Source organism: Tachypleus tridentatus, chromosome 6 (assembly GCF_004210375.1).
Source record: "Tachypleus tridentatus isolate NWPU-2018 chromosome 6, ASM421037v1, whole genome shotgun sequence".
Lineage (NCBI taxonomy): Eukaryota > Metazoa > Arthropoda > Merostomata > Xiphosura > Limulidae > Tachypleus > Tachypleus tridentatus.
In genome coordinates this window covers 73,306,970-73,818,319 of record NC_134830.1, presented here as the reverse complement: position 1 = coordinate 73,818,319, position 511,350 = coordinate 73,306,970, and the positions used below count along the sequence as shown (strand labels likewise).

The window sequence follows — 511,350 nt, the reverse complement described above, 5'->3', positions numbered from 1 at the left end:
AATTTCTAATTTGTTATAACAAAGCAAAATAACCTTCACAAAACTTTTATTTGTCATGGTTTATGAGTGGAATTGGTTTCTTTTAGGATTGAAAGGTAGCTTACTGAAACAAAATGTATGGAAGTCTTTAAATCCTATAATACAGTTTTCTAAGCATTACTGAAAATCATCTGTTTTATTAGATAATATCTCAGCTAGATCATATGTCTTAGACCCAATCCTCCAGTGTCCTCTCAGCAATGAGTTTGAGGATTTGTATTATTAAAACAAAATTATGCAAACTGAAAGTTTACACAAGATAAAATCATTTCAAATTATTTAACTTTAAACCTGTGTTTCTTATAGTAATAGTATTTTAATGCTACTGCAGAAACATGCAAGAGTTGCATGAAATCTCATATGGTAATTTTCAATTCAACTAGTATGTATTTTGAATTTTTACTGTTTTAGATTTTCTTAATGGTCTTACTGAAATGTCTACAATGTGCTTATGCAAAACGTACAAGAAACTTCAAGGTTTTGTTGTGAGTGTGCTTCATTTGGTCAGTAATCTAAAATTAGGAATGGTTATTTCTGAACCCTAGAGCTCTGTCCTTGTTGTTGAAACCATATGCACATAAGATGATATTGAAATTGAAAATTCCAATTCATATAATTAACAAAGCTTTTCCAAACTACTTAAAAAACAATTTGTGTAATAGTAATATGACATGTTATTTTACAAAATTATACCATTGAATTATTAAGCCCCTTAACAATTTCCATTGTCGTATTTCACAGTTCTTATAAGTAGTAGTTTAGGGACTAAATGTGCTGGGAGAGAGTGATCTTACTGTATATTGCCCAATGGAAGTGGCAAATTGTAATTTTTGACTTTTGTTTATATATATGTTACCAACCAACTGTGTTGTTGTACCACTGTACTGGTTCATTAGAAAAGGTAAGTAGTTTACTGGCCTGGATGTTTTTTATTTGAACATTTTGTTAAGCTGCTGGTTCAAAATAGTCCTTAAACAATGCAAAGTGCCCTAGGTACATCATATTTTCATACACATTTACTAGTTTTTGGTCTAGTTTTTAGTTTTTTGTTTGGTACAAGATTCACCTCCTGTTGCACTATGTCACATTTTTTATATATATATGTTGCAATCCTTCAACCATGTAGTGTGCAAAGATATCAAAAACAAGTTTTTTTGAGGATGGAGTTTAGGACTATGTTGTAATTGTTAATATTATTTTGTTATGTTACTTTTTGAATTAGAGATCAGCAACTTTCAACATACAAGAATATTTTGAGATGTTTGAAGTTCCCAACACCAAGATATATGGCTGATGGCAGGTTACAAATGTATAATTGTTTTGGTTTAAGGAATCTAGAAACAAAATGAGTCTAAAAGTATGTACCAATTTTGGAAGTAATTAGATAGTAGAAAGAGATTTATTGACATGAAAATAATATAAGCTTGCAAATATTAAAACACGTGTAAGACAAAGAATAATAATCTTTATTACAAGTAATTAAAACATACCAAAGCAATGTCATGCTATTGGCCAGTATTATGAACATAATCATTGGAAGATCCATTTCTATACTGCACATTCAAGTCACACCAAAGTCTAAGTGTGGAATCTACAATTCTAGGTTATGTATATTGGTGATCATTTGTATTTTATATATTCAAGTGGGAGTGTGAACTCTCAGCATATTACTAACTTTTACAAACCTCTGTGCTTCTCATTCAGCTGGAGAAGGATTACACAAAAGTATAGCCAAGCCAGGTCTAAGCTCTAAAATGGCCACTGTGGTATGTGACCTCAGCTGAAGGCAAGAGTTCATCTAAAGATTACAACCCCTTGCATTCTGTTCACAAGGATGTTGACTATATACAGAACAACTGATCATAACATTTAGAAAATTTTATCTGTTTATAATTGTATTATTTTGTAATTACAGAAATATAATACAGAAGTTTGAAATTGTTATATTTCCATTTTCTTCCTCATGGTACATAAGATACCATGTGGAAAATCTACAAATAGTCTTCAACGGTTAATAAACTAAGTAAAAAAATAAAACTAAAATTTATATAGAAGTAAATGAAACTGAAGATATGCCAAGCAAAATATTGAAAGAATAGATGAAATGAGCAGCTTGAATGAATATATATAGTTGAAAAAATGGCATACAGGTTAGACATTCTTAGTATATTGACTAAAAGTTAATAAGCAAAATTTTTGTATTTAGAAATACTTAGCTTTTAGACAAAATTAATATGAACCAAAATTACACAAAATTTAAAATAAAAACGAATTTCTCGATACAAATGAATACAAAAACGTGAACTGGAATAAACGAAGTGGTATGATCAAAAACATAAATTAATGTATTTTATTCAAGAGTTGCTTATAGGTTTAGAGTAATTGAACAAATGCAGGATAAACTGTATTTTATATAGTTATTAGAATAGCATATTATGGGAAATGTCTGACCAATTACTTGTGTAAAAGCTCAATTAATAGCAAGTGGAAGCTGGTAAAGTTCCTATGATTATAGTAAGCTTTTGATAGCTCTTTAATGAGATGCTTTGGTTGGACGACTTTTCGATCTCCGTGCTCAAAATATCCTCCAAAACCTCAGTTTAAGTGGTTCAATACTGGCAACCAAAACGATTTTGAAATAAAATCAACAGCAACTAATTATTGCTGCATAAGATAATATAAAGTAAATTAGACGTAATGTTTCACTCAATTTAAGTCTTGAGATTTAATCACTGTAAAGTTAATAGTAGGTCTAGTGATGCTTTTCTTGATAATTTTATTGTAAATTATTATATTAAAAATAATACATGAAATTGTAACGAAAGTCAACTTCGGAAACATTTTAAAACTTTAATAAATGATGTTTTATACTTAACGACTTTATTTCGTTCATCAAGCAATGTTTTTAATTCTAAAGTTAGTATTTTTTTTAATATTAGTAATAATAATAACTTGTTTTGAGTTTTTTCAATTTAGTAAGCTGACGAGATTTAATAAGTTAAGAGAAATTTTATTTTGTTTTGTAATTAATTATAATTATAATGAAATTACCAGAATTTATATATATACACACACACACACGTATATGATTTTAGTTCTTTATTTGCTGTGCAACTTCGAAATCAAAGCTCATGGTGCGGCATATAAAGATACAAAGAGATTGAATCCAACGTTTAGACTTGGGAGCTTCTAAAGTTGCTCTGGATACTGTGTGAAAGGTAATGATAAATGTGGAAAATAAAGTTAGTTGCTCCAGTTTGTCTCTTCTCTGTGAATATCATTTGATTTAGGTACCAAAAACTCGTTGGTGCTTTCTCTGTTTGTGTGCCGTTTTTACATCCTACTTACGAGAACTTTCATCTGGTTTTAATGCAAATTAAGAAGAATTAGTCTAATGTTTAGGAGTAACCAACTTTTGGACACGCGTGCATAAAAGGACATTCACACATGAATCGAAAACGTGGCACTAGTAAAGTTAAGATAGTGTATTGTATTCACGTAATCACTAAATAACAAGCGAAGAGAAGCACACGTACTCCAGTTATTCTATTTATTTAGTTTATGCTAGACAAATATTGATAAAATATTTTTAAAACAATAAAGAGAATAATTAAAGAATGATTTTGCATGAATAACCTTATACGTATATACCTACCTTTCTAACATACAAAAGTAAACAAAAATAAATACCATTTTGAATGTATATATTAAATTTTTTATTTAGACATTCATTTTTGAACTACGTTTTAAAAGGTTTTATCTTAATCTTCTCTCAAAGAAAACGGAAGCTGTTTTATGTTATATTTTATATAATATTTTATATTATACTTTCCCAAGGATTTCCGTAGCATGAGAGTATTAGGAAATTCTTTATGTGTGGAGTACAAGTTAAAATCCAAACAAAAGTATCGTAAATGTAAGTATAAAGATCACTGATTTACGTTTGAATTGAAAGAAACTGCATGATAAAGTGTACTGAGGCCAGCTTCCAGCGAGAACAGTTTTTTTTTTTTTCAAATTATGACATTGAAAGTTGATGGATAACCACCAGTGATTTTCTATTACAGCACATGTAGTTTTAATGTTCCTGGGGTTTTGGCGCAACTAAGCTACATCAGCCAAAAGGACAATTCCAGTCTTAGTATACAGTATGAAGCAATCTTAGGTAAAATGAGGAAAAAATATATATTTCTTACAGTGAAAGAAAGAAATCATCAAAGTAAAGCAAAACTATTTAATTATGTATTAAATTTTTTTCTCACAAGAAATGAAAGAAAAATAACATAAAGTGCAACTTGTGGTGCGATCTTACTTTTATAGACATAAGCATAACACAAAATCATGTGTCAAATAAAAACAAGAGTATCCAAGTTACAGAAGATATATAAAAAACTGCAAAACATGCAATTCCAAAGATGAATAGCCACAATAATAGCATCCAAAAGGTATTTAAGATATCCTTCATTATCAGTATGTAGTTTTGGTATGGTTTGTTTTGAATTTCGCGCAAAGCAATAGGACTGAAATCCAGTACTTAAGTTCATGCACATATTATAAATTATTATCACATATCTCACGATATTAATGTTATGAAATATCTAAATACAAATCTTATTAATCTCTATTTGTTTTGTTGCTTTAATAAGAAACAGCAACATGTGCTGGACATACAACTTAGGACAGTTGATATTTGTGATATTATAATTACGGTAAAATCAAACCACTTTGTCTTTGATAAAAGCCCAGAACTTACTTACCCAGCAAGTATTTACAGGATGAACTACCGACAGTCTGTAACTAAATTTGCAAGAATAAATTACCTATTATAAACATGATTTTTAAATTATAACAGCATTTATATAACATTAATAATAATGTAACAACTTTTTTTTTACAGGTTGTGGTTGTCTTAGCTCTTTGTACATTTATACACCCACTCAACGTGGATCATCGTTCGAAATGAAGCTTTAAGACTTTTGATGAGTAAAGGACATAAGTTTAGGGAATGTCGGAGAATTAATTGAAGATGTGCTGAAATATTTTCCTGCTATCACTTAATCGTCTCATATGAAATTGGAGTCAAAAATAATATAAAACAAAATCATAATAAGCCATCATAACGGGTAGAATAAATAAAAATATAATTTTTTAAACGTTATTTCTAATACTTTCACTAAAATACTTCATGAAAAAGGTATATAGTTTTTAAAATTGTACATGAAAAACATATCGCGATAGTAATAGATAAAGTAACCAATAACTTTTTATGTGCAATATATTCTAACAGTTTATAAGGGTGTATGTGTGTGTTTCTTATAGAAAAGTCACATCGGGCTATCTGATGAGTCTACCGAGGTTCATAAGGGACTAGGCTGAAGTATTTAAACTTTGCTATTTTATGTAATTCTGTTAAAAGCAGCGCTAACGACATGATCAAACAACATAATAAAATATTAACAGAACTTTCTGTTGATACAAATACTAATAATATTTTGATCAGTTATTAATCCATACATAATTATCAAACATTTCGAGAATGGGAACAAAAGTTAAAATCTTTCTAGTTAAACCTATCTGAATATTTGATTTCAGGAACCTCTATACGAGCCTACTTTTACACGAAATCAATAAAATTGGTAAGTTTGCGATTAAAATACCTTTACACAAGTTGGTAAATTAATAATTTGCGTAGGTGATACACGTAATGTTCAGCATTAACTTTAATTAATTTAACATTTAATTTAGTTTTTTATAGTATTACAGAGATTTAATGTATATAAAATTCAATTCCTGAAATAGTAATAATTACGTTGGTCAAATGTGACAAGCATTGTACATTAGGCCATATTTTCTAAGTGCTGTCAAAAGGCTCCTGGGACAAAATCAACTGACTTTCAGGAAAAAGTAACTCTATAAGCAGGCTCGAACTTGCCAGTTGTTTATGGGTTAAGTATCGAAAACATCGTTAACACTAAGAAAACTCAAATCACGATCTAAGACATGGTGGCCTTACAGGTTGACATGGCATGATTAAAGTGATTAAGGCACTCGACACGTAATCTGAGGGTCGCGGATTCGAATCCCCTTTACACCAAATATGCTCGCCCTTTCGGCCGTGGAGGCGTTATAATGTGACGGTCAATCCCACTTTTCGTTGGTAAAAGAGTAGCCCAAGAGTTGGCGGTGAGTGGTGATGACTAGCTGCCTTCCCTCTAGTCTTACACTGCTAAATTAGGGACGGCTAGCACAGATAGCCCTCGAGTAGCTTTGTGCGAAATTCCAAAACAAAACAATATTTTAAATGAATAAAACAGATATTAACTGTATTGTTTTGTAACAAAAGTTGTAGAAAATAAGCTAATTAGGTAATTAAAGAAAAGATTTGACTGGAAAGTACATTTTAACAGCATGCAATATTTGCTCAGTTTAAAGAAAATTCAACTTTTTACAAAGCCATAATTATGTATTTAAATATATGTGTTCTATTTCTGTGGCAAATATATATTTTTTATAATATGTAAATATATTTATTTGAAATAAATTAAAGTTTATTAAAGCTTTTTAAAGTTTACAAATAATCATTTTTGCTTTGACTTTTTTCCTGAAAGTCAGTTGATTTTGTCCCAGGAGCCTTTTGAGAGCACTTAGAAAATACTTTGGCAAAAATTAACAAATGATATGATATTTTGTAAATATTAAGTTTAACATATATTTATATTGATGTAGTTATAGTAAGAGCAGCGATATAGTTCTTTTCCGTGACTTTTCGAAGCAATATTGTTAGAAGTTTACGACTTACCATAGATTGAAACATGGTGTCGAAGAAAGTGGAATTATTGATAAAACTACGAACACTTTTGCTTTTGTATTCATTTGTTATTCTTTATTTAAAATAAGTCTAAAATAGGAATAATTCAGTCAAGATATAAAAACAGCAAGTTATTAGCAAAATAAAAGGTATAATATAAACGATGAAAACATAATTTTACTAATTATCTTTTGCGTGTTGAATAAAGTGTAAACATGAAAATTTATGAGTAAGATTATTTAAAATAGCACGTAGTAAAAAATATATTGTTTTTACTGATTTTGTGATAATTAACAGCTTAAGCCGGTACAAAGTATTAAAAACACATTAATAAGTTAATATATCATTGAGATAGTTTCATGTATTTAAAATTCATAAAGAAGAGGAAAATGATAGCACTATAAAAAAGTTTTTAAAACTAAATTCTAACCAATTTTTTTTTACTTTATATCGTTTTTATTAACCATCAGAAACCCGAAATCAACATTAAAAGTGGGAAATTAAAGGGAAATTTTAAAATTCCTGAACTGAATGCCATATGCTAGGCATTAAAAGATAATAAAAAAGTTGTGTAGAGTTTGATTAGTTTTGTGTTTAGATTTTCATGAGATTCACGCCTTCATGTAAGAAATGAAAATTTATTAATGCAAACATGTAGATACAAGTAAGAAAAAACCTTTCAAAAAAGGAAATAAATCTAGTATTGGCTATTATCACTTTAAACACAATGCAAACAAGATGGTAGAGATGGAATTTGCACCACCCTACATAATAGCACAGACACACAGTGTAGTAGAATGTTAACAGACAAACATAGGATCGATTAAGCTGAACTGTGATTGTTATGTATATATATTGTTATGCACAAATTCTAAAATTTGGTATTATGTATGGATAATACAAATGTCATTATTACGTTTACGTCCTTGTTCGAAACGGTTCTTCTTTAAATGTTTGCTTGTTTTTTAATATGTCTTTCAACAGACATAGGAAGGTTGTATCTATAATGAAGTTTTAAATACAATTAGGCATCATCTGTAACATTTATTGTGTATCAGCAGAACAAGAAATTCAAACTTCTTGCGTAGACATTTACAGACATTGCCAGAACTTATATAGATATTGTTATAAAAATAAAAATAATTCAATACTGTAAAGATCTGATGACTTATTTAGAAAACATTAAAAATACCATTTCTGTGAACAATCCAATCTGTATTTATGTAGGCAGTATTATCGCCTGCCTCGTTATAATGTCTACAAACGTATGCCACATTATGCTGTATACTATACGTATAATGAAGACTGATTTAATACAGAAAGACTAGAAATGTTAACTTACACATTATTTTAATATTTATAACTGTAACTGTACACACATGTATATGCAATTACGATTTTGAATACCAAAATAATGAAAATACGAGATGCACATTAAGTAAGTGAAATGATATTTCCTAACATGATTGTTGTACTTTTTATTATCTTCCATGCTAAAACAATCTATTAATTATTGATTTACACATAAAGGAACTTAGCTGTTCCCAAAGCATAGGCTATCCGCACTCGAATTGTTCACTCACATTGCAGCACGTTTGACATTGCACATATCAGGTGGTGTCACTCCGTCTCTATTTCCAAATCACTGTCCACAAGAAAGCATCCGGCTGAAATTTTCTTGTATTTTAATTATTATTACTTTTAACACCAGGTACCCAGTGCAAATAAAACTATTTTAATACTATCATTACTACACCTTCTAACATTTTATGTTTGAAGAATCTTTCAATGGCACAAGCTTTTCCATTTCCAATAATTTCCTCAAGCTTGCGCTCTTGCAATAATGCCAAATTGAGTATAATTTAAGAAGTATTTGTCCTCTCCTTATCGTTTGTGCTTGATCCACTTCAGTACTCCCATCCAATTTCTCCTAATCTTCCATCTGAGAATCCCCAGTGACGCAGCGCTCTGTCTGAGGATTTACAGCGTTAGAGACCGGGTTTCGACACCTGTGGTTGGCAGAGCACATATGACCCTATTGTTTAGCTTTTTGCTGAATTGCAAACAGTCCATCTGATAAGTGAGACCTCTTTTAAACATGCATTTTCATTGAAGACATTCGGATATTTTATCAGGTTGCCCATGGGTCTAATGATATGCTGTTTGGACCTAGAATTTAAATTGTTGCCAAATGAGCCTTCAGATTTATCCTATGTTTTATGTATACGTTTGTCTCTAATTTTGTGATGAGGCTTAGGGACTCTGTTAAAGTATAATCCAGTCATAACACAGACTTGGGACAGTTTTATTGTATTGAAATTTGTACATGTTCTATAGTAATTCCTGTAAACTGAATTCGAAAATTATATCCATTTTTCACCGTCGCTTACAAGCGTTTCACAAAACGTCATGACGTATTACATAAAATAAAGTAGTTTTGAGACTAAAAGACAGATTTTACAAAAGAAATAGACCAAGAGGAATGAGGATTGATATTTGTTTGACATAAATTTTTTCCACTTTCCTTCAATTGTTTTGTATTTTTGTTAACAAATATAATACTAAAAGTGTTCATTGTGGTAAACAGAGTAATAATTCGAGCTAAGTATGAATTTTTATTCCCAGTTTGTGAAAAACTCCTCACGCGATAAAAAGTCCCTCGCTGGTACAGCGGTATGTATACGGATTTATAACTTTAAAATCAAGGGTTCGATTCCCCTCGGTGGATTCAGCAGATAAACGAATGTGGCTTTGCTATAAGAAAACACACATGCATACACGCGATAAAAAAAATAAAATAAATATCATTTTTGAAATCTGCGTAGCTGAATTATGGAAAATCCGTTATGTAAATCAAATCAACATTTATGAAGTTTAAACTTACAGGCCTGTGTAATCTTTAGTATTATTGAACCATTATGGAAAACTAAAATAATGCGCTAAGCACTTTGTGGTAGTAGCTGGAGTTCAATATCTACTGTCTCTTTAGTATCGTTTTGAAAGTATGTACGGCTAGCGCAAAAAGCACTCGTGTAACTTTGCATGAACTTCAACAACTAACAAAAACAGTGTCTGTTTTGTTTTTTAATTTTGCGCATAGCTACTCGAGGGCTATCTGCGCTAGCCGTCCCTAATTTAGCAGTGTAAGACTAGAAGGAAGGCAGCCAGTCATCACCACCCACTGCCAACTCTTGGGCTACTCTTTTGCCAACGAATAGTGGGACTTACCGTCACATTATATAACGCCCCCACGGCTGAAAGGGCGAGGATGTTTGGTGCGACCTGGATTCGCACTCGCGAACCTCGGATTATGAATCGAACGCCTTAAAACACTTGGCCATGTTTGGCCAAAAACACTGTTTCTGGTCAACAAAGCATCTTCACATGCTTTCCATTTTTCTTTGATTTAATTGAATCTTCCAGTTGTTTTACCCTGACCTTTCAAACACTAGTTTCCCACTCCAAACACCACACTTGTCACTTCTTTCTAGATATAACATACAGTCATGTAAAAAGTTAGGACACCCTATGAAAGCCTGTGTATTTGTGTAACATATTTGGATATATAGATATTTAATCTCAATTTCAACAATACTGAGAGATTATAGGAATATAACTAAACAATTAAAACTGAAGAAAAGACTTCTCATGATTTTCTGTAAATGTAATTCTTCAAAAATGCATATTCTAACTGACGAAAAAGTTAGGACACCCTACCACCTAATAGCTAGTGTTACCCCCTGTGGCTGAACTAACTGCAGTGAGACGCTTCTTGTAGCCATCTACCAGTCTCTGACATCGGTCTGAAGAAAGTGTGCCTCACTCTTCAATGCAAAATTCTTTCAGCTGTGAGATGTTTGAGAATTTTATTGCATGTACAGCCAGTTTCAAGTCACCCTACAGCATCTCAATGGGATTAAAATCTGGGCTTTGACTCGGCCATTCCAGGACTCTCAATTTCTCAGTTTTTAGCAAGTTCTTGGTAGATTTACTGGTATGTTTTGGGCCATTGTCGTGTTGCAGGGTCCAGTTCCGCTTCAGTTTTAATTTTCCTTCAGATGGTCTCACATGATCCTCAAGCACCCTCTGGTACACAGTAGAATTCATGGTGGATTCTATGATTGTGAGCTGTCCAGGTTCTGCTGCAGCAAAGCAGCCCCAAACCATGACACTTCCACCTCCATGCTTCACAATTGATATGAGGTTCTTTACCTGGAATGTTGTATTTGGTTTACGCCAAACATGTTCTCTGTTCTGGTACCCAAATAATTTAATTTTAGATTCATCTGTCCAAAGAACATTATTCCAGAAGTCCTGATCTTTGTCTACATCCTCCTGGCAAATTCCAGTCTGGCCTTGATGTTTCTTTTAGAGAGCAAAGGTTTCGTCCTTGCACACCTCCCATGCAAGTTAAACTTCTGTAGTTTCTTTCTGATTGTAGAGGCATGCACTTTCACATCAACAGTAGCCAAAGCCTGCTGTAGGTCCTGTGATGACATGTTAAGGTGTTTGGAGACCTTTTTTAACATCTTGCGGTCTGCTCTCGGGATGAACTTGCTTGGACGACCAGACCTGGGCATGTTGACAGTTGTTTTGAAAGCACTCCACTTGTTGACTATTTTCCGGACAGTGGAATGGCTGATTTCAAAATCTTATGGGATCTTTTTAAATCTCTTACCAGACTCATAAGCTGCTACAATTTTCTTTCTGAAGGCCTTAGACAGCTCTTTTGCTCTCATTTTGAATTTATTTGCAACAAAGAAAACAGGACAAAAAGGCAAGACATGAAATATATTCAAACATGAATATTTACAAATAGAAAAAACCCTAAATAGGTACAAACATGAATATTTACAAATGGAAAATACCCTAAATTGATACAAACATGAGTATTTACAAATGGAAAAAAACTAAATTCATTGTTTGTTTGTTTTTGAATTTCGCACAAAGCTACTCGAGGGCTATCTGTGCTAGCCGTCTCTAATATAGCAGTGTAAGACTAGAGGGAAAGCAGCTAGTCATCACCACCCACCGCCAACTCTTGGGCTACTCTTTTACCAACGAATAGTGGGATTGACCGTCACATTATAATGCCCCCACGGCTGAAAGAGCGAGCTTGTTTGGCGCGATGGGGATGCGAACCCGCGACCCTCAGATTACGAATCGCACGCCTAACATGCTTGGCCATGCCGGGCTGTAAAGAGATACAAACATAAATATTTACAAATGGAAAAAAAACCTAAATAGATACAAACATTAATATTTACAAATGGAAAAAAAAACCTAAATAGATACAAACATTAATATTTACAAATGGAAAAAAAAACCTTAAATAGATACAAAAATGAATATTTACAAATGGAAAAAACCTAAATAGATACAAACATGATTATTTACAAATGGAGAAAAACCCTAAATAGATACAAATATGAATATTTACAAATAGAGAAAAAACTAAATAGATACAAATATGAATATTTACAAATAAAGAAAAGAGAAAAAGAAAACAGAAAATATATACGACAGTAAAATACACAAAAACACAAGATGCGAGAGTGGATGCAGGACAGCTCAAAAGCCGATATTCACCCGACCTCCCACCAATGCACAAATGGGCGAGACGTCCGGCCGCTAGAGATGGTAAAACGTACCGGAACCTAGGCGCTGATAGTCCGCCTCTAGGTGGTGTAACAGCTAATATCTGGCCCTACCCAGTATCGAAAAGTACGATACCGAAGCCTGCTTGAAGACCAAGTTGTTCCGAGCAAGCCAGATGACGTACTTGGAGATAGCAATAGTGTACTGAAAGGCGAAGGCCAGGTGGCTGGGAACAGGGACAGCTACATGGTACAGGATGGTCTCCCGCAACCCTTTCCCAGATCTTCGCCTATGTCGGACAGAGAACCAAACTGTGCAAGACAGACTCCACCTGGGTGTGACACACGAGACACAACTCAGTTGTACATGAGTTACACAGGTAGGTACGCTCCCTCACCGGCAGGATGTTGTGCACCACACGCCAGTTGAAAACCTGGAGCTAGCGATCAACATGGTGCAGTGCAACGCGACCCCAAACAACGTCCCACGGCGGAGCAGGATGGTATCGCTCGATCCTGTGGGTACATGCAGGGATCAGCAGTCAGTAGAGAGAACGGGGTCCGTCGGTACATCGGAAGACACGGAACGACACCGCCGTAACGCAGCAGCAGCGTCGACGTACCAGGGAGGAGGTTTAAAACACATAGGTGTCTGCAGGCTCAAAGGAACACCAAAGAGCCTGCGCCCCGTGCCAACCAAGAATCGCATGAGGCGGCAACAGGGGTGACCCTCCAAAGACAGACAACGAAAGGAAACAGACAGAAGAAGGGAAAGACACTGGGTCCCGACACATGGGATGCCCAGACCACCCCTACGAGGCGGCAGCGTCAAGGAGTGCCGAGACACCGCCTCAGGCCTGCCACCCCACAGGAAGGCATGGACATGGCACTCGATGGCTCGAGCAGTGCAGTCATCCAGAGGAAAGACGGCCCCCAGGTGCCAGACCAAGGGGAGGATCCTCCTCCGCACCACCACTGCCCTCTGAAACAGTTTGAGTGGGCAGTAGCGGTAATCGTGCACCGTCGACCCAACACGCTGAACCACCCCTCCCAAGCAGCGCCAGGGCCCGCGAGAAAACAAACCCCGAAGCAGGTGATAGGGGAGGGGGTCCAATCCAGACCAAACGGGGAGTCGGCAGACGGGGCCCATTTTCCGAAGCCCCACGCATGTGAGTTGGGGACATTCAACTAGGCGGCGCTGGCCCGAGAGTAACCATGACGATGGCCAGCGCTGAACCTAAGGATGTGAGGTTCTCGAGGAACAGGTTCACATCGTCTGCATGCACGACATGCGTCACGCACGAATCCCTCCCGGCATCTCGAGGCCACGCACCGAGACCGAGTGGTACAGATGAGAGAGCAGGCACTCGATAACCAACACGTAAAGTGTTGGGGACAATGGACAGCCCTGACAAACCCCTTCAAGATGGGAAAGGAGGACATCAGGTACCCATTAGCCTGCTCGAAGCGGTCGCGTACAAGGCTTGCACGTAGCGTACAAAAACTGGAGGGAGGCCACACCTCTCCAATACGAACCACAGAAATCCATGGTGTACTTGATCGAAAGCTTTGCTCTGATCGAGGGACACAAAGACCGCAGGGATATCCCGATCCGTGATGTAATGGAACAGGTCCCTGAGAAGCACCAGATTTTGTTGGATACTTCTGCCCTGCACGCCACAAGTCTGAGTGCAGCGGACCATTAAGGGCATGACTGTACCCAAACGGGCACACAGGACCTTAGAAATGATCTTTGCATCCACGTTCAGGAGAGAAATGGGGAAAGATCTTCAGACTGGCTGGGATCCTTACAGATAAGTGTAATTAGCCCATCCAGCGTTCCCGGTGGCAGAGACCCCGTAGCCAGACAGTCGTTAAAAAGTCGGACGAAGGAGGGTCCGACGACACGCCACACGTGGCTGTAGAATCCCATAGGCAGCCCATCCGGCCCAGGACACTTACCAAGCGGCATGGACCGAATGGCTAACCAACACTCTTCCAAAGAGACTGGTTTCACTAGCTGGTTGTGAAAGGAAGGGTCGAGGGAGGGCAAAAACCGAGTAATGTCGTCCCACAAACCCTAGCCCACGGGCGAAACCGAAAACAAACGGCTATAGTAGCCGAGGCACGCGTCCAGAATGTCGGAGATGTCAGATGAAGATTGACCATTTTCCAACACCAGACTAGAGATGTGTCGGGTCTTAGCCATCTCCCGTGCCTTACACAGCGGAACCTTGGTGGCAGTTCTGGGATCGAGCGACTCAATCAGACTAGAGACGCTCGCCGCAAGTAACAGCTTGGAATAAATCAAATATATATCCATACGTAGCATCTCAATGTTCGAGAGGACCCAGCGATCCGTCGGTCCGCCACGAAGCAAGGCAGCGAAGATGTCCTGCTTGCCCCGCAAGGCCAGTCGGCGGGCCCGCGAAAGCCGCATGCCTGCTTGCCTCACCAAGGAGGCACAGGCCGCCTTGAGACCTGCTCACCAAGACCTGGTGACAGACTCGACAGAACAAAGCCCCCGAACAAGGGCAAGCAAAACATCTCCAGCCCCATCCTCGGCAAGGAGGGAGACGTTGAGCCTCCACACACCGGGGCTCCGATAAACGGGGACAAAATTCCGATGGTCAGACACTGAAAAAGAGACATCCCCAACCCGATGAAGAACAGCCCCGCCGAGGCTCTGCTCTAAGCCAGGTGTCACATAGAACCGGTCGAGGCGGCAAAAAACACCCCGTCCGGTCCAGGTAGCCATAAAAGCAGATCCATTCAGTGCACGACAGACATCGGAAAAGGCAAAATCCGACAGCACCGCACGCAGAGACCGCGTATACTGATCTATATATTCAAAAATATTACAAAAATACGCAGGCTCTCATAGGGTGTCCTTACTTTTTCACATGACCGTACGTAAGGAAAGAGAGAGAAAGAAATATTTGCTTCAATAATAACAAAATGCATTATTTAACTACTGTAGCGTTTGGCATAATATCTTAGTAAATAATACGATGAACATATGTCGTCAGTAAAGTGAAGACTGTGGTATAATTTTCTGCGAAGTCAGTTTCTAAGGTTTTGTTCGTTTGTTTTATAAAATAAACGTTCATTGTTTTGAACTGCTAGATTAGAGGGATAGTTACAAGTTAAAAGTATCCACATCTAACTCGTGGGCTACTGTAATCGAAAAGTAGGATTTGACCATTATTACTATAGTGCACCCACAGCAACAAATTATGGATCACGATTTTTGTTTTTTTAATTTCGCGCAAAGCCATACGAGCTATACCTGGCCATGTCGAGCCAATAGTTATTTTAAATGTTAAGTATACTTAGCAGATTTTCAATGTATTTTTAATTTTTCTCAAATGGAAATTTAAAGTTTAGGGGAAAGAAGCACTTTTGCACTTCAAACAATATACTATTTTTAGTAGAGTTTTAACTTTACAAACAATTACAATTCGTAACAATTAAGTTTTAAATAAGTTTAGATTTGACTTTAAGTAATAAGCACATCATGAACTACGTAAACATTTTATCTCAGTATCATGAAGAATGTTGATAAAACGTAATGAAAATATATCTGCATTGTAATACGAATGTTATTACTTCTCTGGCTGTTGTGACAAAAGTCTATATTGCTATATGTTTCATTGTATTTTTTCCAAAACTAGATTTCTATACTTTAAAAATAATTACGTTACATTTTCCGTAAAAATACGAGATACCATTTAGAAACTTCACATATTTGTTTGGAATCATTAAGTGTCAATACAAAGTATCTTGTATAAAAACCTTATAACAATATTCCGGATCTTTTTCAACACCTTTTACTTTAAAATATTTTCACGTTACGACATATTACATGTACATGTCTGAATTAATTGTTGTCTCTTTCATTAATGTTGTTCAAGTATGTCTAGCTACGTGTACCTTTATGGCTTTTCGAGTTTTTTGGATTGTAATCTAAAAAAATTTACGTTATCAAGTGACAACAAAATTCGTAACATAAACAGCTAAGTACTATAAACTTCGTCAACCTGGATTCATAATAACAGATACTGCTTGAAGACGTAGTTCTTGGTTGTTCACGATATAAATTATATTAGATTATATTGTATATGCATTGAATATATTTCTCGTCATTTGTAATAAAACATAAAAGTAAGCACTGTATTTTAAATCAAAAGAAAACCGTCGACGACGTTATGACATTAGACAAAAGCATAAAATAGCCTACTCATAAAAATACGATTAAAAGGAACGCAATATTACAATAATTTCAAAATATATGATTTATTGAAAATAGGGACCAGACCTAAAGAAACTCTAAAAGTTTCGATGTTCTCACACCACCCTCTTTAAATTTTATATGTTTATTTGTGATTCATAATGCCAAACGCTGAAAGAAAGATAAAGAGGAAACATACACAGGTCTAGCAAAATATTGCAAAATTGCTTAATTTGTCAAGTTTTTTTGTTGTTTTTTTTTTTTTTTTACCAAACAGTCTTCAATAACTACTTGTATTACAGTTATTATCTATGAAAACAAGTTTAGGATCAAAAGAAAAAGATAATACACTTCAGTCCAAATGAGGAACTCTAGATAAAAACGATAAACAAGAAAATTCCCCCAAAGAATTAGATTTTCAGAGCCACCATAATGATGATAGATGACAAATAGACAAAATGTTAAAAACAGACGCAGCTTTTATCAAGAAATTCAATTTGATGTGAAGTACCCTATTTTATAAAGCTTTCTTGGAATCTTTTTGGGAGAGTACCTGTGTATACATTGTTTTTAAACTGTATCGAGAATATACATAAAAAGTACAGAAGTGCTCAAACACTGAAACTATTACAATTGTAGCTGATATGAAAGCATAGGATGGTCATTTAAAACTATTAGTGGATTGTTTTCGATTTTAACTTTAAAAACCGTAAGGAATGAGTCAGGAATGGGAGAAAAGCAGTAACAAGCATCCATGGATGAGGATACTGAGGGTGCCTAATCCAGAGATCAAAATCGTTCTAACTTTTTTATATGATGTATATAAGATTGCCTATATCAGACTACATCAACATATTCTTGGCCATCAAAAGCCTTGACGACATTCGTTAATAACTCGTGATGACAAGAAACCCACTTGAAGTAAAAATCTAACCAAAGACTGCTAGTATGGGGTTTAAAACTTTTATTAAAATAAAGTAGAGAACAGTTTTTCGACCTTCTTAGGTCATTAACCTGAAGATGACCAAAGAAGATCGAAATGTTGTTCTTTACTTTATTTTAATAAAAGTTTTAATACCTATACCAGCCGTCTTGAGATACATTATTGTTAATAACTGCTTACATTGCCATATGAATGACGTAGAACCCAATGCTGAAATATCAGAGTTTTATAGACCTTGTTTATTACCGAGAAACGTGAAAGTCCACCAATGCCATGAGCTAAAAAGAATTAAGAATGTTTCGTTAATATACTATATTCAATATAAAGTAAATGGAATATAAAAAGCTCATTACCTACAGGACTGCAAGATCAAATGACATCTCCTAAGCCCTGTTCCTACTAGTACATTCACCAGAACAGATTGGAGCTAATGGTTGGAATAAAGCAGTAAATAAAGTTCTGACAACACGTGGTTCAAATGCACGAAAATGGAAAGCGATTACTAAGGATAAAGAATCAGCAAACATTGGAAAAAAAGGAGATCCTTGGAAAATGTTGAAGGACCATTGCGGAGAAATATTTATACAATATTGTGTATAGTACTCCCCAATTAGACCTAATTGTAAAAGGCATCATTACCACAATATTAGAACTGGAATGCTAAATTACCTTTAATCATGTACTTCCTTACATCAATGAATATGAGAAATGTGATGCAGTTTGAGCAGCACCGGATCGAGCTTGTTGATGCAGTGTTCAACAACGTACTATGAAGTATGGAAAAGCAAGAAAAGAACGCAGGCAGAAGTAATAGTTTATGTATTGTATCTTAGATGTCTTCCAGGTACTACAGAAACAACTGAAACACTATGATCTCATCTTCAGTTATAATTATCAGCCAAGATTCAGCAGTTAGAAAGATACAGTTAACGAAGGAAGGAAAAGTGAATCAAAACCTAAGTTTGGCATTGCCAGTCATGTTGAAAGTTAAAAAAGACAACGCAACCAGTGAGTTGGTCACAGCCAACAATCGAAACACACAGACTATTCTTGAGGATGCTGTGCCAACAACTGAATGGTTTTTAGTAGCAGGACATTATGCTCTCTGTCATGTATGTCTGATACGAAAACTTTTGGTAGCAGTTGTAACTTTATCACCATACTTGATACAAACTGAAAGAAAGTCACATTATTATTTAATTGCGGATGACACTCGAACAAACTGGACACCACAAACAGTTAATACACGACTAAACATCACTCTGGATGGATTTGATCACGAATCACTTCTGTTCAGTTAGAAAAGAAACAATGTCAACCGGAAACAGAAGTTCATTCCGAGCGAGAATGTGTGAGAAAATCTTTCGAAAGACTGGACATTTGTTATATATGTTTAACCGATAAACTTATTTAAACCAAGCGCATGCAATATTAGTCAATTGTCTATAATATAATTTTGGGATATTATTTAATAATTAGAGACATTGTATGATTATTACTTATTGCATTCCTACTATCATATCTATATTTTATTTTATAATTCTGAAGTTTAAAATAAATACAATGAATTTCTTCATCTCTAGAAACGTGTTTTAATGATTTTGGATATGGAATATAAGTATCTCTTCCAGTACAGACATAACCAGTGAAAATTTATTGAATAATTCCCTGTAATAAAAACTAACCAAATGTTCTTTCTGTCCATGGTTGAAAACCAATATATACGTAAATCACTATATTAAGTAAAATCCTGAACTTAATTCTCAATTACTTTTATATGCTTCTTCCTATTTCCGCAGCCCCTTGTTACGAAGCGGTATTGTCTGCGCATTTACAACGCAAGAAACTATGTATCGATACCTGCGGTGGGCACAACACGAATAGCTTTTTGCGTAGTTTTATGCTTAAATAGAAACAAACAGATAAATAAAGAAACTTTTCGCAATCTTTCGAGCTTCTTACGTGTACTTGGTGAATTGTACTAAAAACTGAATTGCCATTTGGATATTACATCAATTAGATTATCTAGAAATAATTTACTTTTAAATGTATTAATTATGCGTTTGTTGCAAGATGATGCCAATTTAGAGTTTTATAAATGAACTTTTACTCTATATATATTTCAGATTGTAGTTATATCTTCAGAAGTGTCCCAGCTTTAAAGAGAGTATGTTCTTCACATAGTATGTACATAAAGAAAAGTTGAGGGACATTCAGTGTCTCACCTTTCACTGTACTTTATAACTAAAGTTTTAAGTTAAACTATTACACCCACATGAGTGTCACTTTAACATTCTCCAAACAGAGTGTGTGTGCTTTTATTTATAGCAAAGTCACTTTGGGCTATCTGCTGAGTCCCCAAGGGGAAATCGCCAAACAGAAAAAAAATGTAATAAAACTTAGGTAAAAATCAACATAGTCATAAATAAACATTAGTTCCAATGTAACCAGTAATACCAAGTAACCAGTCAGTGTCAAAATGAGCTTCTCGTGGAATTATAAAATTTTGCAATTTCTATTTATAGATCCCAGGGAAATTCTCTGTTCAGATGTGGTGGAGAATGATCATTTATTCAATCTTGGGAAACATACAGATTAATTTCACAGTCTATACCCAAACTAACCATATGGATAAAAAATATTTTTGAGTAAAGGATACATATTACGTATCTGCAATAACTTGTAATAAGTGCATGTAAAAAAAGAACATCCGAACTAATAAAATACACCTTGAAACATTTCATACTTTCGAACTTTTTTTACTTTATAAAACAAGTTCCAGTTGCTGAATAACTCTTGAAGTAATAGTTATCTTGTTAGACTGTGAATCTGAAGGCACTTGCGACGTGTAATATTGGGGACTGACAAGTGGTTAAGGTACTCGACTCGTAATCCGAGGGTCTCGGGTTCAAATCTCCATCACACCAAACATGCTAGCCCTTTCAGCAGTGGAAACGTTATAATGTGACGGTAAATCCCACTATTCGTTGGTAAAAGAGTATCCCAAGAGTTGGCGGTGGGTGGTGATGACTAGCTAGCTGCCTTCCCTCTAGTCTTACACTGCTAAGTTAGGGACGACTAGAGCAGATATCCTTCGAGTAGCTTTGCGCTAAATTCAAAACAAACAAACAGTAACTATAATCTTGCTTCTGTACTCTTATACCGGCACTAAATATACACATATTCTTATAGAGATTAAAATTATATTTTGTAAACCTAATCAAAGGTGCGTGTAAAGGTTTAGATTCATACTTAAATACCATAATATAACGTTGTTTTAGATATTTCAAAATAATGATGTGAAAGGGCAAGAATTTGCGTTAGAATTAAAATATATTATCTATCTAGTATCAATTATTTTGCACAGAATAGTTAAAAGTGCGCTATTTTTATTTGCAGTACATTTTATTATTTTATGGTTTCTATCACAGAACACCAGCCAGTACGCAAGACAAAGAACTCCACCTTTTTTGACAAGTATTACAGTTGAATTATTGTGTTGTTTTTTTTCAAATCTAAAATTAGATGTATGCTATGAAGTTACCACTAGTTTTTTTTTTATTATAGTACAAAATATTTTAGTTTAAGAACAGATGTAGATGTTCACAGTATAAAATTTATTTTTTTCGCTGATGTGTTATTCAGTGAACATCCAACTTGAAAGTCATATTTTATCCCCTTCGTTTATTTTGTATGCTATTTTCTGTTACAAAGTACAACTTATATTTGAAGAAAATATTAAAGATGAAATAATTTGTTAATTTTACAGAGTCGAAAGTATTTAAGATAAAACAGAACTGTTGGAAAAGAAACAAAAATAAATAAGATAAGCTAAGAGCTAGAATTCGCCCGTATCGCGTGTATATATTGAAAACGTAATTATAGAATTTATAAAGTAAATTCCTCATGCACACAATATTCAGATTCAAGAAAAAGGCCGATCTTCCAATAAACGAAGTTTTAAGAAAGTGAATCCTATAGCTGTGTTTGGAAAAGAAAATATTCCCTTGCTTATTATATTTCGAGTACAGGCTTTTCAAAGGTCTTTTTCAGACAAATGTATACAGCTATAACAACAATAAAAGGAAATAAAACTGAATTCATGGGAATAATTTAAGTTATTTCATGTAATGTCCATGATTCCTTTTATTTATAATGCCTTTTCTTACTTCTTTGAAATTGGTTTTATAATTATGATTAAATTTAAGCCGTTTGTTGTAACACTTAAACAGTTCCATGTTTAAATTTAGTTAAGTCTCTGTGCTGCTAATTTTCTAGGTTTCTGTAAGCGTTATATATATTTGAGTAAAATAAGAGGAAAAGCTGTTCACTTGTACTTTACGTGTAACTGTTTTATAAGTTGCAAAAGCTATAAAATATATTCTGATTTCCAAGATATTATTGGATTTTCTATCTTTTGCATCATCATCATACAATAACGAAACTCTTGCTTGCATGCATGATGATAGAAAAACCTTTTTTATTACGCTATGTGCAACCCCCAACTTCACGAATTTTTTATCCTGTGTACATGTAGATTTGCAATAGGGGTCACGATGTTTTCGTTTTGCCCCCGTCTTCAGTAGCGAAGAACCTTGTTTTTCTCCATTCGAAACAAATTAGGTAGCTGAATTTGCTGCGCGTAGTGAAGCAAAACGAAGCTGGAAAGGTCACACGCAGACAAGACGTTTACAGAGTTATAAAGTAATAAATAGCGTCAGAAACAGTTCTGTATTATCAGTTTTTCAAGTATCTACCGAGCATTCAAGCAAAAAAAAAAATTCATTTGTGGCCATAAATTGAGAAAAACTTAGAATAATGTTTTCGAAATGGTGCTATTTGTTTACAAACACGCAGAGTGCAGATATGACGTTATTCATACGTCACACACGGATCTAATTGTTTTTCACTAACCACAGAGTTACACAGCGATAAGTAGCTTCATTGTCATTAATTAGCACGTTGCTCACCAATAACTAAGTAAATGCTTTTTGTCTTTGGACAAGAAAAAAGAATTTAACAGAGATTACTATTTAAGACTGCAAATCGCTCATAGTCACCATGCACTGTCATCTCTACCAACTGCTGGCACCCCAAGTGATCACTGGGGTCACGTATAATTGGCTAGTAATTATAATATGGTTATGATGTATAGTAATTACTGTGCGTACTTTTTGGATACGAAATTACAGGGAAGGGAATTACAAAATTACTGACCTAATTTAAAGTACAGTCTCACAGGGACTGATTTGTATAGCTTGTTACAGTGCGACTAAGAAAACAATACGTTTCTTTCTATAATGTTTGTTTGTTATTAAATACAAAGCTACACAATGGGGCTATCTTTGTTTTGTTCACCACTGGAACCGAAACTGGATTTTTCACATACAAGTCTCATCTCAATTGCATTTAAACTATAAATTTTACTTCTGTTAACTGCTAAGCTATTTGTTACTAATGCTTCAATATTCGCAAAGATTGCAGTTAAGTTCTAAAAGCAAAAAGCAAAAAAAAAACAAACAAACCAAAAAACAAACAACTTTCAACTTAACGTGTTTTTTTTTTTTCACAAACAGTAAAAACAAGAGTATAGCACCTTTATTCTAATGGATTAAAAAGTGAGTTCTGACTTGCAATATTTCCTTCTTATTTCATTTTATCTTGTATAGTTGGCTAAAGCTTCAGATCTCTACACAGATTTACAAGATAAAGAAGTTAGCATTTTCAGCGCTCTAAACAGTGATTGCAGACAAAAGCATAAAGAAAATCATAAATATATGAACCCACAGATGCAGTATAAAGTATATTTCAATTAAACATAAGGAATCAAGATTATAATTTTACTAGATGCTCAAAATTTAAAGAAAAAAGGCAAAACTTTATAAGGTACTATTTTCTAGATTACCATTTTCTCAATATCTGTCAAATAACATGTTGTTCATATTGCAAATACCAATTGCCAGAAATAACAGATAGCAACAGATATAACATAACTTTTTCAACATTACATTACTTCTAAGACATCTCATGTCCCCAATCTTACGTTTAACAAAAGTTCGTATTAACGTGTTTTGAACACTTAGGTTTTATTCAGTTTTGCAACAGACTGAACTTCATTTTTACTAGTGCTTTAATGTTTAAAAGCTTTAGAGAACAACTCGGTAATTTTGTCGGTAACCAATTTTCTCAATAGCTATTGCAAGTTTTTGACAGTACTATACTAGTATTTGGAATTAGGGATAATCGAAATTGTCTGAGCTGACAGGGAGTGTGACATAATGGTTAATATTTCGAACTGGAACTCGAAAGATCCTAGGTTCGAGACTTATGCTGTTGAACATGATCCACACTTCCAGCGATGGGCATGTTATTGCTTATTGTTTTCTTATCCAGATATTGGTCTTAAACCATAACTTTTAAATATGAGTTTTTTTTAGAAAAATGGGTAATTGGTAAGGAGTTATTATAGTTACATTTTCTTCGAGGATCTGAAGTGACAATTTTCAAAGAACAACTTAATTATATATTTTGCTACTTTCTATAAACCTTATATCCTGTTTTTCATTCTTCTGTGTCGTGTAACGTTTTATTATGTTATGAATCTTATTAGGTTACTGGTCTCTGCAGTCTGAACTTGGTGACCTGATATATACAATAATAAAAGAGCTTTCTGTCTGTGTGTGATCACTATAGCTAGAGAACCTAAAGACCTGAAACTTCGTATACATACTCAAGGGATTCTGAGGGTATGCATCTGAGTATTATATTTTACATTTTCTGCACTATAGATTTTCCATACAGCGCTTAAGCCTTATAATTCTGTTTCATGAAGGTCTATAGACAGGTATCATATATTTCTCAAATTTTTATTTACTTAATGAACAATACGTAAAGGTTTTCTGCCAACTATTGTCGAAATGGTAGAAAGTATCAGTTTGCTAAAATTGGCCAATAATTCGGAAAAATAAACATATTTTACCAAAACCGAAGAAAATTCAATACTATACAAGACCAAACATTTCTTAGCTAATCAGAGGCAGCAAGGAAGGAAATAAATAAATCAGAACCTCCCATGATTCGTGGAACAAACCATTAGAATACCAGAAAAGGTTTAAAGGAATAAAGTTTGGTAAATGCATAAAAAAAGTGAAAGTATCCTGGCGCATGAAAAGACAATAGTGTTCAACATTGAACATAAACATAAGACTGAGTGTTGTGTAATTTTATTTTAGGTATCAAAACCTACCACTGATAAAAATTATAAGATAGACAAACATCAGCTGAGATTGATTTTTTTCTTATTAAATCTACTTTGCTGGTAGATATAATCTGTAACTATAAATATTCAGCTATGTTCTGATTATTTGTAATAATCTGTTGAATTTCCAACTAGCGTCCTTTCTCACATGACCCAATAGGCATCATATTGGTATAGAAATTAAAGTTCAAACACCAACTTCAACGAATTTGATCTGAGAATTATACTAAAATTATAATTGTATGACTGCTTTGAAAATACTTATGAATATTTCACCATCAGGATGCATAAATCTTGTTATTTATTTATGCGCAGGATCAATTTCTGATAAAAAAACAACAACAACAAATGAACGTGATTTTGTAGACGTATTGGAGGAGAGAGACAGTGCTGTGATAAACAATAATTTCTTTACTTAAAGTCTATTAGTTGTTGAAGGTGTCAATCTAAACATTTCACTTTTGTTTCTAATAGCCTAGTGTAATTCACTGAAGAAGAAGTTGAGGATATTTAATATATTGCTCGTTTACAATTCACAAGAAAAATACTGTACGTTTGTTTGTTATAATTGCACAAAAAGCTATATGAGGGCCATATATGCTAGCCACCCCTAATTTAACAGTGAAAGACGAGAGGGAAGGCAGCGAGTTGTCACCACCCACTGCCAACTCGTAAACTATTCTTTCACCAACGAAGAGTGGTATTTACTGTCACATTATAACTGCCCCACGGCCTATCTACTTAACCATGCCTGGCCACACTTAGAATAAGACGGGAGAGATGTAAAAGAATACTACATTTAGTTTTACAAATTAATTTTATTGGGTCAGCATGCTGTTTTTAACAATGTTTAAAATCATTGTTTTTGTGTTTGTTTCAGTAAACTACATATTTTCACAGAAAACGTATGGAATATAATTCACATATCAAAATCATTTTTAGTTGTCTCTGTTTTATGTAGTCACTGCTGATAATGAAAGTCTAATTATATTTCTGGATACTTTTGCACTTTTTAAAAACGTAATTGATAAATATGACAAATGTTGTTTTCATAAAAGTACAAAAGAATATTAAATTATTATAATTTAAGTATGATTTATTTAATACTAAATATTTACATATATAAAAGAAATGTGAAAAGTCTTATTTATATTTTAACCCTCCCTTAAAAACATTGTCATTGTTTTGTTTTACAAAAAATTGTAAATGAAAATCTCAAAGAAAAATTCACTGCATTTCTCTAAAATTCATTCTTCTCTGAATTCATTTCATCTACAATTTGTGCAAGACATTCTTCTCAAAATGAATTCGTTCAAGGTGCATATCACTAGTATACCATACAACAAAACCATAATAAATTATGCTATAATGGAACTGTTGCTAATATGATACACAAGTTGAAACACAAGCAATTAACACAGCATTACATCCACCACTATACTGGTACAGATATGTAGATGACACGGTTGCGGGATTCAAAACTACAGAACACATACTTAATTTTTTCAATCACATTAACTCTATACATCCCAACATTAACTTCACATGTGAACAGGAAGAAAGCAATCAAATATCATTTCTTAACCTCAAAATTACAAGAACTAACAGAAATCCACCGAAAAAATCACCCATACTGGACTATACATTCCTTGGGACTCAGCACATGAAACAAAACAAAACTCAACATACTAAGAAATCAAATAAACACAGCCATAAAACTATGCTCACTAGATAAAATTAACGATGAATTAGACAAAATAAAACAATACTTCATCAACATCAATAAGTTTCCTCCACAAACCGTAGAAAACATTATACGCACACACCTAGACAGAAAGCAAAATCAACCAACTAAAGTAAATACAGCTCACGAATCAAAAAACCACGAAACCATATACTGCTGTATACCATATATTCCTGACATCAGCAAACAAATAACCAACATTTGCAAAATTAGTAACAAAATATGACATTCCAATTAATACCAAATTTATTCAAAAACCCGGCACAAAACTGAGGTCTATACTATGTAAAAACTACACTGACAAACACCACACCAACATTATTTATAAAATACAATGTGATAATTGCCACGACTTCTATATTGAGAAACAAGTAGAAAAATGGAAACCAGATTCAAAGAACATAAAAGTCACCTTCACACGTTTTCGAACACTGCAAGTCAAATAAACACAACATAACCATGGAAAACACTCAAATACTAAATAAAGAAACAAACATAAACAAACGCAAAATTAAAGAAGCCTTACTTATACAACAACTTAAACCCAAAATAAACCAATATAAAGGAACGCCTTTATACCTATATTAATATAATAAAATAAATAAAATTATATATTCAAACATCTAATACCGCCCTCTACATTTCGACACACAGTTACACAACCCCTTTCAAACATGTGGTCAGCTTCCGGTCAGTTACCTCTTTTTTTGTGAACCTGACGATGACCGAAGAAAGTCGAAACGTTGTTCGCTCTTCTATGCAAATATATTTTCTCAACCCAAACGCGTTTTTGCCATAAATTTCTCAACAAGTTCGTCACGGAGAACTTTTATTTTTCTCCATTCTCATAGTTCATATATGACGTCATAAATACATCACACACGGATTTAATGCACTAGCGTTACGGATAAAGGGATAGTCCTAATAATCCAATAAGCTCCATTTGTCCTATGCTTTGATAACAATAAGGGACAATTTTTTCTTTCTAAAAACATAATTCTCATTTTTTACATGCAAAATAAAAATATATTTTGTAGATATAATGACGTTTCCTGAGGATACTATTTGTATGTTCCCAAAGAATGACATTTCACAAAAATCATAAACTATCCTGTTAGTTAAACAGCCAAGGAAAAGTATATCAGGATGTATTACAATACCACATAATATCCCATTAACATTCTTAAGACCTGTATAATCTAATGCTGCATGGGTCTCATGATCTATGTCATAATTCATAGCTGCTCTCTGTATCTTCCGTATTGACATACGTTTATTACACAGTTAATTATAGCCTTTTTTTTGAGACACGCTATATATTTGAACACAAAACTTTCTCGTCTTATACCATTCAGGACATAAGTTATTTTCTATTATGGCTCTGATCTAAGGTAACTTGAAGGACACCCATAAAAATATTGTTGTGACACACTAAGGACAGTATTGTTGTTTTTCTGATTTTTTAATTATCAACTGATAATTTTGGAAATGGAATGATAATTGAAATTGATTGATCAAACTATCTATTCAGGCTATACAGGTAATTGATAGAAAAGAGCATTACCCACTGTAATATGTCTATTTGCTGTTTAAGTGATTTTCTTACTTTCAAAATAACCAAGAAGAACTTTTAATATGTGTACAAGACTGTGTTTTTTAACATAAAACTTTTCATACATCTAGAAACCTAGTATTTACTGGATTATACAATGCGCTGCATATGCATCCGTCCGATTCTCAGACTCTGACTTCACAAACGTTATACTATCGGACATAATTTAGTTTATTTCTTTGAGTACTAAATAAAACATATTATCATTGTGAAGCTGATGTCCTAAAAACTGTGTCTAGCATAGATTTCTGTTCCGTAATTTTGTAGTGAATAATCCGGTACATTAGGGCATGAATAAGACTATATATCCACTTGACAGATATACATTAGCTGTTGGGATTCTCATTGTTTATCATTCAGCAATGTGTTCTGAAAAATAAGTAAAAATATTTATATTGGTGAAAAATCTGCAAGTAATACTTGAATACAACTGAAACACTTTGTGGTTAAGTTAACAAATATCTGACATTAAGCTTGAATTATTTATTGTTTTAATCTCGAGGAACGTAAAAAAAAATAAAGCAATACTTTTCACGAAACCTTCAACGTGATATTTGTAAACTGGCTGACATTGATATATTCAGTCATTGTAGTTTTAAGTCTTTATTTCAGGACAGGTTTACATTATTAAATTAAAATGCTTGAAGAAATATCTAGTTAAATGAAATGCAACTTGTTTAAATTGAGCTATCAGCACATGAAGAAACCATTTAGACTGAAGTACAAACACGTAAAAAAGTACATTCAAAATTACCTTTTCATCTGCTTATACGTTGTAAACATCATTCCATTATTATCAAGAAATTTGTTGTTTATTCCGAATCTATGAAGTTTTCACATAACATATTGTTAAGAAAAGTATTACGTGGACATCTTTCTAGTTAACTTTATTACTTCTTTATTCTATGGAGATAACATCTGTTGTATCCATGGGAGCCATAGCTTTAATGTTGCATGTTGTTGTATGAATATCAAGGGTTAGTGTCCTACGATGGTAAACCAAATTATACTTTGAAGTAAAGTGAGAACGACCAATTACATTTGTTGTTGTGACTAAACCCGACATTAGCATTTTAGTAATAAATATGATTCATGTACATGATGTTCATGTCACTTGATTGGTAGGAAACCATCTTGAGAAAATAAAGCCAGTTAGTCAATAGTCAACTCAGGAATCCATTGTAAGTCACTACTCAGCATTCAGAAAGTACGTACACATATACTGGGCTTTTGTTCGTGGTTTAAATAAAGATTAATGTTACTTTGTATTAAAATCATATTTTATCTGTTAGTTCCTTGCTGGAACGCAAATAGTTTCGTTAAATTTAGTACCATTTTGTAATATGTCTTACAAAATCCTTCCATTATATAGCAGAGCTATTCAATATGTTTCGAAAAAATCAGCTTAAATTGGAAATATCCTAGACTAGGAATTAGGAAGACATCCTGGTACCTAAATCACATAATATTATCACAGGATTTTCAGTTTCTAATCTTTTGTATTGCATTTACTTGCACTATTAAGTTACACGAATGTAAAGGGAAGTGGATACCAACTGCATTCTGGTAAATGAAGATAGAATAAAATTGTTTGAAAATGTATACATCCAATTGGATCAAGGAGATGTCACAAAAAATGAAGGTAGTTATTTCTGAACTAAAATCTGTATCATCCTGAGGATGAATACACTGTGGATCGTATTAGTTAGTTTTATCGTACAACTTACATTCTGTGGGAGAATTAATAAATGACAAGATTGAGTTCAGGATCAGTTGATTACAGCATCGACTTCCATAATTCCCATTGGAACCAAGGTTTTATTCATGTTATAACTTATAGTAAGGATAGGAAAGAAGCCAGGTTGGAGAGTAAGCTATGTTGGCTGGCAGGGACGGCATAGGGCAGCAAGTCTAAAGTATTGGTCAGGTGGAGAACCAACAAAACATGGGGATCAGGAAGTTCAAAGGTACTAGAGATACATATTCTATAAGCGATATACAAAGCCAATAGAAAGTCTATTTATTGAGCTAGAAATTAGCTATGAACTAACATATAAAAGGACAACAATGAGGGACATAAACATCACTAGCAAGATTATCAACCATCCAGATGAGGTGAGAAGCGTCTAGCTTGACAGCCTCCAATGCATCACCAACAAAGTGGTCCTGCGAAAAGGCTCAGAAAGAACCGTGGTTAAAGCTATAATAGAGATCTCTAAAGTATGAGCAGCAAATGCTAGGAATTGCTTGCCACATGGAGCAAATTTGTAGCCATTCATAACTGAGAGAAAAATCACTCCATCGTGTCTCAACGAGTAGAAGGTAAGCTCTTTACAGGGTGGACTGGCAAGATACTAAGAGAACCCTAATTGAATCTTGAGATATAGCTACCATCAAGGATCTACTGAGAGGGTTAAGGTGAGGGGACATGGATTATCATGTTAACTGCGGATAAGTTTTGTAAAATGTTATATTTATTTCCTTAGTTTAGTTACCTATTCCGTATATTTCTGTTTAATTTCATCATTATATTTATATACATTTTATCTTTTTTCTTGTTTTTTTTTGTACAACATTGTTAGAAATTTTGGTATAATTTGTAAGATATCAGATTTTGTCTTAAAAGTGTCAGTTGGAGTGTTTATACGCATTTTTATTTTAACGTGCTGAATAATTTCATTTTTATTTTTGCTTAATGGAAAAAGTTACTAATTATAAATAATTTATTCATGTGTTATTCGTAGCACGTTTGCATTTAAGTTGCACTTACGTATTTTCGTTTATTAGTGTTATGTGTATTTAGAATGCTATATATATATACACACACTCAGTATGTATTACAAAACGTCTAAGAAACTAATGATAAGTCAGAAATGTTAAAAACCATTATTATGTATATTCCAGGGCTACAAGCTAGTATTAAATTATTGCAAGACTTTAACTGCTTTCTGTACATCTTGTTCTAAAAGAAGAGCAGTTTTATAGCTGTGAAAGTGCTACCGCGTTATTGAAACCAAAATTTACATAAAAATACAAAATTCTGAAGCTGGTAGAGTGGTGTAACATTGTATTTGAATTTAATGTAATTTGGTTTATTGCTTTTCAGAAATAAATATATTTGGTATTTTGGCTTAAGATAGAGCTCATTTTTATTTATGGATGGGTGAAAATGATTAAGTTTATGCAATATAGTATTTTTTGCTGTATCTATCTTTTGCTTTGTAGTATGTCTATTGTAATGATATCTCACCTTACTTTTTGTTGTTGCAAACATCAATTTATAGATATTTAAAATCATTGATCTGATTATCATTTCTAGGACTAGTTAATGATCTACATAATGTTGTCCATAAATGTTTATAATAGGCCAACGGTTCCATTCAACATTATGTACGATACATGAAAGAACTTGTAGTCTTTACTGAGGTAGTTATGTAAGGTTTTATATATTTTTTTCAATTATGCAAGTCATATCACGCATAGATAGTTCAGAGAAATTTATCAATGCTTCATTCTTAATGTATTTTTTATGCTTTTATTCGCCACCCTTTAAAACTGACTAAACAAGCAATATGTGTTAACAGCCTTATTCTGAGATTTTCATAAAGGAAACATGAATAGAATGAATCAGCTTTTATATAAAAGAATCATCGGGGAAGAGATATCCTTAAGTTATAATCTGGTCCCTCGGTGAAAAAATATCACTGTCCATCTTTATGTGATAAGTTCTATATAGCAGTCTTTCTTAGGTGAAAGTAAATGTAACAACAAAGGATAATAACTGTGAAGAATAGTAGTTAAAGCGAATGGAATTTAGTGACATCATATGAAAAATTTATCATTATTAAAACGTCATACACGTCCATAAAAGTTTAAATGGGGAAAATTATGAAATTCTTCATGAACATGATACGATCTTCTTAATAAACTAACTCCAGACAACAAGAAACACAAAATATATTTTGACTATACACTTATGAAAGTATCTACCATTGTCAAAAATTACTGTTGTCAATAGTATTTGAAACCTAAATCTAATTAACCTGTCAACGTTAATACGAAAGATTTCAGAATAATTCAAATGTGTTCAATAGGGTGGACTTCACGAGAGAATATACAAATGTTATCGTTGTAAACTGTGAAGTTGAGGGTACATGTAAACAGACAAAATTATATTATTTAAAGCGTACATAAATATGCTATTATATTAATTAACCCTTAAACAGCAGGAATGTTGTAGGTAGCACCATCAATTGATGATGTCGTCGTTTATGGGTTAAATAAAACAGTTATGCTTTCTGGAGTATCAGGTCGTGTTTTATTTACCTTTTTAACTTTACAGTTTGCACTACTGATTTTAAACTCTTATAACACATGGTTTATAAATCAAAACAGAACTCTTTGTGCAATTCTTTATAAACTGTTTAATGCATGACATCATTTAACCTGTTCAGTGCCGAAGACGAGATAACTCGTCCAAGCCGATCGGTAACACAGTGCTACGGACGAGTTAATTTGTTCTCAATAATACCTAACTTCAACGCTAAATGTCAGCACTATACATGCATTTGACCTACTTACAAATTGTTTCACTTTCAATCCAAAATGGCGTCGCAAAAAAAGTTACAAAATGAAGAAGCATTAGACTTGTATTTTGAACTTGGTTCGGAGTTGCCGTAGCAGCTGAAATACTTGGAAATTAACAGGTTAAACATAGTCTAATTTGTTTTATGCCTGAGATGATCCGTTGTTCATGAGATATTTCTTGTTTTGTTCTTTATTGAACTCGCCAACTTGCACAGGTGAATAATGAGTTGGTCTGGTACTTATAACAACTTTCAGCCGTTCAAAATTTAATTTTTAGTTGTTACTACTTGTATAATTTATGAGAAAATAACTAGAAATGGATTGCAAATTTACCAATATGTTTATGCAGTAAAGCCGAATTTAGCATGAGGATTCTATAGTAACTTGGAAATATTGTTACACAATTCTTCATACGTCTCTATAATTGCAATAAACCTTCTTTTCTATATTTGTTTCAAGTTTTCAGCTATCATTTAAGCATCGTATATATTTTATACAAAATTGACTTCATCAACTGATACAATGCTTCTTTCTAGCTTACTTTGGTATTGATCTTTATAGTGATGTTTCTTTTGATCAGAAGTTTTTAATAACTTACAGAACAGACGAAAAATTTCGGAGAACAACCAACTTGTTACGATAGTATTCAACAATGAAGTGTATCCTTGACATATTTATTCAAAATATCAGGTTTTTTTTTCAAAATAACTAAATTCGTGTTAAACATTTTTCATATCCATTAAGTTTAGTGAAAAAGTGTCTTTTGGATATTGATTTAACGGAAAAGTTTCAGAAGCAATAGAATAAATAATTTGTTTTATTTCAATCTAATATCCACACAGTGCAGATAATTTCTAGTTTTCTGTGTATATTTTAAGCATACAATGGTTAAACATATAAAAAGTAGTTAAAAAAATGTTTGAATGACAACACGGCCTAGACAAATGTGTGACAAGATGAACCGTAGGCTGCTCTTATAATTTTGCTTTAGTGAATTACCTACTTTGTATAACAGACAGCTTATTATGGCTGTGTGTTCCTATTATAAAGTATTAAATTATTTAACTGGGAATGAATCTGCAAACGACATAGGGAAAATGGTATAGTATAGTAAAGTTTGCTCTAGAAGAAGGAAGGTCCACCTTTCAAAAGCGCTCGGGTTTTAGGGTTTATGATTTTGTAAAGTTTAAAGTGTTATAACACTGAAAAGAGGGGAAATTTTGATCAGTATACTTGAAATATATTTTTCATCACATGGAAAAGAAATCTATAATAAAACATTTACAAAAAAGCATTTTCTTTTATTATTTAAACAATAATTTATACACAAAGTGTCGGTTGTTTCAGTTGCACAATGCTATCCTGTACATGAGAGCTGTGAGTTCAATGCAAATAGAATAATTTTTTCCGTATTTTGCACACATTTTTTTGTGTTAATTTTCTACGTTTAGAAGATTTTCATATGAAAATCACAGATATTTAAACAACTAATTAAATAAGCATTTATTTCAATCCAATATCCACACAGTGCAGATAATTTATAGTTTTTTGTGTATATTTTAAGCATACAATGATTTAGATGTGAATATAATAGCTTTGACATCAATTTCAACAGTAGTTAAACGCTTTATCTATAATAATACTAGAAATCTGAAGGTTCTAGCTTATTACTATGATATTCCTATAAACGAAACAAGTATATGATTAAACATACAAGAGTTAATATTTCTATCAGATACCTTGAAAGTTTCAATTACTGAATGCTTGGAGTACAAAATAATACGGTCGTGCTGTAGATTTGAGGGTTTAGCATTCGATTTGTATTGACGCAAAAATGCGCTTCATATTTTGAGGTCGGGAGGTGTACTATACTCGTAAGTTCGCAGACGTACTGCTACGCCACTGGGAAGGAAGGGGCTCTAAAGTATGAGAATAAAATTTGTCTCAATACCGCAGCTAAACGTACTCTTTGTATAAAAAGTCTGTAAAACTGGTAATTAATTCCAATGTTAAAAATAAACCAATTTTGATAATGGATTTGCTCGTTATAAACCAAGCCCGAATAAGATGCTTGATATAAGTGTCTCAAAACTATATAACCAAATGTAGTTATAGGTAAAATCAGTAGCGTAAAATCAAAACAACCTATACTGAGGACAGTTTCTACGTATTAGTTGGTGAAATTGATAAAAAAATAATTTATTGTACTTACTAACTAGCTTTCACCTTGCCACAAGAAAAATGAAAACCCATCGTTATTAGCAAACTGTTCACTTTTTGTATTTTTTTTTGACGCTGGAAATTTTACAAACACGCGATGTTTCAGTACTTTCTAAAGACAAACACTAAAATCAACAGACAATATTGTACTCCTAAAGTTAATTTCAAATAATGGTAAGCATTAAATATTTGTGCTAACTCAGTACAGTATTTTCTATTTCATTTAACCGATTTGATATACTAATTTTATTTTTAAATTTATCTCAATTTCTTATTCGATTTTAAAAATACACATTGAAACTCAACATGTACCTATTACATATCCCATGAGGCCAAAGAGCTTGCATTTTACATTCATCGATCCAAGTAGTTGTTGGTTGCGATCAAATACATTTGCTTGTCTTCTAAGTTCTTAACTCTCTAATAGATCATTTACTGTTAGTCCAAATGTTTGGTTTATTATGAAAATATATTGTTTGTGGACATTTAAAGCAGTAATCATAGTTTAATAATATCAACTCTCATACTAAATGAGCTCGAAATTAAAAAGAGTATACATGTATATTTTTTTTTTTTTTTGCGCGAGTAATAACTATCGATTGACTACTGGAAGTTTGAAAGAGAAGGTAGAAACTTACGATTCAGTACTTTTTGTTTAATTGCTATAAAATAATTTTATTATTATAATAATTTTAAATGCTAGAAAAGTAAAAAGTATGATTTCGTGATCTGAGCAAAAAAGCAGTGATAGGACGAATTTCATTGGAGACGTGAAGAACATATCAAGCAGCACATATTTTTTTATTGATGTACTGTTTCACGAATCTACTTGTGTCATATTTAGATCATTCCTTAGTTCAATATTTCGGTAACCATTTGTAGGTAAGGAGAAACTTGTTGGATAAATAAGTTCTACCAAATACGGTATCGTTGTTTTTTTTTATTCATTTTCAGGTAATTTCTTTCATTTTCTTTTTTGCATTAGTGAAAGAAAAAAGTGACAGGTTTCGTCAGTTACAAAATGTCCTATGAATGAGTAGCATTCATTGTATTAATCTACGGCGTCAAATGTGGTTGACACAATTGGATATGCTGCCCACTTCCGTTTCAGGTTTCAAAGGCTAACTAACAATTTACACAGACCCTAATGTACCAATTAGACTTCTCCACTATACCCCAAAAGGAAGTTCGTAGTCAAAAACAAAAGGTGTTACCTGAGCATATGCACCAAGATTGTTCTTACTGGATTGTGAGTGGGGTATGAACACATTTTCAAACATGTTGCTACCGGGATCCCGAGGGGAGACAAGAAGACAAAATATGATACCAGATTCAGGTTTCAGGGGTCCTGGGAACCTACTCTAAGACCCCATCACATGAAGGTGGCCTTCCGGGGGTATTGTAGCACTTTAATTGGAGTATTCTGTTAGCTTTAAAATTTTAGACGGGGATAAGTAAACAAAAATACCAATATACATATAGAGCTAGTCAATGCGCCTCTGAGATTCTGAAATGGAGCCAAGAACATAAAATCAGATCCCATACTTAGGCTTTTGTTTGTAGTAAAACACAAAGTTAAAGAATAGGTCCTCTGTGCTCTGCCAACCACTAGTATCAAAACCTCATTCCTAGCGTTGTAAGTCTGAATTTGATAAAGTAACTGCTAGTAAAAATATATAATAGAGATACATTAATGATTTCTGCTCTAGGGAAAAAATAAATGGCATGCATTTAAAGGACGAAAAAATCCGAGTGAAGCCATAGAGTTGAGGTACTATAAACAATGTGCGAAGAAGGAGATTGTTGAATAAAACAAACGTATGCTGGAGATGATCTGATATCACAGTATAAAATTTGGGAAATCAGGAATGCACATCAAAACATTTAGATTTCTATTATGACAAACTAAATTTCGCTCTTCTAGCTGCCTACATACAGATACTTTGCAGTTACCTTTAGCGTTCATGCAACTTACCGCCTAGCATTGTGGCATGATAACTCAACACCTAAACAGTTATTGTTTACAACATACACTTCATTAGTTAAAGTCATGTAGCCCTTTCTAACACGATTCAACCAAAACATTGAACAGTTAAAAAAAAATTCCTGTTTACCAATTAACTTGCTGTTGACAGCATCTGTCAAATTGTTTCTGAACTGGATAAGACTATTAAAGAGGGCTTATGACATGGTGGCACTCACATACATATTGAAGTTTTCTTTTTGAAAACTTTTCACATGAAAATTTCTCTAATGTGAATCTTAAAAATATCTTTTAACTTATTTTATTCTTAAAACTTATAATAAATTATCTCAATCTGATGGAAGTAGCTTATCTTTCTTCGGATCAAATATTTCATCTTTCGAAGCTCTACTTAAATAAGTGATTGAGTCTAACAACGCAAAATTCTTATTTTTTCTATATGTTTATTGGCCTTAAGATTTTGGTCAGCAGTGTGTATACATATATATATTTCCTTTATAAACACTACAATTGGCTAAGTTTAAATAGCATTATCAAGTAGTTTCAAATAAGGAAATTATAGGTTTTAACATTTTTACTTCTGTAGATGTGACTAAGTATATATCAAGTAAATATACTGTTATATCTTATAAAGGGCCCGGAATGACCAGGTGGTTAAAGCACTCGACTCGTAATCTGATGAGGCGTGAGTTCGAATTCTCATCACAATAAACAAGCTTGCCATTTCAGCCATGGAGGAGTTATAATATAACGGTCAATCCCGCTATTCGTTGGCAAAAGAGTAGCTCAAGAGTTGGTGGTGGGTGGTGATGACTAGCTGCTTTCCCTCTAGTCTTACACTGCTAAATTAGGGACGGCTAGCACAGATAACTCTCGTGTAACTTTGTGCAAAATTCAAAAGAAACAAACAAACAAAAACAATCTTTCTTATTAAGAGTAATGTAGTATGTAAGAATGATACTCGCATCGTTGCAGTAGAAAAATTGCTATAAACAAGTTTTACACGATGCATTTATCCGAATCTACGAATTTTACTGTTATTTAATATATAATTATTATATTTTCAGCTGTTTGACTTGGAATTAAAGGATTTTATATTTCGTTTGTAATTAATGTACTTGAATTTATTACGTTTTGGTTTTGAAATAATGAGCCTTCTTACTCTTAATATATTTTATTACACCAAATGTTCTAATTTCATTTTGGGATTTGCAATTGCATCACTAATAAGATAGTTTCATCTGTACTTGATTGTATTGAAACAAAAAATTTCGGCGTTTTCTTTCCCATTTTGATTTTAGTTTTTATAGTTTTGAGATAAATCTGTTGGAAATAAGTTTCAGTGAAGGAAATAATTTATTTAATATTTGTTGTTCTTTCTGCAAATTGTTTTCCTTAGAAATATTTTGGGTATATATTCCTCTATCTAATATGTGTGTGCTTGTGTTTTTTTTATAACAAAGCCACATAGGGCTATCTACTGAGCCCACCGAAAGGAATGGAACCCCTGATTGTAGGGATGTAAATCCGGAGACTTACCGCTGTACAAGCGAGGAGGCCCTCCGTGTGACTCTGTGAACAATATTCTGATTTTTTTCTCTTGTAACGTTTTCAAGAATACCCTGTAAAGATTGATAAAAAAATGATACAAAACCTCTTTAACCAGAGCATTTTCGAAAGTTGGATCATTCTTTTTCAGGTGAAAACTGTAAAAATTGAAATACGGATCATATATAGATATTTTTGCTTCTTTTTTTTCAGAATCTACCCATTTTTTAGTGTTTAATGTGTTAACATGATATTTAGTCTCTTATTTAATAATGGTATATAAATATATATGTCAGAAACGATGAAATAGGCATTCACCTTTCTTAGCGTACGTGCTTGATTAGTTTCTTTGTGTGCTTAATATTATATATAAGATACGATTTTCTATAAAAGGACATGTCAGAAAAATGAAAGGATGCGTCTTGACATTATCTTTATCTGTTGTTGTCTACTTCCTAATCTTTTTGTGTCACATGTATCAACATTGTTTGCTTTTACTTTGAATCAAATCACCAAAAGTAATCTTTCCATTGTATCAATCAAAACTAAACCTACATTCCTAATGAAATAAACGTTTATTAACAAAATAAATTTCAGTATAGCTGTTTGGTCTTATTACATAAAAAGTATATTAGGTTATTATATTAAAGTTTTGAGTGAGGTTGACTGAGCTAGAGCTATAGAAGAAACCTTACTACAACAAACGTAGCTGTTTTATGTGTGTATTTTTCTATATATGTGAACAAAATTATAAATGCCGTTTAGTGCCATCTACTGAGTAGCACAACAAATAAAAAGCCATAAAAATTCACGCTTTGGATATTCAGGATGCAGACAATTAGAAAAATAAATGTGGCATGTGTAACAACCATTTCTTTATAATAGAACATAATTTTAAATAAAAGTACTCCCTTCACAACAACAACATGGCTTTCACAAGGTATTTACGTGAGGGTTTGATTTTATCTTTACTGAAATAATTTCCAAATGTAGTACAAAAAACAAACTATTGTTTTTTGAAATAAACGGTTTGAACTTTTAATGTATAAAAACAATACAGTTTATATCAGTAAATTTTATGAAATTTTAAGCTCTGTATATTGATTCATTTTGATATAATGAGTTGTGTATGACTAAAATTCACAATCTGAACATTTTCCCAATACGCCACCCTAAAAACAACAACAACAACTTATTTTAAGAAAATGTTCGTTTTTCAATCAAGTATGAATTCCTCATTCATTACTAGCACAAGCAGCCGTCGGCAATGCGGTGTTTCTCCTAAGATAAATGATTTTCAGAATGATACATTTGTAGAATAGTTCACAACCACAGAATATAGTAAGAGAAAGGAAATGAATACGAAATATATATAATTAGGCAGTAAAGAGCAGTTGGTTATGAACAACACGATAAGAAGCTTCAATGATTTTTGTTTTTCTTCTCACCAGTATGTAACATTTGAAAAAACGACAACAAAAACAGAATTACTGTATACGAAAATATATCAATTATTTTAAAATATAATCCAAATCCAAACAAACTAGAAGTTTCACGAGACTTACATTAAACTTCTATTTTTGCTTTTTTTTCTGTAAATGTTATATGATGAACTTTGCGCTCTACGTTTTGAGACTTGGGTTTGTATCTACAATATCTAAATTTGGTTTATACATTACAAGCTGAGGTGACCAACCGTCTATTGTTGGGGTTATGAACTTAAATAAATATGGGTGTGAATGCTGTGATAAATAACAAAATGTTCCTAACTTTTACACAATTTATGTATAACATAACATATTATTTAGTGTTAATCACTATCTACCAAACGTTTTGTATACACATTAAGAACTCACTATGTATTTACTTGGTGTGGTTTGTTTGATTTGAATTTCATGCAAAGCTACACAAGAGCTATCTACGCTAGTCGTCCCTAATTTAGCAGTGTAAGACTAGAGGAAAGGCAGCTAGTCGTCACCATCCACCGACAATCCCTTGAGCTACTCGTTTACTAACGAAAAGTGGGCTTGACCGTTGCATTATAAAGCCCCCATGGCTGAAAGAGCATGTTTGGTGAAACTGGGATTCAAACCTGCGACCCTCAGACTAAGAATCGAGTGCCTTAAGTACCTGGCCGTGCCGGCCCATGTATTTACTTAAAACGTGTGATGATCAGGGTGATTTTGCAGGAAGAGTTAGCAAAAAATGTAGTGCCAGATCTTTTAATGCCCTTCCGTAGTGTTTCATATTATTGATTAATCAACGGTAATTGGCGGCAAAGTATCTTACGGGCCGAAGTTGAAAGGCCACGGGTCAAAGTTGGAAGCTAGTAAAACTCAAAAAACGGCTTTTCATATCACTCTAATGGAGACTGTCGGAGTAGAAACTTCGGATGAATTTATGCATTATTGCAATCGTGGCAGCAGCTTTTATTGCCTTCCTCCACAGAGAGTGCTAGTTCAGTCTCTGAGATATATAACATTTTAATATAATTTTTTGTTTTGTTGTAAGAATATAGTTAATGTTAACTTATGCCAAATATAATAAATAACGCCGTATAGCCATTCGGAATAGCTTAAAATTTAAAAGTGTTTTTAAATGCCATCGTCGATTGGAAAAATATTGAAAAACTTATGTAAGGCTGGTTTCATGTCATTGAAAAATATTTAATATTTAAGAGTTGTTTTTAATTGCTATGTAATAAAATAAGTTGTCTTTAAAACACGTGCACATTAAACATTTAACTCTTTTGAAAAACTAACAAAACTGTGAAATTTTGTTAATTTATTTACATTAGTTATATTTCAATAATTTAAGTTGTTGTTTTGAATTAAGCACAAAGTTACACAATGGGCTCCCTGTGCTCTGCTCACTACGAGTATCGAAACCCAGTTTTTAGCATCACAAGTCCGCAGACATACCGCTGAGCCATCGGGGGTGGGCCAATAATTTAAGTGTCATCGTTAAGTTCTCTATTAAAAACAATAAGATATAGTCTTAAAATAATACTATTATCTGGCAATAAACCAGATTTGACTTATTTGTTTTTGTAACTCGTGTTTTTATTTTCGAAAACAAACTACGGTTTTACGTAAGAAACGTACTTTCAGATATTACATTTAGATAGTTTGTGAACTAGAAAAATAAACCCAGTTGTTGCCATTACAGTCTGTCTAATGACGTAAGACATTCTAGGACGCATATCTGGGGATCCAGATTACTCCTCCTGGCACAGCACACAGAACAGTATGAAGCAAAATAACCAGAACTCTGAAGGCTTCATTGTTCTAATGGGAAAACGTTTTGTTAACATAAACATTTACTTATGTTTGACATGTCACTACAAACTAAATCTTATATTGTCGGTATATAAAAACCCGACTTTGATAAAGTGAAAACACAAATTTATTTTCAATTTTTTTACTTAACTCTTACGATCTGTATAGTAAGGAAGTGCATAAATTCATTAAGTCTCTTCTGTCTAATACAAGTTCGTACTAATATGTTAACGTTTCAACTTTGTTGAGTGTTACACTCGTATGAGAACTAGCAAAGTTTAGTCCAAGTAATTGTTACGTTATTTCGACAAAGATTGCTTTCAGTTTAATTGAAGTCTAGTGCACTCAGATTTGTTTATATACTAAGTTTAATGCTGAATGTGCATTTGAATGGAGAAAATTTCCTTCCTTGTTCAACAAGTGAAGACAGTAAAGGACTTAGTGGGAAAGTCTTTGCTCTTGAGTTTTCACACTTTTACTGTTTAAAATAATTGCATCCTCACGTTTTACATAGACCAATGTTTGTCATTATACAATGTAGAAGTACATATAATTACTACTGATACCCTGCTTGCAAACTTTTACAGATTGCTACGAGTTTTGCGGATCAAAACATCGAGATTTTATTATTTCTAAATTAGTATGACAACCACACAGTTGCTATAGTTTTGTAAATAGTTTTAATATTTATTTCTATCATAATTTAATTCAGCTTACTACTTAAAATCTATAACTGGCAATCAAGAAATACGAAGCAGACTAAAAAATAACACTTTGTTTTGAGAAAGAAGGAGTTTCTTTCTGATTTTTTTTTCCATTACTTGGAGCACAAGCAAAGCAATAAATCCAAATAACAACAAAAGAAATGCTTAATAAGATACCATTTATAAATATTTGAGGAGTTTTCACATTGATCCTTCAATTCTCATGGGTTTTTGACAAAGTATTTTTGTCATATTTTAATGTTTTACTTCTGAATTATTTACGCCTGAAATAGCTTTAAGGAAGCAACTGTAGTGTGAGCAAATAAGAGAATTATTAGTTTTAGAGTAATTATTGAACTGTACAAACTTTGAAATTATAAATAAACCACAGGGAAAGTAGCATCATGGGATTTTACTTTGTTTATGCTATATTTGATTTATTTATCAAGAGTAATTAAACACCTACGATAACCCTGAGGGTCATGATTGCGGAACTATCTTATGATATTCTGTTCTTAAAACTTATAGAGAGTGTGTGTTTTAGCGTAGACTTACCGCTGGACTAGCAGGGGGCGAAAAGGCATGTGTGTTTTTATAGCAAAGCCACATCGGGCTATCTGTTAAGCCCACCGAAGGGAATCGAACCTCTGATTTTAGCGTTGTGAATCCGCAGGCTTACCGCTGTACTAGCGGGGGGCTAAAACTTATAGAAAGGAAAGCTTCAAGAAATACAATAACTGTTGGAATTTACTGAGAATAAGAAAGTTTTGAAACTTTGTCAATAACTTTCAGGAAGTGATGTAAGGCTCACAGTTAATTTTACACACGCAAAATAAGAAAACATTAAATAATTAACCATTACTGAACTTCAGCAGAACGCCAACGATGGCTGCCCGTTCAGTCACATGGTAACAATTATTATTTGTATAAGTTTTTATACTGCAAGGAAGAAAAATCAACATGTAGATCATATAGAAAATAATTGCGAGTACAAACTTTTAGCTCATAGCTTCGTCATCTCTTGACAGATTTGAGACCCAATTACAGTTTTCGACTGAAAAGATCAAACTCTTCCGACTAATATATTTGACTACGTTCAAGGTATCATAAATTACTTTAATGTAATCCTGCCTAAAGGAATATCTAGTGCCGCGACTATTGAGGATTCCCTCTGGTTTTTGACATGGAATGATTTAAACAGATGTGAAAATATTATAAAATATATCGTTATGTATATAATATAACTGAACCTGTTTATGTAAGAAACATTGTACAATAATGTGACTAAAATTAAATTATACAACATGTGATATGTATTCAATGTAGGATTATAATAAATCAATTTCAGTATTTGATTAATTTAAGCTATAATGATTTAAAATAATTTAATTGTGTTTAAACCATGCTGATTTACATTCTTTATTTAAGGGTTTGGTTATTGTTGAGCACAAATTTACACGATAACTATCTGTACACTGCTAACCACGAGTATCAAAACCTGAGTTTCAGATTCCTAAGACGGCAGACTCACAGCCGAGGCATTTGGTGGACTGGTTTACTTTGGGTAGAGTACGAATTTTATGAATCGTTTCAACTCACCCAGTTTAAACTAAATACATAATTATTGAAGATTTCAATAACAAAAACATCATTTTGTCTGTAGAGTAACAAATACAGTTGGAAGATACCTACGTGATTTTATGTAAGATATATATATACACATATTTACTAAATGATACAACACAAACACATACCAATACTTTTATCATACCAATGATATACTGAATCTTTATATGTGCTCTACATACGTTCTTTTATCTTTTATGTTATTCAATGCCGGTGAAGACGCAGACAGCGCGTCTTTGATTTTATTTCAAACATGAACAAACCAGATTTAACAGAGAAACTGTACTATAAAAAACCCAACTGACTAGCGTATAAAGAACAATTACATACTCGCATACTTCTTCAAATCGAGCATCTCTAAAAAGACAGAAACCAAACAGGAAATAGACTGCTACCACTCAATGATCTCGAAGAGAGTAAAGACAGCAGAAAATATACATTCCAAAAATACAAAACTTCAATAATTACACAATATGGAAACTACACAGGTTATTAAGAGACAAAACATAATGTCCAATGTGGCTTTGCTGTTAGAAAAACACACACACATTCAAAATATAATACCCAAAACCTATGACGATAACACATGACAACAAGATATCACCAAACAAAGGCAAAAATACATGATAACAACATATCACAAAAAACTAAGACGAGAATACTTGATAACAAGATATTACGAAACAAAACTAAGACGAGAATACATGATAACAAGAGATCACGAAACAAAAACGAGAATCAATACACTACGAAACCAAATCAGGAATGAAATAAAACAATTAAAATTGTAGCACTGAGGTAACCACTTTTCACAATTAAGGCAAACACTGATCATAAAGACACATTTAAAAAAATCAGATATGGTTCGAGTTTGGCACAAGTTTGAGTTTTACCAACGTACTGTGGCGAAAGAGGGATCAACCTTACATGATATTCGGTTACAAGATATATTGAACGGACACCAAGTGACAGGACGTGTAATGCCGAGCGTAAGGGGACCTTGGCATTGGACGAAGGACTCGTGTGCTTCAACTCAAAGAAGTGGGAAAATGTAGTTCTCGTTTCTCTTGTTAGCATTATTTTAATCGTAGCGTTGTCCGATACTTTTGGTAATGATACATTATTTATACTTTTATACTAAGTATATACAGTAGTGAAAATAATTCGTAATGTCGAGAAACCCACTTCAAGACAGCTGGTATGGGAATTAAAACTTTAATTAAAATAAGGTACAGAACAATGTTTCGATCTTCTTAAGTCATCTTCAGGTTACGTTGAGAATACAGTATTGGAAATAATTATGGAAATACACAAGTGATGCACATAAAAAAGTCACAAACGATAAGTAACTGTAACTAGATCGTCAACTGATCATTAGCACAATACAGTATTAAAGAAAACATAACGAAAGGCAAAGCTAATATGTTGTACAATGCACTTTTCATTTACTTTTGTTGTAAACAAAGAAGTATACCTTATTTTTATGTTATTACACTTGTGTGAACATATGATTGTGAATTATTATTCTATACATTGTGTTACTTTCCGTACTTCAGATAAATAGTATGCTTGCTTTTATTTAATTAAATACTCAATGTTCCGCTTTATATCTTCTTCTGAAGCGTTCACTAAAACACAAAGTTTTGTACTGTCAGTTTCAATTTGCGTTTTAGTGAACGCTCCTGATGAAACAGTAAAGAGAAACGTTTAGTGTTTAACTAAACAAAAATAACATTTTAGTGTTATAATGAGGTCGTTTATTTCTAGTATTAATATGTTTTTATTCGCCATTATGCAATACACAAATTAAACTGACCATCTCAGCTTTCATATTAATCCGCTAAATCTTAATGATATCCAAATTGGGACTTTCTGCATGTCTAGCCACCATTACGAATATTTCATCGACCTGCCGTTCCTCGCGCCTTTCATTTCACCATATTAGTTGCAAGCCTAAGATTGTTGTCTTGCTGTAAGATAACCCTTGTCCAATAGGTTTTCTTTCTGAGACAATGAAAATGTGTATAGAAACTGATAGTATATATTTGTCATCAGTCAAGATGCTATCGGTTTTGGTTGAGAAATATCCAACACTTTTAATGGTCTTTCAGCGTGTTACACTGTAGGCCTTAGACGTTGATGCTAGTGATCTCCATTTTGAAATCGAATAAATTATGATCAGTTGTTGTCAAAGAATTTGAATTTGACTAATTTTAAGGAATAAAGGGATATCTTCCACCAATTTTTTTCGTACCATTATTTGAAATCCAGCTCCTATCTTGGTAGTTTCTCCTTAGCAGTGCACTTTTGAGCAGCTGCACATTTACTGAGGTCATTTCATACTAATATGCATTATGTTTTTTTCTGGAGGTGACATTTCACATCTATGTCTAGCTCACTAGCAAGATCTACATTAGACTATATGTAGTGCATCATGCAAAGAGCATATTATCAGTTATGTAACATAACTTTTGAAAAGTTTGGGATGTCTACTTCTCCTTTTCTGTTATTAAAAGTATAGGACTCATGATTTAAAAAAGAAATTATTATTAAAACATAACATTTTGTCTCAGTTCTCTCATATAGAATAGTCTTTACACGTCAGAAACCTTTGATATTTACATAATTATGTGATATATCTGTTTTAGATCGAAAGTTGTTCCTTACACTACTGGAAATAGTATCATCGCACGTACCTTTACAGACATTATGTTTGTGTGGTGCTAACTGTCTAGTGGATGCTACTCGGTCTAAGCACAAGTTATCGGTCCATGATTCCTCTGGTAGAGTTAATTTTTATACAATAAGTTGAACTAATCGCATAATCTCATTTTATACCACTTTTATTCAATGTTTTAATAATCATTTCAAAACTGTAGCTATGATGCTCATTCTTTTCTCAAACATAAAAGAGCCATCAAACTTAGAGAATTCGATTTTGTATATAGAGTTCAACAAGGAGCTTAACTATATTTTAATTTCCTTTATAGCAGTGACTTATGACACATTCGTTTGAAAGTTAGAGAAATTTTCATTGGTAATGAAAAATATCCATTATATTTAAAACATTCTCATGTTTGTGGAGTTAATAGAAGGAAAACATAATGTTTCAAAGGCATAAAAAGTTTAACTGATTTCGTTGAATCATCGCAAAATCATCGAAATGCCAAAGATACGTATAAAAAGATATTTTACAGATTTTTAAAGCAATTATTTGTTTTTACCCTTTCTCGTGGTAATAAATGCGCTAACAACATATGGCATATCCATTGTAATAGTTAATGATATTCCAGTGAGCTTCTGTTTATAACTCTTTATGTCAGATGCTTCTTAGTTTTTAATATTGACATTTCTTTAATAGTGATAAATAAGGTTTGAATTCGACGATAGCCCGATTACGGGAGATCGTAATGCCCTACATCTTCAAACCATTGTTCTTCAGTTGTTATTGTTATTTTTTTTTATCTGAATGAATCGTAGCCCTCTTTGGCTACCTCAGTTGGGTAGCATTGCAACATAACCGTAAATATTTTACTATACATAATCACTCAGAAGTTTGCTGTTAACAATCAATGTGTTTATAAATATATATTTTAAACACTATTTTAATATGAACTTTTATATACACATACTTAAAATGTATTGTTTTCATTCAGGTAGTTTGCCCATAACCAGAAACTTATTAACTAATGTCAGTAAATAAAAAAACAAAAAACAAAAAACAATCATATATTTTTCTGGACTTGGGAAAACTGTGCCTCAACCTTAAATTTTGAAAATAGCATCAAAGATAAATAAACTACAGTATTTTTAAGATCTTTCTTTAATACTTATGGTGTACTTTATTTCTTTAATTGTATTTTTATAAGGGTAATATTTAATTAAATTTATTTGTAGTATAATACCCAAACAAATTTCTGACATTTTGTTACATGGGCAAACAGAAGCTACTCTTTAAAACTCAATGCCAACCAAAGTGACGCTTGCATGGAAATTAAATTATAAAGACAATTTTTTTTTATTGTACAAGCTCAATATAATGAAACGGTTCATTGAAAATGCGTTATGGACTTTCTAAAACTTTTGTCATAGACAGAACTATGTAAATCAGATGTTATAATGAAAAACTCTAAAACCAAGAATTAATTCTGCACTTGCCCTCTAACAATAAACAATCACAATTTAAATTTGAATTGTACGTCTCTTTAGAGACCTTCAGAACAAATTTATTCAAAGGTCTTATATATTCTACTTTTTAATATTAGACTGTGCGTTTGTTTGGTTTATCGAATAAAAGATTTACAAGTATTGGGTAATTAACAAGTGTTGAGTAGGTGGAAATAAAGATAGTATTTCATGATGACGAAAACACCACTTGAAGTAAAAAATACATTCTAAAGCCGTCTTTAGAAAACAAAGGTAGTTATACTCAGTTTATTAAGAACATAAGTAATAGATTTAAAGATATTCTCCAAACTTTTAAAAAAACGTGAAACAAACAGAGCTGCTGAAAAGCTGTCCGGTTTTGTTGACCAATACATGAAATGAATTTGCTGTACTCTCCTTTCTTACATATGGAATACTACTCACTTTCTTAATTTCACCGAATGGGTACTTCTTCCCTAACAATCTTCTATGCGCAATGAATGTTTCTTTCATTTACACTAACATTCCAATAGGGTTATATTGAAAGCCAGCTTTTATAACTAAACCCTGTAAAACTTCATACATGAAAATTTTGAATAGATGACATATTTTTCATTTGAACAGCCGGTTTTGAATGACTTAAAGAATTTATCTTATAAAAATACTTTCATAAAATAATTAATTTTGCTTTTAATTATTCTTCTAACCAAATTACGTTTCTTGAAATCACTATTCTTTAAGTGAATGAAAGAATTATACATACCATCTCGTAGAAAAATATCTACAAATAGACCACAGTACCTTTACTATAAAAGCTGTCGTCTCTTTCATACTAAAGGGAACATTACCTAAAGTTAAGCTCTTCAAATAAAGAAAACCTTTCAGATAAAACAACGACTTACAGAAAACACACCAGAGAGTGAATATTCATTGTGGTTGTTCACTTTTATTAATTTGTAAGCGTTTTTAATTAGCTTTTCTTCGTAAGAAACGTAAAACGTTTTAATATAATTAATAGGACAGAGCCAAAGCACGTATTGCTACAAGTTAGATAACTAAGCGAATATCAAAATTCTAATTAATATGAAAATTAATTATCACCCGATTATTTGAATGTTAAATGGAAAATGTTGACAAGCCTCTTATCTAAAAGTCAAAGCCTTTAAGGTGTTCACATCAGTATGCGAGCTATATGAATTTCAAACAGATTGAACAGCAACAACAAAATACACGACTGATAAATTCCTGCAGACAGGTTCTCGTAAAGATTTCTTACAATTTCTTTTCAACTACGTAAGCATTTATAAACGAGATATACATAATGGAAAAAAAAAAGACACGAAATGATTGATATGATATGGTGGATTTTTCGGGAAGATATTCGTCATCGGAACCAGCTTTCTTTCATTTACTTTATTGTTTTTTATAAACGTATACACAATAACTAGCGCGAAAGGTTCTTATAAAATACTATTATTTATTTTTTATTTTTAAATAATTCTTGTTATGTGATCTAGTTTAATCTAAAATGACTGAACAAAGTAAAATGTCTAATAGTGATGATGACAATCTTTTTATGACGTAATTTTCTACAGAATTGTCATTTCATTATGGGCAGAGTACTTTTTCTAGTTATATTTTCTGAATAGGTTTGATTTTTATTGAAACATTAATATTTAGGGGCGAACATAAACTTCTGCAGTTTTTTTAAATAACTTGGTAAAGGAATAAAGCCATTAACCTGATACTTGATACTGAGAATTTATATTTATTCTGCAGAAAAAAATTGTATTAATTGTCCAATAATCACAAAAGCACGGAACACAAACTTTGATAATGGAGAAATTAAATTAAGAAAGAGCATGATCTTATCTACGAGAAAAAGGAATCACAAATTAAAATTTGAAAACTATTATGTTTGAAACAAGTTCGTCTTATAACTAACGGGTTTTAATTCTGTGCGTTTAAAACAAAGCATCATATGCTATCTATAAATGATAGTCATGGGGTTATCAGATAGGTTTCAATTAACTTCAATTTTGATAACCTGATAAGTGGCTTAATAGCAAGTCAGAAGACTTATATACCTAAAGACCAGACTTAGGTATCTGTGCTGTGCTCACCACAGATAGTCCATTTTGTGGCATGTTGCTTAATAAGAAATAAACAAATCTTCCTAGCAGATGCAGCAGTCATTGAAGCTGTAACTAGTGCTTATTGGGATATATCAATCAAATAACATTTGTAAATAAAGCTTAGTGTTATAAAAATGTTAAATGTTTCTAGATGAATTGTTAGTAACTTTGAAGTTCAACAGCTAAATCTGTTTCATTAATATCTAGCTTAGTTCTACATGCTCTAGATAGTGCTACAGCTAATCCATGTTATATGTTAATATTTAATTGATTGTCTTGTACATGATGAGTTGCTTTAAAGCTTCACAGGAATTTCAAATGGATATATCATCACAAAACAGTCAAAATATATTTTATAATTTCATAAAAGAACAGCATGTTAACACGTAAAAACGTTTCGTTTTGAACTATTCATGTTCAGCAATGAACAATTCATTTTCATATTCAGTATTAGCAGGGCGCTTCTTTCATCAAAGATAAGTTTCCAGTAATTCTGGCACAATTATTATTCTACCTAATTATTCTACCTTTAACACTTGCTTTGGCATTTTCGAGACCATTATTTTCTGTACACTGAATAAAAAATTACCGTATATCATTTCTTAATTATTAGCATTAGCTGTTATTAAAGTTGAATTTTGTATTTGCTTGTTGATTAAATGTACTGGTATGGTAAGTAAATCTAACGAAACATCAAATAAATCAGAAATGCTCGTGATGCTATCTCATCAGGTAAAGGTCCAGTTTCAAAACAGGATGTAATATGCTTTGAAGATTGCTTCATGGTCGTTAATTCTGCGCATGTATATAAATTTTTTTATCCTAACTCTTCTAAATTTTCAATATTATGCTCTTGTCTAGTGTCAAAAAGAGGCTTGACAGCAACATTTACAAGATATTTAAAATCGTCAAAATGTTAAAATCGTGCGTATTATTTGCAGAAAAGTGTAAAAATGTTTTTGGAAAGTTTTAATAATTTGAAACGTGCCACAGTACAAAGAGTGACAACTAACACTCATGAAGAGTATGTGTGTGTATTGTTATAGCAAAGTCACATCAAGCCATTTGCTGAGCCCACCGAGGGGAACCGAACCTTTGATTTTAGCATTGTAAATCCGTTGATCTACCGCTGTACTAGCGGTGGGCACACTCATAAGAACAAAAAATGTAACTGTTTATCTGCAACAATCTAGATTTTATATTTATTAAACACCAGCCTTAAAGGATCTTCGAATGATAATACTAGTTTGTTAGCTTTTCAAGAAATGTCTCTGATAGTGCAGATAATGATGAATTAAGTAAAGTTTTGCTCAACATTTATCTCAGTTGTTTAAATATTTACAGTTCTTACATTATCCACAGTTGTTGTTGATGAAATGCATTATTTTATAATAAAATACTTTCTACATTAAGTTGCATTAATGGTTTATTCTAAGAGCTTCTATATTCCATAATTATGTGCTTCAGGGCTAAAATAATGACAATTTTTCGGGTTGCTTGTGAACCTCTGGTGCCTTTTCACTAATTACAAGACAAAAAATTCCAGTTTCTAGAGGTGTGAGAGACTTTGTTTGGTTAGTTAGTTTTGAATTTCGCGCAAAGGTACACGAGAGCTATCTGCGTTAGCTGTTCCTAATTTAACAGTGTAAGATTATAGAGAAGGTAGGTAGTCATCACCACCCACTGCAAAAGAATAATGGGATTGACCATCATATTATAACGTCTCCACGGCTGAAAGGGCGAGCATGTTTGGTGCTACAGGGATTTGAGCCCGCGACACTCAGGTTACCAATCGAGCGTCTTAAACACCAGTCTACGGATTTACAACGCTAAAATCAGGGATTCGATTCCTCTTGGTGGACCTAGCAAATAGCTCGATGTGGATTTGCTATAAGAAAACACACACACCTTTGTTTTGCTGTTCTGTCTTAATTAAAGTTTGAATTGTAATACTAACCGTACAATTTGCTTTTAACGGAATTATCAATAACCTTTCATTTTATAAAGATTCCCTTTCGCAAAGTGCTTCCATTTTAAGATTTTTGTTTTTTCTAGTTATGCTTTCAAAAAATAAAATTTTACTTTGTTATCTTCATAAAATTAACAGGAAGAACAAAACACCAGCCTAGCTTTAAAGAATACACTAACCATGGAAATGACATCTTTTCGTATGATTAATTTTCCGAAAATATTTATCCTCTAAAACTTGTCTTCTAGATTGATTGTAGAGTGATAGAAATATAGCATTTAATTTGTACAGATTTATGTACAAATATTTTCGATATTATCTTATGACCACAAAATATAGATGTATTTTTGTTGGTTGTCTATATTTTGTGTCTAAAATCTAAAATGTCGAGTTTCAATATCTTTTCGTTATTTTCTTTAATTGTTACGGTGAGTAAGCCTTTTACAAGCTAGTGAAAAGTGACTACAATTATACTTGTCATGAGACATTATTATTAGTTCTATTACATTTATAGTAACTACAATCTTAATCAAGGTTCTTATGGATTTGCAAAAATTTAAATATAGTATAATAATAGACATCCAATCACAATATATCTCTCGTATCCATTGCCTGAAATTCGTTTCGCTCAGTCTAGAGTTCTTTAGACCTGCTGAGATACAATAAACATAACAGTGATCGGAACATTATTTACGATATTACACGCTCTTCTAATTCTTAAAAATCCCTAAGGGATTATATTAAAAATGTAATGGTTTGAGATGTAACAGGCCTAATACCAATGCCTTATGAGAGGTACAATTTTTATCTTTATTATTTTTTTTCAGAATTATGAAATTTCTCTTCTACTATTTTGATGCATTTTGCTGGGTACGTTTATTATATTGTTAATTTTTACTTTTCTCATTTTACTAAGAATTTACAAATACATCTTTTTTATCCTATTTTTCAGTTTTAGTCTGATTGCCTTTTCTTTTCAGAAGTTTATTTACTTAGCTCGTCACTCGGTTTTTATTAAGAATAGTTAAATATTTAAATAATTATGGATTTAGTTAATATTTATCTCAATCTTCCTCGTCAAGTTTACTGTTCGAGATTTTCATTTGGCTAATTTTCTTTTAGAATTATTTCTCTTTATAACATTCTGAATTATTTATCGGATGTTTCGTGCACGCTTTATTTACAACAATTCTTTATAAAGGAATGACTATATGTAATTCTTCAAAACAGCTTTGGTATGTGCTACCATTTATTTGAAGAGTAATATAATTAAGTGGTTCCTCCAATAACCGTTAGATGAGTATTATTTGAATTGATGAGACTGTCAGGCGCTTATGCAAAACAAGTTAAATTGCTTGTTTGTTTGTAGTTAAGCTCAAAGTTACACAATGGGGTATCTCTGATGTGCTTGTTACAGGTATCGAAACCCGATTCTTAATGTTATAAATCCGCAGAAAATATCGAGCCACTGTGTGTCGTTAAATAAAACAAGACGATTGTCACGCTCTCCATAAACACAATTTTTGACTTTTTAAGCGAACAATTCATTATAAAGTAGATTTGTCAACTGCACTGCACAAAATTGTCTATTTAACTTTTTATACTGAATCAATACAATATTTTGAATAATAATAATGATAAAATTATTTTATACTAAGTATAGTATATATTTTAACTAAGCAAAGAAACTCAAAACCTTTGACATGATCAAAGTGCTCGTTTGGTCCCGAGGTTTGGGGCTCTCTGAGTTTGAAGGCAAGCAGAAACACTGACGACAGTTCTTAAGGACACTCCTGTTGTAAAGCATAAAAACCTAATATTACTGTATTACATGAAAATTAAAGTGAAGTAAGCGTGAACTTAAAAATACTGGTTTAATATACAATAATTCTAATTTTGATCGTATGTGAAGTATGTATAAGATCCGCGATATTGAAAGGTTTAATTCCTGGATATTTCAAAGTGATAGTTTAAAGAGTGATTTAAATGTAATTTTATATAAGTATAGGTCAAGAACAAAATTTATTATGTTCAGTCATACTTTAGTAGACCATCATCTGAGCGCGCTCACTGAACAGAACACACCTTTCTTTTTTATTTACATTAAATGTGGAACGAGTAATCGAGATTTAAACGATACCTATTAAGCCAGACATCAAGTGTGACATTGAATTGATATATTTGACTTTAGGTAGAAAAAAAAAAGGACGGAAAATATAACTAAAATAATCATATTCAAACAAAAATATAATTTTATTCATGAAAATATCAAAATGACTTATGTGTTTTATCATTATCCAACCAGTCTTTTTACTTCATTCAAAGTGTTACGGCTAACAGTTAGTTACAGACATATTATAAATGTATATAGAGAATTTTTACCTCTGTTTTCTTTAATTTAATGTCCATAGCGCGATCGCTCAATTTTATTCCAAATAAAATTAATATATAATTCCTGATCAACTAAAACTTGCTAAAATTCACTATCTCACATTTATTCACTTAATTATTAGAAAAGGATTTTCTAAAAAAACACTTAAAAAGTAATTCCATTGGCTTGTTTTTTAATAGCATTTGAAATACAATATGTATAACAAAAATATCCATGTTTGATTAAGGTTACTTCCAGAAACCGTATACTTTATACATGTGTAATGTATATTTCGCTTCAGCAGGTACTTAAGTATGTTGAAAATACTATTTCATGCACTGTATCTCAGAACGGATGGTATTGGTATTAACACTTTTACTGATAAGCAGAGAACAACTTTTCGACCTTCCAAGGTAATCTTCAGGTTAACATAAAAAACAACAACATTGTATAGATTGTCCCAAAAAGTATATCCGTCCTTTAAGTATGCGACTTCTATATATATAGATTCTAAAAGTTTTATTTTTATAACAGATAATATTGGAGGATGTATGAAAACAAACCAAAAGTCATAAACAAATTATAGTAACAGATCCATAATACTTATCGAATCAGAGTTGTAAATTGTGTAACACCATATCAGGCACTCTGTCGCAAATGTCATGATTGTTTGAATGCTGGTAAAGTCCAATTTCAGATTTCAAATCAAACAGTAGTGTATTTACAGTCAACTTGTTGCCTTGAAATATCAGTAAATATAATTTGGTGGCTTGAAGGCTCATTTACAATAGTTATATGAACATATGAAATGTAGGTATATTTTTTGGGCAACCATGTGCATAATTAAGTGGTGCTAGGGTTTAAATTAAATATAGCTCCTGTTTTGTTTAAAATTTATGAAAGCGTTAGAAAAAATAGAAAGGTAATGCTTTCATTTTTCTTTACGATGGTTTTGTGCGTTTCGTCGTTGGAATGTCGTTAAATTGCGAAACGCAAATATGATAAAAATGAGTCTGGCTCTTCTGTACATAAGTCAGTCATCGAAGTTGAACAAAGTACTTTGATAATTATTCCATCCATTATATACAAGCTCCATTTTTTGAAAGATGTGAAATATTCTATGAAACGTTTTTCTGTAACGATATTTTACAATTTTAGATTTACTGGAACCTAAAATTCGTTTACAAAATCATTGAAACGATCCTTGTCTCTCTGATCATCAGTATATTGGTATACGTATGCAAATATAAAAAATAAAAACTATCACACTTTATATTAGTGACGATAAACAAAACTTTAATCAAATGGCATTTATAACTACATTTGAAGATTAATATTCACTACACCTATTCATTTAGTAAAATTCTATAGAATCGTATGAACACTCTTTTGAATTTAAATATATTCAATTTAACATAAAATTTTGAGTTATACAACTTTTGTTAATGGTTATAGTTTTAAAACTTTTCTGCATTATAATTTATACATCACTTAGTATCAGTCAATTTTCTTCAATTGTTCATATTAGAAGAATAAAAGCCTATTTTGGTAACACACAACACACCGAAATACAGAGTCATAAGCTTTTTTGAAGATCCAACGTCAAACTCTTGCAGGAAAACATTTGTATATTGCAAAACAAGTAAATAGATAACTACATTCAAAATAGTTGCAAGTGTATCTCTTTGCAGAAAAAAAACATCTCCTGGATTAGCTCTTACTTATAGAAGCGTTTGGCTTTGGTTTTATTTGTTGTGAATTTCGCGCAAAAACATTGTTATATTATTAGTTGCATACGAAAATATAAAGAAAAGATCTTCATGATTTTGTTAATAATATTTTTGATGAAAGTAAATAAATGGTTTTAGTTGTAAAATGTAAATTTTAAGATATTCCCTCGTTAAAAATATCACAGATATTAAGTTTTTAAAAAATTGGACTCTGTGTTAATGCTCTAGAATTTAAATAATTTATTTTGTCTTTTTCGTTTGATTAACTAATGTTAATTATTAATACCATAACTAATTAATTTCTGTATAATTTAATAATATGTAAAGCGTGTAATAGTCAGTATGGTATATTCTGTAATTTATTTTAAACAAACTTATAGTTATTTCTTTTAGCTCAAAATCAAATGACGATTTCTGCTATGTCCATCATTGCGAAACGAACCTTAGATTTTTACAATGTGAATTCCTAAACATACTGCTTATTCACCTAGGAACGTAGAATTATAATCCTTTCGGGCTTACGATATTTAATCAATTTATAAAATTTAGCACTATTAAAATACTACTGAAAATGTCATTTAGTAACAAGGCTAACCAGCCACTTATACTGGCGTTATATTCACAAATTCACAGGATATTTAAAGCAAATAATGTAAATACAGACCCAGACAGATGTGTGAAACCTGTTCAGCAGTGTACTTTATCACAGGCGAAATCAAAACAGTGTACAAGAAGATTACACTTTCTTTCAATAGATAATTAAAATTATCTCACATAATTGTACCTATACACTACATTATTCTACATGCTGTTTCTTAAAGATTTATAATCCACGTCAATTTCTAAATTCACCTTACATGACTGTATATATATATATATATATATGTATATACACCACATCAATCAAGATGCTGTTTTTTGAAAGAATTATTACCTATGTCAATTTCTAAAATCACTTTACATGACTATATATACACTGCATTATTAAACATGTTTCTTAAGGAATTATCACGTAAATTTCTAAAATCACGTTACATATATGCTATATAATTCAACATACTGTTTCTTCAAATAATTATTATTCACGTCAATTTCTAAAATCACTAAGAGTGCATGTCTTCAATAAATCTTAATATTTTACAGTTCTGTTTAAAAAAGGTAAAGAAGCCCAGCAAGAAGTCATGAAACCAGATACTGCTAACTAAGATTTGCGTTTTATTCCCATTAATTGTTCAAAGAGTCAGATAACCTTCTGGTGCTTGGGTCTGCTCACTGACTGTCTTTGGTCAATAAATCAAAGTTAGAGATGGTTATACCTGACTCATAGGAGTCTCTGACCTGGCAATTTAGTTTATGTGCATATAAGGTTCCCTTTAAGCTGAAAATTCTACTTTGTTCCTATGTAAACATTAGAGTGAGTGTGACAAAAATGCAGTTGTTTCAATATAATTAACTAAGTACTCTAAACCCATAATTCTTGCATATAATAATGATAAAATTTAAAAACAAAAGAAAACGTTTTACTAAGTGTAAAACTGAAATGCAATTTCAAGATAACATGTTATTGTTCTAAAATACTGAAAAACAAAATAAAGCAAGTAATCCTATGCATAACTGTAGTTTCTGAATTATTATTATTTTTTCTTTTCACGTAAATACAAATTAAATCTTTATATATTACATTTAAAACAATAACCAATTTAAAGAAGACTGAAAACTGGATGTGATTTAAATTACGTCAAGACATTAAGAATTTAAAAAATAAAATAAAGAATTATTTATTCAAAATTGCTTAAGTATGAAAATATATCTAAAAATGAAATTAATATGTGGCTAAATTTACTAAAAAGTCATTGCATAACAAAAGCAAAAAACGAAAACAATCTCTCTCAAAACATACTTGTTCGTAAAGCTCTTCTGATAGCATATTTCCAATAAGAAAAAACATCAACTTCTTCCTCTGCAATCAAACGTTTGATAATAACCATTCCTATTTGAATAGAAACATGAAGTTCTGGTATCTAGGAAAAGACTAAAGAAACATAACTGTAGCACTTGGCTTAAGATCACATAAACAAATGTAGAAGGATTGAAAAACTATTTATCATCCAACAGGTTACTAAATGGTGGCCTAGTATCATGAATCAGCAAAAAAACAATTACAGCATCCACCCCAACCCCCCAAATAAAAAGGAAAAGAACCAAACCGTTCATGAAAACTAGTATTATAAGATGTATTATGATGTGGACGAATATACTACAAGGTTAGTTCAATTAGTTGATAATAAGATGAAAATAAACTTCTCTGACACACCTGAAACTTTGCTCACCTGTTCAGATCAAAGGTTGAGACAAGCTTTCAGATGGATCAATGAAGCAAATTATCAGTTCTTTCTCATTTAACATTCATTTGTTAAAATGATTTGTTTTTAATTATAGTGTCAATGACATTTTTTCTTATCCACAATGAAGTTTGGCTTACACAACTTTTTTCTTATTTTAGTTATTAATAAAATAACACTATTTGTTTTTGTGGATACCAGGTCTTTACAAGTTGTTAACAGTCATCTGGCATCTAATGAAAATGCTATCGATTTGCTACATGCTCTATGCCTCAGTACATGAGACGATATCATACACGACTAGCCCGAATTTATTGTACAGAACATTATCACCATACACAAAGCTTTCTAAAAGATTCCTTTGTAGACATATCTCAAGTACAACACAAAATCTGGATTTGAAGAAGCCTTTTTAACAGAACACAAAAAATCCGTAAGACTTCTCTTGGAAGACAGACAAATGATCGATAATGAATGTTTCTATGTTATTGGACTATTCTCATACTGTTCAAATGAAGCAGATTTATTATACAAGAGCAATCTTATGCGTTTGTATAAAAAATAACACATCTTTTCAATGAATAACACTGAACAACCTTCAAACAAATAAATTGTTTTTAAACGAAGGTTTGTCTAACAATTTGAAAAAAGATACATTTCCACGTATACTCGACAAACGAATCCTGGGAAAAAGGTTCTTTTTACCTGTTTTATTTTGGTGAATGTTTTTAATATCATTCCACTGGCCACTCATACAAAAAGCGACTGTCTTTAATGAGTTTTGAAAACAACCACATCTCGAAATATTCATAAGTTGGACAGATTTTTTTCAGTTTCCTGGTAAACCAGTTTTTTCAGTCAACCCGACACACCTGAAACTTTGCTCACCTTTTCCTAAACTCAGGTTGAGTCAAAGTTTCGGGCACACAAGGCCGACATTCTCTCAAATAGCTGAAATACAAGTCAAATGTAATAATGATAAATTGTTTTGTAGGTATAGTTAAATAAGTATGCTTAAGAATAAACTATGTATGCAAAGCAGTAACTGTAAACAGAAAACATTACGAGAAATATATAACCAAATTTAAATGACTGAAATAGCTTAGTCAACTATTATGTTACGTGTCTCGTATATTTAACAAAACAAAATCCAAATTTGAGGATCTTAATTATGGATTATACAGGATGAGTAAAAAAAAATTGATTTTTCCCTGTTATAATGAAGAAAGTGTGGAATGTAAAAAAAATATGTTGACATAGAGTGTTTAAGCTTATTGGGATCCATTTGCTACCTGACCTGATGTCCTGGTACAAAGATATTTTGACTCACCACTGTATAGAGTGATAAAAATGCAACTGCTCTGTTGGCATAGCATCTAGTCCAGAAGGTCTAAGATCATTTAAAGTTATGTCTAGATATATCGTGAAAATCTTTAATTTACTTCTTGTAGAATTAATCTACTAAAAGGTCTGAGCTAAAGTCGTTCTAGTAACTTACATTCACGCTATCTAATATAGCTTCTAAAGAGACAGAGCATAGGACGGTTATTCTATCAATCTGTTATAAACTTACCTATAACTGTTTAACTGTCTCATTCCTTTAAGCTTGCTTCTCCAATTTCTAATTATTTCTTTGTTATTGACTAGGTAAAAACTAAAGAGTGTCATATTTCTTTTAGACACTTTAGGAGTGAATAGAATAACGAGTTAAATAATTACATTGAGATTACATTCTTAAAATATTTTAGCTAAACGTCGAACAATTAACTCATAAATAATATACCATACTGACATTAATGCTACACAGTTCTCTTATGTAAAATAATGTTTGCTCATTTAGGTAAGCCTAGGAATATAGAATATTCTTTTTTTCTCAGAAATATGGTTTGGTTTGGATTTTGAATTTTGCGATAAGCTACACCAGAAATATGGTATGTCAACCTTTTACCTCCGATTACTATAGTTGAAATCTATTAAACACCAATGTAAGACAAGGGTGTTACTAGGCCCGGCATGGCCAGGTGATTAAGCCACTCGAGTTATAATCCGAGGGTCGTGGGTTCTAATTCCTGTCCCACCAAACTGCTTACCTTTTCAGCCGTGGAGGCGTTATGAGATGACTGGCAACCTCAATATTCGTTGGTAAAAGAGAAGCCCAAGAGTTGGCGATGGATGGTGATGACTAGCTGATTTCCTTCTAGTCTTAAATTACTAAATTAAGGACGGCTAGCGCAGATAGCCCTCGTGTAGCTTTGCGCGAAACCAGTGTTACAATGAGTATAACAAGTACAAATATTAAATATAAATTATTCGTTAGTCATTGTAGGCTATTTTTATATAAAATAAACACAAATTAGTGGTTTTGACTGAAAACAATATGTGATCAACATTATTTATATTATTAGCTTCTCAAAATATAGCATATTAAAAAGACAAATTTTATATTCGGCAAAAATTAATGAATACTTTATGAAATTCAAAGAGACAGGACAGTTATCTTAAAAAAATGATTTTTTTTACTATTGTCTTTAATTCAAAGAAACTTTATTGCTTTATTTTTAATAACTGTAACGGATTTACTAATAAACATACTTATTTTAATATCGATGTTTGTTTTCGTTAAATATATATTTAGAAATGCATGTAACTTATATTGTTAAATGTGTATTGCAAAAGTTCCGTTTATTTTCTAAATTTGCAGAAAATTCTCAAGTGTAAGAATCAACAACATATGTTTTACGAAAGCACTAGTGTATCTTCAAATATTATTGCCAACTGAAGTTCTGAGAACCTCGCCTTAAAGTTTATAAATCGACACGCGAATAGATATTTTTATATTACTGATTTGCAACAGTTAGTACACTATAATCCTCTAAGGCTATAACTGTGATAGATGCTTATTAATAGGAAAACTACAGCTATTTAACCATTCAAACATTACAAACCGTTCAACTTCAGATAATTCACTTCGGACGTTAGTATGTAAACAAACACGTTATATCATATTTCTTAGTGAAAAGCCAGCTTGTAAACCGTGTGAGGCCAGCCAAGAAAAGAGTTAGTTAATTTCCCGTCAAGTGAAGTGTACCTGTGTATTAAGACAGAATTAATGCGCTTATCGTGAATCGTCGATAAAATATTCAGTTTCCAGAAGACTCAGATGGAAGACTCAGTATTGTTTATGAAATTGCAAAACTTTTGTATATAAATTATTTTCTATTGCTTTTATATATAACTATATTTGTGTAAAGAAAGAAAACTGTGCATATCTGTCTATTTTCGCAAAAATCGTAAATTTGATACACATCGACAAGCAATTAATTTATAAATTAAAATTAAAATTTCAGTCTACTTGAAATTCTAATACGTAATATAATAAACTGGAGACTTGTCTGGGATAAGTTATACGTTTATCACGTGTAAACACAAATACATCATTGATTCAGCTGATTTATTACTTGTACTTTTGTTGTTATTGCATCTGTTTTTCACTTGGAGGTTTTCTATACCTACACTTTGCTATAAATAACAGAAAGAACAAAAACTGTTAAAGCACAAAATAAATATTCGCCTTCAAAGAAATAAAATTATATACAGTTGAACTTATTTTGTACTTTGCACTTTGATATAACGTGTGTTATAAGGGTAGATTCAGTTTCAGTATTTGGTCAGTTGTTGTTGTTTTTGAATTAAGCACAAAGCTACACAATGGGCTATCTGTACGCTGTCCGCCACGGAAATGGAAACCCGGATTTTGGCATTGTAAATCCGCAAACATACCTCTGAGCCACTGGGGGGCGTAGTTGGTTAGATAAGATTAGCTAAATACTTGGCTTTAGGTGCTGTTAGGTAGCTGCCTTCTTTGTAGTTTGTTAGTTCACACTTTAAATAGCTAGCATAGATAACTCTTGGGTTGGTTTATGTGAATATCCAAAAGCGAACTTTTGTATAAATGAATATAGAAAAGAATAATTTGAAATTATTTATAAAGAAACGTTTCTCGATCACTAAAATACTTCATTTTCAGCTATAGTAAAATATACTTGAACGTGTATTTTTCCGTTAATCTTGTAAACTACAAACTTCACATGAAATAACTTTTCCAGTAAAAGACCAGTACAATGCTTCTGGTGATCAACTTTAAGTTTTTTTGCATTAGTCAGAGAAAACAATAAAGGTTCTAGCTGGTGAACTTACCAAGTGTAAAATTTTACATTTATCTTGTTTGTTAGATAAAAGGCGTAACTGTTCCCACTTACACTCCTCTTTCTTCTTGAGCGTTCTACGATTTATAACATGCTACACAAACAATAGGTCCTGAAACTCAGTATTTATCACAAGATAGTGAACCAACCTGTATGACAAAAGGGGGCATAGAGAAATAATATTTCAGATGGATTTAAAACGTTCTGTGAACAACGCAATAATAAAATTTGTCGTGAGTTTAAAAGTTGATTATTTTCACACATTTTTTTACAATAAATTCTTAAATTAGTTTAACTGCTCTAAGTCTGGATTTCAAGAAAATAAGTTTGTGAAACTGTTATACGTTACTTGCTGTGTTTTAAAAAGTCAGAGCGAATCAACAAACACAGTTAGAGATTAGAGTCAGAATTACGTACACCAAATTAATAGCATTATAAAGTGTCAAGGTAGGTTGTAATCGTTTAGGATCCACTTGTTAAGCAAGGATTTGACTTTGTTGTATAAACAAACTGTAGAGTCAAGGAAAGTTTTTTTTTTAATTACGTTGAATTATGATAGGATCCGAGAAGACGGGTGTTAATGAGTTAGATTAACTTAAATTGCTAGAAAGCAAGTCAACAACTCAAAGGAAAATTTTGCTCTAGGACAGAAACCTAGAAGATTTGTCTATTCTTTCGTATAATAAGTCAAAAACCTCATTCTTTTTCGTAGAAAGAACTTAGGTGAAGAATGTAGCATATCATGCAATAAATTACAGTAAAATGCTGGTTGTACAAGGGTAAAAATATCTAGAGCAAACGTCACTGCTTTAAAGCCTTTTGGAGAAGGCAATATTAGTTTTAAACAATAATGACGAGAAAAGTCTTAATACGTATATTTGTGAGCAATTTAGTATTATTTTGTAATATATAAGCTGGTTCCAGACAATTATAACATTATTCACATTTCGCGCTACAAAATATTGTTCATAGCCTATGGTAACAATTTGTATATCCAATCATCTTGCCTCTGGCCATATAAAAGGCCTGTGACCGTACAGATTAAAATCTCTGACCTTATTCCAACTGAGTTCAGGCATCGTGACTTGTGAGAGAACATGACACTTACAACTGATGGTGATAAGAAACCCACTGGAAGTAAAAGTGTACTGGTACAGATATGTTGATGATACAGTTACTGAATTCACAACAGAACACGCACATAGTTTTTTTTTTCAGGAACGTTAACTCTATATGTCCAACATTAAGTTCGTTTGTGAACACGAAAGCACAAACCAAATAACATTTCTCAAACTTAAGATCAAAATAACCGATACACAATTCAAAACAGAAATCCACAGAAGAAAATGACCCATACTGGACAGTACCTTCTATGGGACTCAGTATATGAAACAAAATAAAAACTGAACATATTATGAAACCAAATAAATACGCCCCCCCAAGTAGCACAGCGGTATGTCTGCGGACTCATACCACTAAAAATCGGGTTTCAATACCCGTGGTTGGCAGAGCACAGATAGTCAGCCCATCGTGTAGCTTTGTGCTTAATTCTAAACAAACAAACAAACCAAATAAAAACAGCCAAACTTTGCTTACACGATAAAATTAATGATGAAATTAACGAAATATAAAATAACACTTCATCAACATAAATTTATTTCAAAACGTGTTGAAAAATATATATACACACACACACCTAGACCAACAACACAGTCAACAGCAAACAAAAAGTAATAAATTTAATGAAACAACTAACTAAACTTTACACTGTTGTATACCATGTATTCTCGGTATTAGCATTAAAATAGCCAACATTTGTAAAAAAATAAAACATTCCAGCAAACATTAAATTTATTCAAAAACCAGGTACAAATTTAAAATCCATACTATGTAAAAAATTACACAGACAAACGTAGAACCAACATTATTTATAAAATACAATGTAACAACTACCACGACTTCTCTATCGGAGAAACAAACAGGAAAATGGAAACCAGATTCAAGTAACACACATACACACAAAAACATCATCGCACATTTGTTAACACTGCAGATCAAATAAACACAACATAACCATATAAAACACCAATACTAAGTAGGGAAACGAATACAAACAAACGCAAAATTAAAGAAGCCATATTTATACAAGAACTCAAACCAAAATTGAACCAATAAAACACCTTTATACCTATATTAATCAATAACCAAACATCTACCTGTATCATCACCTACAGTCTCTTACCCGTTCACACACTCGTGCCCAAGACATGTGCAGAGTAGTGGTCAGTTTCAAACTGTCTTTTTCAACCTGAAGATGGCCTAAGAAGGACGAAATATTGTTCTGAATTTTACTTTAATTAAATTATTTGATACCCATACCAGTCGTCTTTAGAACGCGACATTCTTGTATTCCGCAAAGCTCACGATGTTAGAAGTTTGAAAAGAAAAGAAATATTTATAGTAGCAAACCACAATTATTATAAAAACTTGTGTAAAAAACAACAACAACCAAAACCTATCCCACGATCAGCAATTACTTGCACAACAGATATAGTGAATTAAATTTAAACAGCGTGTCACTGCAATAATCACAGCATAAAGTAAAATACCATCACTGGTAAAATAGGGTTACTCTTGGAACCATAAACAAGATAATTTGCATGTATTTAGTTACATAAAAGCGACAGAAGAGCCGTACTCATAAGCACAAGAGAAACAGAATACCAACTGTCTAAAGCTATACGAGAAGTAGGTGTAATGTGACAAATGGTAACATGTTTTGATGGATTTAATCGTCTACCCTGTTCCTGGTAATGTATTAGCTTTCTGCCAGCGCTGTAACATTTGAAATATATATATATATATATATAAAGCATAGATCTTGTGGAGAAGGTTTTCCAAAATTTTGCTCTTGATTTCGACTACAATCACATGTTAAACGTTCAGAGTGTCTTTGGGCTGCTCAAGTGAGCTTCCCAGAAACTGTGGTTTGCACTCAGTTGGTAAATTTGGAAAGCATACAAAAGAGAGAAGAACAACATTGACTTCACTATGTCGTAAAAGAAAAATAAAAAACTTTCTACCAAGCCTACAACTAGAGCAATTAACATAAGTGTTGAAAGAGATGGTAAACCTATGCGTCATCTCTGTCTCTCTCTCTTTTTATATATATATATTTCAATGTTCCATGACGAAGTCAACTTATGGTCAAAGAAAAATGTTCTTTACCCATTTTCTTTAAGAATATTAGCTTTAAGTTTAAATGCTTATATATATATCACAATAGCCCTTAATAAAATCATACACATAAAAGAGAGAGCACTGTACCGCATATCCTAAACACTTAAGGCTAAAAAATGTTTCGTAATATAATTATAAGTAAAATATATTTACTAACAGAACTAAATAAATGGAAAAATCTTACCTTTCGAATAGCAACATAAAGCAATTTGGATACAACAAACCTAATGAAACTGCAACATTGTTATGTGTATTTATTAAACTGGACAATGTACAGTACAGTGTATTGCACATATGCATATTTAATTAATTTACTACTAATGGTAACTGTCACATTATCTTAACATCTCAAAAAATATACATTTATATATATGTATATATTCCCTATACCTTTTTGAATACTCTATATGGGCAAGTCATGCCGGCACCGTAATAATTTTGGGTAACGTGATAATAGTTGAATTTTCGTGTTTTTTTTTTAAATATATAAAACACATGTAATGCTTAGAAATGTTTTTGAAATATTACTTTAATTAATACATTAGTATTTTAATGTTGTATGGATAATTATTTGCTCCGTTCAACTGTACTGTCTCATATTTTTAATGCTATACACATAAAATTTAGGTCATTTCGTTTACTAAGGTAATACTGTTAAGATAACTCTTAAAGATACAATATCGTCTTTTTCTCATTATTATAAGTAAAAAGAACAGTTAGTTTATTTGATCGTTATTTGATAGATTTTTATTAAATAGAATATACAAAACAAACTACCTTATATGATTAATAAACAATATTCTTACAGATACCTTCATATGTTGTAGCAAAACTATATAAAATCTCCAATATCAACCCTCACTCGATATACAGAACAATCAGAAAAATCCTTCGTTTGAAACAGATAGTGTTAAAATGTTAAGGGCAATTTATAGCATAAAAAACGCAGACACATTCCTACACTTGGAATTGTTAAAAATTTAATTTGCGACTTTTTAAGTCTGTGATACTCTTTTATTGTCTATTACCGGTTGCGATTTCAAAATTACAAGACAGTCAACAAAACAAACAAATTTTTTTCTTGGGTAAAAATGCTAATACTCCAACCCCTAAAATAATTGCCTGAATAGAGCTTTTATTAACATATAGCAGGTTACTCCCTATACGCTCGTAATTACCATTTGTACTGCCGCAACTAACTAAACTGTTTATGTTAAAGATCTTTATAATTTATATTACAAGATTTACATTCTGTTAGATTACTTCAAAATTTCATTTTATTAGTTTAAGTATTCAAAAAGACTAATACCAATTGTTTTCAACTAAACATCATGAGCAGCTATCGAGCAAAATACTTATATCATAAACAAAATAGCCAAACTTTGTCTACAGTCTACAATTTACCATCATTCACTCACGTAATTTATTTATATTTAATATTCCTTCGGTTGTAGACCTGAGGATTTGTAACGTTAGAATCTGGGATTCCATTTTACACACTAGACACAGAGATGATAGCAAATTGTGTACTTTTGCTATAAAAAAAAACACAACAACAACAAAAACGTTACACTTAGTAAATTAATATTTTTCAAAAAAGTACAAATTACCAGAATCCTGTCAGGTTCAATCTTATTACACTTTATAATGAGCATGTTTATTATCTATATAATTACTTCGCAGTGTATTCACAGTCATTATACAGTGCAGTGCCGTTAAGTAGTAATCTACGCCTAGAATATTAAAAACATATAAAACTTTTCAAAACGAGAAAATTCATAAAACGGATTTGTTAAGCAATGTTTGTTTTGTTTTTAGAATAAAGCACAAAGCTATATAATGGGCCATTTGAGCTCTGCCCACCAGGGGTATCGAAACCCGGTACTAGTGGTGTGAGTCCGCAGATATACCGCTTTGCCAATGGAGGATCTTAAGCTATGTAGGGCATAAAACACAGCGTGTCCAAGAAAGGAGTTTTTAATGTTCCTCTTAAAAACCGAGAATTTACTCATGTGAATTTTTTTCTATAGTAATGAGCTTCAAAACTACTCATAACTAAAACTATTTCGAATATTATGAACTAATGAACTAACATTTTTGAGATATGGACGCTCAAGATGAAATTTAAAGAAATTCGAAACGTCGGTATTAAAGATTTTTCTTTTGTTATTACCGTATTTCAAATATTTGTTATGAAACTTTGTTTTCCATCTTATGAATCAATAACAGAAAAAAAACTGGTTTGAACGAAAACACGCAATTCAAATATATATATCTTATGTATGTTTAATATTATACTGTTCATCAATTTTTGATTATCACACAAAGAACATATCAATACACGTACCACTACCTTCCAAAACATACTTGAAGTAACAATAATTCTAACGTTTATTGTGCTAACTATCAAATAGTAAAATTAATATAATTTTAAAATAACTGTTTATTTACCAAACATTATTACTTCTGGTTCAGATGTGAGAAAATGGACGCAAAGTTGATTAAAATTGTCAGTATTATTGAGGGAATATTATATGTGGCAAACACAATAGTACTTCATTGTAACTATTTGGTTACAAATAACTGTGACACAAACGGAGAATGGATTTAGGTACCAGTTCTAAAACTAGCAATTTTGATCTGTAAGAAACGATTGTTTTACTATTTTTTGTGCTTCGTTAAGACAACGAGTATGCTCACAATGACTTGTTCTTTTCCATAATTGATACCATTTGTTTTGCTTGATATTTTAGAAACAACAAAACACCAAATATATGTTTATAGATTAAAAGCGTAAAAGTTATTAATTAGGTTTTAGAGAATAAAGAAATATGTTGACTTAACTATCTCTGCCTATCTAAACCGTTTAGGAGGTGTTGCATAATTAAATTACTGATATGATTAGGTTAGGATTAGTAGATGAGTAAAACTTTATGAAGTAACACTATGAACTGGAATTAGTATAAATGATTTTCATACTATTTCCCAGTAGCATAGCAGTATATCTGCAGACTTACAACGCTAGAAACTCGGTTTCGATATGTGCAGTGGGTAGAGCACAAATAGCTTACTGAGTAGCTCTTCGCTTACCTACAAATAATTGAACAGATTTTTTCCAAGTTCGAAATTGTTATATATTATTTTTATAAATAAAGTTCTGGCACCCATTGTTGATGAAACTCATGACAAAGGGCCTGTTTTGTATAAAGTATTCCTGTGAAAATACTGTTTAGCAGAATGAAGTTCATATTTTGTGAATAACATTTTCGATGATAATTGTCTCCGAGGTTACCGATCATTTACAGAATGAAAAATAAATATTTTATTTAATTACAATAAGACAGTTTGAAAACGTCGAAGGTTAAAACACTTTAATAATGAAATTACTTTAGTTTAAGTAATAAACTAATAATAAACGGAAGAAAACTGTAAAATTCAACAGATAAATTTGTACATGTTCCTTTGAATTATAAATCTAGTTCCGTACAATTATTGCTATGTATTAGTGTAGCAGTTTAATAGCTGTATTTCGACTTTTTTTTAGAACTTTACATAAGACAGTATTTATATGCAAACCTCCATATAATGATTCGTACTCATAGTAGACCGTAAGTCGAATTCCTGGTACTTCGGAATTGATATTGTTCTGGTATTATATCGCCAAACGTTAACTTTGGAAATAATTGAGTCCATGTTACAAGATGGAATCAATTGGTCGCGGGTTCGAATCCCGGTCGCACTAAATATACTTGTCCTTTCACCCGTGGAGGTGTTCTAATGTGACGGCCAATCCCACTATTTGTTGGTAAAAGAGTAGCCCAAAAGTTGGTGGTGATGACTAGCTACCTTCCCTCTAGTCTTACACTGCAAAATTAAGGACGGTTAGCGTAGATAGCCCTCGAGTAACTGTGCGCGAAATTTAAAACAAACAACCAATACAAAACTATTCAAAAGGGAAACTAACGCCATCCTAATTTTCTTCTTTGCTGTACGGATGACATTTCAAAACTTGGTTTAACTTTTATTTTCATTAAAATCATTTCCTTGAAATAAAATTTTAATTTTTTATATGTATTGAACATAGATTAACCAAGATTATGGTTATATTTAATTACTTGAGCAAATGTGATTATAAATACTATAAAACTAAATTATTATTATTACTCACATATTATTTCTATTTTCATCTTTCAGCAAAAACCTACTTTTGAATAATCAGATATTTCAACTGATTTTTCACCTAGTGTCCGATGAATGTACGCTTTCTTCAGAACTGAATTAATCTAAAAGAAAATAAATGAATCAATTTTAAATAGAAGAAAATAAAATAGTTATATAAATAACTTCACTGGATATTACATTTCCGATGAAAACGCTGGTCCTACATTTATTATTCCCAAAACTACTCACTCATAATCAAGTTATGATACAGGATTTGATAATATGTGTACCATAAACCAAAAAGAAGTACTTAAGCCATATAAAAGTTTTTATTTGTAAGCCTGGTTCCAGTACAAGGTTTGTTCCAGGTCGAAAACACAGTGCTTGGCACAAAAATTACATAATTTTTAGATTATTTATTTTTTAATTTCGCGCAAAGCTACACAAGGGTCATCTGTGCTACCCGTCCCTAATTTAGCAATGTAAGACTAGAGGGAAGGCAACTAGTCATCACCACCCACCGCCAACTCTTGGGCTATTCTTTTACCAACGAATAGTAGGATTGACCGTCACATTACAACGTCCCCACGGCTGAACGAGCGAGCATGTTTGGTGTGATGGGGATTCAAACCCGCGACTCTCAGATTACGAGTAAAGTGTCTTAACTACTTGGCCATGCCGGGCTAGAATTTGTAGAACCATGGTAAACATTACAAACACAAGTCATCTGAACCCTCTGGCAATCAATAACACAAAGATAGCACTGTCAACACAGAGATATTTATATAAATAAGCCCTACAAAGCATGTATATCAGTATAAGAAACATGGTTATTAATCAATGGGCTTACATAATAAAACATAGTTTTTTTTAAATTAAATACACCATAAACATACAGGAACGGAGATTTATAGATGCTATTGTAACGATATACTTGTTGTAGATTAAAAGCACGTTGAACAGTTTATATTTTGATATGGTGTGTGTTTAAACTATTTTATTATGGATAAATAAGTATTTGTACGTTGATTAACATAATTTCATTAAAGAAAATAAAAAAAATTCCGATAGAAATATTTATGTTATTTTGTATTATATAATAAAATGTTTTTGATCCACATTATTTTTCTCACATTTATTCTTTGACTTTGGCGAAATAAAATATAATAATTTTTCTAAAAGTTAAAGGTTTCGATTTTTACTTATTATTAAATATTTGTTTTTCTGATAACACTTGATTTTTCAGTAAAGAATATTAAAGAACAGTTCAAAAGTTATTAGAAATAATTAACATACTTTATTTATCTTCTTTATTGTTTGATAGACCGAAACAGTATTACTTAAGTGGAACACCAAGATTGTGGATAACAACAGTAACTGGTTATTTAACGTTTACTATAATACGACACTAGGTTTCTCAAGACAAACACGAGCCACTAAGCAATTCATAACCAGAAAGTTAAGGTCCTTAGTTAATATTAGACTCATGAATGCTCATTATATACAACCGAACACATTTATTTCTATGCATAAGTGTGAACATTGAACATTGACTGAGATATTAGACCTTTGTGCACGACTTTTAAAGGAAAGTTTTCAATAATCACGATTTATTGTGAGATAGATTCGTTAACGGAGAGATATCTAAGCTTACTTCCTGATTAAATTAACTTAACCACCAAGTATCCATCAAGCAATTGATTAGAGCTAGTAAGCGAGGTAGGCTCACATTTCCGTATTCAATGAGCTGGCAGCTTCAAATAATTATGCCAGATCATCTTACATATACATGCCAAATTACTGTTATAACACAACAGTGAATTTTAGAGACAAATAGAAAAGGAATGCATTCATCCAAACTCCTCACGATTAAAAGTTATCATGGTTTTATACAGACTAGGCAGTTGCTATTGTATTCCCAACAATTACCTGTTAGTGCAAACGAAGGCTAACGATGTTACTTGCATGGTTCGAAGATATCTCTTTGGCATACACGTAGGTCGACAGTATGAGAGCAATTTGTGTGATATGCTTTATTTGGCAGGGAACGCGTACACGTAGATGGGTGGGTTGTGAACCCATGCTTAGAGCTTCCATTGCAGTCAGTCACATTTCAGCACATAGCGTTAGAAGCATCTGTTCAGGCGACATTTCCATTTCTCAGCAACTCTTCAGATGAAAAACTGGAAGGTTTGCAAAAACAAGTAGTAATGCTAACATTTATTTGTTAATATTAACCTGGTCTGAATCATTTCTGTTGTAATAGGAATGAAAAGTACATGACAAGTTTGTTAAAGTTATAAGAACTCTGTTATAGAATCTGTCAATTTGAACAACTTGTTATATTTCTTAGATTGAGAGCTTATAACGCTAAAAAGTAAGTTTCGAAAAATGCGGCGAGAACAACACAAATTACAAAATCATAACTGTCATAATAACATTTCATTAGTAACAGTATGCAAGTTAAATTATGTACGTTAATGAGAAAAGTGATTTAGCATGAACACACAAACAAGCTTATTTAAATCAACTTGTCTAGTTGATATAATATTTATGAAAATATTAATTGATACTTTTATCAAAGTTTGTTCAGTGAAGTTCTTGAAACAAACCAAAATTAAAACAAAAATAATTAAATTTAATTTTACCTTAAGCAACTACACTTGAGTTATTTGAATCATCCATTTCACTAGCTGTTATAACGCTTACGCCTAACACGATCCATTAGAAACGAACTAGATGTACACTTCTCATATACAAAGAGAGATTATGTTTTCGCGTGCAACTGATATTTCTCTGACGGTTCAGCAGACATACATTATCACATCTGACAAGTGCACAGACAAAAATATTATCCATTTTGTATGAAAACATAAGTGCTTCGTGGCTTGAAGGCTTGGAGAATCAGTAGGAAGCTAGGACAATAGAAAATAGGAATGTTAGATAGGCAAGCGTGCTTACCATATTATACGGATACTCAGTTTTATTTCACCTTTCCTTTCCCTTCATTCAAGCATAACCAACAAAATTTGCCGACAAAATAGTCACGCTCCCTAACACGAGAGTGACGAATTATAAGGTCACTCCCATGCCCTGACTGGACTTTAAGTACAATATGACACGACCTCAACATTACACAGTACTATAAATCTTTTACAAAGCTGCAACACTTGACAAGTCTTTCTGGATGGTGTTAATAATTTGTTTGCATACTCAAATCATTATCAACAGATCATTATGTTTATTTTCAGTTGTCCACAACTTTTTCGTGTTAGAAAGTGCATGCTGTGACCCAAGAAAAGAAACTTTATAAAATTTGAAATAGAACTTTTCATAGATTCCTCTTACCCATACATTATTCTCGTTACAATAAACAATGAATGTATATATGTCGATATATGTACTTATGTAAACCTTACAAAACATTAATAAGTATTACTTTGGTAAAAAGAATCATCTCATCTTCTAAATGAATTCGATGTATTAAAAACAACGATTCATAAAAAAATATTTGAACATAATTTGGTTTGTATCATTAGAAATTTTTAAATTAGTTTATTCAGTACCAACGAACTTCGTGTATTTTAGTAGTTTAAGGTTTTGTATGCGTTTTAAACAAATGGTTCAGAATGAAAAACCAAAAAAACTCGATATTCTGAGGGGATCCGAGTTTGTGTTCCGTCTTAATTGGTTATATTGACATAAATTTGTGATCTAAACTCAGACTGTTTTATTTTCAAAATGGAAGGAACATAACTCTGAATTTTCTAATTTCTAAAGTTTAATTCGTGTTATAAACTCTTCAGTAATTTAGCCTTAGGGGCTGTCATCCATCTGATATTAGAGTGACGTTTTAATAGCTTTAGCAGACGTTTACGTCGTCGCAGATTTTGCATGTATGGCATTCCAACAGCTCAACAAAAATTTGGTATAAAGGTAACTTGTTTGTGAAGTAGAATGACGGATTGTCAACTCTTAGGATATTTTGAGGCAAAACTATTAGCAACAAATAACATTGTAGACTCATGTTTTCTTGTCATCAAAGGTTTGATTGTATCTTATCTTATTGGATTGATCTCATTCAGTAAAAAGAAGCAGTCTTCAACTTCTTCACGAATGTTTTAAGTTAAATGTGCCCTCTGTTAGGCATAACTTTGAGACTGAAAAGGTACTCGCTGAAGAAGTACAATGTCTACATTTAAAGGATATAGGTTATGAATAATTAAAGGAACTAGTGTTGAAATATGCCGATATTTTGAACAATAAACCTAAATATAACATTATAACAACTACATAAAAATCAGTATTTAATAAACCTTATCGTTATCCTCATACTAAATTACAACTGCTACATGACCATGTGGATAAAATACTTCGTGATAATTTAATTGCATTCTTTTTTTTTTTCTCGAACTTCCCCAGCAGTTATTGTCAAGACGAAGACTAATGATTTTAGGTGTTGGCTATAGGAGGTTAAATCAACTCTCAGAATCTGACTGTTATCCTTTGCCTCATATAAGTGACATTTTCAAATGCTTTGCCAGAAGCAACCTGTATCAGTACATTACACTTATTCTGTTAAGATGGAGGATCGATATAAAATTGCTTTAATAACAGATAACAACTTTATTAAAGTAGAATGATGCATTTGGTCTTAAGAATGCACATTTTTCTTTTAAAAGACTTATAAATAAGACAAGAACAACGAAATGGTTTGTAAAAGCTATGTATAGCTAATCTTACTGGAAACGTATCTAAAAGCACATTATTTTCCATTAAGAAGTATCATACTTCGGATTTAAACACTTTCTTCTGAGGGAATGATGACGAAGTGAAACTGATTACAGACTCCCCAATTTCAAGTAAATACAAATTTTTAAACACATTTTTGGTTATGTGTGTCTGGTACAATCAATTCATTCCAAACTCTGCTACAATTGCTGAACCTTTATATTAGTTATGAAGATGATGTATCAGGTGGAAATAGACACCCTAGAGCGAAGATGCATTCCAGAAATTAAAGCAGGCTTTATGTGAATCTTCCGTCTTTTAACTTTTAAGAAAATATGAACACTATTTTTGTACACTGATGCTTCAAATGTTGGATTTTGTGTCAAACGAGTGTCTTAGCTATGCAAGTAAACACTGAGCTCTGCAGAAAGAAACTGCTTTACTACAGAGTTAGAATGCTCAGCTATAGTCTGGGCTGTGGAACCTTTTAAGATATACTTAGATGGGAAAGAATTTACAGATATAACTGACCACGCTGAAGTTAACTGGTAGACTAATGCTTTGGTAAATAAAATTACAAGATCTGACTTTTGAACTGCACAGAAAAGAAAGTAAAATGAGTTCCGTGATGCTCTATCTATACATCCTATTGACCCCCCAGAAGAAACTGCAGATTTGGACATCATTAAGCTATCACTCAAACTTTTGTCCATTGTCAATGCTAACCATCGACAACATTGGCTACTGAAAAAGCTCATATTCATCATTTTCAGTTTATTTAACAATTGTTATCACACGATTCTACTATAATTGCAAATACTGTAAGTAAATCCAAACACTATAACTTGAGTAATAATGCTCTTCATTATTTGAAGAGAGTTGCTAGCAATAGTGAATTCAAATCAGCTATTCCCAACACATTGAGACTGGTAAGCTGAACTGAATCTAAAGTCATCCTACAGCTACTCCTCTAGGTGTCTGAAAGACAGTACCCAGATATGGTATTGGACTGGTAGGAGAAATGATATCAAAAATTATATGTTTATCAAATCTCTAAGAGAGGACGCCTTGAACCAATTATTGTTGTTTGTGACTCAATGATATTAGTAATATCAAAAGCTATTGCTTGAATATTGTATTTGCTGTATTTTGTTTTGTATTTTAATTAGGTTTTTCTATCGTTTTTATCTGATTTCATTATTATTGATTTATTAATATTTATGATAAATTGTTTACTAATATTGGTTTGAACTCTTGGCCACGCATTTGTTTATGTACTGTGTTAAATGCAGTTATAAGTGTTGTTATTGCGAATAAATTGTTTATATTGTTGAGCCCCGATTGTAGTAGCGTGCTTATTTTGGACTGTTACAATACGATTATGCTTATATTTGTGTTAATCAACTATTGGAGGTATAGCTGTTTAAATATCAAATAGCCATAATCTGAAATATGGTGAACAATATTTTTCTTCGTAGCTTAGACCAGTGGTGCATAAACCTTTTCTTAGCGACCCTTTCTAACCAAGTGTTTTGATACGCCCTAACTCCCATATCACAAATAACCTATGTGATTATATGCTGTACATGTTGTTTTCTCCCATGTTTATTGTTGTCACTATATTATATAATAGTCTTAGTATTTATATAATAGTTTTGAATTTTTTTATTTTTTTCCACTTTTACTTGATGCGACACACAAAACATCAGAGTTAGTTTTCATGCCCTTCACTTGCATTTTTCTTATTCTATTGCTTACGGCATTTAAGCTATACTTTCTTGCAGGTATTATGTATTATTTCGATAAAACCTGGTCCATTTGAAAACCAAAGTTACACGGTCAAAGTAACAAATTCACATAGAAGTAACTGTGTTTAATAAAACTACACGTAAAGTAAAGTAATAACATTTATAATAATGTACAGAGTATGAAACAGTTGTGAGAGTACAGTGTATTCTCACTGAAATTGAAAAGAAAAAACGAAAAATAAAACCTAAGTAGTTGAAAGGTATTATACCAGGCTATGAAACGAACTGAAGCAAAATTATTATAAAATAAAGTAAATGCAAAGTTGTAATGAAGAAAAACACAGCTGTATATGCAGAAATATATGAGATCGGTATAATACACTGCTGGCCAAAATGTTGAGGCCAATGAATATGAAAAAAAAATATGCATTTTGCGTTGTTAGACTCAACCACTTATTTGAGTAGAGCTTTGAAAGATGAAAATAAGAAAAGGGAAAATAAAAATAAAAAACTCTTTAGCATTTGATAGGGAAAATGTGAACACTATGAAATTAGCCTAAATACCAGCTGGTCAAAAGTTTAAGACAAGACTAAAACGAAGCGTTAATCGGTAAACACGTAACAAAATTTAGTCATTGTGTTTAAGCATTAGCGTTGTCAACATCTCCCACTGATATCTTCTGTGTTACGTTGGATAAAAACATAGCAAAGGCTAAGAAGTTGACAGAACTTGAACGTGGAAGAATTGTCGAGCTGCAAAAGCAAGGTCTCTCTCAACGTGCCATCGCTAGGGAGATTGGGCGAAGTAAAACCGCTGTTGCAAATTTCTTAAAAGACCCTGAAGAATACGGAACAAGAATTTCAAGTGGTCAGTCCAAGAAAATTTTGCCGGCGTTGAGCAGGAGGATTCGACGGGTTGTCCGGCAAGACACTAGCCGATCGTCGAACCAGATTAAGGTACTTACGGACGCATAATGCAGCTCAAGAATAATAAGACGGCATCTACGAGAGAAAGGCTTAAAAAACCGTAAACGTCTTCAAAGGCCACGTCTACTTCCACACCATAAAACAACTCGGTTAAACTTTGATGAGAAGCACCAAACGTCGAAAAGAGGAAGAAAGTTTTGTTCTCTGATGAGAAAAAATTTAACTGGAGGGTCCAGATGACTTCCAACGTTACTGGCACGATACGAATATCCGACCGGAGACATTTTCTGCACGACACAGTTAAGGAGGTTCCATCATGATCTGGGGTGCTTTCTCCTTCCATGGAACAATGAAGCTTCAGATTATACAAGGGCGTCAAACAGCAGCTGGCTACATTGGCATGTTAAAGAGAGCATTTTTATTGACTGAAGACCCTCGCTTGTGTGGAAATGACTGGATCTTTCAGCAGGACAACCCTGCAATCCACAATGCCCGCAGGACAAAGGACTTTTTCACAACGCAAAATGCATATTTTTTATTTATGTTCATTGGCCTTAAGATTTTGGCCAGCAATGTATATTTCGAAAATTATAAACATTTTAACTTCACATAATTAACTTCTGACGTTCGTATTTCTACGAGGACATTAAATATTTTAGTCATTGAAAATCTTATGTGTATTCAGCGAAGCAGCTAGATAGCCTTCACTCAAACAGTACCGATATCAACTCGAAATTCATTCGCTCATTCTAAACTGTTTTTGAATTACTTAGTTCCCGATAAGATAGAATATTCGATATTACTTGTAAGTTTATAAAACATATATTTATATAAGTCATTATTTGTAATAACCGTTATTATAAGATGTATTATTATTTGTATATTAAAATATATTTGTGTAAAGAAAGAAACCTATGTGTATTAATCTTGTTGGAAAATACCATAAATTTAATACATATGAACATTTAATTAACTTCTGAATTCAAATTCCAATTTAACTCAGTTTTAAGTTGTTTCTGATTGTAGTACATAACAAGGCAAACTTAGGGGTAAATGCAGAAACATCTGAATGCGTGTTTACAAAGTGATAAGCATATGTTTTTGAAAGAAATGCATATGCGTTTTAAACTTAAATAATTCGAGAAAATCCACATCACTTACGTGAAATACTTTTTAAATAAAAAAACAACAACAACTAAAGTTGAAATCGAAGCCAGTCGTTCGTTATGACAACGAGATTGTGCCACTGTGTGGCATACTCGTTGCATTAAAAATTTTAACTAAGCAGGAAACAAGTAAAGTTATTCTGAATGGAAAAGCTAATATTTTGTAGCGTGTGATCGAGAAATTTGCGAAAAAATAACTAAACAGATAAACGCAAGTCCATTGTTTATACAGATTTTTATACAGTTTACTTTCTCCTATAGTAATGGTTTCGCGCTTCCTTGAAGCTTGCGTACCAGTATGTTTATCAAACGCAATTTGTACATATATAAGTGAAAAAAAAACACGTTGTCATAAGGAATTTTTTGTAACTAAGTATAAAGCTATACGACACGCTATCTGTGCTCTGCCTGCCACGGGTATCAGAACCCGATTTCTAGCGTTGTAAGTCTACAGATGTACCGCCGTGCCCCTAGAGGCGTCATAAGGAAGACCAATTCAGTTTCGGGAGGCGAGTTTAAACAAATTCATACTGGTGTAAAATATTTTTAACAATAGAAAGTTATTTAGCTTTTTCAATCGTCCAAGTCAATAAAAACTTTACAAAAATGTAGAACTAAAGCATATTTTAAAATATATCACATTTATAAAGGTATCACAAGCTTAATTAAAACTTTTTTATTTTCTATCTTCCAATGCTTTTAAAATACTTATATATTTTGTTTAATTTTTTGAATGTTAGGAAAATAATAATAATTTTTCATATTTTTAAAAAATTACACAACAGAAAAATAGCTCGTCTGATGATATTATTATGCAGTTGCTATTGTTAAATGCCAATGTTGAATCCATATAACAGATGAAAAATAAAGGCCGATTTTAATCGATAATTTGTTTGGGTATAGAATTATAGTGGCCAAGCGTGTTAAGGCGTTCGACACGTAATCCTAGGGTCGCGGGTTCGAATCCCGTTTGTACCAAACATGCTCACCCTTTCAGCCGTGGGGGCATTATAATGTGACGGTCAATCCCACTATTCGTTGGTAAAAGAGTAGCCGAAGAGTTGGCGGTGGGTAATGATGACTAGCTGCCTTTCCTCTAATCTTACACTGCTAAATTAGGGACGGCTAGCGCAGATAGCCCTCGAGTAGCTTTGCGCGAAATTCAAAAAACAAACAAACAGTAGGATTATAGAGATATCTCTGTTTAGTTCTTCCAAAATTCTAGAAAAATATTATATTTAAACTTTCTGCTTAAACTAACTTTGATATAGAATAACAAATGCGATACCAAATTCAGCTGAGAGCTGTAATTTCGCACTATATCAACTTACATTTGTCGATCTGGTTTGATGACAGAGGTTTTTATGCCAAGAAACTTCACTAGATTTTCTGCTGGCCATGGTATGGGATTTGCTCATGATACAATGATGTGTATTTTTAAGGGAAATATGATTTATACCATTGCAGAGCAAAGAGATTTATGTGTTAAATTAAATCTGACCTGAAAGAGAGATAGCGTGTGAGAATAATCAAAATATATAATATGTAAGTTGTGTCATGCATTTAAGACACATCTACGTTTTTGAATAAAATCTTACATTACTAAAGGACTATCTGTGCTGATTATAACATAAGTAGGCTGAAACTGTATTAGTCAACTAACTGTGATACGAATATTGTATTGCAGTTTGGGAAATATGTGTCACATTTCACTTTACATAGTTGAACAAAACCTGCATTGGAAAATTAGCGTAAAACATTCCGTGGCTTCCAAAAATTGGAATAAAATATATCTAAAATTTACTTACTAGCATTATTTTAAACTCTTTCGTTTAGAACTTATGAACATGTCTTGTTATCATTTGAAACTACTATAGAAACTACCAATTTTTTAAGTAAGTGAAAAATATTCGATTTGCTTTGAAAATCAGAAAGTTTTACTTATCAACAGCTTTGGGAGTCATCTGACTAAAGTCTGATAGAAATATCGTTGTAATATCAAAAGTGAGGTTTGCTTTCACCGAGGAAAGTCCACAATGCGTTGAAGCAAAAAGAGAAAAATAAAACCAGTAAATAAATAGTTTTTGAGTCATGCGCTTACTGTACACCATTACATTCGAAAATTATCGCTCGAGATGCCATCTGATATAATACTACACGTGAAAAATAGTTATTCTTTCTCTGCACATGACATTCGAACTAGTTTTTTTATTTTAAAAATAAATCAAGTTTCAACGTGGAAATTCCATTAGAGTTCAAAAACGGAAATAAAAGCAGCTTCATTCAACTTAAAGTTCGTAGAAAAATTCAAATTATCTTGTGCGATTGTGAACATTCAAAGCTTAAGGACTAAGAAGAGATAATGTTTCGGATGAAGAGTGGATGCAAGTCGAACATGATTGATCAATTACCAAGCAACATAAAACTCAGAGCTAAAGATTACAGATACCTGAAGAGAACTAAGTTATAATACTTTTACCGGAATGATGAATCTGCAGAAAACATATGTTCTCATAGATCTAACATTTCCTTAAAAAATGTTTCTTCCAGAACTATATGCCAATTACAGAATAATATTTAATTTCATAGCTATTGAATTACCTAAATTATGATTCGTAAACAGTTACGTAAACAAAGTTACAATGAACTATCCCTGCTATAAATGACTAAATGTAGCACTCGCGTTATATAAACTGTCTACATCATAACGCATTAAACTTAAACACTCGTGTATATCTAATATTTTTTAAAAATATGAACTAAACATTTTTTCACAGTATACTGAATACATCTTACAATGAAAAGAAACCTGTCAACTAATGATTACGGTTAAATACTTTAATTCTAATTTATTTAGTTTTGATTTATGCGGTAGGAAGAATCATTTTGAGGTTCTATTATCTAATGCTGTATCCTACATCTGATTATGAACTGCCTTTCTTGGTGCATAAATACTGTTATAAAGTAGCGGCTTTTTTTTATTCGAACATTCAGCGCTAAATAAGGAATCTGATCATGAAAACTGCGTTAAATTATACTAATGTCTTACAATTAATTTTTATTTTTATTTTCAGTCTGATCTTTAAAGGTTTTTCCAGTTTCTTTTTTCTTTTTAACAGGGTGGTATGTACATTGCAACAGGCACTTTCAGGAAAGTAATTTATAAATCTGAGCTCGTGTTGATCAGGTTTCTATCTATAAATACCTGACAATAAGAAACTTTCAAGGTGCAAACTTCTGTAATGTGAATCAAGGAGCCATTTTGTAAGTGAATTTTAATATTTTACACAATGTGTATGATACAACACTGGAGCAATATTTAATTGATGTAAAAGGAGACGACTTTATAATTAATCGATCTTCTTAGTAGTAACATATCTTCCCAAATCATGGTGATGCACACATCACATGACATAAAGAGCGGGGGAAGATGTAAGGAAGAGTAGAATGATGCACTAGGGATAAATATTGTTCGAACAAGTAGCTGAGAAAGCTCTGTGGAAAGCACAGTATGCTGTTCAATATCATGTTGCTATTGTAGTTGTCGCTCAGTAAAACCAAAGCAAGGTTCCCCTTGGGTACAATTTCCACAACAATCCATCACTGTCTCTACAAAGTAAGCACGCCTCTGCAGAATCTACAGATAGATATATGGACAAAAACTGAGTGGTTTCTTCCAGGTATTAGGGTTACAACAAGGGAGGAATTAAAGAACACTGCTCGGTTGAGTGGTTCGATGTTTGGTTCGTCCACAGAAATAAAAAAGGAGCTAGTATATACGCCACAGTAAGGAACCTAGAAAGGTATTCTAAACATATACGAGCGATTGTATGTTTGCTTGCTGGTTGTTAGACAAGTGTAGAGGAACGTGTTTCCATTTCGTCAATACTCAACAACTGAAAAAGTTTACCAAAAAAAAACATGTTGGGAAATGCTGTCATCTAGTATCTAGTGATGAGGTTATTGTTAACAACACGGTTTTTGTGCTCTTACTACATCTTTTTTATTTTAAAAAACACCTTTTCAAATGTACTTTACTATCGTTTTCTTCAAATACTCTTCAACATTTCACATTTAACACAGGTGCAGTTCGTATCATTTTACTTATACATCACTCTTTTTCTACTGATAATAATTTTTCATTCTAAATTGCTTCTTAATTCAAAAATATCTGAGTATTAGTGCCAAATTTTACATAGTATTTTGTTTTGTTGAACCTGAATGTTTTAATGTTCCAAAGAGGTTATTTTCAGTATACTTAATACTTTAATACATTTTTGTTGATTTCAAACCATCTATTTTCCTATTGTTCCTGTATCAAATTTTTTTTGCATCCTTAAAGTTTGATGTTTCTATGTTATCGAATAATTTGGACTATAACCTAATATAATTAAGAAGTATAGTTATACACAGCAAGCTTTGGTTAGGTGTTAATCGTTAAGAAGCAAAACATATTTTTGTGGAAGCATGCTTAATAATCATTAGTATTAAAACAAAATATTGGGAAATATCAAACTAAAAAAACAGAATATGAAGTATTTAGTTGTCACAGAATGTATTTTTTATTGTTTCTCTCTAAAACTTTAACTGAAGGTTAATAGTTTTCGTCACAGTTCGTAGAAACTATCTTCATTATTTCAAATCTGACTCATTATTTTTACTTCTATTGTTTTAGATTTTTTTTTTTGAACTAACAAACCAGTATTTTTGCTTCTATTGGACGCTTTTTGAACAGTAATAGTATTCATGATTGTTGTTTGCAAAATCTTTCTTATGCTTGATGAGATACACATTTAAGATAATGGAATGGTGGCGCAAAGCGACGGGTTTTATGCTAAACATGAAAAAAAAGCCAATTCAGATTAATGTTCAAGTTTCATTCTGCTGGAAGAGATTAAATGTGTTTTAGTCCAAGACTAATGAAACTTTTAATTCAGAAAACGATTTGCTAGTAGACTTTCAACTTTTAATGCTACCAAAAGTAATGATATAATGACTGTGAAAAGATATTGTCGAATAGATAATCAAATATGTAAACGATGTCGTACCTTTGTTTTCAATTATGCAAAAAAATGCAGCGATTGTGTTAATTCATTCTTATAGTTCTTGTCTTATAATTTAATAGGTCGATGTGTAAAAACACCAGTAATATATGCATACAAATCTAATGATTTTCTTGTACGTGTGTTGGCTTTACCCTAAATAGAAATCCAATAGTTTCGTATCAGTAACTCTAATAAATAAAAGTAATTTATTAGAGATGCTTACAATTTGGTGCAACGAAAACAACAGAGATTCAATGATAAAATAATATAAAGCTGGCAGCCCAAATAAACGAGAGGAAAGGCTAATTTAACTTATTTTCAAATGTCTGTTACTATTCTCATTTGCAAGCATGCATCCTAATATACATCAAATATTGTAGTTTTGGTGATTTATTATTACTATTCCAATCCTCTTTTACATTATCTTAAAAATTAGTTGATGAATCTGAATTGACCAACAATTTAGTTGATGTTGTTCATCTGCTGTTGGCGTCAAGATGTTTATAGTTTTTCTCCAACTTGTTTTCTATTCTCCTTTTTTGATTACACTTATTATAAAATGCGTTCCCTACTCATAAGCAAATTGAAAGATGTGATGTCACAGCTGTAAAATAATGAAGTTTTTAGATTACATTAAACAAAATGGGAAACTGCAAAAGGAATAGCCAAGAATATAAGCTCATTGTTTATAGGACTCATACCTAAAATAAGCCACATTAAAAATAAACTTTAGAAATTTAACTTAATAAACAGCTTTTGATATCTCTCTACCGTAAAAATGCACTTAGGAATTTTTGAAACATTTAGCATAAAGCTTATAATATTAGTGACGTTAAAATTGCTTAAATATTGTGATTAAGCATTAAACAAATATAAAACACTCAAATTCATTAATTGTGTGCCCTAATATAAGAATAAGAAAGGAAATGCTTAGTAGAAACAGAGAGATGACACTACTTCTTTTCCTCTTATTTTTATATATTGCTAAGCACAAAACTAAACAATGAGTCATCTGTGATTTGCCCACACAGTACATAAACGCTTTCAACTAGGAAAAGAAACAACAAAATTGCATACATAATCACTCCTTGTAAGTGTGGTTTATCTCTTAAAAGTAATTATAGTTACAAGTAAACTAAATAATGCAAAGAACATTAGTATGGGAAATATGAATAATTCTGTCATATATATATATATATTTTTTTTTAAGTGGGGGGCTCAAAGAAGGTAAGAGTATTTTGAAATATTGGAAATACTTGGAGTTAACATAAAATATTCATCTTTGTTGAGCAAAATTATGATTACCTTTTAAGAATAATAAAAAATAATATGCTGTAGCAATGGCTACTTTTAGGCCAGTGCTTATTTCCGATAATCCAACACAGGGAAGCTTTAATACAAATGCCAATATCCGAATGTTATACAAAATCGTTCAACTAACATTATCTACAGAATAAAAGTAAGTGTCTCTAGATTCAATTAGTATCTGAACTTTGTTTTTAACACTTCCAATGTTTATCCGGCCTTTAGCTTGTTTCTTTCATTATAGTTTTATCTAGGTAGAACGCACAATGAGTATGTTTTCACAAATTCCAAACATATGTATTTTAAGAAGAAATGTTGGTTAATAATTGAAAAATATGTATATAGAATGTATATTAACAATGTTGTACATCCGAGTCAAGTCTGACGTTCCTAAATGTACTAGATTTACAGGTATTTGTCAAACTCAGAATTGTTCATTTAATTGTCTAAATGTTCTTAATCAAACGTTTGGAGTCTTGAAAATGTAATATATATATAATATTTAAAACTATACCAACCCTTGCAGAACTGGAAATATTGTATAATATATAAAGTAAGGGTTGAGTCTGTTAAATGATTGTCAAGCAATGTGTGGTCTCTGGTTTTTATTGCCATTTTTGTATCTTAAGTGATGGTAAATTTTACTTAAATTTTGTTTGTAATTTGAAGTTTTTCGAACGGGGATTTTTTTTAAATTTAAATTTACAATTATTTTGGGATACAACCGATAACTTCAGAATACCTATTTAATATTTTGTCATATTCATTACTTTAAATTCAATTTGTATGTCTGATAATAGTCAGAGGGGCGAATATTTTTTAAATTATGAAATATTATCATACAACAAACATTTTACGTTATTTATATATTTTTATAAAATGTAATAACGTTGTAGGTTTTCATCTGTGTTACTATCTGTCTGATTAGTGTTTAGAGTTGGTGTGTAAACAGTATTCATAAAAAGTTGGGGTGATATGTTACATGACATTGACTCTCATTCGTGCTAATAGATAAATACACAAAAAGGGAATTTAATGTGTGTATTTTGCACACCAACACAGTATTAGGTTTAGGCTGGTGGTAAACATCAGATAAAGCAATTCTCTTTCTTTTTCTGTTTTTACATCATTAGTTTGTTAGAAGCTTTCCTCAAATCTAAACAATATATATCCACGCACATCCATTATTACATTTGCATTAAATTATAGAGAAAAGGTGGATGTTCTGGTCTGACTGAATAATGGAATTTGATCATTACTTTCTAGCATACTCATGCCCCCAAAACGTGGAGTTTTATTTTTTCGTAAACCATGAACCCACGCATTTACAGTCAGACTACACTAAACCATTAGCCCACGACTGGTCTTTTCTTACGTAAAATAAATATCTAAATAATTATGTTCCATACATGTGAAAGTAAGGGGTAACGAGAATAAAATCATATATTTTTTTTTAAATATAATTTTCAATCACTCATGTTATTTGTTATAATTTGTGTGTTGTTTTTCAATTAGTGCATTTAATTTTCAGACATAATGTTGTGACTTTGAAACGTAAATTTTATTAGCTCTAAGCTCTATGTGCAGCCTGAGACGCGTTTTGTCAGTTAGTATATGACCAAGTATATATTTTTGTGTTTTGATGCAACCATGATCTATGTTACTCGATATTTCTCTCAAAAACATGAAACCACTATTCATGATATTGAGTTTTGTATCTCAGAAAGCCTGTAAGACCTTCCAGGTTTAAAAGATTCTATATTTCTTAATCTAATAAAAATCTACATATGACGATTGTTGCCTGTAGACACAACAATATGGTGTTTCTAACAATGTGAAATTTAACATATGTGAGAAGTATAAAGTGTTTGTTGTTTCTTTTAACATTACCTATACTAAAGCATTATTTGGAATACATTCACATTTGGCTTCATTAAAGTATTATTAGACATTCACACAAGTTATATTTTCAACTACTTGCTAAGATTTTGGAAGATGCAGGCCAACAACAGAAAATTTACTGAAAGAAAAACCTTTTATTTTGATATCCATCATTGTGATTATTCTATTATTTCATTTCACACTAGAGGTTTATAACTGATATCCAAAATGTAATTATTATAGCTATACTATTAATTTCAATGTAAAATAACACACACTGAGAACTATGTATATATATTAACGACGATAACAAAAAAAAGTAAGACTTAAACCATTATCAGTTCCATCAAAAAACATTACTCGACCGCACTTTTAGCTCATTCAAATAAACGTCAAATGATATCTTATTTTTATTCAATCCTATAATTTTTCAGTACCAAAAATTCGCTAACTTCACTATTTTATATTCAGTGATGTCGAGAAAACCCACTTGTAGAGAAATATATATGCAAAAACGGCTCGTTTGGGTTGAGAAAATGTAAAATATTTTCTCAACCCAAACGAGCCGTTTTTGCATATACTATTTTATATTAATAAAACTTTATAAACGTTTTCAACGCACCGTCACGTACCACAAGTTTGTAAAACTTTAATCTATTTCTTAAGCCAATGGAGAAGTTTACTTTACTTTCAACATTCGTGATTTAATGTCAAAGATCTAATACATGTTTTTTGTCTTACATTGTTCAAAATGCCATGTAAGCATCACTCAAACTCTGGGCAAAGCCTGGCTGTCACCACCGCAATTCGGTAATATAAATCATAAATGCTGGTGCTTTTCTCAAACATTACCATTTGCGTCAGATTGTTTAGTTACCAGTCTCAATATCATTTCATAGCTAACAATAATATTTCAGCTAATATCTTTTCTCTTCCTTCATGAATCTTCTTTTGTATACACAAGGCCAATCAATGACTCCGAGCCGCTAGTTATTGACCTCGTCATATTATTCTGTTTAAAAACTGTGGACGAATCTTAAACTATATATTGTAATGGATCGTCTTATAATATTTCCTGTTTTTTTGTTTTTGTTTTTGAATATCGAGCAAAGCTGCACGAGGGCTATCTGCTCTAGTCGTCCCTAATTTAGCGGTGTAAGACTAGAGAGAAGGCAGCTAGTTATTACCACCCACCGCCGACTCTTGGGCTAGTCTTTTACCAACGAATAGTGGGATTGACCATCACATTATAACGTCCTCACGACTGAAAGGGCGAGTATGTTTGGTTGATGGGGGATTCGAATCCTTGACTCTCAGATTATGAGTCGAGTGCCCTAACCGTTTTGGCCGTGCCGAGCTGTATTCCTTCAGTTATAAGTGATGTGACATGTTTTAAGTACAGAATAATTTTTAAAACTAAATTAATTAAAGGAATGTTAACATCTGTGAAGAAGTTATGAAAATAACAGAATTAATTAGATAATATATTTTTCCCTGTCTAAAATTATCTGGGTCTTATAGAGTAAAGCACTTAGCGATGTTCTCCACATAAGTAGACTTCAATATAACACAACGGACAAAATAAACGCCAGATTGCTTCGATTTAAAAGTATATTAATACCTTATTAATTCCGCGCTTGTAGCTCTGAACGACGTTCTCGATCGTAAAAGTTATCATTAAGAAGTTTATTCAAGTGATGTAGAAATAACTTTTGGCAACTAATCTCTTCACAAGCAATTAAAAATTCGTTTAGCCAGAGAAGAGTTTCGTATTCTTTGTTTACTTAGCTCAGATGTCTGAATGTAAACGTGAGTGTTTAGTATAGATTGAAGTACTAATATTAATCAAAGGTGTTTTTTTTTAGTACATAAATGCTTTCTACCAGGAAATTAAACGAGAAGATTTTGCATACATAATTACTTCTTGTAAGTGTGACTCATATCTTAAGGGTTATTATAGCTACGAGTAAAGTGAATAATACAAAGAAGAATCCTAGTGCGAAAATAATTATAATTTTGTGAAATTATTGGATTTAGTTCTCTTTACTTTAACAGTATTCTCCAAATTTTGCATACAGATGCAAAAAATGATGTGCATATTTTCTTCATAGTTATATTTTATAGAGAGAACGTTAAAGCATAATATTGTGCTAAGCCTTTCGTAGTAATGTTCTTTAGAATTTTTAACATTAGACTTTTTAGTCAAAATATTTTATTTTTGAATAATGGTAAATAATTTTTTCTTGATCTTATGACACATCACCTATCAGTTTATGCAAGTGATTCAAGGAGAACAATCTGATATCCTCTTTTTCCAACCTCATACATTTATTTTATGGATTCCACAATATATTTCTCTCACTGTTTAATTTAATAATATCTGGAAAGTTTTTATCGTTTGCCTGCACATCTCTTCATATAGACCCTACAGCGACACAGTGGTATGTCTGCGAACTTACAAAGCTAGAATTCTGGTTTCGATACCAGTGGTGAACAGAGCACATATAACCCATTGTGTTGCTTTCTGCTTAACTTCAAACAAACAAGTAAACAAAACAAACTCTACACATAGAAGTTAAACATAGACATTTTGTTAAGCTTAACTTAGGGAATTTCGTTTAGACCAAAAAGAAGCAGTAACCGTGAAAACGTGGGAGCGTGTAGGTTTAGATGGAAGCCTGATTTGATGTAGAGATCATATGTTAAAAGTTTTAAAATGGCAATGCGTTTTTTAACTATGGATTTACTCCATTTCTGGCATATAATCCACGTGTTCAACGGTAATTTATCTAATGATCAGGCCATTTATACTTTAGAAGTGTACAGTAGTGGATCTATGATTTTGCAATACACGATCGCAAACGAAAAAAAATTACATGTACAACAAGAGTATTTGAAATTTTAAACTATAAATTGCTGGTTACACGAAAAAAAGGTCTTAGAATATACACTACTAGAGGTATGATAATAGCAATCAGAAATTGAAAAACTTAAGAACCAACAACAATTTAAAATATGTAATACTCGATATATGATCAAAACAATCAGGATTTAATGTTTCGGTTGAATTTATTTTCGAACCAATTAATATGTTAATTTGCTCAGTATTGAATGTTTAAACTCTGATGCTTTAAGGCGAAAAAGATCCACAAATCTGAACCATAATTGTGTCTTTTAATAACTGCCTAAAATCAGAATAGTTGGATTATGTCACAAGACATTAACAAAAGTTTCTGAATTTATAATAGATGAAGTCTGGCTAACAAATTCTTACAGTTACAAAATAAGTTCTGTCATTTCGAGTGATGTTACACAAAAACTATGAAGAATAAACACATTGTATTTTAATATGGTTATGAAAAATATCGAAAAGATCTAAACAGTGCATGAGTGTGAATAAATATAATATTCAGGCATAATTAATCAACAAAGCGTTTCTTGAATACATTGAACTTTAGAAAAATTCGTTTTGTGAATTTTTTTGTGATTTTCACATGTGTTTTTATGTTTGATAGTAATAATTTGACGATAAAGGTTTAGAAGCACTCTATTTAAGTAGTAATGTAACACAATTGATTATCAGGTGATTCAATAATAAAAGTTATTGTGTACTTGTTGCATAACTTTCATGAAACCTACCCTGACTAGCTGATCAACGCCATGTTCTATTAGAATCAGTATAGATGTTGTATGAGAAATAAGTAGGAAACCCCTTTTATTTTTAAATGCACTGCATACATCCTTATTAGACTTAAGAACAAGTAAAATTATTCACAGATTCTGTGTGTAAATGAGGGGTTTCAGATGTTTAGAACACAAACTTGTATAGTTATTTATGATATTGAGTTATTTGAATCTTAATGAAAAACTTTTCTAGCTTTCACAGAAACAACTTTTGCACATTGACTTGTTGTTTGGCCGAACATTCAGTTCACTTTTTTATTTTTGAAAATACGCCCTACTTTAACGTTTCTAATGTCGACTTAATTGATTTGATATAACTTAATCTGCGGATAGTTTTCAACTGCAATAAAATTGATGTCTTTTTTGCACCTAATAAGATATCTTAAGTAAAGGTTCGTTAAGGTTATTTTATGGTTTATCTCTTGTTTTTTCTAATAACACAGAAACTGTTGTGATAAACGATTGTGATCAGATTTATTAAAAAAACTGATGATGTAATATGAAGAGGAACTCAAAACTGTTTTAACCGAAAAATTATATTGTTTCTAGCTTACATAAAAAATATAGTTTGAACATTTCGAAAAATTAACATAGTTTAATTCTGCAAATAGGTTCATTCTATCAGTTGTTTTTTCTTGCACTATTTCTATTGAGAAACGTTATTCTTTATTTTAGAAATACCAAACCGTCTAGTATAGCATTATTTCAAGCTGTAACTTCTGAAAATATAGACATTTTGTATTTTTTAAGGAAAGCAGTAGTTTTAAAGGATTTAGAAAGCTAACCCATCTCTGACGTGAACTTTAATCTAATTTTGTTAGTACGATAGTTAATCTGCAGTTCTGCAGATGAAAACAAAGACAAAATGTTCAGTGGTTTTGGAAGCAAGATGCAGGTGATCAATAGAATCTGCCACTAGCAGGCACAAATCAAGAGTGGCTTCACCATCTCAAGGAACTGATGCGTCAAAAGCAGGCGGTCAGAATCTACGGAAAACCATATTCGGGGTAATTAAGTAGCCAAAGCTGTGACAAATTATCTATATTAAAAGGAAGAATATGGAGTGACTTATCGCCTTACTTGATATAGATGAAAGTGTCTTTTCGTTCTTTAAAGGCTGTCACTACTGCGCCTTTCGTCTCCTGCTTAAGTATCGTCAGCAATATTGTGTTGCAGACAGGGTAAAAATAGTACATTCGACATGCGCTTAGAAACACTGAATGGTTCTCATGGTAGACAGAATACGCTTTGAAAAGTGATGAAAAAGCAAGTCTCAGGATTAAATTTTTGAGACTTAAAATCTGAGTTAAGCTAGTTTAGCTCGTTCATAATGTCATATATATTCCATCATTTTTTAAGTCACCTGTCACTGTTTCGCTGATCTTTTTCAAATTGTTTAGTGTACATTGAACGTAAACAGCTTTTGTCCATCACATTGAACAAATTAAATAGTTTTACATGTAAACATTTTGTTTCAGAATACTAATATGACGAAATGCGTTTTAATCAATAGAGAGGCATAAAATGTAATTTTTGGGAAAGAATGATTACAGATTACCTCTAAAATTTTCAGGACATAAAGAAATTATTTTTAGGATTAATACTTCAGGTGCAGCAAAGAAAATGTCAGTTATTCATCATAAAGTAAAACAACTGATAACAATACCTTAATAAATAATTTCTGAGTTTAAATTATGGCTGAAAAAAACAACACATCTAGATCTTCTGCCAGTCGTTAATTTTCACTTACTGAATACATTCGTCAGCTGTCTGAAACCAAAGAGTACTATATTGGTCAGCTCATCTCAGTTTAGTATTATTTTGATCATTAACGACAGATGATGTTTATTTCTTACTGGTAGAAGCACAGTTCACATTAACGAAAGTCCAAGAAAACAAGCTATGATTTAAGAGACTGTAGGTGCTTGATATTGCAGCGGGTTTAATCAGTCACGCAAGTCCCTACTAGTCTCAGAGTTAGTGGAGAGATCATTCGACGGAAATTAAAAAAAAAAGGCCGGCAGCAATACCAAGTGTGTTGTAAAACTAACGGTGCAATTAGACGCGGTTTGATAAAAATACAAGAAAGCTGGTTTCGGTAATTTAGATTAATTTGTCCAGTGAAGTTTAATTAGAATGGTGTAATGAAACAGTTTAATGTACACAGAGAGTAAGTCCCCGAACACATTTCTATTATCCCATAATTGAAAAAAACTTTAAAAAATATATGTTCTGTTTTAATCTTTCATTCTGGTCTAATTAATTTCAATGTGAAATAAGACATACTTAGAACTATATATATATATATATATATTAATAACGATTAAAACAAAACAAATAAGACATAAACCATTATCAATTCCATTTTGAAAAAATGACTTAAATTACATATAAAACATTAGTAGACCACCCTTTTAACTCATTCAAATAAACGTCAAATGATGTCCTATTTTTATTTAATCCTATAATTTTATAGTACGTTAAATATAACTCATATTTATTTTATATTTTAGCTATCTTGACAGTACAAAGAATGAAATTTATTTACTTCCAAAACACTAAAAAATATATTTTATATTAAACAAACAGTTGGAGTTTGTAGCATTTTTCATGCAGTTGTTATCTTTGTAACTCTTGATTATATAATGATGTTTATAACACATGAAAAAAGTTAACTGTTATTCACACAAGTGTAAAATGACTATACACCAGAACAATATTTCAACTCTATGTTTAAGAGAATAATCAAAGTTCCAATTCTTTAGTTTTTTGAAAAAAAGCTTTGTACTGGTTTATGAAACCAAAATAATTACGTATATTGAGATTGCAGTTCAAAGCAAAACGTCGAACTGTGTCGTACCACAAACACTGTTTATATAGAGTATTTATTAGAATATAACTGAGGAAGCATCCCTTCCTGAAAGGTTTATTTCGAAAATGTTAACAAAGCTACACAAGTCCTATTGTGCGCTAGTTTTCTCTAAAATTGAATTTACGGAAGAAGAGAGAAAGTAGAGAAACCTCATACTAAACTATTTGAGTAGTGGGACATGACCGTCATTTCTAAAATGTATCTATAGTTCCAAAATGTTATGTTTTTGTAGCAATAGTGCATGAACCATGGATCCACAGACTGTTATTTCAGCAACATAACCAACAGATCACGCCTTGCATAGGTGAATAGAAATTTGTTTGTTTTGAATTTTCGCACAAAGCTACTCGAGGGCTATCTGTGCTAGCCGTCCCTAATTTTGCAGTGTAAGACTAGAGGGAAGGCAGCTAGTCATCATCACCCACCACCAACTCTTGGGCTACTCTTTTACCAACGAAAAGTGGGATTGATCGTCACATTATAACGCCCCCACGGCTGGGAGGGTGAGCATGTTTAGCGCGACTCGGATGCGAACCCGCGACCCTCAGATTACGACCGCATGCCTTAACGCGCTCGGCCATGCCGGGCCCAGGTGAATAGAAATAATGTGATAAGTGAATATGTATGACCCACAAATAAGACAGATCTTTCGAAGCAAAGTTTTGGTAACATTATTATTTGTACAAGAAATCTTGTTATATTTAGCCAAACTAGATATTTATATAGTTGTAATAAATATTTGAAACCGAAAAGACAAATTCGTGTCAAAACTTGGCATTAAAAAATAAATCCAAATCTGACTTAGCGGGAAGTCTGAGGACTAAAAAAGCTGAAAATTATATTTCGATACCTTCGATGGGTAGAACACAAATAACTCATTGTGTAGCTTTATGTTTAATAACAAACAATAAAAATTGTTTGATATCATTCAAAACGGTCAGTATACTATGCCACAATTTGCTTTTGTAAGGTTGTATTTTTACTGTTTTAGTGGTTATAATATTTTGCAGAAAAGACATTCCTTAATGAACGGTTCCAAAATTACAATATGTATATTACACACCTGCCGTTTCAACCACTAGGCTAGATACACTTAATTCGCCTAATTATGACTGGGAGTCTGTTGACGAGAGTGCAATGATGGACGTAACTGAATGAAAATACTGGCGACTTACTAAAATTCCTGAAAGTTTGTCATATGGTACCTTAGAAATATTTCGTCTTCATATCAGCTGATGCATATCATTTAAGTATATCAATAAATATCTAAAATCTTTGTAACTATTCAGAAGTGATTAACATAGCAAATGTACTCTGATTTACACATAAGTTTCGATATATTTATGGGCGTCATCACAGGAACTATGACAGGTTAAAGACATAACATATCATAAGCGATCTGTTATATTCATCACTGTATATGTGCAATGTTTCAACGAAGCCTTTTATTACTTATTTAGCTCTTTACTGATTATTAACCTTGTCGACAGGCGATACGTAGTATCAAAATGCTGTTTTTACGCTGTTGCTGTGTTTGTTATTTACTAATATAAAAAATAGATATAGGTTGTGAATCAAAATATATTACGTTTTAATGAAAAATAAAAGTTATACGAACAATTTATAGCTCTCTTATAATAATAATAATATAAGGAAGTATAAATATTATTTTATGGTTTCTAGTGACACAGCGGTGTATTTGCGAACATACAATGCTAGAATTCGGGTTTAGATATCTGTGGAAGGTAAAACACACATACCTCATTGTGTAGTTTGCGCTTCATTCCGAACACATGAAAAACAAAATCGTGTCAAGATGTACCAAACTTAATAGGTACGCAATGACCTGCTACACATCTTAACGAAAAGAAGTACAAATTTTCCATTTATATAACAGATATAACTTGCATGAGGTACTTATGGTCAAATCAATAATTATTTGAGATGATAAATTTTCCCCGATCATCAGAAATGTTTTTTTTAATTAATAATAACGTAACGTTTTGAACAAGTGTAAAGTTTACCAGACATTGTCACACAATGCACAAAATGAAGTCTAAAAACTGTTATGAAGAATGTAAAATATTGCAACAAAGTAATTAAAGTTTTCTTACATTAATATAAGTGTTCATTATAAGACTATTTTATATTTAAAGGTCACAAACTAAAAGCAGTTAAGCTTTACATGCCAAATCAACTGCTTCGCTTTTGATTGCTAACTGGTTGGGGGCATTCAAGAAAGTACATTTTAATTTAGAATATCCTAATGTTTCTATCGTTTTATTGTGCTATAAATGGAAATCGATACGCAAAGAAAGAGAACGCCAAGAGAACATCTGGTGATAACATGGAGACGGTATGGCCTGTAATTTCATTAGAGGAAAATTTTGGACCAAATTATGCATTAAGGTAGATGTACTTTTCTGCAGATAATACAAAACATTAGCTCACTCATTCTCTTGAACTCCAACTGGCACTCTCATTTAAGAAATTTATGGCCGAGATATAACGTTGTTAAAAGCTCCAAGAAGGTGTATTCTCGCCTTTCCACTCAGTTGCGCATTCTACAAAGAACAGCGTATTACTGGATATTTGGGCGTTCCATTCCTTCGACTCCCTTCTGCAACTCTCTATTCATCACTAAACGGTCACTGGGTAATGATGATACGTTTCCGACCAGCTTGCTAAGAAAAGAAGACAAAGCAATTAAAACGCCAATTCCGTGGCAAACTTGATATTTATGAATGTCAATTATCGGCAGCGAGGTCCCCCGCGGCTTGTTAGTGATGAATTAGTACTTGTATAAAGACGAGGCATGTTTTCCAAATCGCATGCATTGGCTATTATTTTCTTACAATTCAGCAGATTTTATGACAAGGAGCGGAGGCTGAGTCACCAGAACAATGAACGCGAGTATCAATGCGTTGAAGTTTTTGGACGCCCTAACGTTATTAGAAAAGTTCAAAATTACATTTCGGTTGGTTCATTAAAATCGAAATGTTTTAAAATATTGTAATAAAATACATAGTAGAAAAATAATTTTACGCTAAGTGCCTCGTTGCATAAATAACTGAAAACTGCTTTTATTATCAATACGAAATTTCCATAATTCCACTGCACCATTATATTTGGAATTCCCTATTGATTCAATCTTAGTGTTAGGCTATTATTATTTTTAATAGACGTGAATTTACTCAAAACTTAATATATATAATAGCATAGTGAGATAAAGAGATACAGAAAACTTATAGAATATTCACAATTAAACTACAAGTCCTGCTAAACTTCTCATCAACCTCTTGTAGTGTAACTTTCACCGTTACACAATGAGGGCTCATTCACAAAATAAGCTACTTATTATCTAACTTGAGCACGTTAGATCTGGAGACTTAAGTATCGACAATAGAGATTATTGCTTTAGTAAAGTAGTTCTTCGTACGTCAGCATTATTCATTTTTGTATTACAAGAATGCAACATCAGAAGTAATAAAAACATCATAGGACAAAAGAGTTAGAAATATCTGAATGGAACCATGATTATGGAAGATATTCTTCTGTTATGAAATCAAGAGAAAGTAAATAGTTGAACAATCTTGTGGTAATAAAGAAAAATACGGGATTTTAGACTCGTATTTACGTAATATTGGGAAATATTTTTTGTCATACATGTCGTCTCGCAAAACATTCCAAAAAATAACAAGCATCTTATCCTTCAAAAGCTTATTGTGTATTGTTTAAAAGTGATAAAATAAATTAATAATGAATATGTACTTGAATTTATTGATATTGCTTCCCTTAGTTATTGGTAATCTTAAGAGCTTATGACGCTAAAATTCTGGAATTTGACCACTATTTGGGCATAACACAGATAACCAAATGAACAGTTTTAGGCTTAATATTCATCAAATACTTAAACACAAATTGCTGATGCTACATTATAGTATTACTAAAACCCGCGCGCCTTATACTGAAACTTGGTATGTCAGTACGTCATCCATTTATGCAAATTTAAAGGCTTATAACGCTAATAATCTAGTTTCGATACCCAGATTGGGTAGAGCCTAGACAGCCCATTGTTTAGCTTTGAGCTTAATAACAACTAACTACCTATTTGACAGTTTCAAAGTGGAAACTATGTGAAGCAATATTGCATAGAAAATAAGAGTGTTAGTGTCTAATTAGAGCAAACAATGCTGATTATTTTTAAAATAAAGGTGATCAAATAACTATTTGATATAATATAGAGGTAAAGATAACCAACAGCTCTATTTATTGAAAATACTTTTTTCTTTATGAGAAGTAAACTGTTTAAGAGAAAATCCAAATGTAATAAATACTGTTCGAAATAAAGGTAAATTTTATACAAAGTTTGTGATGATTAAAGGTGTATAGTTTATAATAAAACAAACAAAAACGAAGTAAAAATCACTTTACATTTAAGAAGAGAAGAAGGAAAGCCACAAATAGGAAGTATAAGGTTGTATTTCTAATTGTTATAAGTATACAAACTAATTGTGGAAAAATATCCGCTTGGAGTTCAAGCGCAATAAACCGAATGTGAGGGTTATTCCACATAAAAAAAAATATGGGCGATAATATTCCTTGTGTTGTATTTTTGCTAGTTAAAAATGCGAATATCACCGAGAAATGAAGACTTATCAGGACGAAAATAACTCACTACAATCATTGGTGCTGTTTGAGAATCTAGAAAAACGACCGTAAAGAACATTAAATTTTACGGCTTCCTGTGCATGTAAATTAGGGATCTGGAGAACAGAGTACTGTGCACACTTCGAGAGTACAAACGAGAAACGCTTTGAATAAACGTACTGATTGAAAATGCTTTCCTCTATGTTTCATCACATAATTGAAAGCCATTGGTGAGAGGCAGATGAGCTAACAAATATATATTTCAGAATTCATGGAAATGGAATTTGATTGGTCGAGATTTACATACCGAAATCTCCACCTCCAAAACCAAAGATATACTTGACAAGATGAATGATGTGATGAAGGAGCAGGTGCCGTAACCATTCGAAGCGACAGTCTGAAAAATATGGAAAACCATTTAAAGGAGAGACGTTTACAGTCTGACGTAGTCAAACTACATTACATCACCAGCTTTCAAAACAAAATGAATATTTTTTGTGAAAAATAAAAATTGATGTGGTATGTGAAGTTCATATGCAGTTTAATATTAATTGCTTGCGAATTTACTCATTTGAAAGTGAATGAAAATAAGGTTTAACTGAAAGTGGGAGAAAATATACTTCTGAGGCAAAAAAAACAAACACTGTTTTCATACATTCTGCAGTAAAAATGTTTCACACAACACAATAAAAATTTCCGAACACTTAATCAGAAACTAATAACAGATAATAAAAAGAGAAGCAACAGTTGAATTGCATAAATAACATACATAAACATGATGTAAAATATTTTCGTAAAGTAACAACATGGTTTGAATCAGTTATAGGATGTTTATTTGTACAATATTGTTACTACCAAGTTATGCAAAATGTTTAACGGTTAATCATAAATTCAAAAAACAAACATCTGAAAGCAACATAGATATAGTTGAGATTTAACCAGAGTTGTAAGTTATCTGCTCTGTGTTTTAGCGAGTAACCTGACAATAGCATACATCTATGACATAATGCAACTCTCATCAGTAAAAGAAAATAAAGATTACAGTTAATCCGTATGCGATGTTTCGTGGTTAATCATTTGCTAACAAAATCGTAATATAGGACTAGATTTAGCGCAAATATTTATAGAAATTAGAACGAATTTCCGTCGAAAGTGACGACGATGATGGTATATTCGTAATGAATTATGCACCTCTGTGTGACTTTAATGTTATTGTTATTCAGAATATCTCTTGAAATGAAATTTAAAAAATGAAAATACGTAAGTTTTTTTTTTTGTTTTTGAATTTTCGCACAAAGCTACTCGAGGGCTATCTGTGCTAGCCGTCCCTAATCTAGTGTAAGACTAGAGGGAAGGCAGCTAGTCATCACCACCCACCGCCAACTCTTGGGCTACTCTTTTACCAACGAATAGTGGGATTGACCGTCACATTATAACGCCCCCACGGCTGAAAGGGCGAGCATGTTTGGCGCGACCGGGATGCGAACCCGTGACCCTCAGATTACGAGACGCAAGCTTGGCCATGCCGGGCCATAAATACGCAAGAATAAATGTATTTGATACATATACGTATGTATATATTTGCTGTTTCACTTCTGTTGACTTAAATGTATTGGTAAAAGCAATGTCGTTATTAAAAAAAATACTACTCCATGGACAAAGTACGTTGTGATTATAGTAATTTAGGAAAACGAATAAGATAAGTGAAGTAATTAAGGTGGCAAAGGAAAGTTGAATTCGAAGCCCATTGTTTGCGTTGAAAGAATTTCCTCGTTGAGTTTCTAGATCTGAAAAATGTATAACGTTTTAAAAATTAAAGAAACAACATTCCTTTGTTGGTGTTATATTTTAATAGAAGGTATTATTTCTATTTAAATAAATCCAAAATTTATTTTGGAGAAGGAAACAGAAGTTGTTGTCTTTATGTAAGTATTTTGTTCGAAATGTTAATATCAAAGTCACGTTAAACGATATGAATACAATAAAAAAGTGACGATTCTCTTTTTAAACTATTGACAATATTTTCAGAAATCAGTGTAGTAATATATATATGTATTATTAAAAGACTACCCAGTCACTGTGATACAAAATTTAGCGTTATATTTGTTATTATAGAGTGATATATTGTTTGTTTTGAATTTCGCGCAAAGCTACTCAAGGGCTGTCTACGCTAGCTCTCCCTAATTTAGCAGTGAAAGACTAGAGGGAAGGTAGCTAGTCATCACCACCCACCGCCATCTCTTGGGCTACTCTTTTATCATAAAATAGTGGGATTGACCTTCACATTATAACGCCTCCACGGCTGAAAGGTCGAGAATGTTTGATGCGACATGGATTCGAACCCGCGACCCTCAGATTATGAGTCGAACGCTTTAAACCACCTGGCCATTCCGGGCTAGAGTGATGTGATCTTTGTTTCTTATTCAAGTACGAAAAAGCATTTATAAGATACTAGCGTACATCCCTTTAAAAAATAACGGGGCAAGTACTACCACCCTCATCACTACCCACAGTATATTATAGCCTCAAATTTCAGAGTTAATTGAAATGAAAAGAAATGCACAATCAAGCTCGACCAACAAACAGATAGAAAATGAAGTCGAGGTAGTTAAACGTCGATAAATTCCGAATATTGTTGTTAGGTTATGTAGTGAAAGTATAATATGAAATGTATAAACAACAAAACAGGAAAAATCTTTGTCGATTACTTAATTTAGAGTCTCTGTTGATTAAAGAGGTTTAGTTTTTTATTAAACACGTTAGTAATATAACAAAAATAGCTTAATTCAGACACGATTTAAATGTAAAATTGAATCCATATTTTCATTTTCACATTTTATTTTCTGCGCATGCCTATAGACTACGTATTTACTTTAATCTTATTATACCAACACTTACTACACTTATAAGGTTTCAGGGCCCCCTTGCACTATGTCACTAAAATCGTAATGGGCATACGGTAATTGAACTATTCTATCTGGATAATTGCATTCTGTCTTTTATGACTTCATTCTATTTCGAGAAATCAAGCGTGGCGTGACACATACACTAGCTGTTATTATATGTTAGATAAAACAAATATACTCGTAACAACTGTTTTCATTCTGTTGCTTTATTCTTTGTTCCAAAATATTTTGTTGTCTTTCAAAATTTGTAGTGCACACTGGAAGAATTTTATAAATTTTGATAAAAAAGTTTAAATTACTCCAGATGATTATAAATTTTTATTTTAACTAACGTATAACAGTTGTATATACTAATGTTAATGAATTCACCAACGCAAAACGTTGATTTAAGTTAAAAAGTTGTCTGGGCTATAAAGGTCGTTTATTTAAATATTTTAATGAGATATGCCGTACTTGATTAGAATTTTTCAAAGATAATCGTTTAGATGGCTTGATATCTGTATAAAGCATTATACGTGATTCTGAGCAATAAAGAAACTTTCCATTTGAAAAAGACAGATTTAACACAAACTTCAACTGCACAGATATCCTAATCTAATTCGATTAATTATTTTTGCTTTGACAGTAATAACTTAAAGTAAATAGAATATGAAAAAGTAGTTTGCAAAATAGGATAATTTGTTTATGTATTCATTAAAGTATATTTTATGCACCAGTGAATGTCACGCATGCATAAAATACTGAATCTAAGATGTAAGATGTGGTAATTGTTTTGTCAGAATGCTTTAATCAAATAACGGTATTATTATTTATATCGGTTTTTCATAATAATTTTCCTGTCGTAAGTAACATAGCTTAGACTATAATACGAATTTTTAAGAGGAATAGTCATACATAGTATAAGTGACCCATTCCAATAAACACACATCATAGATTTACTGTTTCGAAACAAACATCACATTTAAAAGCAATTTATTCTCGAGGCTCTTTCTCTCCGAGGCCTGGGAATACATCAATACGTGTCATTTGTAGGAATATATGGAAGATTTATTTTCTTCTGAAACCGGTAGAATTAATCTAAACTAGTCATTCTCAGATGTAATTAATATTATTTTTAACCTATATAATTCGTATCGCACACATAAGTGGAATATCATGGATTATATGCTAAACATTTGTTTACCAGTATTCATTTCCAAACGCTTTTCCAGCAGGATTGATGGCTAGTTTGGTTAGATTAATTATAATTTTAATATTCCACATGGACGAGAATTTTTTAAAACTTTGTGTGATTTTCACATCAACTGGTTTTTAGAATACGAAAATATCAGTTTTAACAAAACCTTTCTTTGATACCGCTCTCCTAACATCATCATTTTAAAAAGGATAAAAAGCAATCTATTCCTTTGTGTATCCAATAATATTCAGTGAAAATTGTTAGGAATTCAGTTTATCTCCAACATCTTCTATGGAGTTTTATTGGTTCTCTCTGCAACATCCAACGTTTTTTTTTTCTTTCAATCCATGTTACAACATGTTATTTAACCTGCTGTGTTGTAATGATGTCACAAACTTACTTTACTGGCACATGATATGATATTTTCTTATGAAATAGACTCAACACTCACAGCTAATTATTGAACTTACTTCCTATTGTGACTAAAAAAAAAGACATTAATACTGTCCTAAGTCTAAAAAATGTAGTTTTCAATGCCAAAATGAAGTCATTATTTCGCCACGTTAAAAATATATAATTTTTTCATATAATGTAAGTTGTTAAATTTTTGTATAATGTTGTTCATGAAAAAATTCAAATATAATAAAAGGTTAGAGGTAATAACATTTTAGTTACATACACTATTACAATTGATTATTTCCCTTACAAATAATAAAATACAAACACTTAACATTTCTTGAAGGCGACGAACCAACTACTAACAATTCTATAGGCTTAAACACTTATTCAGGACAGTATATATTCTTTAGTCACCTCAACGCACCCAGTAGTTTAAATTGGACATGCTATATTCAATTTAAAATTTTTAAGCCTACTTAGAATGTCACAGTGTAATTCACGAAGTTATAATTTTTATTTAAAAGCTCCCCCAAGTGGCTCAGCGATATGAATGCGAACTTACAACGCTAAAAACCGAGTTTCGATACCCGTGGTGGGCAGAGCACAAATAGCCTATTGTGTAGTTTTGTGCTTAATTCGAAACAACAAAAACAACAATTATTTAAAAGCAAAATTCAATATTTGATTTAGTTTCCAATATTTAAAGAATATCCAGTTGTAAATAAACGTAAGATTTTTTCAATGTTTATGATATTTAAGCACTTCGCGTCTATTTATTAATTTAGGTTAACGACACCCAGGAATGCATCATTTTCTACGGTGTTTTGTTTATTATTGTACACAACTTTATATGTCTCAGATCCTGAAAATTTTTAAGAACGTGAGCAGGCGATGATGTTTTCAAGATTAAAAAAAATACCATTAAAAGCTATGTTTTTATTTTCTTCTCTCCTTATCGAGCCAAAACACAAATAATTGATTTACTATTGAAAGCTGATTGAAAAACTTTTACAAATATACTCTATAATATCACTTTAAAATGCATAATCAAACTGTAAAGCCATGATAAGTATTGAAAGTAAAATACACATAGCACGAGAAATTTAAAGCTTATGTCAACACAATATACACCTCGTATTCTTTGTTAGATTGTTTAAGCAGAGTATTCATGATGAAACTTTGTAGAATGAACGGCAATGCATGTTGTGGAGACATAAGTGTAGAGGACGACGTTTCGAAAGTATTCCGCCTTTCATCTTCAAGTCAATGTTTGTGTAGGTATTGTCGGTCTTTTATAGTTTCCTGGTGGATTGTGGAGAGCATGTTATGATTGGTTGGATTATTACTATTTCTGATTGGAAAAGAGGTTTCCTGTAGAGTCAACCATTGGCAGCCACAGGTTATTCACCTTTAATCCGGAATATCTGTTTAGTGAAGGTTTAATAGTATTAATATAAAATAATTCTTTGATTTTTCTTGTCCTCCAGAATTTGTATGTGTCGATGATTCTACTTCTCTCCCAGTTTATTCTGTGTCCAGTTGACGTGAAATGCTCTGCAATGGCTGAATTTTGTGTTTTCATGAGTTTTGTACTATCTTAATGTTCTTTTATTCTTGTCACGAGTTTTCTTCCCGTTTCTCCAATGTATGTATCGTTGCAGGAACACGGAGTTTCATAGATGACGTTTTTGACATTCTCTTTGGTAGGTCCATGTTTGTTTTTACCAGAATGAACCTTCAGGTACTGTAAGACTTCCTCCGGACTTCTATGTTGAATTTTTTGGTTAAGAATTTGAGTTTTTCACTGAAATGTTGTAGGTATGGTAGGTAAATGGTGGTAGTGGTGGTAACTTTCTGATCTTTCCTTTCTGTCGTGGTCTTCTTCATGGAGTTTGTGATGAAGAAGTAGGTCTAATCATTCTGCTCAAAACTCTCTATGATCATTTAGCGTTTTGATTCGATGGATGTCTAATCGCAAATGTTTTCTGCTCTCTTGTTTAAGCATTAGATTATACAACTTTTATCGAGGTTGCATGATCGGAGTGGAAGTGTAGGTATCTGTCCTAGTACCTATCATATCTCTACTACAAGGAAACACTGAACATCACATTCAAAACTCGACAGATTTCATAGGACAACTAAAAAAGATACACATAAAAAACGAGGATATTACGGTCAGTTTTTGCGTCACAGATCTATTTACCAATGCTACATCTTTACAAACCCTTCACATCACTAGACAACGGCAGCTGAATGACAACTGACTATCACACAGAACAGATATGAAAATAGACGCCATAATGGAACTAACAATAATTTGCCTACAATGAACCTATTTCCAATACAACGAGGAATTCTACAAAGAAACAGCTACACGACTAAAGAACAGTACACTCCTTGATAAGTTGGTTACACTATGTAACACAAATTTTATTCCTGGATAGTATGTATTATTTCTTAATTGCATATGCTGTAAAAGTACAGAAAATGGCCATTATTCCCTTCAAACTTTGCTTTTGTGACCTGGATAACGAAATTTAGAAATTAACCTATTTTCTATGTAAAAACGGGCAAATTTGAACATTTTCATTTATATGAGATTTGAATAAAACAACATATGAATCAAGATTTACATGTAGTTATACCAAAGTTATACAAAAATGTTTAGAAATGAGTAGTTTTCGAGATTTGAGACTGTAATGTAAATCACTTTCGCACAGAAGCAGAGCCCATCTTTACGAGTAAAGAAGCTTGAAAATGTCAGTAACGCTTCCTCTGACTTGCGACTTGCACACTTTCATCTAACAAATCCCATTCCTTGAGCCTTGATGTTAAAAGCTCGGCATTCGACTTTGTAAGACCAAGATCTCTGATCAAGTCATTGAGGTCTCTTTGATTGAAGTAGTATGGGTTTCTTTCACCAGCTGCACTTCTAAAATTGTAATCTGGATCTTGAACGCCACCTCTTCTTCTTATTTGCTGCTCTCTTCTGAGGATGGTTGCTTTCTATCTAGCAGAGTGGGTACATGGAGCTAATGGTAGTGTGGCACTGGGGTAATGGATGATGGAAGGTCCAGATACATGATAGCAGATGCATTCTTGCCAGCTCCACGTTTGAAAGGGTCCACCATGCAGAAAAAGCAATTGCTTGAGTGCTCAGTGAGCTCACGCCAAATTCTTAGAATAGCGGACTTCATGGCTCTCTTTTCCCTTCTGTACCATCCTGCAAAAAAGCAAAATAAAATTGTTATTATGAAAAATAAATTTATTTCACTCACAACTAATGTGTAAGAGATTCGTGCAAAATATTTTATATGTGATATTTTTTATACTATTGGAAATTAAAAAATAAATAAATTAGAATTAAATTAGTGTAACATAAAATCTTACTATTCAAGCAAGCGAAAATTGTCCGTCTTACCTTCTGGAGTTTTTTTTATTTTGCAGTGCTCGGACGTAAAATGAGGTGCGCAGGGTTTGTCTTGATCCCCAACAGGCATGCCGAAATATGCCTTGCAGGCTTCACACATTTTTCGCTTTTGTCTTGCTAAATTGGCCACATACTTAGCAGAATGCGCCTGGAAAATGCTAGCAACTTCTTTATGCCATCACTGATAAAATCAGATAGGTATATGTGTTCACTTAGGCAGCTAAAACTAAACTGGAGTGGTGAGCCCCTGTATATATATATATTACTATGGAAAATTCCAGAAAATGTTAAAAGTTTCTTGAAAATTCTCGTAAGTTCTACAATATTCTAGAAAGTTCTTGAAAATTATTGTTAGTTCGAGAAAGCTCTCTATTAGCTACTCAGTACTGAATCTACCTGGAATGTTCTGGAAAATGGGTAAATTTGAAAATTTCATTACTCAGGTCACAAAAACAAAGTTCGAAGAGAAAAACAGGTCTTTTCCATTTACTTTAGGCATAAGAAATTGGGAAATAACACTTTCTGCCCAGAAACAAGAAAAAGTAAAAATTTTGTTGCATAGTGTTATAAGAAAATAGCGTAGAAAAAAACATTTTAAATCAGCATGAATGTAGCAATCAAACATTTAATTCAACGTATACGAAAAGTAATAACTACATTTATACAACCAACCCATCCAGTAACAATAGTGTCTAATAAAAATTTAATAAAATAATACTAAAATAACTTGCATGAATAATAAGTATTGGAGACGTGGCATAGAACAAACAATTATTTTGAAAATGTCTAAGTCTTTGTAAACATTATGAATTTATGCCATAGAAAACATGATTTTTGAATAATGCCTACATCACAGTTAGTAAAAGCCTATATTAACATATGTTTAACAGTTAATTACTAATAACGCTCAAAATGAACACCTGTAATAAGTCTATTTAAAATTAATCGCAAATAGCATGCAACTATATAAGGAACAGCTAATAGCGTAATGAAACAACAATACTAGAGAAATCTATATCAGTGTAGTACTGTTATGGCGGATGATAATTTTTTTTTTTGTTATCAATCAACCAAACCTTTAGTTTTGCTAAAATTTTTATTTCGTATGGAATTCATTATCATGTGATTGAGGAAAAACACTGGTCAGTATGTGGTATAAGTCTTTTGCGTTGGTTAAATTACACAGTGAATTTTAATTAGTTGCTATCTCTCTCTCGGATTTAATATTTTCAATAAACCAGTATAACAAGGTAGCTTAAATCACAAAATCATGAAAACTAAAATATTTTAATGTTCAGTACATAACTATAATGATTATCGTAAAAATAGGAAATTACTTTTCTTGAAAATGTAAGAATAAAACTAAAACTTTCACGATGATATCCTGACAGTATAAATTCCAATACATATTACGGTATATATATATAAAGAAACAGTTTACCGGCAAAAATATGCATAACTTTTATACCTTAATATAATATATACTACAAAGGACGAAATGAAATCTCACTACTGTTATAAAGTACAAATTGTGGTATTTTCAGTAAATTTATAAATTCGAAAGTAGAAAAAGTACTTGCAATTATGAATAAATTAACAGATGAATCTGTAATATATATTGGGAAATATACTCATAACATAATGTTAAGTCTTACGAGGTCCTCTCTTGAAGCTGATTTTGTGTATAACGTTGAAGAATACATAACAAAATCAATACAATTTTTAGCTAGGATGAATATCTTAAGAACAATATAAATGCAGCATAATGTATTATTTTCAGCAAAATAGTAATCATGTAGGCATCAGCAGTACACCTCAGGATTTAAACGTGTTTATAGTTTATAAGAAAACACAATGCTGTAATATATTTACATCTCTTTAGCACATATTAGTACATATCAAAGACTCGCCTCACTGTTGGCTCGAAGGTGAGCTTTATGACATATAGAGCTAGAATACCCGACAGAAACGCAATGCAGAGAGCTCATTGCTTCGCTCTGAATCAAGAGGAAACAAGCAATGCAGTAATATTTTTCAAGATAGAAGTTTTATATATGTCATAGTATGTTTAGAAACATTTGCTCTTTCATGAAAGTGCTTTAGATGGAGATTTTGATAATAATTTTAAAAATTAGTGACAAGTTTCAAAAATGTCGAAATTGACTACATTTAAGAACTTTTGTTTACAAGACTACTTAATAAAAATGAATATTTAAAAAATATATACTTCGATCAAACTACCTACTTGAAACAGTACAATGTAACCATTCACTACACGTGGAATCCATAAATCATATCTTATTGATAAACTTTATGTTTTGATCTGATACAAGCAGTTGAAACTTAACAAACAAACTGTGACGAATCGCTATTTTTTATATGGAATAGTAAGTTATATCAGCAGTAATTAGTGCAGTTGATTGTAATATTTTTTGAGTAATTCTTTCATATATTACTATAAATTCTGTAACTAATAAAGATAACAATCCTCAAGTGACTTAGTGTATACATTTTTAAAATATTGTTGGAATCTTATTCTAGGTTAAATTATAATAGAAGCAACTTTATAATGTACTGCTAGAGATGACCAGCACCTCTAGAGCAAGAAAGAAAAACAATAATTTATTTACCTTTGGCGCTTGTACGTTTGCCAAGTTTCAGAAAAACTATTGAATATTTCAACAATATAACAAATTAGGCTGTCAAACATTACAGAGTCATCTTTTCTTAACATACGATCTTTCTCTCCTTCCTCCCTTTTGTTTCTGAAATGAACACGTGTTTATATAGTGCTTTATGTACAGTATTCAAAAGAATATAAGAACGTAACTATAGAAGAATCTTGATCTATAAAAACATGTTAAACTTAACAATGATATACTGTAAGAATACTGAAACAAAGGGTATTAACTTTTGTGCTCTAGTATATTATATCCTTGTATTTTATCATATAAAGCTCATTATAAACTACTTGCTATTCCAATAATATCAGTATTAGTGGACACTGCATAGATCAAGTACATTATACCAGGAAATAGTATAAATACATACATTTTGAAAAAAAGACAATATATAATTTCAAACTACTCAGCATTAGGGACAACGAATTAAACCAGGAGAAATATCAAAACGCAGATTTAAAGGAAATATTAACCTTATTATCTCTTCCATTTCGCATAACGGGAAGGCAAATTTAATTGTCCATGGTTATTGATGAACGTTCTAGAAACCGTAAAACTCAATTTAAAGTGATAAATGGAATGACACATTTATTTATTTTTACCTTAAACGGCTTATCAACTAAATAATCACCCCAATGAATTAGTAGCTTCAAAGCTGCATATACTTGAAATTCTTATGTTGTGCGAGTAAAAGAGATTTCAAAATACCACATATAATATTATTTCCATTTGGCAAAATTCAGGGTTAATGTTGGAAGGTGGATATCCAAGAAACTGATATAACTTAATAACACAAAATATTTAATATTCTACGATTTTGTTTATATCACTAATTTTAAAGACTAAAGACTCAGACTTAGAATTTATTCATAGTACATATTTCTTCGCCTTCCTTACTCTTATGTTAAGTTCTTGTAAACTGTAAATTTAATATTTATATGGACAAGTTAAAAAATGCACTTATGGGAAATGTATCTTAATACGTTTACTGTAACATACTACGTTCAATCTCGTAGGAGGTTAATTTTCATTTTTTATTCAGACATTTAGAATTAATGTTGCAGATAATGAAATAACAAAATTCTATATAGCAGTTAAAAATAAGCAAATGGAAACGTCTGTCAAAAAACTTGGAAAAAATTAGTTACACTTTAGCGTCTATTATTTCGTCTCATGCTGTCTTTAACAGAAATACTGCTCTGCAGCGGCATTTCTACGAAATTACAACACCAGAAACGTGGTTTTGATACTTGTGGTGAGTAGAGCACAAATAACCCATTGTGTTTTTGTGTTTTCTTATAGCAAATCCAAATCAAGCTATCTGCTGAGTTCACCAAAGGGAATCGAATCCCCGATTTTAGCGTTGTAAATCCGTAGAGCTACCGCTATGCTAGCGGGGAACAGCCTATCGTGGCAGGAAGACTGACCAACAACGCCAACGCTGAAATATTTCGACGGTATCTTCCCCTACAAAGCCGCCAATAATTTTGAATGGTAAGACTAGATAGAAAGCAACTAGTCAACAGTTTCTGAATACTCCGACTTCACCGTCACTTGTAAAGCACACTCTCGATATCGTGCCACGGAGAGAAACGTGTGGCAACGGCTCGCGAACTTTGAATCCCTGGATTTACTGTTCCATTCTATCCTACCAATCTCAACCAATGTTTAAATAGCGTTACAAAATTAGTTGCATAAATACTATATTTTAGAACTGTTAGTTTCCAATTTGATATGCTGGTGATTATAGATCCGTTAAGCATTTTGTAAATTATAAAAAATATATATATAATAATCATCTTTGTAAATATGTAAATATTCATTTTCTAGTATTTTACAAAAGTTTCTAAAAGGCATGGTTTGTCAAACAAGTTATATCTTGGATGGTTTGGTTTTTACCTTGTGTGTGCGTTCTTGCAGTTTTTAACTTTTGCCATCATAAAACTTCTCTGTGTAAAGCAAATATGATAAGAATAAGTTACAAGTCAAGACGACTTGACTAAAAGTTACTAATTGATAGGGGGTAGATGCTATATGGGATGTTAAAATTATAAGAAATTACAACAATTTGTTAATTTGTTAACAACAAACAAACAATAAATAAAAGCGTGAAATTGCAATTATAATTGAGCGGGTGTGTCATTACGATGGCGCACTTGTTTTGGGAGTCAGGAAGCCGGGTTCAAATCGGTGAGGAACCACAAAGTATAGGTCTTCAGTGCATTATAAGAGTAAGAGTCAAATACTTAGCATGGATGGTTGGTTGTAAAATGCTGCTGATTTGGTTGTTGTTATTTTGAATTAAGCACAAAGCTACACAAGAGATTATCTGTGCTTTTCCCACAACGGGTAATATTAAGGCTTTGTGTTTGGCTATATAAAACTGATACGAATAGTTTTATATTATCGTATTTTTGGTTTACAGAAAAATATATGAATGAAATGTTTACTCAGCACTTCAGTGTATGGTGTATTTTGGTATAACACTGAAGAACCTTAAAACTTAAAATATTTTAGCAGTGTTACAGGTGATGGCTAAAATTGAAAATAAACTGAGGGGAGGGAATAAGAACGTTTTAAACTAATTAACACGTTTCAAACACTTTTAGCTACGTATATAACTATAAGGCACACAGTTTTGATACATTATAATTTGTTGGGTAAAAACAAAAAAGCGCAAATTCTATAACTAAATCATCTACCCTTACATGTATTGTTTGTTTCTACTACTACCAATACTAATGTTTATTACTAAGATCAAGAGAGAAGGTGAAGATAAAATATTAATATTGTTGCTTTAATGTTTCTTCCGTCAAAATTACATGTAATCTTCAAATTGAGGTGTTTATGGAATAAATTGCAAATACATATCTATACAGCAATGTACTGCTGTAATTGTATATAATACAATTTCAAAATATTGAGTAATATAGAATGGAAACGTTTTCGTTAATACACCTTACAAGAATTAACCAAATCATTTCATCAATCTTCTACTATTGTATGTATACATGCACACTTGTAAATTACAAGTAGAAATTTATTAAGAGTGCAATAATATTTTCTCATGATATATTGTGATTAAAGTTCTTTATCTTATAAGAATTTTGAATACTATTAAAATATGTAAAATTTGTTATTGGCTTTGAGGTATCAACATAAAAATCGATAAATTTCACGCGCTCTCTTTACTACCAAACATTACTTGACCTGAGTGTTTGGATGATACGTTAACTAAAGACTACCGCCAACTCAGTTATGCTGGAAGCGATTATGAGCCTTACGCTTGGGTTTCATATCAAGGATGGGAATAATAAAACGTATTTTATGAATAAACTGTTAAGATGTAAATGCAGACATGAAAAGTAAAAAAAAATCATACTTTGCAAATAGAAAAAAATTATGTAACATATCTAACTATTAACATGTTTGTGTATTTCTCCCCTTCTTTCATACGTTTTGAAGTGTGTATAAAGAATAAAAAAACGTTCTCTCTAGGTACATTACTGTGTTGTTTGCTCTACTCATTAAAAGCTGTAGATCTGAGAGTCTGATTCTCTGTAATTAAATACTGTGTTTTTGCTCTAACGTTAACCATTTTCTGTCACCAACAGTTAAAACATACTTACAGTTCTTTATATTTACGTAGCAATAACTTAATGCTAATGTATTTATATGTTCATAGACAATTGGGTAAGAACATTTGAATGATCATTTTTCGTATTTTAATCTCATAAGAATCGATTGATAGATACCTCACTGCATTATTAACTGATTTCCTGATTAACTGATAAACATGCATATCTTTGTAAGAATAGTCATTCAAATTTATACTTTCAGAAAACATTTACATTCTAATAAAAATCATAAAAGTATGCATATTTCGTGATGACGATAAAACCCACTTGTATATAATATTATATATGTAAAAATGACTGGAATGGATAGAGAAAGCGCTAGCTAGAAGAGCGAACAACGTTTCGACCTTCTTCGATCTTCGTCAGGTCTTTGTTATGAGCCGAGCTCTCAGACTGTAATGACTAAACAGAGTTAATAGCACTTTTTACGAACGATATACGTAGGTTAATACGAGATGTGGTGCCACAGGTGTCATGCATAACATACATATGATTTATGATTATTCGTCAAACATTCAACAACGTAATACTTTTAAAGTGAACTTATGATTGGAATAACACTTCAAAACATTTTGTGATGGACATATCATTTTGAAGAATAGAAATTACCATCGTTTTTACCAAGCAGTAATTCTGAAGTTCACATTTCAAGACTTTCTGTAAATACATTTATTCAAAATATCAGGCGATATTAATTACAAATATCAAAATATTGTGTTGATACTGAATAGCATCACATACTTAATAAAATTATTGGTTGTGTCCGGAATTCTGTGAATAAACATTGCAATTTAATTGTAGATGCAAGGAATAAAATAATATAGTTATATTATTGAATATTTCGTGTTTCATTATTTTACTTCTCCAAACTAAAAACTACTGGTAAAATAAACTGTCGAGTGACACAGAAGTGATGTCAAAAATATAAATATTGAGGAATAACAAAAGTAAATGATACACATTTCAAGCTTATGGTGTCCACACATAAACATATGTTTGGCTCATGTGTTATCTCAATTTTATATTTTAGGTCCTGCAGGGATAAGGTTAAACTAATAATATGACAAGCTCAACAGAAAAGCTCCTATACCAAATCTGGTACAAATCAATTAGTTGAATACCTACGTTCTCTGCACTAGTAAGGTGAAAGCAGCTATCATTGACAGTTTTTATTAACATAAAGATGGAACGAGACTGTTATAAATCAAAATACATTATGGTGTAGATAGAAAAAGCAATAAGCCAGAAATCAATAGGATAGTATATACCCATAAGGTCACTAGTTATAGTACGAGAGTAACTCTTTCCTATCTCTTGGTAGCTGGCCTCCACATGAGGAGTCAGTGTCTGTTAGCATACCCCCGGGAATGTCATCTAGTATATAAATAAGTATTACTACTCCACCAGTATGGGGTATGATTTTTAGAGAAGTTGTTGAGTTTATTGTGTTCATGTTAGAGAGGTGTTTGTGGGTACTAGAGCTGCCAGGAAACTTGATATATTTTTATAAATTTCCAAAATTCCTTTACCACTATGTCTTCCATATTGCCTGCACTTATTCACACCTGAGATGATAATTGCTGACATTATGTATCTTATATTACGTACAGATAATATACAGGAGTCGCTTTCATCTCGGTGTTCAGTGGATGTTACTGGTTCACCCAAGTTTAGCAGTATAAAGTTGGTGGCTATACGGTGAACAGCAGTGTGTAAACTTTTACTATTAATATTTCCACACCCATTAAAGACTACAAACACAAGCATGTCGTTAAACAGGTCAGACAGGAACTACCAATTTTAACACGATGTGTTTTATCTTTTAATAATACATTGGCGATGTGGATGTGAATAGACAACTTTGTATTGAGCTGTTTGGATGCTTTGTTGCCTGAAATAGTGATCATTCCATTGAGAGCTATCGTAATATCCATAATTCAAGGGTTATATGATAGACACAATGATTTTGTTTTCAAAGAATTTTACAAAGAATTAAAATAAACCAATTCAGATCCACGTCAATCGAAAAAATTAATTAATGACAATTCTTTTATTTCAATGAGCTAATATCTCTGTATAATATGTTAACGTCAACTAAATAGCAATTATACTATTTTAATTAACTGTTTTCAAAAGTCTTTACGAAAAACAAAGCCAGCATTTAAGAATATTAATAAAATGTGTTAAGGTAAAACAATTTTAAGTGTACAAAATTAAATGTTATGAATATAATATAGACAATACTGTTGAAGACTGATATATAATTGTAGTATTTTAGAATAGAAAAGAATACTTTTTCTCTCGGAAATTTAAAGTTTTCCTTGCTAAAACTTTTTTTTCAATTTCTTGTTCAAATGTCAGCTTCTATACAAACGCATTAACATGTTAGAATTTCAATTTTTAACACATCTAATTTTATTCTCCACTATTATGCTAGTTTTTCTAGTCAGAAAACGTTAAAACTCGCACACAAAACATCAACAGAGAATAGGTGTAGAGAGAATAAATTGACTTAAAACAAATTTTAAGACATAAGCTTAAAAATATTCTAAAGTTAGAAAAATACAGCTCTCAGCGCTCAATTATAAAAAGAACCAATCTATGCGACTTCATGACGGATATAATTTATAATTTTAAAAAAGTCCATTCCAGTTTATTTTTGGAAAACAATATACTGAAAAATAACATAAAAGGAAGGACAGATAGAATAATACAATTTCATATAATGGGTATTTAATAAAGGAATAAAATTACGTCTATTGGTTAATATATCGAGTAATTAAAATGTTGAAAACAATCATAATTTTTATGGAGCTTTATATGCGCATATAAATATATATATATGTCATTAATAAGGGATCAGAAAGTGTATTGTAATGTGGTGACCCACGTATTTTTTTAATTAATGTGTACATACTAATACTGAAGCTATTATAAAAAAGTCAGTATAACAGAACTATTATTTTAAAACAATGAAACATATATATCTAAAATTGGTAACTTCTTAACTTAGTCCAAGGTCTAAATCTTTAGCTTCGAAAAGGTAAAGTACACTTAGAGGTGTTCGGTGTTATACTTTATTTCAGACGAGGCTCCACTTTATTATGTTACATACGTTACGTTATGTATTGCTATCTCATATAACTGGAAAATTGAATTTAGAAGTTAATTAAATATTAATATGTACCAAATATATGAAACTTGCCAACAAGATTGATGCATACAATTTTCTTTTTTATCACAAATATACTTTAATATACAAACAAACATAATACAATTTATAATAACGGTTATGACTACCAGCTACTACAAATAATTATTTGTATACAATAGTTTTACAAACTTACAGACAATACTGGGTCTTATATTCGGTGGAGAACTGAATATTTTATTGATGGTCTAGGCCCACAATGAGCATATTAATTTTCAGTTGATATTGTTACGCCTCGCCTAAGAAAACAATGCCTTTTTCTTAGCTGGTCTCACACAGGGTATAAGCTGGCTCCTTCCAACAAAGAAATTTAATGTCCTCGTACAAAAAATAATATCCAAAGTAATTCACTGAAGTTGAACGATTTGTAACGTTCAAAATTAAAACGTTACTAGTCAAAGTCTGTAGTTTTCCGATTAACAAATGCTAATCTCAATTATAGACATCTAGGCCTATAACACACTGACTGTAGATGCCCAGTAATAATATTCTGTCTTCCAGCGTGTTGGTTTTTATATATCAACCTTTCGTAACTCTAGAACCTTCACCAAAGTTCGCTTGCAACAATACTGTCAATCACTAGTATTACATATAAACCTAACACATTGTTTATTATTTCGTACAAGGAAGTTCTACAAATTTCGAGAACAGGCAGAACTTGCGCAATGCAAAGTCAAAACATACGTCACATGGCAAAAATGAAAAACTATATACAGGTACCCCAATCTACGACGTTTTACGTAACAACAACAAAAGAGAAGAAAAACAGAAAACAGCTATCATGAGCATATTCACAAAAACAATTAATATGATACGCAGTTTAGGCTAACATGATCTGTTGTGAAATCAGTTTTAATAACTTATTTTTTCAATACTTTTCTCTTATAAACTAAACTGTTTTGACGGAGTTTATTATAAAAACTTTGCAAGGAAAAAATATATTTGCTAACATTTTATTTCTATCAGTACTGCATATTTTCACTTTCCGAAGACCGTTAATGTATACGTTATTTTTTGGTAAATATTTTATTACATACTTTAAAAATATACCGATAGAGGTATATTTAGCCCAACTTATTTATTTATATTTTTCAGGGATAACTTAAAACACAAGTCCAAATTATCAACTTATTCTATTATACACTAAGTTGAGATACCCGAATAACACAAAATGTCATGATCATAATAGAGAGCTGTGCAAAGATCAAGATTCATTCTTTGTTTAGCAGTCAGTACCACATCTCTCACTAAAAAGAAAAATAATGTAAAGGATAACTATTGAAAGGTTTCTGGTTTTGATAACTCTAATCATTCATTTAAGTGTGAAGAAATTGTATATTTATTTTAGTTTATTCACAGTTGGAAGAAACATGTGTTTCAATAATTAGATACAGAAAATAACAACTATATATACACATTAAACACCCTCTTAAACTAAAATTATTATTTACTTTGTGTTTGAAAGCTACAATAAATATATTTGAGGTGGGGAAAGAGTTAAATAGGTAAAGCTGTCGTTTTGCGAGAATATAATACATGATTGTCAGTTTTTTTTTTGTTTTTTTGAATAAACTTCGTTTTTGGAATCAATCTTACTTTGTTTCTGCAGGTAAATAGTCAAAATTAATGATTTCGTGTTGTACAAATTACGTTTAATCGTAACGTTTTGCCCGGCATGGCCAAGCGTGTTAAGGCGTGCGACTCGTAATCCGAGGGTCGCGGGTTCGCATCCCCGTCGCGCCAAACATGCTCGACCTTTCAGCCGCGTAGGCGTTATAACGTGACGGTCAATCCCACTATTCGTTGGTAAAAGAATAGCCCAAGAGTTGGCGGTGGGTGGTGATGACTAGCTGCCTTCCCTCTAGTTTTTCACTGCTAAATTAGGGAGAGCTAGCGTAGACATCCCTTGAGTAGCTTTGTGCGAAATTCTAAAACAAACAAACAAAATCGTAACATATTATTATACTTAGCTTCGATATGGACTAGAATTTTCTCCACAGGATAGAACAATCCTAGTAGTCATATTGATTATCCAGTCACTCATTTAATATGGTGCGTGTGACTTTACATTGTAGTTCTAGAACACACAGTTTTAAATGTTGCGATAAAATGTGTATGTATGTGTGTGTGTGTGTATATATATATATATATATAGTTATTATTTTTCATAAACTTCTTGGAGCGATTGATAGAAATTTTCTCTAGTAACAAGCGTTGATTGTCACTTTTTATTAGAAGTATAATTTATTAAAATTCGACAAAATAATTATATTTGTGGTATCTAACTCAATTCATATTGCTATTTATTTACATAAAGTCGAATATTTAGCTACTTTTCTAAAAATTATCTTCTAACTAAAACCATCACTGTCAGTGTTAATGTTATGAGTATTACCCTCATTGTCAAAGTTTTTACTAATAATTCGGATGTATTTCCTTGTTATCAGCGAAACTCTACCTTACAACACCTCTCCTTCTCAAATTTGAATTAATCGTTCATGTTTATGCTCTTGTTAATAGAACTATCAAAATTCCACAAAATATTTAATTTGTAAAAGAAAAAGAGAAAATAACAGAAAAACCTATTCGATGAAAGCGAAGTGTGTTCAAATATCTAATATGCATTGTTTTAAAGCATAAAAATGTAATATATCTTAAATTTAACATTTTATGAATTGATTTTTAAACATGATTTTCAAGTTACAGCATTACACGAAAGTGTCAAAATTCAACAATATGCATTTGTGGCATTTTAAGCTATAGTATGAAACTAATAACTGTAAAATTCATATTGGAAACAGTTTTTACAATACTTCTTTGTAAACAATATTTTCAACAATAGCACCTTCAGAGACATAAATTTTTAATTGGTCGAACGATCGCATCCTGGACAAAGTTACAAAGAACTGACCGTGAAAAAGAAATGGTTCAGCTACGTGCAACCCCCACGGACACACATCTGTTTTCCCAAAATATACTATTGTACTATTAAATATAAGTATAATATTAAGTATAAACAAAATACATTTGTTTGTTTATAATAAAACGGTTAAACTCTCTGCCTTAAACTTGGTAACTAGCCAGCAGCAATCATCACCACCAGCGTTGGGATTGTTCGTTACATTATGACACTCCGATGGTTGAAACGACGAGAATGTATGGCGCTAAGTTTCGATCACGCTAACAGCAGATTGTGAGTCGAGCGCACTAACCACCAGACCATGTTTATTTGAATCCATAAAACCAACAATGTGTTAGTGGCATAACACATTAAGTTATCTTATTACGACTGTCAATTTTTGTTTTTACGAAAAAAAAACAAACGGTTTGTTAATTGTTTTTCTCATTAAATTTACTTGTTTGTGGTATCTGTATGCAATATGATACCTGTATGGTTGATTTGACAAATCAACTAGAGTTAATCTGAAAGACATTTCCTACAAGGTAAGTGCATAAAATAATAGAAGGAAGAGTATATAGAAACAAGTAATATAAGCCTGGTATAAACATGTAGTTTATAGGTTCTGCTTTAAGCAACAGTTGAATAAATTAAGAATATGTATTTATCCGGCATAGTATGTTAATGAACAGTATTAGGTAATGTTTGCATTTCGACTTCAAGACGCAATAAGTCAAAACAATGTTGTTGTTTTTTAATTTCGTGCAAAGTTACTCGAGGGCTATTTACGCTAGCCGTCTCTAATTTCGCAGTGTAAGACTGTAGGGAAGGTAGCTAGTCATCACCACCCACCGCCAACTCTTGGGCTACTATTTTACATTATAACGCCCGACGGCTGGGAGGGCTAGCATGTTTAGTGCGATCTGATTCGAACCCGCAACCCTCGGATTAGGAGTCGAACGCCTTAACACGCTTGGCCATGCCGGGCCCAAGTCAAAATAATGAATATACAGAAAGAAGGTGAATTATTTTATAGTTCTTCATTGGTTTAAATATAATAATAAATTTGTGAATGAAATCTTTTGAAGTATAAAAATGTAACACTTTTGTGACTTATCTTGAGTAACAATTTGTAACATTACAAGACTAATTTCAGAGAATACAAACTGCATTATACTCAAACAAGACATCCATGAAAATGCTATAAGTTAACCAGATGCCATAAGGTTGGGCATCTAGATAGTTTTAGTTAAATCTACATGTATACTTATAGCATTTAAAGTATATTAATTTTCGAGGTATCATAATTACAAAACCTTTATTTAGTCCGTATTTTATGCTTTTATAGTTTATTTCTAAAAAAAAACAGCTAAAATTAATAATGTTGACTACACACTCAATACATATATTTAATTAGAAGGCTATAGTATATTTACTCATATTTGACGTAATTATTATATTTCGTTTATTCAAGTCTTTGAACAAATGAATAACATATACAAAACTATGTAATATAACACTGAAATATAACATATATATATGTTAGCATAGCTGACAAAGTTGAAAATGTCTAAATGAGTTTCCAATCCTTTAACACATCTCAAGTAAAAGCTTGTGCTGGAATTGATGCATAAAAATTCTATAATACGTTGTAGAAAATGTTAGTGATTGGGCCCTTGATGAAATTTAACCAAACGTGTTTTTTCATGGAGCAAAAGCTGTAGTACTTGTAAGTTAGTTACTATTGAATCGATTTCTTGAGGAACAAATTTTCTCGTTCTATGTTAAAAACAAAAGCGTGTTTTATAGCTAAAGTACGTAAGATTATACCAAAATAAAAAAAAAAGTAAGATGTAAAGCGAGTTAACTCTGCTATATATTTCCCTTTTTTGCTTCACCTGATTCTAAGAACAGATAATTGAAAAAAGAATTAGTGTTTACCAGTTTTTCTGAGAGTAACAAGTATTAATATGTTATACATATACCGTTCACGATAAAAGATAAATAGTATATAGTAAATCACCATCAAACGAAATCAAACGTAGTATATCTTAATCTAACTATTAAATTTATCTCAAACTGAATATGATTTAACGACAGGTGTTGGTTGACAGTTGTTGGATAAATATCATTACTTGTCTCTGAAGAGTTGAATACAATCTCAATAATGATCACAAAACGTTAATTATACAGATATCACTATCCTTTTGTTATGCGAAAGGGTTTCAAGGACTTATTTGCATAGTTGACTCTAAAGAATAAAGCAAAAAGTTTTGTCATATTGATGCTTCACTTTTATTTGAAAAATATACTTATTCAAGCAGCATCTATCGATATTTGCACACTTCGACTACCTAAATACTTCAAGTTGGTCATAGTGATATATCATTTTTATATTTTCATACGTTGAGATACCCTTCCTTTGCCTGATTATGAACTTAAAATATGTGTGGCTGTATGCTATGATAAACAACACAAAATTTTACCTTTCACATAATGTATTTATAATATAACACATTATTACTGTATTCATTATTACCTCACCAAACGTTTTGAATAAGCTTGAAAAACTCACTATGTATATACTTAAACGTGTTATACTCTGAGATGGTCAGGGTAACTTTGTAGGAAGAGGTAGCTGATAAATAGTGGAGGTAGGGGTGCTTTCTTTTGCCCACTTTCAACAGCTCTTAATTTCCATCAAAGTGTTTCACACTATTAATTATTATACGGTCATTAGCCGTATGAGAGTTTTACAAGCTGAAGGCCGAAGCTGAGAAATCGTGGTTAAAGTACTGTGACAGGAATACTATCGTATATTTATTTTAATATCGAAATTTGTTTAAGATAAATTTATATTTAGAAATGTAGTTGTACTGTTAACTCTGTATTGCGAAAGTTGTAGCTGATTCTCGAGAGTAAGAATCAACAATATACGTGTACGTAAACACTAGTGTATCGTAAGTATTGTTGTGCAGACTGAAATTTCTAGAGAGTCCAATATCGTATAACTGCAAGAGCCAAAACGTTAAACAACAACAACAAAAATAATCACGAATTTGTTGAATTATTTAATGTAACAAGACTTTTTTATGGCACTAGTTTTCTTCAAGCGAATCAGAAAATTTAAGTTTCTCTGATTAATTCTAGTGCTTCAGATTTTAACTTATTAATTTCGATAATTTTAAAAATAGACACAAAATAGCGGTTGACACAAATCAGAAGACTGTAAAACTGCAGAGCAAAAAACATTATCTCATAAATACTAAAACTGGCAGTGATTATACATTTTTACAAACTGAGATATAAATATGTAGATAAATTGCCTTCTTTTACGTCCGACTTTTAAGCGTTAGGAAGCTAGACGTTAGAAACATCGGTTGGACTTAAGAGGTGAGAAAGCGACCGTTTTTTGACTAGTCTTTAAGGAATTGAGAAGTAATAGTATTACTATATTTTATAATTACACATTGCATATCCATCTTAAACGTGATTGTTAAGAACAAAATGTTACTGAGTACTGCAAGACAGCTACAAAAATATTTTATCTATTTGAGATAAGAATCATTATAACTTAAACTGCTTGCATTTGATTCTTAATAATTATTATTTATCTTTTTCAAATAGCATCTATCATCAAGTATCTACTTTTATTACTATTGGCTATTCACGATGTTAATTTAACTAAAATAATTGCAAGATAGCAGTCCTTTGATTACTATTTTATATTTAAAACTATCAGTACGACTTATATTTCTACGAATTTTTAATAGTATCAGTGATATCTTAATATTTTTTGAATTTAACAAATTATTTTATCATTCATACATGGCTTGGTTGAAGGCCCCCCGCTAGTACAGCGGTATGTCTCCGGATTTACAACGCTAAAATCAGGGGTTTGATTCCTCTCGGTGGGCTGAGCAGATAGCCCGATGTGGCTTTGCTATAAGAAAAACAAACAAACTTGGTTGAAGTTGCATAGAAATTACAATATATTTTCTAAGCTACCGACTGTTTTGGCTATTTGAAATTTTAAAGTAATTATTTCAGAAATGTAAAACTATAAATCCACACTAATGTGGCTACGTTTCTTTTGTAGAAAGGGAATTCCAAGTTGGTCAAGAAATATATTATAGATCTTACTTCTAGTTACGGGAACAGAGAAATCATTTTTTAGCTGTAAATCACTACTCTTAGCTTGTGCTGATCTCAATCTTATTCAAAAGTTGTTTGAAGGTTTTAAAGACAGTAATTTAAAAAAAATGTTTTATTATTAACTGGTGGAACCATACTTACAAATATATCTTATCTACATTTATTAGGAAAAGCAAAAATTGAGTTTAATTATGGTTTTCCTTATGAACATAAATTGTCATTTTGTTGTTGCCAGAAAGCAGATAAAATACTTTTGAACATTACCTGAAATGTTGTCTTTTATTCTAATCCGAAAAACTGTGTTTGATCTTGCTTTAAATATGAAAGATTTATTTTATTGGAGAACCAAATAATTTGAGATAACGGAAGAAGTCGTACAACTAGTTTAATTTTTGTTGGGAAACCTTTTATAATAGTTATTTAAAATATTCTTGTGAATGATTAATAACAAATGGTCCCTGATTAATTTTTTTTTGGTCTAGTCAAGAGACAGGACAAAACTTTTTTATAGCAATTTTATGGAATATCACAGCTCTTGTTTAAGTGTCCTTTGTTTTATGTAAATGGCGCTTATTTATCTTAGATGACTTTCAAATACTTTTTTTTTTAGAAACTAGGCAAGATGCAAATACCTTTTAAGTGCTAATCGTACAACAGCTCCATAGGTTTTTTCTTCTATTTGCAAGTTTAAACTTTCTATTACTTTGTTCAATATACGTTTCTTGATATATTTTCTTCGGATAAAAAGAAATTAGATAAACTTTCGGATTTCTTTTCGATTTTGTTTAATAAGTGATTTTAAAGGTTCATATTATTCTTGTTATGGAATTTTCTCGTCTAATTTTATTGATAATGATTGTATAGATTAACACGTAAATGTATTTGTATCATTTTTAGTTCAAAATAGTCTATATACTGAAAAGAAATGACTTGTATGGTTCGAATTCTGTTTATATTTTCCTGTTTTCCCGTTTTTCGTAGCATATATATAGTAATTATAAATTCATAATCAACTGAACGAGCAGTGTAAGAAGAAGGCAAAATATTTTTCGTAGAAGTGCAGAAAATTTCTGAAAATGATAAAAACAGGTGCTTACATAAATTGTTCAATCTTCCAACCACATGTTCGGTCACAGAACCTATCCTTACAACGATACCGAAAAGTATAGAACGTAATATATCTTCAGAAACTACCAAGATATTTATGTACAGCATCATTTTACTAATAAATTGTTTCAGAAAGCTCCATAACCTATAGTCAGTAGGGAGTTAGTTCAGGAGATACAGTGGCCAGGTACAATGGAAGCGATGGCTAAAAATACGGTTTTCAGTACATCACTCACGATCTTAGTAACCTCTATTGACTATTGGTTGTGAAGCTGTCTGAAGATGTAGGACTATCTCCATAACCCATAAGCTATTCATCAACTAAATGATGCTGTTGCGACTGAGGTTCACGCAATTCCCAGAAAAATGTTATGTTTTGCATTATTCAATACAATTGTAAGGATTTCAGCAGCAATCATGAATGATGATGACAATATCAGACAGTTACTAGAATAACACCCATATTGCCATTTCAAGAAACCGTTAAAATCTGCTCTTGTGATAACTCATGAAACACTGTAAGCCGTACGGTTTTCCCACAGCCTATATATTTATATCTTTTTCTAATATTTTTTGTTATGGTTCTGTAATTATTATTTTTCATCAAAATAGATATACATCTTGTCAGTTTGAGGTTAAAACTTGTCATTATGAAAGCAAAAACAGCTATAAACAATATACATTTACTTGTCGTCTTTCCTCAATTACTTACTTCAAAAATATATAATTAAAAATATTTTTTGTACTTAAGCGAATCGTTACCTAACGGGTTATTTATACTTTGTCGAGTGCGAATAACGTAACACCTCGACGGTTAGCACTATAAGTCCTTAAACATACCGCTGTCCAACAGGGATGCATTAAAGAAATTGTATCCTTATGTTGACATTGATTGTATGGAGCTTTTACGAATAAGAATATTCCATACATCATTGTGTTGATTGTTTCATGTAAGGATTTACAATTTGACGGTCTTAGTCAGTTTCAAGTTTTGCAACATACCTTTTTAGAAATTGTTTCGAACATTAACACAACGAATAGAAATAAATAGCATACAAAGTGATTTATCGTGTTTCATTTCATAGATTAATGTTATTTAACTTTTAAATGAAAATACAGGAAAGAAGATCTAAAGAGTGAAGCACTAGACTGATAAAATGGGGCTTTAAAGCAAGTATTGTAACTGAGTCAGAAGAATTCATTTTGCAACACATAAGAAAAATTACATTTTTCAATGTTAGGTAATAAATTGGCAAAAATTCAGCTATTATTTAGGTCTTTTGCTTCTGGAGTTTAGAAAGACAGTGAAGTCTAAATGTGACATCTGTTTTACCTCCATAGTTTAAGCAAAATCTCTAAGTTGCCGATCTTAAGCGTTCTTGGTACTATTAGTTGAATCCACAAATGAACATTAATAAAAACGTATTTAACACTCTATATCAAGTTTTGTTGTTATGCCACGGCTCAAAATGCATAGATAATTGTTGATACAACAGAGAACTCACAAAAAAGTTATATGTGATGCTGGTTGGACTCCGATAAATTGCTACAAACTTGAAATACTTTCCATACACTGTGAAATACACCCTAGATCGTGAGACTGAGACAGGTAAATTTGAAAATAGGAAGGAAAAGGTAAAACACCTAAACTGAATAATACTGATGTTAAGTATCTTCGTTTATATAGCCTTAAGGACAGAAGGAAGACTGCCACTAACCTTAAGCATTAGATAAACAAATATTTTTCAAATGGCAGGAAAGTGTCCAAGAAGACTTAACGAGAGTGAAATATTTGGTTGTGTATCAGTTAGAATACCTTTAATTTGATCTCAAAATATTGTCAACAGACTGAAATTTCTAAAAAAAGTATCCTTATGATGATTGGAAAATGATGTTATGGAGCCCAAGCTTGAAATATTTGGTTCAAAGCCTAAGTTGTACGTATAGAGGGAAAACGCATAGCACCTTCCGTGAAGTATGGAGGAGGCAGTTTGATGGTTTGGGAGCGTTTTTCTGCTGATACGACAAGAAATGTTTATGAAATAGATGGAATAACGGACCAGCTCAAGAACAATCAGACACTGATCTACCAAAGTATACCCCGTGGTTTGCGTAATATTGGTAAAGGATTCTCTGACGACGAAGATAATGACACCAAATATTCATCCAACGTATACAAACATTACTTAGTTAAGAAAGAAACTGCTGGAGTATTTTAAATGATCCATGTCCCTTGCATCGCTCCGATCTCAATCCAATTAAGCAGATTTGGCATTTGACAGATCAAACACTTGAAAATCAAAAGCTACTTTCAAAGAAACTTTATGAAAAAGTATTCGAAACATTTAGAATAAAAATCTGAAAATACATTTTGATTAAATATTATCCAACAATGTATGAAAAACTATCTGCAGTTATTAAAGTAAAAGTGGAACACGCAAAATATTATCTGTTTAGTGAACTCAAGCACTTCCACTGAGTTTCTGTTGTACTAAATACGAAGATCAATAAAATTTTGATATTTCACTTGTGAATGGCCTTCCACTTTTCTTTAAAAGTAGCCTGAACTCTAATTTTGAGTTTGTTCTAATATTTTTACACAATACTGCATATTTTTCCTCAAAAAAAGAAAGAAAGAAAACATTTACAAATGTTTGTTAGAAATACGAAAACTGTTGTGAAATATAATTAAAGAAAAAATAACGTTTAAAACCTTTAGGGGCTAGTATTACACAACACTTATGCCTTCTTGTGATTGATATTTGTGTGTTTTAACTGTTAACTTGTTGATGAAACATTTGTAAGGAGCAGATACTTATCCGGTGTAATATGTTTAAATTCACAATAATATAGTTTATGTTTTAAGAACTAAACGTTTTATAGAAACCATAAATAAACAGTTGGATTAAAAACGTTTTACCTTGGTTACCGATATAGAACTTGATGTTTATTTTACTTGGAGTAACAGTTAAGTGTCACTTATTCCAATATCACGTGCCTGTTGCAGAAGTTACAGATAAAAGTCAAAAGAAAAAAAAACAAGTTCACCTGCTCTTCAACACTTTGTATTGTATACATTTGTTATCATTTACGCAGACAATTCCCTGTATGCTTGATGCTCTATTTTGCGAGTTGACAGCTGTTTTTTTTCTTAATCAACGTCAGGTGCAGGTGGTTTACTAATGTTTGTTGTACATTGGTGGAGCCACGTGGCGAATAAGTGCGGGTTTGTCACAGTTAAATACAAGTTCTGCAAAAGAAGCGTAACCCGAAGTTTCCAGGTTTGTAAGAGCAACAATATAAAAAAGAATAGGTGAATCGATCTTCCAACATCTAAAATGCACCGTAATTAATTAAGTGAACGAGCAAGTATAATGGCAAATGAAAAAACAAAATTATTTTCATACGGTGTCAATTAGTCTGCCTGTTCATTCGTCGACCATAGCTCCTAGGCAAACTTAATAAAAGTAAAAGAATTATGCAGCAATCTTACCCGCATCACCAAGTCTCATCAGCTACAGACAGCTAGCTGCCCTGGGCTGTAAAACCACATGTAACAGGGAAAAAATACAAGCGTACACCGCCATGCAGTAAAATATATCTTGCTTAGAATTATCGCTCAGATTCTTAACTCACATTTTGACTTGATTAACTTGTTTAATTTTGTCGTCTAGCATAACATAGATCTCTTGAAACAAAACAGCAAGCTCTCATAATCAGATTAGATAAGTAATTATGTTACAAGAAATTTACGAATTACATTTTTAAGTGATTCAAGTGATTTTTCCGTATAATTACAACAGAAATTTTAGGGGAAAAAAAAGGAATGTTAGCCTAGATGGTAAGCACTAAAAATGCATAATTTATAAAACAATATTACGTGTCACAACTTTGAAACAACCTTCCTGTAATTTAATAGAAGTAATTAAGTATTAATTTGTCGATCTAAGAGTAGTGAATTACGAGAGACTAGAAAATGATAAAATTTATTTACATCTAGTGAGGTTATTCTAAGTCCGATACAATATAGAATATCTTCTGGTGTTTCAAACCAAAGTTTCTCTCTATTACACCGTATAAATAGGGTTTAGTAACGTTGCTTAGGTACATACACACATCTACATAAAGTGGTTACCTATACTGAATTTCAAAGAGACGTAAGAGATTCGCCGAAAATTGAGAATAGTACGTCTTACCCTTTACCGCTTGTCTATGTTTTTCTTGAATCGACTATTTATTAACATAGTAAACGTAAATAAGATTGGTCCTCTTATGACGTAAATCTGACTATTCAAAGAAAAGATAAGATGTAACTCCTTAAATGTAATCTTCCAACATAATGAAAGTCCCAGAAATCCTTCCTTAAATATGTTCTATAAAGGTTTGACCTGCTAACATATTATTTATATTACATCAGATCTCCATTTATGATGAAAACAGTGTACAATCATGACGTTTCATCTTGTCAAAATATAAAAGATACCATTAATTCTTGCAGTATTACATACAGAAGATATTGCGCTAGAAATATATTACAAACATGATAGCCTCTTATAAGCATTAGTTAAAGCAAATCATTGTAGTTCTCCCTTCACTTCATCCAAACACAGAAGTGGGCTTGTGAAAATGGAGCCCAGTTCAAACAAAACAATATACAAAGAGGGACTGCTTGCATCAAAGCGATTAGTTGTACGATCATACTTGATCGTAGCAAATAGCTTCAGAAAAATGCTTTAGTTACGCATAAAAAAATAACTTAAAAATCAAACACTGATAATTGTTTTTTTATCAGCATTATTTGAAGCAATAAGATTTTGGTTGATTTTATGCCTTAAATTAACATTAATTTAAATCCTCTGCAATATGTTTTGTTTTTTGTCACATATATACAAACAGATTTCAGTGAGAGCGTAAATTTTTTTCTCCAGAGGAACTGTGGTTAGTTAACATGTTATTTCATAATAATTGTAAGATCATAATGTAATATAAAAAATATGCATACTTTCTCTAAAATGTTGCAAAACACGAAACTTTAGGCGTAATACAAAGCTGTCAATCTTCATGTTGATCATTCAGCGCTTACATTTGTAGATCTGAGCAACCTTCTAGAAATTAAATATAAACAAACCGAGATTTAAAAGTCTCTTTTGTAGTTCAAGTAATTCATTGTTCTTCAGAAGGAGTCAGCAAAGAAGTTAAAAACAACTGACAGAGAAATGACGTATTTTCTTGCTGTCTCATAATTTCCTTATAATTTATGAATAATAAAAAGTAATACTGGTCTAATATTAACGATGTGCATAAATATCTAGTTATATTTAATTACTTCTTCTGGTGTGTAATAAGCATAAACATTGATAAACAAAATTCAGTTACGACTATTAATTCGTAAATAATCCCATGTGAAAGTTCTTATGAAAAAAGTTGAAAATGGTCTGGAGTAGAGGACGCCAATGAACTTTTTGTAATAAAACTGTTCTCGTGTGGTTCAATAATGCTTTGAGTACAATAATATAATCATAATGTTGATATAGTTATATGATTAATAACGTGAGAATCAATGCTCTTGAGAAGTTTAGCCCACATTCTCATATCAAGCTTTGTGATGCCTATTACATTTAAACAAGCGTGAGCGAATGACATATGATCATTTTCGTAACGTTTTGACAATTATTACTAATGTGAGCATTTCAATACACAATCTGTATCAATATATTAAGACCGGTAAACCGGTAAGAATGCACATAAAATAGAAAATATATAATCTAATTGTATAAAACCTAACTAACAGACAGAATGTAATAATTTTATTGAAAAATAGCTAATCAATTCAATATAAATGATGTTTTAGATACCTTCACCAGTACATTTAGAATGCCCACTATAATTCTAGAAGGGCATTGTGATACATTTATTAAACTATATTTGAAACAAAACACTGCAATCTAAAGTGCAATAAATGAACATTATTCTCTAAAATAATCATAAAAATTCATAGAACTGTTGGGTGCCTTTTTCATAGGTAATAAAATTACATCAGTACTTTGCAAGAGATTCGTGTAACCGAGAACGATGTTTTTAGCGGAATATTTATAAAATGATAAAAAGTCTCCTTCAAGTTATATTCCCGTCTTACATGTCTACAGTGACTCTTGTAATATTTTCATTAAAATTACATTTCAATTTATGAAAGTTTTAATAGTTTAGATCTTCAGATGACCATTTGAAATCTGCAAACAATACTGGTATAAACAACAAAGATTTCTGGTTTTATACAACAAGTAGTTAACAAAATATCTTGAAAATGTTTAAAAACATCTCTAACTTATACGTGCTTTTTTATTGAATGTAATTTCCGTTTATTATTCATACTCTCAGAGTGTATTGATTAATAACGTTATTGCAACACCTGCCGAAGTCATGCTGTTTAACATGACGGATGAGGCATAATAATAGATTGTGACAAAAATATATATATAATATTGTACAGTTTCCTTGTAAGTCGAATATATTTAATATAATAATTTTCTAAGCAAATTAAATGTGTATTAAAGGGCCAAATCAATGCTTTTTGTACATTACGTAGCATGAAAACGTTTTAACAAATATGAGACACATCTTAAAGAGAATCAAACGTCTAATATCTAAAAATAAACTCGAATGCAAATTTTCAAAGAATTGTGATTTTTAAAGGAATTTTAAAAGGATACATTAAATTAACTTCAATTATGATTTTTAGTTTTAACACAAACGGCATTTAAAAAACATTAGCTTTATTGAGACGTAAGCAAATTACGAATCAGCTGGTCTTACCGAGATATTTAAAGGATACTGGTAGTTATTTTCTTTACTTGTATAACAGCGAGACAGAAACATTACAGGTCTGCGCCATCTCGTTCCCACGACAAGAATACTGCTGTTGAATACATCTGCGGTGCTTCTTTTTCTGAGTAGATAGCACTCTCGTCACTAGGCGTCGTGGTACGCGTCTTTCTGGCTAAAGCCTACTCGGTTGAAAACACTAGCCTTAGAGACAAAAGGAAGGACTACCAGATTATAGTCTAGCAAGGGCACCTAATGCTTTATTAGTAGAATCAAACATAAATATATTAACAGTATCAGAAAATGAGCACGATTTGTAGCCGATAAACGATGTGCTTGTTAAATATTTTCTAAGCAATAAGTTAAAGGTGCCTGTATTGGTATTTCAATAGGTTGTATGAAAAGAAAAATGTAAGAAGAATTGAGAGAACTTTAAATGTTTAACTAAAGTTGTGGACCAGTTTTTAAAATGTATATATATATATATAAACATTACAGGTTAGATATAAGCCTTTGTATTAAATACGTTTCTATATTTATGTTTTACCAGTTTTTTTTGTTTCATTAATGCAAATAGAATACATTACGAAATAAGAAGGTGTATCATTATAATCTAGTTTTACACTTAAGTGCATGTGTGCATATATATTTCTACAGTACAAACTAAAAGGGCCAAACAGCTTATATTAAAACTATTTTGGATATTCAAATTAGTAAGTCACGTGACAATAAAAACAATGCAAAGTTATAGTTGAACGTAAAATATCAGAATTTTGACGTTCTTGTATATAGGTATTGTTATGTCACCGAAAACTAATTGCTTTTAGGAATGGCATTAAACAGCTGTTTACAACATTTATACGTTCAGACACTGAATATTTGTTCAGAATGAGAAAAAAAAATAAATAGAACGGTATCTCTTGCATCTATTACATTGGAAAACAAAGTAACATAGATCAACTTGGTGAGCCAGGATCGTATAGAAAATGACTCGCAACAAGTCGTACCTCATCCATTTTTACTAGATGAGAAGCCACGAATAAAAAAGATTAGTTGCAAAAGTTATTAACATAACTTAAGTAACAATAAGGAGCATAAACAAGAAGGATTTCCATCTAAAAAAAACGACGCCAGTCACATGTTTACAAGTTGCCTCCATTACGTTCAACGGTTGTATACCTCAAGCAGTTAGATAATGAAACAGGCATTTATGCTTTTCCATACAAAGACATATCTTTTAAATCATTTGACGCAGTGTGTATCGAATTTTATGTTATCTAATTGTTGAAGTGGGGATAAAAAAACCATCGTCCTCTAACGTGTGTGTGTTTTTCTTATTGCAAAGCCACATTGGGCTATCTGCTCAACCCACCGAGGGGAATCGAACCGCTGATTTTAGCGTTGTAAATCCGGAAACATACCGCTGTACTAGCGGGGGGAATGTCATCTAATACTAAATGATTTATAAAAACAATCAGATGGCTAGGTGTGCTAAGAAAAGACATTTCTTAGGATAGAATGATCTACTATAAAAACGACGTTGAGCATGACGAAGTTGTTCATTGATGATTTGATGTGACTCCAAAATCATTCTACAAGAGCGTACTCAATCTCTGTACAATGAATACAACTTTAATCCAATGTAAAAAAAAGTAGGTCTTATTTTTATATGCGGTTGGAGACAAAAGATAAGTTTCACTGCGGCACATGCAATTAAAGATTTGTTAATTTTTATGTAGAAAAGTGATTAGAAAAAGAACAAATCGTTTTTAACCTGTCCAAATTGAAAGTGAAAAACGAAATAAAACTTTGTGGAAAATAAGAAGATAGGCATATCAAAGTTTATGGAGAATGAAGTTTGACCCTTCCGTAAACCCTGTAGTGACTCAATGGTACGTTTGAGGATTAATGACGCTAAGAATTAGGTTCCGATACTCAAGATGTACAAAACAAAGCTAGCTTATTGTGTGGCTTAAAACAAACAAAGAAAATCTTTGATGTGAAAGTATTAAGAATGTAAGAATTGATAGGTTAAAGAATGAGAAAAAGAAGTTTTAAGTAAGTGTACTTACAAAGACTTATAATACTAAAACCTGGTGTTCATATCTTCACGGTAGACTAAATGCAGGTAACATGTTGCGTGGCTTTGAACAAAAGCAAACAAACTTACCTTTATGATTTTTTTATCGTAACTTTAATTCTAATTGTTTCTCCATAAATATAATAGTAATCTATTACTGTAACATTATCAACAACTGGCTTACAAAACAATTGAAAATCAAGCAAAATGACCTTTTTTATAATGATTTATCGAATGACGCCTTTTTAGTTCTATACTGTTCAAATCAGAATAAAATGTCATTTACAAATTTACTTATAAAGACTGTCCGCAGAGTTTGTAGTTTTCAAAAATAATTATGTATCTCTTTTTTATATTTACCAAGATAAATAACATGCACACAGTGTTATATCAAGGTACACAGTAATGTATCGTGCGAACAAAGCAACCTGCTGCAGGATACAGTGTGTGTTGTTAACAAAAGTGATTGTTTAGCGATATTCTACCTGCCGTATCTCACACTGTGCTAATCCAAACTAATACATATTTTCAATGGATGTACTATTATGGACTGCTACTTCACATACCAAATGCTAAGACGTTCTATTACGAAATATCCGAGATATAAGATCTCCAATTTTGATTAAGCTTCTTTCAATTCTTTTTTTCTTTGTACCAAAATTACTGAAAATTTATTTGATAGACAAACACACAAACACACAAAGACAAACTATAATCTATAGTTAGGAGACTCAGTGAAAATATAAACCACGTGTGCAAAGTTATTCAACAAAAACACGAATTTGTCGAAAATGTTTGCGCATGCCTACTTAGAAAAGTTACATACGCTATCGGTCTAACATTTTTACTACAGCTTCAATGGCCAGGTGGGTTTAGGCGTTCGACTCATAATCTGAGGGTGGTGGGTTCGAATCCCTGTCGCACCAAACATGCTCCCCCTCTCAGCTGTAGGGGCGTTATAATGTGACGGTCACTCCCACTATTCGTTGGTAAAGGAGTAGCCGAAGAGTTGGCGGTGGGTGGTGATGACTAGCTGCCTTACCTCTAGTCTTACACTGCTAAATTAGGAACGGCTAGTACAGATAGCCTTCGAGTAGCTTTGTGCGAAAGACAAACTACAGCTTCATCAAAGAGTGTAAATGGACCGTTTTTTCTTGCTGGCATTAAAGACGGCTGCTTTAGAGAAGCAAAACTGCAAGGTGAAAGGACATGCAGATACATAAGTTTCAGTTAAGCCAAGTAAACTGGATTAGCAATTTGTAGCTCAAGATCTCAAAAGAATAACACAGGTGGACAGTTATTATTGATTATTAATTAGCAACTCTTCAGTACAAATCTATCAAATTTTATGAAATTATCTAAATTAAAGAGCGTTCAGCGCCAAGTGGTATTAGCTTAAGCATTTAACATAAGTTATGATATGGCTGTGCCAATTGCATCGGGTGATGACGAGAAGCTGTTAATGTAATTTTCATGGCGTTACTATGACGGAAGCTATTAATACTGTTTCATAGAAGAAAACCTCCACCATATATTTTAAAGAACCTGGTTTTTCTGTAAAGTAAAGGTCTGTTCCGAGGAACAGGGTTGTGATCTCAAGCTAATGCTCATTATTATCGAGAGCCGCTTTCTTATTTGGCGTGATTTGTTGGTGTGTATTGATAATAATTATATAATAAGTCACGATATCTAATTAAAAACACCTTAGTGTAAATAAATGGTGTGTCCCCCCACAAAAAAAAAGAATGAATGTGAAACTCAAAGGAATGAAATGGAAACTGGCGGCTAAACTATTAGCTACATTTATAACATTGATGAATATTCAATAATCAGTCAGCCAGGCTGTGTTTTTGTCCAACTTGGACCATGACGGTGGGTAAAACAAATTACGCATTCTAGCTAACTTAATGGATTGATATTTGCTGCAAAATTCACATCAGTGTTATAAGTGTAGCTAATAGCTTGGGTAACAATTTTGATTTCAAATCTCAAAGTCACACACTCAATCCTGTTTTTTTTTTACACCTAAGGCGCTTTTGATTAACTTTAAGTAACTGAACTAAAAGTTTTTGTTTTAATTATTCTTACACATAAAATTAAACATTTTAGGCAGTATTTGTATTTAACGGTTGAGTAGTAATTATGAAATAGCACTTACGTATAAAATAAACTAATTTACTTCCCTTTTTTGATACTACAATCCATTAAAAGAAAATCAGTCTCGAAAGTGAAATATTGAATAAAATTTCTTTATTTTGGTTAAGGACTAGCGATTTACAAGTTTTTAAAACCATATTTCGATCGTTATTACGACCTTTATATTTCTTTGGTTCTTGAACAAACAATTCAAGTAAATCTGTGATGACGAGAAAACCCACTTATAGAGGAAAATATATGTGTAAAAACGGCTTGTATGAGTTGAGATTTGTTTTATGTAGAGGAGCGAACAACGTTTCGACCTTTTTCGGTCATCGTCAGTTCACAAAGAAAGAAAGACAAACGCAAAATTAAAGAAGCCTTACTTATACAACAACTCAAGCCCAAAATAAACCAATACAAAGGAACACCTTTATACCTATATTAATAAATATAATCAAACATCTAAGCACGCTCTCTACATTCCTACATTCAAGTATACAATCCCCTTCAAACATGAGGTCAGCTATCGGTCAGTTACCTCTTTCTTTCTTTGTGAACCTGACGATGACCGAAGAAGGTCGAAACGTTGTTCGTCCTATACATAAAAAAATTCTCAACCCATACCAGCAGTTTTTACATAGATATAATTCAAGTAAAATCATTGATTATCCAGTATTCTATGTGGTAGGTTTAATTATTAATGAGTGATCATTTGAAGTCCATCATTTTTAAACTCTCGATGCGTAATTAAATCCCACAAAATAAATATTGTAGAAGAAGCAAATAATCCTCACAAAAAGACAAATAAATTTGAAAACCGTTGCGTGAATCTTCGTTGTTTTTGCTGGCCATAATATTTTTGGTTCCATACAAACAATCTGTCACTTGAGGTATGTAACATGCCAAACCCATCAGTGTCCAGGGAATCAGTCAGTATTCAGTGTTAAAGTTCTAAATGTATATTATTGTCTAATCACAACCAAACGAGTTGCCCTAAAGAGAAAGCATTACAGGACTATAAACCTTACTTTGTGTTTCTTTTGGTTGTATCTTTGAATTCTTCATTACAGTGTTGGATCGGACTGTTTTTTTTCTGACATTAAGGTGGAGAGCATGAGCAACAGTTTTGTGATGTACGTGGCTGATACCTGTGTTCAAAGACGTCAGTGAATTGAGATAAGTAAAAATTACTAAATACGTTCCGTTGCTCTTGGAATCATGAAATACTTGAGAAAAAAATGCTTATGTGTAACGTTTACACAAACTAAGGATATTTGTACTTTATCTTGATTTTTATCTAAACATCTTAACCACATATAAATACAATAAGATAGATATTATATGGTTATTGTGGAATGGTAAATGTTGTTTTAATTTTTTGCATTCAAGTTTATTTTTGCATATTTTTTGACACACTAGTTTTCAAAAAACTATTCTCGGAACTGTTTTGTTTATTTGTAATAGGGGAAGCCACATTCAGTTATTTGATTTTTTTTCTGTAGAGGTTCGAACCTTGCATTATAAATTTTCCATAAATTTTCCCATTTCCCAATGTAGGAAATTGTTGTTGAAGAGGTAACTTTTATAAGTAGGTCTTCTAATGGTCTTCAAAAATAGTTAGTTTAATACAAAAACAATTTCATATTATACATGTTTAGCACTATAGAACACAAAAGAATTGAACAAAGAAGAGCGTTCTGAAGGCCAGCCAACACATGTTTTTCATAGCTTTATCTTAATTATAAATGCATCTGCTTTGAAAATGAAGAGATTGTTTCTTAGATTACGTGGAAATAAAACTGGGGTAATGGACGTCAGCACACTCAAAATAACTCATTTAGCAATAACAACAATTTGAGTAAAACTGCCGTTTTTAGCTTCGGCTTTGTACAGTTCTGTGTGAGCCAATCATGATATTGTTATTGAAATAATGATAATTGCAAAATGTCAAATACAATATTTTGATATCATAAAACTAAACTGGTGTGCTTATTGTGTGACTTTAGACACATTATCACATAATTATAACACTACTTTATATTGTTTTAAGCATACTTTGTTGTTATAAGATAATAGAAAAAAGAATAAAAAAGAGGAAATTAATACAATATTATATTGTGCCTCTATTCTATGATGTGTAATACTATTTAATGCGCTTTTAAAAGTCAAAAACATTTTCTAACACGAAGTATTCGGGAAAAAGAATGATATTGTAGTGGTGGAGTAATTCCTATAAATACCATAAAGTTGCAACTTTTTCCCTACTGCTCTGTGGTTTTTACTGGGTAAGACTAAAGTTAGAGCCATCACTCTGACAGATAAGCTGAGGCGATAAGCAGTCAGCAGTACCTTTAATCCGTTGCTTTCTAGCAGAAGCTACTACCATTAGAGCAATGAATGTCTGAACTCGATCTAGATTTTGGACCTGTCTGGATGTACTAAAGGGAATAATAGTTATTGGAAAACCTCCACTTGTCCATACTCTTGCCTCCAAGATCTTATTCAGGAATGATCTGCTTCCTTCTTTTGAGAAAAGTCCTAAAAGAGATACGTAAAAAAAAGGCCACACACCCTAACCTTACTAATCAGGGTCATAATAAGATAAAGCAAGTGGCATGTTGGAATTATTCGCCTTTGACCTTTAGATTAAATTTAGACATTGAATTAAGGAAGATGGGACTGTTAACTTACAAATTTATTTAATTTAAAATTGATATCACTGAATTACTTAAAAACTTGGCTACCAGATACATGTTCTATTAAAGGGAATAATTAAATCATTTTTTAGGAAACCAGCAGAAAATACGTGAGAGCACAGAGTTGGGTTTGCCACAAGAAACAGGTTACTACTCTTCTGTGAAAGCCCCATTGCTCTATCTATTCGAATAACAACACCCAAAATGTACATTCAAAATCGTTTCCTTATATTGTTCAGTATTTATGAGCCTCCCTTTCAAGAAGAAATAGAAAAATCCTACAGGAGTAAGAATCATGTACTACTTAATGATTTTTAAAACTTGAGTTGGATGTAGTTTGAACACTGGCTTGACATTTTGACAAACACTGCATTGGCAATATGATAAAGATGGCCAATGGCTGTTAGAAATCTGTGCAAGTTAGAATTTACGTGTTACTTAACACCTACTTCGCTGGAACAAACTCAAGAATTACATCATGGAAACAACCAATATTACAACATTGGTAAAAGTTAGATCTATTATTCACCAGGTGTATCTATCTGAAAGAAATCTTGCACACTATACCTTATTGCAGTATTGATTATGATACCAACCATGTCTTAGGTTGTGCAGATAAAATCAATGCCAAGAAAAAGTAGACAACAGTAGAACTACGAGCCAAATTGAAGACATAGAACAATGTAGATTTAATAAAGAAGCTGTGACAACAAACTAAAATAACTTAGCCGCTGAGATTTGAGAAACTTTAAGAAACAATATATAAAAAGTTGCTGTAACAGACTTCTTTAAAGAGCATTTAGAAACCCTTATATCGCTGTTTGAGAACAAAAGTACAACGCTAACCACTTGTAAGAAAGCTCTCATCACAACAACTCCTGATAATTTGAGAGAGGTTTGAAAAGAACTTCAAAAGGAGATTAGGAGTTATGGTCAAGATTTTTGGCTGAAACTGTGATGGTATCTAGTAAGTAGTTCAAGCGGTAGATAACAGTGGAATTACGAGGACATTAAAACAGGAATTAATTCAGTTAAGAAGGAAACAAAAACAATTTGACTGCTGAATTGAGCATTACGAAATTTTATATTCTAGTAAGACGGAAATCAAACTGCTTTAAAAGATTTACAGAAAGCCATCAAGTAGATTCTCGGGAACAAGACATCCAAGAACAATTGCCTACTTTATTCTATAAATGTGCCAACGACTTCAAAAGCTCATTAAAATCATACTGCTTGTTGAAAAGAGGAAGTGGAACCTCAAAATTTTAAACATGCTTCGTATGTAGAAGTATACAAAACCAATGGAGATTGAAGCGAATGTGACAAATATAGAGGTTCTTAACCTGTTGATTATCATCGGAAAACTTGTCAATCGTATTATTCTCCCTTTGGTACAGTCAACACACATGGTCTCTTTACTATTCTGAAGATATTGAGTTGTGCCTCTAAACTATTGCACATCATTTGCTCATTAGATCAAGATACTAAAACAATTATAGTTTATGAAAACACAGATAATGCTTTTGACATCTACAATGGAGTGAAACATGGACATCTAATTTTTATCTTCTCTTCTTCAGCTGTTATAGGATAACATAATAATGGATTTGTCTTCGAGCCAGACTAGATGATGTTTGTTTAACATTATAAGGTTTAGAGCAAAAGCCAAGGTGAAAGAACTGGTTCTAACGAATGTCTTTATAGTAGATGACGCGGTCTTGTTCGTCCACAAATAACCTACTATGCAAAATTTGTGTATATCCTTTCTGTGTCATGCAAGAGCTTTAGAATAATAATTAGTTTCAAGAAGTTGTTTGAAACTAAACACAATGAATTATCTGTGCTCCGCCCACCTCGAGAATCAAAACCCAGTTTGTAGTGGTCTCAAGACAACTATGGTTTTATTGAAGAAAAGAAATATCTGATTTCAATTTGGAAGGTAAATCACTTGGTGTTGTCGTTAGCTTTTGCTACTTGAGTTCAGTTATCAGCAAATATTTTGAAGAGACTGAACAGACTAAAAGGTTCATGAAATTTGTAAGAAGCTTTAACGATATCGAATTGGACTTGTCAGTCAGAAACAGAATCATGGAACAAGATCTCTTATGTATACACCACGAATATAAGGATCAACAATTGCCTAAAAAGTAAAGATAAACTTTTTTCATATTTTTGGTGGTTATTCAAATTGTTCTTACACTTAAAAAATATAGTTTCACAATACATCAAAATGTAACTTGCAGTTGTTCATCAGAAATTGAGAAAATTATTAAGTTCTTTCGTTATTGAAATCTTCCCTAGCACACAGTGTAAAAACAAAGTAAAATAAATCGGAATATTAGTTATAAAACCTATTTCTTCTTTTTTTCTAGATGTTTCTCTGCTCCAGACACACTAAAACTTAAAAGAATACGAGAAAGCTCAATAGATCCGGCTTGAAAATTTCTCTAGTTTCTTTTTCGTACAAAGTGATAATTTTTGTGAAAAGAAAAATAAATCTAATAGGTGTTACTTTAAATATTTCATGGTCATCATGTTGTTTTTTTCAGGTTAATTGAAGATACTTTGGAGCTATATTCGACAAATCTGCTAAACCTGAGATTTGAACAAAATATGGTTATTACAGGACAATGCTGAAAGTATATTAGCTTCGTTTAAGTTAGGAAGAAAGAAGCAAAGTAGAAACAATGTGTAATACACAATTAAAAGTTGTCTTGGTTAGAAGTTAACAAAAATATTTGCTTTATTTGACTACTCGCTGAAGACCAGATAAAGACTAGATAAATGAAGGGTCTTTACTTAAAACTAAACCTTGCATGCATTTACCTAGTGCGACTGATACCACGTGATTAGTCATAGTCATAACACAAAGAAGAGATACTTGTTTGTTTGTTTGTTTTGGAATTTCGCACAAAGCTACTCGAGAGCTATCTGTGCTAGCCGTCCCTAAATTAGCAGTGTAAGACTAGAGGGAAGGCAGCTAGTCATCACCACCCACCGCCAACTCATGGGCTACTCTTTTACCAACGAATAGTGGGATTGACTGTCACATTATAACGCCCCACAGCTGAAAGGGCGAGCATGTTTGGAGCGACCGGGATGCGAACCCGCGACCCTCAGATTACGAGTCGCACGCCTTTCTAACTGTTTCAAAAGGAGAGAACGTTACTACAACCTTACATACGTTCGCATGTTAGCAATTATTCTTAACAGTTAGCAGGTGGTACCGCTATTTAACGACTTTCCTTGAGATTATGCTATGTGGAAACCTGCAATTATTAAGAAAAATCAAGTTAAAAGACTAAAGGAAAAGAAAACAAATTAAACAATTAAGACATCCCAGTCTATCAGCAGTAAGTCTAAGGACTTAAAAGGCCACAATCCGGGACTCGATTTCCTTGGTTAACTTACCGCAGATAATCAAGCATATCGCGTAGCTTGGCGCTAAAAAAACAAAACAAAATTAAATGTTAAATGTATGTTTGTAACCCTAATGCACTAAATTTCTACTAACTTGTGCTAACGAGATAAATTATTATAAACTCAATAGTTATAAGGCAAGCATCTCAGATTTTCAACTGGGACTTCAGGAATTCCAAAACGTTTTCTTTACATATGCTAATAATGAGAAAATATTGTAAATATTATAATTCTAAGCTAGTTTAACTACTAGCACTGAAAAACGATGTATTTGGGTTAAATATCATTATTATAGGCATAAACCTAAATAATGTGTGAAAAATCAATGAACCCACGCATAAGAAGAATGTCTTTGACGGAAAGGTTTTAAGGTTGTTGAATTTGAATTCCATATAGATTTTCTTTTCTCTAAAGAATCAGAAAACGGTTTATATACCACGTTGTTACAGTTCTCTCAAAGTACATGTTCTCTGAATAAGCACGACCCCCGCACTAGCTTTGTAACGTTTTCACACTGTACCTCAAAAAACAACGTAAATGTCAAAAGTTGAACTTTTCTATTAAGTAGTTATAACTAATTATAAACTTTTCAGGCTATCTACACAAGTTTCAACACGTTTATTAGACTTACAGACGCCGCACGCTGTTGGAAGTTAAGTGCTTTCTCAGATCCATGACTGGAACCGAGTGTAAATATCGCTCTGACAGCAGACTGCCTCACTTTGATCTTTATTGTTTTGCTTTTACTCACTTTGGTTGCTGAGGCAACTGCTGTCGCGATTTCTATTCCTGCTGGGTTCATTTCCCTGCACGAAGCTTCCGTGAAGCGGTAGAGACGTGCATTCATGGAGTGACTAGGGTAACAAGCGCAGAAACCTGCGCGCGCTGAAATAAACCCACAGCGTAAATTCAATAGTGAGCTATTAAACAATGTAAATCGCAAAGTTAAAAAAAATCATCATACAAATCCAAAATAATATTATATTTACAAAAGAAAAGAAAGTTATTACACTAACAAGGAAAGGCAAGTTCTGTTTAGTAACTGTGCTTAGTGTATTCAATTTTAGGCATAATCGGGGAGGGTCTACAAGGAGGGAAATTTTCGTTATTGTAATAAAAGTTCAACTACTCACTAAATGTGTGTGTGTCAAATCACCAGTTACATTTAAAGTCACGCAATTTCCGTTTTATAATAATCTCTGACAAGGAAATGTTCTAGGTCTTGCATGACCACATGGGTGATTTACGTTAATACTTTTTTACATTGCGTTTACACACACATATCACAAAGAGGCAGATCCGCTTACTTTCTTGGTGAGGTTTCAAGCAAACCATTGACCAAGAAAACTATCTAATAATTGACTATAATGCCCCTAATATACAGAGAAGAATTGTTAAAGAAAAAATGAATAATTTGTTTTCTGTATTTTATTGCAACTAATAGCACTTCTTAAGAAATATTTATAAAATATAATACTAAAATTATAGTAGTAGAAAGGAATAATTCACATTATTTGAATGTTTTTCGCTTTTTTATATTACTTTCTTATATGTATAAAACTGTATGTTTTAGATGTTTAATTTAGATGGTACATATGAACTGTAAAGGAATAACACTATTAGCATGTCTGAGAGTACTTAGTAATATTTTGTTAAGTACATTAAATAAGGATTTAAATATGTTTCTCGGAATGAATGAATATTTATCAATTAAATCAATTAAGTTTTATCTGATCTTTTTCAGAACAGATGTCACAACTTCTTTAATATAAATATGGAAAAATATCTAAGATTGTTTGTTCTGTTAGAATTAAGTTAAAGACCTGTGTTCTGCCCCCACTGGTATCAAAAACCGATTTCTAGTACTGCGAGTACGCGGACGTACCGCTGTACCACTGGAAGTAGATATTTAAAAATATTATCATAAAGCGTACATTTTTACTATTACGTAGTCTATCTTAAATATTTTACTTACTTTTTAAATATTATTTTAACTATTTACATTATACGAAGAGATGTATAAAAATAATACAAAAAAGTAATATTTCTAACCACAATGTTCAAGGCTAAAAACAAGAAAATAAAACATATGCAACACGATTAACGCTTAAAGAAGTACTTTTGAAACTAGTCAGTCCGTCCTTTGTAGTTATTCTTGTGATTACGATAGTTAGAATTAATACCAATATCAGTTCCGTATTTCAAAAATACCATAAACTGCGTTCAAGCAAACGTTTTTGATTAATATAACAAACGTTTGAAAAATTTGAAACATATAAACATGTATCACTGATTTACTTGCTAAGGGTTGAATGTTGTTGGAATAAAGGAAGTACTCGACTGCTCCTCGGGTCGCTATAAAAATGTTTATGTTTTGAAAATTATTTTTTTAAACAGATAAATATACTAAAACATAGAAACAGCTACTGAGAGATTTATGTGAAACAAACGTATAAAATAGCACAATTAGAAACTTAGGCTCATGACAAAGTAAGCACGTTTCTAATATGGTGCAAAGAAACTTACGTTACAGAGGTTACTCTTCAGGTGATTCTGAAAGACGGGGATATTTTTATACAATCGATTTTTATTAGTTATTCATGGAATTTTTAAATTTGAATTCTCAATCATCAGTGTCAGTATTGAATTTCAGTGTGGAGACACATATTTCAAAAAGATCAAGAAAATCTCTGAAACACGTTCTGGTGAATCGTATTCAATAGCTTCATCTTTTTATTGATTTTCATGCAATATGTTAATACAAAACCTCACGGACTTCTGAATGTTAGTGCAATTTAGAATATTTAGAATAGAATGATATCTATAAAGTAGTAATTGAAATTGCATGCATTCTGAACACAAATGGTAACAATAAAACTTGTTAGTGTTTTTGTTCCTTATTGTTTGACATACGCTTATTTATAAAGTTGTCTAAACGATATGAGTTAAATACATCTCTCAATTCTAAATCATTAATATTTCCTATATTTACAGGACTTTCTGGTGGAAATTTAACTGTTATCGTGAGGAACCTTGTAACATTTGTTTTTATTCCCTTTTATTAGGACACTAAAATGAAGTTCCAATTACTTGAAATGCAAATAAAAATTGATAACATTTTCCAACAGCGCCCGTGATGTTTAAAACTATTTGCTTTTTAATACAACTAGTAATGATTTTTTGTAAACATTGCTTTGATAGCATTTGGAAACTCCAAAAGATTTTTTTTGAAGTATTTAATTAAGTTTAAGAGATAGGAATGTACACACGCACACACACACACATGTACTTGTTACTTCGAGATATTATGGGAAAATATTTTTATCTACAGAAAAATATAATTCTTTTCAATCAGAAAAATTAAAGATATTTTTTTATCATGTTATGATTAATAATTTCAATTATCTAATTTTTAAGTCGCAACATCAACCAAAACTAATTCTATATGTACTATACTATATTACGTTATAAAACTTCGACTGAGGGCTTTTAATTCTTTAGAAATAATTAATGTTTTATTTGATTTAAAGAACTAATATTAATATATAAATGGAAGAAACTTCGAAGGAAATATGCATGGCGTTATGGTTATCCATTTCTAGAAAATGTTATATTACAAAATAATGAACAAGTTTGCTACCAAGACCATTTATTTGTACTTCTGTTAATTAAACTCACAGTTAAGTTAGAAGAAACTGTTTTGTTTATTTCATTTTGTTGTTACGCAGAAAGCTACACAATAAACTCTTTTTCCCACCGCAGGTATTAGATAAAACTGGGATTTAGCATTATAAGCTTTCAGACTTGCCGCTGAGCGACTAGGTGACGGTATGAATAAATGCGTTATAATTAAAGATTGCTTTTGTTTGGCTATGTAAATAAAACAAAATCAAAGTATTTTGGTCAAAACCAATACTTATTATAGGTATAATAAATTATTGAAAGGTCAACGTAACATGCAAATTATTTGCAGAGAATAAATGCATACAAATACGAGTTCTAGTTAAAGGACATATTTTGAGATTTTTAATAAAGACTTCTAAATACAATAATTATATAATATATATCATTTTATAAAACATTATTTAATTTACAGGATTTGAAGAATTCGTCTACTTTGCTTTTACAGAAAAAATATTGTTATGGTACTTCGTTTCTCAGCTCTCATAATACGGATTATAAATAATTAATGAAACCATATTAATTACAACCAACAAATCAAAGGTTCAAGATTATGGTAAGAATGCTCTTAAACATTTAACCAAAGAAAAGAGCTAACTTAAGGATTGTAATTTTTATATTTGTATATTTGGATCAAAGTTATGTAAGCTCATTTGAAAATGCGTTACTTGGATGCACAATAATTTAACTACTCATGATATGAGGCTTAAAAAACTGCTTTAATTACCTAAAAAGAACTTAAATACACAAATTTGTATCATATTTTTCTCAAAATAAATTTAAAGCTTGGAATTGTGTTAAAAGCCAATGCATACTTCAACTTTGTTATATAAGAAGCTCTTGCGGTTTTTACTAAAAAGCTAAATAGGAAGCTTTGTAAGCGTAAAAATTCTAATAAGAAATAATATTTTTGTTTATATTGCCTTGATGTATGTAAAAACATATTCCACTGTATGCGTAAGTATTAAGACTGAAACTACTTTTTCATCTTCCATGCGTCCTGACCTAGTTTATAGCGAAGTAATAGTAAATTGCATAAGACAATTATATTAAAAAAATGGTTTAAAGGACGAAGAAAGATGCAGAGTAATAAAATGTAACGAATGTAAGTAGACAAGCGAAATATTGAGATAATAATATACAAGAAGAAAACAGTTCAGCAGGACTTAGGTTGTAAGAAGCTAGTGATGAGAAATGAGAAGTGCAGAAGAAATAGACTTAATTGATTTTGGGAAACCTCAAACATCATGACAAACTGAAACATTCGTATCTAGTAGATAAGTAGAAACATCAGATGGAAAGCAAGTTGCAAGTTACTTGTAAAATCAATTTTTATATTGTAAAATACGTATATCTGTTGAGTAAAATGATTTGCTATAATAAGTTAATAAATTGGATAGAAGAGTGGCTGGATGGAAGAAAGCAGACAGCTGTTATAAATGAAGTTCAGTCAAAAGTGGAGCACCTTAGGATTCTGTCCTAAAATATTTACTCTTTTTTTTCTATTTGCATCAATGACATAGATGAAAAAATAGTCAATAAAGTACTTAAATTTAGAGATGATATTTAGGACTTGGGTGTTACTAGCTGTGAAAAGGATACTGTTCATTTATAAAAGAGTTTACATGATTTTGTGACTTGTTCACATAATGCCAGATGGGTTGTAATTATAATAAATGCAAGATAATGTATGAGAGTTATCATATTTTGAATTATAAGTATAATTTGGATTGGAATAATTTTAACAGTATTGCGAAGGAAAGAGATCTTGGTGTAGTAGTCGATCACTCTCTGAAATTATCCAAAGCAGTGTGGATAATTGTATGCGTAATCCACACTTATTACAATGTGGATTGTAATAATTATTACAATTATTAATGTATTAAAATGTTCACTTGGCTGTGGTCACGCTAGATATTAGATAGGGACATAATAGATAGGTTATAACTAACCATTTGTTAGTGGTAGGGCAAATAGAATTTTAAGTTGTATCTACGGAAATACTGAATACAAGTCTGATGAGGTAATAATTATATTCTAAAGGTCACTAGATATGCCACATTTAGAATACTGTATTCAGTCTCGAGCTCTTTACCTTAGGAAAGATATCGCATTGTTGGAAGCATTCATAGAATGGTTACTAGAATGGTACATGGGATGAAAGAGAGTCTGAAATCTCTCAAATTATTTTCTCTTGGAAAAAGATAGATTAGAGGGGTGATCTAATTGAGAGAATTGATGATGTTGATGCGTCATCTTTCTTTCATATTTAACAGTGAGAACAGTAGGACAAGGTAACAAAAATATAAATTTTGACAGGGTAGGAGTTATATTCATCTATGACAGCTATATCTGTTGTTAACATGTCTTGGAATAGGATGCCTTCTGATATTATGGAAGAAGCATATTTTATTGAGTTTAGAGAAGATGTGATAAATATATGAACGATAAGGGACGACTTGAAGGTTTGAAAACTATATTTATTAAAAGTTTCAATTCAGATTAGAGGATGAAACAGTCGAGATGGATCGATTGGTCTTATATAGTTCCAAATCATTGTGTTATGTTAAAACCCTCTCTATAAAGTTGAGAGAAAAAGTAACTGACCAGTCTCCCTGGGTATGTTAGAAAAACAAAATGTAAGAAAAATAGACAAACAAACAAAGAGCAACGAACATATACCTCTAGTAAAAAAGTCGTCGAGATAAAGACAGGATAAATAGAGAAAGATGACTGAAGATATAGAAGATACTAATTAACGAAATTATTTTAAGAAGGTAATGACACTAAATATGAACAAACACGATTTGATTATTATACGGAAGTAGTGTACTTGAGCGGAGAATACTAATAAAAAGAATCAGAATGCTGTTCAAATGCTGAAAATATTCTATGTTTCTTGTGATTTTCAATAGAAGCCAAAGGATGGAGGAAGAAACTTCCTGAAAGAGGTGGATGATATGATAATAGGTTTAGGAATAAATATGACTATATTAAAGCTTGTAGAGATAGCGGTAAATGAGGGTCATAAAGCTCCAGTTTGAAATTAAGAGTTACGACGAGAAAACTATTAGACGGCCGAGGAGTTAAGAAAAAAACGAAAACGAAAATAAATGTCTTAAAAATTGAACGATCTTGTTATAAATGTCTTAAAAATTGAACGATCTTGTTATAGTCTTCAGAGAAACAAAAAGAGTCTGTAATTCTTCTGCTGAACACATAAAACGGACTAGCTGAAGAGGTGACGAGATAAGAGAAGAGTTTTTTTTTTTTACTTCTCAACAGCTGACCAACAAGAATCCTGAATATCAGTTCGAAAATTTGCTTTATTTTCTGAATGAAAGAAATAACTAAATTCTAGCGATATTTGAATAAGTGTCAACTGTTTTAATAACCTAAGTTGCAGATCTTGAATACTGCAAAGTTTTAGTCCCTTTTTGGGAATTTTAAACCCAGATCAAATATCAAATAGTTTTTCTAGCTTACAAAAAAGGGGAGTTTCTTTCATGGAATATTCTAGATAAAAGCTTCGGCTTATTTAAAAATATTGAGAGTCAATATTTGTTTATTAAGCTCAAAACTACAAAATGAGCTGTCTGTGATCAGCCCATCACGGACGTCGAAACCCGAATGTTTGCGTCATAAGTTTCCACACTTTTCCACTGAGTGACTTCAGAGCGAAGGCTGAGGAAGTTCCTTGTAAGTAATTTTTTTCGAAAAAATAAAACTGAAATCAAGCAACATTACACACTACTCTCAACTAGACAGGAAATAAATAATTATTTCCATTTGTTGAATAACATGTAAGTTTAGAAACTGATAAAGAGGTATGACATTCAGTTTTAAATAATAGAGCTGATTGAGGTCACACACCTTATAATTTTGTTTTTACTGAAAAAAACACATAGTGACATTTTTTTTCGTTAACATTGTTTTAGTGACATCATCAAAATAAAACATTGTTTTTCGCTACTTATAGGCTTACGGACAGTGTTAAAATGTGACTGACTTTATGTTCATATATCTACTGACTGTTAGCAACTGTGAAGCTGATACACAACTTGTATCGAAGAAAAACGAAAATCGAACTTTTCTAAGTCACAAAAGCTGTACACCTCTTTCAATGTTGCAAAAGGCAACAATAAATTGTTGTACGCGTCTGTGGAAACTTTAACAACTTTGTTGAAAGTTTTGAAAGCGTTAAATAAAAACTAGTACAGAAAAAATACCAAACACACGAAGAACAAAATGAACTGACAAAAATAAATACATGTAATGAGAAATAAAAGCTCGGGGAGTAGTATCAAGGACAACAGGAAAGAATATACTGCTCGCAAAAATCTAAGACCAATGAGCATAAAGAAAAAATATGCATTTTTCGTTGCTAAACTCAACCATTTATTTGAGTAGAGCTTCGAAAGATGAAAATAAGAAAAAAGAAAATAAAAATAAAAAACTCTTTAGCATTATATAGGGAAAATGTTAACACTATGAAATTAGCCTAAATACTAGCTGGTCAAAAGTTTAAGACCATACTGAAACGAAGCGTTAATCGGTAAACACGTAACAAAATTTAGTCATTTGTGTTCAAGCATTAGCGTTGTCAATATCTCCCACTGACATCTCTTGTGTTACATTGGATAAAAACATGGCATATGCTTAAAGGTTGACAGAATTTGAACGAGTTAAAATAGTCGAGCAGCAAAAGCAAGGTCTCTCTCAACGTGCCATCGCTGGTAAGATTGGGCGTAGTAAAACTGCTGTTGCAAATTTCTTAAAAGATCCTGAGGGATACAGAAAGAGAATTTGAAGTAGTCGGCCAAAGAAAGTTTCGCCTGCGTTGAGCAAGAGGATTCGACGGGTTGTCCGGCAAGACACCAGTCGATCGTCGAACCAGATTAAGGCCCTTACGGACGCAGAATGCAGCTCAAGAGCAATAAAACGGCATGTACGAGTTAAAGGCTTTAAAAACCGTAAACGTCTTCAAAGGCCACCCCTCTTTCCACACCACGAAACAGCTCGGTTGAACTTTGCTGAGAAGCACCATACATGGGACGTAGAAAAATGGACGAAGGTTTTGTTCTCTGATGAGAAAAAAATAACTTGGGTGGTCCAGATGGCTTCCAACGTTACTGGCACGATCAAGATATCCCACCAGAGACATTTTCTACACGACACAGTGGAGGAGGTTCCATCATGAGCTGGGGTGTTTTCTCCTTCCATGTAACAATGGAGCTTTATGTAAAACAGGGGCTTCAAACGACAGCTGGCTGCATTGGCATGTTGGAGAGAGCATCCTTATTGACTGAAGGCTCTCACTTGTGTGAAAATGATTGGATCTTTCAGCAGAACAACGCTGCAATCCACAATGCCCGCAGGACAAAGGACATTTTCATGGCGAATAACTTGATTCTTTTTGGACCTTCTAGCTTGTTCGTCAGAACTGAACCCCATTGAACATGTCTGGGGTTGGATGACAATGGAAGTCTATAGAAATGGACGTCAATTCCAAACAGTGCATGATCTTCGTGAAACCATCTTTACCGCTTGGAATAACATTTCAGCCAGCCTTCTGCAAGCGCTTATATCGACCATGCCAAAGCAAACGTTTGCAGTTATTCGCAATGACGGTCGTGCAACTCATTACTGAAACCTCTTGTTGGACATTTTCTACCCTGTTAAAGACTTATTTTTGGTATGGTCTGAAACTTTTGACCAGCTAGTGTTTATGCTAATTTCACAGTGTTCACATTTTCCCTATTAAATGCTAAAAATGTTTTTTTATTTTTATTATTCCCTTCTCTTATTTTCATCTTTCGAAGCTCTACTCAAATAAGTGGTTGAGTCAAACAACGCAAAATGCATATTTTTTTCTTTATGTTCATTGGCCAGCAGTGTATATTTAAAAATTTAAGCCGTCCGATAGAAAAGCTGATATAATGTAAGTAAAAAAAACTCAGTGAGAAGGTAATGAGGAAAACAGGAAAAAATATAGTTAAAAAGAAGTAAGACTGTCCGATGCTGTATAATGTTATAATTCGTGTTTGGTAAATGGGCGAGAATCGTAAGAAGAAAATTGAAATAGAGAGAAATGAGTTGATGTAAAGCAGTTAAAAAAGTAAAGACTCAAAGAAACACACTGTAACAGTGTGGCACTATTGTTTATACCATTTTACAACTGTATTCGTTAAATTTGTCTCAAATTTATATACTTCTAGAACTTGAATATTTATCTACAAGTTCTTCACTTTAATCGCATCTCCATAATCGCCATTCATCTATTCCGTATTTTTGTAATTTTTTGAACATGAAATAGGAAAGTCTATAACGTGTGTTATAAAGAAGAGGTTAATATTAGGACTTGTTTGTCTCTAAAAATTCATAAGATCCCAAATGACTGAATTTGCTAATCTTAAGTCGAAAGCATAAAACCACACCTTCGTGAATGTGATGTATACTGTCATAGAACACACATGGTAAAGGTGTACATTTATTGTATATGCCTTGTTCACTTAAACCATTTGACAGTTATTTCGCATTGTTGACAACATGTGGTATTAATAAGAGAATTGTATTCCATACTTCTCTTAAACTGTAATAATTTAGTTATTTTAGCCATATCCTGAGAGAGTACACAAGTTATAAAATGGTTAGATAAATAAGGAAAAGTAAAAGCACTTTGTAGTATAAGATTTATCATTAAATATTTGACAAAAAAAACAACAACTTTAATTTTGAAATGCAAATGTTTAGAATTTACGTAAAGAGATATTGAGAAGCATTTGAATACAACCACAGAGCATAATGTAAGGTTCTGTTTAAACAAGTGTTTCTAAAGTTATTTATATTAGCAGCAATGATTTAGCATTATGGGCATTTGTTTTAGTTTATGAAATTGAAAAATAATAAAATAAAAGCGTGTTTTATTTTCAGGTAGGCATTAATTGATTAAAATATGCAGTAGAGGGGTTAAAGATGCTAAAAACTTTTATTATTATTCTTATCTGTTCTTATTTTATTGGCTACATAAACAATTCTATTGATATTCTGATGTATTCCTCCCTAAATATATGTTAGGGTTGTAATCTGAGCACTAATATTAAAACACTGGAAAAACTAAAAGTACTTTCCTTTTACGGATTGAAGCACAGCTGAGTACGTGTAACTATTAATACTTTAAATTCAACTGCATCAACTTAAACACGCTATCAGTTATCACGTCGCAACTTTTCTTCAAAAAGTCGCAAAGATAAAAATATATTCAACACAAGAACCGACATAACGAAACCTCTAGTTTAAACGCTTAACAAAAAGATAAAAGTACTTAAAGTAAAGTGTATACTGAAGTATATATATATATCTATGATATGTATATATCTTTTAAAGTTACTTGTAGACACTTTTATAAATCGCATTCTGAAATAACAGCAAAAAGTAGCGCTTTGACTTCTTCCTTTTTATCATTCCCGGTCTTATTTTACAGATAAAAACATATAATACATGACTCTCATTTAAAAAACAGTAAGCATTGTAAATGAAACATTCGCCATTATAAAACTATTGTGAAATATTGAAACTAGCTACAAAAAATAGTTAAAAGATTATACTTATTTTCAAATGAAAATAAGTTTAAGGTTGACGTTTCTTTATAATCTGATAGCATAAATTATTTTAGAGACTATATTCATTTCTGTGATGTTTTTCACTACAATACCATCGATCACGATATTCGTCAGCTAAAAATGGCATAGATTTCGTGCTTAATCAAGACCGTTTTGTATGTTTGTTTTGAATTTCGCGTAAAGCTACTCGAGGGCTATCTGCGCTAGCCGTCTCTAATTTAGCAGTGTAAGACTAGAGGGAAGGCAGCTAGTCATCACCACCCACCGCCAACTCTTGTGCTACTCTTTTACAAACGAATAGTGGGATTGACCGTAACGTTATAATGCCCCCACGGCTGAAAGGGCGAGCATGTCTGGTGCGACCGGGATTCGAACCCGCGACCCTCGGATTATAAGTCGAACGCCTTAACACGCTTGGCCATGCCGGACTAGACCATTTTGTTGCGTCATAGTTGTTTTCAAATATTTTCTCTTCAAATATTGAGATAAAAATAATTTTTTAAATATACAGAAACATTCATACAAACATTCATAAACATGCAAATGTGGTATATGTGTCATCGTTAAATTCCAAACGGACCGGCATAACCAGGTAGTTATGGCGCACGAATCGTAATTTGCAATAGAGAAGTTTTGATTGAAGCAGCGCTAAGTTAGAGTCATAGATCACATTTATGAAACAAAATGCATTTATCAGAAGTTATTTTACTGTTCAAAATGAACAGATACTATGATTACGAGAGTATTTTGGATACCAAAATTTTCTAATGAGTTGAAATAATTTTAATTAGTTGTATATGATGAAAACTGTTCTTATGTGTCTGAACAATGTTCAACACACCAAATATATTTTGAGAGCGAGAAAATATTAATACGTAGACTTTATGAAATGTCTTTCACCAAAGAGCACAGCTGGATTTAGGCCATCTTATAAAGCAAACTTAGTTGTAGGTTGACCTTCATATTACGAATTATTTAATCATTTTAAAGCAGTTATTACTATGAATAAGTATTTTCTAATTCTTGAGTTGATGTTATTGTTATTTCACACTTAACTTTTAATTATAATTCAGAAAATGTATTCGATGTTATTTTCGTTAACCGAAGGTATAAAAGACTTCCGCATAAATTTAAGTATAAAAACTTTTCAAACTGTAAGCGTAGGCTTGTTAAAATATAAGGTATTAAAGACATCAAACTGAATAGATTCTATTTCTCACAACATCTTCTGATTGTCTATTTATAATAAGCATTTATTCAGTGTATAACTGGTAGGTTAACAAGTATCAGCAAGCAGGAATTGATTGTAACATTTTACTATGAAGAGTTAATAGATTGCGCTGAATTAGCTCGTACGGACGAGAATACTAATCCTAGATGTTCAATAATAATATTTTTGTCAAAGATGGTACTGTTTGTTCTGGCCTGTCTCCAGTAATATTGTATTACGAAACACAATATAGTTATTGTACATTGTTTATTATAACTGCTTTCGAAGGGCACGATGTGGTAGTTAAGGCTCTCAATTCGTAATCTTCCTTTTTCAGGATCGAATCTCGACACTGAAGATACTCGCTATTTCTGCTTGGTGGCCATGGGATCGGATAATAATTTATTAATTCCAAAGTAATATAACATATCAATGTCAAATGAACATCGATATCTCTAACGTTTGTACATTGGGTTCTTTTTATTTTCAGACAATATGCGTTACAATGTGACGGTCAATCCTACATTTTAATAACCGAAACTTGTCCCTTGTGTATTGTAAATACTTCCAGATGTAAATATGTCAAACTAGTAAATCAAAATGTATTTTGGTAGTTTAAGATGCAATGAAATATTGATAAGATGAATGTACTTTACTAATAAATAAGATTATCATATTTACCTCGACTGATATTCTTGGTATAATAATGCATATATTATTTTTTTCTTAGCAGCTTGATCCAAATTAATAATATTTGTTCTGTCTAAGACTTGAAACATATTTGTAAATTTTCATTTCTTAATGACCAGTTTTGTTACTTTGATTCAATAACAAACTATTGCTTTTTACGGCCTTATTATGTGTCTTACACAGCAACACTGGTACTTGGTGAAGATCAAGCTTGCTAATAAATCATAATATTGTAAATTCATGACTCGCATCCTGTTGTCACAAAAAACGTGATCGCACTTTGAGATTAAGGGTTTAATTTATTTGTTATCGAAACCTGGTTTTTAGCAGTATAAGTCCGCAGACATACCATTGACACACTGGGGACTGGGTGAAATATTTTATACATACAATTCTCTACCACAAACTAACTAAGACTAACAACTGTGTATTTTAAACTATAGAACGTCAGTTTATCAAATCGTAAGTATCAAGCATTGTTCTATAATTTATTTAATTCCACACATTCCTAAGTTTGGAGAATTTGATTATCTAGAGCTCTTTAATCATTTCTTATCACAATTTATTTATACAGTCTATTGTGTTCAGTAATAACCCAAAACTATACATTGTTCTTGCTTTTAAAACGTCTTCTTCTATTGCAAACATTAATCTAGAGACTGAATTTAACAGTGAATGTTAACGACGTTAACATAATCACCGCTATGTGTCACCATGGAAAAAAAAATTAGGCCCGAAGCTGGCGGTTATTTAATTAGAAACCTGAAACTTACAAGCAAGATCAACCTAGAGCCGAAGCAGCATTTATCAGTGCATTACAGGGATGCGTGATAATCTACATTAGAATGAAGGGATTATTTTGTAATTTTAGTAATGAATTTTCCATGGGCGCACTCAAGAATATATAATACAAGCCTCCGTCCCTATGATAATGCTTTTTCACTTGGCCATGAAAGTGAAAAATAATAAGTAAATGCTTAACAATAATAAAACGAATGTATATTTAATTTTTTAATACTATACGTTCATTAATGCTAATAGTTAATTGCAAAGCTTATAATAATGTTACTACATAGTTTTTAATGATGCCTAGATTGTTTTTGAACTTTTCCCCCAAGTTTTATTTTGAATTTCGCTCAGAGCTACACGAGGGCTATCTACGGCTTTTGAAGTACTTGAATATCAGAATATGCACATGCTCCATCACGTCTACCAACATTTCAACCATAGAGAACATCATAATAAAAATAAAATTGTTAAAGTTATATGTCGAGAACCTAATATTAATAAACGTAAAATAAAAGAAGCCATTTTACCAAAAATATAAACCTTCAATAAATAAAACACTAGAAATAGGTTTATACTCATGCCAGCTTGGGGTTACGTGGGTGAAGTCACCGATTGGATATACTTAAGTGTCGCGTACAATTGTGCTGAATATCTGATGATGTCACATTAACAATGGCGGAACGCTTTTTTTTTTTAATGATGCACTTTTTTCTATCCGATTTTAGCTGTTTCTGAATTTTAAATTTCGTATAGTGTGAGATACTTCCGATATTTACATGTATTGAGTAAAGGGCGAGCATATTTGGTGTGACGGGGATTCGGGGATTACGAGTCGAGTACCTTAACCATCTGACCATGTCGGGACCTGCCAAACACTAGTATCAAAACCCGGTTTGTAGGGTATGATCCCCGCAGACTGACAAGTTTGGCATATTTCTGTTAGCATTTCAGATTTACCAGCGGAAATTAAAAAGTTCAACTTTCGCGGTACATTTTACTAAAATAAAATTACTCCGCTTAAAAGTGTAAAATTACGTTTCCGTTGTTACAGTTAAGATTATTAAAAATCAAATATATATATAACACTTTTACAACTTCATACAAATTAAATTTTATTTATTAGCATAAAAGAAAAACTCTTTTTGTCCTATATTAAAATTCAGTACCAGAATTTAAAATATTTATTTTGCGTTCATGTAAGCAAGTTCGTTCCTTTATTTGTTAAATTTTATGCAAAAACACTTGAGGTCTGTTTTGTACTAATCCATCCCTGATTTAGAAAATGGGAAGACATCTAGTAAACAATATCCATTGTCAAGTTGGGGGTACTCTAGACGAATAGTTGAAATGAGTGAAAGTTTATAATGCCCCCACGGTTGAAAGGATAAGATCTGAATCATTTCGTTCATTACGTTACATCAATCAAGAATTCTTTGATTTTCTCCTCTGGTGCGTCATTGCTGTTAAAATATATAACAACTTTGAACAAAGTGGGTAATAGTATCATTAACAAGATATATTTGATGTTAATGTTACCAACTGTATAATAAAAAAATAAAAGGGAATCCTCAATAGACACGACACTTGAAATTCTTTTAGGCGGGATTAGAGCAAAGTAATCTATGAGATTTTTTTTGTTTTCATTTTTAATAGCTATATTTTTGAGCGCTAGCAACACCAAGCGTGGAGCGCGAGTGTACCTGGTTCAGTTTTATTAGTTGTCAGGATCTCTACCAGCCTACCATCAATATTTAAGTTATTTGACGCAGAATTAGAGTAAATTAATCTGTGATATTTTGGGCATGGTCAAATATATCAACCGAAATGTTTTGATCTCATGATTCCAAAACTGTAATTAGATCTCAAAATGGTCAAGAGACTGTTTGTTTGTTGAAAGTTAAGCACAAAGCTAAACAAACAATGGGTTATCTGTGCTCTGTCCATCTAAGGTATCGAAGCTCTGTTTATAACTTTGTAAGTCCGAAGAAATTCTATGAGCCGCTATGTCGGAGTTGAATACTCAATTGCATTCACAAATTTTGTGTAGGACAAACTTAATTAATTCATTTCTCTAAAAGAAAGTTTGTTTTTAGTTAAACTGTACCCCTCCTGCAGTGGCACAGCGGTATGTCTGCAGACTTACAAAGCTAAAAACCGGGTTTCGATACCCCTGATGGACAAAGTACTTTGTGTAGCTTTATGCTTAATTACAAACAACAAAAATAAGTTAAACTGCATGACAATCAGTGAAGAAAGTTTACTAAAAGCTTGTCTATATATATACGTAGGAGTGAATGCATTAAGAGTTGTATTGTCAAAATATTTTGTATTAACTATATCGGAAGATGTGACATAGCAGCATATAAAATTCTTAATGATCAACAGTTCACTTACCACATTGTATTTGTATCAATGTGCTATTTTAAAACCGTTACTGTTATTGGAATCTGACTTTCGACAAAATATATTAAAAGAATCGTAAAATAACGGTGACTTGTATCAAGATGTTTAAAACATAATTTTAATGTCAACATAATATCACAGTGTTTAAAAATAAATATGTGTTTTGGTGGCTCAGCGGTAGGATTGAGGGCTTACAATACTATAATTCAAGATTCGACCTCATCGACGATTATTGCTCAGATATCCCCTTCTCAAACTTTACGATAACAAAATTAAACAAGCAAAATATTTCAAAAATGTGTTTAGTCTAATGCGATCCTAATCATACATATGTATTTAACGTCAAGTAATTCAATTTATTTATAATTCAGGGCTATCGCTTTTTCAAAAGCGTCTAAAATTACGATGTTTAACAGTTTGTTTTCGGATATTCACGCAAGGATACTCAAGGGCTATTTTCGCTAGCCGTCCGTAACTTTGAACTGATAGACAAGACCTCAAAGCGGCGATCACACAACAACCAATCAAGTTCCGTACACTTCATTATTGCAGCCGCTTCACCATGTCATAGTGTGGAGTCTCAACAGAGCCTGTAACCTGTTAACTACCATGTAGCATTGCAAAGCGGCCTAATGATCCGACAGTATCTATGCTCTAAAAATAACCTCCCGCATTCCCCCTCAAAAAAAAAAAAAATGGTATTGTACATCTGCACACTGCATTATTAGTGGTGCACATTAAAACGATCGTTCCGCAAATAGACTGAGAAAATTAGAACGATCATTGAAGAAAACTAACCCACAATAACTACCGTTAACTCTCGCAATTCTCTTGTCTGACCGAACAATGGTATTTGATCATCATTCTTATAACAACTCTTGACCCCAAAGTGCGCAGCACAATATTTTATGACAATAACGAGATGCGAGCGATAGACAGCTGATCTGTAGTCCAGCAGAATAATCACTGAGACACGATTCCCCCAATGTTTAAAAGATCCAATAGGTAATAGTGTAAAAATAATATATAATATAATTCACGAAGTATTTGACTATCGAAAGATATTGAGATATCTCTACCCTTAATTTAATTGAAGTACATTCCATATTTGTATTTAAATTGGTTGTTATGGCCATGCCATTGAACTGGTTGAGGAACTACGATAACTGTAAACAATTTATCAATCTTTAACTGCGATTACAACAAACAAATAACATACTAAAAAGATATGTGCATATAAGCTATATTAATAATTGATGCTTTGCTATAAAATTAGACATTCTTAGATATTTGAATTTAGTAATTTATCAATGATATATAAGGGGAAAAGAAATGCAATGTTTTACCTGTCTATAGCTTAAAATTCTATATTGAACGTTCTCACAGTATTACAGATCAATTTTATAAATGTTTGTGCTAAGAACGTATGTCTATATTTTATATAAAGAAACGTTGCTAAAAAGAAAAAAATATCATAAATAAGTAAAAAAAATATATTCATCATAAGTCTTTCAGCTACATTTTGAAATATATAAGGCTATTATTTCATTTTGATAAAAATGATAGCGAGTAGGAATGGTCATAAAACAGATTTCGGAAGTCTGACTTTTGAAAACAATTCTAACATGTTAGTCACGAAACAAGATGGACCAATGGAAGGTATTCTAGTCTTAATGATAAAGAAATGTAACATTTAAGTAATAACAAAAAAGAAACAGTTCAATGTGCTTTAACTATACATGTAAGTTAGTTCGTACGGATAACCGCTCTCTGTACATGAGTAAAAACAACAAAAACTTTCGATGATAGAAATAAATCGTTCATGTTTGAAATATTTTCATATCCTTAAATTGTTCGGCTAGTTCCTTCTAAACTAATCTCTTTTATTACAATAGGTGATAGATATTATTGAGAGAAACCTTGTACAAGAATAACGCAATCTATAAATTTTAACTTTAAAATGTTCGGCTAGTTCCTTCTAAACTAATCTTTTTTGTTACAATAGGTGATAGACATTATTGAAAGAAACCTTGTACAAGAATAAAATCTTGTATTTTATAATACAATCTATAAATTTTAACTTTGATGACTCCTAGGTTATTGAGTAATGATATATGAATTAACATAGAGCAATATATATAACTATTCAATCACGACTGAGTTTAATTTAACCTTTTTTTATCTGTTAACATTCTACTACACTGTGTGTCTATGCTATTATGTCGGAATGATAGAAATGGCACAGTTCCTCGCTGGTACAGCGCTAGGTCTACGGATTTACAATACTAAAATCAGAGGTTTGATTTCCCTCAGTGGACTCAGCAGATAGCCCGATGTAGCTTTGCTAAAAGAAAACTCACCCATACAAATCCCATCCCTACTATCTTGTTTGCACTGTGTTTGAAAGATTGATATTAGACATTACTAGATTTAATTCTTTTTGTAATCTTTTTTTTTACTCTTAACTTTAAGTTGTAGCATGAATTATTTGTTGATGTTTCATTATAAAAAGTACTTAGATTTAAAAACGCATTATTAAAATTCTAAGATATTCTGATTGACTGAACAAATAATATAACGTATTCGCTGATGAAGAAAAACAAATAATTTAAATAAAGAAACATCTGGCTACTATCAGCTATCAAAGTTATGTTAAAACGTTTTACAGATTTAGTACTGTAATTTTAATATTCTACCGTTGTATGCAACTTGAGAATTTGCTTTAAAAATCCTAAATATAAATCAACTGTGATATAAAATCCCTAATGACATGACTATCTGGATTGGAAAGCAAAAGAAATTAGCTATTGATCCCGTAGAACATAAAATAAGGTTTCAATCCCCCTTGCAGTTAAATGGAATGGTTCTAAAAATTGAGCTTCCTAACATTGCTTATTTAAGTCTCTAGACGTACTGATTTGGAGCCAACAATCCTCGTCTTAAGGAAAGAATGGGAGATAAAACATTCGTTACCATCGCTCAAACGCCACAAGAACAAGATAACTAGTCCCTTAGCTTTCTATGGTTCGACTTCAGGATTATGGATGCTGGAAGTCATTTGAATTTCCATACAAGATAGCAGAGCCGAAGTAGAAAGATGTATGTGAACACGAATGCATTAGTGTAACAGTTAAAGAGTGATGTAGGTTGTACCACAGACTTAGAAACTAGGATTAAAATGGCATCAGTATGAATTTAAGAAAATTGTAGAAGAAATGAAGCCAAATTTTATAGTAAAAATCTGCACTTTTTTTTGCTTTTGAAAAAACAAAACCGTGTGAAATGAGATTATTGTCATTATATATATAAAACTGTGTAATGCCTTACTAGTTACGTATAATGCAGTTTTATTATTTCAACTTTGGAACTGTTTTAATTTCTTTTACGTAAGACAAAAAATTCTTTCTTTTTAACTTAGAGAATTTGAAAGAAAGAAATTAGCACCTTTTTACATAAAGAGCATTGTATTTTTAACTTACATTAATTATACTCATAATATGTTATTGTGAAAGCAGTCAAAGTCAACAAATCTATGGAATAATAAACAAAATAAATCAAGATATTTTAAGCTAAGTATATAAATCAGTGCCAGAACACTTAAATTTGTAGCTTTGCGACGCAAATATTGTGTGCAAAAAAAAATATACAAAAATACATTAAACTAGTTAAGGCTATATAAACATAAGTCCTGCAATTTTCACTCTAATAAATATTAACATGTAGAACACACATTAATCAAAAACGTTATAACCACACAGACTGTATGAAGCCAAACTTGTAAAGTTTACACATATTCTTAAACAAAAAATAGTTTAACAATCAAATTACATTGGATATCCATATTAACGCATTTATCTTTATGTCAGGGCCTGCATTGCTAGGTGGTTAGGACGTTCAACTCGCAATCTGTGGGCCATGAGTTCGAGTTCCTGTCACACCAAACATGCTCGCCCTTTCAGCCTTGGAGGCATTATGACATGACGTTAATCCCACTATTCGTTGGTAAAAGAACAGACCAACAGTTGACGGTGGGTGGTGATGACTAGTTGCTTTCTTTGTAGTCTTACTCTGCTAAATTAGGGACGGCTGACGGAGATATCCATCGTGTATCTTTGCTCGAAAATTCGACACAAATGAATTTTATTTACGACTGTTACAACTCTCTCTTAGTATAAGATATTATTAAAAGAATTAGGTGAACCTACACCTTTTCTATGTACATAGTAGAATTAATTGCAATATTGACTACCTTATTATTAAGCTATTTTATTAGTAGGAACTTTGCAACGAACGAAGTTATGAATCCACAAATGCTTTGCTGCATATATCAATGATATGATAGACACAACTGATAACTAAGGGTTTAAAACATATAACAGGAAACTGCGCATTTTCTTTCTTAGGTTTTTGTTTATTTCTTTGTTCACTTGAAAGGCAGTTGTACGCTCAAGGGAGTGTAAGGCTAAAAGAATTAAAGCTGCAGACTGAATGTCACTTTTAACACTCATTCCTAGCCAAAAACATGAAACGTACTAAACAGTACTAAATCTCGACTTTAATATCCTTAGATACCTTGTAAGTGCAATGCTACTCCATGATATTTTTCTCAGAATTAAAGAAAAAAATATATATTTCATGCTTCGTAAAGAAATTGCTTTATCTTTTTTTAAAATTTAATACTCGATGAAATACAAAGTGTTTGTTTGGAAACTTGTCATTTAGACTGGTAAACTGTCAAAAAAGTTCAAATATGTTTGTTTTTACTTGTTTCAGAAATAACGCGAAACCTCACAATGGTCGAACAAGTGGGAAGGCGGCTAGCTGGTCAACAGTACCCATTACCACTTCTTTGGCTTCTCATATATGATGGAATAAAGAGATTTGCCTGTTATCTTCATACCACACTAACAGATCTAAAGTATAGAGCATGACTTTACTGCAACTGGATGCAAATTGGATTCACACTCCTAGAAGTAATATTATTAGACTACGGCCAGGGCATATATATATATGCAGGCATTTTACAATAACAAAATATTACAACATTATTGAAATATTAATGTTACTATTTTTTGGTTTTACAAAGGAAATATCAGAAATTTGACTACCATATAAATCGAAATATTTGTCAAAGTTTAGGTGAAACCAGGTTTACTAAATTGCCATTTGATAGAAATGTACTACTTTCTATCATCTGAGAACAAGAAATTTTCTGTGATTCTTGAGAAAAAAGTTAATAAAATGTTTGTTATGAAATTTAATGTTAAGTCTTTTTCTTTACCACTATACGAGAAAGAAAACTCTTTAACAGACCCCAAACATGCCCGCCCTATCAGCCGTGGGGGCGTTATAAAGTTACGGTCAATCCCACTATTCGTTAGTAAAAGAGTAGTCCAAGAGTTGGCGGTGGGTGGTGATGACTAGTTGCCTTCTTTCTAGTCTTACACTGCTAAATTAGGGACGGATAGTGCAGATAGCCCTCGAGTAGCTTTGCGCAAATTCAAAATAACTAACTAGCTTTAACAGACCATGAAATGGAACATATTATTTTGTTAAACGTAGTTAACTCACTTGTCAGAAGAATAAAGCTATTTTTATAGCTAAACTTTGTCAGTTTGTTATTCTTATTAATGTAGCAGCTAGGTTAAGTCATTTCTTTATTTTGAAAATTTTGACAAAGTCCTAGAGGTAGTCATTTCTAGAAAAAAACTGCAAAACAAGTAATAAGTTGATGAAACTAGCGTCTACACACTAACTGTTATTTGCTTCTTTCCAATGTTTTTCTTCCGACTTATTTTACAGCCAAAACTTTTATATAAAACACAAGTAACCTAACAAATATAAACACAAATAATCAATTACTAAATGAAGCTTTTAGTAAATAAATATCAGGAAATTAAGATTAAATAATTTTTCTATAATTTAAGCTCCAAAATTATGAATGACGATTTGTAGTTGAACCCCTGTTACAGTTAATTAGATGACAATTTTAAACAGAGGTATATGTAAAAACATCTATACAATATAGAAAACAATTCAGATCATATGATACCCATAGAAGTTTTCAAAAATACAATAATTGAACTGGGTTTGTTTTTGATAATTATAGTTCAATTTTTGTTCACCATCTATTACCGATAAGTTATTTTTTCTTTCCTTTCATCGTTTTCAATATTAAAAAGGCCCGACATAGCTTTGCGCAAAATTCAAACCAAACCAAACCAAATAGTTTAGTCTCAAAACTGGAGCATCTCGTTTCAATGACTAACAGTAATCAGCCATCATGGTGACCACATTTCCTGATACCGCATTTTTATTTTCTTCATGTCTTAATGAAACTTTTTCCCTTTTTCTTCGCTGAGGGCGCTAAGGTTTTTAGGGAAATAGTCAATATGTGAGAGTGAAAAATGGACTATCTCATATTACAATCCAACTCTTTGAAAATAATGAACATGTTATTGACAATATTTTCGTCATATGGGACCAAAATCCTTGAAGAATACCCAAACCTCTCACCATGTTACTAAGTTCACCTTGTATAGAAAGTTTTGGTTCACCAGACGTTCCAAGTTAAAAGCAATCCTTCTCATAATTTCTATTGACATCAGGTTCAAAATCAAACGAGACTGTACCAAGAGTCTCTAACGGAGTAAATACAGGCACATAAGGCCATGAGCAACGGGTCTTATAGCAGATTGAAGGGTTGGTTAATAAACTTCTTTTTTAGTTCAAGAATTGCAATTTTGGCTGTTACAAGAGCAAAAATAGCAATTATCTCTGCGATTTCTAGGCTCATGCCACATTACTGGAATTCGAAAAGGCAAAAGCTCTTTCTTACTTTTCTCCATTGTCTCAACTCTTCGATACAAATGGTACAAATTCTGTATAGAACTCCTGATTTGTCTTGATAACCAAATTTTATTCCAAAGTACACGCAATAACACCTTTTTAACGAATTATGTAATGTTTTCCTTTTTTTATTTACAACAAATATAACATATGTATAAGCCATTTACACAATCTCTTGTTGACATAGCAACAAATAAATAACATTGCAAAAAGTATATCAAAGTGCACGCACAAGCAAAAACCATCCCGAAATTAGACGTTATGTGGTCTGTTTACTGTTTATATAAGAGTGGTATATTTCCTGTGGGTTTTAAAATAATCGATAGGACCCTCACGTCGTGATTAGTCTAGAGAAATCTAGACTAATCCAGTGGCTGGCAACATTTTAAGCACAACAAAATATGACCCAATTTTAAGAAAAATGATTCACCTATGTAAACATACGTATGAGGTTTTCTTTAAAATCTGTATGTGGTGGAAAAAAGTGAATCTCATATTCGAATTGAATGTACAGGGATTCTAAGCAATAAAACCCTCTTCCGCCGGCCTGTATGATTAACTCAAGTGCTCATAAACCAATAAAAATACACGTATAATTAACTAATACATTAAGTAAAATAAATATAACTGATTATAACTCAAAGATTCTACTTTTTACAAATGGTAAAATAAATTTATTCAATGCATTTCAAAAGATTACTTTATTTTTTTATTAGGAGTGAGTGAATCTTAATTTTCTTGAGGTATTTCTTGTTCAAATAGGCAAAAGAGTTTGAAAATGAATAAATGAGGTGAAGGCTGTTAAGGTAAATCCAAAGTTAATTTTAAAATGCAATTTTTTTAACTTTCTATGTGTTTTAAAAGCATTAGTAGGAGCTCAGAATCCCCCCAAAAAAAAAAGGTTCACTAATAACGTGTCTCTGCCATTTCTTAATAAGATTAACTTCGTGTCACTTGCAGTTATAACTACAATAGAAATTATAACCAGTTATCTGTGTTTTAGTAGAATCATTCCATAACTACCAAAAATGTTAGCTCTTACTGGACTTAGAGTGTTCTACTTTATATAACTGCATAAGTAAAATATTATAACCTACGTTTTGGCTAAGTTCAATTGAACTGTAAAGATATGACACCAAATGTCTAGATCAAGCAAAGAGTATTCAATTTTTTTTTCGGAAACATATAAGCTGTAGGCTGTATCACTAGCATTTCTCTTGCATAGATGGAATTAATATTCGACATGGACCGGGAATATCGTTTACAAATAAAGCACAGTGTAACGTATCCTTGTGGATTATCGGAATTAGGAAGATAGACAACAATTCATGAAATAGTAACTTAAAATTCGATAACAAGTTGTTTGTTCATTTAGTTAATATTGGAAACAATGAAAAGTAACGTATATGTTTGCATCCTAAATCACTATGCTAAATTTTATTACAAAATACAGGCGCTATAGTACTTTTTTAAAAATAAAATAAGATTGTTTACAACTTGCTATGTTTAGTTTATTCCTTTTTAAAGTATCTATCTTTTGTTTCCTTGTATGTTTTTCATATTTTTCTTTTATAATTTCTTTTTCACTTTGTTCAGAAATTTACCAAAAAGAACTTTCATCACTTGTACACGTGGTTATATTGTACACTTGATCCTTAACACCATTTCTATATAAATTAATATAAATATACATCAAGAGGGATACATTTAACTCGTGAAATAAAACAATCCAAGTTAGCTTTGGAAAAGTTAACTTTGTATGTATGAGCTTTGTGAGCGTTGCTGTATTCTTTGCCAAAGACCTACAACAAGAAAATTGTCACATTTATCTTCAAAAATATTCCAAACTTCATAATATTTTTGTGGTACAATTCGTGACAAAGAATAAATAAAAATATCGTTCTAAGAGCATTTATGTATTGGAATTTAGTCATTTAATAATGATAGATCGATATTAACCAAAGATAGTCCTCATTGTGTAATAAGAAATTGATTCCCCTACATTTATTACCTCTGTTAGAAATTCTTAAGCTTTTCAGGCACGTAGGGTTTGTTTTGTCTTCCCCATCCGCAATTGCATGGACTTTGGGGGCATAATTACGTTACTGATTATATCATTTAAACGATCGTCATTTAGTTTAATGCAATCAAATATGCTTGCTCTTATAATCATCAAAGATACTAAAAATATGGTTTATTTTATAATCTTCTCCTCAAGTATATTATAATATAGTACTAGGTGAAGAACAATATAAATGTTAACTGCCTAAAATAGGTAAATATATGTATTAACAATCAATAACTCATCACAATTTAATTTACCAGTATCATACGAATAAGATTGTGTATCGTTAGCAAACGTAGATACAAATCCTTAGCTGTGATACTTAGGAACTCTACTATTTTTGTATTTTACATAAAGAAAAATATTAATAGCTAACTTAAGCTCAGATATATACATATATATATATATATATATACATGTATTTTGTCTTAAAAAGTGTTACATAATTTCATAATCATGTTCTCAGTAGTGTCAAATTGCAAGTTAATATTGCCTGTGGTAGTTGTTGAAAGGACTGGTTGTTATGATACGCATATATCGATAAATTTGCCCGTATCTTAGTTAATTTGCAACTTGGTTAGAAATGAAACACAAACTATGTTAGCTATGTTACTTCTTTTGACTTTTATCTCGTAGTTTGAATAAAGCATCAATCTATAGATAAATTCGTGTGTGGAGTCTGATATGAGTTCTATTTCTTGTTTAGGAACGATTGATTTGGGTTGTACATTTAAGCTCAAAGAACGAGTCCTTAGTATAGATAGTTTCGTTATGCTCTTACTTCTGTTTATTTTCTTCTAAAACTTTGAATAAGGTTTATAGCTTGCAGGATGGCTAAGTTTGCAAATGAGGCAAATATGTTATTTTCGTGATTCTTAACAGCATTTCATTTGCACGTGATGAATACCTTCCTCAGACACTATTTAGTTCTTATGCACTAACACAATACGCGGCCAAAGACTTCGTATTTAGAACTATAATACATAATTCTTTAGCTTTAAGTTTAAATTTCACTACTAACTATTGAGACGGTTGCCCTTTATGAAAGAACAGACTTGATTTTCATTTATAAAAGTGACATTAATTTCGTTAGATGGTTTAAAGGCTGAAAACACCGCCAGCAGCAAGATTAGTTATTCTATAGCAAAGCTACATTGTCCAGAAAAAAAAAAAAGAATTCTCAAAGAAATAAAGTAGACATTATCTTTTTTATCATATGAATGTGATAAATATTATAATACAGTCCCGAGATTATGCAGGAAAGTAAATGAATATTAAGATTTATTTTTACTAGAGATGCCTATACATCTTTTCTTTTTTTGAGGTTTCATGTATAAATATATATAAGGTTCCCACGATTTGTATTAAATCCAATTATATTGTAAAAATACATGGTAACTTATTTTAAGTACATACAAAACAAATTATCGTACAGGGGGCAAAACTAGTTCAGAAAATCTGTAAACGATACGCGAAAGGCTTGCAGTTATGTTGTGCTGAGTACAGGTGAAAGGAAAATGACACGTACGTGAGGCTAAGTACATTTTATATCGCATGCAATTTTGCCTCTGCCTTTACCGTCACCAACAAAATTCACATTTGAAAACTAAAAAAACCTTCGTCCGTTCTTAGCCATATGAAGTATTATATAATGAGTATGTTCATTTATTCTCAACTTAATTTACATTAGATAAATAACGATAACGACTGGTGAGAGTCTTCTATCCTTTTTTTTTACTTTTTTTGGTTGTGCGGTCCTTATTGGTTACTCCAAGCAGATAAGGTAAGCGTTATAACATATATATATTCATATGTTATGTATCAATCCCTAAAAATATACTGAAAAGGATTCTTTCCACGAATCGTGCCTATTTTATATTCATGTGGCGCGTTTTGCCCCTGGAAAAGATTTTAGTTCTAGCGACAACACGAATAACTTTCTACGTAGGGAAAATGAAAGATGATCCACGCTCACCCTCATGGAGAGAAGGGTTATAACAGCAGTTAATTTTGTAACCGCTTGCCCTGAATTGTATGAAACAAAAATAACATGTTAATCTTTTATGAATCAAATATGATTTTATTTATCTTCATCAATAATATACATTTTCCTGGCTGCCTGCAGGAGCAACTGCTCTAGAATATGTATGGAACATAAATATGCAAACACTTTTAACTTTCACAGAGCTGGGTGTTGCCAGATTGATAAATGTGAACAAAGTATGTATTTTTATGTATATATATACATATGAAAAGATGTATTTTGAAATACATTCGCGTTATGTAAATACTAGAGATGGTGAAGTAATTCTGAAAAGAACGTACAGGGATTTATAATTGGCTGATTGTTTCCAGTTTTATTCTCTCTGCATCAATTCGAATTGCCAAAGGATGAATAATTGGTAATTCGCATGCATTATATTAATTGCAGCTTATCATACATGTTAGTAATTAAGTTGCACAAATATAGTTGATACCTTATCAATATAATTAAAAGTCAAACTTCGCCTACACATCCTTTTCTTATTTAAAGTCTCATGTTTGTTTGTTTTTCTGAACAAAGCCACATCGGAATATCTGCAGAGTTTACCGCAGGACTCAAACTTCGGATTTCACGTTTGAAATCAATAAACTTACTGCTGTACAGTAAGAGAAGAATTTTTGTGTAAAATAGATGTGAGCAACTCACTTTTCACATCGAATCCAACTACATATTATCAAAATTGACAGTAACTTATTCTATATGCTTACAAAAATTATATTAATATTATAACCTGCCTTAAAGCACCTAAATAATCGAAGTGAAAGGCCACTGAAGTTATTTTTCATAATATTTAGGGATTGTTTAGATTACAAACGTATTATATATATGTTCGAAGGGCATTTTTCAGAAGCATTATAAATTACTCTTATCATCATTAAATACCTAACATTAAAAATACGCTCACATGCTAGACGACTGGTACATTTCTAAAAGTGTTTCTACTACTTAATAAGTATAACCATACACAGATATTTTAGGTTTGTAAATACATAAAACTAAGTCCTTTTATTGTAAGAATTCCCGAAACTTTTTCCCCATTATAAAAGGTGTAAATAACGAAAAACATTAATGATATCTCTGTTCTTTGTTGTTGTTTTTTAACATGTGGACTTGATTTAATTAGTTTAAAGTGATAATAGGATAACAGAGCAATTTTAAACCATAGTAAGTAAAAACATCAAAACAAAAAGTCTTAAAGCTCTTTTCTTGTAGAGATTAAGAACTGTTGAGCCAAGGATGTTATTGCCATAAATATGATTCAAATACATACTTTGTAAGCTCCTAACGAAATGGACAATGAGAAAGGTTTGCGTGTTGAAAAAGCGTGTAAACAGATATATCATCGCATATTTTTTCAGAGTGTGAATTACTTTTTATTTTAGAAATGTAATATACTTTACGTAATTGTTAAAGCTTAATATTAGAATCCTAGGTCTCTGGCGTAATAGTTTGGCCCTTCTGTCGCAAAAGGTGGGTGTAAGCTGAAAATACCAGAAATATTATTATACAGGTGTCTGTTTGTTTTTGAATTTCGCGCAAAGCTACTCGAGGGCTCTCTACACTAGCCGCCCCTAATTTTGCAATGTAAGACTAGAGGGAAGGCAGCTAGTTATCACCACCCACCGCCAACTCTTGGGCTACTCTTTTACCAATGAATAGTGGGATTGATAATGCCCCCACGGCTGAAAGGGCGAGCATGTTTGGTGCGAGGGGGATGCGAACCCGCGACCCTCAGAGTAGGAGTCGCACGCCTTAACCCACCTGGGTATGACGGGCCGCTTATAGAGGTGTCATAAGTAGTTTTTAGCTAATATTAAGAAAAAAAAACAGTTAAAGTAAAATACAAATGAGTCTGTACATGAAAAAGAAAATAATAATTTCATAATTAAATTAGAAATGCACGGCCATCAGTCACTAAAAGAGATTTGGCACATTTTAAAGAAACTCATTGAACATTCGTGATTTATCGTTGCCGAACAAAACCAATACAAAAACAGTCTTTTATACACTTCATTGATTATTTGTGCTCAATGTGTTTGTTAGCATATGCGTTTGAAAGATCTCCGAGTAATAACGTTAAATTGAACAGTCGGCCTTATCTTTCTGTATAATATCATAAACGTTATACTGCTTGCATATGTGCATCTATGGCACTGTGTGATTACCGAAACCTGTGAATATACGTTAAGGTTAATATATTTAATTTCAATAATATTTTTACTGAAAAGTACACATGCATTTAGTATTACTCTATGAAGTCCAGAAGAGAAGAAACAATAACAAATTATTGCATAGCTGTATGAAGATATTTCAAACTGCAATAATAATAACAAATATATTCTCGAAAGTCTCGTGAAAGATTTGGTAACAATATTTATTGAAGAAAACTAGAATTTATCGTCTACAAATGCCATTCCACTTTAGAAGAAAGAGATGAGAAATAAATGAAAGTTGTAAATAAGTTTTGGGTAATTTACGATGATCTATAGAAATTCATACTAAACTAAAATGCAATAAAAAATGAAATATCTCAGTTAGATGCTGAATAACAACTATATAAAACTGAGAAAATTATAAGTCTTACCTGTGAGTTTTTGTTGAATAATCTTCAAAACACTTTTAAAATGACCCACGAGAAATCTCTTTTGTTAAAAAACACCACTTTATACTTTAAAGATTTTGTAAAGTTCAATATTCATAAGTTCATTTGCTTTTTACTTTTGAGGTTAGAGAGTTAAAGTTAGTAGAGGAAAATAATTTACTTTAAAACAAATGCGACAAAAAAAATTGTTGCACGAAATAAAGTTTGGAGCAGCGGATCGTTGGGTTACCAAATTTTCTGTCCATAGCTGAAAAGAAACAAAATAAAACTATCAGTACTCAATACACTTCAATAAATTACATAGAGAGAAAGAAGATAGGTTTCTATTTCGAACTAATTAATCCTTTTCTGTTTTTAAACGTGACTAAATGAACTATTACGAACTATTCAAGTAACCCTTCAACAAACAGCTAAATCTGATTAATTGATATCAAGATATCTACTACTGTTAACTGATGCCTGTAACCGATGTCTTTAACTTGTTTGTTTGAAGTTAAGCACAAAGCTATACAAAGGGTTTTCAGTGCTCTGCCTATAACTGTTTTTAAAACCCAGTTTTTCGAGTTGTTAAGTCAACGGACACGCCACTGTATCTCTGAAGGGCAATGTGTGTGTGTGTGTGTGTGTGTGTGTTTTCTTATAGACAACGCCACATCAGGCTATCTGCTGAGTCCGCCTAGTGGAATCGAACCTACTTGGAGAGCAATATCTTCAATTGTTCTAATATCACAAAATACATAAAAAATCAGAACAAATTAAGGTATTTTTAGATGAAAAACTCAATATCAACTCAGGACAGACAACATTTTGTTTCTCTTTTCTAATTTGTAATTTATCTTATTGTATGTTATTCTTTCAGAGTAATATAAGTTCTTTTATTTAGCACCCGCCCTTGTGGCAACGCTTGTTTCCACTTTTTTCTCTGAGTGAAGAAATCCAAACTAACAAGTTGTTTTCACTAGTTTTGCGCTCTTAAGAAAACAACAGCTATTTTTGTCTTAGTTTCAAAGTGTAACTGTACATCGCAAATGCAGACAATTAGAGTCTATATACAATGTTCTTTTGTTTACGTGTTATACTATTACCACAGTAACTATCTCGGAAAAATTCTGTCTATCTGGCCATACTATGAATTTTTCTATACACTATATTGTAGGTAAGCTATGTTTTTAATAACAGAGGGAACGTAAAATGCATTTTAATTTTGAAAAAAATCAGCATTTGACACAGTTATTAAGGATTTTGGCATTCAGGAACGGATATCAGCGATTGTTTGTGCTTTTGAATTTCACGCAAAGCTACTCGAGGACTATCTGCGCTAACCGTTCTTAATCTTGCAGTGTAAAAAATAGAGGGAAGGCAGCTAGTCATCACCACCGCCAACTCTTTTATCAACGAATAGTGGGATTGACGGTTACATAATAAGGCTTTCACGACTGAGAGAACAAGTATGTTTGGTGTGATAGGGATTCGAACTAGCGGATTATGAGTCGAGCGTTCTAAACACCTGGCCATGCTAGGCCTAGGTAAAAGTCACCAATTACTCGTATGCCTGCGTGTTATAACGAGTTAAAAACAATCTGAATTTACGTAATCTTAAATGAGAAAAAATCCTCTCTTGTATAATGCATTGAAGTTTATGGGAAAATGTTTTGTAACGAATACGTAATAAAGATATATGTTATGCAAAATTTTAGAATTCGCTCATTTACCGATAAAAAAGAAAGATCGCTTCACAAACTGAACATGTCAGAAACATCAATGACCGAAATGTTATTTTGTTCAAAGTGTGAAACTTAAAATATCAAATAAGCAAAGAACGAAACAATAAAAAAAAAACAGACAACTGCTTCGGTCTTTATCTACAACCAAATCTCCAATACCAAACAAGCAAATTACGAAAGAAAAAGCAATTTGTTTGTTGTAGTTAAGCACAAAGCTACACAACGGACTATTAGTGCTCTGCTCACCGCGGATATCGAAACTCTGTTTCCAGCATTGTAAGTTTGCAGACATGTCGCTGTGCCACTGAAGAGGGTGAAGAAAGCAAAAGAGAGAATAGTGTCCAGATGGATTCGCACAAGGAAATTATTGTGTATTTTGTTGTTGTTAAATACAAAGCTACATAAAACTCTGACGATTGATAAACTTAAAACTAAAATTGAATTCAAACTCATTAGCAATATATATTCTTCAGAAAATGGAAATATAACAAACAAATAGGATGTTTTGGATGACACCCTTACGACAGAACCTTTTGCAATAGAAGCTATGCTGCAGGTCTACTGTCAAGACGCAAAGACACCAGAGAGAGCATGAATAGATGTAGTGACACGGACTGTAACTACGTGATGAGGTTCCAAAATCGTTTTCATTAGCTAGTGCAGATAGCTGTTGAGCAACTTCTCGCAAATTTCAACAAACAAACCAAATCATTAAGATAGTGATTTCTTAACGTTATATTGTTGTTGAAAGTACTCTTTGAATTAGAGACACTAAAAATTATTTGAAAGAAGACAAAAATCAAATTAATTATATGTATATTATCACGATAGGTGTCGTTGGAAAGTTGATATTGATATCGACCTATATATTGAATATTACACGATGGAATACAAAAAAAATATATTAACAATACAGAAATTTCAAATGATATACAAACGTTAAGTAGAAACATATAGTATTATGTAATTTAATACGATGTATAATCTCAACGTTTATATTATTTGCGTAGAACATCCCCTTATAAATGCTAAGCATTTGTGCTCTATAATATATGTGTTCACTACAATCTCTATTGGCAATTTGTGTCAAGATTTACAAAAATCCTTATTGAAATATTAGACACAGGAACTTTTCAAATGTGACTATTTAATATAGATATAATTCAAAACACCAGATTTTCATTGTTATTGACTCATGACATGCGATAAGATATATCTCAAATATACAAACACATTATGATGTTTATGAGAAAGGACTGGTAAATTACGTAATTAAATTTGATATTACAGGCTTGTTATGAGCAGAGAATATGCTAGTCTGGTCAAAAGCTCTTTTCTAATCCAAAAGATATATGTGAGAACTACGCTGAAGGTTTTATTTTAATTTAGAATGTAATCTACCCCTATTAGTATTCTACCATGATTACCTTACATTATTAATATGTGTTCCCGTATTCAGCCGCTGCAATATTCGTCTAATAAGATTAACTCAAGCCTATAAAATGCATATTGATGAAAGTTAAAATGAGACTTAGTAATGTCCTCACAATAACTTTTTCAGGATTATTATAAAGTGTATCTTATATCGCACGTGATATAATAAATGTCCTCATTTCAAATCATAACAGCAAATTTATGGTTTGAAACATCAAAAACATATAATGAAATTTTTATATCAGTTACGGATTCTTCATATTTATGCATCTACTCTTGAGTTGAATAGAGTAAAAAATATGAGATTTCATAATTTTCTAAAATTAATAACCTAAAATGCATTAACAATATTCCTTGCATATCTTTCTGTTGTCTTGTTAGTTAATTAATGAAGTTTACACTTTAGATTACCACTATATTTGCTATCTTATATAGGTATATAATCTATATGACCTAATGAAAAATAGTTTGAAAAAACGCGTGTATAAATTATTCATCAATTTATTATTAAGTAGATTTTTTATCTTTTTCAAGCCGTAATCGTTTCATAATTTATATTCAAAAGTAAAGTTAGCAGCAGGAAAGAGTTTTCTCTACAGTTCCTTTTGACACCATAAATATTTTCATGAGCTAGCTAGTCCCGTTATACCAAAGCAGTATATTTGCTAAATATAAAATATGGTTTCTAAATTGGTATGAAACCATTCTTACAAATAAGAATTTGATAAAGTGACGCTAATGCTACTGCTTCTTTATTCTTAAAAATATATGGCCATCATGTGGGATTGTCATTCACTTAAACAAAATCGTCTCCGAATTTAATAGAAAAGAGAGTTAGAAATATTCAAAAACAAGTCATCAGCAAGTGCTGGTGTAAAAAGTTCTTAGCTGATGAATTATGGCGTTTAAAAGTAAGTAAGGTATGCATGATGTTACATACAGTAAGATCAATAGTAATTTATAATACATCATTCACCACTAGCTTATTACTGATTTTCAGTAAGGAGAGTGTATAGAAAAATATTTCAAATATATCTTGTTTGATGCATTTCTTTACCAAGTGACTTACCACTGAATATCAGAACTTATTTGACTGACAGATTTACAACAAATAAAACTTTGTATGAGTTGCTATTTATATCAGTTGTTCAAAAGTAAAGACCATTTTTAGGTCTCAGAATATCTTACCACATGCAATGTGGTACATTTTTATATATTTGTGACATTACATCAAAGTAAAAAATGGTAACATTTCAGCTCACATCATTCTTTTCTACACCTGGGTAAATATGCCCAGTTTCCAGTATGAAAGATATGTCTAAGTTTGTTTTTTATCAAGTATTCTGGGCATGCTCCTTAAGATTTGTCTCAACCCCTTCATTTTTATATACACACATACATATAGACGTTGACTAATAGTTTCATATGTTTGCCTCAATACTACGGATGTAATCCATTAAGAGATATATAGTATACATGGTTAAATTTGATACTTAACCTGAAGTAATTTAACAGAGTTTCAAAGGAAGCATTCTAAGACTGGACAAATTTATTTTTCTTATCGGAAATATTGTAATAAAGGTATATGTAAAATTGTAATTTTAAAAAATCTACACTTTAGAATGGAAAATTTAATCTATTATTGTAATTTTACCTGTTAATATTCATTTGCTTTATTTTCCATTGTCATTGTACAATAATATATGGTGGAATAAAGTTTTACTAGAATATAAGTAAACGAGAAAAAAAAAAACAACTTAAAACTTGCATGCTCTCTTTCTTTTCTTAATAAGGACGTGGAATTCCTGGCTATCTACTTTTTATTTTAGAAACTGGCAATATAAATTTTTGATTCAAAGATAGGTCAAATTGAAAACAACATTAAATAGAAAAGTAATGATAAGAGGCTCACATAAATGTAGCAGAAAGTCATATATTTTTCTAAATCAGTGTTCGATAAAGAATTTTTTCCTGTATAAAAGGCCTATAGTTTAGTTTCAGTTTTCCAATTCAACAACTGATGATAAAAAATAATGTTTTTTCATGCTAAGTTTCTAACGTAGAATATAAATGTATTTATTTTAAATATCAGTGCACGTTTTCTTAATATCGTATTTCAACATTATGTGCCTGTATTTTCTATGAAGCGTATTTTTGAGATGTTTTAACAATATATAACTTATGACTTGCATAGAAATGTCCTTATGGCTCTTTTTTTACACCGTTCGCATTAAAAGTTTAGCTTACTCTTATTGCATAACTGTTCTATGCCCAATTTGACCATACAAAGGACCTTTTCAAACATGAGTATCTAATATAGTTATAATTCAAAATACAAGATTTTTATAATTGTTGACTCAAGATAAGCAATATAAGTAATTTCAAATATAAAACACATGATGACAGTCACGGAAAGAACTGGTAAATTATCTAATTAAATTCGATATTACGACCATGTTACAATTAAAGAATAAGACAGTTTGGTCAAAAGCTCTTTTCTAATTCAAAGGACCCACGTAAGAACTATGCTGAAGATTTTATTTAAAATCAATTTAGTTCTGAGCACTGAGTGATAACACCTTTTTATTACGTTATAAGCCTTCGGACTTATCGCTGAACATTGAGGAATCCTGCAATGCCCAATAGTTTAGTTTACTCTTTTCATTATTTCCACTGCCATAAATAAATAAATATAAAAAAAAAATTGCTTGTAGACAGAACATAACGTATTTCGAAAAACTTTGCCTGTTTTTTATTAGAAAGAAATTTCAGCCTGTAATTCTATAACAGTATTTTCATTCTGATTAACTTATTTTTCTAAATGATATGGAAACTGCCTATAGAAATTCAATGTATCTTTACTTTATATTCTATAAGTTAAAGATTTTTTAAGTAAGTAAAATAGTTAGTTAGACAAAAAGTATTTTATCGAAATTTCTGTTGTTTTTTATGAGAACAAATACCACTAAAAACCATTGTTTCAACTTTTTATCCCGTTTTAATAAAATTTTTGGATAAGGTATGCACTCTTTGTTTTCTCAATTAATAGGAAACCATTTCTGCCTTTAATTACGAAAATAATAATAACACAATAAAAAAATCATTCAAGTAGATTTTTTAGTTAAGATCTAAGATAAATAAATTGATTATTAGAACTTGCTGAACCTTCAATATGTATGAAAATCTGATTCTATAACTAATACTATAAATTAGCGTCTTTATAAAAATGAAAAATAATTGAACGTTTGTTTTATTAACCTGAGGTTATTTAGAAAAGAAATATTAATAAAACTTATTCTAAGTACCTTTCTCAATAATTTTAATAAGAAATATGAAAGAAAACAGAAGTAGTCTATTATTTAGTCACAGAAAGTAAAATACTTAGGAGATATAAAGAAAACGATCAAATCAGGAAAAATAAATATTTAGGTAGGTACCTCCTACATCAAAATATAGCATAGTAAATTAACATTTCTTTCTTTAATTAACTTCTCAAAATTTCCTAACAATAGTTGTCTCTTATTATGAAGAAAATACCTACTATTGAATTTTCCCCAATCCATAAAGGGTGTTGAAAGCAGCAGGCTTTACATTCAAGTGATGTAAAATGTTTTTCACCTTTGGTCATTTATTTTTATCAACACTCTTGTGAATCATACCCTCCTCCAATGAATATTGTTTTTCGAATAAGATGTTCTATCCTGCGTAGTTTGTTTTATCTTGCATTCAATTTATTTTTGTGTGTTCTAACACACTCAAGTATGTATCAAAATAGTTATGTGACCTCATTATTCTACTAAATAAAATTTCTCAATTTTCGTTGTGGTTTTCCTTGGCATGAAATAAAAGTACTGTTTCCTTTGCTTAGGAATACACGAAATTCAAATCATAATGAATAAAGTGCATACCATTAGTCAAACAAGTGCAACAAAATCATCTCACAATTAGACTGAGCTTTGACCATACGATTCTGAAGTATGAAGGGAAAAGGAACGACATTTAATTTAATGTTTTCAAATATGACTTACACCATGATGCTCATACTAACAACATTTTTGTGCACTTGAAAACTCACACATAGAAGCCAACATCAAATGATCACCGTCAAGGACAAACGAAACTTTTGAACAGTCATAAAACATGTAGATAATAATAGCAGCAAGATGCTATGATAGTTAGGACTAATCAGAAAAACATGACGGTTTCTACTTTAGCGCAAAATTGATAGTTCGTCTTTATGTCTGTTTCAGACCTCAAAATATAAAACACTTTACTGTTTATCTGACAATAATAATTAATTAATATGGTTAGCAGACGTCAGCAGTAAAATGCTGAATAGAACATTATTAAAAGGTCAGTACAGTTATTGAAAGTTTGTTGTAAGGTAACAGCCCATTATTGTAATTAAAACAGAAACAAAGAAGAAAACAAACAACAGAGAATAAGACAAAAATTATACTTATAATATTTTAGTTATCTCAGGCCTGCCTTTACCACGAAGCTACTTTGTCATAATTTTAGTGCACAAACGTGTTAGTGATATTATTTTCCCTTATATTCAACTCTCCAAGCGCCACAGAAGTATGTCTGCGGATTCATGCCCCTAGAAACCGGGTGGTGGGAAGAGCACAGATAGCCCATTGTATAGTTTTGTGCTTAATTTCAGAAACAAATTTTACATTCAAACATATGAAGGTTAAATAGTTTTAAAACCAATCCAAAAAAGTGAGAAATATTTTAATAGTATGTTGTTTATTCTTAAGTGCAAAACTACACAGTAGGCCGTATATGCCGTACCTACCATGAGGTCCACCAGTGATACAGCGGTATACCTGCGGACGTATAACGCTAGAAATTGGGCTTCTATACCCACGACGGGCAGTGCACAGATAGCCCATTGTGTATCTCTGTGCTTAACTTCAAACAACAAGCCTACTAAGAGTGATAAAACGTGGTTAAAAGAGTTACAAGCCTTCAGACTTATCGCTGAACCATTGGGGGCATTCTACAATGCCTAATAGTTTAACACATTTTGATAATTTATTGCTAAAGGCTGAAGATAAGTGGAATTGTCAAATCCTATTATTTAGTCGGAAAACTGTAGACCAGGAGAGTGTTGTGGGTGGTGTTGAATAGCTTTTTACTTCTAAAATTAAGTGCTAGTGCAGATAATCTTTGAGTAGCTTTGAGCGATATTTATTAAATATTATATGTTTATGAAGTTACAAATTAATCTAATTAATTAATATTTTTTATTTCTTATTCTACACGACATATTCTACTCGTCGGTGACTCGAGAGAAGTTCTTAGAACCACACTAAGTGGCTATGGAAATGCCAGCATTCTATAAAAGTCTAATATTATGAACTTGATAGTAATGCTTCAACATAAGTACTCTTTTTACTCTTTTACTAAGAAATGTAATTTTATTTTTAAACAAGTTGACACAAATAGTCCTCTATCGAGATATTTTCGTGCATTTACACAGGAATGTTTGTCTTTTTCATCTCTACCACATGGATATATGTTTGTTTCTTTAAGTTTCATATGAAAGCTCCTGTCCTCTTCAATAATGAACTCATTAATAAACAAGATAAATTGTTTCTCAGTTGTGAGAAATGATTCATTTGTTAGTGTGGCTCTTGGGTCATTAGCGGATTATTTACGTCACTTTACTTGATTCATATCAGTGAGAAAAACTACTTTCTTTATTCAACAAGAGCTGGAAAATAAATCGCTGTAATTTTAATCATGAAATCAAGAACTCACAGTAAAATAGATAAAGAAGTAAGGAAATTTTGTAATATATATATATATATAAAAGGGTTTTATAGTGAAACTGTACCAAGAGAGGATGATGTAAGTGTTCTTGGAACATAGCTGCTTGAAAGATGTTAAATACAGAATAACGTCCTTGATAGAGGCGAATAAATACACGTTGCGTAAGGGTAACACTCAGAGTTAGTGAGAAAAGCTGGTGTTCAATTACCTTTTAGCATCATAAGTGCTCTCCTATTTCACAGTGTTTGAGCAAAATGGTCTACTGCACGGACGAAAGTTGTTTCAGACTTACTACACAGCTGAGTTTCAGCCCGGCATGGCCAGGTGGTTAAGGAGCTCGACTCCTAATCAGATGAGCCGCAGGTTCGAATTCCAGTCACTACAAACAGGCTTGCCATCTTAGCCGTGGAGGCATTATAATGTTACGGTCAATCACACAATTCGTTGGTAAAAAAGTAGCCCAAGAGTTGGTGGTGGATGGTGGTGACTAGCTGCCTTTCCTCTAGTCTTACACTGCACAATTAGAGACGCCTAGCACAGATAGCCCTCTTGTTGCTTTGCGCGAAATTCCAAACAAACCAAACCAAAACATTTGAGTTTCTTCTCAACATAATCTGTAATATTATTATCGCTACCTGGAGCGTGTTCATAGGCTTTTTCCCTTAGAGTTTGCACCAAATTCATAAAGTTTTTTTTTTCCTTCAACGCAAAAGAGGAAATTGTCATCATCTTGATACATCCTTCCAGTTTGTGATGGATAAGTGTTACAGCAGAAAGTCTTTACAACAGACCTGATAAACTAAAACAAATATTTGGAACAAAACTTTTCTAGGGTTATTATAGGATTTTAAGGTGTCTATCCTTTTTTTCTATTATGTAATATGAAGAAAATCGGCTGAGGTACCTTTGGCTTTATCATCGATCTTTCACCACTTATTTTTTAATCAAATATAAACCTCCAGAGTAGAGTTGAACTGGTGTTGTTATTTTTTCTAATTGCATATTCTCACAACAATCACAAGAGGATATTCAACGTGGCTTATAGGCCTTATGAAGATAACAGTTGTGATTATTATACAGAAATATATATTAATATAAATTGAAATATATATATGTCATTTAATAATTTTGGAACCTGCTTACACAACAACAGATAACGAGAGAATTCTTTCATTTAAAAACATTGGTAAAACAAAGTTGAACTGCATGAAATAACATTCAGAACACATACTTTATAAACATATTCTAAGGAAATGAAAGAAAGAGATTTACCAAAATATTTCTACTTCTCTTAGTCAATAAGCTTCTTGGACTAGACTCACTAGAGAATCCCATATTAAAGGTCTTACACAAATAAACACCTATGCAACTGTTTCGATAGAAATTAGGTTTTCAACAGTAAAAGTTCCAAGTCACGGCATGATTATCCAAGTAGTAGTTTTTGTTAGTCTAATATAAAATAATGCAATTATAAATGAGTGTTTATCTACACATTTAATCATATTTTGCTATTGTGTTTAAAAAAACAACATGAAAATGAATAAAAATAGCGTGAAAGTGCACGTAAAAACAAATGCTATCCAAATGTAACTCGTCATGCGGTCTGTTAACCGTTTGTATATTAGAAATGTGTTTCTCGTGAGTTCTAGAACAATCGATAAGGCTATCACTTCGTGTTCGGTCTAGAAAAATCTATAGCCAGTGGTTGTCAACATTTTAAACATAACAAAATGTAACCGGATTTCAATAAAAGTGTTTCATTTATGTCAAAATACATGTGACATTTTGTGAAAAATCCGTATGCGATGAAGAAAAATGAACATGATATTTCGATTCAGTTTACAGGAAATAATGTAGATCGTGTAAGAATTTCAAGACAATAATACCGTTGCAAAGCTGTGTTATCAGATCTTGTTGTCACTATGAAAATATATCTGATAATGTACGTATCTATAATACCCAAAGTGTTGGAGTTATTCCACCTATCAGGCAAGGTTCAGACGCTGACGTTAAACTAGCCAATAACTGTAGACAATTAGTTAAGAGCAAGGAATTGAATGCTTAAACAGAAAATATATCATATATATTTAAAAACGAAGGTCGAAAAGTTGTTCGCTCCTCTACATAAAAAAAATTCTTAACCCAGACCAGCCGTTTTAAGTATATATTTTTCTCTACAAATAGGTTTTCTCGTCATCACAGAGAAAATATCTAAACTCCTACAGCCTTCTATTATCTACAACCAATTGTATGAAGGTCCTCTAAATATTTATATATAACTTTAATTTTGAAATAAAGTCACCCTAAAAACTCTACAATGTAAAGCTCCTAACGTCAACTCTTTATTTTGTACCTGAATAAATTTTGAAGAAAAAGTTTGGAAAATGGAAGTTTAAGAGCTATTAATGTAATAGTTTTTTAATTCTATTTAATATCATTTTGTAAATAGAGTGTATTTTGTAAAATATAGAGTGGTCTATTTCTACTATAGTATTTTTTTCTGTCTCAATGTACATCTCTTAATATAAACATGGAATGGAAGTTGGAAATTTTGCATTCTAGAATGTTTAGGTTCGCTTTATTTCCGCTTTAAGATTATATTTGAATATTAATGGTTACCAAATGCCTTCCCACAACTGACTGCAAAATGTGAAAGTCAGTACGAGTTGAGACCTTGTGGGTTTAAGCACTAACGTCTTAACAACTGATTCTTCATGGCTGCTGGCTAATGTGATATAGGAATCTAATATAGATAGAATATTCCCAAAGCATTTGGGTGGTATGACCACAGACAATGACCTATGATGACAAAAAGGATTGATAATGAAATAATAATTGAGAATTTTTAATTTCATTTTAATGTTTAATTTGTGTATGTGTGTGTGTGCGTGTAATTCAAAATTTTTTGTGCACTAACAGCAGTGGTAGAGAAAAAAATAATATATGCTCGATTCGCTATAGCATTCTTGTGTAGTAGTATATAACACATTTGCTTTGTGAAATGTCCGACAAATGGTCAACATACACGAGTGGTGTTTTGTCATTTCTCTAACAAATACATGTATAATACCTGAAGAGTATAAATAACGGGGTTAGTGCTTTCTTGTATTCATTTACTCCAGAATACACAGTCTTCTAATATTTACGAAATTGTTGTTGCTTTTCAAAGTTAACAGCTACTTTCATATCATCTTCATTTACGCCCTTTGGGCATTGTTTCTTTATTATACCAAAGCATTATCAACAGAGATTAATCAGCGTAATAAAGCCTTCAGTTTGCTTTATTTTATGAATACGAGGCTTTATGTTTGCCCGAATTACGGTTTCCCTTAATCTACACACAACAGTGCATAACGAGAATAAAGCTACTTCTATCCACCGGTATATCTCTCTGTCTAAACAGTTTGATATTTCAGTATGTTTTTTTTTGTTTATTTTAGTTTACATTCTTTGCAAATATAAAATAAAGAAGCTTAAATATTTCAGGATATTGAACTATAAAAGAACGCATATACACCTTAGGTATTCATTTCAGTCATGACGAAAACTATCATCTGTAACAATTATTGTGATTTACTAACTTATCAAGTCTGACAGTATCTTCGATTTCATTTAAAGCTTATCATATATGTATTTTTACATGATAAGAATAAAAATTTGGAATAAAAAGTGCAATTTGAAAAGCCAATGGACCCTACTGCAAAAAAGAAAAAAAGAAAAGAGGATTCTGTCATGCAGTCACAGGGCCCTAGTTATTTATCTCTTCCTTAATTTAGTGTAGTACCATTGGTCTGAACAAACAATCCGAGTATTCTGTGTGCATATTAAACAGAAAATAACCCATAAATACAAATAAATGTTGGGATATTTGTTTGGTTGTGTTACATCCGAAAGCATAACTTTTGAAAGTGAGTAATGATACTGAATGCCTCAGAAGTATCAAGCACTTCAACCAACCACCGCACAGATAATGTTGGATAATTTTCAAAATGGAGTTTTATAGCTCTTATTTTGTGGTTTTCATTTTGTTCTTATAGAACTACAATAAAGATACACATAAGATGAACTCTGATGAGGTAGAACTGCAACTAAGTTCTTCTGTCTTCATAAGATTTCGTACATTACGATAATATGTATTAAAACATTTGTACTCTGCAAAGTTTCTGTAACGCTCTATTTTTTCTTGCAGTTATGTACCAGGAAATTAAAAAGGTTCAGTTAGAGCAGAAATCAAATGTATCAGTCAAGTTACACACTAATAGTCGCAAATTTTCGAGTCAAATTCCAGTTGGCCACTGCAAAATTAAATCAGTCTTTCTTATACAAAACTGGATTCCACATTGAGAGACCTTTACTAGAATTAGAGAGATCGAGAAAGATTTTAGCTAATTCATAATATATCGTCACAAAATACAGAAATAAAATTAGGTACATTTGAAATAATACTTTCTTTACAAGAGTATCTGTTCTGCATGACTCATCCTTATAAAATGAATATATTTTAAATGCTTGGAACTTCTGTAAACAAATGTAGAACAGATTTCGAAATGCAAGATCAATATATAGTATGATATATATATACACACTTAATGAAAACATTAAACATTAATCTTGGAAAATTTTTGAAGGACAAGAAAGAATAATAATTAAAATAAAAGAAGCAACTCATAGATGTAACCTTCTTTTTTAGAATAGGTAAATAATGTAATTTAAAATCATTTTTCAAAATATGATTTTTGTCCAATTTGTGCGAATATCCTTCCACTAAATGTAGTCAGGAGGTAGGGTTATCAAGTTATATAATGATACTGTTATCAGGAAACTGTTTACCTGTTTCGTTTGAAACCCATTTTCATTCATTCACGTTGACTTAGTATTTAAATAATATTGCTTTTCATAAAAAATACTTTTCTTAATAAAGTAGAATATAAAACTTGCTATTATTAAAATTATCTAACAAGCGTAACGTTAAATATAGAATAAAACGCAAATGAAAATAAAAACACACACAACTAAATATATATATTTATAGTATTCGTTAAAAGCAGTAAACACCATGTGCACAAATACGTTAACCAAGGCATTTCCTTAATACCAGCCTAACTGAAAATTATATAGGAACAAAGAAACAAAAACATCAGTTATTACTAGCAATTATATTTAATATATAATGAGCCATCACAGCTTCATCTATTATGAATAAGCTAAAATCATCTGTTATTAGAGTTTAAAATCAAATTGTAACTACGAAACTATATCTTTTACTTAAATAGGACTAGTAAATCATGTTTTTATTATAAACCGCAACGAAAGATGTTAATTTCGATGATTTTTTGTAATTATTAGTATTTTTATGTAAGTTTCTAAGCGAATATAAAATTTTGTTTTATACTGTTGTTATTTGCAATGGAAAAAAATAATAAAATCTGAAAATAATGAAGGACTTGAAAAAAAAAAACAATACGAAATACCACTGAGCTTGTTTAAAATTAATTTAACTGAAAACTGTTTTAATAACCAAAGGCCTTACATAACTCGGTGAGAAGATGATTTATTATGTCTAATGATTAATTAATAATTATAATTTAGATTTTTTTAAATAAAATATTCTAAATTATAATTAATCATTAGACTTAATTAATAATTATAATTTAGATTTTTTTTCAAATAAAATAGGGTAGAGACTCTCCTTTATTATTTATTACATACACTAGTTCATTTAAAATCTTATAAGTGATGTAAACAAATAACTGAACTATTCCTAAGTAGAAACGAAAACGTTCACGCGAAAAGATTGAAAGCCTTTGATAATAATACATGGGAAAATATTTGAAAGTCTATGGTTCGATACAGATTCTTTTAATTCCTCATTGCATTTCCATTTCTGCAAAACAGAAAATCCTGCGATTTGAGAGTAACACATTTCCATTACATTCTGAAGCGCTTTTCTAGATGATCATGTTCTTGAAAAGCAGAATCCGGGGAAAGGTATTAAGCTGATTTTGCTGATGAACTTGAATTAAATAGGTACACGTGAGAACTAAAGTGTAAAATGTTGTGTTTATTAAGAAGCCAAGTCGATTTGGTTTGTTTTGAATTTTCGCGCAAAGCTACACAACGGCTATCTGCACTAGCTGTCCAGTATTTAGCAGTGTAAAATTAAAGGGAAGACAGCTAGTCATCACCACCCACTGCCAACTCTTGAGCTATTCTTTTACTAACGAATAGTAAGATTGACCGTACCACTATAACGCCACCACAGCTCAAAAGGTGCCAATGTATTGTGTGACGGGGATTCGAATCTGCGTCCCTCAGCGCTCTTACCACCTTCTCATGACGACCAAACAAGGTCAACAATATATTACTATATCGCCAAAAATAGAAACAAAACAAGCGATCATCTCTGACTACCGTTATTCAGTTTGAAAGCTGGAAATACAGCTTAAAACAAAATGTATCCCATTGCGTAGCTTTGTGTTTTATTGCAAAAAAAATGAAGAATTATTAAAATGACGACTTTAATAACATTATTAGACAAACAGACATTTGAAAGCCCCATGATTTTAATCAGATTTGTCATTATGTTTTCAAAGAGTTTTTATAATAATTTAGAAGTTTTATTAATATATTTTTTATATTTTTGAAAATATTGGAACAAAAAACGTTCTGATGTTGTTTAAGAAATATTTTAGAACAACTAAAGCATAAACTGTAACACATAACAGAATACAAACGTGACAATACAAAGTGAAATCTGCTGTTAAAAAGTAATTTTGTGACCCCCTACCTGTACCCCAGTGATAAAGCGGTATGTCTGCGGACTCAAACTGCTAAAAGCCGAATTTCGATACACGTGGTGAACAGAGCACAGACAGCCATTGTGTAGCCTTATGCATAATTCTGAACAAATAAAAAACAAGACTCCTACATCTAGAATTGCATGATAAATTTAAATGTTTTCCTTTTTACTTTGAACTAAACATCTTTTACCGTTTGAAAAATACAAGTCGTGCGTACTTTGCAGTAATTAAAATAATTACATTTTCACACATAGGTAATACTAATAATAGGATTCTGTTAAAAAGTGAATGCATACATTTAATATCTGTATGCATTTTAATACACAATATTTTCATTAACCCAATTTAACTTAGGTTTCTCTATCTTTCTCTCCACTTAGTAGTAAGCTGAAAAATTATAGCTCTAAAAACTGAGTTTCGTTACCCGTGACGGCTCAACCCATATAGCCAACGGAGTAGCTTTTAGCTAAATAAACTTTCTTTCTCTTTTTTAACTTAGGAGACGAAAGTTTAAGTTATCATAATGTTAAGACAAATATTAATTGCTGATAACTGCTTAGAAGTAAAGTGTCTTAATATGATCTGTAAATCATTGATAAACTTACTGTTTTACAGTACTAAAACTTGGGGCTCGTTTTTCGCGGTAGATATGGAGCAGCAAATCCATTATGTAAGAACAACAGAAGACTGAGTACTAATGGTCTTAGAGAAAAACAACAACACTCTTAATTTTTTATCTTTAGCTGCGTGGTGACAAAATAATAAAACAAAAACTACCAGATCATTTTTCATTGTACATTTGTTTAGAGGAAAGTAAATTAGGGTGAAAAATGATATAATTATCTTATCAGCCTTTTCTTTAAACCTAGTTCAGACTTTCAACTTCACCACTTACACAAAGTACGTTTATCTATCTCATTTGAGCGCTCTGTTCACTATCCTTTCTTCTGGAAACACCCTAACATCTTAAAACACGGAAGCAAAATCTTAATCATTAATGTGCTGAAAGTACAAATCTAACAGATATCAGTCTACTATTCTTTGGTGGCCTAAGCTAAAGCAAGTCGTTTTCTTAGACCTACTTTATGCAATAGTACCATTTTGTCATTTTCTCTTACGTGGCTATTGAACTCTAGCACACAAACCGCTTAAGTAACGCTGAATTAAGTTAAAATATTATTGAGAGCTTGACTGAACAACTCGAAGAGTGTCGCTTTCCAAACAAAATGAAATCAAAACATCATTTCAAGGCACTAAAGCCAGTGGGAGATGGTTGAGGCACGTGAACAGAATATCAGACCTCTATATTCTTCACACTGTGCTATCGAACTGTAAAAAACACAAAACTGTTCAATCTGTGGCACAACAGGAAAATGAAATATATATTGTACCTGGAAGACGAATGCAATGAAACAATATAAAAAATATATAGCACTCACACCAAAGCTCTTTTTTTCTTACAGTTTTTAACTGACAAAACATAACTTATAACGCCAAGTTGCACACAAAAAATTATCGAATGAGAAGCAAAAATGATATAAATTGACGTGATATATGTAATTATTCATATCATTGCACCATTCGGTAACAGTTGTTTTTTATCTCCTGCTTTTGTATGGTTACCTTATGAAATCATAATCGAGCATCATTACATGTGTAAAGATTTATATAATCTTTTTACAGGATGAAATTGCATTGTTAACGCTACACATCTCTTGAATAATATATATTATCCTCTTTCAAGATTAATAAGATATTGCGAAAATTATACATAAACACCCCTATAATATCAAAAGATATAGAATTTAATATGAACCCACTTTTCCCAGTATTCAGTAACTTATTTAAATGCATCATCGACATAATTATTGTGGTTGTAGACTAAATGTAGGATAAGTTTCCTAGTACATGTTTGCTTTTGAAACACAAATTAAACTTCATTCATCGTTTTTATTAGGTAGTCACTGCAGATACTAGATACACGTACCACTTTGGCATTTCAAATCAATGCTTCCACGTGCAGTTACACACAGAATGAAATCTTGAATAACACCTAGAAGATGGGCAAATCACTTTGGACACTGATTTATATAAACCTTATAGTTATAGCCATGCTCGGTCTCGTTCATTATTAGTTAGTCATATAAAAACAGGAGATAAAAACATGAATATCACTCACTAGAGTGCATACCTTCGACACACTGCGTTTACCATATTCGACCTTTAAAAACTACAAAAATTGTTTCGGTGTGCCTGGCATTTTAAACTGACACAGACAATTCTCAGCATGACAATTAGGTATAACATTCTACATATTTCTGCTAAGTTTAACCAAAATCGAATTACGTTTGACTGATTTATATGGCAAAAATAGTGTAAAGAGGCGGTTTCCGTGAGAAATTTATTTTCGTGACCTTTCTGTGACCAAAACGTAGTTAATTCTGAGATAGTTTATAGTACAAATGTATTACAAATTTTGTCCAAATTTATTCAGACGTTTTTGAAAAATATTGCTGATAAACACATAAAAGATGAAAATATATACCCTGTTTACTTTTGGAAGCAGGAGTAATAAAGTATTATTAAATGCATCAAAATGATACCTTAGACGCACATACTTTCAAATCTCGCAGATGTTATTTCTAACCATGTCTGATTAAAAGGATTGTTTGTTATATAGTAACATCCATATTAGGGAATTCAAAAGTTTTATTTTGTCCAAAAAATAGTATAAGCAGTATTTTTTCACTTACTAAACTTGTAACAGTTTAATAAATAGATACTTCAGAAATTAATATATATTGCTTCACATTAAATTTTAATAGTTTTAATTATGTAATTTGAGCTATTATATTACCTGTGGCAACTATGTTATTAATAATATACTGTACTATTTTTTACCTACAGTACATTCTACACAGTTACAAGTTGTTTGAGAACTGATCTAGAATTCTTCAATATTGTGTATGGAATTACATTATCCTAATATTATAGTAAACAGAAAAACGATAGTTTATAAGTATAATGAAGAAGACAGACCAATGTTGTATCGAAACATATGATATATCACCCAAAACCATTTCACTATGCTTATAAATATTTTTTTTATCCGTTTACTACGACGACTTGTACTTTTTATGATATACGTATTTGTAACATTATTAAAAACGTAACACATATTTATATTATTTGTTAAGGATATTACAAGCAAGGATATTGTATGCAAGGTCAATAAAAAGTTTCTTGTTCTAGCGTTTCATTTGTAAAAGACAATATGAGGTTGTTAAAAGTCGTTTCAATGAATTTATTTTGTTTCTTGTGCAGGTGATGACATCTATGTTTAGTGATATGTATTGTTAACTTTTTTTGGCTATTGCGTTTGGAAAATATCACATAATTAAGAGAATTACCTGAAGTATTGCCGATGATTGAGCTTGAAAACACACTCACGCAAATAGTGTTTAGATTCGATCCATATATTCAGTATTAACGGCCCATTCAGTATTTTCTGTTGCACTAAAATAAAGTGATATGAACTTCACTCTTGTTAGTATATTTTACCGATGACATTTCATGTTATTATTTCTAGATTCGTGAATAGAGCTATATCATTTTACGAATAGAAGTTTAAAAAATTGATGTTGTTTTTGAAAGTTTCTCGAAGTGTTTGAAAATAAACGATAAAATAGTAAACATCTGTCTACATTGACCCATTTACAATTATACTTATCCACATTCCAATAATATTCACTACAGACTTTAAACATACTAACGCTTATCGAATTTTGGTTGAATGGTACTAGATTAGATATACCAAAGTTGGTTGAATGGTACTAAGTTAGATGTATATCAAAGTTAGTCGAATAGTACTATGTTAGATATATATCAAAGTTGGTTGAATGGTACAAGGATAGATATATCAAAGTTGATCGAATAGTACTAGGTTAGATATATATCATAGTTAGTCGAATAGTACTAGGTTAGATATATTTAAGTCTTACACCGCATTCTTGAATACTTCTAACCAGCTTTTGTTAAAGTGGAGTGGAACATAGACACTTATTTTCCTCATTGATTGATTACTTCTGTCTCATTTCCAGTTATGAAAGAGACTTAGGAATGAGTTATAGAGTCGGTCAAAGGAAGATGAGTGTGGTCGTTTACGAACATTACTTTGATTTTAGGAAATGTGCCTTGTGCGATGTCAGTCAATATAAAACGTAAATAAAGCTTTTGAACAGATGTTGCCAAGCGCCGTTTGTACATAGTTGTGCAAGTGGTCATTGTAACGATCTTAATGTGAAGTATTAGAGTACACTAAAAGATTAATCACAGCGCAGAGTATAATTAACATTCCTGCTCTTTCGATACCGACCGATGTTAACAGTAGAATGACAGCTGGTTGCTTTTCATCACCACATGGAAAGGATTATTTGCTGTGATAAAGGTTTCGAGCGAAAGCGTACATTTTGTACTAAACTACTTTAAATGGATAGATATAATAGGAAATCGCAGAATAGCTTAAATATTTTGTTTTTAATACTGTTCTTAAAGCAAAAAACTAATTACTCAAGTCAATAAAACATGTAATATTCCCTGGCACTATTACTTTTGCTGGGCCCATCTCATATATATTCACAGTGTCATGAGAAGACAATACTCTAGTTACTTAGAATTTTGAAACCGATGATAATTTTTTTCCATAACACTGAACACAATGTCAATCAAAATATGACTTAAATATCAAATACTGAGAAGATGATAGTTTAACGGAAAACAATTTATGTTGTTTTTTATTGTATATCTCTTTTACTTTAAATTCATTGAATACATATATATGTTTTGTTTCATGAAAAGTGTCTTTTATGGGTATTACATTTTTATCAGCGTTTCTTATATTAAAAATATTCATTTTGTGACTCCCATTTTTTTTAAACGACAAAAGTGTAAACTATATAGACTAAATTTTTGTTGTAGGAAATTCAAAACACTAATATACAGTAATGTGGAAAAGTTAGGACACCTATGAAAGCCTGTGTATTTTTGTAACATTTTTGAATATATAGATATTTAATCTCAATTTTAACAATACTGAGATATTATAGGAATATAACTAAACAATTAAACCTCAAGAAAAGACTTTTCAAGATCTTCTGTGAATGAAATTCTACAAAAATGCATATTCTACCTGAAGAAAAAGTTAGGACACTCCCACATTTATTCCCACTTAAGATGGCTCAACTCACACACAGGTGTATAACACCAGGTGCACATGATTGGAAGATCGTTACTCAGCATTGTGAATGAGGCTTACCCTATTTAAACCTCAGACATTTAGTTTTATGTGCTCCTGACTGTTGAAGTGAGAGTGAGCACCATGGTGAGAGCAAAAGAGCTGTCTGAGGCCTTCAGAAAGAAAATTGTAGCAGCGTATGAGTCTGGTAAGGGATTTAAAAAGATATTAAAATATTTTGAAATCAGCCATTCCACTGTCCGGAAAATAGTCAACAAGTGAAGGGTTTTCAAAACAACTGCCAACATGCCCAGGTCTGGTCGTCCAAGCAAGTTCACCCCAAGAGCAGACCGCAAGATGCTAAAAAAGGTCTCCAAATACCCTAACATGTCATCACGGGACCTACAGCAGGTTCTGGCTACTGTTGATGTGAAAGTACATGCCTCTACAATCAGAAAGAGACTGCACAAGTTTAACTTGCATGGTAGATGTGCAAGGAGGAAACCTTTGCTCTCTGAGAGAAACATCAAGACCAGACTGAAGTTTGCCAGGGAAAGGTAGACAAAGACCAGGACTTCTGGAATAATGTTCTTTGGACAGATGAATCTAAAATTAAATTATTTGGATACCAGAACAGAGAACATGTTTGGCGTAAACCAAACACAGCATTCCAGGAAAAGAACTTCATACCAACTGTGAAGCATGGAGATGGAAGTGTCATGATTTGGGGCTGCTTTGCTGCAGCAGAACCTGGACAGCTCACAATCATAGAATCCACTATGAATTCTACTGTATATCAGAGAGTGATGGAGGATCACGTTAGTCCAACTGTAAGAAAATTAAAGCTGAAGCGGAACCGGACCCTGCAACACGACAATGACCCAAAACATACCAGTAAATCTACCAAAGACTGGCTGAAAACTAAGAAATGGAGAGTCCTGGAATGGCCGAGTCAAAGCCCAGACCTTAATCCCATTGAGATGCTGTGAGGTGACTTGAAACTGGCTGTACGTGCAATAAACTCCTCAAACATCTCATAGCTGAAAGAATTCTGAATTGAAGAGTGGGGCAAACTTTCTTCAGACCGATGTCAGAGACTGGTAGATGGCTACAAAAAGCGTTTCACTGCAGTTATTTCAGCCACAGGGGGTAACACTAGGGGGTAGGGTGTCCTAACCTTTTCCTCAATTAGAATATACATTCGTGTAGAATTACATTTACAGAAGATCTTGAAAAGTCTTTTCTTCAGTTTTAATTGTTTAGTTATATTCCTATAATCTATCAGTTTTGTTGAAATTGAGAATAAATATCTATATATCCAAACATGTTACAAAAATACACAGTCTTTCATAGGGTGTCCTAACTTTTTCACATGACTGTGTGTATATATATATATATATATATATATCGTTGAGGATGTGCATATGTCTATGGAGTGTTGCTAAGTGGATGGTGTGTGTGGTTGTAGTCATTAAACACTTTAAAAAATGAGCATTAGAGGTATATAATAACTTCTACCAGAAGACCTGCAAAACTTCTACAATAATAATTACAATTACTAATAGATAGTGACAGTTGTTAGTAAAAAGAAAACTGTAGCCATATGACAAGTGTAATGCAATAGTAAAATGTTTTTCCAATTTTTAAGTAACGCCTTAAGAAATGTTTTCAGCTCATGATAGTTTTGTTTGGCCACTTCGTCCTAATCAACTGAAAATTCTTGTTGGTTAAAGAATGTCAGGAAATTTTCAACTTTCACAGATTTTAAAATCTCAAATCAGGCTCCTGGCGAAGGAGAAAAAAAATATTCATATTAAATTGCTTTATTGTTGACTGTAACAGTCCTAATCCATACACATTCGTTAACACATAATGTCAGAAATATTCCCCCAGTACATAAACTATAGTTTTTCCAGGATTTATCTATTTAAATGGCTTCATTTTCATCTTTACTATGCTTAAGATAATTATTTTAGTGTGAAATAGCTTTATTGTCCTTGGTTTAATACACGTTGTAAAAATTCCCCAGCGAATTTGAGTTGTATGGTTTTATTCGATGTATATAATGAGCGTTATTTATTTAAATGAATACTAGTATTGTTGCAATGAATAACGAAACGCATCTAGCACACAAACCTTTCATTAAAGTCGTTCAACAGTTCTTGTTTCCAAATGATTACCTTTCTTTTAGTAAATATTGTATTTCTAAATAACATGACTGGCTGGTTCTGTGCTCATATGATCAACGCTTGAATAAAAGAAAAAAGAAAGAAAATATATTGAATATTTAGAGCAATAATATTGTCGTACGACGCAATGCAAAATTTTTAGCACTTAGCTGTCTTTACACAACTTGTCCAAAAGTAAAGTGCTTTGCTACATTATAATTAAAAGTATGTGATATATTTCTAAGACATCGCATACAACAACAGCCATGAAATGATTGGTAAGATTATTTTGTTATTTATTTATTTTTTCCTAATTCTGCTATTAATTATACTTTTCTTAAGGTTCGCCTCACGAGGCAGAAACGTGCCACATATGAACATCGATCTGATTCCTTATATTATCTACTAGTAAGCTCAAAAGCTTTAAGTACTACTTTGCCTATAAAATGATTTTAATGAACCTGAAATTTCACATACATCTCATATTTAATGATGTCACATGTGTAATATTGGGGCCTTGTTCGGTTTCTCAAGCTAAAACGTCTGTGCTTGTACCATTAATTAGTTTTTTCTAGACTGATAGTGGAGATACACAAGGCCACATTTTATGCGATTTACTTTCCCCACAAAAACTTTTCAAATAAATTTTCTTTAAGGTTTGAATAATAGCATAAGGACGGTGAAGCGTACGCTTGGGATGTGATGCGTCCTAGCCTTTCCCATGAAACATTTTTTTGTACTAACATAGCGATCAATACTTTACACCAGCAGAAGTCTGATGTAACATTGTTGATAAAGTATTAGATACTGTAGAGAAAAGCGTGTCTTCGGAATAGAAGTGTACATTATATTCCAACAAAAATCATTTATAATAATTAATTTTTTACAAAAATAATTAAATGAAGTGTTAATTTTCAGCAAAGGTACACAGATTTAAGGATCACATACAGGAAACCTAAAGTAGCTTAAGAAATACTGTTTTATAATTTTAGTGGTTATATCAAGAAAAATACGAATTATCTTAACTAAAGTACGTTATAAGTAGTTAAGTGTTTATTGTTTATTGCCTTGATAATCCTTATTTTGTTGTTCTATTAAAGATGTAAAGTTGAAATATGTTAAACAAGAAATTTGATAACAATGTTAAAATCAGAATGAATATAAAATATTAATTCTCAGAAACTATATAAATAAGGAACGTTTAATATAGTATTTCCAAAACGAATTTTGTTTGCTTGTTATTAAACATAAAGCTGCACAAGCAGATATTTGTGCTCTGCTTATCACGGGTATCGAAATTTGACTTTTAACGTTATAAGCCCTAAATCTATCTGCTATGTCTCTAGAAAGACCAAAATTAATATATTTGTTTCACGAAATGATTAAACTATAAATTATTTTAAATATCACGCATAGACTTTCACACAGTTACGAAAATCAACTGAATGAATGTTTGCTTAACACGAAAATAAGTGAAACACTATAACATAAACAAAGTATCACATCATAATTATTTAATTGAATGATTTAATTATAACGTTCTACTTAGTTTCAGTTCTATTTAGTATAAAATAATCACTATAAATTGCTCGAAAGGTAACTTATAAGCACACTGTGATAATTTATTTAGCAACCTTTAAAAATTAACATAAGAATGACGTACGACATTTTTGTTTATCGAAGGCGCAGAAAATATACTTAATTTCTGACATCTACTCTTGATAAGATGAACAAACTTTTAGATAACTGAGTTTATTTAACATATTTCAATAAAACCTGTTAAAATAATTCAAGAAAGTCTAATGCTTCAATTTGTCGAATAACACATTAAAGTATTAAACGTGATTAATTTAACTAAACTACTTTTAATTCTGGAAAATGTATTTATTTGTTCGATATTTCGTCTTTATTCTATATCTGGAGCGACCACTTTTATTGAAAAATTAGTAGTTTATGTTTTATAGTATAAGGTCCAACCAATCACAAAAAGTTGTGTAAACGAAGTGAATGATTTAATTGTAATTAATATGTAAATTTTAGTGTCAAATAAACCAATAAATAATCACAGCTCGCAAATGTTGGAATTTACTGATACGGAAATTTTTCACTACTATCATTTTTATAACCCATTGAAACTGCAAAATGGGTTACAAAGTGAAGAGCAAGAGAAAATCATTTGAAACTGAAACAAAACATAATACTAAACGTATTCTGAAAACGCCACTTCGTAATCTAACTCCAGCTTTTGAACACTGTAAAGGCAATAACTTGAACTCAACGTCCTCTCGCTGGTACAGTGGTAAGTCTACGGATTTACAACGCTAAAATCAGTGGTTTGTTTCCTCTCGGTAGACTCGGCGAATAGCCCGATGTGGCTTTGCTATAACGAAACACATACGCTTGAACTCAACACTCTCTCTACATATCTGATAGTTTTGTTTTTAAATTTGTGCACAGTTACTTGGGGAACTGTCTTTGCTAACTGCTCCTAATTTTGAAGTGTAGACGAGATGGAAATCAGTTAGTCAAAATCACCCATCGCTAACTATTAGACTATCCTTTAGCAACGAATAGTGGAAAGGACCGTCACATTAGATCTATATTGGCATAGGGGTGTCTGTACGTTTACAACGCTAGAAACCGAGTTCAAAATCATTTAAATACAAGGTACTACTCTTCTGTATTATTCCTTGTTGTTCAAATACCAAAGAAAGTTTATTAGTAATTTTCCTTTGCTTAGGCTCTTCTATTTCTCATATTTTCCCGAAGTTGTTTCTTAAGAATAGAACACAATGAAACATATACGAATAGGTCACATCAATGGAAATCAGGAATCGTTTTTTTTAATTATTTTTAATAAAATTACCCGTCATTACAAATACAGTACGTTCTATCCCTTTATTTATTGCCAATTAACATACTACACTCACTTTTTGTACTTCTTACCTGGATAATTACTTTTGAAGACGAAAGATGTAAAGGAAACTGACTGCTGTTTCGTTATGCTAGTATATTAGAAAGCATTACAATTTGCAGTCAAACTGTGAATCTGTAATACCAAAACACAGTTTTAGTATATTTAAATTATCTCAAAACTGATAAAGCAAGTTATCAATTAAACTTATAAAATGAGAAATAAAAACTATGGATATAATATTTTAATTTGACAAGATTCATTGTAAGCGTCAGCGGATATATTTTACTCGTAAATTAACAAAACTCCAATATTAAAATTTTTAGCGAGTTTGGAAAAAATGTACAACTTCATAGAGAAAAGAATGAAATATTTATATAATCATAAAACAAACAGATATTTTTTTTAAATCTCATTTCCTTTAGAAAAAAATGAGCTCTGAAGATATTGTTTCAAAAATAAAATTTCTACATTTATTTTTTACATGTTATCACACTTTTTAATCAAACGAGAAAGGTGCGTGATGGACTAGCTCAGTTTTTCCCTCAATTTCAATATTACAAAGTCGTTTCGTTTGTTTTTTTTAACTTCGCGCATAGCTACACCAGACTAGAGGGAAGGCAGCTAGTCATCACCACCCACCGCAAACACTTGGACTACTCTTTTACCATCGAATAGTGGGATTGACCATCACATTAGAAACCTCCATGGTTGAAAGGGCGAGCATGTTTGATGTGACAGGGATTCAGATCCGCGACCCTCAGATTACGAGTACGGTGCCCTAACTACCTAGTCATTCCGAACCTACTAAGTCGTAATGTAATGTCGATAAAATATACAATGTATCCTGTTCATTACTATAAACAGTTTTACATTTTTTGTTCAGAACAACGTGACCAAAGCAGGCCGTATTTCATATTATTAGATACGCACATTTTTGTTGATCTTTTCCCATTTATATTTATATTATTCAGCGTGCAGATTGTAAGGCTATAAAACAGTAAGCGTAGCTGATCTCTCCTGATTTAAACACATAAAACTCCTGCCGCTGAAGTTTAGCTGAATTAGCAAATGATAAGATCCGCTTCTCACTTCCCTTTAAGTATGTTGGCTTGAAGCCCAAAAACATTACTGGTACTACCAACTGCATCAGTGTGGATTTTGTTGACGTTAAGCCAAGTTCTCGTCTTTTGTATACACTGTGTATTCTTAATAAAGAACACTATATAGAATCGTTTGCAGAAACAACAGGAACATTCCAAAGCTCGCATTTATATATTATTTCGACTTTATCTTTTGCGATTATTCGTTAAATAATACATCCGATGCAATAACTGTCAATGGGAACGCTAGGGAAAGAATAATATAGTCAAACACAAACATATGATCGAACGTTAACATTACACATTAAGGAAGTGCTACATTTTTTTTTCTCGTTTTAAAATTACATACAGGAATGTCAATTTAATCGAATATTTAGAATTTCAAAAATATAAGATCCCAAGATATAAATCTGTAAATTTTTTATCATAATTACGTATTTATAAATCAGTGTGGGAAACATTTGACGAATAAGCATAATAGAGAAAAAAATCAATGTAACTCATAAATATTTATTGCGGCTGTTGCGATTGCACAACCTACTGAATGAACAAGCTGTTTATTTTTTGAATTTCGCGCAAAGCTACTCGAGGGCTATCTGTGCTAGACGTCCCTAATTTAGCAGTGTAAGACTAGAGGGAAGGCAGCTAGTCATCACCACCCGCTGCCAACTCTTGGGATACTCTTTTACCAACGAATAGTGGGATTAACCGTCACTTTATAACGCCCCCACGGCTGAAGAGGCGACCATGTTTGATGCGACGGGGATGCGAACCCGCGACCTTTACATAACGAGTCGCACGCTTTAACCCACCTGGCCATGCCGGACCTCTTAATGAACAACTTTCTAATATGATAGTTTTATTTTGCAAAGTCTAGAGATAATGATGAGCAAATTGGATCAATTATGGGTTCATAAATATCTAATTCTATCTAAAATTATACCAAATATAATTAACCACATAAATAAAAGTCATTATAATAATAGTTCTAATTTAATTATTTTGTGCGACTTTCAGGCACTTCTTTGGAACATAGTACAAAAATTGAGTTCAGGTGCTAGGTAATTTAAATTGACAATTCTGATTTATGAGTGATGACTGGTAATACATAATGTATATAAAAGTAAAACTTCGCTTTTCGCTAACAGAATCCACTCTGATGCACGTTAAAGCATGTATTTAGATCTTACGATTTCTTTAAAAAGAAAAACTTCACGTATTTTAGTTACCAACCGAAGTCATTACAAAAATTCCTTACATCACAAACTTACATAAACAATGATTTATTGCTGTTACAAATGATAGTTTATTATGTTTACTCTATGTAATAGGTTTCCAGTGAGAATAGAGCAGTGAGAACAGTTATTATTTCACTTTTATTATAAGTCATTAGGAAAACTGATTATCACAAGTAAAAAGGACTTGTATTCGCCTACTATATATATATATATATAATAGAAACATAAGTTAAAGCGGTAGCAAAAGAAACATGATCTAAAATCGATTGTGGGCTTCTTTGTTAATCAACAAAAGAAATATAATATATGGGTACTGACATATATTGACCTTTAAATTGGATAGCAACCAAAGAGTCACAGTTGGGCAGGTATTAAATCAGAATAAGCATGAGCTACTTGAAAGGTGTCCTGACTCATAACTTCCAAGAATCATTACTGTGTTAGAATTACACTCTTCTATAGATAGTAGTAAAATATATATTTATTGACGTATATTTAAGTAATTTTATGCCTTTTTGCAGTTGGTTTGCATTTAATTAGTGTCTTCGCGTTAAACTGGATATTCAAAGGTCATACACACACACACACTAATACTTTTGCTCAGATTATCTTACAGATGCTTGTTCGAGATTGACTCACTATCCACATTTACTTACGGTATGGGTAAACCTATTTTAGAAAGTGACTTATACAAATTAATGTGAATTTATATTTTCCTTCAATTGTACATGCCTATTTGGGAAAGACGTTGATGTGAGCAATCTGTAGATTGTGGGATATTGCACTTAGGCCCTGGTATGGTTATTGTTCCTTTTCTGTGTATGTGTGGACGTTTATTATCTTTTGCTTGATCATTGATCTGTACAAACCAAAAATTACCTGTTCTCTTGTAGTCAGCTTTAGTCTTTCTGTACATTGAAAAACGTGTAAGTTTGTTCAAAATGCAAATAGATAATTTGTTATTTTTACTTTATTTGCCTTCTTTTGCTTTCCTGTTCATTTTGACATACTATATAACATTTTCAGGACCTACGCTTAAAAGATACTTCATTCTTATGTGTCGGATATTAGTGTACCAGAATTCCGCATTAAATTTGCTTTTGTCATGTATATATATGTATATACATATACATATTTGTCATTACAAGATCCAATGTTTACCTTACGCAAACACAATAATGAAATGATAGATGATCTAAAGTGGACCACAGAGGAAAAAGCCAATAACGCGTAATGAAAAACAGTTTAAAGTTTATTGCTTTACAATAAAATGTGCTGTTGTTTTTAAAGATGTAGTAAGAACGATATGGGTTTTTAAAGTTCAAACGTAGCCTAAATGTTAAAGAACAATGTAATCTAATATCGATTACAATAAAATTAATAGAAATAAATTAATTTTGAAGTTTGTATCACGGTTCTTGCAATGTCCTAAAATTACCTATTAGATTTCGCAACATTGAACTTATTTATAGAAAATAGCTAGGTAGGTGATTTGTGCTTGTTTGTTTTAAAGCCAAAAGATATATAATTATTTGTACTGTGTTCTACGCAGGTATCAAAACCCAAAATGTAGCGTTATAAGGCATCAGACTTACCGCTGAGCCACAAGGAGGGGATCACGCAGTCCAAGCAAATATATTGGTTAAAGAGAGCAAAGCTACAATTTACTTATTTCCTTATCTTATTTATTGTGCTTTTAAACAATAATTTGTCCCAGAGTGAGATGTGAGTGCAATAGTAACATAAAACAATTATTTTATTTAGAAGATCGTTTCTTTCATGAAAATACATGATATATTTGATGTATAACAAAATGTGCGTCTTATTCATTCATTGTCCAGAGAATACATTTAATTAATTATGCAACATAAGCTGTGTTTCTAAGAAGACGTGTTTACTTCAACTTTTGGTAATATGAAGTTAACACAAGCAAAAACAATGTAAGTTTTGAAAGAAAAATATTAAAAAAATGGCCAGAAAAAACCCCAACAACAACCAAATATTTACTTTATAACACAGATAAAATTTAATACTGATTTAGGAAGGTATCCATGAATCGATATGAGTTTAAAAATTAACGAACATGGACAAAAGGATATACATGTGGAAAATATCAAGTGCTGGCAAGTATAGGAAAGAAAGTTGAAATGAGGTTATGGCTCGGAAGTATAGTTGTTTATTAGAACATCATATATACTCGTTCAGATAGATACAGAATCATTTAATATATGCAAAACCAACAATTTTATCCATTTGTCTGTAGTCAAACACAAAACTAAACAACGGACTGCATGTGCTGTGTCTTCCACGAGTATCAAAACCCGGTTTATAGTGTTATAATTGCAGACTTACCGCTATGCCACTAGAAAATACGAAGCTATCACCTAAAAGACAGTTCCTCTCATTCATAAAGTACGATTGTTTTTTTTTCTAGTTTGTGCAAGTTAGGTGAGCGATAACTCCGATGTCGTAGTAAAGGTGCGGTACAATATTCAAGGAATATTATTCGATTAGAATATTTTTCAGCAGCATTTAATAGTAAGGTAGCACATGCCACTTCTTCTTGCGCTTTTAACCACCATAAGATCCCACAAGCCAATGTAATCGCAAATTTCAAAGCACAGAAGAGAATATTGTTGAACCTATTTTTTTAAACCTGTGAGAATTTTAAAGTTTGTAGCTACGAGTATCATCCCTAAAAATAAAAGCCTTAAATAACTTCCTGAAAACGTAGAAGACACAAAACTTGAGACTCCGTATGATGATCAATTTGAATCTAATGAACTGGCTTGGGTTATCTTTTAATTCATGAGCAAAATGGAATTATAATTTGCCAAAATAGGAAGAGATGTCCCCTCATCCACTGTGGCCCAGCGGTATGTCTGCGGAATCACACCGCCAGAAACGGTATTTCGATATCTGTGGTGGGCAGAGCACAGGTAGCCCATTGTGTAGCTTTGTGCTTAATTCTAACTAAATAAAACAATAAAAGTAGTTTGTTAGTAATGTTTATAAAACAATGATGTTTAAAATCCTCGTCGTTAATGGATACATTGTTAACAACTATAATGATGATATGTAAATTATCCTTTATATCACGCGTTAACTTCAAAAAAATGTTTCAGTAAAATGGGATCCACTATTTAATTTCGCAATCGAATAGCATAACAAATATGTATTATTTTCTAACTTAATTGTTTTTAGTTTTAATCTAGAAATGGTGATGGTTCTAGATTGAAACTGAAAACAAATAAGGGTGGTCATTACTGATAAAATTTTAGATGCGGTTATTGGTCGTAGTAAAAGTTCTAGGTACTGTGGGAAGTATCACACATAGAAGCCCTACATTAAATATAAAAGTTAATACTATTTTTACAACTCTAGATTTTTCACAAGTATATTGCAGTGAATTTGAAGTTAAAATGTTTGTATATTTTCGTGTCAATCCCATTACTATGTGGGTTTAAAATGGAAAAGAGTTTTTTTCCGAAGAATTTTTGTAAAACTATCTGGAAAAACAAAATAAATCCTTTAGACACCCTGCTGAGTGTAATTAATGGGTACGTATATCATGCACAATTATTTACTCACGGTTTGATAGGAATAATTTATTTTAATAGCAAATAATAAAAATGGCACAGAAATTGTGACAGGATTGCGGTCATCTCATAATTAATAGCACCACAAACACCATCCTTGAATTAATAAAAGGTAACAGGTTACTTTCCCTGAAATACTGATTGAACATTGCAATACGTGTATTTCAGTTGCGATTCAATGTTCAAAACTCTGTAGCTTTTGTTTGTATCTTCTTGGGGAGCGTAAGAGATATGATTTTATAGAAATATAATTGGTAAATGTTTTGTGAGACAATTAATTATGTTTTAACCTAACGTGTAATAAAATATATTGTTATTCTGAAAAGGTCGTTTCTCCATTGTCAATTATGTTATTTTAATCGTAATGAATATATCACATTAGCTCACATAGCACTATAATTTCACATGCTATACCATAGTTTAAAGCGCTTTAGTTTAAATATAAATATTTACCAAAACCACGATGCGTCATTTAATGTTTTGAAATTTGGCACAAGACAATGAATCACATTTTTTTAGCTAATAAAATAGAGATTAAAGATAATGCCCTTAGTATCATGTATTGTACGACCATATTCTAATTAAGGGAACGTTTTATTATAAAGGTTGTAGTAATGGAGTTTGTGATGTATTGTGAGTTATGTTACAAGTACGTCTCATTGTATGTTTGTAAGAGGCAGCATATGCCCATTATTGACATGATTTAAAAAAAGTACATTAAAAAGGCTAAAATATGATAACTATCAAAGGAACATTATCGATGTCCATACAAAAATGAACGGTATACAAAGTTGTACCAAATGGTGTTCTAAAAAATTATTTTGTTTAATAGCATCAGATAAATTAATGTTAATCCGCACTACTTTAAGGTAATAGAGAGTATAGAAACAAACTTTGCATGCAACCTAGTATATCACTCCCTTAATGTGGTTAATTCGTTATATAATGTATCCAGTTGTTTTGCACAAAAGAAAGTGAAAAGCTGAATGCTTCATTGCATGAAAACCCAATTTAGTATGTTAACAAGATATATTTCTACTGAATGTCTAACATCTGAGTAGAATCAAACAGTTTATTCTGGATCTATTGCCACAACAAGTGTTACATCAATAAAACAGCCTCGACCAAAAGTACATGTCTTCAAACGTGTTGCATCCTTTACTTCTACTAATTATTTTTTGCGTAGTTATAATAGTTTTTGAGAAGACGTTTTTTGTTTTACTTAACACGTTCCAACAATCATTAACATATCCTCCTCCGACTTATAAATTAGTCACCTCTGTACCTTTGATTCTGGTTTGTTTTTCAGCGTATCATTTTGGACCTGCTTTCTGTTATACATAATTATGTGCTCTGCAGGCGAAGTACAACACTGATATCTTATATTGACACTACAACATGGTATAACGGTTATACAACATTACATGTTCCACAAAGTAGGTGTTTAAAGTTATGAACTGTTTACATATTGTAAAATGATACAAGTTGAAAAAAACGTATTTAATGTTCCACCCAACATTATGGGAGGAGCGAAGCACGTAAGATATCAATTACCCTTTCAACAGAAACAAATTGTTATAAACATTCACTAGAAATAAAAACATGTAGTACATTTGCATTTTACGACATGTTTATTCAAAAACAGTAATAAAATAATTTTGTTTAATTTTTTAAAATTATTTTTCAGTTTATTTCAAGGTTTTCATTAAATACGCTTTTGAATTCGATAATTTTAGCTCATCCTAAGTAAAATAAAAAAATATTAACATATCTTAATGACAACAATGAGGTAAGTCGCTTTATTTTTATGTTATTCTCATACTCATATAAGTAAGTTTTGTGAACGATGTTTCTCATATCGAATCTTTATATATATACGTATATATACATATAATATTTAAGAAAACATTCTAACGCAATCTTTGAAATATTTCTGTAAAATAAAATAATTTGTTTCAGAATATTTAAGAAGGATGGATACATCACATAACAAAAACAGGGCGTCTATTGCTTCATCATTTAGTTAGAGTTACATTTTTCTTAATTTAATTAATACAGTCGTAATATAAATACATTACAAGGATTTAACACTAGAAAACTTATTGCCTTTAGAGGGTGGCTTTGGAGTTTTCCTTATGAGATATCCACTTCCAACATCTGGTCAATCATTCTACATAGGAAATAGATTTTATCTTACTTGATGATATCAGTGTCAAGACAAACGAGTTTTTTATCTAATAAACGGCTAATACGTTCCTCTTGTTTCATGTTTTTATAACAACCGTTTGTGTAAGGTAATTAATATTTCTCTGCATGTAAGTGAGAGCTACTGGTAAGTTGCTCATGGGTCAAGACATCTAAACGTTGCATGATTTTGTGTTCTCTAGTTAATAGACTGTTCTTAATGTTTCATTATAGTTAATGTAGTTAACATTGGATAAAATTTTATAGCATCTTTTATGTATTCAAAACCATGAATAATTTGATGGATTATAACTAAATTTAGAAACATTAGTAAGAGCCATTCCTTAATATTAGGATATACAACTTATTCAAATCTTTCAAACTGAGCGTAACGTGTAAAACATTATTATAAATACAACGTAAAAATGTTGAAAGATACTAAATTGAAAATCAGCGCAAATATTGTAATGAATTTCAAGTTGTCTAGATGATTATATTGTGTTTTACATTATTATAATTATTCATGTATTTAACTCTGATGTATAAATTTGGTTTATTAGTACTAATCAACGTTTATTATAAAGTATTTTATTTGAATATGTATTTAAAACTACTACCTCTAGGTATATTATTTTGATGCCCAATATTACGCTGCGTTGCTAGGCTAAAATCAAAACGTTCTGTTCAATACTGTCCACTTGTAAATTAATACTAAGTGTGCTACGTCATTAAGTATTGAAAATCCAGGTTGACTTTTGAGGATTTCAGATATGATTAGTTCTAGAATTCCAACACTCAGTTGGGTCTGCTAGGTGTGCATTGTTTTTGTTCATGTAATGTTTCCATAAACTAAGAGATTGATTCGTATATTTAACTATTTCGTTGGCCGTTCAGTTTTAAGTTTATTCTTATCTAATTTGAGTTTCTCTTTAATTTTTCTTTCTCTCCTAGTTGTTTGTGTTTCTTCAATAAACAAATTTATCTTTGCATTACTTATTAAACTCTGCAAATTAAGACCAATATGTGTCTGTTTATTAAGATGTGTGGTGGTCGTCTCGGGAACATACTACGAATTTAAGACTAGTATTCACCTATATCTACATTTGAGTTCATGTAGATATAAACACAGCACGCGTTTGGTTTCCATCACCATGTTAAGGTAGAGTAGTAATACCATTGTGAGGAGGTATTATGGAATTGAATTACGATATATTTGCCAAATTGATCCGTATTTCTTTGTTTTACAATGGCATTAAATACAAATGGCATTCTCTTCCCCCGTATCAGAAAACATCTTTATGACCTGAATGTGTGAACATTTTCTGTCGGGAAGGGCTGTTATATACTCTTCCACAAAGTAATAATTTTTTTGTGACGTAATACAGCCTACGAACATCAAACAACGTCAAAATTTAGTTCTGATGCGTTGTGCCATTGTTCTCCGCTGGTACTGCAGTAAGTCTACGGATTCGCAAAGCTAAAAGCAGCGGTTCGATTCCTCTCGGGGACACAGCAGATAGCCCGATGTGGCTTTGCTATAAGAAAAACACAAACACACGTTTTACCATTCCAATTTTATCATATATCGGTTGCGACTGTGACGTGAATTGTTCAGTTCCATATTCCAAATCATTTATATATAACGTGCTCACGTTTTTCTTATATGTTTTAATATTTTATTGTATCTGTATTTTATATAGAGTGAAGAGAAAGTTTATGGTTGCTCATTATAGAGAGCCCAAGGATTTTTAGCGTTATTAGATTATTAATGAGCGCCAATCCCTAAAATGTATACAACAAAGGAACGTGTTCATTTCCACGTGTATACCTATCGTCTCTGTAAGTACTATTGTTGAGTATCTGAAAGCCAATAATTAAATTATATAAGTGTTTCAACTAAACACACCTTTAATATTTTATGTTTCTGACGTAGCACGTAATACTATTCACTGTTAATCTGTATTATATTGTAGAATGTTAACAGGATTATTATTGCGCTATAACACCTGTGTCAAGTAGCTCAGATTATCTGACTATAGCTTTTTTTTTTCAAATGCGCTTTGGTTTTGGTTTCTTTTTATTCATTAAAATTACTATGCTTCACAAGTCACTAAATTTCTTTCCAGTTCTATTTGTGTTTCACTGTTTATTTAATAATCTTTGACAATCTTTACACTTGTTAATAATCTGAAAATTGTTTTGACATATTCGTTTCCTCTTTATAATAAAAATTCAACAGACAAGTAAAAATATATTCATATCTCAAGAAGAAGAAAGCTCTATTATTTAACTAACAACGCCATGTCAACATTGGAAATGTATAGGTTAATGTAGGGAAGGTGTAATGTAATTCTAGCAGTGTAATATCATCTTGCTTCCTCAATAATTCAAGATTTTCAAATTTTTGAGCAGTGTGGAGAACTTGCGTAATGCTCGAAGATATATATATATAATATAATGTTTAGCAACGCTTCTAAAGTAAACAATACTTAATGTTTTTGAGACATTATATAAAATCCCAAGATAACCCAAATAGTTTAAAGAGTAGAAAATAATCACATTCTTTAAAGGTGTAGAAACAATCCTATTAAACCATGCCACTAGGAAACAACTGTGTATGGGATTTGTTCATTATTAGCCTTGAACCAACAGTTAATAATTTTAGAAATGAAGTATTAAAAGTATACCAACTCTCCTAGCATCTTATCACTGTGCATTAAACAACAGTGGAATAAGTAACTGGAATTCTGTGGAAAAGTCAATGTACATCATTAGATCTACGATTATGTATTGAAAAGCTGTTTTACGAATATTCTGTCAGCAACTAGTAATGAAGGCTAGAATGTTAAAGAACTGTTGCCTAGGTTTTATTCTAAAAAATATAGCTCTTATTTTGCAAATAACGAGATAAAACTCTTTATAGCGAAATATAGACGGGGCATGGTCAGCTACCGTAGTATAACATAAAAACAATTGAGGGTTACTTACACAAACTAGTTTTAAAACAGAAACTGCTAAAAAAAATTAAAAGAACAAATATATATCTTATCTAAGTGTTCCAAATGTGATAATAATTTTATTTTTTTAGGTAATTTGCCTCATTTCAGTTCAATCTGTATCCATTTTTTAATGTGTGATGAGCAGTAAAACATGGAGAAATAATTTTTTTAAACATGACCAATATCACCAAAACTGACATCCCTTATGAAACAATACATTAAACAGTTTACACGCGTTTATTCAAGAAATGTTTGAAATTTCAATATCTAGCGTGACCTCCACGGGCTGTGACACACTCCTGACACCGTTTTGGCACACTTCGAATCAGTCTATTGATGTTATCTTGGGGTATGGCAGCCCACTCGTCCACCAGTGCTTGTCGGAGTTCCTGTACATTCTAAGGAGGGTGCTGGCGTTCACTAACACGCCTCGACAACATATCTCAACAATGTTCAATCTTATTTTCGTCAAGAAAGTCCATACACAGTCTGGCGACGTAGGCTCGAGCGTTAACCTACATGGAAATAAGCCCATCGCCGATAGCACCAGCAAAAGGCCCCACAATGGGTTCCAAAATTTCGTCTCTATATCGCCGTGCGTTCAGAGCACCCCTGTCGAGTGTGAATAAGTCCGTGCGGCCACCCAAACATATGCCTGCCCAGATCATTACAGAACCTCCTCCATAAGCGTCTACTTGAACAATGTTACAGGCAAAAAATCGCTCTCCTCGGCGTTTCCACACTCTCGCACGTCCATCATCACCAGACACAGTAAACCTTCTCTCGTCTGTCCACAGCACGATGGCCCATTGACGAAGTTCCCAGTCCAGGTGCTGACGAGCAAACTCCAACCTGGCTTTAAGGTGTTGCGCTGTCAGAATAAAGCCTCTTGCAGGCCGTCTGTTCCTAAGGCGTCCTTTGCACAGACGATTGCGAACTGTTTGTGCCGACACAAGGGTTCCAGTGGAATGCTGAAGGTCATTTCTCAGTGACCGAGCCGTAGCTAATCTGTCCCGTAGAGCGGTAGTCACGATGTAACGGTCCTCTTTGGCTGTTGTGCAGCAATGACGGCCTTGACCTTGTCTCCTGGTAGAGTCGCCAAAGTCGATTAATGACGCTTGAAGACACACCGATGCGCTGTGCCACCGTTCTTTGGGTCTGGCCATCCTCCAGCATCTGGACCGCCCCAGCCATCTCGTTCTCTGTCAGATGGCGCCTGACTGCTTGTGTGCGCAAGATGTAGGTACACACTGACAAAACGAGCTGCAAAAGATCCATATTGGTATTTGTTTCGAGAACTGAAGAGGAATGCATAATTTTACGTAACAGCCTTATATAGGGTACCTTGAGTTGTATTCTCCTTGAGTGAGGTGAGTTTCGTTTGAGTTGCTTCAAACTTCACTCGCAAGTTTAGAAAATACACTTGTAGACGAACGGATATGCTTTTCATACATAAATTTAGTTATGACAAAAATATACTAAAATATGTACTTCTCCCTTTAATTTTTGTGAGCAGTATATTATCTACTACTTCGTAAAGATAATGAATGAGCTGAGGAAAGACGTTTGCTTTAGTTTTTCTATATATAAAACTTCCTATTTTTCCGGCCAGTGTTAAAAGTACTTTCAATTTAGTCGTATTGTCTAGTACACTTTTTCTTTGCTTTAGAATTCCTGGTTGAGCTACGATTTGGTTTCTGATTTGTCCTTAAACTTTCTCTTTCTTCGTTGGTTAATTAGATAAAAACTATAAGATATGTAAAGTGGAACTTGTTTTAAGGCTTCAAAAGTATGTAATCATAATTTCCACGTGTAATTATCTACTGATAGTGAAGTTTAGTTTGAAATAAAGTTACAAATTAGAAATAGAAAAAAAAAACGATAACGATTATAAAAGAAAAGATATCTTAATGTGCAGAAATAGATTACTAAAAATTTCGTGTGAATGTATAATCTGTTTTAACAGTCAAGGTTCTACTGAGCTATATAAAAAATACGGTTTTCAAAGATAAGACAAGCACACAATATTTACAAAAACGAACTTTGTTTAAAAGAGTCATATAGAATTTAAGTCATATATATATATATATATTTTTTTTACGGAAACAGTTAATCTTATGGTTATAAGATACAAATATTAGAGTATAGCTCCCAACCTGCTATATAAAAATGAACTGCATCACAATCAAGTCATGTTTTGATAGTTTATATTGTGTTCGGATGGCAAGTACCCAATCATAACTACTGCATCAGCATACATCTTATAAACGTATAGGGTCACACTATCCCTTGCAAATATTGAATACATCCATTACTCCTACGACAGAAAAATAAACAAAAATAAAACGAGCAAAATGCAACTGTTGGATGTCTGAAGCAACTCCGTGTGACAGATTGAGGCTAGATTTTATGTTTTAGTAAGAACTGTGTGACTACTCTAAAGAGGATAGACGAATCTCCTATTGTTAATAACAGACGCGGTCTAGGTAGAAAACTCAAACTTTTTAAAGATGATGTTAAGTAACTCAGCTTTTAAGTGATACATTAATTCATTTAAAAAACCTGTCTGTGGTCTATCGTTAAGAACAGGTGTGAATAGTACCTTCAGAATAGTAGGAAGCACATTAGCACCGATTAATCTCAATGGATGTGTAACTAGCTGTTCAAAGACCACTGCTTAAGAGAGATAACTATCAAACAGCTGAAATGTATGTCAAACTTCAAACAGTGGGATTAAATTAAGAAAGTTGAAAGAGGGCGCTTTTTACAGATAAATCAAAATTCAAATTGTTTGGCAACAATCAATAACATTTTGTTCAATGTCAGAGAAGGGAACTGCATCACACTTTACGTATTTCTACTATGAACCATGTTAAAGGACAAATATAAGGGTGGACTGTAGAACCTCAGCCAATGGTGTATGAAATTTACACAGAAATATTAGTTTTATTATTACTGACAGGCACAAATATATTATTAACCATCATATCACTTACTCAGGTCAGAGATCCATCTTCCATTTAAACAGTGATTTAAAACGTGAAGCAAATGTGGTGAATTGATTTGTGAGGTAAATTAAGTTAGTGGAACAGTGATAACAAGTACTATCGAAGTTGCATAATCATATATGAAAACTGAGTTGATTAAACGGTAACCAAACAACTTAGCTGAATTATATGAAGTAACACAACATTTGGAACCATATTTCAAAACTAAGCCATATCGAAAAATATGGCATACTGTACTGTTCTGTTCAAAGCAAACATGAATGCATTGTGCAACTTATTTGCTTTTCTTTCACATATTTTGCATTGTGTATTGCACTAATGATCATTTAGTTGCAATTACTTATTGTTTACGTATAACCTATGCGTTTCGGTAATCGTATCCAACATTCGAGAAGTGAGATTTAATAATAGAAATGTTACCTGCTTTTAATTATCATTGAAAATACACAACTTAATAATATTTCAATACAAAGTTTTTAAAGGAATAATCTGGAATATTATCTAGAACAAAAAAATACTTGCAATCATACGTTAATAGCAAACTCTTTCATTAATTTCAAGCAGTAGTAATCAGCAAAGTCGAAAAAAATCTGTGTTAATTTAAATTTGCAATGATAATATTAAAACAACAGAGTAAAAGTCTTTAGAAAAATCCCATCGTCCCAAAATTAATATTCCATGCATGGCCAGGTGGTTAAGGCACTCGACTCAAAATATGTGGATCGCGGACTCGAATCCCTGTCACACCAAACATGCTTGTCTTTTCAGTTGTGGAGGCGTTATACTGTGACGGTCTATCCCATTATTCATTGGTAAAAGAATAGCCCAAGAGTTGACGGTAAGTGGTAATGACTATCTACCTTCCCTCTGGCTTTACACTGCTAAATTAGGGACGGCTAGCGCAGACAGCCCTCGTGTAGCTTTGCGTGAAATGTAAAACAAACCAAACCCAAAATAAGTAATAAAAAAAACTCTTAATAATATAAAACGAGTGCTTGATTTGTATTCAAGCAGAGAATGTATCAAGCTCGGGTACAGCTCTGGAAGTATCGAATTCGGTAATTACTTCATATTAAATTTATTCGCTTTCTGCAAAAAGAAACAGTTCAGTTCATTATACCACATAAGTGTTAATTTTTTCAAACAAAACTTTGGGTTAGTCAACAATATACATTATTCAGGATGTTAAAAATACCAATTACTTGTAACAAAGAAAAATTCGTTACATAAAGTCATTTAAGACATTTATAACACGACAAATTCACGGGAGACTGGCTTAATGGAAATATAAGGCACATCAAGATGTGACCTTTATATACATATATACAACCATGAATTCCTTTTCTTCTCTGTTGTCTTATTTTGTTCATGTCTGTTCCTATCCAGCAAATATTCCGTATTCTACAGAGTTACATCTACATAAGATAATCAACAAAGATCTGAACAAATAAATATTTAATACGTTTACATAAGTATTGAGTAGAACAGTAAAACTGCACCTAATTAAGAAAAACATAAAAAATATAAATAGAAACAATTATTTATGTTTTAAAGCTCATGCTACATACTTGCTATATACAACTTACGATCAGGAAATTCTTATGTGAAAAACCTATTAAGGAGTGAAAAACAAACGATTATCAAAAACGTTATTGTTACAAAATTATTATGAACTACGTTTTATGTTAAACTCATGGAAATATTTCTAGTGTTTGCTTATTTTCTACCTTAACGAGTTTGTAAATATTGTATTTATAGTTAGATGTTTTAAAAAGTAAAGATTTTTGATAAAAATATCAAAACTGACTTCGATTTATTCGTTATGATTGAACTTTACTGTTATCTTGTTTAACTTTTAAATGCGTATATACATAATGTACATACATGTTTATAATCACATACACAAAACTGCTGAAACGATAAATCTGCTAGGAGTAATTTTAAAATAAAATTTTGCGATCTCATCTTAGAATTGAAACTTCTAAAATATAACATTAGTATTTTATAGTAGGGAAATTTAAGACCCACAAATTTGGTTTCAATTTGTACAACATTCCACATGTATTTCATTTTTTATTGCGGGAAAACTACAATAAAATTGTTAAAACATAATACTGAGCATATAGAATAGTTAGCACATACAATAAATTTTATGCTTAACAGTAATAGATAAATTAACAAGTAGTTTTATATATAATAGACAAAATTTAATAATGTATTAAGAAATGTCCAACAGATGGCGCTTTATATATATTTTTATTTCCCGCAAAGCTATACGAGGGCTATCTGCGCTAGCCATCCCTAATTTCGCAGTGTAAGACTAGAGTGTAGGCAGCTAGTCATAACCACCCACAGCCAACTCTTGGGCTATTCTTTTACCAATGAATAGTGGGATTGACCGTCACATTACAACGTCCCCACGGCTGAAAGGGCGATCATGTTTGATGCGATGAAGGTCCGAACCCACACACCTCGGATTACGAGTCAAAGACATTAACCCACCTGGCACTGCCGGGCCTTTTATTTATGATTTACTGGCAGGACTTGAGCATATTCTTTGATAGATTGTTTAAGCAGAGTATTTATGATGAAACTTTGTAGAATGGACAGCAACTACCTGTTTTGGAGGCACAAGTGTAGGAAACGACGTTTCGAAAGTCTTCCGCCTTTCTTCTGGTAGTGCAAAAACGAAAATCTAGTCATTTGTTTAAAAGGAACTAGGAAGAGCAAGAAAATGTTTTTCGAGTTACAGATAACCTTGAAAGAAACAACGTCAATCTGTGAAGTAATCATTTTTTGTAACATTTTATTTAAGAATAAACTAAAACACATTAGCAAAATCGAGATAACTTTGAATTTCGAATAATGCTGTTAACTTATGTGACAGGTACTCAAAACTTGTTCTTTTACAACCACAAAATACTCTTATAGTTAAAGAGCGTAACAAGCACTATTTGACTTAGCGGAATATGAATGGCTTAGTCACTCATATAAAACAATTATATATTTATACAACTTGATTTATTGGGAGTATCAAACTATAATTAGTTTAAATACCAGCTCTGGTTGCTTTTGAATACCATACTCTTTAAACTGGTTTTGTTAAATATGGGATTCGACAAGAAATATAGAATTAATAAAATATTGCTGATTTCATATATTTAACATAGTAACATTTAGGTTCATTCATTTGTTGAATTTCATGCAACGTTATTCTAATGTTATCTGCGCCAAAAGTCGCTAAAATATATTGAAAGCGAACAAACTGATAAAAGGGATGTTACGTTTAGCCATTGCAGTAATGTATAAAGTATCATCATGCAAGTTGAGATATAGCCATTCCAGTTACATTTCTGTTAATGCAAGTGGTGTATAGCATTGTATCACATACATGAAGCTCCTAATACATAATAATTATAATTGTCTACAGGTCTAAAGTTTCATTAAGGACCTGAGTAATAAAGTTTATACCAGATGCACAGTTTCATTTGAAAAATACGTTTCAAAGTTTGCTTGATCCCTACATTAGCCCATCCGATTGTTTTCTATTACAGCATAAACAATTTATGTATGGAGCAGGTGGTCTAAAATTTCTCAGACATTTGTGCTATTAATATTGCATTCAGTAGAAATTTATCTTTCAAGACCTATGATATTATTTCCGTATAGCTTTGTGATTTCAAATTATTGTTTGTAACAGCTGCCGACCTTACCAACCATACCATAGGATTCTCGTGCAAACTCAGTAAGAACATGTAATTGATGGATAAGGATATTTCTCTTGACACTCTAATAGTATAGTGTATATTTAATTAAGAAACCTAAAGGAAACTGTTACTAAGAAAAACTTGTTTTTATTACTTAATTTCTTCGAATCGTATACCAGCTGAAATAATTTTGGTTGTATATACATAAGTTGCACATGTTTCTACACTGATAAGATAAACTGAAAACAGTTGGTCTGATTCAACGACAACGACACATCAAATTGGAAAAGATGAATTAGCTAATATATAGTTTACAAAAAACGCATTGTTTTCATCTACGTACAATTAGTAAGTTTGTATATGTTTCATCAAACATACAAATATTATTACAAAATATCAAAATTTTACCATTAAGAATGGGCCGGAATGACCAGGTGGTTAGGGTTCTCGACTCGTAATTTGAGATTCTCTGGTTCGAATCCCCGTCACATCAAACATGCTTGCTCTTTTAGCCATGAGGGCATTATAATGCGACGGTAAATCTCACTATTCGTTAGTAAAAGAGTAACGCAAGAGTTGGCGGCGGGTGGTGATGAATAGTTGTCTTCCCTCTAGTCTTACACTGTTAAATTAGGGACGACTAGCGCAGATATCTCTCGTGTAGCTTTGCGCGAAACTCAAAAACAAACAAATAAACCTTTAAGAATGCTCTCAGAAAAACACAATATCACACGTTTTTATTAGCACATGTTGGTTTGGCATAAGTATAAATATTTGAGTATTTTATATATTAAATACTCCTTTATACAATATCAAGAATTGTTTTTCTTTTTCAAAACCAACATAAGTTATGTTTTATGTATCCATAAAAAAATTTTAAATTGAAAAGAGTTTTATTTATCGATAAACAAACAAAAATTATGGAAGGAACCATATATTCGCGCATTGAAGTAGCAAAAATTGTGAAAATCTCTATATAAAGTGATGGAAGCAACAGTAGATAGACATTTATTAACTGAGATTAATACATTGATGTACTCATTAGCGGGTAATAAGTCAGCATTTCTAGTATATATAAAAATTGTATACGATTAGATAGGAAAATACAAAAAAATTTTGTGGTGAAGTTTTGAAAAAATTGAGTAAACTGAGTAAAAGTAATGCCATATAAATTATAATATGCAATATAAAATAGGTCCGAATGTTATCACACGATACATAAAGAGCAGTGAATACATATATATGCTAAATAATATATGTACTTTTACATTCAACCTTTACTATATTTTAAGTACAAAATAATGTGTATTTCGCATGAATACTTTAAAATAACAGTATGTCTTGTCGAATTTATCGGATTTGTGCATTTTCAGTCATACTGACAACATTGACAAATGTGTTATTTTCTAACTTTTTTTCCATTCCTAAAATACTTTTAATTTGCTAATAAAATGTAAAATGCTATCCTAAACAGAACCTGTTTGAATATCCGGGAATTACCGGTTTGAAATATTAGCAGTCAAGTTGAAGTGTTGTCAACAATGCGGTCTCCGCCATTACGATTTAATGTTAGAAAGGCTTTTACCGATTCTTGAAGCCTTCACTGATATAAATTGATATCTCAAGAGAACAATGAGCAACCTTTGTAAACCGCGTTATGGAATATTCAAATTTATCAGTACCTAATCTATTAAATGTCTGATCAAATTTTTGTAAGTGGTCAGTGGTAGCGTGTGCCTGCATATATTTACGTCTTTAACCACATAAAGATATTTAGTTAGAGAATATAAGGTTGTTTATTAACAGATTTTAGTTGCCTTTGTATACATTTATATTTTCGATATTTATTTACAACGGTATTTAGGAGAGGTAGGAAAATATTTGATTGATTATCATGATAATTGGAAAACACGTTTCTCGGTGTTTTATTTAGAAATGAAATACGTTTTAAATGTGAGATGTGACGCACAAACCATGTTTCAGTACACTAATAATAGTATCCATTTTATGAATAATGGGATAATAAAGATTTATTATAACTTGAATGTATTTAGCTTTCTGTTAATTTAAGTGAAAGTTTATATATGCTGTAGTTTAGTGAAGCTTATATCGTGTACGATTAACGAAGGACACATTAGCACGTGATATTAGTTTTAATCAGTCTTAAAACATTTTTTTTTTAAATTAAACTTTTGTCTAATCGGTTAAACAAGATAATTTTACGATACTCTGTGACAATTTAGTACAAGGACAAACCCAAGGGCATATTTTATAATGATAAGATAAAGCTAGTTATGCACCCTAGTTGCTGATTACATGTACACATTAATTTTGTATGTTAGGTTTCAATTAGACTATTTCTAATGTTTAAAACATTCTTAAGAGAGATATGGACATAGTGAAATGTTGGAACCAAATAAAAAATAGGAACGAGGTATTTAATGTTAGATTATGTAAAGACAGATTATTGACAGGTGACATTTCACCGCCCACTACTGACACAATGTTCTGTCTATTGACTTACCACGCTAAAAACCGAGTTTGGATATTCGTGGTGGGCAGAGCACAAATATATCAATGTGTAGCTCTGTGCCTAACCTCAAACAAACAAACTAACGAACAAACGTTTCACTTACTTGCAATGAATGCTATTCTCTCTTTTGAACGTAAGAAACATTACGACGTAAATATCATTCAAATTATAATTTAATACATTTTCAGGTTTTATTATAATTATTATTGTATAGCATTAATTTGTGGCATTAAGTATTTCAAGTCACTTTGTTTTACTGGACTATTTTTAGTATAATAAAATTGAATTTAGCAACTGGGCTCAAAGGCCCCCCTTGTAATTTACAGAGTGGTTAGTGTACCCAGGCCGTGAATGGTCAGTTAGTTAAGGAGCTCGACTCGTATTCTGAGAGTCGCGAGTTCGAATCCCTGTTCCACCAAACATGGTCGCCCTTTCAGCCGTGGGGACATTATAATGTTATGGTCAACCCCACTATTCGTTGGTAAAATAGTAGCCCAAGAGTTGGCGGTGGGTGATGATGACTAGCTGCCTTCCCCTTAGTCTTACACTGCTACGTTAGGGACGATTAGCGCAGGTAGCCCTCGAGTAGCTTTACACGAAATTCAAAACCAAACAAACAAACAAACAGAGTACCGAGCAAGTTCCTAAATTCCTTCATTAACCACAATCACTCATATATATATATATACACACACACACCAACGGAGAGGGTGCTTACCACCCTCCTAAGGAAAAACCAACAAAAAGTACAGTTAGGACACCAACCCTTGAATACCTCAGTTTCAAGTTTGGTGCTATTAAAAGTATGGACGTGTGTATAAGGAGGGAAAGATGGAAATGAATATATTTTCAAATATGGCGACCTTGGAACAAAATACGTCGCCTAATTCGAGTTTATCAACCCTGTAAACTTACTCTTAAATTTTACACATGCCTGACCTTCAGGTACATTTTAAGCTTCATTGGTAGAACGAATTCGTACATAGATAACACCTCTGGGTTTGTTTGTTTTGGAATTTCGCACAAAGCTACTCGAGGGCTATCTGTGCTAGCCGTCCCTAATTTAGCAGTGTAAGACTAGAAGGAAGGCAGCTAGTCATCACCACCCACCGCCAACTCTTGGGCTACTCTTTTACCAACGAATAGTGGGATCGACCGTCACATTATACGCCCCCACGGCTGGGAGGGCGAGCATGTTTTGCGCGACGCGGGCGCGAACCCGCGACCCTCAGATTACGAGTCGCACGCCTTACGCGCTTGGCCATGCCAGACCACACCTCTGGGTTACGTTGTGTTTGTTTGCTTCCTACTAGCTCCAGAACTGTTTGAGGAAGAAGTCAAACACATGTACGTAAAGCTACAAGCTGATGCAGTATAGGATTTATTTATAACTTTTCTTATAAATTACTTTAGCTAGTTTTGATCAATACCAAATTCCTAAGCATTTTTTTACGTCTTGCAACTAAAACTTACATTCTGCTCTTAAAAAGATACAATTCATATAGAATAAAGGACCAAAAACATTTTAGGAGGTAAAAAAAACGTTAGTAATTGTTCCAAATTCTAAATGATATTTTATACAGCACATGTGAGTAATATTTCTTTTAAATTTCAACTTTTAGAGTGGTGTAACTCAACGTAAAAAAATGTCACTTTCCTTGTCTACAAGTTAGCGTAATTAAATTCTAATGTTATAATTTAATATGTTACAGTAGAAATAATCGACCTTTACACTCCAGATAATAATAATAAAAGATGTTTAATTTTAACCAGCATTTCAAGTCTGATACTACGATATTAGCTCATTTAATTGCATGTGACACCAAGTGTTAGAACTGTATTCTTGTTAAAGTGGTGCAAACTATATGTTTTTAAATCTAACAGTCAGGTTTTGGTATCAATTTTTATATCTTTATTCATTACACATGCAAACTTACTAGAAAAGTAGAATAATACCATCAAACGTGACTCTTGGTTAATATATAAGATTGTCCAGAAATGAATGTCGTTTTTGAACTACGAAGACTGGAAAATTATAAACCAGTGTTGTAAAATATGCTTTAATTAGAGTAAGCACCATTTGCTTTAACACACTTTTGTCATCGTGTAACGATGCCGTTTATGCCCTTGCCGTAAAAATCAGAGTTTCTATGGTCAATGAAGCTTCTTCTGCAGCTGCCTGGTTTTGAAAGCGTTTATTGTTTAACAAGTTGTCAAAGTGCTTGAAAAAATAAAAATCTGTACGATAAAAATCTTGGGATTGAAGTGGATGAAGCAGAACCTCGATTCCCCATTCGTTCAATTTTTGGAGCGTCATTCTTGACAGCTCTCATAACGCCGATTTTGTTGATCTTCAGTCAGTTCATGTGGAACCCACTTCTCCAACTTTTCGTCTTTTCAATCTCACTCAGATGGTTGGCAATGCTTCATTTGCTTGTGCCTAGCTTTTCTGCAAGCTCACGTACTGTTGTGCGACGGTCTCTCTCAAGTGCTTCCCTTAATGTGTTGTCATGTAAGGATGGCTTCCTTCCCGACCTTTGTGGTCTTCAAGACTTTTATCTCCATGTCGAAATCTTTAGAACCAACGCTGAGCTGTACGTTCAGTAACAGATCCATGAATGCTTGGTTGTTGCTTCGAGTAGTTTCGGTAGCTTTTCGTCCAAGTTTGAAATCGTAGAGAAAAATCAGACGGAAGTCCTTCTTGCCCATGCTGTCTTAGGGGGTACGAAACTTACTCAAAGTAGAGCTAAAACAGCAGACAATTAAGACAACTTGTATGAGACAAACGTTGGATTAAACCAACCAACGATAAATTACTCAATATTGAGATTCTAAATGTCATCTTGAGAATTTCGACATTTGTTTCTGGAGAAACTAATAACAATGAATTTATGAACTAGAGGCTCTATCAAAACAGGAAACGTCAATCTTATTCATGTATGTGTTAAATGCTGTGTAGAATATTAGGTACATGTTTAATATAATATTTTATAACACTATAGAAGAATGAAAAAAATGATTAATTTTTTCTCTCACTTTCTTATAAAAACTATAAATGTGCAGTGATTACGAATAAACGAAGTGCACAATGGCAGTAGATATGATTTCACTGAAAGTATAATTTTACGATTATTTTTCTTTTAGTTTCATCGTAGCTAATTAACACGAAATTATTTTAACTGATCATATCATTAAACTGATATGGTAAATTAGGATCAACATTAACAGCATAAAAACTGAAATAAGTGACATTCAAAATAATCAAAATTTAATGCTCTTTAAGGTTCTTATTTTGAATCCAGGATTAAATACAAATCGTATAACAGACACGGAAAACAAAGTGTGGCGTCATATAACAGAAGTCAAAGCTGTCTGCGTGCTCCAGGCAACGGTAGGCAACATAGTCGAAAAGAATCTCAATCTGAAAAAGCTACACAAGGGAAAGTGAAATAGGTACTTACGCTGTAATATAATGGTCAAATTGCCAGACGCAACGCCTTTGGATTTCTGTTTTTAAGCGGAAAGTTATACAATGGGTTATCTTTACCCTGCCCACCACAGTTATTGAAACCAGAATTTTAACATTATAAGGATTCAGACTTAACGATGAGCAACTGGGATACACCCTAATGAAAATGGCAGTGTAAAAGTGTCGTTCTTGTCACTAAGTGGATTATGGAATTTATCATGGAGGAGTGATGTGCCATGAGCTTTACAGTATTACAGTAGAGCCCTTTGCAATTGTAACTATGCTGCAGGGCTATTTTAAAGATGTACAATCATCATAATCTGTAAGGACGTGACGGAGATTCAAAATTATTTGAAAATAGTGAATTATACTTTTGTATATAATTATTTACATATGCATTTGAATCTCATAGAACATTAAATAAAAACTCGATGGCAGAAAGCCTTTGACTGTTGTTGCATTCGAACTCAATGGATCAGTAGGATGCATATCTTATGTATTATATATATTATTGCAATGGAGATTTGACTTAATCTTTAGAAAGTTGATGTTAGTACCTGATAAATTTTGTAGAGTGGAACTGAAACTCTAAAAGGTTTTGCAGCAAGTACTGTATATTGAATTATGCTGGTTTCTATACTTCGACCTGAATTTGTCACCACCAGGTTCACGAACTAAATGTTCCTTCAATAACTAGCAGTTCAACTTCTATATTGAACAATTTACAATACTTCCATACTATTATTATTATTCCACTGTTAATGTTATTAACCACGATAGACACATCAGCATTTTGTATTTTAGATTGTTTAGTATATCAATAGTATTTCACACAATATATCGTGACAGGATACAGCACTTCAAATATTTCTGTGCATTGTTCAATAATATATAAAAGAACTGTCACGGAAACATAGAAAAACTAATTAGTTTATTTTTATTACCAATGGAAGTGACATTTGTTTATAAGTTTATCAGTTACAAACGCGTTTGTTTTAAACTCGACGTATAGAAATTCATCATTCAGTTACGCTATAAATTTATTTGTCTGTTGTTGTTTTTCCTGTAACACTTTATACTAATTTTTAATTCACAAAACTTCCATCCTATTTCGTTGGTGCTTGTTTTTTTTTTTAAGTAACACAAAAGTCATGCTCCATAATTCTAATTCATATCAGCTTACAATCTGCCGTGTTTATCCAACTCTGTAGTTGATCCTCATACAAAACTGAATCAATACTCTTACAGTGGTTCGTGTTCTTGATTTCGGCTAAAAATATAAGGTTGGCATGTGGCTTGTTTACTCGTGAAACGACATAATGTAATCATCTGCTAATTTACAAACTTTTGATGTATTTTGGTTTATATTCAATGTTTACAACTTTTGAGTGAATAACGTCACTTTATTATGTTGAAACATAAAGCAACTCATCTGTTTAAATGCAAAGTTTTTTAACCATTATTTAATTAATGTATAATAACGCACTAATGAGATACTATTGTTTTTCAAGCTACATCATCATTCGTGTTGATTTTTACAGTAGCTTTACCAGAAAAAAATGTTGAAACTACTACTGAAGGTAAGTATATGAAATAGTAACTAGTTTCAGCAGTGATCCAGTCAAAAATATCATCATTTGCAGTGATTCGAAGCATGCGAAGTAATAATTAATAATAGCTGCAATTAAACCGACATCTTTAAAATTTTACGAAGAAGAGTGTGTATTTTCTTATTGTAAAGTCACATCGGGCTATCTGTTGAGTCCACCGAGGGAAATCGAACCACTGATTTTAGCGTGGTAAATCCGTAGACATACCAGTGTACTAGCTGAGGGCTACGAAAAACAACGACAAACAAAGAAACAACTAATGCATGTTAGTATAATGCTACTACAATTTGTGACCTAGATAGAACATGACAAAAGAGGTCATATTTTTATTTTCCTTCACGCATAGAATGTAGGGCTAATTACAAAAGGTTATATATTAAATATACGACCTTCTGCTTATCTTTAAATACAATGTTAAAGTGTTAGAGATACGGTTCTTGGATATTAAATATTCCATAGAAAAAACTGCCAAGTTAACAATTATATCTACACACGAGTAAAAATTAAAAATTATTTATTTATATTTGTTTTAATTCATATAGAAAGAAGTGAATAACATTGTGTTTGAAAAACACAATATGGTAAGAGTTAAATCAGATTGAAAAACTTATTGCTTTATGTAAACTCTGTTGTTTGAGAATAACAGAAAGCCACATATTAAACGTCTGTAGAAATAAAAGTCTGTTATTCACTTCGAAGTATAAGATTGATTTCACACTGTTATTGTTTTAACCCACGTTTAACAAAGTATGGTGGTACGTCGTTTTCTGTGTTTTACATAAAATATTTTTATTGTTCAGAGTAAGTTCTTCAATGACACATGTTTCTATAGCTATGCATTGAATGGTTCAGTAGGATTTGAAATGCTGTGATTCTTTTCTCAAAATTTATTTTAAAGTACTTCAAACAAAATAGACTTGTTTGCTATCAATAAAGCTATTATATAATTACCCTTACCTTTTCGGTTCTCTTGATACAAAGTAGCCATCCGTTCTAAAAGACGACGCTAAGCAGTTTAAAGGAAAATGAGATATTTGCAGGTGTCTCAGGGACACTTGAGTCCGTGTTTCCATGGCAACCCAGGGACTCGTGGTGACCAGCTTTTACGTCATACCTAAAATATATATATATAACATACATTACATGAAAGAATAGTGGAGGGGATAAAAGGCAATTGTATTGAAACATTTTAGGCAGGCTAATACAAAAAGCGCAATAATGTTACCCCAAAGGACAGTTAATTAAAAGATAATACTGTGTTCCATTAATAAACATATTTTACTACAAATGCATACATGTAGTTATTATGGAAATAAATGTTACATTTTTTGTATTTATTTATCCTCTATTTATTAACAGTGTGTGAGATACGATGTTATAATGTATAATGTCTGCATCACTGGAGAGTTGTAATTCCCCTACCTAAAAAAAAAAGTGTTTTTTTTTACTTCTACAATATGTTTTAATAGAATGACGCTAAATGTTAATATTGAAAGAGAACAAAAGAAAGACCAGGCAGGTGGGTTAAGGCGTTCGACTCGTAATCCGAGAATCGCGGGTTCGAATCCCGGTCGCACCAAACATGTTCGCTCTTTCAACCGTTGGGGCGTTATTATGTCGGTCAATCCCACTATTCGTTGGTAAAAGAGTAGCCCAAGAGTTGGCGGTGGGGGGTGATGAGTCTTACACTGCAAAATTATGGACGGCTAGCGCAGATAGCCCTCGGGTAGCTTTGCGCGAAATTCAGAATCAAACAAACATCACAAAAGAAAGAGGATTAGCTCTACTTCTTCTTTTATTACAAAAAAAACAACAAAATGCAAGAAATAAGCATAAAAGTTAACACAATTCACTATGTATCTCTGAGCAAAAAAAAACAAACTTGTTTGTAACACCATTCATTGTCTGTTGCATGACATCTCAACAAACAACCATATAACACGTTTTGTAAAATAAATATGGGAACTTACAATTGTAATATTAACATTTTTTCAATACACTTCTGATTATATACATATATAAACTTCCAACAGCATTTTTAATAATAAAGGTATAATTTATAACTTTTTTAAGTAAAATGAAAACATACAGGTCTTTTTTATAGCGACTCTTAACCATTTTTAACTTGTCCGAATTTTATTTATAGAATGACGTAAAAGTAACTTGATGGTCTACTTACTTGACTTTTTCAGGACGTTTGCAAAATTATCTGCACATTAGTTAAACGATTTTATAGCTATAACATTAAGTTGACAAAGAAATCAGATCAAAAATTTAAATGCCCAAATAATGTCAGTTAAAAACATAAACAAAGAAACACTTTGTAAGATCGTAAAAGAGAGAGAAAGAATAAACAAACAAACAAAAAACAAGAAAGCGGAATTAATAAAAGGGTGAAACAGAAAAAAGCGAGAGATAGACTAAATCAAGTTTTGGAAAAATAAATCATCAAGACAATGGCTGTTGTTTTATACTTCTTAATCGTTAAATTAAGGAAATGGGTACAGTGAAGGAAGACGACGGGTTGGTATTTGTAAAGTGACAAAAGTGTCCACTTAATTTGAAAGGATTTGTTTGTTTTGTTTTTGAATTTCGAACAAAGCTACTCAAGGGCTATCTGTGCTAGCCGTCCCTCATTTAGCAGTGTAAGACTAGAGGAAAGGCAGTCACCCACCACCAACTCTTGGGCTACTTATTTACCAACAAATAGTGGGACTGACCGTCACATTATAACGCCCCCACGGCTAAAAGGGGCGAGCATGTTTGGCGCGAAGGGGATGCGAACCCGCGACCCTCAGATTACGAGTCGCACGCCTTAACACGCTCGGCCATGCCAGGCCGATTTAAAAGAAAATGTTACAACGACATTCAAAACTTTCTTTCGCTTGAAGGTCTCTCTAGTTGTTGTGAAAAAGCAGTAAGAGAAAAGTCAAGGTGCAGTTTTATTGATCATAACAGCCATATTAACACACATGTGTAGGTAGTTGATGTAACCGACAATTCTTTATTACCACAAAGAAGGAGAAAAGGTGCAACAACTGGTTGTACTCGTAAGTTTACTCAAAAAATAACTCAAGAGCCTCAAAGCTCTGAAAGATTTTTCTTAAAATTACGCTTGATTTTGATTTTACTGACTTTCCAGTGCAAGAGATATGAGCAGTAAGACTTAAAATTTTAACCCCAGAACGTTTGAACACAATTTCAGCTTCATAGTATTAATCGCATAAAACTATTAACAGCTTAAATTATTAACGTTTGTTTTGTCCGTATTTATAATAAATGTGAAGGCACATCAATAATTATAATAAAATAAACTACTCAATTAACTATATATTATCTGTTGTTTATGTTGTTTGCAAGGTGTAGCAAAATAACTCATTGTATATATATATATATATGGATGCATATAACTTTCTTAATTAAAAATAAACGTTCTACCACATTAAGTATTTGAATACTTATGTCACTAAATTAAACAGTAACCCTTTACTAATGCTAAATATTAATAGAAATACTTGCCGAATGGTGATAGAGCCTTAAAGAATCATTGGTTTATAACTTCACTACAAAATGATACGTCACCCGCAGCTAAGTGTTTGTGTTAGATAAACTTAAAAGTTCTTGTTTGTTAATATGCACAAAGCTACACAAAGGGTCATGTGTGCTCTGCCCATCACGAGTAACGAAACATAGTTTAGTTTGTTTTCAATTTCGCGCAAAGCTAAACAAGGGCTATATGCGCTAGCCGTCCCTAATTTAGCAGTGTAAGAATAGAGTGAATGGTCTGGCATGGCCAAGCGCATAAGGCGTGCGACTCGTAATCCGAGGGTCGCGGGTTCAAGCCCGCGTCGCGCTAAATATGCTCGCCCTCCCAGCCGTGGGGGCGTTATAATGTGACGGTCAATACCACTATTCGTTGGTACAAGAGTAATTCAAGAGTTGGCGGTGGGTGGTGATGACTAGCTGCCTTCCCTCCAGTCTTACACTACTAAATTAGGGACAGCTCGGTGCAGCGGGCTAACAAACCTACTCACTTAAAAATTTCTTTTGAAGAATCCGCAAGCGATTGCGGCCCTATGTTTCTTGATGGAATCTAATAGTGATAACTAACTAACTAAGAATAGAGTGAAGGCAGCTAGCTATCACGGCCAACTCTAGGGCTACTCTTTTACCAATGAATAGTGGAATTGACCATCACATTATAAAGACTCCATGGATGAAACCTAATTTCTAACAATATAAATCTGGGAGTTTACAAATTTAAATGTATTCTACCTATTTTATGTTATGAATTTTCTTTTTTATAAAAATACATAAATTTTAATGAATTTAGAATCCAGACAAAATTGAATGTTACCTTAACGCAAAGGGTGTCATTTTCCTTACTGAATACAATAATAAAATCTAGAAATGTCCCATACTTTTTCAATAAGCTCAAAACTGTAAAATATTAGCTTTTGTTTGGGGTTATTATACAATTAGTTATGTGCTCAAACTATTTTGTATTACAGTTGCATATACCTTTTTCTTTTCATGTCTTAAATATCGTAATTTAACATTATTTTTAACAGTTTAAGATCCTTTTATTTGTTATTTTAAACCTCTTATTTGAAGACATTTGTTTTCTAAACATATTATGTAGAAATAATGTTATTATGATATAATATAATATTCTTACATTAAAAAGTACAATAAAATTAATCATTATGTTAGCAGTGTCTACTCATCACGTTATTGATCAGTTAAATCATGCTTTTGTGAAAGATTAGATTCATTGCAAAAGATATTTTCACACACAAACTCGACCACCCCATCATCCTCTTCATTGAGCTTCGAGATCTTAAACAACGTTTTTCCTCCAGTGGAAGATGAAACCATACACAAAAACAAAATCTTCGATTGTAACCGTTATTCATATTTTCGAACGAGTTGAGATGTATTAAAATAATTAAGTTATACTACGGACATTCAATGTCTCTAAAATCTCTTTAGTTCTACGTTCTGGGGTGTAATTAATGTATGTATCTATATATCATAAACGCCATAACAATATATTATTTATGCAAGCAACGAATATTTGATACATTTGTTTCTATAACTCATATATGATTATTTTTTCTATTATTGATGTTCTAAACTCACTGGAATCTGTAAATGAGCACGTTTTAAAAATATATTATGCAAGCAACGAATAATTTTTGATACATTTGTTTCTATAACTCATATATGATTATTTTTCACAATTATTCATGTTCTAAACCTACTAGAATTTGTAAATGAGCACGTTCCTGGAAAATGTTATTTTTGCACTCCCCAGCCCGACCCAAAGAATTTCAACTCCCCCTCTTCTTGTCGTCCATAAATTGTTCAGGGTCTAACGAGTGAAAGAGAGAAAGAGAAACGCCTATCCAATTTTGTAGTTTGAATAATACAGCAGAAATGCTCGTGACTTGGGTGCTAGCGGTTATTTAAGAGACAAGCAAGCTAACATCAAGGTAAGTAATGACGACACAGCGAAATAAATGTCAGTCAAAGAACAAATAGTTTACAACCAACTCACTGTGCCGAACTGCTATTGGTTGTGTGTTGACATTTGGAATTTCTTTCCGTTGTTTTTTGATAAGACCAGTAGTTATGCTACTAAAGAAGTGGCCTTCATTTTCATGTAACTGGTGTTTCCATAAATGAAGTCATTTAGATGCGAGGTTTAGTATAGAGATTCAGCGATATGCTGGTTAATAAAAGTTAATATGGTTAAGCAGAGAAGAACTGTTCATATTTTAGTGCAATTTTCATATGTAAATTGACAGAACTCTTTAATATAATTATTATGTAAATTTTATTTTCTATTTTAAAACTGAAATTATAAAATAATAGACAAAGTGCTCTATTTCGTTTTCTAAGTGATACAACTGATTCTTTATAATGTGATAGCACTTGAATTATTTTGAGATGTTCATTGAGACAAGTTGAAAATTATCTTGATGACCTGAAGATACAAATTTTAACTGTAAAAATACATATATTAAAATTATGCATATTTTTGATTTTATATGCAATTATTCCTAACTTTTGTAAAGCCAGTCTTTAAAAATATATATTATTTTTAAATTGAAAAAGAAATGAATAAAATTAAGAGCCATTATAATCATGTAATACATATTATAAATAATATGAAGTGAAAATTATATGTATGGATAAGTTATAATTAGAGAAAAGAGAGAAATAAATCTGAAAAAAAAATGTTACTGTGTGCGTTTTATTATAATAAAGCTACATCGTGCAAACTGTCTTCCATCGCACCCCATAATTTTAGTTTTGTTTGTTTGTTTCGAATTTCGCGCAAAGTTACTCGAAGGCTATCTGAGCTAGCCGTCCCTAATTTAACAGTGTAAGACAAGAGGGAAGGTTGTTAGTCATCACCACTAGCTACTCTTTTACCAGTGAATAGTGGGATTGACCGTCATATTATAACTCCACCACAGCTGAAAGGACGAGCATGTTTGTTGCGACGTGAATTCGAACCCGCAACCCTCAGTTTACGAGTCGAACGCCTTGACCCACCTGGCCATGCCGGGTCTCCATAATCTTAGAGTTGTAGGGTCTCAAACTTATCGTTTTCTCACTAGAGGTCTAGTTTTACTGTATCTTTCCGACAGAGTATTATCATACATATACTTGTGGCTGTTGTCATATCCTGATTGACTCGTTAACGTTCATATTTGTTTGAATTAAAAATCAAAAAGGGTGATTCAGGGTTTTATCTAAACTGAACTTGCTTGATAATAGCCGAATGAAGAGCTATTCTCATATTTAAGTTTCAGATCAATGAATATTTTGCCACTAGTCAACAACATTTACTCTGTACCATAACATTGTTGTTCAGAAAGAGATTGGCGCGGCATGACCAGGTGGTTAAGGCGCTCGGCTCGTAATCTGAGGGTCAGCGGTTTGAATCCACACCACACCAAATATTTTTGCCCTTTCACCCGTTGGGGCGTTATAATGTTACGGTCAATCTCTTTATGTGTTGGTAAAAGAGTAGCTCAAGAGTTAGCGGTGGGTGGTGATGACTAGCTGCCTTCCCTCTAGTCTTAAACTGCTAAATTAGGGATGACTAGCGCAGATAGCTCTCGTGTAGCTTTACGGGAATTCAAAGCAAACAGTGTTAGGCAGTGTATAGCTTTGCGCATAATGACAAACAGATTGGTGGCCTGTTACGTCCATCGCAGGTTAACCCCCAGCTACCAGCTGGTACCCGTCATACAACTGGGTAGACTGAAATGTTTGAGTAAAGTATCTTGCTCAAGGACGCAACAGCATGACTCGAGCAAGCCTCAAAATCGCAATAATCCGTCTACGAGGATCAAATGCGAAGTTTCTAAGCTTTGTTTGTATACTATTATACTGTTAAATATGTTTATGTAATGTATCATTCGAGCGTTATTCGTGTTTTTTTCTGAAAGATATTAGTGGAGCATTATGATATATATACAAATAGAAAAATAATTACGGTATTTGTAACACCATTTATTTATAATAGAACACAATTTTAAATAAAACTAGTCTCCTCACAAGAAGAACATCACTCCCACTAGGACTGTACATGAGGATTTTATTATATATTTATTGACGTAATTTGTAAATGTAGTACAGAGAAACTGAAGTTCTTAAAATATTATTTTTTTATTGAACAATACCACTGTTGATATGTGAAAACATTACAGTTATACTAGTAAGACGTATAGGAATTTTGACTTAATGATTTTTGATGTAATGAATATCGCATGACTAAAGAGCACAATCTGAACTTTTTTTATTAGAAACTTTTCGTTTTAATAAAATATTTTCAATGAGTGATGAATACTACGACTAGCAATTAGTAATACAAACAGCTGCCCGTAAGGCGTCGTTTCTGTAAGTATTAATAACCAGTATAAACTCTTAAATATTTTGTATCTTCTAAAACATGGAATTTTCACAAAGCAAACCTTTATCTTTAGGTTACTTAGTATATCAACAATGGTTCATAAATATATTTCGTAACAAATGTTTGGCGTTACTTGAAATTAATGTAAATTGAATCCGACAGACACATAGACAAATTAATTAATTTATTTTTATCATCATTGGTAGTGGCATTTGTTTTTAAACTCATCAGCTATACACACTTTTCTTTAGACTGTACATACAGAAATTCATCATTTATTTATGCTGCAAATTTATTTCTTTACCAGATTTTTATTTTCTTGTGTATTAGAAAAATCCTCGACTTTGTTATAAAATTCATGGTCTGTGAATAAGGAAACAGGAAGTAGTTTGCTTACATCAGAATGGAATACATTTAAACTGAACGTCCTACGCACACGTACAGATCTTATTTTCTCCGTACCGTTAGCATGGGTTTTGAAAGGAAGCCTGTGTAATGTACGATGCGTCCTGGTTTCCATGAAGCCAAGCAGTACCAGCTACAAGCTGTTTTCACACTTCCTTCTCCTATAGAGAGTTTTCATTTTTGAATAGTTATTTTTAAATGACTATCTAGTCATAATGGATTGAGGGGGGGGGGGCGAAAAGAACCAAAGCATCAACGGATTAAATATATGTGTACTAATTCTGTAAAATGAGTCATTCATATCGCGACAAAAAGTTTCAAAATAGTGAAAAGATGTTTTTCCTATACATAGTTATTATACCGTGAATTTATAATTAATGTACAATTGTATAGGTTTATTCTGTATTTGTTTTTTGTATTATTACAAATATCCAATATTCTATGCTAGCGGAGGCATTTTGATAAACTGTGTGTTCTATTGGTTCCTATTTTTATCACTTCAAGGAAATATGACAAGAAAAATTAAAGAAATCACCTCCAGAAAAAAATCTTGTTTAAAATTTAACTGGAGAGATCAAAGAAAGTAAGTAACATCAAAGTAAGTAAGCAACATCAATACACAATATATCCTGAAAACAATTAAAAACAAATAAATAATCACGAAAGGATTAACAGCTGAGATTAGGATGCACAAATAATATCCTGTCTCATTTTTATATGTAAAATAACACTGAAATAAAAAAAAGACTAGAAAAAGTAAAAATATAAATTTCTTTTACTTTATGTGATTTTTCAAAATATAATACATTTTATTTCTCGCCATCCTACAAAATTACGCTTTTATCACGAATATTATATAGTTATCAGTTCTTAAACAGAATCAAAGAAAAAATTGAATGCATATCAGAAAGTAATATATTTTACTTTACTCATTTATTTTTTGCTTTGCTTATATAATACAAACATATTTCTGTTTTTTGTAATAATGAACTTTCACATTGCAAGTATAAAAATAAGAACTTTTACAAATGGACTAAAAGTAACTTTTTTCATAGTACTTTTGTTAGCTTACATAGTCTAAGAATGAAAGGTGCGACTGAAGTGTTATTGTAGCATTAGCACTTATGTTAGTAAAGAAAGGAAAACTCTTGCCCGTAAGGATGTAAAACAGATTTCTATAAAGACGTGGATTTTTTATTCCATTTATTAGCATTTACATCAATTATTAATCGCTATTTTGGAAAAAAAACAGCTCAGTTTGTCATTTGTAAAATAAAAATAACAAACTTCACCTAAAAATACCTACCCTATACAAGTATTCTGATAAACTTAATCATAAAATATTTTAGTCATTCTAAGATTAGGTAAACAGAAGATGTCTATAACATGTTTTGTACAGCCACAAAAAAAAGAAAACAAGTAAAATTATTATTTTAGTTTTGTGTTCTTACAATCAAAACAATTAAGTATAATAAAAGGAATTTTTTCAAAGCTTTCCTGGATCTCTTTTTAATTTTACTGACGCAAATTATAACCTGATAGTAAACATAGGTTATAGAATAAACTATAGGAGGATGCTCTTATGTATAACTAAGTTGATTCCAAGATTTTAAATTAAGGTTTACAAGTTTTTGAGTACGGAGATAGTTTATTAAATATCAAAATAAACGTAGTGTTTTATGTTTTGGTTCAAACAACCAGAGAGCCATTTGCTATGTTTTTCAAAATTAATTTTAGGTAAAAAGATGATTACGGTATAAAGAATGTCTTGTTGGTAAATATAAACAAAGTAGTTCACTATTTACTTAATTTTTGCAGTGCATATTGGTGTTTAAAAGATATTTTCATTATAGCAGTAAAACATGTTATAATGCCAAGTTTCTTTTTCTTTAATTGGGAACTAACATAAAGCAAAACATTGAGTGTCCATTTAAAGAAAAATAAATTCGACGTTATAAGGTCGTTTATTACTTCTGTCAAATAATAATATTGATAATATTGTCTTGAATGCTATCATATAAATAGGGTTAATTCTGATTATACAAGTGTGTGTGTGTTTTCTTACAGCAAAGCTACATTGGGCTATCTGCTGAGTCCATCAAGGGGAATTGAACCCCTGATTATAAAAGTGAAATATATCTGTGTTTATATACATATAAATATCCAAAGGAAACCTTAAACTATAGTATTTCATGGATTTACTCTATTTTTATAGTTGTAACCCGAATTCATTATATATTTCTGTTAATCAATTGAATATTGATTGTGAACATACTGAATGTAATTGGTATATATATCTAATCACTGAAACAGCATTTCTGCATTACATGAATATTACCGTGCCAACATCACTAAATTTTTAGTGAGCATATATATATTTACATTTTAATCATTAAAATGTAAGTAGATAAAGATTTCTCCAAAATATTGTAGATATGGTCCTGCTTTAGAAGATAAAATTTTAAAACCAGCTTAGCGAAATATGTGTACTTCATAAATCTAGAAAATTTCATGTTACAACGATCTTTATTAAGGTAAATAATAGCCGTGACATTTTTGCCGTTGTATGGAACAGTGAATATTACTAGCACAATAATGTTACACTGAACCACTGTTTTGAGAAAGATGCTTACAACTGGTTGAAACTAAGAGTGAGTTATCATACATGAAACACAACTTATTATTTTATCTAATACTTTAATAACTTACCTTTAGTTTAGTAATTTATGCGATTGGAATTTCCAGATCTCAAAATATATGTATTATCCGAAATTTCACGTTTGCTCTTTATGTCTTTATAGTTTTACACATTGGCATAATTACTAACACGCAGACAACAGTAAAAGAAAATCATTGAGTAAAGTTGCTGACGAACATAACATCCAGATTTGGTTACATATCGAGCTTTATACAACGAACATAACAATCCACATATAAGACCACTCTCGCTTCTGGATAAAAGGCGCCAAGTACTTCAGAACTGCCTGCAGGCTGAGTATGAAGCATAGAAACAAAAATGAGACGCTAAAACCGCTGACATAAACCGCTTTATACCCTAAGTAACATTTCACGTACTGTACTCGAGACGTTGCAAGACGAATGCTGCTGACCGAGCGGTGTGGGTGACTGGAAGGCAGATTTAGGTAGGCCCAAGAATAAGTAGGCTGCTAACGATTATATTGGAGATCACTCGTTTTAACAAGAGAACGTTGTTGGACAATGGTCTTTATCAAGAAGGCTTTAAAAGTACGATAAAAGTTAGAGTGTAGTTGCTAAAAGTTTCAAAATTACGATCAATGTATTATGTACAGAATTATTCGAGTCGAAAAGAAAGCAATTTCACAAGATTAAATTACTGTAATTGTATCAGGAATGAATACAATAACTTTTGTGTTGGCACTGCATCATACAGAGCGATGAAAATAAAAACTGACGCAACAAAAACACTTGAAATTCAAGTTAAGAAAAAAAAACTGTATTAACGCAAGTAACCGATGTAACATTTACTTTCAAAATTATTAACTCCCACTCAGGCTTTTGTGATAATTTTTATTATTGCAACTGCTAGAGTGTACATGAAGATAAATAAAACTACCTGACAAATATTTTACACTATTATGTTATGGCTACAGTTTTGAATTATATATATCAAGCAAAACCAAATAGTGTTTTGAAATTGATTTAATTTACTTTATCTGCGATTCGTGCTTCACAACAGAAGCTCAGCTTTGAAAATCAGAAATATTTCACTCGATAAAAAATTATTTAACTTATTTGAAAGTACTTTTTGAATTTTGAGTTTTATAACGAGCAAACAATATCAAATAACAAAGCTTAATCAATACATTGATTAGTTTAATAAGAGTTTTAAATTTATTTTTGATAATTTATATTAATTTTTAATAGAGCAAAAATTGCATTTAGATAAAAATAAACCCGTTAATATGCATAACTAATTAAATATCCTGCTCTTACATTCTTACTTATAAAGAATACTGTTTCATCACTTCTTTATCCTCGCTGTTAACGATATTTGCGGTTGTAAATCTAACAATATCTCATGAAGTTTGCTGTACTTGAAAATATTTAGAGTAGCCCTAATTTCATATACTATGCTAACAATGCAAAAAAAATCATAATTATTAAAATGTAGTAAAACTGGATATACTAAACATTCTTTAAAATGCTCTTAGTGAAAGTAATATTACAATAAAAATAGTATAACTTACTTATCTAACCACTTTTGTTACTTAGTTTTAAAATGTTACATTGTTAATTTTTTTTTTTTTGCACTCAGGTTCTGGTATATTTATGTGTTCAGCTTTCATCTTGTCAACAAACCTTTTATATTCTAACCTGAAAGAAATGTAAGTACACTGGAGATTCTTTCAGGTTTATTAATTTTTCATTTAATAAATGTTATATATATTTATGACATGATCTTCTTAACAAGTTTTATAAAATTTTGATTTTCAAACAATCATCAAATTTAAGAAACGGTGTCGTCTACAGATGTTTTAGTTGTATAAAAAGGTTAATGCAGCATGCACCTGAAGTAATTAACAAACGACTGCTTCATTGGTTTTTCAACCAATTAAGAAAGGAAATTTCAGCATGAATATGACTTGAAACAGCTGGAGTCCTAAAGATGAATAATAATCCAAATTATATAAATATCGTTCCATCAATGAAGACAAGTCTTATTAAAAAATACTTGAGGTTGTTCTCAAGTAATACAATTGTAATTAAACTTGGTTTCATCATATATCTCTACTAACCTCACGTCCAATGAGGTTTTGAGAAATACCTATTGACCCTCATATAATGTAGACTTCCGCTTTAGACATTATTTATTTTGGGCTTTTTTCCCGCCTTCTTTCTGTTTCAACAGCTTGAGTAAGCCCACTTTAAACGAAGCCTTTTGCTGTTACGGACTTAGCTGTGAAAAATACACACAGTTTCAAGTATTCAAGTATTGTCCATCAAGCTCTGGTGTGAGTGCTATAATTATATATGTAAAAAGTTTTGTTTGGGAATTTCGCACAAAGCTACTCGAGGGCTATCTGTGCTAGCCGTCCCTAATTTTGCAGTGTAAGACTAGAGGGAAGGCAGCTAGTCATCACCACCCACCGCCAACTCTAGGGCTACTCTTTTACCAACGAATAGTGGGATTGACCGTCACATTATACACCCCCACGGCTGGGAGGGTGAGCATGTTTAGCGCGACGGAGGCGCGAACCCGCGACCCTCGGATTACGAGTCGCACGCCTTACGCGCTTGGCCATGCCAGGCCACATGTAAAAAGTAATAGATATTGTTTAATGGCCTAAGTCTTTATCTATTAAACAGGAGTTATACTGAAGCATGCCCTTAAGGTAAAATAACAAATTACTACGTCGATTCATTTATTGAGATTTTGTCTTTCAGATTTCACACCAGTCATGAAGGCGGGTCTTTCAGACAAGAGCTTGAGTATCATATAAATAACACGCATTGGTAACTATTCGAACCGACTTGTATATGAAATCTTAAACGTCTAATGAACTAAACGTGTTATGTACACCACCTCCCCCGCGCTTCAATATTTGTAAATATATATATATATCAATATATATATACAGATTATTACTGGAGCTTAGAAATTTCAGTGATAATGATGCGCGGAATTCATTATATAGCTGCCTGAATTAAAAACAATAATAGCAAAGACTGAATTTATAGTGTTATAGAAACTTTTCGAAAATTGAAATAAATTATTGGTATTGATCAAAGAAAAATCAATTGGAACACTCACCACATAATTCCTTAAAGCGATTTTAAGCTTTTTTTTTTTAAATTTGAGATTTCATTACACTATAGCCATATTTTTTTCATGTTACTTAAAAACATGGTTAACGTTTTTACCATCCATTTAAAATATGATGTTTCGAAACATCACCTGGAGAGCTAGGAAATAAACCAGGAAGAATATTTTGTTAGGCTATTGTTTAAATAATGAATAGAGATGATAACATGTGGTAACATCACATGAACCCACCCTCACTGTGTAAAGGTTCTCGGTAGTCTTTTGTCAAGAGAAGAAGAAAATGGATGGTTTATGTGTAGGTGTATGTGTGTTGCACATATGTTCGTATAAACCATTTACTCGTGTCAGTAGGTGTAAGTGTACAAATAACAATGAAGCTCGAATATAACTCATCAAATTCTAAAGCGGCACGTAGAAAAATGCTTAAGAATCAGTGAACATGCAGTAGGACAGATGCTAATCTAGTTATTACAGACGGAAAAAACACAACAAAAACACTATTAAGTCTTATTTAGTGCAAGGTATATATGCATCTAGAACGCAGCAATGACTGGTAAAGATAGTTTTTTACTTAAATATTGCTCTATATATTCTTTTGCATTACCTAAACTAACGCAGAACAATCGTTCATCAGAGCTGAGACAAGAAAATCTTTGTTTTGAGAAGAAAAACACTTTCATTATAAATAAAATGCTCTGAGGGGCTTCTTTAAACAGCTAGAACGACTAAAGAAAAGTGGAGCAAGAGGAAATGCACATTTCTTTAATAAACCAATTTCACTGTTTTTCAACTAGAATAACTCGCTTTGAAAATAATCATGTTATTTTCCTTTCATTTTTATATAATTCTAGCAAGTCGAAGGATGTAACTAAATAATATCATCCCTAACTTCTTGAAATAATATAATGTTTCAAACAACTGTAAGCTATTTCGCAATTAATTTGATTGCACTTTAAGCAGTATTTCAAGGTTTTATATGTTATGGTAATTTATAACCTAATTCACGTGGTGTTATAAAACGCTATCATTTACATACAATCAAAAACTATATTATTGATTTTGTAATGCATGCTCACAAAGCGTTATTAGAGCATACATTTTTGTACATATATACATTATATAGTATGACTAGTTTAGCAATATACGTACATGTCTGAGTAATTACGTTAAAAGTCTGGCATTTCGTTTATTTTTTCCTGTAGATACTTATCTTAAGTGTAGTTGCATATTTTAACATTTTGTACCGGGTGTGGCTTAGTACTTAAAGTGCACGTTCTGTGAAAACTACAGTTCACGGTTTCGCGTCTGCTTACGCAAAAACGCGCTATGCATTTTGCGGTAATACGTGCATTATAAGAGTGGCAATTAAATTCCAAAATTTAGTCAGACAAAAGTCGCTTAAAATTAGCAACAAATACTGCTTGCTGAGTGCTTTTCCTCAACTCTATCGGTTAATTGTTTGTTTGTTTTTTTGGGAATTTCGCACAAAGCTACTCGAGGGCTATCTGTGCTAGCCGTCCCTAATTTTGCAGTGTAAGACTAGAGGGAAGGCAGCTAGTCATCACCACCCACCGCCAACTCTTGGGCTACTCTTTTACCAACGAATAGTGGGATTGACCGTCACATTATACACTCCCACGGCTGGGAGGGCGAGCATGTTTAGCGCGACGCGGGCGCGAACCCGCGACCCTCGGATTACGAGTCGCACGCCTTACGCGCTAGGCCATGCCGGGCCCTATCGGTTAAAATTTAGTGAAGACAACGTACATGAAACTCTTTGTATAACTCTTTGCAAAATTTTAGAAAAAAATAAAGCAAAACTAAATATCATTTCCTGATTTCTTTGAATTTCACGAACCTTTAATCTTCACATAACTGTATAATTTTGGTAAATTAATTTCTACCAATAAGTAACACATCAATAAAAAGCATATTTGTATAAAATTTATTTAGTGAAAGATATATTAATTGTTTGTTAGTTTCTTTTTTATTTCGCGCAAAGTTACAGGAGGGCTATCTGCACTAGCCGTCCTTAATTTAGCAGTGTAAGACTAGAAGGACGGCAGCTAGTTATCACCACCCAGCGTCAACTCTTGAACAACTTATACATATATTTGTATTAGTTCACGACCCCCTTATTGGTCCCAAACCGCTAGGCTTCTAACGCTAAAAATATGGATATGATACACACCGTAGCTCAATGCATTATCTAAAAAGTAAAATTTAGATTGCTTTCTCGGACTATTTTCTGATAATATTAATAAATTGTATTAAATAATGTAAATCATACCAAAAAGGATAACAAGAAATTTTGAAGCACCTTAGCTAATACTATGTTGAGGCTTCCGCCATAGGTAATAATACTAAAATTATGCGCTTAATATAGCCTGGTGATTAGAACGTTCGAATAAGAATCGAACCCTTCTCTGAACACGCTCTCTCTTTCAGACATGAGGACATTATAATATTACAGTCAATTCTACTATTCGTTGATAAAAAATTAGTCTAAAGGTTGGCAATGAGTGGGGTTGACTAGATTTCTTTCTTTTGGTTTATTACTTCAAAATTAGGGACGGTTAGTGCAGCAAATCCTCGAATAGTTTTGTCCGAAATTCAACAACATAAGCAAACAAACCAAAATAAAAACATCTGCAAAATTTTAACGACAGTATTAATGCATGTAAGAAACTTTTTGAATGTGATATTCACATATCATGATAGCATCAACAAAGCATAACATGTAAAATATATAATTAAACACCAGAGGGAGCACTTCAGCATCTCACTCTGAATGTTTCATTAACGAAACATATCCAATTTGGGTAATATCACGTGGAATATTGAAACAGAAATAAAAGCAAAACTTTGACAAGCTTATTTGTTTATTCTCGTTCCTGAAACAAAGAATGTTCTGTTACATTAAGAAACATTTCTTGGTAGCCCCAGTCTTAAAACCAGACAGGATTCATCATACGAGTACCGTAATTCAAACTGGATATTATAAACGTTTACTGTTCATAGTTCAGGCTCTATTTCGTCTCTTTTAATTTCCAGGAGATTTAATGAATTAATTTCTTTAAAAGGCACGTGTGCCGAAAAGATGAGAGAAAAGCCACATGAATTAGATTTATTTTACATACAGAACAACGGCTGCTTCCGTTATAACTGTATAACTGAATCTTGGAATATTAAAAGCTAATAAGCTCATATCATTAAATATGTTTTCTTTTAATATTTCACAATTTTCACTTCACGAAGAAGCGAGCATATAAGCAAAAAATAAGCTTGATTTTTACTTATTAGTGAGAATTATCCCCTTACCCAAAATTTACAATAAGAATATAAGAGCTTTGGTTGCAAAATATAAAAACTATGGTGAAACTTGACTTGAAAACGAAAGGCGGAAGACTTTCGAAACGTCGTCCTCTACACTTGTGTCTTCACAACAAGCAGTTGCCGTCCATTCTACAAAGTTTCATCACGAATACTCTGCCTAAAAATCTATCAAGGAAAAACTATGGTATTTATGTCGTATTTTTTATAAGAAAAAAAGAAAATTATGAAGATATATTTCCATAAAATCACTTCCCTACGGTATAAAATATATCTCTTTGACATGTGATATTCTCAGGTTTACTGATTTCCCTAAGAATAATTTGTATAGACTGTAGACTAACAAAAACCTGTCGGGAAATGTTGTAGAACACAAATATGAAATTTTAGACATGGACTAAGTTGGAATCTAGATAAATTGGAACAATCTTGAAGTCTATAAAGCCTAATATATGTTGAAATTATGATCATTTGCCAGATTTTGAGCATTTTATTGACTTCTTTATCACCAAAGTATCATTCCATGGCATAACTAAATGTATGAATTGGTGGAGGATGAATCTATGTTCAACAAGTCATGTCCTCAAATAAATGACATGTACATCAGAAAATGTCATAATTTTCTTCAGTAACGATACTACCAATTTTGTGTAAATCAGTTCTGGAAGGTTGACTTCAAACATTGATTCATTTGTAAAGAGCACATGTTCCAAGCTTTGCTAATTCCACTGATTGTGGTTTGTCGTCAATTTCCATAATTGTTTTGGCAGCTGCACGTCCATTAAGACCATTTAATGATAACTGGGCATCTTATACTTTTTAAGCAACATTCGTGCCTATAGTTACAGCAAGACTACTAGCAAGATCCATACTGGATCATTATCCATCTCGAACAGAACATTGCCTGGAATTCATAAAATTTTGGAACTTTAATTATTCTGCTATAGAATGTTAGTGCCATATTTCAACTTTTGCAACTTCTACTACTGGAAATAGTATACTCTTTTATAGGATGCATAATAACGTGTAATTTTCTAATTGGTTGGATGACAACTAATCACAATATAAACTACCAACTTATGCCACTTGAAAAGTAATTACCGTTTATATTCTTTTTTCATAATTTCCCTAATTATGTTAAATAATGTCTGTATATTTCCTGAGTTCTCAATTGATAAGTTGTTAACTTGACTAGAACTATCAAGCTTAAAATTTAACGTCCATTAAAGCCCTTAGATGAAATGGAACATCTTTATGGTACAACAGCTGGTAAATGAGGACTTCATCACTAACAAACTCTATTTTAGTCTACCAGAGAGGAATAGAGCTTTACACTAGTCTTTTTTCTGAATTTAATAACTGCAAACAAACTTCAAATTTAACTTCTCATACTGATAAGCTGTGCTGACTTCATGGAAAAAGGTTATTCAATGAGAATAACTGTCTGATATCACAAAAACATCTTTATTGATAAGTTCACAGACGGTATGCTAATGAGACATTTATGTCACAAGTTTGAAGTGAATAAGATGCATTCTTATTTTGAGAGTATTTAAAACTGTAATTTTGAATGCAACATACAGATGATATATAATATACTTTTGTTTATATTGAAACACAAAATACTAACATCTCGAATAAGGAAATATATTCTTCAAAACAAGAAACGCAAAAGGGATATTTTTGTTATTTTAAAGAGAAATATATGTAATAACGTTACAAGCTACGAGTATGTGTGGTTACACGTGTTAAGGCACTGATTGTCAGACCAAAATGACAATAAAAGTTGTGCACTTTGAAAACGGAGGAAAACATCGGATTTTTCGCCAAAACGCATGCGTGTCCAATAAATTTGTTTGAGATATCTGCATGTTCTGCAAGTGCAACATGTGCAAAATCCCTATAAAAGTGACGGGTTCTCGGTTTCCATAGCTCAGTGTTAAGCCACCGAAACGCAATACAGTTACGCCAAGACTGACTGAAGCACAACGCAACAACGCCATTGGTCGCTTTGGAAGCAGGCGAATCTCGATTCGCAGGCAGATGTTGCCATAGCTGTGAATGTCCACCTAAGCACCATCACAAGGCTATGGAATCGTCACCAACAACATGGATCAACTCGTGACCGTCCACGATCTGGCAGACCTCGTGTGACCACGCCCGCACAAGATCGCTACATTCGGTTAAGTCACCTTCGGGATAGGACCACCAATGCGACGTCTACTGTCTCAACCATACCGGGGCTGCGTAGGATTTCCGATCAGACCGTACGCAGCCGTCTACGAGATGCAGGAATTCGACCTCGACGTCCAGTCAGAGGCGTCATCCTCACCCAGCAACAGCGTCAAGCACAGCTGCAGTGGACTTGGGCACATCGGGTATGGCCTCATCGACGATGGAGACATGTTTGGTTCAGCGATGAATCACGTTTTATGCTTCGTAGGCAGGATGGAAGGACCCGTGCTTACCGTCGCCGAGGTGAACGTTTTGCAGCAAACTGTGTGCAGGATGTTGACAGATTTGGTGGTGGCAGCGTCATGATGTGGGCTGCCATCGCCTACAATTTCAGAAGAGACCTTTTGCACATTCGAGGGAATCTTACGGCTAAACGATACGTCTACGAGATTCTTAGGCCCCATGTGCAACCCATCATGGTAAACGTCAACGACGTTTTTCAACATGACAACGCCCGTCCTCACACAGCCCGACTCACCACTGTCTTCTTGAGACACCACAACATCAACGTTCTTCCCTGGCCCTCCAGATCACCAGATTTAAACCCCATCGAACATCTTTGGGACGAGTTGGACCGACGTATGCGACGGCGACAAACTCAACCGCAGACTCTACCTCAGCTTGCAGCAGCTTTGCAGGCTGAGTGGTCAGCCATTCCACAGGATGTGATTCGTCATCTCATCGCTTCCATGGGCAGGAGATGCCAAGCAGGTATTGATGCTCACGGGGGCATACTCATTATTGACGTTGAGTGACGTTAAACTTCACCTAGTGAGCGTGGACTTCGCCTTTGCAGACTTTGGATGTTCAGCAGTGAATGTGCAAAGTTTCACACATGTCATACAGAACTACCCGGAATAAACTTGTTAACAATTTGTCTCATATTTTGCCTTTTGCGTTTCTTTTTTTTTGAAGAGTATAATTGTTACACATGCTGATACAGTCATCTTTCGGCAGTTATATATATGATGACATATTGTGTGATGGGCGGGTGCAAGGAGAGGTGACGCTGCTGGTTGACCAGCGCGTGCCTACCTTATTTGTGCCACTCAATACACTCTCAAAGATGATAAACATTCGTGTTTTCATGGATCGTACCATCACTGACTGTTTTCTCCACCTGTCTCGTGAAAGATTTATTATCAACAATACCTTGATTTTCTTGTTGAACAGTTGTCATCTCCATTTTTAATTCTGGGAGACTTTAATAGACACAATCCCCTCTGTATTGGTGCTGATATTAATAAGAGAGGTCGTTCTGTAGAGCATATGTTCTTATACTTATTTTCATGCACCTGGTCACTCTTTTACTGCCCCTTTTTTCTCTTTTATCCCGGACGGTTGACAATGGCCCACGGAACAGTGATCATTTTCCTATCATTCTGAAGGAGATTGACTGTGATAGATGCCACTTGACCCGATTACCATGGTGGAAGTTTGTTTGGCCCGAACAGCTTTCTTTCATTTTTCTCTTGGACTTGATCCTGCTGTCATTGATCTATTATTAATTATCGACTAAATGGAAGCAGTAACTAATTAGTTGCATTATAAAACAGCTGTTAGATCTATACCTAAAATCTAAACACGTTTCTCGTGGTATCTCCGTCCATGGTGCTTTCCAGCTTGCCATTTAGCAGGCATCTATCTCTTTTAAACAGCATTACACTTCAGCGGGCCCGTTCCTATGCTCAGCAGGTCAGACGTCAAAGCCAAAAGAAATTTTGAATTAGGTTTACAACTAGCATCTCTTTTACCACCCATTTTAAATTCCGATGGGACAAGATTCAAAAGGTCAATAGGAGTATTCTTCCCATATCCTTTCGATCTTACTCTCTAATGGTTACGAAATTGCTGACTTACAGATCATCGCTGATATTCTTAACAAGAAAATTGCTTGTCTTTGCAGCTCTTATGTCTGGTTTTAACTTTTTTTCATCAAACCGTTTGCATGTTGTTTTTCCACTAGCAAGATCAGTACCCTGATCCAGAGTACCGCCTCAGTGATGTTGTTTTTCCAGTGGTCTCTGAGGTTATTGGGGCTTATCTTTGAACATAAGCTTGCTTTAGTTCCTCACATAAAGCAGCCACATGTCAAGTGTACTAAGACACTTAAATTCCCCGTGTCTTCTCTTCCATCTCTTTGGAAGTGAATTGATGTTCTAGACTTAGGATCTATCGTACCCTCATTCAATCCAAACTGAACCATGGGTCTCTGGTCTATGGTTCTGTCAGAATTTCGGCGTTGAAGATACTGGGCCCCTATTTATCATCTGAGGCTTTCGCTGTGCACGGTGGTTTTTTGCACTTCTCAAGTACAGAGTTTGTACACTGAGTCCCAATTATTTCCTCTTTACCTTTTTGCAACTTTCTCTACGACACGCTGTCAAGCTTTGATTTTTATCACCTTCTGCCTTTCTTTCTCAGTGTGTCATGTTTTTTGAGAAGAGATGGTTTGCAGTTACTTTTTTTTTTGTTTTTGTATTCAGACGAACTGGATGCATTGATGCCGACACTGATCAGCCCATGTTATCATGGTTTATTACTATATCCAGATGTGACCTTTCCTTGACTTACCTAAAGAAGGGGCCCGACATGACCAGGTGGGTGGCTAAGGAACTCGACTCGTAATTCGAGGGTCGCGTGTTCGAATCCCCGTCATACCAAACATATTCGCCCTTTCAGCCGTAGGGCGTTATAACGTGCAGCCAACACCACTATTCGTTGGTAAAAGAGTAATCCAAGAGTTGGCGGTGGGTGGTGATGACTAGCTGCCTTCCTTCTAGTCTTACACTGGTTAATTAGGGACGGTTAGCGCAAATAACCCTCGTGTAGCTTTGCGCGAAATTAAAACCAAACCAAACTTTTTACTAAATATCTTACGAACCATCTTTCTGTTTCTGTTCACACAGCTAGTTAGAAATCAGTTCAAGTCTGTAGGCTGTACTATGGTTTGCTGTGCTCACAGAATCCTCTATACAGTTTGTGTGTTCACTGCTAATTTGTATGTCATTTCTCTTCCTTTTCTTCTGTAGAAGCCATGTAGTACACTGATTGTATTACTGATTCTCTTAGTTCTTTATTGGCCCTGAAATTGCTTCACGTCAGTTCTCTCCCTATTCTTGTCAATATTCAATAACGGCTAGGCCATTTTTTACTATCTTCTATAAGTATTTAGTTTTCTGGATACATGTCCACGTTAGTATTTGCATAAACGAGCTCGCTAACACCTCAGTTAAGTCCGTTTGGTCTGGTGCCATCACAACCGTGCCTATCACGTATATGAACTACAATTCTGCATTGAAGGCTTGGCTTTGCGCCTGTTGGCAGTCATCTTGAAGTGAACAACGTTTTTTTTTAGATGAAACTTTCTGTTATTTTCGGAACGTTTTGTTTCCATAAGGATCAAAAGAAGGAAGATTTCCTCGATAGGCTACGCATTGGTCACAATTTTTTAACATATCATTTTCTTTTCTCTGGGACTCATCCGCTAATTTTACTGTCACACAGTCGTTACGACTCTGAGTGACATCACTCTTTTAGACACGTGGTTTTTTAAGGATTTAGCTCTTACATTAGACGGTGTTATCGATCATGGCGACTTTATCTAACTTAATTGTCTTTTTAAATTTTTCAAGCTATTGGACTTCTTAATTCTATTTAACTCTCTCAGATGATTTTTGACAATGTTTAATTTTTAACTCGATTAATTTTACATTTTATAACAAATTTACTTTTACGATTTTTACCTGTTGTTGAGTCAGACGGCCTAGCTTCTTTGCGCCAGTAAAAGCCGACTAAAAAATCCGTAGTGTGGCACACTACTCAATGTGATGCGCTTGACTTGTCCATATTGGAGATAACTATTGGCGGAATTCTTAGAAAATAATCTTTACATCATAAGGACACAACATTGGTGAATATACTTGAAATATTTCATGTATTTGAACACAAAATAACATTGTTGTGTCAAAGCAACACGATTAAAGCATGACATAACTTTTCACAAAACAATGGAAGATGTAATGTTTAATGGGAGGCAATTTTGTAACGAAGATGATCTGCACTTTGTTTACAGATGACGATAGAAGGTTATGTTAACAAATGTAACATCTAAGCTTGTCCTAGAAAAATGAAATCGGATTTATGTTCAATGTTTGTATTTTCCAGGAAAAATTACAAAATTTCTGCAGTCTCTTCCAACTAATTTCTAAAAATACGAGCTTGACGGAGTGGTGGATCAATGGTGTTACTGATCATAGTGACTCTGGTCCGGTGGCTTTACACTTTGGACTAGAAATGAATGATTGTTTTACCAGCAATTGTTACATCAATTTATTGTCTTGTGTTTTAAAATGTAGATCTTTGGTTATTGAGCTGTTTTTATTTACACTTAGAAGTGAATCACAAATTTGCTTCAGATTGTTCACGAGCCATGAGTAAAGCTAAAAATAAACACATTTGGATGTTTCATTTATTTGGGGAACCCTCAAACAAAAGGAAGCTTATAAATTACATGATGTTGGTTAGTGTCTTAAAGTGTCATTAAGCAAAGGTTCAACCACCTCCTATACCAAAGTGCATTCATTTGCTTTGACCATCTGAACGCATCAGATTATTTACAATAAAAGTAGAGGACAGCTAATATCGATCTGTCTCTATACATACTCTAAAACTGAATAAAATATTTGCATGACAACTCTACTAGTCATAAGGTTTTCATGGAAGTATTTTGAAAGTTTTCTTTGTTAAGAGAAAGTGTAAAAGATTGATTAATTGCTTTGGTATGATACGGATTGGGCAACTTCTGTACTGAAATTGCATCATAACTTCACTCGCGAGAAACCTGCTACTTTTTAAAGCTCAATGAAAGAATAACTTTTATTGCATGTTATTAGTGAATTTATAGAGCATAAGCAAAAACAGGTTTCAAGAACGTATATCATTCATTAGCTTGCACAAATTGCTATAATATAGAAATTGATGCAGTGAGTTTGGCGCCATTTGATGTATTTGGGTGAAATGAATTCATTTTTATTTTAAAGTAAATGTATCCTTTCTCAATAAGAGATTTATTAAGTAATTTGGATGTTACTTTCTTTATTGTCGTTTTGGAAAAGCCTTTTGATATCATGGGGCATTTGTAAAGTTCCTTTATTTTTGGTAAATATTGCGACTTGTTGTCAGTAGTAGGAATGAGAGAGAAATATGATCAAAATTAGTAACTTTTGCCTGTACGTATTATGATATGAGAAATTGTTTAAAATGGTACGAGAAAATATATTGTTGATTATGTTTCTTGAGAACAAATATGTTTTCAGTGTAGTTCATCTTTGTTCCCTTCACCATTTATTCCACGATAATGTGCTGATGAAACACAAATTATTTCACAGTTTTTTCATTTTAATTTCGTTTATAAATAATTGTTTGTCGTGTGTATTTTATTCAACAATGAATCACAATGATGTTTTTTCAATAGCCAAAGCCATTTGTTTCTTTTCTTTATTAATATTGTTTTAAAATTTGCATATACAACTCTGTACTGTCAAAGTGTTTCACAAAGAGCTTTAAATTATGTTTACTGCAAATCCTTTCCAAGGTAGAATTATGAAACATTCATGTATGTGCTGGCAGAGATAATAAAAGCATTATTTGCTAAAAGTTGCTAAATTTACGCGTAGCTAGTTAGGAAAACAGAAAATTTTAATTGTTATGAGTAGTTATAGGTCAGTAATAGTATATAAAGTAAGATTAACATTGTGTGTACTAAATCGAATCTGGAAATTCAGCTACTCAGAAAATAAGCAATGAAAATGCACGTGTCACGTATCTTGTTTAGAGAGAGGTAAGTTATTCATTAAAATGTTGATATAGTTACAATTAGATAGTCATAGGAAATCATAAATGAAGTATTCAGAGGTCAAAATAAATTATTTACATTGCATTGGGCTGATTTTAAGTCAAAATTCGAATGTGTTTCAGCTGCAAATTCAAAGCTTGTTTGATCACGGTAGCTAATCTATCTTAATGAAGTCATTAGTGTAGTAGGCACTTTTTTATTTTACGAAACGAACCAGCTGAAGAGAAAAAAGAACCGAGGAAGAATTTAACAAGCGAATACGTTAACCTTCCATTCGAAACTGAGAGCTAACTTAGATTAAGTTAATTAGTTTGATTAAACTCTCGGTTTTAGAAATTTATGACAGAGACAAATTAGAGACATTATTCACATTTCCTACTGTGTCAAAATATAACAAAAAAGCAGTTACAAGCACTCTATAAAGTTACTTCACAATAATAGAAAACTATTGTGTGTACTGTACTGGAAACTTTGAATTGTTTGGATGAGAATTTTTAAAATAAGTTATAGAACAGATTAAACAAAGGTTGGATTGAAATTTAGTTTAATATATTTTGTTCATTTTAATTATACGTAGACAGTGATATTAAAATACATATGTGATTTAAATATTTACCTTTTTTACGTTACAACTGAGTTAAGGAAATTAACAAATGGAGCAATTTTTATAGTAAGCAACTATCAGTAATTTCTAAAGAAAGTCTAACGGCTAAAAGAAATCTCAAAAGACACGAGTTTGTGTTTTCTTTCCTTTATAGAGTTTTTCATGAACGAGGAAATTTCCTGAGGTTCAAGGTGCTTGAGTCTTTAAAAGTATTCCCTTCAGATAAAGGATGTAATTCTGATGATGACTTTTCTTCTAATATATAAATTGAAAATAAGCTAGAAATGAATTCCTGACATATTATACAAGCACACAGTGTACTAGAATACTAGAGACAAAAAATAGTAAAAATTTAAACCCAATTGTTATTTCATATATATATATTTCTATATCTTAATTTTTGCCTGTGTTATTACGTAGAGATAATGCAATACTATCCCTAATATCTTCTTCGCATTGTTTTAAAGGATTGATGTTAGCCATCCGTACATTTACTTCCTTTTTTCGAAAATGTTCTTTACTTGTTTTTTTGGGGTTTTTTCTAATGCAGAGTTTCAATAGACATAGGAAGGTCGTATTCATATCCAAGTTCTAAATTCAATGAAGTTCTAATTGTAATATTTATTATCTACGTATTATACTTATTGGTTTGTTATTCCTGTTTCACCCTTGTAACGTGTTTAATATAGTTTTAACATCTATGTTAGTTTCAGTTTAATGTATATGTAGAAATGCGTTTTATAGTTTTTATTTTCATGTTAAACGTTTTCTCAGATTGTCTTTTTTACATAATATACGCTGAAGCGAAATAATATCCCAAGGGTAAAACACCACACAGCTAAAATATCCAACTTGCGAATATCATGTAGTCTCTGTTAGACATGAATAATTTATAATTTGTTTATGCTACAAGTTATGAAAAAAGTATGTTTAAATGTTTTAATGAGAACTAAATAATGGCTAAGCATTAAGGCTCTACTGTCTAGACTCCAGTCCTGAAAATTGGGAATTTAATCTCGGATAGTCATATATATAACTATTGATACATATTTTATCAAAACGTATCATAATAAGTTCCCAGACTAAAGTAGAAAGTAAATGATAAAATTAGAATAAAATGTATATCATCGTGCACAAAATTCTAAATTTTACAATTTTGAACAAAGTAGTTTTAAATTGTGTTCACATCATGAAACAGTCATAATTTTATATATATTCCATTCGTTTATCAATGGGTGGGAATGTTTATTTGTATACAGTCCGGCATGGTCATGTAGTTAGGGTGCTCGACTTGTAATCCGAGGGTTACGGGTTCTAATCCTCCGTCACACCAGACATGATCGCCCTTTCAGCCGTGAGGACGTTATGAAGTCACGGTCAATACCATTATTTGTTGCTAAAAGAGTAGCCCAAGAGTTAGCGGTGGGTGGTGATGACTAGTTTCTTTTCCTCTAGTCTTTAGTGCTGAATTAGGGACGGATAGTGCAGATAGCCATCATGTAACTTTGCATGAAATTCAAATTATGAACAAACTTTAACTGTATATAATAAAGAAAGAATGTATAATATTTATTGAAATGGCCCGAACTCACGCCAGTCTAATGGCTTGGTTACGTGAACTTAACGGCATAGCGGCATGTCTGAAAACCTACAATGCGAGAAAGGTTTCCCTGTAAGCCAGATTTCGATACCCTATGTGGGCAGAGTACAGATAGCTCATTGTGTAGCTATGTGCTTAACTACAAACATACAAACAAACTTAAGTAGAGGATGAACTACTTAAACCAGACGACATTACAGCGAAACATTTAGAAATTTCGGAATGTTTTACAAGAACACGGATTCTCAAACCGTGGTACACGCACCACTGGTGGAACGTGCAGTTAATGTCAGCGGTACGGGCACCACTGGTAGAAAATGGAGATAATCTCGGCGGTACGAGAAAAATAATGAAAAAATTATAAAATGTGTAATAAGTCCAAAGTGAGTTTTCCACGTACGCATACACACTGCTATCTTCGCTTCTAAGCCTGCATAGATTTGCCAGTGTTTTTTGTGTTTTTTTTTCTAATGGGTAAATATTACGCCATATATTCTCTATTTATGACAGAAAAACAGTTACCTTCTTTCTAACGGATGGATCAATAAATAGGTTTTAAAATTTAAAATTTTAGATACTAGCTTTCACGTTTTGTTTTTATATAAAATTAGGCACGTCTCTGTGATTAAAGGACAAATTTAGACAAAAAGTGGTACACAAGCCATACGAAATTGAGAATCGTTGCCCTATAATAATAAGAAAATATCAGAGCTAGAAATGTGGGACGTCTAAACCAAATTACCTTTGTTAAGATTATTAATTAAAAGGTTTCTATTGAAAGTTATTTTTTACGAAATCGTTTATTTTATCCTTCTCCTACATAAAAAAGCAATCTCACTTAGCTGTGGTATATTGTTGATTTACATACAATAACTGTTGACCTAAAATACCATTAAATGCTATTGTTATATCAAACTAATGTTATTATTCTTCCACAAAAAATAAAAATAATAGTAATATCTTGAAATTAAATCATTTTTTTGTATTATTTGCGAAACAAGAGTTGATTATTACCGTATATATACATATTTTTTTGCAATGAGATCTGAAGTATAGGTTTACTGTCTTTAAATTTTTTTCTAAGTTTGATTGTAGAGTGCTTGATTTATATTGCTGACATATCGACGCTTAAAATAAATAAAAAACGTACTAGTTATCAACAAAGTATTTCCTGTGTATATTAGAGATTCAAAATATATCAAAAATAGGATAGATGAATATTAGGATTACGCTTTAAAAGTATTCATAATATAATGAACCTTGTTACGCCGAACAGATTAACTTGCAGAAATATGAATTTACTTTAAAGAGTGATTAATTATTGTCTTCTGCATAGCAATCTCGTAATGCAGTTAATGACAATTACATTTGTTCACCGACATATAGCTTTCTACAGCATTATGATATTTTAGCTTTGCAGTAAAAGGAGAATTCTAACGATGTATATGCTGTTAATAAAATATATATATGTAATATTATATTAATTTACACGATTGTAATTTATACGTACACTGTTAAAAGTTTGGCTGTTTTTGTTAGTAGATATCTACAGATGTCCCCTCATATAGATGTTTTAAAATATTAAATGTGTAACACTGTTGACAAGCCTCAGAGTTAAGAAGTGTTTAACCATAACATAAACATGAGTGTTTTTTAAGTTAACGCAGAATAGTAATAAGAATTAACCAAGAGTCACAACGTTGTCAAAACAATATTTATTGTGTCGTCGTGTGTAATTGCATGTAAAAGCAAAAAAAAAAAAAATCAGTGTAAAATATGAAAGCTGATGTTCAATCTTTTTAACTGATAAGAAATTTCACATGTGCATAAAATAGTAAAAAGTGAAACACGATGCCAGAATGAGAATGAATGGGAAAAAATAACAGATACTTATAGAATGCGGCTTTTGACTTACATTAATTTGATCGGTTTGTAACAATGTTGAATATTTATGCTTTTATTGTGATTTTCGAAGCTTACCTAATTAAATAGGATTTTTTTTGTAACAACCATTATGTTCTATTAAATGTAATCCGTAACGTGATTAATAAATTTTTGTTGAGGGAATGTTACATTAGTTTTAGTTTAATAGCTTTCGTGCTGATTGAAAATAATGCAACCTATGCCAAACCTGAAATACTCTGTTTGTCATAACATATGAAACAGTTTCGTGAAATTCTGGTTCAGAATGAAAATCATGTTGTCGTTGAAAGATTTTTTATATAAAATAAGATTGAAGTATCACATTAAGTTGCTTTTTTATCAAGCTTAAACAACAACTGTTTTTATTCTAAAGTCTTATATAACAGAGACCAAAGTCACTTATCAATTATTTTACTTTTAAAAATACTTACACTATATAATGGCGTACATAAATATAATATGATGAGTTTGAAGGACATCAGAAAAAAATGAAAGAAACAAAATAACATTCACGTATACGTGAGCAAGCTCCTAACTTTTCATCGACGTTTTTTTTTTCAATTTATACAGCCTTTTAATTCGATATAAGTGGTTTGACCACAATGTCTAAACATATATTTTTTTTTAACTTTCTTATTTCTCTCATTCTTAAGACAAAATACAAATATCGTGTGATAAAGCAACTGGTTCCAATTGAAATTGACTTTTTAGAAAATTCCTCCATTGCTATTGATTAGTTTAAAATGAAGATTCATTGCGTTGATAATATACAGACAAACTATGTAATGCCACATGATATCATAACACCTACAGTTTCTCTAATTTTGACTAATTTACTGTACATTTGACAGACGTTTGCTTCCCTGTGGCCAGTTTCCTACATATTATACTATGCATGACAAGGCATCTCTTCTCTTATATATGTATACATACATGTACTTATTTCGATAAAAATGTTTCTCATTGCCACAGTTTAATGTCTGTTTATTATTACATTATTATTTAGTTTTTTGAGTTGACTCTAGCGAGCTTATGTTTACGTATGATATGACAAAATTGTAAAATTACGCCACATATTTATTTTTCTGAATTATTCAGCAGACAAAAAAATGTTTAAAACCCCAATTATTAGATCTACTCAGTCACATTTCTCGGATTTTTATGTGTCTTTGTCCACAATTTATGGAGATTCCCCAAAACTGGTATGGAGTGTCTATGTAACAAACCATGAATTATTTGACAAATCGACTTTATATATACAGTTACGACAGAAAGTGTTCGTACCTCTGCATCCCGAGTGGTTTTTGCCATAACTTAAAAAGTATCGCGATTAGGTTAATAGTAGTATAATATATTATACTAACACACATCTACATAAATTGGGTGAAGTGTATATAATATTTTTAGTATTTTAAGTTCTTTTTCTCACTGTACTTTTACTTATGAGAACTGATGAGTAAATAAGACATTATTCACATTGAGAAGTCACCAGTTATTTCATATGTACATTATTTACTACACATATAATTATCATCAGCTGTAACACCCATCATCCACCCAAACTTACATACTCCCACTTATAATGTTGTAATAATGCTTATCAACAGAATAAAAAATTTAGCAGACAAGCTCTTTAATAACTAAAAATCAATATGAAACCGAGTGTTTCATTGGTTCACTTCTAGTAAATGAGTAATACCGGTTTCGGGGAATTAGACCTGTCATCAAGAACCATTCGGAAGTACAAACCTATAAAGGAGACTACATTTCTTATATTGGTAAAGTGTATATAATATTTTTAGTATTTTATGTTCTTTTCCTCACTGTGATGAATCTATATCAATAAAGAATATCACAGATATGTAGCATTTACACTGATAATTTCTTCTTTTGATTTATTCAGTATAAAGCTGTTTAAAATTACATTTACCACAGAAAGTGTTCGTACCCCTGCGTCGTGAGTAGTTGTTTCCTCATAACGTAAAAAAGTATCACGATTAGGATAATAAAAGTACGGTATATTATAAATATTATACTAACACACATCCACATAAAGGCACATGTACTGAAATTACTATAAACAAATTACCCCAAAGATCTTCGAAGTGTGTAGTTATTGTAATGTACTGAGAGAATCGATATCTTACAATGCTGTAATCTAGTGTTTTAGGAATCTGGAAATATAAACCTTAGTATGTTGTCAAAATTAAACTTTTTTCGTGTCAATTATTAGTCAGTGGAGAGAAAAGATACAGTTAAAATGGCAACAGCAATAACAAGCTAAATTGTCTGATTGTTCCAGTCAATTATAATGGCCTTTTAATGAAACATTGGTGTGACTGCGGACTTATACCACACACTAGAATTCGAGTTTTGATACCCGTGGTGGGCAGAGCACAGGTAGCCTATTGTGTAACTTTGTGCTTAACTCAAACTAAAATCCAACAGTTATAATCTGCATAATATTATTTTCATCAAACTTAAAATTGTGTTTTGTGTTTCTTTGTTATCTACAAACTTTTCAAAATGCTTAATAAATATTAACTATTACAAGGCTTAAAAATTCTAAGCGCATATAAGAAGAATCATAGACATTTAATAAGAAATAATAATAAAGTACATACATTATTTCAAGGAACGAGCTATGCTGTCGGAGTTTGTTTTTTAAAATAGTAGATCAGCATACATTTAAAGTTAAATTACAGTTCTTGCTAAATGTAATACATAAATTTTGTAATGAAGTTTTCGTACATGACTATTATTTGTATCTAACTTATTGTTTCAACGCCACACGAAAACATTTGGCCAGGTTACTGTTCTTTAAGTACAAGCATATAATCAATAAATCAATTCAATTTTGCATGCAGTTTGCTTATACATAATAACCCAGATCGATTTGAATGCGAATTTTTGTTTTCCTATAATTGGAATGCGAACTTGTCTATTAAACAAAACTAAGTCCAAATTGACAAATTAGAATATGTTTTAATTGGTACAGACTGCACAATTTAGAACTACCTTTTCATTCCAAACTGAGTAGACCAATTGACAGAAACCGCGTAAGAAGTTTTTTGAACATACACACACAAATATATATATCTCTGGAAAACACTAAAATAATTAATTTAATCTTATACATTTGAAAACTACATTTAATACGTATTTGAAGTTTTGATTCAAAATTTTGAAAATGAATATCTTTCTTTGGATTTGAAAGTAATATTTTCAATAATATGAAACAAAATTTAAAATAGAAAACAGTATTTTTCAGTTCTTCTGTGAAATACAAGTAACGTTAGTGACTTAGTTACGATGTTACAGGTTGTTGTTTAAAGAAAGAAAAGTTTTCAGAGTTATCGTTTTTAGTAACCAATAAGATCAAAAAAATTTAATTTTTCATTAGTAACTAACGTCTATATATAACTGTGCATTATAAAAGAAAATAAATTCTTAAAAATCTATCAATCTTTGAGATAGCTTTTGTCTATGGATTCATTTGCGATTGCTAAAAATGTAAGCTTACATTATGATGTATTAATTGAAATTATCAGTGTTAAATTTGTGATTATTTATGTAATAGAACTTATACAAATTATTATTATCTTTGGTATTTTAGTTAAAGTGTTTTGCCGTTTATGCTGCCCTGTAATTGTGTTTTTACATGGTTGAGAGAAGGTTATACTAATTTCCTAATTAATGCGACCGCCAGTGACACAGCGAAATGTCTGTGAACTCACAACACTAAAATCCGAGTTTCGATACTCGGGATGAGCAGAACACAAATAGCTCATTGGGTAGCTTTGTGCTTAATTCAAAACAATAACAACATACTGATTAACATGTAAACTTAAATGGTTTCTTTCGAAGTTTAAAATTAGAGACGTCTAGAATACCCTAAGAATATAAAGAAAATTTAATGGCCATTTTCTTTATACCACTTTATATTTTATTTAAAAAAGTTTAAACTTTTAATTTATTCTGATGCATGCGTAATTCTCATATAAACATGTTGGTGAAGAAAGTCACTTTATCTTCCTATTATTTTATACCAGTATTGTCTTCTTGTAAGAAAGATGATTGTAAAGTTGTAGAATGTAGATACTTTAAGTGTAGACTTTGATCTTTTGCACTCGCAGCTCAAATGATACCAATAGGTTATAACCTTTCTTATGTTCTAATTGGAATGAGCAATAGTCACGTTGATAGTGTAAGTCATCCTGGGAAAGTACAATGTTATAGTCTTAGATATAAAACCTGATGTTTTCTGAGAATGAAATTAGATTTACGTAGCATAACTTCTCAAATTTTATAAATACCTCAGCATTCTAAGCTCACCAGGAAAAGCGACTGTCTTCCGTACTGAATAACAGAACACGTACTAGCTAACATTTTTGAATAAATATTGTTTTAACTGTGTTTCACACTTATGTCAGTTCTCTTCTTTACGCACATTCAGTCTGAGTTAGTGTTTGTTTGTTATGAATTTCGAGCAGAGCTACACGAGGGTTATCTGCGCTAGCCGTCTCCAATTTAGCAGTGTAAGGATATAGGAAAGGTAACTAATCATCAACACCCACCGCTCTTAGACTACTCTTTTACCAACGAAAAGTAGGATTGACCCTAACATTATAACGCCGCACGGCTGAATAGGCTACCATGTTTTAAGTGACGGTGATCCGAATCCTCGACCCTCAGTTTACGAGTCGAGTGCCTTAGACACCTGGCCATGCCGAGGCCTGAGTTAGTGAACTCATAATTAGTTCCAAGTAAGTATTTTGTCGTATCGCTTATTATTTAACAAATATATTTTATTTGATCTTAGGGTAAATCAGTTCGATTCTACATCGGAATATCACACGTAAAATATTTCTAATTAGCTCTTTCTATTGATACTATCAAATTAAAAAATTAAAAATTAGAAAGTTAAGTTAAAATATTGCAATTTAAGGAGGTTTCGTGTTTGAAATTTTGGTTTTTATATCTAGACGAAGTTTTGATTGTGGTATACTAGAACTAATAGCGGAATATCATGATACTCATATCATACACATTATTTTCATATTTAATATATAGAACCGAAAAGTAGAAAAGACTAGATAATATGTAAGACGCCAAAACAAAGTGAATAGGTTCAATATAGTCAAACCTATATATATATATATATATATACTTCTAAATCATATAATATTTGGCAGCTATTTCAATATCTAAAACGCTTGCAAACGTAAGTACTTTCTTTGTTTAGTCTTAAGTACAGTTAAAAGAATGTTATAAAAATGTGATATGGTGGTTTTCACCTAATAGAGCCGGAATAAAAGTAGAATCGAAAGCTTTCCACTATACGTTACAGCATATTACTCTTGTAGCGATGACGGTTTGGAAAGTTCTGAGGAAATATTGATATATTTATAAATTACTCTTGTTTATACTTATTTCCTATTCATGTACAAAACCAAACAGAAAAATAACGTTCCAAGTATCCTTACCATTCGAAAGGAAAAGCATTGAATCAACGAGACAAAAATGTTCTGAGACGGTCGTCCACCCTTTCTTATTTAGTTATCTCATTTGTCCCGCTAGTCGTACAAAATTGATAAAGCACAAAGCTTGCTATGTTTTGCTATCTACAGTGCTAGGCAGAAGACCCAGTCTTTATACGGGATCGATGTGAAAAGGCAAAACTGTTATGATTTTTTATTGCCAGCAGCATATTCATTCTGAGAGCTTGGTCTCCAATAATGTGTTATTATCCTTTAAGTTTTATGATCGTACACATGTGTAACTGAAGAAAATTACTCAGATCGTAACAAGAATGATAAAATAAAAAAGTCTGTAACAAGGAAATAAGAATTTGTTATTTGTAGTTACGATATTTATTGGTCAGCTTAAATTTACTGAAATATAACGATAATACCAAAGAAATAATAAAAATATTTTATTAAGAGTAAAGATAAAGCAGTTAGTTAACTGATCCACCACCAACTTAAAAGCTACTTTTACGTCACGATATAGTGAGGTTTGCCTGTCACTATTGTTTTGTGCAGCAATAAAACGCGAATCATGAATTAGGCCTCACAGCTCGGGCTCGTTTAATACTGCACATGATCAACTCCACTGAAGAAAAGACATAAAAAGACTATTTTTTGTAAAATATGAATTATAAAAAATGAATATTTTCATGTGTACGCCTATCCTGTTTAAGTATGCTTCATGAGTGGTTTAACAACCTACATTGTGAGAAAATACACTGTACTAAAGGGATAACACAAAACAAATTTTAATTGTTTATTTGTTTTGAATTTTGCGCCTTCCCTCTAGTCTTATACTGCAAAAGTAAGGACAGCTCGTCATCACCACCGAATACCAACTCTTGGGCTATTCTTTCACCGACGAATAGTGGGATTGACCGTCACATTATAACGCCCCCACGGCTTAAAAGGCGAGCAAATGTGACGAGGAATCGAACCCGCGACCCTCGGATTACGAGTCGATTGCCTTAACCACCTGGCCATGCCGGGCCACTAATTTTAACACTGAATACGCCCAATTATTTAAAACTAGTAATAGGTTTTTTCTCGACGAAAACAAAATCTTTTTCTTGAAAGTAAAGTTATATCACCTTTAAAAGAGTAAGAGAAACAATATCAGACACTAGTATATCATTGTCTTTACTTTTCTGTCACTTCAAAATAAGGAAGGGTTTCGCGGAGAGGCACTTGTTTAGATTTGAAAAACAAAACAGAAACTAACAAACAAATCAAGTTCAAAGGTAAGCCAAAATATAATATTTTGGTTCTTTTCTCTTTAGTGAAAACGTAAATGACATTACGATCTCACAGAACTATGCTGCTACAACCTATGTAGTGATTGCTATTCGTGACGTTGCTATGGTGACCGATCGTCCTTCTAACTGGTTGTTTGAGAGTACCTTAGTTAAATCAAATGTTTAATTTGTGACAATATGAGTTTAATTGAATGCCTTGGAGTGAGAAATGCATTGGAGAATAGATTATATCAAGTTCAAAAGTAACTTTACTGGCTTTTGTGGTTTGTATTTTCAATCAGTAAAGGTTAACTTTTATATATGAACAACTGATTACAGGTAACGTATTTAAAGGTTTTGAGTATAATGATTGTAAAAAAAAAATACTTTGCGTAATACAGATGAAACAAGTTAATTTAAAAGGACATCAAAGAAGTTGATATTTCGCAAATATAAAGTGATGTAAGAAAATGAAGTAATAAAAACAAAAATTAAACTTCTTATTTATGATAAAATAAAATTCACCTCAAAGAAAATTTTATGCAGTATTTTTATACTACTGAATAAATGCAAGGTAACTACGCTTTCAGTAAATGATCCATGAACAATGAATATCATGAATGATTTTCAAAATAAAACATATTTCATTACTAATCCCGTCTACCGATATATATATATTAGGTTCTTCTGAGAATGTTTATATCGTATTCCTTTACTTTCGAATAACTTTAAATCAATGAATCTCTCTCTTTGAGTCTCATATCCAAAAAGGATGCTAGTCTTCATGATCTTTTATAAATCTCTTCTCATTGAAGCACAAACTATCAGGTCATCCCATAAATAATGTCCAAAAATTTAATACACAAAGTGCATAATCATTTCTGTCTTTGTAAAAGGTTTTAATGGCTAAAATAAGTAGTAGGACGTGTATAAAAATATTCAAACAAATGAAAGAAACTACCTCAACTACACATTTTCAGATCATTAATCAAATAAACCCTTATGAATATGGATGTGTCTGAAGAGCACATTAGGCATATAAATCTTTATGAGTTAAGAAAGGAAATAGTGCAGCAGAAACTACACGAAACATTCAAGGTGTTTATGGTGCAGAGTCTCTCAATGAAAGAAAATGTCAAAGGTGGTTTCAGAAGTTTAGGTCAGGTGACTACAGCTTAATTGATGCACCACGTTCAGTTCATTCTGTTGAGTTTAATGGCTCCACTTTATGAAGATCGTACTGTATCAGTTGAAGAACTAGCACAGAAGCTTAATTCAACCCATTCAACAGTTTACCGTCATCTGTAACAGCTGGAAAAGGTGTTAAAACTTGGAAAATGGGTCCCCCATGATTTGATAGAAGCCAACTTTAGAGCAAGAGTAAACATTTGCACTTCTTTACACTCTCGTGAACGTAACTCACCTTTCGTGGACAGGTTAGTGACTGGAAATGAAAATTGCATATATTATAAAAATGTTAAGCCCCGCAGACAATGGATCAGTGCAGGTAAACTGGCTAAAGAACAGCCCAAAATAGACCTCCATCTTAGGAAAGTCTTGTTAAGCATTTGGTGTGATATTGTTGGTGTGATCCACTTTGAGTTGCTGCCACTCAAAAAAACGATTACATCAGACTTCTGTTGTCAACCAATAGAGCACTTGAATGTTTCACTGAAAGAAAAAGAGGTCTTTTTTAGTCAATCGAATAAGGTGTTGTGTTACACCAGGATGATGCACAGCCTGATCCAGCAAGAATCGCATCTGCAAAGATTAAAGAGCTAGACTGGGAAAACTTCCGCATCTCCCTTATTTTTCAGACCTTGTAATATCTGATTATCATATATTTCGAAGTTTGCAGAACTATCTTGATGGAAAAGGGCTTAGAACACATGAAGATGTCAAAACCACACTCTTTACATTTTTTTCCTCCAGTCCCCAATAATTTTATAAAAGTGTCATTCAGGAGCTTGTGTATCGTTGGCATGATGTAATATATAATAATGGAACATGCATTATTAATTAAATAACAATAAAAGCGTTTGAAATACTTTCTTTTTTGTGAACCTAAAATCGGATACTACTTAAGGGATGACCTGATGCTTCCAATGTCGTAATTTATCTATTAAGATTGATCTTTGACATAAGTCAACCTCTGTCTTCCACAGTCTCTCCTTCCTTCAATATCTTTAGATACGATTAGTATTTCAATATTTTCTTTCTTCGTAACGTGTCTGAGAAACTTTGCATTTTTCTGATACTAGCCAAAAACTTCCTACTGTGCTTGACAAAATATTTTCTTTGAGGTGTAACTTGTCCAACGTAACTTCGAAAGGTGCCTTAAGAACCACAACTCAGTTGCTTCAATTCTCTTTTCCATACTTGGCGTACTGTGCAACATTATGATGCATACGTGAGAACTGGTATAACACAACAGTCCGAAACTCTTATCTTCGTCCACTGGAACATTTTACCATTTGCCAGTATATTCTAATTTTAGAAATGCGTCTTTTGCCATTCCTATTCTCAGTTTTATTTCTTTATCACAATTACAATATGATATTATGCAGCTTCAAGATAGGTGAATGTATTGACCTGCATTGTTTTCCTCCTTATTAACATAAAATAGATTTTAATAAAAGTTTTAATACCCATACCAGTCGTCTTGAAAATCATTTTTACAGAATAAAAACCAATAAAGTTACAGGAGCAAATGAACGTATATTAGAACAAATAAAATGTTTGGAAGAATTTGATATTGAATAGTTAACAACTATTATCAATGATATTTATGAACGCAGTGAAATACCTGAGGATCATCACGTAAACTGATTTTTACTGTTCTCTCCAAGAAACTTGGAGCTATCAAAAGTGAACCCTAACGAACCATCAATTTGATGAATTGTGCAACAATGATCCTTCCTATTAAAGGTATTAATGATGAGAGCTAGAAGTATAATAAGACTAGATATTACAAAGGTTCATTGTAGTTTTATTAAAGACCGTGCTACAAGAAATGTTATCTTCATTGTATAAATGCTTTCAGAGAAGACAATAGAAATGAAGAAGGAAGTTCTCTTGTGTTTTATTGGTTATACTAAAGTTCTGGACAGAGTTAAACATATAGAATTAAAGATATCTTGAGATACAATTTTACTTCGAGTGGGTTTCTCGCCATCAATAATGGTTTTCATTCTGTTGATGACTATACATACTTTTAACTTAAGAATGTTCAAGTTGTAACTTTACTTGTTAATATGTGGTTTTTCATCACAACTTTGGTGGAATAAATCTTCAATTTACTCTGTCCGTCTTTTCAATACTTATATATCCACAAGCAGTACTTCCTTTTTAACCCGTGATGTCTTTAATATTTTTAAAAATTGATGTAACATTTTTATCCTTTTGTTTTTACATTTCTATACATTTTTGTTAACTAATATTTTTTTCTTCAGAACATCTAAATCACATGTTTTTGATAAGTTTCTTATACCCTTCTGTACTACAAGCTTTTATATCATCTTTCTATTTTCTATGAGTTCAAGGAATTCCTCCGTCATTCACTTCCTTTTCTTTTACCTTGATATTAATGGAATAATCTCTCTGACTGTTTCAATAAGTATTTTTTTTAACAATTTCCCATTTTGCATATTTTCTTCAGATTGAAATTCTTGAAAACTGTTTTTAACTGCAACTGTATATCTTCCTTTAATTAGATATTTTCTTATTAGAATTGTATTATAAAACTTCTTAAATGTTTTGTGTTGATGATGAATACTACAGCTGTCATAGGTAGTCTCTGGCTACGTTTTCGATTGTGATTATGCATTTCTGAATCTTTTATTAATGATGATGTAATCAATTTGGTTTATAACATTATCTCCAAGACTTTTTCACGTGTACCTCCTTCCAAGGTGGTGTTAAAACATGTGTTTCTAATGGTCTGACCATTTTCAACATACAAATCAATCCAATTCTCTCTAAATCCATGCAGTCCAATAATATTATCCACTCATAACCAACTTTCGCATTTAGGTCTGCCATCACTATGACCACTTTATGAGGTTTGCAGTGACATCGGTGAATTCAAAATCAAAATGGATAAATTATTATTAATTGAAAAATGGCTCTCTGTTACCCGTTTATTTTTGTATTCATTTGTGCCATAATGTTGTATTGTAAAATGCTAGTTTTAAAAACTGACTAGAAACGCATTTTAATAAATTGCAATGATTTATTGTATAATACAAATGTGGTTCTACTAATAGGGCTGATTAGTGTATCAGTCCCATACATGTCCTATCCTGTTTACGCGACAAACATTTTAAAGACAATTGCTTTCAGTATTCAATAAATATTAAAATTAATTTAACAAAACACATCCCTGAACATTAATATAAACTTTCAGACGTAAGTTGACTATGTTTTTGTGACAAAACAAGGTATTAACACTTTAACCTCAAAATTAGATACTACAGTATCTAAAATACAACGCATACACGACAGACACTTGATAAAAACACTTAAAAACAGAAGTCTCTTTGTAACCTGAAGATGACCTAAGAAGGTCGAATGGTTATTTTCTACTTTATTTTAATTAAAGTTTTAATATCCAAACCAGCCGTCTTGAAAATACAAACTGTCATACATACATACACAAACTTAGTTTTGACCGTTAAATGAACCTCTCTATATAATTTTTTTTTTTATTTAATGTTTCTTTTCCCAAGTTAAAGTCAACAACACAAATATTTATTGTTTATTTGATTGTGTGCTCCTAGACATGGGCAGAGAACGCCACGAAATGACTTGTGGGAATGAAGTACGAAGCTAGTAATAAATTGAAGACATAAAACACTATTTTTATGACATACATATATACACAAACTTAGTTCTAACCGTTAGATGAATCTCTCTGTATAATTTTTTTTTTCATTTAATGTTTCTTTTCCCAAGTTAAAGTCAACAACACAAACATTTATTGTTCATTTGAATGTGCGCTCCTGGACATGGGCAAAGAACGCCAAGAAATGACTTGTGGGAATGAAGTACAAAGCTAGTCATAAATTAAAGACATAGAACACTACTTTTTATGATAAATGTTATCAACAATTTCTGAAAAAAAGGTGTTGTAAAAGTATACAAAAAGAGATGTAGGCATAAAAAACCCATAAGTATCAGAAATGGAGAAACAGTTGGAAACATTACAGTCTCTGTGTTATAATATACCACACTCTTGTAATTTTGTGACCAGTAATAACGTATAAGTTAACTATAGGTTTCATATATCGCTTCCTTACAATGTATAAATGTCAATTTTTACTGTTCCCAAATTTACAACGTGTACAGTTTTATAACACAAATAGACTGTAGTGCTGATAAACGCTTCTCCGTTTCTTTACAGATTACGAATAATTCCTTTTTACCTTCAGAATAACTTTGTCAAACGTCGACATCTCGTTTGGCATAAAACAGAAACGGTATTCGGCATTTACATCTTAAATTCAACTCTGTTCTTCATTTTCACAACTCATCTCGCGGGTATATTTTAATATATCATATTCAGCACTACTGTACTACAATTGGTTGTTATCAAGTGTTATTTAAAGATGAATTTTCCGTGGTTGTTGCGGGTCATATGAGTAATATTTAATTCAAAGATTTAAATCTTTCAGACGTCTGATTTTATTACAAAAATGTGGCCAACTTAGGTATGTAAGTTTGTATTAGAAATTGGTTTCGTTTACTTTGTTTTAATATTTTTTTGAAAATTGTGTGTGTGTAATGGGCCGTTGCACAAATATGAATAAGGTATGTGTAGGGCTTATATACTTGTCAGACGTACTAGTAGAGTTAGTGCAAATGTATCACTAGGGTGATTCTGAGTATATGTATTATTAATAGACGTAAAACTAAAAGGTACGATGAGTCTTATATAGGGTTATTGAACTTGCTAGTACTAGAGAATACCGATATTTCTGTTAAAATTGTACGAAATACACCAGTTTTATTTCAATAAGAAACAAATGAGACATACCAATAAAGCTCCAGTAGAAAAGCACAAATTTGAAAGCGAAGAAATAACCGGTTCGTAACTGGTAAAAGCTGAAGAACCAGTAAAGGTTTGAAGTACGTGCTCATAGCAATAGTTTTCATTTTTGTTTATTTAGCTGCAAAATGATTATTTCGGCTTCCGCTTACTGTAGTTAGATGATGTTTTAAATCCGACAAAACTCGAGTTTTCTACAAATGAAATTGAAACCTTTCAAGCGATGGTGGAACAAAGGTAAAGACAACCACAAGTGTGGTTCATGAATCACTAGTTTGTTTTATGAACACACAAAACAAGTATTTGAAATTACATGTTTTCTCGACACACGTGATTATAGTAAACCACTAACAAAGACCAATCATCTGGTGGAATAATGTATAAAATGACCCCCCAGGATCTAGTTTTTATGAATACTTTCAAATTGTGTCGGTTATGCAGGATAAAGAATCTCATGGCGATAATTATGTAGCCTCGAGTAAAAATCAGCTTCAACAAGATAAACAACACATTGACAATTACTTTTATATTGTGTAACTACTAAAAAACGTAGCGTCTACAATGTCTTTTGTAAATTTAAGTATATACAGATATATCAATACAAACCATAACTAACAACTCCAGAAAATATTTTCGATAATATCGTCATTGTTTCAGTCTCTAGGTGTTTTTAGGATCGGCTTATTCGTAGAAAGAAATTGCTACGTATGTTTATGCTGTCTCTCCACCCGCCCTCAAAAAAGAGTAGAAACTGAAACAATGTGCATATATATAAATATATGTGTGTGTGTGTGTGTGTGTATATATACTTAATCATATACATATATTTAATGTATCCAAATTTACTTCAAAGAAATATTTGTTTGTTAATTTTAGACAAAACCAGATTAGATTATCTTCTGTTTCTACCCCGGGGAATCGAAGACCGGACTTTAGCAGCGTAAATTCGTAAACTTACCACTGCCATCAAGGACACTGACATATTCTTCAAAGTAGGACTGTACAAGAGTGTTTATGTCTACTCGAGTAGTAATAATATGGCGTTAGGGATGTCAAACATTTCACTAAAATATACAAGTAGCCTAAAACCAAACAAGAAAACGTTATTCACCTATTTAAATTACATTGTCAATTAAGCATCTTGTGCATTTTTTTATATTCCTGCTTTATTATCAGTATAGAAAGGGTAAAACGCAAACCAGATGAAACACAAGCGGGCATTCATTGTCATTTTGTGCGTGTTCTTATATACATACCTTATCAACAGTTCAGGCCCCCTTGCTGGGACAGCGGTAAGTCTTCAGATTTACAACGCTAAAATCAGGGGTTCGATTCCCCTCGGTGGACAGAGCAGGTAGCCCGATGTGGCTCCGCTATAAGAAAACAAATAAATATCAGTACAGAAAAGGTAAAACGCAAACCACATGAAACACGTGCAAGCATTCATTATCATTTTGTGCGTTTCTTCATATTACTACTTTATCATCAGTACGGAGACTGTCGTTAAGATAAATTCTTTTTGAGCTGTTTTCTAGATGACATATTTTTGTCATGTCTTTCTCATGGTACGATTAGCAATAATTGACTCATGATCACCATTGAAACAATCGATCAAGTGGAACACAGTATGAGGTTTGATCACTTTAGAAGCCTATTCAATCATATTTTTTACTCGATAGTCACCAACAGTTAGAGCTGTAATTTTTTATAGATGCTAACGTGCTGCCTTTTAATTGCCATTCCTTGATAGATCTCAGATAGCTTTGAACAATGAGTCAAAGAAAAGGTGTTTGGTGATGAAATTCTGCAAGGTGGGTATCCCAGTCACACCCTTGATAGCTGAAGATACCTTACATCCTATATATTATCAGACTAACCGTGAGTTGCTTATCTCCACGGCCCCTCGTAATCTGAGGGTCGCGGGATCGCATCCCCGTTGCGCCAAACATGCTCGCCCTTTCAGCCATGGGGGCGTTATAAGTTACGATCAATCCCACTATTGTAGTGTAAGACTAGAGAGAAGGCAGCTAGTCATCACCACCCACCGCTAAATTAGGGACGGCTAACACAGATAGCCCTCGAGTAGCTTTGTGCGAAATTCAAAAAACAAACAAACGTATCTCCTCATTTACAGGTCTTATACTCTGTATTCAACCAAAAAAGCTTTATGTTGTATTAGGTTTAAATGTAGATTAAGCTGAACTTCTAGATTGTATTTATCAGTACAAACCACATGTTACTTTATCGCTGAGTTATAATGATCAGTTGTATAAGTTGAGAATATTATAATAGCGTAAGATCATGCATGGTTCAACAGTTCATATGTTTTGAATTCGAGAATCACGTTCTTCTGTAAATGTACAGAGGAAATGTATCTCTTTCAAACTGTAGTGTTGAATCAAGTATACTTTACATACATATTCTAAGATAAATATGTGTTTAAATCTGATAACTGTTCACAGTTAACCTGCAGTGTTCGGCTTTGAAACAGGCAAATATTTTGAAAATATGTATTTCAAGGACATATCTGACGTGTGATTATAAAATAGCTAATATGATAATTTTCTGAAAGACTAAATGTAAAAGAATAAGTCATTTCCTGTAAATGATACGACCAATCATGTTTCTTCCATCATGAACACAAAATGTGTTAATTTAACAACTTACAGACTTCAATTTATTTTGTAAAAAATAAAAGTATTTGTATAGTTTGAAAAAAAAAACAAAAATATATAAAGCAAGAAACAAATAATAATTCCTTGTAAAATTCATTTGGAATAAAACAAAATTGTATTTTAACAACAGGTTTGTTGGTTTTAGTTTAAAGCTACACAATAAGCTGTCTCATTAACAGATCACTGGCCGAAATAATCTTAAATAGAAATATAACGTAATAATGCAGTCTGTTTTAGAAAGACTGGCAGAAGACTTAAAGGACTAAACTTACAATGTTTAAGATCGAAATAATTAATTTTGTAGATTTTTATTTTCTTTCACATCTGAATATTATTATATTTACTAGAATTTGAGTTTAAACATATAAGTATTTAATAAGAAAATTATTTTCCCAGAAATATTTAATATTGTAAGAAAAACATATAGAAGAACGATTTATATAAGGATTTTGGCGTAAGAAGCATTATAAATTACAGTATATTCAATTATTTTACTCACATTTAACAATAAATCCGTCTATTAATAATAAATTTTGATTTTATTACAACCAAAAGGTTGTACAGATTACATAAAATTTCTTAAATGTTATCCTTATAAACAACAAAGACGATAAACAATGAGAAAATTGTTTATCTGGCCATATACTTCAAAATAGAACCCAGTACCAACCAATTGAGTCGATGTGTAGAACGATAAAAGGCCTGTCATGGTCATGTGATTTAAGCCACTCGACTCGTAATATGACGATCGCGGGCTTGAATCCCCGTCACACCAAACATGCTCGCCTTTTCAGCTGTGGGGACGTTATAATGCTACGGTCAATCCCACTATTCGTTGGTAAAAGAGTAGCCCAAGACTTGGCGGTGGGTGGTGATGACTAGCTGCCTTCCCTCTAATCTTACACTGCTGAATTAGGGACGGCTAGCATAGATAGCCCTCGTGTAGCTTTACGTAAAATTCCTTAAAAAATAAAAAACAAAACAAGAACGATGAAAAATATGTTTCGACGTTTTCAAAATATATTTATATAGCAGGTTAACGGTCCGCTCTCTCTTGGATAGTATGTCATAACTATTTAGTGAAACAAGCTATTCCGTAAAAGTGTTTTCTCATGCGATGCATAATGTTGAAAGAATAATATTTTTCTCCATCACATAATTCTTGACTTTAAAATTTATCTCATATATAACTCAAAACGCACCTTTTTGATCACTTTCATTTTTGGTAAATGGCAAAAAGAGTTATTCTTTGTTGTTGTTATTTTTAATTCAACATGCTTATATTGTGATTTAGTAATATTTCAACAAACATTTTAGCAGTAGTACTAAATTTTATCCAGCAATAGGTCACTAGAGCTTACTGTAATAATTGGCTATAGGCGTTCTTCACATATGCGCTATACATATAAAAACCACACTGGTGCGTTAGCTATCCAAATTTAAGGAAACTTTCTGACTGCCTGTAGGTGAATATTGTCTTGAATGACCAGACCAAACTTGTTATGCTAACTTGGCAGTTCAAAACCAAACCAAATTCTTGTTCAACTTTCCTATATATTTTAAAAAATTTGAAATATTTTATAAAACAACGCCTATATCGTTACTGTAGTAGCTATTATAAATAGTTCATTTTGAACCAAACTACCATCAAACAAAATTCCACGAATCAAAGATTTTAAATAATTTTTTTATCATTTTGGCTTAATTTTCTTAGTAACCAAAATATACTATAATAACGTATCCAGCTACAAAGCGGAGCACAAAAATATTGCTGCTGTTTAAGTTTCCCGCTCTTTTCTGACTCACACTATTTAGCTGGTGTTTCATACTAGGATTAGAATCATTCCTTAAGCCTAAGTTAGAGAAGTATTTTATAATCAAAATAATATTTAGGATATTTCTTTTTTTCTTGATGTATAATATAATTTTCCCATGGAAACAAAATTCGAGATTATTATTAATTTTAATGCATTAAGTGTACGAAGTTCAGATACTAGACATCTTAACCACATTTCTTCTGTGAAATTGGCTGCTTTGAACAAGAAGTGACGTAACTGCCTTGTCTACTCGACTGCTACACTTCCTCATTCCTGACTAACTTCCTTTATCTTACAACAGTTTCCTTTTAGAATGAATGCTACTGAGAATTCTTACAGAGATTTTGGTCACTTTTAACAAATTTATTCGTGTTTTTTTGCGTTTTCAAGAGGCAAAAGGCCAAAGAGTGCAATCTTTTTAGAATAACTTCCAGAACTTTTATGGTAAGAAGAAAGTCCATATTGAAGTAAAAATCACCGGATCTATTAGGCTTTCCCCAAGGGCTGAGCTGGGTATGAAATTTGTTCCTCAAACAAATAGTCAAATTGTATTAGGTTGAGAAATAATTCATGAGCGTTTTTAAATAATTTCATTCAAGCATTACATGCAAGACTATACAATACTTCAATGCATGAACACATTATACCCAAAACATTTATTATGATACTTTATTTCATGTAATACCTAGGTATATAGTATGCATTGTTTTAAACGAAATTGCAAGACATTAAATGCGAAAACAGATGGTGTCGAAAATGCTCGATTTTGTCCACTTGACATTCCATTTAATGAGCTGAAAATGAAAGCAAAAATTAAAGACATATGAAAATCAAACACACCATCTATTAGAGCAAAAAATTATCTACCAAATGACATGAAATATTTTGCGAAAGCGTTTCATTTATGAATATATTTTGTTAACTTGAAAAAACGCTCACGAATTATTCCTCAACCCAATATATACACATAAAATTTATATTTGTTTCTATTATTATGGTTTGTTAGAAATATTTTTCCAAGAGAAATATCTAAATTTTTATACAGGGTGTTCGGAAAGTCACTGTGCACTTATATATTTATTAACAGACAAAACTGCACAGTGATTTCCGAACATCTTGTACATTTCATAATTTATACTTCAAGGGCTCCTAGAAGATAAGAAGAGCAAGGTTCGGGCACTTATCTCACAATCTGTGGGTCGTGGATTCGAATCCCATCAAGAAACGTATTCGGTATTTCAGCTGTAGAAGTACTGTAATGTTTCGGTCAATGCGGTTATTCAATTAAAGTAGCCCAAGAGTTTATCACTTCTAAATTAGAAACAGCTAGCACAAATAGCTTTGGAGTAGCTTTACACAAAATTCAACAAATAAACAAGGTGAGAAAAGATTCAAATCCTTTGTCAAAGTAATTCCTTTTTAAAACACGTGAAAATACATGTATATAATACATAGTTGGAAAGTATTCCTTACAAATCTAAATTATAACCTATACGTTAACAAATCGGCTTATAGGAAATCCTTAGGATGAACAAATGTTGACAATAAGAATAATCACATATTTTTTGTACATAACACGTAAAACATTATAAACATATAAAAGATATTGTTAACGATTAAGCAGATAATTTCAAGGTTTATCGCACTTTATTTCTTTAACGTTACACTATATTTCTAAAAATAATTTATTTCGTTTTCTGTTAAGACTACTTACATAAAAATTATATTCTTGTTTTCACCACCTAATAGACATCTTGGTTCCTTTTATACTTTCTGTATATATACTTTAGGCTAAATTTAGTAAATCAACTATTAAAAATTGTGATATCGTGAAAATGGATAATTATCTGTAGGGATACACACAACCCGGACTTTAGTAATTTTCTGTTTAACATAATAGAAAGTTCCATGAAATTCAGTTGATGATTGGTATTAGTACTACAAAATACGAATTGAAAAATAAGATTTGGACTTCGAATTTTTAATGTTCGTTTGTAGTTAAATATAGAACTACACAGATAGTCATCTGTGCGATGCCCACAACGGATTTTAGCTGCAGAGTTTGAAATTTCAGATGTGACACATGTTATAACAATCCAGTATAACAAAAAAATAAATTTAATAACCTCAATCCACTACGGCGATGTTTACTAGAGATAGTAGCGTTTTAATGTTTGTAGCATGCACCACATAAAACAAAAGAAGAAGGCCCGGCATGGCCAAGCGTGTTAAGGCGTGCGACTCGTAATCTGAGGGTCGCGGGTTCGCATCCCCGTCGCGCCAAACATGCTCGCCCTTTCAGCTGTGAGGGCGTTATAATGTGACGGTCAATCCCACTATTTGTTGGTAAATGAGTAGCCCAAGAGTTGGTGGTGGGTGGCTGCCTTCCCTCTAGTCTTACACTGCTAAATTAGAGACGGCTAGCACAGATAGCCCTCGAGTAGCTTTGTGCGAAATTCAAAAAACAAACAAACAAAAGAAGAAAACCAAAGTCTAATAATTACAAAAAAATTACAATACTTATTTCAGCGTATGTCTTACGACTATTTTAATAAACACAATTAATAATAAGTTACTACCATACATTAAATATTCTATTAAAATTAAATATTTTTTCTCAGGAATAACGTGATTTCCTCAGGAGAGTTCTTTGCAGTTAACGTCATTTGATAGATTCAAAGCTTCTGGTTTGATTTGAATTTCGCGCAAAGCTACACAAGGGCTACCTGCGCTTGCTGTCCCTAATTTAGCAGTATAAGACTAGAGGGAAAACATCTAGTTATCATCACCAACTCTTGGGCTACTCTTTTACCAACGAATAGTGGAATTGACTGTAATATTATAACGCTCTCACGGCTGAAAGGGCGAGCATGTTTGGTGTGACCAGGCATTCGAACCCGTGAATCTCAGATTACGAGTCGAGTGCCTAACTACCTGGCCATGCAGAACGAATTCAGAGCTTACGTACATTATTAGAGGCGATATTAAACAACTCTGTTTCGAAAAGGGTTGAAAAGGGTTTGGTTTACTTTAAATTTCGCGCAAAGCTACTCAAGGGTTATCTGCGCTTCCTGTCCATAATTTAGCAATGTAAGACTAGAGGGAAGTCATCACTAGTCATCACTACCCACCGTCAACTCTTAGGCTACTCTTTCACCAACGAATAGTGGGATTGACCGCATATTATAACACCCCCACGGCTAAAAGAGCGATCATGTTTGGTGTGACGGAGATTCGAAAGTTAAAAAGGATATTTAAAAAAAAGTTAATGAGGTCATTTTACAAAAAGATTGTCCTGTATATTAGTATACTGAATTAATACTAAACACGATCAAATTACGTATTAATTGCTTGTTTAAAATGATTATTTAAAGTATTTAAGGTTAAAAACATAAAACAAGTATTATTAGAACTCAATAAACTTTCATTATTGTAATGAACCTTGATGTTGAGTTGCATTTATGAACCTAATAATTTATATTAACAACAGTTTTATTTATTATTTGGTTTAATCGCTTTATTGGTAAAGTAAAATGGCTATGTAAAGTAAAATCGAAATGTAATACTTATTTAAATAGTTTTACCTTAAAATTATGTTAAAATAAGCTAAAGATTATGACCTATATTTTAATTTTGTAAGGGCATACAGTTTTATACTTGCATAAAGGAAAACGTTTATGAGTTTTTAAAATTCTCATTGAAATCATATATGCAGTAGCTAAAACAAGTCCTATCCTTTTATTTGTCCCTCGTGTGTCTCAGCTAGAAGCAGAAGTCTGTACTCGAGTTTCGAAACACTTGGTGGGAAAAGCATAGATAGCTCATTGTGTAGTTTTGTGCTTGAGAACAAACAAACACAAAAGCCATTCTCAATTCATTCCGTAAAAAGAATGTCTATCTTACGAAAACTCGTGTTATTGAGCTTTTTTAAATTCATTTTTCTTCAATCTTGTGAAGTTTCTTTAGTCGCATGAGAAACATAATTAGTTCATTTGCAAAATCAATTGATGTTGTGTTTTGATTCAAGTCTTTCTGTTTCAGGGCAACAACATAATATAGTTTTTAAAAAAATAATCGGGATAAAATATGTCATATTTTTATATTATAAAAATACAACAACAACAAAATACATAACCTATACAATAGTTGTGAAAAAAAACTCAAGAGGAAATGTATGTTATGAAAAGTTTGGATACCAATAATGTTACTCCATTTTTTTAGCCAGTAAAGCTAAACAGAAATATAATATATAGTTGTTTTTTTTTAAATCTAACATATGAATAATGAAATATCAGAAACTTACAGTAACGGTTGGGAACATGCACAAGACACCGATGTGGTATTAGACTGAAACAAACGTGGGAAATCTTTGTATGCTTTGTTGTCAACCATCAAGAACTCTGAAAACTAATGTTTATTTATTTGTTTTAAAATCTGGATACAAGCAGTCACTGAATTCATATTGTTTATATCAAGATATTTTACTCCAAATACATAAACACAATTGTACGTTTCACAAATACTTCATTTATTACAACCATTATTTTTCTAGTAAAATCATCAGGGCTTCGATAAGGGGGTCTAAAACAAACAAAATATATTAAAATTAGCAAATTCAATTACTTTTTTCATGTATGTATTCTTGAATATATATAATTTGGGTAACTTTACAGCTAATAAGAATAGTAAAATTAAATTCTGGAGCTCACATTTAATTATGACAAACTACACAAAATATTGTAAAGGTCGTGTATACAAATATACTGCTATTACTATTTCAATATGAAATACGTTGTAATTTCCTCGAAATGGGTCCTAAGGCCGCCTGAAGGAGTTTTCTGTTTTCACTACTTGCAACATGAATTATGATACGCTACGACACAGCATGTCATATGAATGTCAAAAATAATAAATAAAAATATTTGCTACTCTTCTCTTTGCTTTTATTTACTCTTTAAATAGAACACTTCCGGAGATCTTGCAGAAATATATATAGTTATTATACGCTTTGAAATGTAAGTTATTACAAGGTATGAAACGTAAGAAATATTTGTCTCTGCTATCATTACATAAATTTGTCATGGATATTTCTCCAAAGCAAAAAAAAGTTTTAGCAAACAAATAAGAAACTACTGCTAGAGAATACCAAATGCGTTACCGTGAAATTGCCATCTTCTAGGTAATGGCTATTCGCACTTATAAACAAAATGTCCTGAGAGATAAAAACAAAAAAACTCACACATGCTTCAACAAACTTTCTTGTAAGAAGTTTCTAGTGTAATATTCCTACCTGTAAAAAGTAAAAGTTAGACCAGATTTAAGCTGTGCTCTGAGAAGGTAATAAACTTAGGATTAAAAATGCTTTGTAGGTTTATTAAAGTAATTTTCGTATTGATTCAGCAAAAAATGCAAACAGAAAATAAGATTAAGTTTATATCACACCATATATTAGTCTTAAATTTTCGCAGCATATTCAAAAACTAAACAAAACAAAGAACTGAACGTAGTTTTACTTAATTATCCCGATTATTTATTATATCTAATATTAAATATGTCCGTGTTATACCATGGTGGTAAACGTACAGCTGAAACAATGAAATTCTACCAATTTCTTGCTCATCTTTTGGTCTATTGTAATATTATCGTAAGATTGATCGTTCTTTCTGATTATTTATTAAGAAAATGAATGTAGAAGAATAATATCACACCTACTTAATTTTAATTTTACCTAGTATTAATTATTCATGAAACACGCGTGTTTTAAAACTACAAAGCTCAATTCTAGTACAAGTCGTCATCATATCTTATCTAGCAAACAACAAAATAACATGATATACAGTGATACTGGAATTAAGGAAACATATAACTCAATATCGGCAATAAACATCTTATATCTCTAGGACTATTGTTATATTAAATCTATCAGTACTTTCTATATAGGAGATTCATGATAGTTATAAGCGTTTCGGTCTGAGAGATTTTTCAAATTGCTGGGCCCCGTAAAACTTTTATTTATCCGAACCTGTAGCAGGCTTCCATGTTTCCATAAAATAACAACATTTTTCAAAACATAGCAAGAGAAACGTAATATTGTTTTTGTTTGTTGATTAGTACAAAGCTATACGATGGGATATCCTTGCTGTGCCCACTACGGGTATCAAACAGAATAAGTTGTATATTTTTAGAGTTTCCTCTGAGCCACTGTGGAGTTTGTAAAAATGTCCATGACAGGAAAGAGTGAAGTCCAACGAAAATCTATTTATTTATTTCTAGCCAAGTGTGAATCGATTCCATGTATCATCGATCCTCGGTAAACTTTTATTTGTTCAATAGAGATAAGAAGTACTCCTGTTCAATGTTTGCAGTCCTATGAGAACTCACTCTATATAGAATGTAACATGTTCTTTCTGCATGACAACTTAGAGCCCGGCAGAAAAATCATTTCGAAGAAGGGTGTGTGGGCGGGTGTTTTTCTTATAGCAAAGCCACATCAGGCTATCTACTGAGACCACCGAGGGAAATCGAATCCCTGATTTTAGCGTTGTAAATCCGTAGACATACTGCTGTACTAGCGAGGGTCACTTCGAAAAAAAAAACAGTTTTGTTTGTCTACTGTCATTTTGTGTGCAAATAAAACTAAAAAAAATGAATTTCAAATGAGAAACATATTATTCATTGAAAGGAAAATCTAACAACACAAAAACAATAATTTTACAAATTATTTTAATACATTTATAAGTAATATTTGAATATCTGATTTTTTGTAAAATTTAGTTTATAATATATTCAAGCTTAGAATAAAGTACAACATCATTTAATTCAAGATTTTTTGATAAACGCTGCCTAAAAACTAAGGAAGATTTTGATGTAAATAAATAGTTCAACAGCAATGAAATTAACCATGACGTAAATGTAGTTAACAATTTATGATAACTAAGAATATTAACTGAACAGGATTACTGAATTTATGAAAAATAATTTTTTAGTAACCAGATTTAATCTATTTTACTGCTCTTGTAAGATCTCTAGATGTTATACTCGCTTAATAGAATTGTTTCAGTTAGCCTGCCTTTTATATTCAAGCTTCCATTCTAACGAAATAAACATATTGACGAAAGTGGAAAGCCTGTGAGGTGAGTGTAATCCCTATTTGGAGTTCTCTGACGGGATTTATTCCAAAGTTTCGCAATTTTATTCCTCCAATCAACCACTGATGCTCAGTCTTTTAGATATAGGCGATAACCAGAGGATAAAAAAGAAAGTTAGCATCTTTAACAGCAGATATAAAACAGTTTATAATATATCCAAAAAACGTATAGACTTTTTACACGTTCGTGAGAGATTTGTTTTTATTCTTTTAGTTGATAAAGCCTAACTAATTATCTTTCGTAGCATACACATTTATATGATTCACACATATATTCAGTACAAAGGCATAGTGTTTGCTTTGGTATTTGATGGTCTCCGTCATTTTAATACGAAATACCTTTTACGGTGTTTTTACACTGATGATAAATCTAAATATTTTCAGACAAGGCGAGTTTGTTAACTACTTGGGTGGCCAAGTTCTAGAAGAATTTAAGTAAATGGTTCAGTGTTTCTTAAGGCGAAATAGGTGCAGTCACAAATCATCACAAGAGGAAAAAAGCAAATTAACCTGCTTTACTTAAACAATTGGTCATGAAAATAAATATTGCTACGGGTAACATAATCTATTCTAATGAAGTTGGCTGAGAACGATTATAACAAATTATGACTAGTATTCTAAAATATGCAATTCAGCTGACCATGATATGTTGATTTTGTGGTGTATAGTTTAAAGAGTTGTGTAGGAACAAAAACATACCTTATGCACTATATTTGATATCTTACGCGTTCCCTTTGAGATACTGTCTAATAAATATGGAAAGTCAATATTTAAAATTGATTTAATCTTTGGTACAGGTAAATAAGAGTCTAAAATACTATCCAACTCCCACAACATATGACATATTACAGATATAAAAGACAATAGAAATATTTAATGTTATTGTATATTTACCAATAATGATTCATAAAATATTTGTGATTAAAACGTCATATAATAGTATTAGATTGATAGAAAAACGTGAAATGAAGATTTTAACTCGTGTTTTTATAACTTATAGAAGACTTAAACTGTTTTCTGCTTGAAGGACAATGTTGGATAAATACCTATTCTTAGGAGAAGAGTGGTGATCCAAGGAACATTATTCATAAAGTGAAATAAACAAATATTCAAAAAGTTTAAAATAAATGCATTTAAAGATTCTTAATAGAAAAGTATTTAATTGTTTAAAATCACTTGAATTTAGTAAAAACAATTAAAAAGTACATGTTTAGATTTGTATTTTTAGTTTCAGTTTTCTATATACGCATTATAAACAGCTACACTGTACGTATACCAAGTGAGACAATCAGGCAAATTTATTAAATAAGTCAAGAAAGTGTTAAATAAAATGTTAAAACTCTATAAAAATTAGCAAAAAACGAGGAACAAGGACATACCACACTTTCTTTTTCTACCATGAACACTTTCTTACAGAAAATGTGTGTGTGTGTATACAAATGAACGTTATTTTAATAAATCATTTTAATTTTTGATCAAAATCGCTTTTCTGAAATGATGTCAGTAAAAACCAGCAACAAGATTATATATTTAAAAATGCTTTCGTATATTTTAATTTGCTAACTCAGACTATCAAAAACATGTATATTCAGTCTAGTAAGAACTTGTAAATAATTACAAAAAGTCCACTGAATTAAAAACTGTTAGAATTGAAATTAAAAAGTTGTGACAAGACCATTTCTAAGATAGGTCTGCTATTTTCCTTTGCTATTTTTTATTGAATTATAATTATTTTTTGTATTTATTTCAAATTTATTGTATTTACTTTTTCACATTCATCCACTTCCGCCTAGCGTCCAGTGGTAAGGGCGCTTGACTCAAAATCTGAGGGTTGCAGGTTCAAATCCCTTTACACCACCTATATATACTCGCCCTTTGAGCTGTGGAGGTGTTATATGTAATATTCATGCAATCACAAAGAGCAAACTAAATAGCTGAAAATTAACTTTTGAGCTTGTTTGTTTGTTTCGTATTTCGAGCAAAGTTGGACGAGGGATATCTTCGCTAGCAGTCCGTAATTTAGCAATTTAAAACTAGACGGAAGGCAACTAGTTTGTTTGTTTGCTTTTGAATTTCGCGTAAAGCTACATGAGGGTTATCTCCGCTAGCCGTCTCTAATTTAGCAGTGTAAGACTAGAGAAAGGCAGCTACTCATTACCACCTACCGCAAATTCTTGGGCTACTCTTTTACCAACGAAAAATGGGATTGACCGTCATATTATAACGCCCTCACGACTAAAAGGGGAGCATGTTTGGTGTGACAGGGATTCAAACTCGCGAGTTGAGTGCCTTAACCACCGAGCCATACTTCTTAAGAGTTATACCCGCGTTTAGGTAACATAAATAACATAATGTCAAAATTTAAAATTAATGCATATAGGATATAGAAGGTAAAAAGGCGAAACTCATGTACATATGCACTTTACATGTTAATGATTGTGCTACAGTTCCATAGGTTATAGAATATAACTTAAATCCATATTTAAAACTATTGCTTTAATGTTTTTGAAGGTTCTGCTTTAGTCATTGCAGTTTAGATAAGAAATTCTCAAATTGTTAGATATTTGAGGAAATTTTCTGAATTATTTGTGTTTTCAGTTCAAAACTACACAATAGATTATCTATGCCCTGTCTGTCAATGGGAGTCAAACCACAGACTTTAGCGTTGTAAGTTAATAAGCTAATCGCTTGTCTATGAATGAAGGTTTCAAGAATTTTCGTGTAAAGCAACACTTAGGAAACCAATTAAGTTATCTAACAATTAAAATGAAGTAATCGTCTTATAAAAATGAAATTCAAAGGTAATAAATGCGTTTTTATTATAGTAACGTTCTTCAGAAACTAACCATTATCTTCAACTATAATATCCAGAAAAGGAGTTTGAACGTTAGGTTGCTCTTATACAGTGATAAAATACCAACTTCTATGCCGTGATAAAGTGCAAGCTCTTTCATATAACTTCCGATGCTACCATAAACAAATAAAATTCTAAACTATTTTATTGTTTTTTACAAGAATCCATCGTAGGCAAAACGTTAAAGATAGACAGTTAATTATTAATTAAAATTATTGCAGGAAACAATCGGTCTGGATAATGCGATGATAAAACAATGTACTAAAAACATATTAGACTATCTAGATAACCGAATAAGGTGTAGGAAGCATTTAATCTGGCTAACTAGACAGTGAAACAAAAAACCACAAAAACAAACTATTATTTGATTTCTACGCATGTATTTACGAGATATTTTCTCAATTGCTTTATGTTTATTGTTTTCAGGTAGAATACCGTTAATGTTCTAGATTATACTAAATTACAACATTATTATTACCGCATTTAATTTTTACTTTTATGTTTATTATTTTAAGATTCCAAAGATTTGTTTTGTTAAACAAATAATTTTGTCCCTAACACAAAGAAAACTGGATAAAGATAAAGAGAAAACTCAAACTATACGACAAAAATAAGTTTTCAAATTATAACGAATTTACCGTTGTACGTTTATTTCAATGCGTATATTGTTGTATGTGTATTGTCTGTTCTCTAAATTTGTAAAAAATTTCTGCGAGTAAATTTCAACAATATTTGTTTTACGAAAATGTTCTTGAACCTCGTTTTGAACTGTATGAACCACCGCACCAAAAGACAGTACTATTATTATTAGTCGAACCTCTGATTTTAGCGTTGTAAATCCGTAAACTTACCGCTGTTCTAGCAAGAGACCGAGTGAAGTATACTTGTGTATCAACATAAAAGTAATTTACTCTTCGTGGACCTGGATTGTCGATAAAATATCAAGATCCGAATCAGATATAAGATTCAGTATTGTTTGTAAGTTTGTAAAACACTTGTATTTAAACCGTTATTGGTAATAACTATTAATAATAGCCGTTATTATAAATTGCATTGTTGTTTGTATATTAAAATCTACAAGAATACATTAGGAAATATTTCACTTACTCTTTTAAATATATTCATAATTACCAGAAGAAGAGAAAAAAAAAACGTTATTTTCTGCTTCAATAATAATAAAAGTAGATTAAAACTGACTGAAAATAAAGCTTGTTTACAACAGTAAATCTCACATAATTCAATAACAAAATGAAAAAAAGATAAGACTCTCATTCAGGACAGTGTTAAAGAAATGAATGTAGTTATTTTGAGTAAAAGTGCTTCAGGGGAGTTACTGTGCGAAGAAGTTGCATTGTACTCCAGCCGTAGTAGGGCCATTATTACATGACGATTCCACCATGCTCTTGTACAATTCCATTAAAGAAGATTTTGAGGAGAGAGTTAGCTTGAGGCTAATGACATACAAGTCTTATCGCCTCTGAAACCTATATTTTTCATATAAATGGGAGTCGATTGGTAAAATTATTTGATAACTTATGTTTGAGCTTTATCTATATTTTGTCTTATTTATATAAATAAATCTAAACATTCTTTCTGACTGTATCAATAAACACCAGTATTTCGTACCACTCTTTCTCTACTTTGATTTCACACATAGTAAAGTCTGTCAGAAAGTATAAAATAAACAATCTTCAAATGCTTACCAATGTGCACGGTGTTAAAGTTAATAGTTACAAACCTATGTCTTGTTCTGGTTTTCTTACGTTAATCTTTTATCTTATATATATAACTTCGATGGATTTTCCCTTTGGGATGACTATTTTTCTGATACATCCATGGGAAAATATTCTGATGTACTTTATTTTTTTTCTTCACATTGCTAAATAATACAAACAGTAACAACCATTCAAGCAATCACTTGATTCTAAGAATGAAATATTGACTCCAAAACTTGTCAGAAACACTCATTTGTACCATGAAAAACTAAAATGGTTTTACAACTTCCCTATGACTATTCCCTCTATTAATGAACAAATGCTAATTATCAAACTATTAGATTAACTCTTTTTATCTGATCTTTCAGTTGTTGACTGTTGACGTGACAAAAGAGTAAATTAATAAGGTGATTCTAAATGGCACTTTTCATCTTATAGGCCTAGCATGGCCAAGCGCGTAAGGCGTTCGCGCCCGCGTCGCGCTAAACATGCCCGCCCTCTCAGCCGTGGGGGCGTATAAAGTTACGGTCAATCCCACTATTCGTTGGTAAAAGAGTACCCCAAGAGTTGGCGGTGGGTGGTGATGACTAGTTGCCTTCCCTCTAGTCTTACACTGCTAAATTATGGAGGGCTAGCACAGATAGCCCTCGAGTAGCTTTGTGCGAAATTCCAAAACAAACAAACAATTCATCTTATCAGAAATTCGAAATTAAAAACGTTATGCCTAAATTTAAAAATCCTTGACATAGCCATTAGCCTATATATTGCATAAAATACCCTTAGGATGGAACTAAATGTTAAAGATATGTACAATAGGTTGAAGAATTAGTAAAACAGATATATCAAAAGCAGTGTGCTTATCATAAGCAAGACGTTATTTGTGGTCGATTTGAACCAAATCAGGTATTAGTTTGAAATTTATGATAATGATAGTCTTTGCCTTATACATCTAATTTAAAGGTATGACATATTTCATTGCAACTGGTTTGGTATTTGTACGTATTGAGTACATCAACTTATGAAATAAGTTAGCATTACAAAGACCTTAAATATTGTAGTAAAATAGCACAACGTTTCTATCAACAGGAAGAACAACGATTTTAGTTTGTTTTTGATACAAATATTTTCCGTAGAAATTAACCGTTCTTTATTTATCAATCTCACTATTCGTTGGCAAAAAAAGTATCCCAACAGTTGGCTGTTGGTTTGATTACTAGCTTCCTTATACTAATAAATTAGCGCAGATAGTTCTCGTGTAACTTTGTGCAAAATTCAAAAACAAACAAACTAATCTATTAACTTACGATGACTCACCTTCTACATATTCAGTTGTATTTTGAATAAGTATATTTGTGTATGATGAAACTGATACCAGCTATTCTAGCGATGACGTACAGATACTATCAATGGAGCAGAAGAGTATGTAAATTTATGATCACATGAGGTTGTATTCTCGTGACTTACTCTGTGAATAAATACCCTGCCAGAAGCTTCAGGGAGAGAGGGAGTTAGTTATTAAAGTTTGTCACTTGATGTTGTTATTATTGGTAGTGAAAAAAACATTGTTTCCTCGGCACTTGTTTATTAATTGTGTTTTGATAGGTATTGTTATTGTATATAAGTTTTTGTTGTTGTTGAGCCCTAATTATAACGGTGTGCTCATCGTTATAATATCTGTAACATGATACAGTACACAAAATAGTGAACAAAAATAAATTATTTGTGAATTGTAAGTTATAGTTTATGTCGAAAAGATTGACAAGCACTACTTAAGAAAATGCTTTGCACCTATGAGCTACTTAAATATATGTTGTGTTGTTTACCGATACAAGATATAAATTATTAATAATTCTGACTTTAATTAGGTAATGTGGTTGTTGGTGTACACGTACATCCGTTTAATATTGAAATAGAATCTACTACTTAGATTTTTTTGACATTTTATTAATTAGTTTCCAGATGGTAGTTCTGTAGCTGATAGAATCACTGATTAGATTTGATAAAACAAAGTATATTGTTAATATAGCTTTATAAAATGTTATGTAGTTATATATTATCATTTCAACTGGTTTTTCCAGCTATGAGGAAAAAGCGCTATGTTGAACTCTACTTTGATTCGAGATTTTCACTCGTTATTTATAAAGTGTAGCACCAAGTTAGTGGAAACAACTGAAGTTACGTTTTAGGCTATTATTAACAGACCAAATTTAACACCTGTTTTGTTTTAAATAAGGGATATATATATATATATATATATATATACGCGGTGACGTGGGCATAGTTTGTATCTTTCACTTTACATAATTGATCCTTTTCTCTTTTTAAAGGAAACTATTCAGCAGGTTTTGTTCGACTTTATGAGATATATTAGATCACATTATAGTGTGCTAAAGATCTGCATAAACTCATCTTTTCATCCAACACCATACACGCGGTCTATGCACATATCTGTTATTAGGGAGTAATAAAAAGCTATGTTATAAAAAAAATTCCAATGCTATATATTTTCCATTTTATTATTTTTCTCCTCATGAATCCATGGAAGATCAGTTTCTGACTTAAACTGAATTATTTCTAAGCTTTTTGTGAATGTATCTCCCAAATATTTCTTCTCTAAAATGTTAATCTTTCACTTTCCTACATGTATATTACTAAACTTTATATGCCATTTTGAAGTTCCTAAGACATATTTCCACATCCGTTAGTTACTCTTATATATTAACTTAACATAGAGCATATGGTTTAATAACTACAAACAGTGCTATTATAAAACTTGACTCCTATTTAGTATTAAAGAAATAACTGAACCATATATGTAAATATCATCTCCATCAAAAATATTGCTAAAAATAATCTTCAAATTAAATAAACATTTTTTAAATTATTTTATACTACACACTACTTTCTCGTGTAGAAGTTATTTGAGTATTGTTAAAGTTTGTTAATTAAAGAATTACAGATTTGTGTGTGTGTGTATATATATATATAAAATCTTGAAATGTGTACAAAAATAAGCCAAATTAAGATACACTGAACGTTGCCTTGTAAAGGAAAGAAAGTTAAAAAGGGGCAATATTGCGTTTTAAAACAACGATGGAAACTGTAATTTATGTAGTTTTCCTATTTGTAAAAATCTGAAGAGAGAAACAAATTAAATCTGTTAGACCGGAGGTTGGTGTTTGACTAATCTATTTTCAAGTTACAATAAATTATTTACATTTTAATTATTTGCTTGCATGTCCAATTGTTGGATTGCATTTTGTTTTCTATCAGATGGCGATTAACATTCTGAGCGCACAAGTCTAAAATATTTGCTGTTTATTTCTATAGCGTATGCACGAAGAAATGCTTGTTTGTCCAATGCAAAAACATATTCCGTATATGATTTACGTAAGAATAACGTATGTATTTATGTTTTTGAGGTGAAAATAATCATTTGTGTTTTATATATTTGCTAATTTCAAAATTTTTATCATTAGGTAATAAAACTGTGAAAAAGTGGTTGTAATTTAATTTGAGAATAATTTGAACTCTTCATATCGGTAGGTGTGAACAGAAGTACTGATAAAACAGTTGTTTTTTAACTTTACTTGTATTGCCAGGTAGTTAGGGCGATCGAATTATTAACTGAGGGTCGCAAATTCGAATCCCCGTCACAACAAACATGCTCGCCTTTTCAGCCGTGGGGTTGTTAAACTGTGACGTTCAATCTCTATTCGTTGGTAAAAAACCCAACAGTTGGAGGTAGATGGTGAGGGCTAACGACCTTCTCTCTTGTCTTACACTGCTAAATTATGAACGGCTAACGCAGATAGCCTACTAGTAACTTTGCGCGAAATTCAAAAACATACTTCAATTACATTATGTTTCCGGATGTATCTGGAAGAATAGTGCAGATGGTTCTAATTACTTATGATAATTGTCAGCAGAAAATCTTTGTACAAAGTTTAAATGTAATAGTAAGTCATTGCGCCTTACCTTTTGCTAGCGAAAGGTGCAGTTGTTGACAATAACAAGTCTTTATGGTTTCGTAATTTATATTTTGAAACAATTCACTATAAGTACTCATTTGCAGACAAATAAATAATTCCATTTATCTTGCACAAATCATTATTAAACATTGAAACGTGACTTCAACCCAATAAAATTTTATTCCCGTAAATATAAACAAATATGAAGTCACATAGGTCAATATCACTATAATGTCAATGCTGTTTCTCATATTGTATGCTGCTTTACAATGCATAATACTCCCGCTAATGACAGAGTAGTTTATTACTAATATGTTTATGTTGCTAGGCATCCAAGCAGGTAAACATTTTGTTGTTATGGCAATTGACTATATAGTGAGTTGCAACAAGTAGAGCAAAATAAGTTGATTCATATATTACTAAACATGGAAGCGTAATGGTAGAAAATGAGATATGTTTATGCTGAAAAATATTCCGTTACTACAGTGTACGAAGACAAGGAAAATTAAATATAAATTTATAAAGAGGCAGAACATATATCCGTCCCTAACAAAATTTCCCCAGTAGCACAGTGGTATGCCTGCGAACTTATAACGCTATAAACAAACAAACTTAAAAATTACATTTTCTCAATTCTTTGAAATTATTTTCAGAATGAAATCTAGAAAAGTCAGTCCATTAGGCGTGCTTGCTTTATATTTTTGTCATGTCTACTCTAGTTTGAAACAGTTTTTCTTAAACTACACTTTTATAGCTTCTCACAAATACACAGAAATAATTACAAACTGCTATAACAGCAAGCTTGTAACTGGAGACGTAATGAAATGTCTTTCAGAGGCATAGCGGTATGTCTGCGAACTCACACCGCTAGAAACCGGATTTCGATACCCTTAGTGAGCAGAGCACAAATAGTCCATTGCGTATCTTTGTGTTTAATTCGAAAACAAATGAAACTGATTTGAAACAATGAGCAACAAACAAACATAATATCTGACAACTAACGTCACTTATTTAGTCAAATTGATAAAATATTGTATTGCATCGATATATATATTTGTTGTTAACGACTGCTAGGGCTCGACTTCTCACATCATTGTGTTACGATCATCTTAACACCATGTTTTTTGTAGGTTGTCCTATACTCGTACTTCGTATTTATTTAAGTTTTATTAAAACTGAACTGTTTTATATCAAAAATTGACCCATATCAAAATTCATCATAACAAATGTCTGTTTATTATTACGTCAATAATAAATAAGTATATCATTTTCTGTTTCTTACTGGCAGCATTTTACTCTCTTCTTTCGTTTCTTTCGGTTTATTTCTTCTTTCTCATAACTCTTTTTTTTCCTTTAAATGCCTACACTTGTTTTGATTATAGCGTTTTATACTTATAGATTTTTATAGCTTTCAAATGTGCATCAACATAGAAAATAGTAGCGCACTGCAATAGCTATCTAAATTGTTATATCTGTAATCGCTTAATCCCTCAGTGACTGAATAAATTAGGTCACTTTCTCACCTTTCTCGACACCAACCGATTCTTACACCGAACTTTATAATAAAGACATACCTTCGAATATTCAAATACATTAATTTAATGTAAAAATAAGTTTAATGTAATAATAAGTTACATGTCATGTATTATTCAAATGTGCAATGTTTATTTCTTAGATAGTAAGTTAACGCAAAACAAGTGCTTGTGTGTGTGTCTGTCATTCAGTCAGTGCCATAGCTTCCATAAAAAAGAACCTAAAAAACTTAAATTTTAGACCGATCTACTAAAGGGATCCTGAAGGTGTTCACCTGGGTATCATTTTTTCTGAAAAAAAATTTGGCCTATGATTTTAGTATCTAGAGAAATATATGCTGCCATCTGTCGCTTAGTACAGCAAAATGTAAGGGTATAAGTGTTTAATGAACCGAGTTTGTCTTTTTTTATATCAAAGCCACATCGAACTATCTGCTGTGTTCACCGAGGGGAATGGAATCTCTGATTTTAACGTTGTAAATCCGTTGACTTACCGCTCTCCCACGGGGGTATGCGTTTAATATATATATAATAATTTTGTAACAACAGGCTAAAAATAACAAACGAAAAAAAACGTGTATAAAAGTATTAAAATTCATATTATTCGTGGAAATAATTTTATTTGAATGTCTTTTCGTCTCTTTCCTAATTCCTAATTTTGAAACTTATAATAGTCCTGTTTTAATAAAAGTCATCATTACTTGTGCAGCGAAAAAACAAATTTGAAATAAGGTCAAATTTGTTTTTACGCTGCATGGGTAATAACAGCTTTTTATTAAAAAGGGTTTCAAAAATTTAAAGTGGATACGAATTATGCAAACCTTTCTTCGACCACTTTACAAAAGTCATTTCTGAAAGTCAGAGGAAAGGAAGTGCTCACTCAGGGCGAATATCACAACACGTCAGCAACATTTTCCATCATGTTTAACTAGTCTTTAATAAATGTTGTTTAAGACTTATATGGTAGATAAATTAGTATGTAGCATTATACACGTACTGTTATCTACGTTAAAACACATTTATTTACGTGCTTTTGTCTCTTTTACCGGACCTTCATTGAGCAACATTGAACTAAGCGATAAATATTCGTCAACTGTGGTGTTACGTTCTGAAACAAGTTTCTCGGAAACAGACGTAACAGTAACATCGCGTATTAAAATTATTAGATACACGGATTGCTTCGATATAATAAAGATGAGAAAAATACAATTATAAGTAATATGTAGAGAAAAATATAGCATATTTTTTCATATTTTAAATAATATATTGTAAAATAAAGGCTTAATTTTTACATCGAAACCAAATATATATTATGTTTGAGTAAGTTTCTCAATATTGTCTTTGATTTTAAATTACAAAGTATGTTGAGTTGTTAGGCTAGCTGAGAGATCGATTGATTCTATTAATTAAATAGAGGGCTGAACAAGAGTTCTTGGGTTTTATTCTATACAACGTTTGTTTAAAAACATAATGTTACAAAACTGTTATTATGGAAGAAGGAAGCTTTTTGGAATTGGTGGTTTACATTTAAATAAAATAGGGACTGTCCTGTTTGCTAGCTCTATTAACTCAGTTGTAAGGGAAGTTATAAACTAAGATCAGACAGTAGTAAAGGCCAGGAGAAACTAAGTACAAAAAATAATAAAAGATAGAGAAACATTAAGCAAAAAAAGAGAAAGGAATGCAGAAGTAAGTATAAGCATAGGTTTAATTGTTACTATAGCGATACTAGAAGTATAAGAAATAAAATAGGTGACTTACTTTAGAATACTGGTAGGAATGGAGGAACCAAATTTGCAGATAATATTAAGGTCTTGCGTGTTGCTAGTTGTGAAGATGATGCTGCTGTCTTGCAAAATAGCTTAGATCATTCGTTAACTTTGGTAAATAAATGACAAATGGGTTTTAATTGTAATAACTGTAAGGTAATGAATGTTGATTATCATAATTTGAATTTATGTATAATTTGGATGGGAATAACTCTAATAGTATCATGAACTTGGTGTAATAGTTGATCAGTCTATAAAACCATCCAAGCAATGTGCTGTTGCTCGTGGTGAGACAAATTGGATTGCAGTTTGTATGTGCAGAACTATTGAATACAAGTCTAAAAATGTTATAATTTCATTATATAGATCACTGATAAGGCCACATTTAAAAATTGTGTTCAATCTTGGACTTCTTACCTTTGAAAAAATATTGAGTTGTTAAAAAAAGTTCAGAGAATGGTTACTGGAATGGTGCCTGATATGGAGTGGTTGTTAAGGAGAAGAGGTTGACATCTCTCAAACTGTTTTATCTTGAAAAAAGAAGACTTAGAAGGGATTTGTGTTTAAGATTGTAAACGGAATTGATAGTGTTGATGCATCATTTTTATGGATACTTAACAGTGATTATGTAAGAGCAAGAGGTTACAAATATAAATTCTGGCAGGGAAGAAGTCATATACAGCTAGGAAAGTTTTATTTCTAAAAGGATGGTTGGCCTTTGGAATGTGTTGCCTTCGAATGTTGTGGAGGCAGTAATTTTGAGTGAGTTTGAGAGAAAGTTTGACAAATATATGAATGATAAGAACTGACTTTAAGATTTCCTCTTAAATTTATTTATTAAACATTTTAGTTTAGAGAACAGAACAGCCGTGATAGACCATTAAGTCCTCTGCTGCCTCAAAATGTTATATTATGTTAAAAAGAAATTACGCATAAAAATGTTTTCTTCAAAATGTATTATTATAAGTGTCATAGTTTTACATTTTTTAGAAGGAAACGATGCATAAAAGTTACAATTCATACTTTTAGTGAAAATGATTATATTTAAATGTTTGTTGGTATTCATTGTATATTTACAGAATGCTTGAAAACAGTACGTCTTTCTTTTCAGTATTATCACTTTTACGCTTATAACGTGTATTGTTACATGAAAAGGGAGATTTTGACTTTTTAAAAATAGCCAAACTTCGAGCTTTTGTTCAGGAAATACCCAGGTAACACAGAGTAAGGACGGCTACCACATAAACACACACACACACATATTAGGCAACAGTTTGTTTTTTCTTCCTTTTAACGTTTAAATATATTTTAAAATTAATTGATTTTAAAGTATCAGTTTACTTTTCACCAGTTTTCAGTTTTACTCATTGACACTCTGCTTCGTTTGACCTCGCAAGATGTGTTGCACATTAAAACAACGGAAAAATGTTTACAATTGGTTTCTAATTGAAATTTATCACCAAATATTTATGGAAATTCATTCATGACTTGCATTTTAATTTTTTCCAATATAATCTACAAATAGAAAAAAGTAGGTCATATAAAGTATATAAAAACAACTAATAATGAATAAGTTATACATTTAAATAACATATGCAACAATAAATGCCTAGGAGTTTTCTAATTTCTGTTATAAAATCTATTGGAACCTTAAAAATAAATATTTGTTTGAATTTTGGTTTTAAATAATAAATTAAACTACGTTGTTTCTAATGATTTTTTTTTCATTACCACCAGCATGGTGCTACATTAAGTAACCCTTATTAATGATGAAGCTCTATAGAAAGTTACTTCAGTTTCACAGGAACTGAAAAAAATACATTATTAAGTGAACACTGCTACTACACTGAGAATATGTTTTTAATTTTATTTGTACTCTTTTTAGTTTTTAATTTCAAAACTATCGTACGATTAGTAGTAAATATTTTTTTAGATTTTATATTTCGGGACTCTTCACATTAGTATAATTCGTTCACTGGGTTACTAGTTAGTGGTTTTCTACCATAATGGGGGATGAAATGCTAACTTCCAGAGATAAGGTTTTAACTTACTTATCACCAAGTGGTAGTACCCTATTTTTCTTATTCTTATTATTATTTTTCAATTATTTTTTTTATTCTTCTTTACTTTGGAGAGCAGTCACCTTCCCAAAACTGTCTGCTGACAATTAATGGTGATATAGATGTGGGACGTTGTGGGATTGAACACCTACATCTGGCTCTCCTTATTTCTATATCTATTGCTGCTCATTTATTTTATTTCTTTATGTAAGGCTGGCGAAAGAAGGTTAAGACTAATAGACACTGTATCCCCAACGTACATAAATGTAGTGTACATTTTATATCCCACATTATAGCTTGTGTCCTGAAATCCTTTAAATTGGTGCAGGGTTTTTCTTTATTATCTTTAATCAATTTTTTCAGGTTGTTTATAGGTTAAAACAAACTAATACAATTACTCAGAGTTTGAATTTGTTGTTTTTAACGCAGTCCTTCCTTTCGATTCTGTTTACTTAACTTTATTAGTATTAATTTTCCATAATAATAACAATAATGTCTATATACACACAATATACGTCAGTTTTTTTCAGTATTTCTTAAATGGATTCGTTTTCAATTTGTTTGTTGCTTACATGTTTGACTCCCTTATATCAATTTATAAAATGAACTGTAGAATAATTATCTAATTAAAAAATCATACAACATTAATAGACTTTAGGAACACTTATATAGAGTTCGTTATTTCAATATTATCGGCCCCATAGTGGCTCAGCGGCATGTTTGTGGACTTACAACGCTAAAAACCGGGTTTCGATACCTGTGGTAGGCAGAGCACAGATAGCCCATTGTGTAGCTTTCTGCTTAATTCAAAACAACAACATCAATATTATTGCTGCCACAACTACATATTTGCGTTTTGTGTATGTTTTCATGCATGCGCGTTTGTAATACAGTGGAGCGCCATTAAGCCGCGGACCAGTAAACCGCGAAATTAAGCCGCTGTAGCAAGTCTTGTCCCAAAATTTTTGATGTATTAACTCATTAAAAAATGTGAAATAAAATGGTTTGAAATGTATTTTATTTGGTTTTTCTTATTGTTTAACTGCCAGTTAATAAATTCAGTATTAAAAATTTAATAATTTATGCAACTGCGCAATATCGCTACCACGAGATTTAAAATGGCGGCCCGCATGTAACACGGGAAGACGAAATTTTACAGGGAAAAGCGAACCATCGCAATGCATTAGTCGTTTGTGTTAAAACGGCACTTGTCAATTGTATCTGAATAGTCTATACATTAATATTATAATGATCACGCAATGGCCCGGATGAGGCTCCTCGGCGGAGCTGTTGGCGACTTCGGCCTTTCAGTCACAAAGGTTTAAGCCACGGACCACTTAAGCCGCAATTAAGCAGGTTGACCCCCCAAATACCGCGGCTTAACGGCGCTCCACTGTATATATGAAATTTGAAACATTAAAGATTTAATTTGTTTCCAACCTAAATGTTTATTAAAAATATCATAGTTAATATTAACTCAGCTATCAGATTTAGTTTAGGAACTTAACGAGAGGTGCAACAATTTCTAGCTTATTTTATGAATGTTCAGTTTAAATGGCTTTTTTATTTGTTTCTCTATTGAAGAATGTACATTTTTATAAAGTCAATGTCCATATTACAGTGAGAGTAATTACTTTTACGTTTTGTATATGTTTTTTGTGAAATGATCCAAAAAACAAAACACAACCTTTAAATTTAATTTTAACGAGTCGGTAAGGAGTTTTTATTTATGTGATGTATGTTCCAGACTTAGAACGGTTACTACTGCAGTAACATAAGTTTCATCCATAAGACAGATAAATAAAGACAGGCTTTTCTGAAGGTTAAGACAGTAATTTAAGCTTTCTTGGCAATCAAATTCCATTCTTGCTGTCTAGACCTCAAAAGTTCTGCTTGATGCTTAGAAAGGTTTAAATCTCTGACGAGATTATTTAGTTCGGAATGGTTGATTAGATGTATTTCAGTGAATATAGCTTGTTAAAATTCTTCATCTGACTTTTTTGACATAGCCATGGGCTCTTTTATAGAAAATAGGACTTCTAATAACTAGCTTACCAGGGGCTTCGGTATGTTAACACTCTCGTTATGAGCTGCTAGTCTCATTGTATAAGTGAAATATTTTAGTATTTAATGTTCTTTTTCATTTCCTAAGAAAACAATGCAGAAAAATTAGTTGAGCAAAGTTAGCACTCTATGAGGTGGTCCTTTTGTTCCCTCCAAACCATAGGAATTGCAAAGGGCATTAATTTTAGAGTTGCCATTGAATAAAGCCAGCCCTGAGATTAAATGCATAAGCTGCACAACAGATGTGTGGTACCTAGATTTTATCTTGGTATCTAACTTTACAAGAGAAGTAAACTTAATATGCTTTTTTTATTAAAGAAGATCTTTATTTTCTAAGATTTAGTAATAAAAACTTTAAATACGTAACAAAAACAATTAAGTGCATGGAAACACCTACGAGACATGATGCAAGTTAATTCTAGAAAAAAAAGAATAATAATATATTAAAGTCAAACCTTTATATTAAAAAAGTTGAACAAACTGTAAATTCTATATTAAAATAGTTAAAATGGTAGAAAGATAAAATCAGTTAAATACCTTCACGTATTTTTTTGCCTAGGTTCTGTTACCAGAATGAAAGAACACATATACACTACTCTTAATAGAGTCGGCCATGAAGTAAGCTTCAATACTGTTAACTCGTAATAACCGGGCAATCTTTTAAATTCCACTGTGAATAGTCTACAAAACTTTAAATCACGTGTTTAAATTGCTCCGGTTGCCTATTTCACACACAACTTGCATTCTCAACTGTACTCTGCAGTAAGTGTTTCTTTATATAATCTCAAATACATTCCAGAAATTTTCAGAACCAGCAACAATAGAACGAATAGAGCAATCAAGAATGTTTTACAAATGTGCAGAAAATGTTAGAGACTGTTACACACATGGTTTTTTTCATTGCTGATACTCACTCTTAAATAGTTTTTATCACTTTTGTATTTTTTTAGAAACCTGACGTGAGAAAAAAAAATCTAAGGGCATTTTGCTTACCCGCTTACTGAAATCCAAAGAGATCACATGTTTTTGTTAAAGAAACAAAACTTTTGTTGACCAGTGTAATTTGTGAGGCTACGACCATGAAAATGTACCCTGACAAATATTTTTAAAAATACGTTATAACAGAGAGAAATACTGGATAAGTAGTTTATTTTCACATATAAAACCTGAACTTCTTAAAAATAAATTACGAAACGTAACGTTAATTGACGATTTTTGTTTGTAATTGAACACAAAAATGGGTCACCTGTTTTCTGCCCATTATGGGTATCCAAACTCGGATTTCAGCGTTATGAGTCAGCAGACATACCGCTGTACCCTTGGGTGGGGCATTAACAACTGAACAAGTAAGCACAAATGTCCGTACTACGCTTTGAATTAACACTCTTAATAATAAAACACAACCTTTAATATTACATTAAAAAGTAATTATACAGAAATGACAAAGTAAATATTAAAATAAGTACTAAAATCTAACAGTTAAAATAAGTAGATTTTTGTAGTTCTTTTACACATGTATTTTATTTAGGACTGTTTGATGGATTAGGTGAGAGGAAATAGTGTTTGAAGTACGTGACTACCATTCAAACTTATTTGACGTAGTCGCTTAACATCAGTGGAAGGAGACAACAAGGTCATTTAATATGGTGGGGACTTGTGATATAAGTTTTATTTAAATTACAGTGAATAACGCACGCGATAACATCATTTCAAAACCTTAAAAGTTTTATAAATCATCAAGTAACGTCTGTATTCATGGTAATAGAAGACGACATGAAACATTATTCTAGGTACATTAAGCTTAAAGTTTGTAGAACTTCTTGGATAAAAAATTCTAAGAGTGTGTCATGAAGGAATGTTTAAACCATTCGCGCAAAACGCATGGCCATGACAAAAGAAATATGACATTTTGTATTTCTTATTCGGCTAGCTGCAGTGGATGGTTGAATGAATTTTTCTCTTTATCAAAATTTCTGCAGTGAAATATATATTACACAATATAAAAATTGCACATGAATGTGTTTGTTATTTTTAAACGAATATACAGCTATAAATAAATGGTATAAAATAATATAAATCGACGGGTAGGGCTTGTCTTACTATTTAACACAGTATACATAAAAACTTCTGTATTTTATACAAATGCAAGCACTATTTTAAGTATTCGTAGTTTATTTCTTTTTCCGTTACTTCAAATATTTTGCATGTGTTTAAAGGTAGTGTGGTGTTCTGCGTTAATCATATAAAAAACTTCTAAACATAAGAAAATCTGGTCAACAACTGGAAGTAGTTTTTAAGCTGACAAAAAATAATATTTTTTATGCGCATTACACAATTCACTATACAGGCGCAACTGAAATATGCATCATTTAATATAATTAATTATTGCTACAAATATTATATTAACCTGTTCAGTGCCGTAGACGAGATAACTCGTCCAAGCCGATTGGTAACACAGTGCCACGGACGAGTTAATTCGTTTTCAATAATACCTAACTTCAACGCTAAGTGTCAGCACCATACATGCAATTGACCTACTTACAAATTGTTTCTCTTTCGATCCAAAACAGCGTCACGGAAAAAGTTACCAAATAAAGAAGCATTAGAGTTGTATTGTAGCAGCTGAAATACTTGGCAGTCAACAGGTTAAAGGTACAAATATTTTTAGGCGTATTAAATGTGACGAAATTACAGAGAAAAGAAAAAATAATAATATTCTAGTGTAATATAAATCCAGTTTTATATTCACAATGAAAGAAGAACATAATAAAACATCTGCAGTCAGTGCATCAAAAGAGTTTTCTTATCACTTAAAAAAGACAAGAAAGTTATCTTAAAGTTTGTTTTATATTTAAAAAATTTTGACAAATGTCAGTATTAAGAAATCCTGTTCGTCTAAAGTGTCATTATATAGTTGAAGAAATGCAGGCTTTGGCAAGATTTATAAAAGGGTTAATTTAATAATGGTGAGATAACGTTTAGTTAACGGATTCCCAAGACAAACTTACGGGTGGTAAAAGTATTAAAGCTTTAATTAAAATAATGTACATAACAACGTTTCGACTTTCTTAGGTTCTCTTCAGGTTCACAAAGTTTTGTACTTTATTTTAATGAAAGTTTTAATACCCATGCCAGCTGTCTTGATAATGCATTTTTACTTCAAGTGTATTTCTCGTCGTCATGAATGGTCAGATTACAGGGTTCTATTTTCTGCAGTGGACACACCAGAAAGCCTATATGGTTTTGCTTTAAAAGAAATAAACAAAACCTTACTAGTTACAGCGTGAATCTGACATATTTATTTTCACATGTATATTAAAAGCCACTAGGTGCAGATGACAGTAATTTGCCTTTATATCGTTACCTACATTATTTTTATATTCATAAAGATTTTAGCTATTTATGTTTAATCAATGGATATAAACACAGAACTACAATGTTTAACGATATCATAACGAGTTATACTGTACTACATGTATCTAGTAACTACTTGTCGTTATCAAGATAGAAATTATGTTTATTAATCAAAAAACTGTAACATAAAATAAAAATCTTAACTATAACTGTATTAATGAAAAACGGGCAAATATCTCAAGTATTAACATCATGTGACCTTTAAGTAAAGAAGAATTAGTCAATGACAAGATGATGATTACAAGTTTGAGAACAGTTTGTAAAGTTAGATGGATCATCGATGCCCTGTATCATTTCTTTGGTTCTCAATGGTACTGGTATTATTTCAGTAAATACAGCCACAGATAGAATAATATATATATATATATATATATATTTAAGATTTGTTCAATTTGAATTTTGTGCAAATCTACGCGAGGGCTATCTGTGCTAGCCGTCCCTAATTTATCAATGGAAGACTAGAGGAAAGGCAGCTACTCATCACTACTTACCGTAAACTTTTGAGTTATGCTTTTACCAATGAATAGTAAAATTACTCATCACATTATAACGCTTCCATGACTGAAAGGAAATGAATATTTGGTGGGAAGAGGATTGAAATCCTCGACCTCATATTGCGAGTCGAGTGCCCAAACCATCTGACCAGATATATATATGAAACTTCATAAGAAACAAAAATGTGATAAAAGTTTTGCTGAATCGATTATATTTGGACAAATAAAAAACTTTAGACTCAGTGTTGACCACATTTTACTGCCATATATAGATTTCTAACCATAATTTCTTTATTTCAGAAAAAGCTGTATTCGAGGTTATCTTGTTTTCTATGACGCTAAATCTAAATTCCTACATCACGTCCGAAAGAAATGTTGCTCTACGTTATTTTGTTGTTTAAGCTTACTCTTATCTGTGGCACTCACAGATAAACTGTTTTTGCAACAAGTATGGGATAGGTCCGTTAACAACAATATAGTCGAATATTAAATTTGTTGAGTCATTTGAATCTATTAACTTTAATGAATATGTTTTAATGAAAGTGAAATAAGCATTTATTAGTTGTACAAATATAGTATATGTACTTGTGTTGATGGTCACTATTTGTGGCCCTTTATTATAATTATGTGTTGAACTGTGGCAGCTAAAACAAAATAAACGTCAAAATGCAACTCTTTGAAATAAAAAAACAAAGTACAAATTTCTCGAAAAGATGGCTACGATAACATTGTTTATAGTGTGTTTTGGTGGCCCGGCATAACCAGGTGATTAGAGGCGTTCGACTCGCAGAATGAAGGTCTTTCATCAGTGTGGGTGTTATAAAGTATTGGTCAATCCCATTATTAGTTGCTGAAAAAGTAGCCCAAGAGTTGACGATGAGTGGTGAAGACTAACTGCCTTCCCCTTTAGTCTTGCAGTACTAAATTAGGGACGGCTAGCACAGATAGTCCTCGTGTAACTTTGCGCAAAATTCAAAACAAACAAAACAAACAAGGTGTTTTGGTTTACAAAAAAAAATCTTTTTTGTCTCTCACGATGACGTGAATATATCTGTCATAACAGTGCAACTCAACTGAATAATGAATAATCTGGGTGAAAAAAAAAATGATAGAAATAGTGTTCTGATATTTATTTATGTTCTGAACAGTTTATTGTTCAGAAATATATTTTATTAATAATTAATTCTAATTTTTTAATTTGGTTTGGCATGATTTTGTCTACAGGACGTCACTCGCAATCTTCGAGTCGCAGGTTCGAATTTCATCACCAAACATGTTCATCCTTTCAACCATGGAATCATAATAATGTGTTTGTTTTTGGTTTAATTTCGCATAAAGCTACATTAGGACTATCTGCGCTAGTAGTCCCTAATTTTGCAATAAAAGACTAGAGAGAAGACAGCTAGTCATCACCACTTATCTCCAACTCTTGGACTACTCATTTACCAACGAATAATAGGATTGATCGCACATAATAACGTCCCTACGGCTGGAAGGGTGAGCATGTTTTATGAAACGGAAATTCCAACATGTGACCCGCAAATTGCCAGTCGATGGCCTTAACTACCTAACCATGCCGAGTCAATTACAATGTGACAGTCAGTCTTCGATTAAAGTAGCCTATAAAATGGCAATGGATGGAGTTGACTAACATAATTCACTCTAGTCTATCACATCCTTAATTATAGACTGCTAGCATAAATAGCGTAGAGTAGCTTTAAACGAAATTTAAAGAAAAACAATTGCATTTTAATATATTGTTTGAAGTGATTCAGTATAGAATAAAATAAACTACCCAAAAATAAAGTTAGAATGCGTATAGCCTAACTATTATGTATTAGTGTTACTCGGATACACTAGAAATACTAGGTGGATTGTCTAACTTACGTATTACGTGCAGCTCAACACTACAGATTTTTAATCCATGAATGCGATGCTTTATTTTTCTTATACTTTAATCGTGATTCATTATATCCTTATTCATCCTCACAAGCTTTTTTAAACCTAGTTTAAATACGCAGACTTCTTTGTGTTACATAACGCAATTCTGTTTTACTACAAGTATGTTTTACCAGTGTTTTCATATTTATTTCTATTATTGTATATTAACATATGTATACATAGCATATACATTTCAGTTATTAGCTTCTCGGAACCATTTTTAGCTATTACCCTGTATGTCATGATTTATCTTTATTGATATGCAATAGTTGAAAATGATTAATTTAAACCAGCATCACACCCAGTGGTTGTTGTAATAGGTCGAATATATGATTTATTTACACATATTTCTTAACTATTTGTTTGTTTGTAGTTAAGCATATAGGGCTATCTGTGCTCTGCTCACCATAAGTATCGAAACCTAATTTTTAGCGACGCCCACATAACTTTGTGCCATCGGAGAGCATAATAGTATTTTTGTATAGAAAATTTTATAGAAAATAGGTCTTACTATATGTTTTTGATATATTTTACATCAGTTTTATTGCCAGTAATTCCAAAAATATAACATTGAAAATTGCACACAAAAATAATTAACAATGAGAATGCTGTTATTGCTTAGTACCTTTAGCAATCATATAGTTTAAACGTGCGAAAAAGTATTTGATACAAATTTAAACTATGGTCACATCAATAAAGTCAAAACGTGCATATATATTATATGACTAAAACTGTCATAGCCAGCAAGCTTCAAACACTGGATCTCACGAGAACAAATTTGTAAATCCTGCAGCTCTCTATATCATTAGAGTAGATGAACCAATGTGTATAAAAACAGTAGAGCTAAGAAACTTTAAAACGCATTTCACTGAAGAAATAGTAATCAGCAGTACAGATAGCAAAATCATAGGTCCGACATGGCCAGAAGGTTAAGGCACTCGTCTCGTAATCCGAGGGTCGCGGGTTCGAATCCCCGTCACACCTAACATGCTTGCCCTTTCAGCCGTGGGGGAGTTATAATGTGTCGTTCAATCCCACTTTTTTTTGGTAAAAGAGTAGTCCAAGAGTTGGCAGTGGGTGGCGATGACTAGCTGCCTTCTCTCTAGTCTTACACTGCTATATTAGGGACGGCTAGTGCCGATAGCCCTCGTGTAGCTTTGCGCAAAATTCAAAACAAACCAAGCAATATCATAAATCTTAGAGCTTTCAAATAACTCATAAGCGGACGACGAATTATTAAACATAATACTATATATGTAAAACTCTGAAATAATTTATTATAATTGAAAATTAAAGTGAGTTATAGAGGAAGCAAGGTAATTTCTTAATCAGTGAGTCACTGAGATCAATGCACACTGGTACAGCTGCAGAATGAAAGGCAGAAATTCCTTGAGAGTAGTTGGTGATAACTGACTAATTCAGGTGTAATTAAGTGACATGACAGGAATGATAGGTTGTTCATAAATCCATTTATTTTGAATGATCGGAGCTTAAAACTGTTATTTATTTTTTTTACGAAGAGAGAGTAGTATTATAAAATTATGTTTAATATCTAAGAAGAAATGTTAGAATAAAATCAGGTTTATTTGTATGTGTTTTCTTATAGCAACGCCACATCATGCTATCTACTGAAGGGAATCGAACCCCTGATTTTAGTGTTGTAAATCTGAAAACTTACCTCTCTTCCAGCAGGAGAGTAGATTTATTCACACAGCAATCTTCAAATAAAAGAATGTTCACTAAGACAGGTATGTGTGTGTTTTATTCAAAGTATATCATCGTAGTTAAATGAATATGGAAATAATTTAAGATTATGAAATTCTGGTACAGTAAGAATTTTAAATTTATCCAAGTTTCATAAATTTGTCCTTGACATTTTTAGTTTATATTGCATTATAATAATATAATCAATAACAATAAATGGGCAGATCTTCATCTTCAAAGATAAATGTCAAAACATGTTGTGGCAATTATTACTTTAAACAGAATAAACATTAAGAGAAAAAGTTTATCTCGTGGAGTTTATTTTTCTATTACAAATATTTGAAACCAAAGTACTAAAACCTTCATTAATGCAAACTAAAATATCTCGGTAAACTAAACTTCTGATGGCATATAAATGAAAGCTCGTTTTTTAATTTTTATAATAAATTTTAAATACAGTCGACAATATTTTATCAAGAGATTCGAAATATTCTTAGGTAGCTGATATTCTTATCAAGATGTAAAACATGTAAGAAAGTTATTTGTAAAGTTTTTATTATAATCTTATTATCAAGAGCACCCATTATAACTAAAAAGTTTAAGATATACAAATATCAATCTATTTAAAACATATTTTCAAACAACAAGTAATATCATAGAGTCCCAATGAAGATAAATGCAGAAGTTAAACGAATAGACATAGATATAAACTATAATGTATGAGTAAAAACTGAGTTACAAAAGAGGAAACTGAAAAACAGAACCACGCATTGTATCTTGCCACGTACATATATATATATGCAAGAGAGAAAATTAAAAACAAAAACTCACATCTCAAACAATAATTTCTGCAGCTAATTTCGAAAACGAAATAGTTCATTGAATCAGATTATTGGGTGGGGAGGGATGAGAAGTAACACTTTTCACCTTAATTGTGCTTTCCATTCGCCATAATGGCAAGTACCTTCACTTGCAGTAAATGGAATTCAATGTTTATCAGAAATGCATTATCAACCGCTTCAAGCAATTGCCTTAGAAACGTTCAAACTATCTAGCTACTTCCAGTTTTGACCATTTTCGCTGGTCTGTTGAGCTTTGAATCGTAGCTAAGTTGCTAATGGACACTCTATGAAGGAGAGTGGTGTCGTCAATCTTCAGCTAAGTGATATATTTGGGAGTAGGTAATTTTTAGTATATTGTAGTGATGCTAATAGTGAGTAAGACAAGTTAACAGTAAGAGCGAGAATCACTTTTGTTAACGGTGTCAGAGAATGAGGTTGATGGTTCAGGTTCAAACACCGTAGTTCTTCAGAGTTGGGCTTAAAATTTTGTTAAACAAGTGAAAGAATTCCACACTCAGAATTCTTTACAGTTTCCATACAGGAGCAAACTAGGACCCGTTAAAGAACTTTTTACAAAGAACACACTCGTAAGTAAAGTTTTTGTTTTTGTTTTTCGTGTTTGAAATTTTTTCAGCTAATTCATTTTATTTTGGGATATTTCAACTCTTCACATATTGTTGTACTACTTCGTTGCAAATCATTATAACTTACCTTCCTCGTAACTCATATAATTCTTCAAGTTTTTGCAGTTGTAATTTACCTCTGCTAACACGAAATACTCGATTTCAACCTCTTGAACACTTTATTTCAAAATTCAACGTTATTATCTAATAAGCAGTTAAGATAAACATTTAAAATTATTATAAATAAAATTGTAAATATTTTGATAAAAAGAAAATTATTTTATAAATTGGCTGGATATGCACATTTTTTAACGATACAACTATTACTAGAGAAATAATAATTCATAAATATATTACATAAAATTAAATCATATTCCTGGTCCGAATTTAGATTAAAAATATTTCAAGCAATAAAATAAAGAAAGGGAGTCCTTTAAAACCAACCCAGGGGATCAAAACCTTTGCTTCTCTTCATTCCACGCGAAGAAAAGGTTAATGTCAAATGAATTGTCACTGGGCTTAGCGTAACTTTAACACGAAAAGAAGATTCTTGAGAGAAACATATTGTTTATATAATAGAAAATTGTATAGACATACGATAAAAATTATTGTATTGTACAGTATGTCTGAAACGTATAAACAAAATTATTCATTTCAATATCACGTAACTGTGTACTAGTGTTTTTTAACGTGTTATGTGTAGTAAATATGCTTTGTAAATTCTGGTAAAGATTTAAGAGATGCTATAGATGATTATTATGTTGGAACAAGTATTCAATGTTTTTGATGAAATAACATTTTAAAACAGAAGTTTCAAGACCAGAGTTTAAATAGTAACGTAATGTGAATATTATTGTTATTTTGATATATAATGCTTGTAAAACACGTCACCTAACAAAATAACTCGATTGGAACATGAAAAAGATATTAATCACCCAATAACATACTTTGGAAGATTGTGAAACCATACTACTAAACAAAGGCGGTATTAGCTCTTTGAGCCTTTTAGTAGGAATATTCTTGGACCCCTCATCCACTGAAAACACTAACTGCAATATTTTCATAAACCGAAAATACACCAATAAAACATATACTAACATACTTGCTAGGAAAAAGTCATTTCTACCCGCACAATAACACTACTACGCTATCTCTTTCAAATCATGCACACTAGATGTTTATTCCACCTGACAACCAATCAGCGTCCTCGCTTCACCGAGTGCCTGATTGAGAATTGCCTTTCTGCTGCAAGTTTTAAAATGTTTATTAAGTGTTTTTTTTTTTTTTTTAAGGGGGTGCTTTCATTGAGAAAAATATTTTTTTAAATGAGTACAACACTAAAATAGGTTAAAAATCAAAGTTTTGGTTAAAAAATATCCGTCAATCAGTCTGTTTGTTGAATTTTCGCGCAAAGCTACACGAGAGCTATCTGCGCTAGCCATCCCTAATTTAAAAGTGTAAGATTAAAGGGAAGGCAGCTAGTCATCACTACTCACCGCCAACTCTTGGGCTACTATTTTACTAGTGAATAGTGGGACTGCCTCTTTAATTATAACGTCTCCACGGCTAAAGAGCGAGAATGTTTGGGGTGACGAGGATTCGGACTCGCGACCTTTAGATTACGAGTCGAGTGCCCTGACTACCTAGCCATGCCAGGACCTTTTGAATCAATGCGTCATTTAGGTGCTTAGGGCCATAAGTGATTACTCAGCTTGCACATGCGTAGCGTAGCATCTATCACTAAAAATCAATTGATGCTCGCTGTCAGCTATTACACTGAGTGGAACATGAGAATGAGTTTTTTTTCTTAATTGACAACTAATTAAATAGAATATTTCACAATGAAATAAGTATAATCCAATAATAATAATAACAGTAACAAGAACTCGTAATCACAAAAATTTCAGTGAAATTTTTGAAGCGAAATTGCTCTATTTATTAGTTTGTTAAGCGAAAGACGAAATCATTCATAGTCAGAATCCTGGATTATTTTGAAGTTTTTTTTTTTTTCAAAAGTAATAAGTATAGAGACTTGGCGTCAAGTTTCTTTAGAGGAGAGTGTAAACTAACATTTTCAATACTGCATGGAGTTCTGATAAATATACTATTAAATCTAAAAGTGTATTTAAAAGCAACAGCAAAAATTAAAAATATAGTTCATAGAGTTAGGTCTCTGTGATTAACTATCGGAAAAATTAAATTCTTTATAGTCAATTTAGTGTTTGAAGTTAAGCAAAAGGCTACATAATGAGCTATCTGTGCTCCGTCCAACCATGAGCATCGAAACACGGTTTCTAGTATTGTTCATTTGCAAACATACTACTGTACTACTGGATGGGGGTATATATATATATAACCTGTATAAAAACAAAAAACCTTGGCAAAAATACATACTAGAAAATAAACCTAAACAATAAGAAAGTAAATTGAGTATATACTACCTGAAAAACAATACAAAATATAAAATAGGCAATTTGCGAGGTTTCAATTTTGTTGTCAGATAAGATAAACGATCGATTGTTATATTTTATTTAATATACGAAACTCTTTGATAGATTGCAAATTTTACTAAATAAACAGGTTTTGTGAGCGATTTAGGTTGCATGAAAAAATATCCAACAAGAATTTTCGTGTGAATCAATTTCCGTTGGTGCTCTGTTTAATATGAAAATACGGAACAATAAGACCATTACTCTTATAAATCTCATTCATTTTTTTTTTACCTTTCGTTGACGGAAAAGATGGTACAATCTTTTATACGTTTTTATAAAGAATTATAAAATGTGAAAAATGTACATTTCTTTATTCTATAGCAATCAAACCAGATTTATAATGCCAATACTGCATACAAAATTTGTATCTTAAAATATTCTGGTGGAGTTAGATATGATAGATAACACCTAATTAGAATAATTTCACATAAGAGTGATGCTTTATTTACTGAAATAAAGTCTGTGTTGGAATATTATTTTTGCTTGAAGATGTGAATGATTATATTAAAAAAATAAAATATTTAAATGTAATATACTTTGGTGTAAATTATATTACTATAGATTATTTAATTTATCCGTCTTCTGTTTGCCTGGTTTAAACCAGCAGATACAGTGCCTTATTGGTAATCGAATATTCATGGTTGGCGTAAAACTCTTACCCTAAATTGGGTGTTTTATAAGAACGACGGTCAAATCCCACCTGCCGAATAGAATAGCCAAAGAGATAGTGTGGTGTTGTTCACTTACTGTTTTACAACTAGCTTATCAAATCAAAGCTATAGACAGATACTTTCGATAGCCCTTGTGTAACTTTGAACATTTGAAACAAACAAATCTTAAGCCTATCGGCTGCGTATTTAAACTCTTACTGGCCCGGTGGCTAAGGCACTCGACTCGTAATCCGAGGATCGCGGGTTCGAATTCACGTCACACCAAACATGCTCACCCTTTCAGCCGTGGGGGCGTTATAATGTCATGGTCAATCTCACTATTCGTTGGTAAAAGAGGAGCCCAACAGTTGGCGGTGGGTGGTGATGATGATGACTAGCTGCCTTCTCTCTAGTCTTACACTGCTAAATTAGGGACAGCTAGCGCAGATAGCCCTCTAGTAGCTTTACGCGAATTTAAAAAACAAAGAAACTGTCATTGAAAGCAGTTATCATCATATTTCTTGCTTCTAGTGCCCCGCTGGTACAGTGGTAAATCTACAGATTTACAATGCAGATAGTCCAACGTCGCTTTGGTATAAAAAAAAAACATAATCAGTGATGTCGAGAAACCCACTTGTTGAGAAATTTATAATTTAATTTCAAGTCTAATCTAAATCAACTTAATCATAAAGCCTTAATGGCCAGTTTCGATGTTATATCCCTCTTTACAGAAGTTCCAACCACTGAAGCCTGCAAGATAGCCTTAGAACTCTATATCCGAGACCCTAACACAACTATAGACCAGTTAGCAACCCTCATAGAATTCACCACGATAAAGACAAACTTCATGTTCAACAACCAAAACTATATACAAACAAATGGCCTAAGCATGGGCAACCCAGTATCACCAGTTCTAGCCAATATTTTTATGACACAAGTTGAAACACAAGCAATTAACACAGCATTACATCCACCACTATACTGGTACAGATATGTAGATGACACGGTTGCGAAATTCAAATCTACAGAACACATACTTAATTTTTTCAATCACATTAACTCTATACATCCCAACATTAACTGCACATGTGAACAGGAAGAAAGCAATCAAATATCATTTCTTAACCTCAAAATTACAAGAACCGACACACAATTCAAAACAGAAATCCACCGAAAAATCACCCATACTGGACTATACATTCCTTGGGACTCAGCACATGAAACAAAACAAGAACTCAACATACTAAGAAACCAAATAAACACAGCCATAAAACTATGCTCACCAGATAAAATTAACGATGAATTAGACAAAATAAAACAATACTTCATCAATATCAATAAGTTTCCTCCACAAACCGTAGAAAACATTATACGCACACACCTAGACAGAAAGCAAAATCAACCAACTAAAGTAAATATATCTCACAAATCAAAAAATCACGAAACCATATACTGCTGTATACCATATATTCCTGACATCAGCAAACAAATAACCAACATTTGGCAAAAACTAGTGACAAAATATGACATTCCAGTTAATACCAAATTTATTGAAAAACCAGGCACAAAACTGAGGTCTATACTATGTAAAAACTACACTGACAAACATCACACCAACATTATTTATAAAATACAATGTGATAACTGCCACGACTTCTATGTTGGAGAAACAAGTAGAAAAATGGAAACCAGATTCAAAGAACATAAAAAGTCACCTTCACACGTTTTCGAACACTGCAATCAAATAAACACCACATAACCATAGAAAACACTCAAATACTAAATAAAGAAACAAACAAAAATAAACCAATATATAGGAACACCTTTATACCTATATTAATATAATAAAATAAATAAAATTATATATTCAAACATCTAATACCGCCCTCTACATTCCGACACTCAGTTACACAACCCCTTTCAAACATTTGGTCAGCTTCCGGTCAGTTACCTCTTTCTTTGTGAACCTGACGATGACCGAAGAAGGTCGAAACGTTGTTCGCTCTTCTATGTAAAATATTTTCTCAACCCAAACGAGCCGTTTTTGCATATAAATTACACAAAAACATACTCTAACGTCTAATATGAAAAATGCAGTTGGTCATTTTTAACGATCTAAATTGTAAAAGTAACAAAAAATGTTTGTTTGTTCGTCCGCGAACTACTACTCCTTGGTCTTTGGACCGTTCTCAAACAAACTTGGTAGACTACTGTGTAAGGCTAACGAGCATCTCATGAGGCGATTATTACCTGGTACCACCCAACCTTGTCACACCAAGCATATCTTTGTTTAGTTAATGACTCCACAGTTATTTGCTCATTTCATCTTTCCTCTTATAAAGCCATATGGTGGCCTATATATTCCTAGAAATAAACTTTACATTGCAAATATTCTTACAGTCATATATCACAAAGAAGTATGAGTTGCTACTTGCAACTTTTAAATAATGCCCATCTTGTAAATATGACGCATTTCAGTGATATATAACCACTATAACAAAATACCCTAACATTAAATAGAATTACTTCATAATACGTACCAATTAATGCTTTAATGGTGGTTTTTACCTACACACACGCCCAATACAAACACACACATTGAAATATTAACCAATCAAATATGGACTGTATGAATCAAGCAGAAGAGATGATTGGTATTTGGATTACTTTATAGTTTTGTAGTTATATTCAGTCGGATTTTGCAGCTTATGTGATTTTTTCTCAGCCGTTACGAATACACTAAAGATAAATCATTCTGAAATATAATTTATAAAAAATAGTATGGTTTATTTCACCCATAAGTTACTTTACGACTACTATATCTTTCTTTACCAAAATGGTGTAACAACTCGTTTAATACTTTTACTTATTTTAATCTGAGACCTCAATGTTTCTTCATACTTTGAAAGCTTCCTCTCCTGGGGCTAAATAAAAACATTTCTTGGTCATCCTGCTCTTTCTTGTACACCTAAAATAGAACTGACCATGTAAGAAGCAAAGGGTTTCAAATGTAGCCCTACGTCTTTAAGGGTCTGACCTGGTACTTTCATTGTAATTTTTACTGTAGAATATAAAAGCTAAAATAAATTCAAGAAAAATAAAAAATTCACCAGGACTGAAAAGACTAAACAAACATATTTTTGCTGTAAACTTGACCCAAGGTCGGTAACCCCTAGTAATAACCATTCTATGACAGGCCCCTTAGTCCATTGTATGGTCCTACAAAGTTTTGTTGAGAATAGTCTAAAGACCACAGAGTAGTTCGAGAATAAATAAACAAAGAAATTTATTTTTACTTTATATGTTTAGATGGCTCCCATTAAAACTATATATATTTCTTATAACTATATATATGTTATATATTTCAATTCGAACAACATAAGAATATGCAGTAAAGCACATGTTGATAAAAAAAAATTGTGAAAGCTAATTCTATTTCATCAGTTTTAATGTAAACGAGGATTTGAGATTTGTTAATATACAGTACTAAAATGTTCACCGTTCATCAGTATAACGATCCTGTTTTGATGATGCGAGGATTTTAAATTTGTGGTTCTCGCGTGGCGCCAGTTCCAAGTGTATCATGCAAAGATACCATTGAATAATACGCTAATGCAAAGACACGAGCAGTTCGAGAATATACATTCTAAATGTTTTGAGACAAGCCTTTTAACGAACAGCGTTAGAGAAGATATTGTTGTCTCAGTAAATGAGTTATTGGACGCACGTGCTATACAATAGATAAAAGCTACTGGTGTTATTGAGACGTGTTTCTTCCAGACAATCAAGACATTATTTTACGTTTCATTTTTGTGTTCTTGTGGAGCTTAAAGCGATAGATTAGCTGTGCGTGGCCGTTAACTTTAAGAGCGCGCTCTCTAGCTTTAAAGCCACTGGACTTTCTAACTGAGAACTATATTTTATATTTATACACATGACGATTTTAAGTAAACAAGTCAATTACAGAAAACATATTTGACAAATCAGTAAGATGTCTGTAGAAATGCACTGAGGTCGATAGAAGTTGTATCGAATTGCTTTAAAATCTGAGAATACTGTAACGAATTTACTGTTACATATTTATTTTTATATCTATATTTGTTTAAATTTAATATATACTTAGAAATTAACTTCAGGCGTAAGTATTTCTACAATGACTTTTTTCGTCTAGAAAAACTCACGTGTTAAAAAACATAGCTTGTTTCACATTAAGCGAATTGTACTTGAATATCAACATAAAATTAATTTCCTTATCGTGAACTGTTGATAAAATATTCAGTTCTAGACCGGTTATAAGAATCAGTATTATCTGTAAGCTAGTAAAATTTCTTCACATAAATCATTACTTGTAACAACCATGTGTAACAACCGTTATTATTAATTGTATTATTGTTTGTGTATTAAAATATAACTGTGTTAAGAAAGAAAACTGTGTATCAATTTTTTGACAAATTGCATAAACTTGATATATATCGATATTCTATTCACTTCTAAATTAAAATTTAAGGCTATTTAAAATTATAATACGTAACATAATTAGTCGGAGACTCTTCCGAGATAATTTATAATACGTGACAACACGTCAATTAATATATGCGTTAGTGAATATTTGAATCTTAGTTCATTTTAGAATTATTGCATTTCACAAAGTGCACAACTAAATACAGGAACCGTATATATAACATATAAAATCAAATGTTTCATTGTGTCTGTGCTTTATCAGTTAAACTATGAACATTTTTTATTGAAAGTTAAGAGCTATGCTAAAGATGGCTATAGAATTTGTGTTTATGCAGGAATTCCGCTGATAATTAGTCACAACTCACGTTTAATTACTTCAAACATGTAGATAATTGCGAATGTTGAAAATAAACTTAATATCTCTGCCACAAGATAGAGCGATAAAAAATTTCAGAAATTTGATATCCAACAATAATCACGACCTTTTTATATAATAAATTGAATTCGTCATATTAATAAGAAAAGTACTTCAAAAATAATATAATAAAATAGTGAAGGGAATTAGAAACTACACTTACCTATGCAATGGCTCTAATGCGTTTTTGAAAAATAATGTTTATATTATGTTGAAACGAATAATGGTCTAAGAGATTTTACAAATGTGTAGATACTCTCTCAAATGAATAATGGAGAGAGGGTTAGGATATTGCTGTCCACCAAAGTTTAGCAAAATCACCAGACATGAATCCAGTTGAGCACATGGTAGGACATTCTTGAAAGATTACCGCGAAAGAATTCCAATAAATCCATTTTTTTTAGTTCTCACTAACATAGAATTTACGCTAGAAATGAGCAGTAATTCCATAGAGCAGGATTACTTATTTACGTCCTTATACCATACAAGTACTTTGGCGTCCTGCATAAGGCAAAGGGTTACATCGTTCATATTGTGCTATAGCTATGTGCGAATCCAGCTTAAAGAGGTGTTCTTTCAGTTTTGGGTTACAAATATCTTTAGGCGTATCGATAGTTGTTTTACTATTGGATTGAGAAGTGCTTGACTGGATGTTTTCGTTTCTCACTCTTTATAACAAGCAAATTGATGGACTGAATCATCGTAAACATAATTTAGTATTAGCTGATTCACCACATTAAATTTTATTCAGCGTAACTCACTGATGACTCTTTGATGGATTAAAAGTCAAATGAAATGTAAATTCAGATTCACAGCACACGAATAAAATGATGTAATGATGCTTTTTTATGAGATATAATTTACTGCCTAAGCAAAGGCAACATTTTTTATTTTCCCTCAAACATTTTTAGATGTATTTCACATATTTTCATCCCAAGATACTTATCTTGTAATTATTAATCTTTAAGGGGAAGTAACTCGTACAAAACAATAATATGTAGATCAGGATATTTTTTGTTTGTTTTTAATTTCGCGTAAAGCTACTCGAGAGCTATCTGTGCTAGCCGTCCCTAATTTAGCAATTAGTTGAAGACTAGAGAGAAGACATCTAGTCATCAACACCCACCGAATCCTATTAGTATTTACCGTCACGTAATAACACCCCCAAGGCTGAAAGTGCAAGCATGTTTGAAGGGACGAGTATTCGAACTCGCGACCCTCAGATTGGGCATAAAGTTTCCTAACTACCTGGCGATGCCGAGCTGGAAAGGGAAGATCTCTGTTCATGGTCGATCAGTGCTTGCAGTATAGACGCTAGTCTTGTGTTTGCTACTGAATAAATAGTTCTTATTTTTAATTAAAACTACTTCCAGAATCAGCGAATAATGACAACATTGAAGTTATTATCAAAGCCAGTATAAAATATATTTTACATTTTTGACAATCAAATTATGCAGAAGTGTGCATACTGAGTTTTTCTATTCTCATTCAAAAGTTTCCCTAAAAGAATCATTGGTTAAATATGAGGGCTTGCAACATTAAAATCCTGTTTAGAATTTAAATACTCGTTGTGAGCACAGCACAGATAACTAATTATGTAGCTTTGTGCTAATAACAAACAAACGTATTCAGACCACTAAACAATATAATATTTGCAATTTTTTTTATAATTGTGGACAGAGATTGGACTAATGAAAATTTCTGCAAAACTTTCCTTGGCTCTAGAATCAAAAGTAGACAAAACTGTAGAATGAGATTTTACAGACCCGTTTAAACATGATAATGTTCGGCATCATTTGTAATTTTAATTCAGGAGAAAAATAATATCGTAAACATATCAAAGAATGCAAATTTTCTATTTTTACTTTTTTGTATTGACTGCAGAACTCCCGTTTTGTTTAGTTAATGTTAATGACGAAGTATCAAAGATATGTAGTTAAACTTAATACAAAGATTATAGAATTTCATTCTGTAAATTAGTTTTAAATCATGCTATATTAATCTTTTTAAGACGCGTACTGTTATTACCAATGGTTACGTTATGATATTCTAAAGAACTGTAGAAACTAGTACTTTATAGAAGATTTTTAGAAACAAAATTAAGAAACGTATGAATAGCAACATTTAAAGTTAAAATATTTTTGTAATTGTATTAACTGTATGTACTATACCAAAATTAGTTTTTAAATTATTCTTTACTTACCAATATAACCAATATAATAAAATTCTTTTATTGTACTATAAGAACTTTAAAGACACTAATAATAAATTTCAAAATCATTCAAATGTACATGTCAGTATCTTTTCTCACACGAATTTTTTCTGCAGAAAATTGTATTATAGCAACATCAACACACAGAATAGTATAAAACATTAGGCTTGAAAAACAACTCCATTTCATAAATGCGAAATAATATTAAGCTACAGAGGTTATGATTGGCACAAAATTTCGTATGCTCAAAACAAACAAGATTCCAATCGACAAATATCGATAAGAATAGTCCTGAGTTGTTTTATTTTTCCCCAAGGAGAACATCTCTTTACCGAATTAAAATCTAATTGCAATTTTTTTTTTACTCAGGAGGGCAAAACCTTTCGCTTGATATATTAAAATTAATTAATCATGCCCAACGTAAACTAACAGATGAGTTTACGCTAATGCTGCCTAAAAGAATTTTAAATTGACGGTAGACTGGTAGATATTCTGATGAGTAATAAAATCTAACCAAGTATACGTAATTCTCACACTTTCTATAGCTGGCGCATAAAAATATAGAATAAAAAAAAAGAATCTCACATATTTATTTACTTTAGTCTTACCCAAAGAATTTCAAGTGGCGCAGCTACTGGAGGTTCCCTGTTGTTTTATTTCTCAGTACACGTTGGCTCTTTCTACATGTTACGAAGTATTAAGCATGCTATATAATTAAAACTACACTTTACTTTCACTAGGAAGTCAGTTTGTGGACGTTGTACAACAAAACGTAGAAGTTCAATAGCAGTCGTTTAGCATACTCTTATTTGTGAAAGATTATGACTTACTTCCAGTCTGTGATTTTTGAAATTAAACAGAAAAAACCCACAAAAAACACGTAATTATAGTAACACGTTCTATGTTATTTAAACTACCAAGAGTTTTCTCTCCTCTGTATGTATAAGTACTCACTACCAAAATATTCTTGAGCTTCAATTAGTAAAAATATCACAATGAATGTTTGTAATCTGCCTGCTGGCTTTCATAAAATAAATCTTAAAGTATTGATGATACAAAACATTAATATTAGATATGATTTTTAGTACTTTCAGATCAGGTTCGGATTTGATCTTTAATTGATATAATATATACAAATATCTATCTTTGTTATTTCATTTACTTTTATTTCTTTGGGCAGAGAAATGTGATTGTAAAGAAGGCTTAGGTGAAGCCAGAGAACATAACCAATCAAAATCAAGCTTTCAGCAGGAGCAGAGCTTAATATGGGTAAATGAAATATTTCCGTACAATACCACAGCTTTAATACCCTCTGTGGTAAACCAATATTTAAATTGGAGAAAATGCGATAACATAAAATATTAAATTTATCATATAAAGTGCTTAACAAATGTATTAATCAATCTTAAATTCTTAAATAACCGTAACGACCAGTTGCAAATTCTTTTTGCTGAACTGAAAGTGACCTAAGAAGGTCGAAAGGTTGTTCTATATTTTATATTAACAGAATTTTACTTACACCAGCCATCTTTTTTACTTCAAGTGGGTTTCTCGTCATCACGAAATACTGGTATTCCATATAGGCCTAGAACATTGTTGATTCTTATGCTTGAAAATCTTTTACAAAGTTAGAAACCGTGCTGGACTTTCGCAACACTCAATTAACAATATACGTTATATGCACTAAACTGAAACAAACGTATATATTAACATAAAAGTACAACAATAAACCTATTACATTACGTTACGGGTAATGTTACGTATTTCTCTTTCCTCTTAGTACATAAATTTGTTTGGTGTGTTTTGAATTTTTTTATGTAATTTTACTTCATACTGAAAGAAACCTCTATCGATAATATTTTTTTAAATATAGTAGGTGTATTTAATATTCAGTGAAAAATAATGAATATTTTGAATGTTTGCATTACTTTGAAATAACCATGTTATTTTGCACATAACTTTTGACCTTTATGAAGATTAAAATATGTTATGAAGTACTTTTGTTATTCTTCCAATATACAGAGTTTGTTTGTAAGTACAACAAAGCTACACAGTAGGCTATTTGTGTTTTGCCCACCATGGATATCAATTAGAGCATTGAATTGAGCCCACCATGAATTAGAGCAAATTAACCTATAAGACTTTAGACGTGGTCAAATACATCAATTGAAAGGGTTTCACCTCCTGAGTCTAAAACTGTAATTAGATCTCAAATTATTCAAGAGATGACGGAACCATGAGCTAAATGTTTGTACCTAAAAAACAAGCAAACAAACTCATTTTGGTTGTATCAAAAATGCTTAACGTATATATGTTAAATGCTGTATATATGTGTGTAATGGTGACTGTGATAAGGTCTATTTATAGTAAAAACTACACTGTACACCATGAGTAAATAATTATACATTCATAGTAACAGATGACTACATCATGTGAAAGAAATAATACATTAATATATTAGTGTTCTAACGGTTAAACATAAATAATTTATATACCCGTATATAATTTATATATTATTTTAAGGTAGTAAATAATAAATGTATACATATTTTCCTTTGATAAATTAATAATTAAAATAATCTCCCGGAATGACGTCACTGTATTCTTATATACGTCTTGATGTTTCATAATGACAGAAACATTTGTTTTTTAACAATAATTAAGATACTTATATATCACAATGTCCTTAATATTTATGTTTAGGATATAATGAAAGTCTACAACATGTAAATATTTAATCACGAAACTTAAGCTTGACGAAATTCAACTGTTTTTTTTTTCGTAATAAGAAATTATTTCGGTATTTTTCGAAATGTTTATTATACGAAAATCACTTAAAATTTCATAACGTAGCAGGAATTTTACCATAGCATACAAAATAAAGGCAATAAGCTCCGAGGGATAATTAAATAAAAAAGTATTATTATAGATGTTCAAAATTGTTTAAAGAATTCTCGAAATTGAATGCATACAAGCTACTTCTGGTTAGCATTTCGATATTTCTTGAAACAGTTATTTTCACTTGTTAAGAAAAACTTATTTTTGTATGTACGAAAAATAACAAAAAACAAAAACACACCTGTATAAAAGTTTTAACTGAAGGTTTTAACGTTCAAGCAAATAAGTCATCTATCAAATCTATATGAATTAAAAAAATAACTTTTATTTCATTTCCTAAACTGTAAGCGAAATTTTATTTTCTCTTTCTTAAACCCGATGTAATTCGCAGCTTGAAAATAAGTAGCAAACTTATATCACTATCAAATTTCTTTCCCTATATCCAAGATAACTTAAAGTGTCGTTAATATTCTGTTTTCTTTACTTTTGCGCTTTAAGCAGTTATACGAACAACTGAAACTTGGTTTTAATTTTGCACAAACCTACACAAGGGCTATCTGCGCTAGCTATCCCTAACTTACCCGTAAAAGACTTGAGGAAAGGTAGCTACTCATCACCACCCACCGCCAACTCTTGGCCTACACTTTTACCTTACGTACTTATACCTTATTCAAGCTGTGATGTTGTTTCAAAAACACATGTTACTCTTGGGGTGGCCCGGCATGGCCAAGCGTGTTAAGGAGTGCGACTCGTAATCTGAGGGTCGCAGGTTCGCATCCCCGTCGCGCCAAGCATGCTCGCCCTTTCAGCCGTGGGGGCGTTATAATGTTACGGTCAATCCTACTATTCGTTGGTAAAAGAGTAGCCCAAGAGTTGGCGGTGGGTGGTGATGACTAGCTGCCTTCCCTCTAATCGTACAGTGCTAAATTAGGGACGGCTAGCACAGAGTAGCCCTCGGGTTGGGAATCGAGCGCCCCTGACTTCATAACCATGACGGGCCTTAGAAGATATGACTGAAAGTTCGATTAATATCAGGCAACTAGCCAACAAATTAAAGCATTTAAGCACATTAAAATGTTTTGCTAGAAAATAGTTACTCTGTGTTTTACTATTTAGAAATTTTCACCACGTTAGTGACTGACGGTAGGAAGATATTGTAAGGCAGGCTTGTTAAGTGGAAGAGTGGTTAAACTATTTCACATTCACCTCGTTTTTTAAAGAGTGGTCACGATTCGAGAGTATAATTTTATTCTGTACATTGCAAATTTCAAACAACCATCATATGACAGCTAGCTATTCCAGAAACGACTTGTCTCAGATGCAAAGATGAAACATGGCTTTATAGGTGCCAATCTCCTCTGTGTCCATATAGTAAGTCTGAGGTTTGTAACACTAAACATTGATTAAAAAACAATACATTGTGTCTTCGATCATATTTTCGCTCACTTCAGTTACTGGAGTTAAGTTCGAATGAGCAACGTTAGTGAACTTGGAAAAGCATTCGTTTAGTCTAGTAGTTAAATGCTTAGAAGTGTGTTGTTTTATAACACCAACTGATTATGTTGCTGTTGATTGTACAAAATACCAAAAGAAAAGGAAAAAAAACTATCGTTCTACAGCTTTCAAGCCGATGAAAAGCGAAGATATAAATGAAACAACCAAACGAACAGATTCAAACAGTCGAGACAAGAAACTGAAACCAACATCTTACAGTATAATTTACAGTTCATATTTCATCTCAGGATAATTACACATATATCAGAAATTATAAATGCATTTAGGCGCCCTGTAATTGAAGTTTTGTAGTGCTTGTTTCATGAAATTAGTGAATATTTAGATCGATTTATGTATTAAAATCTTTATTAGTTTGTGCTGTTTTGGAAGCCCTACGGCCCTTCTCAGGTTACTGCTGCATGTAGGTCTAGGCCTATCACATTCTAGACATATCCTAATCTAAACAAAAGTCTTACTACTAGTTGTATAGAACCTAACAAATACAAATGTAGACGTAACATCAACTTTAGAACCCATGCTTTATGTCATTAAATAATTAGATCTACATTCTAGACCTATTAGATTTAGTAAACATAAGAAACGGTGGCAAACAGTCTCTGAAACAAGTCTATCCAGGTTTAATTTAGAATGACATCAATCGTCAGCAAACATGAAATGATGCTAAGCAAATACATATTATTAACTGAAACTCGTCTAGCTATGACAATTGTTGCTTACCTTCGAGTGCATTACTGATTTAAAGAGAATTTCACTTTCCACAGTCTGACATTTTACACCTACCTTGCCTATGTTTCATAGGCATCTAAACATTTATATGCTTTCAATTATTTTTCTGTATAATGTAAGGCACAGAAACTAAGTAATCGAAAATATCTAGGTATTCCTGTTGGTAATTTCTAAAAATGTTCTCCGCTTGACAGCGTTGTTACGTATTATAATTTATTTCGGACGAGTCACAGATTTATAATGTTATGCACGTTAGGCAGGGGCGTAGCCAGAAATGGTCATTGGGGGGGGGGAGTGCTTGATTCAAGCGCCGCATGTTTATGATGTTACAGGCAGAAACTTGGCTGATGATATCATAACCAGTCTGACAAAATATGCTATTGACATGGCTACCTGCGAGGACAAGGGTATGACGGTGCTGCCTCTATGAATGGAAAATTCAATGGTGTCCAGAGTCACATAACTGATAAATTTCCATTTGCACCCTATGTACACTGCAGTGCCCATTCCCCAGACTTGGCAATTTCTGATGCTTGTAAAGAAGTTCCTGTGCGACATTGCATGGGATTAATTCTAGCATTGAAAACTTTCTCAAACGAAAGCACGTTTTGGCTCTTTCGGTGGAGAATAAAGCACCTGAATCGAAAAAAAAAGTTTGAAAGGTCTCTGCCCTACCCGGAGAGTTGAGAGGCCTGACTCAGTCGTTGTCTTTTTAAAATTAATCCATGCAGTTGCAGATGCCCTTGAGACCATATCCAGAATTCATCATCACTCTACTTACCATTGCTAAATTGTTTTCCTTTAGTTTACCTCTGTGCAACGTGCTGCAGCAACAGAACATTGATTTAGGTGCTGCGATGCATCACGCGGAAATAGTGGAAGATTTAATATATTCACTCAGAAATAATACTGTGAATGAATTTAACAACATTTCTTGTGAAGCTTAAACTCTGTGTAATGAGTTCAATTTGACATCATAATGCCAAGGCAGGCTAAAAGACAGATGTACCGTGCTAACCCACAAACCACTAGCCCTAAGGAGTACTTTCGCATTGTTGTATTTGTACCATTTGTTAATCACTTTCTTTCACAAATATGTCACCGTCTGTCCAGTCACAAAACTCTCTTTACAAACTTCATGTGTTTACTACCATCAGGATCTACCACAAAACGGTCACAACCTACAGCACAACAGTGTAACCAAATTAAAAAGTTGGTCAACATATACAAGGCTGACATTGACAGCACTTCACTAGCTGCAGTAGGTGAACTTAGGGTTTGGTACAAATTACTTGCGAACAACGGACCAAAAAATGTCATAGATGCATATGCAATGTGCAATGCAGAAATGTTCCCAGTCATTTCTAGACTGTTGAAAGTATTTGCCACGCTGCCTGTGTCAACGAGCTCAGTGGAGCGTTCGTTTTCAACTCTCAGAAGACTCAAAACGTATTTGAGAAATACCACCACTGAAGATCGATTGAATGGCCTGGCTTCATTATACATTCACCGTGATATTAAAGTTGAACTAAACTGTGTTACAGATGTTCTGGCAAGAACGAACAGGCGTTTGAGCCTTTCATTGATATTCGATTGTATTTCTCTAGTTCTGACAAAACTTGCTGTATCAAAAAAGTGTTCAATCAGAAATTTGCATTTGACCATTTGTTGTGAGTGAAATTATCTGCCATTCAATCACAGATCTTTACGAAACTTCACAGGTGGCAACTGAACTTGTCTAAAAAGTTTGGGTCCATGGGGGAGGTTAACACCCAAATCCTCCCTTTTTTGGCTACGCCCCTGACGTTAGGTATTACTATTTCAAAGAACTGGAAATTTAGAAGTTAATTAACTTAATATATATCAAATTTGCGGTATTTGCCAACAAGATTAATACACATAATTTTTAACACAAATATATTTTAATATACGAAGAAAAAAATGATACAGTACATAATAACGGTTATTACCAATAGATATTAATGGTTTATATATAACAGGTTTACAAACTTACAGACAATACTGATCTTATATCTGGTCTAGAACTGAACATTTTATCGACGATCCAGGTTCACTACGATCAAATTAATTCTGAATTGACATTGTCATATCTTGCTTAAGCTAGCTGGTTTAGTTCGTCTAACGCCGCTTATAAGCTGACTTTTACCGATGAAGATTGTTTGTTTGTTTGTTTTTGAATTTCGCACAAAGCTACTCGATGGCTATCTGTGCTAGTCGTCCCTAATTTAGTAGTGTAAGACAAGAGGGAAGGCAGCTAGTCATCACCATCCACCGCCAACTCTTGGGCTACTCTTTTACCAACAAATAGTGGGATTAACTGTACATTATAACGCCTCCACGGCTGAAAGGGCGAGCATGCTTGGCGCGACCGGGATGCGAACCCGCAACCCTCAGATTACGAGTCGCACGCCTTAACACGCTTGGCCATGTCGGGCCAAAATACCACAGTTGGTAGGTTCCGAACCTACCCGATGAAGATATTTAATGTCCTCGTAGAAATACTAACGTCCAAGGTACTTCACTAAAGTTGAACGGTTTGTAATGTTCCAAACTTATACCTTTTCTGGTCCAGTTCTGTAGTTTTCCGATTAATAAACGATAATCACAATAATGTATTTTGAGTATTATAGCACGCTGACTGTAAGTAGCCAATAATAATAATCTTCTGTGTCTCGGCTAGCCGCTTTTTATAAGAATCACGCAAGTTTGAAGAAATTTCAACAACGTTCTACCGCTTTTTCACAAACAAATATTGTTGATTCTCACTGTCAGGAATTCTATGCAATTTCGAAAAGAGGCAAGACATGCGCAATACACAGTCAAAAATATATGTAACGTATAAAAAAAGAACTATACAGAAAGAAACGTAGGTACGAAAATAAACAACCCGGCATGGCCAAGTGGTTAAAAAACTCGACTCGTAATCCGAGGGTCACGGATTCGAAACCCCCTCTCACCAAACATGCTGGCCCTTTTAGCCGTGTGGGCTTTATAATGGTACGGTCAATCCCAATATTCGTTAGTAAAAGAGTAGCTCAAAAGTTGATGGTGGGTGATGATGACTAGCTGCTGTCCTTCTTGTCTTGCCCCCCGCTAGTACAGCGATATGTCTCAGGATTTACAACGCTAAAATCAGGGGTTCGATTCCCCTCGGTGGGCTGAGCAGATAGCCCTTTGTGTCTTTGCTATAAGAAAAACACACACTCCTTCTTGACTTATACTGCTAAATTAGGGACGGCAAGCGCAGATAGTCCCCGTGTAGCTTTGAGTGAAATTCAAAATAAAGGTATAACGGTAAATCCGTTACAGCATAACTAATGAACAATGAACTTTTGGTCATTGCAGGGGTGAATAGAATATGGGTCCTTATTAAACATTCTATGTTGCTTACAGTTTTTCTTATATCGATGTTAGACTGCTCATCTAATCTTTTTTCAGAGCGCTAAATGCAGAGTTTTCCTGTACAAAATGTAGCTCTTGAGTTTGAGAAACCAGAGTTTGTGCGTCCAGATTGGCATGTAACGAAACTTGTTTCCCCTTTGAGTCACGTGACCACATATTCTTTATTTTTAAACAAGACCCATCTCGCACCTTTACAAACTACTAGACGCTACACCACATCCTGACAATTATCACGATAAAAGTTGGTCCACTTAACAAAATGACCAGTGCAGTATAGCACGTTTCCTATCCTACAGTTTATAATTTCCATGCTGTCAGCACACACATACACGCACTTGGCTGTATTGAATTGCTTGTTTCAATACAAATGTTGCATATCAAATTATTTCAGAATGCGTGAAGTAAGATTTTCTCAGGTTCTAGTATGTGTAATTAACGTTAACCCTAAGAAAATTGTTCGTTGGTTCATTAATAGGTTTCCTTGAAGGACCTCTACATTCAATAGTAAACTTACAATAAATGTAAAGCTCAGATACTAGCACTTTGAAAACAAGGATGATTAAAAAAAAAGCTTAACAAAATATTAACAATAATCTTTGTTAATTTGTTCTTAATTACAGTTCTACGTAATAGGTTATCCATGCTGTGCCCATCAAGGGTACGTAAAGCTTTCAGACTTACAGCTGAGCTACTGGTGTGGGTGGGGTGAGATTAACTATAATATATTCACCATACTGTATATTCGCTTGACAGTCAAAATTATCTAAATAACATTAGTGTATATTTAAAACAAACAAATTATTCCTTTCATATTTATTGATTGATTGACTATAATGCGTGAAATAGTAACTGATGTGTGACCAGTATTCTTAGGGTTCTTAGAAAACCAAGTTACAACCAGTTTTAGTGTAACAAGGTCTTACACAAAAGTTATTTGCAAAAAAGAAAAGTGCTTTGTAAAAATTCCTTGATTTGGAATTTCGCTCGATCGTTATCAATGAAGCAAACCAGATATATCAAATTACAAATTCGACGTTGCAGTATTCTACAAGAAGAAACTTTCTAAGAATTATAAAGACGATATTTTGCCATACTGCTGATCAATCGTTGTAATATGTTTTATATATCGGAACGTAATCCGGATACCTTGTGTGCGTGAAAATATATTTTTATAATATCTTTTAAAACGTAAAACTCATTTTATTATATCTTGTCGTTTGTCAGATTTCACTATGTTAATAACGCTTTACAGACAAAATAGTGAAAGGTCTATGATTTTTTTCTATGCCTTGTGGTGAATAGATCACATTATACCTCCAGTAAGAAGTATAAATTTACTTCTGGAAAGGAAAAATACAGTTCACAATATATATTAACACAACATTATATATTATATACTAAGAGCTACTTATTACAAATCTTACATCAACATAATAAAAATGCAATAAATAAGTGTACGTTAATTACTATGTAGATGATGGTAGAATTTTCGTTTCTTCTAGGATCAAGTTTGTCAACAGCATAAAATCAAAGCTAACCTCACCAACACTTCACATACAGTATGTTTTTTATTTTTGTTTTGATTTCAAGTAATTAACACAAGCTGTATAAAGAAGAAAAAGCTATAACAGTGCGTGAATAATAAAGTTAAAATTATTATGTGCTTTTTCTATAGCATGCTATTAAAAACCAGGATATGATATTTTTGTTTGTGGCATTAAACCACATATAATAGAAATACCTGAATATATATATATATAATATGTCTTAAAATTGCCAACGTCGAAAGCGTCTTTAACGGTTCCACCAAGTATTCCTGGAAAGACTAAATAAATAAATAAAAAACATTCGCTAATATGAATACTACACTAATACCAGAATAACTTTAAACGATGTGACCAGCAGGCTGTCGAAAAACATAAGTAATGTTTTACTGGAGTATGGTTTGAAGAAATATCCCAAAATTGTAACTTGAATAATTTCAAGTTTTTCTTTTTCTCTTATCAATTAAAAAAATATATGTTGCTTCAGATATGATGCATTATTTGCAACATGAGCTGTCTTTTTTAGGTTGATATATATATATATATGCATCTATATATAAGGAGAAGAAAATTTAGGTACCTTAAGTTATTCGGAACTTATCCAAAACAAATATGAATTTTATGTTCTGAATACTTCCCAGAAAATTCTTCAGATTTTATATATGTACTATAATCCTTAGTTTGATAAGTTATTGATGCACATTTCACTTTTATTTTTCGTTTCTGTCGTGGGTAAACACTAATTTTACAGACACAAAAAGCTGAAATCTGTGTTTCGAATCCTCGCACTTAGCCTATTGTGTTGTTCTGCACCAATGGAACAATAACAAAGTAATTATTAAATCTGCCACTCTCTCTTGAAAACGTACTTTCCAATTTCTTATCTTCAATAACTAAATCTCCTGTTTATGAATAAGCTTGCCACCCCTCTTAACCCAGTGGTACAGTGGCAAGTCTGTGGACTTAAAACGCTAGAAACTGAGTTGAGCAGAGCATAGACAGCCCATTGTGTTACTTCGTGCTTTATTTCAAACAAACAAACGATAACGTTTCGTTAAGTTAGAAAGAAGCAATACCTATAATACGTATGCTTAATAAATCACTCATTCTTATGCATGACTCTGTCTAGATAAGTTGCTTAGATTATTCTCATGAAGTAAGCTTGAACAATGATCTAAAGTCACTTTAGTTGCAAGCTGGCAGGCAAGATTTAATACAAGATGCAAAATGAATGCAAATGTCGCGTCACACTCTATTGTCTCAAGCCACGTGGATCATCGTGTGAAATGTCACATCACTGTAAGATTCGCGGACTGCCATTCAACCAGGCAACTTATCATAAGATAAAGATCAAACCAAGCAGCCTGTCAGACGTCCGACAGTCAACCAGTTGTTACGATTTCTTTCCTATCACCTTGTCGACTTGCAAGGCAGCTAGAGCAACAAGATAGGGAAAGACGAGACTCATTTATCGTTCTTGGTGTCATCTCGAATACAACTAAAGACTCAAAGTGACCATTTAACAAACTAGTCACATTTTCATGTTCAGTTAATTTCATTGCAAGCTGGGCTTCTCCGGTTGTCTTATTTTTTATTTCATTCTTATTTTATTTTTCTTCTGAAAGGTGTGCGTGGAATGGATCATATGTAAAAAACAATATCGTTTAGAAGAAGTAAAACAGACAACAAAGAATGAATATATTACCTGTTGTTTTCTGTATGCATAACTAATGTTTCTACCAGATATAAGGAATGGCTTTTAGCTGAAGGTTACAAGGCAAAGTCAACTGAAGTTAGCGTGTGTCTTACGGTGATGCATTATCGAAGGCATTTTCCTTCTCGTGCGCGATTGGCAACATTTCCGGCGCTCATTCAGATCTCAGACATAAAGCATGGTGAAAGAGGTTTTCAGGACCATTTGTCATCAGAGTGTGGCAGCTCACGTGCGGATGTGAACAGTTCATTTACTTCCGGACCAAAGCTGTACATCCATTTTACTAGAGAAAGATGTTCCGCTCGCCTAATGTCCTAGTGCGGTATGACAATCAAAGTACATATACTTGTGTTCATTTTCTTGTCAGAAGAACATGTACCTAAAATTACCCTGGTACTTACTTTAATATAGCACAACCTTGGTATCCAAGGAAATCCTTCAAACTAAGTTATATTGGTGCCATTACAGTGAAGATTAGAGTGGGAACAATATATTTTGTACTTAAATCATGGTATTTACATTATCACATATGTACAAGAAAATATTGTTTTTCTCTCTTTTATAACTTTAAAATATAACTTGTACAAAATATAGTTACTGATAGAGTCAAGTGTAATAATTATTAGTAATATGATTTAACTTCCTAAAAGAATAAACAAGAGGAAATCTTCAGTAGTCGCTGCACCTGAAATTGTTTCAAGGAGGATTAGAATAATTAATCTACGATACCTTGAATGTGATCAAATACATCAATGGAAATGGTTTGACTACTTGATTCTACAACTGTAAATAGATTAAAAATCGGGCAAGAGATGACGGAGCTATGAACCCTAAAAGTTTGTACTTGAAAAACAACAACAAAAAACTCAATGATGCCCTATGAGTCGCTTAGCCGTGGCTAAAAAAATGAGATTATGAAAGTGGACTAAAATGAACTTAATAATTACAGATGAAGTAAGATCATCTTCTTGTTAGGTTTTCAAGCGATGTACTAATTTCAACATTTCACATTCCATTTTTTAACAAGGTCCAACATGGCCAGGTAGTTAAGACACTCGACTCATAATCTGAGGGTCGTTTGTCATCCGTCAGAGTACACTTTCAGACAGCAGTGTTTATGAGTTCAGGTTTTGTGTATAAAATTCTACTACTGTCACCCTTTTGAGTAGAGACCTCAGAGCAATTTTACTCGGTTATAATACTTGATCTCGATACCCAGGCTTCGAAATCATTGCTAAATTCATTGTCTCTTATTGGATAACTCGATTGATTTGTCATTTATAATCAGACTATGGTTGTCACTTGAGTTACTGATTCCCATTTATAAATTCATTTTAATCTAGCGTGCTTAGCCTCGGTACTAATTCAAATTCATATAAAGCCTGTAAATAAAAAAAGTCTTAAAGGGAACTAACATTCTTATTCTGATCATCAATCTATACTCTCAAATACTTGTATATTAATATGTAAAATACCAGCTGGTTTCTAATGACACTTTTGATACAATACATCAAATTATTGCACACAGAAAGATTATAAATAAAGAGCTCACGAAGCACTTTCTTATTCTAAAAAAGTACTCAATCAGGAACAACTTACTAACAACTTATGCAACAATGAGAGCTACAACGTTAAATATTACAGTGATAAAGAATGTTCTATAGACTAATTATTCAGTGTCTTGAATAGTGTGCGTGTTTAATAATATGTACACTAATTAGAAAGAAGAGATAGATATCGATGATTTAATGAATCTTGTGTCTGTTTAAATGGATGAGGAAATCCTTAGTATAGTGTTATTGATTTTTAATGTCTAATTTTCAAAGAAGCTCAGATATGTTCGTTTTATTTGATCCATATTAATATTAAATACCAACGGGTATAAAAAATCCCCTCTCAGAAATATGCATCACGAACTAAAGATGAAAAAGAAACTGACATACCTTTTGCCAAAATAGAAGACCAACAATATATTTCTCTGTAGCTTAGCAAGTAAAATACTAGAACACTCAGCTCGAGGGCAAGACCTGAAGTTTACTACCCCAGGATAGTTTATTCGTCATGTAACACTACGATAAATAAAACTCACATTTAATCCTAATTAAATCAATATGAATAATATGCTTACGATTGTTTGCTCAGAACTTTTCTCGCAAATTTCTCGATCAAATGCTAAAATCTCTTATCGTTTCAAAGGCCTTTGTGCTAAACGTCCAGATTACATATTAGCTTTTCCATTCACAACCACCTTTCTTGATGCAACGAGAAAACTGCACGTGAGCACAGTGTCCTTGTCATCACGTGATTAGTGACTTCTAGTGGCTTCGATTTCAACTTCAGTTTATTTATTTGCAAAATATTTCACAGAAACAACACTTCTACCTCGTGTAATTTCCTAAAAAATCACACTACACTAAATGTAATTGGTGTGTGCGTGCATTTTTCTCATGGCAAACGCCACTTTGGACTATCTGCTGTGACCACTGAGAGGAATCAACCCCAGATTTTAGTGTTTTAAATCCAAATACTTACCGCTGTCACAGCGAGGGTACAGTACAATTCAAATGGGCTTTCTCTACTTATTTAGGTCGAAAATACGCGTACTGAGCTCGTTAAAAACCACATGCTTAGCACTTTGTGAACAAGCATTCAGGTGTTTCTGTATAATAAGCTAACTTCGCCTTCATTGCAAACTTACATTTACTTTACTTTTCAATAACATACCTACAGTTCGATTCATATAGTGCTATAAACAGTTTTTGGGAATTTTGTTTTTTAGTGTAAGTTTTATTCTTCTTTAGTTTTAGTTTCTTTGTTTCTACTCGTAGCCTAAAAGTTCGCGGTGGGTGATAATGACTAGCTGCCTTCCCTCTAGATTTTTACTGCTATAATAAGGATGGCTAGCGCAGACCATCCTCGATTAGAAGCGCAACATTTAAACCAAATATTTTAACATTAGTGTAAAACTTTACATTAAATGCTCATAAGTGCTTATATACCATTATAAATACTACTACCATATATTATTGGTTACTTTACGCAGAGTAGTTGTATCAAATAAAGCTACATGTACGTTGTTGTTATTGTTTCTTGAATTAAGCACAAAACTACACAATTGGCTGTCTGTGCTCTGCCCACCACGGGTATCGAAACCCGGATTTTAGCGTTGTAAGTCCGCAGGCATACCGCTGAGCCACAGGGGGGCACTACATGTACGTGAACTTACTTTCTTGACCGAGTACATTTTTTTCTTTTTTCAAATATACAGTATTATCAATCTTGCACATAATGCTTGCTAGAAAGTGTAGCTTAAATGTTGTGAGTGAAAATGATAGAATAAGGAATATTCAAACGAAGGACATGAAAACGAGCGCAAATGTTTTTTGCGGTTCGAGGCTACTAATAAATAATTTCTCAGTAACACTACTTAAAGATACTATCAAGACAGAGACATAATTCAGCAACAACGTAAGTCCAAACATACACTAAATTACTTGTATATAGAAATGCATTATGCTACAATAATAGTAAATTAACAAACAGCAGTTTATAAATATAATGAAATGTTTTTTTTTTTTCGGAAAACATAGTACATGTTTCCAAGAGAAACTAGTCGATTTGTTTGTCAATAATTCTAAATGTGTATAAACTTCAAATATTTAACGTTGTGAATAATTTGTATTATTAGTCAATAAGAAAGTTTTAAAATTATTTTGGGTACTTAATTTGTTTCCTTTTAATATAAATTAATTTAAGATTTGTATGAGGTTAATTATTTGTATAATAATTAATGCTCAAGTAATCGTAAGCAACGAAAGAATAATCAATTTACTTATGGTGCATTGTTTTAATAATCAAAATAAGATTATTAGTAGTTATTTGTAATAATATAATCCAGACGTTTCAAAGAATTATTGGATAGTTGTAGGTAATACACAATCACAAGAGAAATATCTTACTTGTATGTTAAGAACAGAACTTTACGCTATACTGTTTTTGATGATAGTTCATATTCTATCAGTAGGTGATAATATTAAATGAATCACACAGAAATAAACTACACTATTGAGGAACAACAATTAAGGCTTTTGCAAAATTTGTGTCGACGAACCAGCAGCACAGTCTAATTGATAATGGTAAAGCGAGGATAACAATTTCAGATTTATAAAAACAAACCAAATAACAAGTTCACAGTACTGTAATTTACCTTCAACATACTATTTTTTTCTTAGAATTTGATATAACAAATCCTCCTGCATTAAGTATGTACCAATCTGTTCTTAGAAAATTTGAAAATTAGACAAATAATATCTAAGACACAGTTTTGTTTTTCCTATTATGGTGCTAATATGAAATAATAAGAAAGTTTAAAATGTTTGTGTTCTGTGTTATGTTCTTTACTTTAAAATAATGCGTATGTTTTTAAATTCCAGCTCTCTCCTCTTTGACACAACGTAATATCTACGAACTTCTACTGCAAGAAACCTGTTTTTAACGAAGACACTAATTAAACCTTTGTTTGCGGCTGATATACATCTATCTATTACCCCTGTCCATTAAAATAATTGGATACAAGATGCTTGCTCACATTATATGCAGGAGCCAACGCTAAAATCATATGATGTCAACCAAGGTTAAAGTGTTAAATATTTGAGATATACGAGTATAAAATTCAATATATGTACATGTAAAAAAGGTAAAAACAAAAAGTAGTCCATTTAATCAACAATGTCTGATTAATATTCATAAAGTAAATGAAAGGGCATGGATGTACTCAAACACTTAGTTTATTGGTAGCGTGAAAGAACCTTCAGTTCAATCAATTTACTAGCAAACCTTCTCTTAGTTTCACCACGTGACGTAATAGTTGACTGAAAATTATTAAATAAATCTATCTTTTAATTTGCACATTTTATCAGAATAATATCACGTACTTTACTCAACAAGGCTATTTTCATTCTCAGTTAAAAGTTTCATATCAAGTAGGGTCGTGTTTTGGAATTTATGCATTCTCGTATTCGGGATATACTGTATCAGGTTATATATGATTCACAAAAAAGTTTGACTGTGGTTTGTTTTGTGAGTAAACAAAATTAAACTGTATTAACTTCTTTCTCTTTTCTGAAGGAAGGATACTTTAAACATATGATTATATATTGCATTTATTAATGATTAGTGATTGGAATACCTTCCTTAAGAAATGGAATAATAAAAGGAGATCTTTGATAGACTTTGTACTTGAAATTATTTTAGCCGAATCAGAGTAAATTAATCTAAGATACATTTTTAGCCACGAACGAGCTACTCATAGAACGGCTCTGAGTTCTTTGTTGTTTTTTTTCAAACAAATTTTTAGCTCATATCTCCCTCATCTTTTCAGCGATTTGAGATCTAATTACATTTTCCGACTCAGGAGATAAAATACTTTCGAACCACCTATCTGATCACACCCAACGTTTCATAGATTAACTTATTCTAATTCTGCTTAAAATTATTTTAATTTGAGGATAGGCTGGTAAAGATCCTTGTAAATAATGAAATGGAATCAGGTATAAGGTTGCCTCTTGCTTGGTATTGGTGGCGCTAAATTAAAGCTAATAAAAAGGGAAAAAATGGTTTGATTTGTATTTCGCGCAAATCTACACAAGGGCTATCTGCGCTAGCCGTCCCTAATTTTCCAGTGTAAGAGTAGAGGGAAAACAGCTAGTCATCACCACCCTCCTCTAGCTCTTGGGCTACTCTTTTACCAACCAATAGTGGGATTGATCGAACATTATAACCTCCCCATGGCTGAAAGGGCAAGCATGTTTGGTGTGACGGAGATTCGAACCTGCGAACCTCGGATTACGAGTCGAGTGTCTTAATCACCTGGCTATGCCGGGCTAGGAAAGAAAGGTCTCTTGGATTAATTTACAGTAATCCTGCCGAATAAAATTTCAAGTGCAGCAGATATTGAGAATTCCCTCTTGTTTCCAATTTTATTAGCTATAATTTTGTGCGCTAACACCAAGTGCGTTACTTACCTATTACAAGTTTAATGACGGGGGAGCAAGGAGGCTGTCGGGGAGGGTTCCGTGAATCCTTGTAAATATAATAAATGTTTGTATAATAAGCCTAAAGTAAAGACGTGGTGTGGGATTACCTAACCTAGAACCAACTGTATAACATTTACCAAGAAAGTAAAACTATCTGTTTAATTCTAAAATTGAATCGTTCTGAATTAAACAGTTTTATATAATATCAAATTAAAAATATAAAAACAAACCTTTTTGCTTAATGGAAACTTTACATTAAGAAATCAATAAATATTTTTTCCAGTTTGTTTTTCTGTACATTTCATTTCATACTTTCAGTATTATAACTAATAATAATATTAGGTCATAGTTTTATTGGTAAGGAATATGTCATAAAAATTATTGTTGGAACATAGTGTTACCAAAATGCAATGGCTTTTCTATATATGAGAAGTTAACATGTAACGGACTTACTGTTATAAGTTTATTAATTTGCTCACCGTAAACCTGGATCGTCGATAAAATGTTCAGTTCTTGACCGGACAGGAGACTCAGTGTAGTTTGTGTGTGTGTTTTCTTATAGCAAAGCCACATCGGGCTATCTGCTGAGCCCACTGAGTGGAATCGAACCCCTGATTTTATTGTTGTAAATCCGTAGACATATCGCTGTATTAGTGGGCGCAGTGTAGTTTGTAAAACCATTGTATATAAACCAATATTTGTATGTGTGTGATTCTTTCTTTTAGCAAAGCCACATTGGTATTATTCACGTTTTATATTTGATATATCATACAAGTAATTAAAGGGAATTAATTGTTACATTATTACAATGAACTCATAACACCTACATAACAAACAGAATCTCACGGCACACAAGTGGAATAAAATAGGAAAACATTTTAGTTGAAGAGGTATTAAAAATAATATAAGTCACGTATATCGTTTGAGTTTAAATGTGGTGATTTGATTTAATCTATTATTACAAACTACATATGTGAAATGAAATAAGAATGTAAGTTACAAAACTAGAAATGGTTTTAAGTGAACAAAGTTTCACGTGAATTTACAGTTCACTGCCTAGCTTTTGAAAAGTGTTTTATGAAAAACAAATGTTAAACAGATTCGTAAAATCGAACGACTGAAGTATAAGTACCTATTACTTAAAAGTATTAATCCAGACTCCATTATGTTTACTCATTTGTATGAGCTGAGTAACGAAATACAACGTTTAATTACTAAATGAGTAAAGATTATTAAAATGTAATCTGCTGCTGTACTGCTATCTCCAATAATGTAGCTAATATTACCCCCCGCTAGTACAGCGGTAAGTCTACGGAGTTACAATGCTAAAATCAGGGGTTCGATTCCCCTCCGTGGACTGAGTAGATAGCCCGATGTAGCTTTGCTATAAGAAAACACAAGTAGCTAATATTTCTATTTAATACTTAATAATACTTAAATTATAGAGTGTGTAATAATATTTCAATAGGACTATAACTGCTATATCCAATCCCAATTTACGTGCACAGTTGAATAAATAGAGTGTCTAATGCATTTTGTTACTCATTTAAATTTTATAAACCATATAATTTTACAAAGTAAGAATTTACTAGGAAATTTACTATTTCCTATTTACTAGGAATGTTGTAAATCGTGTGTTTGCTCTCCATTGGTCTATAAATGGTTTGTTGTGTAAGAACTGCGATTTTATTGTATTAAGCATTCTGAATACTGTTCTGATATTCTCTCTATGTTTGTAGAAATATCAATAACATGGGATAATTGGCTTTGCAGTTATAATCTTCTTTCTGGTTATTATTAGTGCTTATATTTTTTATTTTCTTATTTATCAAATGTTCATTGTTCACACTTACAAGACGGTTTGCAACAACCTGCTTTTATTTTTATTTTTCTTAGAATGTATTATATTACAAATTTCTTTTGCTCTGAAAGCTAGCCAGCCAATCGTTGGCTTCCGTCGTTACTTTAATGGAGTAGTTTGATTTACAATCGAGGAACTTACCAGTAACTGTGTATTTCTTTTAACTTTAATTTTATGTCTTAGCAACCATCATGTGTAGAATAGCAGTTTGTTATCTTCTATTTCCATTGGCCCACCGCTAGTACAGCGGTATGTCTCCGGATTTACAACGCTAAAATCAGGGGTTCGATTCCCCTCGGTGGGCTGAGCAGATAGCCCTTCGTGGCTTTGCTATACGAAAAACACACACACTATTTCCATTGTGAACGGTGTAGCTTGATGTTATATGTAGAGGCAGTTAATGAATAATGGAATTTTATTTGAAGTGTGTGGCCACATTATTAATGTATAGCCAGCATACCTCAGTCAAATATCAAGAACCAAAGCTCCTGTTTTGAGAGCATTATCTTCTAAATGTTCTGCATAGAGTATACTTATGATATGAGGGAGAACCTATGGCAAAGCTCTCTCCTTGTTGTTGGTACTTATCTTTGTGTTGAAAGAAAGTTGTGAGTTGTATTATTGTAAATTTTGACAGTTGGAGCGTTCCTCGAGAGTTCTGTTATTGTCAAGCTGATGTCGGAGCACCTATAGTGTTTTAAGGGTTGGTTTATTGGTGAGTAGTTAAACATATTAAAACTAATAACTGCACCTTGCGAGGTTATCACAGTTGCGTCTGTAAGATTTACTAAATAGATTGAGTTCTTAAACTAGGAGGACGTTTTGCCTCTTAATGGTAATACTATATTTCTAAGTTATTTATCTGGAGGAAGGCCCGTACAGTCTCTGCAGCTAAGGACTAGACAGAGTAGGATGGCCTTGGTTGTATATTTCATTTAGACCAGTAGTTCTTAACTTGGGGTTCGGTGAGTCAGTCTCAGGGGTTCCACGGAGGTCAAGACACACACACTGTGTGTGTGTCCGTTCCGTTCACCCCATTCGTATGATTTATGACTCATGCTCCACTTGGCCATCATTGGTTGCGGCTGATCACGTCAAATCACTTGGCTTTAATATCTGTGCTGCAGGGAACTTCGTGCGCTTAGCAGTCGACTTGTGACTGTAGTAATCGTGCGTCATTTGTGATTTTTTCCTAATCTTTCAATCCCTTCATACTAACTATGTCGATCAAAAACTATAAAGTGGCCGGTCGAATACGTACAATGTGGATTCACGTGTATAACGGAACATGATGGGAGTCAGCGTCCTCAATGCATGATTTGCAATGTCAAGCTGAGCAATTCTAGTCTAGCACCGGCAAAACTAAGAGAACACTCCTTAAAGCTGCATGGAGATAGGAAATACAAGAACACAACGCTTCAAGGTTAAGAGAGCCAGGTTCGATGAAAAGGCTACTTTGCCTGTTCTCGGCTTTGTACTTATCGACAAACCGATCCTCAGGGCATCGTACGAAGCTGCGTACTTGATCAAAAAGCAGGGCAAACCGCACACCATTGGTGAAGCACTCGTAAAACCAGCCGTGTTATAGATGGTGAATATCATGCTGGGAAAAGCTGCTGAAAATAAATTATCCCAAATTCCTTTTTCAAATTCCACCATAAGCAACAGAATAGATGACATGAGCGATGACATCTTGGCTTAAGTAGTTGCAAATCTGATTTCAAGCCCAGCAAAATTCAGCTCAACTCGACGAGACCACCGACGTTTCCAATCTAAGCCAGCTTGTTGTATTCATGCACTATGTGAAGAACGATGAGATAAAAGAAGATTTTTTTTTTATTTTGTAAGTCTCTTACAACAACAACTAAGGCAGCAGACGTGAAGAAACTTGTGGATGACTTCTTCAGGGACAACGATCTTTCGTTGGATATGATTTCTGGTTTTGGTGTACTGGTGAAAGCCGATGCACCACACATCATTGTAACGCACTGTGTTCTGGACAGGCATGCGTTGGAAACAAAAACCTTGCCTTCAAATTGGCAGGCGTATTAAAAATTGTAGTGGAATGTGTGAACTTTGTGCGAAATATTGCCCTGAAGCACCGTATCTTCAAAGAGCTGTATAATGAAATGGGCTCTGAATTCGAGGTACTTCTGTACCATTCTAACGTTTGGTGGTTATCTCGAGGAATGGTGCTGAAACGTGTTTTTTCTATGTGTGTGTAATTAGCTCTGATTTTGCGAGAGCACCAACATTATCATGGAAATTACTTCGAAACATCCGAGTTTATTCTCATTCTGGCGTATATGGCCGATATCTTCAATGCTCTCAATCAACAGATGCAGGCGGTGGAGTCAACATCATCGAAGCGGAAGAAAACCTGAAGGTTTTCAAAAAAAGCTACCGTTATGGAAACGACGAACAGAGAATGATAACTTTGCAAACATTCCCCTGCTGGACGACTGTGTAAGTAAGATCGAAGATGTGTCTGAAATCGGAGACATTTCTGTACCCGGGGAACTGAAGCAAGACATTGCCATGCACTTAGATGAGCTCGCAAAGTTTCTCGACGGATACTTCCCCACCAGAGAGTCATATCCAGCATGAGTGAGACAGCCGTTCACGTTTAGTGTTGCGACAGCAATACCTCGACGAAATCATTGAACTTCAGCAGAGCCAGGTTCAACAGGAACTTTTCAGAACAACAACGCTCTCAACGTTTTGGTGTCACCAAATCGTAGCGTACCCTCTTATTGTTAAGAAAGCCCTTGAGATACTCATACCGTTTGTTACAACGTATCTTTGCGAGTAATCCTTTTCGAGGATGGTAGACATAAAAACGAAGAAAAGGAACAGACTTTGTTGTGAAAATGATATGAGAGTGGCACTTGCCAAGGTGAAGCCGCGCATTTCTGAACTTGTCTCTGAAAGGTAACAGCAAAAGTCACATTGATTTGCAGTAAATATTCATTGAGTTTTGTTTTTGTGTGAAATTCATGTTTTGTTGGTTTTGTTCTTTGAACACAGTGACATTGTGTGCAACTTATGCATGGTTCATTTTGTGCACTAATAAAATATCTACTTATGTATTGAATTTGAAAAAAAAAAAATCATATTTTATTTTTCCAATTACGAAGGGTTCAGTGAATGCAAGCACGAAACTTCCAGGGATCAGTGCCTCCACAAAATTAAGAACCATTGATCTAGACCATAGATGTGTGGGGTTAAGTTGTAGGATAATGTTTGTTTTATTATTTCTTTTTGTATGATATGAACAAGTTTGTAATTATTAATAAAAATTATCTGATTAACAACTAGATTTGACGGATCTCTTAGGTTGCTAATCATGATAACGATTGATGCTGTACCGCTATTGCTTTCTCATAAATACTGCAAAGTTCATTATTAAAGTGGTTATGTTATGCAATTTGTAAAATGTGACATTTTGGTAATATAAAGCAAACACGTTTATTCCGTAGTCCCCAGGTAACATGGCATAAATTATATTTGTATAACAGAAGTGTAATGTTTTCTCACATTTTATACAATGTTTCTTTTAAAGGTAGAGCTTATTATTAATTTAATGGATGGTTAGAGGAATTCTTGTAGGCAATTTTGCTGAGTTTATAACAGAAGATGTGATGACTTAATTGGGAATCAATAATTATTAAAATAAAGTACGGCTGGGCAAGAACAGGAATAAAGGAATTAATCTTAAGTTTATAGTAAAAATAAAAGTTTTGTTTTGCTTTTCACTTCAACCTAGACAGGAAGGAAACGCATAATGTATACATACATAAATATGTGTATATTTAGCGTAGTACGTGATTGAAAAGTTACAAAACTTACAAATTTTAGAGCTAGACTACGATTCTTGTAGTTCTGCACTTCGCTAGAACTGTAATAATAGAGAAAGAAACTAAACAAATTCATGTATTACAACATGAGACAGAAATGATCGGAGAGACAGACATCACGGTTCACAATATAAAAAAAAAGTAGTACATAGTGTTCTCTGTCCAATCACATTCGTATGTTGTCTACAGTACATATAAGGAAAGTGGTTTTCCAAAGTCCACCAATCAAGTTTGAATGGTTACATAATTCTCCAGGAGATCAGCTTAGCAGCTTGAGGAAGTCATTCTCAAGTTTTCTTCGGGCAAAGAAGCCAAAGAGATCATATAAACGGCTTGCAACTGGTTGTTACTGAGAAATTGCTACAACTGGTAATGCTGGTAAAAATAATAGTAAAAATGAATTTTTGTAGATAGTTGAGAAGCTGAAATATTAAAATCCATACAAATTACCATTAAATTACAATATAAATTATGTTAATGACAGGTCTGACAACAAGTCTATCACAATACGTAACATTTAAATTCTTTCTGTCAGTTTCGTTTGAATTTCAAGCAAAGCTGCACAGTTACTATCTGCTCTAACCATCCCTAATTTAGAAGTGAAGAAAATTTTGTTGAACTTAAGGTATATATTTTTATAGTCGCTTTCTCAATGAGATTACCTAATTATTTAGCAATACAGAATTAATAAAAACATGTCTTTGTGTAACATTAACCCTTTCACTGTTTTGAGTATCAAAATAGATACTCTGATGGTTTGACTGACACGTTTGAGTATCACATATGATACTCAAAGCCAATGTATTAAAATGGTTTTATGAAATAACGCTTACCGTTTAGACTTTCTGATTGTTACTATTCGTACAAGAAGATTGTAATTTCCCCTTGAAACTGTTATATAGCAAAATATCGAGGAAGTGGCAATGATGATGCAATATTACAGAATATCGAACAATTATGACAATCAATTCTGTATCATATTGAAAATATTTTTAGACATTACAAATGGCGTTAGTCTCGTTTGGAACCAACATAGAAAAAATATGAAACCAAAAGTCATGCCACGACTATGTACCTCAAAAACTGTAAACAAACTAGTCACCGTAAAACTAACAGTACGGAAATCATTAGTGCGTTCATTTGTGAGAAACTGATGTCTGAAATACTAAAATTGTAAAATATAATATTCTTATGCCCAGAATCATTGTAATTTTGCAAAGTAATGTCATATATATATTTTTTTTTATTTTAGTAAAAAAATATGAGAATCGTGTAAGTTTGTTTTATGTATAAACTCTTCTTGTAAAGTTGGTGTATATGTTTTAAGGTGACGGGAAGGTTTTTCAACAGGTGTGACCTAGAAATGTTCAAAAGACAAACTTGTTCTTATAGGCTAAAGTTGACTTGAAGGATCAAAGGTCAAGGATAGAGCCTGTAACTTGTTATCTAGTAGATTTTTCAAATTATTATTGAACAGTAATATTCTAATGCTATGGATGTTGGAGTTAAAGAAGTCCATTTGTAGTGTAGTTCTTGTGTCTAGATTTCGCCTAATATTTTGCTTTACATACCAAATATTGACGATTAGGTTTTGAGGTTTCTCTACCTTAAATATATTTTATATAACTGAAATTCCATAGAGTTATTTACACTGTACATTCATTAAACTCTGTGATAAAGTATATATTTCTTTAGTTAAAATGTGTTCCATAGTTCGTATGTATAAATTTACCTCATTATATTTTAAAATCTCTAATTGTTGTGTTAATTTAATAAACGTTTATAGCTTGCGACGGCCTTTCTTGTAGTGGTAGACACCTGCAAAATTCTCTACAAACAGGTGTTTTGTACGTTACTTGAATACTGTGACGAAACGTTTTCGGATAGTACGTAACTTGAAATTTTATACAATTTTGTTCTTTTGTATTTTGCAGTGATACCAATTGTATATGTTACGTTGGAAAAATTACTATATTCAACCCTGTCCTGACTATAACACCTTTCAAATCTGACTGACAGATCTCCGTCTGAAACATGTCACATCTTATGATTAGTTACAGAAAGTCTTGGTGTTATGAAATGGTTCTGCGCTAGTACGTCTTGAAGAGTAAGAAACAATTAACCTTAATTATTTTTGAGAAAACAAACTATGTTATCCCTAAGTTCTCACTGAAATATTTTCAGAAATATATATTGTAATAAGGGATAAAGTTTATTAGAATAATTTCACACCAGCTTTCGCTACAGGAGGGCTATCTGCGTTAGCCGTTTTTAATTTAGCAATGTAAGACTAGAGGGAAGGCAGCTAGTCTTCAACACCCATCGCTAACTCTTGGGCTACTTTTTTACCTACAAATAGTAGGATTCACTGCACATTATAACATCCCCATGATTGATAGGGCGAACGTGTTTGGTGAGACGTGGATTCAAATCCGTAACCCTCAGATTACGAGTTGAGCGTCCTAAATACCTGGTTATGTCAGGAATTATAATGCATAAACTTGTATTTGAAATACATAAATAATTTGACTATTACCATTAATCTTTAATTGTTGCATGTACTTTCGCCGTTCTGCATCTCCTTAAGCATTATTCGTGGAAACATGTACACCTGACAGCTTTAAAAAAAAAATGTTGCATAGACATCAAGCATGCACAATTCGCACAGCAAAGAGAGAAGACATTTTTATGTTGCTGTTTTATTGTTATGAGTCTTTTTTATGTTAAATATATGATATAACGGTTTACTTTTGTTATCTTAATTTATGTCAAACAGAATGAAACATCAAACTATTTTTGAGATAATTTATGTATATATAAAAGGATCAACAAAACCGTAACAAGTCACTATGGCAAGAAATAACAAATAATATAAATTATGAAGTAAAGCTGTTATAGAAACGATATCCTTATTAACTGTATTAGTGTAATAACATCGAACTTACACGATTTGTATTTTGACTTTCGAAATAATCTGTACTGTGATTTGTTTAAAATATAGAAGGTTTTTTAATTCGTATTTAAACAAATTTCATTATGCAACAGGCAAGTCACGTGACAATTGAAAGGACTTAAAGTAATTATGGAACGTTATGGATCATAGTTACTTACTGACAATGTTTGACTGTTACGAAGTCGTTCGCTATTACTAAAAATTGATAGTTTATGGGAAAAGTAGGTAAGAACCCTTTCCGATGCAAAATATTTATATTCTCAGATCTTGTTTCTGAATTTTGGGCAAAGCTACTTGAGGGCTATCTGCGCTAGTCGTCCATAATTTAGCAGTGTAAGACTAAGAGGGAGGCAGCTAGTCATCACTACCCACCGCCAACTCTTGGGCTAATCTTTTACCAACGAATAGTGGGTTTGCCCGTCACATATTAACACTCCCACAGCTGAAAGGGCGAGCATATTTGGTGCGACGGGGATTCGAACCTGCGACAAATCTTCATATGTGTTGTGTGTTTTGCACTCTATCTCGTTATTGCTGAAATTGAAAGATGTTATATATAATGCTATACAATTAAACCACAGAAACTGTAGTTACAGGCACAGAGCATTCAAGTGCAAAATCTATTCTGTATTGAAGAACAGAAATATTAAGTTTACTTTATTTGTTTTAGAATTTTCGGGCAAAGTTGCATAAGTGATTTTTTCTTTTTTTTTGCATTACCGTCCGTAATTCTAGACTGATTGACCAGAGGGACGACGGATAATAGCTGACACACGCCATTAACTCTTGACTTACTTGTGCCTGTCAGAATTTAAGAATTTGTCTGTTAATTTCATGTCACAGCAACAGCCGAAGTGTAGAGCTAGTTTTGGCATCAACAAACTTCGAACAAAAACCCCATAATTCTAAGCCCAGCCACGCTAACTGACAGGCCACATCAGCTTTGAAAACGTAAGACTGTAATAATATAACAAGCCAAAATTAGAATTGTTCAAAGAGAATAATATAGTAGAAACGTGTTATTGTTTTTATTACATTATTATCATAGTAAAAGTATCATACACCTAAATAACAGTAGCAATGAAAGTAGACGTAATTTAGAAATGAATATATAGAAAATAGTCGTACTTAAATTTCATTTCATGTATAGTTTACTGGCTGATAAACAGACAAAATAAACCTCTACAGTCATTATACAAAAAATGGTAAACCAAAAAAATCTACATCTAAATTTGTAAGTTTTGCAAGAATAATGTCATATAGGCATACGGCTCTTTTTTAATTTTGTAGTTCAAGGAAATTGATTAATCAACGAATGCCAATTAAAAGTAATAATACAAATGTTTTATACATTTAGGAAAATATTGTTTTTATATAACACAAGTGTTTATTATGAGAGAAGATCATATTTAGTTTTATTTCAAGTTCACCTTTTCCTTAGAAGTTTATACATTTACTATTTACAATACCTAGCTTTACAATGAAGAGATACTCAAATTTTCATTGCTGTTTTACTTTTATTGTAAATAGGAAACGTTGCTGCTACTTGAGGTTTGGATAAGGCCAGTCTTGGCTTAGTAGGTTAGTGCGCTACAAAAGCACGTATTTTAAGCCTTGAGCGCTATGAGATCTGATTTGGTCTACGGCATGCATCAAGATGATTTGTTATTTGCTGATTCTACAGCTGTTTTAAAGTTGTACTGTTATCCTACACGGTCTTGGACTTTCGTGTACTTCTGCGTTGCTATTTAAATTTGTCGGTCCATTTCTCGTGATTATCCTTGAGCTGCGTACAAGTATAGCTTTTATTAATTAGTTACATTAGTGTGCTAAAAAGGCCCAGTGATTAGTGTATCAGACTCAAGTATAAGGTTCAGCCGTTTGCATCCCTTTGCCACCAAAAAATAAATATTCGCGCTTCAGAGCCTTGGGTGGGTTATAAGAGTGCTGGTCAAATCCCTCTATTATCTAAAAATAGTAGTATAAAAGCTGGCGGTGAGTGATGTTGACTGGTTACCTTATGTTATGAAAATAGGACAGAGTGTTACCTAGTGATTTAGCATCGGACTTTGGATCGGAAGTTTTATGGTTTGCATCACGTTACTGCAAACAGAAAATCTGACCCGTTTAATTGGTGCTTTTAGTGGTTATAAGTGACGGATAATTCTCTGTTTGATTCAAGTAGTGTACTAGTTGGCACTAGATGATATGAAATAGTTACTTTCCATCTTGTTTACGAGTTTAAAATTAGTGACAATTACAGGGACAGTTAGAGGAAATAACTCTTTTTCTTTGCGAGAAATTCAACAAACAAATATTCGGGCGGCACAGTAGCGCGGAGAAAGTTAAAACATTTCCAGAATGCTGTCATATGTGCTTCGCTGTAGTTCAAGAACTTGTCTGACACTATATTTTATTACTCTTCAAACAATGCTTTTATGGTTTTAACTGAAACTAAATGTTTTAAATAAGTTAATTTTTAACAATCACTCTTGTTAGAGATGGTAATATCGGGTGGTAAATTTCTTGTTGTTATTAGTTTAATGTCCTTTACTTTTAATTTTCGAGTCTCACCACCGTTGTCCGCACAGCTTATAAGATATCCTGCTTCTTATCTAGTATTGGCACATAAGCGACGTCAATACACCTTTTCTGCTTCTCTCATGATTGTTCAGTGCAAGCGCTGAGCATGTCCTGTGTGATGATTCATTTTTGTAAAACTCCTCTAAGTATTACAGCTATAGCAGCTATTCACAGATGGATTGCATTTTATGTTTTGGCCAGCCAATCTGAAGTACTATTCCAAAATATTGAACACGACTAACGCTGACAAGAACTTTGCTATAAACTAAAGATAAAATTAAATACTTTTTGTTTAAGAATTTAAATAAGGTAGAGAATAAAACAACTGCTTCTTTCATTTGAATGCGTATCTCAATCCTGTATTTAAGATGGTTAATGATATTATTAAAATGTCTGAACAAGCATGGTTTATGAGATCGAGATATTGCAGTTATTGTGTTCTTTAATGTTAGTCTTACTGAAGTAGAACTTTGTTACTTTAGAAATAGTAAATTTATTTGCTCCATATGAAGATTTATTCGTAAACACTAACAATGAATTTGAACAATTTAAAAATATTAGAGACTGTTTCTGCATTTCTTTTTTGGATGGAACAGAGCAAAAATATCGATCTTCAATGCAGCTGGATACATCCCTCAATTTCATTTGAAGACACGATATAACTGTGTTATACAGTCAAAATATTCACTTTCAAATGATATAAAACGACTTGTGACAATGAACGTTGTTGACTGGCTGCTTTCTCTCTGGCTAGTAATCCAAACTAAGGAACAATCATACTTAAACCTGAGAGGGCCTCTAACCAGGCAGTTTAGCTTATGACCACCTTATATGCCTCTGATATTAAAAATACCAATTCTGCATATATACATATAAAATATTTTTTCTTGGTATCTTATATTTTGTTTATATTAAGCACATATAATTCATGTAGCTTTGAGCTGGAAAAAGTTTTAAACGACTATCGTATGTTTTGAAAACCAAGCTACCCTGTAAATGTACTTGAATGTTATGTGGAATTAAATTCAGTTCTAAAGTATTAAAGAGTAAAATTTAACCTTCATCGTACTTTTTATGTAAATGTGACACTTTAAAAATATAAGTACAAGAACTCTAAGATTGACTATACAGTTCCACGTTATTGGCACAATTAAAAGTCTGGAGATTTATGGTGTTAAAACCGAGTTTCCATACCCATTGCGGGTATAGCACAGATAGCACATTGTACAACTTTGTGCTTAATGAGAAACAAAACAAAAGTTACTGTTAATAATAGTAGAAACATAATACTTTAAACACAATAGCAATCTTATGTAATAAATCACAATTTTTTCTTTAATAAAATTACTGAAAAATATTTCTAAAACTTAAAGATTAAAACGATATTTTAACTAGTAATTTAGCGGCGTGTTACGTCTAATCAGTTTACGAACCTGTAGTTAAATAACTTTCTTTGAACTTAATTCTTAATATACATAGTGTGTACAAGTGTTATGACAAAAACAAAAATATATTTCAAGCTACTTTAAAGAAACAATTGAAGGTAAATCACAGACGAAACACCAAGTTTTATTAACATTCATATTTGTTACAACAGAAACTCACTGGAAGTGTTTGAGTTCAGTAAACAGACAATATTTTGAGTGTCCCTCTTTTGCTTTAATAAGTACAAACAATCTTTCAAAGTGTCCTTTGAGATTTTACTATAAACATCCGTAATACACTCACATAAAGTTTTTTGAAAGTAACTTTAGATTTGTCAAGTTTTTGATCTATCAGATCCCAGATATATTCAATTGGGTTGAGATCAGAGCACTGGGACCATTGCATCGTTTTAATAAATCCAGCAGATTTTTTCTTAGCTAAGTAATTTCTAAATAGGTTGGAATATTTGGGATCGTCATAGTTTTGTTAGTAGTATTTTTTTACCCTTAAATATACCATGATGGATCAGTATCTGATTGTACTTGCGCTGGTCCATTATTCCATCTGTTTTATAAATATCTCTGTTTCCCCTGCAGAGAAACACCTCCAAACCATCATACTGCTTTTCCTATGCTTTATGGTAGGTATAGTACACACCGAGGTGAGGTAAGTATTTTTCAACTTTCTTCCAATGAACGTAGAATTTATGCCTTGAATCAAGTATTTCAAACTTGGGCTTACCTGTCAATAACATCCTCTTCCAATTATCAAGACCCCAGTTTTATTTATAGCAGCTTTCAGTCTCTTGACAATACGTGGAGATCGAAGTAAAGGTTTTTTAACAGCTACAGGACCAAATATTCCATTCGTATTGAATCTTCTTGACGCTGTACATCTGGACACTTTCCTGTCATTTGGTACATGTTTGTTTATCTCGTGCTTGAGATCGGTGACAGTCTTCTTTCTGTCCTACAGGCTGCATAAACAAAGATACTTAACAACAGTATGATTGAACTTAAGTGTTATACCTCTTCCTTTCTTATTTTTAAATTTATCTGGTTTTATCTCACAAAATAGGGTATAGTTGATAATGTTTGGGGAGCATTTCAAGTTTGCAATAATTTGTCAGAGAGTCAAACCAACAGTATGTTAAACGTTTATGTAATATCTGTTCTGTTAACAAGTATTTTATTCTAAAGAATGATAGGTATTCACACCCTCGCTCTTTCAATTGTCAGTGAAACATTAACATAGTGTTGAAATTTACTCAGTATAATGTTATAGAAGAATTCGCCTCATAAAATGGAAATAATGACAAAATTTCTCTTTTGTAAAATACTGTATACAGGGTGTTCCAGAATGTTGGATTCATATGAAAATATATATATATATTCTTAAAGTTAAGAAACATATTTCTAATACCAGTTGAACATATTTCAAGCAGAAAATACACTGATATCACAGTATGCCAGGAATCGATACGTGTTTAACTATTAATGACATGAAATTTGAATAAAAAATAAATAAATTGTGTATTTCTCCCTATAAGTACAGAATTGTGAGACACCCTGTAGGTACGTATTCACACATACACACACATATATATATATATATATATAGAGAGAGAGAGTGAGGGAGAAGGGAAAAAGGAAATTTGACTATAAAAATTTATCACTGCGGAAAATGTCAAATAAAATTTATTTTTCTAAAAAAAAACCAAACCTTTAGTTTTATTTAATAAACCGAGACTGATTAAATTATATTTTTACACATTAATAAAATACCTTGTCATTACGATAATGTTAAAAACGCTTAGGTAAAGTCAAGTCTAGAGAGTATTACATATTGTTCAACTTTAAGAGTGTTTACAAACATAAACATATATATATATATATATAACTATTATGTTTCTACAGTTGCCCTTAAACCTCTTACGCTAAATACTCAAAATGAAGAAAAATGGTATTAATTATGTTTCCAAAACAGTAATAAATATGATATTTCATGAATATTTTACCACACAAAACATAACAGAGTCTGTATCCAATACCTGGTGACAGAGATAAAAATGTAAAAAGAAATAGCTTTCACTGTGATTAAAGATATTGAAACGGTTGTAATTTCTTGAACAGAGTACATTTCTTGCCACATAGAAAATAATAGCTTCAAATTTAACATAAAATTAATATAAGTCCCAATCTGTAGAATTAAAGGTGTAGAATTAATGTTTCCTTTCTATACTCAGCAAAGCTAAAAGTTGTGTCTTGCAAGTTAATCATTCTTTATTTCAACTCTCCATGTCTTTATTCAAAACGGTTTCTGACATCTTTAAAAATGTTTTTCCCATTATGTTCATACTAAATCAACATTAAAAATCCTTTAATGTTGAGATGATAAGTTTAAAATAGATTTCAATTGATTCAAATGTTTTTTAAAATATGATTATTTTACCAGTACAAAATCGTTTGTTTGTTTTTGAATTCTGCCCGAAATTACACGAGGGTTATCTGCACTAGCCGTCCTTAATTTTGCAGTTTAAGACTAGATGGAAGGCAGCTAGTCATTACCACCTACCATCAACTCCTGGGCTACTCACTTATCAGCGAATAATGTCCCTACGGTTGAAAGGGCGAGCGTGTTTGGTATGACAGAGTTTCGAATCTCTAACTCTCAGATTACGAATTGAGCGCCTTAATCACTTGGCTATGCGGGGCCTCTGCAGAAAATTACTAGTAGTGTTGACATAACCAAATGCCTTTTGCCATTCTTTTTTTTTTTAAATGCAGTATCCTTAGCCAAATAAAAGCATATTACTGAGAATTGCACTTATATATATATATACGTATATAACTATAGAAAATATACAAATAATAACGTTTAAAGAATACGATTTGTTTACTTTCGTTCCATTACTTGATAAAAACACCTCATTTCAGTTAGACATATCAAATTAAACAAATTGGGAAATACATATTTTTATGTTTCATTTCACAGTAATGTCTTATTCCTAGTTTTATGGAATATATCATTTTTTGAAAAATAAAGTATTTGATGATCTGAGAAGCTACAATAAACGTGAAAAGAGCAATTTTATCTCATTTTTCAAATTCACAACATTTGAAAAAATTCGAACTTTTTCAAATAAACATTTAAATATTTTGCATTAAGCAATCAATGGCTTTTTGTTTCAAATATTCGCGCAAAGCACCAGAACGGCATCTATCGAGAAGAAATGTAGCTATTCAACACGATCTACTATTAATTTTTGGGCTTCTTTTATCGAATATTGACAAATTTTGACGGCAATTGGAAATAATTTATTTTGTTTTTAAAACATTGTTGAAAGCAGTTATTGTTAATGATTAACTTCAGTTTAATTTGAAACGATGTCAAACATCGATACACATACAACGTCGTGGAAGCATTTTAATTCTAGTAAATTTAATGAACAGATCCTATAAGAATCATAAAATATTTATTTTTAAACTTTATCTGCCTATTAAAGACAGCCTTTCAAGCTTTACCACATTATAGCATAGATAGGCAAGTAAACCAAGGAAATCCTTTGATGAAACGAGCCATTCGTGACTCGTGTAGCACTCTGGAATAGGTCTTTTATCTTTTAAGTACTGACATTCAATTAGGCTGCAATTACACAAGTGCTGCCAGATAACAGCGCTTTTTGCTCAAAATGACAGCCTTAAGGTTCTAGTGCTGCATTATGGGTTCCGTAATCTTAGACTTTAACACAGTAAATTATAGAGCTGATTTCAGCACTTCTTTCTGAAGAAAGAACCACAAAGAAAAAGGGACAGCGTATCGGTTTGCGATCGTGTTGAAAGGTACTTTGTCTTAACGTTCAAAATTTCTACTATTGGAAATGCTTTTAACCAAGCATTGAAAATATGTTTTGTAGTTCTTTTTCCTAAACTAAATGGCTTGATACACATATAATACCTTTTGAGTTATGTGATAGAGTTAAGTATGATTTAATTAATTTAACACTTCTAAAATCGGAAACAATTTTGGAGGTGAAAATAAAAGTAAAATTATGTATCCATAAAATTGGTGTATAAAATATTTTATATACTATTAGTGAAGAAGTTTTATTTAATTCACTATCGGTTTGTATGTTTTGTTTATTAATTATTGACATGAATGCAAAAACTACTTAAATTCATCGTCATTAACTTTACAAGTTATAGATCAAAGGGACCTCTCTGTGATACAGTGATAAGTTTGAATACATATAAAACTTACTTTCGGGTTTTCTATACCCACGATGGGCACAGTGAAGATAATCCAATGTGTAGCTTTGGGGCCTGATATGGCATGGTGGTCAAAGTTTCTTGTCGCAGTCTGCGGATCATGAGATCAAAGTTCGCCACCGAATACGTTTGTTTTTTCATTATTATATACACTTACTGTTAATTCTACTATTCATTGATAAATTGTAGAGCAAGACTGGCACTAGATAACGTTAACTAGCTGTTTTCATTGTAGTTTATCACTTCAAATTAGGCGCGGCATGGCCAAGTTCGTTTAGGCGCTCGACTCATAATCTGAGAGTCGCGGGTTGAAATCCCCGTTACACCAAACATACTAGCCCTTTCAGCCATAAGGGCGTTATAATGTTACGGTCAATCCTACTATTCATTGGAAAAAACTAGCCTAACAGTTGGCGGTGGATGGTGATGACTAGCTGCCTTCCTTGTAGTCTTACACTCCTAAATTAGGGACGGCTAGTGTAGATAGCCCTCGTGTAGCTTTGGACGAAATTCAAAAACAAACCACTTCAAATTATGAATGGCTAATGTAGATAGCTCTTAAGAAGCCTTATGCAAAATTCAACACACACACAAAAAACAAAACAACAACAACCAAATTGAAGGGATGGAAGGTAGCCAACAACAGTCTATACTTACAATCACAAAGAGCTTTAGTTTTAGGGGTCACGGGGTGTGAACTAACTTTACAGTTCGGCACAGTAACTGGTAGGCCTCTGTTCATTTGAAATTGTTCGTAAATATATCAATGCTAGTTTGAAATATAAATATTCTGTATGTATTGTAATTTTTTCTGTTCTATTACAAAAGTGATATAAAAGTATTTCCTTTAAATTAACATAAATATTATAATACTAAAACATGTTCAAAATCAAAATGTTTCCACCTAATTAACGAATTTGTGAATATACATAGCATTTCTTCACGAAGTTTCGTTATATCGAATCATTGTTGTGTCTTTGGCTTTGTTTAATACGTACAACTGCAATAAATTAATAATAATGTAAATATGAACCTCGTTTGAATGTACTCCATTAGATAACCAAAATCAAATAATTAAAAAAACCCATTAACATGTGATATTAGTTGTAGACAAACTAGTATATAACATTGTAACAATTACGTTTCATTATCAGTTATCTCTATGTATCTCTATGTTAAAGTTAACACGGTAAAATAACATCTGATTAACACACATTAACACCTGCCACATAAGTCAGCTCGATATGAAAGTCAATGCAGCAGACCTGTGAAGGAACACGTAACCTATTCCAAAACAAAGAGATCTAACTTCCATAAGTTAGTTTGTAAATGTAAAGTAAAACGATGTAGCAACGAAACATGTTTGAAGTGTTCTAGATGTGGTTGTGAGTGTGATGCTTTAAATGTAACAGTGAGTCCAAGTCTGACAAGGAAAGAACATATTAGAAGAAATCTAAACAGATTTGACGTGCCAGTTGAATTGCAGATTCGTCAGTTCATTACTGCATTGAGAGCTGAACATAAAAAAAAACACACAAAACAGCCACAATAATCACATTAATTTCAAAAACGAGAGGATTAGAATTATATACAACAAATCATTAGTTTCAGTATTTTGTGAAAGTAATGGCATAGTCAACCCAAACGAGATACACGATAAATTAAAGATGATAGCCCTAGCGATTCTTAAATTTAAAATGTTATTTCTGCAAAAAAGAGTCAATATAAGAAGTATAGTATTAAGCCTACTATACTTCATTGATCGAGATGTATCAAAATAATCTTAAATCACCGGTTTTTGGAATAATCACTTTATTGAATATTTATAAGCAAAGTAATAAAATATACTCTATTGTAGCAGTTGTGAAAGAATATTTAACACCGATGTAGTTTAATTACACGTATTTCTCAGAGAAAGAGAGTATTTGAGTATTGAGCAAGTTTTAACACTTAAGATTTTCTCCACGTTTCAGTATTAAACATTGTAATACAAAATATGCTCACTATTATATTTTATATAAATCCATCGCTACTGTTGAGTGAAAACTCTGTTTCTGGATAATAACAACAGTCTGTAACTCATGTGGATCGATGATGAATAAACATGTTTAACCGAAAAAGTTATATTACATTGTTTGTGAGAAAAAAAACAACTTATTGCCTTATTTTAAACAAACACATTTACTCTCTTTTACAACAAATGAGGCTTTGAGGCTCTCTGGTATTTCATTTAGATCTAGTAATCGGTTTTTCTTGAAATCGCGGTGATATAAATACTAATACGAAACATACGAAAGAAACATCGAGTTGTCTTCCTTTTCTAAAAACACAAAATGTTCATGACCAATGTTCTGCATCATAAATCCTCCTGGTCATAATAAGAACAGATATTATTCGAAACAGCAGCTTAGGGCTAATCAAAGTAAATGTTTTACTTTCCATAATAAGAAAACATGTTTCATATTACAATTCCATATATAGCCAATACTGTATATGATAAACTACTTATTTCCCTAAGATAAAAACATTTATATTCTACTGAAATTAAATCTTTACTAAAACGTTTTTATAGTGAGATTTGCTGGGATTCTTCAAAATCCTTTCTGCAGAGAGATACTCAGTTTTCTTACTGATTTAAATATACAGTCTCCTAGATAAAGCAGTTCATGAAACGTATTAAAATATTTGCAAGGCATATCGTTTTAACTTCTGATGAATAAAAACTTATTCATAACTTTAATTCACTTTTTTTTAGGTTTAAAAATCTGTATGCATGATCTTTTTGTATCTTACTTAATTCCAAAGTGCAAGATATTAAACATATAGGAAATAATGCACTATGCTTTTTAAAATGTATCATTCCCCGTTGGGTCAGCGGTAAGTCTACGGATTTACAACGCTAAAATCAAAAGTTCGATTCCCCTTGGTAGACACAACAGATAGCCCGCTGTGGCTTTACTATATAATAAATCGCACACACACACACAAAATTTATCAAAAATACAAACACATGTAGTAAAATATACATTGAGTCTGTAAATACTTTTACAAAAATTTGAAATGTCGAATTAAAAACAGAATAGGATAATATTAAACTAGTATTTGAAATCAAACGTAACATTGAAATATATTTGTATGGACTCAACTTTATAAAAAAAGTGGGATTATTCCAAATGCTGATAATACAGTAAAGCAAGTTGAATAAGTATTACAAGAACTTAAAAGTTCTGATGTTATTGTCATTCGTCCTTTATTTGATGAGTTGTTCTGATGATGCTATAACGAACCTTGCGTGCACTTGCAACATAATCATCATACTTCTTCTTATTAAAGGGAAAGTGAGCGTTAAGTTTTATAGGAAAACCATCACGAACAATCAGAAGCCACTTCCAAGAAATCGAACTTACTAGCTGTACATTGGCTTTGTACAATGTTTCATCTTATGCTAACTCCATGCCTGTATCATTCACTAAATTATTAACGAGCATATAGGGATTGACTTTTTCAAGTAGATATTGGCGATTAGCCAATTAATGAATACTAAAACACAGAAACACATTTTGTGGTCTGAAAGGTCATCATTATAGTTTTAGCTTCTCCTTTTGTTTATAACAGAAAATGTTATACAACCCAGTTGTTTTATCTGAATCGATAGCCGTATTAAAAAATTGCACAGACGCAAAATAATTCGACGAATTATTTTTTCTTCTTGACGTTATTGGAAAATTTTCGTTTGATACTTATTTTGTGGAATTTTACACTTATTAATCTAGTGAAATATTTATAGCAAATATGTGAATTAGTAAGCATTAAAATGTTAAGTAAACGTATTTTTCTCGAACTATAGATAACGCTTAGTTTTAATATAACAAAGTGACACTTAGTGTTTACAGTCCGGGGTGCAGTTTGTAACGTATTTGGAATCACTAAAACACCAGACTAGAACAACTGTAATTTTCATTAAAAAATGCATTGTGGAACCAGATTTATAACTTAATGCTATTTTATATTGAAAGTAGTTAGACTGGCAGCTACTTTATTCTGAAGCCGTGCAGAATATGCAATTTTTATATTGTGCTCCCTTTAGATTACCTCACATAACAACTACGACTGGTTTATGATTAAAAGTTTCAAGAAATAGTCTTTCTTGTTTTATCTTTCTAACTTTATAGTATTCAGTAATGACAATTTCTTTAAATAATATAATTATACAACTACAACTGGTGAGTAGAAATTGGAGTGAAAACTTTATTTATTGACATGGCATATTTAATTCATAGCATCATTACTATGTTTTTCTACTTCTGTTATATGCTGATTTTTTGCGTTATATGCTGATCTGTAGTTTTTAAAATAATACATTTGCAAATGCACTACAATAACAACCAAAACAGATATTTTTCTTTAACAAAACCACAATTTTTAGATACTTAAAACCCGCGAAAAGTTCATTTGTTTTCATTATAACGATTATTGCTTCATCTTACATGTCATAGATATTTTTTGCTTATGTTTATCATATACCTATAATCCTTATTCAACACTGAATAGGAAGAATAACATTAATTGAATACTACCACGTAACCTTGATGTTAAATGTTCAAATACAGAATGATTGTTAAATATATTGTAAATATGTCATGCTATTACACCAAAAATTCAATAGAAATATTGGCAATAAATAGAATTGGTATGAATGCCATCAAGTTTTGGTGTGCTCTGATAGAATGAAGTAAATCTGTTATTAATAGTTATTAAAAATATATGTTTTGTGTGTTTGTTTCTTATTGCAAAGCCACATCGGTCTATCTTCTGTGTCCACCGAGTGGAATATTGAAAAGGATTGTGGTTCATACATTTGTACATCATACTATAATACCCAAACCAAAAGAGTTTCTAATAACAAATAACTATATATGAAAATAGACATACCTGTAATTATTAGTGGTAAAGTGTATCTTGAGAGGGAAAATAATAATGTAAAAAGATGTAATAGATGTAATAGAACGATATGTATATCTTGATATCCACTAACAAGTAATTCCAATGATTCTGATAGGGATTTTTTTATATGAGCAATGATAATGTTAGTGAGGTCACTACGTTAGATTATCACATAAAAATGAATATATCACAAGAGATATGAGGAGAACAATTACGTTGAGGAAACAAGAAAACCTCGCGATGTTTCACTATCAAAAATAAATATAAATTGGAATAAGCTGTTAGAGTATTGTGTCATTTATACACATGTTAATAACATTGATAATTACTTTCTTTAGTAATTGCATCAAGTGTCATAAATAAGTTTATAATACTTTATTTGTTAACAATATTCTATATCGTAAGGGTTATAAATATTTGTTTATTTCCTTAATAACAGTATGCTGTAGCACACTTTAACAGTGGCATTCTTAAGAAAACAATAACCTAGGTCATTAGAGACGTGAGGGGCAGTTTAATTAATGACATAGTAAGATGCTGTCACAAAAGTTTATAATAATGCATATATACAAATATGTTATTCGTATAAAAAGTGTTTCATTAGGATATTTAGTAGTGTTTGTATTAATAGTTCACTGTGCCTTTGAAAATATTAATCGACGTGTTTATTATCAGTAAATGATGTGACTATTTTATTAAATTAAAGTTTCTCATTAGAAATGTCAATGGTGCTTGTTTTTGTACTATTAGCAAACTGTATGACAAGGAAAAGTTAAAGCGATTTCTTTGATAACGGTGGCAATTTTAACATATTTTTATTCAAGCCTACGGTATCGTCACGAAAATGATTAATTATCTTCTTATAAGCAGTAAATAGTGTCATGAGGAACTTGATTAGTGATTTCAATATTTATTAACCAGTGCGATTTGGAACATAAAAACTAATTTTCTTCTTAGCAGTATTAGATTTTATTAGAAACGTTTACAATGATTGCTTAGTTAACAATGTACGATAATGGCATCAGTAGTTTTAAAATGTTTAAGGTATCATCAGAACATTGATAGTGATTTATTTAATATCAGTAACATTTATTATCAGAAAACTGACAGATCTTTGTTAAAGAGAATAGTTTTACCAGGAGAAAGAGTTGTGACATCAACTCTTCATTAGAATAGTTAATACATAGCTTACTGTTATTAAGAAAATTACTTTAACGTATCCTAGTCATACAGAGTCCTAATAGTATAAAACAAACAAACAACAACCTATTAATAAGAACTTTAATTAAACGAGATGTCTTGGTTATAAATTTTGTGCAAAGCTACACGATGGCTGTCTGCACTAGTCGTGTCTAATTTTGTAGTGAAAGACTAGAGAGAAGGTAACTTAGGCTACTCTTTTACCAACAAATAGTGAATTGTCCGTCATCTTATAACGCCTCCACGGCTGAAGGGGTGAGCATGTTCCCTGAAACAACGATTCGAACTTGCGTCCCTCAGATTACAAGTTGAGCGCCTTAAACATCTCGCCCTGCCGGACCAAGATAAACTCTCATTTTCTTAGCAACAGTAAAAATATAATTAGGAACTTTAATCGTGTTACTTATCACCAGTAAATTATATCTGTTGTTAACATATCTCTGGTAATGACGTAAGGCAAATAACGACTTAATTAATATTTTAACAGATATAAATTAGGAAATATGTATAAATATCGTTTTGGACTTAAGATATTAAAAGTTCGAACACACTAGAAACTGGTTAGCGGTGTTTTGTTATTTGTGATTGATTGTTATTTAACTTAGTAGTTTATTTTGTGCTCCCCAATTACTCAGCAGTAAGGTGTTCTTCAGTGGCAGAACCGATGGTCTGCGGAAATACAACGTTAGAAATCGGGTTTCGATAGCTGAAATGGGCAGAGCACAGATAGCCCATTGTGTAGCTTTGTGCTTAAAAACAGACAAAACATATCTATTTTATAAAAATGGCCTTTATATTTAGAGAAAGTGCGCACCTAGTGCATTTCCATTTTTATTGTTAAGGATAAAAATAGGTTTACATCTTTCCTTCTCGAACAAAATATGTAATCTTTATCATAAAATTAATTGTTGTATCTATAAAAATTCTGTTATCAAGACAAGAGAACAAAGGCGGACTTACTAAAAAGTCTTAAGAAGGGAAGTACCTTTCATACCAATGAGTCCCGGTATGACCAGGTGGTTAAGGCACTCGACCTATCAAGGGTTTGAATCCCCGTCACACCAAACCTGCTTGCTCTTTCAGCCATGGAGGCGTTATATTGTGACGGTCAATCATAATCTTCGTTGGTAAAAGAGTAGCCTAAGAGTTAGAGGTGGGTGGTGCTGACCAGCTGCCTTCCCTCTAGACTTACACTGCTGAATTAGGAACGGCTAGCGTAAATAGCCCGCGTGTAGCTTTGCGCGAAATTCAAAAACAAACAAACAGACAATGTTGATTTAGAATAACATAATTAAAACGAATCGTAAGTAAAATGCGCTACAAAAGAATTATCAATGCACCTAAAATAATATCATGAGGAACACAAGATTAAGTCTATAATAGTAAAATAAAGTTCATATTAGCTAACAGAGAATGAAATGATTAACTAAACCTTTCAACGAAACAAAACTTTAATCTAACATAAGACCCAGATTCAGTTAACCTTTTTAGTAGGAAAAAGAATATTTAACAAAATATTTTTAGAGAATGTATCATTTGAGCATTTGACACAAAAATATCTAACCAAACTTTGCACTATTTCGTGGCCTGAGTATATTTTTTTTGTGATAATAATTATTTTATCATGTCTTTGTTAATTTCCTCATGGGTTTAAGTCCATCCAACGTTTTGGCCGAAATGACGAAATTAATGCACTTGAAAAGCCAATATTTTATGTTACATCGTTTGATCTTCCAAACTTTCCATTTCAAAAAGTATATTTTCTGATAGTAATTAAAACATTTTAATAGTATAGTGGTTCTGTCTCGAAGGAACCTCTATAAGTTGTAAAGTCTAGGGCCAATAAAACCCTTAATCCGTCTTGCATAATACATATAAAAGTTATTTTACCTTGATTTTATATGAACTAACTTGAGAAAAGTAAATAATTCTTCTGGTTCGAATCTCCGTCACACCAAAAGTGCTCGCCCTTTTAGCCGTGGGAGCGTTATAATGATACGGTCAATCCCACTTTTCGTTGGTAAAAGAGTAGCCCAACAGTTAGCGGTGGGTGGTGATTACTCGATGCCTTTCTCTCTAGTTTTACACTGCTAAATAAGGAACAAATTGTGCAGATAGCCCTCGTGGAGCTTTGCGCAAAATTTAGAACAAACCAGTCATACTAACGTTTTTTTTTAAATTATTTGAAAAATGACGTTTACAAAGAAGATGTCAAGTCTTACAAAAACATTATATTTCTATTATGATCAAGATCATGCTTAAGGAATTATGTTGCAAAGAATGTGAAAAGATCAAATTCAAAAGTAAGAAAATTATCTTGATCAGCGAGCCAATAATTCGAAGGAATCAAATAGCTCTACATTGGATTTTCCATCCCATGCAATTGTCATGTCTGTTATTCCTTTGCAGCAGTCCTCGATCAATAAGCCCATTAAATAGCACTCTCAAAGACTAGTAACAAAAGCAATACCTTATTGTAATTCCGCTATGCAATCTTTTACCATAATTTCGCTATTCAACGTCAAGTATCCAAGATACATTACAAAAGCCTTGCCGTTTTAAAAGTTCCCACATTCTGTGCAGTTATCTTCTTAACACATCTAATCATTTCTCAGAGACTGTAAACCACGTATGTAAATTTTCTTTCCACTCATCACATACATAGTCAGCAGTTAGCTTAGAGACCATTCAACCAATCCTTTCATGTTCTTTACATTTGATATATCTAATACTTGCTATAATGGTCCCTTTTGAAATCTCAACAATAGATAACTAAGAGGTACTCGTTGGTTCAGTAGCAATGCGCTAATCTATACTTGAAGTTATGCTAATTTAACATATCTATCATTTCCTTCTACAACCATTTTATAAGGGTTCTTACTTTGAGTTCAATGGCTCTGAATATACAATCAACATTTAGTCTTTATAGATTTACAATAATTATTATCTAGAAATGTGTTTACTGCAAGGTTTGTATTTTCATCAAACCTTTGAACATAATCTTTGAGTATATTTATTATTAACATTTAAGATAATAATAAATAAGGCACGTGTTCAAATGTTTCTTTTTAAATTATTTTAAACCGCAAAACCTAAACTTTGAATTTCTCTACATTATAACGACATATGGTAAGTTAAATAAATTTACATTTCATACCAAAATGACTCAGACATTGATGTTAAGCTCTCACGATTATATTCGTCTCTGTTTCAAAGTTATGTGAATTTGAAGTGATAAATTTTCATAAAATTTTGAATCAGTCTAATTATATGTAAAATGATGTGAGGTGAAAATTTATGTTATTGGTATATATTTGAATATATGAAAGATCAAAGAGGTAAGTGTTATAAAATTTTGTTTTTCCTAAAACAAACCAGGGTTTTAAAATTGCATGAAATGCAATTTTAGAATAATTTATTCTATTGCATAAAAAGTACGAGCTTACATATTACATTAGAAAGCTAAACAGAATTTCAAACATTTCTTGCACAACTTTATAACACCTGTACGTCAACAAATATGATATGATCACATAAATTGAATTTAAAAAACATGCTTTTTTATCAATGAATATTATATAATATTCAACAAACAATTCTCTGTTGGTGATGGAAAAAGTTATTTACAAAAATTCACTTTTTCTTGCAATCTGACGAGTTTATGATTTAACTAGACTCTTTCTTGCATATGAATTAGTAGTAGAGTATCCAGCGTTGTTCGGATAAAAATACTTTAAATATCCCGAGTTTTTTAGATTATATCAGCTACATTAGTCCTTATTTTTCTGAAAAAAATATAGAATGATTTATTTACATAATAAATATTTTGATTAAAATCAATACAATAACAATGTGAAAGAGAAAAGTTTGCTAAAGTTATTTTAATCAAAATAAATGCAGGCACATAACTCCTGCTTCTTGCATATGCTTTGTCTGATATTTCAAGTTTCCTTTTGGGGTCTTTATTTCTTCTGTGTGGTCAAATGTCGTTTGCAGAGAGCGTATTCTGACTTTAGTATATTTTCATTTAATAAACAGTTGGTTTCTTCTCTTCTCGTTGCAATTCAACGTAAATGAAAAAAACTTACCGATACCAAATGTTTTGTAAAGTCATCGTATAGCTGACTCTTACAGTACACGCGAGCAAAACAAAAGATGTGGCTGAAGCAAACCTATTTAATTGGGGAAGTATGGGCACACTTTCAAAGAGTGCATTTGCCTTTTTTGAGTAAAGGGTAGTTAGAAAGTAAGAATTATGTATAGAAGATAAAGAGAGGGAGGGAAAGGGTGCAACAGAAAACTATAAAGTTTTTAAATATGTTTTAACACATGATCGATCATGAATAAAATAAGTAGGAGGAGTACTTACACAGAGAAGAAACGTAAATAAAAATAAATAACAGTGCTTTCGATCACACATTACTGAAAAAATCCGGGATTCTCAATTTAAAATCTGTTGGTCGTCCTGTTTGTCAAATATTGCTACATTGGCGACTTCGGCTTCAGTTTGCAGCCTTAAATGGCCTTTGAGGTCGCGACCATATAGTTCGTCTTACGTTCCGAAAAAAATTGTATTGGTATACTGAGTTTGAAGTTTGTGGCTTTAAGATGTGACTGTGCATGAGGAATACCTCCACGGACACACAGAGAGAGACGTTTGTGCCTGTATCATACGTATAAATAACAAATTAGCCCCTCTGGAAACTTATTACTGCAATCATATTAACTTATGAGTGTATTCAGAATCATTCTAAATAATAATATACATTAGAGAGATTTAGTGGCAGAACAGAAGCATAATTTAGTTTTATAGCGGAAGTTACTAATGTAGAAAAGAAAACTATTTTGATGGAATAGGTTAATTTACTTATAACAATCCATGTACTACTATATGGCTAAAAGAAAAACACTACATTTTGTACATTTTTTTCACGGCGTATTTCTTTCCATTTATCTTAAAATCTTTTATCAAATGCACATCAACCTTCTCAGAAGGAGACAAGGCTAGAAATATAACCATTTATACTCAGGATATTCTATTCCAGTATCTTACAAATCAAACGTACCATGCTGTGTAATAATTTACAATATTTCTAACAATGTATTACGTTAACAATCTCTGATTCTTAAGTACCAGTCACAGAAATCACTCATCTTACGTTTCCACACAAAGTCAAAACTATAGTTTTCTATTATTTATGTATACAAATACTTATCTTTTCTAAAGGCTATAGGGATGTGGTTTTATGATAATGAAACTTAGTTCACCTATTACCAACTAATGAATTATCTTTTTCCAACTTAGTCATCATTTAAAACAAATTTTTATGTCTCAAAAATATAAATAAAATTTAGTGATATTTTAAATCAATCTTTATTTGAATAACACTAGAATGTTTTTTATTTTATGAATTAATTTATATATTACAAAATAATTAGCATAGTTTAGAAAAATGTTAATATCCTTGTTGCAATGAAACAATAAAAATAAATAAAATGGGAAAACAAGTTAATTTTGAAGATGTACAAAACAATATTTTGTAAAAGTTTTAAATTTATTTGTAAAACACCATACTACTAGTAGTAGATACAACAAAATATGAATTGGTTGAAAGGCAAGTAGAAAATGAGCTTTCAAGAAAGTGAATATTTAAACATTTATTTACCTTCTTTCTATTGGTTACTATAGCCTCACCTTATAACACAAACGTAATAATTTAGCTGTAATACTTGTTTGAGGAAATCTGCAGTTATTTTCTTATTTCAAAGAAGATCTGTCTTACGCTAATTTAATTTTTTTGCACTTTCAATGAAGAATTTAAAAGACAAGTCTGAAGAATTACATTGAGACAATCAGGATGAATTTGAGTTGATTAATTAACGAAATATTTTTTTTCTACAAGTTTACAAAGTTAGGCTTGGAAGATTTGAATTAAATAAATTGCTGTGATCACAATATCTTGAAGAATCGTTTACATGAAAACTGCTATTGATTTCCCCTTGTGCCTAGGATCTGGTAAGCTTTCATCAACTTCAGGTTATTATTTTCTTAATAATACTAGCAAATATTTCTAGTATTATTGCGATTCTTTTTAAGAGTCTTGAAATTTCGTTTTTAACTATCATTTACTTTGTAATTAAAAGCATTGTTCAGGATTAACATGAATTATGGTTGTCGAGATTGAGTAGTTACAGAGGTACCCTAAAATTATGCGCTGATTGCTGCTCCAGGAGTGAAGAAGATTACGTCATATATCCACGAAGCAGAACAAGAAAACGGGATGATAGGCGGTCGTGACACTTGGCATTGGAAGTTGCCTCCTGCCAGAAAGCTCGTTGTCAGAAGATGTCAGTGTCATATAATTTTAGTGTTGCACAACAGAAAGCAGGCTACTGAGAGTCATAGTTCCACTAAGTACAACTAGGAGGCGAATTGGTGTGATGAGCATGCAGACAGTTGAAGAGCAAGCCACTAGAATGTGACGTAGATCAATGTGTCTTGACAATGTGTCTTTATAGTAACAATCAACATTTTGAAATTAATAATTTAATCTAATATGTATAATATTATTTTTCCAATTGTCAATACTGAAAATTTTTATTAATGTTATAGTTTTGTTTTATAAGTCAAACATTAAATCTGCTGTTTTAATCATATTAACTTTGTAGTTTTTACTTGGATTTTGCCTACATTTTACAAAGGCGGATGATGTTTCTATAGGCAAATAGTGATGCTGAGTTTGTACAGACAGATGACGCTGCTGAAGACAATGCTAGCATAAATCATAGGATCATTAATAAAACAATAGTAATAATTTCATTTGCTTGGCATAACTTTTATAAATATCTGACTGAAAAGGAGGGATTTTTCATGATAGTATCACACAATAATTTAATTATGATCTTATTGTTTCATTAGTTTGGCTTTATAGAATAAATATATTTTATGTTATTTCCCTACCCATATAGCTATGAATTTTATAAAGTAAATGAGTTCTTGACAAATAATTCACTTTACACATGTTTATAGTTGTATTACATTTTCGCTAAAATATTACATTCGTTTATAAAGAATGGCAGTACAATCATTGTAGCAAGTATTCTATTTATTTTGTTGATGGAGATGTGCTTTATTTGCACAGTCTTTTTATTGAAAATTAAGATATTTCCCAATTACTACCACATATAGCACTTAGACATATAAAGAATAGACATAAAGTATTTCAAATGAGGATTCCTCCTGAAGGTAATAAAGTCGAGTAATATTTTTCTTCAGAAGAAAATTATTTTGTTGGAGCTACTGAAATTTAAAGGTCCTTCTGAAGGTCATCATGTCCTAAGAAAAAGAAAGTTTAAAACCACGTAAATTACCTCTACTGATGAAATATTTTCTCACTTATGATACAGTCTTGGCCAAAATCTTTGACTTTTTGTTACAAATGTCATTATTAAGATGAAAAACAAATACATTTATATAATGAGACAGGTTCTATGGATATTATTAGCAATTTAATGAACTGCAAATTATTTTATCACGTATATGGTGGAAGATGTGTAATTCAGCATTTCACCTATCACAACAAAATCTTACCAAAACATATATAATACCAAATTATTACAAATAGGATTTCCGACCATATATCAGTTTATATTAAACATTTAGTACTTGTTTGATTTTCATGGTATAACGACCTTATAAAGATAATAAACCATGCTGTTGATGGTGTTATTCACGTACTCTACCGGGATTTTATTTCAACTTGTCACTAGAAGGTGCTGCAACTCAGCTAGATTATCTGGTTTAGAACTGTGATTAGCAATTTTATGGCTCCGTTCTGTCTAACAGTTTTCAATGGGATTAGAACCTGGAGACTATGATGGAGATGACAACTTTGTAACGTCATTCCGGTTGAGAAAATTATGTACAAGAGCGCACTGTAGGCAGTGACTTTGTGCACTGCACTATTTAGGACATATTTTTGTAAAACGTATGATAAGCAAATAAAATAAAACACTATTTGTAATTTTTACTAATGTTGTACTTAGTAGTATGATCTGTCTATAGAAATTTCATCTGCCTTGTAAAATATATGACATATATATGTAAAAGAAAAATATAAACTTCATAAGATCAAAATAGTAGATTTTATATTTCACTGTAATTGTGATAAAAACATTTCAGTGCTAATAATTCTAAACACAATATTATACAAGTTAGATTAAATTCTTAATTCTAGGACTTTGATTCTTCTATAAAGTTGATGACATGATGATCTACGTCATCTCCTTGTATTTCGCTCATGAGCTACTTATGCGCTCATCATTTCAACATACCTTCTGATACCACTTCAGAGAACTTCTAGTAACATTAGTTCTTTTAACAACGTACTCTCTAGCAGCAGACAACATCTGTCGTCAAGTAACATGGTGGCCTAGCAACGGGCTCTCTAATTATATTTTGTGGCACTACATCATCATTATCTCTACTTTCTGAGACAGCCAATAAGCGCGTGTATCCAGGGTATCTCGATAACTACTAGCTTGCCTCCGTCCTTAAAAGTACTGTGCCAGTTTTACTTATTATTTATAGAATATGTTGAATAGTCTCTTTTTTGAATAACTTGTGTTCTTTGCCTGTAGTTCGTTTAACAGTCTCACTTTATTCAACATCTTTCCCCGATAAATGCTGTAACCAAAATTCTCAGCCATAACTGCACTGTCGTTGTTGGAATTCGACGAACGTATGACTACATTTATGATGTATACACTACATAACTTAAAAATATTATATAAGAAATATTTTAGTAAAGTCATGAGTGTTAATGGGAACCTATATTAACATTATTCAGTTAATTTAATTTATTATATTGCTACAAATGTCTACTCTTAAGAAGCAGACTGTATTTAGTTTAACAGTCTGACAGTTTTTTGAAACAAATTAGACATACCATTGTTTTACAATTTGTCACTTTTACTTATATCGTTTACGTGTAATGATATTTGAGTTTTAGAGTAAGCAACAATATTAGGGCTTAATTTATGTTATAATATTTTAGTTTTAATATTATTCTCTCGTTTAGATAGAAACTGTAAAAGTTATTGAAAAATAAAAAAAACAACTTAATTAACAGTAATATTAAAATTCTTACCCACACCTGAATTTTTTCCTGTAAGTTATTTGAAAACACTAATATTCCTTCGATTTCTATTATTTTCTTATTTTATATGAATTTTATATAACTACAATTACAAATTAAATCAAAGAAAATTGGAATAAGATATAACCTTGTGTAATCTCTGCAAATAATAATTAACTAACACTTGTTACATGTTACTGAGATTCTCTGTTTGTAAGCAGACAAAAAATTTACTTTGCTATGAAACTTAAATATTTTTCTATAAATATTTAACAGGTTATTAAATTGCATTCTTGCATTTCTTGCAAAATATTTTCAAAACTTCATTTGGGCTGAGTGTGGTCCTGTTATTAGTCTGCCTAACTAAGAATTTGAAAATTCTTAGTGTGCATTCCGATACCACAAAAAAGTATAAGAGTAAATATTGTGCTCTGCAATTTGAGACTCTGGGTGGTTTGGCATGGCCTGGTGTTTACGGTACAAGACTTGCAACTTGAGAGTAACGTGTTCGAATTTCATCGTCCCGCAACTTGTTCGCTCTTTCATCCGTGAGGATATTATAAAGTTGTGGTCAATCCCACTATTCGTTAAGAAAAAAAGCTAAAAATAAAAAATAAGGCACTACTGTTTGGGGATAAGTAAGATGAAACTTACCTCTTGAAGTTAGCATTCCTACCCCAAATATGGTGGAGGCACTAATTAACATGACATTGAATCATATCAGTATACAAAGTTTAATTTGACTGTCACGCTTTTATATGTACACTGATATGGAACAATGTTAATTGAAGTCTCTACCACGTTGGTGGAAGGAATGCTAATTTCTAGAGGTAAGATTCATCCTACATACCACTAAATGGTAAGGTACCGTATTTCCTTATTTTTATTTTTTTAGTGTTAGTGTTTTCTTATAGCAAGCCACGTTGGGTTATCTGCTGAGACCATTGAGGAGAATCGAACCCTGATTTTAGCGTTGTAAATCCGTAGACTTACCGCTGTACTAGCTTTTATCTTTTTCTGCTTATCTTTTTTTTTATTCTTATTTTAAGTTGGTAGAGAAGTACTTATATAGAAGCTCAGATGTCTTTGAGTGACTATTCTAGAATATGAGAGAACAAAAAAGGTAATTTATTTTTTATATCATTACGTCCTCAAAATAACTGTTCAACTGTTCAAATAAATTATATTTGTACACTGAGAAATATACTACAGTTGATAAAGTCATACAAAATTAACCTCAACTATTATTATAAATATACAGATTTTGGTAAAAATAATAAAAAAACATTCGTAAAACTTGGTATAAAATGATGATAAAACAACTTATTTACTGTCGACACAGTTTTAACGGCATATAAAGTAAGAAGAAAAGTATGCGTATTCATAATTCTCGTACAAGAGATATTCATTGAACTCTTCTGTATAATTTAGTATTATTATTTTAATTAAATATCTGTAAGCTATTTCTAAGCACATTAGGTATAATAAATATATATATTTTGTTTAATTAAAAATATTATGATAAACAGTTAGTAAAAGCAGAAACAAACAGTACTAACAAAACAAATGTCCATACGAACTGAGATTATTGTCTAGCTCATCTGGATTTTATTTTGTTTCACTGTCTTCAGTCGTTATATGTTGGTCACTTTAATGATATTTAGGTTTATATTGTTTTATGACTTTCGTTTGTCTAATAATAAAGTAAAAATTATTACATGCTTTACGGGAGCGTAAAACTAAGATATACACATAAAATATATACATGAATCGTAAAATAAAATTAATGAATATATATAATGAAAATAAAAAAATATCCAAGATAAAAAACAATATTCATTATTGAAGGATATTAGTGAATAGCTCTTTGTTATTCAAGAAAAACGTTCACTAACCGACAATGTTTCCTAAATAATTCCTTATTGTGTGGTTAATGACAAGTGCAAGTACACTAAAGCAAGTTGTTGAAGCAATTAAGCAAACTCTTGGATCAGCGTTGGGCAACAGTTCTTTTTTGTATACGAAAAAAGACGTTTTATAAACCTCTTCGTTCCAAGGTTTCATCAACGGTCATAGCCCTGGTCTGAAATACAGAAAAATTAGCTTGAAGGATCATTAGGTTCATGCAAGAGTACATACAAAATTTTAATTCTGCATTTTGAAATTTGCGATTATATTGGCGTTTTATAATATTACATTTCCCTCTTTTAAATGGATCTTCACTAATTTGAAATAGAAGTTCAATGGGTAGGTGGTGAGAAACAAACACATTTTCAGTTTTGCATTTTGCAGTTTTTACGGGCGTTTCGTGTTTTCGCGTTTTTTACCACTATTTCGCACCATGGACGGATCTTCACAAAATTTGGTAGTATTTTTATGGATGGTCCATGTGAAAATATACTTGGCAATTTGCTCTTGCACATTTTATAGTTTGCAGAGGTATGGGCGTTTTATTTACAACTACATGTGAGGGAATCAACTTGTTATGTTTTAAGATAACCTTCCATTAATCATTAATCAACATAACTTTTTTCGAGTGGACGGAAACTCCATCTAGTGATTAATATGTTTGCAGCTACATTGTTAAAACAAACACTGCATCATGCATTAGCATTGGATATATTGCTGCGATGCTAATTATTGAAAGCTGACGTGGCAATCGAAACAACATTTCTTATATTCTTGGCAAACACACGTTAGATTTCAAATACTATTATGGCTTTTTTTCTGATATAAAATTCGAAATGAACTACATAGAAGGATCATGAAAAAAACAAAAATAAAACATGAGAAGTTTAGCATGATCTCATCGTATGTGCTAAATAAAAATATTACATTTGAAACAAGCTGAGAGATACACTGCTGGCCAAAACTTTAAGGCCAATGAACATAAAAAATATATGCATTTTGCGTTGTTAACTCAACCACTTATTTGACTAGAGCTTCAAAACATGAAGATAAGAAAAGGGAAAATGGAAATTAAACACTTTTCTGCATTTAATATGAAAAATGTGAACACTACTGAGACCTCTTGTTGGGCATTTCCTGCCCTGTTTAGGACTTATTTTTCGTATGGTCTTAAACTTTTGACCAGCTAGTATTTAAGCTAATTTCATAGTGTTCACATTTTTCCTATTAAATGCTAAAAGAGATTTTAATTTTATTTTTCCTTTTCGTATTTTCATCTTTCGAAGTTTTACCCTAATAAGTGATTTAGTCTAACAAAGTAAAATGCATATTTTTTCTTTGTGTTAATTGGTCTTAAGATTTTGGCCAGCAGTGTATATTTGCTGAATTATAACGCTAAAAGTCAGATTTCAAAACCTTCAAAGGACACAGCATAAATAGCTATTATGTAGCTTTGTGCTTAAGAACGAACAAACAAATTAAACAGCTATCTTGTAAAGAATTGCAATGCTGTTTAATAAAACGCACACAATGATTTATTAACGAAAAATAGTGTAAAAATGTTTATGTCATATGAGTGTTCCAGACTATTTCATTTTATAAGTGAAAAGTCAGTATAATTTAGTGGAAACCACATACCCTAATAATAAAAAAAAATTATGCCAAGAGATAATGCTTATATGAATTAAAGTTCTTTATAGCTTCTACTTTCACGACTAAAATTCAACTAACACAGACTACTTAATAGAAATTACGAAAAGTATATGAGTCGAAAAAAGAAGTGTAATACGAAATAATCTTACCAGTATTGACCATTTAAAGTACTTTAATAAAGCTGTACTATGTTTGTTTGAGCGAGGCACGAATAAATTTCTACACAGTTAAACTAAATATGTAAGAATGTTATATTAAAATGTCATTTTAATTTGCCAGTCATCATCATTAAATTGGACATGCCAATGCTCCGAACAAAATAGCTTTGAAACTCTTCATCAGAAACTATTATTATTGAGAACAACTACCAACTATATCTTTTAAAACTGAGCGTTAGCTACGAAATATCTGTTTCTTTTGAGTTTCGCGCAAAGTTACTAGAGGGACATCTGCGCTAGCCGTTCCTAATTTAGCAGTGTAAGACTAGAGAGAAGGCAGCTAGCCATCGCCAACTCTTAGGCTACTCTCTTACCAACGAATAGTGGGGTTGGCCATCACATTATAACACCCCCATGGTTGAAAGAGCGAGCATCGTTGGTGTGACGTGGATTCGATCTCGCGACCGTCAGATAACGAATCGAGTGCTTTAACACGCTTCGCCATGCCGGGTCAGCTACTAAATGTATTTTATAAATTAGAACTTTCGTAATATCTTATGCAAGATCGAAAATCGTTTTTATGTAATAAAATCATAGTATTTAGCTTATATATTGATAAATTTTAACCAGGACTCTGACAGCTGTGTTTTGTTAAGTAAATTACTGGCATGTTTAGATATGTAAGCCTGTTGCAGTAGTCCTAGTTTTAACTTTGTGGTTATCTATAAACATTGTAGATGGAAATTTCACCACACATTCAGCGTAGTTTTGATTATTACAAGTAATCGTTTTACAAGTTATGTATTCATTATTTACTCTGACATCGCTCTGATGTTACCACTCTTAATTTCCCACGCACTCAGTGGCGCAGCGGAAAGTCTAAAGGTTAAAAACCGTGTTTCTATACTCGCTGTGAACATAGTACAGAATAAAACTCTTATGCAGCATTCGTCAAATCCACAAGGTTACCATTTTTACAATTTTCCAATCACATCCTCTTTGTGCTCAGCAACATAACTCTCAAGACTTTCCGGTTGCTACGGCTGTTTCTAACGGTTCTCAAAGTATTTATATAATTATTTTGCCTTCTTATGCACATTAACTTGCCTTTGCATTATAAATAATACTTTCGGTGATAAAACTTTGAATCTAATTAATTACGATGTTTCCTATTTATTGTAACTATCTAATTACCTAAGTTACAGTGCATTATGTTCCCGTTTCTCAACAGTAAACTTCTGAAGAAAAAAACATTCTTGAAAAATGTTAACAAAACTGTAAATTCTTATGTTTTCATACAAATGTTTGATCTGATTGAATAACTACTTTACAAAACATGTGTGTGCTGATGGAGGAAATTTATGGTTTGGTTTCTTAGCAAACACTTCGTGAATTGCTGAAGTCGTTATATTTATTATAGTAGAATAAATATGGGAGTTTAGAAATAGAATAGTACTGTTTTTTCTTAAATAATTTCTAACTCAAAATGCAACAAGCCTATTTGTGTGTATATGTATATATTAAAATTCCTATTCTAAGGCATAGCATTTACATCAAATGTATGGTTTTAATTCCTCAGATATATTTTTCACTTTAAGTTATGGATGACTTGAAATAGTAACAGTCACACTTGTAATGCGTAAGGTGAGTGTTAGGGTACTATTAACTGGCTGTCCTCCTTCTGCTCAATAGTTCAAAATTAGAAGCGGTGGCAGATAACCTTAGAAGCTTTGTTATAAATATAAAATACGGCAAAAATTAATGAAATTATGTATTAAGAGGAATTTGTCTTGATCTTATGCTTGCAATACTAAAGTTTTATCTGACAAAACTAATTATTTTAAGTTTACAGTTGTTATAGTCTTAAGTTCACCAAATGACGTATCAGTCCTTAAATATTATATTTCTTATGCACTGGGACCCATTGGTCGTTTCATTGTAGGCATAGCTAAGTTCCCATAATTAATAACTTTGAGAATTAGTTATAAAATAGTCAGAAATAACTATGTGAGTCCTCACCCTTTTGGATTTAAATTTTTTTCGCCTCATTAGCCATTTTTTTCTCTTATAAAAACATATTAAACCCCTGTAAGGTATAATTGTTTGAAGTAACTGAATAAAATATTGTTTGTTTTACTCAGTACAAAGAAACACAAGAGTTAATTACACTATTTATCTCTAATTCTGAATGAACAGACTAGAGAGAAGGCACACCCAGTTCTTCGGTTAGTATTTTCAGACAAAATAGTATTGTGACTCGACAGCTACCATGATAACGTATCAACGGCCCAAAACTGCAGAGCTTAATTTTATTTGGGATAATTTGACACGAACCATATAATTCAGCTCCACAACTTTCCACACTAAACACGTACAGAATATTTAATATAAAGATTATTATCTGGTGTTTCTTTATTGATATAACTATAAATTATGAAAACTGGCTTGTGTTTGAACGTGGAATAAGTTGAAAAAACTAGAAAGTGGTTTGGTTTGTTTTGAATTTCGCGCAAAGCTACACGAGAGCTATCTGCGCTAGCCGTCCCTAATTTAGCAAAGTAAGTCTAGAGGTAAGGCAGCTAGTCATCACCACTCACCGACAACTCTTGGTCTACGCTTTTACCAAAGAATGGTGAGATTGACCGTCACATTATAATGTCCCCACAGCTGAAAGGGCAAGCATTTCTGGTATGACGGGGATTCGAACTAGAAACCCTCGGATTACGAGTCGAGTGTCTTTATTTCCCGGCCATTCCTGGCCTCAGATTAAGTGAAATGTTAGTTACTGGAGCAACAGCAGTCGCACTTGAAGAAGTTATTTTTTTCCATAGGGTTTTTCATTTTTGTTAATTAGATGCCTGGTCATGTTGTACCAATTTATTGGCGTTCGAGCAGTTGTTTTCCACCTTAAGTCTTTACCTACAGAGACGAGAGAAACCAGCTCATACAACACAGTAGAAGCATATGTTTGAAAGAGAGCTACTGCTTTAAAATTTAAAGTGTCAATTGCGACCGAAGATAATGTATGACTGTAAACTTAGTTTGTTTTTAAATCCCAAATGGACCAAGAGAGATTTGAAGCATTGACAACTATTTTGCCAGAATCTGATACCTTATTGAAAAAATAAAAAAAACTCTACTCCAGTTCAACCAGTAAAACATATCTGTACCATAACATTTTCAACATTGAAACTGCTAGTTTAAAGCAGAAAACAGGAAAATTATTATTTTAAATGTAAAGAAGCCATATGCATAATGAAATGTACGTATTAATATATGTTTCTGTATTTATTTTACGTGATATAATGCAATGCTTTTTTCAAAACTATACGATTTCTTTATCTGAAATCGCAAAATTTTCAAACTCATTCTGGCTAAATACTCTAAAGATAAAGATAATTATAATTATATTATTCTACAGTCAACAATGAAATCATAATTATAGGAACCGGATGGGTTCAGCTGGATGAAGCCAATACTCTATTGCTCATTACATCTCCAGGCTTTGGAACAGTGGCTTTAATTCAGTTGTTGTTCTTCTAATTGTCCATTAAAAAGTGTATATTTTTAAGTAGTATGAAACAAAATTGATGGTTGTCCTTGTCTTAAATGAATGATGACTAAACATTTAGGCATCAGAACGAATAATAATGTCTCCATTATTTCCATACTTCATTTATATAAACGATACCAGAACGCCTGGGTAAAAGTTCATGACATTCCCGAGACATTCTCGATGATAAATAACTTTTTTAATTATCAGAAAAACAAACTTAAGTATGGTATTCTAAGAGGCTAAATTCTTAACATTTATTTATACTCTGTCTGACGTTCGATAAGTATATTCAACATTCTTTTCTTAACTGCTCGTGATAATCATAGTAAGGATAGTCACAAAAGAAACAACAAGATATAATACTATCAGTAAGAGGGCGTAAGTATATAGTCTCTTTGTTTTACACAAGACGTATATAATTCTAGCCAAAAAATCGTAATTGCTTTAGGCACTCTATATATCTTCATTTTGGAACCGTGCGTGTTTATTGGGGTATTCACATTTCCCACTAAGCCAACAAAACCAAGTATTAAGGTGATTTGATGCATCCAACAGGACATTTAGAGCAGAGACGGATAAAGCATCAAATGAAACTCGTCTATCTCTTTACCCTGAGGATGTGGAAAAAACCTCACTTGATAGAACTCTTCAATACAGAATAATTAAGTCCTCAAAGTGTGTTTCGCTTATGATTATAATGTGAAATTTCAAGAAACAGGATATTATATACTGTGTATTCGAACACAAACACACATACACACACAAAAATATACATAAACATAATTTAAATGAAAGACGATTTAAATGCCTGTGAACTTTATAAATAAATCAAAGAACAGTAATGTTTATTTTCTGGCTGTAAAATTAAATAGAATTTCACACCAAAAACATATTTTAAGATATAAGGTATTTATTTAAATCCACAAAGTTTGCAAATAAGACTCTAATTAGATCGATATATATATATATTACTTTAATACGTTGATTTTGACGGCGGGTAACCAAGCAGTTAGAGATTATAAACGCGGCTTATTTGAACCTGCCTGCAACTCATTACAGATTCACCAACACAACCTTATATTCTATAATTTTCGTATTATCTCACATATGACTAGACAAGACACCCGTGGCTTAGTAATAAATCTGAGAGTTATAACGTTAAATATCGTGTTTCGATACATGCGGTAGGCAAAACACAGATGAACCATTGTGTGCGTTTGAGATTAGTATCGAACGTCTAGACAGAAAAAGTATAAAAATTACTGCAAAATAATTTTTAAGCTAACAAAGCAAAAACTAACAAAACAAGGCACGAAATACAAAATTATACTTGTTCTACTCACATGAGTTGCGTGTTTCTTTGCTATTAACTGTGTGGTAAAGCATAAAACATAGTTAGTGTGGTGAAAAATATTTTTTCTACCACTGTTCTCTGACTATAAACATTCATCGGATATTTAGATCCTTAATTCTAAATATGTGTTCAACGGACAACGCGAGGTCATAAACGTACTAATCCTAGCGTTGTCATCTGGGGTGAGGTTCAAGGCTCGAAAGTGACGGCTACCAATGTGAATGGATATTACATGTGAAGCTATTTCTCGCCATGTCTGCATTCCAGAATAAAGTGGGTACTAATAGCAGTAGCAACCGTGACTTAGGCTTATCACTGAAATAGCTTTCAGAACATATGAAGGCCACTAAAGCACAAAATATTCACTAACCTATCACTATTATGTTTTCACTCCATAAGATTCTGCAACACATGATGGTACGACATCAATTGTTCCTAACGGGTCATCAGGGTATCATTAGTCCAATTGCTACGACTACATCGGCAATGCAGTCATAGATATCATTCTAGAAGCTCTATAGGCACAACGAAAGGAACGCCTACTTTAAATGTGCCCCTAGTGGCTCAGCGGTAAGTCCGCTCTCTTGATTACAACGCTAAAAATCGGGTTTTGATGGCTGAGATGGTCAGAGCACAGATGTATCTTTGTGTAACTTTATGCTGTATCAACCAAACAAAAACAAACCAAGATTCAGCAGTGGAACATTTGGCTACTAGTTGTAGGAATATCTGTATTCCGTTATTGGATAATACCATCAGGCACACATACCTTTTAAGTCAGAACAACAAAAAATTCAAGAAGGTTGGTGATGTCCAAATAGCTGCTGCATTCCTTCTTGACTCAAACTGTTAGAACCCGAGTTATGTTCTGCTGTCAGTTAGGACGAGTAAAATAATCATAAAGCTGCAGTATACTGATAATGATGCATGAAGATAAAGTTCAGTTTGGATAGGACCATCAGGTATATGTAACTTTCAGGTCAGCATAACAAACAATGCAAGAAAGTCAGTGATGACCAAATGGCTGCAGCAGTACCTGCTGACTTAAACTGTTAGAAATGTTCTGCTGTCAGTTTGGGTAAGTAAAACGGTCCTAAAACTGCGATATACTGATAATAATACATGAAGATAAAGTTGAGTTCTAGAGTGTGTACTGGAGTATTCAGAATTTTACTTAACATCCTGTGTATTATACACTAGAAATCCGTCATTTTCAGCTAGTAAGCGCAATTTTGGTTTTTGCAAAAGACAGAAATCTTGGCATATATGAATTGCAATATAAACTTCTATAGAATAAACTTTTTTCTCTGTAATCAGTCTTTTAATTGGGGTTGCTGTGTAAATTATCAGTCATTTTGCTGTGCAGTTGTTGAAATGCAGTTTTACAACGTATCCAATCAGTTCTAACCAGACTGATTTTACATAAACGAATGTTGGAAAGAATGTGATAATTAGCCCCCAACATGGAAGTCGTGAACTACGGGTTTAATATAGATGTAGTCTAATACATTGTTGTCATGTGCTACAAAGAGAAAACTTCCATATGAAATACACTGTTTTTATTCTGAACATTAGTTTGTCAAAGTGTGGGTATTGTAACATTACTATAACAGATAATTTTTAGCTTTTAAGGGTTTTATTTTAAGTATACTTTTAAAGGAATTGCTTTTAACTATGAGTTCATTTTTTGATCAAAGTTTCAAATGGCTAAATTTTCTTTGATACTTAAAACATAGCCATTTGCGGAAGTTCTAATGATTTTAAACTACTCGATTGTTATTGTAATGTAAACAGACAATAACACATGCTTGAAGATGTCTAACCCTTACATAAACCTCAGTATGTTATGCTTCTTGACTCAATCTACCAGTTTTATTGAAATAGATTCTAGATATACTCTAGAATTCTCATAGCATTTAATAACGTAGGTAGCGTTATAGAGATTTGATTCACCAGATCATGATATGTTTGAGTATATGCTTCACACCCTTATGTATCTGTAAAAAAACAAACAAACATCTCACCAAGTCCATTATCAATAGCATGTACTTTCAGAATGAATGGACCATATTGATAGGAATGACACATTATTTGTGTGACAACCAAAACGCATTAAAGTTTATAAAAAAAACATCCTTTCTCACTACAGAAAATGTTGTGGTTATTATGGAGAAATTAGCAACAAACAATGGATGATATAATGCAAAATACATAAAGTTGTAGATTTTGAGTTATTAGAACAATAACGCTTAATGATAAATCTCTGTAAAATAGACGGCAACTGCCTGTTGTGGAGATACAAGTGCAGATGACTACGTTTCGAAACCCTTCCGTCTTTCGTCCTCAGGTCAATCTATTAAAGAATAACGCTTAGTAATCCATACATACCAATTATTTTTACCAAGAAACTGTTCAAGAAGAACTAGTCACATATTCAGATTCCGGATGTCATGTAGCGGTTAAAGCCAAATAGTACGAGAAATGACAATTCTACATATAGATTAATATCATTAATGACTAATAAAAAACTTTGAAAGTATAAGTGAAAGATTTGTATCTATCTTCCTTGCTACTTACAAACTTGCTAAAATAGTACTGATATACTCAAAATGTCACACTTGTATAAGCTATTACAAATTAAGGACGGTGTTCTGTACCATTGTTTATGAAACATCAAGATGACGTAGCCCTCGTGTGAAGCAGGTAGTGTTTCTCATAACCCTAAGGAAGGAAATAGTTCAGGCTTTGAACTACACAAGCGCTGAATGGGTATTAAGAAGTGTTACATCTATTCTGGCAATGGATAAATAGTTTTTATAGTTGCATTCATGCAAAGGCATTGAGGAATGGCTTAAATACTTTACTCAATGTACCAAAGACAGAAGAACTGGCCACATCAGTAAAAACTTAGAAAAACGATGGAAAGACTATCCTCAGGAAATAATCACTGTTGTTATAGCTGGTTCTCAGCACATAAGTGAAAAAGTTAATCAATATATCTGAAGCTGATCAGTTCATTCCTCTCTATACGAAAGCTAGATTTTTCTTTTATTGATATTCCCAGTATTTTCCTCAGTAACATTTTATTTAATTCATTAGATAAAAATACATGGAATTAGTCCTAATTGTCATCCATTGGTACAGTTTATCACTAACTGAGTTTCAGTTATTTTTTAATTGAGATGTAGTGTATTTCTCACCATCTTCTACATCATCCAGGTTGCGTATTTTAGTATTATGCTGAAGCGTATACTAACAACGTTAAATCCCTTCATATTGGAGAAAATATAATAATTCTAAAGTATAATGTCATCTTGTAATTTGGGTTTAATGTCTAATTAGCAATTTAAGTTAAGTATATTTGAGTATTCTTTGTATAAATATATGTGAATTATTGGACATATTATTAGTTAAAGGAAATATCTTAATGTCATCATTCATAAAAGGTACACTGTAAATACGTTTTGATCAATTTTAAATTGTCTTATTTCATTGTTACTGATTTTTATTATAAAAGAAAATCTCGACATTCGTTTCTAATACTAAAATACTTTGTAAAAACATATCTTGTTTGAGTATTACATTCGCATTTATAGAATTAAAACAATGAATATAAGAAACAAATAAAGTTAGTTTGAGATACTTTTCTCACGTTCATATTTGTTAAGATAAGTCTTTGTGATTTCATCAATTGGTATTTTCCCTGGTAACGACATTTTTGGCTGTAAACCCATCTTAGGATTTTGTTTTGTTTTGATTTTGCGCAAAGCTACTCGAGGTTTATCTGCGCTAGTCATTCCTAATTTAGCAGTCTAAGTCTAGAGGGAAGGCAGCTAGTTATCACCACCACCAACAACTCTTGGGCTACTCTTTTACCAACGAATAATGGGATTAACCGTCACATTATAACGCCCTCACGGCTAAGTGGGATAGCATGTTTGGTGTAAAGGGGATTCGAATCTGCGACCCCCAGATTACTAGTCGAGTGCCTTAACCACCTGGCCATTTATTGTGGAATATTTCTCAATATGATGAAACTACTCTTTTGATGTGGAAAAAAATCTTGAAAGGTAAGTGAATCCTTGTCAGCTAGATTTTTAGAACATTTTCTCGGTGTCAGTATGGTCGTATTTTGTTACTTCAACAGTGTATAAAATATAAAGTTAATGAATTTAAATGGTGGCATTAAATAACTTTGTAATTTCGCTGACATTCCACTGTGCCATTTGGGTCTTGAAATGATAAAATGTGTTGCTCATCTTAAGACATAGATTAGACAAACTACCGGATTAATTTTATCTGCAGTTTATCTGTTCTTTCGGTATCATTTTTGGAAAATTAAACAGTTTAATTGTTGATTTGTTACTGCTTTTTATTGGAAAAAGAGTTACCAATAACTCATAAGAGGAGGCTAGGAATAGACTTGGCCTTACTAATATAGTTGGAGACTTATTCTAAATGTTATGAGGTTATATCAGAACTTTCAGTTGCTTCTCAATCATGTGCAGTAGTTAATCGGTTAAGCAGTAAGTAGTTTTAAAGCAAAGTCACATTGGGCTATTTGCTGTGTTTACCGCGAGAAATCAAGTCGTAGATTTTAGCGTTGTAAAGCCATAAACGTAATCACTATTCTTTCAAAAGGGCGTGTGGTTGCACGAAAATCACACAGTGATAATGTACACACTGTATGTAATGTGCTGAATTATATTCTATGAAAAAAGAACAGATGCTGTGCAATTTTACTTAATACAAATGAGAAGAAATATGTGGTTCACGTAATCATAGATTTTATCTTAAGAGCTATTCGGATACTGATACTAGTTTTATTCAACGGCTTAACTGTATTTATAAGAGAACTTGAAATTGCATAATGCTTAGTAACCACTTAATGCAGTTATTTACAAATCATTTCTCATTCAGATAGGGGGATTTTTTATTTATGCAGTGGTGTACTTTGCCACTTGTGCCATTGCTTGTTAAACTATGGACTTCAAATCTAAACTTGCAGTAACATTATATATGTGTGCTTGCTCATGCAACTGACATCATACAGGTTTATAAAGATAGCTATTCTGTACTTTGTTTTTCTTCATTTTTATATTTAGTAACTTTAACGTCAATAGGACTCCTAAATCAGAATACATCTTTGATGGTGAAATTAAGTAAATATCATCGAGAACCAATTTGGCAGATTTAAATATGTAGGACTGCTTTGAAAAGGATATAATTTGAAGGCTGACAAATAGTTGCCACTTTTCGATCGATGCAAAATTTGATTGTTTAGTAGGATTATAGTAATATTTAAATTTTTAATTGTTTTGCAATTTTCAAAACTTTGGTCTTTGTGAAAGTTTGGTGTGGAAGCTTTTATTCCACTTTTACTACACATTCTTAAACATTACACGTCATTCAGGGCTTTAGTTTTCTTTGGCGACGACGATCTTACTCCATAAATAGCGTTCTTTAAGGTATCGTTCGTTAGGTGTAACAAAATGATAAAGATTAAAACCTTGACACCGTTACATACAATATAATTCATCAGAAACCGCAAGTAAGTTGGTATCAATTTACTTGATTTTGGTTAAGGTTTCATTTACGGAATGTAGATTAGGACTTTAGATGAAATCATTATCGAAATTCGTAGAATATACAGTAATATTTTGCTTTAATTTATATGTATTTTGTAATAGATTTCTCTACTATTGATGTACTACATATATTTACTAAGGATTTTGTTTACAATTATTACATTATCTTGAATTATTATATTCTGTTCCGGTTCCTCCACACTCATGGAACTGAGAATATCTTTAAAGTGTTACTTTTAATGCTAAGGAAAGTCAATTGTTTTGGAAGCTTTGGATAATATTTTACAATCGGATGTTTTTAATTACCACTATATTTCTGATAATGTTCAATGTTATAGTTATTTCAAAGAAGAAAGATATATTCATTTATATTTTCAATGTTATAAAGCACAATAAATGTCGGGCAATTGAATCAATTATTCTTTTCATTTAACAACCATTGTGATATTACTGGCAATATCGAAATACTAAATCCGAATGAATGTCTCATAGTTTTTATGGTTACTATATATCGTTGTATAGAAAAATGGTACTTTTAATAAACTGACGAGTAAATCCCGTGAGGATTTGATATAGATCTTGATAACTTTGATCCTTTTTGAACAACATTCTTATAAATTCCCCAATTTGATCTTCGGGAGTATTTAGTATAATATTAAAGCTCAATCTCAAATTTTTTTTGTACAAATATATTACATTCTTTTGTTAGTGTTTTTATTCTTGTTACTTAATAAAGGATTAAAGAATTCATGTGCTCTCAATTTGGAAAGACAAAATATCAATATAAAATTTTATGTTTACATGGCACTAATTTTGAATCAGAAGTGAATAAATAAATAAAGTGGAACGTAGAAAAATAGTTAAGGTGATTTTAATTAATTTTAATTAAAATGTTTTTACCCTTTGGTTTCTAATCTTTCGCCAGCTTTTAGCTTTCAAACCATAATTCTTAGCTGAGAAAGATTTGTGGCTTCGCTTCCAATAATTTTATATTTTTCCCATGATAAACAAAATATATTCCAATTATCTTGCATAATTCACCTTTAATATTAATTATTCAAAATATACTTTTTTTAAGTTTATAAATATTTAGGATTCCTATAAACACAAAGTTTAGCCTATTTCTTTGATCACTGGTTGCTTAAATCACAACTTCAAATAACTTGTGTTCATATAAGATTATTACGAAAACTGCTTTATTGAAGTATTTATAATAAAAAATATAAAATTACATGAAATGGAATCACAAAACAATAAAACAGGTTTTAATATTGATACATTTTGTGACAGACCTTCTTTTTGTCTACGTTTCCTCACTGTTTTTATCATATCAGAGACCTACAAAATACCATAAAGTCCTCGTAGTAATTGATACGATATTAAATTTAATCGTTAGCAAAATCATACTGGTTGGTTACTTTTACATGATTGACAAAATTCACAAAATACTTAAGGAACAATAAAATTCGAAACCTTTAGTGAAGTTTTTATCTTACATTCTGGAACTAAATTCTTAAATAAAGAATTCTTGTAAGAGAATATAAGCTGGCTAGTAGTTTTCACTTCACCTTCTTTGCAACTTAATTGAAGCAAAAGCTAATTGCTCATTTGGGTCCAAGCAAAGAACTATGAAAAACAATATAATTTAAAATTTTTGCATCATATCTAAACGAGTTGAAATACGTAGTTGGTAAACAGTATTAGGGTACTCTTTTATCTGAACGAATAGAAGGACTTGAGCGCTACAATTATACTGCACTAACATCTGCGAAACGTTAAACATCTTTGTAGCAAAATAATGCGAAACTTGAATTTTTGTAAACAGTCTAATAACGACAATCTCAAGTTTTAGCCCAACTGAAACTTAGAACAGAGAAACCTCATATAACAAAAGGAAATAATAATGTTAGCTTGTTTTTTTTTATTTTGCGCAAAGCAACACGAGAAATACTGCGCTAGCCTTCCATACTTTAGGAGTGTAAAACAAGAGGGAAGGCAGCTAGTCACAACTACCCACCGCCAACTCTTGTGCTACTCTTTTACCAACGAATAGCGGGATTGACCGTCACATTATAACGCTCCCACGGCTGAAAGGGCGAACATTTTTGGTGCGACGGGGATTCAAACCCGCGAATTACGAGTCAAACGCCTTAACCCAGCTGGCCATGCCGGGCCGATAGAATTAGTTTTAAATGAAATACTGATAAATCATACAGCATATAAGACATACATTAACTTTAAATCTCTGAAGAGGCAATTTATAAGCAATGTAAAAATCATATAATCATTTGTGCCAAGAAGATAAATAGCATTTAATTAATAAGGAAAATATACAGGATACCGACAGATCTTTTCGAATCATAATTTCTTTTTGTTTTAAACTATTAAGCTAATTGGCTCGTAACACATTTGTCGCGGTTGTTTATTTATGTGATAATATGTCAAAAATAGTCTCATTTCATGTTGCAAATTTCATTCACATTTTTTAAGTTTTTTATTGCAGTTAAATATAAAATAACACATATTGAAGAGTCGCGTGTTTTAGGAATATTGAATATTACTATGAATGTACTATATGTTTTTGTAATGTACATGCTTCATAAATAAAACATTTCTATTTATTATACAAATCAGAGAAATGTTATAAAAAGTAGGTTTCAGCAAACATAACTTTAAGGACATAAGAGCTGTTTATTGTCACTTTTCGCTAAATAAAGAATCCAGTTGATCGAAACAATGCTTTAAATTTCGTTATCAAACACCGAAGTCGTGTACTTTGAAGATGAGATGTAAAAGTTCAAAAACTACATATTTTCAAACCTACCTAAAAGACAAAAACAACAGCAGGTGTGATGTTGAGTGGAATAAAAATTGATCGGAAAAAATTAACTTAGATTATAGGTATTTATTTCCAAATAACCCAAATAGTTTTTCTCTTGTTTAACTTGGAAATCCATGAATGAAGGGGAGAAAAAACAAAATGAGCGACAAAATGCCATAGAAATGTAATACCTAACTACAAGAACTGCACAGAAAGCAATAAAAATAATATAAATTTGTTTAATTGTTCTGAATTTCGTGTAGGAGGCCTGTTTGTGCTAGCAGTCCCTAATTTAGCAGTTTAAAATAAAATAAAAAGCAGATAGTCATTGCAATCAACCAACAAATTTTGGGCTACTCTTTTACCAATGAATAGTGGCATTGACCGTAACATTATAATGCCCCCACGGCTGAAAGGGCGGGAATGTTTGGTGTGACGAAGATTCGAACCAGAGACCTTCGGATTACGAGTCCAGTGTCATTTGAATGGTGCTATTGCCTCACATTTTCTCTATTCACATTTTTTCGCAATGCCATTAACAAGAAGGGATAACTCATCTTGGAAATTTTTAAATCCCCCGACCTAAACACATTTTGATGAACCAAGTATATGAATATCTTGTGTCTGAAAGGGTTGTTACATAGAGTTCTTGAAAGCGATGCATTTTTGATGGTATCACACTACCTACGTAAGCCAAACAATGTCAAAATGTAATTTTGATAAATTTATTTCTCATTTTATTTCTTCTATGATTGAAATGTAATGTGCTTACTTGTATACAGAAAATTCTTTTTATAAGATACTCAACTATCTATGTTAGAAAATATAGGTATACCTCAGTTCTTTCAAAGCTTTGTTTTTAAACAAACTTCAAATAAAACCAGCTTAATAAATAAATACATAAATATCAAAAATAAAGTTTCGGTTGTCTGCATTTACTTCAACTGCAATTGAAACAATGCATTGCTTTCAAACATAAATACTGATTCAATGTATTAAACATATACTGCCTATAAGTGAACAGTACTATATCAAGACTCAGCTTGAACTAAACAAAGAAAACGTAGGATAACAGATGAATTCACATATAACTTTAAGAAATATTTATGTTTAAAATGTCATACTTATAAACGAATTTTAAAAAATCACATATGTTAATTAATTTTATTAGTTGCAATATGTTTAAAACATTCACAATAAAATCTTTTAATCTAATAGGTACAGGACTCTGTTGTTGAACATTATTTTAAATCATTGTACCAAGAGGCATAAAAGAACGAACTGGTGCTACACATTATGTAAACGTAGAGTTTTATATGATTATTTTTGAAGAAAAATATAAAATAAAAACTAATTGTTTTTTATTTAAATTTTCTTTACGTTCTTAGTTTTTCATTTTGCTTTGTATTTTGGTTGGAATATAAAGTTGAAGTAACTAGATTTATTAACTTAGACATGAAGTGATAAGAGAGAACGAATCTCCGAGTTGATTATATCGCTAAATAAAATAAGACATAAAGAAAAAAGAAGGATTATGAAGTAGACGATAAAATAAGCCATTCATGTTTTTACACTAAAGGTTTGGTACTGCTGGAGAAAATAAATTATAATATTTTTTTTTGTTAAACATCTATTTGAAAATTTAAACATTCCACTAATTTAGTAAATAATATAATACAAAACATAAATATCACTACACAAAGATTTATGATCTTTATTAATTTTAACTTTTTTATTTTCAGAATTTAAACAGTTTTTATTAGATAATTTATCATTACAAAATAACTAAACAAGTTAAAAAACTTTAAAAAAAAGGAAGTAAATATGACGATGGCTAATAATACTATCAATCCTTGCAATATTAACAAGGCAATAACGACTTAGTATGGTTAAGTCGCTCAACTCGAAATCCGAGGGTCGAGGGTTCGAATCTCCGTCCCGCCAAACATGCTCTCTCTTTCAGCTGTGGGGGCATTATAATGTGGCGTTCAATCCCACTAGTAGTTGGTAAAAGAGTAGCCTAAGAGTTGGCGGTGTGCTGTGATAATTAGCTGCCTCCCTTCTAGTCTTACACTGTCAAATTACAGACGGCTAGCGCAGTTAGCCCTTGTGTTGCTTACCCCGAAATAAAAAACAACAACAAACAATGCCAACAAGATAGTAGGGATGGCATTGACATCAGAATAAAAAAAAGTTAAACGCTTTAACAAATACTTTCATCTGTTTTGACTTAAGAGAGAGAATGTTTTGTTGACGCTCTTTCAGCAATGTACCTCAAGCTCTATTACGTTTTGCATAGCATCAGTGACGAACATAGCACCCTAGCGGGAAGAGCATTGCTGCGGGATCAAGGAGTTAGTTTCAAAACATATCTTACTCCCTGGCCTCCTAGGCGTATCACATAACCTGGACACACACACGTATGTATACATGATGTAGTGAATATGACACGTACATATTGGTGAAACGAAAGCTACAAATAGAAATAAATTTACTGATAAGATACCAATAAAGAATTGTAAATGGGATCTTTTTTTTTCTAATGACCATTCACATACTGTGTACGTCACTACTAGTTACAAACTAACACTCGAAGACAAACAGCAATCACGCAACTTGTAAGCTCTCAAAATGCAATATGTATGAATATCAGTAAAATCTGGACCTGAATTTCGACCTAAACCTTAATACTTAACATCTATGAAAGTGCTTGCAAACAAAGAAAAGCATGATATCACAGATGCTATCCATGTGAGTGAGGGCCATTCTCATATTAGTAGGGAATGGTTCATACCCTTAGGAACGATCACTTGGTTTGTTACCAGAACAAATCATTGTGTCGTTCATGCTACACGGGTCTATTATAAAGGGAAACGCATGAAACATTTTGGTGACTCAGACGATCTTTCCAATAATCAATACCAGAAAAACTTTGTGTTCATTCCCTTGATCGATATTCATAAAAAAATCTCAAACACACTGAAACAATATACAGCGATTAAGGGAGTACAGAACATATATGTCCTTAATCACATTTTAAGTTAAGTCAGTGAAACGCAGTCAGAATTCATTTTCCGTTTTCACTAACGGAGAAGCCAAACGTGACAATGAGGTAAGTCTGTTGCGCCTGTGAAACCAAGTCCTTGACCTGTGGCCATAAAAACGCATTTTACAGTTTGGAGCTGTACGGGTATTGGAGAAATGACTATAAAATATTACTATTTGTTCAGACAAGAGAGGACCAAAAGATGGTTTTAGGTGATGTTGACTAGCACCCTTCTATTCAATATATTTTTATGCGTTTGTTTTGTTGAATTTTGTCCAAACAATTCGAAGGCTATCAGCACTAGTCCTCCATAATTATGAAGTCCTAGGCTAGAGAGAAAGCACCTATTCAAACCACCAATCGTTAATTCTTGGGCTGCAAACAATGGGATTGATTGTATTGTTATGACGGTTCTAAGTAAGAAAAACGAGCACCTTCAGTAACGGGTAACAAAAAATGACAGTTATTGGTATGCATAATTTCACCGTACCTAGAAAGTCTTTCTTTATGTTAATAGCACTTTAAGTGTCTTAATATTTAAGTTGTCTTAATAAATTAGAAGTGTTTTCTTTTTCATCATAAGCAGTATTTGTAACGCTGTTCATTGTTTAAAAAAACACTAATAAGATTAAGATAAGTATGAAGAGTCTCAGAGGATCCTAATGATAAAAATTGTCTCTGATTGTAAAACGTATTTAGGCTTTATAAAATTTAGGTAATCATTATTGACATCTTTAGCAGTAGCCTTTTAAATAAAGAATAATATTTTTTATTTACTTCGAATAAAATGATATAAACTAAACTGTAAGTTGTCACACAAGTTATGTATAGCAAATAAAACTAATCCTATTATAATTATTGAAATTTATTCAGTCCTTAATTTTAGTTGTGGATTTGACTAACTGCTACAAAAGTGCGACGAATAGTCTTGAGTAGGGTATTGTTCAATATTAGGTAACCATTAAATATGCCCATGAAAACAAATAAATTTTGTTTTGAGCTTTGTCCAAGAGCCTGAAGGGGGCGTTTTATTGTTTTCTAATTTCCTTAGAATAGAATTTATGAGCGATTGAAACATCACTTGTTGTGCGCGAATTTTATATGACGGTGAGTTAGTTAATTTGTATGCTATTTATTAGGTATTACTTTCTTGATGCTTACTATTAACTTAGTTGGTTACAACTTCCTCATACATTTACTGTAAAGAAGTTATTGATATTAAACACACCAGAACTTTGAAAGTTACCCCAAGATGAAAATGTCGTTGTTACCGTTTAGAATAAAAATGACGGAATTTCGCATTAATACAGAAGTAGCTGATCAGAAAATGACGCTGTTATATTTTCTGTACAACTATAGTATAGACATTAATTTTATTCTTTTTACCATAGATGAAACAAAACAGTAACTTTTTAAATTAAATTTTCTGTTAGACTGCACCTTACGTAATGGGAATTTCTTACCACTGAACATTGAGCACTTTAGAAATTTTACATAGATAACTTTTATATATTAATTTATCTATTTTCAAGGTAGAGGAATTTAGTACCGACCGAAGCACAGGCTTTCTATCTTCAGGTGTATAGCCTGTCGCAAGACTTTTTTTTTTCAGTGCGTAACCAGATAATGCTGTGCTCTCTCTAATTCATAACCACTGTCCATTATGAAGTAGTTCCTTATAGTTCCTTTTTTATTATTATACATTACTCTGTAACATTATTGTTTTATTATTACTTTTATTTTAAATGCTAGGGACTCGAAGTAAATAAGATGATTTTAAAGCTATTGCAACTACAACCGTTAAACGCTTAACAGTTTTGCACTGGTCTTGGCATAGGCTCTATTTTCTGAATAAAGTTGTCCTCAAGGTTCTTGTAATAATGCTCAGTTAAAATTGATTCTGCTAGTATTTCTCCCTTCCACACACTTTTGCACTCATTCCAGCTTTTCCTGACTTTAATCCGCATGTTAGTTAATTCATCAAATCACATAAAAAATGTTACTAATTTACCTAAGGTCTGTACATTACATTCGATGGACGATTTGCTTCTGTACTTTAATATATAGTAGTTATCATATGAGTCTTCAAATCTCTCAAATTTCTATGCATCTTCTTCTTTTGACAAAAACAAAACAAAACAAAACATGTGTCCTGTCTGGTGATGAGGTTTAGATAGTTCTTTAAGAGAACTATATTGTCCATATTATCACTGTTAATCGTCCAAACTACAAGTGCATCCTTGTATGTCTCGCCTTCTGATCTGAATGAACTTCTTGTTATGGCTACTGTCGATATAGTTCCACCTTGTTTGCCAACTCACATGTTTACATGATTAGTGTCTTTCTGTGCTTTTAAATAAGGTTCAGTTCATCAGTCCTAATATCTCTCTCTACACCCTGTTACATATTTAGAAAGAGTAAGACTCGTTATTAATTTCTTATTGTAGTCCATCACAATATCCAGACTTCATGTGAAGCTTTTCTATATGCGTATGTCATCGTGACTTTCTAGTGGTATGTGTGTTATTTTGTAATCAACAAACATCAAGTTTTATGTGGTTTCATGGATATTTTGTTATCTATAATTATCTAGCAGAGACTCTTTCTAGTTTCTTGTATAACTTTCTCCTCTATCATTGACGTGTGTGAGATGCTTTCAACAATAGTATCGTCAACATTAATATACAGTGTCTCAGTAGCTTTCATCGCGTTAACTATATCAGCTTTTTACACGTTGAATATAACAGAATTCAGTAAAGATCCTTGTGGCAAACCATAAATGATTTCAAAACTCATCGCATCTCCATATGCTACTGTAAAATAAACAAATTAACTGTTAAAATCAGTTTATTCTTTAATGATCTTTGATAAATGACTGTAAATATAATTTCTTTACTTTCATTCATTACTCTAACTATTAATATTGCCCATCTTTTTTTATATTTCTCATGTTAAATTATAAATATTTTTGTGTGATGAATATTTTATATTAATATTTTCGAAAAGTTAACTTTTCCATCCTATTGGTTAAAGATTTACTTCTCGAACATTTGAGAAATTAGCAGTTTAGTGCAACATACATAATGATTCGCCATCTAGTGACGAATATATAAACGTAGGACAAATATTAAGGCTAAAATTAAATATTTACCAATAATCTTCTTTCGTTCGATTTCGAAATGCATACCAATAAATATTTGATATAATACATTAAACATTTAAATTAACTAACTATAAAATATGAAAATAGTGATCAGTTTTCAAATTAGGTTGTTCCACTTTATATTTGATTTGAGATATTAAATTTGACAGATTGATGAATTGATTATATGATATCAGTTTCCAAGTGCACAAGTAGTCCTAAATAAGTTGCAAAGTTTATACAAAATGTCCAGCCTTGATGCATATAGTTCGAGTTAGAGTAATTAAAAAGTGTCTTTAGTGCCTGAGAGATGTGTCTTAAGATTTATAACACTAAAAATTGGGTTTCGATACCTGTAACGAGTACAAAGCAAATAGACCTTTGCGTAGCTGTCTGATTACCATCAAAACAAAATGACTAAAATACAATAAATTGTAAAGTGCTTAAACTTAAATTAATAACAAACCTTGACTGATTGTTTGGAATTATGCAAAAAGCTATATAATAAGCTATCTGTGCTCTACTCACTATAGATATCGAAACCCGGTTTTTAGTAATGTGAGTCCGCAGACACACCGATGTGCCACTAAGGGTGTTAACAAACAAGATTTAATCAATTATGTGATGACAAATATCTATCATGTTAAAATTTTGATATATTAGCCACAATCGATCTTCGAAAGACGCATGAGACAAAACTCTTTTTGGTAAGAACCTGGCTCTTGGATGTTTTGCATGTTTATTTTATCTTTTTTAATATCTTTTTACCATGCATACACAGCATTTTCCTGCATAACATGTGTATCACGTGTCTTTCATAATTTAAAAAAAAAACATGTTTTGAACGAATTTAAATTATGTAGCCATTTAATGAATACTGGGATTACTTATTGATTTTGCCACGTGTATCTTGTAATCTATAAAATATGACCTGTAACGGACATAAATTATTTTGCGTTTGCTTAAATAGTGTTACCTAATTCATTGCTAAAACTGTTAATGTGTAACAACAAACATGTAAGTAAGTACAATTTTAACTCATTAATCTTCAAAGTCAGTGTAAGTATCTCCATCGTTGCATTTATACTTAATGGTGAATTTTATGTTAGCTAAAAGGTGGTAAGTCGATTAGTAAACGCTTCTGTAATCATAACTAATTTATGTGATTATAATTATAAATACAGGCTTTTAAGTTTACTTAATCTTCATATTTATGTGTTACAAAGTAAATGTTTTGAAACTCTTCGATTTATTGTACACAAGCGGGCTAATTTCGAGAATAGAAGAAAGTAACATTTGTTTGTTTTATCAAAGCTGTACCATTCAGCTATCTGTGTTCAACCAGCTGCAGAGATTCTAAGCCTGTATTTTAGTTTCGTAAATCCATAAACTTATCGTTGACCTGTTTTTTTGGAATTTCGCGCAAAGCTACACGAGGGCTATCTGCGCTAGCCGTCTCTAATTTAGCAGTGAAAGACTAGAGGGAAAGCAGCTACTCATCACCACCCACCGCCAACTCTTGAGCTACTCTTCTACGAATGAATAGTGGGATTGACCGTCACATAATAATGTGTCCACGGCTTTAAAGGGCGAGCATGTTTGGTGCGACAGAGGTTCGAACCCGTGACCCTCAGATTGCGAGTCGGAGGCCTTAACCCACCTGGCCGTGCCGGGCCTTATCGTTGATCTATCAAGAGATATAAAATAGTGTAGCAACTACAATGAAAATGAACACTGTTAAAATTTCTATGTTTAAAAAAGGTTAATGATCTACTCAAAACGTAGGTAAGATAAAATATAACGTTTGTAAAACTAGTGATATTGTTTTAATGAAGTCTTAATATTCTCATCTTAAGATATAGTAGTTACCATTAAATCAACTAAACAGATATCTGAGTACAATTTTCTCTCGTTGGATTATTACGCAAGGCAACTCAATACTGCTGGGCCACTGAGAGACAAAACGGAGAGAAAATTCAAATTCATCAATATGTGATAATATGCACTAGTCACTCCTAAATTTCAAGTGATAAACTACAAAGAAGACAGCTAGTAAACACAGCCAACCACCAGTTTGTTGGATACTTTAATCAAATATTTTTATAGAACTAAACTAAACAAAATTTTCTTCAAGGATAGAATCATGCAATTTGTATTAGTGTGTTAATAAAAGCCCTCTACTTTGTTTACATATTGGTGTGTTTGTTTTTTGAATTTCGCGCAGAACTACACGAGGACTATCTGCGCTAGCCGTCCCTACTTTAGCAGTGTAAGGCTAGTCAACACCACCCACCGCCAACTCTTGGGGTACTCTTTTACCCACGAGTAGTGGGATTGACGGTCATATTATAACGTTCCCACGGCTGAAAGGGTGAGCATGTTTGGTGCGATGGGGATTCGAACCCGAGACCCTCAGATTACGAGTTGAGCTCCTTAACCACCTGGTCATGCCGGGACGTAAACAGATTCATACCAAACTCTTTCAAATATAACCTTGTTGTAAATATTCTTTACAAAGTATAAAATATCTGTTCTCTTCACTTGGAGATTTCAGATATTAATAACATATCACAAAGTAATGGTTAACTTCTTAATATTTTACACTCTATCGCATGAACATTTTTAATAAATAAAACTTAACCTACCGATAAACCACACACACTTTCGAAATATCACTATTTCTTAACTCTTCTTTCAAGGTCAAATAATATTTTAAATCAAAATCCCAACATTAAAATAACCAAAAGATATTAATTATAAATGTAAGTACATTTAGTATTTATGTTAACATTTATAATAAAAATTTGTTTAAAGCCAAAGACACTTTGCCTATCTCTGTTACCTCAGGGGCTGTACACAAATACATTTGTGGTAACTGTAATGCTACCTGTATTAATGAACCTACCCATGAACAACAAATTCGTGCATACGAGCATGTTGTTATTTCAGCTAAAAACTGATATAAACTAAACTAATCTATCTAAGTTTTGTATCGGATTAGTTTATTCTGTTGTGAATTTTTCTTCCCATTTTCTCTAATCATCAGCAACATTAAAGATGGTTTCTCTGTCAATATTGTTCTGCTTTCCAAGAATTTTAAAACATAAATTGTTTTGTTGAACTATGTGTTTCATTTACGCACACACACATATATATATATATACATATAAACATAATGGAGAAATCACTGAGAATTTGTATAAGGCACGTATTTAGTACGTGATATTTTATCTCTCCTATTAAGCTTAATAAAATTTTAAATTGTTATCAAACATTGTCATTACACTTGGATACTCACTTTTTAATCAAACAAAAGCTTTCCATGTTACGTTACACCGATAGGTGAACCACCTAATTTGAAGTTCCGTTAATAAAAACTCGGCGCTATGACATTATTCAGGACAAACTTCGTTTAAGTCTGTATTGTTTACAGATGGACCAGGTCCTAGGTGAATCCAAATCACGTATAATGGATACTATTTCTTTTTCTGTCACCAAGGCTACATTTTTGAATATTTTATAACAGGAACATTACTTGGAAGTGAGTTTGTCTAATGTTTTCTTTGAAGGAGAATTCACTTAGTGCTTCATTATTTGATCATTGGTCATAAGAAAACGCTGTTATAATCTTTTAAGGACCAACCATCTTACTACAGATCTAACCTCTTTCATGCTGAATCCACTTCATTTGTAAATATGAAATAAGAGAGAGACGTACATTTAATTTTTTTCATTATGTTTAGACTGAGAATTTCACTTTTCTATTAATAGCTTAGGGTTGATAACATATTGAAATAACAATAAATTATTTGCAATGTAAATTTAAATAATACTGTTGCATTATTCCAGTGTTTATATTGACCAAAATCCTGTTCGAATTTTTGTTTTGTCTGTAACTTAAATACACTGAAAAGTAATTCATTATATATTTTCGATTTTTGTAATATTTCTTTTACATTTAAGTGCAGAAAAATGCTGGTTCTAATAATTTGACATTGTTAAGTGAAAAAATTAGGAATTACAATTATCAATGCGCACAATACTTTATTTAGTTGCTCCAAAGATTCATATGGTTAATAAACAGCTGTCTTTAAGTTTAAACTATTGACTAGAGGAAGAGCAACTAATTATCAGCAAACACAAAAGTTATATATTTCTGAGGCTCTTTTAATCAAATAGCTAGATTGACTGAGAGTTTTATAACATGCTATCAATATTAGGTAATATATGTCCAGAAAAAAATAATAAATTTAATTTTAATGGTGAAATGTTTTTAAATATAAAAGTTTGATTACAAATAAAATTAATATATAGTTTTCTAGGACAATGAAAAACTTCGTTGTATATTTATTAAGGCCAATTTAGTAATATAATTTTGTCATCTTTCAGTAACAATAGTAACAAAATACTTACGTTTTATAATAAACAATAGCCATATACTTAACTTTTATGTTAGATAAAAGGTCGGTATATGAGATGGAATATTTTTGTTGCAAATTAATCAACATTTGTTTCTCTTTACAACAACATTTAAATAGACAGATTAGACATTTATCATACTTTTTCATGATAAAAATATGGTGAAAATGATTTATTACGACAAGATTCATTTCTCAAATAAATCGAAAATACATTTCAAATTATTCTTACAGGATAAACATTTCGTATATTGCATGTGCGCTTTCGTTCTGCTTAAAAGAATTTTACCAGATCATAGTTAAATATAACACAGTACTAAAACGTATGTTTTTATTTTATGAAAATTAATGAAATACCATAACAAACATTGTCAAAAAGTACATGCGTAGAATATTTTATCATTCTTGACCTTCTTTTATAACGTTTATTAAAATTTTAGCAGTGTAAAATTAAGTTTACATCATTAGCGTTTTCAGTCTTTCTTTACATATAAGGCACTATATTATAATGCAAGGACTTAGAGGATAGACATTACTTGCCCTAGTTGTTACCGTTGAAATTTTGATATCTTTTAGTTTCAATTTGAATTGAACAAAAACGGCTAAGTGAGAGATTTCAAGGGTTACAAATAATCGTCTCTAATCAGAAACTGCCAACTAGAAAGGGGGAAATCAGTCACCAGCACCGGCTGCCTACAAGGCTATTCTAGCATCACATAAATTTTAGGGAAACCAAAGGAGTTGATCCATCTCGGCTGTTCCATTCTCAAGACCAAGGTAAAATTATTAAAAATAAATCCAGCCCTTATCATTCATATATCTATCAAGCTATCTTTTAAACTCATCCAAATTTACTGTCTCCACATCATTCGAAAGCAACCCATTTCATATGCCAAACACTACTTCAAAAATAAAATTGTCTTAGTTGAAGACGATTTCTACCCAGCTGAAATCTATATTTATGTCCCCTGGTTCTATAATTTTCACTACTAAGTGTACAATATTGATGCATAAAAATTATTAATTCCTTTTACAATCTTAAACACTTCAATCACATTCCCTCTAATTCTTCTTTTATCAAATAAAATCAATTTTCAGAAAGTTAATCTCTCCTCATATGACAACTCTTCTATTCTAGGTATCGGTTTTGTAACCCTCCTCTCATCTCTTTACAACAATTTAGTGTCTTTTCTCAGGAAAAGAGCCAAAGACTGAACACAATACTGCAAATATAATCTAACCAGTGATTTTTACAATGAAGTTATAATCTTATTAGACTTGTATTCAATATTTTTGTAAATACAACATAAAATACTATTTCCCTACCACTAGCAACAGCACACAACTCGGATGACTTCAGAGACTGATAACCACTACATCAAGATACTTTTCTTTTATGACACTGTTAAGGTTATTCCTATCTAAATTATACTTATAATTCAAATTATGATAGCCCACATGCATTATCTTGTATTTATCATAATTAAAACTCATCTAACGTTTATCTGCCCAATTCAATGAATAATCCAAATTCTTTTATAAAGCATCAACATCAACTTTACAGCCAACAACAACCAAGACAGCAAATTTAAGTAATTTATAAACCATTCCATCATTTATGTGATTGATGTAAATCAAAAACAACAATGGTTCTAAGACTGAGACATGAGTTTCACCACTTGCACGATTAATCCAGTTTGACTGAATTCCATTTATAACAATTCTCTTCTTTCTTACATCAAGCTTCTTTTCTAACCAATTAATTAACTTTTCTCCCCACCTATAGAAATAAATTTATTTACAAGTCATTTATGTGGTACTTCATCAAATGCTTTCTGAAAATTTTATTTCTTATACTCTTTGTGAATCAACCTGGGATTTACTTGCAGCTACCCTTTTATTTCTGTAAGGAATATATTTGTTTCATTATTGAAAATAATTTTCTTTGAATATTTTTCACGTTTTCTCAGTGTCTCCAAATAACTAGGCTGCCCAATTCACAAAAATAATTTTGTTACATCCTTTCAAGTTTTTTAACTTGAAATGAAAATATTATTATTCAGTTTTCATATGTAGCAAAACATCAAACCAAATACAGCAACGATCACTCTTACCAAAGTGTTCGCCAGTTTCCATTCTGTTAACTATTTCTATACTAGAAGTTAACAATAAATCCTGTCTGAAATTCATATCACTTATAATTATGACTTCATTAACAGCTGAAATCTTAATCTCATTGTAAAATTTCTCACTAATTTTATTAGTTTTGTCTGGTGGTCTGTAATAAATTTCTGCTAAGAGCTTATTCACTAACAGAAACCTAAAAAATATTCAGTCTCCTTGCTGTTATTCATAATATTCTCAACTTCAACAGGATGTAACTCACACTTTACATATGGAGCCATTCTTCTCCCTTTGTTTGCCACTGTTTCTATTAAATAACCTACAGCCGTGTATTTCAAAGATATTTCTGCCGTGACATTCATCCCCATCTAACCATGTTTCAGTTAATCTCATTATATCAAAATCTTCTATTCATACTAGTGCCCTAATGTTATTTATTTTATTTTTATACTCTTAGCATTATAATGGTAACAATCAAGCTTACTCTTTTAATTACTTTTATACTGATTTTTCCTTTACATATGAATTTTGTTTCATTTAGTTTATCTTTGCCTTAACAACTATCTACAGTCTAAATTTAAAACTTCCCCTACAGCTGAGATAATTGCTCTTGTAAACATACCAGATCTTTTTCTACATAATAGTAAAACATTCATTCCAAAAGGTTTTTTCCTGTCACCGAACTGATCCCACAATTCCAACCAACTAACCTGCTCATCCTTATACGTTAATATCAGCCTAGTATTTAGCTTTTGCAACCTACTCCAAATTTCATCTACACAATTATTTCTTGGCAATATCCCTGACAATTAATTTATAGCTTTTATGTTTAAATGCTTTTATCAACCTCTTGTAGTTATTAATTATCTCCTATGATTTACTCATCTCCATATTGATAGTCCACACGTGTACAACAAGAACTGTATTATTTGCCACTCTCCTTTATTACATCTTTTGCTTTGTCAGTTATGTCTTCCATCTGTGCCCAAGGTAGCATAATATAACTTATAACCTCTTTAAGTTTACAAGCTCTATCTTTGTTTATTTCTCTTGCTTTTCTTCCCTCCAACAGTTTTCATCCACATAGGCAAAGGACTGAAAGCTGTTACTAAATAGAACAGAGTCTTTACAATTAAGTTCACTATTTTTAACCTTAATACCGTCCTTTCTAAATTCCCAGATGTCCCAGTTAATCTCAGCTGATCCCCCTTGCGTGTAAGGGTTTAATCTTTTCGTAAAGTCCTGCTGTCATTTCCCACAGTTTATACTCATCTTTATCTATTTCTTCAGCTTCAGTTAGGATAGCCTTCAACTTTTCCTCCAACCTGTATAAATTTAAACTGAACATCCGCACTACTAACCTCTTTAATCCAATAGCAGGACTGTCTGTCACTTTAATAACTTGTTCAGCGGTAAATCTCAAACATTGACCTTGAACCTTCTGTTTCATAACTCTATATGGTAATCACTAAGCTATGTCTAGCCTTTCTAAGCTCTTTACATATATTGCAAACTGTATTTCTTGCTAGAGGAATATGTTTAAGTCTCATGCTCATTTTGTTTCTGTTTATTGACCCAAAAACAGTTATTTCAGGGCATATTCTCGTTTTTGTTATTTGCTTTGAGCTTTACAAAAACAAAGAGAGAATGAATAAGCTTTATCCAAGATGACAAGAATAATTTAATTGATATCGTTTGGCAGCACTATAGATATCCGACTAGATCAGAGTGCTCAGAGAAGGAAGCAATGTTAGTAAATATGAGCTATCCAAAACTGTTGGAAAAATAATACAGCTTCGAAGAATTGATGTGCATTCTTCACTAATTTCAGGATAAAGCAACATAATATTGCGTACTGCATGATATGTATATTATACATTTCATACGTTTTAAGCCAAACAATATACAAATGAAAGTAAAAGGAATGTATACGTGGTTATAAAGTATATATGTAAGCGTGAAATAAGATATACTACTTTTTATTAGAGTATATATAAACATATTTTTAAACCAAGCCTTTATAATTCCTAGTGTAATGAGATGCGTTTGGAGTTTTCCTATAATTAGAATATTTCGCAGATTTAATAGGTCAAATGCTTTCCATAATGATTCAAAGATGGCGCGGCGGTATTTGGGTACATTCGATTATTATTGCATTAGCAATTGAAATAGAAAAATAGAGAATCATTTGTTCACATTTAATATTTTAAATTATTTATCGTCCAATAAAACACGACTAAATTTTGAAAAGATCTGTTATTTTCGAAACATTTGTGTGAGGGCCAACAAACCAGCAACACTGTTTTTCAATTGAGAATATAGTAGAGAACAGATACAATTTTTTGTTGTTGAAGTTAAGCACAAAGTATCAAACCCTAGTTTCTAGCATTGGAATTCCTCAGGTATGCCGCTGTGCCACTGGTGGGGAGACATTTTGGAAGATAATTCGGTAATTATAGACTTTGTACATCAAAGAAATTTGTTGAATATCAATTCAGAACGCTTATACAAAATTTTATAAATACCCACAACTTTAAATTATCAATAGTACATGAATAATAAATGGAGATGTTATTCTTTAATTCACGTATTTTTGTAGTTAGTTGTATTGTTTCATTTACGTTGACATTATTGTCCTTGATACAGAAATTATTCTTTGGATAAATATTTTGTATTTACCACAGCATAATCATTAACATTTCACTATTTTAAAGACATTTTCTTTATTCATGTTACAGAATCTAATGTAAGACTTTAGCACCATAAACGTCAACAGCATATTTTATTTTGGCTGTTATTAGTATTATTTAAAGGGATGGTTATGAGGTTAGGGCGTCCGACTGATAATCCTCTCACCACACATTCTTGCCCTTTCAGACGTGGGGGCGCTATAAAGTTGGTCAATTGTACTTTTCGCTGGTAAAAGAGTAGACCAAGAGATTTAATTTCTTTATTTTCAAGAGTATCTAATATCCAAACATATTTTGCAGTAAAATAATTCTTTTATTAGCATTATTCAGAAACATTATTTTATTTTATAATAAAGAAAAAAATAGCTATATTCTTTGCAATTAGAATTTTCACGCGAAAATAGAAAATATATTTCAGTACATAGTGGTTCATAATGTTGAACTCAGGAATTAAACATAAGGCAATTATTGAATAACAGCGACGACCAGTTATTGGTTACCCTTATAATAGATTTATTTATTTTTAATCCATTAGCTATTTCTGTAGTTAACAGATTGTCTAAAGCTGCCCTTATATTCATTCAGCAACTCTCCATACACACAAGTCGTATTTCCTTTTTTACAGCAGTAATTACGATTGAATAAGTGAATATGTGATGGGCTCCTCACAAGGTCACACGCATACCACTTTGTTCCTGTGTCAATATGAGCACACTTGGCTGTTATCGTGTTCTGCAGATACCTTTATTATTTTTACCATAACTAACATATTTCACAACTTCAAGTTTAACCTAATTCACGATATTTTACTATAAAATTACCCTGTGAGATTGTAAATAATAGCAGTCCACCTGTTTCAGGTGTTTTAATTACCAGTAGTTCCAACGCCTTAACTGCTTCTGTGTCTCAGAAAGAGATTTGCCAGTCTTTTCAATCACTTCTACAACTTCAAACTGCTTGGTTACAAATGTGGCAGGGCCTATGATCTTTAGTGCACTTATCTTTGTCTTTTAAAAAGAAAAAAAAAAACATAAATCAGAACAATTACATGAAACACGTACTAAAGTATTTTAGTTCTAGTTTAATGAGATTATGAGTCCACCTTACATATATAAATAAAGCTTTATAATAAAGAAATATTTTAAGATAATAATTAATGAATACTATCTCTAGTTAGTCTAAATGTTCTCTATACCTGCCTTTACATTAAATATATTTTTGTTTCTTCATAATAAGAAACTTCTGGTCACGTGTTGTTTACGGGCTGGTTTATAGATACGCGTGTGAATTCTATGCAGCAATTCTTTATTGGCGAAGCATACAACCACCATATTCAGGTCGCGGGTTTGAATCCCCGTCTCACCAAACATGCTCGCCCTTTGAGCCGTGAATGCGTTATAATATGACTGTCAATCCCAATATTCGTTGGTAAAAGATTAGCCCAAGAGTTGGCAGTGGGTGGTGATGACTAGCTGCCGTCCCTCTAGTCGTACACTGCTAAATTAAGGACGGCTAGCGCAGATAGCCCTCGTGTAGCTTTGCGTGAAATTCCAAAACAAACAAACCATATTTGAATATTAGACTACACTTCTAGCAGCGTCATTTTGAAAATAATACAAAATCGAAGAGAAATAACTGAGACTTTATCCATTTCACCGTTTTATGTAGGCATGTTCAGGAATTTTAAGTCTAAAGCCGTTAGACACAAAGAAATTTAAATAAAAGATTTCGTATATTATCTTAGCTTCCATTCCAGATCCTAAAATAGTTTTTGAAGTTTAACCAATTAAGTATGGTGGCTGATCATTGGAATAGAAACGAAATGTCTTAATATATGAATATTTGCCTTATGGCATGATAATTTTTTTGCCGTACAAATTAATATCAGATAAGTGTAAACAAGAATTTAACATCCATCTTTTCAGTAACAAAATTAATGTGAAATATTAATCCAAATTTGCCATGTACCCTATGGGCTCCCCAGCAGAGTAACATGAAGAAGTAAGTGGTGGAGTTGGTTGTCGGACCTAATTTTTTTTGTTTTCTAAGCATGTTGAACGGGTACGTTAGTTAGTAATCAATTTTTTCACACTTATTTCAATTCAGACAAGTTACAATTAATGCCAAAGTACAGGACCTACGTATAAAATAGAAACTGTTATAGTCATTAATCATGTAGGAGGGAACATAATATATATTTATTTGTGTTTTTGTACAAAATGGTTTAAAAAGTCCAAGTATTAATATTTTGGCTCATTAAACGTTAATTATGAATCTCAATACTCAAAGTACACTACATTTTTTATACTAATGAGTATAAGGTGTAATTTGAAATGAAGCTGACCATTGTTTGGACAAAACAACAGTAACAGTAACAAAGTAACAGATAGACGTATTTCTTTTTCTCATAGGCATAATTTGATTATCCTGGTATTTGTACGTTAAACTTTGTTCTACAGCTTCACTTCATTATGTGTTATTAACATAGGATATCATTTATTGAGAAGCATTCAAGAGTAAGAACTTATATTATACATACGGTTACTTAAGTTAGTAAGTGTAGATTACATATTTCATATATAATTTGCACAGATTTCTGCAAAACCTTCACTCTTTTATATAAAAACGATTATGTAATTCATTTATTATTCTCAAGCATTTTACTTATTTTTTTCTAAGTGGAGGAGGTTCATCTCTTCATATAACTTTCAAAGTATCAACAAATTTAAGTATACTTATAAGAGGTAATATAAGCCGTGAGATGATCATACAAACACTTAAAACGTGACAGAGCCACAAAACATGTTTGATGTATTATTTTGTTTAATAAGGTCAAATGGAAATAAGACGGTTGGCTACTTTGTACAAACTTAATACTTCTTTGAATGTTGTTGGATCAACAACCCGGTTATACAGAGTTTGAACTTTGTGTGTGTGTGTGTGGAAATGGGACAGCAGAGCACGATACCACCACTGGATAAAGAAGAAATGGTCATACAGAGTCAGCCTGATATGAGGATCAAAAACATTGAACGTAAAAGTGTGGTTGATATAAATAAAGTTCTATTATTTCCACTTTATATAAAACTGCACTCGATGAAACAGTTTGTAAAGACCTCAGACAAAGATGGCGATTGTTTCAAGTATTTATATGGGGAGCTCTTTCAGAAGCGAAACTTTAAGAAGAGATTTTCTTTGGCCTCAGTTTAAGAAAATGACATTAGATAAACAATTTTTTTAGGAAACAACAAAGATCCAAATTGCGACAATATTATCAATAATATGCTTGATACGTACAAAAAGTTTGGTTGCAATATGAGCTTGAAAGTTGTTTTCTTACACTTACATATTGAGTATTTCCCTGAAAATCTCGGTGCCTTCGGAGAAAAACAAGGAAAAAAGTTTCGTCAAGAAACTTATTAATAAAAATGTTAACTGTGAGTAGCAAAATAATAATTTGATGTAAGTAAGAGTTTGTTTTTTTTCTTCTTTCCGATTTGTAAAAGAATTTATGTGATAAAAAAAACCGTGAAGAACTCCTGAAATTTCTTGTTTTTTCCACAAGTAAAACATTTTATGAAGTTTCAGTTCGGAGATCTATGTTATGACTATTTATATGAATTGTCTCCTAAAGTGTGTAATTACGTTATATAATGTATTATATCATAATAAAATCAAATGAATTAGCATGAAATCTAAGTTTGTTTCTTTTTATTAATTTATTCTGTACGCATTTTCATTCAAGCATTATGTATATATATAGCTTCCAAACTATTGGTTGTAATAATTCTTAATAGGTATCGCACTATCGTTATCGGTTCAGGTTGTTAACTTATTGTTTGCATGTTTGTTTTTGAAATTTCGCTTAAAGCTTCACGATGGCACCTGCACTAGTCGTCTTTAATTTAGCAGTGTAAAACTAGAGGGAAGACAGCTAGTCATTACCCTCACCGCCAACTCTTGGGCTGCTCTTTTACCAACGAAAAGTTGGATTGATCGTCACGGCTGAAAGGACGAGCATGTTTGATGTGGCGGGAATTCGAACCCGCTACTCTCAGATTACGAGTCGAGCGTCTTAACGACTTGGATATGCCGGGCCAAATTTATTGTAATATGTGCGCTAGCCGTCACTAATTTAGCAGTGTAAGACTAGAGGGAAGGTAACTAGTTGTCACCACCCACCACCAAATCTTGGGCTACTCTTTTATTAACGAATAATGAGATTGACCGTCACATTATAACGCCTCCTAGGCTGAGAGGACAAGCATGTTTGATGTGACGAGAATTTAGACCAGCAACCCACAGATTATGAGTCGAGCGCTCTAACCACCTGGCCATGCCGTGCCCAACCTGAAGAGATTAAGGAAATGAGATATTCATATATATAAAGAAATTTGGGAATTAACCCAAATTACTTTGTTAAGCACATACATACACAAACAGAAGCTATACAAAAGAAAACAAAACCAATATTTAAGTGGGGACAAACACTTACAATACTCTCACTTGCACCATGAATATTTATGGAGACATTACTACACCATGGGTAACTCCACTGTTAAAGGTAGAAATGTAACGATGGTGGTTGCTCATTCCTTGTAGATACATTTCGTACAGTAGAGACACAGTCACAACTATTTGTAAATATTTTCATAGTCTTACAAGCTTCTTTTATAGTTTTCAAATGATTTGAAAAATCTACAAAAAATTATGTGTTCTTAATTAGTATACAATAATTGAATATATATAGTTGTCATAATGGAATATGAATAAAAATTTCATACTTAAAACAAATGTCATGATAATATATCCGTAAATATGTATAAAAATTATTTGACTATGTGTTTGTACTTTTATATTAAAACACAAGCAGTTTTATCTTGATAACTTAATCTAAGGTGCTGAATATTTACTTATAGTCCAATCACGTTTTAATCATAATAAGCGTGTAACTATTATAATCGTTTAAACTTTATTAGTTTGTATAATAAAAAATAAAACTATTATATGTCATTGTCAGTTTATCACTAGATTCATTTATAGCAAACACAAACCACAAAGTAACAAAATATATCTACTATGCACTCACAAACCCTTTCTCAACCGTGCGAATAGCCTTTTCTCATCGTTTAAAACATGCAATTCAAATATTCACAAACCTTAATGAAACAATTTTTTTTAGTTCTACAGCATTTGGTTAAAATAACAAAAAGGCAAACATGAAATTATAGGCACAAGGAAGAGTTTTATTGATGGTGGAACATATCACGCTTCAACAAAACATAGATTTGTTTTCTTAAGAAGCAGAATACCTATGTTTTGTTTAAATATTCAGTATTTTCTACCATCTGTAAAACTCGTCTTCATGTCAGTAAATCGTTTTTTGCCTACCTAGTGATATATTTGCATAATGCACTTCACATTTCATGTATTTGTTTAAAATGTTGTGCTCACCTTGAAGTATTATTGAATATTGTCTGTCAGTGGCCATTTTCAGTTACAATTTTAATGTCTTTACCATTTTCTTTAAATCCAAATTGCTGATTATTTCTTAAGTTCTTGTCCTGCATTCTCAAGCCTTCCTTTTCATCAATCTCAATACGTCATTGTTCTACATTTAACTTTTTAGGCAGCTCTCTAGCCACAAGTGCAGAAGTATTATCTCTTTTACTTCTCTAACTTTTCTAAGACAACACGTAAATAAGTTATAAAATGCACTATATCATAATAAAAATAAATGAATTAATGAAGACTCTTTAGCACATTTTAAACGGATATTTAATTATACTGTACATATACCAATAGAGTCAATTATTTGAATTGCTTATCAGGTTTGAACTAAAATAATATACACATACCAAGATAATAATCGGAGATACTCGAAACTTATAAAAAATATTGACAAAGTGTAACGGATTTACTATTATACATTTATTTTAATACCTGCATACATATTTAATTTTTCGAGAATCTCGCTTAATGATATAAAAGCTAGCTATCACAAGATGCAGCGACAGTAATATAATATTGTTTGTTAGCTACAGTCAGAATACCATAAGCCTCAGAAGCTATAATTGTGATAAACACTTATTAATCGGAAACTACAGATATTTGACCAGTAATGTGTGTAGATTTCGAATATTATGAACCGTTCAACTTCAGAGAATTAACTACGGACGTTAATTCGTGATGACGAGAAACCCACTGAAGATGACCCAAGCAGATCCAAACGTTGTTCTCTGCTCTATTTTAGAGAAAGTGTTAATACTCATACCAGTCGTCCTGAGACATATTCGGACATTAATGTTTCTACGAGGACATTAGACATTGTTGTCGGTAAAAAAACTTAGGTGTGCTTCAAACAAGATAGCCGTCAATAGAAGTGTACAGGTGAATCAATAAAGAATTAATTTGCACTCCGTGAACGTCGATAACAGATTCGGTTCCAGACCAGTTATAAGACTCAGTATTGTTTGTAAGTTTGTAAAATTCTTAAATATAAATTATTATTTGTAATAACCGATATTATCAATTGTATTATAATTTGTATATTCAAATATATTTGCGTTAAAAAGTGTGTGTGTTTTCTTATAACAAAGCCACATCAGTCTATCTATTGTGTACATCGACGGGAATCGAACCCCCGTATTTTAGAGTTGTAAATTCAAAGACTTAGCGTTGTCCCAATTGTGTTAAAAAAAAAGAAATTCGCGTGTATCAATATTGTTCTCAAATATCATAAATTTAATACATATCGACATTTAATTAACTTCTAAATTAAAATTAAAATGTTTGGCTATTTGAAATCTTAATACCTAGTGTAAGTAACATAAGTCGGAGAATCGTCCAAGATAAATTATAATATGTAACAAAACCCAACGTAATGAAAGAGAAAACTGAGTAGAAATGTATCTAAAACAATAATAATTGCCATACTATAAAAAGTACTTCCAATCTAAATTAGGAGTAAAATATTCTTAGATAGATTGTTTAGGTAGAGTGAGTGTGTGCGATCGCTAAGAGGAAATAACCAACAGACCTAAAACTTTCACCCATATTAAGAGGATTATGAAAAATGTGCATTTGGATATTATTTTTTTAGATTTAAAAGAATAATAATAATGAAAAAGATTATTTGTGTGTGTGTAGCTACAATATCTTCAAGAGAAAAAAAATGTTGGGACCTAAAACTTTGCACACATAGTAAGGGAATACTGTGGGCGTGCACTGAGGATTTGACTCAAAAGTAAGTTCAATTAATTTGCTTTTGGAACGTCTGTAGATAGTATATTTTCCACTAACTCATAGAACAATAATATGTAGATGTTTCCTGTCAAATACTCTTCTTTCAACATAAACATAAGAACTAAAAACAGTTGAACTGAACTAAGTTTTGGAAGCAGCAACGGAAAGTCAGAGAATATTGGAGAATTCGGATAATGTAAATAATTCAAATAAAAACACTGAAAGAAAAAAAGCGAATATGAAAAGCAAAATTGAAACTCTTTGCTTTTAAAAAGAGTTGAACTGAATTTAGTTCGAGAAATGATAAAAGAAAAATCAATTAAAAAATTGGTGCTTTGAGGTAACTATAGAAATAATTAAGATAAAGGAGAAGCTTAACATTAAGACCTCTGTGAATCATGGACTTTTGAATCTCGCAGCAGATTGTGTTTATTTTTATTTTTTACTAATTAAAATAAAACAAACAAGACTGAAGTTATGTGAAAATTTAAAAACAAGCAAAGGCCTTAACTCGTCAATTAATCTGGGTACCTGCTGATTAAAATTTATCTATTTTTAGTTTTTGATATAATTATTCTAACTGTCTTTAATAATAATACCTAAAAAGAAAAACCTACACTTTCCTGGACTTACTTAGTTCCTTTTCCTCTACGTTACTGTATTGTTCATATGAGGCCTTCTCAGAATCAAGGTTTGTATATGGTCTCATACAACTACGTTTTCGAAAACAAATAATAAGTTGGATATAAAATAACGAATATACAAATAACAACTGCAAACAATCCAAAAGTAACTTCAGTTAAGCTTCCAGAATGAATTGAGATTTGTGTAGGACTTCAAATAAATGATACGTGTTTTAAACATATTCCACTTGGCACGTAGAACATTAGTACAAAAAAAGAACAACGACTTCAAACCTTTTTCGTAAATAATTCAGATTTTAGTTAAGTTTAACTGTAGAATACATGAACTGAGCTATACACATAAGCTTCAATAAGTAATATTCCAAAACATACCATTATACATGCAGAACATCATATATCAATAATAATAACTGCAGTTTTTATCCATTTATAGATAATTAATAGACTTTAAAGATAATAGAGGTGTTACAAGTTCTAAATCTATGTACAATCATTTAATGATATGATTTATTTTAGTACAACCTATTCCACATTCATTTAGAACACACAACAAAAATATGGAAATTCAGGTTAAGTATAAAAATATAGAGAGAACTGTGTCACTCGAAATGTCTGTAAAAATAGGATAAAGTTCAGTTTTATACTTTATTCACCACCTCAATACGACTTAGAAAAAAGTTAGTATTTTTCCAGAGAATTTGTGCACTTGCCTCCAATGTAGCACGGTAACTGCGCACGGTAACTGCTTCTTGTCAAAATAACAATTTTGGTTGCATCCCTCTTTACAGCAACACGAAACTGATTGGTTCATCTTCTGTGGTGCCCTTCAGTAACATAGCAAACCGGGTTTCGATACTCATGGAGGGAAGAACACAGATAGCCCACTGTGTAGCTTTGTGCTTAATTTCAAACAAACAAAATATATTTGGTAAGAGAGGTGTACAGGCCATGATGGTAGGTAAATAGTTACATTTCATTGTTCATGTGGTCATCGAGAAAATAAATTGATAGCTTGATGAAATGTAGCAAGAACAGTTCTTTTGAGGTGTTACGTAAAGGCATCTTCTGCTGGGAGAGAGTTTAAAAGTGTTGTCTTGTATGTGAGGACATTTTTACCCTAACTTCTGACAGAATAGATTCAAACATTTCTACCCTGTTATTGCAAACAGTGACAAACAGGGCACTTGCTTGAGATAATAACTCATCAATAATGGAAGATGAACCGTCTTCCTCTGCAACATTTTCGAGTGCATTAATTATAATTTTTTATTTGCTGTCAGTCACCCTTTCTTACTAGTAAAGTATGGATGGTTTGTACTGTTTCGTCCACTCAGGGTGTAAATAAATAGAAGCGACCAACATGTTTGGAAACTAATTTCAAAGCTGCCTCAAGTGATATATTAATAGAGTAGATATCTTGTGTGTAATTTTTAGCACAGTTTGATATATCAGCTCGAAGTATTTTAGCTGTTTGTTGAAGTGTTTCTTGTTTGCCAGAACGTTTCTCCTTATGTGGTCGACCAAGTTTCTCGATGAAATAACCAAGAGGAATTGCAGATCAACAGTTAAACTTTGATCCAAAAGTTTTCTAAAAAACTGCGTTATGGGAGCCAAAGTAATTGACAAGTTCTTATTTCAATGTTGTTGAGCGATAGCTTTAAGCACTAGTTACTTTTATATCACATAGAATCATTTCCCTGTATATATCATGTAAATATTTGGTATTTGCAATGATAAAAAAAGAAATAGTTGAAAATACTAATATTGCTCAGTAGAAATTTTCATGACATTAAGATTTTTATCATAATTTTAATTAATATATTATTGTTGTTTTTGCATATTTTTATATTGCAGTTTCATAGAAATTACAATTGTAAAGACCTTTGTGAGATCACTTACAAGGTATATTTGTTGGACGAAGAGAAAATTGTTGGTAACATTGTTATATTAGCTAGTTTCGGTTTGAAAGATAATTATTCTCAATATAAGTAGTACCACAATTAATTTAACTACAGATATTAACCCATGACACAGACTTCAGTTAAAATATTTGCTACATTAGACCTTTTACTCATAAAGTTTATGATCATATTTATTTTAATAATTATTTCTAGTATGCAGTGTACATGAAGACATCTGAACTTAAGTGATAAAGTATTTATTGGTTATGTTTTACTAAAGTAAGTGTAGTTTATTGCATGCGTTACTTTAGCTATTTATTTAATGGTACGAGTGTTTGGATATGTACACAGTATGAAGAATGAGAGTTTGATTAAGTATTCTGAAAAGTAGCTGCTATATATATATATGTCACAAAACTAGTAATAACACAAAATACAATCTGTTAATGTTTTCCTTTTTGCGTTAAGTAATTATTTTTAAAATATTGTATGTAAATCATAAAATGCTTTTTGGTGTCTGTTTTTTTTAAATCACCAGAAACACAATACACATGCAGTGTCCTGAAATCAGTTTTATTTCATGTAATCTGTTCATTCTTGTTTGATGGAAATGAACACTTGATTCTGACTTTGTATTTGTTGTCTTTCATACATCGCTTTGTTAGATATTTGTGTTATTTAGTTTAGTGCGTGTGTAAGTTAGTATGTATATATATATTCATACATACAATACTATGCAATACATTAATTGTTCCTACGCAATTAAAATTAGCACTCTCAACAATAATGAATTTAATATAAATCGAAAACATAATTGAAATTTAAAAACAGCCTCTACAAATATTCCTTACTGTCATTATTTGGAATTTTAATGGAGGCGTTTTCTTGAATTTAATTTATATTGCAATGTTTTTTCGTTCACATAGGTTATGTAGTGTTCATCTTTAAATATAAAGAATTCTCAGTGAATCAAGATTAGTAATCACATCTGCATTTAGTACTATCATAGTCATTTGCTATTACTGAATTACTATATTCGAGTGCTATTTTCTACATTGAAATAGTGATCGTTACTAGTACTTTTATGACCATTTAAATAAAGTTTAAATAGTAATGGAGCGTGTAAATCATATAGATCCCTTTTCAAGAGTTTTTATTTAGATTCTCAATTTTTGTCTTACTTCTTCTTTGAAAATGGGTTTGGAAAACTTTAGATGGTGATTTGCACAATTTCTTGTGTTGATGATAAAGTCAAAATGTACATTTAAATACTATTATTTTAAAATACTGTTGTCAAATGTCAACTGTTACATTCAATTCATTTTTTCCTGTGTTATGAAATTATCTATTTGTCTGTGAAAGTTTCTATTTTCTTTTCAAAATGTACTGCACAGGTAGCTTGAAATGAAGAATAAATTTTTGGAAAATTATCTTTGACAGCTATGTTCTTTAGCATATATTTTATTTTACACATATAAAAATATCATTAATTGTTTAAGTTTGCACATTAACCCGAAAAAAAAATCTTTTTTCTATAGAAAATATAAAGAGTTACTTGTAAATGTTAATGCTATTTACTTAGCCAAAAATTAAACAGTGAGATTTCTTAATGGAAAGCTAATGAAATTCATGTTGCTTTCTGCTAATGTACAAGTACCGGCCATAAATATGGTAACACTACTCATTATCAGATGTTTTTTTCAGCAGTTCAAATAATTCAAGAATGTAACTGAAAATTTCTTGTAATACATTTTAATTTCTGAGAAAAATTTAGAACTGATTCTTTAATTTGTTAATTTGGCTCAATCATTAACATTTTAAATAAAACTTTGTTCTGTGAAATGAATCTATTACAGTATAAACTAATTTTAATTAGGTGATTTGTTTTAGGTTTGAGTTATAGGTAAACATATTGTGAATAAAGTATAAACTTTGAGTGCCATCTGATGAATGTTTTAAGTATAAAGATGTAAGATTGTTTGTTTGTTTTGGAATTTCGCACAAAACTACTCGAGGGCTATCTGTGCTAGCCGTCCCTAATTTAGCAGTGTAAGACTAGAGGGAAGGCAGCTAGTCATCACCACCCACCGCCAACTCTTGGGCTACTCTTTTACCAACGAAAAGTGGGATTGACCGTCACATTATAACGCCCCCCACGGTTGGGTGGGCGAGCATGTTTTGGCGCGACTCGGGCGCGAACCCGCGACCCTCAGATTGCGAAGTGCACGCCTTAACGCGCTAGGCCATGCCAGGCCAAGATGTAAGACAAGCGAATATTTTTGTAATTCCATTCAACGAAAGCTAGAAGAAAAACATGAAAAACAATCTTCTGAATACATTTTGGAAGTTTTCATCCAAAATTACACACTTATACAAAATACTTTAAATAAATCTCATATACTAATTTATTAAAATTTTCTTCTTCAGAAATGTAGTACTTTAAAAGAAAGCCTTTAGCAAGTAAACACGTGGAGGTGGGGATACTAAAAAATATAAAAAAAGCGTTGGAGAGCCTTTTTAGTTTTTTATACTTATATCTAAGATAATCAAGCTAACTTTTAAGGTCAATGTATTTGATTGGAAAAGATATGCGGAATTAAAGCAACAAATATTATATTGTATCGCTTTATTGGAATGAATCCGTCATTAATTAGCTGTATCCTTAAACACGTTGTAGAATCAATAATTAACGAAGCAGATGTTTTGCGTTAAGTTTTACAGTTACTGTATATTTACATTGATTTAATTGCAATTGTTGGTCGTACGGATTTCTGCAAATATTTTTTTTTTTGTTATCAACACGAATATGAGACTAATGGTTTATGCACCATGTTACATAACTTACAGATCTGACTACTTAACATTTTAAAATCTGCTTTACATTGTCAGTTATCTTGATTATAAGAAATATAATCAAAATTTCTCAGTAGGATATTGATATTTAACTAACCTTATAATATACTATGCAGTGTTTACAGTATTTTCAGGTCTTGGGTTGTGTCTTCTACTCTTTCAGGTGTTAAATGTGAGATTTTAACTCAAACTGTCTAAAGGATTATATTTACTGAGAATCCTTTAACAATTAAACAAAACAGTGACAAAAACTTTCATTTGAACAGAAAAACATGATTATTTGTTCAGTTATTTATTAATGATTAGAGAACTAACTAATTGTCAGGATTACTTGTTTAGACTTTCTTATTTTCTATAAAGAGTAAATTGATTTATGTTGTACCAACAGTAGAGAAGAATATTAGAGGTGTTGCTTTGAATAAAAACACGAGAGATTGATTCTTTGTCTAATTAGGAGACTTAATTTCGTTCATAACTTTAATAGTGTAACTTAGAACATTCTATACAGAAGTCGTGACGTAATTATTAATCTTTGTTGTCAAACGAATATTTGTGTAGTATATTAATTGTTGTTTTATGATACTTTGTATATTTTAAATTCTACAGTGTATATTGGTATAGGCATTTTATTACTACACTACCACAAACCTATTTGTTTCTGCTTAAGTACAAAACTATTAAACTACGGCTATCTCTGGTCAATCCACAACGGGCATCAAAACATGATTTCTAGCAGCATAAGCCTGCTCTACTAATGAGGACCTCCAAATTTGCTATTTTATTTAATTAAAACTCAAAATTTCATGTTACAGCTTCTTTAGGAATGTTCTACTAAAACACGAATCGTAATTGACAGGAAAAAGCTACAATTTGTTTGAATGATAAATTCCAAACCACCTTGTTCAATATTAGTTTTGGGCTATTTTACTGATATTTACCCTTGGCAGTTTAGGTTTTTTTTACAGTCCATAGCTTCTCTTTGATCTCTTCATTGGTGTCAAAACATTAGGTTCACAGTTACTCTGTAAATATACCATTAGCTGAGAAATACTCCTTCATAATTTTAAAATTAATAACTATTGTTTGAATGATAAATTTCAAACCACGGTGTTCAATATTAGTTTTGGGCTATTTTACTGATATTTACCCTTGGCAGTCTAGGTTTTTTTTACAGTCCATAGCTTCTCTTTGATCTCTTCATTGGTGTCAAAATATTAGGTTCACAGTTACTCTGTAAATATACCATTAGCTGAGAAATACTCCTTCATAATTTTAAAATTAATAACTACGTGTCTTTACCAATGTACAAAATATATTTAAGAAAGGACTGGACGGGAAATGTGTCACAAGTAACATGAATTTATCAACCAAATCACATGACAAAAAGTAACAGACGACGAAATCATGAGAAAGTTAAGAAGTGTTGTTTCTGAGGGAGTTCCAAATAAGAGATATTAAAAATATTACAGATTGGCCGAGAGTAAGTCCAGAAGTAATATGTACCTTAGCAGTTTTTTTGCATTTAAAATTAAAGAATATATGGTAAATTGTATACGGTAGATGCTCTTATTGATACATGAGTTTTTGGTTTGAGGTTTTATATATGAGTAGGTTAGAAGTCTGAACTCAAAGTACAAACACTTAAGATTTTGTGAAAGATTGCAAGAGACTGGTATAGTGACTTAAGCGAAAATTTGTGCTCAGTACTAAAATATTATAGATAAAAAACTTCATTTTTGGAACATAACAGTAAGTAATTGGAAGGTATTATTTTACTTCAGCTATATAATTTCATCAGTCATTTACCTGTTTTACTAAGATTAAAGGTTAATATTTTGTTAAATTTTCTTATATGTTTATTAGTTTTTAAAAACTTCTCGATTGAATGATTATATGACATTAAGCTGATCATTTTGTAAATTTTACAACACAATGTTTTCTTTCTCTTCAAAATACTTTTATACATAATTGGGAGCTATTCCTACTGAATATAAAAACAAGGGTTAATTGAATATCATGTACTACATTTCTGCAAAATACTTCCAATTTTGACAATATTTCACTTCCTTCTTCGGTAGAAGAAAAATTATCAGAGTTGTAAACATGTTAGTAGGCAAAGTGAAAGCTACCAATTTATTTATTTTATTAGTACAATGATTTAATTATTACAAATTGCAAATGCATACATATTCTATTAATTTCAATGACTTCTTGCGACATGATATATTATCTCATCTCACACAAATAGCTATTCTTCTTCAGTGCTGCCCTCTTTATGCTACATGTCTTCTTGATTCGATCCAATGTGTCTTTCATGCAACTTCTCATGGGAAAACCTTCTACCAAGGAGAGTGATACATATTTTTGTTACGCATATGATTCCATCTGTTTAATTCTACAAGACTGTCATTTCTTTTTTGGCAGGGTTCGTGTTTAGAAGTTTAGAATTTTGTTTTAGTGTGCTACCTAATTATAATTTAAATATGTTTTTTATTATACAGCTGACGCTTTTTTAAATTCACTATCCAATCCTTATTCTTTTGTTTCCATTATTCTTGCCCCCTCTAGTACAGCGGTATGTCTCCGGGTTTACAACGCTAAAATCAGCGGTTCGATTCCCTCGGTGGGCTGAGCAGATAGCCTTTGTAGCTTTGCTAAAGAAAAACACACACAAACACCCCATTATTCTTCTCTCTCGTATGTTTACATTCATCTATCAAACAATTTGTTGGATTTATTATTTACCATGAATTTCAAGATTAATGTTACAACTTTGAGTGTCACACCTCCTACAACCACTCTTTATATTGGCGGTAGGTGGGGTGACCCGTCATTAGATTTATCTGTGATTATTTGCTGAGAGGAACAACCACCTTCTACTAAACTTGAAACACTTTCTCAAGAACATATCAAATCTACTCAGTCTGACAAATGTTGTGCTAGCTTTCTTCACTTCGAGATTTTGTTATGTCTTTCTATGCCCCTTATATGGCATTTTTTGGACATGATTTTTGAAGTTCGTTGTGTTTTAGACCTTTCCCCAATTTTCTGTGATCTCTGTTGTCCTATGTTGCATGGTAGTTCTTCTTTTCCTTATTTAGTCTTTCCACCTTACCTGGATATTCGAGTTCTTATGGAGCATTTTACTTTTCAATTGGTTAAGGGTTCTAGCATATCCCACCCACTATGGGTTACCAATGAGTTCACTTTGGCATACCACAAGCTCACTGTCTTCAGCATTTGAGGAATATTATAATAATTTAGTGGAATTCACTGATTTTTTGCCGTGTTTAATTCATACTCTGTTTTGACACCTTTGTCTTACCCTTACTTAATTCTGACGGTATATGTTTACCGTCTGTCATCTTTTCCAGGCTATGCACTGAACTTCTGAGGTTTTATATAGGGACAGCCCTTCCCTTATTATTTCCACATTGGCTCATTTGTTAACCTTGTATCTTGCCTTATTCACGTAGTTTCTCTGCTGTTAAAATCTTCCAGGTCTCAATTTAGCCTTGTCCCAAGTTTAGTTAAGAACCACATTTTCAGAAAATTACATATTGCCCCTTCTATTTATTCATATGAGTCGACCATGTTTCTGATTATATGCAATCACGTAGAAAATACTCTACCATTACTTCTTGGTGGATTGTTTGTCACCGTCTGAACCACAACAAGCCCCTATTTTCGTTTTCTGTCCTAGTCCTTCTCATATCTTATCTGTTCCTTCTTCCAGGGGTTCTTAATCTTGTAATTTTCGTTGATGTAAATTGGCATGATTCCAATAGTGCTGGTGACTACCTGGCGAATTCTGGTCTAGTGAGAGCTCAATTGTGAGAATTTATTCTCCTTTGGTGATATTTTGTCACATATCAGTAGGTTATTCAGGTCTTATCTGATGGACTTTTATTCCAGTTGCATACCCCACCTCATTTATCACAGGTACCCATTTCCTTCTCTCTGTCTCGGAATGCTATTACCATCCAGCATCTGTCAACGGTGGTTCAAGATCTGCCTAAACAAGCCATCGAACATGTGATTAATTTTCCTTCCAATATGTATCAGTAGCACTTTTTAGTTTTAACCATTGCTTTATTTATGATCTTTGTGTGTCTGGCTCGCATAGTTTTATATGTGGTTGTTGAAATTATTTTATTCAGGAAATGCTGAAATTGTTAAATTATTAGCAGTTTATTAAATACTCTCAAATACATATTATTTGCAAAACTGCAAATATTATTTAGTGTGTAGTGTAATTAATATCAAATTTTTAGTTTCTTACACAAAATGCAATCCAACTTAATTTTTTATACATACCTGGAATCAGATCACGGCTTTATTCACTAAATAAATAAAATAGTATACTTCAAAAAACATTTGAGGAAAAAAATTAAAGTTAGAAATAAAAAAGGTAAAAAAGGTGTATAAAAGTGGTCTTTGCAAATTCACTCTTCCTTAACACTCCTGAAATTGAATTTGTAATTTTTTATGCGAACTACACATCTTTCTAAGTAATAAAACTCTAACTCGTATATAAAGCCAAAAACTGTTTTTACTTTAGTTCCTACCTTATGAATACTTGTTTGAAGAACTGTGCTATTTTTATTAGATATATGATTACTGACGTAATTGTAAATGAGGAAAAATAAATTATTCTGACTGATTATTATGCATTATTTATTAACGAATAAAGTGTAAGTGAAAATTTAAACTTTGTTTGTTTAGGTAATAATGGAATATTTAGCAGTTTACTGTTTTACTGACATTAACAACCAAACCTGTCTTTACGAAAATGAAATATCAGGAGCTTGTAAAGAAGTATGTTATAATGATTATTATTAGTAGAATTTCTTTTTTATGAAAGATATCTGATGATTGTAAGTTATTAAAAATCTCTTCAATAATTATTGTAAGTACTTGTCAAAGCTCTGGGTACTTACTTCTATAAACTTTCATGTCTTGAGAGATGACAAAATTTTTCAAACAACATTTTATAAAGTAAGAATGAAGTTCCATTTAAAATTGGTGAGGTTATTATAGTTTAAACTCTGTAGTTCTTTCTAGAATTACAAAAACTTTCAGCACCAGTATTTCATATGGAGACATATCTCCAACAACTGTACAAAAATTCTTATCAATTAACCCCTGCCAAATTTTAACTGTACTAAATATCAGTTAGAACTGACATCTTTAATGTTTAAATGCATATCACATTTTTAATCTTCTATCATACAAGTTATTAATTTCAAAACAGTAACATTAAGAAAGGACTGATAATTGAAATTAAATACACACCATAAAAACGTAAATAGTGGTTTAACAGGAAAATACTTCAAAATTTTACAGTTTTAGAATTGATTTTATCCAAAATCACAAAACTGGGTAAAATTATAAAGAATATTCATTTCAAAACAACTACAAGGAATGGCCTAGTCTTTCAGAATTAAGTGGAAAAATGAAAATTCTACTGTGTATGTTTTGCAAGTAATATTATACTTATAATATTGTTTATTTATAATAATAAAAGAGTATGTCTATTTGTATATATTTGAGCATGACAATCATAGCTCCAAAAGGAAATAACCTAGAAACCTGAAATTTTATATCCATATTAAGTCGACCTTGTAGGGTGTGTACCTGGGTATCACTTATTCATGTGTATGTGCATCTTTTTAATAAGACAAGGTAGCAAAATACTATGTAGTGGTTCCTATTACCAATAAGAGTGTCAAACAGACAAGCAAGTGCATGCATGTATGCATTAGCATCTTTTTTAGGAGGCAAAGTACCAAAAACCTACATAGAGAAGAGGTTGTTCCTTATAAAAACTTCTAATATATAGAAAAGTCAATGCATTTTGGTAAAGATGTGTTCCAACAATAAATTTTATGTCATGCTGCTTCGAGAGACAAATATATAGGTTATACTTTTATGCTTAAAATGAATTCAGAATATAAACAGTAACATGAACATGTGCAGGGGTTAACTGGACCCTTTTAAGGAGTTATTCCATTTCGTTATGAGTTCGGGCCCACACCATCCCACCAGCACTGAAAATCGTATATGACCTATGTCTTTGATACAAGGAGGCTTACGTACCATGGTACAGTGGCCAGTGCACCTCCGTCACATATAATATATCAACCTAATAACTTGAGAGTAGCTGGGTACTTTTGTATACATAGCAATTTCTAATACATATAAAAGCAAATGTGTTTTGGTAACAGCGGTTTCCAACAATGGCTTTTATATCATGTTCATTAGCAATAAAAGAATAACTTAAAATTGTTGTTAGTCTATGTACTGAAAATATAAAGTGAAATATATAAACAACAAAATTGGAAAATATTTGTTGATTTCTTAAATTAGAGTCTCCACTGATTGAAATAGTTTTCTTTTCATTAAAACATTGGTGATATAACAGCAAATGCCTTACTTCAGAAATGATTTAAGTTTAAAATTAAGGCTGTTGGTCTCAACCTGCGAAACCCGCAGTTACTAATTGGCAGCTTCATGTTGGATGCTGGTGTTAGTAAGAACCTTTTCCCCTTGGCAGCAGGTGGTAAAACAACTAACATATCAAAGTAATAACGCGATCAAATCTTAAAATATTCATCTTTAAAAAATTCATATTTCATTTAGGTTCTCAAGAAAATAGGGTTTCTGCATCATAATAATGTAATTCACATAAATATTAAAAGTGATAACATTTTACTTGGAAGGGATTGGAGCATAAAACTAGGGAAGGTTTTAGACATATTATGCCTTTTTGAACATGTGTAATTCCAAGTATTTTACCTTGTTTGTAACAGTTTCCTTTTAGCATAGATTACTTCACAATGTGACAACATGTTAGTTTTATTTAAAGAAAAGGTTTTTGAGTTAGTATTTATGAGTTAAAAACTAATATTAAAAATAGATTTTAGTTTTTTTTCAAAAGCAGCATTATGTAGAAACCTAAATATAAATTATATGTTAATGGAAATACTTGAAGAAGAAAGGCGGAAGACTTTCAAAACGTCGTCCTCTGCACTTGTGTCTCCGCAACAAGCAGTTGACGTCCATTCTATAAAGTTTCATCATGAATATTCCGCCTAAACAATCTATCAAAGAATACCGGTAACTTTATTGATATGATAACTCTATTTTAGGTGTTTTACATCATGCAGCTTTTGGTACACATGATCATGGGTACCAATCTTCCTAGAATTAAATAAATGAACATCACTGGTTGGCACTCCTCAATGGATGGCTTCAGAATTAATAACAAGGAAAGAATATGGTCCTGAAGTTGACAGCTGGTTACGAGGTATTACAGCCATTAAAATGATTGATGGTAAACCTTTTATAATAAGGAAAATTACATGGTACCTGTTGGCAATCTTTGTAAATTGTTCGGGTTTTAAACGTTATAAAAGCATTGAATTATATAGAAAATGGAAGACTTTGATGCAACAATAGCATACAATTTTGATTTTATAAATCTAAGAGAGCCTTTCTATAGTCTTTAAGCTTTTTTTAATAATTTGAGTGCATTAATGCTTTGCTTTAAGGAAATACAAATGTTTCTCTAAGAAAGTTAATTTGGAAAATTCTCATTGTTCCACACTATATATGTAAAAACGGCTGGTTTGGGTTGAGAAAATATTTTTATGTAGAGGATTGTTTGTTTGTTTGTTTGTTTTTGAATTTCGCACAAAGCTACTCGAGAGTTATCTGTGCTAGCCGTCCGTAATTTAGCAGTGTAAGACTAGAGGGAAGGCAGCTAGTCATCTCCACCCCTCGCCAACTCTGGGGCTACTCTTTTACCAACGAATAGTGGGATTGACCGTCACATTATAACGCCCCCACGGCTGGGAGAGCGAGCATGTTGGGCGCGACGGGGATGCGAACCCGCAACACTCACATTACGAGTCGCATGCCTTAACACGCTTGGCCATGCCGGGCCTTATGTCGAGGAAAGAACAACGTTTCGACCTTCTTCGGTCATCGTCAGGTTCACTTTAATTTGTCTTTTCTCTACACTTCTACGTTTGTTGTACTTTTTTCGTCTTCTATTGTCTACTTCGAAACTACGCAGTTTTTGATTACAATTCTGTTTTTCGAACGTCATTGTAGCAGAACACAAATACACAAATACGGAAAGTCTGGTCTTGATTAACCAAAGTTTCTGGATTTTGATGTTTTGATAATTTTTAAAATTCGAGGTATAACCTGAAATCACTTGTATATTGTGTTTTCACACCACCATAAAAGTTCACTTATAGCAGTGTTCAATATATTCAACTAACAGGTTTTCGGAAGACGTAATAAAATAAGTTGACGTCTCTAACGTTTTAAATGCACAATAGCTTATTGTATAATGTTAAAATGAATAAAAAGATAAAAATAATCCATACATTTCAGTGGAATATGCTCCACTATTATCAGGAGACAAGAAGAATACAAACAAAATTCACCACATACCTGGCCAAGCGTGTTAAGACGTTCGACTCGTAATCCGAGAGTCGCGGGTTCGAATCCCGGTCGCACCAAATATGCTCGCCAATTCAGCCGTGGGGGCGTTATAATGTTACGGTCAATCCCACTATTCGTTGGTAAAAGAGTAGCCCAAGAGTTGGCGGTGGGTAGTGATGACTAACTGCCTTACCTCTAGTCTTACACTGCTAAATTATAGACGGCTAGCACAGATAGCCCTAGATTAGCTTTGCGCGAAATTCAAAAGAAACAGAAACACTAGATACCAGAATAAATGTACGTGTACAATTTGCATTTCGTAGAGTGACGTCATATTAAGCATGGTATATTGCTCGTCGTAGTTGCTGTGAATAAGGATTCTACAAGTCTTTACAATAAATAAATTTTGCTAATAGAGCGTTTTATAACATATATTGTTAGTGATATTTGTAATGTTAGAAGCCGATTCACTGTTTCTGAACACAATAGTTCCTTATTATAAAATATTCTTTCTTTAAAATTATTAGGAAGAAGAAGTTCATAAATTGAACTATCATGTGGTTTAATGAGTACGTCATAAATCATAACATCATTTATACCTCCCTTCTCAATAACTCTGGTTATTAAAAACTTATTCGGAATAAGTTTCAAAATAATGAATCAAAGGCTCTTGTTCTTCACAATAAGGACATGTATTAACAATCTGAAAGGAAATTTTAGACTGCCAGATGATTTCACTTTATTGTGAAACATCTTTTACGAAGTATTCCATAGTTTTTCTTTTCACAGGAATGTGGTAACGACTTACTTGAGCTGTGTTTTACGAATGGCTGGCCTTCGTCCTACTGGAATATTATGAATGAATAATCTTCTTATAAGTTAAAAGTATAATTTTTATTTATGTAAGACACTAAGCAATTTCTTACCAATAATAGACACAGGACTTGGGTAATAATCATAAGAAGTTTAAACTTTGCCGAGTTTAAAGTTCGGTGTTTCAGATTCGAGAAACAGAACTATGAACACTTTCTCTGTAATGCTCAAGAACAGAAACTATCGGTAATAGAAGTTATTTAAACTATATATCTTAACAAATAAGCAATCCAGTACTAACCGTTGTATGATCAATAAATTATTTTAAAATAGCGGTATGTTTAAGACAGAAATATATTCAAACCCATTCACTTACTTATTTGGATTAATTTCGTGTTCTTTGCACAGAGTGATAAAGCAGAAATACAAAGACTTTCATTATTTATTCCAAATATCTAATGAATTTTACAACGAGAAAATGTGCACCGAATGAAAATGCGCGTATTCACAGACACACACACATGTATATAAATAAATTAAGGGCAACAAGGAATCTATTGATCCAGCTAGTTTATCCTACTCACAATACGAACGTATAAAGAAAAACACTCAAAGTCAGTTCTTATCGTTTAAATATTTATCAAGCATTATTTCAGACTATCTTAAATAGATAGTATCTACTAAATTTAAAGACAACCCACTCCAAAAAAACAAACATTTTGTTAGAAAACTACAGTAGTGTTAGCTGAAGAATAATTCTACCATGCCAAAATTTATACTTGCGTCCAATAGTCTTATCATTCTCACCAATAAGTACAAAAAATCTCCTTTGATTTAATTTTCAAGAAAAAACAGTTTTCGATATTTTAAATTAAGCACCGTATAAAAACCTCTTCATCACAGGTATCATCCTAGCAGCCTTCATTTGAGTCTCTTCCAAAGATTCAATATCATTTTAAGGTAAAAGCTCAAGATGAATTTAATATTCAAAATGTGGCTTAGCCAGTTACCAAAAGCATGACATTATAACCTCTTTAACTTATATTCAGTATTTCTGTAGCAAACCACCCCCTAGCAACAGTAAAATAGTTTGACAGCGTAAGAGACTCATCAAGCGGAACAGCAAGATCATTTTTATTCTGCAGCACTGCTAATTAATCCTGAACAAAGTTATGCTGATAATTCAAATTGTGATGTCTCTCATGCATTACCTTATATATATTGTAAAGAAAAAATCTTCTGCCTTATTTGCCAAGCTCACCAAATAATATAAATCCTTTTGTAAAGCAGAAGTATCCTCCTCACAGCCACTAACTTAAAAGTTTTATACCATCAGAAAACTTAAATAATTGATTGACTATTTCTTCATCTAAGTCATTGATGTAAAGTAAATAGATTAAAGTTTCTAACTCCGAGCTCTAAGGTATTCTACTTGTGACACGAATCCAGTTTGACTGACCACCTTTTATAATGACGTTCTGCTTACTTCTCACCAATATTTCTATGTAATGAACCGATCAATCTCCCACATCTACAGATATATCTTTAACAAATATTTTATGAGTCACCTTCTTAAATAACTTCTAAAATAAAACTGTAACAAAACCACATCTATACTGTTATCTATGTAAACAGTAATCTCTGAAAAAAATACCAAAATATTAGTAAACCAAGATTTTTTTCCCTAGTGAAATCATGTTAAATATCTAACTACATTTTAATCTTTAAAAAAGTATCTTTTTTCTTTTGCCAGAGATTCAAGAGGTTTTTCCCACAACTAGCATCAAACTAACAGGTTTATGATTAATGAAACAAAGTTTATAACCTTCCTTTAAAAAAGGGGAAACATAGTCAACTTTCAATTTTATGTTACTTGCCAACTATTCGGTACCTTAGAAAAATAATAGCATGTGTTTCATATATCCAGTTTTTAACCAGCTTCGAAACGAAGGACATTTAACATTTATTAAACTTCCTAATTGTTCATTTGGCAAGTTCAAAATTAATATGATCATTTGTTCAGTCTGGTTTCCATCCGCCTACTGTTTAGGATGGTGGATGTAACTTAACTTTTCATTACTAAATTGTCATTATTTATCCCATAATCATCAGATATAAACCTTCCTGTATCATTCCCTTTCATCATTTTATTTATCTATAGGTATTTAAAAAAATCATTTATATTAATTTCTACTTTTTTAGACAACCTTGTTTTCACATAATTTTATATCTTAATTTCATGTTTGAACGCCCCGACATGGCGAGAAGGTTAGGGCGCTCGATTTGTAATCCGAGGGTCGCAGGTTTGAATGCCCATCACACCAAACGTGCTCGCCCTTTCAGCCCTAAGGGCGTTATAATGTGACGGTTGTTGGTTAAAGAGTAGTATATGAGTTTGCGGTTGGTGGTGATGACTAGCAGTCTTACACTGTTAAATTAGGGACGGTTAGCGCAGATATACCTTCTGTAGCTTTGTGCGAAATTTCACAACAAGCGAACAAACGAAATCATGTTTGACCAACTTTCTTTATCTTCCATAATCCTTCAAATCTCCCATCATGGCAATCAAACGAATTTTTTTATATCTATTATGCTTTTGTTGAATCTTATCTCTTATATCCTTTGTGAGCCAACCTTTTTGATTTCTATAGAGCATGTCTATCCTGAGTTCATAAGGATTTATTTTAAAAATTGTCTACTTGGGATCAGTACCTTCAATAAATTCAGCTATTCATTTCACAGCAAGATAAATATTGTCTTATTCTTTTGTTTATAACATTTTGAACCCAAATTTTATCATTTGTTATCACTAAATGCAACAAAACATTAAATATAATAGAAAAATGATCACTTACACCTAGATGTTTCGTAATCTTCTTTCCTGTAAATCGTTTCTATATTAGGAATTAATAAGAAATCTAAAATAACGTCGTCCGTAGTAGGTTTCTTAACCAATTGTCAAAGAATATCATTCTGAATAATGTCTAAATGCCTGTCTCCTTCATGATTTGACTCTAAACTTTCTCAGCATGAATAGATCAAATAGATATTTCCAGTATTCATAAACTTATTAAACGACTGACTTCTTTATCTCGCTGTGGAGTTTTCATTAATTTCACTGGTGGTCTATAACAAATTCCAACCGATATCTTTCTCTCCTTATAATAACTAACAGAGACCCAAACAAACTCAGCCTCATTGTTGTTAAATTTGACACTCTTAACCTGAACAGGATGTAAACAATATTTTACATATAAAGCTACTGCTACTTCTCGTTTCAGTTTTCTATCCTTATTAGATAAACATACAACCATTATTTCAAAGGAATTTCTGTTAAAAATCGTGTACATTTAATAAACTAGATTTTAGTTATTTCAGTTACATCAAAATCCTCTGTTCTGAATAATGCTCTGATGTCATCCATTTTAATTTTCTTACTACAAAATAAAACTATTAACAGCCTAACCTACCCAAAGGACGAACTTATTTTACTTTGTTCTATTACGTATTACAATTTGAAACAGCTTAAAACTGAGTTTAAGGATAATTTAAATTTAGAAGTTAATTAAATATCGATATGTATCAAATTTATTATATTTTCCAACAAGATTGATACACACAATTTTTAATAAAAATATATTTTAATATAGAAACAATAATATAATTTATAATAACGGCTGTTACAAATAGTAAATAATGATTAATATATACACGTTTTGCAAACTTACAAGCAATACTAAATCTTCGATCTGATCCTGAATCTCCTTTTTACCTTAAACAGGATTCACGATGAGCGAATTAATTTTAAGCTGATGTAGATACCATTCACTTAATCGGGAACTAGCTATCATTTTGCTGCTCACACGTGAGTTTTTCACAATTGAAGTGATATAATGTCTTTGTAAAAATACTAACGTCCAATGTTAATACGTTGAAGTTAAATGGTTTGTAATGTTCGAAATACATAAAGGTTCCTGGTCAAACATCTGAAGTTCCCAATTAATAAGGGTTAATCACAGCTATAGCTTCCTTAGTTTATAGTGTACCAACTGCAGCAAACCAGTAGTATATACTGTCCCTTGACATGTCATATTGGTTGTATTTAGAGGTGTGAGGACAGTTAAGTCAACAATATAAACAATGCATCAAGGTTTACGTTCACACATATACTGTTGATTTTTACCTTCGAGAATCTTCGATTTTAATGAATAAGCTGGAATTTCACAATATGTATTCCAAAGAATAACTTACATGCTTCTCTAAATATATATTTAACTGAAACACACATCGAGATTGAAATACACACATATATATATTTATAACAGTAAATCCGTCACACCTCCCACCTTAGAGAATTAAAAACTCGGACTTACACTGCTAGAAACCGAGTTTCGATACCCGTGTTTGGCAGAACACAGATTGCCCATTGTGTAGTTTTATGCTCAATTTCAAATAATCACTCAAAATATAATACATTATCAAATAGTTATACAACTTCAATAACCATGACAGTATATAACGCTATCCAATGACCTTATGATCATAAAATTACATTGCACGTGAAAAAGCATCGGGACAGATCTTATCAACCCCTTTGATATGGATTATCTTCAACTCACACTATTGTAATGTTAAACTCCAATTTAACAGTTTTCTGTTTTTGCTTTTTATTTCGTTCAAAAACATCAACGGGCTCTGAGCAGTGTAGATGATAATAGGTTGTTGTGATACAGATACATACGCATTGAAATGTTCTATAGCTAACACTAAAATCAACGTTTCTTATTTCCACAATAGAATAATTCTTTTGGTTACAATTAAACTTTTTAGAAAAATAACAAACAAGGTTTTCAATACTTTTGTTGTCTGATTGTGATAAAATAGCACTAGCATTAGCACCACAGTCGCTGGCATCAACAGGTAATGTAAAAAGCTTATCAAAATCAGGTGCATTCAATACAGAGCAAGTGTACAATAAATATCTGACCTTATGAAAAGCAGTTTTATATGTTTCAGATCATTCGAACTTTGAATTTTCTTCAATCGGTTTGTTGTTGTTAATGGTTCGGTGATGTCAGCAAACGCTTTACAGAACTTTCTGTAATAACAAGCCATTCTCAAAAACCCTCGTTCAACTTTTTTTGTTGGTAGGAGTTTCATGATCCACAATGCAGTCAACACTTTGGCTTGAATTTAAATAAAACTTGATAACGGTCTAATAAATGACTTAAGTAAACAACTTTGGCTTTACAAAAGTCACATTTTGCCAAACTTACACTGAGATTAGCTTTCTTAAGTCTTCAAAACTTCACGTAATACAAATAATCAATATAAGTTCCAACATTTGACAAATTATTGAAACGTTGAATAATCATTCACTGGAAAGTTGTTTAAGAGTTTTTATCCCAAATGGCATAACATGGTACTGATATAATCCATCAGGACTAACAAAAGCAGATATTTATTTTGCTCTAATAATCGGAGGAACAGTTCAGTATCCATTTAGCAGATCACACGTTGCTCGCTATGTATTGTAGAGAAACAAAAACAGCTGATGTAGTATAACCGAGTGAGGACTTAACCTTGATATATCTATTTATTTCGTAACCCCAGAACAGTGAGTCTTATACCAATAATAAATTAATTAATATTAACATAAACGTAAAACACAATTAAGCATAAATCGAAACCATACAATTGTACTAATGAACCCGGGGAGCTACGTGATTACAAAAAGAACTTGATCACTTGTATATGTTAAATTATGAAAAACAAACATCAGTTAAACACATTAGTATTTTTATAATTGGATATGACTTAATATATAATAGTCAGCACCACTTATAGATATATTGCAAGCATCTTAGAGTGAGAGCGAGACACCAACCAATCAAGAATAGCATTATTTACGTTCTTGCATATAAGTACATTTAAAATAATTATATTAATATAGTAATATCATTGAGCTTTTCTTCTGCCTTTTTCGTAAATCGGTATTTTATCGTATTCCACTCACAGTTTCCCATCATTTCCACTACTTACTGTGAATATCCACTTGATTAAAAAAACTCTTAAAATATATTTAAGTCAACAACTGCCCCGCCGAGGAGAATGTTTCGGCAACTATTTTACATGTATTTGTAGAAAATTAATTGAACAATGATTTTATGATTTTTCTTCCTGAAAAAGATTACAAAATTACTGCAGTTCCACCAAATAAATTTTGAACCACATAAGGGCGGTGGTTTATTACATTCTCGTTTAGAAAGCTTCCTTCTCCACTATGATAGACATTCAACAATGTCAGTAAAGCAAAAATAACGTTCAGCAACATTCTGGATAGTTTTTGGCCTTTTAAAGTAACCAGTATTATAAATACTGCTACGAAAACGTTATAAAGATCCTTACACATTCTGCAGTCATTCGCACTGTTGAAAAAAGATAAGCAGAGCTGATGGTATGATATAGTTCCTTTACTAGCTTTACCTTACTGTCACGACACTACGTAAGTGAAACGAAACTATTCTTACCACATCGTATACTTCCGGACATTCCTTGTTGACAGTTTGTTCTCTGAGACTACCGAAGTTGTTGTTTTGTGTTTGTTGAGACTGATTATTGGATTCTAAGTGACAGTTTTAATGTCCTCTGAGTAGTACTGTCGTAATTTATTGACATCTGTCCATCGTTGAAGGAATTCGTTGATTCCTAATATAATTGATCTCTGTTGTAATTTACACTCCTCCATCATTTTATCTTGGTTAGATACTTGCAGCTGGGAAAAACAGTTTTTTATACAAAGATAAATTATGGCTTAACTATGATATAAGCTTATAAGTGCACTTATAAAACTCAAACAGTCACTTGACACATCAGATAATAAGTTGTTATACTCAAGGACATATACAAAAGGTTACACGAAATACTTCATTACATGGCTACTTCGTATAACAACAACTTTATGATCCTGAGGAGCAAAATATATAAGCAGTAATGAGACTCTTCACATTTAAGTTTATAGTAAAAATGGTTACGCATGATTTATATAAATAATAAATCATATAAATGATAATCATGATGTATTAGTCGGTGGAGCAAAGCAGTCTTACGTTTAAAAGTAAGTTGATATTTTAAGATGTATTTTGTTTTAACAACTTAATATGTCATCAAGAAGAGGTATATAGTCTTGATATGGAACTTCTGGAATATCGAGAGATTCAGAAATACAAGTTTTTGACGCTAAATTTTCACCAGATTTGAGAACCTGCTATTAGATCCCCCATCACGCCTGGGTGAGCTTACAGTCGAGTATTCGACCACTTTGGTATCTTCTTTGTAGAAATATACGCAATACAGATAAGGAAACCCTCGTGACAGTTTCGTTCTCCTGCCTTGCTAGCTAAAGAATTGTGGAAGGTGTTAGATGAATATACTCACGTAGCAAAAATTTAAATTAATGTGTTATTATTATATTATTGAAGTATCTCTCTTTGTGGGGTCAATTGGAACTTTAGTTGTAACAGCAGGTACTTTTTAAGCTTATTTTTCTTTGTTTTTGTTCTGTCTGTTGAATTTTTTTGCAAAGTTATTCGAAAAATATCTACTCTAGCCGTACTTCATTTCGAATAAATAAACTAGACGTAAGATATCTAGTGAACATCACATACAACTTATGCTACTCTAAACCACAGATTAATGGGAATGATCTTCACATAATAACGACCCACAACTTGTTTGGCGACCGATTTAGATCCAATCCCATGACCAGAAGATTGCGAGTCAAGCGTCACAAAAAACTTGAGAGAGGCTGAATAATATTAAATGTTGTGTTTAGGTATTACATTATTTAATTTTTATGTTATAATTATTCTCATTTAATTTTGGACATGTATTGCTTTTCTATTTGAAAACTAATGATTGCCGGTTTTAGTTGGTTTTTCTCAAATGTAAATACAAAACAATCTGCCAGTGAAGGTTTTATTGCACATATGGCACAATTTTTACACTGTGTCATCCGGTACTCGACATTGTAATTATTTGCTATGAGAGTGTTTTGTTTAGATTGTACATTATTATGTTTCATCGCCAAGTTGACTTTTTAAGATTGGACGTTTTATGGTTTGTTAGGGAAATTCATGACATTGCAAGGCTTTTGAAACCCAACTTTGATTAAATTAGAGTAGGCGCAACTGGAAAATTTTTTGCTTTATCCTATAGTATAATTTATCAGAGATTAAATTTTGGTTACTATAACGTCTAAATATGTACAATAAAGGACTTGAGTCTTAAACCCAGCTCAAGAGGTTTGTCACTTAAGAGCTAGATTAACTTTTGTTCAGTGTATTGATTTGTCCAGCAAATAAAAGTATTCATTCTTATTTTAAAGATCGAGTGTAACCTATCAGTATTTTTATAAATTATTTTATTTTAAATAACAGTACAACTTAACAACATATGGTTTAATAAACTTTTTCTTTATAACGTAATATTCGTTTTTAGTAATTTTGAACATTTCCACTCGTTTGTTTCAGTTGTCACTGATAGAGATAATATTCTATGAGCTCTTTATACACGTGACCAATCTTCAAATCTTGAGATGTTGTCTAAATTAAGTTATTTTGTTGTTCTATTTTAGATAAAGATAATTCAAAAGTGTTTCCCAGTTGTTGATTATTTTATTTCTGTTTAACATGTAGGAGTGACCCAACATGACCAGGTGGTTAAGTCACTCGACTCGTAATCAGAGGGTCGCGGGTTCGAATCCTCGTCTCACCAAACATGCTCGCTCCTTTAGCCGTGGGGGCGTTATAATATGACGGCCAATCCCACTATTCGTTGGTAAAAGAGTGGTCCAAGAGTTATTGGTGGTGGTGATGACTAGCTGCCTTCCCTCTTAGTCTTACACTGCTAAATTAGGGACGGCTAGCGCAGATAGCCCTCATGTAGCTTTACATAAAATTCAAGCCAAACCAAACATATAGGTTGTGATTATTAAAGAATGAGCTAGGAGAGCGAGATTATGATTTACAACAACTACAGTTTAATCTACCTCACAGGGAAGTTTTGGTCATAAGCACCACTTCCTTGAAGCAAACCTTACTTCTGTTCCTCATTTCGGTCATATTCTCAGATTTAAAATGAAATGGACAGTCCAGTTGTGGCTTTTATTTTTTTTCAGCTACAGCTAGATTACATAACAGTTTCACATTCAGTTTGTTTCATTTTAGTGATCACTATAAGGTAACAACTTTCATTTGTTGTTGTGAATTATTGTATTTGTGTTTATTTTATTTCTACCTTTTACGTCGTCAACATATAGCTAATTTCTTAGCCTTTGGCTATTTGCGTAGGCTTTCATTATTTACTTCAGCTAAATGTATATTTAATGTTCAAGAATACTACCAGTAATCAAATGTAAGAAAATGCTTAAAAATCTTATTTGAATATGTGTTTGAAATTCTCCAAAGAAAATATACCCAAAGTTACTGACAGCTTTTAATAAAATACAAAATTATAGAACCACTTTTAAAATAATGCATCGATTTATTGTTAAAACACTATCATGCCCAAAAGCTAAAGAACGAAACTGATTTATAATTTAATGTTTTTCTCAATGGACAAGAAGATTGTTACATTATTATCTTTATTTTAAGGGATAATAGATTTTCTTCTTCACAGTGCAATAACTCGTTCATGAGAACAATTTTTAAATAATTCCATGTCTCACGACATGAAAGCTCGTTAATATATTATTTTATTGAGAATAAAGTACTTTTTCATTTCTTTATTCTGTTCTATATACTTTGCTATGTATTGTGGGCCTTAACTCCAGAGTTTTTTTTTCCATTTACAAAACTGTTTTAGGTCACATCAATTGATACAAAACAAAATTACTCGTGATGTAATAAAACTAGAATCCTTAAATATTTTAGCTTTTACTGGTCAAAGCTATGAAACAGAGAAAAATGCAAAGTTGTCAGGATAGTAACTCTTTGTTTTTGTGGACTGGGTTAGTATGTTTTATCATTAACAAACCAGTCAGTTGCTAACAATCATATCCAGTCTACGTGTACTCTAAGTATATTCTCTTACTTGAGAATGTTAATCATTTGAAGCAATCAGAAGAGTACAACAGTAATAAAACTTTTGTAAACTATGGAAATTTACACTTTCCCCTGAGCAGTTTAACTTATAATACGAACTATGTCTTCCTTTAGTTTACTTTCAATTATTTATTTCTTCAGACAAGTAAAGAAAGACAATACCAAACCGTAATTAAGAAGTATAAAAATATACAAAATATCTAATTGCCTATCAACTTCAAGTATTAAGAGCGAAGAATATCTAGGTATTTCAGATATTTCAATAACACTTGAACACATTGTCATTTAGTGGTAAAACAGAATGGTCTACATTTGTAAACAACAAATTTCTGAATGAACTGATTATCACAAAAACATGCTGAAGCGCAATAGACCTAGCTAAAATGCTCCCTTTGTATTCTGCATAATAATAGTGATATAGTATTCTAGGACTATAATTAATTATTCTCTATAACATCTCATAACCATTAAGTTTATTTTAACTAATATTTCAGCAATATCACTCCGATAGATTAACATGATACTCATTTTTGTGGTGAATTAGCAAATCTCTAATAAACTAGACAGGTTCGTTTCTGAGAAAACTTCTTTTGGAAAGTCTACCTTATCAGATATATACAAGGCTTTATGTTCACAAAATCTACCTTGTTTTCATTATCACGATATATACAGAGCATTATGTTCACAAAGTCTATCTTGTTTTCATTATCACGATAATATAAATGACGTTATGTTCATATTTTTTCAAATTCATAACAAGCATTCTCTTTTAATGTCTCGACATAACTCTATAAAATTGTAAGATTTTCTTTGTAATTATAAATCCTACTTATTAATGCGGCATATTATTTAACGTTACCACAGTTCGTGGCTTAAAATTACAGTGAAGGTAATATATAGAGTTATAATAATCGCAAACTTCAATGTGAGAACCTGATACATTCTTCTGGAATGGAGGATTGACAATATGTTTATAATTTCAGACTAATTCCTATTGTCTCACTGTGTATTATTCTTGCAAGAATTAATATGCCGATCACGTAGTTTAACAGACAAAAATGTGTTATGGGATTTTGCTCTACGGCTCTACCAGGCCGATCGAAGGTTTACAGAGATAATTTTCCCCGCATCTTACAGCTAAAAATATCGACAGCAGCGAAAGTATCCAAATAGCAACAAATGAGTATAACACAATCATATTAGATTTTTGTTTACACATGTATTTTTTTTAATTAAACACAAAATTACACAATGTTTACCTGTGCTCTACCTACCAGGGAATCGAAACCCGACTTCGCGCGTTGAAAGCCCGTAGACATTCCGCTGTGCTATGTAATCCTATAAAATAACGCTATAGTAAGGTTTTCACAGTTTAGTTACTTTCATATCATTATAAGATAATTTTAATGTTCTGCCTTTCTCATATTCACTTAAAAGATTAAACGTTACATTAGAAATTTCATTGTAAGATGAGCAGCAAAGGTATCACTAGATGATGTGTATACGTTGTTCTTTATTTGAACTTCAACTGCAATAGCTGACTATAATTTAACTGTACAGTTGCGTTTACCTTACATTTAGAAATTTAAAATATTATTATTTCAGCATCTTCATTAATATTACTTCAATCCTTTCAGTGTCTTAGAGGTTAACGGGTACGTTGCTTGACCCTGGTTTTCTTTGGTATAATCAATCAAATATTTACACATATCTCATGATCAGTACGTCAGTCCATGTTAGATTAGCCCCACGTATAGCTTTGGACTATGTATATGTAGTAATCGAGAGATTGCAACTTCCAAGCTCATCCGTTTAATATCCTTTAAAATGTACTTTATTTTAAATTTATTTCACTCTACAAAGCTATAAAATGGGCACCAAATAATAGCTGGGGACTAAATATACTATAATTTAAACTTGACTGTACATTAACAATACATTTTGTAAAACAAGGTTTTGTTTAGACAAAAATATATATGTGACCGTAAAAGTTGATATTGTTTACTAGCACTTTAAAATAATAATATTTGTACTCATATTTTGTTTCTTAATTATTATTGACTGTAAGTGAGTGTTTAGCTAGAAAACAGTAGATAAAAGCTTTGAGAACATACGATAAAAATAAATACGCTCTTTCAGTTAGAAACTTGCTATTTTTCATAGTTTAGGCACATATTATCGTGAAAGTAAACATTTCTGTAATTAACTATTCCAACAGGAAAAGTTTGCAACTACATATATTATGTATTCAGTTATTACTTACTTATATTTATCATAAATATATCATCTTTTTTTTAGTTCTTTCTTACCTACTCTAGTTTATAATGTTTTAGAACACTTTCTTGAAACATACTGGTTTACTTAACAAAACAAGTCTATTTTCAGACTATAGTTTTTTTATAAAGAAAACAAAGAATAGCAGTGTCACGAGATTAAATGTATTTGTGCAATTTTTCTTCCTATTCTTTGCAAAACATAATTTTTCTTCGACAAAACTCATTCATTTTCAGATTCGAATTTTTCCTTATCCTTACTTACAAAAATTTTATTGTTAGTTATGGTTGCGTATTAAATGAATTGTGACAAATTTGCTACAATTATTTCTTGCTGTAAATGAAACGAACCATTAAAAAAGAATTGAAAAGTTGAAAGATATCATTAAAGCAATACCATATACAACTCATATAGAGTAGCTAGTGTTTAGGCTAATTTCACAGTGTTCACATTTTCCCTATTAAATGCTAAAAGTTTTTTTATTTTTATATTCCCTTTTCTTATTGTCATCTTTTGAAGCTCAGCTCAAATAAGTGGTTGAGCCTAACAACGCAAAATGCATATTTTTTCTTTATGTTTATTACCCTCAAGATTTTGGCCAGCAGTGTATGTGATACAATGCTTGTATACAGCCACTCTAAACCTAACGTGATCCAATTAATTATTACACGAAACTTTGTAAAAATAATTAAAAGAAGTGAAACAATAATAAAGGAAATAAAATTCGTATATTAAATCAAAGCATCAGAGTACACAAATTCATGTGAAAATATCTTTCTCACTTTACATTTCGCTTGTTTAAAGCTTTAAAAATAGAATACAATTGTAACACCTAGAATCAGAATGAAAATATTTCCTTAGTCTCAGTTCAGACAATATGCTAATCAGATAGGCATTCATAATCATAAATTTTGAATTAGTGAAAAAGCGAAATCAAGTAAGAATAAACCATTTGAAGCTATATTAATTACACTTTGTACGTAATAAATAATATGGCATATTTTGATTTATCCGAAACAAGCATCCGATTTATCATATTCCGTACGTTACGTATTACTATTTCAAATAAACGGAAATTGTAATTTTAATTTAGCAGTTATTTGGATTTCGATATGTATCAAACTTATGGTATTTACCAACAAGATTGATACACAATATTTCCTTTTTTAACAGAAATATATTTTAATATAAAAAATACAATTAATAATAGCTGTTAATACTAATAGTTATTACAAATGATGGTTTATATACACGGGTTTTAAAAACTTACAAACAATACTGAGTTTTATATCCAGTCTAGAAATGAATATCTTATCGACAATCCAGGTCCGCCATAAGCAAATTAATTCTAAGTCGATATTGTCACACCTCGCTTAAGCAAGGTAGCTTGATTGGCCTCATACCGCTAACTTTTACCCGATGACAATATTGAATGTCCTCGTAAACATTCTAATGTTCGAAGTAATTCACCAAAGTTGAATGGTTTGTTATGTTCGAAATGTGGTCAAATTCTGTAGTTTTGTGATTAATTGGCGCTAATCACAATTAAAGTTTCCTATGGCTGTAACATACTGGTTGTAGCTGAATAATAATAATAATAATCATGTCTCTCGCTGGTTGCTTTTCATATGAAGAACTTTCAATTGTGTTTGAGCGCGTTTTTATAAGCAAATATTGTAGATTATTAATTTCAAGACAATTTCTGTACAAATACAGAGAACAGGAGATAAAAATATATACAAAAAAAAGAATGCAGTATATCTGTTACAATAAGCAATGTCAAAACTGCAACTCTGTTTCCATTCGAAGAGAGGTGAAATCAGTGCTTTTAACCTGTTGACTGCCAAGTATTTCAGCTGATACAATACAATTCTAATGCTTCTTCATTTTGTAACTACTTACAAACTGTTTCACTTTCGATCCAATGCATGTATGGTGCTGAAATCTAGCGTGGCACTGTGTTACCGATCGGTTTGGACGTGTTATCTCGTCTACGGCACTGAACAGGTTAATGACAGTAACATTTTGTTGCTGAATTGCTGATATTTGAAGAACGTACATATTGACAATAGCTTTGCAGTTTAAGTTTCACTGTAAAAGACTCCATCGTAATCCTGTGTTCAAAGCACAATACTCGTTCCGCTGGTTTCTGTAATTCGTCTAGTGTAAGAGAGTTAAAGTTATCCAGTACATAATACAACATTAAAAATCAATGGTTCGATTCTCCATGGTGGACTTAGCAGATAGCTCGATGTGGCTTTACTATATGAAAACACACACACACACCACGAATAAACAAACAAACTAACTAAATTAAAGTTAGAAACGAATCTGCAAATTATCACACTTCAACTCAAGGTCAACTGGTGGGTTACAATAAGACAGATTGGAATATTCTTAAACTGTACTTACTATGGTACACGGTTTGTCTCATAACAATATATATATATATATGTTGTTGATTTTAAAACAAACAAAATATAAAATTTTTCATCCACACGATTTTAAGTGTTGGACTAAAAGTAACACAAAAAGCAATAACATCCAACCTTCATAGCGTTTTGGTATATTTCATTCTCTAAAATAATCTCCGTAAGGGCTTAAATATAAATTCTGTTCAACATTATGTCATGAATATGCATATACCGTTTGAATTATACTTACTTTAATTTCCATATTTTGTTTCATTTTGTATTAAATACTTACCATGAAATGATATGCTTTATGCAATATCATTTGCATGTAATGCATTTTGAAATTTAAATTGAGATTTTAATAACATATACTATAAATATTGTTAAATATTCATGAAACCTGATTCAGTGAAACTACAAAGAAATAAAAATTTCATCATCGAGTTTTTAACAATGTATTTTCTTGAGTAGATTTCATTTGTTATTAATAAAGAAGCATACTTAAGGACACTACATAATAAATAATTACACTATTTCCTCATGCTCAAACTGGTTTTCTACATAACATCATACATGTTGGTGAAGCTCATTAGTAAAAGTAAACCGAATAATCATTTGTAACATGGAAATAGTGAAAATGTCTAAGTGAGAGAATTTTGAAAGTAATGCAAAGATTTAGTTATCTTCTTTATTTTTACTTTTCTGAAATAGTTTTACTAAATATTTGAAAAACTGAGTTCACCTATCCATGCAGTTTCCCGCTGGTCCAGCGGTACGTCTAGTGATTTACACTTCTCCAATCAAATGTTCGCGTCCCCTCTATGGATTCAGCACACAACTCGATGTGTCTTTGCTATAAAAAGAAACCACACACATGCTATTAATGCGACCGTCAGGTAGTATTTCTTTCCTTATTTGTTTTCCCATTAAATTAGACAAATGCTGTTGAAAAGATATTGTGGAAAACTTAATTTTGTTGAAATACATTATTTAGAACTAGTTCTTGATAACTTAGCACAGTTTTTCACTAAAATGGCTGGTGATAAATTGTATTTATTGGGAAATTCCAATGGTCAGTACTATAATAGACCAATTGCTCCCACAATACATGAAGTGGAAACCATCAACTTGGATTTTGTTCAATTACTTATTTCATTAGTCATTAGTCAATTTCAAGTCGGTATTATCTCAACATTTCCACAAAACAAAATAATCATAGCCATCAACTTGCAAGTCGTGCTGAAAGCTAATTTAAATATCATAGTTTCAACTAAAATAAAGTTTACTTCTGAATAGCCTCCCGCTAGTACAGCGGTATGTCTATGGATTTACAACGCTAAAATCAGGGGTTCGATTTCTCTCGGTGGGCTCAGCAGATAACCCAATGTGGCTTTGCTATACGAAAACACACGCTTCTGAATATAAATGGACTGGTACTCAAAATATAGATACTTATATATATATATATATAAACGAATTTAGGATCTTTCAACATCTAGAAACGATATTGGGCAATAAGTCAAAGAATATTTTGGCGATTTCGTTCGACTGTCAGTAGAATAATGAATAACATATTACTACAAGCCCAAACGTACACCTTTCTGCAGGCTAACTTCGCTACAAAATTAGCACTTCTACCCTACTCAAGGAAAACTTGACTAATTCACGTTCTCAACGTATACTTGATCCACTTGACAAATGCAGTAGTTCAGAGTTTATGCTTTTTTCTCTTCCATTATTTGCAGAATATTGCAAGGAAACGCAGTTCATCATGTAGAGTTTTCTTGTCATCAAATATCAAGTAACGTTGTAACAGCTTAGCTTAACATAAAAATTCAATGTTTTTACCATATTAAAAACCAGCAATATAGTAGTATCTGTCAGAGTCTTTCTATCACTGTGATGTAGTAGGTATTCATTATGTCGCTTGTGTATATTAAATCACCAGCTCTGCTGCATCTTTATGCATTACGACATTGAATGTAATACTGCTATCTGCTCCTAAGTGTCATAATGTGGGGAAAATTAATATACGTACAATCACTTATACACAGCGAAACATATATATGTACTTGCTTGTTGTAATTAGGCTTTAATTGACTTTATGAATTGCAGAATAACTATTAGAGCTATCACAACATTATTTAACTCGTACCTTGTTTAACAAGCTTCTTCCAAAAACAATCATTCATATGTATAAAACAACTATGCTGTCATAAATAAACGTGACACTTTCAATGACCTAATCCAAATTTTTTCATAACACATTTGATTTTTCTGTAATTTTTCCTACGAAATGAGATATGTTTCAGATGTGTTTCCACGTGTGGCAAATATGCCAGTTTCTTCGTCAACTGCATGATTCAGTAGTACGTAAGGCTTTACGTTCTTTTGTTTAGTGACACGATGTTTTTGGTTAACCATAACATCTGGCAATATTCTTATACGAGAAACTCTGAATGTATTCTAAATCTCTCTATGAACAGGTAAATTTACTTTATTAACAGTTGTAGACTTTATTTAATATCTCATTTTCTAGATACAACTTCAAAATTTTTTTATGATGCTCTCTTTGTGATCAAAATATTACTTTTACCGCTATGGTCATTCATGAATTCACCCAACAGACTCAAGATCTGCATAGTCAAGCTCTAATTTGTGTTACAGTAATATATTATATTCTCATCTGTGTCTCAGCAAGATGCTTGATACCCGAGTTGGCATTCTTGTGTACCAGAGCATAATCTCTGTTTCTGCCAATGTAAGAGTCGCATTTAATTTATAACACCTTGCACGATTTGACACATTATCAACTGCCTATTTGCATCAATGTTGAGTGTAACAGTTTCTTAAAGTTGTAAATACAGTATCATAAATTTAGAAAATTTTTATACGAAATATGGTCGATATTTCACAATTCTAGAAAATAAAGTAATTAGTGACCTCATCTCATATTTTACTCCTTTCGATCAGTTGGTGTATGAAGCTGATGGTAGCTTACTTCTATTTATGTTACTGTGAATTTGAGCTACATATTTTTCTCCCAAACTTGTCGTTTTATATGTGGATAGTTAACAATACATGCACCAAAGGATAGTTGTTATATAACCAGCAATTATGGTTTCGGAAAGCTACACGGTTTTGCACTGTATACTTTTGTCTGTAAAAGTTGTATCTATTTTGTTTTTTCTGTAATAATCGAGAATGATGGAAAATGCTACAGTAAATGTTAGGCCATAACGCCGTAAATTTTCTTTATTACGTCTCATGCTCTGAGTGCATCAGTGTTCGAATAATAGCTCCTTACTATTTTCTGTCATGTTAAGCAAATTAACTCCTGGTCTCTAGCAAATCTTGTCTTAAGTTTTACCATTTATGGTGACCTAAGTAATCGTGTAGTTATTTCAAAGTTGCAAGTTAATGAAGCTATAGTATTTAATTGGTATAAAAAATAAGACATCTACTTCATGAATTGCATCATCACGAGGCGATAAACTGATAAGTACTAAATGTTATCACAAAAATTTGAACTGAGTTAACAATTTTTTTGATTTAAAGTAATAATATTAACCTAATAAATTGAAATTAGTTACTGAAATTTTAAAGGTAGTGTCCACTGTTAAAATATAAACACTATTATTTCTAGCGAGCTGTGGTGTACGAAACTAAACATTACAAGATACCTTCATTGTTTTTTGAACAAAATCAAGATGAAAAAGATTAATGCAAATTTCATGGTGTTATTTGTGTATCTCATCTAGTTACTATCCTGTAACATGGTTTTTCAGATAATTTCTTTAGAAATAAAAGTAAATAAAAAGTGAGGCTAGAGACAGAAGAGTAAACAAACACTTTTGAACTACGACAATATTTTTGTTTATAAAGTTATTAACTAAAGCAACTAAATAGAAAACAACAACAACAACATATATTCGAACAACGAGGTTCAACCGGAACTTAAATAATCAATTCAGCTAAGCCTTTGTAATTAACTGAAACAGCCAAAAACATAATTGGTAAATTTACTTTCACAAGTTATTAAATAGTGGCATAAACGTGACATGAAGCCGTAGTATAATATTGAATATTAAAGATATAATTTATTTTTTGTATTACGGTTTCTTCGATAATATTGTCACTTTAGTGATATATATACAGACTAATGTGTTTTCTTCCTCTCTAATTATGCTGCTAGGATTCGTAGAATTTATTGACTTCGAAACTATAAGTGCAATAAAATTTTACAAATTTATACGACTAGTGTTGTTACATTGTTCGCTGGAAAGCAAGTTGATTTAAATATGTTTTATGAAATCCAAAACTATAATAACTTTACCAACAAGCATTTCAAATCCACCTTGCAACTTATTAAGTTCTTTATTTGTTTAATAAAAAGCCAATAACAAATTACTTTAAGTTAAATATAAAATTATATTCCAGAGCATAATGACCCAGAAAGAATGAAGAATTATAATGCTAAAAACATCTGTTGCGATACCCGTGACTGGAACAATAAAGACAGCCCATTGGGTAAAATTTTAGCTTTACACGAAAAACAACAACAATGAATGTACAGCAGCTAAATTTCTACTTTCGGGATACTGCTTGATTATAAGATAATAAAAACTGAAAAGAAAAGCAAATGTTAAAGAACTCTAAATGAAAGAAATATATTATGAACGTATATGTTATAGAAGAGGGGACTGAATAAATATTGTCCGTTTCCTAACCATTAGTGTCAGAGAAAAAAACTGACCAGGGAAATAAGCTAGTTTATATCCCAAGCTAATTATTTTTATCGAGTCATGAAAAATATTATTAAACAGGAAAATGCAAGTTGTTGATACTAAAGCTCACCAGTTCCAGAAACAAAAGCTCAGTTAAACAAATATATTACACATTCTTCCGCCGAAATTTAATGTGGATGTAAATTAATTTTTTTAAAGAAAACAACAAGAAAACGATCAGATTGCACTTAAATAATATCAGATAAAATGTTATATAGTTTTTACAGTTTATATTATGATGGGAACTATACAAACAGCCCATGTTCATTTTATTTTTTCTATTTGTCTGTTTAGTTACTTTTAGCACAAAGGCACACTACGTTAATCGGATCATCTCGGTGGACTCAGCAGATAACCCGAGTGGCTTTGCTATAATAAAGCACACACACACATCGGATCCCACAGTGGCAAAGCATATGTCTAAAGATTTATACCTCTGAAAACCAATTGTTCATCGAATTGAAAAATAAACACGGGTTTTAGTGTTGTAAATCTGTAATTTAAAACCCATTTTTTTATATTGTGAATATATTCATTTGACTTATGCTTTTATTTTTCTCATATGAGTTTCAGTGTGGTCAAATAGCAATAAAGAGGCCTCAGTAGATTTTTTCCCAATGAATCTACCTCCCCCTTTTCCGAATCTTTAAGTGAATTATTTTATTTTTGACATCAATGCTAACCCAAAGGGGGATATGATATGTTGTGCTTGTTGTTAAAAGTAAAGTTACGAGATAGATGAAATTGTGATAAAATAAGTGAGGGAAATAAAATCTGTAATCTACATCACCTGATTATTCAAGAAATGTAAGATAATTTTCCAACTTTCTGTGGTCCTCTGGTGGAACAGTGGTGAGTCATTATAATTATAAACTCGTATCTTCTCAGAGAACATAGCAGATAACCCTATATGGCTTTACTGTAACAAAACATACGTTCATTCATGCTTTTTTTACCGACTTATTTGCAAGGTTGAATCCTCATTCGTGGCGTTAAGACGTTAAAACTTTAAATGATTACTAAACTCGAACCGTTCGTATGACACTTTATTCACTTATACTCGGTCATTATATTTTACGCTCAAATCCCTCTACCACTTACCATTAAAATGCCTCATCCTCATCCCACACAACACTTCTGACACAAGGTGACAGATAATTTTGTTTTATATATCACAGGGGCCCGGCATGGCCAAGCGTGTTAAGGCGTTTGACTCGTAATCCAAGGGTCGCGGGTTCGAATCTCGGTCGCACCAAACATGCTCGTCCTTTCAGCCGTGGGGGCGTTATAATGTGACAGTCAATCCCACTATTCGTTGGTTAAAGAGTAGCCCAAGAGTTGGCGGTGGGTGGTGATGACTAGCTGCCTTCCCTCTAGTTTTACAATGCTGAATTAGGGACGGCTTGCGCAGATAGCCCTCGAGTAGCTTTGCGCGAAATTCAAAACAAACAAATATATATCCCGGTATCAGATCTGTTTATCTACAGTTATTACAAATACAAATTTCTAATAAATTAAAACAATCTACTGAAACAAAAATTTCGTTTACCATTTCGGTTACTCCCTCAACTAGGTCCTTTGGTTACTAGTGGGTATCTAAAACATGTTGGTTTTCAGGACGAAACGTTTTATAGATAATCTTGTTGGAATGAATCTGTTTTGTAAGTGATTATGAAGGAATTACATTGTTCTATTTACTAAAGTATCAGATTTATCATAGTTAAAAATTATTTTTATAGAATAATTATTAAAAATAAAAGAAAGACTGTTGGAACATTATTCTAAGTGTGATTAATGAACTCCTATAGAAACACTTATAAAACTATATGAACGAAATTAAATCAGTTTATTGCTCCACTTTCTATTTTCTTATGTCTTTAGCACTATAACCATGACGTGATTTAGAATACTTAAGTATGGAAACACATTTTGTCAATATAATAATATGTTGGTAAGCAACAATTTATAAATATAATAAAGTGATTTGTTTTGGAAAAAAAACAACATATTGGCTGGTTTGAAGAAGCATTGGTCTGTCTTCTTTTGATACTGATTTAGAATATCCAAATAATATTAATTTAAAGCTATACAGTTTAACCTTAAGTCAGAGAAGAAACTATCTTCACACCTTTTAAATAAATATAAGCGTTATATTTCTCTTAACACTATTTATATAACAGAATACAAAAATTATATGGATTTTCTACTTAGGAAAATGTGACAAAGAATTAATTGTAAGGGAACATCTTGGCTTCTCGTCTCATGTTTGTAAGCATGAAACAGCAGCTAATCTTGGTTTACGTGTTATATATGTAAATATCATTCACAAAGAAACGAAAACATAATTGAACGTTCATGCTTTTCTTTTAATTTGATGTCAGGTCTTATTCATAGTATCACTGTCGCATATTTGCTTTCCATTTAATTTGATGTGAGGTCTTATTCATAGTATCACTGTCGCATATTTGCTTTCCATTTAATTTGATGTGAGGTCTTATTCGTAGTGTCACTGTCGCATATTCTCAACTTACACATAACTATAAAACTATAGTCAACTATGGAAAACAATATTACTTTACCTCTAGAGTGTATTCTTTTTTCCATAAAATCCTTGTTTTTTTATTTTAATGCATGATAATGTGTCTAAATGACTATTTATATGAAGTAGCAAACAACGCATGTTACTGTTACAGAAAATAAAAATAGATACTGATTATAGCTATAGAAATTTTAATATTTCGAGTAAAGTTTCCAAAATGAAGAAAAGTCATGATATTAGTAACATGGTATAAAACGCATTTCATGGCATGTTATGAAGATTAAAAATAGACATGTGCTACTTTTTACATGATTTAGTAATTACTTTTCTCGTGGTTCGCAGATGAAAATAATTTGGTAAAAGAAAGTAACGCTGAACTTGAAATTTCTCCAAAAGGAACCAACTCGACGTAATTTTTTTTAAATAAGAGTAGGCAAACTATTTAATTATTCAAACTATTCGATTCTGATAAACATTTAGTTTTTACAGATTCTGATGACCGACAATGAGGTTCAATTCAAAATTCCGAAGCTATTCATTGTTACTAAACTTCTCTTTCTACTTTCGCTAATTCTGTTATTTTTATTTTCTGAAGCAAGTGGTACGACTTTAACATCCAAATATGTTACTGAACGTTATATTACATCTGATATTGTAAGAAAATTACTTTATATATATAAATTAATAATTCTTCAGGGAACTCTTTGAGATCGTAAGTTCTTTAGAACAAAAACATAACAGATGATAGTAAAAAGACATTAGATGAAAAAAAACATTATTTATCTTAAATTCTCATATTCGTTTTGGTAAATTTTGTTATTTTTTTAATCTTTGAGGTTTTGTTTTTAGTTTTTCTAGATGTTATCAAATTAAACCAAAGGCAATCCGAGCGTGAAAAAGAATAAGTCGAAACATTTTTTAAATTACTCTAATTAATGAGTATAAATTAATAATTAACTTTTAAACCATTTTAAATATCTTTTAAATTAGAAAAAGATGCAGTTTCTGATTCGAAGTATAGACAAAGTGTAACTAGACTTTAAGAGATAAACGAAATACATTGATTTTAGAAAAAATGTAGCAAAACAGACAATAAATCGATAAGCATTATGTCAACAATTCATTGCAGAAAAGTTAAGCATAAGCTGCATACAGTTTCACTAGAAGGTAAAACACAGTTCCTAGTCCCATTGCTAACATAGTTACAATCACGTAGTTTATGAATTAAACAAATTACAAGCCACAGTTTCTTAATAATATCAGCAATAGTTAATGGTTCAACAATAAGTCATAATATAGGTCATGGATCCTTAGGTAACACAAGTAACAATTCATACATAAAAAAAGGTGAAGTGCAAATAACATTTTTTTAACGAGGTAGAACAATATTTCTTTGATTATTTTATAACAACGCCTGGAGTAAAAGAAAAATATTGTATTATACTGTCTAATATTTCACTTTACGGCTTCAAAAACTTATGGTTACATATACAGAAGTACAAGAAAAATCCTTTTTAATGCATAATACTAAATTGTTTTGCCATATTCCGCATTAGGTAGCAATTTACAATAACCGTAATCGTAGCTAATAAGTTATTATTTTGTTTAGTTGAGGTATAGTGGCTCATAGAATGGCTTTAAGTTTGTTTTTTTTTTACCAAGTACAAACTTTAAGGTCATAGCTACGTCATCTCTTTACCGATTTGAGATTTAATTACAGTTTTGGACGCAGTAGATTAAACCCTTTTGATTGATTATTCTAAAATATTTTCAATTTGAGGGTAGGATGAGAGAGAGAATCTGATGAATAATAAAATCGAATCGGGTATGTGCGTTCACCATGCTTGGCATTGCATGGGGAAGAAAAATATAAAAGGTAAAAAAAAAAGGTCTCATACACTAATTTACGCTAATCATTCTTAAAAGTTCCGCTGCTATTACGGATTCCCTTTTGTTTTCTATTGGAATATATAATGTAACGATTTATTTTTATTATAAAATTAGATATTGAAGTGAATTATATTAACTAATATTATGCATACAGCCTTAAATTGTTCGTACACCACGAAATATTTATAAGTTCTAGTTTTTAACTATGTTTCGTGTCAAATTGTACTAAGACTAATGTTAGAAGACATCTGTATTACTTTCAAAATGTGTAAAGTATCTTTTAATTGAAAGAAAGGGACATGGTAATACAACAGAAACTAGATAAACATATATAAGGATAGAAATATCATTAACCATGCTATCAAGTTAATATAAACATCTATGGTTTTGCTGAACGAATAACCTTCCCATGGCTCAGAAGTAGGGTTACTGATTTATAACTCTGAAACACGATGCTCTATCCTTGCGGAGAGAACATCGCAGATAACCTGTTGTGCAAATGAATGAGTACATATAAAATATTATTAATTCTATAAGCTAGTTTTATACTTTTCTAAAACAATTATTTATCTGTAGTTTTTCAACTTAGGATTCTGACTATTAGATCACTTATACTTGAAAATGATGTAATCTGTATTTATTTCACGATATTTACGATTTCATTCCTTTGTAGGTAATAATAACTAACTGCTTGTTTGCATATTCGCATACAGCGACCAAAGTATTATCTACGTCAGCTATAGCATGAATTTTAGTTGATTTACTAATGGAAAGAGAACTAAAAATACTTCGAATATTATAATTGAATTATGGGATTAACCGTTACTAATTGTAGAATTGTGTTTTTGATTGCTGTCTCAAGTTATTGTTGTTTTGTATTATTTCAATTCTGTCCGAAATAATTGTTGTTTTATAGTTACGCTTGCTGTTGGAAGTACTAGTTGATGTGGGTAAACCTTTTCCGTTTGAAATCCATTACCATTTCTGTCCAAAATATATTTTGATTTTTTGTTAATCTTTTGATGTCTAACGTACTTATTGGTTTATGCTTGTGTTTGATGTCTAACATACTTCTTGGGTCGTGTTCATGTTTGATATGTAAAATACTTGTTGCTTTCATGGTTTTAGAAAAACACGTAGGTTCAAGAAGACTTCATAGAAATGAAATAGAAACTTTATAACCTGAGCGCTTTCAAACGGTAGAAACTTCTTCTTCGGGAACAAACTGGGATTGGCGGTGTAATTGAAGAAATGATGTATATAGAAGGAGTTTAGTGACATCAATAAACTCATCTGGCTTTTCAGGAAATGTTTATTTCCCTATGTACTATTGTAAGGGTCTCATTTTCAGTATAATGTAGCCGATATCGAAAGTGCAAGTGAAAAGTTGTTAGGGATATTGTAATATAGAAATGGCTAAATATATGCATATTTAAAACTATGTTTAGGTGTTTATGTAAAATAAAGGTGACATCTAGAAACTGATTGAAAAATATGTTATATTGACCAATTTGTCAAAACAGGTATGAACAATTATCTTAAACAAATAGTAAGTTTTAGGAAATTCAGCTTTCAAATTTCACGAAAAAATAAGCAATGAATAAAGTTATTTTTATTTTTCTCAGTGAGATGCCTCAGTAGCTCAGCGGTATGTCTGCGGACTTACATCGCTAAAATATGGTTTTGATACCCCTAAAGGGTAGAGTTCAGATAGCCTCTTCTGTAGCTTTGTGCGTAATTCAAAATACAAACGAACGCACTCCTTGAGATGAAACCAACGAACGGATATATACTGATTCCGAAAGGTTGATCATTGTTTAGATTAACGGTCCAATACTTTTTTCTTTATTTCTCTATCTATACATATTTTTCTGTACGATGGCATAATTCGGAGCCATTTTGATATTCATTGCAGTACCTTTAACCTGAATGTAATGCTCGTTATTAAATCGAAGTTGTTCAGAGTTAAAACTAGGCGGGCAAAATCGGTTATAGTTTGAGATTCTGATGGGTTAGAAAGGTAAAATGTGGACTGTAGAGTTGCTAGTCTTTCATCACATGCAATGTTGGTGTAAAGAGAAGAAACATCCATCGTACAAAGAATACTAATGGATGGTAACTGGCCGTCAGTATTAATAAATTCTATGATGGTAAGGAAGTGGGTAGTATCCTTTATGTAAGAAGGGAGGATATTGGGAATACATTTTATGTGTTGGTTAACAAAAGCGGATAGCTTTTCAGTAGCCACGTTTATATTACTGATTATGGGTCAGCCACGATTGGTTGGTCTGTTTATTTGGAGTAAAAGATAAAATCTACCAGGAAAAGCTTGTCTGGATATCAAATACAGGAAGTTTTCTCTGTTAATTTTATTATTTTGAAGGAGTTGTTTAAGCTATCAGTTATGGTCTTAACAAACTGAGTTGTAAGATCATGTGAGAGTTGTTTTTTATTTTGCAGAAATTAATTTTAGGTTAGCTTCCATGATATAGTATTCTTTGTAAAAAATGACAATAGTTCCACCCTTGTCTGTTGGCTTTATTATAATATTGTTATTTGATTTAAGATTGTTTAAAACACTTTCTTCAGTTTCGTAAATATTATTAGAATATTTCTTGAGAGGATTTTAAAGTCTGTATTATGTCATTTTCTAGAGTTTTAATATAACTCTAAACATAGTTCTCCGTTTGGTGTAGGTGTCCTTAAAGACTTTTCTATAATGTTAGGTGTATGTTTATTTTCAGTTGGGCGGAGTTTCTTGTGAAAAAATTCGCGTAGTCTTAATTTTCCAGAGAATTCATGAAGGTCAGAAATAAGTTATGTCTCATTAATATAGCTGTTATTTGAACAGAAGTTATGGCATTAATTAAGGAAACTGAGTTATGCTTTTGAAAAAGTTGTGTTTGAAAGATTGACAAAGTTAAAGATGTCGGAAGTGTTCATTGTTATTTGTACGTTTTATAAAGTCGCTGTTATTTTCAACAGATTTGTTAGTTTGAGAAGGCTAATGCAAATTAATGTATAAAGTGTTTTCAAACGGTCTTTTAGGCTGTTCGTTTTGAAATAAAGGGATTTTAATAGTTTCTAATAGACTGTTTAATGTTACCGTAGTTCCTTCATGACAAAAAGAATGCTGCTAGAAGCGCGTTTTGGATTGATATTATTGATAGAAAGGTGATCCAGCAAAGAGTTTTACAAGTGATAATACTGGAAAATTTCTTTAACTAGAATATAGACAGAAGGTTTTAGTGATGTTTTTGAGTTCTAAGAAGGTGTTTTCAAGGTTCTGTTGCCATTTGTTGCAGACCTTCTTGTCATGTTCTCCTATTGTTATCGGCGCTTTCAATGCAAGATATTGAGGTATGTTACTGTTTTTTATGGTATACATGTATACTAGTCACTTGGCATGTTTATAATATTTTGTGCGTTTCTCAGTGAAATTTCTAAGATTTTAAAATAGTTGCTTTCTGCTGTAACTGAATGATTCGCTGCCTGGTTCATGTTGAACGTTAACAGATGGTGTGAGAAAGTTATAATCGTGAGATAGAAGATGGTTAAGTTTAAGGGAAAGAAGAATGAAGTAATTATCTTCTTCAGAGTGTGGAGTGGATTGGTGGTCATTCTGAAAGTTTATGTTGGTTTATGCTTACGTTTGATATGTGACATGTTTGTTGGTTTATCTTTACGCTTGATGTCTAACATGAATTTCGGTTACTGTTTGTGTTTGATGTCTAAAATATTTGTTGGATTTTGTTAACTTTCGCTGTCTGAAATACCTACTGGTTTTTGTTTATATTTGCTGTCTCAAATACATGTTAGTTTGTGTTACTGTTTGCTGTCCCAAATACATGTTAGTTTGTGTTACTGTTTGCTGTATCAAATACTACTTGATTTCTGTTAACGTTTCCTGTCTGACATAATTCTTAGTTTTGTTTTACGTTTGGTAGTAAATACATCTTTGGGCTGCATTCAGCTTGACATCATTTATATTAATATTAATTTAGTAAGGGACGATAAAATACTCATACTCTAATAAGTGATAAAAAAACAACAGTAAACAAGGCAGTATAATTTTTCCTTGATTATAAAGTGTGGTTAATGTAAAGAATAACATTTGTGGAAATGCATACATGGAATAGAAAAGTAGTACTTTTATGTAGGTATAGGATTTTAGGTCATATTTTAAGCAGAACATAAAAATACATTTCTATCATATGAAGGGATAAACAGCTTTACGGAATTCCCTATGATAAGAATGCAATAAAATAAAGGTGTAGTATAAAAACAACATATATATATAAAGGTATATATGCATTAAGATCATCAGTTGTCTCGAAACGTTTTCTTTTATTTTCCTGGGCAGACTGCACTTAAGCGTCGAAAGTACTGAAAGTCAGTAAGTGCTACTTTAAGACAATATGCGGAAAGCGGAAAGAATCTTTAGCTGAATTACTCAGTTATAGTTGTGCACGACTTATTACAACACTTTGTGTGAAAGCAGAATCATTGAAGTTGAGATATTTTACAAACATTGTTCATCATCTATAGACGAAACGCATACTATTTGACATCTGTCTTGAATAGAACAATGTATTATTGGTTTAAGAGTCTCCTAATACATCCGTCCTATAATTTTTATCACAAAAATTGTTTTTTATTTTGCGAATACATACATGACAAATACTACAGTTTAAAGGGAACGTTATTCAATGATGTTTTGCAACTTAATAATACACTATAATTACTGCTAGAATAATGCTGTCTAAAAGTTGGCTTGTGTAAGACGCATATGATAATTTCTAGTCAGGGTAATTTGATCCTTCCCCGTTAAAAGTGGATTTTAACTTGATCTCTAGATCTTCTGAACCCATCTCTGATGATAAACTTTACTGAGAAAATGGTTAAAAATACAGTTTAAGTACTCAAATGTTAGTACTGTTAGACTTTAGCCATTACCTAAGAAGGTATTTGTATTCCTTTGAGTAGTGCATAAGATAATTTTTATAAAATTTTAAAGTCTACTTTACAATTTTTATTAAATATCGTTGCTTAATTCATCTTGTAACATGCTTTACTTTTAGACCACATATATTTTGGAGCTAGTCGTTACAATTCTGGCAATTCATTTATTAGCCCCGCCTGTTACACTCTAGCTATTGAAACCACTAAACAAATTACGTGTCAATAAGTTTTAACCACAACTTATCAAGTTAAATTCAGGCTAGTAGTTTAATAATTTAACTTCATCCACGTAAATAAATAATCATAATTGTTTGTGCGGATAAAGAGAAAGAAGGTTTCTTAAATTCTCTGGTTGTGGCTCAGCCTCTTTAGAACTTCTTAGAATTTAGTACCATAATAGCTGTTAAGTAAATAAAGATACGGGTTGAATTTGTAATTTAAAATAATATATTCTATGCCAAATAACAATTGTGAAAAATACCCCTCACTTATAACATATGCTTGGATTTAGTCTAAACTAAATTCAGTATATTAAGGAACGATAAGTGTAACAATGATTTCTTTTAAATGTTTAGTAAAGGCTTAATTATTATAACAAGGTGAGTGATGTTAATATCAATGCGGGTTGTGTTAATTTGAGTTTCGTGTTATTCTAGAAAACCAGGAAGATGTGATAAACGTTCGACAAAGTAGATATTTTGCTGACTTAACAAATATGAATAACTATATTGTTATAACAAATCATACAACAGTAAATATTGTTAGTTTATTAAGACTTACATCGCAGGTCTCGACCACATAGAGGTATAATACAGTGCAATTTCTCAGGTAATAAATCCTAATTTCAGTCATTGAATAATCTTTACATCATATAACATGGTTATGTTTTGGATTAATTTATAAATTTGTTACTTTCTCTCAAACAAATAGAAACTGACACTTACTTAAAAATGTATTTAAAGCTTCTATTTACAACTTAAATCATATTTATGATTCGTTTTTTTATGTTTTATAAGTTAATTTACAGAAAAAAACATTGATATTACGGGATTATCAGGTTCTTTAATTTCTTTGCAACTAATTGGACAAAGGCAGCCGAATAACTGGAGGATAGAGAGAAGATTTTCTACAGAATAAAATATCAGTCATTTTAACTTCGACTGAAATTTGAAGCAAAGAAACAAACTTGGCGCAATGTATCATATGAAGTAATAAACTTATTTAAGCATTTAAAAAATCCAATCAAAACTGTTAAAATTAATTGTACTTTGGCACATTTACTGGAGCATATATCAAAACAATGTTTTTAACAATCAAATTAAGTTGTAATCTTATACGTTTCTTTTAAATATCTTTTTCTGTTTCAGATTGTAAAAACACCAAAAGCATAGTTTACTTTCTTTTCGGGTGCTGGCACAACCCACATAATTGATGATCTCTCTTATTACAAAACAGGGGAATTTAAACCTATGAAGCGTCATCTGACTTACCACTAGAAATGATCACTATTACTTTCTATACAGTATATGTTATATTACATCATTGTTTCTCCTATGATATCTATTTGATACTCTAAATGAAAGATCTAGTTACTTAAGTAACTAGCGTGAGGAAAGCTTAGTGACTTTCTTCATCTACATTCTACATTAAGAATGCATACGTAATATCTACAAACATTTTGCAAAAATATTTCCATTTATTAACTGAGTAAAAACATGGCATGCTCAATTATTACACTTCTCTTCTTCCCTTTATTTTTAAACTGAACTAGCTGTCTCGCCATCTTTAAACAATAGCGTCAGAAGTATTTGACAAAGACAACTACAAGCAGCTTCTCATTTTTGTGCTCTACTCATGTTCAAATACCATGATTATACAATTAACACACACTATAATACATTCTGCTCTATCATTAAATTAGATAAAACTGTTGCTATTCCACTGTTGACAGTATGAAAATCTAACAATATCTTACAGTTTTGTAATAGAGCAGCTGCCTTAGAGGATTTGGCTACAGAATGTCAGTAATATGATATGAAACTGAAGTAAATACAGACTTCACTTGGTCACAGAATGAAGCAGCCAGTTTATTTCTCCTAAGATCTTTTCAAGGTCAATAGAGACTTCATATTTTCCCAAATATTACTGAGTAATTTAACTTATGTGTACAATTTCCTGCTCTCATTCTTATCCTCTGAAATACCATTCTTAGATTTTAATATATTTTTATCATAGAAAAGGCATCTTTCTCATTACAACCTTGTCTATTTAATTAAACCTGTGACGATCTATCTTAGCGCCAGAACGTGTTGACAGACCTCAAAGTTGACAAGAGTTATTCTCTTTGAAGTCTCGACTTCAAACCATAATGATACAGAAAGTGCTGTGTGCATTAAAAGTAAGACCTTCCACACCTAAACGATTCTTCATAATTTTCCCTATGCATATTTACGAAAAAGGGCATATTGATTTCTTGATGCCAAAGCAAGGTTATTTTACAAAATTAACATAAATTATTTATGTAAATGGTCAAGTTATTTGAAGAACACTTCTTTCAAATCTTTAACTTAGCTCAAGGAACAACTTCGTCTTTTACAGGCTAAAAAATTGGGTGAAACTCAGTTACATCTATATTTCAGTTCTAACTTTGCACTTTGTTCGACAGTTCAATGGCATCGATGGTTGGACCATCAAACTTTAACCATTTCAGGCATTTACCTCGCTGAAATACTTTAGGAATGTCTTCCACATCATCTTTTGTCCTACTTTAAAACGATGAAAATTATATTTGATTTTAACCTTTATGCTACTTCCATGATAATTTCTGTATAAACCTCTCACCTCAAACACTCAACCCAAGTGTTTCAAATCAAATCAAGTTAAAATGTCATAAACTTCATAGTTACAGTTTAGTAAGCCTCTACAGTGGTTTCTAAAGCTAACTCTTGATACAAATAGCGTTTTGGTTGAACATTGGGTATTATATACCCAGATGACTTGATGAATCTTGGAATTAAACTTTTAGGATGTAATGTGCAAAAACTGAAGGTTTTTCTAATAGATATACAGTGTTCAAGATCCATACTTATTATGCAGTGTTTAGTTCCATCAAAAACAAAACAGCAGAAGAACAGTAAACAAAAACAATGCATTCGGAAGACGTTTAGGTGGTAGATGCTTACTAAATGTTACTGATTTATTACAACTCCAGATTTATACTTAAAGCTTAGGTAAGACAAACAAGACAAAAATCGATTTACAATAATAAAAGTTAACCAAATTCTTTTCAGCTAATTCAGATAATAAACTGCGGAGAAAAATACTGTTATAAATTCATATCTACATTATGAGCTAGAAACAAAACAAAATATTGCTATTTGCCAAAACGAAACCATTTTGTTTATTCTTCGTTGGAAAATACAAGGCGGAAAAGTAAATTATTACATTTGAAATTACGATTATTCAGTTGAAACACATATTTATACCATATTAAGTTTTACGCAAATTAGTTACAGTCACTCGAAAATACTTTCTCGCACATGTGATATTTCATATAAGCATTGATGAGTTTCAAATAAATGTCCGTAAAAACCATCACCAATTTAATTACTTATTATTGCGTGTAACAAATTTACTATTCTGCATAATTATGTGTTTAGAAATTATATAACTTAGGGTGTTAAATGTCTGTTATGAAATTCACACCTATTCCCTAAATTTGTAGAAGGTTCTCAGTGTAAGAATTAACAATATATGCTTTAAAAAAACATTAGAGTATTTTTGACATTCGATAACCTTACCGTAATGTTTATAAATCGACGCGCCAAGAGATAATTTATATTTTATTTTGTTGGTTTGCTATATTGACTATACTATAAGCTTCGGAAGCTATAATTGTGATTAACACTCATTAATCTGGAGAGTAAAGTTACTTGACAAGGAATGTTTATAGATTTCGAAAATTACAAACTATTTCACTTCAGTAATTAGCTTCGAATGTTAGTATATCCAAAAGTACATTACTTATTTTCGTCTGTGAAAAACATGCGTGAGCAGCGAAATGTAGCTCGTTAATCTTTAAGGGGCCTGACATGGCCAAGCGCGTAAGGCGTGTGACTCGTAATCCGAGGGTCGCGGGTTCGCGCCCGCGTCGCGCTAAACATGCTCGCCCTCCCAGCCGTGGGGGTGTATAATGTGACGGTCAATCCCACTATTCGTTGGTAAAAGAGTAGCCCAAGAGTTGGCGGTGGGTGGTGATGACTAGCTGCCTTCCCTCTTGTCTTACACTGCTAAATTAGGGACGGCTAGCACAGATAGCCCTCGAGTAGCTTTGTGCGAAATTTTAAAAAACAAACAAACAAAACAAATACTCTTTAAGTGAACTATACCGCTATCAAATGAAAGTTTCTTTCCTCATCGCGAACCGTCTATAAAATACTCAGTTCCAGATTAAATAAAAGACACAATATTGTTTAAAATATTTTTGCAAAGATTTTGTATATAAATAATTACTTGTAATTAAATATTTGTGATGACGTTATTATCAATTGTATTGTTATTTGTATTTTAAAATATGTTTGTATTAAGAAAATAGACTGTGTATAAATCTTATTGGCAAATATCATAGTTATTTTTTTCATCATATTAACAGAAGAGATGATTTTTATTGATACGGAGAGATGACCTAGGAAGGTCGAAACGTTGTTCTCTCCTTATCAATAAAAGTGTTAATACCTATACCAGCCGTTCTGAGATACATTTTTATTTCAATTGGGTTTCTCATCATTAAGAATTACTTACGCTTTACTACTTCTAGTTGTAAATGTATATCTTTTTCATTCACTTTTATGTTTATGTTTATGAATGCGATGTTTTTATTTATCATTTTTCTTTATTTTACCAGCGAATATTTTACAAGATTACCAAAATTCTATCATTATTAAGATCACAAAAACATTTTTGTTGTAGGCTTGACGTTTCGCACTTTAGCTCAATTAGTGCACTATAGGGGTGGCTATGAAGTCCTACCATTCAATTAGTTTGCTTATTTTGTTGGATTTTGTGCAAAGCTATCTAAGGTCATCAGTTCCCGCCGTTCCTAACTTTAAAGTAATAGACTAGAGGGAAGACATCTTGTCAACACCACTTACCGCCAACTCTTGGATTATTCCTGTCAAACCAAATGCAGAAATGTAACATTGCTTCCATAATTCATCCACGACCCCAAATTGCGGAGCTTGTTATTAACAGGCTACGAACCACGAAATATGAGCTCCACAGTCGTAATGTTAACCACTTGTCCGACATGGCCAGGGGATTAGGGCGCTTGACTCTCAGTCTGTCGGTCGCGGGTTCTAATCCACGTTACACCAAAGATGCTAGTCCTTTCATCCGTGGGGACGTTATTATGTCACGATCAATCCCACTATTCGTTGGCCAAAAAGTTGGTGGTGAAGACTAACTGCCTTTCTTTTGTCTTACACTTCTAAATTAGGGACGGCTAACGCAAATAGCCCTTTGTAGCTTTGTGCGAAATCAAAAAAATAAACAAGCAAACAAATTGACGACTGGAGCACACTCGTATTTCATTATTAATATTGTCGATCTGTAAGTCAACCATCTGTGTGGTGTTATCTCACCATCCTATCCCCGTAAAAAATCACTTTCTACAATTTGGGGTGATTTTCATATCCCTTTGTTGTGTTTGATAAGCATAGTTCAACAATTGATGGAGAGTGTTGGCTGTCTTCTCTCTACCTTATCAATCTAAAACTGGGAGCTAGTGCAGGATAGCCCTTAAATATTTAAAACAAACAAACTTCCTTTCCTTTGTAATGGATGGTAGTCAAATCTTATCTAAGCCTAATTAACCATTAATAATTTCATTTATTTATTTTCGTTAGTTTATTTAATAATGCAACATATCTGCTTTTAAAGCTAATATAGATCTACTTTCTATATGAATTACTGCTTATTTCATAATTTTCAAATATAAATAATGACTAATAAAAAATAAAATGTCCCCGCACCCAGTAGACACAGCTGTAAATGTAACAGCTTTCAACGGTAAAAACTAGGGTTTCTATAAATGTGGTTTGTTTGTTTGTTTGTTTGTTTGTAATTAAACACAATGCTACACAATGGGCTATCTGTGATGTATCCAAAATGGTTATCCAAAACCGATTCTTAGCGTTAAAACTCCAAAAAATATATCATTCTATCGCTGGAGGGTATATCTGAGCGTAACTGCAAAGAAACAATACAAAATGTGTATGTTTATTCAAATTAATGCTCATCTTATTGAAATAAACAAACGAGTGATTGTTTTCGCTGTCCAAGAAATCCAGTATCCACTGAAAACTATTATGTCTAAAACTATTTATTGTGACGTTTAGTAAGCATCTATGTATTTTAATGCGTAACAGTAAAGATTGTGTTTGTATTCATTTGTTAAAGTTCTATCAAATGTATACATAATTCGTGTAATAACAAGTTTTGTTTATTAAAAAGAACAAAATAAATATGCTTTACCCCTAATTTCGCATAAACGAAATGCTTGTGTACTGAATCATTGAGATATAACAACCGAATACATCAAAACTTATTTATCAATATCTATATATATATATGACAATCTCTTAACACGTTAGATGGCGGCAGTGTTCCTCAAAGCATAAAAGCCATCTGCTGCATCAGTCTCCTCGGTCACGCGTTAGTGCTTAGAGTTTCAAGAGGCTTTGTATTCTATTACTGTCTTAAACAATGTATAATGTTTTATACTTTATTTTCATACATCTAGATATGTAACATGTTCTTCATAGAAGTTAACATACATACTTGTATATTTATGTAAATGTATAAACTTACGTTTACGTTCTTCTTAGGTTTAACCTTACACGGGTATTGCTGCATTAGTGAACTATTTTTGTTTCCAGCTTCTTAAAGTTTTTTTTTAACCTGAAGTGAAAATTAAAAGGGGATATAAATCAGTACGAAAGATATATTCAAATACGAAAATCAAATTTAGTTAGAATTTTATCGTTTTTAATGGCAAACATAACAGATGTCATCGAATGCCTGCCTGTTGATATCCTAAGCTTCAATTTTTCAGAATTTGAATACTCAGGTTCAAAAGAGTTTTCTTCTAAAAGTTTAACATGGAGGGAAAAGTTAAAGATAACGTTTTACGTTGTCATTATGAGCATGTCCTTGATTGGAAATACTGGGGTTATTTTGACTGTTTATTGCAATCGTGCCATGAGGAACACCATTAATTTTTATTTAGTCAACCTGGCTGTTGCTGGCATATTGATATCAATTTTCTGTATGTGGGTTCACTTGGTCAACAACTTAACTCAGCCTCTATTTATTCTTGGACCTGTAATATGCAAAGTTAATGGCTTCACTCAAAGTAAGTCTATTTCAATATTATTGTTACCAATTTAGCAGTATTTGACAACAACAACAACAAATAGCTAGCTCTTGTTGTTCTACCAGACATGTTCTAAATTTGGATAAATTTATATTTGCTCTGTGAAAAACTGCAACCAGCTTCATTTATTTTATTGAAATGTTACGATAAATGTTTGACAAAATAGAAAACTGTATTTATAAACCAACTTATATTATAAGGACTTCTCTTTCCTTTTTATTAAGATATGATCTGGCTTCAAAAACCTACTCACAGTGTATCAATATTTTTAGATTGTTTCTTTTATATATACCGATAGTTATTTATTTGATACTACATAATTTTCGTTAAATCGTTCCGGTATAAAATGTCATTTAAAAAGTCACAACGTAACTACCCACATTATTCTCCTTTATATTTAATAAACACAAAACTAATTTGATCTTCTTGTGGAAAGAAGTTTCTCACCTTGAAACTGCAAGTGGTTTGTGAACAATATTAGCTCCTTCTGACTTTTTGTAAACAGCTGTTGTGAGTAAAATGTAATAAGGTTAACATGGTGCCTATATTATCTCGTGATGAAGATAATTGTAAAAAAAAGACATGTACAATTTTTCATCTACTTTAAAAAGTGAATTTAAGTGTTTATTTTTTAAATTCATTCTTCAGTATGTTTAAAAAGAAGCTACATTTACCTAATCACGTGGCAGAAAAATAATCATACTCAAAGTCAGTAATGGCCTGTTAAAAGTAAAATTTGACAGTTTTAGTTAACTATAACATTTGACAACTTAAAATTAGTTATGCTATATTTCTTATGAACTAAATAGACAGTTAAAGAAATTTTAAATTAGTTAGATGTTCATAGTAGGTACGTTAATACTAATTTAAATGTCAAAAGATTTTAATCTGTTCAGAGAAAAAATACTTATATAGATAAAACTATACGAATAAGGTGTTATATAGACAAAAAAAAGTTAATTTATGCATCTGATACACATAAAAAACTGCACAAATGTTTTGTTTATATACGCACTTTGTTTTATAGCAGAGTGAAACTGTGAGAAAATGCAAGTCTTGTTCACATATCTCTACCTTGTACTTTAGCACAAAGTAAACTTATTTGTTTGTTGTTAAGCACAAAGCAACACAACAGGTTGTTTATGCTGTACTCACCGGGTATAGAAACACCATTTCTGATGTTATAAGCCGGCAAATTTACCGTTACCCAGAGATGAAGGACGCTTTAAGTAAATGTGTTTGGTTACTACACATAACTAATGCAGTACGGTATAAAATAAAAAACTGAATATGATACATATCTTAACAGTTTTTTTATTTACGAATTGTGCAGGTTTATAAAAGAAAAAAAAACCAATAAAATTCTTCCTGTCGGTAATAGATATTTAATTCATACGTATTTAGCGACATGTAAAAAATACCAAAAAATCGGCAATTTCCATGACTTTTTATGTTAATATTTCCAATAAATTCCATCGATGCAACTATATAAGAACATCATACAAGCTGAATGATAATGATGTAACGTTATTTTTAAATTAAGATAACATCAAAAATTGTTTGTTTGTTTGTTTTGAATTTCGCACAAAGTTACTCGAGGGCTATCTGTGCTAGCCGTCCCTAATTTAGCAGTGTAAGACTAGAGGGAAGGCAGCTAGTCATCACTACCTACCACCAACTCTTGGGCTACTCTTTTACCAACGAATAGTGGGATTGACCGTCACATTATAACGCCCCCACTGCTGAAAGAGCGAGCATGTTTGGCGCGACGGGGATGCGAACCCGCGACACTCAGATTACAAGTCGCACGCCTTAACACGCTTGGCCATGCCGGGCCAAATTTATATGTTTTAGTCTTATTTATTTATTATTTTCGTATAGCAAAGCCACATAGGGCTATCTACTGAACCCACCGAGGGAATCAAACCCCTGATTTTAGCGTTTTAAATCGGGAGTTTTACCGCAGGACTAGCGAGGGCCATCAAAAATTGTTAAATATACATTCTATATCTTAGTTAGAAATTCTTGAAGAATATAAACTAAAAAAAAAAAAAAAAAGAATTACATTTATACAACACAGCATCCTCCCAAAGAGGAACATGAAATTTACTCCACTAGCAACCACATCTTTTGTGGGTCACACAACAATGTGGTAAACTTTAATAACAATGATAATATTTTGTGTGTGCATATGAGTTTAGCAGGAATAAAACGTTTGTGGTAGTTGCTTTCATCAATAAAAAATGATGAATCTCTGTCTGTGCACATTATAGTTCTTTATTATAATGATTGTATGTAAGTAGAATTTCTAATACAAGTTCTCTAGAACAATGACAGTTGTAAATTCCATCAGAACTTACATACATGTGTGGATAAACTGGATTTACTATCAGGCCACTAATTTTACATAAATTATTTTCAAAGTTCTCGAAAGTTAGGTAGAAAAGATTTGGCTTGTAGTACTTTTTTTCCATTTTGCTCTTTTCCACACCAAATTTTTCACGAAATAAAAAGTGTGTTCATCTATATCAAATAGTGTTACAAAAGGATGAAGTTAACCTCTTGTATTTTTCATATAAATAATTAATATAATTATAAAGCAGTCAAGTGTCCTTAGTGGCATACATACCACACCTTAGATCCTGATGTTTTCACGTTACTTCTTCCAGAAGTTCAGTTTGGTATTTGTTTCTTTTTAATAATAGAGCCAAGTGTTGAAATGATAACTTTATGAAATTCATCGTTATCCTTGAGAATCTAAAATAACTATTAAAATATGACAACGAAGAACGAGGGATCTCAAAGAAAATTAGTATTATTTTCAGGCTCTAATAATGAATCTTTTTATTATAGATCACCATTGAATGTTCAAGGAGTGACAATGCTATTCCGTTTGAATTGCCTTCCTGAAATAAAAGAATAAAAATTGTAGTATTTTTATTTATTATATTTTATAATTTTTACAAACAAATCGCGAATACTGTGAATAGATTTACAGTGAACATGGCTCTAAAATATTCCAATTATTTTTTTGGGGTATCTACAGGCAATGTTTTTATCAATTTGTTTAGAAACTGTACCAACTCTACTGATCCATTTTTACTTCTGAAAGGTTATTTGCCACTGGTTAGATTGGTTAGACACCGCATGCTTATCGGCTTCCTTGGGGGTAGAGACGATGATGTTATAATTCCACAAAATTGAATCAGAGGACTCGCTGCTAGGTCGCCATGAGAATGGAAGTTGTCCAGAAAACTTGTTGATAGTTCTAGATGGTGCATTGTAGGACATCATAATTGGCACTATTCTTTGGTAAAAGAATATCCCAAGAGTTTGCGGTGGATAATGATGACTACCTTCATTCCATGTAGTCTTACACTGCTAAATTTGGGAGAGCTAGCGCATGTAGTCCTCGTTCAGCTTTGCGCAATATTCAAAACAAACAAACAAACATATTTAAATAACACAAAAATCCATTTTTCGAAAGCAGTTTATAGACAAATTATATAATTAATCTTATTACACGTGAGGTTTTCAATATTTGCTAGACAAGAGAGAAAGTTAAAGGCCCGGCATGGCCAGGTGGTTAAGGCATTCGATTCTTAATCCTAGGGTCACGGGTTCGAATCCCCGCATACCACACATGATCACCCTTTCAGCCATGGGGGCGTTATACTGTGACGGTCAATCCCACTATTCGTTGGTAAAAGAGTAGCCCAAGAGTTAGCGGTGGGTGGTGATGACTAGCTGCTTTTCTTATAATTTTAGACTCCTAAATTAGGTACTGGTAGCACAGATAGCTCTCGTGTAGCTTTGCGCGAAATTCAAAAACATATAAACAATGCCTACACAAACACCAAAAGTGACAATTGTATCAACCAATTTTTTTCCCTTCACAAACATTACTCCAAATACAGCTTTAGGGTTGATTTCAATTGGTGATGAAATGATAGTGATAACCTTTCTTAGGTAAGAGTTTTCAAGTGAAAATTAAGATTGAAATTGTATGTGCATCACTTTTCCAGAGTAAAACCACGCTCAATCTCTTGAAATATATTCATTTCAGATTTAAAGTATCTTTGAAGATTAGTTCTGAACGCAGAAACTGAAATTTGGTATAAAAATAAAATAATTATATCTTTTAAGAAAGGTGAGCCTAAGCGATGAAACTTATTTCATTACAAAATTAGAAGTACATTCTAGCTTTCTTTCGTATACTACCTCTGACAGGAATTCTGTCACATCAATGATGAAGGCTGTTTAGAAGTTAGATAATCTTACAACAATATAAGTGGTGTTTTTGAAACACGTAGACAGACTATCGTTGTTGAAAATCAAAATTTCTTTCAGACCACAAACAAATAATAAAGTAATCTGTTTATTCTCCACTAAAGCTCATAAAAACCCTACTGACTGCAAAAAAGCAGGATTTTATCTGGAAGGTGCATCAGGAGGCACTTATGGATGGACAGGTGCTACACAGCCAACACTGAGATAATTCGTTACCACCAGGTCTCAGGTACTCGCATTTGAAATAAAAAGCTTTCACTTTTGGGATCTATAATATTCGCTTAGTCAAACATTGTAGAGCGTGTATAAAAGTTCAAGTAGAAGAAACCGTCGTCAGCACCTATTTAACAACAATGTTGGATAGTCACTTGTCATCATTATCATTATGACAAATATCGAGAGAGGTTGTTGTAAGGTTTTTATTTTGCAGAACAGCATCTTATATAAGGTGCATGAAATATCCAAGTTTTTCTCAAGCACCACAAGGGTGAAATTGGAAGTCATATAGTAAGCTTTCCTCTAGACGGATGGAAGAAATGAGCTTCAATTGTACAGTGCCATAAACATGAAATTTGCAATTGTCTAATAGGTGGTAATACAAATAATTCTAGGCGGTATGTCTCCAGGTGGATAGCAAAAGGCAAAGGAATTGCATAATATGTACCATCAAACATATGAATGTGAAAGTTATGCAAAGGTAAGATAAACAACAAAGCCGAAAATATTGTAAGAGAAGCATCCTCTGCACTAGTGTGGCACGAGCGTCAATCACGCAAGGTCTTCATCGACATCACCATGTATTGAGAATGGTGAAAAATAAAATACCGTAAGGTGTAGCTACTAAAACCAAAATATTGAAAAATTAATAGGACGGTATACAGCCTAAAGGAGACTGTGAAAATCAGTAAAGAAACTCTACTGCATATCCTGCAAAGCGAATCCTAGGATTATCACCTAGTTATAAACTTAACTAAACCAAGAACTTAAAGATCTCTATTTTAGTAACATTTATTTAAACATTAAAGATTTCTGTCTATACGAACACGATAATTGTATTGCAAGTTTTATAATTGTTTTTGTATATCGTATGTAACTGTTTTCAAATTATATTCTAACAATGATATATTCCAAATTTTACTCTAAAGTTACTAAAACAAAAGAACTATTTAGATACTTGGATCAAAATTTATATTGTTCAATTTGTAGTTATAAGTGAAATAAGCTTTTCCCATACATTTTCACATAATTTTAAAAAGTATATTCTGAAACTGTAATTCCATTTGATGTCCATCATTGAATATAAAAGATTCACAATTTTAAAAAATTTTCTTCAAACTAGCTCTTTATAAAGCATGCAAACTTTATTTAACAAAATTGGAGATCGCTCTTTGTTTTCCTAAATAAGCCATTATTTGTAGTTAAAAATACGTATCATCTACACAACAGCAGAAGGATTGGTAATTTGGTTAAATTATATGAAAGTATGCTTTACACATCTAGTCATTTGTAATTATTTCTTTATAAAAGAAGGTACTGTTAATAAATAATGCACTCTTATCCAGAACAATTAACATGTCAAATTCGTATTTCTCCTTTCTCTAAAACTAATACAGTATGATTTATTAAAAGCCTCTGTAATTATGATAAAAAGCAGTATTTCAAACCATTTCAGCTTAATATTTTTGATTTTTGTTCTTTGGATACAGTGTTATAAAATAAGTTTCACATGGTTAACTTTGCCTCTTTGACAATTGATTATTTAAACCCTTAGAAAAGCAAAGTAGTTTAAATCATAAAATATATTTTTATGGTAATTTAAATAAGTTGCAAAGTTTAAGGTAAAAGTTTGATTTTAGCTTCAGAAATATGTATCGCAATCGTATCCTTCTATTCGTACAAATGATGGACCATAATTATTAAATCCGACAATTAATATTGAACAAGAAAATTATGGAAAATATTTTCGTATTTCTAAAGAGGTAATTAAAGTGTTTATTAAGGTACTGCTTTAATGTTTTTTTTTTTATTTCAATGGCATCTGTAGTAAATGTACTGGGATATTTAATAGGCTCCAAGAATGATTTCAGTGTTTGAAATCTAGCCACCATTAAAATAGATAATAATTTAATGGGAAACCTACCATTACTGCTACTAAGGAAGATTTAAGAAAAAGGTATAAGAAAACTGTCCTTCACAACGTATATAAAAGTTAACACAAACAATTAGTTTCGTATCTGCCTTATCCTAGAAGTAATTTCAAATAACTTTGCTTGAATGGAATTAGATGAGAGAGAGTACATTTGACATATCTGTATGCATGCCTTGAGTGAAAAGTTAGTTTGAACAAGGCTGATACAAAGATATTACATTTTCTTCACAACCTGTGGATAAATTGGGATATTTCAGATCAACACATAATTATTTATAATTATGCTACTCTGATTTTACCGCTTTTCTTTATTTTAACATTTCTTAACCACAGTGATTTATTTTGTCATTATCAGGAAAAATTAAATACTTCTGATAAATTAACGTAATATAAAAGTATAAAAGGAAGAGAAGTGTCTTATGTTATATCATTACAATATTGTTATGTTATTTACATTAGAATGTTATTCAAGAATTTATAAAATTGTTTTGTAATTTTTCAAAAGTTTTCATATCAATCTTAAATTCTAAAATGAAAATTTCTCCCTGTCCAATGGCGTCACGTTTACGGAAATACAACAACACAAATCCAAGATTTGATTACCCGCGGTGGACCCAGCAAATACTTTAATGTAGTTTTATTGTAAAACAACCAATTAAAATAACAGAAAACCTGCCAGAGGGTTATCGGCACTACACGTCCCTAATCTTGAATATTTGTGTGCGTTTTCGTATTGCAAAGCTACATCGGGCTATCTGCTGTCTACCGAGAAAACCGAATCCCTTATTTTAGCGTTGTGAGTCCAAAGACTTGTCGCTGACGCAAGTTGAGACCCTACATCTTGAAGTTAACATAACATACCGCTAACTTCTACATTACTGTAATAGAAAAGTGGGTTTTAACTGAAACTCTGACAAAGTACACGCAAGACCATATTGTGGTGTGTAATTTTTTGGGAGAAACGAATCTTGAGCTAAGAGTCATACGATCTACAATTCAACATGCTGGAATGGGACTCTCGGCATGGACAAGTGGTTAGGGTTATAGACGAGTAATCTGAGGGAAGCGGGTTCAAATCCCTCTCACATTAAACATGCTCGCCCTTATTATAATGTGACGTTCAATCCCATTATTCGTTGGTAAAAGATTAATCTAAGAGTTGGCAGAGAGCGATGATGATTATCTGTCTTCCCTCTAATTTTACACTGCTAAATTATAAACGGTTAGCGCAGATATCCCTCGTGTAGCTTTATACGAAATTCGAAACAAACAAACAGCTAACAACTGGGAAGTACTCGACCCAAAATAAAACACTGAAACTGGAAGGTCTTTACCTGAAATGTAAGCATTTCATAATCGAACTTGAATACATTAATGGTATTTCAAATTTTACGGTTAAGTTTTTGTTATATTGAGTTATGAAAATACCTCCATCTCTTTGTATTACACAAATCTAGTGAAGTACCATTGTGCTTACTGTAATTAAGGTCATGCATTCGGATGCAGTTAAGACCAATTTATAAGTTAATTCTGTCTAATTAGACTTATGACAGTATAATGTTATTTAAGGTAGGGAAGTCTCAAAATGAGCTGCGAAAATATTTTGAAAAATAGCACTTTCGAATGAGTCTAGACGACCAATGTATTAGATTAAGAAAATGGAATTTACCAATAAGAAATTGATGCAAAATACGGAACAAAACATTTACGAAGGTAAAAAAATAAATAAATAAAATGAATTCATAGAGAAATGCTACTTTACGAACCTGAACGTTTAAAATAGAATGATACATTTGTGTATATATAAAAATAAAATCAGAATTCATGCTTTGTATCTTAGAATAGGCCCGGCATGGCCAAGCGTGTTAAGGCGTGCGACTCGTTATCTGAGGGTCGCGAGTTCGCATCCCCGTCGCGCCAAACATGCTCGCCCTATGAGCCGTGGGGGCGTTATAATGTGACGGTCAATCCCACTATTCGTTAGTAAAAGAGTAGCCCAAAAATTGGCGGTAAGTGGTGATGACTAGCTGCCTTCCTTCTAGTCTTACTTACACTGCTAAATTAGGGACGGCTAGCATAGATAGCCCTCGAGTGGCTTTGTGCGAAATTCAAAAACAAACAAGTATCTCAGAACGGCTAACACGGGTATTAACATTTTTATTGATAAGTTCCTAGGTTAGCTTTACCTTGGAAGGTCGAAACGTTGTTCTCTGCTTATCAATAAAAGTGTTAGTACCCACACCAGCCGTTCTGAAATACATTTTATTTTAAGTGGGTTTCTCGTCATCAAGAGTCCATGCTTTATTTAATGAAGAATAATATATTTTGTAAAATATGTAGTTGTTAATAATAGGGACAAAAATGCTCACAAAAGAGTAATTCATTTCTAAGCTTTCATAAAGTGAATTTTTTAAGTTTCTATGTACAGCTTTTGAACTTTTTTTTGAACTCCCTCAAGAAAAATAGGAAAACCGATTATGAACACTAAAGTCCAGATAAATAACAAATTCGAACATATTCGATTGATTAATCCTGGTGTCCATAAATCACATTTTTATATTTATCTTCAAAATTTGGATTAACCTCTGGAAATGATTTATAGACTTGGGTTGCATATATATACATATAAACACACAAGAGTGTTAAAAATTATGAATTTTAAAATGAAGTATGGATCCTGCTACAAAAGTCATAAAACAAGAATTAACATCGCAATTATAAATTTATATAATTTAATTGTTACTTCGGCCTATACATAAATATATAATGTTGCCAATGTAGAGATTAAATTTTATAAATTTATGATTGAAGTTTACATTCTTGTTTTGATATTTTTTGTGGCAGGATCCCTACTTCAGTTTAAATTTCGTAGTTTTTAATCCTCTCATTTTTTTTACTTTTTTTTTTTCTCGTAAATGTATAAAGTATATACTTTACCTTTAGAAACTGTTGGGTTGCTGTCGATTAATATGTAGCGCTATCTGTTGGGTTGATTTGAGTTGAAGATATATTTAAGTATGTGCATTATATGTTTACCATTTATAAAAATCTATATATATTTTTCTTAATAATATAAACGCCCAGTCAAGAGAGGTGGAGAAATTTGTAGCGATAGTCCAAGCCGTCTAAGGGTTTGTTTGTTTTGTTTTTGGAATTTCGCACAAAGCTACTCGAAGACTATTTGTGCTAGCCGTCCCTAATTTAGCAGTGTAAGACTAGAGGGAAGGCAGCTAGTCATCACCACTCACCGCCAACTCTTGGGCTACTCTTTTACCAACGAATAGTAGGATTGACTGTCACATTATAACGCCCCCAAGGCTGAAAGGGCGAGCATGTTTGGCGCGAGGGAGATGCGAACCCGCGACCCTCAGATTACGAGTCGCACGCCTTAACATGGCCATGCCGGGCCTCCGTCTAAGGGCTAGATCCACCGATGTGATCACGTAGATAGGTGGTAGACAAAAATGTTGCTGTTATTCAAATTTTTTAATTGTTATATTGGAAACTTTAGGAACCTTTTTACGTATTATTTATATAAATGCTCATAATATATCGTAACAAATACTTTAAATGGTCGGTTTTTCTTTTAAGAACGCAATAGAGTGGCTTAGTAGCACAAAAAATTATTTAGAATCCTTCCCGATCTCTATTATTAAGTACTATGGTACTTAATAACTATCTTAAAAATCACATCAATTTATAATTTTGTTTATAGCCTATTAATGTGTTCACAAAAAAATTCAAGTTTCAAATTTTATCGTATCGAATAATGGTTAAACATTTGAATGTTAAATGAATATTCTGAGATGTCATAATATTGTTGTAGTTTGAACGTTAATATGACCTCTATCAAAACATCAATACGTTTAATGAATTACAGTGCTAAACTTCCGAGGTACGATTCCACGCGGTAAACACAGCAGATAGCCCAATGTACCTTTATCCTAAAACAAACAAACAAATGTAAAAACAGTATTTCAGTGCACTTAAGATGAATTACAGATGATGTAAAAGGTGTAATTCCCTACAATGAGTCCAAGGTAAGTTTTAACTTAATCTTGGTGCTTAACAAGAAATGACGTTTGACTTTGTACAAACAATGTTTCTTTGGAACATTTTCTTGAAACAATAATAATAACACAAACCTGCGAATTTAAACTTAATAAAAGCCGTTTTGGTTTTAATAACAAATTTTCTATAATTAGGCTATACAGATTGAGAAAAAATATTCTTTTTTCTATCACGTAACACTTTTTAAAACTCGGTAAGAAAAAATTTCTAGCTCAGATCAAATTTAAAATAAATGTACCACAAATATAACAGAAAATGTTTAAGCCTTTTGTTTCCACAGCGACAAATGAATTTATTTTGTTTCTTTTGAATTTTGCGCAAAGCATGCTGTCTCTAATTTAGCAGTGTAAGACTAGAAGAAAGCAATTAGCCATCACCACCCACCACCAACCCTTAAGCTGCTCTTTACTCAACAAATAGTGGTATCGACCGCCACATAATAACGTTCCCAAGACTAAAAAGGCGGGCATGTTTGGTTGAGACAGGAATTTAAACTCTCGTGTGTCAGATTGCGAATCGAGCTCCGTAACCATCTGGTCAGATGAATAAATAAAAGTACAAAGAAACACGCACACACAGACACAAAACTATGCAAAAATGACACGTCAAGTGGCCTTTTAAACATTTATATACCAGTGATGTGTTTCTAGTGGGTTCTAGAACGATCGGTAAGGATCTCACGTCGGGATTGATCTAGAATCATCTATAGCCAGTGGTTGTCAACATTTTAATCATAGCAAAATGTGATCCAATTTCGATGAAAATGATTCACTTATGTAAAAGCACATATGATGATGTGTAAAAAATCTGTATGTGACGAAAAAAATGGATATCGTTTTCTAATTCAGTGTAAAGGAGTTACTGTAGAACATCTAAAAATGTTAAGATGGTAAAATCATTGTAACCTGTGTTTTTAGTTTAGGGTCAACCCAAAATTTGACGTTAGAAAGGTAGAGAAATTACAGTAGAGAAAAGCAAGTATATAAATATAAAGGATTTAATCGGCTTGATTTTTTTTCAGATTTGCATTCAGAATTCAATACATCAACTAACGTATGTAATATTTGATGGTTCTTTTATGAAACATAATTCGAATACCTATAAAATTTACTTATTTTACATGTAATATTTATAGAACAACACGCTGTTTCGATAAAATTACTAAAGTAATGAAATATTTATTTCTTGAAGATCCTTAAATGTCTGGTTGAGTTTTCTTGGAGAAAATGACTTCGTATTTAAATGTATTTGATACTGCTGCAAGCCTAATTTAATATTTTATTATCTTATTTTCACGAAGGAGACTTTGAAAAAAAGTATTTGGTCAAAAATGGGTTCACATGCTCATTTAATTCATAATTAAGACATCACGTTTAATGTATTATTGCTATATATAGAGCTGATATTAATTTTATCTTATAACACTTCTTTAGCTCTATAGTTTTCATACTTACATAAGCTAATGTTTATCATTAAGTAAACGACAACACAATAGTATTATACTTGATGTTTTCTTAGAACTGTATTAGTAAGTAGTTCTAACCCTGAACAAAAAAAAAAAAATCCTTTCCAGTCTCCTTACTGGAACTCTAAACAAAAAGAAAGAAGAAATACACATATTGTTATAATTCATAAAAGTATATTAAGCATAAAGTTATGTTTTCGTATAAAAGTTTTAAAATTATTTTAGTATACAGAATGTAATCCTCTAAATCAAAGGAGATGACTGTTGATGTTTGTGTTTTAAACAATACGTTCTTTACAGACATTGTTTTGAATTATTATATTTGCGCAAATCTACTCGAAGACAATCCACCCTAGCTGTTCCAAATTTTGAATTGATAAACTAAAATAAAGGCAATCAGACAACAGCAATCATCGTCAACTCTTAGTTTACTTTTTTCTGATATAATACTGGGATTTGACAGTCATTTTTCTGACACAAGACAGCCTCAAACTGTAGAGCGCGAGTTTTTGGGAGGAGGTAAATTCTTTGGTCTATACATCTGTATGCTAACCAGTAGGCCACTCTAGTCTGTATGCAGGAAGTAAAACCAGTAATAACTAAACTAGCATCTCTATAATCGCTAACATCGGGCGTTAATTACTTTCAGTTTATACATTCCTTCTGTATTTATAGCTCAAATTTATTATGAAATTCTCAAAGATTCTCGAAGAAAAGATCATAAATCATATTATATTGTACTTAACTTTATTTACCAATAATATAAAGAATGAACTAAAATATTATGTTTTATTTATTTTTACCCGTTTATTGCTTGCGAAATCGAGCCCTTGTTTAATTATTCCGTTATAAACCATTACGGCGTTCGACTTGTAATTTGAGGGTCGCAGGTTCGAATCACCGTCGCATCAAACATGCTCGCTCTGTCAGCCGTGGGGGCATTATAATGTGACCTGTCAATCCCACTAAGAAAAAGAGTAGATTAAGGGTTGGCGGTGAGTGGTGATGACTAGCTGCCTTCCCTCTAGTCATACACTACTAAATTAGAGACAACTAGCGCAGATAGCCCTCGTGCAGCTTTGCGCGAAATTCAAAAACAGAAACAAAACAAACAATAAACCATTACGCAAAAGCTACTGCAATACTGGAGAACAAGCTAGTTTTACTTGATAAAAATTATTTAAAATTTTAGTATGTAATTAAACAAAAATATGATAATGATTATTATGTACTTTTCAATGTGTGTTTTTCCTTCATATTTTTATATACTATTCATTTTCACAGTGTAGTTTATTGGACCACTATAATTCTGTTGTTTGCTTTATTTCCCATGGTTTTAATTCAAGTTGTGGAGTCTTGTTTTTTTAAACCTCGTGCGTCATCATGATACTTTTTTCAGAGTAATGTGAATACGTTTTACAATGTATCTTACCAGTTTGGTTTGGTTTGAATTTCGCGCAAAGCTACACGATGACTATCTGCGCTAGCCGTCCCTAATTTTGCAGTTTAACACTAAAGGGAAGGCAGCTAGTCATCACCAACCACCGTCAACTTTTCGACTACCTTTTTACCAATGAATAGTGGGATTGACCGTCCACATTATAACGCCCCCACGGCTGAAAGGGCGAGCATGTTTGGTGTGACGGGGATTCGAACCCGCGATCCTCAGATTACGAGTCGAGTGCCTTAACCACCTGGCCATGCTGGGCCTTTTCAATAGAAATGGCAGTGAAATAATCACGAGTAACATATAACATCTGTACTTATTGCACAAAGATTACATATTGATAAAATGGGTCTCGCCATTTCTCAGCTGAAATTGATTTATTGTCGTTCTACTTTCTTAATTTTAGTTCTGTATTATAAGATGTTTCAAGTTGCAGTATGCCAACATTATTCAAATATTATCTCATTTATTATAAAGCAAATGGTAATCATATAGAATTATATATTAATTTTTATTGGATAAGTTAAACTTCATAAAATACTTTGTCAACTTATAGTGAAAAACAAACTTATACGATTTCATATCAAGATGAAATAATGATAACGAAATATTGTTTGACTTCTAAAAGATTTAATAAATTTATTGTTGGAGTTACGAAGAATAAAGTTCAGAACCATTTTTCTTATTCCGTAATGTTGTAAGGGATTGATACAAGTATTCGCTGATTAGACAGACGCGACAGAGATAATAATGTGCGTAGTGAACTATACAATTATTTTGCAAATCGTGAATAATATTCCTAATTCACACAAAAAAATAAATATATGTTTTTTGTAACCAGAACTAGACTTTGATGTAATATCTTAAAATCTATATTGGAAATGTATAATAGTTTTCCTTGTTTTACTTAACAGTAATTACAATTCCTTCCCATTACTTTTTCCCAGTTACAGTCATAACGCAAAATCGATCAGTAGCACATGTAACTAAATACATTGCAATTATATCGTTTTACAACTTTCTCTTCTTTTACGTTTTTTTACAGTGACCTGTTTGACTTGTAGTGTACTTACACTTACGGCAATTTCTTGCGATCGTTTCGTCGCTATTCTTTTTCCGTTTCGAGCCCGGATTACTAAGCAACGGACCGGAGTTGTTATAATAGTAATATGGCTGATCGCTCTGGCAGCAGCCACTCCGTTTTTAGTATATAGGGAATATTTTCAGATTCAGGTGAGAAATCAGCTTATTGTACTGCTGAATGCAATTTAGTTTTAAAGGATGAGAGACGACATGAGAAAGCCTTTATAATTTTGAAAATGTGATCTTAGAATTGGAAAATGTACTTAGAGCCATAAATATTTTTTCTTAAAAAAAGTTACAAAAATAAATGTTGTGTACGTATAAGTACTTTCTTCTTTATTAAAGTTTTTCTTTACTGTATTTTTAATACAATAGCGCTGATCACATCCTAATCTGTACAGCTACAAAATACTACCTATACATCACATAGCAATAGATTTCACCTAGTATATGAAACGCATTCTCCGTTTATTTTTCATTAGAGTAAGTTTTCGAAATACTTTGAATGAAAAAATTATATATTATTCTTGAATTTATAACATTATAGCATTAAAAAGGCGAGAATCACAAACGTAAATGCTACAATCACTCATTTCACGTTGTTGTAATAATTGTATGTTTGATTTTTAATTTCGCGTAAAGTTACACGCAGGCTATCTGCGCTAGCTGTCCCTAATTTAGCAGTGTAAGCCTAGAGGGAAGACAACTAGTCATCACCACCCACCTTCAACTCTTGGGCTACTCTTTTACCAACGAATAGTGTGATTGAGTGTCACATAATAATGCCCCAATGGCTGAAAGGGTGAGCACGTTTAGTGTGACGGGAATTCAAACCAGCGATCCTAAGATTACGAATAAAGGTGGCCTTACCCATCTGGCCACGCCCGGCCTTGTGTAATAATGTTCTCACACAAAATAATTTTCATGATTCTTAAAATGCAAATTGACGATTTACTTCAGAATGAAATGCTGTTTTGCACTGATGTCGCATGTTTAAAATCAGTGTGTTGATATAAACACTTGATTAAAATAGCTGTTTTCATGGATTTTTGGTGTCTTGAGCTATGTAGCAGGATGAGGCGAGACACCAAACAACCCTTCACACATATTCAATGAAAGTGAAATCTGGTGTGCATGCAAAACACTACTGTTACCAGACAGCCCGATGTGACTTTGCTATTAGAAAACACACACACTAAATTCTTACTTTTTTCAAATATTATATCGTCCAGTTAAATGCAGAGTAGAATGTTACGTATTATATTTGATCCCGAACGACTCTTCGATTTATTACGTCACGTTTTACGATTTCAAATAGCCAACAATTTTAATTTGGAAATTAATTTAATGTTAATATGCATCATAGTTATGGTATTTGCCAACAAGATTGATACACACAATTTTCTTTCTTGACACAAATATATTTTAATATACTGAAAAACAATACAATTTTTAATAACGATTATTACAAATAGCTATTCCAAATAATTGCTTATATACAAAAATTTAGTCTTATATCTGGTCTGGAAGTAAGTATTTTATCAGTCCCCTGTTGGTACAGCGCTAAAATCATCAGTTCGATTCCCCTCGGTAGACTCAGAAAATAGCCCGATGTGACTTTGCTATGAGAAAACACACACACCCTTCGGTGAACATGGCAGATTCCCCACTGTGGCTTTTCTAAAAGAAAAACACATATTTTATCAACGGTCCAGGTCCACGAGGCGCAAATTAATTTTATGTTGATACATATATACACTTCATTTGATGGTAATGCTAGCTAGCTCTATTCTTCACACGTAAGTTTTTTTTCAGAAGTTATGCGATAGAGTCGTAGAAATACTAACGTCAGAAGTTAATTCTTTAAAATTGAACGGTTCGTAATATTTAAAATCTATAAACGTTCCTGGTCAAATTATGTAGTTTTCTGATTAATATCACAATTGTAGCTTCCGAGACTTAGAGTATACTGATTGTAGCTGACCAACAATTTTTAATTATTGTCTCTCGGCATCTTGCGATAGCTGGTATTTATATTAATTAGGTAAAATTCATAAAGCTCACGGATATTCGAAGATACGCTAGTGCTTACGAACGACATATATTGTTGATTCTTACACTCGAGAATATTCTACAAATTTAAAGAACAGGCCGGACTTGCGCAATACACATTTAACAATATACGCTATATCCACTAAAATGAAACAAACGTATCTAATAAAATAAATGTATAACAGTAAATATGTTACAGGAAGTATAATATCATTCACATGGTCACGGCATGTTGCGGCAGCATGTGGAATAAATTGTACTCTGTTCTCGCTATAATGAGTAGAATAATGGTATCATTTGTCGCTATGTTCATCAATAATTATTATTGTTCAGTTTTATTTCTGTATGGGTATGAGAATTGGATCACAATCCAAATTCACTTTAAATGTGTTTACACCTAGCTATAGGAGGAAGCATGACTCAGTATTATTAAAAAACATATATTGCTGTATATATCATTGGTTTAAAGGACATGTTTTTGAAACTATTGCATATGAACTGTTTCGCGTTAAACGGAATGCATCTCATTTTGTGAGATTATTATACACGTATAACGCAGATAAATGACCAATCATTTACATTTCAAATCATATGTTTGATGCTTGACTTGCATATGTTAAATGATTGGAATTATTTTATTATTTAAACTATCACAACAAAAATATTAATAGTTCCGATTTTTTATTTATTTGTGCAATTTACTTTTGGTAAATGACGTTTAGTATCAATTTTTTAACTGGTTGAATTTACAAGTAGAGAAATAAAGAAGTGGTAACAATCATTCCATTAGTTTGAAACTATACGCAGTTACTAATACTTACCACTAGTTTAAGCTTGTTCGAGCGAGATTCAGTGAGTTTTTGTGAAATTTTAGTCATTATATGTTTAAATAGATCACGTAATATACATTTTAATTTTTTAAAAGAAACTTTCTAGCAGTTTTTCATGCAAAGAATAAGTGTAAGTATTAAAAACTATATTAAACCAACACACAACCACACATTTTGAGCCAATTAAGTGCTGTAAAAGACAGAAGTGATCTTCTCACATCATCTGATTGGCTAGAAATAAATTTATCGTATACTCAAATGCATAACAAGTCCCTGAAAAGTTTTTTGAAGCACTGTATATTTAATTTTCAATTAATTGTTATACCCTGTTATTTCCTGTGATATAAACAAGTAACGCCGAGTCTTAATAAATACAATTAAAAGACGAGTTAGTGATCTAGAAAGATGAGTTTTTATTTTTAAGATATTTCTGGACGTCTTTGGTCTAACAACGTTAATCAATTTGGATTAGTTAAACTCAAAATGAAGTTATTAAACCACAAGTTATTTGCATGTTACTTATAAAATAGTAAAATATTGTAGATTGACTATCTAGATAATTTTTGTTTCAGAAGGCAACTAACTTAAACCGCATTTAAAAGTATTTATTTAAATGATTGTCTTACAACATTTTCAACACAAATAAAAGGGATTATTTTGTTTTTCTTTCTTGTTAATAAATTATTATTTTTCTGTAGTGGAAGGACTTTGCTCAGGCGCATTGCGACGAAATTTGGCCCCCTTCCATTGATTATGATGAAAGTCTCCAAAAGTGTGTAACAACCTACCCTTCGAAGCAGTTGTATTACACATTTGTTGCAGTAATTCTGTTTTTCCTCCCTGTAGCCATTATGGCTGCTGCCTATTTCCTGATTATCTGGAGGCTATGGGTATCTGAAATACCCGGCGAAAGAAACCCAGTGAATATGAGAGTACAGCACCGATCGAAAAAAAAGGTACAGACTTTTAAATTGAGATAAATTGTATCTCACAAGAGAAATTTAATACGTATAATACCAGATTCTAAAAGACAAAGCCACTAATACAGTTAAATTTGGAAATTCTTTTGATTACATTTCATTTTTTACATAAATATTATTTTTCTTTACCAACAATGAAATATTCGTGACAACTGCATAAAAATGTGATTTTGATATAAAAGCGTTTCCAAGTCATTCTTGTAAAGCTTACTGTTATTTAATAATTATCAAACACAAACTAAATATATAAATACCAAACCAGCTTCCACAAGCAAGACAGATAAAGTTATTCCTATGAAAACTTGCTTCCTTAATAAAACGTTGATATCATATGCGTCATGACCTATTATTAAGCTTCACACGTTACACTTTTTGCATTTGTATAAAATATTCTATTACATTATTCACCTGTAGTTCTACCTTTACGATATACAGAACTAATACATAAATAAATTAGTAAATATGCACAAACATTATGTACCAATGTTTTTACACACACTATTTTGAATGAGAATTTACCTGTTCTGAAGAATTTTCAGATAAATCTGAAAAACCAATTTTAAAGCTCCAGAAACTCTTTGATCCCAATATACGACAAAATTCAAACGTTTGCAAAATTTAAACCGCAAATTTATCTTTTACGTTTATTTGTATTACCGTGCCAGGCATGATTTATGGTTAGAGAAGTTTGGACGGATAAGAGTTCAAACTGCAGTGTGTTATTGAATACACTTTGCACAATTAATTTTGGTGATTTGAAACTACGACAATCAAGGATTCTATTTAATTAAGAGTAGCTGTGTATCTCTCTCTCTGGACAACAATTCCAGTTTCGAGGTGACTATGCTAAAACCATGGAGCCTCTGACATAACCATTTAGCCCTACAGTGCTACTCCAGTTGAAAATAGCAAATCTTTATTTTCATGTGTGGAGGAAAACCAACTAAACCCCATAAAATCCCCATTTTGATACTCCAGATATAAAATTTTCGAAATTCCGAACTTAGGTTATTGTTTAGATAGCTTTACACATTCCTATAATTTATCTTGTAAACCCAGAGACCAAGCCCTAAGAAAGTTTTCACTTCCCAAAATCTGAATGTAAATTATTAATTTTATACGAGTTCTTGCAAATCAGTACCAAACTCTAAGTAAATGCGCTCAGTCAAACTTCTTTTGCGTTTTTCTTCGTCTATATTCTGTCGTGGTCAAAAACATATGTCCAAAAATTCAAATCACTTTGTCAAACATAAATGGAGGAATTCAGTTATCAAGTAAACATAGTTTTAAAGATATAAAAAGAACCTGATTAATTTAAACATTATACAATATTTGTAAAACAAATTCTCAAATAAACTTTAATTTAAGTTATTTATATAACTAAAATTAATTTCTTTAATAAACCAGCTTTATATATATATAGTGAATTTTGAAATGTTCAAAATTCTCAAAGAAATTATTAATCAGATACTCAAAATGTCTGTAATGTATCTTAATCTTAGATCATTGGTTATTAGTTTAACCAACATATCTTATATAATACGTTAGACAGATTATAACACAATTATATTTTTATAATATATTAATAGTAAATAATGCAAGTTCAAAAATTAAGCACAAGCATAACGTAAAGTATAAAACTAACGTCTTTCTAAAGAAACATAGTAAGTATGACATTCGCATTAAATAACATATGAATTCACTTAGTTGCCGAAATACACACTCAAAATAATATTATTGGTAACTATTTTGATGGTAGAAATAATTTTTTAGTAAAGTTCTGATTCTTAACTTATTAATTCTAAATCATAAATATTGACACACTCTTTTGTATATTTCTTTTTGAACGAAATAAGTTTAATCTACATTAAATACAAGTTAGTTTCAGCACAAAGAATCTTCTTTCAGCCTGCTTGTCTATAATTTTCGTTTTTCTTAGGTCATCAAACTGGTTTGTATCGTGCTAATAGCTTTCGTCGCTTGTTGGCTACCTTTACAAGTTATCATCCTGTATTCTCAGTTTGTGCACTCAAGTACTGAAATTGGAGAGGTAAGAAACATAAAAGTGATGTAATGTTTAAAAAGTCTGAAAATGCAAACTAGTACAATTAGTGTGATCTCAATGTATGAAGATGTTTGAAATAAGTATTTTTATTCAAATAATCAAAAAGTTTTGAAAATGTAGGCAACGTAAATATAGGCATCTAACTAGGGGTATTGTGATGTATCAAATATTACGGCATAATTAACATATCAGCATAGAATAATTTTGTATTAATTTCTAGCAAACAGATCAAAATGACATACAGGGTACATCACAGAGTGGAGTAACTTTGTATTTATGATACATCTAATACAGGTTTACTTTTTTATAAATTATACACATCTAATAGGATTTTATATTGTTCTACATTAGGCAAACTGTACTCTCTGAAATTATTATTGTTTCATAAGTTTCTTCTACAATGTTGTATATCATAAGTTTTAAAGGAATTATTTGCTTATGCAACGGTTGATGCATTTATGTTAGAAACATTATAACAATGACATTCAGCAAAGTGTTTGAACAGACAAAATTGTCATACTAAGACGTTGTAATTACCATTTTCTTTATATAAATATTTCATATTCTTATTGATGAGCATGGAATAAAACTAGTATGATTTATTATTACTCTAAAAGAAACTGTATTTTTAACGTGGATTTAATTTGGCCATTCCCGAATTATTATTATCATCACTCACGTATGATGCTACTTAATCATAAGCGAAACATATAAAATATTTGCATCTCTTTTGGCGATCATACTAAAGTAACCTCATTAATAATGTTAATTAATCAGTTATACTTCATCTTTATTAAATAATTTTTATATGTAGTCCACAGATAGTTTAAGAAAAAAAAACATTTTATTAGAATAATTATTATCAATAAAAAGTTATTGAAACAAATAACATTGCAGTAAAACTGCTCCAATTGCTACAACTTAGTAAATCGTATTTTAGAGAACTACACAACTGTTGAAGATTCTTATTAATACTTAAGACTAACATGTCCATTAAAGTAAACTAAAAAGAGGTCAAACTGTCCACGGTGTTTTATTTCGGCTTAACTTGCGGTTAAATGTTACCTTAACTTGTTTAAACATGTATAGCAATATGTTTTGTCAACAAATAACACACATATAAAACTTTAGAATGTATAGTTAATTAAGCAATCCTGGGAATTTCACCTAAGGCAAAATCGGCGACCAATATTATACAAATATTACAAGCGTTAATATCCATCGGACTTACATATAGAAAAATTATATTTACCATTAGATAAATTTCATTTGTATTGAACTCATAATTGTTCTTAAAATACATTTTTATAACTTACGAATTATACGTGATGAAATGTCTTTATTTTGATATTTTAATAAATAATATACCCTGTAATTTATTCCAATAATTATTTCCCATTCATTCATCAAGTAATAAAGACTGTTCAATATACATTTTTTCCCAATTTCATTTATAAAAATAACAAAGAAACGTCAAATATTTTGTTTATTTTACAGCTTCCTAAATGGTTTTCTGCTGTTTCTTTCTACGCCAATTTCTTTGCCTACTTCAATAGTGCGCTAAACCCAATAATCTATGGAGGTATCAATAACAACTTTCGGAAAAGTTTTTCTCTGGTGGTGAAGTGTGGATATCGGGATTCACATTTTGGTAGATTCCAGCAATCGATTTCAGGTTATTGTTATTAATATTGGTATAGTTCAATTTAGAAACTAATAAATAACTCATGCTCCAAAATCAGATTAATCACAAAATTAAAAACTCAATAGAACCAGAGCACTTTCAACTGGTATATCATTTTTCTTCAGGAGTGAATTTCTAATTTATCCCTAAAAAAGAAAGGTATATATCTTCTGGAATTGCTAATGTTACCTTATTTTTATTTTGTGTCTATCATTAAAACTGATGATACGCGATTCCCAGAATTGAGATGTTTAGCCCACATTTATAAAAGGTAGTTTTAAACAATATGATAACACTCATTTGTTTCAATCCAACAGTTCCTTAGATAAATGTTAGTATCCATTGAGACTTTTGTTCTCAAGGAACGGATGTGTATCTATAGAATTTAATGAACAAACCCTCACTTAGAAAAAAAGTTTTTATTATTTTGTTCTTCATCCAAAATGTTCGTTTTTAAAATCTTCGCTTTTAGAACTAGTAAATTCAGACGTGTGTTTTATTTTTCATTCTTACAATTTACAATTTTTATTATGTTAATCCAGTTCAGTAAACGTTCCAAAGATAAAAGTTGAATCTGAAATTCAATATTTTATCTCTTTTGTCAGGGTCCTTGTAGTTAGGATGCTCTACTCACAATCTGTTGACCTCGGGTTTGAATGCTCGTCACTGAAAAAAAAACTCGTCTTTTCAGCAGTGAAGACGATATAATGTTTCGGTGAATTCCACCTGTCGTTGGTAAAAGAGTGGCCCTATAGTTAACGGAGGGTGGTGTTGGTTAGCTGCCTTCCCTCTACTCTGTCACTGCTAAATTGAAGTTGGTTGGAGTAGATAGCCCCCTGCAGCTTTCAAACTAAACAAACAATATTTAATTAGGCTTTTGATTATTCTCTTCCAACCAAATATAACAAAATGGTTCAATAAAATGATGTAATCAGTCCATTAAGTTCACAAAACTTTACGATATCAGTTTGTTTTATTCATTACTACAATGATTTATATCCAAAAGATGGATTTAATGCCGCGTGCTCTTCAGTGAAAATACAGAAATACACGAGAAAGGTTAAGTACTTTTAGGCTTTTTTTTGTAGAAATTGCTTTTTTTGTTATTACTCTGTACAAAACAATATAATTGAAATGTTGACTAGAACTACTACTATATTTGTATTCACTGTTCCACATTTTAAGCAAGAGAGATACATCATATTTCTTTTATGTCCCTTTAGAGTGTCGAATTATGGAAGTGGCGTGGCCTCATAGTTAGGCTGCTCAATTCACAATATGAGGGTCGGATGTCTGATACACCAGAGTTCGGATGTCTAATACACCAAATATGTTTGCCCTTTCAGCTGTGAGGAGTTAAATTAGTAAATTTATATTGCTTTGTTTAGATAAACCAAAGTAGGGATTGAAAATCGTTTCAAAACCTGTCCAACTAGTATCACTTTTCTTGTTTGTACTCTTTTTATTGCAATATACAATTTGTTTTGGACGCATATAGCAGTTTTACAAATAACCACAAATCTATACCTTCCGCTAAAATTTTTTTTCCTATTTATATGAAATAAAACACTAGGAGGAAAAATAACATTATTGCAGATTTACTTGTAATTAAACAAACTAAAATCATTTAAAGTTAGTGCCATTTAGAATTATGAAACCAGAAGAATTGTTAAAATTTCTAACTTCTGCTTTAGAACAAATTCAAGCTAGCAATGGTAGTTGGTGTACAAGATACATATACTTCACTTATCAGTCTGTTTGTTTGAAGTTCAGCAAATTGCTACAAAGTGAGCTGTCTGTGCTCTGCCTATCAAGGATATCAAAACCCAGAACCTAGCGTTGTAAGTCTGCAAACATACCGATGTGCCACTAGGACGCGTCACATGTGAGAAAAATAACACCCAAAAGTGGGTTGTTCGTTTGTGTCCCAGCACAAAGTTCCACGTTAGGTTATAACTACTGCGTTTACTAAGAATATAATGCTCTACTTTCAACGATATGTGGTCTTATGTTTATTTCCGTGCTCATGTATCTTATTTTCTCACTTATTGAAATATGAAACACATTAATAGTGACTGCAAGTTTCTATAAACCAACAAAATAAAATAACTTTAATATCACGAATACTGATGATAGATGAAATATGGAAAATATGTGCTGTGATTACCAGAATACCTGCATCAGGACTGGTAATTTTCAGATTGTGTCTAATCTGAGGATGAAATCAGAAACGTATGGCACACTCTCGATTCGGATAAATTAGTTGTTTGACACCAGCATCCAGTGCTTCGTTTATGTCCAATATCTTCCATTAGTTAACCAGTAATGGACAGGAAGATTATTTAGAAAAGTTGAAAATAGAAATAACATACCATTCCCCAATAAGTAAATGCTCATTATAGTACCGAACGTTTAACTGAATTCGTTTGTAATGTCGTATTTTAACGTCAAAGTTGTCACATAGCTGCTAGATTTTCAATAACAAGGAAATTTGAGGACCTACTACTTCGAAGTTATAAATGTGGTAATTTGAAAAGGAGAAAAAAGTTAAGACATAGTGTTAAAGTTTCATTGCTGAGGAACTTAAGACTGATTGAATAACAGTGAACCATTGCGTTGTGACATAGAAAAATACGAGAGAAACGTTAAATGACCATTGACAGAAAAAAAAAGAAAACAAGATAAAACTTCAATATTAAAGAAAACTTTCCTTAACAAAGCACATTCGCTATGCATTCAACCAATTAGAAAACATATGATATTCCATGAAACAACAGATAAGCTACCTGACTAGTCCTGCCAAAGAGAGCAGTCCTCGAGAATGAGATTTGCACACGTACCTATAACCGGATTTAACCAGAGAGCTAAACATAATTTACGAAACTGAAAACTTTTCGTAGCATTAACAACTACCGTACGTAAGAATAATTAACGTATAGCTAAATGTGAGTATTCGCATTTTACAGGTTGCTAATCAGGAAATGTTTGTATACATGAATATATACACTACATGGCCAAAAGTATGTGAACACCCCTTCTAATTACTAGATTCGACTATTTAAACCACATACATTGCTAACAAATGCATAAAACACAAACATACAGTCATGCAATCTCTATAGATAAACATTGGCAGTAGAATTAGTCGTACTGAAGAGCTTAGTGGTTTTCATTGTAGCAGTGTCATAGGATGTCACCTTTTCAACAAGTCAGATCGTCAAATTTCTGTCCCGCTAGAGCAACCCCGGTCAACTGTAAGTGCTATTATTGTAAAATGGAAACGTCTAGGAACAACAACAGGTTAGCCACGAAGCGGTAGGCCACACAAGCTCAAAGAATGGGACCGCCGAGTGATGAAGCGCGTAACGCGTAAAAATCGTCTGTCCACAGTTGCAACACTCAATACCAAGTTCCAAACTGCCTCTGGAAGCAACGTCAGCATAAAACTGATCATCAAGAGCTTCGCTATCTGACAGTGTGATGAACGAATCTGTGTTTGGCGGATGCTAGGAGAACGCTATTTACCTGAATGCATAGTGCCAATTGTAAAGTTTTTGGAGGAGGAATAATGATCTGGGGCTGTTTTCATGGTTTGGGTGAGGCTGTTTAGTTCAAGTAAAAAAAAAAGCTTAATGATACAGCATACAATGACATTCTAGAGAACTGTATGCTTCCAACTCTGTGTCAACAGTTTGGGGAAGGCAATTTTTTGTTTCAGCATGACAATGCACCCGTGCACAAAGCGAGGTATAAAAGATATGGTTTGTCGATGTTAGTGCGGAATAGCTTGACTGGCCTGCACAAAGCCCTGATCTTAACCCCATCGAACACCTTTGGGATGAATTGGAACGCCGATTGCGAACCAGGCATTCTCACTCGACATCAGTGCCCGACCACATAAATGCTCTTGTAGCTGAATAGGAGCGAATCCCCGCAGCCATGTTCCAAAATCTAGTGAAAAGCCTTCCCAGAAGAGTGGAGGCTGTTATAGCAGCGAAGGGAGACCAACTCCACATTAATGCCCATGGTTTTGGAATGAGATATTCAACAAGCAGATATGGATGTGATGGTCGGCTCTCCACATAGTTCTGGCCATGTAGTGTGTGTATATATATATATATCATTTGTATGATGCATATGATATTAAATACATTATATTTGTTCATGTATCCAGCTATCGGTAGATCCATCAATTTATCTATCTGCACACATAAAAATAATTTTAAAGTGTATGATGTTTGAATGATATTGTAATACTTCAACTGTAGCAAATATGCATATAGCATGTTTCATAAATACTGGTATTTCTCTTGGAAAATGTTGGTTTTAACTGGTAAATTGTCAAACCTTTTTCATTCACAAGCAGTTTTTTCGTATTCTTGTAATTTGAGCTACATAAACGGATCATTTGTGGTAATTATTATTATTTATTTGTATATTACTGGTGTAATATTAACAATTGTGATATGCTGCTAACAAATATATGCAAAGGTTGATAATTGATAGAAGTTTCCTTATAATTGTTGATATAAGTATGTGTGAATAAAACTCCTTAAAGGCAATATGTAAGTGAAACAACACATGCTAATAACTCATACTTATTTGTTGTTGGTGTTTGTATCGATTACTGAGGTATTACTGGTTAAAGCTTACTTAATTACTCATATTAGTTTATAAAAGATTATGTTTACATCTCATGTGGTCGATTAATAAATTCCCTGAAAAGTGCAAATTCTAATTTCAAATGGAATGCGTATCTATTTTTTTTTTTTTAAATGCAATTGAGTACAATTCAATTGAATGGAGCTGTTTGTAATATAATTATTCATTCTGGGCAGTAATCGATCCAGTGTGTTTAAAAAAGAGGCACTTACCAATTGAAGATTTAATTTGAAATTGGTTAATAAAACTTTTTGTTTCTAGCTTGTGAAATTTGTACAAAATAGAAAAAATAATAATAGAATAAAACAAAAAAATAAAGAATTTTATTCTTATTTCTTCGTCTCCATATATACTGTTTGTAAGTTACCAATAGTAATATTCGCTTCATGTGACTAGAACATTATTTTGATCTTGTATTCTTTACTGTGTTAAATTATCGTTCTTTTCTCTTGCCTGATGATGACTAAACTAAAAGGTAGATACGTTGCATGTCCATTTACATATATACGGGTGTATTTTTTTGTAATAAACATTTCACAGGCTGGAAACAATGAAATGCGGTGCTTTTACTTTGTTTGTTGAATTTCGCTCAAGTTAGCTGGGACTTATCCGTGCTAGAACGTGCGTAAAGTTGAAGTGATAGAGTAGTGGGAAAACAGCAAGCCAAGATTACCAATAGTCAAATCATAGAATACTATAAGGGAATAATGGAGTTTGACACTCATTATTATAAAGTAGCCAAAGCCCCAAAATGCAAAAGACAATTTTGCGGGGGCAGTAACGGAGAGAATTCAGTTTACTATATGAAATAAAAGTTTGTAACCACGATTTCACTAATTAAAATATAAAAAATAAAAAGTAAAATTTATATAATGCATTATAATTATATCAAAATAAATAATGCTATAGTTATGTTTTATTATTTTATTGCAACTATTCATTGTTGTCTTTTTCTAAAAAAATTTCCTATTTCACCAGCAACTGAAATTTTGATGTCGAATGCTAATCATTACTACTCAGTAAGATTAATTACAGTGGTATATTACTTGATACTTGTAGTTACTCTTGAGCAGGCCTGGCATGACAAGATGGTTAAGGCACTCGACTCGTAATCCGAGTAATAAAGTGACGGTTAATACCACTATTCGTTAGTAAAAGAGTAGCCCAAGAGATGGCCGTTGGTGGTGATGGCTAGTTGCTTTCCATCTAGTCTTACACTGCTAAATTATTGACAGCTAGTGCAGATAATCTTAGTGTAACTTTGTGCGAAATTCAAGAACCAAACCCATACACAAAAAAAAGTTGAAGAAAAACAATAAAAATAATTTTGTGTAAAAGTGAAATACGAAAATTGAATACGTTATTTTAAAGCAACTTTTGAGAATTACCATGTAATTACAGCTTATTTCATTACATGTGTTCATGTTTTATACCATGCAGCTTGACAGTAGCAGACATTGTGATTTCCATAGATAAAGATTGCGTCGTTAGGCTGTTATGTTCAAATTATATATCTTCTCAGAACAGGCTTTCCATAATACATCTATTATGTGAGGACGCTGGTTTACTGGCGTCGGTTTTACTGGCGACATTACTGGTATGATTTCACATACATAGCATGAACACCCGTTTCATTTTCCAGCTAATTAAGGTATGTAAAGGTTAAACATATATGACATGGAAGCAGCTTTTGTCTAATGCTTTTCCAGATAAATGTTCACTCTGATTATGTTGAATACTATTATCTTGAATACATGGATGGTTTTAATAATGAACTTTGTATTCTGGGATTATCACCTGTATATAAGATAATGTACTTCGCATCGCACTGCTAGGATAACATTAAGAATGACCTCCTTCACCCAAAAAAGAGTAAAAAATTATTTAATAAATAAATAAATAAAACTAAAACTAATAACCTTTCACGAAAGGGGACGAAGAGGAACCACAACGTTCCTGAACACCCCAGTTGGAGAAAGAATTCTTACGATTTCTCTATCTCTAAACTAAACCCCTGCCACGTCAGTTTGCGTTTTATCGCACTGCTGGAGTACAACTGCTTCCAAGATTTTTTGGGGTGGTCTTGATGTCCCAAGATGACCATTATTCCTTTTTTGTCCTCAGTATCATTACGTAAAATATCTTGTCTTGGAAGTTGTATATTCATGATTTGACGTATCTTTGGTATCTAAGAATACTAATATTTTGTGTTGAAAAGTGATCAATTTTCTACGCTATCGTACTACTGTTAATCGTCAAACAATGTTGAAATGTAGTTCTGATAATGGCCGTTTCAACGTGAGATTCAGTTGACTATGGTTGTCACATAGTTACATGTTTGAAATCGTTTTAATATAACAAATTTACTTGTCTATATATTAGGTAAAAGATAAAGCAACGATAAGAATAAAAAAAATGTAAAAATGTTTTTCAGTGTAACTCCTCAGCTTTGAGATGTAGTAAGTTAAAAGATGCAGCTAGCTTCTGTGTTGTTACAATTCAAAAAAGTATCATGTTTTCCCTCTCCTCTTTTTTTCTTTAAATACTTATCAAACCTGCGAAATGAAATTTTCGCATCAAATTGCGTTTATTAGAAAATGGTTTTATTCATTAGTTACTCAGCAAAGAGGGTGCTTTGCAAAAGCTTGGCTGAAACATTTTATAGTACACAGGTTGTGTTTCCTAAGTGTGTCAAATATTGTGCTCATCACTATGAACGCTTGACTCTTCAGATTTAAAGGGCTCTCGGTGTTTTGGGTTTTATATTTGACACACCGCTTAGTGAACTAGCATAAATGTCACCAAGGTAAGCACAAGGTTACAAAAACTAGAGATAATGTTCAGCGTTTTGCCTTGTCTATTTGATTATAACATTGACGTAATAATTTCAACAGTCCTTGCTGCGGAGTTTACAGAGTGTAGTAATATACGCATGATGAAATCTGTATTTTTAACTAAACTGCAAGCAATTAAAGCTATAATACAAAACATTATATGGAAGGAGGAAATAACCCTATATAACAGTTACCCTAACAGTGCGCTGTTAGTAGTACCACCACTACTAGGCTCTGGTAGCATCTGTGATTGTGGTTATCAATAACTTAATTCCTTTGTTTGATTATAAATATTATCAAATTCACTTTACATTATGGACATAATCAAGTAAATAGTTTACTTTCTGGAAAAAGAAGAAAGAGTCACATTATTACCAGTCTTCAAACAGCATAACTATTTCTCAATTTTTACTATTTGTGGATATTTGGTTGTCTTGAAATATCCAACACTGATCATAGCGACCGTCTCATGGTGAAGGTAAACGAATATGCCATTAAGCAGATGACCAGACAGTGACTCTGCTACTTGAGAAATTGTTTGGTTTTGAATTTCGCGCAAAGCTGCATGAGGGCTATCTGCGCCAGCCGTCACAAATTTTGCAGTATAAGACTAGAGGGAAAGTAGCTAGACATCACCACCAATCGCTAAGTCTGGGCTACTATATTACCAACGAAAAGTGGAATTGACCGGAACATTATAGCGTCCCTACGGCTGAAAGTGCAAAAATGTTTGGTGTGACGGGAATTCAAACACATAATCTTCTGATTGTGTGTCAAATGCCTAAATCATCTGTGGTTCGTTTGGAAGTTCACACAATGCTACGCAAGAGTTATCTACAATACCCGTCCCTAATTTAGCAGTTAAAGACTAGAAAGAAGAAAACTAGTCATCACCACCCACCGCCAACTCTTGGGTTACTCTTTTACCAACGAATAGTGAGACTGACCGTCACATTATAACTCTCCCACGGCTGAAAGGGCGAATATATTTGGTGTAACGAGGATTCGAACCCGCCATTCTCAGATTTCGAGTCGAGTTCCTTAACCACTTGGTCATCTCGAGCCAATTATGTACTTACTGAATTCGAATATTGACTAAGGTAACAGGATTTTTGTTGATTTTTATACATGAACTTTATTTGAATTACCAAACCATCTTATTTCATCTCCCCAGTAAAAAAGAACAAGAACGCTTGATTATTAAAAAGTGTATTTATCACTTTTACGTATGTGCGGGTGACCAAGGTGAAATGTGAATAGGTAATAAAAAAGGCATATGTGGCTGTATATACAAGCTCAAGAATTAATAGTTCGTGTTCAACTACCATATAAAAAACGCCCCACACTTTGGGGTCGTGGATGCTTTGGAAGAATGAGAATCAAATCCCATTGTACCGTCAAATGAGAGTATTCAAAGAAGTAGTGATGGGTGTAATTGATTAGTTGTACTCCTTCTCGTCTAGAGTTTCAGAAATTAGGACATCAATGTGTGAACATTCCTTTGTGCTACTTTGTGTCAAAGCATTTTAAAATTAAAAAGAAAATTAGAGAAAAATACAAAACTGCAGTTGAGTATCTACAGCTACATACACTTTTAATAAAAATATTTATAATTTAATCAATTAATAATAGAGCTGTACATTAATATTATTTATACGTTTTTGACAATATCTGAAAATTGCTATTTTAAACATTTTTGAATGTTCATTTCCAAACAGTATACACAAAATATTTTTATGCAGAATCTGGTTATAACAATAAACATTTATACAGTGCTTTTAGAATTTCTATAGCTTTACTTTTATGGGTCGATTATGCTTTTACTGTGTATGATTATCGGATTTTAAAAGATGTACACTTTAGACATGCTTTTCATATTGCTTTAAACATCCACACGTTTTGCCTTATATACAGATTACTATTTTAATTTTGTGCATTTTTTTTTACATTTGCGAAGAATACTTTTAAAATATTTACATTGTTAACTGTATATTTACAAAGAAAGAGAGAACCTCTTTCTAAAGATTTGCATACAAGTGTTATTCTTAATATTCGCATTATATATGTTTGTAATATCTGCTGTTTACGTTTTTTCACAATTACACATAATTTAAGAATATATGGATATTTCGTTTTAATAATAGAGCACATACCCATTTAATTTAAATATTGCTCCTTTTATAACATTTGAAATATCATGAAGTTAATTTTCTAAAGATATAGAGATGATTTTGCAAGTTTTATATTTGTCATGTTTTAGTATTTTAATGCATTGTGCAATATTTTCAGAAATTTAGTTTTAGAAAATTTTCACATAATTTAACACCAGTTGTAGATTACTTTCTTAAAGTGTGTGTGTTTTTCTTATAACAAAGCCACAAAGGGCTATCTGCTCAGCCCACCGACTTTCTTAAAGACATGTGCTTTTACAAAATCGAAGTACTTCTTAAATATTTATACATTTTTTACAACATAAACAAATTATTATTGTAAAAAAATGCATGTATTTTTACAATACCTGCATGCGTCTTTTTAAAAATCCGTAATTATTTTAATAATAGATACAAATAATTTTATAAACATTAATATATGGTGGATTATATGACTTACTGGTGTTAACAATATATAATGATAATTTTATTTTCTAAGTGTGAGATGGTATATAATTTTAATTATTAATAACCTAACAAATGTATAATGTAATAATAAGCTTTCTGGGGGCTTTTCTTGATGTTCAGAAACCACCGGTTTTAATATGTATTTTATTTTAAATTCTTTCTAGATATTGAAAACGTTAATCCAGTATAATGTAAACCATTTCATAGGCGCAAAATCCTACAGGATACTTTATTATTAAATTTAATTTTGTTTTAAATTATACGTATATATATGTATGTAAAGCTGATAATGTAACATGTTCACTGTCTTTTATAACTTCCATTACACGTTTTGTTCTAAATGTATCGCTTTAAACGATATTGCTTTATTACACATAAATACATCTTTTGATTCCAAATCTTGAAATAATGTGAAGAAAATTGGGCTTAATTGTATCAATTTATATTATCTCAATCTGGTTTTTTTTCACCGCGATTCTAAATTACATACAACGAATTTAAGAATGGATTTATAAATAAAATAAGTACGCTTACCTTTACCGCAATTATTCTCAAGATGACTATTAATCTGGACATTGTCATCTACGGATTGAATAATTCTAGAGAGTTCTGTAATTATGATCTTTTCACTTGCAATAAGCATATTTTATGATTAAACTGTTGTATCACCTCTCAGACACTGGCTGGCAGTTTTATTGGGATCTCCTTTTAATATCAGGTTGGACCACATTATACCCCCATATTAGTCTGGACTCAGAATAACATATAGGCCACAAGAATCAGGAAGGCGTCTTGTTTGTCAAAGCATCATGTCGTGGTATAACGATTGTAATTATGTCACATATAAGATGAATGTTGGATAAGTGAGATGATTGGTGTCAATTTCATGTTCGTTATTAAATTTCGGACAATTTCGGAGCGATTAATAATTCAATTATGGTCATAGAAAATTATTTGTTTATTAGGATAGACTGGCAACGCTGTGGATTGAACCTTGTTGGTAAATTTTGAATTTTATTCACCATTCTAAAGGAATCAAAATGTCCAAATCCTACCGTGAGATCGTACCCAACACTATTACATGATCTCCAATATATAGTGTTGTTGTAACAATAGCATACTGGTCAAATGTAGAATCTTTTAACTCAACCATCACCGCAGAAGAGGGTGAATCACGACTCATCAGATTACATGACACTTTGCTAATACCTTACAACTTATATTTTGTACTCCATTCACCACTGAAGCTACTCTTACCTATTGGAGTCAAGGATAAGCGTTTTTTTTTGTTTTTTTTACCCAGCTGCTAACTAGCTTTCTATTATACTTACATGATTCACTTAGTGAAAGACAAAACGTGATCGTTGTTGACCGAATCTATTGTTATATAACACATTCTGACATTTGTTGTACAGTACAAGCCTGTCCAATCTACTTTTTATTCGGGGTTTAACCATCTGTTGCCCCTCACAGTACTGCATAATATTAAAATAACTTATTTCAGTTGCCATTCCTGAGATAATCTGATAGCATATGTTTTTGTTCAGGCTACCAAATAATCGATCTTTCATAGCAATGGTTTTATTATACGAATAACCATTATCATAGGTCAGTGAACATTTCATATAATGCAACTACTTATTATTTTACAGACCATAATGTGATAGCAGTTCTGAATTTATGTAATTAAACTAATCATCTGACACATCGCACGATAAATTTAATTTGCATGAATAAAGAAAAGTGATGTTCTACCTATGTGTATGTGTGTAAGGGTTCAAGGGTTCTATTAAAGTGGCAAGTTAATGTAACTGCCATTGAAGATATTTTACCTTGATCAATTGGAAATAAACGAATTATACAAATTAAAAACCTAAGTTTAGTGGTTTTTTCTTTTACATAGGAAATTGCAAAAAATCCAGTTCTACGCTTACGTCAGCAACTTCTTCTAAATTGTTAAGTGGAAAGTGTTTTGAGTACAGAAAGAATCAAACAAGCAGGCACAAGGCAGGCTTGGACAATGAACAGAGAAATATTGAAAACCAAAACTTAGCAACTTTCAGTAGTACTACGTGCTTGTCGAAAGGAAGAAACTCGACACGAGGAAATGACAGCATGAGAAGTCAAATGTTAAAGAGCACTTTGAAAAGGAAATTGGAACATAGAGTGTGACAGTAGGTAAACACAATGATGAATATTTCAAAGATATGCTCCTATTATATACTGTTAGTTTAAGATATAGATTATATATATTACTTATATAATACAGATATTGTGCCTGAAATGTACCTCGAATTGAATGTCTAATCAATAAACAGTTAAGTGAATATATGTAGTGCTCAATGAGTATTTAATGATTTTCAAACCTAAGAGAAAAACGAAGACGTACATATATAATGATGTAGATAAATTAAGCTGATTTACGTACTATTTTTAGGGAATCTCCAATCGAACAAAAAAAACATTATGTTCAAAATAAAATAAAATATTGAAATATGTCTGTATATTAATATAAATGTATTAAATATTTAAAGAACCACAGTAAAAGTAGAACAGTGGTGGTGTTTCAAACGTTATCATATGTGTATGAATATAGCAACTCTGAATTTCTGCTAGCTTAAATGCGATACGTTTCATTGTACTCTTAAACATCCTAACTACTTCCATATGAGTATGAATGTAATAAGACTAAACAAAATACACGAAGTGACCTTACTTAAAGGAGTTCTTCAGGTTGTTTTCGACAGTTGTAAAATATTTTGGGCTAAACAGTAACTCAAAGTGAATATGTTATATAAGTTGTTACATTTAAAATTATAAAGTAAAGAACGATTAAAACATTGTGCTATGTTATGGAAACAGATCTGTTTTATGTCTTCAAACAGATATTTTGAACTGGGATACTTCATTGTTCGTCAGGTAGGGCGGAATTTATTTAAGGTGAAAGGTTATTTTAATTGTAATGGTAAAGATGTAATTAATGTTTTAAAATATTTTTTTGCGGAATGTTATGAAGTTATAAGTTAGTCATAGAAACACCAATTGAAGTTGAAAAATGTGAAAAAAGCATTCGACTTTTGACCAATATTTCAGGTATTAGGAAGGCGCAAGACTCTTAATTCATTATGAGATGATTGAACCGTAAGGCTGTGTTTCTTGTTCAACTGGTGTGAAAATCATATAATCCGTAATTATAAAATGTTGCAATCTCATATACCATAAACAGACATGAAAGGTTAGAAAATCCAAAGGTAAATGTTAGGTATGAGTTGGAGAAAGTAACAAACAAATGTTAAAAAATAAATAAACCAAGAAAGGCAAAGAAAAATAGTAATATACTGCAAGTGGGAAACAAAACCAACTTCTAAATCCACGTGTTATTGATTACAGTAATAAACAACTACTTGTTATGTCTACACTATTATGAGTCATATCTTGATAGGATATCAAATAAAGTTCAAGGTCATAACAAGAGAAAGCAAACTGTGAGTATAGTACGATAATAACAAAAATGATGTAAAAGTTATGTATATCAAAGTGGCGTTAGAAGTGATTCATTAATTAATTAGGAATCGAAACTTAGCAACAAAAGAAGGGTTTAAAACTGGAGCATTATCAGCAAAAAAGGAAAGTCAACTGGATGAAGTGGTAAAGTTAGGATAACTATTGTTTGTTCTAAACTATGTGACTCATTGTTTATGAATAAAGAAATAATGATGCTAGAATGGAAGAGAATTGGATATCACTGGCAAAAGGTTGGTCTATAAATGTAGAGGATCAGGTATAGCATGTAGATGTAATGGGGAAAGATAGTAGATTTAAAGTGTAATTGAAGTGAGAGTCACAATGAATTATTATTTTTCACATTTAACTCAGAAAAAAAATATGGGATCTGTTCAGAAAGGTTATCATGGTAAGAATTTAGGCCTTGCTAAGTTCAGTTAGAAACTAAATGCTTAGAATTTGAAAATAAACTCTTGGAAGTAGAGTGAAAAGAACTAAATTTGGAAGATAGGCAGAGAAACAAAGAGTGGAAGGATCGTTAATTTTATTGTAAAGCTTGACATGCATGAAAGAAGCATCTATGTGCAGTTGCCTAAATTCTATGACAGGTGTAATTTTCGTGCTTTGAAAATCTAGCAATAGCAGAGTAATGAATGTTATAGAATATCCGAATAAACTAATTCCAATATTACTTAAAAAAAGTATTAGTACCATACAATTAAATTGTGAACGCAAACGGATTAAAGTATTATGTCGTGAAATCAGCTATTTTAGAGTCGTATTGTAAAAAAAATCAGTGTCAAAAGAAACACCAAATGAGATATTTATAGAGAATGGAACAAAGCCGCTTGAATTGTTGGTTAAATGAATCAGACGATCCAGTTGAACAAAAGATTGTAAATTTCATGTTGCAAGAGCAAGTTTTGACAAAATTAGCAATACAAATAGTAGTACGGTTAAAATATTAAGTCAGAAAATGCACCTGGCACAATGAAGTTAGTGGATAAGTTTGTAGTGACGAAGAAACATGGTAGACTGAAATTAGGTGCAAATGAAGCTATAGAATGACGTAATAAAACAAATAAAACTGGATCAGCTGTCCTGATAATTGTAAGGACAATCTTTTCAAAACTTGATTTTGTAAATAAGAAGAAAAATTAAAAACTTCTTCCAAAATGTTTAATGTATGACCAAGTTGAGCAAATTGTTAACTTATGTATGCAGAATAAAAAAGGTTCAGGAAAAAAGGGAGAATGCAATGTGTTGTACTGAAAATTGACAGAAAATTTTAAATGAATACTTAGAAGGTGTGCTGAAAAATATGGAAGTCATAAAGGTATCAAGTGTAACTGGTTGATGGAAAGCTCTGGTGAGGACAGAGTTAGTAAGATATGATGAACTCTAAAATGATAGATAGGTTTAACTGGGTTTAACATAACAACTGGAAAGGCTCTGTGCACTAGATAAAGTAATGTTAAACTGTTGGGCTTTTGATTATAAAATTGTCATAGGGATATCAGATTGTATCCCATATCACGTTTTGTTTGGAAATGAGATAGAAGATTTCGGGTTATAATATAAACTAACAGCAGTGGTGATACATTGCCAAAATAGCTAGATAATAAACGATATTATAGAAAACTCTGAAGCAGGGGTAAGAGTTAGAGAAGGAATAACTTACCAAGTAAATAATACAAGTAATTAAAAAGTTTTAAATTCTGTTAGAATAGAGAGTATAGATTGACTACAACTAATTAAATCGCATTTATAAGATGAGAACTTGGATAAATGCTATAGTAAAGTCAAGGTAGCGTACCTGGAGGTAATTCAACTATAAAGAAATTACTACTATACATGAGAAAAGTGTTGAGACGTAAAGGTAATGGAAGTGATGCAATAAAAGTATAGATAGAATAGTACTCCCGAAAGGAAGAAGACAGACAATATTAGTGTAAGAGTATCATATTATGACGGCTGGACATTTAGGAATAGCTAAAATGAAAGATAGGTTCAATAACTACTACTACTGGTCATATATATTTGAAGATATAGATAATTATGTAAAGAGCTGTCCATAATGTCAATTGGCTATAAATAAAAAATGAAAGTGAAAAAACAGAATTGTTAGTTTATCAGTTATTAGTGAATCTTTTTAGTTTTATTCGTACCGATATTATCGAACCATTTTCAGTATCAGAGTAACGGACTAAATATATTCTGACAGAGACTGATTCTTCGACTAGACATATAAAAGCAGTAGTATTAGGTGACTTATATGTATGAAGAGGAAAGCCGTGAAATTTGATAGTGAAATTTTCACGGATCCGGTTTTCTGAAGAACTCTTATCAGTTTGTTTGTTTGTTTTTGAATTTCGCACAAAGCTACTCGAGGGCTATCTGTGCTAGCTGTCCCTAATTTAGCAGTGTAAGACTAGAGGAAAGGCAGCTAGTCATCACCACCCACCGCCAACTCTTGGGCTACTTTTTTACCAACGAATAGTGGGATTAACCGTCACATTATAACGCCCTCACGGCTGAAAGGGCGAGCATGTTTGGCGCGACCGGGATGCGAACCCGCGACCCTCAGATTACGAGTCCCACGCCTTAACACGCTTGGTCATGCCGGGCCAAACTCTTATCAGACTTAAGTAGCAGTTTTCAATCGAAAATAATGCAATCATTATGTAAGGCGACAAGAGTAAAAATAAAACACACTAGTCCTTAAATATCACAGAGAAATCGGGTGTGTAAGAATGCAAATAAGACAATTAAGGCTACGCTAAGAGTATTAGTATAGAATAATCCTGTTGAATGGAATATGATATTGCCTTTCGTGCTAGTTGCATAAGTTCACGAAGATATAACAGTACTATGACCCTTTGAGTTGATATTATGATAGTGTGTGTGTGTTTTCTTATAGCACAGTCGCATTGGGCTATCTGCTGAGATATATGATAGAGATACTAATGGTCCATTAGACTTATTAAACTCAAATTAGTCTAGAGACACAAAGCCTAGACACAAAATGTAGTAATATATTTGACCAAGATGATGTGAATATTAGTAAATGGGCACAAGACAGTGGCTAAAACCACTTAGAAGATCGAGATTAAACAAATGTTTTGCTATGATAATAATATTAGAGAACACAAACGTAAAATAAATCATTTTGTTGCAGTACACGAAAATAATTTAGCGGCAAGGTCGATGGGTCCTTTCCTTATAATTAAACGTGTCGTAAAATGATTGGATTTATCAAACAGATGTATGGGATGGAGAGGTTGTGGGATGAACACATCACGTAAATATACTTAAGCCATGATACACTAAAGTAGCTCCTTAAACTTGTATGATAACCACGTTCTGACTAAAACTGATGTATATATCACATTTGGATATGGCACTTAAGATCTGTCCATTTAGAGTTAAAACTGATGTTGTGTGTGAAAGTCAGGTTATGCCAATAAATGGAAAGTTAAGAATTTATGAACTTTGTGATTCAAATCCTAAGCATTAAAGGTGGATTGGAGGAGATGGAAGATATTTTTAGATTAATTGTGTAAAGACAAATATAAGTAAAAGAGTGATAATTTTTTTATAATGTTGTAGTAACATATATATACAAATTATATATATATTTTAAATGATACAGTAATATAAAGTATGCAAGCAAAGACTTTAAGCTCTAATGTGATACGTGAAAGTCAGCAATATTATCAGTATTATATAAACAAATCTGTTATAGGTGAAACAATCTACAGACGACTGTGTTGATACGTTGGAATAAGAGATATGTGTTATGAAGTTCTATGAAAGAAATATCAACTTTTGATCAGTATCGAAAAATTAGGGGATTACATCACTCTAAGTCATTAAAATGATAGCGACCGGAAACAAAAGTTACCTTTTTGTTCAGATAATGTGAAAATTATGGGACCCCTATGATTAGGAAAAATCGTAATTTGACATAAGAAAAACAAGTGCAATGTCAGAAACTAAAGGGTTTTGTTTGATTTAAAAATCAGTATAAGAGACATGAGTTCAAAGAAAGAAACGAGAAGACCAGTAAATGTAAGAAACAATTTAAAATCCAAAAGAGTTGAAGGAAGAAACTAATAAACTGCTAATAGAAATCCAAACTCAATTCTAAATCTACGTTTTACTGCTTAAGGTAATAAAGAGAACTTATTATGTTTACGATAGTATGAGTCAATTCCTGATAGCAATTAGTAAAAATAAGGTTGATGGACATATGAAGTGAAAGTGTAGTGCATGTACTGTACAGTTATAACAATATGATGTCAAAGCAATCGAAAAAAGAGATGCTAATAATTTGAGACGAGATTTAGTTTACGAAGGTATCATGCTAGAAATAAAGAAAATTGTTCCTTTCAGAAACGAAACACATCTACTTATTTACTTTCAACTATTTCAATGGACTAAATTAACTTAAAAAAAACATTCTTAAAATTTTAACTAAGACACACCTTTATTTACCAATTTGATATTTCGCTGAATTTTATATGAAAGTCATGGGAACCCGGCATGGCCAAGCGTGTTAAGGCGTTTGACTCGTAATCCGAGGGTTGTGGGTTCGAATACCGATCGCACTAAACATGCTCGCCCTTTCAACTGTGGGGGCGTTATAATGTGCGGTCAATCCCACTATTCTTTGGTAAAAGAGTAGCCCAAGAGTTGGCGGTGGGTGGTGCTGACTATCTGCCTTCCCTCTAGTCTTACACTGCTAAATGAGGGACGGCTAGCGCAGATAGCCCTCGAGTACCTTTGTGCGAAATTCAAAACAAACAAAAAAAGAAAGTCATGGTCAATTGGTTTAGTAAATAGAATATCAGAGGCTTTGGCATGTATTTTAAATATACTCTGGGTAACTTTACATAAGTATTAGATTATTTAAGACAAAGTGAGTAACAGTCTCTTAAAAATAACATCTGTACTCTGTGTAATTTCTGTTTTTATTGTAATCACTTTATTATTAAAGTTAAAATATTTTAATGCTAATTTAAATTTATATATTTTTCTTAATTTAATTTAAAATAATGAGGTAGATTTTTTATTAACATGTGTTTTTAAAAAAATATAAAAATTGTGAATTGAAAAATAAAAACTTATATATTAATTCTTTAATTTAAGCTATAAATTTCATGTTTTCATGACGGTTCGTAGTTGTTTTCTTGTTCTTATAAATTTCATACTAAAAATAGCTTGTTAATATGCGAACTGGTTTAGTAAAAGGACATTTTAGAAAAAAGAAATGTTTGAAGTTTTATTATTACATTTATACTTGAAGTGAAATTTTGAATTGTAAGTTATATATACTATGAAACAAAACAACATTTCTACTTTTTACACAGGTTTTACTATTATAAATTTAAAATTATGAAATAAGTAGCGGAAATATAAATTCTTTAAGGATACTTCGTGTTTCATAACAAGATACGCGAACAGCAATTGTGCAGCGATTTCAGCATATATTTACAAATAGTTATTTGTTCAATAATGGTAACATACGTACATTTAAGTATTATCTAAAATTTATGAAAGTAAATAATTAACATTAAAAATCACTAAAATGATCTATAGAAAAGCTTTATAGGTGAAAAACGTACTGTGATTGAACCCCTGAGCTTCAGTGTAAACATCATTGTAAAATAATTTACATCTAAATTACAGTCATATTTAAAATGATAATGGCTTTGTTATTCACACAGAAAAGGTAAGGAGAAGGGAAAACATGCTTAATCATACAGATTTATTCGTAATAGCGTTTGGACTACTTTTATACCCATTTATGGGTTACATTTTTCTGGATATTCTATTTTAAAATATTTTCCTGTTACTATATTATTCTTGTATCCGTAGGTCCTCCTGTACTACAGTTTATACTGACAGGATGTAACGCTATCTATCTCCTTTGGTGGAAAAAAATTGGAATGTCTCTTAACCATCAATCATAGAAATATTATTATATATCTGTCATGGAGCAAAAGAAATCTGATACGGCTATAATAATCTTCATTCTGAGACCCTTCTACCTATAAAATGCAGCATTTATGTGTTTCCTTTTACCTATAAAATACAATATCTACTATATATCTATCTACTGATCCTCCATTGGACTTTTATAATATTCCTATGCTGCTGTCATTTATCGTCCTACATTCAGCACTTGATGTCTAATGAAATCAACTACTATATCTTCATCGCCACGTATCAGTTCTTTAAGTACTTCTAATGGATATTGAGTATTGCCTTCGATAAGTATCTGATATGAAAGGCTTCCAGAACATACAATAACTCTTCTTTCTGGATATCTCATTGGAACTACATGTTTGATCTTTTGTACTTATAATTTTTTCTTTCGTCCTTGAATTCCCTTTTGTTATAACTCGTGAATTTCTGCTTCTTAAGTTTATGAAAGATTTATGGTGCGAGAATAGCATGCCCTCAGTCTGGCATACAAAATCAAGCTATCCAATTGAATCTGGGACCTGTACAATAACATCACATTTACAAAAAAATTTCATTATCTTCAAAGTTCGAACCAAGTATATCATACACTGGTTCCAGACTCACAATATAATCATTGGTGATTTGTAAAACTCTTCAGTTTATTCTCCATGAAAACTACTTCCTCAGGTTTAACAGTTTTTTCAACATGAATGAGATGTCTCTTCCAAAGGATGATTATGGACATGTTTCTTCCCGTACAAAGCTTTGTCTACGTATATTTATCTTATATGAAATTCTTATATATCTGATTTACCTTCAAACCCGATTAAATAACGTTTAGAACACTTGACAAACATCATTTCTTACCATTGTTTCCATTTTGTAAGCCTTTTCACTACTGTAAAATGTATACTTGATCAACCAAAAACCACGTACACTATGTTTTGAAACTTTAATTCATTGCTGAAAGAGCCTTCTGTTGGACTATCAGTCATACGGGCTGGATTAAATTGACAATGGAGAATTTATAAAAATGACTTACCTACACGAGAGAATTAGTTAAAATATTTTTGTGGATCAAAAACCTAAACGTGTTACATATATGGTTTGATAGGAAGTAATAATTAAAAGCTGAATCTTATTTTAATGCTTATTTCTTTGTATACAAAGGTAAACTATATGAACAAATAATTGGAATATTAATGGGAACGAAAATGTCGGCTTCTTATGTCAGTAACTAATGGAATATTTTAAAATCGAAAATTTAAGCAGTTTACAAATTATTTTAAGGTAGTTATTTTAATTAATTAATATAACTAGAAAAATATTTAAAGATGATTGTTTTTGTATTATGAAATTGCTTCTTTGATTTTGAAATATACACATTTTCAAACATCCCGGCATAACAAAGTGGTTAAGGCGCTTGATTCGTAAGCTTAGTATCACAGGCTCGAATCCCTGTCAGATCTGAGATACTCTCCATTTCAGCCGTAGAGGCATTATAAAAGAGTAAACACAATAGTTTTAACTGCTATATTAGAGACGCCTAACGCAGATATCCCTCGTGTAGGTTTACGCGAAATTCAAAACCTACAAAATACATTTACATAAAACTAGCCGTAATATAAAGGTCATTTCAGAAACAAGGGTTTTGGTGTAAATACTCAATTTTGTCTATCTGCAATATCTTTTCTGTCCTCTTTACCAAATGTTTAACAATAAAAACGTCCCTCGCTGGTACAGCGAAGTCCTTGTACAGATCGTTTTGGGTAGCCTATGCCACATGACTAGTACGTGTTCCGTGCGTATGGCACAGAAGTGCTTTTAATAATTCAGCTCCGAATTCGTGTTGAATACGAACTATTTATTCTAGGAGCATCTATGCTCAGAGACGGTTTATTTCTTGTTAAGAAACAGTAACTTGAAAATCTTCATCTACAGAGAAAGTAAGAAAATATGTACCTTTTATTCCACATGTTGTTTCATCAAAACCTAAGTTTAATCTGCATGAGTGAATAAGCTAAGTCCTGTGCGCATTTTTGCTAAGGGAACAACGAGTAATATTTCGTTCACGCAATTAAATTTTCAATAGGTAATATGAATTATGAAAATATATTTATAAAATGACACTAGTTATTAGTTTTTCTAAACTAGTATTTGAATTTTACTATTATAAGAATTTTAAGTAACTATTTTTATAAAAAAAATATTAATTTGAAGAACGGATTAAACAACTTAATGCATACCAGCATTAACAGTTAAAATACGGTTTCCTATTCATTGTCGCTTCTACACAGCTCTTCTTTAAGCTTATGTTCTTTGATTTGTTTGCGATATTTCTAAACAGGTTTCTTTCTTATTTATGTTAGGATAAAGTTACTTGGTGAAGCTTTATCGCACCATAAGTTAATATTTGTTTTGTTTTATAATTACAACTTCATAAAACTTTAATTATGGGTTTATAGTTTCCAGATTCTCATCCTATTACTTGAATTTTTTTTCTAAGTTACTTTACATTTCCTCTTTAATATAATCAACACTTAAGAGACAGAAATCCTACAATTACTAAAACTTTATTTATTTTCTGTTGTCAGTATAATTATAAATTACAATTCATTTTAGTCCTCACAGAACTCGAGATCTGTTATGGTAATGGTTTTGAAAGAATGCTATAATTTTCTTAAAAATTACATTTTTAATCATATACATGCTGTTTCTTATCTTTTATCTCCGTATCCTTCCATTTCAAATATATATATATATCATCAGCACTTTATTTTACTGTTCTTGCTCTCGATTTGCTACTATACTTTATTTGTTCTATTCATTTATTCCTATGGAACTATTAGATTTTTATCTTTAAGTTTTAGTTTGATAGTTTGAACTTTTGCGTGATATCCATGCTACATACTATTATTCTAAATCCAAACGAGTCTGACGAGATTCTACAAGAAAAGTTCAAATTGATCAAAATTATTCTGAAGTGATAATTTCAATTGTTTATTTAAGAATGGAGATTATGCCAAAGAAGAGCTCTGGTACATGAACTTACTTCATGTGCACGTGATACAGAAATCACAATAAGTTGATGCAAGTTGTTATTAATCTCAACTCAGACTCGATATTTTTATTTATTATGAACATCAAATCATTATATACCGTACTACCGCAACAAGAGAGTTTAATGGTTTTAAGACTTTTTTTTGACAAATGTTCTAAATTTTAGGTCCCTGTTAGCACTTTACTCCATCTAGCAGAATTAGTTTTAAAATGCAGTAGGTTCCGTTGTAGAAACGAATTTCACAAGCGGGCTAGCGGTATGGTTATGAAAACTAAAATAAGTCCGAATTGTGCAAACCATTTTGTGGAATATATTGAAGAACTCGTGTTTAAACAGTACGATGGTTCCTTACCTCTCCTTTACAAGAGACATTTCGATGATGTTGTTGGAATCTTCACAGGCAACTTGTCCAAACTAGAAAAATTTATTCATTACGTAAGTAACTTCCACCCTTCACTGGCCTACACGCATAACGTTTCCAAATAATTACTACCATTACTGAACATTCTTTGTTCTGTTTCTTCCGATAAAATCACAACCAGTACTCATTATAAATCCACAAATGTCCACAATTATTTACATTTTAATCCTAATCGTTCCATACACATAAAAAACACCCCAATATCCTTCTTCATTAGGCTACAGAAAATGTATAATGAACCTGATGATTTCAGTACCAGCTTGGATTATTAGATCATTTTCTCACAATAGTGACAACCCCAAAGGAGCTCGTAACTCTGTTGTAAATCAAACAACAATTCTCCTTCATCTTTCACAGAAACAAACTCTAAACTCTCCGTATCAGGTCATCTGTTATTTTTACATACCCCAAACAAACAACAAACAGTAAAAACATTATAGTGAACCATTAAGTATATTTTTCCAAAACCCCCATGATTTCCTACCGATACAATACCATTATTGGAAACTACTCAGTTCATAGCAGTTTTCGAAAATCCAAAAATTTACTGTTGTTGCTATCCTTGTGACAGAAGATGCTTCAATACGAGTGTTTACATTGACCCAACAACATCCATGCAATGTGGTTTTACTTTAAGGATCAATGCAATTTCACATCAAAGCGCATCACATATTCCACCATATATACATGTTCTGGAAAATTACATACAGAAGAATTCAATAGATTATTAGCAGAATGGATCAGGGAACATCTCAGATACATAATAAATTGTAACACAGATAAACTAGTGATTCTACATCTTAATTTGCACATCCATACGGCTGAACATTTTAAAATATTTGTTATGAAGAAGGCTCCTACAAACAAATGTAAACGCGAATTACAATAAAACAATCTTTTTTTTTTTTAAGTGGAAACTATCATTCCTATGAGTTAAATGAAAATTTTTGCTTTTTGCAATCTTTCTTTCATTTAGTTTTAAATATATTTACAACATTTATACAGTCAATTATGTATCTATCTAATCCTTTTTTATTTCTTCGTAAATATTTCTAATAAATTGTGCCGGCTACTATTTTTACTTTTACCAAATTCTCAGTTTATTTCTCTGTACATATGTACATATATACATAACTTTCTAATTATCTTATATTTTTCAAGCATTTGTAAATATTGTTAGACACGTTTATTTGCTACATTCCAACACGATCTTTAATTTAGAACTTTTTCGTTTAGGATTTTTCTGTTCATCTATCGATACCTGATGACGGGCTTTGCCTGAAACATTAGATCTATAACAGTATATATTATAAAATATATATATAGACCTGCAGTTAACATATTATTGTCTCTGGTAATTGAACCACCACGCATAATTTCTCACTTTACCCTAGTCTAGTAAATTTAAATTTAAAAATTTGAAGTTTCTACCTCATAAAGGAACATAATTATGAACATCATTCAAATATCGTCCCCCCCTCCCAGTGGCACAGCAGTATGTCTGGGCTCACACTCCTATAAATCGGGTTTCGATACCTGTGGTGGGAAAATCACAGATATCCCATTGGGTAGCTTTGTGCTTAATTCTAAACAAACAAACAAACATTCAAATATCTTAAACTATAATGCTATTCCTTGCAAAAAAATATGTTGGCAGATTGAATACAATTTTATAACGGAGAATTATCCTAGGTAAAAGTAATAAATGATCATAGCTCATTCAACAATTATTTTTTAATATTTCAAGAAAAATAAATAAATTATGCCAAATAAACTCAGCAAAGTCAAAATTAAGAATGACAATGGAATACTGAATGCAAACTTTAGCAAGTAATGCTTTATAACAATCAAAGAACCTATACCTAAATATATCAAAATGCGAATTAATTGTATATTATAAAACGAAGATGTAATAAGTGTTACATGAAACGTCAAAAGCATTTAATTATTTTAGATAGAAATTAATTTATTTTACCTCAAAAATCATAAACTTGAGATATTTACTTCAGTAAGGATACGATAACTAGTAATTAAAGACAAGCAACACATATTTCTTATGTTGTTATTGTGAAAAGATAAAATTATCAACAGCTACTAAATTTATGAGTTACGAGGCATTTTATTCTAATCTTAGTTAATTATGTGCAAGTTTATTCAAAGAATTAAAGTTTAAGTGCGTATGTTTTAATATAACAAAGCCACATCGAGTTGTCTGCTATGTTCACTGATAGGAATCTAACCCCAGATTTCAGCGTTTTAAAACTGAATATTTACTGCTCTTTCAGAGTGACTTAAAGTTTAAGTACGAAAAGAATAAAAACACTGGTCCATCACTGAAAAGTATGAGGTGATGTCTAACAATGCTGTAACTGTCTTTAAGATTTTGTTTGGCTTTTTTTTGTTTTGCAAAGAAATAGTTTTGTAAGGCAAAAAAAGAAAGAAAAACGTGACAAGAAAAAAATCAAACTTCTCTGATGCTCTACTGATATTAGAAAAAATAAAATAATATGGTGCTAATTCTCTACAAGTTTAGTTTAAGCAACTTAATCAAAATATATAACTTTACCTCATCATTATTATTAGTTACTGCTTTAAAAAGTGTGGACCTTGCTAATTCATATTTTGGGAAAAGAAGATGATAAACTGAACACAGTTGTAAATATTCCTGAGAAAGTAAAAATTATGAAGACAAACATGTAAAAAGAAATCTATTTCATTTATATGGTTTGAGAAGATATTTCCTTTAATGTATTGCTGTTATTACTGCCCATATTCTTAGCACTCTTGGACATATTGACACAGATTTGTTTGTTCTAGCCGAAGTAAGAGCCTTATATGTGAATGCTTTAAAATGCCTGTGTAGATATTTTATAGGTGGCTATAAATTCAGTAATGCTACTTGAGTTGTCTTTAGAGAAACAAATGTACAAAGTATTATAAGTTGTGCATTACAGTGATTTCTGGTAATGATACTAGTATTCAATGCACATACATCTACATAAGGATATGTAAATATGTGATAACAGAGGCACAGATCATGCAATGTAGGGTTAAGAAATATAAACACAGAATATCAGTGATACAGACAATACAATGTAAAGTTTGGAACAACTGACCATGTTAGAGTTATTCCATCGAAGTTGCTTCCATATTACTGAAGAAGTAATATCAGTAAAGACTAACAAAATCTCTTGTAATGTTTATCCGTTGCTATCAGCAAAGTGATTATAAAGTTCCAGGTACAGGGAGAGTAGCCAATTCATAAACTTACGAGTTGTTTCACGTTATATACATAAATCCAGCAGCAGATATGTACTTACTATACTATATAAAATACCCGGTAAATAATTTTGCTGACGCATAATTCTAGTGAGGATCGAGTTTCTGAGCAGCATTTATATTATGCCCAGTTAATCACGTACATCTCACATCATTCCTACTGACTAACGATTACAGAACATTCTAAAGATATAATTATGTCGCCATAGCAACCATTCAGCAAAGAAGAATGTCATTACAAACGAAGTTTGGGCGATTTCTGGACATATGCTAAGCGTTGCAATATCCAACATAATTTCTAGGATAGACATGGTAATCGAAAATAATTGCGGCGGCATTGAAAAGTTGCAGTAATAATATATGTTGTTAGTGTTATTTCTAGAAACAATGATAGTACCTTTGAGCCCTTACATACGCAATCCTAATACTTTCGTTCATGTTAGTCTATTTATTCTACTGCCTGTTTCATACTGGCTGTATAATTTACGAGTACACAAGACTGATTTACCCAATATGCATTTTAGCAGAATTACTAAATATCAACTCACTCTGCTGTTAAATGGTTTGAACACTGTTTGTAATTACAATCACAATATCGTATGTTTAACATAACTTTATACTGTATCCCTGAAGATCAGACGTAAGACAGACTTAATACGCTAAAAACTGGGATTTATTACCCGAGATACAGAACAGCACAGATAACCAATGGCTTAGCTTTGTGCTTACCTCCAAAAAACCAAAAACAAACAAAAATACGCACATTAAATTATTACGTAATTAATAATTATACAATCAGTGCTCTATGAAAATCTTATTATGATTGCATAAGAACATCAAATTGTAAAGTCAATATTATAAGATTAACGCTATCACATTATAAAAATAAATTAGAATATTTTTTTAAAAACTTAACACCAATGTTATCTTTTCTTAAGGGGCAGTTTCTCAATATTTATTAGAGCTCTATTCTGTGAATTGAACATGGGATCAACCTATTGTATTTCTGTGTGTTAAAAGGAGCATGGAAACCAAACGATTTAAATAATTACGTGACAAAAACAACATTAAACCTGGTATTCAATCACGATAATGATACTACAAACTATAAGAGACATACAATTTATATAAATATGTTTCAAAATAGAACTAGTAACGGATTAGAAAGATTTGCCCAGATTTCTTATCTCAACACTCAGTTATAATCATGTGATTGAAACGTTTTTTCAAATAGAAATGTTGCTTTGTGGTTTTCTTATAGCAAAGTCACATCGGGCTATCTGCTGAGCTTACCGAGAGGAATTGAATCCCTGATTTTAGGTTGTAAATCCGTAGACTTACTGCTGTAGTGGCGGAGGGGCAACAAAAATGGAAACAAACTGAGCCACACATTTGCTGCAACTCAGCTCATTTAATGCTTTGCAAAGAAGGGAGAGTTTTTACTAGTTCAATTGAGTATTAGGTAGTCATTCTTAATGCCTCCTACGTGATTAATTATACACATAGAGTGCTTACTTATTTAAGCATATTCGTTTCAAGTTGCTTTAAATGCGGATTTGTAATATTTTCTTGTCATCGTTCGGAAAAAAACTACTGACTTCATTAAAAATGCTTTAGAAATAAATATTGCATTTTTCTTTTTCTCCTCCTTTTAAGATCACTTAAATTATCTTAATTTATTTTAATAGGCTTAGATGCCTTTCGCAATATTAAAAAAAAACGATGTAAAATTAATCTTAGTGGAATGTTACAATTAAATTAAAGATAAACGGCAAGCTGGAAACAGGTTTGTTTGTTGTTTTTTTTTAACTCTCTGACATATTCCCAAAATTAGTTAGACTTCTTTAAGAGTTATACAAAACTTATAAAGATATTATATCCAGTAGTTTAATTAAATTACTTTACGCTCTTTTACTTCACTCCTATGGGTTGGAAAAATTGAACCTTTTTAAATAGAGGTTTTATTTGACCGTCGAGAATATGAAGATAAAATTAACAAAAGCTTTAGATAGGTAAAGGAGAAATGTAATAAAATATTTAATGAGTGTTAAAGTATAAGATAAGTCAACCTCTCATTCTGGCCCGGCATGGCCATGTGGGTTAAGGCGTTCGACTCGTAATCTAAGGGGTGGGGGTTCAAATCCCCGTCGCATCAAAATTGCTCTCCCTTTCAGCTGTGAGTGTGTTATAATGTGATGGCGAATTTTAATATTCGTTGGTAAAAGAGTAGCCCAAGAGTTGGCGGTGGGTGGTGATGACTAGCTTCCTTCCCTTTATTCCTACACTGCTAAATTAGGGATAGATAATGCTTGTGTGGTTTTGCGCAAATTTTTACAAAAACAAACAAATAAACCTCTCATTCTTCACGTATTTATATGGGTTTGTTCTTTAATCAACAACAGCTTAGAGGTCCTGTAAATACCAAATACTGTGGTAAACTTATTAAATCTGGTCCAGACTCTAACCTTGCTATCTCTTTTAAATCTTTCAGTATTTAAAGAAATCAAAATTATTATTTAATGTAATAAATATCATATTTGTTTCGTAAACACAAAACATTTTTTGAACTACAATTTGTTCAGAATTTTAATTATAAACTATTACCATAGATTTTTTTAGGTTTGCATTATAAGTCATATAATGATACCTCGACTACCAGACATGTATTATTTTTGCGTCACTGTGATTGTTAAGTTTAATATGTTTCATGCCTTTCCAAAGTGATAGTTCAAATTAATGTGAAGGAAGTAAATGTTGCAGTAGGTATAAATCGTGTGTTTGAATAGGTTTCTCGATTGTTTCCCGTCATTTGATCAGTACCTGTTAATAATGTCTAACTATTTATAGTTTTTATTGATAATTGCTTATTATGGGTGTGTATGTAACTTGCCATAATAACATGTCAAATAGATAAAATATACAACCCATTTATTGATGTTATTGGTATAAATTCAGGCTAACGTAATTTTTTATTCATTGTTCTTAAAAAAACGATGTGCAGCAACAAGAGCTAAAAAATACGAAATGTTGTAGTTCAAAAAACAAACTGCGTTAGAGATTAACAAAAGCCTATAAATCTGCACATGAAGTTTAAGAGACGATGTGACTTGTCTTCTTGAACTAGTTTTTCAAAGTTCAAACACATATAATAGCATTCACAATCAAATGTTTATCTTTATTTGAATTTCGCTAACGAACAAAGCAGTTAAGGACATATAGGTTGTAGGCCTTCAAAAGACACCTGCAATTTTTATAACACTTGTATTTCTAAACTATAGAAAAATTAATAATTTACTGTAGTTTTTTTTTTTTGGGGGAGGATTCGCTAAATTACGACACACATTCTTGGGGGAAATGGGGAAAAAAAAAAGGTGCTACGTGCTAAGCTGAGACTGGATCATCTTATCTACACATCCCAGCTACAACACATTTTGGCCATCGAAAAATAACGAAAAATTGTGGTCCATGTTTTGTTCTTGGTACAATTTGAGCATTTACTTGGCATCGACTCAGTTTCAAACAATCGTACCATCGAGTGGCTCATATCAGAATTTGTGTTACTTTAGTCTAAATTCTGTAACAATTTATTTTATCAACACAAGAGTGACGTAACAGACTATTTCAGAGGCTTTTTATTACACAAGTTACTTGCACAGCTAAAGAAGGAGAGAGAGTCCGTACTAATTCATGTAGAAGCCGAAAGATTCTTTTATAATGGCTATGGTGAAAATAATACAAGTACAGTTTATTTGAAGAATGTGTTTCACGATACATGCTTTTGTTATTTCCAATTTCTTCTTATGTAATACTTTACTCACAGGAAACTATTAAATAAACTCGTAAACAGTTAAACTTCTCAACAAAAGAAATTTGAATTTAACATTTCAATATTCTAAAGGGTTAGTGACAGTCTGTATATTAATTAGATGTCTGAATTCATGATGTAGATAGAATATGTTATATCTTGTATTTTTGAATGGTAAAATCATTTACTTTAAGAAAGCGTGTGCCTTTCTTAAGAAAGAAATTGGCAAAAATTTATGAAGACTTTTAATAAGCTTTGTAACGTGTTTTTTTATACACACTATAATTACAATTAATCTATTGGTTCAGACAACTATGTATGTATTCAATATATTTGTGTATTAAGAGGCTTTTCTATCAAGATATTGAACCATAAGAAATCATTCCTTAGGTATTAATATTTTCATTGTTCCTAAACTACCTTCTTTTTCTCTCTTTGATGAATAGTGGCAGAAATAGTTATGTCTGTTTATCGCTGTTATATTACGCGCAATAAGAGGTAACAGGTATGCTTTCAATATATATCATTTAAAATGTATTTTAGAAAAATCCTTCTCGAGTAATAATTTTCTTGAATGACTGTAAGACGCTGTCAACAAGGTCTATACATTTGGTCATAGTTCTTAGTCGTAAAACTCTACTAAGAGATTAAAAACCTCAACTTAATATAAATCCGTTGCTTGTATGATTGTGTTGTTTTTATATCTTTCGTGAAAACATTACAGTTTCTTTATGTAATTCATAAACAAAATACCTCAGAACACATCCTATTCAACTGAATTGAAAAACTTGTGTTTTGTAAATAATACTCGAGCGATTACATCGAAAGGAAAGGGCTATGAATTCCCCCAAATGCCAGCGATTTTACTAAAATATCGTGTGTCGTTATGACTGGTAAAGTATACAATGAAGATATACGGAGTTATAATTTTATATATTTAATTGAAAATAAAAAAATATAAATAAAGTTTTATCAGAAAACAATTAACCAAGAAATAAGTTTTCCACTTCATCAGTTTACAATTTTTTTGTGTTATAATAAGTAGTTTCTTTATGGACATTGATAATCAACCAATATACGGTCGTCAAAAGCTGTGACATATTGACATTTTAATACCAAAAAAGTATTAAGTCGGTAAGCTGAAATTACTAAAGGAGAATATATATTAACTGAATTTCCTGTGTTTCACATCACATAAAACAGTTCATGAACACTAGTATTACAAGATTGATGTTATTCTTGTTTGCATTTATTTCAATTGATGGAACAATGAATCCCAATAAGAGGTTCCAAGTTTGTCGTTCGCAGCAATAAAAAACTAATTCTTACAACCTGAGCAGAAGTAACTATTTTCTTGAAACGACTCGTACTTAACGTGTTCAGCCAAACTGTAAGAAAGGATTATAAGTAATAAAGAGCACAAAAAGAAAAAAACACTGCACTGTAAGGTAGATGTACGAAATCATTCTATCGTTGGAGTCTTAGAGTGTATTTAATTAACGGAAATATGTAGAAACGTAAATACATTACACAGCACAAAAGATGTTACACCACTTGGAGAATATCATGCATAATCTGAATAAATGAAACTAGTTCAGTTGTTTTTTTAATTGTTTACAGTGAAATAACACACTTAAAAATAATTTAAGAAAAGTTTGTGGGTTAAGTCTAAGGATTTCAACCTTTTAGTATAAACTAATAATACTATATAACGAAAAATATTTATATTTTCATGCCTCTCTTCAAGGCTCGGCATGGCCAGGTGGTTAAGGTACTCCACTCGTAATCCGAGGATTGGGGGTTCGAATCCTGGTTGCATCAAATATGCTCGCCCTCCCAGCAGTGGAGGCGTTATAATATGACGGCCAATCCCACTATTCGTTAGTTAAAGAGTAACCCAAGAGGTGGCGGTGGGTGGTTATGACTAGTTGCCTTCCCTCTAGTCTTACACTGCTAAATTAGGGACGGCAAGCGCAGATAGCCCTCGAGTAGCTTTGCGCGAAATTCAAAAACAAACAAACAAACAATACAAATAATGATCTGTATATTTAAAAAAAAAAGTTTTACGAATTTACAAACAATATTGAGTCTTTATCTGATGCGGAATATCCTTGATATGTTATCGAAGGTTCACGATGAGCAAATTAATTTTTGCTAATATTTTAATGATGACCCGTCGAGTTTTTAACCGCTGAGGTTTTATAACGTACTCATAAAAATGCTGATGTCCAACGTGAATCCACTGAAGCTAAAATGTTCGTAGTGTTCAAAATCTATAAACATTTGTGGTTTTTGTACCTGAAGTTTTCGATTAATAATAAGAGTTAGTCACAGTTATAGCTTCCAAGGTTTGTAGTATAACAACTGTAGCAAACCAATAATATATACTGTCTCTTCTCTTGGCGAGTCGCGTTAGTTGCATCTAAAGCCGTGATGAAAGTTTCTAGACACTTCAGTCTGTACAACAATACAGATGATACACTAGTGTTTGCATACACACACACATTATTTATTCTTACACTTAAAAATCTCTACATCTTTAGTGACTAGGCAAGAGTTTTGCAATATAGGTTTAATAGTAGAAGTTACATAGATTTCTAAATATAATTTTAACTTAAACAAACATCGATATTGAAAGAGATATATAATAGTAAACCAGTCATATTAGGAGTTATCATTGTTCTGGTTCATGATTTGTTTGATAAGTTTTCAAGACTCGTCAAAACATTGTAACACCCCATTCATAGAAAATGGATGTTTTTCATACTATTTTATAATTATATCTTTAATAATTTGCTTAAAAAGGCAAGGTTCTATTGTTCTGTAATTTGAGTTTTAAACATACCTATTAACTTACTCACATCTCACTATTTCACTACTACTCTGTATTATGTTAATTCTTCCAAATTAAGAAAACACACATAACATTTTCACTCATTTACTTTCAGGTTGTCCCACGTACAGTTACGACAGACAGTGTTCGTACCCCCGCGTCCCGAGTGGTTTGTTCTCATAACTTAAGAAATATCATGAGTAGGCTAATAGAAGTAAAGTATATTATAAATATTATACTAACACACATCTACATATTTTTATGTAAATTGAACGACAAATAAACTGTTTATAAACAAATAACCAAACATAGGGGGGACAGAAAGTGTTTGTACTTCTAATTTAATGGTCAATTGTGTAGCCTTTCAAGTGAATTACTTGGCGCAATCTCTCCTCATAGCCCTCCATCATCGTTTGACAGTAGTCGAATGGTATTTTCTTCCATTCTTCTTTACAGAAGGCCTCCAACTCTTGTAAGTTTTTCGGATGACGCTGATGAACCCTGGTCTTCAACTCATGCCAAACATTTTGAATTGGGTTGAGATCGAGTGACTGCGATGGCCACTCAGAACGCTTAAATGGTTCCTCTGCAACCAAGATTGCACATATTTCTATGTGTGCTTAAGGTCATTGTCGTGCTGGAAGATCTAACGACGCCCATGCCGCAAGTTCCGAGCATCATTCTTGGTATAAGTGCCTAATATATCAACGTACTCTTCTTTTTTCATGATTCCGTTGACGCGGGGAAGACTGTCTACACCAGAAGAGCTGGAGGAACCCCATAGCATGATCAAGCCACCTCCGTGTTCAACTGTAGGGATGGAGTTCTTTGGAAGATTTTGTTCCCCCTTCTTACGGAAAATATAGAGAACATCATTATGGCCGAAAAGCTCGATTTTAGACTCGTCTGACCAAAGAATACTCTTTCAATAGGTAAAGGGTTTATCTACATGCTTTCGTGCATACCTCAATTGTGCTTCTAAGTGAACAGGCTTTAAATATGGAGTTCTACGAGGACGGCATGCTTTGAACCCAGAAGAGCATAACATGTTCATAACTGTAGAGATGTTTACTTCAACCTCAGTTTCCTTTACCAGTTTCTGTATGTCATTACGTGTTAAACGAGGGTTCCTACTAACTTCTCTGAGAACCTTCCTCTTGGTTCTCTCTGGAATTTTGGTGGGGCGTCCGGAACGATGGAGGTTAGCAGTTGATCCTGTAAGCTTAAATTTGGCAATTATGCTTTGAACAGTAGATTTCGGCACATTAAGTTGTATAGAAATACCGGAAAGAGACACACGGGACTTGTATTTTAGAATAATTCGGTTTTTTAAATCACTGGACAGTTGTTTCTTGTTCGCCATGATGACCAAGCAGATAATGACGGAGACGGCGCTAAACTGCCGGAAATACATATTTTGCTGGCTAAATTCCAATAATTATGAACCAGTGTCTAGTTTTGGAATGGTATAATGTAGTTTATTCGCCAAACTAAACAAACTGTTTACGGTAATATTAGTTTTTTCACACGTTCTGAACTGTACGAACACTTTCTGTTCCTCCTATTTTTGGTTATTTGTTTATAAACAGTTTATTTGTCGTTTAGCATAAAAGTTACATAAAAGTTCATGTAGATGTGTGTTAGTATAATATTTATAATATATAATACTACTGTTATCCTACTCGTGATACTTAAAAAGTATCAAAAAACCTCTCCGGACGCAGGGGTACGAACACTTGCTGTCGTAACTGTATCCCTAGTTTTAAAATTTAGAATAAATTAAAATATATTCTCACGTTGATCTAGAAATTGACGTAATCTTCGTTCTCCCCTGTTGAAACATTATATGGCAACACAGGTGATATTATCCGTTAAGAAATATATATATATACACTAGTACCACTAGAAATTATAAAAAATTACAAAAATTAAGAAGTGAAATGAAATCTTTAACAATCATGCAATTTCAGAAATACACATTAAAAATAACGTTTGGATGTATTAATTTTGAATATCAATGGTTACATATGATGTTTTTGTTAAATATCTTGCAAAGCTTTACAAGAATTATCTGTGTTAACTGTCCCTAATTCTGAGGTAATAAACAAGGGGAAATACAACTACTCTACACCACCCATCATCAACTTTTGACTATCTCTTACCAAAGAATAGCAAGATTAACCATCACATAATAACAGCCCTGGCAGAATGGGCGTGAATATTTGGCGACAGGTTTCGATCTCACAATACATAAAATGCGAGTCGAGTATTATTACCAACAGACACTGACAGGCCCAATTACGTATGAAAAACACCTTCTACCATGGAATACATTCAGTAATAATATTGTAAGATATGCTTTAACTGTGATGAACTTATACAAAATAACAAGAAATACATTTCAAACTTATCAGTACAAAATTAAAATCACAAAACAAGTAAAAGTAAAAAAAAAAAAAACATTTAATTTTAGTGGCATAAACATAATGACTTTACGTGAAACGATGATTCATACCAAAAGGTCAAATTTAGAAATTGTAAGATAACATAAATCCTTTAAGAAAACAAAAAAATCACAAATAAAACCTAAATACATTATATATATGTAGCTATTTATCTTTTTAGGTGTGATAAAATTACTAATCATATTACAAAACAAAACACCCTTTAACATGAATCAAATTCAAAACAACAACAGTAATACAACACACTTTTCTATGAACTCAAAACATTGTGCACCTTGCAGCCACTTTCCGACAATGTTACTTTGATACTAGAATCTGCTGTAGTGAGGGGTGGCCAATAATGTCGGTGAGTAAAGTGTTCGGAAACACTCCTCCTAGCCATAGGGTACTTTAGTCATGGTGACTTTCAGGTAATGATGATTCAAACTTCACTGAAGTCCCCTTTCTTCACCTCAGTAACCATCCAGGAGCATTGTCTGGTTGTTGATGTGGATACCTCTTCCTTCAATCGTGGTACCTTTGCCACTGATGTTGGTGTCACTCGACTACTCAAGTAGTCATGGATACAGATCTTGCTGTTATCAACTATTGTGCGCTTCGTGGTTGGAGTGTCTAGTGAAGACTTAATTTCGATGGGGCAGTTGTGGTTGACAAGGATTGTCCTAACCCAAAAAGACCTCAGCATTAACCTCACAAGTGAGTTAGGGAGATTCTTTATATGCTTTTTGTCTTTTATGAGTTCTGTATTGGGTTGAAATTCAGGCCAACTTCAGGTCCATATGGTCAATCATGAAGCCAAAGTCGTCATTGAAAAGCAAATTCTGATTATATATATAATTAAAAAAGTGGCTTTCCATTGAAGCTAGAAACTCAAATTCTCAAGCAAACAAACAGTTAAGTAAACCACTACTGGTGGATTGAAAAACA

The 511,350-nt window shown here is 31.9% G+C and overlaps 1 protein-coding gene and 2 long non-coding RNA genes across 17 annotated transcripts; 1 reads left to right on the top strand and 2 right to left on the bottom strand.

Annotated features, from left to right (window-relative positions):
- Positions 1 to 64,716: 64,716 nt before the first annotated feature.
- On the bottom strand, positions 64,717 to 234,402 carry LOC143252805 (uncharacterized). Of its 13 annotated transcripts, XR_013029147.1 has the most exons (11): positions 233,751 to 234,057; positions 223,664 to 223,820; positions 197,289 to 197,391; positions 171,185 to 171,449; positions 130,904 to 131,116; positions 122,657 to 122,771; positions 109,030 to 109,164; positions 98,795 to 98,884; positions 96,289 to 96,521; positions 72,408 to 72,661; positions 64,717 to 70,600 (listed from the first exon to the last, which is right to left on the bottom strand). It is a non-coding gene; the product is annotated as an uncharacterized LOC143252805 (long non-coding RNA). The 13 variants fall into 13 exon arrangements; XR_013029146.1 differs by lacking the exon at positions 197,289 to 197,391 and having other exon boundaries at positions 233,751 to 234,396; XR_013029153.1 differs by lacking the exons at positions 98,795 to 98,884; positions 197,289 to 197,391 and having other exon boundaries at positions 233,751 to 234,402.
- LOC143252804 (substance-K receptor-like) lies at positions 234,047 to 487,337 on the top strand. 3 transcript variants are annotated; one of them, XM_076505523.1, is made up of 9 exons: positions 234,047 to 234,184; positions 235,339 to 235,408; positions 256,893 to 257,165; positions 300,268 to 300,409; positions 467,323 to 467,510; positions 470,941 to 471,198; positions 473,162 to 473,272; positions 474,785 to 474,962; positions 486,989 to 487,337. In XM_076505523.1, exons 4-9 carry the CDS (start codon positions 300,280 to 300,282, stop codon positions 487,255 to 487,257), a joined length of 1,134 nt encoding a protein of 377 aa, XP_076361638.1. In that variant the 5' UTR covers positions 234,047 to 234,184; positions 235,339 to 235,408; positions 256,893 to 257,165; positions 300,268 to 300,279; the 3' UTR covers positions 487,258 to 487,337. The 3 variants fall into 3 exon arrangements, with proteins under 3 accessions (XP_076361638.1, XP_076361637.1, XP_076361639.1); XM_076505522.1 differs by lacking the exon at positions 256,893 to 257,165; XM_076505524.1 differs by lacking the exons at positions 234,047 to 234,184; positions 235,339 to 235,408; positions 256,893 to 257,165; positions 300,268 to 300,409 and adding an exon at positions 361,353 to 361,505.
- LOC143252806 (uncharacterized) lies at positions 475,441 to 501,273 on the bottom strand. Its single transcript, XR_013029159.1, has 3 exons — positions 501,158 to 501,273; positions 497,973 to 498,034; positions 475,441 to 475,821 (listed from the first exon to the last, which is right to left on the bottom strand). It is a non-coding gene; the product is annotated as an uncharacterized LOC143252806 (long non-coding RNA).
- Between the last annotated feature and the right edge of the window lie 10,077 nt (positions 501,274 to 511,350).

What these genes read in the sequence shown, in the direction of transcription:
- LOC143252804 (XM_076505522.1), top strand. Translation starts at nt 300,280, where the DNA reads ATGCTATCTACTGAAGGGAATCGAACCCCTGATTTTAGTGTTGTAAAT. An exon ending in AGCACCGATCGAAAAAAAAG is followed by an intron (nt 471,199 to 473,161) that starts GTACAGACTTTT and finishes CGTTTTTCTTAG; the next exon opens with GTCATCAAACTGGTTTGTAT. An exon ending in CAAGTACTGAAATTGGAGAG is followed by an intron (nt 473,273 to 474,784) that starts GTAAGAAACATA and finishes TTTATTTTACAG; the next exon opens with CTTCCTAAATGGTTTTCTGC.